The following is a 576,716-nucleotide window of genomic DNA, read 5'->3' as shown; positions in this document are numbered from 1 at the left end:
ATCATGCTGCGCCTTGGTCCTCTCACTCATATCAATACGATCGTGACACAAGCGGTCTGAATACTTTTCAAATGCACTATTTAAAAGTTTGGGGTCACTTGGAAATGTCCTTGTTTTTGAAAGAAAAGCTAATTTATTGTCCATTAAAATAACATCAAATTGATCAGAAATACAAAGTAGACAAATTTGTAAATGACTATTGTAGTTAGAAACAGCAGATTTCTTATGGAATATCTACATACACGTACAGAGGCCCATTACCAGCAACCATCACTCCTGTGTTCCAATGGCACGTTGTGTTAGCTAATCCAAGTTTAAAAGGCTAATTGATCATTATAAAAATCCCTTTGCAATTATGTTAGCACAGCTGAAAACTGTTGTTCTGATTAAAGAAGCAATAAAACTGGCCTTCTTTAGACTAGTTGAGTATCTGGAGCATCAGCACTTGTGGGTTCGATTACAGGCTCAAAATGGCCAGAAAAAAATAACTTTCTTCTGAAACTCGTCAGTCTATTCTTGTTTCGTGTTCCGTCTTCAATATAATAAAAAGAAGATGTATTCATATCATGCTGCGCCTTGGTCCTCTCACTCATATCAAGACGATCGTGACAGAATGACCCACCAAACCCGGATCAAGCAGCATGACAAGCGGCAACAGGATCAAGGCATCAAGGATTCATGGACATGGGAGGAGATATTAGATGGAAAGGGACCTTGGGCACAACCGGGAGAATATCGCCTCCCTCGTGAAGAGCTGGAGGCAGTGAAAGCCAAGAGGAGGCGATATGAGGAGGCAGCACGGAGGCAAGGCTGGAAGCCCGCGAGTACTACCCAAAAATTTCTTGGGCGGGGGCTAAGAGGTGGTGGGCCGAGGGCAGGTAGGAGACCTGCGCCCACTTCCCAGGCTAACCGTGGAGAGCGGGAGTACGGGCGGACACCGTGTTACGCAATAGAGCGCACGGTGTCTCCTGTACGTGTTCATAGCCCGGTGCGGGTTATTCCACCTCCCCGCACTGGTAGGGCTAGATTGGGCATTGAGCCGGATGTCATGAAGCCGGCCCTACATATCTGGCCACCAGTACGTCTCCTCGGGCCGGCTTACATGGCACCAGCCTTACGCATGGTGTCCCCGGTTCGCCTACATAGCCCGGTGCGGGTTATTCCACCTCCCCGCACTGGTCGGGCGACGGGGAGCATTCAACCAGGTAAGGTTGGGCAGGCTCGGTGTTCAAGGGAACCAGTACGCCTGCACGGTCCGGTATTTCCGGCGCCACCTCCCCGCCCCAGTCCAGTACCACCAGTGCCTCCTCCACGCACTAGTCCTATGGTGCGTGTCTCCAGCCCTTTACCACCAGTGCCTAAACTACGCACCAAGCCTCCTGTGTGTCCCCAGAGTCCTGTGCGTCCTGTTGCTGCTCCCCGCACTAGCCCTGAGATGCATGTCCCCAGTCCGGTACCACCAGTTCCGGCACCACGCACTAGGCCTAATGTGCGCTCCCAGGGTCCAGTATGCCCTGTTCCTTCTCCCCGCACTAGCCTGAAGGTGCGTGTCCTTAGCCCGGTGACTCCAGTTCCGGCACCACGCACCAGGCCTACAGTGCGCCTCATCCGGCCAGAGCCATCCGTCTCCCCAGCGCCATCTGAGCCATCCGTCTCCCCAGCGCCATCTGAGCCATCCGTCTCCCCAGCGCCGTCTGAGCCATCCGTCTGTCCCGAGCCATTAGAGCCGCCCGTCTGTCCCGAGCCGTCAGAGCCGTTAGTCAGTCAGGAGCCGCTAGAGCCATTCGTCAGTCAGGATCTGCCAGAGCCGCCAACCAGACAGGATCTGCCAGAGCCGCCAACCAGACAGGATCTGCCAGAGCCGCCAACCAGACAGGATCTGCCAGAGCCGCCAACCAGACAGGATCTGCCAGAGCCGTCAGCCAGCCATGATCTGCCAGATCCGTCAACCAGCCATGATCTGCCAGATCCGTCAGCCAGCCATGAGCAGCCAGATCCGTCAGCCAGCCATGAGCAGCCAGATCCGTCAGCCAGCCATGAGCAGCCAGATCCGTCAGCCAGCCATGAGCAGCCAGATCCGTCAGCCAGCCATGAGCAGCCAGATCCGTCAGCCAGCCATGAGCAGCCATATCCGTCAGCCAGCCATGAGCAGCCAGATCCGTCAGCCAGTCATGAGCCGTCCAGCCAGGATCCGCCAGAGCCGTCCAGCCAGGATCCGCCAGAGCCGTCCAGCCAGGATCCGCCAGAGCCGTCCAGCCAGGATCCGCCAGCCAGCCAGGATCCGCCAGAGCCAGCCAGCCAGGATCCGCCATTCAGTACGGTGCTGCCCTTCAGCCTGGTGCTGCCCCTTATCCTGGTGCTGCCCCTTATCCTGGTGCTGCCCCTTATCCTGGTGCTGCCCCTTAGTACGGTGCTGCCCCTTAGTACGGTGCTGCCCCTTAGTCCGGTGCTGCCCCTTATTCCAGTGGGGTTAAGTAAGCGGGTAGTGACTATGGTGGGGTGGGGACCACGACCAGTGCCAGAGCCGCCACCGTGGACAGACGCCCACCCAGACCCTCCCCTAGACTTGATGCTGGTGCGCCCGGAGTTCGCACCTTAAGGGGGGGGTTATGTCACACCCTGGCCTTAGTTATCTTTGTGTTCATTATTATTTTAGTCAGGTCAGGGTGTGACATCATGAAGTATGTGTTTTGTGTTGTCTAGGGGGTTGTATGGTTTAGAGGGTTAAGGAGTATAGATGTTTTAGTGTTGTGTGTAGTTGTCTAGGAAAGTCTATGGTTGCCTGAATGGGTTCCCAATTAGAGACAGCTGGTTACTGTTGTCTCTGATTGGGAGCCATATTTAAGACAGCCATAGGCTTTAGCTGTTGTGGGTCATTGTATATGTCTAGTCTATGTCGAACGTAAGTAGTTTGTGTGTGCACTTGCGTTTGTAGTTTCACGGTCGTTTGTTGTTTTGTTAGTTTGAATAAGTGTTTCGTGTTCCGTCTTCAATATAATAAAAAGAAGATGTATTCATATCATGCTGCGCCTTGGTCCTCTCACTCATATCAAGACGATCGTGACAGAATGACCCACCAAACCCGGATCAAGCAGCATGACAAGCGGCAACAGGATCAAGGCATCAAGGATTCATGGACATGGGAGGAGATATTAGATGGAAAGGGACCTTGGGCACAACCGGGAGAATATCGCCTCCCTCGTGAAGAGCTGGAGGCAGTGAAAGCCAAGAGGAGGCGATATGAGGAGGCAGCACGGAGGCAAGGCTGGAAGCCCGCGAGTACTACCCAAAAATTTCTTGGGGGGGGGCTAAGAGGTGGTGGGCCGAGGGCAGGTAGGAGACCTGCGCCCACTTCCCAGGCTAACCGTGGAGAGCGGGAGTACGGGCGGACACCGTGTTACGCAATAGAGCGCACGGTGTCTCCTGTACGTGTTCATAGCCCGGTGCGGGTTATTCCACCTCCCCGCACTGGTAGGGCTAGATTGGGCATTGAGCCGGATGTCATGAAGCCGGCCCTACATATCTGGCCACCAGTACGTCTCCTCGGGCCGGCTTACATGGCACCAGCCTTACGCATGGTGTCCCCGGTTCGCCTACATAGCCCGGTGCGGGTTATTCCACCTCCCCGCACTGGTCGGGCGACGGGGAGCATTCAACCAGGTAAGGTTGGGCAGGCTCGGTGTTCAAGGGAACCAGTACGCCTGCACGGTCCGGTATTTCCGGCGCCACCTCCCCACCCCAGTCCAGTACCACCAGTGCCTCCTCCACGCACTAGTCCTATGGTGCGTGTCTCCAGCCCTTTACCACCAGTGCCTAAACTACGCACCAAGCCTCCTGTGTGTCCCCAGAGTCCTGTGCGTCCTGTTGCTGCTCCCCGCACTAGCCCTGAGATGCGTGTCCCCAGTCCGGTACCACCAGTTCCGGCACCACGCACTAGGCCTAATGTGCGCTCCCAGGGTCCAGTATGCCCTGTTCCTTCTCCCCGCACTAGCCTGAAGGTGCGTGTCCTTAGCCCGGTGACTCCAGTTCCGGCACCACGCACCAGGCCTACAGTGCGCCTCATCCGGCCAGAGCCATCCGTCTGCCCAGTGCCATCTGAGCCATCCGTCTCCCCAGCGCCATCTGAGCCATCCGTCTCCCCAGCGCCATCTGAGCCATCCGTCTCCCCAGCGCCGTCTGAGCCATCCGTCTGTCCCGAGCCATTAGAGCCGCCCGTCTGTCCCGAGCCGTCAGAGCCGTTAGTCAGTCAGGAGCCGCTAGAGCCATTCGTCAGTCAGGATCTGCCAGAGCCGCCAACCAGACAGGATCTGCCAGAGCCGCCAACCAGACAGGATCTGCCAGAGCCGCCAACCAGACAGGATCTGCCAGAGCCGTCAGCCAGCCATGAGCAGCCAGATCCGTCAGCCAGCCATGAGCAGCCAGATCCGTCAGCCAGCCATGAGCAGCCAGATCCGTCAGCCAGCCATGAGCAGCCAGATCCGTCAGCCAGTCATGAGCCGTCCAGCCAGGATCCGCCAGAGCCGTCCAGCCAGGATCCGCCAGAGCCGTCCAGCCAGGATCCGCCAGAGCCGTCCAGCCAGGATCCGCCAGCCAGCCAGGATCCGCCAGAGCCAGCCAGCCAGGATCCGCCATTCAGTACGGTGCTGCCCTTCAGCCTGGTGCTGCCCCTTATCCTGGTGCTGCCCCTTATCCTGGTGCTGCCCCTTAGTACGGTGCTGCCCCTTAGTACGGTGCTGCCCCTTAGTCCGGTGCTGCCCCTTATTCCAGTGGGGTTAAGTAAGCGGGTAGTGACTATGGTGGGGTGGGGACCACGACCAGTGCCAGAGCCGCCACCGTGGACAGACGCCCACCCAGACCCTCCCCTAGACTTGATGCTGGTGCGGCCGGAGTTCGCACCTTAAGGGGGGGGTTATGTCACACCCTGGCCTTAGTTATCTTTGTGTTCATTATTATTTTAGTCAGGTCAGGGTGTGACATCATGAAGTATGTGTTTTGTGTTGTCTAGGGGGTTGTATGGTTTAGAGGGTTAAGGAGTATAGATGGTTTAGTGTTGTGTGTAGTTGTCTAGGAAAGTCTATGGTTGCCTGAATGGGTTCCCAATTAGAGACAGCTGGTTACTGTTGTCTCTGATTGGGAGCCATATTTAAGACAGCCATAGGCTTTAGCTGTTGTGGGTCATTGTATATGTCTAGTCTATGTCGAACGTAAGTAGTTTGTGTGTGCACTTGCGTTTGTAGTTTCACGGTCGTTTGTTGTTTTGTTAGTTTGAATAAGTGTTTCGTGTTCCGTCTTCAATATAATAAAAAGAAGATGTATTCATATCATGCTGCGCCTTGGTCCTCTCACTCATATCAATACGATCGTGACACAAGCGGTCTGAATACTTTTCAAATGCACTATTTAAAAGTTTGGGGTCACTTGGAAATGTCCTTGTTTTTGAAAGAAAAGCTAATTTATTGTCCATTAAAATAACATCAAATTGATCAGAAATACAAAGTAGACAAATTTGTAAATGACTATTGTAGTTAGAAACAGCAGATTTCTTATGGAATATCTACATACACGTACAGAGGCCCATTACCAGCAACCATCACTCCTGTGTTCCAATGGCACGTTGTGTTAGCTAATCCAAGTTTAAAAGGCTAATTGATCATTATAAAAATCCCTTTGCAATTATGTTAGCACAGCTGAAAACTGTTGTTCTGATTAAAGAAGCAATAAAACTGGCCTTCTTTAGACTAGTTGAGTATCTGGAGCATCAGCACTTGTGGGTTCGATTACAGGCTCAAAATGGCCAGAAAAAAATAACTTTCTTCTGAAACTCGTCAGTCTATTCTTGTTTCGTGTTCCGTCTTCAATATAATAAAAAGAAGATGTATTCATATCATGCTGCGCCTTGGTCCTCTCACTCATATCAAGACGATCGTGACAGAATGACCCACCAAACCCGGATCAAGCAGCATGACAAGCGGCAACAGGATCAAGGCATCAAGGATTCATGGACATGGGAGGAGATATTAGATGGAAAGGGACCTTGGGCACAACCGGGAGAATATCGCCTCCCTCGTGAAGAGCTGGAGGCAGTGAAAGCCAAGAGGAGGCGATATGAGGAGGCAGCACGGAGGCAAGGCTGGAAGCCCGCGAGTACTACCCAAAAATTTCTTGGGCGGGGGCTAAGAGGTGGTGGGCCGAGGGCAGGTAGGAGACCTGCGCCCACTTCCCAGGCTAACCGTGGAGAGCGGGAGTACGGGCGGACACCGTGTTACGCAATAGAGCGCACGGTGTCTCCTGTACGTGTTCATAGCCCGGTGCGGGTTATTCCACCTCCCCGCACTGGTAGGGCTAGATTGGGCATTGAGCCGGATGTCATGAAGCCGGCCCTACATATCTGGCCACCAGTACGTCTCCTCGGGCCGGCTTACATGGCACCAGCCTTACGCATGGTGTCCCCGGTTCGCCTACATAGCCCGGTGCGGGTTATTCCACCTCCCCGCACTGGTCGGGCGACGGGGAGCATTCAACCAGGTAAGGTTGGGCAGGCTCGGTGTTCAAGGGAACCAGTACGCCTGCACGGTCCGGTATTTCCGGCGCCACCTCCCCGCCCCAGTCCAGTACCACCAGTGCCTCCTCCACGCACTAGTCCTATGGTGCGTGTCTCCAGCCCTTTACCACCAGTGCCTAAACTACGCACCAAGCCTCCTGTGTGTCCCCAGAGTCCTGTGCGTCCTGTTGCTGCTCCCCGCACTAGCCCTGAGATGCATGTCCCCAGTCCGGTACCACCAGTTCCGGCACCACGCACTAGGCCTAATGTGCGCTCCCAGGGTCCAGTATGCCCTGTTCCTTCTCCCCGCACTAGCCTGAAGGTGCGTGTCCTTAGCCCGGTGACTCCAGTTCCGGCACCACGCACCAGGCCTACAGTGCGCCTCATCCGGCCAGAGCCATCCGTCTCCCCAGCGCCATCTGAGCCATCCGTCTCCCCAGCGCCATCTGAGCCATCCGTCTCCCCAGCGCCGTCTGAGCCATCCGTCTGTCCCGAGCCATTAGAGCCGCCCGTCTGTCCCGAGCCGTCAGAGCCGTTAGTCAGTCAGGAGCCGCTAGAGCCATTCGTCAGTCAGGATCTGCCAGAGCCGCCAACCAGACAGGATCTGCCAGAGCCGCCAACCAGACAGGATCTGCCAGAGCCGCCAACCAGACAGGATCTGCCAGAGCCGTCAGCCAGCCATGAGCAGCCAGATCCGTCAGCCAGCCATGATCTGCCAGATCCGTCAGCCAGCCATGAGCAGCCAGATCCGTCAGCCAGCCATGAGCAGCCAGATCCGTCAGCCAGCCATGAGCAGCCAGATCCGTCAGCCAGCCATGAGCAGCCAGATCCGTCAGCCAGCCATGAGCAGCCAGATCCGTCAGCCAGCCATGAGCAGCCATATCCGTCAGCCAGCCATGAGCAGCCAGATCCGTCAGCCAGTCATGAGCCGTCCAGCCAGGATCCGCCAGAGCCGTCCAGCCAGGATCCGCCAGAGCCGTCCAGCCAGGATCCGCCAGAGCCGTCCAGCCAGGATCCGCCAGCCAGCCAGGATCCGCCAGAGCCAGCCAGCCAGGATCCGCCATTCAGTACGGTGCTGCCCTTCAGCCTGGTGCTGCCCCTTATCCTGGTGCTGCCCCTTATCCTGGTGCTTCCCCTTATCCTGGTGCTGCCCCTTAGTACGGTGCTGCCCCTTAGTACGGTGCTGCCCCTTAGTCCGGTGCTGCCCCTTATTCCAGTGGGGTTAAGTAAGCGGGTAGTGACTATGGTGGGGTGGGGACCACGACCAGTGCCAGAGCCGCCACCGTGGACAGACGCCCACCCAGACCCTCCCCTAGACTTGATGCTGGTGCGCCCGGAGTTCGCACCTTAAGGGGGGGGTTATGTCACACCCTGGCCTTAGTTATCTTTGTGTTCATTATTATTTTAGTCAGGTCAGGGTGTGACATCATGAAGTATGTGTTTTGTGTTGTCTAGGGGGTTGTATGGTTTAGAGGGTTAAGGAGTATAGATGTTTTAGTGTTGTGTGTAGTTGTCTAGGAAAGTCTATGGTTGCCTGAATGGGTTCCCAATTAGAGACAGCTGGTTACTGTTGTCTCTGATTGGGAGCCATATTTAAGACAGCCATAGGCTTTAGCTGTTGTGGGTCATTGTATATGTCTAGTCTATGTCGAACGTAAGTAGTTTGTGTGTGCACTTGCGTTTGTAGTTTCACGGTCGTTTGTTGTTTTGTTAGTTTGAATAAGTGTTTCGTGTTCCGTCTTCAATATAATAAAAAGAAGATGTATTCATATCATGCTGCGCCTTGGTCCTCTCACTCATATCAAGACGATCGTGACAGAATGACCCACCAAACCCGGATCAAGCAGCATGACAAGCGGCAACAGGATCAAGGCATCAAGGATTCATGGACATGGGAGGAGATATTAGATGGAAAGGGACCTTGGGCACAACCGGGAGAATATCGCCTCCCTCGTGAAGAGCTGGAGGCAGTGAAAGCCAAGAGGAGGCGATATGAGGAGGCAGCACGGAGGCAAGGCTGGAAGCCCGCGAGTACTACCCAAAAATTTCTTGGGGGGGGGCTAAGAGGTGGTGGGCCGAGGGCAGGTAGGAGACCTGCGCCCACTTCCCAGGCTAACCGTGGAGAGCGGGAGTACGGGCGGACACCGTGTTACGCAATAGAGCGCACGGTGTCTCCTGTACGTGTTCATAGCCCGGTGCGGGTTATTCCACCTCCCCGCACTGGTAGGGCTAGATTGGGCATTGAGCCGGATGTCATGAAGCCGGCCCTACATATCTGGCCACCAGTACGTCTCCTCGGGCCGGCTTACATGGCACCAGCCTTACGCATGGTGTCCCCGGTTCGCCTACATAGCCCGGTGCGGGTTATTCCACCTCCCCGCACTGGTCGGGCGACGGGGAGCATTCAACCAGGTAAGGTTGGGCAGGCTCGGTGTTCAAGGGAACCAGTACGCCTGCACGGTCCGGTATTTCCGGCGCCACCTCCCCACCCCAGTCCAGTACCACCAGTGCCTCCTCCACGCACTAGTCCTATGGTGCGTGTCTCCAGCCCTTTACCACCAGTGCCTAAACTACGCACCAAGCCTCCTGTGTGTCCCCAGAGTCCTGTGCGTCCTGTTGCTGCTCCCCGCACTAGCCCTGAGATGCGTGTCCCCAGTCCGGTACCACCAGTTCCGGCACCACGCACTAGGCCTAATGTGCGCTCCCAGGGTCCAGTATGCCCTGTTCCTTCTCCCCGCACTAGCCTGAAGGTGCGTGTCCTTAGCCCGGTGACTCCAGTTCCGGCACCACGCACCAGGCCTACAGTGCGCCTCATCCGGCCAGAGCCATCCGTCTGCCCAGTGCCATCTGAGCCATCCGTCTCCCCAGCGCCATCTGAGCCATCCGTCTCCCCAGCGCCATCTGAGCCATCCGTCTCCCCAGCGCCGTCTGAGCCATCCGTCTGTCCCGAGCCATTAGAGCCGCCCGTCTGTCCCGAGCCGTCAGAGCCGTTAGTCAGTCAGGAGCCGCTAGAGCCATTCGTCAGTCAGGATCTGCCAGAGCCGCCAACCAGACAGGATCTGCCAGAGCCGCCAACCAGACAGGATCTGCCAGAGCCGCCAACCAGACAGGATCTGCCAGAGCCGTCAGCCAGCCATGAGCAGCCAGATCCGTCAGCCAGCCATGAGCAGCCAGATCCGTCAGCCAGCCATGAGCAGCCAGATCCGTCAGCCAGCCATGAGCAGCCAGATCCGTCAGCCAGTCATGAGCCGTCCAGCCAGGATCCGCCAGAGCCGTCCAGCCAGGATCCGCCAGAGCCGTCCAGCCAGGATCCGCCAGAGCCGTCCAGCCAGGATCCGCCAGCCAGCCAGGATCCGCCAGAGCCAGCCAGCCAGGATCCGCCATTCAGTACGGTGCTGCCCTTCAGCCTGGTGCTGCCCCTTATCCTGGTGCTGCCCCTTATCCTGGTGCTGCCCCTTAGTACGGTGCTGCCCCTTAGTACGGTGCTGCCCCTTAGTCCGGTGCTGCCCCTTATTCCAGTGGGGTTAAGTAAGCGGGTAGTGACTATGGTGGGGTGGGGACCACGACCAGTGCCAGAGCCGCCACCGTGGACAGACGCCCACCCAGACCCTCCCCTAGACTTGATGCTGGTGCGGCCGGAGTTCGCACCTTAAGGGGGGGGTTATGTCACACCCTGGCCTTAGTTATCTTTGTGTTCATTATTATTTTAGTCAGGTCAGGGTGTGACATCATGAAGTATGTGTTTTGTGTTGTCTAGGGGGTTGTATGGTTTAGAGGGTTAAGGAGTATAGATGGTTTAGTGTTGTGTGTAGTTGTCTAGGAAAGTCTATGGTTGCCTGAATGGGTTCCCAATTAGAGACAGCTGGTTACTGTTGTCTCTGATTGGGAGCCATATTTAAGACAGCCATAGGCTTTAGCTGTTGTGGGTCATTGTATATGTCTAGTCTATGTCGAACGTAAGTAGTTTGTGTGTGCACTTGCGTTTGTAGTTTCACGGTCGTTTGTTGTTTTGTTAGTTTGAATAAGTGTTTCGTGTTCCGTCTTCAATATAATAAAAAGAAGATGTATTCATATCATGCTGCGCCTTGGTCCTCTCACTCATATCAATACGATCGTGACACAAGCGGTCTGAATACTTTTCAAATGCACTATTTAAAAGTTTGGGGTCACTTGGAAATGTCCTTGTTTTTGAAAGAAAAGCTAATTTATTGTCCATTAAAATAACATCAAATTGATCAGAAATACAAAGTAGACAAATTTGTAAATGACTATTGTAGTTAGAAACAGCAGATTTCTTATGGAATATCTACATACACGTACAGAGGCCCATTACCAGCAACCATCACTCCTGTGTTCCAATGGCACGTTGTGTTAGCTAATCCAAGTTTAAAAGGCTAATTGATCATTATAAAAATCCCTTTGCAATTATGTTAGCACAGCTGAAAACTGTTGTTCTGATTAAAGAAGCAATAAAACTGGCCTTCTTTAGACTAGTTGAGTATCTGGAGCATCAGCACTTGTGGGTTCGATTACAGGCTCAAAATGGCCAGAAAAAAATAACTTTCTTCTGAAACTCGTCAGTCTATTCTTGTTTCGTGTTCCGTCTTCAATATAATAAAAAGAAGATGTATTCATATCATGCTGCGCCTTGGTCCTCTCACTCATATCAAGACGATCGTGACAGAATGACCCACCAAACCCGGATCAAGCAGCATGACAAGCGGCAACAGGATCAAGGCATCAAGGATTCATGGACATGGGAGGAGATATTAGATGGAAAGGGACCTTGGGCACAACCGGGAGAATATCGCCTCCCTCGTGAAGAGCTGGAGGCAGTGAAAGCCAAGAGGAGGCGATATGAGGAGGCAGCACGGAGGCAAGGCTGGAAGCCCGCGAGTACTACCCAAAAATTTCTTGGGCGGGGGCTAAGAGGTGGTGGGCCGAGGGCAGGTAGGAGACCTGCGCCCACTTCCCAGGCTAACCGTGGAGAGCGGGAGTACGGGCGGACACCGTGTTACGCAATAGAGCGCACGGTGTCTCCTGTACGTGTTCATAGCCCGGTGCGGGTTATTCCACCTCCCCGCACTGGTAGGGCTAGATTGGGCATTGAGCCGGATGTCATGAAGCCGGCCCTACATATCTGGCCACCAGTACGTCTCCTCGGGCCGGCTTACATGGCACCAGCCTTACGCATGGTGTCCCCGGTTCGCCTACATAGCCCGGTGCGGGTTATTCCACCTCCCCGCACTGGTCGGGCGACGGGGAGCATTCAACCAGGTAAGGTTGGGCAGGCTCGGTGTTCAAGGGAACCAGTACGCCTGCACGGTCCGGTATTTCCGGCGCCACCTCCCCGCCCCAGTCCAGTACCACCAGTGCCTCCTCCACGCACTAGTCCTATGGTGCGTGTCTCCAGCCCTTTACCACCAGTGCCTAAACTACGCACCAAGCCTCCTGTGTGTCCCCAGAGTCCTGTGCGTCCTGTTGCTGCTCCCCGCACTAGCCCTGAGATGCATGTCCCCAGTCCGGTACCACCAGTTCCGGCACCACGCACTAGGCCTAATGTGCGCTCCCAGGGTCCAGTATGCCCTGTTCCTTCTCCCCGCACTAGCCTGAAGGTGCGTGTCCTTAGCCCGGTGACTCCAGTTCCGGCACCACGCACCAGGCCTACAGTGCGCCTCATCCGGCCAGAGCCATCCGTCTCCCCAGCGCCATCTGAGCCATCCGTCTCCCCAGCGCCATCTGAGCCATCCGTCTCCCCAGCGCCGTCTGAGCCATCCGTCTGTCCCGAGCCATTAGAGCCGCCCGTCTGTCCCGAGCCGTCAGAGCCGTTAGTCAGTCAGGAGCCGCTAGAGCCATTCGTCAGTCAGGATCTGCCAGAGCCGCCAACCAGACAGGATCTGCCAGAGCCGCCAACCAGACAGGATCTGCCAGAGCCGCCAACCAGACAGGATCTGCCAGAGCCGTCAGCCAGCCATGAGCAGCCAGATCCGTCAGCCAGCCATGAGCAGCCAGATCCGTCAGCCAGCCATGAGCAGCCAGATCCGTCAGCCAGCCATGAGCAGCCAGATCCGTCAGCCAGCCATGAGCAGCCAGATCCGTCAGCCAGCCATGAGCAGCCAGATCCGTCAGCCAGCCATGAGCAGCCAGATCCGTCAGCCAGTCATGAGCCGTCCAGCCAGGATCCGCCAGAGCCGTCCAGCCAGGATCCGCCAGAGCCGTCCAGCCAGGATCCGCCAGAGCCGTCCAGCCAGGATCCGCCAGCCAGCCAGGATCCGCCAGAGCCAGCCAGCCAGGATCCGCCATTCAGTACGGTGCTGCCCTTCAGCCTGGTGCTGCCCCTTATCCTGGTGCTGCCCCTTATCCTGGTGCTGCCCCTTAGTACGGTGCTGCCCCTTAGTACGGTGCTGCCCCTTAGTCCGGTGCTGCCCCTTATTCCAGTGGGGTTAAGTAAGCGGGTAGTGACTATGGTGGGGTGGGGACCACGACCAGTGCCAGAGCCGCCACCGTGGACAGACGCCCACCCAGACCCTCCCCTAGACTTGATGCTGGTGCGGCCGGAGTTCGCACCTTAAGGGGGGGGTTATGTCACACCCTGGCCTTAGTTATCTTTGTGTTCATTATTATTTTAGTCAGGTCAGGGTGTGACATCATGAAGTATGTGTTTTGTGTTGTCTAGGGGGTTGTATGGTTTAGAGGGTTAAGGAGTATAGATGGTTTAGTGTTGTGTGTAGTTGTCTAGGAAAGTCTATGGTTGCCTGAATGGGTTCCCAATTAGAGACAGCTGGTTACTGTTGTCTCTGATTGGGAGCCATATTTAAGACAGCCATAGGCTTTAGCTGTTGTGGGTCATTGTATATGTCTAGTCTATGTCGAACGTAAGTAGTTTGTGTGTGCACTTGCGTTTGTAGTTTCACGGTCGTTTGTTGTTTTGTTAGTTTGAATAAGTGTTTCGTGTTCCGTCTTCAATATAATAAAAAGAAGATGTATTCATATCATGCTGCGCCTTGGTCCTCTCACTCATATCAATACGATCGTGACACAAGCGGTCTGAATACTTTTCAAATGCACTATTTAAAAGTTTGGGGTCACTTGGAAATGTCCTTGTTTTTGAAAGAAAAGCTAATTTATTGTCCATTAAAATAACATCAAATTGATCAGAAATACAAAGTAGACAAATTTGTAAATGACTATTGTAGTTAGAAACAGCAGATTTCTTATGGAATATCTACATACACGTACAGAGGCCCATTATCAGCAACCATCACTCCTGTGTTCCAATGGCACGTTGTGTTAGCTAATCCAAGTTTAAAAGGCTAATTGATCATTATAAAAATCCCTTTGCAATTATGTTAGCACAGCTGAAAACTGTTGTTCTGATTAAAGAAGCAATAAAACTGGCCTTCTTTAGACTAGTTGAGTATCTGGAGCATCAGCACTTGTGGGTTCGATTACAGGCTCAAAATGGCCAGAAAAAAATAACTTTCTTCTGAAACTCGTCAGTCTATTCTTGTTCTGAGAAATGAAGGCTATTCCATGCGAGAAATTGCCAAGAAACTGAAGATCTTGTACAACGCTGTGTACTACTCCCTTCACAGAACAGCGCAAACTGGCTCTAACCAGAATAGAAAGAGGAGTGGGAGGCCCCAGTGCACAACTGAGCAAGAGGACAAGAACATTAGAGTGTCTAGTTTGAGAAACAGATGCCTCACAAGTCCTCAACTGGCAGCTTCATTAAATAGTACCCGCAAAACACCAGTCTCAACGTCAACAGTGAAGAGGCGACTCCGGGATGCTGGCCTTCTAGGCAGAGTTGCAAAGAAAAAGCAATATCTCAGACTGGCAAATAAAAAGAAAAGACTAAGATGGGCAAAAGAACACAGACACTGGACAGAGGAACTCTCATGGAACTATAACGAGGCTATATACAGGGGGTACCGGTACCGAGTCAATGTTTGGGGGTACAGGTAAGTCGAGTTATTTTGTACTTGTAGGTAGGGGGAAAGTGACTATGCATAGATAATAAACAGCGAGTAGCAGCAGTGTAAAAACAAAGGGGTGGGGGGGCGTGTAAATAGTCCGGGTGGCCATTTAATTAATTGTTCAGCAGTCTTATGGCTTGGGGGTAGAAACTGTTAAGGAGCCTTTTAGTCCTAGACTTGGCGCTCCTGTTCCGCTTGCCGTTCGGTAGCAGAGAGAACAGTCTATGACTTGAGTGACTGGAGTCTTTGACAATTAGTCTGACAAACACGCTCTAGCTCTGCCACCTTTCACAGCAGATGATGAAGTGAGACATCGGCAGATGAGCCATTTTTACTAATCTGCTGGAGAACCAGTTCGGATTTAAGTATAACTTCTGTATGACTGAAGCTTTTAGGTGAGAGGTTCAATGCTAACCCCCTAGAGTCGACTGACGCACCGGTGCGTCAATCTAAGTAACATCATAAAAAATTATATTCAAAATCCATCAGTTTAAGCTAGTGATATGTTTTTTGCATTGGATGCATCTCAATCTTCCTTTCCTGTGGCGGTCCTCATGAGAGCCAGTGTCATTATAGCGCTTGATGGTTTTGGCGACAGCATTTGAAGAAACTTTCAAAGTTCTTGAAATGTTCTGTACTGACTGACCTTCATGTCTTAAAGTAATGATGGACTGTCGTTTCTCTTTCCTTATTTCAGCTGTTCTTGCCATAATATGGACTTGGTCTTTTACCAAATAGGGCTATCTTCTGTATACCACCCGTCACAACACAACTGATTGGCTCAAACACATTAAGAAGGAAAGAAATTCCACAAATGAACTTTTAACAAGGCACAACTGTTAATTTTAAATGCATTCCAGGTGACTACCTCATGAAGCTGGTTGAGAGAATGCCAAGAGTGTAGAAAGCTATCATCAAGGGAAAAGGCGGCTACTTTGAAGAAAAGTGCGCTCAAATATAAAATATATGTTTAACACTTTTTTGGTTACTACATTTTGGTTAATAACAAGTGTTATTTAATCATTTTGATGTCTTCCCTATTATTCTACATTGTAGAAAATAGTAAAAAATTAAGAAAAACCCTTGAATGAGTAGGTGTGTTCAAACTTTTGACTGGTACTGTATATACACATATATATATATACAGTTGAAGTTGGAAGTTTACACACTTAGGTTGGAGTCATTAAAACTTGTTTTTCAACCACTCCACAAATGTCTTGTTAACAAACTATCATTTTGAAAGTCGGTTAGGACATCTACTTTGTGCATGACTCAAATAATGTTTCCAACAATTGTTTACAGACAGATTATTTCACTTATTATTCACTGTATCACAACTCCAATGGGTCAGAAGTTTACATACACTAAGTTGACTGTGCCTTTAAACAGCTTAGAAAATTCCAGAAAATGATGTCATGGCTTTAGAAGCTTCTGATAGGCTAATTGACATCATTTGAGTCAATTGGAGGTCTACCTGTGGATGTATTTCAGGGCCTACTTTCAAACTCAATGCCTCTTTGCTTGACATCATGGGAAAATCAACCAGAAACTCAGAAAGACGGTCACAGCCCACTGTGGGAACCCGTGTGAAAGGCTATCAATTTCTACAACAGACTTCTTCTCCGCTTCATTTTTCATTTTCACTGCAAAGAGGCAGTGAGTTTGAAGGTAGGCCTTGAAATATATCCACAGGTACACCTCCAATTGACTAAAATGATGTCAATTAGCCTATCAGAAGCTTTTAAAGCCAAGCTGTTCCAAGCTGTTTAAAGGCACAGTCAACTTAGTGTATGTAAAACTTCTGACCCACTGGAATTGTAATACAGTGAATTATAAGTGAAATAATCTGTCTGTAAACAATTGTTGGAAAAATGACTTGTGTCATGCACAAAGTAGATGTCCTAACCGACTTGCCAAAACTATAGTTTGTTAACAAGAAATTTGTGGAGTGGTTGAAAAACAAGTTTCAATGACTCCAACCTAAGTGTATGTAAACTTCTGACTTCAACTGTATTTTTTTGTTAAATGCTCAACACAGAATAGCCGCATGTGCGCAAATCGTTTGGAGAAAAGATCCTTTCTATTTGATTCAGCTTTGTTCAATTGTAAATAATGCCCCTGAATTCTAGTGTAGCTCACAGCCATCTGGCATAGCATCAACAGGAACTAACATAAAGACAACTCAGAGTATCCTATTCTGTTCCTCTGAAATAGACTACATTTTCTTAATGCCATGCTTCTTTAGACCCTTCTAAAATAAATAATGGAATTATTGTGAAGGTGTAGGCTATATTACATGGATTTATTAGACTTTTTAAAAGGTAGATGTTCCAAAGGTCTGCATAGGCTATATGTGGAAGCCAGGAGATGCTAAATGTGTTAATGTTAATTAACGGTAAATTACCGTGAGACCGACAGTTATTTGCTTGACAATCACCGGCTGACCAAATTTCGTGACCGCCATAGCCCTACATGTGTTGAATACTTATTGAATCAAGATATATTAGTGTTGTATTTTCCATGAATCAAATCAAAATGTCAGACATTTTCTTCCACTTTGACATTAGAGTATTTTGTGTAGATGGTTGACATAAAATGACAAATCCATTTTAATTCCACTTTATAGCACAACCAAATGTGGAAAAAGTCAAGGCGAGTGAATACTTTCTGAAGGCACTGTATCAAATATATTTATAAAGCCCTTTTAACATCAGCAAATGTCACCAAGTGCTATACAGAAACCCAGCTTAAAACCCAAAACAGCAAGCAATGCAGTACGTGGCTAGGGAAAACTCCCTAGAAAGGCAGGAACCTAGGAAGAAACCTAGAGAGGAACCAGGCTCTGATGGGTGGCCAGTCCTCTTCTGGCTGTGCTGGGGGTGAGATTATAAGAGTACATGGCCATTAAGGCCAGATTGTTCTTCAAGATGTTCAAACATTCATAGATTACAAGCAGGGTCAAACAATAATCACAGTGGTTGCAACAGGTCAGTATCTCAGGATTAAATGTCAGTTGGCTTTTCATTTCAAAGCATTCAGAGGTCGAGACAGCCGGTGTGGTAGAGAGAGAGTCGAAAACAGCAGGTCTGGGACAAGGTAGCACATCCGGTGAACAGGTCAGGGTTCCATAGCCGCAGGCAGACCAGTTGACACTGGAGCAGCAGCATGACCAGGTGGATTGGGAACAGCCAGGAGTCATCAGGCCAGGTAATCCTGATGCATGTTCCTAGGGCTCAGCTTCTCCTGGAAGGGAGTGAGAGAGGGAGGGAAAGATAATTAGAGGGAGCATACTTAAATTCACACATTACACCAGATATAACAGACTGAGTCTCGGCACATAGACTATTGCAGCATAGATACAGGAGGCTGAGACAGTGGGGGTCGGGGGACACTGTGGCCCCGTCCGACGATGCCCCCGGACAGGGCCAACCAGCCAGGATACAACCCCACCCACCTTGCCAAGGCATAGCCCCCACACCACTAGAGGGATTACAACAGACCACCAATTTACTACGCTAAAACAAGGCTGAGTAAAGCCCACAAAGATCTCCTCCACTGCACAAGCCCGAAGGGGTGCAAAACCGGACAGGAAGATCACCTCAGTGACTCAACCCACTCAGGTGATGCACCCCTCCTAGGGACGGCATGGAAGAGTACTAGTAAGCCAGTGACTCAGCCCCCATAACATGGTCAGAGGCAGATAATCCCAGTGGAGAGAGGGGGCGGTTCGTCTCTCCAGTGCCTTGCCGTTCACCTTAGCTCCCCTGGGCCAGACTACACTCAATCATAGGACCTACTGAAGCGATGAGTCTTCAGTAAAGACTTAAAGTTTGAGACCAAGTCTGTATCTCTCACATGGATAGGCAGACCATTCCATAACAATTGAGCTCTATAGGAGAAAGCCCAACCTTCAGCTGTTTGCTTAGAAATTCTGGGAACAATAGGAGGCCTGCGTCTTGTGACCGTAGTGTACACGTAGGTACGTACCTTGAAAAAAAAAACTTGAAATCTTAACAGGAAGCCAGTGTAGAAAGGCCTGGATTGCTGGATTTCTGATGCTATGTATTGGCCAATGAGAGCCTTTGAAGCCACTGGTCGGCCATATTGGCATGTCTCAGAAAAGCAGTCCTCCATAGGAATGAATGGATTTCTACAGTACTTCATTTAATTGTTTCAAAGTACTTTTTGTTGTAGTGGGGACAGTAACATTAATACTTTTTAAACAGACTTTAAGGAAAAGGTTTTAATATCTTATTTAATTTGTATTTTTATGTTTAGCTCTCATAATATAATTCAAAAGTGTGCATGAAGGTGTCTGTAATAGAATAAATGTGGCAAAAACAATTGTAGACGTGTCACGTTCTGACCTTTATTTCCTTTGTTTTTGTCTTTAGTATGGTCAGGGTGTGAGTTGGGGTGGGCAGTCTATGTTTGTTTATCTATGTTTTTCTATTTCTGTGTTTGGCCTGATATGCTTCTCAATCAGAGGCAGGTGTTAGTCATTGTCTCTGATTGGGAACCATATTTAGGTAGCCTGTTTTGTGTTGGGTTTTGTGGGTGGTTATTTTCAGTCTTTGTGTATCTGCACCAGACAGAACTGTTTCGTTTCGTGTTATTCTCGTTTATCGTTATTTTGTTTGTTTGTTTAACGTATTCTATTAAAATGGATACTTTTCACGCTGCGCCTTGGTCCTCCTCTCTTCCTCCATACGACGAACGTTACAAGACGTTAGTAAATGCAATTCTATAGCTTCCAAAATATTTTTTACAATGGTGGGGAAGTGTCGAGATGGAGGCATGGAGGCTTCAGAACAGCACCCCTGTCAGTCATCTAGTGTATATATACAGTGCATTCGGAAAGTATTCAGACCCCTCAACTTTTTCCACTTTTTAACATTACAACCTTATTTTAAAACTGATTAGATTGTTTTTTCCTCTCATCAATCTAGACACAATACCCCATAATGACAAAGCAAAAACTGATGTTTTAAAATCATTTTTGCAAATATATCACATTTACATAAGTAGTCAGACACTCTGGAGCAGGTTTTCATCATGGATCTCTCTGTACTTTGTTCTGTTCATCTTTGCCTCGGTCCTGACTAGTCTCCCAGTCCATGCCGCTGAAAAACACCCCCACAGCATGATGCTGACACCAGCATGCTTCACCATAGGGATGGTGCCAGTTCCCTCCAGACGTGATGCTTGGCATTCAGGCCAAAGAGTTCATTCTTGGTTTCATCAGACCAGAGCATCTTGCTTCTCAAGGTCTGAGAGTCTTTAGGTGCCTTTTGGAAAACTCCAATCAGGCTGTCATGCCTTTTACTGAGAAGTGGCTTCCATCTGGCCACTCCACCATAAAGGCCTGACTGTGCTGCAGAGATGGTTGTCCTTCTGGAAGCTTCTCCCACCTCCACAGAGGAACTCTAGAGCTCTGACGGAGTGACCATCGGGTTCTTGTTCACCACCTGACTAAGGCCCTTCTCCCCCGATTGCTCAGTTTTGCCGGGCGGCCAGCTCTAGATCTGTGCCTCGACACAATCCTGAAACGGAGCTCTACGGACAATTCCTTCAACCTCATGGCTTGGTTTTTGCTCTGACATGGGACCTTATATAGACAGGTGTGTACCTATCCAAACCAATCAATTGAATTTACCACAGGTGGACTCCAATCAAGTTGTAGAAATATCTCAAGGATGATCAATGGAAACAGGATGCACCTGAACTCAATTTCGAGTCTCATAGCAAAGGGTCTGAAAACTTATGTAAATAAGGTATTTCTGTATTTTTTACAAAATAATCGAAAAACTTGTTTTTGCTTTGTTATTGTGTGTAGATTGCTGAGGAAAAACAAATATTCAATACATTTTAGAATAAGGCTGTAACGCAATAAAATGTGGAAAAAGTCAAGGGGTCTGAATACTTTCCAAAGGCACTGGAAATCATTGGTTTTACCTGGTTTTTACAATCCTTTGGTCTAGTAGAGTCCAGGAGCCACACCTGGTTTAATGCTGTCCCCCTCCCTCCTCATAATCAGTGGTCAAGCAATCCATGCTGTAGAATTTGTATTTGCGCACACCCTGCACATTATGGTATCACACTGGAATATGCTTGACAGGGAGAGAAGCTCTGATCTCTGAACCTCTTCTAAACAGTTTTATTGTCACCAGTGAATTGTGTGATGACGTGATATGCTTATTCCAGTAACGTCCTTTAAAAAGTGAGGCAAAAGAACATGACTTTATTCACACCCGCAATATTTTTCCCTGCAATATTAGACTGAAAAACAATCATCCAGCGATCATACACTGTTTACCAGGGGGCAGGTGCTACTGACGTAAAGGCTAATCTGAAGATGGTGCTGGCTAAGGCAAAAATTGGCGAGTATAGGGATATTGTTATCCACGTCAGCACCAACAATGTTAGGATGAAACTGTCAGAGGTCACCAAGCGCAACATAGCTTTAGCTTGTAAATTAGCTAGGAAGATGTGTCGGCATCAAGTAATTGTCTCTGGCCCCCTTCCCAGTTAGGGGGAGTGATGAGCTCTACAGCAGAGTCTCACAACTTAATCGCTGGTTGTAAAATGTTTTCTGCCCCTCCCAAAAGATAGAATTTGTAGATAATTGGCCCTCTTTCTGGGACTCAACCACTAACAGGACCAAGCCTGGCCTATGAGGGGTGATGGACTCCATCCTAGCTGAAGGGGTGCTCTCATCTTATCTATCAACATAGACAGGGTTCTAACTCATCTAGCTCCACAATGAGATAGGGTGCAGGCCAGGCAGCAGGAAAAATCTGGGAAATGTAAACATGGCGGTGTTCGCTTTAGCAATCTCACTGGAATAAAGACCTCCATCCCTGTCATTTTTTTAAAGAGACTGTGATAATACATCACAACTCAAAATAGAACTCCTTAATGTTATATCCCTCACTTCCAAGGCAGTCATAGTCAATGAACTAATCACTGATCAAAACTTTGATGTGATTGGTCTGACTGAAACATGGCTTAAGCCTGATTAATTTACTGAGTTAAATGAGGCCCCTCCTCCAGGTTACACTAGTGACTATATTCGCCGCACCTCCTGCAAAGGCGGAGGTGTTGCTAACATTTTTTACAGGAAATGTCTAAAATGTATATATATTTTGAGCTTCTAGGTCAGGAAATCTATGCAGCCTACCCAAGCAATTTTTATAGCTACTGTTTACAGGCCTGAGCCGTGTACAGCATTCCTCACTAAGTTTCTTGAATTCCTATCAGGCCTTGAAGTCATGGCTGATAATATTCACATTTTTGTGACTTAAATATTTACATGGAGAAGTCCACAGACCCACTCCAAAAGGCTTTTGGAGGCATCATCGACTCAGTGGGTTTTGTCAAACATGTCTCCGGACCTGCCCATTGTCACAGTCATACCCTAGATCTAGTTCTGTCCCGTAGAATAAATATTGTGGATCAAAATGTTTTTCCTCATAATCCTGGACTATCGGACCACCATTTTATTATGTTTACAATCGCAACAAATAATCTGCTCAGACCCCAACCAAGGCTTAGCAAAAGCCGCACTATAAATTATTGGACAACCCACATTTATTTTTGATATTGTCGCAAAGCTAACTAAAAAGCAGCCTTCCCCAAGAGAGGATGGCCTTCACTTCAGCAGTGATGAATTCATTAACTTTTTCAACGAAAAGATCATGATCTTCATAAAGCAAATTACGGACTCCTCTTTGAATCTGCGTATTTCTCCAAAACTCAGTTGTCCTGACTCTGCAAAGAACTGCCAGGACCTAAGATCAATGGATACACAAGTTTTTTAATCCTGTATCTCTCGAAACATTCACGAAAATAGTAGTTGCCTCTAAACCTTCCAGCTGCCTACTAGACCCTATTCAGACCAAACTACTGAAAGAGCTACTTCCTGTGCTTGGCCCTCCCATGTTGAACAATCAACGGCTCCCTATCCTCCATATTTGTACCAAACTCACTAAAAGTGGCAACTAATAAAGCCTCTCCTGAAAAAAGACTAACCTTGACCCAGAATTCTTTGGGGCAAAAGCTGTTGCGCAGCAACTCTTCCTGAAGACAAAATAATGTATACGAAATGCTCCACTCTGGTTTTAGACCCCATCGTAGTCCTAAGACTGCACTTGTGAATGTGGTAAAGTACCTTTTAATGACATCAGACCAAGGCTCTGCATTTGTCCTTGTGCTCCTAGACCTTAGTGCTGCCTTTGACACTATCGATCACGAAATTCTTTTGGAGAGATTGGAAACCCGAATTGGTCTACATGGACAGGTTCTTGCCTGGTTTAGATCTTATCTGTCGGAAAGATATCAGTTTGTCTCTGTGGATGGTTTGTCCTCTGACAAATCAATTGTACGTTTTGGTGTTCCTCAAGGTTCCGTTTTAGGACTACTATTGTTTTCAGTATATATTCTACCTCTTGGTGATGTCTTTCGGAAACACAATGTATACTTTCACTGCTTTGCGGACGCCACACAGCTGTACATTTCGATTAAACATGGTAAAGTCCCCAAATTGCCTACCCTGGAAGCCTGTGTTTCAGACATAAGGAAGTGGATGGTGGCAAACGTTTTACTTTTAAACTCAGACAAAACAGATATGCTAGTTCTAGGTCCCAAAAACAAAGATATATGCTGTTTGATCTGACAATTAATCTTGATGGTTGTAAAGTCATCTCAAATGAAACTGTGAAGGACCTCGGCATTACTCTGGACCCTGATCTCTCATTTGACGAACATATCAAGACTGTTTCAAGGACTGCTTTTTTCCCATCTTCATAATATTGCAAAAATATGATTATTTTTTTTGTCCAAAAATGATGCAGAAAAGCTAATCCATGCTTTTGTTACTTCTAGATTACAATACTGCAATGCTCTACTCTCCAGTTACCCGGATAAAGCACTAAATATACTTCAGTTAGTGCTAAATACGGCTGCTAGAATCTTGACTAAAACCAAGATATTTGATCATATTACTCCAGTGCTAGCCTCTCTACACTGGCTTCCTGTTAAGGATAGGGCTGATTTCAAGGTGTTACTGCTAACTTACAAAGCAATACATGGACTTGCTCCTACCTATCTCTCCGATTTGGTCCTGCCGTACATACCTACATGTACGCTACCGTCATAGGACGCAGGCCTCTTAATTGTTCCTAGAATTTCTAAGCAAACAACTGGAGCCAGGGCTTTCTCCCGTGGAGCAAATTTTTTATGGAATGGTCTGCCTATCCATGTCAGAGATGCATACTCTGTCTCGACCTTTAAGTCTTTACTGAAGACTCATCTCTTCAGTAAGTCCTATGATTGAGTGTAGTCTGGCCCAGGGGTGCGAAGGGGAACAGCAAGGCACTGGAGAGATGAACCGCCCTTGCTGTCTCTGCCTGGCCGGCTCCCCTCTCTCTACTAGGATTCTCTGCCTCTGACCCTAGTGCTCTTCCATGCCATCCCTAGGAGGGGTGTGTCACTTGAGTGGGTTGAGTCACTGGGGTGATCTTCCTGTCTGATTTTTCACCCCCTTGGGCTTGTGCGGTGGAGGAGATATTCGTGGGCTATACTCAGCTTTTTCTCAGGGTAGTAAGTTGGTAGTCTGTTGATATCCCTCTAGTGGTGTGGGGGCTGTGCTTTGGCAAAGTGGGTGGGGTTATATCCTGCCTGGTTGACCATGTCCGTAGGTATCGTCGGACGGGGCCACAGTGTCCCCGACCCCCCCGTCTCAGCCTCCAGTATCTAGGCTGCAATAGTCTATGTGCCGGGGGACTAGGGTCAGTCTGTTCTATGTGGTGAAATTCTCCTGTCTTATCTGGTGTCCTGTGTGAACTTAAATATGCTCCTCCTAATTCTCCCATCTCTCTCTCTCTAGCTGAGGAGGACCTGAGACTTAGGACCATGCCTCGGGATTACCTGGCCTGATGACTCCTGGCTGGACCCAGTCCATCTGGTCATGCTACTGATCCAGATCTGCTGTTTTGCCTGTGGCTATGGAACCCTGACCTGTTCACCAGACGTGCTATCTTGTCCCGGACCTGCTGTTTCGACCTTCTTTCTCTCTCTCGCTCTCTCTACCACACCTGCTGTCTCGACCTCTGAATGATTGGCTATTAAAAGCCAACTGACATTTACTCCCGAGGTGCTAACCTGTTGCACCCTTTATAACCACTGATATTATTATTTGAACCTGCTGGTCATGTATGAACATCTTGTAAAATGATCTGGCATTAATGGCCATGTACTCTGATAATCTCCACCCGGCACAGTCAGAAGAGGACTGTCTACCCCTCTGAGCTTGGTTCCTTTCTAGGTTTCTTCTTAGCTTCCTGCCTTTCTAGGGTGTTTTTCCTTGTCACTGTGCTTCTGTATCAGCATTACTTGCTCTTTGGGGTTTTAGGCTGGGTATCTGTACAAGCACTTTGTGACAACTGCTGATGTAAAAAGGGCTTTGTAAAATACATTTAATTGATTGAGAAGAAGGTGTATGACATAAATACATTGAGTTTACTGACTAAATATATGAAAAAGTTATTTAATTGAGTCTCCAATATGGGATAAATTACATTATTACGTATGCGATGTGTATTTTCAAAATATTACATATTTGAAACAGTATGTTAAACTTTCATTTAGTCTCCAATATGGGATATATATTATGGAATATGAGACGAAACGGTAACACTTTACTTGACACCCAGTGTCATAACCATGTCATATGTCATAACAGCTGACATAACTTGTCATAACATGGTCATATCACTGTCATGACCCATATATTTACACCTGTTGTGATATATATTGTGTTATTTTATGGCTGGTTATGACACTTACAGTTGAAGTCGGTTTACATACACTTAGGTTGGAGTCATTAAAACTCGTTTTTCAACCACTCTACAAATTTCTTGTTAAACAAACTATAGTTTTGGCAAGTCGATTAGGACATCTACTGTGTGCATGACACAAGTAATTTCCCCAACAATTATTTACAGACAGATTATTTCACTTAATCACAATTCCAGTGGGTCAGAAGTTTACATACACTAAGTTGACAGTGCCTTTAAACAGCTTGGAAAATTCCAGAAAATGATGTCATTGCTTTAGAAGCTTCTGATAGGCTAATTGACATCATTTCAGTCAATTGGAGGTCTACCTGTGGATGTATTTAAAGGCCAACCTTCAAACTCAGTGCCTCTTTGCTTGAAAAGTATCCACAGTAAAACAAGTTAAATGAGTCCTATATCAATGTAACCTGAAAGGCCGCTCAGCAAGGAAGAAGCCACTGCTCCAAAACCGCCATAAAAAGCCAGACTACGGTTTGCAACTGCACATGGGGACAAAGATCGTACTTTTTGGAGAAATGTCCTCTGGTCTGATGAAACAAAAATAGAACTGTTTGGCCATAATGACCATCGTTATGTTTGGAGGAAAAAGGGGGATGCTTGCAAGCCGAAGAACACCATCCCAACCGTGAAGAACGAGGGTGGCAGCATCATGTTGTGGGGGTGCTTTGCTGCAGGAGGGACTGGTGCACTTCACAAAATACATGGCATCATGAGGCAGGAAAATGATGTGGATATATTGAAGCAACATCTCAAGACATCAGTCAGGAAGTTAAAGCTTGGTCGCAAATGGGTCTTCCAAATGAACAATGACCCCAAGCATACTTCCAAAGTTGTGGCAAAATGGCTTAAGGACAAGAAAGTCAAGGTATTGGAGTGGCCATCACAAAGCCCTGACCTCAATCGCATAGAACATTTGTGGGCAGAACTGAAAAAAGCGTGTGAGAGCAAGGAGGCCTACTAACCTGACTCAGTTACACCAGCTCTGTCAGGAGGAATGGGCCAGAATTCACCCAATGTATTGTGGGAAGGTTGTGGAAGGCTACCTGAAACGTTTGACCCAAGTTAAACAATTTAAAGGCAATGCTACCAAATACTAATTGAGTGTATGTAAACTTCTGACCCACTGGGAATGTGATGAAAAAAATAAAAGCTGAAATAAATCATTCTCTCTACTATTATTCTGACATTTCACATTCTTAAAATAAAGTGGTGATCCTAACTGACCTAAGACAGGGAATTTTTACTAAGATTAAATGTTAGGAATTGTGAAAAACTGAGTTTAAATGTATTTGGCTAAGGTGTATGTAAACTTCCAAATTCAACTGTATATAAGAGTGTCAAACCCCAAATTTATTCAACAAAAAAAATTCCCTGCCAAGAAGTTTCCTTCCGTTTTAAACTTTGTTTTTAAAATCCTTTGTTGTTGTTGTAATGAATTCTTTACAGTCATGTTTTTTCATCATATTTTAAATAACTTGTAGAAAATACACTTTATGACACTGTCCTGAAGGCATTTTGACCATCCTTTGTCATTTTACTTGGACCAAAAAATATACACTTTATGACACTGTCAAGAAGCATTATGACCATCATAATCATATAAGCCAGATCGGCCTATCACGTACATTCCCTTATATCAGTCATCAGTCAAAAATAGGGTGTCTGGTCCTACTCCTGAAATCTGCTCCTGCATTCATCCCAGCCATCAGCAGCAGAGCATTGGGGTATGTGCATGTCTGACATCAATGTCTGCGCAATTACAATGATAATTTAATATGGTCATAAAAATAAAAAAAACATAACAATGTAGGCTATGGTGTAATGGAATGTTTTGCCTTGTGTGGTAGGTTTTGTGGGCTTTGACACTTATGTAGGTGTCATAACCAGCCATAAAATAACGCAATATATGTCACAATAGGTATAAATATGCAGTATGTGTCATGACAGTGTTATGTCAGATGTATTGACATATTATGACATGGTTATGACTGTGTCTTAACATGTTATGTATCATGTTATGTTATGACACTGGGTGTCATGTGTTACGGATTAAACTAACCCAGTAATGAATTAGCTCTTCAATTAAAATCATAACCATTGAAATATTTGACATGATCATATTTGACAATAGGTTATAATTATTATAAAATCCAATCATGGCTTTCATCAGTGCCTTTATAAGTTTAGATATTTCTTTGCTGCAAGTCTGTATTTCTGGCCTATTTCTTGACATCCAAATGCAATCATAGTTGCTGTATGTGGAGTCTCAATCACTGAAAAGGGTTTAACCGAACTACCGCCTGGGAGGCATGTGTTTCCGCGTGAGATGCGTGTTGATACCGAATTGAAACGAGAAAAAGTGTCAACAAAGTCCATACAATGAATGACGTTACTGGATATAAATATATCACATCATCATCACACAATTCACTGCCGACACAATCTGTTTAGAAGAGGTTCAGAGATCAGAGCTTCTCTCCCGGTCAAGCATATTCCGCGTGATACCATAATGTGCAGTGCATGCGCGGACGCAAACTCTACAGCGCGAATGGCTTGACTGTGGATTTTCGTTTGCGGGATAGGTTGTAGTCTGACAGCAGTATCAGACTACAGAGTGCGCACCTAGGGGCCTGGTTTATATGTATATATATTATGCACAGATTTGACTGTACATATGCCTACATTAAAATCCACGCCAACGTTGCTTGAATTTGGCCTGAAAATATGCAATTCATGTAAATGTTTCATAAGAATGTCTGATTAAGGCTATAGAAAAAATAAAGTATGCAAGAACAAGAGGATTTTGTAACAGATAATTGTGTAACAAAGAATAATGGTAAGGATCATTTGCCAACCCTCATCCTCAAATAAGGTAGGCTATGAAATATTGTTTTTGTTATTATTATTATTTGTGTATGCCTACTTGATTTACATTTTACTGCATTGTTAGGAGCCAGTAACATAAGCATTTCGCTGCACCCGCTATAACATCTGCTAAACAGTGTACGCGACCAATAAACTTTTATTTGATTTAGGTATAAACCAATTCCAAGTGGTATTGTTTATCGTCTATACAAGCACACAGTACAGGTAGGCTAACTGACAAAATAATGGAAACACTTGAGTAAATGAGGGTTCTGGCGGCTCGGTTATGGTGGTGGGGTGCATTTTCCTGGCATGGTTTAGGTTTACTCAACCGCTTAGAGGGCAAGGTAAACGCTAGTAAATACACAGCCATTCTAGTGATCACCTTCAGCCTACTGTATGGTGCATCTTTCTATCCTGATGGGAGTGGATGACAATACCCCCATCCACAGGGCACGAGTGGTCACTGAATGGTTTGATTGATGAGCATGAAAACTATGTAAACCATATGCCGTGGCCATCTAAGTCACCACATCTCAACCCAATTGACCACTTATGGGAGATTCTGTCCCGAGACAATGTTTTCCACCACCATCAACAAAACACCAAATTATGGCATTTCTCGTGAAAGAATGGTGTCGCATCCTTTCGATAGAGTTCCAGACACTTGTAGAATTTATGCCAAGGCGCATTGAAGCTGTTCTGGTGGCACAACCACCTATTAAGACACTTTATGTTGGTGTTTCCATTATTTTGGCAGTTAGCTGTATGGTGTATTTATTTCCATGAAATAAGAATATAATTATAGCCTACTGAAATTCATGTTTTCATTAATAGGTAATTATAAGTAAATAGGCTATGCATTTTTACCATGTTATTATCACTATTCCGAGCTATAATGTAAAGTCGTATCGGACATTTTACGGAATGCACCTTTCAGTGGACCTTAGACGGCTTTCCGCTCCCTCTTTGGCTGTGGGTGACTTCATCGTTTGGGCCATGGATTGGTGGAACGGAGACCATATCATGCACACGTGACCCCTCTTTCTGGGAATGTTCCTGGAAAGACGAGCGCTCCGTCAACAAGGAAAACTAGGAAAGGAAACATTGTAAACCGAAAAAACTCAGTGCCCAGACCCTAGACTGGTAAAGAGTACACACTGATAGACTGCCAGGTCGTGCATTTAGAGGGCAGCTCGTGACATATTGTGGATTGTTTGTTGAATATATTCCTGAAAATATCATACATCATGCAGGATACCAAACAAGTGCTCCAGATCTTTCGTTGCGCTGTGTGACTCAAGGCTTCAGTTTGAATTGCTGAGGACATTAACTGTTTAACCAGTGCAGGTAAAATGAATGATTAGTTGCAGCAGCCAATATATATATATGTTCTGCGTTATTGAATGTATGGTCTCCAATACAGGAGAAGCCTAATTGTAATGCGGTTTCTATGCCAAAAAGTGGTTTATGCGCCAAGAAGACGTGTCGAGAGATTCGGCATCATATTTTGTTCGCAGCATTTAGGCTATTAATCATTTTTTAATCCAATCACATCACACTTTACTCAACATATTCTTAAGTAGTAGGCTACTGAATCTCATTGCATGTTCTATATTGGCTATCGGCGATGAAGTCTATGTTTGGCTATAGGATGTATCCAGACTACCGTTGCGCAAACTAGACCACTTTCATGTAGAATGGTGAAACATTTAAATAAACTGTGAAAAACGTGAAATATTCCTAATTAGTGTAATTTGGTTCTAGGAGTTAGGCTGCAGAAGATCTTCTGAAAAGGCTATTTCAAGGGTTAGACCTCTGGGGATTCCAAGAACGCACTTAGGCTCGTAAAGGTGAGTTATAGCCCCATTTCAAAAGCCGATTTTATAAAAATAATTATAGGCCTAGATGTGAGCCTACAACTTTAGTCTAAGACATACTGTATTTTCCATTAAGATTTGACAAACGACCATAATAGTTAATGTAGTGAGTGGAATTATTTGGACACATGTAGGACGCATAGGCTATTCAACACAGCAAATTATTCAAATCATGGAGTGATGCTAACACAGGTTAATTTATAGGGCTAGGCGTCAGAGTGTCTGGCTTTTGGAAATGGAAATTCTTTAAATCATTTTTATAGAACTGATTAGGCTCCTATCAATTTGTATGTGTGAGCTTTAGTTGATTTTTTAAGACTTTGGATGGGATACATACTAGGTGTCTAAAACAGATTGAGAACCATCGGATGCCCAAATCCTCCGGTGTACCATCGCCTTCAGGCCCAATGATTATTCCGACCAGTGCCCCCGACAAATCCCTCAATGCAGTCCGGCTAAAGGACAGCGAGCTGGAGCCACGTCGAATTGAGTCAAGAGAGGATGCAGCACGGTTGCAAAGAGCCATGTCTCACCTTCAGGAGTCAGGTTAGCATATTTTCGTTATTGTAGGCCTACATTTCGATTTATGGACTATTTCAGTCAGCTGTCTGACTAATGAGACATTTTCTGTCTCGTTAGAATGCTCAGACAACAACCATATTGCATTAGACCTACAGCCGATTGAAATGTCATGTTACATTTTTTTTTTCACTATTCAAACTTTATATCTGTCTATATCTGACATGAATGTAGCCTAACATTTAAATTCAGATGACATTATGTAAAGAATGTTTGACAGACTAAACGTATTGCACACTTATGCATCTAATATTTCCAGCTGCATGTCCCTCTCCCTCTTGCTCATGCTCCCCTCTGTGTGTTTTGCAGGCTGGTACTGGGGCCCCCTGACAGCTGCTCAGGCTAAGCAGGTTCTGATTGATGCTCCAGAGGGGACTTTCCTTTTGCGGGACAGCTCCTACCAGGGCTACCTCCTCACCCTGTCTGTGAAGACCAGCCTTGGCCCCACACACCTCCGTATAGAGCACGCCACTAGCATGTTTGGCTTCGACTCTGTAATTGTGGCACGGCCACGACTGCGGAGGTTTGAGGGTGCTGTAGATCTGGTGCAGCACTATGCCCTGACTTACAAGCATCTGGCCACTCAAAATGACACAAGGGGGGGTAACCCTTCGGCCCCTACAGAGAAAACTCTGCAGCTCAAACTCACCCGGCCCCTCCATAAAGTCTCCCCTAGTCTCCAGCACCTTTGCCGCATCACTATCAACCAGCATTCTCGCTGTCACCAGGACTTACCCTTGCCTAGGCGGCTACAGGACTTTTTGCTGGAATACCCTTTTGTGTTGTAGGAAATGTTAATCTGATTTTTTGATACTCCTGAATTGTACTGTTAAATCTGACAATTTCGATCAATGTCCTAATATAGTGCTGAAAATGGGCTTCCCCCCACACCTCATCAGCTGTATACAAGCTGGTTCCCAGATTACAATTTAGCAGACTTCTTTACAGATATCAGTGGCAAAATGTACCTACTTGGGGTATATTATTATTTCCTGAAATATCACCACCTTAGGTTAGTTAAACTCAATCAACAATTGAGATTACTGAAATGGAATGCTGAAAAAATAACATACAAAAGAAAATAGATAAGAGCTTTGTTATTGTTATATAAACCGTATTGAAGAAATATTATTGCATTAGAAATGGACCACATTCATTAAAAACACAATACACTATTTCACCTCATACCATGGCTTTTATTGTGGGGGATTTTTGATTAATATGAATCATGAAGATTACCGAACCATAGTCTTGCTGCAAAGGTGGCTGATCTGAGTGTCCTATCCATTCCTATTTTTCTGAATCCTGGAGTGTAACTTGGTCATTATCAAGGTTGTGTAGTTTCAGCTGATCTCACTAACTTTTTGTTTTTTTAAAGACTGTCATTGTGGTAATCAATTTCAGGTCCAACTTAGGTTTCCTTATAGATCTTTGAGATGCTGAAATAACCATCTCTTGAACTGAGGAATAACACAATAAAAAACAGCAAAATCCTGCTTGTGAAGCTTCCTCATATCCTTCAACACTGCCTTATGTATAAATGAGAGTGTGCTTTCTATCATGGTTTATTTGCGACCATTTTGCAGAGCTATTTGGATTTGACATTGATATGTTTTCATGTGTGACAGTAGCCAAATTAACTCCATTAATATTGTTGTTCTTTTTTATGATGATCACTGATCTATGTCTCAAAGTCGGGGGAATTGGCCAATTGAGACAATATAAGAATGCAATGCGAGAGAGTGTGGCATGTTTTCTCTTTTTTTGTGGTTATACTTTGGTTAAGTTGTTTAACAGGGAGCATTAAAATCTTGTATTGCTTAAAAAAAAATCACTCTCTCTGTTTGTTTATAATTTTGGACTTGAGGGAATATGATTAAATATAGAATTGTTGTTTTTAGTCATTAGACTGAATACGTTCCAGAACATTTTAGTTACTATAAGCCTCCTATGGGAGGCTACAATAAACCCAAATGAACATAGAAGATATGCAAAATTAATGGACCATTATTTGTGTTTCCATGAAATGTTCTGCTTTTTAAATGTGAAAATCAAATATAAGCCTCATCTATTTATTTTGCCACAGAGGAATTACATGTTTTTAGATAAACCATTTTGTAATACAAATGTGATCTTTTATAACTGCCTATTTTATAGCTGTCCCTGTATCTGCCTCTTGAGAATGATTCAGAATAGCAAAGGTGCATTATGACAGTATTTTGATTAATCCCTTGACCTGGTTTGCTCAGCTTCAGCTCACCGCTCCTTCTAGGAAAGTAAAGACAGGGAAAAATGCAGTGCTCTTTGAGGAAACCATAGAAACTACAGACAATAGTGTGTGTGTGTGTGTGATGGGAGGGGGGGAGGGTTCTGCACTTGTAAGCCCTCTTTTACCTTTCCCAGAATGATTAAGCCTGTTTCTGTTTGACCCCATGTTCACCCATAGGTTCTCTGGTGAAGGTTCTCCAGTGTTTCTTTTAATTTCAACATGGACATTCATTGATTATTGTACAAAAACAATCTCCCCACTCCCAGCTTACGTCATTACAGAGAGATACTGCAAGTGTGCACAGCAAAGGTTGGGGCTTATGCTGTAGTAATATGATATCTCACTAATGCAGAGGTGTGTGTGTGTGTCTGAGTGTGTCGTTTTTTGTTGAGCCCATTGAATGACTCACCATTCCTGGAATAAGGATTCCTGAAGGCTGCTGCAACCACAACTCACCCCCAGATGATTATCACTCAAAGCCCCAACTACAGAGAGAGTGGTAGAGAGATGGACAGACAGAGAAAGACAGGGTGCGGGATAAGACAATTTTGAACAATCACTTTTCATAATAATTTGCCATATTCATTCATGGCTTCTGTTTCTGTCTCAATAGACATCTTTATTACAGTTATTTTTATTACATATTCTTATCTACCGCTTACTTCCCAGTAAGGGACTTCCTTAGAGGACCCTGACCTTGAACTTAACGTACTGTTCTGTAAATTATTGAAATAGTGGGTATGATTAATGAAAATACATTTATGACCTTTTTACTGTAGATTGAATAAACACAAATATAAATGTTTCTTCAGAGTTCATCCTCTTACTCTGGTGTAGAAGTGCTCTTTAGAACTGCCCAAATAATCACATTATTCTAGGTTCAAATCGCAGCAAAAACTGCAGAGCAACAAGTCCATGTATAGTAAATGTCCATGTATTGAATTAATTTAGGTTTACCTAGACCCACAAGTAAAAAGATGATTTCATCTCCCCAGCACCAACATGAGTTGAGGTCTTACATTAGGACAAACTTACTCAGTGCCAAATATGATTGCTCTTTACTTTCTCCATCCCCTCAAAATCAAATAAAATTTTATTTGTCACATGCTTCATAAACAGGTGTGGACTAACAGGCCCTTCCCAACAATGTAGAGAGAAAAATATAGAAATAACAGAAAAATAATAACACAAGGAATAAATACACAATGAGTAACGATAACTTGGCTATATTCACGGGGTACCAGTACTGAGTTGATGTGCAGGGGTACGAGGTAGATACTGCATGTACAGTGGGGCAAAAAAGTATTTAGTCAGCCACCAATTGTGCAAGTTCTCCCACTTAAAAAGATGAGAGAGGCCTGTAATTTTCACCATAGGTACACTTCAACTATGACAGACAAAATGAGAAAAAAAAATCCAGAAAATCACATTGTAGGATTTTTAATGAATTTATTTGCAAATTATGGTGGAAAATAAGTATTTGGTCACCTACAAACAAGCAAGATTTCTGGCTCTCACAGACCTGTAACTTCTTCTTTAAGAGGCTCCTCTGTCCTCCACTCGTTACCTGTATTAATGGCACCTGTTTGAACTTGTTATCAGTATAAAAGACACCTGTCCACAACCTCAAACAGTCACACTCCAAACTCCACTATGGCCAAGACCAAAGAGCTGTCAAAGGACACCAGAAACAAAATTGTAGACCTGCACCAGGCTGGGAAGACTGAATCTGCAATAGGTAAGCAGCTTGGTTTGAAGAAATCAACTGTGGGAGCAATTATTAGGAAATGGAAGACATACAAGACCACTGATAATCTCCCTCGATCTGGGGCTCCACGCAAGATCTCACCCCGTGGGGTCAAAATGATCACAAGAACGGTGAGCAAAAATCCCAGAACCACACGGGGGGACCTAGTGAATGACCTGCAGAGAGCTGGGACCAAAGTAACAAAGCCTACCATCAGTAACACACTACGCCGCCAGGGACTCAAATCCTGCAGTGCCAGACGTGTCCCCCTGCTTAAGCCAGTACATGTCCAGGCCCGTCTGAAGTTTTCTAGAGAGCATTTGGATGATCCAGAAGAAGATTGGGAGAATGTCAGATGAAACCAAAATATAACTTTTTGGTAAAAACTCAACTCGTCGTGTTTGGAGGACAAAGAATGCTGAGTTGCATCCAAAGAACACCATACCTACTGTGAAGCATGGGGGTGGAAACATCATGCTTTGGGGCTGTTTTTCTTCAAAGGGACCAGGACGACTGATCCGTGTAAAGGAAAGAATGAATGGGGCCATGTATCGTGAGATTTTGAGTGAAAACCTCCTTCCATCAGCAAGGGCATTGAAGATGAAACGTGGCTGGGTCTTTCAGCATGACAAGGATCCCAAACACACCGCCCCGGCAACGAAGGAGTGGCTTCGTAAGAAGCATTTCAAGGTCCTGGAGTGGCCTAGCCAGTCTCCAGATCTCAACCCCATAGAAAATCTTTGGAGGGAGTTGAAAGTCCGTGTTGCCCAGCAACAGCCCAAAAACATCACTGCTCTAGAGGAGATCTGCATGGAGGAATGGGCCAAAATACCAGCAACAGTGTGTGAAAACCTTGTGAAGACTTACAGAAAACGTTTGACCTCTGTCATTGCCAACAAAGGGTATATAACAAAGTATTGAGATAAACTTTTGTTATTGACCAAATACTTATTTTCCACCATAATTTGCAAATAAATTCATTAAAAATCCTACAATGTGATTTTCTGGATTTTTTTTTCTCATTTTGTCTGTCATAGTTGAAGTGTACCTATGATGAAAATTACAGGCCTCTCTCATCTTTTTAAGTGGGAGAACTTGCACAATTGGTGGCTGACTAAATACTTTTTTGCCCCACTGTATATATAGGTAGGGATAAAGTGACTAGGCAACAGGATAAATAATAAACAGTAGCAGCAGTGCATGTGATGAGTCAAAAGAGTTACTGTAAAAAGGGTCAATGCAGATAGTCCGGATAGCTATTTGGTTAATCATTTAACTATTTGGCAGTCTTATAGCTTGGGGATAGAAGCTGTACAGGGTCCTGTTGGTTCCAGACTTGGTGCATCAGTACTGATTCCCATGTGGTAGCAGAAAAAACAGTCTATGACTTGGGTGGCTGGAGTCTGACAAGTTTTAGGGCCTTCCTCTGACACCACCTGGTATAGAGGTCCTGGATGGCAGGGAGCCCGTCCCCAGTGATTTACTGGGCTGTACGCACTACCCTCTGTAACACCTTGCAGTCGGATGCCAAGCAGTTCCCATACCAAGTGGTGACGCAGCCAGTCAAGATGCTCTCTGGTGCAGCTGTAGAACTTTTTGAGGATCTGAGGGCCCATGCCAAATCTTTTCAGCCTCTTGAGGGGGAAGAGGCGTTGTCGTGCCTTCTTCACGACCGTGTTGGTGTGTTTGGACCATGCTCTCGACCCGCTCCACCACAGCCCCCTCGATGTGGATAGGGGCGTGCACGGCCCTCCGTTTCCTGTAGTCAGTGAAAATGTCAGTGAAGACACCTGCCAGCTGGTCAGCGTATGTTCTGAGTATCCGTCCTGTTAATCCATCTGGCACCGCGGCCTTGTAAATGTTAACCTGTTTACTCAAATCGGCTACGGAGAGCGAGATCACATAGTAGTCCGGAACATCTGGTTCTCTCATGCATGGTTCAGCGTTGCTTCCCTCGAAGGGAGCATAGAAGGCATTTAGCTTGTTTGGTAGGCTTGTGCCACTGAGCAGCTCACGCGGCTGGGTTTCCCTTTGTAATCCATAGTAGTTTGCAAGCCCTGCCACATCTGACGAGCGTCAGAGCCGGCGTAGTATGATTCGATCTTAGTCCTGTATCAACGTTTGGACTGTTTGATAGCTTGTCGGAGGTCGTAGCGGGATTTCTTATAAGTGTCCAGATTAGTGTCCTGCTCCTTGAAAGCGGCAGCCCTAGCCTTTAGCTCAGTGCGGATGATGCTTGTAATCCATGGCTTTTGGTTGGGATATGTAAGTACGGTCACTGTGGGGACGATGTCGTCGATGTACTTTTTAATGAAGCTTGTGACTGACGTGGTGAACTCCACAATAATATTGTGTGAATCTCAGAACATATTCCAGTCTGTCCTAGCGAAACAGTCCTGTAGCTTTCTCCATCCCTGACTAATGACACATGTTTTTCCTAACGTTCACCATAAGTCACCATGATCTACCTACTCTATGGCTCACACTATACATGTTTGTTTCCCCCCAATTTTGACTAAGGATTGTCCATTATTCGCCCTATGTATTCTCTCATTGTGTCTGCCTGTAGTTATTTGTATTAATTACCAAACAGGCATTACATGATCCAATTGTCATGCATCTCCATCCCTCTTTCCCATTTACATTTACATTTAAGTCATTTAGCAGACGCTCTTATCCAGAGCGACTTACAAATTGGTGCATTCACCTTATGATATCCAGTGGAACAACCACTTTACAATAGTGCATCTAACTCTTTTAAGGGGGGGGGGGTTAGAAGGATTACTTTATCCTATCCTAGGTATTCCTTAAAGAGGTGGGGTTTCAGGTGTCTCCGGAAGGTGGTGATTGACTCCGCTGACCTGGCGTCGTGAGGGAGTTTGTTCCACCATTGGGGTGCCAGAGCAGCGAACAGTTTTGACTGGGCTGAGCGGGAACTGTACTTCCTCAGAGGTAGGGAGGCGAGCAGGCCAGAGGTGGATGAACGCAGTGCCCTTGTTTGGGTGTAGGGCCTGATCAGAGCCTGAAGGTACGGAGGTGCCGTTCCCCTCACAGCTCCCCATTTGCAATATAATTTCAAATGTTCTCTGAACTGGCTGCCTATGAGACAGAAAGAGAGACATCTGTTTACACAAGCTTGTTCTCTGTTTTCTAGGGCCTAGTGTGGGGAGGGGACTGGTGGTGCAGAGCCGGAGGGATTGAGGGTGAGAGAAGGATGCGCAAAGGCAGCTGCACTCAGAAAAAAATGGAATTGCAATTCCAGCAGTATTCTTTCCTGGAAGTAGGGAAATACTGTGAGATTCCACTCTCTCACTGCTCCCACCACCTCTTCCAGCCCCCGTCCCCCATACATGCCTAGCCCCTCATACATGTATGCGTAAGCTACTCCAACACACAGGCATTTCCACCGCAATATGCCCAGTGAAAATAAATCAATATTGTTGCATTTGATTGGGCTCTGGAGTTTTTCTTGATCCAGAAAAAAAGTCTCGGCCCTAGACGATAGAGGATTAATTCCACCCTTACAACTAAATCTCAACCCACCATACAACTATCCACCAAAAAAGAAAAATGAAAACTAAACACAATACATAACTAGTAAACCAAAGAGTTTAAGTGGCTATGACAGTACTTGAATGCTGTACAGTATGAGTTTTGCGACACCTACAGACACATCAGGTGCATAGCTATCATTCACCCTCCGTTTGTTCCAGAGACGTTTCATTGGCTGCTTCCATCCGTTACTCATTGCTTGCATTCGTGGGTTGGCTTGTCAATCAAAGTGCTATTTTGTTTTCTTCCTGGTTAGCTTCACAGTGACAGAGGAGCAAAAACATTCGGTGAGTGTTCATTACACCTACTTTTCTAATCATGGTAAATTGGACACATAATTTAGAGCTAGCAATGTGGTTATCCGCAGTGATACTCTTCTAAGACACTTGCAATTATTAAGCCTAAGGTAAAAATAACTTGAGCTGCGCCAGCCAATAAGCTGTGCTGTCAGATTGGTATGCGACAGCTAGCTAGCTAGAGCTGCAAGCTAAACGCACGATGTATGACATTGCTTGCATAACAACTTTAACGAACCAATAAATATAGATAATAGGCTAGCTAACATCGGATTAGTAGTTGTGGCTAGTAGTTAGAAAGCCATCATACAACCCGGTGTCGTGACTCGTGCGGTGGTGGTGGCCAGCAGCAGCTTTTTTGCTTGTTCACGTGCGTCGCCCTGGGCGCTGCGCAGATTCATTCAATTCTTCTTATCTGAATCTTAAAATTATTTGTATGAGTGTTATTTCACGAAATCAGAGCTCAACCTGAGCAGCATTTTACCCAAGTCCACCCATATGGACATTGTGTGGATCACATGACTATAGAATTGTAGGGCATATCCAAATAGAGTACCACAGAATGAGTCATAATAACCATTCAACCTAGCGGTCAAAGAAGGAAATGGTTCCAATCGTTTATCCACAATGAATTCTTCCCATAGGAAGATTTTAGAAACAGTTAAAATAAGGGCTGTGTTTCGTGTAGGCTCACCCTGGCATGGTGTTTTGATAACCGTGTACATCTCTCTAGGGCAAGGTGACTTATCAATATATTCACCTGTATTTACCCCCCCAAAAATGAAATGATAATTAGCTGATAATGTGGCAATCATAAAGACCTACAAATGCCATGATGATTTGGACGAGACTGCTGAATTAAGGTAAAGGTAAGAATCTCTGGATTAACTATCTAATGTTAGCTAAATTTAGTAATTAATGAATTGGCTAAATTCCTTTTAAATGGGCAATTCTGTAAACTGTCTTGTGCCAGTTTTAAATTGACACAATACCTGTTAGCAAAGGTGTCAGCTAGAGATGACGTGCAGGAGCATGCAGTGATTTGTAGTCTTGCATGTCTACTTTGACTCTAATTAGCTTTTTCAAATCTAAGAGTAAATAGAGTTGAGCTGAGCTTGCCCCCTAAGACCCTCACAAACATCTACAAATGCACCATTGAGGGCATCCTGTCGGGCTGTATAACCGCCTGGTGCGGAAACGGCACCGTTCGCAACCACAGGGCTCTCCAGAGCCCAACGCATTGCCGGGGGCACATTGCCTGTCCTCCAGTACATTTACAGCACCCGGTGTCACAGGAAGGCCAAGAAGATCATCAAGGACCACAGCCATCCGAGCTACGGCCTGTTCACTCCGGTACCATCTAGAAGACGAGACTGAGAAACAGCTTTTATCTCCAGGCCATCAGACTGTTAAACAGTCACCACTAGCCTTAGTCACTATTCTAGCCGGCTACCACCCGATACTTTACCCTGCACCTTAGAGACTACTGCCCTGTGTACATAGTTATTGAACACTGGTTACTTTAATAAAGTTTGCATACTGTTTTACCAACTTTAGGTGTATATACTATATTTTATATAACTACTGCTGTACACACCTTTTCTATCCATATACTGTCCATACTGTCTTTTCACACCATTATATTTATGTACATTATATATATTTATTTTCTGTTCTCTGACCTTGCTCATGATGATATTTCTCAATTTTCTGGATTATGTGTGCATTTATTGATTTGTATTGCTAATTATTACTGCACTGTTGGGGCTAGAAACACAAGTATTTTGCTGCACCTGCTATAACATCTGTGTACCTGACCAATAAACTTTGATTTGAGCTCCTCCAAGTGACAATCATTTGAGAGCTGCGCGCTCTTGCTACCCGTCAGATTATTCCGCTCAAACTAGGTTGTGTATGGGCGTGTGTGATTAATCTACATAACAAACTAAGAGCTTCAGGAATTCATCTGTTTTTTCATCATTTTTATACAGTAGCCTAGATTGAAAAATAGCATTATTACAATATTTTTTCACAGGCTGAAGCGGGCCACTGATGTGGATGATTGACTGGCCCGGAGGGTTTCCAAAACCTCCCCTGGCCAGCGGGCAGCCCTGTATGTTGAGCCCTGATCTATATAAAATTTGGATTAGGATTTCTCTGCCCTTTTGTCCTCTTTTGTATATGCCTAACCAGCATGTGACCTTTTGGTCTTTTGCCTCCCTCAGGCATATTTCACACTGATTTGTGAAGGAAGAGAGACCATGTGGATGTCACATGAACAACAAGGATGAGACAAAAACAACTGGGAGTTAACTTGTTGAGGAGAGGACTGCTGCCGCCCTACTTCTCCCTCCAACTGGGGATTTGCTGCCTGTCCCACCCTCCACCCAAACATATGCAATGAACAGCACTACTCAGCCCCCTGCCATCATAGACGGGGATGTGGCAGTCAGTTCCGTGTTGGTACCATTCTTCCTCATCACCTTCATCGGGATAGCTGCAGCTGTGGTGAGTGGCTAACAGGGACATCACATGTTGGCCTACATTGATACAGTGAAGAAGTACTACTTTGATGAGCTACAGCTTTTAAAAAAACATTTTTTACCAGCTAAACTACTTCTTTTAAAAAAAATTGCAGGTGATGTATGTGCGCAGGAAGAGAAGGTAACTTGCTTTTATTAATACATTTTATTCTCTTCTTTATTGCTCTCAGCGGGTGTATGGTTGCTTATTAAATTGGCCAACTCCTTTTGAACAATACCCAGAATTCCTGCAATAATGTCCAAAAAGTGTCTTCTTACATTGGTCTCCAATTCACGATATACTCCTTTCCTATTGTGTGTTTTAGAATTGACAGGCTCCGGCACCAGTTGCTTCCAGTCTATACCTACGACCCCTCAGAAGAATTACATGAAGTTGAACAGGAAATGCTGTGGAAAGAGGAAGATACTAAGGTATGATTTAACCCTAATCTTTGTCTATGAATCAATTGATAAGCTGCAGTAACATCTGGGATCCCTCCTATGTGGCACTTTTTTATCCCATACGAAAAATAAAACGTGAAACTTTTACAAACACTAGATGGCAACATTGGCCACGCATAAATATAGGCCTTTTTACGTAATGTAGTCACAGATAGAGGAAGGAGACGGAAGTCTCAAAGGATGTATACATCTGAAGCATACATTTATAACTTCTACTCACCACCAAGTATGGTGATGAGAGGAAGTCCAGTGGCGGGAAGTGTGAGAAGATGGAGCTAGATTAAATTTGGCTGACATTGTGCAAATGTCGATGAAACATTCGATATCAATACAGTTTTCTGTTCCCAAAATTACAATATTTTATGAACAGCGTGCACTAAGTTTTGTAGACTTGACCCTTTGCCAAAGTTTCAAGAACTTGCATTGTTTAGGAGGAGTCCGAAGGCAAATTGAGTTATTGCACATTCACACTTCACAGAGAAGGCGTTCCCTAACGGAAATATGGAAATGCATGCTAAAAAGGGCCAATAAGATCTTGCTAGCCCGTGCTTGGCTCTGCCCACCTCCTTGCTTGTTCTGCCCACTATGCTTAATTTGCTCTCATTGGAAACAACACATATATATTTTTAAAACTCTGCTGGCCAGTATCTTTGATGTAGTAGTATCAAATGGAGCAACTTGTGGCTCATCTTTGTTTGTAAATTTTTTTTTAATAATAAAGAGCTGTAGAATAATCTTTGCTGCCTTTTTAGGAAGATTTTATGAATGATGATATTAACAAATGTAGACATTTATTTGAGAACATGGTCAAATGTAAAGGTAGGTTTATTTTGTGGAGAGGCGGTACAACTAAGTACCCTCACTTATATGTGAATTAGAGTACGGAGCAGTCTGACTGCTCGTTGGATGCCTTTCTATCTGATTCTTCCAGACAATTTTGTCACCTGACGTGCTATCACTTTACATTTGCGTGCGGTATAAACTGCGTGTCGTCCATGTGGGGGGAAAACTCTGAGCTGGATCTGTTGGAGCTTGAGCTGTTGTTTCCGACATGGGTGTAAGTCAATTCAGCTTTAGGCACACTTTGTGGGTCACTTAAGATATTTGCACAAGGTGTTGACTTCAAATGCATACCATATACAACAGCAATGAGGAAGATGAGTTGATCTAAAATCTAGTATGTGTCTTCAGGTGGTGAAGGGTTGGGCACGGTCCTACCAGCAGCAACGTCCCCTGTTGATGAAAGATGCCCATGCATGAGTGTGTTGGAGCAGGACATCGATCTGTGCCATCCTACAGATCAGTGGAGTTAACCCTTGAGATGCCAGATTTGTCAATCATTAAACACAAAGGGGTTTTAGGAAAAGCATGATAAATGGGAACAGCCTGTCATGCCTTTGCATCATCATCTTTGTCATTACCATTATCATCCATCAGTCATCATCTCTGTTGGAGCATTTACTTTGTACAGCGTCAGCCTCTAAGCTAAGGGGAGGTTGGTTATTATGTGAACCTCTGATGCCATGCCCGTTTTCCCGAAAGCCATACCCTAAACCACGACACGTTGGCTAACTACTAGTGGACATTATTTATTTGAGATTATTTATTCATTTTTTTTTTTTAACTGTGTTTGTGTGTATGATGATGTGGGTGTTACTGAAACATTTGCCTTAATGTCCATTGTTACTGTTTTAAGTAGTACTATACCAGTGAGATTAGCAAAGCCTTGACCTTGGGTGGGATGCTTCCCGTTGTACTACTAGTTTTAGTGGTGTAAAATTAGGTTACTATGTCCCTCACTATTCAATGTCATAAGTTACACAGATGTGCAGTCAATCAATTTGAGTCCTGCAATTTTCCTTGTTTGTTGCACTGTGAATACCATTATCAAAGCAACCAAAATAATACCTCCTCGTCATCATCCAGATATGCGATGATAAAACGGTGGTGAGAAGAGAGAGCAAGATTGTTTCCTTTTCTCTCTCTCTTTTGTTTCACTTGAGTTGTTTCAAACATCACATTCAGAAATAGGATGTGCAGAGAGAGAGAACCCTCTGGCTGTATCTGGGATGTCACATGATGGCCAATGAATGTAGATAGTCAAGCAGCCTCCCCTACCCCACCCACTCCTCTCCATTATTTAGCTGTGACTACTGCCCTAAAAATGTCCTGTCTGGAAGACAGGGCAACAGGATTCTTCTAGCAGAAGAATGTCATAGGCCTGACTGTATGCAGTATTCAGGAAACCTCATGTGTCGTTAAAGAAATGAGTGAACAGTGATTCATCCTTGGATAATGTGCTCTAGTCTAGGTTACCCACCTTTCCTCCTTGCATTTGTGAATGTCATATTCAGGATGAGAGATGAAGGCTCCCATTGAAATCAATCATCTTATCAGCGCATGTATATGTATGTAGGAGTCCACTCAATAATTTAAACAGGGAAATATATATCATGTATTTCCATTAATTTGAATGTGGAATTTAGACTTTTGACTTGAATTGACTTTTTCCTGAATGCTAATGGCTACGTATTACGCTCCACTATTTATAAAGTCGGAGTTAATTCCCATGCACATTAAACATATAATGCATTCGATTTAAAATGCGGTGTTCTGAAAAGAAAATACAGGATAGACTGATGAAAATACATGTAATTTTGACATCACTTATCAAGATTTTGCACACTATTGTTCAAGACTGATTGTTTTTGTTGCTTTCCAATTGAAGCACTAATTGACTGTCCATGAAGTAAACTTGTATGTGTCTTAGTGAGAATATGGACTTTTTATAGATGGTCTGGATGTAAAGTAAAGCAAAAATAAAATGGAAAGGAGTTCCTATCCTGTCTTTGTAATCATTTGATATCAGTAAAAATTGGAGAAACTGAGAGTGGTGATAAGCCAATTAGAAACTGTAATAGGTCTAGAGTATACATTATTCTGGCTTACGTTATTCTCAGAAGACGGTGAAGAGGATGCAGGACAAGACATGACCCCAAAAAAAGTATAAATTCTTGTATTTATTGACCCTTTCTGGATACAAATTGTCATAGTGCGCAATAGAAATATAGACATTGTATATTAAAAAATGATCCCATCTCATTAACTTGAATGAATTACATAACATGGCTGATGTTGGTACATAGTCAAAATAGTTGCAGCTGTGAATGGATATATGTAATTACCGGAGTTCCACATGAGCATCATGCATCCCAAATGGCACTCTATTAACTATATAGTGCTCTACTTTTGACCAGGGCCCTGGTCAAAAGTAGTGTACTATAAAGGGAATAGGGTGCCATTGAGGAATGCATACATGGAAAAGCGCCTGGTGCCAAAGCTGCACCGAGGCCTACAACAGAATAACCTGGAGAGAACACCCAGTCTTTGTCACTAAACACACATGACAATCTGAATCAAGCAAACATTTCAGTGCACCAGAAGTAGGATTTATTAAAAAGATAAAACACACTGTCTAATCTACCACAGTCAAACACAAATTTGCAAAGCTGACAGATCTTCATGACTTTACACATTGTGACCCGTCTCTGTACGCTCGCTTTAAAAACAAAGAGGAGCAGAGGGGGGGGGGGGGGGGGGTGAGAGCACACCTTCACTAGTAGCTAGGCTAGGCAGTCTTTAAAATACCAAATAACAGGCAGATTAAAAAAAGACCACGTAATACAAACATTTCTCACACACTTGCCAGAGTTTACATTGTACATTTGAAACCAGTTGAAGAATGCAATATTTGAAAGTTGAAAGTAAGCTGTCGTCAAGTGAGGTATGAGATTCTGGGCCTTGTCAGGCCCGTTGCAGTTTTCCGGGTTTTTATAACTGAGATTGTAGCAGCTTATAGGTTTAAGGAGAGACCCAGTAACTGGACTGTGATCTTGAGATCCCTGACACTGAGAAACACAAACAAAACAACATTGTTTTTCTGGAGTAGACAGCAGACACTGACTATCCTCACAGAAAAAGCAGAATATTTCAACATCCTGTACAAAGTGATGACGACACAACAGGCCTTGCAAAGCAGAGAGGGAAAATGGAATGATCAGCTATTATACAGACCCATTGGATAAAACAGTGCCACAACAGTAACAATCCAGCTCCTAGTTTGTTACACAGTTCACCTAGAGCTGACCAAGTGGCCATGGGTTGCAACAAATGCTGTAGACTGGGAGGACCACATTAAGAGGAACAGCAGATGCCACAGAGTTCAAAAAGTTTCCTGGAGTGTTGAGAGAATGTAGCTCCCCAATAAATGAATCCCTACCCATCCTTAAGCCATTACGACGTTATTATGATGAGTTTTCGTAGACATCAAAGCAGCACAATTACTCAGGTATTTGAGGGCATGTTATGACCCAGAGGAACACGATAAAACACAATCAGTCTGATCAAATCTTTGATTAGTAACAGTACACTTTAGTTAACACAAGCCTTTTCCAGTGTAGCCCCGAAGAGGCTATAGGGAGACGAGCACAAGCCACATCAGAGGCTAGTTAGGGACAGCTTATTTTGGATGGGAGGGGGTAGGAACAATTCTGCACAATCAAAGAAGTAACAGGGAGAGGTCTAATACAGAGATTTTAAAATGTCTATAATAATATATTTAATGCTCATACTGTATTTTCTCCATATCAGCTTCTCCGCTGGTAAATAGATGTAAGGGATAGATTAAGCACTTCACACTTAAAAACAGCAAGTATAGGCAAAATTCACCTTTTGTCCAATAGAAAACAAGTTTATATGACCCACCAGCTCAAGATACCGGTGTTAGGGAAAAAATGAGTAACACTAAGCCGAGAGAATGTCCTATACACTGTCTTTTGAAAGAAGCGTGTCCAAAAACTCATCAGAACATATTTTTGTCCAGTATAAAAGACTTGCAATACCACGACATACACATTGAGAAACGGTTGTCCGTCACCTGTACTGTGATTCTTTGATAGATATGCTTGTTAAGAAACATCCATTGGTTTTCCAGTGCAGTTGCAAATAGAGGTTGGATGAAGTGTGTTGTTGACCCTCCTTTAGCGAGAAGGCAAGAAAGTGAACCGTAGAAAAGAGGTTGGGGTGGCACCGGTATTGGAGATTCAGCCTAGCTCTGGTTGACAGGAAGTCAGTATGTTGAGTGAGGTAGCATGGGTTGCAAGTTTACTGGTCTTTCTCCGCCTCCTCTTCAGATGATTCCTGGGTTGCCTGTTCCTCCTTTTCCTGAAAAGAAACCAAACACAGACCACAGTCAACCCATGTTTCTACTGGTTCACACCAAAAATATAACACAGTAAGAAAAAGGGATCTCATCAAATATAAGTCACAAGAAGTGCATCAATCTTTCAACTACAATAACTGCCTTGCAATATGAACAACGGTATCTATTGGGAGTCTTTAGGATTTGGGAGGGACTTGTACAGTGGCCTTGCTAGTGAAACATCGGAGTATTGAAGTGGAAGAAGGAGTGTGCATGTTGATCACATCTCACTGATAAACAAAACCAGCGTGAAAGTCCCTAGAGCCCCGAGGGGAGGACATTGCCATCTGTAGTGACTCATCTGAGTGGTGAGTCACACATTGAGGCATCCTTCGCTCCCTCCCTCCCGCTTTACCTCCCCTCTACCTCAAACTCCCACCAACTCCTCCCACTCTGGCGCAGGAGAGTTCATTCATAAAAAGAGAGCCCAGTTAGGTGGGTAACTATGGGTCATTCCCCGCTGTGACTAATGCAACACAGGCTTCTGGGAGTAGGCTACACTCACGCTTATTTTATTTAAGGCCCGAGTATGCTTACAGTGGAGGCAAAGTTCGGTTGGTTTGTGCCGGATTAAACTGTAGTTTTTAAATAATTTTGCAACAATTCCTTTATCCTAGACATTTTTTGAAGAATGGAGTGAAATATGTATCACTATGTCAACAGTGATGTATGAAATTGTAGTTAAGCCCATTAAAAAATTTAATAGATTTAACTTAAACATGTATTTTCAACTATACCTAGTCGGTTTCAAAGACTCACTCAAGACAATGAACTCAACATGCACTTAATAGTAATAAAAAAAACAGAAGATTGGATGTGTAAATATGTATAAAATACTATGTACATAACACAAAGCATATACAATACGGACCAACGGATCTGTGTTTCCAATCAGTAACAGTGGTTCACTCCAGTGCAATATCGAATCAATAAACAGCATGTCTGTAAGGCAAAGACAGTTCCTCAATAGCTTTATAACATAGCATAAACAGAAATGCATAGCATCCTTTAATACGTCTCTCAGTCCAGTGCAGGCTTGCTTGCCAAGACTTCCATGAGCTCTTTCTGCTGGCTCTCAATCAGGCCCGGGAGATATACAGACTTAAAACATTTGTATAGATCTGGCGGATAACTGGCCTCAAATGTAACCATAGCTTCCAGCATACGGCTTGCATGCAAACTATTCCCTAGCCTCCCTCTCGCCTGCTCAATCTTTTCACCCTGTTGTAAATACAATGAATACATTTTGACGATGGAAAGACAGCGCACATAAGGGTCCTCAGAGTCCGAGGTCTCCTCTGGGGTTTGTTCTCCTTTAAAGAAAAAGACATGAGTCTTTTAGTATAGTTAGGTACAGTTATGTACAGCTAAGGGTTACAGTTTCATCAACAACAAATTCAATACCACAAAACACCTAATGAACACATTCTCCTTAACGCAAAGCTCAACTACAAGCAAAGCTAGATTATTAACAATCATTGCTTACCTCATCCCAGCTGTCTTCAGAATCGCGTGAAGACGAGTCCCACGGGTCAGTTTTTAGGCCAAAATTTGCCAATTCCTAATTTCGGAGCTATCAGTGCCATCTGGAATGTGCGTTGTTTCAAAGAGGACACGACAGACTCCAGGTGTAGTTGACTTCACACCTGGTAGCTGGTTGTTGCAAACAGAAAAGGTTAAGTTGAAAGTTTTAATTTGCACACAATGGTTGCCATGTTTTTTTTATGGTGGAAGAGCAGTGGAAGATAAGCAGAAGCCACTGGAAACCTTCCCACAACTTTATTCAACCAATCACAGGGGTTGAAGATAAGCAGAAGCCACTGGGGTTGAAGTTCGCCTGGGACGACGAGTTTGATTGTTCGTTTACGTCCTTTTGTTTCTACGAACAAGCCAAATTTCGCTGTAAGCATGCTAACTTAACTTCTTATGGCTGCAGGTGCAGTATTGAGTAGCTTGGATGATTGCTAATCATCCAAGCTACTCAACATAATTGCTAATATATGCATATTATTATTCGTATTGGATAGAAAACACTCTGAAGTTTATAAAACTGTTTGAATGATGTCTGTGAGTATAACAGAACTCATATTACAGGCAAAAACCTGAGAAAAAATCCAAACAGGAAGTGGGAATTCTGAGGTCGGTAGATTTTCAACACAGCCCCTATTGAACAAACAGTGGGATATGGATGAGTTTGCACTTCCTACGGCTTCCACTGTGTCAACAGTCTGTAGAACCTTGTCTGACGCCTCTACTGTGAAGTGGGGCCTAAGGAGACAGGAAATAGTCAGGTCTACCATGGCCTGGCCATGCTCTGACCATGCGCGTTCACATGAGAGGGAGCTATGTTCCATTGCCCATCTGAAGTCAATGTAATTCTCCGGTTGGAACATTATTCAAGATTTATGTTAAAAACATTCTAAAGATTGATTCAATACATCGCTTGACATGTTTCTACTGACTGTTACGGAACTTTTGGACATTTCGTCTGCTTTTAGTGAACGCGCTTCCTAACGTTGGATTTGTTTACCAAACACGCTAACAAAAATAGCTATTTGGACATAAATGATGGACATTACCGAACAAAACAAACATTTCTTGTGGAAGTGGGAGTCCTGGGAGTGCATTCCGACGAAGATCAGCAAAGGTAAGTGAAGATTTATAATGCTTTTTATGAGTTTTGTTGACTGCACAATTTGGCGGGTAACTGTATGGCTTGCTTTTGTGGCTGAACGCTGTTCTCAGATTATTGAATATTGTGCTTTTGCCGTAAAGCTTTTTGAAATCTGACACAGCGATGCATTAAGAACAAGTGTATCTTTAATTCTATGTAAAACATGTATCTTTCATCAAAGTTTATGATGAGTATTTATGTTATTTGACGTGGCTCTCTGCAATTTCTCAGGATATTTTGGAGGCATTTCTGAACATGGCGCCAATGTAAACTGAGGTTTTTGGATATAAATATGAACTTTATCGAACAAAACATATATGTATTGTGTAACATGAAGTCCTATGAGTGTCATCTGATGAAGATCATCAAAGGTTAGTGATTCATTTTATCTCTTTGTGCTTTTTGTGACTCCTGTCTTTGGCTGGAAGAATGACTGTTTGTCTGTGATTTTGCTGTGACCTAACATAATCGTTTGTGGTGCTTTCGTACACTTTGGTGGGATTAACAACAAGATTATCTTGAAAATGGTATAAAATACATGTATGTTTGAGGAATTTTAATTATGAGATTTCTGTTTGAATTTGGCGCCCTGCACTTTCACTGGCTGCTGTCATATCATCCCGTTAACGGGATTGCAGCCATAAGAAGTTTTAAGACCTTCGGGATTTCTAACATCAGTGAGCATGTGGAGGGGAACCAAACAGTGACAATTTAAGAGTGAGTCAGAGTCAAGGGGGGATTAGTTAAAGATAATATTAACACCTATGATAATAAGAGCTACTCTTACCTCTTTCTTGGGTCTTCCCCTGCGTTTCATCCCTGCAGTTGAGGCTGCTGGTGCCTTCTGTAAAATGAGGGAAGAAAAACAAACAATTAATCTAACTGCACAGAAACCTGCTAATCTACTGTCACTAGAGGGCACTAATACTCATAGTAGGAAGCAGATGGTTTGAGGGCATTAGGTTCATTGGCTATTATCTCGGAATCTGACAGGAACTGCACACAGGGCACTCCAGCTCGCTGGCCACCTGGTCTGGGGCTCAGACAGCTGGTGAAACTGGGCAAGAAGAAACGAGCCCACTTCAGATCCATCCTTGCACACAGGGTTGGGTAGGTTAGTTTCTAAATGTAATCTGTTACAGTTACTAGTTACATATCTATAATTGTAATCAGTAATGTAACTTTTTGATTACCCAAATCCATACTTTCCTTTACTTTTAGAATACTTTCACCTTATTAAGAGGCATAAGAAGACAAAAGGGATCCATGAAACGCATTTGGTGTGTCATCATAGTGGTCCCTGACTTATGGTCAGACTCGCTCACGTGGGAAAAGTGAAAATCTTTTTTCAATGCTGAATTGAATGTCATTGAGAAAACAGAAAGGTTTCTTTATTATGTCTCATCTTTTAACTTAATGCAATCTATTAGCTTCCTAAATGTAACTAGTTATATCTCGCTGTCCGATAACATGTTCTGATGGAATGGCTTGTCCTGCACTTTGTTAAAACCCAGGGTGCATTGAGTGAATGGTGGAAAAATATTTTGGGTCCTTTCTAAACGTGTTAAAAATGTTTAAAAAAAAATTCAATGCTGAATTGAATGTCATTGAGAAAACAGAAAGGTGTATTTTTTTTGCAAACATCCTTTCTGAATTTAAAAGTAATCCAAGAAGTAATGTAGTTTTTCAAAAGTAATATTTTTGCTGGTAATGTAACAGTATTTTTGTCAATCAGATTACATGTAAACAGTTACTCCCCAACCCTGCTTGCACATAAACACACATGCATATATACACACATATATCCTTTTCCTGCACACACACAGCGCCTAGAGGAGCGTGGGGGGTTGGGGCGAGGGATAGAACTTGTCTGTTGCTATGGTGATGCGAGGGAGAAAAGAACTAGGGCTGTGTGTTGGGGGGTAATGTCAGCTTGCGGCCTCTGCACCTGCACCACACTGTGCATGACAAGCTACAGGAAGCTGGAGGACAGGAAGTCAGGGGGAATTAACTGAAAAAAATGAGCGTCTCTTTAAGCAGCCAGTAAACCCAAGATCTTACAAATGGAAGCTCTGGCCCTGCTATTTTTAAGACTTGAGGTGAAAAGGGCCAAAATAATTACAGTTAACCTATAAATCATACTTAACAGGACATCCTTTCAACAGGAGGAGGTTAAACAGTGGTGGAAAAAGTACCCAATTGTCATATTTGAGTAAAAGTAAAGATGCCTTAATAGAAAATGCCTCAAGTAAAAGTAATCCAGTAAAATACTACTTGAATAAAGTCTAAAAGTATTTGGTTTTAAATATCAAAAGTAAATGTAATTGGTAAAATACACTTAAGTATCAAAAGTAAAAGTAATAATAATAATTTCAAATTCCTTATATTAAGCAATCCAGACATCACATTTTTTTTTTACTGATAGCCAGGGGCACTCTCCAACACTTAAGACATAATTTACAAACAAAGCATTTGTGTTTAGTGTGTCCGCCAGATCAGAGGCAGTAGGGATGACCAGGGATGTTCTCTTGATAAGTGTATGAATTGGACACATTTCCAGTCCTGCTAAGCATTCAAAATGTAACGAGTACTTTTGGGGGTCAGAGAAAATGTATGGAGTAAAAAGTACATGATTTTCTTTAGGAATGTAGTGGAATAAATGTAAAAGTTGTCAAAACATGTAGATAGTAAAGTACAGATACCCCAAAAGTATTTTTACATTAATACTTTACACCTATTAGATTAGCTACCACTGTGATCCTTAAAGATAATCAACAGTCATGGGTACATGACAATTTCTTAGTACTTGAGGATGAGGTTGAAAACTCGGGTAGTATCAAGTTAAAACCATAGGGACATCTAAAACTATAGGAGCTGGCGACAGCTGTTCCATCTGACCCTAATGGTAATCTATGGTCAACAGTGGCCTGCACGATCAAATGTCTAATGTGGTTTTTGCAGGATGACTGAAAGGTGGCTGCCAAGCCTAGTTGACAGTCTAGCAGGTTAAATTCATTCGGTTGAGTAAAATAGGGCTAACATATTGCCTTACCTTGCCCTTGGTGACAGTCTTGTTCTTGCTACCCTTTGGCCTTCCCCTGGGCCTCTTTGGAGTAGGGGACCCACTGGGCTCCTGAAAGAAAAATATGGGAAATGGTCAGGTGGACAGCACAGCGTTACATTTGAACAGTCAAAGATGCCAACGCATAAAATGGTGGTTCTATAGTTGTTGCACCCGAAGGTTTGACACTATGGACGTAATGATGAATGAAGTGTCTTTTTATGGAGGGCAAACAACTCAGTCTAATTCCATGTATGATGTGATACGACATGCAGCTTCTTACATGGAATACTTTGTTATTCATGACACTAAGAGTGCACTGTTCAAGGTCAGTGCAACTGACACCTGTTGCTACTTTAAGACTAACAGGTGGTCACAGCCACATTGCCAAGTTCCATTAACTGTAACAAGCTGACAGTGGTTTAGATGACAGTGGTTTAGATCAGACCAAAAATATAGTAGTTGTAAATAAGAGGTAGTATGTAGGGAGTATTGGTATAGTATAACACAAAGATAATATACCACTGTGCAGACCTGTGTTCAGAATAGACTTCTAGGGCAGATTTAACTGTTGCGTCAATTGCAAAACTCATTAGTCCAAAACAATACATTCAATGTAACAAAAATGCTAACATGATCACTCAACAGGGATGGTGGTGGTTCAACAGCAAACACAAATAAACATGATTAATGCATTTGGCTGTATATTATGGAGGTGCAGGTTTTTATTACCTCCTCAGTCTGTTTACAGCAGCAGCTACTAGCAACAACGCAATCCAATACCAACAACACCCTCAGGAGAGTGACAGCAACATGGACCAATCATTGCTTCTACTCCGCTTACATAAACCAATCAGTTAGAAGCAGAGGTGGGGTATGTGGGTTACCACTGGTTTAAGGGGTTCAGGTTACATATCAATGACAGCCTGCCAGACCACCGGTTGATCGTCATTACATATGCACACAGCCAGGCCTGGTGAGGAGGGGGTGGGGGAAGGTAAAAAGAGAGACCTATCCAGTGACTCTTTACACTAAGTCACATCTAGAGAAATGACACAATGAAGTCAGGAGTCCTCCATGGTGAAACTACATAGGAATAAGACACCTCTGACGGGCAACACTACTGCTTTCGGTGGGTTCTGAAACCTGCTGCAGGATCAGGTTTTGGTTGACCAGTTAACTTAACCAGGAAAACTCTGTGCTCTAGTTGTTGTGGGCATAACCAGGCCCGGGAGCCATAACCAAGTAGGACACAGACTGTTTCCTAGTCGCACATGATCTATCATACGGAAGAAAGGTGGTGTTGTTTTATGAAGCTACTTACATCACAACCACTTTTCACCTGTGGCTGTTTCCTTGGTCTTCCACGTCCTCTCTTCTCTGCTCCCTCCTCTTTTGGTGAGATGGTACCCTTGTCACTCATGTTGATTTGTAATCCTGAGATTAAAAAAGGAAAATAACATTTTAATAATAGGGTCGATTTTCACAATTCATGTAAATAACATATACCACAATATCATACTAAGAAATCTCCAGAACAACAATACTGACTCTTATTTTTTGTTATTACATTAGCAGTCCTATTACAGTGTAATTACATAGTAGGTAGAGTGCCATAATAATGTATATTACATTTGACTTATCCCAATGTATTTGCAGCACTGTTTGTCTCATTTGTGCTCCATTAGTGGTATAGGCTACTGATAAATAAACGGGGGATGCCAGTCAACCAGCTTGTGTGAACGATTGTATTGCCCAGGGTCTCCCAAACGAGGTCCTGGGGCCCCCCCACCCCGGGTGCACGTTAGCCATAGGACTACACAGCTGATTAAAAACAATCAAAACTTAATAATGAGCTGGTTATTTGAATCAGCTGTGTAGTGCCAGGGCAAAAACAAAACGTGCACCCAGGGGGGGCCCCAGGACAGAGTTTGGGAAACCCTGGTATAGCCTACATACAGCAGGATTCCGCGCGCAACGGAGACAGTGTATACCAAGCAAGTAGTGAAATGTCCTGGCTTGGTGTAGGCTGCAACAGCTCAGCAATGTTTAAAGCCCAGTCGCTACGGATACCCAGTAGATTCAGTGTGCAGAATAGGCAAATGAAAACAAAAAGAGGATAAACGAGGTAGACCGTCTCTCGAAATTCAGTCGGAATAGACCGTATGCAATATCGTTGTTTGAGTACAAAAATCAGCACACCACGTTATCAAATAACATTTACAACATTTACGCTTATCAGCCTATCGAATTATGTCAAAATAACACGCAGACGTGACCGTATGCAAGGTCAGTTTTGTGTTCACCGCAATGGTTTGGATTACTCCTACCTTGATCCCTTGAAGATTATGGCCCTCGAACGAATTCCCGCACAAACCAGTCGCTAGTTTTACCGGTTGAATCCTTTAACTAAAGCTCTTGTTATATATTCGACAGAGACTACACAACGCCCGCCCCTTAAATTCCAGTCTGTGCAGCACAGCAACTAGAGAAGCAGACTAGACTAGAAGTAAAACATATTGTAGAATGTTTTATTTACCTGATTTAAAATGTAAGCTGCCGATCCAAAGCGTGCTAAAAATAGCTGTCTGTCTCTCTTCAAGATAAAGGAAATGCGCCAGCCTCAAGGAGTTTAGGGCAATTTAAAGAGGCGTCCTCACAGTAGCGATAACATTGAGGGCGGAGATATGATAAGTGGGCCACCCCAACACCCGTCATCCACCCCCAACCCCAGGTGGTCCCTGGAATCGAACCCACTACCCTGGCGTTACAAGCGACATGCTCTACCAACTGAGATACAAAATACTACCCCAGCAATATACAATTATTAAATATTTCCCTAGGTTTATGTAGCTTCAACTCATATTTTTTTTAATGTGATGTTTCTTTCATAGAAAGTAATTCCTAGATGACTACAAACAGTACTGGTCAAACGTTTGGACACACCTACTAATTCCAGGGTTTTACTTTATTTTACTATTTTCTACATTGTAGAATCAGAGTGAAGACATCAAAACTATGAAAAACACATGGAATCATGTAGTAACCAAAAAAGTTTTAAACATAAAAATTTTATATAATTATTAATTAAAAATTAATAATTTTTTTATAATTATTTTATATTGGAGATTCTTCAAAGTAGCCACCCTTTGCCTTGATGACAGCTTTGCACACTCTTGGTATTCTCTCAACCAGCTTCATGAGGTAGTCGCCTGGAATGCATTTCAATTAACAGGTGTGCCTTGTTAAAAGTTAATTTGTGTAATTTCTTTCCTTCTTAATGCGTTTGAGCCAATCAGTTGTGTTGTGACAAGGTAGGGGTGGTATACAGAAGATAGCCCTATTTGGTAAAAGACCAAGTCCATATTATTTTAAGAACAGCTCAAATAAGCAAAGAGAAACGACAGTCCATCATTACTTTAAGACATGAAGGTCAGTCAGTACAGAACATTTCAAGAACTTTGAAAGTTTCTTCAAGTGCAGTTGCAAAAACCATCAAGCCTATGATGAAACTGGCACTCATGACTGCCACAGGAAAGGAAAACCCAGAGTTACTTTGCTGCAGAGGATAAGTTCATTAGAGTTACCAGTTCGGATTGAATGACCTTCAAGTAATGAAGGACTGTCACGACTTAGAAGTCGGTCCCTCTCCTTGTTCGGACGGTGTTCGGCAGTCGATATCACCGATCTTCTAGCCATCACTGATCCATTTTTCATTTTCCATTGGTTTTGTCTTGTCTTCCTTCACATCTGGTTTCAATCCCATCAGTTATATGTTGTGTATTTAACCCTCTGTTTCCCATCATGTCCTTGTCAGAGATTGTTTGTTTTGTATGTTCGTGATTTATGTATTGGTGCGCGACGGGTTCTTGTACCCATTTTTATTTATTATGTACTTTGATTTTGGAGTTTTGTTAAAGGCTATTAAACTACTCAATTTTTACCAAGTTCGATTCTCCTGCGCCTGACTTCCCTGCTACCTACAGACACGACATTACAGAATCTCTGACCCATTTATGGAGTCAGCAGGAAAAGGTACCCCGGCCATGGAGGTGGAGGAGCGCATCCAGGGTCATGAGGTAAAGCTTCACCATCTGGGCGTCGCCATGGATCGCGTTGTCCAGACTATGGACCGCTGGGAGAGACAGGGAGTTCTTCCAGCGCCTCCACCAGCACAACCAGGGTCTCTCTTGAGCGCCCCTTTCTCACCTGAACCCAGTAGGATCCGTCTCTCCATGACACAGGAGTATGACGGGATTGCTGCCTACTGCCAGGGTTTCCAACTAAACATCTATCTGGCCACGGTCCACCCAGCTCCATCGGACCGTGAGAAGGTGTCCGCCCTCGTCTCGTGCCTCACCGGGAAAGCCCTGGAGTGGGCCAACGCCGTGTGGAGAGAGGGAGATGCGGCGTTGGACCGTTTTGAGCAGTTCCCCCGCCGTTTCCGGACAGTCTTCGACCACCCACCCGAGGGCAGAGCGGTGGGTGAGCGCCTCTACCATCTGAGGCAGGAGACGAGGAGCGCACAGGAGTTTGCCCTGGAGTTTACGACCCTGGCTGCCGGCGCGGGATGGAACAACAGGGCCCTGATCGACCACTACCGCTGCAGTTTGCGTGATGACGTCTGTCGGGAGCTGGCCTGCAGAGACACCACCCTCACGTTCAACCAGCTAGTGGACCTGTCCATCCGGCTGGACAACCTGCTGGCTACTCGCGGATGTCCAGATCGGGGTCTAGTGGTTCCATCCTCCCGCACCCGCTCTCCGATACCAATGGAGCTGGGAAGGGCGGTGCGCAGGGAGACCGGAGGGGGTTTCCGCTCATGCACCATCTGTGGCTGCAGAGGTCACACTGCTGGTCGGTGCCGGGTTGGTTCCTTTGGTAAGCGAGGCAGCAGGCAGGGTACTCTGGTGTCACCCCAGGTGAGCTGGCACCATTCTCACTCAGAGCTCTCTGTTGCACATGTTTGTGTCTGTCACTTTTCCTGAGTTTTCCCCTCATTCCCAGCATAAGGCGCTCTTCGATTCAGGTGCGGCTGGGAATTTCATTGATAGAGCGTTAGCTCATAGTTTAGGGATCCCCATTGTTCTCGTGGATGTGCCTTTCCCCGTTCACGCCTTAGATAGTCGACCATTAGGGTCAGGGTTAATTAGGGAGGTCACCGCTCCTTTGGGTATGGTGACGCAGGGGGGTCACACGGAGAAAATGTATATTTTCCTTGACTCTCCTGCGTTTCCCATGGTGCTGGGCCTACCCTGGTTAGCTTGTCATAAACCCACTGTTTCTTGGCCACAGAGGACTCTCACGGGGTGGTTGCGAGAGTGCTCAGGTAGGTGTTTAGGGGTTTCCGTTGGTGCTACTACGGCGGAGAGTCCAGACTAGGTCTCTACCGTGCGCATTCCCCCTGAATATGCCGATTTGGCTCTTGCCTTCTCAATTACCACCTCATCGACGGGGCGATTGTGCGATAGATCTCCTGGTAGACGCTGCACTTCCCAGGAGTCACGTTTATCCCCTCTCACAGGCGGAGACGGAGGCTATGGAAACATATGTCTCCGATCCCTGCGTCAGGGGTACATTCGGTCCTCCACTTCACCCGTCTCCTCAAGTTTCTTTTTTGTGAAGGAGGGAGGTCTGCGTCCGTGTATTGACTACCGGGGTCTTAATCAGATCACGGTGAGGTATAGTTACCTGCTACCGCTCATAGCCACAGCGATAGAGTCAATGTATGGTGCGTGCTTCTTCACAAAACTAGATCTCAGGAGCGCTTACAATCTGGTGCGTATCCGAGAGGGAGACGAGTCGAAGACGGCTTTTAGTACCACCTCTGGGCACTATGAGTACCTCGTCATGCCGTACGGGTTGATGAATGCGCCATCAGTCTTCCAAACTTTTGTAGACAAGATGTTCAGGGACCTGCACGGGCAGGGTGTAGTGGTGTATATTGATGACATTCTGATATACTCCGCTACACACGCCGAGCATGTTTCCCTGGTGCACAAAGTGCTTGGTCGCCTGTTGGAGCATGACCTGTACGTCAAGGCTGAGAAATGCCTGTTTTTCCAACAGTCCGTCTACTTCCTAGGGTATCGCATTTCCACGTCAGGGGTGGAGATGGAGAGTGACCGCATTGCAGCCGTGCGTAATTGTACAACTCCAACCACGGTAAAGGAGGTGCAGCGATTCTTAGGGTTTGCCAACGACTATCGGAGGTTTATCCGGGGTTTTGGTCAGGTAGCGGCTCCCATTACTTCACTGCTGAAGGGGGGTCTGGTGCGCTTGCAGTGGACAGCTGAGGCGGACAGGGCTTTCAGTCACCTGAGGGCTTTGTTTACCTCGGCTCCCGTGCTGGCCCATCCGGATCCCTCTTTGGTGTTCATAGTGGAGGTGGATGCATCCGAGGCTGGGATAGGAGCTGTGCTCTCTCGGGTACGCCACCGAAGCTCCGCCCTTGTGCCTTCTTCTCAAAGAAGCTCAGCCCGGCGGAGCGAAACTATGACGTGGGGGACCGGGAGTTGTTGGCTGTTGTCAAGGCCCTGAAGGCGTGGAGACATTGGCTTGAGGGGGCTAGACACCTTTTTCTCATCTGGACTGACCACCGCAATCTGGAGTACATCCGGGCGGCGAGGAGACTGAACCCTCGCCAGGCAAGGTGGGCCATGTTTTTCACCCGGTTTGTGTTTACCCTTTCTTACAGACCAGGATCCCAGAACATTAAGGCAGACGCATTGTCCCGGCTGTATGACACAGAGGAGCGGCCCATGGATCCCACTCCTATACTCCCAGCCTCTTGTTTGGTGGCGCCGGTAGTGTGGGAGTTGGACGCGGACATTGAGCAGGCGTCACGTACAGAGCCCGCTCCCCCTCAGTGTCCAGCTGGGTGTCTGTACGTTCCGTCTGCTGTCCGCGATCGGCTGATCTATTGGGCCCACACATCACCCTCCTCTGGTCATCCTGGGATCGGTCGGACGGTGCGCTGTCTTAGTGGGAAGTACTGGTGGCCCACTTTAGCTAAGGACGTGGGGGTTTATGTTTCCTCCTGCTCGGTGTGTGCCCAGTGCAAGGCTCCTAGACACCTGCCAAGAGGTAAGTTACAACCCTTACCCGTTCCACAACGGTGGTGGTCGCACCTGTCGGTGGATTTCCTAACCGATCTTCCACCTTCACAGGGTAACACCACGATCCTGGTCGTGTGGATCGTTTTTCTAAGTCCTGTCGTCTCCTCCCTTTGCCCGGTCTCCCTACGGCCCTACAAATTGCGGAGGCCCTGTTTACACACGTCTTCCGGCACTACGGGGTGCCTGAGGATATAGTGTCTGATTGGGGTCCCCAGTTCACGTCAAGGGTCTGGAAGGCGTTCATGGAACGTCTGGGGGTCTCGGTCAGCCTTACCTCAAGTTTTCACCCCGAGAGTAACGGGCAGGTGGAGAGAGTTAACCAGGATGTGGGTAGGTTTCTGAGGTCTTATTGCCAGGACTGGCCGGGGGAGTGGGCGGCGTTCGTGCCCTGGGCAGAGATGGCCCAGAACTCGCTCCGCCACTGCTCCACTAACCTTTCTCCCTTTCAGTGTGTATTGAGGTATCAGCCGGTTCTGGCTCCTTAGCATCAGTCAGACCGAGGCTCCTGCGGTGGACGACTGGTTCCGGCGCGTGGAAGAAACATGGGACGCCGCCCATGTCCACCTTCAGCGTGCCGTACTGCGCCAGAAAATTGGCGCAGACCGTCACTGCAGTGAGGCTCCGGTGTTTGCACCGGGGGACAGGGTCTGGCTCTCGACCCGAAACCTGCCCCTCCGCCTGCCCTGTCGGAAGCTGGGTCCGCGGTTTGTGGGGACATTTAAAGTTCTGAGGAGAGTGAACAAGGTATGTTACAGGTTACAGCTTCCCCCCGATTACTGCATTACGGCCAGCCACCGGTGGTGGCTGGCCCACTCCAGGAGTCTGAGGTGCGGGAGTTTCCTCCACCCCCTCTGGACATCGAGGGGGCCCCGGCGTACTCCGTTCGTTCCATACTGGATTTGAGACATCGGGCGAGGGGCCTTCAGTACCTCGTGGACTGGGAGGGGTATGGTCCGGAGGAGAGATGCTGGGTTCCGGTGGAGGACGTGTTGGATCCTTCCATGCTGCGAGATTTCCACTGTCTCCATCCGGATCGCCCTGCGCCTCGCCCTCTGGGTCGTCCCCGAGGTCGGTGCCGACGCGCTGCTGGGGCCACGCGTCGGGTGGGGGGGGGGGGGTACTGTCACGACTTCCGCCGAAGTCGGTCCCTCTCCTTGTTCCGGCGGTGTTCGCCGGTCGACGTCACCGATCTTCTAGCCATCACTGATCCATTTGTCATTTTCCATTGGTTTTATCTTGTCTTCCTTCACACCTGGTTTCAATCCCATCAATTACATGTTGTGTATTTAACCCTCTGTTTCCCATCATGTCCTTGTCAGAGATTGTTTGTTTTGTATGTTCGTGATTTATGTATTGGTGCGCGACGGGTTCTTGTACCCACTTTTATTTATTATGTACTTTGGTTTTGGAGTTTTTTAAAGGCTATTAAACTACTCCATTTATACCAAGTTCGATTCTCCTGCGCCTGACTTCCCTGCCACCTACACACACGGAATTACAAGGACTGTCGTTGCTCTACATAATTCCATGTGTTATTTCATAGTTTTGATCAAAAATCTAATCAAATGTTATTTGTCACATGCGACAAATAGACCTTACTGTGAAATGCTTACTTACAAGCCCTTAACCAACAGTGCAGTTCAAGAAATAGAGTTAAGAGAATATTTACTAAATAAAAAGTAACATAGTAGAATTACATAACAAGAACGAGGCTACGGGTTAGTCGAGATGTTTTCACTATTATTCTACAATGTAGAAAATAGTCAAAATAAAGAAAAACCCTTGAATGAGTAGGTGTGTCCAAACTTTTGACTGGTACTGTATACTAGAAATTAAGTTGTATTGTTAGTAGTCTATTCTATTTGTCCTCTTGCTCAGTTGTGCACCGGGGCCTCCCACTCCTCTTTCTATTCTGGTTAGAGTCAATTTGCGCTGTTCTGTGAAGCGAGTAGCACACAGCGTTGTACCAGATCTTCAGTTTCTTGGCAATTTCTCGAATGGAATAGCCTTCATTTCTCAGAACAAGAATAGACTGACGAGTTTCAAAATAAATAAATTATTTGTTTCTGGCCATTTTGAGCCTGTAATCGAACCCACAAATGCTGATGCTCCAGATATTCAACTAGTCTAAAGAAGGCCAGTTTTATTGCTTCTTTAATCAGGACAACGGTTTTCAGCTGTGCGAACATAATTGCAAAAGGATTTTCTAATGATCAATTAGCCTTTTAAAATCATAAACTTGGATTAGCTAACACAACGTGCCATTGGAACACAGGAGTAATGGTTGCTGATAATGGGCCTCTGTACGCCTATGTAGAGATTCCATTTAAAAAATCAGCCGTTTCCAGCTACAATAGTCATTTCCAACATGAACAATGTCTACACTGTATTTCTGATCAATTTTATGTTATTTTAATGGACAAAAAAATTAATTTTCTTTAAAAAAAATGACATTTCTAAGTCACCCCAAACTTTTGAACGGTAGTGTATATTTTTTTATTTAACTAGGCAAGTCAGTTAAGAACATATTCTACCCCGGCCAAATTCTAATCCGGACGATGCTGGGCCAACTGTGCGCCGCCCTATGGGACTCCCAAACACGGCCAGTTGTGATACAGCCTGGAATCGAACCAGGGTCTGTAGTGACGCCGCTAGCACTGAGATGCAGTGCTTTAGACCACTGTGCCACTCCAGAGTCCATTTGTGGGGAAAAACACATTCTGATTGGCTGGGCCTGGCTCCCCAGTGGGTGGCTGCACCCCTATCCAGTCATGTGAAATCCATAGATTAGGGCCTAATTCATTTATTTCAATTGACTAATTTCCTTATATGAACTGTAACTCAGTAAAATCTTTGAAATTGTTCCATGTTTCTGTTCAGTATAGATAACAAAACATGAAATTAAAAGAAACAATGGAAATCTCTGTTATCAGATATATCCTGTATACTGCCCTGATTTCTGCATGACTTAACTACCAACGTACTGCATGCATAGTCGTCCTCCTCCATAGGTAGCCCACTAGACTAGACCTATATCTGTTCTTGAATGTAAATCCCCCCCATCTGGAGTGGATGGGGTCACTATGCATGTGAAACAGATAGGTGTCACACCGTTAACTGCTGTCCCATTGGGACACACTGGGACACACTCTTAGCAGCAAATGGCTCCGTATCCCTCACTCTGCCAAAACATAGGATAAGGGACAGACGACAATGGGCCATCTATGTAATGGAGAAGTGTATTATACATCGCCACCTCCCCCTCAGACACACACCTCCCATCCATAATAGGACGGAACAGGAACACTTCCCAATCCCTTCCACCTCTGGCTCAACAAATGCTTTCCATGTGCCTGCTAGACTGCTATATGGTTATCTATAGCTTCCTTCTGTCTGTCTAGGGCTCAGTTTCATACCAATAAGCCCACAAAAACAAATAAAACAACAAATTAATTAATTTAAGCTGCCCTACATAAATAAAATGACACACTCTTGCTGTACCTTTGCATAAATGTTCTATGTTGATAAAGCATGGATTATAAAGAAATAGGGAACTGTGAAGTAAAATGTAATAATGCTGTAATTACAAACAGCAGGGTGATATGTTTATTGAGCAATTGGCACATTATTGAATAATTCCAATAATAGTTGGTACTTCTGTACGTTAACAAAAAAAACTGTTTAATAGCTAGGGTACTTTTGACACATTTTCTGACCCAGTTTCAGTTAGATCTTTTCAAATTTTAATGAAATTGTGATGGTGTCAGAGGTAAATAGTTAGGTAAAGGAATTGTTAGCTAAATAGAGATTTGAGCATGTGGGTACAGAATCTGGTGAGATATACAGTGTATGTAAGCTACTGTACATGGTGGTCAGATAGGATGAGTGGGTTAAAGGGGGGATTGGATGGGGGATGAATGGAGAGAAGTGCTCTTTTTCTGAATGAATCCAATGTTCTGCTCAGCATGTGCTTGCCTGGCAAGCCAGCTCTCCATCTCACTCTATTCACTTCCTTCCTCTCTTTCTTCCCCCAGTCCCCCTAACTCATCCACCCCCAACTTCCCCCCATGTCTCTGCTATGCTCAGGCTGAGTCCCTCTATACTGGGATGAACACAGGGCAACCAGCCCAGAGAGTGTGTGTGCCTAAGGAATGTCCTCCTCCCAAATATGGGATGAGCCCTGCTGCTGAACCATGCAGCATCAGCCTGGAGCAGGATGGGGGGATGATGGACTGTAGCTGATATTACTTTTAAATATATATATTTTTATTAGACATGGCAGAACTGTGTAAGAAATAACAGAACTGTGTTCAAATACATGTGTTCTCACATGGTGAAAAAAGTATTTTCTAATACCCTTTTCAAAAATGTTCCCCCAGTAAAGTATTTGAAGTATCACTGAGTATACCAAACATTAGGAACACCTTCCCAATATTGAGTTGAACCCCTCCTCCTCCTTTTGCCCTCAGAACAGACTCAATTCGTCGGGGCATGGACTCTACAAGGTGTCGATGTTGGCCCATGTTGACTCCAATGCTTCTTTTTGAGGAAGTCTCTTAAGAGCTTTGCACACCTGGATTGTACAATATTTGCACATTATTATTTAAAAAATTAAGCTCTGTCAAGTTGATTGCTGATCATTGCTAGACAGCCATTTTCAAGTCTTACCATATATTTTCAAGCTGATTTAAGTCAAAACTGTAACTAGGCCACTCAGGAACATTCAATGTTGTGTTGGTAAGCAACTCCAGTCTACACTGAGTATATGAAACATTAGGAACACCTTTCAATTGTCTCACGGCTTAAAAATCCTTCTTTAATCTGTCTCCTCCCCTTCATCTACACTGATTGAAGTGCATTTAACAAGTGACATCAATAAGGGATCATACCTTTCACCTGGATTCACCTGCCCAGCCTATGTCATGGAAAGAGCAGGTGTTCTTAATGTTTTGTATACTCAGTGTATAATTACCACCAAAGTATTTCACAGAAAGTGGACAACACCTGTACTCTAAATTGTGAGTACTGTGGCATTACAAAGCTGTCTGTTGAAAGATAACACTCAGGCTTGAATATAAATACTTTAATTTCAATAGATGAATAATCATGCAGAATTCAGTATTCCAAAGTGATAAGAAAACTCCCCCAGTAGCAGCTGTACAAAAAACAAATAGCTTTCTTATCACCAGACACAAAAGGCTGCAAAACAGTCCAGCTAAAATTCAGCAACAACACACAATGAAATACACCAAAAAGCAAATCACGTCCAATCCAGACTCAAAGCACTCCTTGAAGAACCTGGCTCGTGGAGACCACAGGCAGCTCTAGGGGGAATCCTAAAACTCTGGGGGGGTCTTGGCCCACTTTGTCATACTAACCCCCCTTCTCCTGTATTTCTTCCTCCTCCTATATGCTCATCCACTCCCCCACTCCCCCTCCAGCACATTCTACACATTCAGCCCATTCTAGAAATCCATTTTTAGGCCCTGTGCAAACCGCAGAGCTCTGCAGCCAAACCGGCTAACAGATGTGGACAAAAACATCCTATTCCTGCCTGCGCCTGGGTTTCCCCCTGCATGTGCGGCTAGAATTGGACCAGGCTGGATCTAGAAATGACTCATACTACACACACACACTCGTCCTGCAAGATGGAGATACGGAAGGAGAAGGGAGAGTGAGAGATTGTATAGAAAGAGAGAGAGAGAGAGACGGAGGGAGGGAGGGAGAGAGGAAAGAGGGAGGGAGAGAGAGACATACACATACACTTAGCACAGTTCTCCAGACAGGACCTCAGGAGGGGTGAATGAGGGAACAGAGCAGACGGGGATGGGAGAGGATGTCATTTTTCTTAGTGGAGGGGGCGGATGGAGGTGAGGGGGCGGGGTATGGGGGCAGGCTGATTCACTGAACTTCATGATGAGTGGTGTCTGACTCACACAAACACAGGAAGGGGCACGTGCTGCTCATATAATGAATAAAGCTCTGGTATTTATTTATTTTTCCTGAGTGGCGCAGCGGTCTAAGGCACTGCATCTCAGTGCAAGAGGTGTCACTATACAGTCCCTGGTTCGTATCCAGTCTGTATCACATCCGGCCGTGATTGGGAGTCCCATAGGGCGGAGCACAATTGGCCCAGTGTCGTCAGCGTTTGGCCGGGGTAGGCCGTCATTGTAAATAAGAATTTGTTCTTAACTGACTTGCCTGGTTAAATAAAGGTTAAATAAAAATTAAAAACATTTACTTGGGTAGATCTGAAAGGATTGGATAAGTGTAAGTAATCTGTCCAAACTTTTACAGAGCCTATCAGAGGGCATGGTGGAGCTATTACCATATTGCTTTTATATATACAATCCTTTCAGAATCAGATCTACAGAAGTACATGGCTGAGTAAGGGCTGGACACAGTATGGTGTATGGCACCATCTTGTGGACATTAGGAAGAAAGAAAGCTGCATCTCGATATGCAGCTGAAGTCGGAAGTTTACATACACCATAGCCAAAGACATTTAAACTCAGTTTTTCACAATTCCTGACATTTAATCCAGATAAATATTCCCTGTTTTAGGTCAGTTAGGATCACCACTTTATTTTGAGAATATGAAATGCCAGAATAATAGTAGAGAGAATTATTTATTTCAGCTTTTATTTCTTTCATCACATTCCCAATGGGTCAGAAGTTTACATACACTCAATTAGTATTTGGTAGCATTGCCTTTATATTGTTTAACTTGGGTCTTGGGTAACCAAATGTTTTGGGTAGCCTTCAACAAGCTTCCCATAATAAGTTGGGTGAAATTTGGCCCATTCCTCCTGACAGAGCTGGTGTAACTGAGTCAGGTTTGTAGGCCTCCTTGCTCGCACACGCTTTTTCAGTTCTGCCCACAAATTTTCTATAGGATTGAGGTAAGGGATTTGTGATGGCCACTCCCATACCTTGACTTTGTTGTCCTTAAGCCATTCTGCCACAACTTTGGAAGTAGGCTTGGGGTCATTGTCCATTTGGAAGACCCATTTTCGACCAAGCTTTAACTTCCTGACTGATATCTTGAGGTGTTGCTTCAATATATCCACATAATTTTCCTGCCTCATGATACCATGTATTTTGTGAAGGGCACCAGTCCCTCCTGCAGCAAAGCACCCCCACAACATGATGCTGCCACCCCCATGCTTCATGGTTGAAATGGTGTTCTTTGGCTTGCAGGCCTCCCCCTTTTTCCTCCAAACATAATGATGGTCATTATGGCCAAACAGTTCTATTTTTGTTTCATCAGACCAGAGGACATTTCTCCAAAAAGTACGATCTTTGTCCCCATGTGCAGTTGCAAACCGTAGTCTGACTTTTTTATGGCGGTTTTGGAGCAGTGGCTTCTTCCTTGCTGAGCGGCCTTTCAGGTTATGTCGATATAGGACTCATTTTACTGTGTATATAGATACTTTTGTACCTGTTTCCTCCAGCATCTTCACAACGTCCTTTGCTGTTGTTCTGGGATTGATTTGCACTTTTCGCACAAAAGTACGTTCATCTCTAGGAGACAGAACGCGTCTCCTCCCTGAGCGGTATGACGGCTGCGTGGTCCCATGGTGTTCATACTTGCGTACTATTGTTTGTACAGATGAACGTGGTACCTTCAGTCATTTGGAAATTACTCCCAAGGATGTGCCAGACTTGTGGAGGTCTACAATTTGTTTTCTGAGGTCTTGGCTGATTTCTTTTGATTTTCCAAATATGTCAAGCAAAGAGGCACTGAGTTTGAAGGTAGAACTTGAAATACATCCACATGTACACCTTTAATTGAGTCAAATAATGTTAATTAGCCTATCAGAAGCTTCTAAAGCCATGACATAATTTTCTGGAATTTTCCAAGCTGTTTAAAGGCATAGCCAACTTAGTGTATGTAAACTTCTGACCCACTGGAATTGTGATACAGTGAATTATAAGTGAAATAATCTGTCTGTAAACAATTGTTGGAAAAATGACTTGTGTCATGCACACAGTAGATGTCCTAACCGACTTGCCAAAACTATAGTTGGTTAACAAGAAATTTGTGGAGTGGTTGAAAAACAAGTTTTAATATGTCCAATGTAAGTGTATGTAAACTTCCGACTTCAACTGTAGGCCTCCTGTAAATCTATGATCTGAAGGACGATGATTGTCATTCATATCCAACGTCACAGTCCAACATCATAGTGCGTTATTCTTTTTCACAGAACTACTTTTCATAGAACTCCCATACAGCTGTCCCTTAGTGGAGTGTTCTTTCTCTAAATTAAACACAGCTAATCAAACACCTGTACAATGTCCGTATGTTCTTGTGTAGACTTGTCCCTCAACATAATATACCCTCATAGGATAGGAAAGACATAAAAACAAAAATGAGCAGCTCATCTCTGTTGCCAGGGAAACCTACTTCTCCTTAGTGTAGTCAATGCCATTATAGAGATACAAGTGACTGGAGACAGACATACTAGAGTGCTATTTACATTAACTCCAGCAGAGTGTAGTCTTGCCTTGATAAAGAGCAGAGCATTATCAGTTTTAGCCCCAAGACTAAAGTGTGAATTGGGAAGCCCAAATACAAAAACAATAGAGATACAAATAGTATATGCTGTCAAGTTATCACTACTTAATCTGCTTTTAAAATTGTCACCTGCGCTATTCCAATACTTTAATGTACTCCATCTTGTGAAAGCATGAATACAGTGTCACTACAATCAAGGGCCTAAATTAAGTAATCAGTTTATCTAGGCTAAATGACTTTGAGCCAGTCTACACCAAACCAAAGGAGGGATATGGAACTCAAATGACGTCAATGATTGACTGATGAGCGTATGTTCAGCTCTGTTTTGCTGTAATGCATGAGTCACCTTGGCGACTGTGCATCTGGAGTTTTAGAATTCCTCCTATCTCTCTCTGTCTCTCACCTGATTGATCAAAAGCGAGAGGGGGCCCGCCTGCCTATTTTGTGCCTGTCGCCTCCCTCTGTGGCAGCTTTATTGTAGACCCAGGAGAGGGAGGGTGTGGTGGTGCTGTGCTGCATCTGTGCTGCGGTTACTTACTGAGGCAGTCCGTGCTCAGATTTATCATGGCCTTTATATTCTACCAGAACAGACAGCAGCATGTTATCTCTACAGAAGGCTGTGATAAGACACATTTGAGCCAGACTCAACAGCATAGAGATACATGGAATACAAATAGGTTTTACAAAAAAGGTGCTTGACCGAGTTGCAGGTGCAACTTTTAAAATGTGTTCCTCTGCATTGAAATCCCTGCAAACAAAGTAGAAGGGGGGTGAATATCTAAACAGCTAGTTTAATACCGTAGTTCCTCCAAACTCAGATAGGGAAAGGTGGCAGACACTTACTCCTTTTTCTTGGTCTGAAGGGGCACTCTGTCTGGGAGAGAGAAGAAGAACCTCAATCGATACACTTCCTTTTCTGGCATCAATCATGAGGACATTGCCAAATCTAGTATGGACCCTCCCAAGAATTTTTTTGTCAGATACAGTGCCTTCAGAAAGTATTTATACCCCTTGACTTATTCCATATTTTGTTGTGTTACAGCCTGAATTCAAAAAGGATTAAAATCAAATCTACACACAATACCCCATAATACCCCATGCTTTTAGAAAATGTTGCTAATTTCTTGAAAATTAAATACAGAAATACATTTACTTTAATACAAAACATAGGAGGCTCACGGTTCTCACCCCCTTTCGTAGACTTACACAGTAATTATGACAACTTCCGGAGGACATCCTGCAACCTATCAGAGCTCTTTCAGCATGAACTGACATGTCGTCCACCCAATCAAAGGATCAGAGAATGAATCTCGTACTGAAAGCATACGCTACAGCTAGCTAGCACGGCAGTGCATAAAATGTGCTGAGTAGTTGATTCAAAGTGAGAGAAAGACAATAGTTGAGCCCGCCTTTGTTAGTGCTAAACTGCTTACTGACTGTACACTGTAATGTTACTGCATGATTGTAGTGGGTTTACTAACGCATTAGTTCTATTAGCTATGTTGTCTATTAAGTTACTTTAGCTAATATGTTACAATGACGTTGGCTGTGTGTAGTGGTTGTGATATGGTTTGTTTTTTCACTTGGTCACATAAAGCTGATGTGTTGTGCAGTGAAGTCCACAAGCAAAGGGAAAAGGTGAGAGGAGGAGACCGCATAGATGCGAGAAGGAATACAACGGGCTGCTATGAAAGTGAACTGTGTTTACATGTGATCAGGGGTGTATTCATTCTGCCGATTGAAAAACGTTTCTTAAACAGAAGCAAACGGAAAGAAACAGGGATAAACATACCTGAATTTGTCCGTTTGCAACTGTTGGACTAATGATTACACCCTATATCAGCTAGATGTAGGCAAGAGTGTGCAAGACAGTATTGAATGCCACTCTCTGTCACTTCATATTTTTCTCTCGACCCGTGTGCACCTACGTTGTAAACTTTTATTCATAGGCTTGGTTGTAGCAACCTCAAGATGGGTATAGGGAAAATTTGAGTATCAAGTATTAGCCTAAATCTATCACTGTTACATTGAACTGGGTGAATGGAATATGAATGACAGTCATCCAATATGCTGTAACAGAAATTAGGCCATGCTTATGAAAACAAAAAATTGTCCACCCTCATCTCAAACAGCACTGACCGGCACTGAACTTCACCATGCTCAAAGGGATATTCAATGTTTGCTTTTTTTTTTACCCATCTACCAATAGGTGCCTCAATGCGAGGCATTGGAAAACCTCCCTGGTCTTTGTGGTTGAATCTGTGTTTGACATTTTCACTGCTCGACTGAGGGACCTTACAGATAATTACACGTGTGGGGTACAGAGAGGAGGTAGTCATTCAAAAATCATGTTAAACACAATTATTGCACACAGAGTGAGTCATTATGTGACTTATTAAGCACACTTTTACTCCTGAACTTATTTAGGCTTGCCAAATGGGTTGAATACTTATTGACTCAAGACAGTTCAGCTTTTCATTTTGTATTCATTTGTAAAAATATATATTTTTAACATAATTCCACTTTGACATTACACTCTGACACCAGGCAACCGATCTCTCTAGCCTTGACAACATCACAGTGTTCAATATCTCCTGGTCTGCATCCCAAATGTTGCTCTGTTCCCTGTATGGTACACTAGCCATTTGTGATGTATCCCCGGACCCTGGTGTCAGATGGCTGTTTATTGATGAATGTTTAGTGTTTCTGTCTAAAAAACAACTGTGGTGCGCTACTGCCTGCCCTGCAGGGCTCTGGGCGAGACGGATGGCTACATTTGTAATTCAGATGGTGGCCCCACAGCTGCATTAACTATTAAAGTGTGGTTATCTATGGGTAATGGGACCCCAGTAACAGAGGAAAAAAACCCTGCCAGTGATGGAGTAGCCTGAGCTTTGATATATGGGCCCTGCCACTCTACATTATAAGATCCTCTCTGCACCATACTCTGACTGACTGTAAGTAATCATGATATGTGGGGTGCCATTGTGATGAAAGAAAATAGGCACTCACATCATAGCACTCCAGGCGAGAAAGTACATTTATGGGCGACATATAACATGGCAGGTGATATAGGCTCTTGAAACCATCATTCCGGATACAGGCACTCTTATTAAGGAACTAACCATAATAACTATCCAATTTGTGATGACCTAGTATGAGATGTTTTGATCAAATCAAGATCAGCTTTTGCCCTTTATAACCCTACAGACAAAAAAATGGCAGCTTTCTCAATGCTTAGTATTGCTACAGTACGTGTCATGACTTAGCATAGCTGTAGCCATCTGAAATTCAAAGCATTTTAGACAGAGTACTTATTAAACAAAACCTACCAGGCCTGTCCCCAATAAATAATGATCACACCATCATTAGTAAACACCACTGCCTCGAACTCTCTACTATCGTGTGCAGGCCAGGGCCATGTACAGTAATTGCGCCTTCACTGACTCTCCCTTACTTTCCCTTACGCTTCTACTCTTCTTTGGACTCTCTTGAGTATCTGGGGAGTGTAACCTTTAAGTGGGTGCAGGAGTAGCCGAGGTAGCGAGTAGTTGGGAGTACCTGGGGTACGAGTGAACCTTCCATACAGCCAGCTAGCCGGGCAGGCGGTTGGGTACCTGGGGGCAGGGTGGCATTCCACCTGGCTGGCTAGATTAATAAATCATGCCATTAGGCCATTCTTTAGCTGCCGTCCAATTAACCAACAGGGACACTGTGAATGCAGTTACAGCCTGTGATTAATTACACTGCAATAACATCAGACTAGAGCTCACACACTCCCAAAGGGCAGCCACATGGTTTCATGGCTTCATTCTGCAATTTTGTTTCTCAATGAAGTGCTGTGTTGTTGTGTTTTGGGGGAAGGTTTCTCTGCTTTTCCTATCTGAAAGTATTGTTCCAGTGTTTCCATATTTCTATGAAATATTACCTATAATTACTTACAATATGGGTGAAAAGGTTTTCCTTCCAAAATATGGTGATTAAGTATGCTAAAAAGCAGCTTTCCTGTGTTGGAATGGTGTGGGCATACTCCAACAACAGGATGGTGTAGGCGTATACCGGTCATTAAAAATATTCATGCGAGTAGACAGCTGTTTTGATAGTTTTTTAAGTGTTTTCTCTCCAATTTATGCTTTGGCCACAAATACGAGTATAGGACGAGTCAACAACATTATTTGTATATGAGTTAACAGAATGAGATTTAAAAAGTTAGATTTCAATGGACAGTTACTTCAAAATGTTATTGATTTGTACCAGAGGAGAGGAAGTGGTGAGTAGTGAGATGGCACAATATACTGTACACAGCCACACAAGCAGGCAGGCACTCATACTTACTCACACCACTAAGCATACACAATCAAGAGAACTTAAAGCAGTTTACATCAAAAATATATACTCTGACTTATCCAAAACCATACATACAAATTACTTCCACCTCTTGAATAGCAGACTCATCAGGATACAGTTAGGTGCAATTATTTCCTTAAACACAATCTACGACAAAGCCTCTGTCCTCCCCACTCCATACTAATTTAATTTGTGGCCTTAATTGAGCCTAAAAAGGCAGGGAATGAGATGGAAGAGAAAGGTTAATGGGACTGACACAAAGGGCAGTACAGACATCAGAGAAGGACTAGCCTTAACTGTCACATCCAGACCGTGTCACAGTCTGAGCCGTGTCACAGTCTCCAGGAGCCAATTAGAGCTGGGGCTGCATCCAAAATGGCACTCTATTCCTTATATATATATATATAAAGCGCAGTACTTTTGACCAGGGCCCAACCTATATAGGGGAATAGGGTACCATTTGAGATGCAACACTGGTCAGTAATTCAGGCTCTGATCAGGCCCTACACCCAAACAAGGGCACTGCGTTCATCCACCTCTGGCCTGCTCGCCTCCCTACCTCTGAGGAAGTACAGTTCCCGCTCAGCCCAGTCAAAACTGTTCGCTGCTCTGGCACCCCAATGGTGGAACAAACTCCCTCACGACGCCAGGTCAGCGGAGTCAATCACCACCTTCCGGAGACACCTGAAACCCCACCTCTTTAAGGAATACCTAGGATAGGATAAAGTAATCCTTCTAACCCCCCCCCCCTTAAAAGAGTTAGATGCACTATTGTAAAGTGGTTGTTCCACTGGATATCATAAGGTGAATGCACCAATTTGTAAGTCGCTCTGGATAAGAGCGTCTGCTAAATGACTTAAATGTAAATGTAAATGTAATTAAGCCACCTCCAGTAGAGTCAGTAGTGCCAGTCAGGCATTTGTTTTCTCTGAAAGTACAGACCCTCTCTGAGAGCAGAGCTTGTAATGACCTCTATCTTTCTATCAATGTGCTCACTCAGGGTGAAGTCTGACTGCCGCCATATCCAATAGAAAGGTCACGGATGATGTAACAGATGAGAGGGGTGGAGGGAAGAGACAAGTTGGTGGGATTTAATGGCAAGGGGGCAGGGACAGTAGAGTGGGGACCCACTTTCACATGTCTATTCTTTCGTTTGTGGCTTGCTTTATAAGCACTGAATTAATGTGTTTTTGTTTTAAAAGACTGAAAAGGTGGGTTTTGCAAGTGCAAAATCAAAGAAGAGGTGCAGGCGCCCTGATCGGTGATCGTCAAACAATGTTTATGTTAGTGTGTGTGAGTATGTTTTGTTTTCATCCTGATAGTGCACACATTTGGCTTGGTCTGCAAATCTTACATTCCATGTTTCCATTTTTTAATGTTTTGTTCATCTTTTTTTACCCCTTCACTTCATTTAACTTAAATTAAATGTATTGTTGTTGTTTTTTGACTAGCACTGCTTGAATTGAGATTAAAACCACATATGATTCATGCCTGATCCTGCTTCAATAGCAGAGTTGCCTTTGTGTTCTAGATAGATAGGATTGTGCAACACATAACAATGACATTCAGCTGCTGCAGCACTTTTCTTTGGTAAATTGGACTAAGTTCACACAATGTAGTAATACATTGGTACTGTATACATACACCCCTCTCTAAGATGAGGTGCAGAGACTGATAAAGTAGAAGCACTGAGGAAGCCCAATGGATATCACATAAACTACAATCCATTTTCATGCAGTGTAGCTTACAGGTATAAGAGCCCATGCCACTTCGCTGCTTTCAGCCCATGGTATGAGTTTCTAGAGCTACGGGGGAAATATGTGAACTGCAATGCATACCCAATGTGGTAACACTACATGAAGTTCCTCTTATAACTCTGTAATAACAATACAATTGCACATCCTCCCAAAATCCAATTAGTGAATTGTATTCAATAGGTGTAATTGGCTCTCACGTAAACATAAGGACTGTAATGTCACACCCATTTTCTTTACTAGTTCTATTTGTTAACACCCCTCCCCTCTCTTGTGGAGACGGTCTGTGCTTGTGGTGTTCCTGAAAACCAAACCGGCTTTGGCACCAATTTAATTTACAGCAGTTGGGTCTTCAGCCCGGGTACTGTATATTGCATCTGATAAAAGGGTGATTGGAAAAAGGGATTCCTTTATTGGAACTTGCTCTTATCCTTTGCATTAAGAGCTTTCTATTTAAACAAATTAAGTAATTAGCATTGAACTCCTTTATGCCTGATTCCTCAAACTATTATGTTCAGCTATTGTGAATGGCATGCCCGTCATACATCAACAAATATGCCTTACAAATGTGCACTTTACTTGTTTTGCTAGTTGTCAGGAGCATCTTATATGGATCGATAACATCCCAGCTAGCACATAATGTTCTGAAAACCATATTTTTCTTAGAGCTTGGTGAGATCGTGGTTGTCCTATGGTTATTTTGAATAAAACCTTGTTGCAGGATAGTTGCTTGGCTTTGGAACATTCTCAGCACATTTAAGGAATTTAAAAAAATGTTATTTTCTTGCTATTTCATTTTTTTAACAGCAGGATTCCTAATAGTTCCAACATGGTTATCTTTAATAACATTTTTGTTAATGTTCTAGGAAAGTTCTCCAACTGGTTTGACATTGGGAATGTTCTCAAATAGTTCAGAGAAAGTTCAGAAACAACATTCTTCTGTGGGAATTTCAGTATTTCAGCATAACGTTTCCTACAGGTTTCCTCATGGTTCTATTTAAAGTCATGTTCTCAGAACATTAAGAAAACGTTCCATAAAATCACAAGAGAACATTAGTAACATTCTAAGAAGGTTCTAAAAATGTTATTGAAAAACATACACATTCCATTCTCAACGTCAACAAAACTCTCTCTATCCTCTATCTAATAATTAAGGCCCATTATGAAGTACAGGATCCAGTTTCAGAGGGAGGTGCTCAGTCCCAGGGTCCTTAGCTGAGCTGTAGTCAATGAACAGCATTCTCACGTAGGTGTTCCTTTTGTCCAGGTGGGAAAGGGAAGTGTGGAGTGCAATAGAGATTGCATCATCTGTGGATCTGTTGGAGTGGGTCCAAGGTTTCTTGGATAGTCTTGATGTGAGCCATGACCAGACATTCAAAGCATTTCATGGCTACAGATGTGAGTGCTACGGGGCGGTAGTCATGCAGACAAGGTTACCTTGGCGTTCTTGGGCACAGGGACTATGGTGGTTTGCTTGAAACATGTAGGCATTACAGACTGGGTCAGGGACAGTTTGAAAATGTCAGTGAAGACACTTGCCTTCTGAATGTTAACCTGCTTAAAGGTCTTACTCACATCGGCTATGGAGAGTATGATCACACAGTCGTCCGGATCTGATCTCACGCATTCTTCAGTGTTGCTTGCCTCGATGCGAGCATAGAAGGCATTTAGCTTATCTGGTAGGCTTGCGTCACTGGGCAGCTTTGGGTTTCCCTTTGTAATCCGTGATAGTTTGCAAGCTCTGCCACATCCGACGGGCGTCAGAGCTGGTGTAGTAGGATAGGATCTTAGTCCTGTATTGACGTTTGACTGTTTGATGGTTCGTCAGAGGGCATAGTGGGAGTTCTTATAAGCGTCCGGATTAGTGTCCCGCTCTTTGAAATTGCCCTAGCTCTAGCCTTTAGCTCGGTGTGGATGTTGCTTGAAATCCATGGATTTTGGTTGGGATATGTACGTACGGTCACTGTGGGGGCGACGTTGTCGACGCACTTATTAATAAAGCCAGAGACTGCTGTGGTAAACTCCTCAATGCCACCGGATGAATCCCGGAACATATTCCAGTCTGTGCTAGCGAAACAGTCCTGGAGCTTAGCATCCACTTCATCGAACCACTTCCATATTGAGCGCATCACTGGTAATTCTTGTTTGAGTTTTTGCTTGTAAGCAGGAATCACAAGGATAGAGTTATCCATTGCCTAATGGAGAGCGAGGGAGAGCTTTGTATGCGTCTCTGTGTGTGGCGTAAAGGTGATCTAGAGTTTGTTTTCTCTAGTTTCACAGGTGACATGCTGGTAGAAATGAGGTAAAACGGATTTAAGTTTTCCTGCATTAAAATCACTGGCCACTAGGAGCATCGCCTCTCGGTGAGCATTTTCTTGTTTACTTATGACCCTATACATTTAGTTGAGTGCAGTCTTAGTTCCAGCTTCGGACTTGTGGTGGTAAAAAGTATGTTCTATAGCTTATCAGGAGGTATTCTAAAACAGGCTAGCAGAACCTTGAGACGTCCTTATTATTAGTGATTGAGCACCAGCTGTTGTTAACAAAGAAACACACACCACATCCTCTGATCTTACCGGACGCTGACACTGATGCATAAAAAACCCCAGCTAGCTGTATATTATCCATGTCTTTCTTCAGCCATGACTCTGAGAAGCATAGTATATTACAGTTCTTAATGTCCCATTGATAGGATAGTCTCGAACCTAGCTCATTCAGTTTATTCTCCAGCGATTTCATGTTTGGCAACAGAACATAGAGTAGAGGCGGTTCACAACACACACTTACTCTATAAGCAATTGTTTTCTATTTAATCTAAATAAATGTCTTTAAACTCCCTCATAACACCAGATTTGGTGGCCTGTGTGGTTAGTGCTACGGACTCTGGCACACATGTATGTCCTAGTCTACTAGAGTCAAATCCGACCGACTGCGCTTCTCTGGCATCCTGTCCTACCTGTCCTGTCCTACCTTTCATGTCTGCTCTTCCCTCTCCTAATATCAATAAAATTCACGACTGGGAATACAGATATGCATCTGTTGGTCACAGATCCTTAAAAAAAGGTAGGGGCGTGGATCAGAAAACCAGTCAGTATCTGATGTGACCACCATTTGCCTCATTCAGCGCGACAAATCTCCTTCACATAGAGTTGATCAGGCTGTTTATTGTGGACTGTGGAATGTTGTCCCACCCCTCTGCAATGGCTGTGTCGAAGTTGCTGGATACCGGCAGGAACTGGAACACGCCGATCCAGAGCATACCAAACATGCTCAATGGGTGACATGTCTGGTGAGTATCCAGGCCATGGAAGAACTGGGACATTTTCAGCTTCCAGGTATTATTTACAGATCCTTGCGACATGGGGCCATGCATTATCATGTTGAAACATTAGTTGATGGCTGCGGATGAATGGCACGACAATGGGCCTCAGGATCTCGTCACGATATCTATGTTTTTTATTTATTTTTTATTTCACCTTTATTTAACCAGGTAGGCTAGTTGAGAACAAGTTCTCATTTGCAACTGCGACCTGGCCAAGATAAAGCATAGCAGTGTGAACAGGCAACAACACAGAGTTACACATGGAGTAAACAATAAACAAGTCAATAACATGGTAGAAAAAAGAGAATCTATATACAATGTGTGCAAAAGGCTTGAGGAGGTAGGCAATAAATCGAATAATTACAATTTAGCAGATTAACACTGGAGTGATAAATCATCAGATGATCATGTGCAAGTAGAGATACTGGTGTGCAAAAGAGCAGAAAAGTAAATAAATAAAAGCAGTATGGGGGTGAGGTAGGTAAATTGGGTGGGCTATATACCGATGGACTATGTACAGCTGCAGCGATCGGTTAGCTGCTCAGATAGCAGATGTTTAAAGTTGTTGAGGGAGATAAAAGTCTCCAACTTCAGAGATTTTTGCAATTCGTTCCAGTCGCAGGCAGCAGAGAACTGGAAGGAAAGGCGGCCAAATGAGGTTTTGGCTTTAGGGATGATCAGTGAGATACACCTGCTGGAGCGCGTGCTACGGGTGGGTGTAGCCATCGTGACCAGTGAACTGAGATAAGGCGGCACTTTACCTAGCATAGCCTTGTAGATGACCTGGAGCCAGTGGGTCTGACGACGAACATGTAGCGAGGGCCAGCCGACTAGGGCATACAGGTCGCAGTGGTGGGTAGTATATGGTAGCTTTGGTGACAAAACGGATGGCACTGTGATAAACTGCATCCAGTTTGCTGAGTAGAGTATTGGAAGCTATTTTGTAGATGACATCGCCAAAGTCGAGGATCGGTAGGATAGTCAGTTTTACTAGGGTAAGTTTCGCGGCGTGAGTGAAGGAGGCTTTGTTGCGAAATAGAAAGCCGACTCTAGATTTGATTTTGGATTGGAGATGTTTGATATGAGTCTGGAAGGAGAGTTTGCAGTCTAGCCAGACACCTGGGTACTTATAGATGTCCACATATTCTAGGTCGGAACCGTCCAGGGTGGTGATGCTAGTCGGGCGTGCGGGTGCAGGCAGCGAACGGTTGAAAAGCATGCATTTGGTTTTACTAGCGTTTAAGAGCAGTTGGAGGCCACGGAAGGAGTGTTGTATGGCATTGAAGCTCGTTTGGAGGTTAGATAGCACAGTGTCCAAGGAAGGGCCAGAAGTATACAGAATGGTGTCGTCTGCGTAGAGGTGGATCAGGGAATCGCCCGCAGCAAGAGCAACATCATTGATATATACAGAGAAAAGAGTCGGCCCGAGAATTGAACCCTGTGGTACCCCCATAGAGACTGCCAGAGGACCGGACAACATGCCCTCCAATTTGACACACTGAACTCTGTCTGCAAAGTAGTTGGTGAACCAGGCAAGGCAGTCATTAGAAAAACCGAGGCTACTGAGTCTGCCGATAAGAATATGGTGATTGACAGAGTCGAAAGCCTTGGCCAGGTCGATGAAGACGGCTGCACAGTACTGTCTTTTATCGATGGCGGTTATGATATCGTTTAGTACCTTGAGCGTGGCTGAGGTGCACCCGTGACCGGCTCGGAAACCGGATTGCACAGCGGAGAAGGTACGGTGGGATTCGAGATGGTCAGTGATCTGTTTGTTGACTTGGCTTTCGAAGACCTTAGATAGGCAGGGCAGGATGGATATAGGTCTGTAACAGTTTGGGTCCAGAGTGTCTCCCCCTTTGAAGAGGGGGATGACCGCGGCAGCTTTCCAATCCTTGGGGATCTCAGATGATATGAAGGAGAGGTTGAACAGGCTGGTAATAGGGGGTGCGACAATGGCGGTGGACAGTTTCAGAAATAGGGGGTCCAGATTGTCAAGCCCAGCTGATTTATATGGGTCCAGGTTTTGCAGCTCTTTCAGAAAATCTGCTATCTGGATTTGGGTAAAGGAGAAGCTGGGGAGGCTTGGGCGAGTAGCAGCGGGGGGGGGGCGGAGCTGTTGGCCAAGGTTGGAGTCGCCAGGAGGAAGGCATGGCCAGCCGTTGAGAAATGCTTGTTGAAGTTTTCGATTATCACGGATTTATCGGTGGTGACCGTGTTACCTAGCCTCAGTGCAGTGGGCAGCTGGGAGGAGGTGCTCTTGTTCTCCATGGACTTTACAGTATCCCAGAACTTTTTGGAGTTAGAGCTACAGGATGCAAATTTCTGCTTGAAAAAGCTGGCCTTTGCTTTCCTGACTGAAATCTCAGAATTTTTGGTGGCCTTCCTAAGCCAGGATTCAGACACGGCAAGGACATCAGGGTTGGCAGAGTGTGCTAAAGCGGTGAGTAAGACAAACTTAGGGAGGAGGCTTCTGATGTTGACATGCATGAGACCAAGGCTTTTTCGATCACAGAAGTCAACAAATGAGGGTGCCTGGGGACATGTAGGGCCTGGGTTTACCTCCACATCACCCGAGGAACAGAGGAGTAGTAGGATGAGGGTGCGGCTAAAGGCTATCAAAACTGGTCGCCTAGAGTGTTGGGGACAAGGAATAAAAGGAGCAGATTTATGGGCGTGGTAGAATAGATTCTGGGCATAATGTGCAGACAGGGGTATAGTGGGGCACGGGTACAGCGGAGGCAAGCCCAGGCACTGGGTGATGATAAGAGAGGTTGTATCTCTGGACATGCTGGTCTCAATGGGTGAGGTCACCGCATGTGTGGGAGGTGGGACAAAGGAGGTATCAGAGGTACGGGGAGTGGAACTACGGGCTCCATTGCAAACCAAAACAATGATAACTAGCCTGAACAACAGTATACAAGGCATATTGATATTTGAGAGAGACATACAGTAAGGCATAAAGTAATTGCAGGTCTTGATTGGGAGAGCTAGCTAAAACAACAGGTGAGATAACAGCAGCTAGTCAGCTAGCACAGCAACAGCAGGTAAAATGGCGATGACTAGGCAGAGAGGGTCGGATTAACTACACACAGAGCCTGAGTTAAAACACAGAGCCGACAAATAAAACACAAATAAACAGAATGGAGTACCGTGAATTAATGGACAGTCCAGCAGGCATCAGCTATGTAGCCAAGTGATCATAGTGTCCGGGGGGCAGCCGTAGGTGGAGCAGGGAAGCCGCCACTACGCTAGCACGCGGCGTTTAAAGTTAGTAGCCCGGGGGTGGTCTGCTCAGACGGAGGGGGTCTGCTCAGACGGAGGACGGTTGAGGGCACAGCGGATGGGGTATTCGTCGGCAGACCAGACGTGGTGGTGCGGCGGGGCGCCGTGTCGACAGAGAATCCAAGCCAGATGGGCGAAAGAGGTATTGTAGAATTTTGTTTGCTAACTGGTGCTAGCTTCGTGGCAGTGGCGCTAGCTGCAAGCTAGCTGTGAGGATCAGAAGTAGTGGCTCAGGGATTACGGCAGGAATCCGGCGTTGTTGTGGAGAGACTGTCCGATGCTGGTAAATTGGTGAGTAATATCCAGGCTAATAACAGGGCTGGTGTCTGTGCAGAAGGTAAAAGCTGCTAGCAGTGGCTAAAAATGACTAAATAGCTTGTAGCTGGTTAGCTACTGGGGGTTCTTGAATGTGTTCCAAAGTTTAAAAAGTAAAAAAATAATAGCGATTCCGTATCACATTGGGTGAGGTAGGTTACCGGAAGGTATAATCTAATTAAAAATCGAAAAGAGATAGATTAAAAAAAAATATATATATACAAAAAATACGAAAAATACAAAAGTACACGAGAGGACGAAACAAAACACGCCTACACTGCTACGCCATCTTGGATTACTTGTGCATTCATATTGCCAACGATAAAATGCAGTTGTGTTTGTTGTCCGTAGCTTATATTATGTCTGCCATCTTCCCGGTACAGTTGAAACCAGGATTCATCCATGAAGAGCACTCTTCTCCAGTGTGCCAGTGGCCATTTTTAAATATATATATTTTTTACATTTAACTAGGCAAGTCAGTTAAGAACAAATTCTTATTTACAATGACAGCCTACCAGGGAACAGTGGGTTAACTCTCTTGTTCAGGTGCAGAACAACAGATGTTTACCTTGTCTGCTTGGGGATTTGATCCAGCAACCTTTTGGTTACTGGCCCAACGCTCTAACCACTAGGCTACCTACCACCATTGAAGGTGAGCATTTTCCCACAGAAATCGGTTACGACGCCAAACTGCAGTCAGGTCAAGACCCTGGTCAGGATGACGAGCATGCAGATGAGCTTCCCTGAGATGGTTTCTGACAGTTTGTGCAGAACTTCTTTGGTTGTGCAAACCCACCGTTTCATAAGTTCTCTGGGTGGCTGGTCTCAGACAATCCTAAGCTGGCGTGGATACAGGTGGCCAGCGGTTGCAAGGCCGGTTGGATGTACTACCAAATTCTCCAATTGGATGCGGCTTATGGTAGAGAAATTAAAATTGAATTATCTGGAAACAACTTTGTTTGACATTCCTGCAGTCAGCATGCAAATTGCACTCTCCCTCAAAACTTTACACATCTGTGGCATTGTATTTTTTAACAAAACTGCACATTTTAGAGTGGCCTCTTTTTGTCCCCAGCAAATGGTGCACCTGTGTAATGCTCATGCTGTTTAATCAGCTTATTGATATGACACACCTGTCAGGTGGATAGATTATGTTGGCAAAGGAGAAATGCTCTCTAACAGGGATGCAAACAAATTTGTGCACAACATTTTTGAGAAATAAGCTTTCTGTGTGTATGGAAAATGCCTGGGATATTTAATTTCAGCTCATGAAATATGGGACCAGCACTTTACATGTTATTTACATTATATTTTTGTTCAGCATATACAGAATATAAAAAACACAAGTTACTGTAATAGAGATTAAAAGATGTTGATTACTTTTCCGTGCTGATCAGTGTACTAATCTCCTTGTCCCTGTGGGAATGCGCTCCTCCCCTGGTGATGGCAGCCAACATTGAGAAGAATACCATGTGCGCTGCCAGCCTATCCACTACCATGGTTTGGTGGCAGGGATCCTGGTCCAAAATGTCCACAAGTAAGATCTGAAATACATTAGTTTGGATCTGAGCCTTGGGTCATATTCATTAGGCACAAAACGGAAGAAAACTAACTAAAACAGAGACACTACCTGAACTTTTCCAATAAGAAACACTTTTATTTTTTATTTTTTGCAAAAAAAATTGCTACGGTTTGCCCTAATGAACTCGACCCTGATCGTAGCCCATCATTTACAAATACCCATAACAGGGTTTCCTATGAATATATCCTACACTCTTAGGAAAAAGGTGTTATCTAGATCATAAAAGTGTTCTTCGGCTGTCACCATAAGAGAACCCTTTGAAGAACCTTTTTTGGTTCCAGTTAGAACCTTTTTGGGTTCCAAAAAGGGCTATATTTGGAACCAAAAATGGTTCTCCTATGGGGACAGCCAAAGAACCCTTTTGGAACCCCTTTCTCTAAGAGTGTTATTTACATTTACATTTAAGTCATTTAGCAGACGCTCTTATCCAGAGCGACTTACAAATTGGTGCATTCACCTTATGATATCCAGTGGAACAACCACTTTACAATAGTGCATCTAACTCTTTTAAGGGGGGGGGGGGGGGGGGGTTAGAAGGATTACTTTATCCTATCCTAGGTATTCCTTAAAGAGGTGGGGTTTCAGGTGTCTCCGGAAGGTGGTGATTGACTCCGCTGACCTGGCGTCGTGAGGGAGTTTGTTCCACCATTGGGGTGCCAGAGCAGCGAACAGTTTTGACTGGGCTGAGCGGGAACTGTACTTCCTCAGAGGTAGGGAGGCGAGCAGGCCAGAGGTGGATGAACGCAGTGCCCTTGTTTGGGTGTAGGGCCTGATCAGAGCCTGAAGGTACGGAGGTGCCGTTCCCCTCACAGCTCCGTAGGCAAGCACCATGGTCTTGTAGCGGATGCGAGCTTCAACTGGAAGCCAGTGGAGAGAGCGGAGGAGCGGGGTGACGTGAGAGAACTTGGGAAAGTTAAACACCAGACGGGCTGCGGCGTTCTGGATGAGTTGTAGGGGTTTAATGGCACAGGCAGGGAGCCCAGCCAACAGCGAGTTGCAGTAATCCAGACGGGAGATGACAAGTGCCTGGATTAGGACCTGCGCCGCTTCCTGTGTGAGGCAGGGTCGTACTCTGCGAATGTTGTAGAGCATGAACCTACAGGAACGGGTCACCGCCTTGATGTTAGTTGAGAACGACAGGGTGTTGTCCAGGATCACGCCAAGGTTCTTAGCACTCTGGGAGGAGGACACAATGGAGTTGTCAACCGTGATGGCGAGATCATGGAACGGGCAGTCCTTCCCCGGGAGGAAGAGCAGCTCCGTCTTGCCGAGGTTCAGCTTGAGGTGGTGATCCGTCATCCACACTGATATGTCTGCCAGACATGCAGAGATGCGATTCACCACCTGGTTATCAGAGGGGGGAAAGGAGAAGATTAATTGTGTGTCGTCTGCATAGCAATGATAGGAGAGACCATGTGAGGATATGACAGAGCCAAGTGACTTGGTGTATAGCGAGAATAGGAGAGGGCCTAGAACAGAGCCCTGGGGGACACCAGTGGTGAGAGCACGTGGTGCGGAGACAGATTCTCGCCACGCCACCTGGTAGGAGCGACCTGTCAGGTAGGACGCAATCCAAGCGTGGGCCGCGCCGGAGATGCCCAACTCGGAGAGGGTGGAGAGGAGGATCTGATGGTTCACAGTATCAAAGGCAGCCGATAGGTCTAGAAGGATGAGAGCAGAGGAGAGAGAGTTAGCTTTAGCAGTGCGGAGCGCCTCCGTGACACAGAGAAGAGCAGTCTCAGTTGAATGACTAGTCTTGAAACCTGACTGATTTGGATCAAGAAGATCATTCTGAGAGAGATAGCAGGAGAGCTGGCCAAGGACGGCACGTTCAAGAGTTTTGGAGAGAAAAGAAAGAAGGGATACTGGTCTGTAGTTGTTGACATCGGAGGGATCGAGTGTAGGTTTTTTCAGAAGGGGTGCAACTCTCGCTCTCTTGAAGACGGAAGGGACGTAGCCAGCGGTCAAGGATGAGTTGATGAGCGAGGTGAGGTAAGGGAGAAGGTCTCCGGAAATGGTCTGGAGAAGAGAGGAGGGGATAGGGTCAAGCGGGCAGGTTGTTGGGCGGCCGGCCGTCACAAGACGCGAGATTTCATCTGGAGAGAGAGGGGAGAAAGAGGTCAAATCACAGGGTAGGGCAGTGTGAGCAGAACCAGCGGTGTCGTTTGACTTAGCAAACGAGGATCGGATGTCGTCGACCTTCTTTTCAAAATGGTTGACGAAGTCATCCGCAGAGAGGGAGGAGGGGGGAGGAGGGGGAGGAGGATTCAGGAGGGAGGAGAAGGTGGCAAAGAGCTTCCTAGGGTTAGAGGCAGATGCTTGGAATTTAGAGTGGTAGAAAGTGGCTTTAGCAGCAGAGACAGAAGAGGAGAATGTAGAGAGGAGGGAGTGAAAGGATGCCAGGTCCGCAGGGAGGCGAGTTTTCCTCCATTTCCGCTCGGCTGCCCGGAGCCCTGTTCTGTGAGCTCGCAATGAGTCGTCGAGCCACGGAGCAGGAGGGGAGGACCGAGCCGGCCTGGAGGATAGGGGACATAGAGAGTCAAAGGATGCAGAAAGGGAGGAGAGGAGGGTTGAGGAGGCAGAATCAGGAGATAGGTTGGAGAAGGTTTGAGCAGAGGGAAGAGATGATAGGATGGAAGAGGAGAGAGTAGCGGGGGAGAGAGAGCGAAGGTTGGGACGGCGCGATACCATCCGAGTAGGGGCAGTGTGGGAAGTGTTGGATGAGAGCGAGAGGGAAAAGGATACAAGGTAGTGGTCGGAGACTTGGAGGGGAGTAGCAATGAGATTAGTGGAAGAACAGCATCTAGTAAAGATGAGGTCAAGCATATTGCCTGCCTTGTGAGTAGGCGGGGAAGGTGAGAGGGTGAGGTCAAAAGAGGAGAGGAGTGGAAAGAAGGAGGCAGAGAGGAATGAGTCAAAGGTAGACGTGGGGAGGTTAAAGTCACCCAGAACTGTGAGAGGTGAGCCATCCTCAGGAAAGGAACTTATCAGGGCGTCAAGCTCATTGATGAACTCTCCAAGGGAACCGGGAGGGCGATAAATGATAAGGATGTTAAGCTTGAAAGGGCTGGTAACTGTGACAGCATGGAATTCAAAGGAGGCGATAGACAGATGGGTCAGGGGAGAAAGAGAGAATGTCCACTTGGGAGAGATGAGGATCCCAGTGCCACCACCCCGCTGACCAGAAGCTCTCGGGGTGTGCGAGAACACGTGGGCAGACGAGGAGAGAGCAGTAGGAGTAGCAGTGTTATCAGTGGTAATCCATGTTTCCGTCAGTGCCAAGAAGTCGAGGGACTGGAGGGAAGCATAGGCTGAGATGAACTCTGCCTTGTTGGCCGCAGATCGGCAGTTCCAGAGGCTGCCGGAGACCTGGAACTCCACGTGGGTCGTGCGCGCTGGGACCACCAGGTTAGAGTAGCAGCGGCCACGCGGTGTGAAGCGTTTGTATGGTCTGTGCAGAGAGGAGAGAAGAGGGATAGACAGACACATAGTTGACAGGCTACAGAAGAGGCTACGCTAATGCAAAGGAGATTGGAATGACAAGTGGAATACACGTCTCGAATGTTCAGAAAGTTAAGCTTACGTTGCAAAAAATCTTATTGACTAAAATGATATAGTACTGCTGGCTGGTGAAGTAGGCTAGCTAGCAGTGGCTGCGTTGTTGACTTTGTTTGAAAGTGTAGCTGGCTAGGTAACCTCTAACTGGCTAGGTAACCTCGATAATTACTCTAAAGAATTATCTTGGATACAAAGACAGCAAAGACTACTATGTAGCTAGCTAACACTACGCTAATCAAGTCGTTCCGTTGTAATGTAATAGTTTCTACAGTGCTGCTATTCGGTAGAAGTTGGCTAGCTAGCTAGCTAGCTAGCAGTGTTGACTAGGTAGGAGAACGGCAGCGCGGCGGACGAAAATAGCTGGCTAGCTAACCGATAATTACTCTAAACTACACAATTATCTTAGATACAAAGACAGCAAAGACAACTATGTAGCTAGCTAACACTACACTAATCAAGTCGTTCCGTTGTTCCGTTGTAATGTAATAGTTTCTACAGTGCTGCTATTCGGTGGCTAGCTGGCTAGCTAGCAGTGTTGACTACGTTACGTTACGTTAGAAGGACGAAAATAGCTGGCTAGCGAACCTCGATAATTACTCTAAACTACACAATTATCTTTGATACAAAGACGGCTATGTAGCTAGCTAAGATCAAACAAATCAAACCGTTGTACTGTAATGAAATGAAATGAAATGTAATACTACCTGTGGAGCGAAGCGGAATGCGACTACTCGCTCCAACCCGGAAGTGCCCGGAAGGTGATAATAATAATAAAACTGTAATAAATCGTTTCCTCTCTCGTTATATTTAACTCCAGAAAATGACAACACAGCATTATGCCTGGCTGCTAAAGGGTCTCAGGCGCCAGTGGTTTGTGGTCCACTAACAGGTACCTGTTGAATTTTGGCACGGTCAGCCACTACCTGAGCTACAACACTATGCAGGACTTCATCCCCACTATGGCCATGAAGGCCAATCCCACAAGTAATGACCGCCACTGCAGGAAACAGCAGAATGACTATAAGGTAACCAAGGCTTTTTCATTTACATTTACATTTAAGTCATTTAGCAGACGCTCTTATCCAGAGCGACTTACAAATTGGTGCATTCACCTTATGATATCCAGTGGAACAACCACTTTACAATAGTGCATCTAACTCTTTTAAGGGGGGGGGGGTTAGAAGGATTACTTTATCCTATCCTAGGTATTCCTTAAAGAGGTGGGGTTTCAGGTGTCTCCGGAAGGTGGTGATTGACTCCGCTGACCTGGCGTCGTGAGGGAGTTTGTTCCACCATTGGGGTGCCAGAGCAGCGAACAGTTTTGACTGGGCTGAGCGGGAACTGTACTTCCTCAGAGGTAGGGAGGCGAGCAGGCCAGAGGTGGATGAACGCAGTGCCCTTGTTTGGGTGTAGGGCCTGATCAGAGCCTGAAGGTACGGAGGTGCCGTTCCCCTCACAGCTCCGTAGGCAAGCACCATGGTCTTGTAGCGGATGCGAGCTTCAACTGGAAGCCAGTGGAGAGAGCGGAGGAGCGGGGTGACGTGAGAGAACTTGGGAAAGTTGAACACCAGACGGGCTGCGGCGTTCTGGATGAGTTGTAGGGGTTTAATGGCACAGGCAGGGAGCCCAGCCAACAGCGAGTTGCAGTAATCCAGACGGGAGATGACAAGTGCCTGGATTAGGACCTGCGCCGCTTCCTGCGTGAGGCAGGGTCGTACTCTGCGAATGTTGTAGAGCATGAACCTACAGGAACGGGTCACCGCCTTGATGTTAGTTGAGAACGACAGGGTGTTGTCCAGGATCACGCCAAGGTTCTTAGCACTCTGGGAGGAGGACACAATGGAGTTGTCAACCGTGATGGCGAGATCATGGAACGGGCAGTCCTTCCCCGGGAGGAAGAGCAGCTCCGTCTTGCCGAGGTTCAGCTTGAGGTGGTGATCCGTCATCCACACTGATATGTCTGCCAGACATGCAGAGATGCGATTCACCACCTGGTTATCAGAGGGGGGAAAGGAGAAGATTAATTGTGTGTCGTCTGCATAGCAATGATAGGAGAGACCATGTGAGGATATGACAGAGCCAAGTGACTTGGTGTATAGCGAGAATAGGAGAGGGCCTAGAACAGAGCCCTGGGGGACACCAGTGGTGAGAGCACGTGGTGCGGAGACAGATTCTCGCCACGCCACCTGGTAGGAGCGACCTGTCAGGTAGGACGCAATCCAAGCGTGGGCCGCGCCGGAGATGCCCAGCTCGGAGAGGGTGGAGAGGAGGATCTGATGGTTCACAGTATCAAAGGCAGCCGATAGGTCTAGAAGGATGAGAGCAGAGGAGAGAGAGTTAGCTTTAGCAGTGCGGAGCGCCTCCGTGACACAGAGAAGAGCAGTCTCAGTTGAATGACTAGTCTTGAAACCTGACTGATTTGGATCAAGAAGGTCATTCTGAGAGAGATAGCAGGAGAGCTGGCCAAGGACGGCACGTTCAAGAGTTTTGGAGAGAAAAGAAAGAAGGGATACTGGTCTGTAGTTGTTGACATCGGAGGGATCGAGTGTAGGTTTTTTCAGAAGGGGTGCAACTCTCGCTCTCTTGAAGACGGAAGGGACGTAGCCAGCGGTCAAGGATGAGTTGATGAGCGAGGTGAGGTAAGGGAGAAGGTCTCCGGAAATGGTCTGGAGAAGAGAGGAGGGGATAGGGTCAAGCGGGCAGGTTGTTGGGCGGCCGGCCGTCACAAGACGCAAGATTTCATCTGGAGAGAGAGGGGAGAAAGAGGTCAAAGCACAGGGTAGGGCAGTGTGAGCAGAACCAGCGGTGTCGTTTGACTTAGCAAACGAGGATCGGATGTCGTCGACCTTCTTTTCAAAATGGTTGACGAAGTCATCAGCAGAGAGGGAGGAGGGGGGAGGAGGGGGAGGAGGATTCAGGAGGGAGGAGAAGGTGGCAAAGAGCTTCCTAGGGTTAGAGGCAGATGCTTGGAATTTAGAGTGGTAGAAATTGGCTTTAGCAGCAGAGACAGAAGAGGAGAATGTAGAAAGGAGGGAGTGAAAGGATGCCAGGTCCGCAGGGAGGCGAGTTTTCCTCCATTTCCGCTCGGCTGCCCGGAGCCCTGTTCTGTGAGCTCGCAATGAGTCGTCGAGCCACGGAGCAGGAGGGGAGGACCGAGCCGGCCTGGAGGATAGGGGACATAGAGAGTCAAAGGATGCAGAAAGGGAGGAGAGGAGGGTTGAGGAGGCAGAATCAGGAGATAGGTTGGAGAAGGTTTGAGCAGAGGGAAGAGATGATAGGATGGAAGAGGAGAGAGTAGCGGGGGAGAGAGAGCGAAGGTTGGGACGGCGCGATACCATCCGAGTAGGGGCAGTGTGGGAAGTGTTGGATGAGAGCGAGAGGGAAAAGGATACAAGGTAGTGGTCGGAGACTTGGAGGGGAGTTGCAATGAGATTAGTGGAAGAACAGCATCTAGTAAAGATGAGGTCAAGCGTATTGCCTGCCTTGTGAGTAGGGGGGGAAGGTGAGAGGGTGAGGTCAAAAGAGGAGAGGAGTGGAAAGAAGGAGGCAGAGAGGAATGAGTCAAAGGTAGACGTGGGGAGGTTAAAGTCACCCAGAACTGTGAGAGGTGAGCCATCCTCAGGAAAGGAACTTATCAGGGCGTCAAGCTCATTGATGAACTCTCCAAGGGAACCTGGAGGGCGATAAATGATAAGGATGTTAAGCTTGAAAGGGCTGGTAACTGTGACAGCATGGAATTCAAAGGAGGCGATAGACAGATGGGTCAGGGGAGAAAGAGAGAATGTCCACTTGGGAGAGATGAGGATCCCAGTGCCACCACCCCGCTGACCAGAAGCTCTCGGGGTGTGCGAGAACACGTGGGCAGACGAGGAGAGAGCAGTAGGAGTAGCAGTGTTATCAGTGGTAATCCATGTTTCCGTCAGTGCCAAGAAGTCGAGGGACTGGAGGGAAGCATAGGCTGAGATGAACTCTGCCTTGTTGGCCGCAGATCGGCAGTTCCAGAGGCTGCCTGAGACCTGGAACTCCACGTGGGTCGTGCGCACTGGGACCACCAGGTTAGAGTAGCAGCGGCCACGCGGTGTGAAGCGTTTGTATGGTCTGTGCAGAGAGGAGAGAACAGGGATAGACAGACACATAGTTGACAGGCTACAGAAGAGGCTACGCTAATGCAAAGGAGATTGGAATGACAAGTGGACTACACGTCTCGAATGTTCAGAAAGTTAAGCTTACGTTGCAAAAAATCTTATTGACTAAAATGATATAGTACTGCTGGCTGGTGAAATAGGCTAGCTAGCAGTGGCTGCGTTGTTGACTTTGTTTGAAAGTGTAGCTGGCTAGGTAACCTCTAACTGGCTAGGTAACCTCGACAATTACTCTAGACTACACAATTATCTTGGATACAAAGACGGCTATGTAGCCAGCTAAGATCAAACAAATCAAACTGTTGTACTGTAATGAAATGAAATGTAATACTACCTGTAATACTACCTGTGGAGCAAAGCGGAATGCAACTACTCGCTCCAAACCAAACCGGAAGTGCGTATCGTAGAGGGAGAGGCAATAGAAGTGTTGTTTCTTGTATTGTATTTTCCTCTCTCTTTCTGTTTCTGTCACTGACGGTCTTTGTGTTTTTCTTTATATCTCTCTCTCTCTCTTTATCTCTCTCTGTCGCTCTCTCTAACTCACCCATCATGTCCTAGGGTGTGTGAGGGGTTGTTGTCACGAATACCACCGAAGGTGGCTCCCCTTCCTGTTCGGGTGGCGCTCGGCGGTCGTCGTCGCCGGTCTACTAGCTGCCACCGATCCCTTTTTCCTTTTCGTTTATTTCTGTCTAATTGTTTTCACCTGTTCCTTGTTGGGGTTTTGGGAAGGGTGCTATTTATGTTTGTTTTGCCCGCTGGTGTTTGTGCGGGCTTGTTGGTTGTTACGTTTGGTGAATTATCGTGTTTTGTTTTGGGTTTTCGATGTCCAGTGTTTGTAACGAGGTTTGGGGTTTGTTTAGCGCCAGTGTTTTGGGCATTCACCCATGTTTTGGACCTGTTACGGTTTGAAGGACATTAAAGCGTTTTCCCGTTCATTTCGCTCTCTGCATTTGACTCCTCACTCATTTCACTCACCCGTCGTTACAGAAGCCCGCACCTCCAGATTGAGTCAGCAGGAGCAGCGACCACCCCTCTCCCCACGATGTCCATCCTCCATCGCATTGGATCAGCAATGGATCAGATGATGGAGAGGATGGACCGTTGGGAGAGGAGTGGTCTCCCTACTACCCCACCTACCCTCCCACCAGCAACTCTACCATCTCCTCCAGCGGGATCCGGTGCTAGCGCCCTGCGCATCACGCCTCCGAGGGAGTACGATGGAGCAGCGGCAGGGTGCCAGGGATTTCTGCTACAACTCGATCTCTACCTGGCCATCGTTCGGCCTGCTCCCTCGGACGAGGAGAGCGTGAGTGTCCTCGTCTCCTGCCTGACGGGTAGGGCCCTGGAGTGGGTCAACGCCGTATGGAACGGGCCCGACTCAGCGAGGGGTCACTACCTGGAGTTCACCCGTTCAAACACCCGGAAGGCGTTTATGGAGCGTCTGGGGGTCTCGGTCAGCCTGACCTCGGGTTATCACCCGGAGAGTAATGGGCAGGTGGAGAGAGTGAACCAGGAAGTGGCTAGGTTTCTGCGGTCGTATTGCCAGGACCGGCCAGGGGAGTGGGCAAGATACATCCCCTGGGCAGAGATGGCCCAGAACTCACTAAGCCACTCCTCTACCAACATGTCACCATTTGAGTGTGTGTTGGGGTACCAGCCGGTTCTGGCACCATGGCATCAGAGCCAGACCGAGGCTCCTGCGGTGGAGGAGTGGGTGCAGCGCTCTAAGGAGACCTGGAGAGCCGTCCAGGAGTCATTGCGTCAGGTGAGTGGACGGCAGAAGAAGAGTGCTGACCGTCACCGCAGTGAGGCCCCCGTGTTTGCACCGGGGGACAGGGTCTGGCTCTCGACCCGAAACCTGCCCCTCCGCCTGCCCTGCCGGAAGCTGGGTCCGCAGTGTGTAGGGCCATTTAAAGTCCTGAGGAGAATAAACGAGGTGTGTTATCGATTGTTACTCCCTTCGTATTATCGTATTAACCCCTCGTTTCATGTGTCTCTCCTCAGGCCGGTGGTAGCTGGTCCCATGCAGGACGGTGAGGTTCCGGAGGTCCCTCCGCCCCCTCTGGACATCGAGGGGTCCCCGGCGTACACGATACGGTCCATTCTGGACTCCAGACGCCGGGTGAGGGGCCTGCAGTACCTCGTGGACTGGGAGGGGTACGGGCCGGAGGAGAGGTGCTGGGTCCCGGTGGGGGATATATTGGATCCAACTATACTAAGGGAATTCCATCGCCTCCATCCGGATCGCCCTGCACCTCGCCCCCGGGGTCGTCCCCGAGGCCGGTGTCGGCGCGCTGCGGGGGCCGCGCGTCAGGGGGGGGGGGGGTACTGTCACGAATACCACCGAAGGTGGCTCCCCTTCCTGTTCGGGTGGCGCTCGGCGGTCGTCGTCGCCGGTCTACTAGCTGCCACCGATCCCTTTATCCTTTTCGTTTATTTCTGTCTAATTGTTTTCACCTGTTCCTTGTTGGGGTTTTGGGAAGGGTGCTATTAATGTTAGTTTTGCCCGCTGGTGTTTGTGCGGGCTTGTTGGTTGTTACGTTTGGTGAATTATCGTGTTTTGTTTTGGGTTTTCGATGTCCAGTGTTTGTAACGAGGTTTGGGGTTTGTTTAGCGCCAGTGTTTTGGGCATTCACCCATGTTTTGGACCTGTTACGGTTTGAAGGACATTAAAGCGTTTTCCCGTTCATTTCGCTCTCTGCATTTGACTCCTCACTCATTTCACTCACCCGTCGTTACAGTTGTACAGTATTTGACAAAGTACAGTTGTAACTGACAGTGTTGTGTGCTTTGTTGCCCACAGAAAAGGAGGCAGAGCGGCCGAAAAAGGTTTTAGAGGAGGTGGAAGAGGAGGAAATGTTTCACGAGGAGAACAATTGGAGTGAGCTATAGCTTTGACATTGTCTCAATGTAATGTTCCGGGTACGTGATCCTGTCTAGGTACCATTACTGACCTATGTTGTTGCTCTGTCAGGTATTGAAGTGGTGTCGGAGGTGACTGGTGTCCAGGCAGCCTCAGGCCCTGTCCCCGACCTCCCAGAAGGCCTCACTGTGGCCTGAGAAGGTCATTACCAAACAAATATGTTAATACTGTAGTATCTGTTTGGTGAGAACAGACAAGCCAAGTCACCATGTATTAGTGAAGGCTGGTGAGGGAGGACGGCTCATAGTAATGGCTGGAAAGCATACTAAATTTCAGAAATTTCACATACTATAAAACTTTTTCCGGATACCCAAAATGCCTACTATTTAGAACTCTAGTACAGGTATTCGGACACGAACCATGACTAATCTTTCTTTGTAATGTAGTTATCCTGTTCCCAGGAGACAGTGGCAGGTGAGACAGCCGAGGAGAAACATAGTCTAGAGGAGCTGATGGCTCAGATGAGGAAGATGTAGCCAGGGACCAGGAAAGACACTTCTGCTTTCAGACAACTATCATTGGCTACGTCCCAAATGAAACCCTGTTCCCTATATAGTGCACTACTTTAAGGCTCTGGTCAAAGTAGTGCACTATGTAGGGAATAGTGGCCATCTAGGACTTACCCATTATCATTGCCATGCATCGATTATCTCTGCAACATCAGACACCTAACAACTTTTAATAAAGAAGCATCGACACTGCAAAGCCCCAATGCAGCGAGCATACTGAATCTTACTGTATATCCACATTATAAAATAAAGCGAGCTCTTTCTTAGTCACTAACCATACTACAGTATCAATACTCCTTCATGCAAGTACTTCTGCTCAAAGGGAGTACAATGCATGGTTAATGAGCTTAAAGTGCTGCTGATGATAAGGATCTTCATATTCCCCAAGGGTAGGAATTTACTAAGGGTTGGTATTTACTAGTGTAAGCCTATTCAGTATGGAAGCATATAGCCGTCGAAAGCTATACATCTGTATTTCAGCATCAGAGAGCATAAACTGGAAGTTGAAATACCCTAACATTAGCCTCCTACCTGCACCTAAATATGTATGTAATTCTCTTAAATTAACTTAAATTTGATGTAATGGACCGGGTACATAAAGATGTTAGCTGTATAATAAATTATGCTTATATGTCACCTGTTGACCGAGAGGAAAGATTGTTGTAACACTTGGAATTTAATAAATAGTTGAATGGATGCAGTCTCTGACCACGTCTCTGACTCACTTCAATTTTATTTTTATGTATTTTTCTTTAACTAGGCAAGTCAGTTAAGAACAAATTCTTATTTACAATGACTGCCTACAAAAAGGCAAAAAGTCTCTTGCGGGGACGGGGGCTGGGATTTATTTCATAATAAAAAACATATACAGTTGAAGTCTGAAATTTACATACACCTTAGCCAAATACATTTTAACTCAGTTTTTCACAATTCCTGACATTTAATCCTAGTAAAAATTCCCTGTCTTAGGTCAATTAGGATCACCACTTTATTTTTAAGAATGTGAAATGTTAGAATAATAGTAGAGAGAATGATTTATTTCAGCTTTTATTTCTTTCATCACATTCCCAGTGGGTCAGACGTTTACATACACTCAATTAGTATTTGGTAGCATTGCCTTTAAATTGTTTAACTTGGGTCAAACGTTTCGGGTAGCATCCCACAAGCTTCCCAAAATAAGTTGGGTGAATTTTGGCCCATTCCTCCTGACAGAGCTGTTGTAACGGAGTCAGGTTTGTAGGCCTCCTTGCTCGTACACACTTTTTCAGTTCTGCCCACAAATTTTCTACAGGATTGAGGTCAGGGCTTTGTGATGGCCACTCCAATAGCTTGACTTTGTTGTCCTTAAGCCATTTTGCCACAACATTTGAAGTATACTTGGGGTCATTGTCCATTTGGAAGACCCATTTGCGACCAAGCTTTAACTTCCTGACTGATGTCTTGAAATGTTGCTTCAATATATCCACATCATTTTCCTGCCTCATGATGCCATGTATTTTGTGAAGTGCACCAGTCCCTCCTGCAGCAAGGCACCCCCACAACATGATGCTGCCACCCCCGTGCTCCACGGTTGGGATGGTGTTCTTCGGCTTGCAGGCCTCTCCCTTTTTCCTCCAAACATAATGATGGTCATTATGGCCAAACAGTTCTATTTTTGTATCATCAGACCAGAGGATATTTCTCCAAAAAGTAAGATTTTTGTACCCATGTGCAGTTGCAAACCGTAGTCTGGCTTTTTTTATGGTGGTTTTGGAGCAGTGGCTTCTTCCTTGCTGAGCAGCCTTTCAGGTTATGTCGATATAGGACTCGTTTTACTGTGGATATTGTCACGCCCTGACCTTAGAGAGCCTTTTTATTCTCTATTTTGGTTATGTCGGGGTGTGACTAGGGTGGGTAATCTAGGTTGTTTATGTCTATGTTGGCCTGGTATGGTTCCCAATCAGAGGCAGCTGTTTGTCGTTGTCTCTGATTGGGGATCATATTTAGGCAGCCATTTCCCCACTGTGTTTTGTGGGATCTTGTTTATGTGTAGTTGCCTGTGAGCACTTCATTGACATCACGTTTCGTTTGTTCTTTATTGTTTTGTACGTTTCACGTCAATAAATATGTGGAACCCATATCACGCTGCGCTGTGGTCCGAATGTTCTTACGACGATCGTGACAGATATAGATACTTTTGTACTGGTTTCCTCCAGCATCTTCACAAGGTCCTTTGCTGTTGTTCTGGGATTGAGTTGCACTTTTCGCACCAAAGTATGTTCATCTCTAGGAGACAGAACGCGCCGCCTCCCTGAGCAGTATGACGGCTGCGTGGTCCCATGGTGTTTATACTTGCGTACTATTGTTTGTACAGATGAACGTGGTACCTTTAGCCATTTGGAAATTGTTCCCAAAGATGAACCAGACTTGTGGAGGTCTACAATTTTTTCTGAGGTGTTGGCTGATTTCTTTTGATTTTCCCATGATGTCAAGCAAAGAGGCACTGAGTTTGAAGGTAGGCCTCGAAATATATCCACAAGTACACCTCCAATTGACTCAAATGATGTCAATTAGCCTATCAGAAACTTCCAAAGCCATGACATAATTTTCTGGAATTTTCCAAGCTGTTTAAAGGCACAGTCAACTTAGTGTATGTAACCTTCCGACCCACTGGAATTGTGATACAGTTAAGTTAAATAATAAGTGAAATAATCTGTCTGTAAACAATTGTTGGAAAAATTACTTGTGTCATGCACACAGTAGATGTCCTAACTGACTTGCCAAAACATTAGTTTGTTAACAAGAAATGTGTGGAGTGGTTCAAAAATGAGTTATAATGACTCGAACCTAAATGTATGTAAACTTCCGACTTCAACTGTACAGTTGACAGTGAAGTCGGAAGTTTAAATACACTTAGGTTGGAGTCATTAAAACTAGTTTTTCAACTACTCCACAATTGTATTTTTAACAAACTATAGTTACAAACCTTACAGTGAAATGCTTACTTACAGGCTCTAACCAATAGTGCAAAAAAGGTATTAGGTGAACAATAGGTAGGTAAAGAAATAAAACAACAGTTTTAAAAGACAGGCTATATACAGTAGCGAGGCTATAAAAGTAGTGAGGCTACATACAGACACCGGTTAGTCAGGCTGATTGAGGTAGTATGTAGATGTAGATGGTTAAAGTGACTATGCATATATGATGAACAGAGAGTAGCAGTAGCGTAAAAGAGGGGTTGGCGGGTGGTGGGTGGGACACAATGCAGATAGCCGGTTAGCCAATGTGCGGGAGCACTGGTTGGTTGGCCCAATTGAGGTAGTATGTACATGAATGTAGAGTTAAAGTGACTATGCATATATGATAAACAGAGTAGCAGCAGCGTAAAAAGAGGGTTTGGGGGGGACACACAATGCAAATAGTCTGGGTAGCCATTTGATTACTTATTCAGGATTCTTATGGCTTGGGGGTAAAAAACTGTTGAGAAGCCTTTTTGTCCTAGACTTGGCACTGGTACCGCTTGCTATGCGATAGTAGAGAGAACAGTCTATGACTGGGGTGGCTGGGGACTTTGACAATTTTTAGGGCCTTCCTCTGACACCGCCTGGTGTAGAGGTCCTGGATGGCAGCCAGCTTAGTCCCAGTGATGTACTGGGCCGTACTCACTACCCTCTGTAGTGCCTTGCGGTCAGAGGCTGAGCAATTACCGTAACAGGCAGTGATGCAACCAGTCAGGACGCTCTCGATGTTGCAGCTGTAGAACCTTTTGAGGATCTCAGGACCCATGCCAAATCTTTTTAGTTTCCTGAGGGGGAATAGGGCTTTGTCGTGCCCTCTTCACGACTGTCTTGGTGTGTTTGGACCATTCTAGTTTGTTGTTGATGTGGACACTAAGGAACTTGAAGCTCTCAACCTGCTCCACCACAGCCCCGTTGATGAAAATGGGGGCGTGCTCGGTCCTCCTTTTCCTGCAGTTCACAATCATCTCCTTAGTCTTGGTTACGTTGAGGGATAGGTTGTTATTCTGGCACCACCCGGCCAGGTCTCTGAGCTCCTCCCTATAGGCTGTTTCGTCGTTGTCGGTGATCAGGCCTACCTGTGTTGTGTGCAAAGTTAATGATGGTGTTGGAGGTGTGCCTGGCCATGCAGTCATGGGTGAACACGGAGTACAGGAGGAGACTGAGCACGCACCCCTGAGGGGCTCCGTGTTGAGGATCAGCGTGGCAGATGTGTTGCTACCTACCCTCACCACCTGGGGGCGGCCCGTCAGGAAGTCCAGGATCCAGTTGCAGGGGGAGGTGCTAAGTCCCAGGATCCTTAGCTTAGTGATGAGCTTTGAGGGTAATATGGTGTTGAACACTGAGCTGTAGTCAATGAATAGCATTCTCACATAAGTGTTCCAATTATAATCCTTTCTGTTTTGAAAACATGCTTGAGTAAGTAAAACACCCATGAGCCAGAACCAATGGGAAACCAAAAAATTATGTTTCCACAACTTCCAAGGAACCAAATGTGCTAGCTGGGATAGGCTCCAATAACAATGTTGACGTCAGGATTATAAATGATGGTCCTCACAAACGGTACATACCCGAAACCTGGTAGTCAGTTGGAAAGGCCTCCTGCAGTAGCCTTGGCATGCAGGTGATCCAAGGTGCCAAGGCAGAGCTCCCTGGCTTTAGTCTGCGGATAGCCTGGCGTGTCCATGGCCCGGTGCCTAGAACCCTGCTTTGAGTCATTGGGATTAACACTCGTCTATCGCTTCCTGGGGGCCACACTTTCCTTTCAGTACCACCCGAATAAACCATCTCCACCTCCTCCTTGATGAATGGAAATGTCTAGGAGCAACAATGACTCAGCTGCAAAGTGATAGGTCACACAAGCTCGCAGAACAGGGCCGCTGAGTGCTGAATAAAAAAATTAAATAATAATAATCTGTCCTCGGTTTCCCACGTCAGAACTGTTAGTTCAGGAGCTTCATGAAATTTGTTTCCATGGCCGATCAACAGCACACAAGCCTAAGATCACCATGGGCAATGCCAAGTGTCGGCTGGAGTGGTGTAAAGCTCGCCGCCATTGGACTCTGGAGCAGTGGAAATGCGTTCTCTGGAGTGACAAATCCCACTTCACCGTTGGGCAGTCCGACGGACTAAACTAGGCATAAACTAAGGCTGGTCATGGCTCACATCAACACCATCATGCCGGAAACCCTAGACCCACTCCAATTCGCATACCGCCCCAACAGATCCACAGATGACGCAATCTTAATCGCACTCCATACTGCTCTTTCCCACCTGGACAAAAGGAACATGTGAGAATGCTGTTCATTGACTACAGCTCAGCGTTCAACACCATAGTACCCACAAGGTTCATCACTAAGCCAAGGATGCTTTGACTAAACACCTCCCTCTGCAACCTGGATCCTGGACTACCTGACGGGCCAACCCCAAGTGGTAAGGGTAGGTAACAACACATTTGCCATGCTGATCCTCAACACTGGGGGCCCCTCAGGGGTGCGTTCTTAGTCCCCTCCTGTACTTCCTGTTCACCCAAGACTGCGTGGCCAAGCACGACTCCAATTCCATTAAGTTTGCTGACGACACAACAGTGGTAGGCCTGGTCACCAACAACGATGAGACCGCCTTTAGGGAGGAGGTCACAGACCTGGCAGTGTGGTGCCAGGACAACAACCTCTCCCTCAATGTGAGCAAGACAAAGGATCTGATCGTGGAGTATAGGAAAAGGAGGGCCGAACAGGTCCCCATTAACATTAGTGGGTCGAGAGTTTCAAGTTCCTTGGTGTCCACGTCACCAACGAACTGTCATGGTTCAAACACACCAAGCCAGTTGTGAAGAGGACATGACAACACCTTTCCCCCTCAGGAGACTGAAAATATTTGGCATGGGTCCCCAGATCTTCAAAAATTTATACAGCTGCACCATCGAGATTATCCTGACCGGTTGCGTCACCGCCTGGTATGGCAACTTCTCGGCATCTGACCGTAAGGCGCTACAGAGGGTAGTGCGTACGGCCCAGTACATCATTGGGCCAAGCTTCCTGACATCCAGGACCTATGTACTAGGCGGTGTCATAGGAATGCCCAAAGAATTATCAAAGACTCCAGTCACCCAAGTCATAGACTGTTCTCTCTGCTAACGCACGGCAGGCGGCACCGGAGCACCAAGTCTAGGACCTAACGGATCCTTAACAGCTTCTATCCCCAAGCCATAAGACTGCTGAACAATTCATTAAATGACCACGCAGACTATTTATATTGACACTGCTGCTACTCACTGTTAATTGTCTATGCATATCCCTTTACAAATGACCTCGACTAACCTGTACCCCCGCACATGGACTCGGTACCGGTACCACCTGTATATAGCCTCGTTATTGTTATGTAATTTTCTTGTGTTACTTTTTGATATTCTTTTAATTTTTTAATTTTTTTTAACTTTAATTTATTTAGTAAATATTTTCTTAACTCTATTTCTTGAACTGCATTGTTGGTTAAGGGCATGTAAGTAAGCATTTCACGGTGTTGTATTCAATGCATGTGACAAATATATTTTTATTTTATTTGTTCTGGGTGTGGCCGATGCCAGGAGAACGCTACCTGCCCCAATGCACAGTGCCAACATGCGTCCACATACTTTTGGTCATGTAGTGTATGTCCAGCTATAAGTCTTGAAACATACTGTGAAGAGACCTGGAGAATCACATTAGCAGTCATAATAGTTAGGAAAGTTTGATTAAAATGTATTTGAATGAAAAAGCTCTCAGGTTCTCTCTCTGAGTCAAAGTGACAGCCCACGCCTCAACACATGAAACACCCTCTTTTTACAACTATTAGATCAATAATAGTTAGCTTTTCTTGAATCATGAATTATGAATTGCATGTTATGTCTGCTGCTGGGTTTTCTGCACATCCTTAGCACCTTGCCTAAAGAAGTGAAAATCAGTGATGTCTGTGTGGAATGATTCTGTAGCCCTCTGGCTTCACAAAACCTTTCCCCGACCCTGCTGGGTTACTCCTCAATCAGACCGACAGCATCATTGCACTTTGGTACACCAGAAGTACATTCATTTCCAATGGAATGCTGCATTTGCCTTGCAGCATTGCTGCGTTGCAGAGGCATTTGTAGTGCGTTCTGTGTGGTGCATTCGTTGGATTTATCCAACATATGCATCAAATTGTATGCGTAGACTTCACAGAAATAGTGGAAAAAGGTCAATGTTCAAATTTGTTGCACATCAACAAAAAAGAATGAAAAAGGTTTGAGTCCAGAATTGATTATGCAGCATTGATGCAATTATGCTGTCGATCTGATTGAGGCGTAAGGGGGATGAGGTGTGCTTTACCAGTCATTTACTCTTTCCTACAGACAGTGAAAAGCCCTGGATTTGGCTAATTATGAATAATCTTGTTGAGTGTTTGTTTTTCACAATAATCCAGTTTTGCTTTCTTTTCAGCTAACAATCAATAGGTAACTTTTTTGGTCAAGATTACTTGTGTTCATGGAAGAACGCCATAGAAATAGAATTAGCCTGTTAGTACCACTAGAAGTAGAGCTTTAAGTAGTGATTGTCTGCAGAATACTGAGAATCCACCCCTCCATTAGAGTGATGGTTCTATAGGTCTGCATCATTACTCAGGCAGGAGGTTGACTCACATAAAGAAGAAAGAAAGTAACAAAATTGGATACTTAAAGGTAATCTTCCAGAATGAGTAAAACAACAACTCACACGGGCCATTAGAGTTCACCCTAGCCCCTAAAACCAAAAGAAACAATACCTTTAACTGAACAGTACAGTGTTCCGGTAGTAACAGAAATCATTAGACTCTTTTAGAATGGTCCTCATTTGAAACCCTTTCTGTTTCCCAGATTTTTGTTTCTTTTGAATAAGACAGACAATCCTACGCAGATGGGGCTAACACCAGAGATCCACCTAGCACATTTGGGGTGATGAAACAACGGATCCCCATTTATAGTTAATGAAGGGAAGCGAAGTGGGTGGGGACTGTTTGGGCGAAATGAGCATGGGCGAGGGCGCGTGAACAGGGCGGGACCAAAGTTGGGGAAAGCTGAACTTTATGCAAATACTCCGCAACATTGTGCTGCTATTGACCAATGGAAGCTCACTATAGTTTCCAGACTCTACTGGAATGGCAGTTGATACCTTACACAATTTAGCTTACTAGCACCAACAGGAGGGTAATGCAAGCTTGGCTATCCGAATGTATGTGTTAAAAGGATCTTGGCCGTAACGCTTTAGGAGTCATTTTCGCCTACGTCTGTGGTTGTTGTGTTGTGCAGATGTTACGGAGGTAAGAACGTGCCATAAACTCCATCCACAGCTTGCATGAAATATCGCGGATTTGGCTCAACCCTTTGGAACGTTGTCATATGTGTTGCCAAGCAGACAACCACATACAAATAATTGTAAGGTCCCTTAGTTGAGCAGTGAATTTCAAGCACAGATTCAACCACAAAGACTCAGGAGGTTTTCCAATGGTTCGAAAAGGGCACCTATTAGTAGATGGGTAAAAAAAAGCTGACATTGAATATCCCTTTTAGCATGGTGCAGTTATTAATTACACGTTGGATGGTGTATCAATACACCCAGTCACTACAAAGATACAGGCATCCTTCCTAACATCATGAGGCCAATGTTGACTTTAAAACAGTTGCAGAGTTTAATGGCTGTGATAGAAGATAATTGAGAATGGATCAACAACATTGTAGTTACTCCACAATACTAATATAAATGACAGAGTGAAAAGAAGGAAGCTTGTACAGAATACAAATATTCCAAAACATGCATTCTGTTTGCAATAAGGCAATAAAGTAATACTGCAAAAAATGCAGCAAAGAAATGTACTTTTTGTCCTGAATACAAAGCGTTATGTTTTGGGGAAATCCAACACTGAATACCACTCTTCATATTTTTCATGAATACATTTTTTTTTTTTTTTATTCTTCCACTTTGACATTACAGCGTATTTTGTGTAGATCATTGACAAAAAATGACAATTACATCCATTTTAATCACACTTTGTAAAACAACAACATTTGGACAGAATTGTAAGTAGCCAAACTACACCACTCTATTAACGAGGTGAGGTCCTCAGATATATACTAACACCAACAATATAATACAGGTTATTTTATCAAAGATGGAGCATGGAATCAAAAACCGATTCCAAAATGAAAATGTATTTTATTTTCCATTATGCAATTCTATAATTCAGTAAGTGCGTCAGTTATTTCAAAATCTCGTTTCACAACCATTTAGCTTGGTTTACGTTCATTTCACAAGATCACAATACAATCTTTAGCTTTCAGCTTTAACAACTTGCACAATGTATTATAATTTCCTATTATTATGTAAACAAACAGTTTCTCAGTAGGCCTATTTGTAAGGAGTGCGTACTGGCGGCAGAAGTCAGGTGCAGGAGAGCAAAGACTGTGTTACAATGGTGCAGCTAATAATAAAAATCACTGTGAACAAAAACAATATCTATATACAATGGGATAAAAACCCTTCGCACGCCAGACATAACATGCACAAACACTTACAATAAACAATTCCGGACAAGGACATGGGGGAAACAGAGGGTTAAATACACAACATGTAATTATGGAATTGGAACCAGGTGTGTGGGAAGACAAGACAAAACAAATGGAAAATGAAAAGTGGATCGGCGATGGCTAGAAGGCCGCCGACCGCCGCCCGAACAAGGAGAGGGACCGACTTCGGCGGAAGTCGTGACACTACTGGAACCCCTAGGACGGCGTGCCAAGGGAGGAACAGAACTACAATGTACAGTGGCACATAGAATGCATATACTTACAATTAAAAGGCTCAATATAGTCAAACTGCAGTCTGCAGTGGCCGTGTAGCATTTACTGTGATACGTTCTCTGCAGAAGTCAGGGCATTCGTACTTCTTTCGCGTCGTAGAGCTGTTGTGAAGGAAATTGTCAAGGAAGTGAGTTTGTATTTATACAGGCCCTCCCACCCCCACTTACCGTCAACCAATCATGACAATGCGGAGCTATACAGAGCTATATGGAGCACTTCACATTGTTAAAAACTTTGGGAGGCGCACAGCGATGCGGTACAGAGCTCGATTTGTTATCTGCAAGCCTCTAGAGGCTCCGCAATTGAGTCACACAGTCCGCACGGAGCCTCTGGATCGCATTGACAGAGTAAGCATAAATTGGTTTTTAGCCTCATTCACATTACCCATAAGCACTCCGTTACATTTTGGCAGATGTCATGCAATTCGATGGGAAAACGAAACGCCCCCTTGCAGTTGAAGGCTCTGTTGTGAGATGGATGCCGCATACTTTGTGTCGTCTTCAGTCCAGCCAGAGTCTGCTGTAGAACATAAACTTACCAAACCACAGAAGAAGATTAAAATATTGATGCTTTATGGGATAGCTAGCAACTTGTAAACAATAACTCATTCCTTGAATGGAGTGAACATTATTTATAATAAAGGACCTAAACCCTCCCTGAACGCTTGAAAAAAAAAACAAGTGACCATCCCCTATACCCAAAATAATAATTAAAACAGAGTGGATAGCAGAGAGCATGTCTACCGTTTACCCTCACTTCTTGGACAGACCAGAACCTTAGATATGCAGTTTTAGAAACTATTCTTCGTACTGTATTACATGGCAATGTGGGAAGTTTGATAGCGCAAAGGGCTGCGGGCCAGAAGGTTGTGGGTTCACTGAAGAGTAGGGGTGGAAAGATCTCCTTTAGATTCATGCAATGCTTTTACTATATCATCTCATTTGCAGGTCCGAGACAAAATTGCCTTTTATAAAAATGTCATGCAATTCTACATAATTTTACATACTAGCTGTTTTTTATCATATCACACAAATGACCGAAATTACGGGCTAATAATGAACAGAGAGATAGGCCTATGTGTCTTGTTTGGAACAAAACTGCCCATTTGCAAATAATAAAATATGAGATGTCATTAGGAATCTGAATATGGTATTTTCAAAAGTTAGGCCTACCTTTCCACCCCAGACAGAGTAGGCCTACCGACAGAGAAAAAGTGAAGCTTTAACTGCTGGCAACTCTTCTTCTGTGGCTGCTTTAGAGAGAAGGTCACAAGTGTTTGCCTAAAAGCTGTCTGGGTTTAAACATCTTCTATTGTACAGAAAGTGAATTGCTTAATCAATTGATAGTGACAGAATTAGATTACTTCCCAAGCAAAGTCTGCCTCTGAATGTCAAAGAAACGAAACAATGATATCCCCATATGCATCGGAGTCACGTCTTTCCCATTTTCTGGGTATTTTACAGCTTGTTTCTAGTATAAAGCATCGCCGACCAAAGTGCTGTTATAGATCACTTTCAGCGTTGATTTTAGCATGTAAATCTTGGTGGGGCTAACTCCCCAATTTTTTTTAATGCATGCCAGCAAAGCCACTACACAACACTAATCAATACATTAATTGTACTATAACGGTGACAAGCGGTGCCCACAAACTGTTAGGGCCTATTTAAAGCTGTCCCAACAGCAGAGTCCCAACAGCAGAGTCCCAACACCTTACCACTGTTACACCTGGCTATCAGCGGAGCCTTGTCTGGCAGAGAAACAATTCATTCAGCCCCATTTACTGCCTTTTAAAAAAACATAGCTGAAATGGCTGACTTAAACAAATGTGGTTTCTACTGTCAATTGAGATGTACAAACTATGGCATAAGAGGACGACGAGCTGATAAGAGGCAATCCGTCATTTCAATTAAGACAATAATGAGAGCGCTAGGACGGAACTAGTCAATGTAACTATTTGTTCAGCACTTTTGAAATGTACAAGGACAGAATTCAGAACATCAAATCAAATTTTTCACATGCGCCGAATACAACAGGTGTAGGTAGACCTTACCATGAAATGCTTACTTACAAGCCCTTAACCAACAATGAAGTTCAAGAAATAGAATTAAGAAAAGAAAAAGTAACACAATAAAATTACATAACAATAACGAGGCTATATACAGGGGATACCGGTACTGAGTCAATGTGCGGGCATACAGGTTAGTTGAGGTAATTTGTACATGTAGGTACAATGTAGGTACAATGTAAATAGTCCGCGTGGCCATTTGATTATTTTTTCAGCAGTCTTATAGCTTGGGGGTAGAAGCTGCCGTTTGGACCTAGACTTGGTGCTCTGGTACCGTTTGTCGTGTGGTAGCAGAGAGAACAGTCTATGACTTGGGTGACTGGAGTCTTTGACAATTTTTTTGGCCTTCCTCTGACACCGCCTAGTATATACAGTTGAAGTCGGAAGTTTACATACACTTAGGTTGGAGTCAATAAAACTAGTTTTTCAACCACTCCACAAATTTCTTTTAACAAACTATAGTTTTGGCAAGTCGGTTAGGACATCTACTTTGTGCATGAAACAAGTAATTTTTCCAACAATTGTTTACAGACAGATTATTTAACTTATAATTCACTGTATCACAATTCCAGTGGGTTATAAGTTTACATACACTAAGTTGACTGTACCTTTAAACAGCTTGTAAAATTCCAGAAAATTATGTCATTGCTTTAGAAGCTTCTGATAGGCTAATTGATATCGTTTGAGTCAATTGGAGGTGTACCTGTGGATCTATTTCAAGGCCTACCTTCAAACTCAGTGCCCCTTTGCTTGACATCATGGGAAAATCAAAAGAAATCTGCCAAGCCCTCAGAAAAAAATTGTAGACCTCCACCTCCAAATGCCTGAAGGTACCACGTTCATCTGTACAAACAATAGTACGCAAGTATAAACACCATGGAACCACGCAGCCGTCATACCGCTCAGGATGGAGACGCGTTCTGTCTCCTGGAGATGAACGCACTTTGGTGCGAAAAGTGCATATCAATCCCAGAACAACAGCAAAGGACCTTGTGAAGATGCTGGAGGAAACAGGTGCAAAAGTATCTATATCCACAGTTAAACGAGTCCTATATCGACGTAACCTGAAAGGCCGCTCAGCAAGGAAGAAGTCACTGCTCCAAAACCACCATAGAAAAGCCAGACTACGGTTTACAACTGCAGATGGGGACAAAGATCGTACTTTTTGGAGAAATGTCCTCTGGTCTGATGAAACAAAAATAGAACTGTTTGGCCATAATGACCATTGTTATGTTTGGAGGAAAAAGTGCGAGGCTTGCAAGCCGAAGAACACCATCCCAACCGTCAAGCACGGGGATGCTTTGCTGCAGGAGGGACTGGTGCACTTCACAAAATACATGGCATCATGAGGCAGGAAAATGATGTGGATATATTGAAGCAACATCTCAAGACATCAGTCAGGAAGTTAAAGCTTGGTCGCAAATGGGTCTTCCAAATGGACAATGACCCTAACCATACTTGCAAAGTTGTGGCAAAATGGCTTAAGGACAACAAAGTCAAGGTATTGGAGTGGCCATCACAAAGCCCTGACCTCAATCCTATAGAAAATGTGTGGGCAGAACTGAAAAAGCGTGTGCGAGAAAGGAGTCCTACAAACCTGACTCAGTTACACCAGCTCTGTCAGGAGGAATGGGCCAAATTTCACCCAACTTATTGTGGGAAGGTTGTGGAAGGCTACCCGAAATGTTTGACCCAAGTTAAACAATTTAAAGGCAATGCTACCAAGTACTAATTGAGTGTATGTAAACGTCTGACCCACTGGGAATGTGATAATAGAAATAAAAGCTGAAATAAATAATTCTCTCTACTATCATTCTGACATTTCACATTCTTAAAATAAAGTGGTGATCCTAACTGACCTAAGACAGGGAATTTTTACTATGATTAAATGTCAGGAATTGTAAAAACGGAGTTTAAATGTATTTGTTTAAGGTGTATGTAAACTTCCAACTATAACTGTAGGTCCTGGATGGCAGGAAGCTTGGCTCCAATGATGTATTGGGCCGTACGCACTACCCTTTGTAGCGCCTTACGGTCAGATGCCGAGAAGTTGCCATACCAGGCAGTGATGCAACTCTGCTCTCGATGGTGCAGCTGTATACGTTTTTGAGGATCTGGGGACCCATGCCAAATCTTTTCAGTCTCCTGAGGGGGGAAAGGTGTTGTCGTGCCCTCTTCACGACTGTCTTGGTGTGTTTTTACCATGTTAGTTTGTTGGTGATGTGGACACCAAGGAACTTGAAACTCTCTACCCGCACCACTACATCTCCGTCGATGATAATGGTGGCCTGTTCGGTTCTCCTTTTCCTGTAGTCCACGATCATCTCCTTTGTCTTGCTCACATTGAGGGAGAGATTGTTGTCCTGGCACCAAACTGCCAGGTCTCTGACCTTCTCCCTATAGGTTGTCTCATCGTTATCTGTGATCAGGCCTACCACTGTTGTGTCGTCAGCAAACTTAATGATGGTGTTGGAGTCGTGCTTGGCCGTGCAGTCGTGGGTGAACAGGGAGTACAGGAGGGGACTAAGCACGCACCCCTGAGGGGCCCCGGTGTTGAGGATCAGTGTGGCATATGTGTTGTTACCTACCCTTACCACTTGGGGGCGGCATGTCAGGAAGTTCAGGATCCAGTTGCAGAGGGAGGTGTTTAGTGCCACGGTCCTTAGCTTAGCGATGAGCTTTGTGGGCACTATGGTGTTGAACGCTGAGCTGTAGTCAATGAACAGCATTCTCACGTAGGTGTTCCTTTTGTCTAGGTGGGAAAGGGCAGTGTGGAGTGCGATTGAGATTGTATCATCTGTGGATCTGTATGGGCGGTATGTGAATTGGAGTGGGTCTAGGGTTTCCGGGATGTTGGTGTTGATGTGAGCCATGACCAGCCTTTCAAAGCACTTCATGTCTACTGAAGTGAGTGCTATGGGGCGGTAGTAATTTAGGCAGGTTACCTTCGCATTCTTGGGCACAGTGACTATGGTGGTCTGCTTGAAACATGTAGGTATTACAGAGGTCAGGGAGAGGTTGAAAATGTCAGTGAAGAAACGGATACGGATGCTCTAAATGTGCGCCCTGGTAATCTGCCCTGCGGCCTTGTGAATGTTGACCTGTTTAAAGGTCTTGCTCACATTAGCTACGGAGAGCAGTTAGTGCTCTCATGCAAGCTTCAGTGTTGCTTGCCTCGAAGCGAGCGTAAAAGACATTTAGCTCGTCTGGTAGGCTTGCGTCAATGGGCAGCTCTTACAGTATTCTCCCTGTATTCTTAGAACTTTAGGATAAATATAGGGAGCAAATAAAGTAAGCAGACAATGCTAAATCTCTTACAATATTCAATGATTACATTTCTATAAAATAGAGTATAGGCTACATGTGCACTACCAAGTCAGAACAGTCGGCTAAGTCATGAGGGGAAAAGGGACCAAATTATTAGGGTGAGGCACATGGGCTACTAACACCTTACTACACAGCATACACTTAGTATTACTTTCTTAGCTACAGTATGCATATCTCCCTGGCATTTTACATAGTTTATGCAGCAGCATACAAGACACTTTTGGACTCACATTGTTGTGCTGTGCTCACTTGAACAGGAAAGTGGCGAGGTGGTCCTTGTGGGCAAATTTTGTTATCAAAGTCTGGCATTCTCTGGTTTTATGGTGCTTTCAAGACAACTGGGAACTCTGAAAAAAAACAAGGTTGAATCATGACGTTCGTGATCTTCAGGTCGTAGCTCTAGAAAGAGGCCCGATTTCTCGACTTGGAATTCCAAGTTGGATGACCGTTCAAAATGTATTTTCCCAGTCGGAGCTTGTTTTTTTCCCCAAGTTCCCAGTTGTCTTGAAATCACTGAAGTCTGAGATTTCCCAGTTCCGAGTTTCCAGTTGTTTTGAAAGCGGCAGAAGTCATGCTGGATTGACAGCATGGCAAATGTTGAATGTTTATCCTTTTAAACTTGGAAAAGAGAACCTTAAACCATGACTTCGACCACACATCCCCTCCACCGAAAAGCAGGCTAGTGTGATTGCTTTGCAATGCTTGCAGTTAGCCACTGATTCCATCCAAACCACTCATTGCTGAATTTGCAATTTCCAACTTGTTGTGTAATGTTTATGTCCACCGATACATTTTATCTATAATTTCTCTTCAAAATTTCTCTTCATATGACAAGGATTGAAAAGGATTTACCAGTAGATTATCGACTTGATTCATGATGACTGCTAGCTTGCTATCTAAAATGTTGAAAGTATGAAGCTGACATGATCAATCCAATCAAAGCTACTGTAGATATAACGTGATTTGATGTCGTTGTATCTGTGGCCAATCACCTTCTTGGATGGGCTCTTGTAATGTAACTATATGGAAGCACCCAAGGGGCTAAAATTCTGCCCCACCTGCCCTGAATGACGGGTCGCCACTGATCACTTTATATAATCAGATATTTTTTATTTTCTTTCAAATCTTGAGGTAACAAGGGGTAGTCCTGTGCTTTTTGCCATTTTCCTTAATAAAAGATTGGCCTATGTCATACACTCTCATACCCCCTCAATTTGAGTCTATTGTGATCATAATGATGTATGTTTTTGATTATAATTATTAGGTGGAGGTTGCTAGCTACAATGGTATCTTCAACCTAGACTAGGTTTTAGCTAGCTTGACTTGCTATAAAGTTAGAGAAACAAGTTGAGGAAAAAGAAACTAAACAAAATATGTTTTATTATCACCTAAAATAATATATTTATACTGTCTTGAATAAGAAGGTATATTTAGCGATCTCCCAAATTAAATGCAATTTCTGACCAGAAACATGCTCTACTCAATCTTGCGTTACACACACTACACTTGTCCTTTCAGTAGCGGGGCAAGACTCTGTGAAGATGACATAAGGTGTATTGAAATACGTCACGATGTAAACAGGGAATAAGTTATATTACGTTTGATACCGGAGCTCCGGGGGCGTGTGCCAATGCCTTTATCACTTTAACAGAAGCATGTCATCAACGACGTCCGAAGCTTCCTTTGATCAAGTGCTTTTTAAAACCATGCGTTGCAGAACGCTAGATCCCACTGATTTCGCCATGGTTACGGTGCTTTCTTCAATTCAAAGCTGCTTTCAAACACTGCTCTCTACTGGACACTGTACTTACAAATGTAGTTAGGATTTTGTACACGCATTTTCATATGAATGGTAGTTTAGCAGGTAGAGTAGGGAACTGTGGAATATTCAGAGACGTGAGGGTATTGGTTCAAATCCCAGCGGAGTCCCACTGTTTAGAAAATAAGTTTTATGTGAAACCACACTTTCTGCACATTGTTGTTCAAGTAAATTGTTTTGTTTAGTATAAGCTTTTGTCTTAATAAATCCTCTGAAGGATACCCAAATCTAACTGCTTGTAGCTCAGGCCCTGAAGCAAGGATATGCATTTTCTTGGTACCATTTGAAATAACACTTTGAAGTTTGTGGAAATGTGAAAGGAATGTAGGAGAATATAACACATTAGATCTGGTAAAAGATAATACAAAGAAAAAACCAACCGTCTTTTTGTATTTTTTTTGTACCATCATATCTTTGAAATGCAAGAGAAAGGCCATAATGTATTATTCCACCCCAGGTGCAATTTAGATACTGGCCACTAGATGACAGCAGTGTATGTGCAAAGTTGTATTCTGATCCAATGAACTATTGTATTTCTGTTCAAAATTTTGTATCAAGACTGCCCAAATGTGCCTAATTTGTTTATTAATAAATGTTCATGTTCAAAACTGTGCACTCTCCTCAAACAATAGCATGGTATTCTTTCACTGTAATAGCTACTGTAAATTGGACAGTGCAGTTAGATTAACAAGAATTTAAGCTTTCTGCCAATATCAGATATGTCTATGTCTAATATTCTTGTTACTTACAACCTCATGCTAATCGCATTAGCCTACGTTAGCTCAACTGTCCTGCAAGGGACCCACCAATCCTGGAGAAGTTTTAAGCAGATTCACTGTTTAAAAAATAATATATATATTGTTGAAGGCAAAAAGGGGAAGCATGTTGTAAGAAGTGAACCTTGTATTCCAACTGATTGTAGATTACTAAAGCCAATGGCTTACCTTTGTGCCACAGGTTTTTGATGAAAACAGTGGGAAAAAAACTTCTGACAGTCAAATGTTTGGAAAGTCCTCCTGGACTGGAACTCATGCATGAGATAGGAAGAACTGTGTCTGTCTTTTGACAATGTCTAAGCCTATGTCTAGGTTTTAGCTGTCTCCTCAATAAATGGATCTCATCAACGTGACATGGTCAAACCATGCCAATAGCCATACAGCCACTGCACTGGCTATCTATGTCCTTGTCGTTCATTGCTGTTTCCTTACCCTGTTGAAATCTGTCATGACCACTAATGAGATAATCACAAAACATATATTTTCTACTACTTCATAGATTTATAAAATTGTCTATTGTAACGCAACCATTGGAAATGTATACATTTATGTATAACTGCATCAAGGTTTAACACACAAGATGTGTCTAATCTTTGTTAAAGTTGATGCAGAGAAAGAGTCTGTATTGATGGGATGTTAATGCTGAGACCTTTACTATGCAGTGCATGGCATCAGGATAAACAACATCAGCCACTCTCAACTTGCTCCGGAGGAGGTCTTCTCTGTTGCATGCTGATTGATACAAATTTCAGACTACTAATGAACACTATAAGGACCAACACTTACTTGCCTTGCAACCACTATAAAGTGCCTTTGTGTATCCAATTTTAAGAGTATTATCAATGTTGCAGGGGAAAAATTAATAGGAATATATACTGTATGTAACTTAAATACAGTTGTTACTCTTCTACTCAGAGATGGACATATCTTTTTTTGTTTCGATTACCATTGTCTTGGGCGACAATGCGTGTAGTCTAATACTGAGTACTATCATAAGTTCATTAAGTAATAAATTAAGTTTACGTTAAACAAGAATATATTTTTTACAACCAAATCTACATTTTTCATTACCTTTTGTGTGATTTCAGATGTTTTTGAGAAACTTACAAACAGCAAATCACTTCCTTATTATCGTTGTGTAGTATGGGGCCCTGAAAAAACATGAACCAAGGCTCCAAAAACACCCAAATATGTCCTTTTTGGAAACGGCAAAGCTCTCAGTATAGTGATGCAAGTCTTTAGATGTTGTACACATGAAATTGTGTCATAACTTTATCGGCAAAGTTATTTTACATTTTATTGCGACTCGAGCGATACCTCTCTGTAAATTAGTATACAACAGTGGTGACCCGTCATTCAGGGCAGGTGGGGCAGAGCCTGCCTTGTTTTGCATTTTATTTTGGCATTAATACGTGTCACCTATCAGTTTGCAAACAATGTAAAGAAAATACAAATAATCATAATTGAGTTAATAAAGTCGCATACAAACTTGGTATCTTTTTTGCTTTATTGAGTAAGGCAGCTCCAAAATGCAGGTTTCAGCCTAGCTCAGTGCATTCTGTGGTGGTGGGGCAGCCAGGGGTAAATACGAAGCGTAGGGGTTGATAATGTTCTCTAGTTGCGCCGTGATTGGCTCATTGTTCTGTCACTCATGGGGACACTACATCACCGCAGAATCTAAGGGTAGAGCTCAAAAATTCAAGCTCCTTGGGTGCTGCCATAGAGTTACATTATAGGTGTCCATCCAAGAAGGCTCAAGATCATTGGCCACAGATAAAATTATGTCAAATCACGTTATATCTACAGTAGCTTTGATTGGACTTTCAAAATATTAGCTAGCAAGCTAGCAGTCATCATCATGAATCAAGTCGACAATCTAACGGCAAATCCCTTTCCAAAAATAATGAAGAGAAATTATAGATAATAACGTATCAGTGCTCATCGGCCATTGGACATAAACATTACACAACAAGTTGGAAATTGCAAATTCAACAATGAGTGGTTTGGAAGGAATCAGTTGCTAACTGCAAGCATTGCAAAGCAATCACTAGCCTGCTATTCAGTAGAGTGGGTGTGTGGTTCCAAGTCTGGGTTTAAGGGTCTCTTTTCCAAGCTTAAAAGTGTAAACATTCAATGTTGGCCATTCTGTCAATCCAGCATGACCTCTGCTGCGCTCAAAACAACTGGAAACTCGGAACTGGGAAATGTGACTTCAGTCCGTTCAAGACAACTTGGAACTCTGAAAAAAACAAGCTCCGACTGAGAAAATACGTTAATACGGTAATCCTGTCAGGACCCGGTGAGAGAAACAGTCACTAATAGTCGGCAGAACCCAGAAGATGAGGCAGACTCAGCAGTACTAGAGATGGTGGTTTAATAAAAGGACAAGATCTTCAGGCAAAGAATATAAATCCACCACGTCCAAAAATAAAGCCAAGAGGCACAAAATGGATATCCTCCAAAATACAAAGAAACTCCACAAAGTGGTAAAAACAGCAGGGAAAAACAAACCTCAAAAGACTACTCAAAAATACACAAGCACTAAACCAGAGAACCTCTGGAAAATCCAATAAGAGAAATATATGTTCACAACAAGGCTGGGGCTGGGTGCTAACATACAAACACTGAGCAAAGAACTGAGGAACACACAGGGTTTAAATACTAACAAGGTAACGACACACAGGTGCAAACAATAATTAGAGCAAGGAAAAAACAAAAGGTACAAAAAAGGTGCAATGGGGACATCTAGTGACCAAAACCTGAACAGTCCTGGCCAAAACCTGACAGAATCCCCCTCCTAGGAACGGCTCCTGACGTTCCTACCAGCCTTCTCAGGGTGGAGGGCCCTGAACTGACGAATGAGGTCAGGGTCCAGTATGTCCTTGGCAGGAACCCAGGAGCGCTCCTCGGGACCGTAGCCTTCCCAGTCCACCAGATACTGCCAGGACCGCTGCACCCGGCGGGAATCCAGTATCCGGTGGACGGTATAAGCCGACTGGCCTCCGATGACACGGGGCGGAGGGGGAGGTCTGCCTGCCGGGATAAGGGGAGAAAAAACAACAGGTTTTAATAAAGAAATGTGAAATGTTGGATTGATCTTAAGGGATCTGGGTAAGTGCAGGCGAAAAGTAACGGGATTGACTCTCCTGGCAATCTTAAAGGGACCGATGAATCTCTGGGACAGCTTACGAGACTCCACCCGTAGCGGTAAGTTCTTTGTTGAGAGCCATACTCTCTGGCCGGGGTACAGGGTAGGACCGGGACGGCGACGTCTGTTGGCTTGTCGCTGGTACTGCTGTGAGGAACGCAGAAGATTAAGACGGGCCTTCTTCCACGTAAGCCGACAGCGTCTGATGAACCTCGAGGCTGAAGGCACTCTGACTTCTGCCTCCTGGTCCGGGAACAATAAAGGAGCATAGCCAAACTGACACTCGTGCGGGGATATACCAGTGGAGGAGGAGCACAAGGTGTTGTGCGCGTACTCGGCCCAAACAATGAAGGATGACCATGTGGACGGGTTGTTGGAAACCATACATCTGAGGGTGGTTTCCAACTCCTGATTCATCCTCTCGGTTTGGCCGTTGGACTCCGGATGGTACCCTGAAGATAAACTGGCCGTGGCCCCTATGAGTTGGCAGAAGGCCTTCCAAAACCTTGAGGCGAACTGGGGACCTCTGTCGGAAACCATATCTTGCGGAATGCCAAAGACTCGGAACACATGGTTAATCACCAACTCAGCTGTTTCCTTGGCAGAAGGTAATTTGGTCAAGGGAACAAACCTGGCCGCCTTAGAAAACCTGTCGATGATGACTAGGATAGTAGTATTACCATGGGATGGAGGAAGGCCAGTAATAAAGTCCAACGAGATATGGGACCAGGGTCGGTGGGGAATAGATAAAGGGTGAAGGAGTCCTTGAGGGCGGAGGTGAGAAGATTTGCCCTGGCAGCACACGGGACAGGCCTTGACGAAAGTGGCAACGTCTTCTCTTATGGTGGGCCACCAGAACTTACGCTGAATGAACTCCAAGGTGCGACCTACGCCCGGGTGACAGGTGAGGCGAGAGGAGTGCCCCCACAGAAGGACTTGGGATCTTGCTGCCTTGGGAACAAACAACCGATTGGCAGGACCTCCCTTAGGACCCGGTTCGATGGCTTGAGCTTGTCTCACGGTATCCTCAACTTGCCACGAGATTGGAGCCACGATCTTAGCGGCAGGAAGAACAGTCATGTCAGTATCTTCTCGAATGGCAGGAGAGTAGACTCGTGACAAGGCGTCCGGTTTGAGATTCTTCGACCCGGGTCTATAGGTGAGGATAAACTGGAATCGGCTGAAGAAAAGAGACCATCGAGCTTGTCTGGAGTTCAACCGCTTCGCCTGCTGGATATACTCCAGATTTGTGTGGTCCGTAAGCACTTGAAATGGTTGAGAAGCCCCCTCGAGCCAGTGTCTCCATTCCTTCAATGCCATCTTAACCGCTAGGAGTTCACGATCCCCCACATCGTAATTCCTCTCGGCCGGGGTAAGCCGGTGAGAGAAGAAGGCGCAAGGATGAAGCCTCTTGTCTTCCCCCCTCTGAGACAGGACAGCTCCAACACCAACCTCTGATGCGTCTACCTCCACCACAAAAGGTTCATCCGCCGTCGGTAGTGTCAGGATGGGAGCAGAGAGGATGCGCTGCTTGAGTCCTTGGAAGGCCGTCTCAGCTTCTCTTCCCCACAGAAACCTTGTGTTGCCACCCTTGGTTACAGCTGAGAGAGGGGCTGCCACCGAGCTGAAGTTCTTGATGAACTTGCGGTAAAAGTTAGTGAAGCCCAGGAAACGCTGAACTTCCTTAACGGACTTGGGGGTGGGCCAATCCGCTACCGCCCCTACCTTCTTGGGGTCCATCTGGACTCGACCGGGTTCCACTACAAATCCCAGGAATTGTACTCGAGAGGAATGGAATTCACACTTTTCCGGTTTAACGTACAAATGGCTGTCTAGGAGGCGTTTGAGCACTTGTCTGACATGCTTAGTGTGTTCTTGAAGGGAGCTCGAAAAGATGAGGATGTCATCCAAGTAAACAAACACGAAAATGTTAAGCATATCCCTAAGCACATCGTTTATGAGCGCTTGGAACACAGCCGGGGCGTTGGTCAGGCCGAAGGGCATCACCAAGTATTCGTAGTGACCAGTAGGCGTGTTGAAAGCGGTCTTCCACTCGTCACCGGGTTTGATCCGCACAAGATGGTATGCGTTCCGTAGGTCAAGCTTAGTGAAGACCACTGCTTCCTGGAGCAGCTCAAAGGCTGTGGCCATAAGGGGTAGCGGGTAGCGGTTACGGACGGTTATGGCATTAAGTCCCCGGTAGTCGATGCAAGGACGTAATCCACCGTCTTTTTTGGCCACAAAGAAAAACCCTGCTCCCGCCGGCGAGGTGGATGGACGCATGAGGCCTGCTGCCAGAGCGTCCTTGATGTAGGTATCCATAGCAGCTCGTTCGGGAGGAGATAGGGAAAAGATCCGACCCCTGGGGGGGCAGGTGCCCGGAAACAGGTCGATGGGGCAATCGTAAGGTCTATGGGGTGGTAGTTTGGTGGCCCTCTGTTTGCTAAATACCGGTTTGAGGTCATGGTAACACTCGGGAACTCGGGACAGGTCGATGGATTCTAGAGACTCGGGAGGGGAACTCGGGGAACTAGGGAAGATACAAGTGGCTTGGCACGTAGGACCCCACTGCTTGATAGTGCCCACAGACCAGTCGATGTGAGGGTTATGGCTGTGAAGCCAGGGGTATCCAAGGACGAGAGGGAACTCGGAACACGAGGTCAGATGAAAGTTCATCACTTCCTGGTGTTGGGAAACTGAAAGTCGCAAGGGGGTAGTGACACGAGTGACAAGTCCAGATCCCAAAGGGCTTCCATCCAACGTAGTAACCCTTATGGGGTCACTAAGAGGTTCAGAGGGAACGCCATTCTCCTTCGCCCAGACACCATCCATGAAGTTACCTGCGGCTCCAGAGTCTACCAAGGCTTGAAGGGGAAGCTCGTGGTTGTCCCAGGAAAGGGTAACTGGAATAAGCAGTCGGGAGTTGGATGGGAGGAGGTTATGTTTCCCGTTACAGTCCTCCCAGGCCTGCACGGGAGAGTGCGTTTTCCCTGGAGCCCGGGACACGTGGAGAGGAAATGGCCCGGTTTGCCGCAATATAGACAGCATCGCTCCCTTATCCGGCGGTCTCTCTCAGCCTGGGAGATGCGTCCAACCTGCATGGGTTCCGGTGGAGTCAGCGAGGATAAAGGTGGAGACTCGGAGCTAGGACCGATAGGAGCTAGGGTGAGAGATCTACGGTTGAGCTCTCTCTCTCTCAGACGCTGGTCTATGCGTGAAGCCAACTTGATCAGGGACTCGAGGTTGTCCGGTGGTTCCCGAGTGGCCAGTTCATCTTGGATGGTGTCGGAAAGACCCTTCAAAAAACACACTGTGAGCGCCTCGTCGTTCCAGCCACTCGCTGCTGCCACCGTGCGGAACTGGATGGCATAGTCCGTCACGCTGCGCCGACCTTGGCTGAGAGTCAGGAGCTGTTTGGCTGAGTCAGGACCCCTGGTGGGATCTTGAAACACTCGCTTGAATTCTTCAGCAAAGGTAGAGTAGCTGGCACAGCAGGGACTTTGGGCATCCCACACAGCAGTAGCCCAGGCTAGGGCTTTTTCCGACAGCAGGGTGATGATATATGCTATCTTGGACCGGTCGGTGGGAAACGACGAGGGTTGCAGCTCGAAGGAGAGAGAACATTGGGTGAAAAACCCCTTACAAACACTCGGATCACCTGAGAACCGTTGGGGAGGCGGCAGACGAGGTTCAGCCAGGGGGTTAACTGCCACGGGCACTTGAATCTGATGAACTGGAGCAGAAGCGGTTGCAGGGGAAAGTTGATCAGAAATCTGCTTTATGGAAGTCATCATCTCCGACAGAAGTTGAGAATGTCCAGCCAGTAAGGCCTCTTGCTGAACCAGAGCAGCTTCGTGACGTTGGACAGTCCCCTCGTGGTGGGACAGCATGGGAAGAAAGTCCTGGGTACTGGCTGCCTCTGGGTTCATTTTAAGGGCTCAGTGTTTCTGTCAGGACCCGGTGAGAGAAACAGTCACTAATAGTCGGCAGAACCCAGAAGATGAGGCAGACTCAGCAGTACTAGAGATGGTGGTTTAATAAAAGGACAAGATCTTCAGGCAAAGAATATAAATCCACCACGTCCAAAAATAAAGCCAAGAGGCACAAAATGGATATCCTCCAAAATACAAAGAAACTTCACAAAGTGGTAAAAACAGCAGGGAAAAACAAACCTCAAAAGACTACTCAAAATTACACAAGCACTAAACCAGAGAACCTCTGGAAAATCCAATAAGAGAAATATATGTTCACAACAAGGCTGGGGCTGGGTGCTAACATACAAACACTGAGCAAAGAACTGAGGAACACACAGGGTTTAAATACTAACAAGGGAACGACACACAGGTGCAAACAATAATTAGAGCAAGGAAAAAACAAAAGGTACAAAAAAGGTGCAATGGGGACATCTAGTGACCAAAACCTGAACAGTCCTGGCCAAAACCTGACAAATCCAACTCGGAATTGCAAGTTGGGAAATCGGGTATCTTTCTAGATCACTGACGTCATCATGATTCAGCCTTGTTTTTTTTCAGAGTTCCCAGTTGTCTGGAAAGCACCATAAAGCCAGCAGCATACCACCCTGCATACCACTGCTGGCTTGCTTCTGAAGCTAAGCAGGGTTGGTCCTGGTCAGTCCCTGGATGGGAGACCAGGTGCTGCTGGAAGTGGTGTTGGAGGGCCAGTAGGAGGCACTCTTTCCTCTGGTCTAAACAAAGAGCCCAATGCCCCAGGGCAGTGATTGGGGACACTGCTCTGTGTAGGGTGCCGTCTTTCGGATGGGACGTTAAATGGGTGTCCTGACTCTCTGAGGTCATTAAAGATCCCATGGCACTTATCGTAAGAGTAGGGGTGTTAACCCCGGTGTCCTGGCTAAATTCCCAATCTGGCCCTCAACCATCACGGTCACCTAATAATCCCCAGTTTACAATTGGCTCATTCATCCCCCTCCTCTCCCCTGTAACTATTCCCCAGGTCGTTGCTGCAAATGAGAACGTTTTCTCAGTCAACTTACCTGGTAAAATAACGGAAAAATAAAAAAATATATATAAAAAAATCCAGAGAATTAAGATTTTGATGACAAAATTTGCCTACGTTTTGTATGCTGCTGCATAAATGATGTAATATACCAGGGAGATATGTATAATGTAGCTAAGAATGTAATACTAAGTGTATGTTGTTTAGTTAGCTGTTGTTGGTGCACATATAGCCTATAGCCTGTTTTAGAGAAATGTTATCATTATCAGGAATCAAGGTAAGACCCAAGTGCAGACTGTGTGAAGTAACAATGTTTATTGTAACCACAAGGGCAGGCAAACAACAGGTCAAGGCAGGCAGGGGTCGATAATCCAGAGTAGGAGGAAAGGTACAGGACGGCAGGCAGGCAGGCTCAGGGTCAGGGATGGGCAGAGTGGTCAAGCGGGCGGGTACAGGGTCAGGACAGGTAAGGGTCAAAAACCAGGAGGACAAGAAAAAGAGAGGTTGGGAAAAGACAGGAGCTGACAGGACTAACACTGGTAAGCTTGACAAACAAGACGAACAGGCACAGACAGACAGAAAACACAGGTATAAATACCCAGAGGACAAGTGGGGAAGATGGGCGACACCTGGTGGGGGTGGAGACAAGCACAAGAACAGCTGAAACAGATCAGGGCGTGACAATTATTGAATATTGTAAGAGCTTTCATTGTCTGCTTATATGCCCTCTTTATTCCTCCTACGGTTAAGATGGTGTACAGGGAGAATACTGTAAGAATGGCCCATGTTCTGAATTCTGTCTCTGTACATTTAAAAAGTGCTGAACAAATGGTTATATTGACTACGTCTGTCCTACCTCACTCATTAATGTCTTAATCGAAATTACGGATTGCCTCTTATACGGTTGTCGTCACCTTATGCCAGAGTTTGTACATCTCAATTGTCAGTAGAAACCACCTTTGTTTAATCAAGTCAGCCATATGTTTTTTACAAGGCAGTAAATTAGGCTGAATGAACTGTTTCGCTGCTAGACAAGGCTCCGCTGATAGCCAGGTTTAGCAGTGGTAAGTTGTTGGGACTGCTGTTGGGACTCTGGTGTTGGGACAGCTTTATGTAGGCCCGAACAGTTTGTGGGAACCGTTTGTCACCGTTATAGTGCAATTCATGTATTGTTTAGTGTTGTGTTGTGTAGTGGCTTTACTGGCATGCATACAATTATTACATTTTTTACTCTGCCCCACTAAGATTGACATGCTAAAATCGCCACTGGATACAAAGTATATTGAAAGCATGGGGTGCTTCCACACAGGAAATTCCAGACACTAGAATCTATGCCAAGTCACATTGAAGCCGTTCTTGCAGCTCAGAGTGGCCTAAAGCACTAATAAGACACTTTATGTTGGTGTTTCCTTTATTTTGACAGTTCCTGTAGCAGTAGGCTACATGGAGAATGGAACAGCTGGATAGGGGAAGTGGCTCGAGGCGCGCAAAAGGGAATATAAAATTGCGGATAAAGTTTGGAATTACACAATTTCATGTGTACGATATCTAAAGACCTGTATCACTATACTGAGAGCTTCGCATTTCTAAAATTATGTATTTGGGTGTTCTTGGAGCCTTTGTTCCTGTTTCTCTGGGGCCACCATACTACAAGTGATTTGCTTTTTTCGGGTAAGTTTCTCAAAAACATTTGAAATCACAAAAAAGGTGTCTGGACACTTCTACATGCCATTTAAATACAAAATAGAGATTTTGTTGTAAAACAATAATTATTATTTAATTACCTGTTATTCAGTAGAGGAATGGTTTGTCAATGTTCAAAACTACAAATAATTGATGGAATGTGCTCAGTGTCATGGGAATGTTCTGAGATAGACACCCAAATGGGAACCATTTGCTGGTTTCCCATTTGAATGGGTAGGTAGGGTTCAGGCTATTCCCTCATTATTGGAAGGATGCACTAAACTCAACAATGAAGAGATGGAATCAATATCTGCAATCAGGAAGGTAATGACAAACATAACATGTTAATGAACAAAGATAGGCATGCTCTGGATTACCCTGGGGGAGTACAGAGGTTCCAATCATAGATATGGCGTGCGTGTGTGGAGTGTGAGAAGGCATGGGGACATGTTGAATTGTCTGCAATTTTTTTAAATCCTGGTTTATAATGATCATATTTTTATTATCCCTGATTAAGCCATTTTTGTATTCCAATACACAACCAAACTGAGTAACCTAGCAAGGATGTAATTTTACGCATCGAAAGTAACTTCAGACTTTATTAACAGAATAGTAGTTGTTGACAAAACGAGGCACTAGTCGGCGCCGTCAACCTTCAGAATGATTATAATGCAATTCATTGACTGGCCAGTCACAGAAAAAATTCCCACCGCATCCACCCCTATGTTTCCACAACAGCATTTCACTAAGCCAAAGTAGCCACAAATGTTTGTTTCTCCAGCCATTTGCTCTCTGTTCTCTTCTGTAATTTGTCATGGACAATTATTTTCTTCAGGTTTGCCGATTCAAAAGTTCCATTAACGCCAATAGGCCATCATGAACTTCACACCAGACACCACAAAGCGTCAACATGTCCACATTTACCAATATACCTATAGTTTTGCTTTATATTGGATGATTTGGTAGGGTTTGGATCACCCAGAAGCGAGCTGCGTTTCACTGCCCCCATAGAACCTGCTTAACTTCAGTGATGAAGCGCTTGATATAGTTGAATTTGGATAAAAGCGAGTGCGCTTCAATGCAGCACCTATTATGCCCCATAAGAGTTAGAAGATAATGGCCAGTGTAATGTAAGATCATTCGCCTACTATCAACCTGAAAACCAAAACAGACTTCGATATGTTGTTCCCCATCATAGCTTCCAGTGAGGAGAAAAATAGGGACCGGAGAAATTGTGCCTATTATGAAAGAAATGCGTTGAAAAAAATGCATGACAAAATCGGTCTATTTATTTTGTTGTGATCTCGAACTGACTCCCAAGTTTGGCTAAACACCTGAACCAATGTAATCACTTAAAATGCCGTATTTCTATAGGCTATATCTTCTCTCGTGTACTTTAAGGTAAGGTTAGACAAAAGTGTGTAAAAAGAGGAGAGAATAATCGTGGGTATTTTGTTTTTTATCACTATCTTCTGATATACATTTATAATTCGTTTGTCTGTCGCCCCTAATTGATATTTTCAAGCCGCTTATTTGCACCGAAACATTGATTTGTTTAAAAGGCAACTGATTTCGATGTAATATTTCTTGCATCGATTTTGCGCAACCCCTCTACTCAGCATGCTGGAATGTACTATTATCAGTCACTCTCATTGCCAGAGTCAGAATTGCACGATAAAGCTCAGTATTCGGATGGATTGGTAAGACATTAAATACTATTTTCCTGCAGTGTAGGAGGGGGTGGCTTTGTAAGCTACAGTCACATAAAGTAGAAAATAACCAGCGCAGGAACCCTTTCAGCACCACTCGCCAAAGGACAGCGGTTTCAGCACGCAGAGTCATTGGGCAGTTTGAGAAGTGACAGGATTTGTTAGGAGTCTACAGACCAGTGGGATTTGGACTACCGCACCATCAAGACAGGTCCTGGAGGTTCTATTCTCGTAATTCTTCGGCACTGCTATTGTATCCCCCACTACAGGACTAAACATATGCCTTTGTATCCTTACACCTGTTTTTCTTAAACTCGGGTTCTAACCAAAGAGGAGTTCTCTGGAAAGAATCCGTATTTCTGCACATGCTGAAAGACACAGTCGTTGAAAATAGAAATTTAGAGTGGACGGTATCAATTCAACTTGGTCTTCATAAACGAAATTTTCTGAAATAAAATCCAGTGGGTTTCTTTCAAAGGTAAGAGTTTATTTTCTCTCAGCTCATTGAAAAGAATCATGTGGTGGGCTTCATGTGATTATTTAATAGAATGATACTTCTCCAATACATACACATTATGCATCTTTATATCATTGCTGCTATGATTTTTTTTGTCTCCAAGTTTAGCTCAAATGTTTCTTCTTGAAGGTTGTGGAATCGCTGCATTTTGTTGTAGATCTGCATCCTTTGAGTCAGGGATGGGCAACTTCGATGGGGGTGGGGGCCACAAAAAATCTGAACTCATCATGAGGGACCGCAATGGCTCGAGTGGCTTGTGGGTCTGCATAACCACATCCATACCCACACATGCAGTCAGAGCCGGCCCTAGCCTTTTGGGCGCCCTAAGAAAATTGAGCAATTATCTAAATAATTTCATGTAATTCTATTTATTTTGCCATGGGCGGTACAGAACATTTGCCGTTTTTAATATGATATCAGAATGAGTGTGACTACCAAAATCAATGGAGGCCCCCGGTCGGTAATTAATGTGACTGACATGACAAGAGAAAAACTGTTGATGCACAAACAAATTTCTAAATTGCACCTTGTGTATTCTACTATTCTAACTCTCCACTGTAAGGTGAAAACCTCGAATGAGTTCCAAAACAGCTTGGAACCTCAGGCCTACAAAAGGGGGGCCACGGGCTGTCAGTTGCCCATCCCTGCTTTAGATGACTGCAAAAACTGGGGAAAGATTACTCTTTTGTTGTCCTGATATCAGATGGATCATGATATTTGATTTATGAAAACATACTGGCAATCTTGCACACTCAAGTCCAAAGTGAGAGTGCGGTCAAAGCAGGCTATTTAAAAAGTTATTTGATGCACCTTGACATCAAGTGGGCTGAATCCAGAGTGTGTATTTGCTTGTCTGTCAAGATGTTTGAGGGATATTCACTCGTTTCATTTTAGCGTGCGTGTGTGCACTGCTCAGACTGTGTGTGAGTGCGCACGTGCAAATCTGCTGCACTAGCTCTTGAATGCACTCATGTAGTCCAAATACATTTATCCCTTTACATTTTTTGGTTTGTCGCCTAACCAGATACTCAACAGATGAATCACCTCCAAGGACTCTAAAGCCCAGTGGGCTGTAATAGGCTAACATTCTTCGTTACTGTGTACACAATACAATGAGCCCCTTCATCAGCTGTGTCAAAGCAAGCCCCCCTAGCAAGCCCCTCTGTTTTTCCTGCTCTATTTAGCTGCCATTCAGATGAGAATAGATAATGGAATGTAATCAATTGAAAAGCAGCAGGTATGAGTCAGAATGAAAATTAATTAATTAAATTAAGATTCTATTCAAGTGAGATTCTTGCATTGTTAAGATTGGGTTAAGATTTTAATGTTGAATATTGGATTTAATTAAACTCCAAGATGTGTTGGAATACATTGAAAATCACTATCACAAGGAGGCAAAATTCATATAATGGGATATGTCTGTGTGGCTACTAGATTTTCAATAATTCCACATTCTGGTGTTATTCCCTCTTCTTTTCAAGTGCTAATGCAAGGATGCTATATACTATATACAATGTGTGTTTAGGAAGGTGTCTGTCAAGGATTGTCAGATCCAATCAGTTTTCAGCATTTTATTGAGAGAGGGCAGAGAAGATGGGAGAGAGAGAGTTTGTATAGATTTCTTTGTGCACTTTGTTTTTTAACCTTTTCCTTGACAAGAAAAACTCAAAACAAACATACATAGACAAAAACAAACTCCCTAACATTCACAGAAATACATTTACACAAACATTAATGACATCACACTTGTTCAGACCCACATGTTCCCACCGTATCCACACCTAATGTTGTTTCTCATACTTGTAAGACTCTACGGCATATGACCTCAAACTGTGCTTTGCTGTTTTTGTCGGTAGCCATATTCTTCTCAATATTTATATAATAAAGCATTTGATTCTTCCATTCCCTTAACGTTGAGTATAATTTGACTTGCAGTATTTAAGTAATAGCTTCTTCAATATAAGTGATGAGAATAATATTGGCCAACCCATTGAGTATCACACCGCACCCCCATATGTCATGTCTTGAAATATGCAGTAGCGGTGCGTAGCTAAAATTACTGGGGAAGCCAAGCCAGGAAAAAAAGCCATATTACAACCTATGTGTTGTGTTAATTGCATTGTTTGCTCTATAATCTGTAAATTTATATGCCTTGCCATCGTGATATATAGGCCTAAGGCTGAGACAATAAGAAGACACAGCACAGTGGCAGAATAAATTCAACCAATGTCACGGCCGTCTAAAGAACTGGACCAAAGCTCAGCGGTATGTGAGCGTACATTTTCTTTTATTTGAAAAATGACGCAGACAAAACAATAAACACTACAAAAAACAAACCGTGAAGCTAAAGGCTATGTCCCATAAACAAAGTCAACTTCCCACAAAGACAGGTGGGAAAAAGGGATACCTAAGTATGGTTCTCAATCAGAGACAACGATAGACAGCTGTCCCTGATTGAGAACCTTACCCGGCCAAAACATAGAAATACAAATAATAGAACATAGAATACCCACCCCAGCTCACACCCTGACCAAACCAAAATAGAGACATAAAAAGGATCTCTAAGGTCAGGGTGTGACAACCACACCTTTGTTTCATCACAATTCCGGAGAACAAAATCTGTCCTGTGGAGTACACAAAACATATTGCATGTAACAAACAGTTACATGACCTACAGCATGGTCAATCAAGTTAATGTTTCAGACATTTTCGGACTACTGAACAACTATTGATCTAGAACCACGGAGAGTTACCGCAAGTCGCAAAGAAAACAGTCCACTATTCCAACACCATTTCAACTTCAACATTTCAAAATCATCTGATCACCTATCAAAAAACAATTTAGTCCTATCAACGTACGCTAATACGTTAATATGATGTGGCCGTCCATGTTACTGATTTCTGTGTGTGCGTGCAAGTAGAAAAAACATGTTGACTCACCCTACTTGTAGAGAAACGTCAATGCCATCCTCCTCTTTTATGTTACCTAAACGGTTTATCACTCTGTCATACAGTACACTCGTTTAGGTTTTGTTGTCCTTCTCTACTTGACTAAAATGCTTGCTCGCTAGCCTAACTTCCTTTGATGGGTAACGATGTGCCAGGCCAGCCAGTTAACATTAGCCTACTACATCTAGCTACATGTTGAACTTCCATCCTCTCAGGCCAGTGACACAGTGTATGCATTTATGGTTGGATCATAATTGCCGTTATGATCATTGGCCAGTACGGAGAATTAGGTAAAACCACAAGTCCAAATCCCTATCTCCATCCATGGCTAATTTAGGAAAGGGGTGATTTTAGCTAGCTAGCTAGTCACCAGAGGACAACAACACAACAAGATGGAACAATTCAAGTTTTTTCTGATGTGATTGGTGTGAAGCCAAATCCAAACTGTCTTCCCTTGACACTTTTTTTTGGTGCGCCAGGTCCATTCACAGCTGAGCTCACTCAGTTTAGCTCAACACTGATTGGCTATTATTTTATTTTAAAAATGATCAAGGGAGGCCAAATGCTCGCTGGCTTCCCTTGCATTTAATGCTACAGGTGGCAAGAATGTCATACTCTTTCTGACCAGACAGCATCACATAGATGGACAACACATACTGAGACAAAGGGCCGCTGTTTTGTTCATTCGCTCGTATGCTTTCTCCGGAGATACATTCAGCCTTGCAAATTGAAGGACATTTATGAAACACAGAGAGACTAAACAATGTTTATTTATTTATGTTTTGGGGGATGCCTGGCTTCCCTTGGAATCCATGAATACACGCCACTGGAAATATGCCGATAGACGGATTCATAGTAAACTTACATTGTAAAACTTCTGACAGCCAGCTTTCTAGCTCTGCCCGTAACTTTTGGACATTATAGCACTCCCAGAAGGCATGAATTATTGAGTCATTGTTAGTTTTACACTTAAGACATGACTCTGCTGTTGTGCTGTAGAATTTGTGAATTTTATCTCGTGTAATAAATTCTATACATTCGTTTATACTGGATTAAGCATACTGTCATTTAATTCATTATATTTCAACACTCCCTCCATCTTGTGCCAAAATCAGTTCCAATAGTTTATATTTATTTCCAAGAGATTGTCAGTTGGATAGGCTCTCTGCAAGGTTAGGTGTATCTTACCTATCATATGAGTATCTTTTTCTGACTCAAATAGGATTTCCTCAACATTGCTCTGATGTCCAAAAGCTTTCAGGTCGAAATTTCACGAGAGAGTTTGTATTGAGAGAGAGGGAGAGATAATCAAAATGGATGCACTACAACCTCACTCTCCCCACACTACCTTGGCTAAGCATATTTATTGTATTTAATGGGATAAATATTTGATATCTGCTTGGGTTGAGATCAGTTCCATGATTAATTCAGTCAATTTAGGGGATTAATTTCAATTGTATTGGGATTTTTAATGAACAATTTCTGAGTTTCAATCTCAATTCATTTTCTGAGCTGACAGAGTTCAAACAGAATGTAGACCCCCCTCCCCTACATACACCTGTCGCGCCTCTTACTTCAGAGGTTACAGATAGAGTACGCAATGTCAAGGATCTCAACGGGCTGCTCATAATCCATTTTCAGGGTCATTGCGTGTTACTGGATCATGCTTAGACTAATAGAGCCAAAACAGCATATTGAGGAAGCAGACTATCAGACCATCAGATGCCACTTTGTCCTCTCAAGTCTAAATATTTGGAAGTTTCTTTAGTTTTGAGTTTTCGAATGACTCCATGTTCATGGAGTGTCCAGTCCACATTCTGGTTCACATCCTCTGCTGCTCCTCCTGGCTATGACCATCTGTTCATCAGGGGGCCTGATGTCTGCCGAGTTTTGATCACAGTCTGATGATCATATTAGCGCCAAAACAACATGCCCCTAAAACCAGATCAAAATGCTGCCCGTCTCTAAACAAGCTTAAAATATTTTCCTAAAAGCAGATTTTTTTTCTAATGTAGGCCTAGAGCAATTGGTATTTTTCTGCCTTTGGTTTGTGTCCAACTTTTACAGTTTCTGAGTCCACATGACACTGTAGTGCCATTCATCCAATATGAACAAAAATGGAAGTGAAGTGGCTCTTCTAATACATTTACGTAAGAGGTTTGGATAATGAATTTGCATAACATTTTTAGGTTAGAAGTGAATCATGGTGCAAGAAACCTGTGCAGTATGCCAGTACTATTAAGTGCTGGTCTTGTAGTTCCTGTTGTGCTCACCCACTGTTATAATGGACCTATCAGACTGGCTTTGGCAGATTCTCCAATGGGTCATTCATTTCCAATAGGAGCTCACAATGGGGGCGTGGAGATCTATGGTACGACCATCTGCAGTTGCATGCATGTGAAAAGTTAAGATGGTTTTACACCATCTTAATTTGAGTCACATCCAGGCTGTATCACAACCGGCCGTGATTGGGAGTCCCATAGGGCGGCGCACAATTGGCCTAGCATCGTCCGGGTTTGGCCGGTGTAGGCCGTCATTGTAAATAAGAATTTATTTACAATGTGTGATGGCCTCTACTACTGTCGGTGTTTGTTTGTGTGCGCACCTCCATGAGTGCATGTCTCTACACTAACAAACAGTGTCCAACATCTGTCTTGGCTTCTACTTACTAAAATGAAATACGGTGTACTATTAGTACTACCGTAAAAACGTATGCTCTAAGCAACACATATCAACATAATACTCATCCATACTGAGGAGGCGTCATCTAATGCGCAACGAATGGCGGGGTATTCTGATTATCAGCTGTTGTCAAACACTTGAGTGTGAAAAGACGACTCTGAAAAGATGACTCTACTTGATGAAAAGACAAAATTACTTTGACATCCTGGAATTTAAAGCAAACAAATTTTTGATATTTCACATACTATAAAACTTTCTATTTATGCATACCCAAAAAGCCTACTATTTAGAGAGCCAGTGTGGGTATTCAGAATGGCCAGTGTCTACTCTAGTCTGATCACACAAGTGTATGAGAGCTGAAATGTGCCCACAGTTTGATCCACTTCATTAGAGGCCGGCTGACACTGATCGGAGATGACATCTGTTCACACTGTGGCTAATTTCTGAGATTTACTACATAAACAACGGACTGAACAATCTATTCATTCCGGTATGGCGGTACAGCTTCCCCTCTCTCAACTCCTGAGGGGGAACCTCATCTCACAAGGCGAAGCATTCGTCATTGTTTTAGGGGGGGGATGTCATAACTCACGGTTGTTATTCCTCTGAGCACAGTGGCTTGACTGCTCAGCCCCACTGAGTAAGTGTTCATGTGTGTGTGCCTCTTCAGTGCTCCCATGCATGCAAACATCCATACAAACAGGATTAGGGCATAGATATATAAAGGGAGAGCGGCTCTCTCAAATCAATTTCCTCCATGACACACAAGCAAGCAGACATCTTGAGAGATAATAGGCTGATAGATCTCTCATACCCCAAGACCTGATAATGTATTTTTTTATACAGATGCGCAAAATGCATTGATTTAACCTATTTATTTACCTGATTACCCTATTATAGGGTACATCAGAGTCACCCACTTTTTGCGTGCAAATATCAATTCCAGAGAAGCTGCTATGCTCTCAGAATGTTGTATTTCTTCCCTGTTCATCCTATCTGCAGTGGCTAGTCAGAGTTACATATGTAGGATCTTAATTTGAGCCAGTTTGCTATAGCAACAGGAAATGTGAATTATTATGTGGATTATAATTAATGGATTTTTTTTTGTGGGTTTTGATAAATGTGTTATTAGAGCAAACCAAGTCTGACATTTTAAAGTGGAAATTACAAACTTTAGAATACTTTTTAAACCTTGGATACATTACACGTTTGCATTTCCTGCTGTGCAGGAATATTCTCAGAAAGAAAAGATTGATCAAATTAAGATCCTACATCTGTAGGCTTGATAAAACATATCTCACACTGCCAGGGTCTGTCTGTACCCTACAGAGAGGCATCAAACCCAGCCACAGCCCCACAAGATTAGGCCTTGTTCTTCTCACCAGAGTCCTGGAGGACTCCCTCCCTCATATACAGATGCTGCCACAGGCAGGCTGGGAACAGCCCCTAAATCCTGGCGTTAACAATCAACCAGCTCTTGCTGCTCCCACTGGCCTGATATCCTTTCATATGTCACAGCAGCGGCAGCCTTCAACAACACATGGGAATAGGGAAGAAATTAACTGTTATTTTTGCCTTCATGTCAGCGTTGATGCTCTATTGCCTCAAGGTTTTACATGGAATATATTGCTGGCTTTAATTGTGTGGTTTAATGCTCGAGTGCTTCAAAGCCTTTGGTCCTAGACCATTTTAATATCACTTAGCTGTTGCAGTGGTCATACAAGTTCACGTTAGCCACTAAGGTCTTAGTCTGGACTGTCCATCCGCTGCACTTTAAACATTTATAGATCCACTGTTCACATCAACTTTTCTCAATAGCCTGGTGGTGGCTTATAAAGAGATGAATGCAAAATGCAGCAGAGACATATACTGTAGGTTTCACTGTCAGCACACACTGGTCATGATTTATTGCATCTCTATGCTCTCCTTGTTTTCCCCAAACTCTACAATTGAACGTGAACAAGGCAAGAGGAAGCTAGGGACAAGGGAGAGGAGAAATAGCATCAGTTCCGGTAGGGATGTGTCAGCTAACTTACAGGCTGGCTGTCTTTTCTCTTTTCCTCCTGATCAAGAGTGCACATCCTCGTTAATTATCTGGCATGATAGGTACTGTAAGTACAAGAAAATAACTTAAAGTGTGTGTGGCATTAATGAAACCATACTGTAACCACTTGATTGACGTCGATGCTAAGCTCCACTTGTTTTAGAGGCTTACTAGCTTCATCAATCTCACACATTTAGGCCTAATGAAAAAGTATCTTGGTCGAGCTGACTGATCATCGACAATACAGCCCCTTTGTATTATCATTATTTCATACTTTACTACTACTGTGCAAACACCATAGTAAATTAGCATGCATTTGCCATTCAGAATAAAATGGGCTACATTGTAATGCACGCTGTGTCTCATAATTAGACTGAAGGGCTACTGTGTGTAGGCTATATCTCATAATGGGGCCTGGATAATATGTAAGAGCTCATTAATCATCATTGACCATGGCCTTTCTCCTCTTCATTCTCCAGCTAGCGCCACACGTCTTTATTTACACCACTGTTTTATTTACACCACTGTTTTATTTACACCATATGTCTGTCTGACACACCCATCCCTCTTCATTTGGGCTGTTGTCTCACATCCCTCCCTGATCTCTCTATGGACTGAAATTGTGAGTAGTACCCAAAACACACAGTTTAAAAACAGTCTTGTGTGATCTGACTTCCTGAAGCTTGCTTCAACTCTTCACACTTTGGTGACTGACCCAATCTCTGGCAGGCTTACAATTTATACAGTATGTATCTGTTGTGTGGTGTAATAATAAACCATTTTAAATGGTCAAATGAAATCCAACTGGATCCCCTTCTATGTTTTGTTCATCTGGAAAGTCCAAAGGTGCAGGCGAACACCTCCTCATATACGACCGGTTGTTCATCATGTTTGTTTAACATTCTTCCATAGAGGCGTGCTGCTCTAGTCTACTAGCACCTGGTCTGAGGTCCTCATCATATCTGCTGTACCTGCTCTTTCTTTACACCCGTGCTGTAATAGGAGCTCTGTAGACTCCCCAATCAATACTAATGTTATAGCATGAGAGCAGGCTCCAACAGCATCATAACCTGAAACATGACAGCACCATTCACTGCAGCTCTCTCCAAATGCTTCAGGCGATATATCCCTGAACATCTGATTTATGTAGAGGAAATATTCGTACATGGCTGTGATTGCCTTTAATTCATTAGGTCTGAAAGAGAGCAACCCGGCTCAACGTATTTTACTGGTTTGTGACCTGGCTCTACGTATTTTACTGGTTTGCGACTCACTGACACTGCCCCCGGTTAGTGAGGAATAAAGCAGGCCAAGAGTTAACACACATAGGGAACTTTATTTACACACTGAGGAAGATGAACATGGGGATGTATATGGGGATGGTTCTGTGATGGACAGAAACAGAGAGATAGTAAATAGGCTACGCAGGAGATAAATACACTGGCCTGAATAGATATATGTAGAGTAGGATAGAATGGGATATGGGATACAGCAACAAGGACCATAGCTAATAAATGACCTAATAACCCAACCTGGTCTTGTCACGCCCTGACCTTAGAGAGCTTTTTATTCTCTAATTTGGTTAGGTCGGGGTGTGACTAGGGTGGGTACTCTAGTTTTTGTATTTCTATGTTGGCCTGGTATGGTTCCCAATCAGAGGCAGCTGTCTATCGTTGTCTCTGATTGGGGATCATATTTAGCCAGCCTTTTCCCACAGGATTTTTGTGGGATCTTGTTTGTGTATAGTTGCCTTGAGCACTGCATAGCTTCACGTTCGTTTCGTTACTCTGTATTGTTTTTGTGAGTTTCCTTTAATAAACATGTGGAACTCTACGCACGCTGCGCCTTGGTCCATTTATTCCAACGATCGTGACAGAAGATCCCACCACCCCAGGACCAAGCAGCGTGCCCAGGAGGAGCAGGTATCCTGGGCTTGGGAGGAGATCCAGGAGTTAAGGACATCCTGGACTTGGGAGGAAGTAATGGCAGGAGACGAAAGCCTGCCATGGAAGCAGGCGGAAGCAGCGAAGGAAGGACAGCGACGACACCGGGGTTCGCGGCCACGGCGTAGGCCCAAGAAGCAGCCTCAACATTTCTTTTGGGTGGGGGCACACGGGGTGGGCGGCGGAGCCGAGGTGTGAACCAGAGCCAGTCCACACGGGGTGGTCGGCGGAGTCGAGGGGTGAACCAGAGCCAGTCTGGCAGAGGAAGGTGAACTTGGAGTCTCCCCAGCCCAGTACGTCCTGTGCCGGCTCCACGCACCCGGTCACCAGTGCGTCTCCCCAGCCCGGTACGTCCTGTGCCAGCTCCACGCACCAGGCCTCCAGCGACGGTCTGCAGTCCAGAGCCTCCAGCAACAGTCTGCAGTCCAGAGCCTCCAGCGACGGACTGCAGTCCAGAGCCTCCAGCGACGGTCTGCAGTCCAGAGCCTCCTGCAACGGTCTGCAGTCTGGAGCCTCCAGCGACGGTTCCCAGTCCGGAGCCCCCAGTGATGATCCATAGTCCGGAACCTCCTGCGACGGTCTGCAGTCCGGAGCCTCCAGCGACGGTTCCCAGTCCGGAGCCTCCAGTGATGATCCATGGCCCGGAGCCTTCAGTGAGGATCCATGGCCTGGAGCCTCCAGTGATGATCCATGGTCCAGAGCCTCCTGCGAGGGTTCCCAGTACAGAGCCTTCAGCGAGGGTTCCCAGTCTGGAGTCCCCGGCGACAATCCACGGTCCGGAGTCCCCGGCGATGATCCACAGTCCGGCGCCTCCGGCGGTGATCCATGGTCCGGTTCCTCCGGCGACGATCCACGGTCCGGATTCCCCGGCGACGATCCACGGTCCAGTTCCTCCGGCGACGATCCACGGTCCGGAGTCCCCGGCGACGATCCACGGTCCGGTCCCTCCGGCGACGATCCACGATCCGGAGCTTCCGGCGACGATCCACGGTCCGGTTCCTCCGGCGACAATCCACGGTACGGTTCCTCCTGTGATGATCCACGGTCCGGAGCTTCCGGCGACGATCCCCGCACCAGAGCCTTCACCGAAGCTGACGGATCCGCGAGCGGAGCGGGGTCTACGTCCCACACCGGAGTCGCCACCGAGGCTAGATGCCAACCCGGACCCTCCCCTATAGAGTCAGGTTTTGCACCTTTGGGGGGGGGGGGGGGGGGGAATGGGGTACTGTCACGCCCTGTCCTTAGAGAGCATTTTATTCTCTAATTTGGCTAGGTCGGGGTGTGACTAGGGTGGGTACTCTAGTTTTTGTATTTCTATGTTGGCCTGGTATGGTTCCCAATCAGACGCAGCTGTCTATCGTTGTCTCTGATTGGGGATCATATTTAGGCAGCCTTTTCCCACTGGGTTTTTGTGGGATCTTGCTTATGTGTAGTTGCCTTGAGCACTGCATAGCTTCACGTTCATTTCGTTACTCTTTATTGTTTTTGTGAGTTTCCTTTAATAAACATGTGGAACTCTAAGCACGCTGCGTCTTGGTCCATTTATTCCAACGATTGTGACAGGTCTCAGATCATTTCGTATTATTCTTTACGTATATCGGTGACACTCCATTTAGTATGATATGTTACGTTTCGTATGGTATGTATTCATTTGTGGATGTCCATTCCCCATTTCATATGATATGTTACGAATTACAGTTCTTATTATAAGTTATGAATTTGCAAAACATATGATATGTTCCGAATTCTAGCAAGGTGGCTATGTGGCTAACGTTAGCTAACTGGCTAACGCAAAAATGCCAAACTTGTGCTTGATGAGATTTGACCTCGCAACTTTTGGGATGCTAGACGTCGGCATTATACACCCACCCACCCAACCAACCACCCTACTTTTACCTGAAGTAGCCATCTGTCTTATGAAACCATACCAAACGTAACATATTATACCAATTTGAGTGTCCCGGATTTACCGCTTAAGTAAGAATAATGGCAAGGACTGTATATTATACAAATAGTAGGATCTGATCAATCACAGCATGCATGATCAGTGCATGGGCAAAGTGTAGGGTGCATGGGGACAGTCTGATTGGCTGAAGCCACATCTCTCATATGAGGGGGAGAGCTAGACTACGTGGTGCCAGCCAGACATAAACAACAACACACGCTGGAAATTAGTCCCACACAGTGCCCTCGGCATGGGGATTCTATAACACCATGTACATCCCCATGTTCATCTTCGTCAGTGTGTAGATAAAGTTCCCTGTGTGTGTTCATTCTTCGACTGTCTTATTCCCCTCTAACCGGGGGTTGTGTCAGTAGAAATCCAGTAGAATAGGTAGAGCCTGGTTGCTCTCTTTCAAGGTAATTTAACCACTCTTACCATCCATGTATTTGACTTGTGTTTGCATCCTTAAGATTTGTTGATAGTCCCTCACTAATAATTAGGCTGTGTTTTAGTCATTAACATAACAATACAGCGGTATCACCGCAAGATAGATGTTTTAAGTATTTAAATGGCAGGGCACCAGCACTTGTGCTGTCTGTGTTTGAGAAAAGACAGCAGACTAGTCTACTGGGACATATATGATTATGAGAATCACATGAATAAAAAGCCTTGGATGCGCCCTTTCAGCCGTGCTGTGTAGGCACTCTAGCATCTAGCCTCTCTTCTCATCTCAGTGTGTTAGTGAGCTACGCTGCGGCACAGCCAGGCAGGTTCAGGCTCGGTGTTTCAAATGAAAAATCCATCTCTGTCATTAGACTGCCATTTTCACGTTCTATTAAACTTCATACATTCATCGCACTGGTATGCATTATGTGCCATTGATTCCTGCTATCCTGCAGCGTCGTTTCAGTAATGGGGGGTAGGGGATGTGGATCGAGTGAGGGCTCATCCGATAGTCATTTCACCATGGTACCTTTTATAGATTTTCTTCCAGATTATTTCCTGTGTAATTTTCCATCTTGAGGGGTGCCCTGCCATCTGTATTTTGACAGAAGAGACAGTATTAAGAACAGTATCAAAATACAATAAATTATTGTATTATTATATTTCTTTGATTGTAGTCAGCTATGATTTCAAAACACATACTGTATGAACACTGATTGTTATTGTTTGGACCGTGATTTCTACAATTTGAGGGCCCAGTTTGAAAACGTACAGTACATTACCACATCCAGGTAGATCATCTGATGCCTCACTTTGAGAACAAAGGGAAGAAGTGGAGGAAGCTGCAGCACAAACACAGGACTAAATTAAGCTCCAGCTAATTTAATCAGAGAGAAGCTGTGAAACTGCACAGCGTCACAAGGTTGTGATCCTCACTGTCTTCACATGGCTGAGAAGGGGAATGTGGATTCTTATACAGCAACAGCACAAAGGTTTTCCTCAGGATGGCTAAGTGGAATCCTAACCCTCATGCAAAGTAAAAATATCAAAGAGTTGATTTGACTCCTTGTTCCAATGCCTCTTGTGAAGAAGTTATCTCGCTCCTAATCATGCATGAGCATACCCACTAGTCCTTAGAGTTGTAGATTTCACACAAATGTAGAGTTTAGAGGAAACTTTGTGTACTATCTGTCATGCATTGATGGAATTATGTGCCCTGAACTAAAAACCACAGTTAATAAACACATAAATAAACCGTGTTTAATCCGGTTACGCAAGAGTAAACAACATTTAAGAACCAGTCACTTTTCTTTGTCAAATCAAATAAACCCTCAAAACATTTAGTTGTGATGTTAAAATAGTTGCTTTTCAAAAACATTGACCCCAAATGTGCATAGTATGAATGGAAAGACTAATGGAAAGACTAATGGGTGGGCATTAGACAGAACCCAGATGTCCACTGGTAACTATCACATTCAGCGTAGAAAACAAATAACTCCACAGAGTGTCTTCAGCACAGTCAATATTTGTAGAGACAAGCTCTACTCCTCTATTTCACGGCAAAACATCACAGGCTTGAATAATTTAGGGACATAAAGCATGCATGGGATCAATAAAGATTAAACATTAAAAAAAAATACATACCATGGCTGTGTTGTGCAAATATTTACCATTTTCCGTTAGAAATACTGAATTATATATGAGATATTCTTATCAAAACCAGGGGTATAGTGCTGCCAGAGAGTGGAGGAGTGGCACTTCCACACTTGTAACAATTTGATTTGAGAATACTGGTAAAACTATTTCTGGAAAATATATTGTGATATGTATTATATTTAATTACCACTACAATTCAATGAAAAACTATAAAATGACAAACCAAATAAATTAACTAAAAAAAAGAAACATCTCTCACTGTCATCTGCGTTTATTTTCAGAAAACTTAACATGTGTAAATATTTGTATGAATATAACAAGATTCAACAACTGAGAGACAAACTGAACAAGTTCCACAGACATGTGAATAACAGAAATGGAATAATGTGTCCCTGAACAAAGGGGGGGTCAAAAGTAATTGTATCTGGTGTGGCCACCAGCTGCATTAAGTACTGCAGTGCATCTTCTTCTCCTGGACTGCACCAGATTTTCCAGTTATTGCTATGAGATGTTACCCCACTCTTCCACCAAGGCACCTGCAAGTTCCTGGACATTTCTGAGGGGAATGGCCCTAGCCCTCACCCTCCGATCCAACAGGTCCCAGATGTGCTCAATGGGATTGAGATCCGGGCTCTTCGCTGGCCATGGCAAAACACTGACATTGCTGTCTTGCAGGAAATCACGCACAGAACGAGCAGTATGGCTGGTGGCATTATCATGCTGGAGGGTCATCTCAGGATGAGCCTGCAGGAAGGGTACCACATGAGGGAGGAGGATGTCTTCCCTGTAATGCACAGCATTGAGATTGCCTGCAATGACAACAAGCTCAGTCCGATGATTTACATTTACATTTAAGTCATTTAGCAGACGCTCTTATCCAGAGCGACTTACAAATTGGTGCATTCACCTTATGATATCCAGTGGAACAACCACTTTACAATAGTGCATCTAACTCTTTTAAGGGGGGGGGGGGGGTTAGAAGGATTACTTTATCCTATCCTAGGTATTCCTTAAAGAGGTGGGGTTTCAGGTGTCTCCGGAAGGTGGTGATTGACTCCGCTGACCTGGCGTCGTGAGGGAGTTTGTTCCACCATTGGGGTGCCAGAGCAGCGAACAGTTTTGACTGGGCTGAGCGGGAACTGTACTTCCTCAGAGGTAGGGAGGCGAGCAGGCCAGAGGTGGATGAACGCAGTGCCCTTGTTTGGGTGTAGGGCCTGATCAGAGCCTGAAGGTACGGAGGTGCCGTTCCCCTCACAGCTCCGTAGGCAAGCACCATGGTCTTGTAGCGGATGCGAGCTTCAACTGGAAGCCAGTGGAGAGAGCGGAGGAGCGGGGTGACGTGAGAGAACTGATGCTGCTGTGACACACCGCCCCAGACCATGACGGAACCATGACGGAACCTTCACCTCCAAATCGATCCCCCTCAAGAGTACAGGCCTCGGTGTAACGCTCATTCCTTCGACAATAATCGCGAATCCGACCAAAAACCGCGACTTGTCAGTGAAGAACACTTTTTGCCAGTCCTGGAGGGTTTGTGCCCATAGGTGAAGTTGTTGCCGGTGATGTCTGGTGAGGACCTGCCTTACAAGAGACCTACAAGTCCTCAGGCCAGCCTCTCTCAGCCTATTGCGGACAGTCTGAGCACTGATGGAGGGATTGTGCATTCCTGGTGTAACTCGGGCAGTTGTTGTTGCCATCCTGTACCTGTCCCGTAGGTGTGAAGTTCGGATGTACCGATCCTGTACAGGTGTTGTTACATGTGGTCTGCCACTACAAGGACAATCAGCTGTCCGTCCTGTCTCCCTGTAGTGCTGTCTTAGGCGTCTCACAGTACGGACAATGCAATTTATTGCCCTGGCCACATCTGCAGTCGTCATGCCTCCTTGCAGCATGCCTAAGGCACGTTCACGCAGATGTGCAGGGACCCTGGGCATCTTTCTTTTGGTGTTTTTCAGAGTCAGTAGAAAGGCCTCTTTAGTGTCCTAAGTTTTCATAACTGTGACCTTAATTGCCTACCGTCTGTAAGCTGTTAGTGTCTTAACGACCGTTCCACAGGTGCATGTTCATTAATTGTTTATGGTTCATTGAACAAACATGGGAAACAGTGTTTAAACCCTTTACAATGAAGGTCTGAGAAGTTATTTGTATTTTTACGAATTATCTTAGAAAGACAGGGTCCTGAAAAAGGGACGTTTCTTTTTTTGCTGAGTTTATGTATAGCAGCCTAGAGGTAGGTAAATGGTGGTTTGTTCCCTGTCTTCTCTCTGGTGGTGGTGGGAATGATGAAGAACTATTAGGCTACCTGTGTGCACTGCGGAGGCCGTCGGAGTCTTGACCACTTTGGCCAATCAGAACATTGAAAAAATAAATAATTCAGCGTGTGTCAGCCTTGAGGTTGCTCATAAAACACGGACCCCTCTTATGCAGTGAAACACAGAAAGATATTTGACCACTTTGTCATGGCGACGCTATTTTGCGGAGGACACCCAAACCAGAGTTGCCACAGCAAAGCCCAAGGAGCATGACACACTCTGGAAGTTGCTATAGCCCTGCTTGGGATATTTAGCCTACATTGCCTATTGTTTGAGACACAGGGCCCATTCTAGCTTGGTATGTCAGGGTGGGCAATTGGAAATGTGAATTGGGCCAAATTGGAGGTCAAGTATTAGAGATGTATGAATACACCACACCAAAAACTTTATTTTATGGCTATGCAATTTTATATGGTAATGATTTATGTTCACTACTTGGTCAATTGATTTGATAGTATTTTTAATCTATGCAAATCAATTCTATGAATTTATAGTTCACCTCTGTTTTCTTTTATTCTGTAATTGGGTATATTGTAACCATGTGTTCAAGCTAATCAAATCAAAGTGTATTTATGATACAGACTGTAAGCTAAACAATACAATGAAATGCCTATTCGCAATAAAGCTCTCCTCGCAAACAGTGCAATGACATTAAGCTACAGTTGAAGTCAGAATTTTACATACACCTTAGCCAAATACATTTAAACTCAGTTTTTCACAATTCCTGACATTTAATCCTAGTAAAAATTCCCTGTCTTAGGTAAATTAGGATCACCACTTTATTTTAAGAATGTGAAATGTCAGAATAATAGTAGAGAGAATTATTTATTTCAGCTTTTATGTCTTTCATCACATTCCCAGTGGGTCAGAAGTTTACATACACTCAATTAGTATTTTGTAGCATTGCCATTAAATTGTTTAACTTGGGTCAAACGTTTCAGGCAGCCTTCCACAAGCTTCCCACAATAAGTTTGGTGAATTTTGTCTCATTCCTCCTGACAGAGCTGATGTAACTGAGTCAGGTTTGTAGGCCTCCTTGCTCACACACACTTTTTCAGTTCTGCCCACAGATTTTCTATGGGATAGAGGTCAGAGCTTTGTGATGGCCACTCCAATACCTTGACTTTGTTGTCCTTAAGCCATTTTGCCACAACTTTGGAAGTATGGTTGGGGTCATTGTCCATTTTCGACCAAGCTTTAACTGATGTCCTGAGATGTTGCTTCAATATGTCCACATCATTTTCCTTCCTCATCATGCCATGTATTTTGTGAAGTGCACCAATCCCTCCTGCAGCAAAGCACCCCCACAACATGATGCTGCCACCCCCATGCTTCACGGTTGGGATGGTGTTCTTCGGCTTGCAAGCCTTCCCCCTTTTTTCCTCCAAACATAACGATGGTCTTATGGCCAAACAGTTCTATTTTTGTTTCATCAGACCAGAGGACATTTCACCAAAAAGTACGATCTTTGTCCCCATATGCAGTTGGAAACCGTAGTCTGGCATTTTTATGGCGGTTTTGGAGCAGTGGCTTCTTCCTTGCTGAGTGGCCTTTCAGGTTATGTCGATATAGTACTCATTTTACTGTGGATATAGATACTTTTGTACCTGTTTCTTCCAGCATCTTCACAAGGTCCTTTGCTGTTGTTCTGGGATTGATTTGCACTTTTTGCACCAAAGTACGTTCATCTCTAGGAGACAGAACGTGTCTCCTTCCTGAGCGGTTTGATGGCTGCGTGGTTCCATGGTGTTTATACTTGCGCACTATTGTTTGTACAGATGAACGTGGTACCTTCAGGTGTTTGGAAATTGCTCCCAACGATGAACCAGACTTGTGGAGGTCTACAATTTTTTTCTAAGGTCTTGGCTGATTTATTTGGATATTCCCATGATGTCAAGCAAAGAGGCACTGAGTTTGAAGGTAGGCCTTGAAATACATCCGCAGGTATACCTCCAATTGACTCAAATTATGTCAATTAGCCTATCAGAAGTTTCTAAAGCCATGACATAATTTTCTGGAATTTTCCAATTTTCCTTTTTAAAGGCACAGTCAACTTAGTGTATGTAAACTTCTGACCCACTGGAATTGTGAAATAATCAGTTTTTTCATTAAAATGTCCTTTCTGTCCTTTCGCTTAAAAGGACATTTCATCAAGATCTGTTGCCTACGCCTATAATAATCATACTCATCACTTATTATTATTATTATTATTATTATTACTACAAATAAAATAGTATTCCTTCTCACAATGGTGCTTGTTTAGTAAAGTTAGCTCAGAGAATCAATGTCGAGCAAGATCACACAATGATTAATTTGCATGTTACATAACAGAACTGAATATAATACCATAGCATAGTAGGGCTGTAATGTTACTGTTACACCAAAACACCTCCTCATTTCTAATAAGATTTTAGGATGTTTAGCTGAAGCTGAATAGTCTCCCCCCCAAAAATATAATGTGCTAAACCACTAGGCAGGATACATGCTTTGATTGTTACAAAATACAAGAAAGGCTAATAGTTTGTTAACACCATCTGCTCTAATTCTTTCAAATGAAGTAGCCTATGCCTAACTTAGTGTTTGACGGTATTTAAAACATAAATGTTTCTTTAGACAATAACTTATGTGTGGACATAGGCAGATGTTGCACATGTAGGATGCATTTTTAAAATATATATTCTATAATGATAAGCTATTAAATTGGCTACATCTGTCGGTACAAACTTTGATTGAGGAATTTATAATGCAATTTCCTTTATTTTGTGCTCCCTCACCTAAAAAAACATGATTACATCACTGATCATAACAAACTGTTCAGCGCAGTCACTAAAAGAAGAAAGGCCCCAGTGTCTTAGGGTTTATTGCGGGATGAATATAGGATTATTAGAGGATCGTGTCAATGTAGCCGAGGTCAGCTACGAGGAGAGCATAATGGTGTCAACCAACGGCCTTTTACAGTACATTCAGAAAGCATTCTTTTCCACATTTTGTTACAGCCTTATTCTAAAATTGATTAAATTGTTTCCCCCTCCTCATCAATCTACAAACAATACCACATAAAGACAAAGCTAAAACAGTTTTTTTGGCATTTTTGCAAATGTCTTACAAATAAAAACTGGAATATCTCATTTACATAAGTATTCAGACACTTTCTTCAATACTTTGTTGAAGCACCTTCAGCAGAGATTACAGCCTCAAGTCTTCTTGGGTATGACACAACAAAATTGGCACACCTGTATTTGGGGAGTTTCTCCCCTTCTTCTCTGCACATCCTCTCAAACTCTGTCAAGTTGGATGGGGAGCGTCGCTGCACAGCTATTTTCAGGTCTCTCCAAAGATGTTAGATCGGGTTCATGTCCGGGCTCTGGCTGGGCCACTCAAGGACATTCAGAGACTTGTCCCGAAGCAACCCCTGCGTTGTCTTGGCTGTGGGCTTAGGGTTGTTGTCCTGTTGGAAAGTGAACCTCCGCCCCAGTCTGAGGTCCTGAGTACAGGTTTTCCTCAAGGATCTCTCTGTACTTTGCTCCATTCATCTTTACCTCAATCCTGATTAGTCTCCCAGTTCCTGCCGCTGAAAAACATCCCCACAGCATGATGCTGCCACCACCATGCTTCACCGTGGGATGGTGCCAGGTTTCCTCCAGACGTGACGCATGGCATTCAGGCCAAAGAGTTCAATCTTGGTTTCATGAGATCAGAGAATCTTGTTTCTCATGATCTGAGCGTCCTTTACCTGCCTTTTGGCAAACTCCAAGTGGGATGTCATGTGCCTTTTACAGAGGAGTCGCTTCCGTCTCACCACTCTACCATAAAAGCCTGATTGGTGGTGTGGAGTGCTGCAGAGATCGTTGTCTTTCTGGAAAATTCTCCCATCTCCACATAGAAACTCTGGAGCTCTGTCACAGTGACCATCAGGTCCTTGGTCACCTCCCAGACCAAGGCCCTTTTCTCCTGATTGCTCAGCCAGCTCTAGGAAGAGTCTTGGTGGTTCCAAACTTCTTCCATTTAAGAATGATGGAGGCAACAGGGTTCTTGGGGACCTTCAATACTGCAGACACTTTTTGGTATGCTTCACCAGATCTGTCCCTCGACGCAATCCTGTCTCGGAGCTCTACGTACAATTACTTAGACCTCATTGCTTGGTTTTTGCTCTGACTTGCACTGTGGAACCTTATTTAGACAGGTGTGTGCCTTTCCAAATCATGTCCAGTAAATTGAATTTACCACAGGTTGACTCCAATCAAGTTGTAGAAACATCTCAATGATGATCAATGGAAACAGGATGCACCTGAGCTCAATTTCGAATCTCATAGTGAAGGGTCTGAATACCTACAGTATGTAAATAAGTTATTTCTGTTTTTAGATTGAATAATTTTGCAAAAATGTATAAAAAACTGTTTTCATCTTGTCATTATGGGGTATTGTGTGTAGATTAATGAGGATGTTTTATTTATTTAATCCATTTTAGAATAAGGCCATAACATAACAAAATGTAGAAAAAGTCAAGGGGTCTGAATACTTTCCGAATGCGCTATACATCAATAGATTATGCTACTCAGTCTCATTATACAACTTACATACATTATACTTCCTTACAGTCAAAGTGCCTCAGCAGTATTGACTTTTTAGCTAGTCAGCCATCAGCACTCACTATCAATGTCTGTAAAGCCATCATGTTACGCTAGAACACTGACGAAGCTCTCACCATTGAATCAATCTCTAGAGATCCTGGTGCTTGGCTTTTAGCTGCACCTTGATACAGCTTTAAACCAAACAAAGGCTCAGGAATAAAAGGCTTGTGAGGAACCATGCACTGTAAAATCTCTAATTCTGTTAGTGCTGCTCCGGCTCTCTCTCTCTTCACCCCCCTTTGTTACATGGTACATGTCTAATCGCCATAAAGCAAGTTGATAGAATGGTAATATAAATGAGATAGCATGGCCATCTGAGGATCCGTCTTCATTAGGATCTGAGGAGAAAGTTTCTATTAGCTTTCTATCAAGATGGGATGATGGCGTGTATGAAATTACACGTCACAATACAAAACACTGGCGGCCCAAGAGCTCTGAGCTGGGCCCAATGGAGGATGAAAATCCTTAATCAACGGGAGGGGAGTACCAGTGACAGGGCACTATGATCTCTCCCCATGTCACAATCCAGGAGATTATTGCTAGCTTCCTGACACTTCCTCTACAACACTGAGTGGAGGGGAGCGCCTCTTTTCGCTCCTTTCTTTTCCCCCTTTCATTTCAGACATCTTCTCCACATTAAGGTCGTTTTCTTATTTTCTTATCTGCCGGCGTGATGCACATTTCTTTCTTCATTCAAGGCGAGGACACAGGTGGAGCAGGCCTCAGGAGGGCCGCATGCTTAACTGGCCTGTTAGAAAAAAATTAGGATTATAATTAGTCTGTGAGTTTTCTGAGGATCTGACGATGTTTTAAAACAAATGGGCTCATTTTGCTCCAGTTAAGAGTCATAAGCTAAGACATTAGAAAGAGATGATTCACGAGGAGAAAAAAACATTCATGCATGTTTTTTCCCCCTATGAAATATCCATCTGTTGCTCTTGTTGTTTTCCCCATGCAGCTTGTTTTATTTATTCTATTTGCCACCAGGACATTATTTCACAATTATCATACAGCTGTCTGTCTGTTGGTCCTTTTCTACCCATGATCAAAAGCCCATTAGTTTGAATAAGTCAGCTGCCATTATCAGACGGTACAATATAAACACAGGTTTTTGTTCGTATTACTCATCTGGCAGCTAAAAAACGGGGCCTGCAGAGTGAAAAGGATCTTTATCTCTGACCTGATTCTAAGAGTGACCTAAATAATGATCGCCCTATTTCTAAACTTTAATGCCTAGCTAAAATATTACAATCCTTGATTAATTCTCAGCTAAGATCTTTCTTATCTTTGAAATGTATTCTAAATGTACATCAGTCAGGTTATAGACCCGGTCATAGCACTATCTCTGCTGCATCCCCAGTTTTAAATGATGTGCTTAACTGCATGGATAAAAGTCAACCTTGTGCTGCCCTCTTCATTGACCTGTCAAAGGCTTTTGATACTGTTGACCACTTGTTGCTAATTCAGAGGCTTTCCACAATTGGCCTAGATCAGGCTGCATGTAACTGGTTACAAAATGACTTGACAGATAGAACTCAATGTGTATGTACTGATGGTGTTAAAATCAGGTTTCCTGGATATTACGAAAGGTGTCCCACAGGGGTTGATTCTGAGTCATGTACTTTTTACTGTTTACATTAACAATATCGACTTGTCTGTAAAAAAATGTAACCTGCACTTGTATGCCAATGATACTGTTACGTATGCTATTGCCCCCACGGTTGACCAGGCTCTATCTGAACAATAGTGCCTTCATTGTATTACAGAGAAACGTTATTGACTTGAAATTAGTATTGAATGCAGGTAAAACTAGGTATATGTTGTTCTCTTGAGGGTCATAAAAATAACTGATGATTTAAGCATATGTACTTTGGATGGTGCTTACAAATATCTGGGCATCTGGATACATGAAAAGCTGTCTTTTAGAAAGCACATTGATGAGTTAGTAAAGAAGCTGAAAAATAAATGGGCTACTTCTATAGAAATAGGTCCTGCCTCTCGCTAAATAGCAAAAAGCAGATTATTCAGTCGACGTTCCTATCGGTCCTAGACTATGGCAGCACCATCTATGTGAACGCTGCTGCCACTTCATTATAGCCTTTAGATGCAGTTTATCGTAGAGCACTGTGCTTTATTATGGGCGACACTTTTAGTACTCATCACTGCATTCTCTACCAGAAAGTTGGTTGGTCGTCTTTGATGTCACGTAGGTTAATAGATTGCTATGTTTTCATTTATTAAGCCCTTTTACAAGAAGTCCCACTGTACCTTACATCTTTCCAAAACTACCACACCCACTCTCAGTTAACTCTGGAAAATCCTTTGGTGTCTTCAACATGTTCTTAAATGTGATGTTGTGGTGCCTCTAGGGCAATTCAGAATGCTAACTGAGGACCTTATTACTGATGAATGTGTTTGTTTTTTATGACCATGTTCTTCTTTCTACTTGCATTTAGCATTCATATTGATGTGTGTATTTTCTGTAATTTATGTAATCCAGGGCTCATCTGTATAAGAGTCCTTGGTCTCAGTATGACTCCCTGATAAAATAAAGGTTTTTATAAAAGAGAGCTTTAGAATTCTAGAAATTCTGAAATTCAACATCTGAAATGTTATTATTCAAACCACCTAGGTACTGTATATCTGAGAAATATGGCCTGGTCTTCATTATTGCCAACAAATATTTAGATGAGGATTGCATCAGAGAATGCTGGTGTCAGTTCTACTCCTCCCTCCACCAGCCTCCACTGGATTGCATGTAGACCTATTGCTCTTTGGGTGGGTGGGAGGGATCAAGAGCAGTCCCATCATTTAGGGGGCCATCACCTCAGAATGCTAGTCCAGCACTGTTAGTACAAACACAGTTTGCCCAGCTGTTGTTGATCCATCCAGTGCCAGAGTGCAAGGTTCACCATTGGAGCTCAGTGGGTCCTCTACCATCCCCTCCTTGACGGGGCACAGGCTGATAATTAACATGATTAATGGCGCTGGTTCACGGTGGCAGCACTAGCAGTTGAGGTAATTAACAAATGAGTGGGCAAATACTTCCATCTTGCTTTCAAATGAGAGGGATGCTAATTGTCCAACACAATGTTTAATGTTGGTGTGGACTGATTACCAGATTCCCATGCAGACGGGTGGGCACCACAGGCATGCCAGTGTGTACCCTCTGTTCACTGTTTGAGAAGATACTGTATGTTCCTGCCAAAAGCCTGAGTGAGGGAATAGGACAAACATAGGCCCTGTTTCACAGACCCAGAGTGAGGGCCCTAAGCCTGGACTGAAGACTGTTTTAATCAAGAACTTGGTTGGGTTATCTCAAGCATAGCATATAGGCTAAAAGAATGTTGTATGATATGAAACTTTTAAAGACAGAGGGAAGCGTGAGCTGTGTATTGGCATCTTATGTCTCTCCCAAGTATGTAGTGTCTGGCTTACCAAAAGCTACATTAGCTAGCCTTCATTGAGGGGTATCTCCCTGTAGGCTGTTGCATGACCCATTGCATATTCTAGTTGCTGCCAGGGGGTTACGTAATGAGGGCTGCCTTCTGAGGTTGTGCTGAAGGTAAAGACCCTGTACTCTCTTCTGATTAAGTGACAAGAAAGAGGGCCCAGGGTTATGAAGAGTGAGAAATGAATTCTACATACTAAGAGTTTCATTCCAAGACGATATACAGTTGAAGTCGGAAGTTTACAGACGCCTTAGCCAAATACATTTAAACTCAGTTTTTCACAATTCCTGACATTTAATCCAGATAAAAATTCCCTGTCTTAGGTCAGTTAGGATCACCACCTTATTTTAAGAATGTGAAATGTCAGAATAATAGTAGAGAGAATTATTTATTTCAGCTTTAATTTCTTTCATCACATTCCCAGTGGGTCAGAAGTTTACATACACTCAATTTGTACTTGGTAGTATTGCCTTTAAATTGTTTAACTTGGGTCAAACGTTTCGGGTAGCCTTCCACAAGCTTCCCACAATAAGTTTGGTGAATTTTGGCCCATTCCTCCTGACAGAGATGGTGTAACTGAGTCAGGTTTTTAGGCCTCCTTGCTCGCACACGCTTTTTCAGTTCTGCCCACAAATTTTCTATAGGATAGAGGTCAGGGCTTTGTGATGACCACTCCAATACCTAGACTTTGTTGTCCTTAAGCCATTTTGACACAACTTTGGAAGTATGGTTGGGGTCATTGTCCATTTGGAAGACCCATTTGCGACCAAGCTTTAACTTCCTGACTGATGTCTTGAGATGTTGCTTCGATATATCCTCATAATTTCCTGCCTCATGATGCCATGTATTTTATGAAGTGTCATGATGCCATGTATTTTGTGAAGTGCACCAATCCCTCCTGCAGCAAAGCACCCCCACAACATGATGCTGCCACCACCGTGCTTCACGGATGGGATGGTGTTCTTTGGCATGCAAGCCTCCCCCTTTTTCCTTCAAACATAACGATGGTCATTATGGCCAAACAGTTCTATTTTTGTTTCATCAGACCAGAGGACATTTCACCAAAAAGTACAATCTTTGTCCCCATATGCAGTTGCAAACCGTAGTCTGGCATTTTTTATGGCGGTTTTGGAGCAGTGGCTTCTTCCTTGCTGAGCGGCCTTTCAGGTTATGTCGATTTAGGACTCGTTTAACTGTGGATATAGATACTTTTGTACCTGTTTCCTCCAGCATCTTCACAAGGTCCTTTGCTGTTGTTCTGGGATTGATTTGCACATTTCACACTAAAGTACGTTAATCTCTAGGACACAGAACGCGTCTCCTTCCTGAGTGGTATGACGGCTGCGTGGTCCCATGGTGTTTATTCTTGCGTACTATTGTTCGTACAGATGAACGTGGTACCTTCAGGCATTTGGGAATTGCTCCTAAGGATGAACCAGACTTGCAGAGGTCTACAATTTTTTTTCTGATTTCTTTTGATTTCCACATGATGTCAAGCAAAGAGGCACTGAGTTTGAAGGTAGGCATTGAAATACATCCACAGGTACACCTCCAATTGACTCAAATGATGTCAATTAGCCTATCAGAAGCTTCTAAAGCATCACATAATTTTCTGGAATTTTACAAGCTGTTTAAAGGCACAGTCAACTTAGTGTATGTAAACCTCTGACCCACTAGAATTGTCATACAGTGAATTATAAGTTAAATAATCTGTCTGTAAACAATTGGTGGAAGAATTACTTGTGTCATGCACAAAGTAGATGTCCTAACTGACTTGCCAAAACTATAGTTTGTTAACAAGACATTTGTGGAGTGGTTGAAAAACAAGTTTTAATGACTCCAACCTAAGTGTATGTAAACTTCCAACTTGTATCACTTTATATCCCTTTTCAGAAATGTTGGTAAATTAGCTTTTATTGTATAAAGAACCTATGAAAGAGATTGGTGTTTTTTCACTATCATGGCATGGGATTGTTCAATAGCGGATATTAATAACAACATTTTTTTTTAAATCTAACACTTGATGGTTTCATTTCAGAGACAAAAATAATCATGTTTTGTTGCAAAAAGCTATATATCCGCCACACTCTGAGAAATAAGTATTACTGCTAGGACGTTTTACACAGTCAATTGTGTTGAATAACAATTTTTTTTATAAAGAACTGTAGAAATGATATATTTGTGACATCCATATAAAAAGAAATACATTAATCATCACAGTAATATGAGATCTGCATGTAAAATATTTACATTTGACATTTTAGACATCTATCAGATTTGAGTTCTATGTAGAACCCTTTACACAGAGGGTTCTACATGGAACCCAAAATAGTTATACCTGGAACCAAAAAGGGTTCTCAATGGGGACAGCCAACTAACCCTTTTGGAACCCTTTTTTTTCTCCAGGTAGAGGGGATGGCCAGGAACAGTGACAGGGCTGTGGGAGTCAAAGCAGCTTGTCTGTTGCCTCAGCCTGGCTGAACCTTAATGCTCGGAGTGATCCAAAATGGCACCCTGCCTCAACAATAGTCAGACATCCAGCAAACAGGGCAGGATTACTCCTTTTAAAACGTTAATTGGTAGGCAGTACAGTTCTGCTCAGTGGTCTTTGCCTGTGGTGGCACCCTCGGCTGTGCTGAATTACATTGTTTCGAGGTATAATGGAGATGAGTTTACCTCACAGTGGTCAGATTAGCTAAGCGTTTGTACCAGCTGAAAAGGGATGAAGCACAAATAAAAGCTAACACATGAAACTCTTTCTCCAAACCTTATGTTACCTTTTGGCTCTGTCCTCAATGTCTAATTGCTTTTTAAGAAAAAGCAGGTGAAAATCTGGCCTATAGTGTTGTCAATAACAATGTTCTCCCAATGCGGTCAGACCTTGAACATGTAGGTGATCTATAACCATATTAACCCTCTGAAGCTTCAGTTATTGGTCATTCCCAGCATTGATATTCTGGACAGTGTTGGAGATGTGCTGGTGGAGGACTCAGTCATCCCACTCTGGCCCTCTCCTCTCCTCCTCTGGTCACGTCTCTACGTCTGACTGAGGTCTTGGTGGGTAAGCAGTAGTTCCCCATATCAGGAGCTCGATCAGAGCCTAGCTATGAGCGCCAGGATATATCCTCTGCTTTGAAGCTTGGAGGGCTGTGCAGAGTTCACCCAACTGCCAGTTTAATGAATTGCCATAGAGACACAGCTATTTGCTGGGCTTAAAGTTGAGAGAGCAAAAGGGACTGTTCTTTCTCTATTTCTCGTTCTCTTGCAATGCCTCCATCTCTTTCCTTCTCTCTGTCCATGTAGTTTCAGGAATTCATTTGATCGCTCACTGTGTGTTATTGAGAGACTAAAAGAAAGTCACAAAATGTGTGATTTACCAACTTGAATATGATCTCATGAGATAATGGCTCACAGCCCCAGGGTCTGGAATAGAATAACATATAGAGAAGTGCCATTGCATGAAGACATAAAGAAGACATAAAGGCAACAATCAAGGGAATAGCCTAGCAACAGCCAACGTTTTAGCCAAGTGGATCGATGGATCGCCTTCATGTGCAAATCCAATGAAGGCTGTGTGTGCGTGCATGCGTGTGTGTGTGTATGTCTGGTATATCTGACAAATAAAAAGTCCGTCTGCGCTCGACCACTCCTATTATGTTTTAACAGCTGAATGGTGAGGTCACAGGACAGACAAGCCGCTAAATTGAATCCAATGCAAAAATGCCATGGTAACAAGCAATTAACATACTGTGTTCCCTAATTAACCACCCTCTACAGAAAGCCCAAATAACAAAAGCCTGACGCACTTCAATGAGTTGTCAGCATGGTGTCTCAGGTAATGAATCACCTACCCTCTCCCTCTGTCCTCTCTGAACAGATGAACATACTCTATTTTACTCACTCACTCACTCACTCGCTCACTCACTCACTCACTCGCTCGCTCGCTCGCTCGCTCACTCACTCACTCACTCACTCACTCACTCACTCACTCACTCACTCACTCACTCACTCACTCACTCACTCTCACTCTACCCATCATCTCTCCCTCTCTTCCGATCATCTCTCTCACTCTACCCATCATCTCTCCCTCTCTTCCGATCATCTCTCTCAATTAAATTAAATTAAATTTCAATTAAATTACAATTCTATTTAAGGGCTTTATTGGCATGGGAAACATATGTTAACATTGCCAAAGCAAGTGAACTAGATAATAAACAAAAGTGAAATAAACAATACAAATAACCAGTAAACATTACACTCACAAAAGTTCCAAAAGAATAAAGACATTACAAATGAAATATTATGTGCAATCGGTAAAGTACAAAAGGGAAAATAAATAAACATAAATACGGGTTGTATTTACAATGGTGTTTGTTCTTCACTGTTTGCCCTTTTCTTGTGGCAATAGGTCACAAATATTGCTGCTGTGATGGCACACTGTGGTATTTCACCCAATGGGAGATATGGGAGTTTATCAAAATTGTTTTTGTTTTCGAATTTGTGTATCTGTGTAATCTAAGGGAAATATGTGTCTCTAATATGGCCATACATTTGGCAGGAGGTTAGGAAGTGCAGCTCAGTTTCCACCTCATTTTGTGGGCAGTGTGCACATAGCCTGTCTTCTCTTGAGAGCCAGGTCTGCCTACGGTGGCCATTCTCAATAGCAAGGCTATGCTCACTGAATCAAATCAAATCAAAGTGTATTTGTCACGTGCGCCGAATACAACAGTGAAATGCTTACTTACAGGGTCTAACCAATAGTGCAAAAAAACGTGTTAGGTGAACAATAGGTAAGTAAAGAAATAAAACAACAATAAAAAGACTGGCTATATACAGTAGCGAGGCTATAAAAGTAGCGACGCTACATACAGACACCGGTTAGTCAGGCTGATTGAGGTAGTATGTACATGTAGATATGGTTAAAGTGACGGGGTTGGTGGGTGGCGGGACACAATGCAGATAGCCCGGTTAGCCAATGTGCGGGAGCTCTGGTTGGTCGGCCCAATTGAGGTAGTATGTACATGAATGTATAGTTAAAGTGACTATGCATATATGATAAACAGAGAGTAGCAGCAGCGTAAAAATAGGGTTTGGGGGGTTGGGGGGCACACAATGCAAATAGTCCGGGTAGCCATTTAATTACCTGTTCAGGAGTCTTATGGCTTGGGGGTAAAAACTGTTGAGAAGCCTTTTTGTCCTAGACTTGGCACTCCGGTATCGCTTGCCATGCGGTAGTAGAGAGAACAGTCTATGACTGGGGTGGCTTGGGTCTTTGACAATTTTTAGGGCCTTCCTCTGACACCGCCTGGTGTAGAGGTACTGGATGGCAGGCAGCTTAGCCCCAGTGATGTACTGGGCAATACACACTACCCTCTGTAGTGCCTTGCGGTCAGAGGCCGAGCAATTGCCGTAACAGGCAGTGATGCAACCAGTCAGGATGCTCTCTATGTTGCAGCTGGAGAACCTTATGAGGATCTCAGGACCCATGCCAAATCTTTTTAGTTTCCTGAGGGGGAATAGGCTTTGTCGTGCCCTCTTCACGACTGTCTTGGTGTGTTTGGACCATTCTAGTTTGTTGTTGATGTGGACACCGAGGAACTTGAAGCTCTCAACCTGCTCCACTACAGCCCCGTCGTTTAGAATGGGGGCGTGCTCGGTCCTCCTTTTCCTGTAGTCCACAATCATCTCCTTAGTCTTGGTTACGTTGAGGGATAGATTGTTATTCTGGCACCACACGGCCAGGTCTCTGACCTCCTCCCTATAGGCTGTCTCGTCGTTGTCTGATCAGGCCTACCACTGTTGTGTCGTCTGCAAACTTAATGATGGTGTTGGAGTCGTGCCTGGCCATGCAGTCGTGGGTGAACAGGGAGTACAGGAAGGGACTGAGCACGCACCGCTGTGGAGCTCCAGTGTTGAGGATCAACGTGGCAAATGAGTTGCTACCTACCCTCACCACCTGGGGGCGGCCCGTCAGGAAGTCCAGGATCCAGTTGCAGAGGGAGGTGTTTAGTCCCAGGATCCTTAGCTTAGTGATGAGCTTTGAGGGTACTATGGTGTTGAACGCTGAGCTGTAGTCAATGAATAGCATTCTCACATAAGTGTTCCTTTTATCCAGGTGGGAAAGGGCAGTGTGGAGTGCAATAGAGATTGCATCATCTGTGGATCTGTTTGAGCGGTATGCAAATTGGAGTGGGTCTAGGGTTTCTGGGATAATGGTGTTGATGTGAGCCATTACCAACCTTTCAAAGCACTTCCTGGCTACGGACGTGAGTGCTACAGGTCTGTAGTCATTTAGGCAGGTTTTTTTGTGGTCTTGGGCACAGGGACTATGGTGGTCTGCTTGAAACATGTTGGTATTACAGACTCAATCAGGGACATGTTGAAAATGTCAGTGAAGACACCTGCCAGTTGGTCAGCACATGCCCGGACCACACTTCCTGGTAATCCATCTGGCCCCGCAGCCTTGTGTATGTTGACCTGTTTATAGGTCTTACTCACGTCGGCTATGGAGAGCGTGATCCCACAGTCGTCCTGAACAGCTGATGCTCTCATGCATGCCTCAGTGTTGCTTGCCTCGAAGCGAGCATAGAAGTGATTTAGCTCGTCTGGTAGGCTCGTGTCACTGGGCAGCTCGCAGCTGTGCTTCCCTTTGTAGTCTGTAATAGTTTGCAAGCCCTGCCACATAAGACGAGCGTCGGAGCCGGTGTAGTATGATTCAATCTTAGCCCTGTATTGACGCTTTGCCTGTTTGATGGTTCGTCGCAGGGCATAGCAGGATTTCTTGTAAGCTTCCGGGTTAGAGTCCAGCACCTTGAAAGCGGCAGCTCTACCCTTTAGCTCAGTGTGAATGTTGCCTGCAATCCATGGCTTCGGGTTGGGGTATGTACGTACAGTTACTCTGGGGACGACGTCCTTGATGCACTTATTGATAAAGCCAGTGACTGATGTGGTGTACTCCTCAATGCCATCAGAAGAATCCCGGAACATGTTCCAGTCTGTGATAGCAAAACAGACCTGTAGTATAGCATCTGCTTCATCTGACCACTTTTTTATAGACAGAGTCACTGGTGCATCCTGCTTTAATTTATGCTTGTACATAGCCTAAGCTTTCCTTAAGTTTGGGTCAGTCACAGTGGTCAGGTATTCTGCCACTGGGTACTCTCTGTTTAGGGCCAAATAGCATTCTAGTTTGCTCTGTTTTTTTGTTAATTCTTTCCAATGTGTCAAGTAATTATCTTTTTGTTTTCTCATGATTTGGTTGGGTTTAATTGTGTTGCTGTCCTGGGGCTCTGTGGGGTCTGTTTGTGTTTGTGAACAGAGACCCAGGACCAGCTTGCTTAAGGGACTCTTCCTCAGGTTCATCTCTCTGTAGGTGATGGCTTTGTTGTGGAAGGTTTGGGAATCACTTCCTTTTATGTGGTTGTTGAATTTAACGTCTCTTTTCTGAATTTTGATAATTAGCAGATATCAGTCTAATTCTGCTTTGCATGCAGTATTTAGTGTTTTACATTGTACACAAAGGATGTCACAAAATGTGAATTCTTGGTTGGTGAGTGGACCCCAGACCTCACAACCGTAAAGGGCAATGGGTTCTATAACTGATTCAAGTATTTTTTAGCCAGATCCTAATTGGTACGTCAAATTTGATGTTCCTTTTGATGGCATAGAAGGCCCTTCTTTCCTTGTCTCTCAGATCGTTCACAGCTTTGTGGAAGTTACTTGTGGCACTGATGTTTAGGCTGAGGTATGTATCATTTTGTGTGTGTTCTAGGACAACGGTGTCTAGATGGAATTTGTATTTGTGGTCCTGGCAACTGGACCTTTTTTGGAGCACCATTATTTTTTGTCTTACTGAGATTTAGGTCCCAGGTCTGACAGAATCTGTGCAGAAGATCTTGTTAGATATTACTGCATGGTCGGAGCTAGAAGCACAAGTATTTCGCTACACTCACATTAACTTCTTATGGCTGCAGGGGCAGTATTGAGTAGCTTGGATGAAAGGTGCACAGAGGTGCCCTGCTCCTCAGTCATAGTTGCTAATATATGCATATTATTATTAGTAATGGATAGAAAACACTCTGAAGTTTCTAAAACTGTTTGAGTTATGTCTGTGAGTATAACAGAACTCATATGGCAGGCAGAAACCTGAGAAGTTCCACTTCCTGTTTGGATTGTTTCTGAGGCTGCTAGATTTTCAACCAAGCTCCCAAGGAAATTACAGCGAGATGTGGATGAGTTTTCACTTCCTACGGCTTCCACTAGATGTCAACAGTCAATAGAACTTTGTCTGATGACTCTAATGTGAAGGGGGGCCGAAGGAGACAGGAATGAGTAATCACTGCCATGAGGTGACCACGCATTGAACACGCGCGTTCATGTGAGAGGCAGCTCCGTTCCATCTCTCAACTGAAGTCAATGTAATTTTCCGGTTGGAACGTTATTCAAGATGTATGTTAACAACATTCTTAAGATTGATTCAATACATCGTTTGACATGTTTCTACTGACTGTTCCGGAACTTTTGGACATTTCGTCACGTTATAGTGGACACGCTTTGTGACTTTGGAATTGTTTACCAAACGCGCTAACCAAAGTAGCTAATTGGACATAAATAACGGACATTATCGAACAAATCAAGCATTTATTGTGGACCTGGGATTCCTAGGACTGCATTCTGATGAAGTTCATCAAAGGTAAGGAAACATTTATCATGTATTTTCTGGTTTCTGTTGACTCCAACATGGCGGCTAATTTGGCTATTGTTCTGAGCGCCGTCTCAGATTATTGCATGGTTTGATTTTTCCGTATTTTTATTTATTTTTATAACTGACACAGCAGTTGCATTAAGGAGAGGTATATCTATAATTCCATGTGTATAACTTGTATTATCATCTACATTTATGATGAGTATTTCTGTTGAAACGATGTGGCTATGCAAAATCACTTGATGTTTTTGGAACTAGTGAATGTAACGCGCCAATGTAAACTCAGATTGTTTTATATAAATATGAACTTTATCAAACAAAACATGCATGTATTATGTAACATGAAGTCCTATGAGTGTCATCTGATGAAGATCATCAAAGGTTAGTGATTCGTTTTATCTCTATTTCTGCTTTTTGTGACTGCTATATTTCGCTGGAAAAATGGCTGTGCTTATTGTGGTTTGGTGGTGACCTAACATAATCGTCTGTAGTGCTTTCGCTGAAAAGCATATTTGAAATCGGACACTTTGGTGGGATTAACAACAAGATTACCTTTTAAAATGGTATAAGATACTTGTATGTTTGAGGAATTTTAATTATGAGATTTCTGTTGTTTGAATTTGGCGCCCTGCACTTTCACTGGCTGTTGTCATATCGATCCCGTTAGCGGGATGCAGCCATAAGAAGTTAACATCTGCAAACCATGTGTATGTGACAAATAAAATTTGATTTGATTTCTGAGGTGCTGCTGTAGGCCCTCCTTGGTTGTGGACAGAAGCACCTAATCATCAGCAAACAGTACACATTTGACTGCTGCAGACTTCTAGTGCCCTCGCCAATTCGTTGATATATGTTGAAAAGGGTGGGACTTAAGCTGCATCGCTGTCTCACCGCACGGCCTTGTGGAAAGAAATGTGTGTTTTTTGCCAATTTTTACTGCACACTTGTTGTTTCTGTACATGGATTTTATAATGTTGTATGTTTTTTCCCCCAACACCACTTTCCATCAATTTGTATAGCAGACCCTCATGCCAAATTGAGTCGAAAGCTTTTTTGAAATTGCATGAGAAGACTTTGCCTTTGTTTTGGTTTGTTTGTCAATTAGGGTGTGCAGGGTGAATACGTGGTCTGTCGTACAGTAATTTGGTAAAAAGCCGATTTGACATTTGCTCAAGAATTTTTTTCACTGAGGAAGTATACGAGTCTGCTGTTAATGATAATGCAGAGGATTTTCCCAAGGTTGCTGTTGACGCATATCCCACGGTAGATATTGGTGTCAAATGTGTCTCCACTCTTGTGGATTGGGGTGATCAGCCCTTGGTTCCAAATATTGTGAAGATGCCAGAGCCAAGGATGATGTTAAAGATTTTAAGTATAGCCAATTGGAATTTTCAGTCTGTATATTTATCATTTCATTGAGGATACCATCAACACCGCAGGCCTCTTGCCCTCTGACTCACTCTACCCATTATCACTACCTCTCTCCCGATCATCTCTCGCTCTCTATTTTTCTATCCCCTTCTTTCTATTCTCTATCTCACTCACTCTCTTTCTCTCTCTACCTCTATCCCATCATCTCTCTACCTCCTACTCTATCTCTCTCTACCTCCTACTCTCTCTCTCTCTCTCTTTCAAACATTACTGAAGTCTTGAACTCTATGGAATTCAATGCTTCCAGAACTATTTGATCTAACAAGCATACTTTGTCACATGGTGTGACATGAGAAGGAATAAGTCAATGTTTGAATTATTTTCTGAACATTTCATTCTGAACTTTCGAAACTTTGCAGACTCTAAAACCTTTAAGTTGATGATGGGTTGCAACCCTAGCGTGTATTGTTCTGTATCAACTAGCCTACTGAAAAGACAATCAGCTTGGGAAAACTTCCTTCGAAAGTATTTTTGTGAAGAAATACAGTGTGCTTGACCCGTGGTGTGAAGTACTTATGTAAAAATACTTTAAAGTACTACTGAAGTTGTACTTTTGTGTATCTGTACTTTACTTTACTATTTATATTTTTGACAACTTTTACTGTTACTCCACTACTTCCCTAAAGAAAACAATGTACTTTCTACTCCATACATTTTCCCTGACACCCAAAAGTACTTGTTACATTTTGAATGCTTAGCAGGACAGGAAAATGGTCCAATTCAGGCACTTAAAGAGAAAATCCCTGGTAATCCGTACTGCATCTGATCTGGCGGACTCACTAAACACATAATTTGTTTGTAAATTAGGTCTGAGTGTAGGTGTGCCTCGGACTATCCGTCAACTAAAAAAACAAGAATGTCATGCAGTCTGGTTTGTTAATTATAAGGAATTTGAAATGATTTATACTTTTACTTTTGATACTTAAGTATATATTAGCAATTACATTACTTTTGATACTTAAGTATATTAAAAATCAAATACTTTTAGACTTTTATTCAAGTAGTATTGTACTGGGTGACTTTCACTTTTAATTTCTATTAAGGTATGTTTACTTTTAATCAAGTATGACAATTGGGTACTTTTTCCACCACTGGGCTTGACCGAACAAACAGTTATCTACTGGATAGACTTGCTTCAGATTCAGTTATTTTCCATAGATGTCAATTGTCATGACTGACAGCGAGGTGAGGAAGTGAAGTCTCCAGTGGCACAGTGAGATAGGGAGTTAAGATTCTGCTGGCAGTCCTTTGGGTGAAATGTCACAGTGAGCACATCCAGTAACGAAATTAGGGGTCCCTGATCTGTACTACAGAAATGCATAATTATTGATATGAATATCATTCTCTTCATGGTGATGTATCCTGAATAGGTACACAAAGGTAGAAATATGCAATATCCTTCTTTTACATATCTGCGTATTACTCTACACACTGGCTATTATTGTAATGAGCTCCGCCCCCAAACAAGACCACATTTGGTTTGTCCGGACCAGACCAAATCTTGGTTCAGATTTGAGAGCGAGAGAGAGAGGAGGTTTTCCAGACTGTTTTCAAAGTCTTGCTTGGACCACCAGATGACAGAAAGAGAAAAAAAACCAGCTGAACATAACAGTATGTCAGTGGAAGGGAGGACAGTAGCAGGTGACCCAACTATGGTTTGTGACTGCTATGATTTCCCATTGTAGCCAATTCAATTGCAGTAATTCCATGACAGATTTTTCGGTAATTGGATTACCGATTTGGTAACAGAATTACGAGTTTGAATCACTTAATAATTCATAGACAAACTTTATATCAGTAAAAACACTATAACTAATTGGTAGGTCTACCTTTACTTGTTACTTCTGTGAACTTTCATTATTCTCTCTCCTCAATGAGGGAGAGAAATGTGAAAATATCTTAAAGATATGTGGGGTTTTGGTAATGGAATTTCAAGGCACAAGGCAATGTTTCTTCAACTTACAGAAGGCAGAAATATTTAGCCAAACCTAAATATAAGTGTTGATATTAGTTGGCAGGGGTCTTTACTTCAACATTATTGTATTTTGATGTATTTCTTCTACTTTTTCTGGTAGATGTTTTCGAAGACCCCTTTTCCATCTGTTTGACCAGAAATCAAAGCCTTTGCTTTTCCTAAATTTGTATATTTGCCATAATGTAAAAAAAAATACTTTAGAGTGGTAGTTGGTAGTAATACTGCAGTCTCGTTCTGGGCTGACTGGTTGATTAGGCAGACGGCATGTGTGTGTGTTAACTCAGGATGGTGGGCCATCTGGTCCAGTCACTGAGATTGATGAAGGGGATAACACTGTCCAGTGGAAACAGTGAGAGAAATTAGGAGAAAATAGCAGTGGCCCGTATGTTGAGGATATGAGACACTATTTACAACCGAATACCACCAAGGAAATGTAACAGTGAGATCAATGATGTATGTATGGGGTTCATGAACTTGCCATTTTGCCAGTCTTTAGATAGAAATAGACCCAACTTTGTTTTCTGATGGTCATGGTTTTAAATTAGGTTTACTTTGTGCCCTAATTCTTCTTCTAAAGGAGTAGTTCCAACAGCCAATATGAAGAATAGAATGTAGTGTCAGTTCAATTACTTGGTGAAGTCATGGACTTTTGGATTAAGAGTACAAAGGAGGCATTGATTAGCTCAGAGTTTGACAATAACAAACAGCAGAGCACAATTTGGATTAAGAACACTCTAGCTTGAAGCAGTTACTGCCTCGCAGTCAAGGTTTTAACTCGACTGTTTGCAATTATACTTAAACAAACATCCATTCCTGTCCGCAAGATCTCTGTGGCACACAAGTGATTAAATGTATGGCCATCACATTCATTATTCCGATAGTCTGATAGATATCCTGTGAAATGGATATTTCTACTCATGATTTACAAGAATTAGAGATGAACTCTATGTGGGAACCAGAAAGTGCTCCTCTCATCCATTTAGATGTTGTTAAAGGAAGGCGATTAAAGCCTCTGGTTGTTATATAATAACTTCAATATAATGGTGTATTGTCATCCATCATTTTGTGAATGTGTCAGCATCAGTGTAATCTGAAGGTGACACTTTCAATTAGAACGTAATACTATTTGGTGCTGTGTGTTATGGGTGTAGTTTACAGAACTTTTCATTTAAGTAATGTATGACTGGTAAGATGATAATCTCATTTAAGTTCTTGTTAGAATGGCTGTATGCGTTGGCCAGACAAGTCTAATGTACGCTACTATGCTTCGCAAATCTGTTTTAAAGTGACTATTATGTTGATTATGGTGAGAAATTAGTTAGATTACTATCAAGTAATTAATGCCCTGTTGAGGAGTATCTTACTAACTACAACATAGACCTTTAATGGAAACACGGTGTAGTTTTACCTCATGCAATAATTACTGTACATCTGTTCAGAGATCCAGTCTTGCAGGAAAACGTTCCTTAATTGCCACCTTTGTCCCAGTTCTACAGTAGTCTGAAGGGATAATAACAGCTGGCCACACTAATTGTTACTTTATGAACTCATTTGTAGAATTATGCTGCTGAACCTTCTCCCAAGAAGCTGGTTTATTGTTCTGCACACAATGGCGCTGGGGTGGTGCATCTTTAGATTTTGAACCATTACGTAAACTCAATGAATATACAGTACCAGTCAAAAGTTTGGACACACCTACTCATTCAAGGGTTTTTCTTTATTTTAACTATTTCCTACATTGTAGAGTAATAGTGAAAACATCAAAACTATGAAATAACACATATGGAATCATGTAGTAGCCAAAAAAGTGTTAAACAAATCAAAAATATATTTGAGATTTGAGATTCTTCAAAGTTGCCACCCTTTGCCTTAATGACAGCTTTGCACACTCTTGGCATTCTCTCAACCAGATTCATGAGGTAGTCACCTGGAATGCATTTCAATTAACAGGTGTTCCTTGTTAAAAGTTAATTTGTGGAATTTCTGTCCTTCTTAATGCGTTTGAGACAATCAGTTGTGTTGTGACAAGGTAGCGTTGATAGCCCTATTTGGTAAAAGACCAAGTCAATTTTATGGCAAGAACAGCTCAAATAAGCAGAGAAATGACAGTCCATTATTACTTTATGACATGAAGGTCAGTCAATACGGAACATTTCAGGAACTTTGAAAGTTTCTTCAAGTGCAGTCGCAAAACCCATCAAGCGCTATGAAACTGGCTCTCATGAGGACCACCACAGGATAGGAAGACCCAGTATAAGCGCACAGGGCGAGACCCAGATGCAGACACGGAAGGCAGATGGTTTGAGTCTCTGATATCTATTATAATCCAAGGGGCAGGCAAGAGAATTGTCGTGGACAGGCAAAAGATCATGAACAAGGTCAGAGTCCAGGAGGTACAGAGTGGCAGGCAAGCTTGAGGTTAGGGCAGGCAGTATGGTCAGGAAGGCGGGTTCAGAGTCAAGGCAGGCAAGGGTCAAAACCCAGAGGACTAGCAAAAGAGAAAGAAAAAGCAGGTGCACGGAAAAACACGCTGGTGATTTGACAAGACAAGACGAACTGGCAACAGACAAACAGGGAACACCGGAATAAATACCCAGGGACTAATGGAGAAAACGGGTGACACCTAGAGATGGGTGGAGACAATCTCAAAGACAGGTGAAACAGATCAGGGTGTGAGACCCAGAGTTACCTCTGCTGCAGAGGATGAGTTTATTAGAGTTACCAGCCTCAGAAATTGCAGCCCAAATAAATGCTTCACAGAGCTCAAGTAACAGACACATCTCAGCATCAACAGTTCAGAGGAGACTGCGTGAATCAAATCAAACTTTATTTGTCACATGCGCTGAATACAACAAGTGTAGACCTTACTGTGAAATACTTACTTACAAGCCCTTAACCAACAGTGCAGTTCAAGAAGAGTTAAGACTATATTACAAAATAAACTAAATTAAAAAAGAATAAAAATATAATAAAAAGTAACACAATAACATAACAATAACGAGGCTATATACAGGGGGTACCGGTACCGAGTCAGTGTGTGGGGGTAAAGGTTAGTTGAGGTAATTTGTACATGTAGGTAGGGGTGAAGTGACTATGCATAGATAATAAACAGCGAGTATCAGCGATGTACAAAACAAATGGGGGGGGGGGGGGAATGTAATAGTCCAGTGGCCATTTGATTAATTGTTCAGCAGTCTTATGGCTCGGGGGTAGAAGCTGTTAAGGAGCCTTTTGGTCCTAGACTTGGCGCTCCGGTACCGCTTGCCGTGCGGTAGTGGAGAAAACTGTTTATGACTCGGGTGACTGGAGTCTCTGACAATTTTATGGGCTTTCCTCTGACACCGCCTATTATATAGGTCCTGGATGGCAGGAAGCTTGGCAGGATGCTCTCGATGGTGCAGCTGTAGAACCCTTTGAGGATCTGGGGACCCATGCCAAATCTTTTCAGTCTCCTGAGGGGGAAAAGGTTTTGTCGTGCCCTCTTTACGACTGTCTTGATGTGTTTGGACCATGATAGTTCATTGGTGATGTGGACACCAAGGAACTTGAAACTCTCGACCTGCTCCACTACAGCCCTATTGATGTCAATGGGAGCCTGTTCGGCCCGCCTTGTCCTGTAGTCCACGATTATCTCCTTTGTCTTGCTCACATTGAGGGAGAGATTGTTGTCCTGGCATCACATTGACAGTTCTCTGACCTCCTCTCTATAGGCTGTCTCATCGTTGTCGGTGATCAGGTCTACCACTGTTGTGTCGTCAGAAAACTTAATGATGGTGTTCGAGTCGTGTTTGGCCACGCAGTCATGGGTGAACAGGGAGTACAGGAGGGGACTAAGTACACACCCCTGAGGGGCCCCGGTGTTGAGGATCAGCATGGCAGATGTGTTGTTGCCTACCCATGATCCAGTTGCAGAGGGAGATGTTTAGTCCCAGGGTCCTTAACTTAGGGATGAGCTTCGTGGGTACTATGGTGTTGAACACTGAGCTGTAGTCAATGAACAGCATTCTCACATAGGTGTTCCTTTTGTCCAGGTGAGAAAGGGCAGTGTGGAGTGCGATTGAGATTGCGTCATCTGTGGATTTGTTGGGGTGGTCTAGGGTATCCGGGAGGTTGCTGTTGATGTGAGCCATGACCAACCTTTCAAAGCACTTCATGGCTACCGACGTGAGTGCTACGGAGCGGTAATCATTTAGGCAGGTTACCTTCGCTTCCTTGGGCACAGGGACTATGGTGGTCTGCTTGAAACATGTAGGTATTACAGACTCAGTCAGTGAGACGTTGAAAATGTCAGTGATGACACTTGCCAGTTGGTCCGCGCATGCTTTGAGTAGACATCCTGGTAATCTATCAGGCCCCGCGGCTCTGTGAATGTTGACCTGTTTCAAGGTCTTGCTCACATTGGCTACCGAGAGCGTTATCACACAGTCATCCAGAACAGCTGGTGCTCTCATGCATGCTTCAGTGTTGTTTGCCTCAAAGCATGCATAAAAGGCATTTCGCTCATTTGGTAGGCTCGCGGCACTGGGCAGCTCGCGTCTGGGTTTCCCTTTGTAGTCCGTAATAGTTTTCAAGCTCTGCCACATCCGACAAGTGTCAGAGCCGGTGTAGTAGGATTCAATCTTAATCCTGTATCGACGCTTTGCTTGTTTGATGGTTTGTCTGAGGGCATAGCGGGATTTCTTATAAGCGTCCTGATTAGTTTCCCGCTCCTTGAAAGCGGCAGCTCTAGCCTTCAGCTCGATGCAGATGTTGCTTGTAATCCATGGCTTCTGGTTGGGATATGTACGTACGGTCACTGTGAGGGCGTTGGCGTCGATGCACTTATTGATGAAGCCTATGACTGAGGTGGTATACTCCTCAATGCCATTGGATGAATCCCGGAACATATTCCAGTCTGTGCTTGCAAAAGAGTCCTGTAGCGTAGCATCCGCGTCATCTTACCACTTCCGTACTGAGTGAGTCACTGATACTTCCTGCTTTAGTTTTTGCTCATAAGCAGGAATCAGGAGGATAGAATTATGGTCAGATCTGCCAAATGGAGTGCGGGGGAGAGCTTTGTATGCATCTCTGTGTGTGGAGTAAAGGTGGTCTACAGTTTTTTTCTCCTCTGGTTGCACATGTGACATGCTGGTAAAAACGTATATAAGTTTGCCTGTATTAAAGTCCCCGGCCACTTGGAGCGCCGCTTCTGAATGAGCATTTTCTTGTTTGCTTATGGCCTTATAGAGTTGGTTGTGTGCGATGTTAATGCCAGCATCGGTCTGTGGTGGTATGAATAATATAGATGAGAACTCTCTTGGTAGATAGTGTGGTCTACAGCTTATCATAAGGTACTCTACCTCAGGCGGGCAATACCTCGAGACTTCTTTAATATTAGACATTGCGCACCAGCTTTTATTGACAAAAAGACACACACCCCCACCCCTCGTCTTACCAGATGTAGCTTCTCTGTTCTGCCGGTACATGGAAAATCCCGCCAGCTATTTTTATCCGTGTCCGACTCGGTGAAACATAAGATATTACAGTTCTTAAAGTCCCGTTGGTAGGATAATCGTAATCGTAGGTCATCAATTTTATTTTCCAATGATTGCATGTTAGCAAGTAGGACGGATGGCAGTGGGAGTTTACTCGCTCACCTACAGATTCTCAGAAGGCAGCACGATCTGCGTCCTCTTTTCCTCCATCTTTTCTTCACGCAAATTACAGGAATTTGGGCCTGTTCCCGGGAGAGCAGTATATCAGTCTCGTCCGACTCATTAAAGAAAAAAGCTTCTTCCAGTTCATGGTGAGTAATCGCTGTTCTGATGTCCAGAAGTTATTTTCGGTCATAAGAGACGGTAGCAGGAACATTATGAACAAAATAAGTAAAAAAATAAGTTACAAACAACGCAAAAAAACTAACAAAATAGCCCATTTGGTTAGGAGCATGTAAAACGTCAGCCATCCTCTTCGGCGCCATCTTAGGCCTTCCTGATCGAATTGCTGCGAATAAAACACTACTAAATGACACCAATAATAAGAAGAGACTTGCTTGGGCCAAGAAACACGAGCAATGGACATTAGACCGGTGGAAATCTCTCCTTTGGTCTGATGAGTTCAAATCTGAGATTTTTGGTTCCAACCGTTGTGTCTTTGTGAGATGCAGAGTAGGTGAACGAATGATCTCCGCATGTGTGATTCCCACCGTGAAGCATGGAGGAGGAGGTGTGATGGTGTGGGGGTGATTTGTTGGTGCCACTGTTTGTGATTTATTTAGAATTCAAGGCACACTTAACCAGCATTGCTACCACAGCATTCTACAGTAATACGCCATCCCATCTGGTTTGTGCTTATGTAACCGGTGTGAAATGGCTAGCTAGTTAGTGGGCCTCACGCTAATAGCGTTTCAATCGGTGACGTCACTCATTCTGAGACTTGAAGAAGCTGTTTCCCTTGCACTGCAAGGGCTGCGGCTTTTTTGGAGCGATAGGTAACGATGCTTCGAGGGTGTCAGTTGTTGATGTGTGCAGAGGGTCCCTGGTTTGAGCCCAGGTAGGGGCGAGGAGAGGGACGGAAGCAATACTGTTACACTTAGTGGGACTATAATTAGTTTTCAACAGGATAATGACCCAACACACCTCCAGGCTGTGTAAGTGCTATTTGACCAAGAAGGAGAGTGATGGAATTCTGCATCAGATGACCTGGCCTCCACAATCACCCGACCTCAACCCAATTGAGATGGTTTAGGATGAGTTGGCCCCAGCGTGAAGGCAAAGCATCCAACAAGTGCTCAGCATATGTGGGAACTCTTTCAAGACTGTTGGAAAGCATTCCAGGTGAAGCTGGTTGAGAGAATGCCAAGCGCGTGCAAAGCTGTCATCAAGGCAAAGGGTGGCTACTTTGAAGAATCTCAAATATAAAATAGATTGTTTTTGGTTACTACACTTTTTGGTTACTACATGATTCTATATGTGTTATTTCAAAGTTTTGATGTCTTCACTTTTATTCTACAATAGTAAAAAATAGTAAAAATAAAGAAAAACCCTTGAATGAGTAGGTGTGTCCAAACTTTTGACTGGTACTGTACATCGTATATTAGTATACTAGTATTCAACAGATATATTCACATCATCCAGTTTGTATATTTTTTGAAAGAGTTGAGGAACAAATCTACCTTTGTTCCTCATATCTTACAGACATTATAATCATAGCAATTAGTCTATAAACCCCTTAAAGTCGTCCAAAATGTGGGTGTTGGCTATGCCAGAGCTCCTCTGACAGGGATACTACCACGATCACATGTCTGAAAGAAGGAAAACCCTTCTGTACATGTCCATTTAAACATTCATATTCCTTTAACTTTAATCAAAAGAGGCAGACAAGAGGAGAGCCTCTTGTTCTGTTCTGTTCTGTTCTGTGGTGGAATCGATGTGCTGGTCAATGAGTGTGATAACCATCTCAGTCGTTTCACTCCCACGCCTTCACTGTCAGAGCTAGAGGAGGTAATGAAAGAGCACACATGATTGGGTTCTGCCGTGATCCTGTTGTGTTAACCTGAAATGAGCTGAGATAATCTAGTCCTTTTTTATCTGCCCTGTTTGTCGTGGGTATATGGTGAATGAGCTAGGCTGGTTTGTGTAGACCTCATATAATTACAGTGAGCTGAGATAGACATTTGGTCTCAATGGAACCGATAACCTAACCATTGCTGTGATTATTTCCTTTGAAGTAGTGCATTATGGGATAGAGTTCTGGTCTCAGGACCCAATCACATGGACTTCTCTGATGAACTAACCAGGGAAATTAATCGGGTCGATCGACATCCAACTCTGACGGCAGCCTTTTCTAGCTGCGTTTTGCTAATTTCCACAAAATTATAATACAACAACCACTGACTGAAATGCAGAGAGGTTAGAAAGCGGGAGCCTCTGTGAACACGTTATGCCTGATCCATTGAGAGAGTTCTGGCTCATTAACTGAGCTCTTTGTGTCTGCATTAATAATGCAGAGCCCAACATGAGCGAATGAGAGAGAGAGAGAAAGTGGTTATGTACTGCCATCGTGTTAATGCACCATTAATCACACAGGTTAAGACAACAGCCCAGGGCGCAGTTGACCCCCTCTCTCTAGTGGCAGGGTGGGTAAAACAGTAGGGCTTTTTGGTAACTCAGTCCCTGAACCTGGGTAATGTGGTGTTGAGAGCTGTTGTATTCCAGTAGGGTAACCTACCTGAACCTCTCCCCACCCTCATGCTCTGTGAGCTATGGAGTGTGAGCCTCATGAAGAATTTAAATCTCTCTGCTGACAATCCCACCTCTTTACCTGTCGTGGCACATCTGCAAATCACATTTCACATGCGGGTGGAAATCACTTTTCATGGCTCTTGTCAAACCCCAAAAGGGATTTGATTCGGCTAAAGCCAGTGAAATTATTGCTTTACAGTGTACAGGTACAGGTAGATATGTTGCCTAAGACAGTGGTTCCCAACCTGAGGGGTTGGCAGGGGGGGTGCGGGGGTCCCCAACCTAAAGGAACTCAGTCTGCCTTTCAACTTACTCTTGAAGGTTGTAATAGTAGAATGCGCAAGGTGCAATTTTGAAGTTGGGTAGTGCATCATCAGTTCCTCTTGTCATGTCAGTCATTGCAGACCTAAAAGAGCTATTAATAACTTGTCAGAAATGTCCAGATCAACTAGCCCATGTCAGCTAACATTTTTTAGCTAGGTTTTTTAGCCCATAGATTTTGTAGTAATGTTTGAATCACTCAAATATGACATGAATACACATTAGACATGACAAAATGAATAGAATTACATGGAAATGAGCTTTAAAACGGCAACATTTTATCTCCGCCAATAAGAGGGGTGTGAACAGTTTGTGTCAGTGCATGAACAGTGCTTGTGCCCATAGAAATGGAGTAGACGTTGCACACACGCGTGAAGGGGGGGGGGGGGGATGTTCACCCAAGGCTGGAAGGGGGGCCTGAGTGAAAAAGTTTGGGAACCCCTGGTCTAAGATGATGAAAGTCGTTAAAAAGAAAGTCCAACTGTGCTTTCAAGGTAGGGTAAAAGAAACGTCCAATAGTGACCTGAATCATTTGAGTTTGTAGACTGAGCTATTTCTTTGTATCCTCATGGGTATTGCCACACTTTATCGGACTACATTTCGCTCAGCTGAGGATAGAAAGACTTCTACTTTGAAGGCTTCATCTAGCACCAAGCTCTCGGTACTCTCATACCCTTTTTCTCCATCCCTCCTGCCTCCCTGAACTGAAATCAATGCCCTGGCCCTTTCATCCTCCCAGCGGAGGGAGCGCCTCGACAGGAACAGAGTCTATCAGGCCTCACCATCCTGACATTTCCCTCCAGCTCCTTCACCTACTAGGCCTAAGGGACCGGGGCTGACTCATTCCCCCTTGGGGTGGATAATCCGGGGGTGAAATCCCCCCAGGCCCCAGCTCCCCCTACCTTCTGTGATTAATGATATGTCTTGTGGCTGTGACCATTGTTCTCTCCCTATGATGCCTTGGGTCGAGCCCTGGGAGTTATGTGTGAGAACAGGGGAGCTCTTGTTCTTTGTAATTATTTACTGGCAAAGCAGCCACTGGCAAACATAGACAGACTGACAGGTCTTATATTAGCAGATATACAGAGCTTTATATTACAAAGACAAAGCCTGTATGTATTACTCTTGGCCCTACTTCTGCACAGCCTTGCTTTCTGGTCTGCAGTATTGTGGGCTGTCCTGCTGAGCACACGTACTCCAGTTCCACATTGATGGGTTAATGCAGGGATGTTACTGGTGCTCTCAGTGCAGTGTCTCACCACTGTACATGTTTGTGACTGCTTGTGCAAATCCCCCTTCCTTCTGTGAGAACAGCTGTTCTGTAAATGTGGGTACAGAGAAGACGGCCCCCTTCAGCTGAAACCATCTTAGTGCATTCAGTTACTCTCAGATGATAACTGGGCATTCATTTGGGTTCAAGTGGAGATGATGCATTTGAGAGAGCAATCTCCTTTCTTCCACCCACAACTAATGCAGTCATTGAAAATGTGCATTTTTCTAGGGACTATTTCTGATATGCTGTTCTTTCATGGACGTCTCTATAAAACATGTCTAGGTATAAATGTCAACTGAACTCTCTTGTTCTGTAGACTCTTATGCCTTTATTTACCTCCGTTTCTCAGTTAGAGACTGAACCAGACGGTGAAACAGTGGCTCTAACAAATGAGCACAAAATCCCACAGAAAAGCTGTATGGGGAAGCATAGTAGCTGCGCAACAGAGAACAGCAAAAGTTTAAATCTCTTTAATCTTCTCATACTGCCTGCCATGGATCTTCTCGGAAGCCATGTGGCGCAAGACATTCGGCTGTTTGATTGTTGATTTGGTGCCAAATGTAAATTGATCCTACATCCTAATCAGACAGGTTTTTTACATGGACTATTTTTATTTATTTATTTATTTCACCTTTAGTTAACCAGGTAGGCAAGTTGAGAACACGTTCTTATTTATAATTGCGACCTGGCCAAGATAAAGCAAAGCAGTTTGACACATACAACAACACAGAGTTACACATGGAGTAAAACAAACATACAGTCAATAATACAGTAGAAAAATAGGTCTATATACAATGTGAGCAAGTGAGGTGAGATAAGGGAGGTGAAGGCAAAAAAAAGGCCATGGTGGCGAAGTAAATACAATATAGCAAGTAAAACACTGGAATGGTTGATTTGCAGTGGAAGAATGTGCAAAGTAGAGATAGAAATAACGGGGTGCAAAGGAGCTAAATAAATAAATAAATACAGTAGGGAAAGAGGTAGTTGTTTGGGCTAAATTATAGATGGGCTATGTACAGGTGCAGTAATCTATGAGCTGCTCTGACAGCTGGTGCTTAAAGCTAGTGATGGAGATAAGTGTTTCCAGTTTCAGAGATTTTTGTAGTTCGTTCCAGTCATTGGCAGCAGAGAACTGCAAGGAGAGGCGGCCAAAGGAAGAATTGGTTTTGGGGGTGACCAGAGAGATACTGGAAACAATAGAACACTATGAAATATCTGGGAAACCAGGCGTGGTTTTCATAGCTGACTTTGAAAAGGTACGACTGCAGTTTATATATAACTGCCTGGAATATTTCAATTTTGGAGAATCTCTTATAAAATGGTTTAATGTTATGTATAGTAACCCTATGTGTAAAATAGTCAATAACGGCTACATCTCAGAAAGTTTTAAACTGTCAAGAGGAGTAAAACAAGGTTGTACACTATTGGCATATCTATTTATTATTGCCATCGAAATGTTAGCTGTTAAAATTAGATCCAACAATAATATTAAGGGATTAGAAATCCATGGCTTAAAAACAAAGGTGTCATTGTACGTTGATGATTCATGTCTTCTTTTAAATCAACAATTAGAATCGCTCCACAGCCTCATGGTGTCACGCCCTGACCTTAGAGATCCTTTTTATTCTCTATTTTGGTTAGGTCAGGGTGTGACTAGGGTGGGCAATCTATGTGTTCTATTTCTTTGTTGGCCGGGTATGGTTCCCAATCAGAGGCAGCTGTCTATCGTTGTCTCTGATTGGGGATCATACTTAGGCAGCCTGTTTTCAACCTTAGTTTGTGGGATCTTGATTTTGTTAGTTGCTGTATAGCCTGCAGAACTTTACGTTCGTTTTGTATTTTGTTGGTTTTTGGTGTTCATTTTAAATAAAAGTAAGATGTTCGCCAACCACGCTGCACCTTGGTCTAATTCATCTAACGAGCGTAACACATAGAGGATCTAGATACTTTTTCTAATCTTTCTGGATTAAAACCAAATTAGGATAAGTGTACTATTGTAACGGTCCTGACCTGTTTTATGTTGTTTTTGTATGTGTTTAGGTCAGGGCATGTGTTTTGGGTGGGCAGTCTATGTTATCTGTTTCTATGTTGGTTGTGGTTGCCTGGTATGGCTCTTAATTAGAGGCAGGTGTTTTGCGTTCTCCTCTAATTAAGAGTCATATTTAGGTAGGGTGTTCTCACTGTTTGTTTGTGGGTGATTGTCTTCCGTATCTGTGTTATGTCTTGCACCATACGGGACTGTTCGGTTGTTCGTGTCGTTTCGATGTAGTCTGTTCCTGTCCGTAAGTGTTACGTTTAATTATGTAAGTTTATGTTCAGGTTTCGTCTACTTCGTTTTCTTGTTTTGTATTTTTGAAAGTGTTTTGTTTTTCCGTGTTGCCATCATCGTCGTTTTCAAATAAAGATATGGCCTATTTCCCTACTGCTGCATTTTGGTCTGATGATCCTTCTCTCCTCTCCTCGTCCGAGGATGAGGAGAGCGACAGCCGTTACAGAATCACCCACCACGCTAAGACCAAGCGGCAAGGGAATGCTCAACAGAGCAACAAGGACTCCTGGACTTGGGAGGAGATCCTGGACGGCAAAGGACCCTGGACTCAGCCAGGGGAATATCGCCGTCCCAAGGCGGAGCTGGAGGCAGCGAAGGCAGAGAGGCGCTGGTATGAGGAGGCAGCGCGGCGACGCGGTTGGGAGCCCGAGAGTCAGACCCAAAAATTTCTTGGGGGGGGGGGCACACGAGGAGTGTGGCAAAGCCGGGTAGGATACCTGAGCCAACTCCCCGTGCTTACCGTGGAGGAAGAAGGCGTCGTACTGGTAAGACACCGTGTTATGCGGTAAAGCGCAAGGTGTCCCCAGTACGCGTGCTTAGCCCAGTGCGGGCTATTCCACCTTGCCGCACTGGGAGGGCTAGGTTGGGCATCGAGCCGAGTGCCATGAAGCCGGCCCAACGTATCTGGTCTCCAGTACGTCTCCTCGGGCCGGCGTACATGGCACCAGCCTTACAGGTGGTGTCCCCGGTTCGCCTGCATAGCCCAGTGCGGGCTATTCCACCTCGCCGCACTGGCAGGGCTACGGGCACCATTCAGCCTGGTAAGGTTGGGCAGGCTCGGTGCTCAAGAGCACGTGTCCTCCTTCACGGTCCGGTATACCCGGTGCCACCTCCATGTACCAGTCCTCCGGTGGCAGCCCCCCGTACCAGGCTGTCTCTCCGGGTTCTCTCTCCAGCTGTTTCCTCCTCTCCAGCGCAGCCAGTGCCTAGACCACGCACCAGGCTGTCTCTCCTTCTCCTCCCTACAGAGCCGTCCTGCCATGACCAGCCAGAGCTGTCCTGCCATGACCAGCCAGAGACGTCCTGCCATGACCAGCTAGAGCCGTCCTGCTATGACCTGCCAGAGCCGTCCTGCTATGACCTGCCAGAGCCGTCCTGCTATGACCTGCCAGAGCCGTCCTGCTATGACCTGCCAGAGCCGTCCAGCCAGGACCTGCCGGAGCCGTCCAGCCAGGACCTGCCGGAGCCGTCCAGCCAGGACCTGCCGGAGCCGTCCAGCCAGGACCTGCCGGAGCCGTCCAGCCAGGACCTGCCGGAGCCGTCCAGCCAGGGCCTGCCGGAGCCGTCCAGCCAGGGCCTGCCGGAGCCGTCCAGCCAGGGCCTGCCGGAGCCGTCCAGCCAGGACCTGCCGGAGCCGTCCAGCCAGGACCTGCCGGAGCCGTCCAGCCAGGACCTGCCAGAGCCGTCCAGCCAGGACCTGCCAGAGCCGTCCAGCCAGGACCTGCCAGAGCCGTCCAGCCAGGACCTGCCAGAGTCCCTCAGCCAGGACCTGCCAGAGTCCCTCAGCCAGGACCTGCCAGAGTCCCTCAGCCAGGATCTGCCAGAGTCCCTCAGCCAGGATCTGCCAGAGTATCTCAGCCGGGACCTGCCCCTTGTCCCGGTGCTGCTCCTTATCCCGGTGCTGCCCCTTATCCCGGTGCTGCCCCTTGTCCCGGTGCTGCCCCTTGTCCCGGTGCTACCCCTTGTCCCGGTGCTGCCCCTTGTCCCGGTGCTGCCCCTTGTCCCGGTGCTGCCCCTTCTCCCGGTGCTGGCCGTTCATTTAGGGGAAGTTAGTTTTAGGGTGGTCATTGGAAGGGGAAGACAGAAGCGGGGAGTGACTATGGTGGTGTGGGGGCAGCGTCCAGAGCCTGAGCCACCACCGTGGTCAACTGCCCACCCAGACCCTCCCCTGGACTTTGTGCTGGTGCGCCCGGCGTTCGCACCTTGAGGGGGGGGTTCTGTAACGGTCCTGACCTGTTTTATGTTGTTTTTGTATGTGTTTAGGTCAGGGCATGTGTTTTGGGTGGGCAGTCTATGTTATCTGTTTCTATGTTGGTTGTGGTTGCCTGGTATGGCTCTTAATTAGAGGCAGGTGTTTTGCGTTCTCCTCTAATTAAGAGTCATATTTAGGTAGGGTGTTCTCACTGTTTGTTTGTGGGTGATTGTCTTCCGTATCTGTGTTATGTCTTGCACCATACGGGACTGTTCGGTTGTTCGTGTCGTTTCGATGTAGTCTGTTCCTGTCCGTAAGTGTTACGTTTAATTATGTAAGTTTATGTTCAGGTTTCGTCTACTTCGTTTTCTTGTTTTGTATTTTTGAAAGTGTTTTGTTTTTCCGTGTTGCCATCATCGTCGTTTTCAAATAAAGATATGGCCTATTTCCCTACTGCTGCATTTTGGTCTGATGATCCTTCTCTCCTCTCCTCGTCCGAGGATGAGGAGAGCGACAGCCGTTACAACTATATTACATATTGGATCACAAAAAAATGCAACATTGACATTACCGTGTAGTTTACCAGTAAAATGGTAAACTACACAAAGGAAAAAATGGATTCTGCTAGTCTGTGGTGAGTAATCCCAGTCCTGATGTCTAGAAGTACTTTTCGGTCATACGAGACAGTAGCGGCAACATTATGTACAGAATAAGTAAAACAACGTAACAAATAAACGAACAAAAAAACACGATCGTTTGGGGGCACGTAAAATGTCTGCCTTCTTCTCCGGCACCAGTTCTGGAACTGTCCGAAGTGGTTCTCTAGTAAATTAGAATGTCTCACCCCATGTTCGAGAATAGCTTATTACCCTTTATTCAGATTACAACCGCTCACTTTTGGTTATTTGAAAACAAAATCATCTCCAAAATATCATTATATTTGTTAACAAGCCATAGAAAGTTGGTTGCCATTTCAGTTTAATCCACCTGAAAAGACAGAACAAATAATACAACAAATATTGTGGTTAAACTCAAATATATTATTTTTCGATAAAAAAAAAAAAAAAAAAGGTATAATCTTTGTAAATGAGATCATAGATAGGACTGGTGGAGTTATGTCACACATGCAGTGAACACAGACATATGGAAATGTCTGCTCTACCCAAAATTACAACCAATTATTTGCAGCATTACCATAAAAAGGCAAGTGGAAGTGGGGAAAAGTAAGGAACTTGTCTGTAGGCCCTGCATTAAAGACCAAAATTGGTTAAAGAAAATTATGATAAATATAAATATATACTAGTTTCATTTAAGGACCAAAAAATTGACAGCTGTGCCATATACATATATTGCTAAATCGTTGGGAAGAGATTTTCAATGTACCGATTCCATTGCACATGGTTTATGAATTGACACCGGATTCAAAACGTAGCATTTTTCAATTTAAATGATTATACAAAATTCTTGCAACCAATAGAATGTTGTATTTATGGGGATACAATCTTCCCAGCTCTGCAGATTCTGCTGCGAGGAGGCAGAGTCATTAGATTATGTATTTAGGTACTGTCCATATGTAGCACGTTTTTGGTCACAGGTCAAGGAATGGCTGAAGAATTGCAACATTTACCTGGAGCTAACGCTGCAGATAGCAATACTGGGTGATTTGAAAAGTCATAGTCAATCAATCAATAATAAAATCATTATTTTAGCAGAAATGTTTATCTTTAATTTACAATCTGTAGAAAGTATAAGAATAGAAAGGTTCATTACTTTTGTGAATCATCACAGCACAGTTAGAAATCCAATATGGATGGTGTTAAGAGATAGATGGGAGGGGTTGAATGGAGCTGAAGGGTGGGACTAATAATAACAACAAGATAACAAATGTAAAACATACGGGGTCTGTAAAATGTATATAGGTGCAGAACCTTTGTGAAATAGCACAGTTACAAATATATGGCAAATAGAAATCAAACTGGATGGACATCAGAAATAGAGGAAATAGATTGTGTCATTAAAATGTTTATAGTATGTATAAACTAGAAGTAGAAGCCTAAATGTAATTGTTTACTAGTTTACTCCAATTGGGGGAACAGTGGTAGGGTTTGCAGGGAATAATAAAGGAAGGTATATTCTGAAAAAAGTGTGTGCGTGTACCTGTCTGTATGTACAGTGGGGAGAACAAGTATTTGATACACTGCCGATTTTGCAGGTTTTCCTACTTACAAAGCATGTAGAGGTCTGTAATATTTATCATAGGTACACTTCAACTGTGAGACACGGAATCTAAAACAAAAATCCAGAAAATCACATTGTATGATTTTTAAGTAATTAATTTGCATTTTATTGCATGACATAAGTATTTGATACATCAGAAAAGCAGAACTTAATATTTGGTACAGAAACCTTTGTTTGCAATTACAGAGATCATACGTTTCCTGGAGTTCTTGACCAGGTTTGCACACACTGCAGCAGGGATTTTGTCCCACTCCTCCATACAGACCTTCTCCAGATCCTTCAGGTTTCGGGGCTGTCGCTGGGCAATACGGACTTTCAGCTCCCTCCAAAGATTTTCTATTGGGTTCAGGTCTGGAGACTGGCTAGGCCACTCCAGGACCTTGAGATGCTTCTTACGGAGCCACTCCTTAGTTTCCCTGGCTGTGTGTTTCGGGTCGTTGTCATGCTGGAAGACCCAGCCACGACCCATCTTCAATGCTCTTACTGAGGGAAGGAGGTCGTTGGCCAAGATCTCGCGATACATGGCCCCATCCATCCTCCCCTCAATACGGTGCAGTCGTCCTGTCCCCTTTGCAGAAAAGCATCCCCAAAGAATGATGTTTCCACCTCCACGCTTCACGGTTGGGATGGTGTTCTTGGGGTTGTACTCATCCTTCTTCTTCCTCCAAACACGTCGAGTGGAGTTTAGACCAAAAAGCTCAATTTTTGTCTCATCAGACCACATGACCTTCTCCCATTCTTCCTCTGGATCATCCAGATGGTCATTGGCAAACTTCAGACGGGCCTGGACATGCCCTGGCTTGAGCAGGGGGACCTTGCGTGCGCTGCAGTATTTTAATCCATGACGGCATAGTGTGTTACTAATGGTTTTCTTTGAGACTGTGGTCCCAGCTCTCTTCAGGTCATTGACCAGGTCCTGCCGTGTAGTTCTGGGCTGATCCCTCACCTTCCTCATGATCATTGATGCCCCACGAGGTGAGATCTTGCATGGAGCCCCAGACCGAGGATGATTGACCGTCATCTTGAACTTCTTTCATTTTCTAATAATTGCGCCAACAGTTGTTGCCTTCTCACCAAGCTGCTTGCCTATTGTCCTGTAGCCCATCCCAGCCTTGTGCAGGTCTACAATTTTATCCCTGATGTCCTTACACAGCTCTCTGGTCTTGGCCATTGTGGAGAGGTTGGAGTCTGTTTGATTGAGTGTGTGGACAGGTGTCTTTTATACAGGTAACGAGTTCAAACAGGTGCAGTTAATACAGGTAATGAGTGGAGAACAGGAGGGCTTCTTAAAGAAAAACTAACAGGTCTGTGAGAGCCGGAATTCTTACTGGTTGGAAGGTGATCAAATACTTATGTCTTGCAATAAAATGCAAATTAATTACTTAAAAATCATACAATGTGATTTTCTGGATTTTTGTTTTAGATTCCGTCTCTCACAGTTGAAGTGTACCTATGATAAAAATTACAGACCTCTACATGCTTTGTAAGTAGGAAAACCTGCAAAATCGGCAGTGTATCAAATACTTGTTCTCCCCACTGTATATATACAGTATGTGTGAATGTTATGTGGGAATGTGTATGTATGTATATATATATAGAGATATATATATTTACCAAAATAATATATGGGGGATTGGAAATGATGGAAGCAACAATCTATCCTCAATATTAAAGCTGATCCACCCCCTAAAAAAATAAAAAATAATAATTGATCCTACACTAACTGCTGAGTGGCAGTCTGAATAGCACGTTACATATTGGTAGTATAGGCCATTGTTATGTCCCTTTTCATCTGGCTTAACCAAAGATTGTCTGCCCTTCAAGACTGAGCAAGCCGACCTACTGTACATACAGACTGCACGAGGCTACCTAGACCTGCTGTCTTTCCCAGCATGATCAGTTCCTCTACCTCACCTACAGTAGTATCTAGCAGCCCCACTGTTCTTCAAGCTACCAAGTTCCCCTAATGGATTTAAAGGTATTCAGAGCCTCTTCTGGCTCTAACGTAGCTCCTTCCTCTGGCAGCTCTAACAGCCTTTTCCCTGTTTGACATGTCCTACTGTATCTGAGCAGTGTTCAGTGTGTTACTCTACATCCTGGTGGATCCGCAGAAACACGTACATGGATATTCTCCTTGTATTCTCCTATGTTAAAGACGTGGAATTACCTGGATAGATATCAAGGTTAGGATCCTGTTTGTGGGACACTTGTTCAATCAGTCTCCTATGTTAAAGACTTGGATTTGCCTGGATAGATACCAAGGTTAGGATCCTGTTTGTAGGACACGTGTTCAGTCAGTCTCCTATGTTAAAGACTGGATAGATACCAAGGTTAGGATCCTGTTTGTAGGACACGTGTTCAGTCAGTCTCCTACGTTAAAGACTGGATAGATATCAAGGTTAGGATCCTGTTTGTAGGACACTTGTTCAGTCAGTCTCCCTTGTTAAAGACTGGATAGCTATCAAGGTTAAAGCTAAACAGAGGGATTTTTTTCAGGAGGATCCTGTTAGTAGGACACTTGTTTAGTCAGACACCTAACTACCTCTGATCAGGTGCTTCATGTTAATGACATTATTTCTCATTTCTCCTCCTCCTTTTCATCTGGCCAGGAGGGTGAATACTTTATCTTCATGGTGAGCTGTCAGGACGTGACGAATGCAAGAGGAAGAAGCCTGCGTACATTATTATGGAAATTCTGCAAATTATTCTAAAGACAAAGCACTAAGCAGGTTGGCGCAACAAGCACACAGTTATGTAAGGGTTTCTATACAGATTTAGCTAGGCGGTAGACTTTCAGCGGAGGGCATTGAGAGTGACATCGTGTCAAAAGAGCTGTCAAATGACTTCATACAGTATGGAATCAAGGAATGGTGACCTCGAGTTCCTATGAGATCATTCGCTTGGTATCCATGCAGTGTAGATTAGGATGATCACGCATCAGTGTTTTGTTCCCTGAAAGGCAATTTATACAGTAAAGGTATATCAATTGTCATTGATCGACCCTTATCTTCCTATTCACTTAGCTACCTTTCAATGCTACTTTAAGATATTGAATGATTGTTATTACCCACTCAAATACACTCAGGAACTTTCTCTGCAATTCCTGCTTTCTCAGATGCAGCAGGTGCACAACCAATGTACCACCCAAGTGACTAATTAATTCAACTTAATTTCTACTCAAGCACAGCACAGATGGCTGTATTCCGGGGCTGCTAACCCATCTACCTCTTAGCCAGTACGCTAGATTGCAGTGTCTCATTCATGCTTTGCCCCGTCTTGTTTGATCTTAGATTTAACAAGGCAGATGAAAGGTGCAATTATCGTCTCCCAAGCTCCACTTAAAGGTGTGCCTTACACGAAATTGGTGTGGTCCATCGCAAGCTCTGCTTCAAAGAGGAGGTTTTCTCATTTTCCGCAGTGGAGTAGTCACCAAAAGAGACAGAGGGGAGAGATAAAAAGAGAGAGGGACTGAGATAAAGTGGGAGGAAGTAAATAATTAATGCTCATATTTTGTAAAAACCCAGGATGCAACAAGCCTGTAAATAAGAAAAGCTCATAGTAGCCTTCTAGGGAGGGAGGGATGGAGGGAAGGAGCGAGAGACTGCACTATAACCTGTCTCTCACTCTCACCAGAGTTAAAGGATAGAATATTTCAGGGACAAGTGCTCGCACAGGAGGTGTAAAGTTTCTGGACCTGAACCAACTGTAAAAGTTAGGTTTATTCTCTCTTTGCTCTAAGATGATGGAGATATTTGTCAGAGTGTCAGAAAAGCGTAAAGAAAAAATTCAACATTGTGAGGTCACACATAGGCACTTCTGTCATTGGGAAAACAGAGCTTCCTTTGTAACTTTGGTTACAGGCATTTCAGTAACGATGATCACGATTATGATGATTATACCAATGATATAAATTCCGATTATTATTATTCCCTATAAGAGCACTCCTGAATGAGAGGCACTGCTTCATCCATTAGTCTTAGCAGACAATGCAAACAGATTGATGGACAGTTGGACAGGCTGTCATCACTTCTTATTACCCTAACACTGTAAAACTCTCCCAGCCAACAATTAGTCCCTGTGATTCAGAGCTCTGGGTGAATAACAACTTCTGACAGAATCCTCTATAAACCCGTCCGCAGGCCTCAAACACAGGTCAGATGGTGCTTTTCACAGCCCAGCTCCTCTTCGTGCCAGGCTGGGCTGGAGCAGAGAAGGACAGGGTCTTAAGGCTAGCCTAGAGACCAGTGTCAGAGAATGATGAACCAGACAAGGACTATGAGGGGACTACGCTGAGAGAGTGATATGACATTGCGCCACATTGATGTTATCTTTTTGAGGTATAGGATTGTTTCATGGGCTTTGTGGTGGTCACTGAGTCGCGGGATGCATCATTGGGAAACATTGAAATACATTAGGCTGTATTTACACTATACAGTAAAGATTTACAGTAAAGATATATCGTAAAGATATACAGTACTGCAATTGCAGTCTACCCATAACAAGCTTACCTTCCTCTCAACATATTAATTGCTGTGTGATACTGAGATAATTAATCCAATGAAAACACGGAACTCACAGCACAAACCATGCGTATCAACAAAGGCTTGGATGCACATCAGCACCCCAAACAAAGACATGATGATTGGTATTACCAGAGGAATACACACGTAGAAGAGATGTAGCTTCTTCCAATTAGTGCGTATCCGCTTATCTCTATTCCAGTCAGTTGCATGGCATTCACTTACAGCTATGGCACATGAACAATGTTTTCACAGATCCTGAAGCAGTGTTGTGTGTGGTGTGGCAACCCTATGGCACATTATGCATTGGCTGGTTGATGCATGTACGCTCCCCTGAACTCCTGAGCTGGTATCAGGAGTCTCTGTTAACATCACAGTGAGTCCCTTTTAGACATGCCTGGTTTTTGGTGCTGTCATGTTCCTTTTTTGCTGCAATCATTACTAAAGCATTCAAAATGTTGAATTAGTCCCAGAGCTAGATCCCTGGCTAGCTGACACTATCTGCCAACCCTGGAGCCTCTCCTCTGTTTTCCCATTAATCTCTTCTTACAGGGATCTACTCCCAGCTTCAAAGTGAACTTGGAGAACCTTTGGTCTTGATGACATGGACTTAATCCCCAGACTAAAGGTTTTATAGAAGTGATCTTTCCGTGTGAAATGGGAATATGGGATTCATGCTGTGAGACGGGGTGAAGCTGAACCACCCTGTTGTGGTGATGTCAGAAGGAACCAGGGGGAGCTAAGTACAGTGATTAATACTAGATCCTCAAAAGCTCTCCGCCCATGTCATCTGAATTGGGAGGAAAATGTGCTCTTATACAAATACAATCTAAAACTGTGGCCATTTACAGTGCATTAGGAAAGTACTCAGATCCGTTGACTTGTTCCACATTTTGTTACGTTACAGCATTATTCTAAAATTGATTCAATTGTTTTCTTCCCTCTCATCAATCTATACACAATACCCCATAATAACTAAGCAAAAACAGGTTTTTAGAAAAAAATTCAAATCTATTGAAAAAAACTAAAAAAAACATTTATATAAGAATTCAGACCGTTTACTCAGTACTTTGTTGAAGCACCTTTGGCAGTGATTATAGCCTCGAGTCTTCTTAGGTATGATGCTACAAGCTTGGCACACCTGTATTTGGGGAGTTTCTCCCATTCTTCTCTGCAGATCCTCTCAATCTCTGTCAGGTTGGATGGGGAACATCGCTGCTAAACTATTTTCAGGTCTCTCCAGAGATGTTTGATCGGGTTCAAGTCAGGACTCTGGCTGGGCCACTCAAGGACATTCACAGACTTGTCCCAAGCGACTCCTGCGTTATCTTGGCTGTGTACTTAGGGTCGTTGTCCTGTTGGAAGGTGAACCTTCGCCCCAGTCTGAGGTCCTGAGAGCTCTAGAGCAGGTTTTCATCAAGGATCTCTCTGTACTTTGCTCCGTTCATCTTTCCTTTGATCCTGACTAGTCTCCCAGTCCCTGCTGCTGAAAAACATCCCAACAGCATGATGCTGCCACCACTGTGCTTCACCGTAGGGATGGTGCTAGGTTTCTTCCAGACGTGACGATTGGCACTCAGGCCAAAGAGTTCAATCTTGGTTTCATCAGACCAGAGAATCTTGTTTCTCATGATCTGAGAATCCTTTAGGTGCCTTTTGGCAAACTCTCACGCAATTGCAAAGCCTATAGAAATGTAGTGCAACATTGGCTCACGGGCTCTCATGAAGTATTCGATTAGATTTTCGATTACATTTGCATTGACGTCAGAGTGATCATAGGGACAATAAAGTGCTGAGTACCTGGCAGTTAGCAAGTTTGGTAAGCTACTAATGACCATCAGCAGCATCAGAGCTTGGAGCAGCGTAATTACCGTGACTAAACGGTCACATGTATTTTTGACTGCCATCATGACTCATGACCGCCGGTGTGGCGGTAATACGGTCACCGTAACAGCCCTAGCTGTCTTGTGCTTTTTACTGAGGAGTGGCTTCCGTCTTGCCACTCTACCATAAAGGCGTGATTGGAGTGCTGCAGAAATGGTTATCCTTCTGGAAGGTTCTCCCATCTCCACAGAGGAACTCTGGAGCTCTGTCAGAGTGGCCATCAGGTTCTTGGTCACCTCCCTGACCTAGGCCCTTCTCCTCTGATTGCTCAGTTTGGCTGTGTGGCCAGCTCTAGGAAGAGTCTTGGTGGATTCAAACTTCTTCCATTTAAGAATGATGGAGGACACTTCCCGAGATCTGTGCCTCGACACAATCCTGTGTTGGTTTTTGCTCTGACATGCAGTGTCAACTGTGGGACCTTATATAGACAGGTGTGTGCCTTTCCAAATCATGTCCAATCAATTGAATTGACCACCGATGGACTGCAATCAATTTGTAGAAACATCTCAAGGATGATCAATGGAAACAGGATGCACCTGAGCTCAATTTCGAGTCTCATAGCAAATGGTCTGAATACCTATGTAAATAAGGTATTTCTGTTTATTATTTTGAATACATTTGCAAAAAAAATTAAACCTGTTTTTGCTTTGTCATTATGGGGTATTGTGTGTAGATTGATGAGGAAAATGTAACCCTTCAAGAAGATCCCTCATCCCTGGCCTGCAGGCAAAGGAAAGGAAAGCATCAGAGGCAAATGGAAGAGCTGTCATGCTAAAGATCCCTACCTTCTCCATCCATGTGTGCCTAAACATTAAAACGCTCTTTGACGGGTGGCAAAACGCAGAGGGGATGCAATATTAATGCCTTCTGTTTTCAGGACCATAAATAAACCCAGGCTATATTTGGAACAACGTTACCGTGACATTCCCAAGCATTTGGAATCCTCCTCACGAATACAGTTTATCATATCTCCCTTTCTCTACATCCCCCACTCCTTCACTCCTGTCTTCTTACCGGCTGGGAGGTTTCACTAGAACAGTGACATAGCCATTGTGTGATTCCCAAGCATTTGGAATCCTCCTCACAAATACAGTTTGTGGTCTCTCTCCCCCTTCTCTCCATCCCCCAATCTTCCACTCCTGTGTCCCTAGAACAGAGGCATAGCCATTGCCTACTCAGGGCTCTGGCACACTGCCAACACCTGCCCTGGCTGTACCGCTGCCTGCTACTTTGTGATGTGCCAACCATTACTGAGCCACTGCATGAGAAAAGATTGCTGTCTGTTCAGTAGGGTGGATGTGATGCTTAGTAGATGGCACAGTATTTTTCCATTTGTTTTCATGGTAGAAGACATGACAAACCTTTGATTGTTATGATCAAGATGGGTGTTTGAGGTGGGAGCTGGGAGTTGCATCATATCTTCCCTGGAAGTTCGTGTTTCCTTTAGGTGTACAATAGAAGGTGGTCACATGCGTTGGTGTGTATCCCATTCTATCTTGGCAGGGAGCTTATTAGTTTTCGATGCAAAGTCAACACGTCCATTCATGATGCTTTTAGTTGCAATACACCTTTAGCTGTAGGCATTCTCAGACTATCCACATCACAATTCCTCTTAGACACCAGAGGTGAGTCATGAGAGCAAGTGGCAAACAATAAATGACCATGGATAAATAAATACATTTACCATGGAGACTAAAGCTATATTCACCGCCTAGCACTTGCAATTCAGATCTCACACATGCACGCACACACCACTTCCATCTCATTTTGATATTATGAACCAACCTTTTACTCCCTTCCCCCACGAGCCTTGTGATGTCTTGAGCTTTGACAGTCATGGAATTTTGGATGACGGTTATTGGTTACTGTAATAACCGTTCAAATAGCAATTCAAATTTTTTATAAATAATAATAATCGGTTGCCTAGGCATTTCATATGAGCAACAAAGTTTCAATCCTGTGTAGAGTCCAAGTTACAGCAGAAACGGACTCAACCGCACGACTGCTCGGCCATCCCGTCTTCAGTCAGCTGTTCGTTCCACACCCTAAAAATATTATTTTTTAAACGGTTATGATGACGGTCTTCATCCATAACAGTCGGTTACACAGTTATACAGTAATTGTGCCAGCCCTAGTGACGCATGTGTATTGATCTGCAGGAGAGTGTGTGTATGTGTATTGGTGCTTGTGTGTCTGTGTGTGTGTTTGTGTGTGTGTGTGTGTGTGTGTGTGTGTGTGTGTGTGTGTGTGTGTGTGTGTGTGTGTGTGTGTGTGTGTGTGTGTGTGTGTGTGTGTGTGTGTGTGTGTGTGTGTGTGTGTGTGTGTGTGTGTGTGTGTGTGTGTGTGTGTGTGTGTGTGTGTGTGTGTGTGTATGTCAGCAGCATCGTCTGTCCTGAGTATCAAATAGAATAATACTCCTCCTTATTCGCTTGGCACCGGCTGAAAAGCACACGCTAGCAACATTTATCTGTCAGAAGGAGAGAAAAGGAATCCTTGTCGTTTTATGTTGAACATCTAACTCACATGATGTGATCACTGATACTCTGTCTGGAGTCTGGACTGTCTGCAACAATTCCAAGTGTATGTCTGTCGCCTACACCTCTGCCAATATTTACACCATGTCAGCCATTTTGCAAACCTCGCCCTTCTGATTTATACGACCATTAGAAAATCCTCAGTATAATATCGAGTTGCATTTGAAATGATGTATTGCATTATCATCAAAGCAAATGTATTGCTTGGTTTAGTGTTATTTGAGTGGGTCTGTAGAGCAACCCCTACAGTATAATATGAGGCTAGAGACTTGCAGCTGGATGAGGATGCGGCAGTGGTTCACTGTATCTCATTCACATGGCATATTTAGGGCGCATTCTATTCAATTGCTTATGGTAAACCACAGACTAGCCAAGCTCAAAGAGCTTGTTGTAAACTGTGGCACATGTAAAATTAGCCCATGCAAAGTGGGACACACATGGAACCTCTGCTATTAGCTTTGCTCGTTGCTTCACTGGCTTCCCCCTATCTCCCTCCCTCACCCCCCCTCTCACTTTTCCACAGTCTCTCAGAGAGACATTGTGTACTTTTACAGTAAACATTTTAAGAAATTCAGAACAAAGACAGACTTTTCCTCCTCAACGACTAGCTCAAATCCCACCAGTGTGACTTGTACATACGTTACAAAGGAACTTAAAAGGCCAGGCTGTAAATAATTGACACATTTCATGCATAGCGGTGGAGGAGACCCTGAGAGGAACTACGTAGATAGTGTCTTTTAACACTGGCAGGGTAAGGGTTAGGTTGCATCATACAGTAGTCTTATAAACAGAATAAACAGGCATTTAATCACTGCCTGATGCTGAACAAAACCGATCACGTCTCAGAGTAATACATGTAGCCTACTGCACAGAGACAATGTTGGGTTTCCAGCAAGTTTGTATAGTATCACGCTACACCAGGGCTTTCTCAACTGGCACATTTGGTTCAATGTGCATAAGCACAAGTTTTAGGTTTCCCATTGGTTCTGGAACCATAGCCATACGTTTCTTGACTGGTAAAACATAACTTCTTTTTGTTCTGAGAACGGAAGTGAACATTTAGCATGTTCTGGGAACATTGCTTTTTAGGTAGCAGAGAGGTTCTGAGAACATTTTACTATGGTTCCCTGAAAGTTTTCCTGGGAAGTTTAATTAACGTTCTAAGAATGGAAATTATGTTATTTGAAGGTAATAATTAAATAACGTTCTGAGAACATGTTTCAATAAGACTTTTAATAGCACTGCTAACCTTAAGATAATTCCAAGCACATGTAGGACACATGGAAATTAATTTGCTTAGCCATTAATCATGCAAACACATTTATATTTTATTGTGGCATTGCATCAGTAAGATTCAAACCTATGATCTTCTGTTCTCTATCCATGGAATTAGTCCACTGCACCACCAGGACAGAACTAGCATGCCATGTTTTTATTTTGCTCATACAAAGCTGTTGATTTTATTCTATTCAACCAGACCCCATTTCAAAGTAAACAAGCACTCATTAAGATCAGGTGTGGCCAATGAGGAAACATGTTGGAAACATTATGCTGAAGTACTGAAATTCCCACCTAAGAAACATATGGTTCTCAGAACGTAATCTGCTAGCTCGGTATCTTGCAACATTCCCAGAATGTTGTGGGAAGGTTGTATGCAAAATAACCATAGGACAACCACACTCTCACCAAGCTATAAGAAGCATATGGTTCTCAGAACGTTATGTGCTAGCCGGGTATGGACTGTACACAGACGGTCCTTTGAAGGTTGTGTTTCTTTGCTCACATTTAGTTTCTCAATATTTGTCCAATTTCATTTCAACATATGTTATCACCTGACTTAGGACACTAACACCAACAACATTAGCAACATTAGCACCAAGGACAGCGGCAACTAGAAAGAAAGACAATTTTGTCAACAATTTGGTTAACTGTTATAAACAACAACAAAAATAATGACCAAACTGTTAATTAGTGAATAAGCATTTTTCCAATATCCTTTGTCCTTGTGTGAGTAAGCTGATGGCGAATAGAGGGAGTGTTTGAATATGGGGAGTGTCTGAAGTCTGTTATAGAGCTGGGATGAATGCAGGTAGCATAACATGGAGTTAGAATATACAGTATGTAATGAACCTGTTGCTCTCTTTCGCTCTCTCTCTTTCGCTCTCTCTCTCTGTCTCTCTCTCTCTCGCTCTGTCTCGCTCGCTCTCTCTCGCTCTGTCTCGCTCTCTCTCGCTCGCTCTCTCTCGCTCTCTCTCTCGCTCTCTTTCTCTTTCTCTTCCCCTCTATACTCTGTCTTCTCTCTCGCTTTCTCTCTCTCACTGCCCCTCTTCCCTTGTTTTTCTCTCTACCTCGGTTCTGGCTCATTGTGCACAGAACATTTCACAATAAATGAACGTGATACTTGCCAAGATTATAATACATGCATTGTAGTTCTGTGTGTAATTTATTTTCTTGACGGTCATATTCCTGAAAGAAGTTCATGTGTTGTCTCCCAGATTGTCCCTCTGGCACCTTACTGATCCATTCATAATAGATGAACTGTTAGGTAACAAGAATCTGGCTACAACTGCTGCAATCTGACTTTATTCAGAGTCCCGGGGAAGTATAGTAAGACATAGCTGCACACACACGCAAGCACACACACACACACACACACACACACACACACACACACACACACACACACACACACACACACACACACACACACACACACACACACACACACACACACACACACACACACACACACACACACACACACACACACACACACACACACACTCAAAGAAAATATAAACAGTGAAGAAATTAACTGTTGATCCTAAAAAAGATTTTAAAATATATTTATTTTCATCTTCATTTTGGTACGCAATTTCTCTCAGACATGTTGAAAAAGGGTAACAATTATAAATGAAGATTGCTTTCCTCAATATGTACAGTTGAAGACGGAAGTTTACATACACCTTAGCCAAATACATTTAAACTCAGTTTTTCACAATTCCTGACATTTAATCCTAGTAAAAATCCCCTGTCTTAGATCAATTAGGATCACCACTTTATTTTAAGAATGTGAAATGTCAGAATAATAGTAGAGAGAATTATTTATTTCAGCTTTAATTTCTTTCATCACATTCCCAGTGGGTCAGAAGTTTACATACACTCAATTAGTATTTGGTAGCATTGACTTTAAATTGTTTAACTTGGGTCAAATGTTTCGGGTAGACTTCTACAAGCTTCCCACAATAAGTTGGGTGAATTTTGGCCCATTCCTCTTGACAGAGCTGGTGTAACTGAGTCAGGTTTGTAGACACTTTTTCAGTTCTGCCCACAAATTCTCTATAGGATTGAGGTCAGGGCTTTGTGATGGCCACTCCAATACCTTGACTTTGTTGTCCGTAAGCCATTTTGACACAACTTTGGAAGATGGTTGGGGTCATTGTCCATTTGGAAGACCATTTGCAACCAAGCTTTAACTTCCTGACTGATGTTTTGAGATGTTGCTTCAATATATCCACATAATTTACCTGCCTCATGATGCCATCTATTTTGGGAAGTGCACCAGTCCCTCCTGCAGAAAAGCACACCCACAACATGATGCTGCCACCCCCGTGCTTCACGGTTGGGATGGTGTTCTTCGGCTTCCCCCTTTTTCCTCCAAACATAGTGATGGTCATTATGACCAAACAGTTCTATTTTTGTTTCATCAGACCAGAGGACATTTCTCCAAAAAGTACGATCTTTGTCCCCATGTGCAGTTGCAAACCGAAGTCTGTCTTTTTTATGGTGGTTTTGGAGCAGTGGCTTCTTCCTTGCTGAGCAGCCTTTCAGGTTATGTCGATATAGGACTACTTTTACTGTGGATATAGATACTTTTGTACCGGTTTCCTCCAGCATCTTCACAAGGTCCTTTGCTGTTGTTCTGGGATTGATTTGCACTTTTCGCACCAAAGTACGACATCAAATGATGTCAATTACCCTACCAGAAGCTTCTAAAGCCATGACATAATTTTCTGGAATTTTCCAAGCTGTAAAGGCACAGTCAACTTAGCGTATGTAAACTTATGACCCACTGGAATTGTGATACAGTGTGTTATAAGTGAAATAATCTGTCTGTAAACAATTGTTGGGAAAATGACTTGTCATGCACAAAGTAGGTGTCCTAATTGACTTGCCAAAACTATAGTTTGTTAACAAGAAATTTGTGGAGTGGTTGGAAAATGAGTTTTAATGACTCCAACCTAAGTGTATGTAAACTTCCGACTTCAACTGTAAATATACTAATGCTGCTGTTTAAAAAAAACATTCCTTATGCAAATAAATATACAGTGTTTCCTTGCACCTGTCTTAAACAAGTGACCACATGCTGATTTGAAGCTCTTTTGACAGAGTCTGTAAGTATTTAGGATCTGCCACTGCTGTAATAATATTTGAAGATAAATACACAACGCAGAGGACTAAAGGTCAAGAGGGAATTAGTGATCAATTGAAATAGTTGTTTGTCTGTAATGGGGATGTCACGCCCTGACCGTAGAGAGCTGTTTATTCTCTATGTTGGTTGGGGCGTGATAGTGACTAGGGTGAGTCATCTAGGTGATTAATGGTTTATGTTGGCCTGGTATGAATCCCAATCAGAGACAGCTGTTTATCGTTGTCTCTGATTGGGGATCATATTTAGGTAGCCATTTCCCCATTGTATTTGTGGGATCTTGTCTACAGATAGTTGCCTGTGTGCACACCAGTAGCTTCACGGTTCGTTCTGTATTTTGTTGTTTTTTGTTCGGTGTTCATTTAAATAAAAGAAAATGATCGCTTACCACGCTGCACCTTGGTCCAATCCTTACGACGATCATGATAGGGGAACTGAATATTAATGGGTCAGGGACACGGGAGGAATTTCAGTCCGGGACTCATAGCTACATGTGGCAAGTTCTTTTTGGTCCGAATTGTCTATACATTGAGCCTGAAATGGGATAATTGTTATTTGGCCATTGGCCCAATTTTACTGCAAGGAATTATAATTGGTCAACCACAGGCTGTCTCTTTGTTCAGAGGAGAAACAATTGAGGACAGGGAAGAATGACCATCTACCATCTACTTTCTACTTTCCAGCATGACAACTATGATTTGTTCTCTTTGAATAAATATATTTTTCTCCCCCTGATTTGCTTTGGGGTCTGTGTTCTTGAAGAATAACATCAACTGCTAACACTGCTAACGTAAACTCACGTAAACTCGTACATCGCCTTGGTCCGTACAATTGCCCTTATTTTAGCGCCCCAAAAACGTAATACGTCCAGATCAACTGTAATGTCAATACCATTGTAAAGCACAATTTCTCCCCTTTCCAACATTATCAATTACATGACCTAAACGCTGCCCGTTTCTGCATAATTCAAGCAGGCAATGAGCCCCGTCGGGTATTTTTAAAAATGGCGGGTGGGGAAGCGAAACTAATGCGTGATGGTGAGAAGGAGAAATGTTGTGTGGGAAAATAGCTTTTTTTCACTCGATCTGTCCAACTTATCACCTTATCGCCTCTAAAATGTAAATAAAACACTATAAAGAGTTTATATAATGTGTCATTACATACCTATTTGAAGGTTTGTGTCGAATTTGAATCGGGCTTTTAGGGCGGCGCTAAAGTGATCTTAGAAGTTAACAGCGGCTTTGAGAATGATGATCGCATGCAATGATGACGCAAAAAAATGACTAGGTATCCCACCCTTACCCCCGTCACTGTCCATTTCTTGTTTTTAAACGATGAGAGAAGTGCTACACCTGGTGGAGAGAGATTGTAAGACAGAAATAGTTGCTTTATGCGTGCTGTACGTTACGACATGACACGTCACGATGTAACGGAGGGTCCGTTTTTTCAACTTTTCTCCAATGCTATAGAGCCATTACCATGTCGATCAACGCTTGAATAGAAACCTAGTTCACACCCCCGATTTTGAAGTCAACACAGTTGCTACAGTCCCATTAGTTTTCTTTGTAGCCTCGTTTGAATGTTGCGGTTGCACACATTTGTACGGAATGGGGTGAGTTTACGTTACCAATCTCAGACAGTTAGGAAATACTTTCTCTCTTTCCCACTCAAGTGACAGTCAGTCACGGTGGTGGTTGATCCCAGTGGTGGTTGATCTCACTGGCTCAGTTTTATTACCTTTAAAGTAGCTGACAGACTTCACTGGATGTGGATTCCTCCAGTGTCTGTCTGATGGATATGGAACCTATAAGACCTCTTTGAGCTTGGATAGAGATAGACACAGGTTGTTGTATGTATACCTGTGGATGTATGTGCGTGTATATTTGTTTATATGCCAACAAGTGATTGGTATGAGCCCTTCCTGATATAAGAAGGCAGACACTTGTGTCTTCAAGGCAATGAAACATTTGGCTCTCGTATATTGACACAGGAGAATCATGCACCAGTCATATGTACTATGAGTGAGACAGAAAAGCGTCTCCTGAAACACAATAATTAATTTCTGCTCCCCACTGTGATCCTATTGCCCATTTGGGGCCTAAGTGTGAGTGCTGATGAAGCATAACGGCCAGACAGCAGTCTCCTGTCGGATTAGGATATCACTGTCAGACGCATGGCTGCCCAGCCGCACTCTGAGGGCCATATTAGCACAGTGCACGGTATTACCAGGCTTCAGCTCTGTGTTCTGAAATTGAACTGAGTTGAGCCCCCCACTCTGGCTACCTATTCCATCCAGACAGACATATTGGTCCAGGGGCCATTTGTTTGCAGCTGATGCATTCAATATATACCAGCCAGGTATTATGATGGCCCATAATGGAACATACAGTTGATGCCAAGTAGTTCATAACATGGAGGGTGTAGGTGGATGATGGGTGTAGGTGGATGTTATCGCGGGTGTAGCGAATTGCTTATGTTCCTAGCTCCAACAGTGCAGTGTAATACCTTACAATACAATACACGCATATCCCAAAAATTTAAAGAAAGGAATTAAGAAATATAGAAACATTAGAACAAGCAATGTCCAGAATATAAATATATACTGTACTGTATGTATATGATGGTGTGTATAGATGTCACGTTCCTGACCTTATTTCCCTTGTTTTGTAATTATTTAGTATGGTCAGGGCGTGAGTTGGGGTGGGCAGTCTATGTTATTTGTTTCTATGTTTAGGTTTGTTCGTTTGGCCTAATATGGTTCTCAATCAGAGACAGGTGTTTGTCATTGTCTCTGATTGGGAGCCATATTAAGGTAGGCTGTTTTCACTGGTTGTTTGTGGGTGATTGTTGCTGTGTCTGTGTTTGTTCGCCACACGGTACTGTTTCGTTTGTTCCTGTTCGTGCGTTCATGTTTTATATGTTCTCAAGTTCAGGTCATTTCAGTTCACGTCGTTTATTGTTTTGTAGTTTGTTCAAGTGTTTTTTTGTCTTCGTTTAATAAACGATAGTATGTATTCAAACCACTCTGCGCTTTGGTCTGATCCTTGCTCCTCCTCAGACGAGGAGGAAGACGAATGTTACAATAGACATCATGGACAGTATATGAACAGAAAAGGTGTGTACAGAAGTAGTTATAGGATGAGCCTTGACTAGAATACAGTATATACATAATATGAAGTAGATAAAACAGTATTTAAACATTATTAAAGTAACCAGTGTTCAATGTACATAGGGCAGCAGTCTCTAAGGTGCAGGGTTGAGTACCGGGTGGAAGCCAACTAGTAACAGTGACTAAAGTTCAGGGCAGGGTACTGGGCGGAGGCCGCCTAGTGCTGACTATTTAATAACAGTCTGATAAGCTGTTTTTCAGTCTCTCTGTCCCAGCTTTGATGCACCTATACTGTCTCTGCCTTCTAGATGGTAGTGGGGTGAACAGGCCATGGCTCGGGTGGCTGAGGTCCTTGATGATCTTCTTGGCCTTCCTGTGACACCGGGTGCTGTAGAGGTCCTGGAGGGCAGGCAGTGTACCCCCGGTGATGCGTTGCCATACCAGGTGGTGATCCTTTGGAGAGCCCGGTGCAGTTGCTGTACCAGGCGGTGACACAGCCGGACAGGATGCTTTCAATGGTGCTGTAGTTTTGTAAGGGGCCAAGACTAATTTCTTCAGCCTCCTGAGGTGGAAGAGGCGCTGTTGCGCATTCTTCAGCACACTGTCTGCGTGGATGGATACTTTCAGGTTGTCAGTGATGTGCACGCCGAGCAATTTGAAGCTTCAATGACCACCAACCGGTCTTCCTGTGCATCCTAGATTATACACATTCCTAAACACACCTACACACACAAGCACACTCTCAGACTATTTTCTTGTTGCTCATACACTGTAAATTAGGGATGTCAAGTGAAGTAAAATGTTTGTCAGTGACACCTGATGAAAGTGGATGTTGAGAAACTGGAGTTGTAATGAGATGTTTTTTGATTCTTGCCGAGTTGCTAAGTAGTCAGCAATTGCCCTCTATACCTCTTACTCCTCTTCAACAGACAGACAGATGATGTTGATCTGCTCTTCCCATCTGGGTCCTGTGTCTAGAACATCTGGTGTAGATGCCACTGTGGTGTAGATGCCACCGTGTGTGCAGTCTCCAACTCTGACAGCAAAAGGCATGGCCCAGGCACATACCTTTGGTGTCCACATTGGCTAAGAGGGCATGGTGAGAGAGAGTGAGAGAGGGCTTGGGGTGGACTGGGGGGACGGAGAGAGGAAGAGAGGAAGAAGGACAGAGGGGGAGAGGGTGAGAACAAACTCAGGCAACATGAGTAATATTCAAACTGATTTATTTCCTGGGAATGGGAGATACGATATGTGGTACTTTTTCCCGCCTTGCGCCAAAGTGCCAGGGCTTGTTATTCTGATCTGGTTTCTTGTCATTTCATGTCATTTCACTGGAGAATTGTCCAGCGCTGAAGCAATTTATTTGTCTGCTCTGTTTGGTCACAATGCTGTAATTACCTTCCTTGTTGCTGTATTAGCTTTGTAATCGTAACAACCTGGGGGGAAGGAGATTTGGAAATGAGACTCATGCAGATAACTGGCCAGCAGCTTTTCAAATTATCCAGCCTGTTCTCATATACTTGACGTAACATAGTAAATGTAAATCCAGGACACTCAAATTAGTATGATATGTTACATTTGGTATGGTTACACAAGACAGAAGGTTACTTATTAACCTTTCACGGCTACTAACCCCGGATCCGGGAGCACCCCCCACCCCCCACACACTGATTAGCATAGATAGCATAGCTTCAGAAGTAGATAGTAGCATCTAAATATCATTAAATCACAAGTCCAAGACACCAGATGAAAGATACAGATCTTGTGAATAAAGCCACCATTTCAGATTTTTAAAATGTTTTACAGGGAAGACAAAATATGTAAATCTATTAGCTAAACACGTTAGCAAAATACACCACTATTCTAACTCCATCAGTTTCTTACTCCTTCAGGTGCTATCACCAATTCGGCTCAACTAAGATATTGATATCCACTAACCAAGAAAAAACCTCTTCAGATGACAGTCTGATAACATATTCATGGTATAGGATAGTTTTTGTTAGAAAAAAGTGCATATTTCAGGTAGAAATCACAGTTTACAATTGCACCGACCATCGCAAATCGACTAGAATTACTAGATAGAGCAACGTGTATGACCAATTTACTCATCATAAAACATTTCATAAGAATAGACAAAGCATAGCAATGGAAAGACCCAGATCTTGTGATTCCAGACAATATTTCAGATTTTCTAAGCGTTTTACAGCGAAAACACAATAAATCGATAAGTTAGCATACTACATGTGAAAACGTTACCAGAGCATCGATTCCAGCCAAAGAGCGCTATAACGTAATCACCGCCAAAAGATATTAATTTTTTCACTAACCTTCTCAGAATTCTTCCGATGACACTCCTGTAACATCATTTTACAACATACATATACAGTTTGTTCGAAAAGGTGCATATTTAGCCATACAAAACCGTGGTTACACAATAAAAATACTAGGAAATCAAGCCTCAATATGTCTGACGTCATCTATCAGAGTGATCTAGTTTAATTAAAAGCTAATCATATACTTGACTAAAAAATACAGGGTTGACAGGAATCGAAAGACAAATTAGTTCTTAATGCAACCGCTGATTTACATTTTTAAAATTATCCTTACTTTTCAATACAGGGTTGGCCAAGTGAAGCTATACCAAACAAAATGGCGATATATGCGTTTAAAATATTTCGACAGAAACACGGTTTATCATATTAAATATTGCTTACTTTGAGCTGATCTTCCATCATATTCTTGGGCAATGTATCCTTTCTATGTTATAAACGTCTTTTGGTCGATAGATGTCCTCTGTCCTTCGAAATGTCCACTAACAACGACCGAGACCGCGAAACGTTCCCAAAGCTAGAAAGTGCACGACAAATAAATTCCTCAGAATCGCACTAAACGGATATAAATTGCTATAAAACGGTTAAAATTAACTACATTATGATGTTTTTAACAACTATAACGACTGAAAACATGACCGGAGAAATATAGCTGGTTAGAAAACGATTTGGAACGAGGCAGGTCCGATGGCCTTCACGCTTGAGGCGCACGTTGAGAAAGGGGGGTCTCTGTACATTTTGGGCTTTTATAATGGCTGGGAATATCCCATCGAGTTCATTGAAAACGTGATGACGTACAGACACCCAGAGGAAGACGTAGGCAGTGTCGGTTTCTTCATAGCATTCACTGTCGCCTTAAAAACAGACCCCAGATCAGAGGTAAAAATTTCTGAAATCTGAACCCTGTCATGAAAAGTGCTGTAGAAATTGTTCTGTACCACTCAGAGACAAAATTTCAACTCCTATAGAAACTATAGACTGTTTTCTATCCAATAATAACAATAATATGCATATTGTACGATCAAGAATTTAGCACGAGGCAGTTTAATTTGGAGACCCAAATATGCTAATGCGGAACAGCACCCCCTATAGTTGCAAGAAGTTTTAAGACAAAAACCAAAGTAGGGTGGTTGGTCGGGGTGGTGGGTAGAAGTTTAACGTGACCGTCTAGCAACCCAAAGGTTGCATGTTCGAATCTCATCATGGACAACTTTAGCATTTTAGCTAATTAGCAACTTTGCAACACTTACAACTTTTTAGCTACTTTGAAACTACTTAGCATGTTAGCTAACTCTTCCCTAACCGTAACCCTTTAACCTAACTCCTAACCTTAACACCTAACTACCCCTAACCACTAACTTTAGCTACCAAATTAACATTAGTGTTAGCCACCTAGCTAACGTTAGCCACAACAAATTGGAATTCGTAACGTATCATATGTTTTGTAAATTCGTAACATATTGTACGAATTGCAATTCGTAACATATCATACGAAATGGATGATGGACATCCACAAATGAATACATGCAATACAAAACGTAGCATTTCATATTAATTGGAGTGCCCAGGATTTACATTTACTATGTTACTTCTACCGCTGAGTCCAGGTTGAATTATTATGCTTTGATTATGATCTCATAGAGAATTATCAAAGAGCTGATTACCCTGGATAGAGAGATTATTTTCAGGCCACCCACATAATGTTGTAATTCTGCTTGCAGCTGAGGTAACACATAGCGTACAGGCCACTCAGGAAGATCATTACCTTCTGGGTACAGATTTGTGAAAACAGTCACAGGTCTTACAGCCATGAGAGTATGATGCAAAAGGAGGCAAAGTTAAAGGGGTAAAATCAGGTGTAGCTTTATTTATTGGGTGATACAAAATTGAGGTTACTGAAAAAGGTTCAAAAAGACAAAACAAACAAATCCCTGAAAGGCTCGAGTAATAAAAAGGACTAGGCCTAAGCCGGCATTGCTGCCAATATAACTCTCTTGGCACTGACGGGGTCTACCTGGCCCAATATTGGACTAAAGGAGCCTAACATTACTCCTTATAGTCCAAGGACCTTACATGTTCTGTTCAGAGGCTAATTGGCTCTGGCAGCCAAAACAGCCATACACTCCATCTAAACGGGAATCGATTCTCAATTGCGGTATGGTTCTAGAAACAAAAAGTCCTATACTTTCATATCAAATCAAAATAATTTCACAAATGCAAAATATGCACATACTGTAGACTGTTTTAACCGTTTTCTTTGCAACCAAAAGTATTTTTCCGTGACAAGTTTGTAGCGCCCGTCTTCCGTTTACATGCAGGTGTTCTGAGACACAAATAGCTAATTAGCACAGGTAGTCGACTTTGTCTTTCATCTGTTTTCCATAAATAAATGCTGTGTGGAATTATGGCCGTGTGGGAAAGGTGTATAGTAATTGAACCGATTATTTTTTGAAAATGATTCAATGCTGATATGAAAGATATGTTCTTTATGTTTCCAAAACCGTACCGCAAGCGATGCTTGTTCACGTTTACAGCAAGCATCGGGCCTCTAAACAAAAGTCCCCCTGGGAAGAAGATACACTACATGACCAAAAGTATGTGGACACCTGCTCATCAAACATCTCATTCCAAAATCATGGGCATTAAAATGGAGCTGGTCCCCCCTTTGCTGCTATAACAGCCTCCACTCTTCTGGGAAGGCTTTCCACTCGATGTTGGAACATTGCTGCAGGGTCTTGCTTCCATTCAGCCACAAAAGCATTAGTGAGGTCGGGCACTTATGTTGTGCGATTAAGCCTGGCTCGCAGTCAGTGTTCCAATTCATCCCAAAGGTGTTCAATGGGGTTGAGGTCAGGGCTATGTGCAGGCCAGTCAAGTTCTTTCACACCGATCTCAACAAACAATTTCTGTATGGACCTCACTTTGTGCATAGGGGCATTATCATGCTGAAACAGGAAAGGGCCTTCCCCAAACTATTGCCACAAAGTTGGAAGCACAGAATCGTCTAGAATGTCATTGTATGCTGCAGTGTTAAGCTTTCTCTTCATTGGAACTAAGGGACCTAGCCCGAACAATGAAAACAAGCCCCAGACCATTATTCCTCCTCCACCAAACTTTACAGTTGGCACTATGCATTGGGGCAGGTAGCGTTCTCCTGGCATCCACCAAACCCAGATTTGCCTGTCGGACTGCCAGATGGTGTAGCGTAATTCATCACTCCAGAGAACGCATTTCCACTGCTCCAGAGTCCAATGGCGGCGAGCTTTACACCACTCCAGCCAACGCTTGGCATTGCACATGGTGATCTTAGGCTTGTGTGTGGCTGCTCGGCCATGGAAACCTATTCCATGAAGCTCCCGACGAACAGTTCTTGTGCTGACGTTGCTTTCAGAGGCAGTTTGGAACCTAGTAGCGGGTGTTGCGTCCGAGGACAGATGGTGTTTCCGGGCTAAGGGCTTCAGCACTCGGCGGTCCCGTTCTGTGAGCTTTTGTGGCCTACCACTTTGTGGCTAAGCCGTTGTTGTTCCTAGACGTTTCCACTTCACAATAACAACACTTACAGTTGACCGGGGCCGATCTATCGGGGCATAAATTTGACAAACTGACTTGTTGGAAAGGTGGCATCCTATGACGGTGTCACGTTGAAAGTCACTGAGCTCTTCAGTAATGCCATTCTACTGCCAACGTTTGTCTGTGGAGATTGCATGGCTGTGTCCTCAATTTTATACACCTGTCAGCAACTGGTGTGGCTGAAATATCCAAATCCACTAATTTGAAGGAGTGTTCACATACTTATATATAGTGTACCTTCATCAATACGCGCTAAAGTTAGTTAGCGTCTATGAATGGAGTAGGTATGGAGTAGCCTAAACATCTTCCTGAGATAGATTAGCTAGCAACATGCTAACTATTCACAGTCGGACAAAAGGCTTTACTATTTTTTAACAGGTCCTCTTCAAGCTAGGCCATCTCCATCACAGTATTGTAAACCATTTTCCTTATTTATTGAAGACATTGGTTTCTTCCCAGCCTCGTTTGAGGAGGGAGGGAGTCAATGAGTGTATCCCTTGTGCTCTGCCAAGCCAGCCCTAATCCTCCATGGACCCTGAGCTGCATCTGCTTCACTTTCTTCCCCCTCTCATCCATCTCTCCAGAACTAGATGTTGTGCTTCAGCTGAGCCTGGGAAGCCTGGGAAGCCTTCATCCATTATGGATGTTGTGTTATAGGAGACTGATCTATAAGATCTCCCTTTGGATTCCAGCAGGACAGGAGAAGCCAGCACAAAGCAGCTAGGCCTCTCTCTGTATCTTTTTACTGTACAGTTACTGGAGCGGGGCATTTTTATCATTTGATTTGCTGTCTATAATTCACGAGGCATGACAGCATACTAAGGCAGCCCGATACAGTATATTGTAAATCCTGTTGTAGGCTGATAGGGTTCTGCAGAAAAGCATCTATTCCCTTCTTTGACCTCTGTCTTCCTACTTCCTACTCTAATCAGGGACATCAAAGCCACAACAACGGGACCCTACAACACATTGTTGGGGTTAAGGAGCAGCATGTATCTCCTTTTATGTTGACCTGTTTCCTGCCAGGTGCCCTTCCTAGCCTCCATCACAGGACAAGCCAGGCATGGCTGACAGCTGTATGAGGTTGTTGCAGATGTAGTTGCTGTTGGACTGATTGTCTATGCATGGGACAGCCAATTAAAGAAAGGAAGAGAGAGAGGGTGGAGAGAAAGAGAGGTAGAAGAGAAAGAGATACACAGACAGAGGGGGAGAGAAGAAAAACAGACTCAGCTGCAGGTCTTTCCCACTGGTATACATCCACCACTTTATTAGTCGGCCACAGTGGAAGAGGAGAGCCTACTGTGGGGGGACCAGACAGACAGACAGACAGACGGACGGACGGACGGACGGACGGACGGACGGACGATGGGTTTGGAGAGGAGAATTGAGCGAGGGGAATGTGGGGTCCAATCAAATGTCTTCATCAGTTAAGTGATATTCCTACTTTGATTATGAACGTCCTGCGCTCTCTATTTGAGGCAGGATATTTTATAAGCCTTCGGTAAAACACCCTGGAGAGATTCTGCTCTCCACATGAAGAAAGCGGGACGTGGCTACGAAGCAGCCTATGGACTGTTGGAGATTTTCCAGTCATCTGATGATTTTCAGTAACCTATACTGTTCTCTTTGAAGTAGAAAGAATAATCAATATAAGCTTAAATATTAGACATATGTAAGCAGAATGAAGGCTAAACCTATGTGAGTGTCCAAGCTAGATCAACATTGAATTGACCATTGGACATGTAAAGAACAGAACTTAAGCAGAATTTGTGTAGATGAGGCAAGGTAAACTAACAAGACATGACTGGTCTGGGCCATATCTGATCTTGTGAAGGCTACTGGACATGCACATAAGTTAAGCATACATTGATAATGTAGGTCTGAACTAGAGGTCGACCGATTATGATTTTTCAACACCGATACCGATTATTGGAGGGCCAAAAAAGCCGATACCGATTAATCGGCTGATTTTTAAAAAAATTATAAAACAAATTAAAAAAAATTGTAATAATGACAATTACAACAATACTGAATGAACACTTATTTTAACTTAATATAATACATCAATAAAATCAATTTAGCCTCAAATAAATAATGAAACATGTTCAATTTGGTTTAAATATTGCAAAAACAAAGTGTTGGAGAAGAAAGTAAAAGTGCAATATGTGACATGTAAGAAAGCTAACGTTTAAGTTCCTTGCTCAGACCATGAGAACATGAAAGCTGGTGGTTCCTTTTAACATGAGTCTTCAATATTCCCAGCTAAGAAGTTTTAGGTTGTAGTTATTATAGGAAATAAAGGACTATTTCTCTCTATACGATTTGTATTTCATATACCTTTGACTATTGGATGTTCTTATAGGCACTTTAGTATTGCCAGTGTAACAGTATAGCTTCCGTCCCTCTCCTCGCTCCTACCTGAGCTCGAACCAGGAACACATCGACAACAGCCACCCTCGAAGCAGCGTTACCCATTGATTCACAAAAGCCGCAGTCCTTGCAGAGCAAGGGGAACAACTACTCCAAGTCTCAGAGCGAGTGATGTTTGAAACGCTATTAGCGCGCATCCCGCTAACTAGCTAGCCATTTCACATCGGTTACACCAACCTACTCTCGGGAGTTGATAGGCTTGAAGTCATAAACAGCGCAATGCTTGAAGCACAGCGACGAGCTGCTGGCAAAACGCACAAAATTGCTGTTTGAATGAATGCTTACGAGCCTGCTGGTGCCTACCATCGCTCAGTCAGACTGCTCTATCAAATCATAGACTTAATTATAACATAATAACACACAGAAATATGAGCCTTAGGTCATTAATATGGTAGAATCCGGAACCTATCATCTCGAAAACAAAACATTTATTCTTTCAGTGAAATACGGAACCGTTCCGTATTTTATCTGACGGGTGGCATCCATAAGTGTAAATATTCCTGTTACATTGCACAACCTTCAATGTCATGTCATAATTACGTAAAATTCAGGCAAATTAGTTCGCAACGAGCCAGGCGGCCCAAACTGTTGCATATACCCTGACTCTGCGTGCAATGAACGCAAGAGAATTGACACACTTTCACCTGGTTAATATTGCCTGCTAATCTGGATTTCTTTTAGCTAAATATGCAGGTTTAAAAATATATACTTGTGTATTGATTTTAAGAAAGGCATTGATGTTTATGGTTAGGTACACGTTGGAGCAACGACAGTCCTTTTTCGCGAATGCGCAACTTAGATAACTACACATGGTTGATGACATTACTAGTTTAACTAGTGATTTATGATTGATTGATTGTTTTTTATAAGATAAGTTTAATCAATCAATCAATCAATTTTATTTTATATAGACCTTCGTACATCAGCTAATATCTCGAAGTGCTGTACAGACACCCAGCCTAAAACCCCAAACAGCTAGTAATGCAGGTGTAGAAGCACGGTGGCTAGGAAAAACTCCCTAGAAAGGCCAAAACCTAGGAAGAAACCTAGAGAGGAACCAGGCTATGAGGGGTGGCCAGTCCTCTTCTGGCTGTGCCGGGTGGAGATTATAACAGAACTATGCCAAGATGTTCAAAAATGTTCATAAGTGACAAGCATGGTCAAATAATAATCATGAATAATTTTCAGTTGGCTTTTCATAGCCGATCATCAAGAGTTGAAAAACAACAGGTCTGGGACAGGTGGCGGTTCCATAACCGCAGGCAGAACAGCTGAAACTGGAATAGCAGCAAGGCCAGGCGGACTGGGGACAGCAAGGAGTCACCACGGGCGGCAGTCCCGACGCATGGTCCTAGGGCCCAGGTCCTCCGAGAGAAAGAAAGAGAGAAGGAGAAAATTAGAGAGAGCCAAGATTTTCAAAATGTTCATAAATGACAAGCATGGTCAAATAATAATCAGGAATAAATCTCAGTTGGCTTTTCATAGCCGATCATTAAGAGTTGAAAACAGCAGGTCTGGGACAGGTAGGGGTTCCATAACCGCAGGCAGAACAGTTGAAACTGGAATAGCAGCAAGGCCAGGCGGACTGGGGACAGCAAGGAGTCACCACGGCCGGTAGTCCCGACGTATGGTCCTAGGGCTCAGGTCCTCCGAGAGAAAGAAAGAGAGAAGGAGAAAATTAGAGAGAGCCAAGATTTTCAAAATGTTCATAAATGACAAGCATGGTCAAATAATAATCAGGAATAAATCTCAGTTGGCTTTTCATAGCCGATCATTAAGAGTTGAAAACAGCAGGTCTGGGACAGGTAGGGGTTCCGTAACCGCAGGCAGAACAGTTGAAACTGGAATAGCAGCAAGGCCAGGCGGACTGGGGACAGCAAGGTGTCATCATGCCCGGTAGTCCTGACGTATGGTCCTAGGGCTCAGGTTCTCAGAGAGAAAGAGAGAACGAGAGAATTAGAGAGAGCATAATTAAATTCACACAGGACACTGGATAAGACAGGAGAAGTACTCCAGGTAACCAACTGACCCTAGCCCCCCGACACATAAACTACTGCAGCATAAATACTGGAGGCTGAGACAGGAGCGGTCAGGAGACACTGTGGCCCCATCCGAAGAAACCCCCGGACAGGGCCAAACAGGAAGGATATAACCCCACCCACTTTGCCAAAGCACAGCCCCCGCACCACTAGAGGGAAATCCTCAACCACCAACTTACAATCCTGAGACAAGGCCGAGTATAGCCCACAAAGGTCTCCACCACAGCACAAACCAAGGGGGGGCGCCAACCCAGACAGGAAGATCACGTCAGTAACTCAACCCACTCAAGTGACGCACCCCTCCTAGGGACGGCATGAAAGAGCACCAGCAAGCCAGTGACTCAGCCCCTGTAACAGGGTTAGAGGCAGAGAATCCCAGTGGAGAGAGGGGAACCGGCCTGGCAGAGACAGCAAGGGCGGTTCGTTGCTCCAGAGCCTTTCCGTTCACCTTCACACTCCTGGGCCAGACTACACTCAATCATATGACCTACTGAAGAGATAAGTCTTCAGTAAAGACTTAAAGGTTGAGACCGAGTCTGCGTCTCTCACATGGGTAGGCAGACTGTTCCATAAAAATGGAGATCTATAGGAGAAAGCCCTGCCTCCCGCTGTTTGCTTAGAAATTCTAGGGACAATTAGGAGGCCTGCGTCTTGTGACCGTAGCGTACGTATTGGTATGTACGGCAGGACCAACTCGGAAAGATAGGTAGGAGCAAGCCCATGTAACGCTTTATAGGTTAACAGTAAAACCTTGAAATCAGCCCTTGCCTTAACAGGAAGCCAGTGTAGGGAAGCTAGCACTGGAGTAATATGATCAAATTTCTTGGTTCTAGTCAGGATTCTAGCAGCCGTATTTAGCACTAACTGAAGTTTATTTAGTGCTTTATCCGGGTAGCCGGAAAATAGAGCATTGCAGTAGTCTAACCTAGAAGTAACAAATGCATGGATTAATTTTTCTGCATCATTTTTGGACAGAAAATTTCTGATTTTTGCAATGTTACGTAGATGGAAAAAAGCTGTCCTTGAAACAGTCTTGATATGTTCGTCAAAAGAGAGATCAGGGTCAAGAGTAACGCCGAGGTCCTTCACAGTTTTATTTGAGACGACTTTACAACCATCAAGATGAATTGTCAGATTTAACAGAAGATCTCTTTGTTTCTTGGGACCTAGAACAAGCATCTCTGTTTTGTCCGAGTTTAAAAGTAGAACGTTTTCAGCCATCCACTTCCTTTTGTCTGAAACACAGGCTTCTAGCGAGGGCAATTTTGGGGCTTCACCATGTTTCATTGAAATGTACAGCTGTGTGTCATCCGCATAGCAGTGAAAGTTAACATTATGTTTTCGAATAACATCCCCAAGAGGTAAAATATATAGTGAAAACAATAGTGGTCCTAAAACGGAACCTTGAGGAACACCGAAATGTACAGTTGATTTGTCAGAGGACAGACCATTCACAGAGACAAACTGATATCTTTCCGACAGGTAAGATCTAAACCAGGCCAGAACTTGTCCGTGTAGACCAATTTGGGTTTCCAGTCTCTCCAAAAGAATGTGGTGATCGATGGTGTCAAAGGCAGCACTAAGGTCTAGTAGCACGAGGACAGATGCAGAGCCTCGGTCTGACGCCATTAAAAGGTCATTTACCACCTTCACAAGTGCAGTCTCAGTGCTATGATGGGGTCTAAAACCAGACTGAAGCATTTCGTATACATTGTTTGTCTTCAGAAAGGCAGTGAGTTGCTGCGCAACAGCTTTTTCAAATTTTTTTGAGAGGAATGGAAGATTCGATATAGGCCGATAGTTTTTTATATTTTCCGGGTCAAGGTTTGGCTTTTTCAAGAGAGGCTTTATCACTGCCACTTTTAGTGAGTTTGGTACACATCCGGTGGATAGAGAGCTGTTTATTATGTTCAACATAGGAGGGCCAAGCACAGGAAGCAGCTCCTTCAGCAGTTTAGTAGGAATAGGATCCAGTATGCAGCTTGAAGGTTTAGAGGCCATGATTATTTTCATCATTGTGTCAAGAGATATAGTACTAAAACACTTAAGTGTCTCTCCCGATCCCAGGCCCTCGCAGAGCTGTGCAGATCCAGGACAGCTAAGCCCTGGAGGAATACGCAGATTCAAAGAGGAGTCCGTAATTTGCTTTCTAATGGTCATGATCTTTTCCTCAAAGAAGTTCATGAATTTATTACTGCTGAAGTGAAAGCCATCCTCTCTTGGGGAATGCTGCTTTTTAGTTAGTTTCGCAACAGTATCAAAAAGACATTTTGGATTGTTCTTATTTTCCTCGATTAAGTTGGAAAAGTAGGATGATCGAGCAGCAGTGAGGGCTCTTCGGTACTGCACGGTACTGTCTTTCCAAGCTAGTCGGAAGACTTCCAGTTTGGTGTGGCGCCATTTCCGTTCCAATTTCCTGGAAGCTTGCTTCAAAGCTCGGGTATTTTCTGTATACCAGGGAGCTAGTTTCTTATGACAAATGTTTTTCGTTTTTAGGGGTGCAACTGCATCTAGGGTATTGCGCAAGGTTAAATTGAGTTTAATGCTAGCTAGCAACTTACCTTGGCTTCTTACTGCATTCGTGTAACAGGCAGGCTCCTCGTGGAGTGCAATGAGAGGCAGGTCGTTAGAGCGTTGGACTAGTTAACCGTAAAGTTGCAAGATTGAATCCTCGAGCTGACAAGGTAAAAATCTGTCTTTCTGCCCCTGAACAAGGCAGTTACCCCACCGTTCCTAGGCCATCATTGAAAATAAGAATGTGTTCTTAACTGACTTGCCTAGTTAAATAAAGGTGTAAAAATACCGATTTCCGATTGTTATGAAAACTTGAAATCGGCCCTAATTAATCGGCCATTCCGATTAATCGGTCGACCTCTAGTCTGAACTTGTAAAGACCTTTGGACAGGAACCTTAGGTAAGGGGTATGCATGTCATGCCACCAATAGCATCTATACCCCAATATCTGAGCCAATAAGAGAATCGAAACTATGTAACAAAGCAAATGGGGTGATGACGTTATGTAAATGTATAAAAGCCAAGCACTAAGAATGAGGAGGCAGTTCTTCCATGGAGGTGCTCGGCGTTGTTGCTCTCTGCAATAAAAGTCTAACTGAATTCACAAGCTCCGTTATCTGAGTAGTATTTGTTTCAATATTTTCCACAACAGGACCCGTGCCGCTTAGGCTCTGAGTCAGTTATACTCCAGGCCTTATGAGAATAATTCATAACAGTGCTCTAATAGCAAGTGAAGCAAGGGTGTGAAATGGAAAAAAACATTTATACGACTGCAGTATTAGACTTGGTGATTTTTCTGTTTGAATATCTGGATTCACTATTTGATAGAAACCGTGACCCTCCAATGTTGTTGTTTGTGCTCAGATATGTTTAACAAATGCAAAAGCATTGAAGAAGCATGACTCTGCTTATTATCTGCTTCATCACAGTAGAGAGTTAGTGAAAAATGTCTTTCATGTTTCATTGAATTGAAAAGCAGTGAGTGGGAGCTAACGACAATTGAGATAGAATTGTTATAAGAACCATGTGGGAAACTAATATGCAGCAAACCCCCTCACTGAGAATTCTATTGTTGATCAGACCAATGAAATCACATTTCATCTCTCATTCTTTTCCCCCTCTTTTTCTCAGAATCTCATCCCTTTCTCCTTTTATCTTTCAGAAGTCTGCTGTCTTTCTGAGCTCGAGGAGGGAGGCCATGTTTGAGTACCTGCAGGTCTGCTCGGGCTGACTGAGGACTTTCTGCCTGCTCCGGGGGGGTGAGCCAGAGAGAAGCTAAACGCCCCTGACTGGCTCTGGAGGAGTGGAGAAAAGAAGGCTTATCTCCCACCTTTGTTCTCTCTAATGCCCCTTGAGATGGCTCTCCACGGACTCACTCCCACCTCAGTCAAAACTGTTTAGTAACTCCACACCTTCTCCATACCCCAACTGCAGGGAGAGAGAATACCCCAAAAGAAAGTGGAGAAAGAGAAAGAGAGAGAGAAAGCTAATTAGTATTACTGAGAGACATGAGAAGAGACATCTGAAGAGAGTTATGTGCTCTGAGGGATATTGCTGCTAACCTTTAGGACATTTGTTTGTGGTATTTTTTTAAAAAGGGACTCAATTTAGTTGGTTGCGGGTTTAACTTAGCCTTCCGTCATGACTCTTCTGGGAAGCTGTATGAAGAGGGGGCAGACTGACTGCCACAGAGGTGGTCCGGCTGGGCCCTGTCAGGTCCTGCTCCTGACCTGCTGTATCCTGGTAGTCCTGGGGGCCAAGCCAAAGACACCTGGCCACACACACCTCAACTCCATCCGTATTGACGGGGATATCTCACTGGGTGGGCTCTTTCCTGTACACGCCAGAGGAAACAATGGGAAAGCCTGTGGGGAGCTGAAGAAGGAAAAGGGGATCCACAGACTGGAGGCTATGCTGTTCGCCTTGGACCGCATCAACAACGACCACGAGCTGCTGCCCAACATCACTCTGGGGGCCAGGATCCTGGACACCTGTTCACGGGACACCCACGCCCTGGAGCAGTCGCTCACCTTTGTCCAGGCGCTCATCGAGAAGGACGGTACGGACATCAAATGCCTGAGTGGCGGGCCGCCTATCATCACCAAGCCTGAGAGGGTGGTGGGCGTCATTGGGGCCTCCGCCAGCTCCGTGTCAATCATGGTGGCCAACATCCTGCGCCTCTTCAGGGTAAGTACCTTACACTTATTGGTTAATGGCTGTGAATGATGGTGGTGGCTATGAAAGTAGTCTCTCTCAACAGTCGTTTGTAGGCTGGCAGGCAGCACGCTCTGCAAGTGAGAATGCAAGCGAGGCTGCAATGAAAGCAATGTGACAGAAATCTGTAGCTGACGCTATTGCCTGATTCATGTATGATTATTTGCAATAGGTGTCATCAAAAGGCTAGGTTGCTTTTACTGGTAAAAGTGTTTTAAATGTTTTTCATGAAAGGATAAAGATCTATTGTCATTTTCCAACATTATGGAAATGTTGATGTGATAAAAACACTCCCCACATTTCCTATAGGCTTTTACTCCATGTCTTCTCTCTAAGGTGATATTACATAGGTTAGCTAGAGGCGTATTCAATATCTCACATTTCAGGAATGCTCTGTGTCTGTGAAAATGCACCATGTCGCTCTTGTATGGGCATCAACTCATTCATGTGAGGAATTAGGTTCACACAGGGATGAAAGTAAGGCGGTATGGTCCGGTACAGAGTCCCTGCAAAATAAATAGTGGGGGTACGCCGTACCGGTAAAACATGAGCCAAAATATCTGGGGGCTATTACACCATTATTAATCATTACTGAATGTCAGAGGCATGATAAATTAGCGAAAGGACTTGAAAACGAGTGATATAGCCTATGCTCTAAAATGCGATGTGGTCAGATGAGAACACAGAAATTTTGCCAAGGCAGAGATGATTGGCCGAAACCAAGACGCGTGTGGACAGCAGTAGACACATACATTCTGGCCTAATGACAATCGCCAAATGTCCTTACACTTTCTGGTGTTTTGTGTAACAGATGTCTCTTTCCATTCATCACTGTTTGGAGGCTGGAAATATGTTGTGAGTGGATGAACGTGCGCGGGTAGCCTAGTAAAGGAGCCTTCTGAAGTGATTGTTTGACAAACAGATGAAAACATCATGACTGGTTGGGTTTATGCCACAATAAAAGGTAATACATTTAAAAAGTTAAATGACAGATCTTTACGACTAGGCCCACAGAGATCCTATTGAATTAATTAATAGGGATTTTATATGTAATTCTATGATTAGTCAAGCGTGTAAACCCATAGGAGGTCCTGTACCGGGAAAAAGTGAATCTATTTTCACCCCAGGGTTTAATCCCCTCATTAAACCAATTAAAAATCATATTCCAAAAATATTTTTTCTTATCAAACCAACATAGTCTTCTGCCTGTATGTTGGCCATCTGCGTTTGCCTCAGTTGGATGTGGTCTTTGTGGTTTGTAAGTTCTATAAAAGTTTCATTAGAACCAGACATATTTTTCACTGTTCTGACAGTTGAGGCTCATCATTAGTCCTCAGCCTCTCCCCATAATGACATTAATTTGGGAAGAGTCCTTAGTGGTGTTTTGCCTCTAATTAAATAGGGCAAGTCATGCATGTAACCGTTTGAGCTCGTTCAACACTTATTAAAGATCTAAAACGAGCCTCAACAGTATTATGTTTGCTCTCAGGATCCAAACATAACGTGCCAGTGTGAAAACAAAAGTAAACACAAACACAAGAAGACAGGCCCTTTCATAATGCCAACACAAAGCTGTCATAGGAATGATGAAGATGCCAGGCAGAACAATGGGCAAACAGTTGGGCTGTGTTATAATGTAACTACAATATTATGACGCTCATAGAACATTTGGAACATCGGAAGGAAGACTGGATGCTTGAGGCTTGTTTGAATAACATAATTCCCATAATACAATATCAGCACAGCGATCTGTGTTCTCTGTACTGTGTTCACAGTGCCAGACAGTGACAGTAACAGATAATGCTTGGGGGCATGCAGAGCATAAGCTGGTTGGATTTAAACTGTGTGTAATCAGTGTTCTTAGCTTCTCAGGTCACCTCAGTGGCGAGCATGTACTTTAATCGCCCCCTGCACAAAAAGCCGCCTGTTCTGTATTTGTACTGCAATTATACTGAATAAAAGCCAGAAAGCAGCTATGCACCTCGTTGTGATTTCCAATGCTATGTGCTCTGATAAGTACCCTTTTGAGCTCTGTGAAAATATCATTTGAATATCAAATTGAGAAGCTGGGAAATGTCCCCAGAACTTGAAAGTCAACAAGGATCATCGGGAGACACTCTACTGCAGTAGCTGACAGTAGCAGTCTGTGTTTGGGGTAAGGATATAATAACCAGTGCTGTGCTCACACCATGCTGGCCTACCTCAGCCTGCCTCCGCCTGGATCACATCACCATCATTAGCTCGATATAATGGCTCCTCTTCATTAGTGAATGAGGGTGGTATTGCAGCAGATACATACTCCTCTTGTTTCTAATTATTTCAAGAACTTGACTTGATACTGTATCTTTCATCTGCACAACATATGTTTTTGTCTTTCTCATCCTCGCTGTTGAGGAATGAGTGTGTTTTTTTCAGATGATTGGATGATGGCGGTAAGAGATTTGATCAAAGTGGGAGGCAGTCTTCAGAAAGATGTGTGGAGAAGATTGCACTGATTTCAGATTGCACTGGTTTCAGAATGCTCTCGTTTCTAATTCAGTTACAGTGATGAAGGGCTCATGGCCAAGTGGTACACCAACTAAGTGCAGGTCACTAGAGCCCCGTTTCCACTGACAATTAAAATTAGTGCCAAATTAGGGTCAAATTATAGCTGGCTCGAATGGAATTCTCAAATTCTAGCTGGGTCGAAGGAAACCGGGGCCAGCGCAGCCCAGTTTCACAACTGGTGTTAGCTCGATTAGAATTTGGGCTGCTGACGCAGTTACTATGCAATCACCAAACTGATCACTGCTGGATGCTGACACAATATTTAGCTAGCTCATCAGGGCTTGTTGCTGTTAGCTAGAACATGGACAAGCAGTACTGCAGTAGTCAGACATGACACAAATGTCCACCATAGCTAGATCCTGCATTCATTTTTGCACTACACAATAAACTTTTATTAAACAGTCAACCCTCGGTTAGCTGTTTCAGAGTTGAACGTGAGCTAGCTGGAATTTTAGCCGTCCAGGTCATATTGAAAGCTAGCTACTTAGCTACATCATATCAAACCTGTCGTCTGGTTTGCTTGGTTAGCTAGCTAGGTAATAGCCAATGCCATGTCAAGCAAGAATCAAGGTAGTAATTAAGCTAGCTAGCCTGTTATGCTAGCGACAATGCTAACCGTTTAGCTAGCTAGCTAACGTCAGCAGGCTAAATACAGTTCTTCAACATCTTGCTAGCTAGCTAGCAACATTAACAAAGTCAACTGCAGTCACATATTGGCTACCTAGCAACATGACAATTTCTCATTTCTGGATGCAGTAGGAATGCAATTTGAGCTAGCCCACCAAGGCCAGCCCAACCCGGGATGACTTCAAAGTGCCAATGGAAACGGGGCTCTAGGTGAGCTCTAGATAATGACAGTCAGTAGGCTACACAGTCCCTTTTCAATGTCATAACAGGGTCGGGGAGATTTTACTGACCATTTTTACCTCAACATGGACAATTTCAGGTGTTTTACACTTAACTGTAGCACCTTTTTCTTTATTTTAAAAGCAGAAAGTAGGCCAGCTTCTCAGCCCTGGCAGACTAGCTGAGGATAGGACTGTTCCCAGCCGCACATAAGCTATACCCAGTAAACTCTTGGTGAGTCAACTGTTTCCTGTGCCTAGGTCAGGGGATCTGCCTCATCCATATTTTGTTTGATTTGAACAAGCAGTTCGGGTCCCATCCCAACCCTTCTTCTTACTGTTCCTTGCCATGCCTAAGGGTAGTGGCCATAACACACTGCATGCTTGCTATTGTTATCAGAATGCTTCTTTCTTTTTATCCCACTTCCCTCTCCCAGTCTTCGAGCAGCTGAGGCTGGGTAAAGTGTTTACTCAGCACTCTGGAGCAGTAGGCAGGATCCCATCCCTATTGTGCTGTATGAATATTTTATTCCCAGTTTACGTAATGTCGGCCTGGGGATCCGGTTGGGGTTTGAAAGCTCCCTCCCTCCATGGTTGGCCCTGCCTGCTCATGCTCTGTGATGTTCTCATCAGTTGAGCATTTTACTGCAACATAAGCAGGAGCAAAGTGTCCTAGCGCCCAGGCTAACTTGCTGAGGCCTGGTTATGACACTGTAGCGACTGCAATTGATTACCCACTAATGACAAGGCTGGTTTTAATAAGGCATCCAGCTTTGTGATCATGTCTTGGAGATGTCGTCTCTTGCCCTGTGCATGTCAGTTCTTAACTCGGTCTTGTGTAAGCTACTGTATCAGCACTGTAGCTGTCACATGGGCATGAAGGTGGGATCAAGTGCCACTGTTGAGTTGCTGAGACATAACCATATGTTCTCAAAGAAGAATAGGGGCGCTTCGGCCACCTCCACCGAGGTGTACAGTCTGCTAAGGCACAAACCTCTGCCTTCTAAGCAGCAGGGAAGATGTCTTCAGAGAGTAGAGGGGAGGGAGGTGAGAGTAGCTTAGAGGAGAAGACGGGGGAGCCTGTAGTTAGCTGTAAAAGGAGGGTTAACTAGCTGTCTGTTGTGCTGTCTGTGAAGCAGAGAGACTTTGCAGCCCCTGTCTCTTCCCTCATTAGAGACAGAGATTGTAGACCCTCAGACACGGTACCTTCCTCCTCTCAGCATCTCAACATGTTGAGACAGGATTACACAAACCTGAATTAATGCAGGAACCATCATGGGCTGTAAAAACCTTACACAAAAATATATACATTTGGAAAATGTGATGAAAGGATGCCTCTGCTCTGTTTGCAGGATGCTGGGCAGACATGTAAAGGAATCTGAAGAATGCCTGTGCTGTAGAGAATGTGGGGAACCATAATTATTTTCAATGAGATACCTTTGAGAATTAATTTGGCAAAAAAGTAGCTGAGTATTTGGCAAAACTAGACTGAATGAAGATGGCAACTGTGTGAGCTGAAGCACAACTACACAAAAGCTAGTAGCTCTCAGTAGCTACCTCAGTAGCCAGTAGCTCTCTTTATCACTCTTGAGACAGGCCTGCCAAGGTGTGTCCTGTCACCTTCATGGATCCTCAGCATCATTGCTCTGTGGTAATTAAGAATAATTGTTTTTTTCTAAGTGGACTCCTATTCTGCACTAAGTGTAAATTGGTGTAGCCACACGAAATCAGGTCATTCAAGCCAGCCATTCCAGCCCTTTACCCACCCATCCATGCCCAATAAATCCAAGGAGTGAATTCTCTACTCGCATGTGACTTTTAAAATCCCATGCAGGCAAAGCCAACAAGGGAAGAAAAGCAAACGAGCGTCTCAAAATACTTGCAAGAAATTGTTTTCTGCAGGTTAACAGGCCAGTGGTTGTGCAGTGTTACTCAACCAGACTTTTACAGTCGGGAAGACCTGATCCTTGCAGCTGTCTTTCTAACTGTTCATTGTGGTCGTTCCCTTCCATATAGAGCTCCGGCCATAGCGGAGCCACTGCTTTATTACAGGACTAGTTCAGACTCAAGTCGTTTAGCTGACCCTGGATCCAGCGGTCAAGTCCCAGTACATTCAAGAGGGAAGTGTGCCCAGAAACATGTCCCTTGCCTCTTAGTTTTGCTCTTTTTTCTTAGTTTTGCCAATTCTGTGTGCAAATCCTATGACAGGAAACTGGAACACCAGCTGCTAATCACCATCCATAGTGGTGGAGGGGCACGGTGCGGTGGTCTCCACATGTGCACTGCTCGCTGTGTGGAGACGCTTGGTTTCACTCAAATTAATTTGTGGCATTTAATTACTGTAAGTTTGCAGGTCTGCAGAGTGAATGTTGCATGGTGGGGAGGGGAGGATGTCGAGTTTGTTTTTAAAATGAATGGTAAAAAAAAGTCACTTCCTGAAATGTTGCATGGTGAGGATGTCGAGTTTGTTTTTAAAATGGATGGTAAAAAAAAATTCACTTCCTGAGAGAACTCTGTGGAGACTAACACCATCTGCACTGATTTTAACAGCAGAGGAGATATACATGTATAGTGCTTTGGTAGGAACACAAGACAAGCTACTAGAGGTCGACCGATTATGTTTTTTCAACGCCGATACCGATTATTGGAGGACAAAAAAAGCCGATACCGATTAATCGGCTGATTAAAAGAAAAAAAAAAAATATATATATATATATGTATTTATATATACTGTGGGGAGAACAAGTATTTGATACACTGCCGATTTTGCAGGTTTTCCTACTTACAAAGCATGTAGAGGTCTGTAATTTTTATCATACTTCAACTGTGAGAGACAGAATCTAAAACAAAAATCCAGAAAATCACATTGTATGATTTTTAAGTAATTAATGTGCATTTTATTGCATGACATAAGTATTTGATACATCAGAAAAGCAGAACTTAAGATTTGGTACAGAAACTTTTGTTTGCAATTACAGAGATCATACGTTTCCTGTAGTTCTTGACCAGGTTTGCACACACTGCAGCAGTGATTTTGGCCCACTCCTCCATACAGACCTTCTCCAGATCCTTCAGGTTTCGGGGCTGTCGCTGGGCAATACGGACTTTCAGCTCCCTCCAAAGATTTTCTATTGGGTTCAAGTCTGGAGACTGGCTAGGCCACTCCAGGACCTTGAGATGCTTCTTACGGAGCCACTCCTTAGTTGCCCTGGCTGTGTGTTTCGGGTCCTTTGTCATGCTGGAAGACCCAGCCACAACCCATCTTCAATGCTCTTACTGAGGGAAGGAGGTTGTTGGCCAAGATCTCGCGATGCATGGCCCCATCCATCCTCCCCTCAATACGGTGCAGCCGTCCTGTCCCCTTTGCAGAAAAGCATCCCCAAAGAATGATGTTTCCACCTCCATGCTTCACGGTTGGGATGGTGTTCTTGGGGTTGTACTCATCCTTCTTCTTCCTCCAAACACGGCGAGTGGAGTTTGTTTATTTTTGTCTCATCAGACTACATGACCTTCTCCCATTCCTCCTCTGGATCATCTAGATGGTCATTGGCAAACTTTAGACGGGCCTGGACATGCGCTGGCTTGAGCAGGGGGAACTTGCGTGCGCTGCAGGATTTTAATCCATGACGACGTAGTGTGTTACTAATGGTTTTCTTTGAGACTGTGGTCCCAGCTCTCTTCAGGTCATTGACCAGGTCCTGCCGTGTAGTTCTGGGCTGATCCCTCACCTTCCTCATGATCATTGATGCCCCACGAGGTGAGATCTTGCCCCAGACCGAGGGTGATTGACCGTCATCTTGAACTTCTTCCATTTTCTAATAATTGCTCCAACAGTTGCTGCCTTCTCACCAAGCTGCTTGCCTATTGTCCTGTAGCCCATCCCAGCCTTGTGCAGGTCTACAATTTTATCCCTGATGTCCTTACACAGCTCTCTGGTCTTGGCCATTGTGGAGAGGTTGGAGTCTGTTTGATTGAGTGTGTGGACAGGTGTCTTTTATACAGGTAACGAGTTCAAACAGGTGCAGTTAATACAGGTAATGAGTGGAGAACAGGAGGGCTTCTTAAAGAAAAACTAACAGGTCTGTGAGAGCTGAAATTCTTACTGGTTGGTAGGTGATCAAATACTTATGTCATGCAATAAAATGCAAATTAATTACTTAAAAATCATACAATGTGATTTTCTGGATTTTTGTTTTAGATTCCGTCTCTCACAGTTGAAGTGTACCTATGATAAAAATTACAGACCTCTACATCCTTTGTAAGTAGGAAAACCTGCAAAATCGGCAGTGTATCAAATACTTGTTCTCCCCACTATATATATATCATACACACACACACAAATTTTTGTAATAATGACAATTGCAACAATACTGAATGAACAATGAGCACGTTTATTTTAACTTAATATAATACATAAATAAAATCAATTTAGTCTCAAATAACATGAGAACATATGTTAAAACGAACCACCAGCTTTCATGGGTCTTCAATATTCCCAGTTAAGAAGTTCTGGGTTGTAGTGCATATAGCAGAGCTTGTCTGCATGGTCCTCTGTCAGTCTGCTCCTCCGCGAAACACAGACCTTATTTGAAGTAGATCAAGACATTCTCTATGGAAGACATGAACGGTAAAATAACGAAGGAACCCCTTTCAAGTTCAGCCGCAAGTTATTACAGGAATTATAACGCGTCGACTATTTCTCTCTAAACCATATACCTTTGACTAATCCGGAAACTATCACCTCGAAAACAAAATGTTTATTCCGTTCCTTATTTTATCTAATGGGTGGCATCCATGAGTCTAAATATTCCTGTTACATTGCACAACCTTCAATGTTATGTCATAATTACGTAAAATTCGGGCAAATTATTTCGCAAAGAGCCAGGCGGACCAAACTGTTGCATATACCCTGACTCTGTGTGCAATGAACGCAAGGGAAATGACACAATTTCACCTGGTTAATATTGCCTGCTAACCTGGATTTCTTTTAGCTAAATATGCAGGTTTAAAAATATATATTTGTGTATTGATTTTAAGAAAGGCATTGATGTTTATGGTTAAGTACACATTGGAGCAATGACAGTCATTGATTGATTGTTTTTTATAAGATAAGGTTATGCTAGCTAGCAATTTACCTTAGCTTACTGCATTCGCTTAACAGGCAGGTTCCTCTTGGAGTGCAATGTAATCAGGTGTTAGAGCATTGGACTAGTTAACTGTAAGGTTGCAAGATTGGATCCCCCGAGCTGACAAGGTTAAAGATCCCTGAACGAGGCAGGTGCAAATCGGCGCCCAAAAATACCGATTTCCGATTGTTATGAAAACTTGAAATCGGCCCCCGATTAATCGGCCATTCCGATTAATTGGTCGACCTCTACAAGCTACACCTGTGATAACAGCTCCAATGTTCTGACCCTCTGCATAGTAATTTGACATTGTGTATTCTCAAGGCATGATAGCATAAATACCTTTTTCTCTAACGCAGTAGTCATACAACATAAATAATGTTCAACACTGTGTGTTTATCAAGTATCCTCTTACCCTTCCCCCTGTGAAAAGAGGGGATTGTTTTGGAGAAAATCCAGTGTTACAATCATGCTGCTAATTTAATGTTGGCATTTTCTCCAATTACTGTACATCACTTCTTCAGCACTCCTTAAATTTGTGACACTGTAAATTGTCAGTAAGTCTTTTGATTTTGGTCTACATTTACAAACTGTCCATATGCTTACTTGCAATTGTAAGTCCTCAAAACCATTGATGTCATCTTATGTCCTGTGAACTTGTCTCATAGATGCCACTACAGCACTCCCCCTGTCTCGAAATCTAATACTAAGCCCATGCGTTCCAGATATTCATCTTTAAACAACCACATCTCCAAAACAGAACCCAAGCAGCAAATCCATGGTATCGCACAGTTTCCTCAAACATAACTCAGGATTAGTCGCTTGCAGCTGTCTCCCCCTGGAAAATCTACCCATCAACCAAACAACATTCTGTGACCTACTGTCTGAAGATGTATGCAATGCATGTAGATTTGTAGTTGTAAAAATGGATGAGTGGTCACAAGAGAGACAGACTACACAGTTGTTAGTAGGTGAAATATATTAGAATTAATGTGATCGATGGAGGCATGACAGTTATTGATTCTGGGAGTAGTGAAATTTGATGGAGAAGTGACAAGTGGGACGTCGCAGTGATGGTATATATCAGCAAATATGTTGTGACAAATGGACATACTCTCTGTTTTTATCCCTACACACTATTGAACATTGCCTGAATGATGACAGTAAAAACATAACCACTAAGAAATGTAAATGCACTGCAATGTTAGCGTAATGATAGTCAAGTCTGCTCAATTCCCTCCTGTGCCATGCCATATCCTCTACCTGGCCTGAAGCAGTGACAGAGCTACAGTAAGAAGGTTGGACATCATCCAGTCAATGTGCACGTCAGACAACATGGTAGCTAGCTTCTATGAGTCATCTACCCTCCATCACACAGAGGAATTCACTCTCTCTTCTCTGAGGCAGTCACGATGCTCCATTACAAATGACCATTTGAACGTTAGACAACTAGGACAAAACATATTCATTCAGAAGTGTGAAGATGTATTTATTGCATTAGTGACCTTCAGCAGCACTTAATTTGCTTTATTGTTGAATATAGTTTCAGAAATGTTGAAACAAAATGATGAGATACATGTATAGTAACAGTATGAAATGTCCATGGTTTTGATGTAATGCCCTCTTTCTGATATTACATCGTACTAGAGAACAATGTCAGGACAGAACAAATAAAAGGGCATAAACAATAAGACACCCACCCGTTAAAACATTTGTACACACCAACATTAGCAGATAGACAGAGATGGATCAATTCTCATTTAGTGGTTAATTATCTCTTTCCAGACCTCCCTCAGTCAGTAAAATAGACTAAGTCTGTAATAAATCTCTACACAGAACACAGGGTTTATGTTGTACACCTCTGCCAGTTTTATTATTTGTTCCGTAAAATCATTAAACAGTCAAGCAAGCTGTGAAGACCCCCTCCCGTACAAACACAACACACCTCTTAGATTGCACTCCTGTTCAGGTAGTTAACCTGAGGCAGGGAACTGTTGTGACAGCATACTCTGTTTCCTGGAATTGTACCCTCGTCTTTTTCCCGCTGTTGAAAGGCAATGTTTGAAGTTACACAATGGAAGGAAAGTTCGTCCATATTGGTATTGATTTCACACAAGTTTGAGGTGCTGACATTTAAATGAAGATAAATGTACTAACAGCCTATGTACCAAAAACAAACACTATCTCACCTGGGCTGTTGCAGACAATAGTTGGGAAGTCTGGAAAAAAATCTGATTGTATTATCAATGTCCCTGCCTAGGATGCCATCATACTCACTGTGTTGGTCGAGGATCCATTCTTGCAAGAGCACCAGTTCAGTATGGTAGCTTATGGTAAACACTGCAACACAAAGCATAAACAGCTAGGAAATAACTGCGTATATAAATTTGTTTTGGTTGTATGTAGTTGTAGTTATTGAAGCAGACCACAGCACTTGCCCAGCTAGAGGGTTTGTGGTCAAGCGTTTCCTACCTGACTGGGCCTGAAAAGATGCTAAACATTTCTTGGAGGCTGCTAGGTCATGTGTGAAATCTTGTTCCTAAGAAAACCTGTTTTGTGTCTTTTCAGTGTTGACCCTGCGGCGGTGTGGCATGTCCTGTGGTGGTTTATCTTAGTCAGGACTACTGTATTCCCTGTACTTCTAATTGACTCACATACAGCAATAGTTAAATCTGATCTGACAGTTCTGTCTGCACTCTATGGCTGGGTCTGAAATGGCAACCTATTCCACATATAGTGCAACAGTTTTGACCAGAGCCCTATTCAGACGCGTCCTATGAGATGGGTAATTGTGAATAAAGGGTCTCCAGGTACATCCAGAGATAGTGTTGAAAGCATACTGTATGTGCATTAGTAGAAATGGTTATGTACAGATTGACTCTCTGCCACGTGAGAACTGTCTGTACATCAATGCCACAACTACCTCAATCATAATGGAGTTAATTTCAGGGCAGCTCTGTCCCCTCAGAGATAGCCTGCTACAATAAACAGATCGTTTTACGTTTGAGGCGATCGATCACACCTTTACTTTCCCCTCCAGATCTACTACACTGAACCCCTCTTTTCTCTGCTTACTGATCCTCTGCTCCAGGCCTTTAGAGGTAGGTGAAGTGAGTGCAGTGTGGCCAGCTGGATGGCTGGATGACCCTAGGAGTCCTAGGGTCATCCTCAAGGACACTGCAGCTCCTCAGCCCTGATTTTAGTGATTTAATATGCCAGGCTTACATGTTGACCTGAAGGTCTCTTTCCCTCCAGCTCTCTTCTCATCTCTCCTCTCTATAGACCAAGGCATGCTCTACAGGCTCAGAGCCATGAAAGCACAGCCCAGTGTCATTGGCATCTGTCCTAAACACAGCTACTGATGAGATATAATTGCAATGCCAAGCAAGGGTCAGTTTAATCATTTCAGGTTTGTGTAAATCAGGTAGGTAGTTTACAGGTGTTCTTTAGATGGCAACCTCTTGTCTTCTGTTTGACCCCAGATTTACTCCTACAATATGTATTTTAATTGGCAGAGTCTAGAGCACATCAGATCAAGCCAAATGTTCTCATTGACCTCTGCTAGAGCTTGGCTGTAAGTTCAGTGCTTGACATTGCAGAAAGAAAAGATCAGACACCCCAAAGAAGCAATGTACTTTTAATCTAATAATTTCCAAAGTCAAACAGTCTTATTAAAAAGCTTGCGCAAAGTATGACATTCACACTCAACAACCCTTAAATTAAGTTTTATTAATGAGAGATCAATTGCTACTACGCCACTGCTTTTAAACTTGCTCATATTTTGTGTTTCTAGAAATAAACAAGAAATTAGTGCCACTTGACTTATTTGGATGAGATGAGTTCTAAGAACAACTTGAGGATGGGAGAAATCCCTCTGATCAGATAAATTATTATCTGAATGTCAAGGGGATTTTGTGATAATTGTGTGAGTTTCTGTGGAAATAACCAAGGGAGTCAATTTGCAGAGAAATATGAAAATACACAATATATCTCTGAAAGACGTAGCTTACAATATGGTAAGTTATTGCTACTTAAATGAAAGCAGTTTCCAATAATGGATTGTACTTGTAGGTAAAGGTCAATAGTATTTGCAGTATGTCATAGAATGTTATTAAACAAAACCAAGCGACAATGAACAGAGTGAATCGGTGCGTCTAATAGCATTATAGAAGTAGAGGATGCCATTTGAGGAGGACACTGAAAATGAACAATCAGATGCTCGCAAGCGATGTTATAACATCTGGTGAAACAATTCGGATTTGAATTGAGGTAGCAATGTGTGTTTATTTAATGTGACTCTCACAGAGAAATTGCTGTCTTCATTATGCAGTGTATGTGGACCATTTAGAAACTGCTGTATGTTACTGCATTCATGTCAGATAATCAGAGATCAGAGTCACAGGGCAAACATCAGAGGCGTTGTTATGATCCATTTTAAATGGCACTTGAAAACCAGATTGAAGAGTTCTTAAGCATTCAGTGATGTTTGCAAAGTGGGACGCTGTACTGTTGCCCTTCTGGCTCTTTTCAAGTGTTAAACTGGCCATTAGGTTACTGTTGAAAAATGGTTGGAGGCAAATAGAGAAATCTTTCACCCATAACACTTGCTCATGTGGCATTTCATGCAACCGTAGGCTAACTCATTTAAACATATTATGGAGCTTAGGAGAACTGCTGGCGAATGCATGAAGGATGTATACTGTACAAAAATATAAATGCAACATGCAAAAATGTCTAAGATTTTGCTGAGTTACAGTTCATATAAGGAAATATGTCAATTTAAATAAATTCATTAGGCCTTAATCTATGGATTTCACCCATTGGGGAGCCAGGCCTAGCCAATCAGAATGAGTTTTTCCACACAATAGGGCTTTATTACAGAAATACGCCTCAATTCTGCTATTTTGTGTTTTTTTGCATTGATCTTAACTTTTTCTTGTAGATAACGTTTCCACCATCGTTTCCTGTGACTGAAAATAAGTTCTGGATATGAGAACAGCAATCACTGACCTCGATTTGAATGGAGATTTCTACTTCAACGGGATATAAGTGGGGAGGCAGGTAGCCTAGTGGTTAGTTGGGCCAGTAACCGAAATTTTGCTGGATCGAATCCCCGAGCTGACAAGGTAGAAATCTGTCGTTCTGTCCCTGAGAAAGGCATAAATAACCCACTGTTCCCTGTGCACTGAAGACATGGATGTTGATTAAGGCAGCCCCCGCACCTCTCTGATTCAGAGGGGTTGGGTTAAATGTGGAAGACACATTTCAGTTGTACACCTGGATAGGTATCTATTCTCACGCCGGACCAGGCCCTAATCCTGGAAATTTGGAAAAGCTGAAGGCAGTGTAAGAGAGGCTGATGTGTGGGCACCATGGCGAAATTAAGTCGGCGAGTACAGTACATGAACCGTCTCTACCCTCCGTTCTATTAGCGAATGTACAATCACTGGAGAACAAAATGGACGAGCTGCATTCGAGGTGTGTCTCATTCATAACCGCAGCTGGTGCTCAATCCCTAATATTAAGGAAGTCTTAAGTTTCTGCTCACCTGAGTTAGAATACTTCATGATAAGCTGTAGACCATACTATTTACCAAGAGAGTTTTCATCTATATTTTTGTAGCTGTCTATTTACCACCAGAAACAGATTGTTTGCACTAAGACCGCACTCAACAAGCTGTATAGGGCCATAAGCAAACAAGAAAATACTCATCCAGAGGCAGCTCTCCTAGTGGTCAGTGATTTTAATGCAGGGACACTGAAATCCATCTTAACTAATTTCTACCAACTAGTGGCGAAAACTCTAGATCACCTTTACTGTCCCACGCCCTCCATTTGGCAAATCAGACCATAACTCTATCCTCCTGATTCCTGCTTAAAAGGAATTACTCAAACAGTAACTACCAACGATGCTCTGAATATGGAAGTGCTCCTATGAAGCGGATACTAAGCTACAGGACTGTTTCGCTAGCAAAGACTAGAATATGTTCCGGAAATATGTTTGAGTAAACTTCCAAGATGGCGTAGTAGTCGGATGTATATTTTGTCTTGTCCCTTGTAAACATCGTTTTTCCTTCTTTTTTTTTCATATACATTTTAATATCACTTTCCATCCACGGACTGAATATACTCTCCTATACTTAAGAACCAGAACTCCCATCAAAAGCTAGCCGGCTAACTGGCTACTAGCTAACCGCAGCCCGCTAGCTATCTAGAGCACTTCGGACTGTTAGCTTAAGAGGCCCATCGGACAAATTCTTTGGCCACTATACCTAGTTTGCCAATTGGCCTGGTTAACCACACGGAGCCCTGCTGATCCGTCTTCCGAACCGGAACCCCAACAGAAGCTAGCAAGCTAACTAGCTACTAGCTAGTAGTCAGCTAGTCACTGCTAGCGGTCATCAGCTACCTCTAGCACGGACAACTTTCACCAGTCTGCACAGCGCGACTCAAACCAGAGCAAATCGGACTTATTTTTCTCCATATCTCCGGATCCCTTCCGCAAGCTCTGAACCTTTTTCTTTTTTCTTCACCTGGATAATTTCTGCTAGCTAGCTGCTATCCGAGTGGCCACTCCTGACAAACGTCCCTGTCTCGAAGCAAGAACCAATTAGCCTGGATCTAGCCTTGCCAGGCCCATCTGCTATGCCCATCTCCCGGCTAGCCAATAGAGGTCCATCAGCCACTCCCTGGGCTACAATACCTATTTTGCCAACCGGCCCCGACCCATCACGACTGGACCACCGACGTGATCTATCTGATGGGTTTTCTCAACTGGCTCTGCCGTCGCGTCGTCCGCCTGAATGCCAATCCGTTAGCCTGTTAGCCGCGGCCTGCTAGCTGTCCAGAGCACATCAGACTGTTAGCTTAAGAGGACCATCGGACAATTTCTTTGGCCACCATACCTATTTTGCCAATTGGCCTGGTTTACCACACAGAGCCCTGCTGATCCGTCTGCCGACGTAATAACCCGAGGGGGCCACAACAGACTTTCGTCCGTCGCAACGTCCCTCCAAAGCCCTTTCTGCTAGCTTGCTAGCCCCGGCCCGCTAACTGCCTGAAGCTCTCGCTAACGTCAATATGCCTTGTCCATTGCTGTTTTGGTTAGTAATTATTGCCTTATTTCACTGTAGAGCCTCTAGCCCTGCTCAATACGCCTTATCTAACACTTTGATTACACCTAGCACACATGCGATGACATCACCTGGTTTAAATGATATTTCTAGAGACAATATCTCTTTCATCGTCACTCTATGCACAGGTTTACCCTCACTGTATTCACATCCTGCCATACCTTTGTCTGTACATTATGTCTACTCTACCATGCCCAGAAATCTGCTCCTTTTACTCTCTGTTCTGAATGTACTAGGCGACCAGTTCTTTTAGCCTTTAGCCGTACCCTTATCCTACTCATCCTCTGGTGATGTGGAGGTTAATCCAGGCCCTGCAGTGCCTAGCTCCACTCCCATTCCCCAGGCGTTATCATTTGTTGACTTCTGTGACCGTAAAAGCCTTGGTTTCATGCATGTTAACATTAGAAGCCTCCTCCCCAAGTTTGTTTTATTCACTGCTCTAGCACACTCTGCCAACCCGGATGTCCTAGCCGTGTCTGAATCCTGGCTCAGGAAGACGATCAAAAACCCTGAAATTTCCATCCCTAACTATAACATTTTCCGACAAGATAGAACTGCCAAAGGGGGCGGTGTTGCAATCTACTGCAGAGATAGCCTGCAGAGTTCTGTCTTATTGTCTGTACCCAAACAATTCGAGCTTCTACTTTTAAAAATCCACCTTTCCAGAAACAAGTCTCTCACCGTTGCCGCCTGCTATAGACCACCCTCTGCCCCCAGCTGTGCCCTGGACACAATATGTGAACTGATTGCCCCCCATCTATCTTCAGAGCGCATGCTGCTAGGTGACCTAAACTGGGACATGCTTAAAACCTCTACGGACCCCCCCTCCCGGATCCGGGATCATCCTCATCAGAAAAGCTGACTAGCATAGCCTAGCCTAGCGCCACAGGGATATCATATAATATAATTTCATGAAATCACAAGTCCAATACAGCAAATGAAAGATAAACATCTTGTGAATCCAGCCAATATTTCTGATTTTTTAAAGTGTTTTACAGCGAAAACACAACATATATTTATGTTAGCTCACCACAATAGCCCAAAACACAACGCCATTTTTTCACCGCAAAGATAGCTTTCGCAAAACCCACAAATAGAGATAAAAATAATCACTAACCTTTGAACAACTTCATCAGATGACAGTCTTATAACATCATGTTATACAATACATTTATGTTTTGTTTCGAAAATGTGCATATTTATAGCTACAAATCCTGGTTTTACATTGTGAACATGGCGCAAAAATGCTCCAAATTGTCAGGAGAAATTTTGGAGAGTCACGTAATCTAACAGAAAAACTCATCATAAACTTTGCTGAAAAATACATGTTGGACAAATAATTAAAGATACACTGGTTCTTAATGCAACCGCTGTGTTAGATTAAAAAAAATTACTTTAGTAAAAAGCACAGCATACAATAATCTGAGACAGCGCTCAGCCATTCTCCGCCATGTTGGAGTCCACATATTCAACAAAAATACGAAATAACATCATAAATATTCTCTTACCTTTGATGAACTTTCATCAGAATGCAGTGCCAGGAGTCCTAGTTCCACAATAAATCGTTGTTTTGTTTTAGAATGTCCATTTCTTCTGTCTAATTAGCAACTTTGGCTAGCATAATGGTGCTCACGTGTCCATGAACGTTTGGCGCATGGAACGAAAAATTCCAAAAGTCATAATAAAAGTCGAATAAACTGGTCAAACTCAGTTGAAAATCCATCTTTATGATGTTTTTCTCATATGTATCCAATAACGTCCCAGACGGAGCATTTCTTCGTGTCTACCTAACGCATTGCAGAAAATGATATGGTGCTCCCAGGTGCACAGCAAAATACTGCCAATATGGCTGACCTGTCACTCCAAAAGCTCTCATTCGGTCCCACATCAGGCTAGACACCTCATTCAACGTTCTACTGCCTGTTGACATCTAGTGGAAGGCGTATGAAGTTCATACATATCCATAAATACAAGGCAATTGAATAGGCGAGGCCTGTCATGGAGACCCATTTCAGAATTTTCACTTCCTGTTTGGAACTTTGCCTGCCAAATGAGTTCTGTTTTACTCACAGATATAATTCAAACAGTTTTAGAAACTTCAGAGTGTTTTCTATCCAATAGTAATAATAATATGCATATCATATGATCTAGAACAGAGTACGAGGCCGTTTAATTTGGGCACTATTTTTTCCCAAAGTGGAAATGGCGCCCCCTATTTCCAAGAGGTTTTAACACCCCGGCCATCCTACAATCTAAGCTTGATGCCCTCAATCTCACACAAATGATCAATGAACCCACCAGGTACAACCCCAAATCCGTAAACACGGGCACCCTCATAGATATCATCCTAACCAACTTGCTCTCCAAATACACCTTCGCTGTTTTCAACCAAGATCCCCACTGTCAAACGCTCCCTAAAACACTTCAGCGAGCAGGCCTTTCTAATTGACCTGGCCCGGGTATCCTGGAAGGATATTGACCTCATCCCGTCAGTAGAGGATGCCTTCTCTCCAGACCTGACTGCCCTTGACCAGCACAAAAACATCCTGTGGCGTTCTGCATTAGCATCGAATAGCCCCATGATATGCAACTTTCAGGGAAGGTAGGAACCAATATACACAGGCAGTTAGGAAAGCTAAGGCCAGCTTTTTCAAGCAGAAATTTCATCCTGTAGCACAATTTCAAAAAAGTTCTGGGACACTGTAAAGTCAATGGAGAATAAGAGAACATCCTCCCAGCTGCCCAACCTGGACCCTATTCCCAAAATTTTCTGCAGAAATTGTTGCAACCCCTATCACTAGCCTGTTCAACCTTTCTTTCGTATCGTCTGAGATTCCCAAAGATTGGAATGCTGCCACGGTCATCCCCCTCCTCAAAGGGGGAGACCCTCTAGACCCAAACTGCTACAGACCTATATCTATCCTACCCTGCCTTTCTAAGGTCTTCGCAAGCCTAATTTACAAACATATTTACATTTACATTTAAGTCATTTAGCAGACGCTCTTATCCAGAGCGACTTACAAATTGGTGCATTCACCTTATGATATCCAGTGGAACAACCACTTTACAATAGTGCATCTAACTCTTCTAACTCTCTATATTCCCGACCATTTAGAATCCCACTGTACCTTCTCTGCTATGTAATCTGGTTTCAGAGCTGGTCACATGGGTGCACCTCAGCCACGCTCAAGGTCATAAATGATATCATAACCGCCATCGATAAGAGACATTACTGTGCAGCCGCATTCATTGACCTGGACAAGGCTTTCGACTCTGTCAATCACCACATTCTTATTGACAGACTCAACAGCTTTGGTTTCTCAAATGATTGCCTCGCCTGGTTCACCAACTACTTCTCTGATAGAGTTCAGTGTGTCAAATCGGAGGGCCTGTTGTCCGGACCTCTGGCAGTCTCTTTGGGTTGTGCCACAGGGTTAAATTCTCGGGCCGACTCTCTTCTCTGTATACATCAATGATGTCGCTCTTGCTGCTGGTGATTCTCTGATCCACCTCTACGCAGACGACACCACTCTGTATACTTCTTTCCCTTCTTTGGACACTGTGTTAACTAACCTCCAGATGAGTTTCAATGCCATACAACTCTCCTTCCGTGGCCTCCAACTGCTCTTAAATGCATGTAACTAAATTCATGCTCTTCAACCGATCACTGCCCGCACCTGCCCGCGCGTCCAGCATCACTACTCTGGACGGTTCTGACTTAGAATACGTGGACAACTACAAATACCTAGGTGTCTGGTTAGACTGTAAACTCTCCTTCCAGACTCACATTAAACATCTCCAATCCAAAATGAAATCTAGAGGTGGCTTCCTTTTTCGCAACAAAGCATCCTTCACTCATGCTGCCAAACATACCCTCGTAAAACTGACCATCCTACCAATCCTCGACTTCGGCGATGTCATTTATAAAATAGCCTCCAACACTCTACTCAGCAAATTGGATGCAGTCTATCACAGTGCCATCCGTTTTGTCACCAAAGCCCCATATACTACCCACCACTGTGACCTGTATGCTCTTGTTGGCTGGCCCTCGCTTCATATTCGTCGCCAAACCCACTGGCTCCAGGTCATCTACAAGTCTCTGCTAGGTAAAGCCCCACCTTATCTCAGCTCATTGGTCACCATAGCAGCACCCACTCGTAGCATGCGCTCCAGCAGGTATATCTCACTGGTCACCCCCAAAGCCAATTCCTCCTTTGGCCACCTTTCCTTCCAGTTCTCTGCTGCCAATGACTGGAACGAACTGCAATAATCACTGAAGCTGGATACTCATATCTCCCTCACTAGCTTTAAGCACCAGCTGTCAGAGTAGCTCACAGATCACTGCACCTGTACATAGCCCATCTGTAAACAGCCCATCCAACTACCTCATCCCCATACTGTATTTATTTATCTTGCTCCATTGCACCCCAGTATCTCTACTTGCACATTCGTCTTCTGCACATCTACCATTCCAGTGTTTAATTGCTATATTGTAATTTACTTTGCCACCATGGCCTATTTATTGCCTTACCTCCCTTATCTTACCTCCTTTGCACTCACTGTATATATACTTTTTGTTTTCTGTTTTCTACTGTGTTATTGACTGTATGTTTTGTTTCTTTCATGTGTAACTCTGTGTTGTTGTATGTGTCGAACTGCTCTGCTTTATCTTGGCCAGATCGCAATTGTAAATGAGAACTTGTTCTCAACTAGCCTACCTGGTTAAATAAAGGTGAAATATAAAAAATGTATCCGATGGCATTGAGCAATTTACCACATCAGTCATCGGCTTCATTAATAAGTGCATCTACGATGTTGTCCCCACAATGACCATATGTACATATCGAAACCAGAAGCAATGGATTACAGGCAACATCTGCACTGGGCTAAATACCAGAGCTGCAGCTAATCCGGATGCTTATAAGAAATCCCACTTTGACCTTCGACGATCCAACAGTCAAAACATAAATTCAGGACTAAGATTGAATCTTACTACACTGGCTTTGACACTCGACGGATGTAGCTGAGCTAGCAAACTATCTCTGATTACAAAGGGAGACCTAGCTGCGAGCTGCCCAGTGACGCGAGCGTACAGACGAGCTAAATGCCTTTTATGCTCGCTTCGAGGCAGGCAACACTGAACCATGCATGAGAGCACCAGCTGTTCCAGACGACGGTGTAATCACGGTCTCAGTAGCCGACGTGAGTAAGACCTTTAAACAGGTTAACATTCATAAGGCCGCAGGGCCAGACGGATTACCAGGATGTGTACTCAGAGCATGCACTGACCAACTGGCAAGTGTCTTCACTGACATTTTCAAGCTATCCCTGACCCAGTCTGTAATACCTGCACTATTGTTGAAAAGTTTGGGGTCACTTAGAAATGTCCTTGTTTTTGAAAGAAAAGCATATTTTTTGTCCATTAAAATAACATCAAATTGATCAGAAATACAGTGTAGACATTGTTAATGTTGTAAATGACTATTGTAGCTGGAAACAGCAGAGTTATTCTGGAATATACAGAGGCCCATTATCAGCAACCATCACTCCTGTGTTCCAATGGAACGTTGTGTTAGCTAATCCAAGTTTATAATTTTAAAAGGCTAATTGATCATTAGAAAACCCTTTTGTAATTATGTTAGCACAGCTTAAAACTTTTGTGCTGATTAAAGAAGCAAGAAAACTGGCCTTCAGACCAGTTGAGTATCTGGAGCATCAGCATTTTTGGGTTCGATTTCTTCTGAAACTCATCAGTCTATTCTTGTTCTGAGAAATGAAGGCTATTCCATGCGAGAAATTGCCAAGAAACTGAAGATCTCGTACAACTCTGTGGTCCTACTCCCTTCACAGAACAGCGCAAACTGGCCCTAACCAAAATAGAAAGAGGAGTGGGAGGCCCCGATGCACAACTGAGCATGAGGACAAGTACATTAGAGTGTCTAGTTTGAGAAACAGACGCCTCACAAGTCCTCAACTGGCAGCTTCATTAAATAGTACCTGCAAAACACCAGTTTCAACGTCAACAGTGAAGAGGCGACTCCAGGATGGTGGCCTTCTAGACAGAGTTCCTCTGTCCAGTGTCTGTGTTCTTTTACCCATCTTAATATTTTATTTTTATTGGCCAGTCTGCGATATGGCTTTTTCTTTGCAACTCTGCCTAGAAGGCCAACATCCCGGAGTCGCCTCTTCACTGTCAATATACATACAATACCCCATAATGACAAAGTGAAAACAAGTTTTTGAAAATTTTTGCAAATGTATTCCAAATAAAAAACGGAAATATCTTATTTACATAAGAATTCAGATATTTTGCTATGAGACTCTGAATTTGAGTTCACCTGTGGTAAATTCAATTGATTGGACATGATTTAGAAAGGCACACACCTGTCTATATAAGGTCCCACAACTGACAGTGCATGTCAGAGCAAACACCAAGCCATGAGGTCGAAGGAATAGTCCGTAGAGCTCCGAGACAGGATTGTGTTGAGACAAGGATCTGGGGAAGGGTAACAAAAAGTGTATGCAGCATTGAAGATCCCCAAGAAAACAGTGGCCTTCATCATTCTTAAATTGAAGAAGTTTGGTACCACCCAGACTCTTCCTAGAGCTGGCCGCCCGGGCCGATAGTCACTCTGACAGACCTCCAGAGTTCCTCTGTGTAGATGGGAGAACCTTCCAGAAGGACAACCATCTCTGCAGCGCTCCACTATTCAGGTCTTTATGGTAGAGTGGCCAGACGGAAGCCACTCCTCAGTAAAAGGTACATGCCTAGCGTCACATCTGGAGGAAACCTGGCACCATCCCTACGGTGAAGCGCGGTGGTGGCAGCATCATGCTGTGGGGATGTTTATTAGCGGCAGGGACTGGGAGACTAGTCAGGATCGAGGGAAAGATGAACGGAGCAAAGTACAGCGAGATCCTTGATGAAAACCTGCTCCAGAGCGCACAGAACCTCAGACTGGGGCAAAAGTTCACCTTCCAACAGGACAACAACCCTATGCACACAGCCCTGAAAATGCAGGAGTGGCTTCGGGACAATTCTCTGAATGTCCTTGAGTGGCCCAGTCAGAGCCCGGACTTGGAGAGACCTGAAAATAGCTGTGCAGCGATGCTCCCCATCCAACCTGACAGAGCTTGAGGTGATCTGCAGAGAAGAATGGGAGAAATTCCCCAAATACTGGTGTGCCAAGCTTGTAGCGTCATACCCAAAAAGACTCGAGACTGTAATCGCTGCCCAAGGGGCTTTAATAAAATACTGAGGAAAGGGTCTGAATACTTATGTAAATGTGATATATTTCAGACCTAAGTACAGGCAAAATCCTAGAGGAAACCCTGGTTCAGTCTGCTTTCCAACAGAGGACAAATTCATCTTTCAGCTGGACAATAACCTAAAACACAAGGCCAAATGTACTTTGGAGTTGCTTACCAAGACAACAAGCTCTTACCTTGAAATCACAGCTGTAATCGCTGCCAAAGGTGATTCTAACATGTATTGACTCAGGGTTATGAATAATTATGTAAATTAGATATTCCGTTATTTCATTTTTAATACATTTGCAAAAATTTCTCAAAACATGTTTTCACTTTGTCATTATGTGGTTTTGTGTGTTGGTAGGTGAAAAACAATTATAAAGGTTATCAATTTTGAATTTGGGCTGTCATACAACAAAATGTGGAATAAGTCAAAGGGTATAAATACTTTCTGAAGGCATTGTACAATAATTGGATTGAACTCAGTAAAACAATAAGTGGGTTGGGCGGTATCCAGATTTTCATACCTTCCCTGTACCATACTGGGGTATATGGTATTACCAGAAGTGCACGCCAGGGGTGCTATTGCTTTCCAAAAGTAAAAAATAAATAAAGCATACCACACTCATTGCATATAAAACTGTAAAACCGTTGATCTTGAAGACCATAAGAAATTGCTTTAAAAAATATATATAATAATTGCAGCTGTAGCAAATGTCTTGTGAGGGAGCAGAAATGTAATTACCAATAACCATTACGCTCATCAACAACAACCCGAAGGCTAATATGCTACCACCCTGGCCGGTAACCTGTGTTTATCAACAGGATTGGCCATTCTTTACCTCCAACGGGCGTGCCCTCTTGGGGCAAACTGCATCCCTTAACAAGACAGATCTTAACAGCCACTCACTCGTCTCCTGTTTGAGGCCATCAGTCTGGTCTTGGGCCCCTCTAAAAGCAATTATAGTGTGTGCCGTGGCAGTGTAAGGGGCAGAGGCATTAACTCACTGAATACATTACCTGTCTGTGTACTCTTCTCTCAGTTAGTCAATTACTGAGTCTAAATAGAAGCATCAGATCTTGACACTGATGCCTTCAATGGGGCTTGCTGATGTTGCTGCTGGGGCAAAAACAAACGTGTGAAACAGAATGCTCCATATCATTGTCAGAGTCCTCTGACACCTCCATCGATTTTCATCTCAAAGCCTAAGAAAATTAATATCAGACCAAGATCGAGTCCAGCTTCATAAGTCTATGGGAAAAGTAAAAGGGGAATATGAAAACTCAGCAGGTCTACGGCAAGGTCATCTTAGACTGGCTCAGAAAGAGCTTAATGAAGCTATCAACTGGGCTTTAATTGGTAAACATTGAGTTATTGTGAATTGATTTTAGTCTGAAGGAGACTGACTTTCTGTTTAAAGTCATAAAGTCAACCGTGATGCTTACATACCCAATGTAAAAATGAATTTTAATTGAATCTGTACTACTTGAACTGTAAATATAGGCTACACTAAGCTCAGAAACAGTGTAATAACCCATATGTTCTAAACCACAAAAATGTTTTAAATGAAATTTTAAATACGACCATATAGTGTCTTCATGTTTTCCAGACCGTCACCATTAATAACAAATATGATTGATGCAAAAACAGTGTCCTGCCAAACCTAATTTGACTGAGCAATGGCAATGACTACCTCTCACTTCTCTGACCATAATAGCGTTGGTTAGTAATGCTATGTGACATGTGTCAGTGCTCTTAGGGAAATGTGTTTGATATGGTCCTGTAGGAGGCCTAGTAATGGCCATAGTATGTGTTTTACTTGTATGTCCATCACCATCTGCGGCTTTGATAGATGGAACACAACATGGTTCTGGAACATGCAGGGTTCTAAGAACCAGACATATTTTTTGTCTGAATTCCGTGAGGAGGTGGAATCAATCAAATGTTGCAGTGAGATTGAGAATATTTGGTTAGACTCTGAAGATCTTGTATCTTAATCTTGACCTCCATATAATGTTGATGTTCAAGCAGAACCTCTAGAAAACATGCCATGTTGTCTACAGCTTCTAGTTTGAATATATTGTGGCCTCTTTGAGCCTTACAGATCTTTGCAAAAAAAGAAAGTCATAGAGGAGATGGCGAAATACTATTACAAGTGGGATTTTCTCATAGCTTCGTAATGGAAGTAGGCCTATAGCTGATGCATTGTTGTCTTTAGACCACTTTACATTAAAAAACTGTCAGAATACTTTCATGTTTGAGTTCTTACAGATGCACAGACAGAAGGAGATGACCATCAGCTTCTCTAATAAACAGATACACCAGTAACTTTCATTCTGCAGATACAGATTGCACCATTCAATTTCACTTTCTTTCAAATGGATTTCAAACTTCAAAAATCTGCTCAGGTGAAAAGTGCTGGTTTTCTGAGGCATTGAGAAGTGAGCTGCCTGTGTACATCAGCGTCAAGAGGCGAAGGGAAAGGGAAAGGCTAGACACAAAACACAGAGTCAATCTCCCTGCATGGCTTTGAGACATTAGAGATGTTAGCTGTGCACGGGAGAGAGATTGCGGGTGCACACTTCCCCCCTCTGTTGCCCCTTAACTGGCATACACAGCGATGTGCTGCTGATCCTTTCACCACCTTGCTTCTCTTTTCTGCAACTTTAGCTGAAAAACATAGGGGGAATTAAACATTTAAGTAAACTATTGGGGATTTCAGCATGCCTTTTTCTTTCTTTCGATGAGCTCCAGTGAGAGACAAATCTGCAGTGTAGGTTGGAGTTGGACCAGGTAGGGGTGTAGCCCTTTTCACGTGACAGCACTGATGATATGCACTCATCTTTCCCCTTTTACTTGCTTTTTCATTCTAGGTCTGGCTCTGCAGCCTGTGCTTTATACAGAATGCATTGTCCTCGTCGGGTCACCTCATCCTGTTCATAAAGTTTGATCTGTATGATCATTCATGATAGGGAGTACATACTGAAACTAATGTAGTTGAGATTATAACTAGCTGATGGAGTCAGGTATTTATGAGGTTAAGGTCATGAAGGTGGACCAGGGGAGTGCAGTGTTTCTGGGGACTGAGGGGGTCTAAAATGCCTCTCTGTGACATCACAGGGTAGGATTAAAAGCAAGGGTTAGAACCAATTCACAGAACAGAACTGAAAACCCAAATAACACAATGATTTGAGGAACAGAACCCGAACAGAAAACCAAAGTTATGTATACTGTTCTGGAACATAACTGTTATTTTAAAGCATGGGAACTTGTTAGCTTGTTAGCTATAGCAAGCTAGCTAGATAACGTTTGCTCTGGTCCAACGTTAAACCAACTCGGATGTAGCAAAGACATTCAACGTTCCTTCAAAGACGCCACTCCTTCATGGGTATCATTCTGTAGGCTTAATTCGGGTAATGCATGTCATAACAAGATGCCCAGCGCTTCAAGGCAAGCTTCCTCTATCCTCTCACTCTCAAAATTTCAGTTGCATCTGGCGCCCTACACTGTGACTGGCAGCACAGTGTGTGTGTTTGTCTTTCATTATGATTAAACCATGCTGTTACGGCAAAATACAATTTGCTATATAGAATAAATCGCTTATCCGCTCCACAGCAAGCTGCTCTATCCGCACTGATTGGTGAACTAATTTAATGTTGAACTAAATGTAAAAAAAGTATATTTCAGAGGTTTAAAAAGGAACAGAAAGTAACTATATAAACCTGTACTTTGTTTTGGTGCGAACCGGTACAGAACTTTATTTTGCTGGTCGAAACAGTGGAACGGAACGAAAAAATAAAATAATGGTTCTGTTCAGAACAAAACGATTGGAAAATGTTGGTTCCAACCCCTGACCTCTTGGGGCTTGGTGTCGCACTAGCGGGATTCTTCCGACAACATCCGGTGAAATTGGAGAGCGCCAAATTAAAATGACAATCGTAATATTAAACATTCATGAACATACAAGTGTCTTATATCATTTAAAAGCTTAACATCTTGTTAATCCAACTGCGTTGTCCGATTTCAAAAAGGCTTTACCATCGAAAGCATACCATGCGATTATCTGAGGTCAGCGCCCCACATCAAAATATTTTTTCAACCAGCACAGGCTTCACAAAATCACAAATAGCGATTAAATAAATCACTTACCTTTGAAAATCTTCCTCTGTTTGCAATCCTAAGGGTCCCAGCTACACAATGAATGTTCGTTTTGTTCGATCAAGTCCTTTATATCCAAAAAAGTCTGTTTAGTTCTTTCCATTGATTTCAGTAATCCACTCCTTCAACATGCATACAAAGGAATACAAAAAGCTACCGGTAAACTTCGTCCAAACAAGTCAAACAATGTTTCTACTCAATCCTCACGTACCCTAATATGTAAATAAATGACAATATTTCAGACGGAAAGAACGGTGTTCAATAGGAAAGGAAAATAACGAAGAGCGCGCCCTCATTCACTCGCGCCAAAAGCCTACTTTTCCTGTTGAGCTCCCTTTGGAAAAACTACTATTACTTGTTCGTTTTTCAAGAAACAAGCCTGAAACCCTGTATAAAGACTGTTGACATCTAGTGGAAGCCATAGGTACTGCAGTCTGGGAGGAATGTTTATATATAGACCCATAGACTTGCATTGGAAAGGACTGTGGCCTCCAAAATGTTTTATTCTGGATGGATTTTCCTCTGGTTTTTGCCTGCTATATCAATTCTGTTATACTCACAGACATTATTTTAACAGTTTTAGAAACTTCAAAGTGTTTTCTATCTAATTCTACCAATTATATGCATATCCTAGCTTCTGGGCCGGAGTTAAAGGCAGTTTACTTTGGGCACGTCAGTAAGGCAGAAATTCAGGATACTGCCACCTAGCCCTTTAAAAGCCTCTGACAGATGCTTTTCATCTGTGTGCTTCTAACTTTTGTTATCTCATTGGCATTAGGATGTCTAACTTTTATTCAAATTTAAATCTAGGATGACGTGTCTCCTGGTAGTTGAAAGCTATCCCCATGATATCATGAGATTGAAATCCATCTTGGATTCCCTTTAAATACTTCAGGGTGACTGATTACCATTATTTAATTATCTATTAAAAAGCAATTAAGAGAACTTTTACTGAAACAAAAACATTTTTTTTCTTTTTTCGTATTCATAACATGCCTCTTATCTTATTTCCAATTGCAATTAAAGGGCAATTTCACCAATGCCCTTTCATTTTCTCCGGCACAATACCAGTGTCTACAAATGGCGAATTTCTGTTTTATGGAGAGAAAAAAATTCTGGTTAAAAAGTTCTACCTAATGACATCATCAAAAGTTAAAACATTAAAAAAAAAGTGATGTCACTGATTCACAATGACATGGGGAGAAAATGACTGATTTAATTTATTTTAATAAATCTTCTTAGTTAAAGCACAGAGGGTGGATGAATGGCACAGGCTGCAGATTGCTTTGAATTATTTCATGTTGCTGTGCATTCCTCATGTTCACCGGCCATATTGTACATATACTGTAAAAAAAATATAAACACAACACCTAAAGAGTTGGTCCCATTTTTCATGAGCTGAAATAAAAGATCCCAGAAATGTTCCAAAAAGCTTATTTCTCTCAAATTTTGTGCACAAATTTGTTTACATCCCTGTTAGTGAGCATTTCTCCTTAGCCAAGATAATCCATCCACCTGACAGGTGTGGCATATCAAGAAGCTGATTAAAAAGCATGATCATTACACAGGTGCACCTTGTGCTGGGGACAGTAAAAGGCCACTCTAAAATGTGCAGTTTTGTCACACAACACAATGCCGCAGATGTCTCCAAACACAATTGGCATGCAGACTGCAGGAATGTCTAACATAGCTGTTGCCAGAGAACTGAATGTTAATTTCTCTACCATAAACTGCTTCCAACGTCGTTTTTGAGAATTTGGCAGTGCATCCAACCGGCCTCACAACCGTAGACCATGTGTAACCATGCCAGCCCAGGACCACATCCGGCTTGCTGAGTATTTCTCTCTGTAATAAAGTCCGTTTGTGGGGAAAAACTCATTATGATTGGCTGGGCCTGGCTCTCCGGTGGGTGGATCTGGCTCCCAAGGGGGTGGGCCTATGCCCTCCCATGGCTGCGCCCCTGCCTAATCCTGTGAAATATATTGCTTAGGGCCTATTGAATTTATTTTAATTGACTGATTTCCTTCTATGAACTGTAACTCAGTACAATTTTTGAAATAGTTGCATGTTGCATTTATATTTTTGTTCAGTATAGCTGGCTTCAGATGAAAAGGTTCCTGGCTGGAATATCCAATTAGCGATCAATGTTACAGGTCACATCAGTAAATTCAACTGTGGGAAAACGTAAAACCTGCATTATGAATTGTCTGGCTTTTCATTTAATATTCAAAGGCAAGTAGGGAGAGACAAAGCCCCAGGTTCAGTAGACTGAAAATATTCCATATATCACTATAATAATGAGGACATACTTGAGCCTACTTGAGTTACTCAACGTGCTTCCTGTGTAACCCATTTTACGGTCCAGTTGCATTTTAAATATATGTGGTATATAAGATGTTCATTAGTGAAAGGGTAATGTAAACGGAGTGTACAAATCATTAAGAACACCTGCTCTTTCCATGACATAGACTGACCGGGTGAATCCAGGTGAAAGCTATGATCCCTTATTGATGTCACTTGTTAAATCCACTTCAATTAGTGTAGATTAAGGGGCGGAGACAGATTTTTAAAGAAGGATTTTTAAGCCTTGAGACAATTGAGGAATTGATTGTGTATGTGTGTCATTCAGAGGGTGAATAGGCAAGACAAAATATTTAAGTGCCTTTGAATAGGTATAGTAGTAGGTTCCAAATGCACCGGGTTGTGTCAAGAACTGCAAAGTTGCTGGATTTTTCACGCTCAACAGTTTCCCGTGTATATCAAGAATGATCCACCACCCAAAAGACCTCCAGCCAACTTGACACAACTGTGGGTGTAGTCAACATGGAGTCAACATGGGCCAGCATCCCTGTGGAATGCTTTCGACACGTTGTAGAGACCATGCCCCAACGACTTGAGGCTGTTCTGAGGGCAAAAGGGGGAGGGGGATGCAACTCTATTGTTCTTATTGTTTTGTTGACTGATACATGCAAATCGAGGAATGCGAGCACATTCAGGCTTGATGTTGAAGCTACAAACCATTAATGAATGAACAGCGTTGGTTCAGCCTGTGATGTCATATTGAGGGGACTGGTTGGCACAATCAGAGCAGTGCGATTGAGGTCAAGAGAGCACAATACCAGGACATTTTGTAATTTCCTGTTTTACTTCTGGGGGGAATGCTGTTAACAATTGTGGTTACCTTTGTGCAAAGGAAGGAAGTAAAGACTCCTCCCTCGCAAACGGAAACTCTCGGCCAAACCCCTTCCTTCCGCTAACTTCATCTGTGTTTATCATCGTCAAAAAGCTATTCTGTTTTCATGGATTTTTACGATATAGCCAATTTTTGACTAGCTGTGAAATCTAGTGGAAACCGTTTATCATCCCGCCTTCGCCCAATCCTGATTTGTACAAATAATCAATGAGGAAAACAACAAACCAAAATCAAATCAAATTGTATTGGTCACATACACATGGTTAGCAGATGTTAATGCGAGTGTATAGAAATGCTTGTGCTTTTAGTTCTGACCGTGCAGTAATATCTAACAAGTAATCTAACAATTTCACAACAACTTATACACCCAAGTGTAAAGGAATGAATAAGAATATGTACATATAAATATATGGATGAGCGATGGCCGAATGGCATAGGCAAGATGCAGTAGATGGTATAGAGTACAGTATATACATATGAGATAAGTAATGTAGGGTATGTAAACATTCTATAAAGTGGCATTGTTTAAAGTGACTGGTGATACATTTATTATATCCAATTTTTTATTATTAAAGTGGCTAGAGATTTGAGTCAGTATGTTGGCAGCATCCTCTCAATGTTAGTGATGGCTGTTTAATAGTCTGATGGCCTTGAGATAGAAGCTGTTTTTCAGTCTCTCGGTCTCAGCTTTGCACCTGTACTGACCTCGCCTTCTGGATGATAGCGGGGTGAACAGGCAGTGGCTCGGGTGGTTGTTGTCCTTGATGATCTTTTTGTCCTTCCTGTGACATCGGGTGGTATAGGTGTCCTGGAGGGCATGTAGTTTGTCCCCGGTGATGAGTTGTGCAGACCTCACTACCCTCTGGAGAGCCTTACGGTTGTGGGCGGAGCAGTTGCCGTACCAGGCGACAATATAGCCCGACAGGATGCTCTCAATTGTGCATCTGTAAAAGTTTGAGTGTTTTTGGTGACAAGACACATTTCTTCACCACGCTGTCTGTGTGGGTCGACCATTTCAAAACTTTCCACCTTCTCCACTACTGTCCCGTTGATGTGGATAGGGGGGTGCTCCCTCTGCTGTTTCCTGAAGTCCACGATAATCTCCTATGTTTTGTTGACGTTGAGTGTGAGGTTATTTTCCAGACACCACACTCCGAGGGCCCTCACCTCCTCCCTGTAGGCCGTCTCGTCGTTGTTGGTATCAAGCCTTGTTGTCTGAGGCTATCCGGAACATATCCCAGTCCACGTGATCGAAGCAATCTTGAAGCGTGGAATCCAATTGGTCAGACCAGCGTTGTATTGACCTGAGCACGGGCGCTTCCTGTTTTAGTTTCTGTCTATAGGCTGGAAGCAACAAAATGGAATCGTGGTCAGATTTGCTGAGAGGAGGGCGAGGGAGGGTTTTGTATGTGTCGCGGAAGTTAGAGTAGCAACTATCCAGAATTTTGCCAGCCCGGGTCGCGCATTCGATATGCTGATAAAGTTTAGGGAGCATTGTTTTCAGATTAGCCTTGTTAAAATCCCCAGCTACAATAAATGCAGCCTCAGGATATGTGGCTTCCAGTTTACATAGAGTCCAATGAAGTTCTTTCAGGGCCGTCGAGGTGTCTGCTTGGGGGGATATGCACGGCTGTGATTAAAATCGAAGACAATTTTCTCGGTAGATAATGCGGTCGGCATTCGATTGTAAGGAATTCTTCGTCAGGTGAACAAAAGGACTTAAGTTCCTGTATGTTGTTATGATCACACCACACCTCGTTAATCATAAGGCATACACCCCTGCCCTTCTTCTTACCAGAGAGATGTTTGTTTCTGTCGGCACGATGCGTGAAGAAACCGGGTGTCTGTACCGACTCTGATAACGTATCCCGAGTGAACCATGTTTCCGTGAACCAAAAAAAGTTACAATCTCTGATGTCTCTCTGGAAGGCAACTCTTGCTCGAATTTCGTCTACCTTGTTGTCAAGAGACTGGACATTGTCGAGTAGTATACTCTGGAGCGGTGAGCGATGTGTCCGTCTACGCAGCCTGACCAGAAGACCGTCTGCCCCTTCTGCGGCGCCGTTGTTTTGGGTCGCCTACTGGGATCCGATCCATTGCCCTGGGTAGTGGTCCAAACATCGGTAAAGTCGTATTCCTGGTCGTAATGTTGGTTGCAATTGCTCTTATATCCGATAATTCTTCCCGGCTGTATGTAATAAGACTTAAGATTTCCTGGGGTAACAGTGTAAGAAATAATACATTAAAAAAAAGAAAATACTGCGTAGTTTCCTAAGAGCGCAAAGCGAGGCGACCATCTCTGTCGGCGCCATATCTAGCTCAGGAACTACTGCTGCTCACAAACACATACTTCTATGTGAGCCTTGACCGACTCTCGCCATTTCATGCCCACGAGAATCTGTCCACGAGAGATTGTCCTCTTCACAACTGTCACTTGCAAACTCATTCTGTCTGCATCTGTAATTACCCCTGGGCCAAAGACTGGTTGGCCATACTGAAATGAGAAGCCGTTACTTATTCATTGATATGCTATCTTAAGCAGAGCTTCTCTTTCCTCTATCAGTAGCATGTGATGCAAGGCAACCACAAACCCCCACTCACTCCCTCCAATGACAGAAATCACTCAACTCATGTATGCATGCGTGTGTTCCAAATGGCTGGGAGGAATATGATGTGTCCTCAAACTCTGTTATTTAAAACAAATCCATAAAATAAATCCTTACTGTGTATTAATGTAATGCCAACACATCAATCTGAACTTGATATTGTACCGAAAAAATTAAAGGCATTCAAAATGCCTCCTAACTTGAAGACATTGAAAATAATAATATTTGTGTCATATGACATCGCCTGAATTCATGTTTCAGAGATTCATCCAGCATGCTCACTTGAGGTCTGTTGCACTGCAGATGAGGCGTAACATATTCATAGATGATAGATTTTCCTCATCATTTGGTTAATAGATGATGCAAAGTTACACTTGGTGTATGGTGTCGATTTTAGGACCTTCTCAGCCTCATACGTTGACTACATTTTCACCTTTCATACCATTCACCAAAAAAGTTCTCTGTCTAGCACCTTTTTAAAATTAATTCCATAGATGAGACTGGTGTTAAATAACCAGAGCTGAAGCAAACTGAATTTGATTCGTTTTTATTCCTCGCATGTTAGCTCAATACCTTTTATCCCTCATTTCCAGACCCTCAGTGGTATTTTCATTATCAACTTCCACTTTTCATGAGCTATCTGTAATGGCTCTTGACCAATTATAAAGCGTTGGTATAATTAGTTGCTTGGGCGAGTGAGTAGGCTCCAAATTGTTTGTGCTGGAGGGGAACTCTGGGGGAGTTATGTCACTGGAGGGATAGAGTGAGAGGGAGAAATGGGGAGAAAGAGAGCGATAGAGAGATCAATGGAAAGAAAGAGAACGAGAGAGGGAAGAAGAGTTATTCAGTTCACTGGAGTAGCAGCAACACTGATGGAGAGAGGAGGAACACTCAAGTAGATCCACCTTGCAATCTCCAAGCATTGTTGAAATATTAAAATAAATATTCTTAGGGTCATGTACTCTGTCGTCTTTCTTTAAGCTCTGATGCCACTGAACAATAAGATGAATAGGTTGTATCCTATGTACATCTACCCACTTTCTCTGCCTAAACCTCCTCCAGAAAATGCCAGGGAATACATAAATGTGGACTGAATCTTAAGGCTTTGTTTCTGTTTGTGTTTATCAGTCTCCCACAGATCCCCTATAGTGTAGGCGTCTGGGGTAATGGATTAGAGCGCTGGTGTCCGTGATAGCATGCTTGAGAAAGAGCTGCATATTTCAGGGTCTGTCTTTCTCTTTCTTTGTGCCTGTGTGATGCCTGTGTTTTTCCAAGGAAGGAAGATTGTCACACTGCCACTGATATGCCCATCGGCACGATGGTCCAGTGCAGGCACAGTGTGCAGTGGTGTACACTAATGATGTGAAAAGGCTGGGTGTTAAAAGTGCAGTAGAAGGCAGACCAGCCTATAAGGATTTGTGTGGGTGTGTGGTTTGGGGAATAGGAAGGTTAGCATTTGCTCTGCTGACACCGTGTAACATTTACAAATAAAATCCAACCTGAAGGTGATACCTGTTGCATTCCAGAAGGGTGTCCTGATTCCATATTCTGGTAGGATTCAGTAAGAAAAGTACAGTGTTGTAATTAGGGTTGAAAAGGGAGGGTATATTACTGGAAACTTTCAGTAAACTACCAGAATTTTGTTAACTTTCAAGTTTTTTTATTAGATTATCAGATGACATCTACTGGCCTTTCTGGGTACTTCAGATTATCACAGGTGTATGTAATTATCTCTGGTGCTCTGTGTGGCCTAATCACATGTAGCATACAGTTGAAGTCGGAAGTTTACATACACTTAGGTTGGAGTCATTAAAACTCGTTTTTCAACCGCTCCATAAATCTCTTGTTAACAAACCATAGTTTTGGGAAGTCGGTTAGGACATCTACTTTGTGCATGACACAAGTAATTTTTCCAACAATTGTTTACAGACAGATTATTTCACTTATAATTCACTGTGTCACAATTTCAGTGGGTCAGAAGTTTACATACACTAAATTGACTCTGCCTTTAAACAGCTTGGAAAATTCCAGAAAATGATGTCATGGCTTTAGAAGCTTCTGATAGGCTAATTGACATCATTTGAGTCAATTGGATGTGTACCTGTGGATGAATTTCAAGGCCTACCTTCAAACTCAGTGCCTCTTTGCTTGACATCATGGGAAAATCAAAAGAAATCAGCTAAATATTGTAGACCTCCACAAGTCTGGTTCATCCTTGGGAGCAATTTCCAAATGCATGAAGAAACCTTGTTCATCTGTACAAACAACAGTATGTAAGTGTAAACACCATGGGACCACGCAGCCATCATACCGCTCAGGAAGGAGACCCGTTCTGTCTCGTTTAAGATGAACGTACTTTGGTGCGAAAAGTGCAAATCAATCCCAGAACAACAGCAAAGGACCTTGTGAAGATACTGGAGGAAACCGGTACAAAATGATCTATATCCACAGTAAAACGAGTCCTATATCAACGTAACATGAAAGGCCGCTCTGCAAGGAAGAAGCCACTGCTCCAAAGCTGCTATATAAAAAAGCCCGACTACGGTTTGCAACTGCACGTAATGACCATCGTTATGTTTGGAGGAAAAAGGGGGAGGCTTGCAAGCCAAAGAACATCGTCCCAATCGTGAAGCACGGGGGTGGCAGCATCATGTTGTGGGGGTGCTTTGCTACAGGAGGGACTGGTGCATTTCACAAAATACATGGCATCATAAGGCAGGAAAAGTATGTGGATATATTGAAGCAACATCTCTAGATATCAGTCTTGGTTGCAAATGCGTCTTCCAAATGGACAATGACCCCAAGCATACTTCCAAAGTTGTGGCAAAACGGCTTATGGACAACAAAGTCAAGGTATTGGAGTGGCCATCACAAATTCACCCAACTTATTGTGGGAAGCTTGTGGAAGGCTACCTGAAACATTTGACCCAAGTTAAGCAATTTAAAGGCAATGCTACAAAATACTAATTGAGCATATGTAAATTTCTGACCCACTGGGAATGTGATGAAAGAAATAAAAGCTGAAATAAATCATTCTCTTTACTATTATTCTGACATTTCACATTCTTAAAAAAAAGTGGTGATCCTAACTGAACTAAGACAGGGAATTTTTACTAGGATTAAATGTCAGGAATTGTGAACAACTGAGCTTAAATGTATTTGGCTAAGGTGTATGTAAACTTCCCACTCCAACTATATATGATATATGATATATATTTTTTGAAGGTATTCAAGTATTTACTGAACAAAAATATACATGCAGCATGCAGCAATTTCAACGATTTTACTGAGTTACATTTCATATAAGGAAATCAGTCAATTGAAATAAATTCATTTGGCCCTAATGTATGGGCGCAGCCATGGGTGGGCCTGGGTGGGCATAGGCCCTCCCACTTGGGAGCCAGGCCCACCCACTGGGGAGCAAGGCCCAGCCAATCAGAATAAGTGGTTACACATGGTTGCACATGGTCTGCGGTTGTGAGGCTGGTTGGACGTACTGCCAAATTCTCTAAAATGACGGAGGCAGTTTATGGTAGAGAAATGAATATGAAATTATCTGGCAACAGCTCTGGTGGACATTCCTGCAGTCAGCATGCCAATTGCACGCTCTCTCAAAACTTGAGACATCTGTGACATTGTGTTGTGCAACAAAACTGCACATTTTAGATTGGCCTTTTATTGTCCCCAGCACAAGGTGCACCTATGTTATGATAATGATGTTCAATCAGCTTCTTGATATGCCACACCTGTCAGGTGGATGGATTCTCTTGGCATAGGAGAAATGCTCACTAACAGGTATTATTTCTATCTTTATTTTGCACATTCTTCCACTGCAAATCTACCATTCCAGTGTCTTACTTGCTATATTGTATTTACTTCGCCACCATGGCCTTTTTTTTGCCTTTACCTCCCTTATCTCACCTCATTTGCTCACATTGTATATACTTATTTTTTTCTACTGTATTATTGATTGTATGTTTGTTTTACTCCATGTGTAACTCTGTGTTGTTGTATGTGTTGAACTGCTTTGCTTTATCTTGGCCAGGTCGCAATTGTAAATGAGAACTTGTTCTCAACTTGCCTACCTGGTTAAATAAAGGTGAAAAAAAAGATTAAAATAATAATAATCTAATTTGTGCAAATCATTTGAGATAAATATGCTTTTTGTGCATATGGAACATTTCTGGGATTGTTTATTTCAGCTCATAAAACATGGGACCAACACTTTACATGTTGCGTTTGTATTTTTGTTCAGTGTAAATTACCAAAATTACCATAGATTGCCATAGATTACTTAATTACTAAAATTACTGAAGATTCCTCTAACTTTATTAATTACCTAGTTGGAATTCCAACACTGATCCTCATCTGGCAGGGCTCCCAATCCCTATCCTCCTGTACATTTCATGTGATGCAGAGCACCACAGCGAGATAAAAACAGGATGCTTCCCCTCATCAATATTGACCTACCTGGATGTAGAGATGGGAGAAGGAGGAGGAGGAGGAAACTGGATTTTCATGCACTGGAAGGAGGATATACCGTGTTCCTCTCCTAGCTGCTTCTCCTCAGCACGTGCTGAAGGAAGGGAGTAGTAAGGGTGGCTGTGTTCTTTCCTTAAGTGATGGGAGTCATTATATGATCATATGTCAGGTTAAACGGATGTGAGAGCAATCAAGAGCCTAGAGCTATAGGGGCACGTGACCTTTCCTGTAGTGGTGCGTGAGTAAAATCACTGAGGAAGCCAAGCCAGGAAAAAATCTATATTACAACCTATGTGTTGTGATAATTGTGTTGTTTGCTCTATGACCTGTTAGTTCATATGCCTTGCCACGATGATAGATAGGCAAAGGCCGAGACAGTAAGAAGACAAAGTGGCAGAATAAATTCAACCACACCTTTTGTTTCATCACGAAACCGGAGAGCAACATCTGTCCACAAAGCATATTGCATGTAACAAAGTTATGACCTACGGCATGGTGTCACGACTTCTACCGAAGATAACTCCTCTCCCTGTTCGGGCGGCGCTCGGCCTCGCCAGTTTACTAGCCGCCACCGATCCCTTTTTCCTTTTCCGGTTGTTTTGTCTGTGTTCATTTTCACACCTGGTTTCAATTGCGTTTATTTCTGTGTGTATATAGGGCACCTGTTACCTGCCTTATTTCGTGCGGGATTAAGCTTGTGTGTATTTGCGCTCGATTATCTTTGATGTTTCTTGTTTTCGTTATTACGTACGTGTAGTTAAGTTTCGGAACTGAGTTTGTTAGTTTCTGTATTGTTTTCACATTTTAGGCACTTGTATGTAGTGTCGGAACTGTGGTTGTTCCTCCGTGTGTTGGCACGAGTTTCTGTTCCTTCGAGAGCGTAGTTTTGGATTTTCGTCTGTGCCAATTTTGTATTGGTGGACTATATATATACACTGCTCAAAAAAATAAAGGGAACACTTAAACAACACAATGTAACTCCAAGTCAATCACACTTCTGTGAAATCAAACTGTCCACTTAGGAAGCAACACTGATTGACAATAAATTGCACATGCTGTTGTGCAAATGGAATAGACAAAAGGTGGAAATTATAGGCAATTAGCAAGACACCCCCAATAAAGGAGTGGTTCTGCAGGTGGTGACCACAGACCACTTCTCAGTTCCTATGCTTCCTGGCTGATGTTTTGGTCACTTTTGAATGCTGGCGGTGCTTTCACTCTAGTGGTAGCATGAGACGGAGTCTACAACCCACACAAGAGGCTCAGGTAGTGCAGCTCATCCAGGATGGGACATCAATGCGAGCTGTGGCAAGAAGGTTTGCTGTGTCTGTCAGCGTAGTGTCCAGAGCATGGAGGCGCTACCAGGAGACAGGCCAGTACATCAGGAGACGTGGAGGAGGCCGTAGGAGGGCAACAACCCAGCAGCAGGACCGCTACCTCCGCCTTTGTGCAAGGAGGAGCACTGCCAGAGCCCTGCAAAATGACCTCCAGCAGGCCACAAATGTGCATGTGTCACATGGAGAATTAAGTAAAACACAAGCCCAAATCCCTATCTCCATCCATGGCTGATTTAGGAAAGGGACAACAATCGGAGGGAAAGGGGGTTGTACAATTGAATGCCTTCAACTGAAATGTGTCTTCCGCATTTAACCCAACCCCTCTGAATCAGAAAGGTGCGGGGGGCTGCCTTAATCGACTTCCACATCTTTGGCTCCCAGGGAACAGTGGGTTAACTGCCTTGCTCAGGGGCAGAACGACAGATTCTGCACCTGATCAGCTCGGGGATTCAATCCAGCAACCTTTCAGTTACTGGCCCAATGCTCTAAGCACTAGGCTACACAACCAGATGCAACAATTCAAGTTTTTTTTGTCAATGATATTTGGTGTGAAGCCAAATCCACACTGACTTCCCTTGACACTTTTTTTTTGTGCGCCAGGACCATTAACAGTTGAGCTCAACGCTGATTGGCTATTATTTTATTTATTTTTTATCAAGGGAGGCCAAATGCTCGCTGGCTTCCCTTGCATTCATCCTACAGGCGGTAACAAAACAATTTTTGACCAGACAGCATCAGATAGATGGGCTACACATACAGCGACAGAGGGGCGCTGTTTCGCTCGCTTGGATACTTTCTCCGGTGAGATACGTTCAGCCTCTTGACAGTCAGAAGGATATAGACAGCTCAAGAGTTATGCTTCGATATGCAGAAAAATTTACATATTATTCTTACTTAGAATTAAGCATAATTAGTATGGCTCTAGATTACAGGAAAAAGCTGTTTCAGGTGTTTGACAAATCCAAAATTCTCCAACCCCCCAGCCATCATGTCTTACTTTGTGCCCCCTCAGATTTTGGGGTAGCATGAAGCCCATGTCTATATCCGCTTGGTAACAAATGCCTACAGCAATATGCTACAGTATGTTTGAGTGTGCACTATTAACTGTTGAGAGCTGCCAGCTCTGACTCTCATTCTCTTTCATTCATTCCTATACGGCCATGACTTCTGTGTTGATGAGTAAGCAGAGACGCCAGGTTCCTTTCAGTGCTGCTAGTATAAACACTGTTATCTTAACGCCCTCATGCTCATTACTGAGACACAGAGGAAATTTTTCTAATTTATTCTGTGTCTAAAGCTTTAGATAACCCAATCAGCTTCTGTCTGTCAGTCACTGCCGCTTCAGAGGCAGGGTTGGAGTGCTTTGTTGTGGGTCTGGCTGGGGTGTATGGGAAGTTGAGAACCATGAGTGCTATTACAGTGGCAGGAATAAGTAACTGTTGGGAACTAATGAGCTATTTACCCTCCCTCACTTATGCTACAAAGACGAAAAGGACAATGACAGTGCAACATTTGTCGACTGAAGATGACAAAACACCTTTTTCACCACAATGTGTTCTACATTATTGAATGACATTATTGGAAGCGTAATATAAATGTTCAATTACAGAATTCCATTCTATTAACATGATCTCTCAATAAGACATTTTAAATTATGCTTCAAGCAAATAGTCTGATTTTTATTTCGGTGTTGAGTTTGTGAATACACAGTACCAGTCAAAAGTTTGGACACCTACTGATTCAAGGATTTTTCTTTATTTGTACTATTTTCTACATTGTAGAATAATAGTGAAGACATCGGAACTATGAAATAACATATATGGATTCATGTAATAACCTTTTTTTTTTTAAACAAACCAAAATATATTTTAAATTCTTCAAAGTTGCCACCCTTTGCCTTGACAGCTTTGCACACTCTTGGCATTCTCTCAACCAGCTTCACCCGGAATGCTTTCCAACAGCCTTGAAGGAGTTCCCACATATGCTGAGCACTTGTTGGCTGCTTTTCCTTCACTCTGCTGTCCAACTCATCCCAAACCATCTCAGTTGGGTTGAGGTTGGTTGATTGTGGAGGCCAGGTCATCTGATGCAGCACTCCATCACTCTCCTTCTAGATGAAATAGCCCTTACACAGCCTGGAGGCTGGGTCATTGTCCTGTTGAAAAACAAATTATAGTCCCACTAAGCGCAAACCATATGGGATGGCGTATCGCTGCAGAATGCTGTGGTAGCCATGCTGGTTAAGTGTGCATTGAATTCTAAATAAATCACTGATGCGTCTTCCTCAACCACTACTACATGGTAGCGTGGGATCTGGGTGTTTTAGCAAGGGAGCAAAGGTTAAATGTCCCTTGAGGAGACAAAAGGCCTCGTCGGCTGCTGGAGACCACACCAACCTACGAGACCCACCCTTGAGGAGGGAGGTGATGGGGGCGGCGACGGTGCTGAAGTTCCTGATGAAGCGGTGGTAGAAGTTGGCAAACCCCGAAAACCGTTGTAACCCCTTGATGGTGGTTGGGACTGGCCAAGACCTTTTCTTGTCCTCCATCTTCACTCCCTGCATGCTGATTTGGTAACCCAAGAATGAAACAGCCCTCTAATGGAATTGGCACTTCACCTTGACGAACAGGTGATTGGCCAAGAGGAGTTCCAGGACTGCTCGAACGTGGGTGATGTGATCTTCCAGGTTGGTCTAGAAGATCAGGATGTCATCGATGTATACAATCACCTGACGTCCGAACATGTCCCTGAACACCTCGTTGACGAATGCCTGGAACACTGACGGAGCATTGGCTAAGCCAAAGGCCTTAACCAAGTACTCATAGTGGCCAGACATCATGCTGAATGCCGTCTTCCCTTCCGGATGTGGATGAGATTGTAGGCACTCTGCATGTTCAGTTTGGTGAAGAACTGGGTCTCGCGGAGCTGCTCGATATCACCAACGTGAGAGGGTACCGATACTTTGTGTTGATGTCATTGAGTCCTCGGTAATTGATACATGGGTGTAATCCTCCCTCCTTTTTGGCCACAAAGAAGAAATCAGCCGATGCAGGAGACGTGGATGTGCGGATGAATCCCTGTTGGAGCGCCTACTTGAATGTAATCCTCCATGGCATGGGTCTCAGCCACAGACAGAGGGTTGATGCGTCTGTGCGGAGGTGTAGCACCAGAAAACAGGTCGATGGCACAGTCAAAGGGGTGATGAGGAAGGAGACAGGTAGTGCGGGTCTTGGAGAATACCTCCCTTAGATCCTGGTATTCCTCTGGGATGTTGGGCTGAAGGGCAACCACAGGACTCTCAACCGACATGGAACCACAGGGGACAGGGAAGCAGGTCCTCCGGTATTCAGATGACCAGTCTGTGATTCTCATCCTCGACCATGAGATGGTAAGGTCATGTCGTTGGAGCCAAGGGAGGCCAAGGATGATTTTGTGAACTGGTGCACTGGTGAAGAAGAAGGGGATGTTCCCCTGATGATTGGACTCCACGGTGAGGGTGAGTGGTTGAGTGATGTGTGTGGTGGTTCCAGCTCCTAATGGCTGACAGTTGAGACCTTGAACCGGAAAAGGAGAGGAGAGCGGGTAGATGGTAATGTTGAGGGAGGAGGCAAGGGTCTGATCCATAAAGTTTGCAGCGGCGCCGGAATCCACTAATGCTGTAGACACAGTACATGAGAGACAGTCAGCCAGAGTGAAGGACACCATAAAGAATCTAGCAGGAAAAGTTTAATCTGGAATACTCACTCCTGGTCCAGGAGATGGAACATCACGTGAATCCCGGATTCTGAAGTACCGGACACCGCTGGAGCTTTTGCCCTCCTTGCCCACAGTACAGACATAGCCCCAGCTGTATCCGTCTGCGTCGTTCTGCCGCCGAAAGGCGTGTGACCCCTACCACCATGGGTTCAGGTTCTGATCCCGAGTGCTATCCGAAGGAGGTAGAGAAGCGATGAGAATGCCGACATTCCCGGGGAAGGTTATCCAGACGGATGGCCATAGCAATGAGTGCGTCCAGGGTGAGGTTGTCGTCACGACAGGCCAGTTCCATCTGGACCTCCTCATGCAGATCTCTTCTAAATAGTGTGCGAAGCACCGGCTGATTCCATCCACTGGAAGCTGCTACTGTCCGGAAGGTGAGAGCATACTCAGGAGCCGTCTGATTCCCCTGCTGTAGCTCACCTCCCTATCTGACCGCTGCGGGATGATCAAAAATGCATTTAAACAGAGCCATGAACACGACACAAGAAGCTATCTCCTCTCCTCTCTCCCAGATGGCCGTAGCCCATTCCAATGCCCACCCGGTCAGCAGAGAAATAACCATGGCAACCTTAGACCTCTTGGTGAAGGGGACTCCCAACTGGTGTGAAAAATAGAGGGAGCACTGAAGGAGGAAGCCACAGCATTTGGATGGTGTACCGTCGTATTTCTCAGTGAGGAATAGACCAGTATTGCTGACCTGAGCGGGTTGCTGAATGGGCCGTTGTACTGGCTCGCTGGATAGACTGGCTCTAGAGTATCCTCCACTGCAACAACTCTTGTGGTTATTCGAGATGCTGCAGGCTGCAGAGAACCTCTTCCATGGCCGTCCCCAGTTGAGCCAGCTGGTCATGGTGTTGACGTAGAAGGTACCCTTGTTCGTCGACCGTCTGAGAGATATCCGATTTTCACGCTGTTTCCATAGTTTGAGTTGGTATTCTGTTATAATGGAGCTGTGAGTCGGGCAGCAGGTGAAACTTTCAATAGAACAACAAAACCAGGAACGAGACAATTCAATGTGGCTACACGCCGGTTTACAAGAATAACACCAACTGCTGAGTGGACATAAGAGAGTGACATATAAAGGGGAGGAATTATGAAGGTAATGAAGTCCAGGTGTGAGTCATAATGATTAACCTTTATAGAGTCACAAACCCGGATCCGGGATCCCCCCCATCAAAAAAGCTGACTAGCATAGCCTAGCCTAAAGCCACAGGGATATCATATAATCAAATGTTCATGAAATCACAAGTCCAAGACACCAAATGAAAGATACAGATCTTGTGAATCCAGCCATCATTTCCGATTTTTTAAATGTTTTACAGGGAAGACAAAATATGTATTTCTATTAGCTAACCACCATAGCAAAAGACACTACTTTTTTTTGTCCACCATTTTTTTCCTGCATCAGTAGCTATCACTAATTCGACTAAATAAAGATATATATAGCCACTAACCAAGAAACAACTTCATAAGATGACAGTCTGATAACATATTTATGGTATAGGATATGTTTTTTTAGAAAAATGTGCATTTTTCAGGTATAAATCACAGTTGTACATTGCAGCTGCAATCTGAAATAGCGTTGGAAGCAGCCGGAATAATTACAGAGACCGACGTCAATTACCAAAATACTCATCCTAAAACATTTCTGAAAAATACACAGCCTACAGCAATCGAAAGACACAGATCTTGTGAATCCAGACAATATTTCAGATTCTCTAAGTGTTTTACAGGGAAGACACAATATGTAAATCTATTAGCTAACCACGATAGCAAAAGACAACTTTTTTTCTCCACCATTTTTTTCCTGCATCAGTAGCTATCACTAATTCGACTAAATAAAGATATATATAGCCACTAACCAAGAAACAACTTCATAAGATGACAGTCTGATAACATATTTATGGTATAGGATATGTTTTTTTAGAAAAATGTGCATTTTTCAGGTATAAATCACAGTTGTACATTGCAGCTGCAATCTGAAATAGCGTTGGAAGCAGCCGGAATAATTACAGAGACCGACGTCAATTACCAAAATACTCATCCTAAAACATTTCTGAAAAATACACAGCCTACAGCAATCGAAAGACACAGATCTTGTGAATCCAGACAATATTTCAGATTTTCTAAGTGTTTTACAGCGAAAACACAATATATCGTTATATTAGCATACCACACGAGCTAACATCACCCCAGCATTAAATCAAGGCAAAGGGGGCGATAACGTTATCGCCACCAAAATATATTAATTTTTTCACTAACCTTCTCAGAATTCTTCAGATGACAGTCCTGTAACATCATATTACACAATGCATATAGAGTTTGTTCGAAAATGTGGTTATACAATGAGAAAAGTAGCTAAACTGGGCAGAAAATGTCGGGCGCCATCTTGGAGAGTGACTTAGTCTAATCATTAAATAATCATAAACTTGACTAAAAAATACAGCGTGGACAGCATTTGAAAGACAAATTAGTTCTTAATGCAATCGCTGAATTACATTTTTAAAATTAACCTTACTGCGCAATACAAGTTGCGCCAAAGCGAAGCTACCCCCAAAAAAATGGCAGCTTATGCGTTTAACATTTTTCAACAGAACAACGATTTATCAGCATAAATAGTTCGTACTATTAGCTGAGCTTCCATCAGAATCTTGGGCAATGTGTCCTTTCTCCGGTCTAATCGTCTTTTGGTCGAAAGATGTCCTCTTGTCCTGTCGAAATGGCCACTAACGTTCGGCATGTACAGGGAAAGTGTCCAACTCTTGAAAGTGCGTCACAAAGAAATGCCAGAAAATCGCAATAAACTGATATAAACTGAAATAATTCGGTTCAAAATAACAAGATTATGATGTCTTTAAAGCTGATATCGAATAAAAACATGACCGGAATTATCTAAGGAGCTAAAACCAGAGCTTCCACAACGATATGCAAAGCTCCTCTTCGCGCCCGAGCGCAGATCCAAAAGAATGGCCACCGTGATTCCAATCAATTTATAAACTTTGGAAATTACACTCCATTTCAAGTCTCCCTATTCGCTGACACCCAGGGGAAGGCGTATGCAGTGCATCTCAACCAATAGAGGACAGGCAAATTAATACACAGATCTCAGAACAGCCAGTACAATTCTGAATTCTGACATACACATAGGAAAATCGCTCTAAGTCGAGTTCTGTTTCACCCACAGACATAATTCAAACGGTTTTAGAAACTAGAGAGTGTTTTCTATCCAATAGTAATAATAATATGCATATTGTACGAGCAAGAATTGAGTACGAGGCAGTTTAATTTGGAGACGAATCTGGACTATGTCGAAATGGCACCCCCCTAGTGGCAAGAAGTTTTAACAGGTGTGCGTAATGATGAATCCCAGGACCGGTGGTTAGTATTCCGGCGACATCGTACACCGGAGGGGAGGAGCAGAAGATGATATGACAACAGCGATTACTCACATCGTACTTGACGAAGATTTTTTCTTTAACGAGTCGGATGCGAAGAATTTACTTCAGACACCCACCAAGGCCCAAATCCCTGTCAATCGCATGAAGAGGAGACAGAGATATCGGGTACATAGGCGAGTGGGTAATCCGCCTCTACCATCAGTCCTATTAGTCAACGTGCAATCATTGGATAATAAAATGGATTAGGTCCGATCAAGATTATCCTACCAACGGGACATAAAATGTTTAATATTTCACAGAGTCGTGGCTGACATGGATAACATACAGCTGACTGGGTTTTCGGTCCATCAGCAAGACAGAACAGCTGCCTCCGGTAAGACAAGGGGTGGCGGTTTGTGTCTATTTGTAAATAACAGCTGGTGCACAAAATCTAATATTAAGGAAGACTCTAAGTTTTGCTCGCCTGAGGTAGAGTATCTCATGATAAGCTGTAGACCACACTATTTATCAAGAAAGTTTTCATCTATATTTTTCGTAACTGTCTATTTACCACCACAAACCTATGATGGCACTAAAACCGCACTCAACAGATGTATAAGGCCATAAGCATACAAAAGAAAATACTCATCCAGAGGCGACGCTCCTAGTGGCCGGGGACTTTAATGCAAGGAAACTTAAATCCATTTTACCTAATTTCGACCAGCATATTACATGTGCAACCAGAGTAAAAACACCCGACCCATAGCACTCACGTCTGTAGCCATGAAGTGCTTTGAAAGCTGGTCATGGCTCACATCAACGCCATTATCCCTGAAACCCTAGACCCACTACAATTTACATACCGCCCTAACAGATCTACAGATAATGCAATCTCTATTGCACTCCACACTGCCCTTTCCCACCTGGAGAAAAGGAACACCTATGTGAGAATGCTATTTGTTGACTACAGCTCAGTGTTCAACACTATAGTTCCCTCAAAGCTCATCACTAAGCTAAGGACCGTGGGACTAAACACCTCCCTCTTCAACTTGATCCTGGACTTCCTGGCGTGCCGCCCCCAGGTGGTGAGGGTAGGTAACAACACAATTTCCATACTGATCCTCAACACGGGGGCCCCTCAGGGGTGCGTGCTTAGTCCCTTCCTGTACTCCCTGTTCACCCATGACTGCATGGCCAATCACGACTCCAACAGCATCATTAAGTTTGCCGTTGACACAACAGTGGTAGGCCTGATCACCAACAATGATGAGAACAGCCTATAGCGAGGAGGTCAGAAACCTGGCATTGTGGTGCCAGAATGCCACCTCTCCTTCAATGTGATCAAGACAAGGAGACGATTGTGGACTACAGGAAAAGGAGGACCAACAAACTATCATGGTCCAAACACACCAAGACAGTCATGAAGAGGGCATGACAAGGCTTATTCCCCCTCAGGAGACTGAAAAGATTTGGCATGTGTCTTCAGATCCTCAAAAAGTTCTACAGCTACACCATCGAAGGAATCCTGACTGGTTGCATCACCACCAGGTATGGCAACTGCTCGGCCTCCGACCGCAAGGCTCTACAGAGGGTAGTGCGTACGGCACAGTACATCACTGGGGCCAAGCTTCCTGCCTACCAGGACCTCTATACCAGACGGTGTTTGAGAAAGGCCATAAACATTGAAACATTGCCCAAGACTCCAGCCACCCTAGCCATAGACTGTTCTCTCTGCTACTGCACGGCAACCAGTACCGGAGTGCCAAGTTTAGGTCCAAAAGGCTTCTTAACTGCTTCTACCACCAATCCATTAGACTCCTGAACAGCTAATCAAATGGCTACCCAGACTATTTGTATTGTCCCCTCCCACCCACCCCCACCCAATTTTTACGTTGCTACTACTGTCTGTTTATTAATCAATCAATCCCATTTATTTATAAAGCGCTTATAACATCAGCCGATGTCACAAAGTGCTATACAGAAACCCAGCCTAAAACCCCAAACAGCAAGCAATGCAGATTTAGATGCACGGTGGCTAGGAAAAACCCTATAAAGGCGGGAACCTAGGAAGAAACCTAGAGAGGAACCAGGCTCTGAGGGGTAGACAGTTCTCTTCTGGCTGTGCCGGGTGGAGATAACAGTACATGGCCAAGATTTTAAAATGTTCACAGATGACCAGCAGGGTCAAATAATAAAAGTCACAGTGGTTGTAGAGGGTGCAACAGGTCAGCACCTCAGGAGTAAATTTTCAGTTGGTTTTTCATAGCCGATCATTCAGAGTTAGAGACAGCAGGTGCGGTAGAGCAAGAGAGTCAAAAACAGCAGGTCCGGGACAAGGTAGCACGTCCGGTGAACAGGTCAGGGTTCCATAGCCGCAGGCAGAACAGTTGAAACTGGAGCAGCAGCACTACCAGGTGGACTGGGGACAGCAAGGACTCATCAGGCCAGGTAGTCCTGAGGCATGGTCCTAGGGCTCAGGTCCTCCGAGAGAAGAGAAAGAGAAAGAGTAAAAGAGAGAGAATTAGAGGGAGCATTCTTAAATTCACACAGGACACCGGATAAGACAGGAGAAATACTCCAGATATAACAGACTGACCCTAGCCCCCGACACAAACTATTGCAGCATACATACTGGAGGCTGAGATAGGAGGGGTCTATGCATAGTCACTTTACCTTTGCCTCTACCTACTGTACATGTACATATTACCTCAATTGCATCAACTAACCTGTGCCCCCGCACATTGACTCTGTACCTGTACCCCCTGTACGTAGCCTCGCTACTGTTATTTTTTTGTAGCTCTTTGATAATTTTTTTGTTTTTCAGTTTATTTGAGTAAATACTTTCTTAACACTTATTTTTCTTAAAACTGCATTATTGGTTAAGGGCTTTAAAGTAAGCATTTCACTGTAAGGTCCACACCTGTTGTATTCGGCGCATGTGACAAATAAAATTGGATTTGATTTAATTTGATGAAGGCCTGATTCAGTTGATGTTGAGATGTGTCTGTTACTTGATGTCACGATCGTCGTATGGTGGAAGAGAGGAGGACCAAGGCGCAGCGTGAAATTAATACATATTTAATTAACAAAGACGAAGAACACTTGACAAACTATACAAAACAACAAACGAACGTGAAGCTATATAACAAATAGTGCTGACACTAAACACTACACATAGACAATCACCCACGAACTACCTAATGAATATGGCTGCCTAAATATGGTTCCCAATCAGAGACAACGATAGACAGCTGTCTCTAATTGAGAACCAATCTAGGCAACCATAGACATACATACACCTAGACTAGACACCAACTAAGCCACAGCACCCATAAACATACAAAAAACCCTAGACAATACAAAACACATACATCCCCCATGTCACACCCTGACCTAACTAAAATAATAAAGAAAACAAAGATAACTAAGGCCAGGGCGTGACAGTACCCCCCCCCCCCCAAAGGTGCGGACTCCGGCCGCAAAACCTGACACAGAAGGGAAGGGTCCGGGTGGGCCTTCTCACGGCGGCGGCTCGGGTGCGAGACGTGGACCCCACTCCACCATAGTCAATACCTGCTTTGGTGGTGCCTCTGGAGCGGGGACCCTTACAGCGAGTCCCAGACTGAAGACCATCCTAGAGGGCGCCACTGGATGGAGGGGCAGCTCCGGACTGAGGGGCAGCTCCGGACTGAGGGGCAGCTCCGGACTGAGGGGCAGCGCCGGACTGAGGGGCAGCGCCGGACTGAGGGGCAGCGCCGGACTGAGGGGCAGCGCCGGACTGAGGGGCAGCTCCGGACTGAGGGGCGGCTCCTGACTGGCGGGCGGCTCTGGCGGCTCCTGACTGGCGGGCGGCTCTGGCGGCTCCTGACTGGCGGGCGGCTCTGGCGGCTCCTGACTGGCGGGCGGCTCTGGCGGCTCCTGACTGGCGGGTGGCTCTAGCGGCTCAGGACAGACGGGCGGCTTTGCCGGCTCAGGACAGACGGGCGGCTTTGACGGCTCAGGACAGACCGGCGGCTTTGACGGCTCAGGACAGACGGGCAGCTCTGACGGCTCCGGACAGACGGGCGGCTCAGACGGCGCTGGGCAGAGGGGCAGCGCAGGGGGCGCTGGGCAGACGGACAGCTCAGACGGCGCTGGGCAGACGGGCAGCGCAGGCGGCGCTGGGCAGACGGGCAGCGCAGGCGGCGCTGGGCAGACGGGCAGCGCAGGCGGTGCTGGGCAGACAGCAGATTCTGGCCTGCTGAGGCGCACAGTAGGCCTGGTGCGTGGTGCCGGAACTGGTGGTACCGGGCTAAGGACACGCACCTCAAGGCTAGTGCGGGGAGCAGCAACAGGACGTACAGGGCTCTGGAGACGCACAGGAGGCTTGGTGCGTGGTGCCGGAACTGGTGGTACCAGGCTGGAGACACGCACCACAGGGCGAGTGCGTGGAGGAGGAACAGTGCTCTGGAGACGCACTGGAAGCCTGGTGCGTGGTGTTGGCACTGGTGGTAATGGGCTGGGGCGCCAGGAGGTGGCACTGGATAGACCGGACCGTGAAGGCGTACTGGAGCTCTTGAGCACCGAGCCTGCCCAACCTTACCTGGTTGAATGCTCCCCGTAGCCAGGCCAGTGCGGGGAGGTGGAATAACCCGCACTGGGCTGTGCTGGCGAACCGGGGACACCATGCATAAGGCTGGTGCCATGTACACCGGCCCGAGGAGACGCACTGGAGACCAGATGCGTTGAGCCGGCTTCATGGCACCTGGCTCGATGCCCACTCTAGCCCGGCCGATACGAGGAGCTGGGATGTACCGCACCGGGCTATGCACACGTACAGGAGACACCGTGCGCTCTTCCGCATAACACGATGTCTGCCCGTACTCTCGCTCTCCATGGTAAGCACGGGGAGTTGGCGCAGGTTTCCTACCTGACTTCGCCACACTCCCCTTTATCCTCCCCCCAAGAAATTGTTGGGGCTGCCTCTCTGGCTTCCAGCCACGCTTCCGTGCTGCCTCCTCATACCACCGCCTCTCGGCTTTAGCTGCCTCCAGCTCTTCACGAGGGCGGCGATATTCTCCAGCTTGTGCCCAGGGTCCTCCGCCGTCCAGAATTTCCTCCCAAGTCCATGAGTCCTGCGGTCGCTGCTGCTGCCTTTTATCACGCTGCTTGGTCCTTTGTTGGTGGGTGATTCTGTCACGATCGTCGTATGGTGGAAGAGAGGAGGACCAAGGCGCAGCCTGAAATGAATACATATTTAATTAACGAAGACGAAGAACACTTGACAAACTATACAAAACAACAAAACGAACGTGAAGCTATATAACAAATAGTGCTGACACTAAACACTACACATAGACAATCAGCCACGAACTACCTAATGAATATGGCTGCCTAAATATGGTTCCCAATCAGAGACAACGATAGACAGCTGTCTCTAATTGAGAACCAATCTAGGCAACCATAAACATACATACACCTAGACTAGACACTTTAACCTACTAAGCCACAGCACCCATAAACATACAAAAAACCCTAGACAATACAAAACACATACATCCCCCATGTCACACCCTGACCTAACTAAAATAATAAAGAAAACAAAGATAACTAAGGCCAGGGTGTGACACTTGAACTCTGTGAAGCGTTTATTTTGGCTGCTATTTCTGAGACTGGTAACTCTAATGAACTCATCCTCTGCAGCAGAGGTAACTCTGGGTCTTCCTTTCCTGTGGCGGTCCTCATGAGAGCCAGTTTCATCATAGAGCTTGATGGTTTTTGCGACTGCACTTGAATAAACTTTCAAAGTTCTTCACATTTTCTGGATTGACTGACATTCATGTCTTAAAGTAATGATGGACTGTCGTTTCTCTTTGCTTATTTCAGCTGTTCTTTCCATAAAATGGACTTGGTCTTTTACCAAATAGGGCTATCTTCTGTATACCACCCCTACCTTGTCACAACACAACTGATTGGCTTAAATGCATTAAGAAGGAAAGAAATTCCATATGAACTTTTAACAAGGCACAACTGTTAATTGAAATGCATTCCAGGTGACTACCTCATGAAGCTGGTTGAGAGAATGCCAAGAGTGTGCAAAGCCATCATCAAGGCAAAGGGTTGCTACTTTGAAGAATCTCAAATCTAAAATATATAGTAATAACCACAGACACTTTTGTGGTTACTACATGATTCCGTATGTGTTATTTCATAGTTTTGATATCTTCACTATTATTCTACAATGTAGAAAATAGTAAAAATAAAGAAAAACCCTTGAATGAGTAGGTCTGTCCAAACTTTTGACTGGTACTGTACATCAGCTATGATTCATCAGGCTTAGAAACAGCACCAGAAGAGTAGCCTTTACAGGGCACTATACGGTAAAGTGATGTGGGGTGTGTACTACATCATACAACAGAACATCTTATGAGGTCATACATGCTTATGACAATCCTTATGCATTGTATCCACATCATAATGCATTATAGCATTATAAAGTGTTACAGAGTATTGAATAGGGAAATAATCAGTCCTCTCTTTATTTGATGTACAACTCTAGGTCCTATACGCTTAATATGACTGTAGTTCCTATATTCTTAACCACAGTGATAACGTGCAATCCCTTGGTGGTTGTGGCTCCATTAGTGTGGGGGACGAATGGCCGACAGAGGATCACAGAGAGGATGTTAAAGTAGCTTTATGTCAGTGAAATGAAGTTGTCTATAAGACTCAAGAACAGGTTGTGACAAATCTGAATAGACATGAGTGGACCATGATTGATGGCTCAGAAGGACATTGACGAGACAAGCATTTATGATCCAGTGCCATACTTTAAGTACAGCGAGGAATAGGAGACAGATGAAAGTACTAGCTATAGGATGGATGACTTTCTTTCTTTCCATCCTGATTCCTCACAAGACTGTAGTATCTAAACAGATGGAAGACTAGAGGAGAGTGAAGATGAATTGCCCAGAGCATAATGTGAGGGTTGTGGTGTGGTTCACGAGTTCGGCTTCTCGCCATCTGATGAACATGTCGGAAGGGGTAGTATTTGGCAGAGTTTGGTTTGAGGATTTTGGCATGGATGGTTATCAGGGAAGCCAGCCCCCAGTCGTGGATCGGGGTTGGAAGCTGGCCTCCCGGCAGAGTCAGCCCCCAGTCGTGAACTGTGGTTGTGCTGAGCCTGCTGGCAGGGCCAACCGTCCAGCCATAAACTGATATTGTGCTGGCCTCCCTGCTGGCGGGGCCAGCCCCCAGTCGGAACCAGCTGGCCCGCCATTTTGCAGGACACCTGGAGGGTGACTCGATGGTGAAGAGGACAGGGTGGTGACGGGTCAATGGATCAGCACGGACATGTATTACAGACTGTTTGTTAGGCAGATGTACAAAGGCGTGAAGATATATGTTTAAATGGTTAAGGCAGGATTGTGGCTAATGAAGATTGGAGGCAGGTGAGCAGATTGGCATAGCCACGGCTCTATGTCCAAATATGGATTTTCTTACTAATAGGCTGCGCTCCAATATGGGTGTCTGGAACCATATATGGAGTTCCTGCTCCTTGGTCGGGTTCCAATATGAATGTCAGTACACATATATGGAGTTCCTGCTCTAACATGCTGACCAGACCGGACACGTCGCGTGCGCGAGCGTTGCAAAATAAATTTAGAAATCCATGTTATTCAATTATTGCACCCACACTGCTCGCGTGCGCCAACGAGCGTCTGCGATGCCAAGGGCTAAAATGCCTCTCCCATCCCCTCATTGGTTTATAGAAGCAGGTACCCACGTGCCATCTCCTCATTGGTTATACCCACGTGGGTGATTGAAAGATGAACTGTTTTGCCGGTCGTCGTGGTAATACTATGAAAGTTAAGATGCGATCACCATATAAATTCAAAGATGAAAAAGCCTGGGAGGCGAGATGACTAGAAACGATTCGGTTGGCCGTTTTATGTGTGGATTATTTGTCGGAGTAGAGGACCTTGTGCATTTCAGGTAAAATAACAACTCAATGTTTATATCCCAGGACAAATTAGCTAGCAACAGCAAGCTAGCTAAATGGGACAAATTAGCTAGCAAGTGTAAGCTAACTAGCTAAATTGCCATACATGTTTAATGCTTTCGACCTGTCCCCAAATTAATGTCATTGGTTCAGAGTTTGTTTTGATATTTTAACCTGCGTGTCGTGATCGCGTTTGGTATAGGGGGACAAAATACATTTATGCACGATAGCGCACGATGGCGCATGCGCGCAGCCGGTTTGGGTTCCGTTTAAGGCTGCGTACCAACACAAAAGACAATACCCATATATGGAAGTTCCTGCTGTGGATAAAATGTGTCATCTGAAACTTTATGCTCTACTCCTGAAACTGCGTTTTAAACTACTACACATATCAGAGCATCAGAAGTGACTGGTGAGACCAAGATGTTGACATAGATTCAGTTAGGAATAAGAGACTTGCACTAGCTCAAACACAATGTAGCTTACTCTACTGTCAACATCCCCCGTGGTATTCTCTGTTTAGATGAATTTTAGGTCACCTGCTGCTGGCTTGGGCAGGCTCTGATATAGTGAACCCATTATTTCATACAGTATGTGGATAGTTCTGCTGGACAGGGGAATTAGAGTATAAATTGTCCCACCGGCATATAGTACATCTCAGCACCATCCAAACACCTCAGAAAACCAAAGATGAGACATTCAATTCTAGGGTAAGAGCCAGCAGTCACAGGAGTGGAGGTGTTATAAACCAAAATGCTGTGCAAATCAGTGTTGAATCGCTCTGTCACGTAACTTCTTAATCTGTGAAACAGAAAATCCAGACTGACCAACAGGGGATGCCTTGATTTCTGAGACATCTGAGATGTTCACTGATTTCTTCATTGATCTTTCCAGTTGAGTCAGCCTTGACAACAGTTCCTCTAGCCTGGGGGAGTTAAACCAGTAGCCAGTAGCTACAGAAAATGAATGATCAATATGTGATGACTAATCAGTGGTGTTGACTTTCAAAACATTCCCAGTGAACATGATTGAACATCACCCATACACTGTACGCCCACAGAACAGCCCCAGGTTCTATACTGTGTCATGATGGACGAAGACTTATGAATCTTGAATGCAATCCCTGTTAGCAGATAAGTTATGAAAATATATATGCAAAGATTGCACAAGGTTCTATTAATCAGAACACAATGAATACGTGTTCCTACACCGATAATCAGCACATTTCCACAAGCTAATATTTCCTTTAGCATGGCTGATGAGAGCAGGGCCTTGTTTAACAATGTAAGCAGCACTGAGTTATGATTCCGAATAAATGCGTAGTCATGCATTCCTGGGAGGGAAGGATTAATATTCTCTCTCCTTCAGCAGAAATGCCAGCAGAGCCTAAGGTTTGTCTTTCTTGCCTCCCCTGTGCGCCATTTACCAGCAGAGTGGACGGTAAATCTCCTCAACTAAATCAATTAATAAGATATTATTGGGCAGTTTACCCACAGCATGCAGGGAGTATGCCATTCAGACTAGGATGATGGAGGGAGAATCTCAAATGTCTAGATAGAAACCCACCTCTGCCAGCTGAATGTGAGCAAGAATGATTTCAAGCCTTAACATGAGTCCAACACGGTGTGAAATTCTCCTCTACAAGTCTTGGACATGTGTTGAATCTCTGTTTCTCTATTCCCCAAATAAAACCTCTATACGTTTTCCTTGACCAGGCTGAAACCCATTTCATTATTGACCATGAGAGGATGCTTGTGTGTCTCAAATAGACCTCAACAAGCTTAGAGAGTGGTGAAGCAAAATGAGGGACATGTGTCTATGAGAGATGAGGAATGGAGGAATGGGACTGCATCTCCTGTTAGACCCTTACCCTTTGGTTGTATGGGAAAGAAAATGTAGAGTTGACACCCAAGCAGAATGAGTTCTGTAAAGACATTTGTTATCTATTGATAGTTGCCTTCAGTCATTTTGTTGTTTTTCAAAACCTTGAATACGCTATTAAGGACTACTTAATATATAATTCAAACTTATCTTCAGGAGATACAGTGCCATGTTGGGATGGTGTATCACTTCCCCAATTGCAATATTGCCCCCTAACAGCTCAAGATTCTTCATATTTTCTTATAATAGCCACATTGATCAGATAGCAAAAGGAAATAAATGCACACCTTTCAGTTTATCTACATCATGGGATTTTACTATCTAAGAATTTGCTGTAGACGAGCATTTATAATATCCGAAAAAAAGAGAAGATACATTTTAAGTTAGTCACTGGGGTATTACAAAAGTTCAGATAATGGTGACTGCTACTCAGGTGAGGCTTTGACTTAGCATGCTACAGGAATTTAAATCACTTCAGGAGCTGAGTCCTAAACCTCAACCATCATCCCACCTCCCAGATGGGCTGGCAGAGAGCCTGCAATCTTGATTTGATCCCACTGCTCTGAACATTTAGCAGGTTTTCAAAAACTGACATTAGCCTGTCTGAGAGGTCCCAGCAGCTTGGTTACGCTAGTTAGCTGTGAATCTGTCGCTGGGGAGAAGTATGTCCTGGAGCCCAGTTTGACACTGTGTCGCTTAGATCTGCCATTCAGCCCCCCTCTCCCCCTGGGTGGTGTGTGAGTTATCACTCCCACGCGAAACAGCTGTAAGGGCTGTGTCTGTGCTGCAGAGGAGAGATGACTGTTCCAGTGCCCCGTAGCTCACTGCTGTTGCGCGTTAAGGGGCCAGGGAAGAACCATTTGAAGGTGGTAGGGAAACCCTAGGGCAAATCTAGCCCTCCTGGCCTGCTATACTGACCATTATACCATTATACAGTAGCACCCATGTCTCTTCTAGGCTACATCCCTTTCCCACACTCTCATTTTCATTTACATATTTGTCACCCCTCTCTTTTTCTCTCTTTTCCACTCTTGGTTTTCTCTTTCTCTGCCTTAGTTAATAATTTATCAAGTTTTGTTAAGTCTCAGAACCACTCCCAAAGGGCTTTGTGCTTACTTTGGGCAGACCAGAAGATGAACTGATGAAATTAGTACCAATATTTAATGAAATCACGTCTACAGAAATTATAGGTCTGGTCACCCATGTTTGTTTTTTTTACAGTAAATGGGATATCTATGAGGGTTTACATTTCTAACAGCATCATTTATTTCTTTGCTACCAACATGTCAGGCCCTAACGCCCCTGGTCAGACAGAGAAATTGACACTTACATCTGTTTTTTATGTTGGCTACCCTGCCAATTTCTCATCCTCCAATGGCTGTGGGTGAAACAATAAAGTGAAACTGGTGCCGCTAAATGTGCTGAGTACGTGAGAGGACTTGGAAAAAGAGAGCGAGAGAGACAAAATAATATGTGTCTGTGTTTGTTTGGTAAGAAAGGAAAATAGAAAGACTATAAAGTGTAGAAATCCATCTGCAGTTTTTCTGGCATCCCTCTGTCTAATGAGTAGAGGTGCCCTACTTTTACCAAACAAGTGTGCAGCTGTAACACTACTGCACAAGAACAGCAGACAAGACAAATATAGATAACATCATTAAATCAAACAATGTTAGAAAAAAATAGGATGGGGGCAGAGGAGTATCTTAAGACTGAACTGCATACCCAATGATAGCAACGTCCGGAAGACATTCTAGGCACACAGTCATGAGGCATGCTGGGTAATGACAAACAGTTATTTATATGTACTCTGGTGGCTATGATGGGCTCAGAGGAATCACAACATGCAGTTGACATATGGACATGTTAATTACCAGTTAAGCTGGACAGGGCTTAAAGCTCAAGGTGGAGCTCATGTGAATTAGCCAACTTCTTTCCTTTTCCCTCTGTCCAATTCCATTTCTGCAGGTTACACTATATATATTTCCAGTGGAACCAAGCACAGTTATCAGGTGGACCATGGAGTTTGGTGTCCAATGCATAAACATGCAGAGTGATTCAGCAACCCAAAGCATACTGGGAGCATGCTTGAAATTATCCGATTTCGGAAATCCCTATGGGACCAATAAATGGGAGATTCTTTCCTTGAGCACTTGGAAGGAGAAGTAGGTGACATCACAGTTCTGCTTTCTGTCAAACAGCTTGATCTGATTGCATTACACTCATCTCGACAAGATACTGAAGTGTTTCTCTGTACAGACATAGGGCCGGGACGATACCAGTGTAACAATACTTGTTAGTATCCTGGCAAGGAAACAAAGCACAAAGCGGATTTAACTTCTTTAGGAAAACAACCCTAATGTTGAAAACAAACATAATTATGTTGTCATCCAGAGTCACATTTATTTATTTTCCAACCATAGCACACAATATTTTACATTGAGCAGGTTAATAAAGGACCAAATAGATTTCATTTTTGCCATTGAAAGAATATCGCAATACCGGTATTGTCCCGGCCCTAACAGATATACCATACAGTTTATCATTCACCCGTCAATCTCAGTCTGTTGCCTTAAATGTGACTGACATGATGGCAGCTCACTTTGTCAACCATCACATTATTCTCTCATGGACAAAGTGTTTGATGAAACTTCAATAAAATGTTCTTGTTGCAGAGAAAAATGAATAGGCACAGTGATGTATATCTACTAACCAATCAATACATAATTTTCACATGAACTTATCTGACTATCTTTTCCATCCATCAACTCAGACATAAATGTCTGTGGGTAATACTAGCCATTATTTCAGATGACTTGTTGTTGTGTTGTGCTCTGCTCCTGTAGTCAGACCAGCTTGTCCAGCATACAGGAGCTTTGTCAAAGTGTTTTCTCTCTGAGCCATTGAGTTAGTGCCTCTTAACCCCCAACCTCCATGGCTGTATCTTTGCACTACTTCTCCAATGCCACCTTAGCTGTTATTAATAGCACCTACAGTAAATCCAGTCCACTCCAGCAGGTTGGGCCTGCCTGGCTGTGTGTGATATAAAGCAGCTCCATGCAGTGACGTGATCGTGGCAGACTAATGGCTTTCACTTAGGGTCTGACGGCTTGGTATTTGCCAGCCCCTGTTGTGTTGATGGATCTCTTAATTTTGAGTCATTTGTTTACCCAGATGCCATGCCTCCCCACTCTGTCTAATGTGTGCCCATTCTACACATCACTCCCGCTGAGAAATAACAGAGCACAGACAAGGGCAGAGTCACTGGAATGAGATTAATATGACAAATTCGGATGTTGAAACAGATGAGTGTCAATAAATGGTCTCCCTCAGGCAGGTTCAGATACTGGTTGTTTACCTGGAAATCACTCTTTTGTTTGACACCATTTTTATAGCTAGCTTTGTTACTGGCAAGCTTTATTATATGCATTTGACTGCTTGTATCAATAAATGATATACTAGGCTAATAAAATATTCAAGTTTTGTTAAGAAACAAATGAATCTCAGATATGAAATTATTGAATATCAAAGCCATATAACAAGTGGAAAATCGTTGGAACCATCATCATAATAGTGATTATAAGAAACTTGGTGTTGGTGCCAGAAAAAGTCTATACTGTTGATAGCATGTGATCCCTCATCATCATTGATGCCAAGTGCTGCTGACATTCCCTATGACCTAGGGCTGATGTTGTACCCTGACATTTTTTAATTTTTAATTTTATTTCACCTTTATTTAACCAGGTAGGCTAGTTGAGAACAAGTTCTCATTTGCAACTGCGACCTGGCCAAGATAAAGCATAGCAGTGTGAACAGACAACACAGAGTTACACATGGAGTAAACAATAAACAAGTCAATAACATGGTAGAAAAAAATGAGAATCTATATACAATGTGTGCAAAAGGCATGAGGTAGGCAATAAATCGAATAATTACAATTTAGCAGATTAACACTGGAGTGATAAATCATCAGATGATCATGTGCAAGAAGAGATACTGGTGTGCAAAAGAGCAGAAAAGTAAATAAATAAAAGCAGTATGGGGGGTGAGGTAGGTAAATTGGGTGGGTAGTTTACAGATGGACTATGTACAGCTGCAGCGATCGGTTAGCTGCTCGGATAGCAGATTTTTAAAGTTGTTGAGGGAGATAAAAGTCTCCAACTTCAGAGATTTTTGCAATTCGTTCCAGTCGCAGGCAGCAGAGAACTGGAAGGAAAGGCGTCCAAATGAGGTTTTGGCTTTAGGGATGATCAGTGAGATACACCTGCTGGAGCGCGTGCTGCGGGTGGGTGTAGCCATCGTGACCAGTGAACTGAGATAAGGCGGCACTTTACCTAGCATAGCATTGTAGATGACCTGGAGCCAGTGGGTCTGACGACGAACATGTAGCGAGGGCCAGCCGACTAGGGCATACAGGTCGCAGTGGTGGGTCGTATAAGGTGCTTTAGTAACAAAACGAATGGCACTGTGATAAACTGCATCCAGTTTGCTGAGTAGAGTATTGGAGGCTATTTTGTAGATGACATCGCCGAAGTCGAGGATCGGTAGGATAGTCAGTTTTACTAGGGTAAGTTTGGCGGCGTGAGTGAAGGAGGCTTTGTTGCGGAATAGAAAGCCGATTCTTGATTTGATTTTGGATTGGAGATGTTTGATATGAGTCTGGAAGGAGAGTTTGCAGTCTAGCCAGACAACTAGGTACTTATAGATGTCCACATATTCTAGGTCGGAACCGTCCAGGGTGGTGATGCTAGTCGGGCGTGCGGGTGCAGGCAGCGAACGGTTGAAAAGCATGCATTTGGTTTTACTAGCGTTTAAGAGCAGTTGGAGGCCACGGAAGGAGTGTTGTATGGCATTGAAGCTCGTTTGGAGGTTAGATAGCACAGTGTCCAAGGAAGGGACGGAAGTATATAGAATGGTGTCGTCTGCGTAGAGGCGGATCAGGGAATCGCCCGCAGCAAGAGCAACATCATTGATGTATACAGAGAAAAGAGTCGGCCCGAGAATTGAACCCTGTGGTACCCCCATAGAGACTGCCAGAGGACCGGACAACATGCCCTCCGATTTGACACACTGAACTCTGTCTGCAAAGTAGTTGGTGAACCAGGCAAGGCAGTCATTAGAAAAACCGAGGCTACTGAGTCTGCCGATAAGAATATGGTGATTGACAGAGTCGAAAGCCTTGGCCAGGTCGATGAAGACGGCTGCACAGTAATGTCTTTTATCGATGGCGGTTATGATATCGTTTAGTACCTTGAGCGTGGCTGAGGTGCACCCGTGACAGGCTCGGAAACCGGATTGCACAGCGGAGAAGGTACGGTGGGATTCGAGATGGTCAGTGATCTGTTTGTTGACTTGGCTTTCGAAGACCTTAGATAGGCAGGGCAGGATGGATATAGGTCTGTAACAGTTTGGGTCCAGGGTGTCTCCCCCTTTGAAGAGGGGGATGACCGCGGCAGCTTTCCAATCCTTGGGGATCTCAGATGATACGAAGGAGAGGTTGAACAGGCTGGTAATAGGGGGTGCGACAATGGCGGCGGACAGTTTCAGAAATAGGGGGTCCAGATTGTCAAGCCCAGCTGATTTGTATGGGTCCAGGTTTTCCAGCTCTTTCAGAACATCTGCTATCTGGATATGGGTAAAGGAGAAGCTGGGGAGGCTTGGGCGAGTAGCAGCGGGGGGGGCGGGGCTGTTGGCCAAGGTTGGAGTCGCCAGGAGGAAGGCATGGCCAGCCATTGAGAAATGTTTATTGAAGTTTTCGATTATCACGGACTTATCAGTGGTGACCGTGTTACCTAGCCTCAGTGCAGTGGGCAGCTGGGAGGAGGTGCTCTTGTTTTCCATGGACTTTACAGTATCCCAGAACTTTTTGGAGTTAGAGCTACAGGATGCAAATTTCTGCTTGAAAAAGCTGGCCTTTGCTTTCCTGACTGACTGCGTGTATTGGTTCCTGACTTCCCTGAACAGTTGCATATCGCGGGGGCTCTTCGATGCTATTGCAGTTCGCCACAGGATGTTTTTGTGCCGGTCGAGGGCAGTCAGGCCTGGAGTGAACCAAGGGCTATATCTGTTCTTGGTTCTGCATTTTTTGAACGGAGCATGCTTGTCTAATATGGTGAGGAAGTAACTTTTAAAGAATGACCAGGCATCCTCAACTGACGGGATGAGGTCAATATCCTTCCAGGGTACCCGGGCCAGGTCGATTAGAAAGGCCTGCTCGCAGAAGTGTTTTAGGGAGCGTTTGACAGTGATGAGGGGTGGTCGTTTGACCGCGGACCCGTGGCGGATACAGGCAATGAGGCAGTGATCGCTGAGATCTTGATTGAAGACAGCAGAGGTGTATTTGGAGGGCAGGTTGGTCAGGATAATGTCTATTAGGGTGCCCATGTTTACGGATTTAGGGTTGTACCTGGTGGGTTCCTTGATGATTTGTGTGAGATTGAGGGCATCAAGCTTGGATTGTAGGACTGCCGGGGTGTTAAGCATATCCCAGTTTAGGTCACCTAACAGAACAAACTCTGAAGCTAGATGGGGAGCGATCAATTCACAGATGGTGTCCAGGGCACAGCTGGGAGCTGAGGGGGGTCGGTAGCAGGCGGCAACAGTGAGAGACTTATTTCTGGAGAGATTAATTTTTAAAATTAGAAGTTCGAACTGTTTGGGCATAGACCTGGAAAGTATGACAGAACTTTGCAGGCTATCTCTGCAGTAGATTGCAACTCCTCCCCCTTTGGCAGTTCTATCTTGACGGAAAGTGTTATAGTTGGGTATGGAAATCCCAGAATTTTTGGTGGCCTTCCTAAGCCAGGATTCGGACACGGCAAGGACATCAGGGTTGGCAGAGTGTGCTAAAGCGGTGAGTAAGGCAAACTTAGGGAGGAGGCTTCTGATGTTGACATGCATGAGGCCAAGGCTTTTTCGATCACAGAAGTCAACAAATGAGGGTGACTGGGGACATGCAGGGCCTGGGTTTACCTCCACATCACCCGAGGAACAGAGGAGTAGTAGGATGAGGGTGCGGCTAAAGGCTATCAAAACTGGTCGCCTAGAGCGTTGGGGACAAAGAATAAAAGGAGCAGATTTATGGGCGTGGTAGAATAGATTCTGGGCATAATGTGCAGACAGGGGTATGGTGGGGCACGGGTACAGCGGAGGCAAGCCCAGGCACTGGGTGATGATAAGAGAGGTTGTATCTCTGGACATGCTGGTCTCAATGGGTGAGGTCACCGCATGTGTGGGGGGTGGGACAAAGGAGGTATCAGAGGTACGGAGAGTGGAACTACGGGGTCCATTGCAAACCAAAACAATGATAATGATAGCTAGCCTGAACAACAGTATGCAAGGCATATTGATATTTGAGAGAGACATACAATAAGGCATAAAGTGATTGCAGGTCTTGATTGGGAGAGCTAGCTAAAACAACAGGTAAAATAACAGCAGCTAGTCCACTAACACAGCAACAACAGGTAAAAATGGCGACGACTAGGCAGAGAGGGTCGGATTAACTACACACAGATCCTGAGTTAAAGCACAGAGCCGACAGATAAAACACAAATAAACAGAATGGAGTACCGTGAATTAATGGACAGTCAAGCAGGCATCAGCTATGTAGCCAAGTGATCATAGTGTCCAGGGGGCAGCCGTAGATGGAGCAGGGAGGCCTCCACTAAGCTAGCACGCGGCGTTTAAAGTTAGTAGCCCGGGGGGTGGTCTGCTCAGACGGAGGGGGTCTGCTCAGACGGAGGCCGGTTGAGGGCACAGCGGGTGGGGTATTCGTCTGCAGACCAGACGTGGTCGTGTCGACAGAGAATCCAAGCCGGATGGCGATGGCGAAAGAGAGGTTGTGAATTGTAGAATTGTGTTTGCTAACTGGTGCTAGCTTCGTGGCAGTGGCGCTAGCTGCGCTAGCTGCAAGCTAGCTGTGAGGATCAGAAGTAGTGGCTCAGGGATTACGGCAGGAATCCGGCGTTGTTGTCGAGAGATGCTGGTAAATTGGTGACGCCATCTTGGATCATCGTTATCAACCCAACATTATCAACCCAACACGCATGGAGGTCTCTACCCAGTCAGACGAAGAGCTAATCTAATTCCCTGACGGTCCCATGGATCCGGGGGGACTTAATATGACAAGATGGGAGCTTCTGGGAGCTTCTGGGAGCTTGGAACACCTCTAGCAGGGATCCAAGGACCTACCTTCAGCCTTCCACTGAGACAAGATGATCAAAGGATCCAAAGTGTCACTGAGGGCAGAGGCCCTGACTGGCTGTCTGGCAGGGTAGAACTGAACTCATCATTAACAGAAGACCAGACCAGTGTGTCATCAACATGGCTGAGATTATGCCCACAGGAGAGATAACCTTTACCTGTCTTATAGGTACAGTCCATGATAGGAATACAGTTTAGCAAACAATATCTGCTGAATTTGAATTACAAAACTTCAGCCATTTTCACTTCCAAACCAAGGATAGACACAAGCCCAGGAGAGATGAGAACATGTTGAGTTGACACTAAATACTAAGTGTGTATATATGAGCCCAGACAGATCTGCTGCAGGAGAAGAGTGTCTTACTGTAACAACAACCTGATGGAGTGATTGTGATAATATGCAGTTTGTGTATTGACTGGTTATTTATGCTTCTATATAGCTAATTCCTCAGGCTCCATGATGATGCCTACTGTCACCTAATTTCCTCATAACATGCACCACATGTCAACTGTCCCAGTAGTCTCAGGTGTCTCATGTTTTTAACTTTATGTTTGTAACAAAAAAATGTATAATGCCGTTTTTTTATTTTTTTTATTTTTATTTTTATTTCACCTTTATTTAGTTCCCTGATTCTGTTTTGATCAAGATGTTTCATGCATGTGGGAGATCAAAGTCAGGATTAAAGGCAAATATTTAAAATTATAATTTTAAAGATTAATATAAGCATTTCCTATGATCAAATGCACTACAATGGAGTTTACAGTGCATTCGGTAAGTATTCAGACACCTAGACTTTTTCCACATTTTGTTACGTTACAGCTTTATTCTAAAATTAACCCCCAAAAATATTTCCTCATTAAGAGAATACAGGGGGTGCTATTTTCCCATTAGCATAATTTGCTCTACAGATTAAACTGCCTCTTATTCAATTATTGCTCTTACTATATGCATATAAATAATACCATTGGAAAGAAAACAATCTCTAGTTTCTAAAACCGTTTCAATTTTGTCTCTGAGTGATACACAAGTCATTTGACAGCACTTTCCCTGACCAAGAAGTAGAATGCAAGAAGTCTATGCTCGCTTCAACGCTCTGCCTATATATGGTCATGACCCCTATGACCAGAAACACACTTCATTCGCCTTCCTCTGGGTGTCAAGAGGACGTCAGAGGAGAAATTCTTTGTTTATCTGGTACTGACGTGAAATAAGACCTATTTCTTTGGCGTGACCGACAACTTCCGGTTTTCTGATTCACACGAGTTGGAGCTGCGATTGTGTACTGTTTTGCTGGCGTTATGGATGAAAACTATCTCCGTGTCGAATTTTGTTTGATACATGTGACCATATCATCGTAATGTATGTTTTTTCAATATAGTTTAATCAGATTATTTGAATTTTTTCGGGAGTTTTGTGGTGTTCCGTTGTCTGATTTTATTTACGTTTGAGAGATCCGTGCCACTCGACCAGTACCTGTGCTAAATGGAGTGGGAAAGGAACAATTCTGAACGGAACCAACGACTCATCTTGACAAAGGACACTTTGATCAACATTCTGATGAAAGATCAGCCATAGTAAGACCCAATTTACGATGTTATATCATATCTGTTGTGCATGTGAACTGGCCGTGGGCGCCTAGCCGAATCTGCCTGGTATAGCTATGCTAATTTAGCGCTACATTTTGTTTTCGTTATAAAACATTTAATAAATCTGAAATATTGTTTGGATTCACCAGATGTTGGGCTTTCAATATCTGTACGCTGTGTATTTTTCTGAAATGTTTTATGATGAGTAATTCGTTATATGACGTTGGTCTCTGTAATTGTTCTGGCTGGGTCAGCACTATTTCAGATTGCAGCTGCAATGTAGAACTGTGATTTATACCTGAAAAATGCACATTTTTCCAAAAAAAAACTATGCTATACCATAAATATGTTATCAGACTGTCATCTTAGGAAGTTGTTTCTTGGTTAGTGGCTATATATATTTTTATTTTGTCGAATTAGTGATAGCTACTGACGCAGGAAAAAACTGTTGGGAGTAAAAAAATCGTGTCCTTTGCTAACGTGGTTAGCTAATAGATTTACATATTGTGTCTTCCCTGTAAAACATTTTAAAAATCTGAAATGGTGGCTTTATTCACAAGACCTGTATCTTTCATCTGGTGTCTTGGACTTGTGATTTAATGATATTTAGATGCTACAAGTTACTTGTGACGCTATGCTAGCTATGCTACTCAGTGGGGGGGGGGGCGGGGAGGGGGGGGGTGCTACCGGATCAGGGTTGGTGACTCGTGAGAAGTTAATCTGCACAAAATACCTCATAATGAAAAAGCGAAAACAGTTTTCTTGATTTTTTTGCAAATGTATTAAATATAAAAAACAGAAATACTTTATTTATTCAGACCCTTTGCTATGAGACTCAAAATTGAGCTCAGGTGCATCCTGTTTCCATTGATCATCCTTGAGTTGTTTCAACAACTTGATTAGAGTCCACATGTGTTTTAGAATAATGCTGTAATATAACAAAATGTGGAAAAAGTCAAGGGGTCTGAATACTTTCTGAATGCACTGTAACTCTATTGTTGGTGATTATATGAATTACACCTCACACTGGCTGTGGTAGACAGAGCAGAAGCCGACAACCTGAGACTAATGTGCTTTTTATGTGATGTCCTTCATGTCAGGACAACCAGGATCATCTAGCTTTATGGGTTCAGAGAGACAGATGAGTAGGAGAGAAAGAAAAAGGGCCTATAATTGGGCCCTGGGTATGTGTCATTCCAGCGAAAGAGGCCCCACTCCACTTTACATTGTGAACTTGCTCCCTTGTGAGATATCATTTATTTCTCTCCTGATTTGGGGTGCGACATAACCTTCTTTTTCTAGGCCTCATAAAATCCTGAACAGCAGCCATGAGAAGACAGATGGGAGGGGAAATGGAGAAACCAAGCTTCCTCTCAGATGACCGTGTTGAGATTGACAGATTGATAGTACACACATGCCATAAAGACAATGTATGTTTTCTGCTCCCTTTCCCTCATAATCCATGAGTGAAACCAAACAAACACTGAAAACAGAGTGACAGAGGAGAACATTTACATTTTTCTTCCCTCCTTTTCACTCTTTGCCATGTTTCTACAGATGTAGGACCTTAATTTGAGCCAGTTTGCTTCAGCAGAAAGATAATTCTGCAGCAACAGGAAATATTACTTATTTTGTGGATTATAATTAACCTGCCCTCAAATCACTGCACACTGTCTGCTAAATATCTATAGGCTATGTTTCAACTTGTCAATTTCAAATTATTTTCCAAAAAGTTGTATTTTCTCACAGCAGTTTGAATTGAGGTGTGTTCCGCCTGATCATTAATTCACATAGAAGTAGGCCATTTCACTGTTGCGGACAATTTACGTTTGAGGCATTACTGACAAAACATCTCTCTTCTATGAGAGCCCAAGCACAAACTTTTTCCTCCCTGGCACATTTTCAGGCTGGCGCCCGCATTGCCTTCGCTACTAATAATAACTTTGGACATGTGTGAGTTCCTATCAAAGTAAGTGCCTTATTACGTTATCATTATAGTTTCTGTATATCGTATGTATGTATGTATGTATGTATGTATGTATGTATGTATGTATGTATGTATGTATGTATGTATGTATGTATGTGTGTATTTATTTAAGATCGTACTTTTTGGAGAAATGTTCTCTGGCTTGCAAGCCAAAGAACACCATCCCAACCGTGAAGCACGGGGGTGGCAACATCATGTTGTGGGGGTGCTTTGCTGCAGGAGGGACTGGTGCACTTCACAAAATAGATGGTATCATGAGGCAGGAAAATGATGGGGATATATTGAAGCAACATCTCAAGATATCAGTCAGGAAGTTAAAGCTTGGTTGCAAATGCGTCTTCCAAATGGACAATGACCCCAAGCATACTTCCGAAGTTGTGGCAAAACAGCTTAAGGACAGCAAAGTCAAGGTATTGGAGTGGCCATCACAAATGGGCCAAAATTCACCCAACTTATTATGGGAAGCTTGTGGAAGTCTACCCGAAGCGTTTGACCCAAGTTAAACAATTTAAAGACAAGCTACCAAATACTAATTGAGTGTATGTAAACTTCTGACCCACTGGGAATCTGATGAAAGAAATAAAAGCTGAAATAAATCATTCTCTCTACTGTTATTCTGACATTTCACATTCTTAAAATAAAGTGGTGATCCTAACTGACCTAAGACAGGGAATCTTTACTAGGATTAAATGTCAGGAATTGTGAAAAAACTGAGTTTAAATGTATTTGGCTAAGGTGTATGTAAACTTCCGACTTCAACTGTATACTGTATTCTATTCTACTGTATTTTAGTCAATGCCACTCCAACATTGCTCGATCTAATATTTATATGTTTCTTAAAACCTGTTATGGCTGCAGCCCGACGCCGGTACACCTATGACAACATCCAGCTCAAGTGCACGGCGCGAAATTCAAAATCTATTTTTTTTTAATATTTAACTTTCACACATTAACAAGTCCAATACAGCATTTGAAAGATAAACATCTTGTCAATCCAGCCAACACGTCCGATTTTTTAAATGTTTTACAGCGAAAACACCACATATATTTATGTTAGCTCACCACCAAATAAAAAAGGAGGACAGACATTTTTCACAGCACAAGTAGGATGCAAGTAGCATGCACAAGCCAACCTAACTAACCTAGAACCAACCTAAATAACCTAGAAAAAACTACCTCAGATGACAGTCCTATAACATGTTACACAATAAATCTATGTTTTGTTCAAAAAATGTGCATATTTTAGCTATAAATCAGTTTTACATTACTGCTACTGTCACGTTCCTGACCTGTTTTCTCTTGTTTTGTATGTGTTTATTGGTCAGGGCGTGAGTTTTGGGTGGGCAGTCTATGTTTTCTGTTTCTATGTTGGTTTTGGGTTGCCTGGTATGGCTCTCAATCAGAGGCAGGTGTTTGACGTTTCCTCTGATTGAGAGTCATATTAAGGTAGGTTGTTCTCACTGTTTGTTTGTGGGTGGTTGTCTCCTGTGTCTGTATGTATGTTCGTGCCACACGGGACTGTAGCGTTTGTTTGTAGTCGTGTACCTGTTCGTGCGTTCTTCATGTTGTATGTAAGTTCCATGTTCAGGTCTGTCTACGTCGTGTTTGTTATTTTGTAATTTTCAAGTGTTTTCGTGTTCGTTTCGTAATTCAATAAATATCAGTTATGTCATCATACCTCGCTGCACATTGGTCTTCAGATCCCTCTCTCCTCTCCTCGTCCGAGGAGGAGGAGGAATTAGAGAACCGTTACAGCTACCATCATAGCTACAGTCAGAAATCGCACGGGAGTAGCCAGAGAAAATACAGACACCAACGTCAACTACTAATTACACATCATAAAACATTTCAGAGAAATATATGGTGGATAGCTAATGAAAGAGAAAGATCTTGTGAATATAGCCAATATTTCCGATTTTTGAAGTGTTTTACAGCGAAAACACAATATATCGTCATATTAGCTTACTACAATAGCTAACATCACAACAGCATTGACTCAAGGCAAACGGTAGCATAGCACAGTTCGACAGATATATGAAAAAGCATCCCAAATTGGGTCCTTATCTTTGTTGATCTTCCATCAGAATGTTCTCCAAGGGGTCCTTTGTTCAGAAATGTCTTTATTTCGATCCAGAACGAACAATTTCCCTCTTGAATTAGCAAGCACACTGGCAGTGCGACGCTAACCTCTCCATCTTGAAAAAAATCTTGCGTCGCATCACGTCTAAAGTCCAGAATACATTTCAATAATATAATTAAACTATATTGAAATAACATACTTTAGGATGATATTGTGACATGTATCAAATAAAATCGAAGCCAGAGATCATATTCACCTTTACAGAGTGTTTTCCAGGAGCCGAGTCCAGGTCCTACTTCGCGCCCAGAAAGAAAAATAAACTGCGCAACACTCACTCCAAGAGGTTGTGTTCAAATACAGGACGAGATAATCAAGTGATTTCTTCTCTCACTTCCGCATGACACCCAGAGGAAGGCGTATGACGTGTTTCTACAGTCCTAAGTGACATGCCCTTTTATAGACAAGGGCTTGAAGAGCGACATCGATTTTGGAAATCTCACTTCCGGATAGGAAATGGTCTGTAAAAATAGTTCTGTTCCACTTAGAGAAATAATTAAAACGGTTTTAGAAACTAGAGACTGTTTTCTATCCAATAGTAATAATAATATGCATATTGTAAGAGCAAAAATTGATTAAGAGGCCGTTTGAAAATTTGCACATATTTTCCAGTTTTTCAAACTGCAGCCATAACAAGTTAATTCCATTCTATTTATTTTAGATTTGTTGGTATTGTTGTGAATTGTTAGATACTACTGCACGCTACACCCGCAATAACATCTGATAAATATGTGTATGTGACCAATAAAATTTGATTTCATGCAAACAGACCCAACTTATTTTGTAACCTTTTATCTTTGGTTGACGTGAAAAAACAAACATGCCGGCGCGCACAAACTACCCATCGTCGGATTACTTTCCATTCTTTTAAAGTGTTTTACTCAGTTATTTTGATCACTGTTTAGGTCACCCGTGATGTGAATTGTAAATAGTAATTGCTATTACCTAGTTCATATTATGGTTTCTGTCAGCTGAGATTTAGCTAAATATTACTGCTTGTGTTAGGTCACTCTTTCCTCAGTTAGCGCTACGACCAACGTAGCCTACATTTTCTGGTTTGGATGAGAATTGTGTTATGCTGTCGCTACTTCTGTGACTGTCTGAACAATGCATCCAGAAATAAACTGCTCACATTGAGAACATTACGTTGTAAAGACTGTGTTTGTGCAAAATGTTTCAGTAAAAAAACAGTTTGGCATGCTAAATAAGTGGTCTAATCGCACCGCTTTGAGCGTACATTGCATGGACCACTGTAGAATTATCACACCCGTGTGTCAAAGGGGTTAATATAAAAAAAAATGTAGAAGTTGATACATTTTTAATTTTGGCAAATCAGGTCTTACATTTTAAAGTGGACATTACACACTTTAGAAGTCTTTTTAAACGTTGAATACCGTGCTTTGCAAGAACATTATCAGCAACAAAAGAGTGATCAAATTAAGATCCTCCATCTGTAGCTCCTCAAAGCATCAGGTGACAGCCAAATGAGTATTGTGTGGCATTTGCTGCAATTTGTCAGGTGTAGCTTGCCATTTCAGCTTTGATACATTGTCAAAAGCACCACAGGATTTAATTTATTACTAGTATCAAATGCACCGTAGGCCTGCCTTTCTTACTGTAACCTATCAGCAGCACACATTTCACAAAACTATATGCATATGTGCGTATTGTTTTGTATTGCTAGGTATTATTACTGCACTGTTGGAGCTAGCATTTCGCTGCACCTAAAATAACATCTGCAAATATGTGTATGTGACCAATAAACTTCGATTTGATTTGATACATTCCAGGAGAGGCTGCTGAGGGGAAAACAGCTCATAAAAGTGGCTGGAATGGAGTTAATGGAATGCTATCAAAAACATGGTTTTCATATGTTTGATACCATTCCATTACTGTGAGCCGTCCTCATATCAGCAACCTCCACTGATACATACCGTATAAGCCAGGGGTAAGCAACTAGATTCAGCCAGGGGATGATTTTTGTCGGAGCGGATGGTCGGGGGGCGGAGCATAATTATAATAATTTTGAACACTGCAAATTGACCACAACTAAGCACAAAAAGAGATTGTATTTGAAAATAACAATAATTTCAGATCATGATTACATTGATACACGATCACGTCTCTTTTTGTATTCATGGAAATACTTGGGAACAGATTTCCTGAATAAAACTACTGGTGATTTTGTTTTTGTTTTTCTAAAAACTTTGGGGGGCCCCCAAAGAAATCACTTGAGACCTTGTTTTGGCCCGTGGACCGCTAGTTGCTGACCCCTGGTATAATGTGAAATGGTAGAATTTTTCTCCAATATTTTAGCAGATGTTATGTGGAATTTCAATACGATTAGACTCGTGTTTCTCAGTGCAGTGGGTGTAAAGGGTAAGCTAAAGAAAACCTGATGGGCGCTGTGAAATTGGAGAAGTGGTAAACTGCACCATACAGGCCCCTGATGGATGGCCTGGGGGGGAATGTTTGGAGGGGAAAATCTCATTTTCTCCATGCTAGCTGGAGGGAGCACTACATTTGATCAAACATAAATGTAATCAAACAACTCGTAGGTCTTTGTAGCCGCTAAGAGGTCTCCGTCACCAAGGCATTATCATCTGGTAGTGCATTTACAGAGGGCAGGCCTCCCTCTCTCCTCCTCTCTCTCCTCTATTTCCTCTCCCACTATAAACCCAAACACCAGGGTGACCAAGGTCACTATTAGTAGGTATTGGAGCGGTAGATAGGGGGGTCAAGTATATTGCTTGTATTTTCCCTGCTTTGATAAATCGCTTGAATCATTCTGACTGAAAATTGCATTAAACAGGGAGTGCAGAAGGGCGGATAAAGTTTACATTGCTGAGGTATTAGACATGGTTATGGTTACCCAACTCAACTGTCCTTTCAACCTTTGAGGAAATGTGGTGGAAGTGAGGATGGCACCCAGTTGTTGTATTGATTCAATACAGTACTTGTCTATATTGTCTATATCTGTGTAGAAAACCTATGAATCAGCAGAATAGAGTTTATAGATCACTTCCAAAGGTCACATGACTGAGAAAGACCATGTGCACTTTTGAAAGTTCAATCAATTAACTGCAGGCAATTATTGGCATAATCAACACACACAGTAATGAAGCATTTCAATATTCAAGCAGGAAGATTATCATATAAATTGTTATTTTGCTATTCCTTTTTCGGAACTGATGCCAATGACTTAATTGTATTACCTTAATAAACTACATCACAACAAAGTGCCGTGGCAGAGACCAATCAATCTGAGTCAGTGGCACCATGGTGTTGTTTAGATTGCTGAAACGGCAAGCTTTTATAATTGAGCTGGTCTATTAGGCTACTTCTCAACCTTGCTCTATGGTGGTGGTGTGACAAGGGTTTGGACTGGTTTAGATACAGAGAAGTCCCTGAGGCAGTCATACAGCAGTGTTGGCCTCAGACTCATAATCAATTCTCTGGCAAAATAAGTGGAGGTCAGATGATGACAGATGGTTCACGGGTCAGGGAAAGGCCAAGGGTCATTTCACTTCCAGGTCTTCATTACCTGCAGCAACCAGTATTGCACCTCACTCTGTACTTCCTCTAGAATCACTCTCTTCCTGTAAATAACCTCCACTCATATCCTTTCTTTGAACTATTCAATTACCAAAAGCTGCAGCCACCATCAGCCTCAGTGCTGCCTCAGTGCTACCACTCGTCTTCCAGCTCTGTCTCTGCCTAGTAGTGTTCCATCACTATCTGCTGTCTCTGCTTTTGAATTTTTTCCTCATATCTAACTCATTGTTAAAAAATGTTTTGCTCTAAATCGGATGTTAGGTAGGCTACTATATTTATTGAATATTCTATGAATCCTATGAATTAAACTAAATTGTATTTAATTAACTTCTAAATAAATTATAGTTAATTACCATTAGAATTCTGTGAAAACGCTAGAAGGACAAACCAAATAGATATGTATAGCAGCCTAGAGGTACAATAGGTAAATGGTGGGTAGTTCCCCGTCTTCTCTCTGGTGGTGGTGAGAATGATGAAGAACTGTACAGTAGGCTGTGTGTGTGCAGCATGGAGGTCAGTCGGAGGCTTGACCACTTTGGCCAATCAGAACGTTAAAAAAATATATAAACTCACCGTGTGTCTGCCTTCATGTTCATAAAACTCCACGGATCCGCTCTGGTGCAGTGGAACCCAGAACGATATGTTACCACATGGTTACGGCGACACTGTTTTACCGAGGACGCCCAAATCAGAGGGGCTGCCGCAAAGCCCAAGGAACCCGACCCTCTCTGGAAGTTGTTGAAGCCCTGTTTGAGTTATTTAGCCTACATTGGCTGTTGGTTGAGACAGGGTGGGCAATTGTAAATTGGACCAAGTTAGAGGTTATAATGCATTTGGTTATAGTTTTTGAGATGCAAGAATACACCACACCAAAAACGAGATTTTATGGCTGTTTTAAAAATAATTTATTGCAATTCTACGTAGTAATGATTTATGTTCACTACTTGGTCAGTTGATTTGATAGTATTTTTAATCTATGCAAATACATAGTATGAATTGATAGTTCACCTCTCTGTTTTATTTTATTCTGTAATAGGGTATATTGTAACCATGTGTTCAATCTAACCAAATCAAAGTCTATTTATGATACAGCGTGTAAGCTACTCAATACAATGAAATGCCTATTCGCAATAAAGCTCTTCTCGCAAAACAGTGCAATGATATTAAGCTACAGTATATGTATTTGTATTTACATTATGCTATAGCCTACACATAGCTATACCACGTAGTCTATTAGACTATATTGCAAATTATTGTTGTTCGTTCCTGAAATGACCGAATGGCAAAGCTATCCTTCAACTACCTTTCAGCACCACAGGTTGGTTCAACTTCTTTAACATCATTACGCGATCCTGGCGCTGTCCTTTCTGCACCACAAATGGCGTTCAATACCATAAAATGACATCTCCTCAAGATCTATGCATAAGAGCAGTATTCAGACCTCTACTTTTTCCACATTTTATTACATTACAGCCTTATTCTAAAATAGATTCAATAGTTTTTTCCCTCATCAATCTACACACAATACCTCATAATGACTAAGCAAAAACAAGTTTTTTTTTTTTTTTGCAAATGTATTAGAAATAAAAAACTGAAACAACACATTTACATAAGTATTCAGACCCTTTACTCAGTACTTTGTTGAAGCACCTTTGGCAGCGATTACAGCCTTGAGTCTTCTTGGGTAGGACACTACAAGCTTGGCACACCTGTATTTGGGGAGTTTCTCCCATTCTTCTCTGCAGATGCTTTCAATCTCTGTCAGGTTGGATGGGGAACTTTGCTGCACAGCTATTTTCAGGTTTCTCCAGAGATGTTCGATTGGATTCAAGTCCGGGCTCTGGCTGGGTTACGCAAGGACATTCAGAGAATTGTCCCAAAGCCACTCCTGCGCTTTCTTGGCTGTGTGCTTAGGGTTGTTGTCCTGTTGGAAGGTGAACCTTTGCCCCAGTCTGAGGTCCTGAGTGCTCTGGAGCAGGTTTATTCAAGGATCTCTCTCTACTTTGGTCAATTTATCTTTCACTCGATCCTGACTCGTCTTCCAGTCCATCCCACTGAAAAACATCCCCACATCCCCACATCCTCTGGAGCTATGTCAGAGTGATGTTACGAACCCTTTTGGCCCTGCAGTCTAGGGTGGATGGAAACGAGACCCGTAACATATCTCATGCATTTCATAATAGTGAAAAGGAACAGTGAGAACTAATAACAACAGACAACTTAAATCTACCGTCAAACACTTATGGTTTATTTGTTAAACACACGGTAAGGCAGGGGGGGGGGGGGGGGGCTGAGCTGGACCCAAGGAAAGAAATAATAAATATCCAAAAACCCCTAAGCTAGTCTTACTTGCTTCAATAACCGCTAGCTAACTAACCAATAAAATACAGTGGGTGGTCCACCCAGTTCTAACTAGGGTTCTTAGACAATGTTTTCCTACGGGTAGTGTATGCCCATGGGCAACTTGTCTTGGTATCCCCTTTTCCCACCAACAAACAAGCAGTCATACACCATAACAATACATACTCACATAATAATGAACAAATGTGACATGTAGGTGCAAAAACAAAAGAGAGATCACTGCAGAGACAACTGATTGGGATTATTTTAAACCAAGGGAAAGGGGATGTGATTGGGTAAGGGAAAAGGAGCAGGTGTGTCTTCTGATTGGCGACAGATTGGCGACTTATGAGTGACACCTGTGACTAGGGCAGAAGGAAAGAAAACAAATACACACACAGGATACTTGTAACAGTGACCATAAGGTTCTTGGTCAGCTCCGTGGCCAAGGCTCTTCTCCCCCGATTGCTCAGCTTGGCCGGGCAGCCAGCTCTAGGAAGAGTCTTGGTGGTTCCAAACTTCTTCCATTTAAGAATGATGGAGGCCACTGTGTTTTTGGGGACCTTCAATGCTGCAGAAATGTTTTGATACCCTTCCCCAGATCTGTGTCTCGACACAATCCTGTCTCGGAGGTCTACGGACAATTCCTTCGACCTCATGGCTTGGTTTTTGCTCTGACGTGCACTGTTAACTGTGGTACGTTATATAGACAGATGTGTGCCTTTCCAAAACATGTCCAATCAATTGAAATTACCACAGGTGGACTCCAATCAAGTTGAAGAAACATGTCAAGGATGATCAATGGAAACAGGATGCACCTGAGCTTAATTACGAGTCTCATAGCAAAGGGTCTAAATACTTATGTAAATAAGGTATTTCAGTTTTTACTTTTAATACATTTCCTGTTTTCACTTTGTCATTATGGGGTATCACGTGTAGATTGATGAGGGAAAAAAATAATTCAATACATTTTAGAATAAGGCTGTAATGTGGAAAAGCTAAGGGGTCTGAATACTTTCCGAATGCACTGTATATGTATTTGTATTTACATTATGCTATAGCCTACAAATAGCTATACCACGTAGTCAGAGGCCTATTAGTCTATATTACAAATTATTGTTGTTTGTTTCTGAACTAGTCGAATGGCAGAGCTATCCTTCAACTTTCCTTCAGCTATCCTTTAGCACCACAAGTTGGTTCAACTTCTTTAACATCATTACGCAATCCTGGTGCATTCCTTTCAGGACCACGAAAGGACCATCACTTCTCACAGTGGTACTTGTTTAGTAAAGTTAGATCAAGCTGAATCAATGTTTTGCACGATCACATTGTGGCGAAATCCTGCACGGATCTTTCACCGCTACAACATAATGATTCATTAGCATGTTACATAACATACTGAATAAAATCCCATAGCATAGTAGGGCTGTAATGTTACTGTTACACCAAAACACCTAATTTGTAATAAGATTTTAGGATGTTTAGCTGAAGCTGAATAGTCTCCCCCCCAAAATATAATGCGCTAAACTCAACAGAGTGCACCACTATGCAGGATACATGCTTTGATTGTTACAAAATACAAGAAAGGCTAATAGTTTGTTAATATGGCTGCAATCCCGTTAACGGGATCGATATGACAACAGGCAGTGAAAGTGCAGGGCGCCAAATTCAAACAACAGAAATCACATAATTAAAATTCCTCAAACATACATGTATCTTATACAATTTTAAAGGTAATCTTGTTGTTAATCCCACCAAAGTGTCTGATTTCAAATAGGCTTTTCAGCGAAAGCACCACAAACGATTATGTTAGGTCACCACCAACTCACAGAAAAATTCTGCCATTTTTCCAGCCAAAGAGAGGAGTCACAAAAAGCACAAATAGAGATAGAATTAATCACTAACCTTTGATGATCTTTATCAGATGACACTCATAGGACTTCATGTTACACAATACATATATGTCTTGTTCGATTAAGTTCATATTTATATCCAAAAACCTCAGTTTACATTGGCGCCATGTTCAGAAATGCCTCCAAAATATCCTGAGAAATTGCAGAGAGCCATGTCAAATAACATAAATACTCATCATAAACTTTGATGAAAGATACATGTTTTACATAGAATTAAAGATACACTTGTTCTTAATGCAACCGCTGTGTCAGATTTCTAAAAGCTTTACGGCAAAACACAATATTCAATAATCTGAAAACAGCGTTCAGCCACAAAAGTAAGCCATACAGTTACCCGCAAAATTGTGCAGTCAACAAAACTCATAAAAGGCATTATAAATCTTCACTTACCTTTGCTGATCTTCGTCGGAATGCACTCCCAGGACTCCCACTTCCACAAGAAATGTTCGTTTTGTTCGGTAATGTCCATCATTTATGTCCAAATAGCGTGTTTTTGTAGCGTGTTTGGTAAACAAATCCAACGTCAGGAAGCGCGTTCACTAAAAGCTGACGAAATGTCCAACAGTTCAGGAACAGTCAGTAGAAACATGTCAAACGATGTATTGAATCAATCTTTAGAATGTTTTTAACATAAATCTTGAATAACGTTCCAACCGGAGAATTACATTGACTTCAGATGAGCGATGGAACAGAGCTCCCTCTCATGAGAACGCGCATGGTCAAAGCATGGTCAGGTCATGGCAGACCTGACTAATTGCCCTCTCATTCGGCCCCCCTTCACAGTAGAGGCATCAGACAAGGTTCTACAGACTGTTGACATCTAGTGGAAGCCGTAGGAAGTGCAAACTCATCCATATCTCGCTGTGATTTCAATAGGATCTTGGTTGAAAATCGACCAGCCTCAGAATTTCCACTTCCTGTTTGGATTTTTTCTCAGGTTTTTGCCTGCCATATAAGTTCTGTTATACTCACAGACATAATTCAAACAGTTTTAGAAACCTCAGAGTGTTTTCTATCCAATACTAATAATAATATGCATATATTAGCAACTATGACTGAGGAGCAGGCCGTTTACTCTGGGCACCTCTGTGCACCTTTCATCCAAGCTACTCAATACTGCCTCTGCAGCCATAAGAAGTTAACACCATCTGCTGTAATTCACTCATGAAACAGTAATTCAAACAGATCTAAATGCATATTCCCATGAAACTGATTGAGACCAATCAAATGATTGGCATGGAGATGCAGTTTGGACGTTTCACCAGTAAAACATGAAGAATTATCATTCACGATTGACCATGATGATGACCTATTTTGAAATTAGATAGCCTATGCCTAACTTGGTGTTTGAGGGTATTAAAAATATAACATTTGTGTGGGCATAGGTAGACGTTGAAATTATTTTATGCATATTTTAAAATAATAGGCAATGCAATTGCTTACATCTGTCGGTACAAACTTTGACTGAGAAAATTATGACATCATAAAAAAATGTACTCATTCCCTCACCTAAAAAAATATCACTACGCCACTGACTGTGACTCCCCTTGAAATGTGTATGCATGGTGAATGTGTGAGGACAGAGCTGAGAGACGTGTGTGAGAGATGTGTGTGGCACAGCCTGCATGTACGTTGAGCTGCCTTGTGTTACTGTGTGTTCCAGTAATTTCCTTGTTAGTCTATCTACTGTACCTTCAACACTAGTCTTTAGCTTGGAGACATGTTTCATATGACATGATGCCCTTCCACATGATGCTATGTCCTCTGCTTTTTAAAATGCCCGACTTTTACCTTCCACACATGCTTTCAAAGAAGAATTACCACTGTGCCCAAGCTGCAGCCTCTGAACTTTGATCCATTTACTGTAGTGTCCAAGCTTGGCAGTTACAATATGGGCAAGACTACACTATGAACTACCCTACAGCTGTCTTTTACTGAACTTTCATTAGATCCTCACCTGAAGCTTCTTACTGTATCATACCTCCATAGTGGTTTAAAGATGTCAGTATGTTCTGTCAGAACTTCCCTTTTGTCCTGATCTGCCGCTCAACACTGCTGCTCATGTACAGTATGAGGATTTGGCTAACACCAGACAAAGACTCACGAAGATGGAAAAGGGGGGTGAAATCGTCAGCAACAGCAGCTTGTTGCTGTTAGACAAAGACAATGTTATGTAACCCCACTCCTCCTCCTGTACAGGTAATTTGTTTTCCATTCACAACCCAAGCCCTCAGCCACATCCTGATGTCACACTGATTTCGTTGTGGTAATGAAAAATCGGAGTCTGACTGCAATCCTTCAAAGGGATTTGGAGGACATGGCATTTATAACAGCAAGAGGAGAAGTAAAAAAACAAACGTCTTAGTTTCTTTCCAAAACAAATCGGCAGGGTCTGCGAGAACCCAGCCTGCACCTGTACCACCCTATGTTTACCGACTTCCTCTAGCATACACATTATCATCCAAATACCATGCCACATTATTATTAGGAGAGGGAAATTTGTTAAAGTTGAAATTTCCCTGTGCGGCTGGTTGATAGATAATGTTTACCAATTGTCAATTACCATATCTGAGGGAGTATTAGCTAGCTTGAGCGTGGTTGCACTGTAATGAATGTAAAGAGGGAAATGTGTAGAGGTTCACATAAAGGTCGGTTCTGAAATACTCTAGAAAATCAGTGTGTAATAAAGTACCAGCAGGATTATTGGCACTGATTTCAGAGGTTTCCTGAGGTTGACAACCCTATAATTCTATACACACTGAAACCTGAAGTAATCAACTGGTGATGTACTGTAGGTAACTCTTTATTACCACTGCAGCTTCTGCAGAGTTTTGTGAAACATTACCCCAGTAAATTCTCTCAGCTGCAGTAGCCACTCTATGACAATATATCAAATTAACAACTCCACAAAAACAGTGTAAAGCAGTTCTGACTGTGTGCTCTTATTGGAGCTTTCCAATGTCTCTAGTTTTGCGCCACCAGCTATTAGTGGAGAGGATTGCAAACATATTACTCAAGGCGCTACTGTATAGAAGATCCCTCTACAGTAAAACACTTATAATGGGTTACTAAAACCTATGCATCAAGTTATAATTACCACTAATTTCGCCCTTGTGGTGTTGATATGAAAACATGCATTGCAATTAACAACAATTAGTTGTATTAACTCTATTGTTGTGTTTTCCCATTACTCTACTGTATATTCAAGCAGTGCACAACCTCCCTGACTTCAGCTGACTTCCCTTTTCCCAGAGAGTGCTGTGAATAATAGATTGTTATTGACACAGTCTAGTTCCACTGGGGACCTGTCTGTTTAGCATTTTCTTCAGCCATACCAATAGCCACTTCTAACAGACCCTGCCCTTCCCTTCTGGTCCCTCCTTTGTTTGTCTAGACATTCATCTTCTCTCTGTCCATTGCTTTAGAACAATGCAAGACCTAAAGAACCTCAATTGCATTTCCTTGTTCGAGAACTGAGAGTTCTTAAAGAAACAGTGCAAGAGGAGAATCCTTCCTATTGACGGCACATTTCAATTAGCATCATATCGATACAGCAGGGCTGTGACTTTGAGGCCATTGATTTTGGTTTTAAGAAAAGGTCAGGTTTAATCACTTACAAGTGCTCCATGCTAGCTTTGATCAGTTGAAACGCAAGGATAACGTACTGTACTGTATGAGGCTATGGGTGTTTTTCATGATCAATATGGAAACAAACTGGTGAGTTTTATAGCAATGGGGAATTTCATTCACAACTCTCCTGCCAATTGTGAATTCCAGGTAGCAGTGGCAGAGCGTCAAATAATTAGATAGAGCAAGAGGACATGTTTTGTCGATTAAATGTACCTTTGGTCCAATCATGATATATTTACTGTCATTAACCCTTCAGTTATTGAGATGCACTGTATCTGCGGTAACCCAGTTCCATCCACTGCATACAAACCCCCACACCTCCCACCAAACTCTCCCAGCCCCCATTCTGTTACATTGTCTACTTCAAAATATATATAACTCAAAGGAGACTCCGATGGATTGCATGCTCATGATGCAATTACAGTTACAAACAAAATCACAGAATAATGAAGAATATAATCATCCACAGTAAACAGCCAGAAGTGGAATAAACGTCAACTAATATGTACTATCAATCACTGACTCCTGCACTAACTCGCCCCATTATGCCATTTACTGAGAACGAGGGCAGGCTGATCCCAGTAACACGCTGAGATGTTTGTCGTGAGTGAGATGCAGAGCACCGCTTGACTCTGGCTTGATTTAGACTTCAAGCCAGTTTCAGGCGTGTATTTAAATTTGTTAGTAGGCTATAGCAGCGTCACTTGACAGTCTCATGGTGCGACTGTAAAATCCATCAAGTTCCATTGTTAACTGCCTTGGATATGGAGCGCATTGATAATTGATAATAACTCAAAGACATAACTCAAAGACACAACTCAAAGAATCAATATAGACTTGGTGAAATTGTAATGTTAGCTGAAGTCTATAGCCTACACTAATTCGATCCACAGTTAATAGTATTAGGAAAAGATGAGCTGGTGCCATTGAGATATCTGGGGAGGCTCTTAGGTGGCTGAGAGACAGAGGATTGAATACAGACGGATAACCTTTCTTCAGGGGCCACTTTAGTCATGTTGAGCTCACAGGGCACAAAGGCACTTACTTTACCATTAACTTATAATACATAGCCTTGCCTCTATTTCCTTTTGTGTAAATCCTCCATCCTGTATTTCCACCCTTTAGGATCGTGTTCTGTTGTATTGATTTGTCTGTCTATACTCACCTGAAGTTACTGTAACTATTGAGACATATCTTATTGAAATTAGAATCATACCTGCATATGTGCTTGACATCATGTGTTGGATCAGATTGTAGCGACTTGCACATGTATTGGATATACTGTAAAGACTGTGTTTACGAATTACTCTACACCATAGACCCACTTAGGACCAGAGAGAGAGAGTTTTTTAAATGTCTGTGGGGTCAGTCTGAAACCAATGAGAAGCGTGCGCTGCTATCACACACCCTTCATCATCCCATAGCTCTATTTATAAGCCTCCCCATACACCAGGCCAACTCTCTCGGGAGGTAATTAATTTGCCTCTAGGTCAGCAATAAAACCATATCAAAACTAGCACTCTGCTCATCTTATAGTCTCCATTTCTCTGGCCATACTGAATCTAACAGGAACCCTAACAACTCTCATTTCTCAGGGCTACTACTTGTCCTGACAACCTGACAATGTTTTCCTGTTCAAATCATGCCAGATCCCACCCCTGTATCAGTCCAAACTGACCTGTCTGCGTAATGAGGACCACAGCCCAAATCATTCAGATGCTTCCATACACTGTGTTGTTCATCAATTCGGAAAATTGGGCTCTAAAAACATTGCATAGTACAGATGTTTCGCCATGCACTGAGCTAAAGTAATCCAGTCAGTCTGCGACTTCTCTGACCTCCTGTGGTAGTCAGTGTGTGGCTGTTTACTCACTTCCCTTGTCTCAGCATTTATCTGAGAGCTGCCACACTGACCCATGACCTCTCTAAGCTTATATCTTCCTTCTCATTCAGAGTATCACAGCACTGTACTGGGCTTGCTGTGAAGTGGCTGCCTAATGAACTGCCTCCCAGGGAGAGAGGGGGATGCTCCAGCAGTGGTTCGCTCTCCTCCTTGTTTCTCCATCCCTTTCTTATTTACAGCCATATTTCAGCCTGGTTCCTGCTGAGCTAGGGTGTTTTCCTGAGATGAAATGCTCCGGAGGTGTGAATAGTTAATCTGGAAACAGACACATCATGCTCTGGGATTTGCATGATATGTCTATGAGTGATAAGACCACAAAAAGCTGCTTTTCTGTAGTAAAACATACGTATTAGCTGTTATATTGGAATTTGGTTAGAATATACTTTTTTGAGCAGTGTTTCCTTGATTTCCTGAATACAGTAGAGTGCAAGGTCTGTGTATAGGTTGCAAATAGAATGCATTTCACATGAAAATCTATCAAAAATGTTATGGAAACCTAGCTACTTACTGTTGTATACACAGTAGAATAATTGAGGTGATGTAAAAGTGCTTAAATACTATGTAAAGGAATCCTCTGAGGATAGTATAATCATTTATTTGGAAATGAAAATGGCAGATGCACAATAAACCAATCAATAAATACAATTTGATAAAAAACACATTGCGATAGACTACAAAAAACACCACAACATTACAAAATAACTACAGTATTTTGCTATTTCTGTCCCTTTCTCTATCCCCTGGTCAATGGTTCTTTGTTGGGAGCTACATGGGGTACATGAGATAGCAGCCATTATTGATCTATTCATCATTGATCAACGCTCTGTGTGAATGGGAACCTCCAGTGGAGGTTCATACTGTATGAATGTAGCTTGCTCAGCGTTATCATTGTTAGCATCTTAAACCTTTCTTGGGGCTCATATGGGAAAAAAATTACGCTATTTTGTTATTATACAAGTATGAGTGTGCCTATTTACATAATATGTCTGAAAATGCATTACTTTCTCTAGACCTTGATCTAAGTCTGATTTCATTCAAAATATACTGTGTGCTCCATGTCCCTAAATATGTATAGTCAAATAACTGTCTGTCAATTCTTTATGCCCATTTGTTTTGCACCTTATAAAGTTGAGTGCAATTACAATGACTAATGGAATTCATCAGGAAATGGCATATAATATGCAGCATATTATGGCAAAAAGGGAACATTGTCTCTTTTGTTTGGAAATGTATGACCTTTTTGTGTCTCCTTACTATTTTACCAAAGAGGTTCTGAGCAGAGTGCAGGAAAGAAGACAGGAATAGGTTCTTACATCAGGCCAGTCCAATAAATCAAATCAAATCAAATGTATTTATAAAACCCTTTTTACATCAGCAGATGTGACAAAGTGGCACGTGCTTACACAGAAACCCCGCCTAAACCCCCAAACAGCAAGCAATGCAGATGTAGAAGCACGGTGGCTAGGAAAAACTCCATAGAAAGAGGCTGGAACCTAGGAAGAAACCTAACGAGGAACCAGGCTCTGAGGGGTGGCCAGTCCTCTTCTAGCTGTACCGGGTGGAGATTATAAGACTACATGGCCATTAAGACCCGATCGTTCTTCAAGATGTCCAAACGTTCATAGATGACCAGCAGGGTCACATAATAATCACAGTGGTTGTAGAGGGTGCAACAGTTCAGCACCTCAGGAGTGAATGTCAGTTGGCTTTTCATAGACGAGCATTCAGAGGTCGATACACCTAAATGTGTTCATAATGGAGATTTGATAAAACACTGAAATATAGCACTCTGAATGACCTGAATTTTGGGTCTTCTCTTTTTCCATGTGCTGTATTTGACTTCTACTAACTAGCATATTATATTATGTGACTGCGTACTGTTACAGCTAATAATTCAGTGATATGAAGAACATAACTGTAATATACTGTCATATTTGTTAACGTTATGGTTTTGATATAAAACATATGTACTGGAAGGCTTTGATTAGGAATTGTGTTTTATTTTGATCAATGTGTACATTAGATGCTTGGCAACCATCTACAGTATGGACTGCAATATGTTAGCAGCACTTCTAGGCTTCACACTGTCAGGAAACTGCACAGTGCTCAAGTATGATAAACACATTCTCAACAAAGTGAGCAAATTAGTGAAGTCTTTATAGGTGCAGCCAGATGCTTGTCCACTAAATTGGAACTCTGGCTGTGTCTGTATTTGCTGCTTTGAGTGGAATGAACAGTGAATATGTTCTTATTTGTGAATGGGTTTATTAAAATCCTCTGCAATAGCAAAATGTTTTCTCAGCCAGGTTGTGAGTAGATCGTAATAATAATTTCTCAAACAGTGAGAACTTTGTGGTTGCCTCAGAGAGGGGTACCTGCAAATTGCCTTCCTTTATGTCTTAATAAGCAATAACTCCAGATTTATTAGGGGGAGGACATGCTTATTTTCTTCCTCAATTTGCATTCTGATGGCTTCTATTCCCTTCCCTTCTCAATGTTTGAATGGCTGGGAGTTTTATGTCTGTTTCAAATGGGCCTTGATCAGACTAGGACCAGCGTTGATACTACATCCCCGTATCACAGTGAGTGAGACAAACAGTCTACCTATTCTATGACTTTGTGGAAAGGTTGTCACAAGAAGAGTTGGCTTCAAGTTGACTGCCTTGTTATTAGTCATCACCATGATTCTGGCCCTAAAAGTTAGGAAACCAACCACCCAAACAACAGAGTACGTTTTACCTTCCACACTGTCTCTAACATTTCAATTCTCACTGCTTCGGCCATACAGTGCTGATCATCATATTGCATCTTTCATCAATACCCCATCTCCATTCATTATGCTGAGAGATCCAGCCTAACACAGCATGGCCAGCCATTCTGTCAACACAAATCCAGTCTTCACTGGACTGAACACAGCTTTAATGGACTCGACTGATAATGGCGATGCATCATTCCCAACCTGCCATCGCATGCCATCATGGTTTGGTTGTTAGTTTGTTAATAACAAGCATCACATACTGTATTTTCTGGGAATATATTATTTATTTATTAAGAGCTTGGTGATGATTCAGACATGTTGAATAACATAGTAATCCAGAGCTTTGTCAGACCAGCCGTTAATTCACATGTATTGTACACAATAGGATAAATGATCTGACTGTTATTATAGAGTCCAGTCACATAGCTACGTATCCCTTTAACACTGTAGCAGGTGGTCAGAGCTGTTTGTGTTAAACCTCCATTAGAATAGTGCTGCAAATCAGCCAGGATTCTCAGCCACATTACTGCACCTATACAGCCACATTGCTACCACTCATCTAAGTATCTATTAATCTTTCCTGTTTCCTATCTCCTTCCCCAACTCTAACCAAAGATGCATTATTAAACATGTTTACAATTTCATCTGCTTTATCAAAGCACAAGGGTCCTCCATTGAGGAGACACATTATCGTCCTTCTTTGACTGATTCTCCGACATGAATCACACAACTAACAAGGTGTTAAGGGGGAAAAGAATGTTGACTCACTTGGCATTTGGTAGTAGCCATAATCATAATTTCATTAAATATGTTATTAATTTACTATTTGAATGAATGTACTGTTTTTATCGGTAGTGTGCGATCTAGCCTTTTCGCAGGTTATATGTGTATTTTCAAAATGACAGGCTAGAGGATTCTCTGTCCTACATGGTCAGGGTCATAATTAGCCTGCTAGGTATGTCAGAGCAGTATTGACTGCATGTCATAAGGGCAACGTTATAGTATGTCAATTAGTATGGAATCCTGTGTACTCAGGGGTTACAGAGACCCATCCAGTGGTTATCTTCGCATGACGACCACACAACAACAGCCATTTAGTCTCTGTTAGGCTCCCTCAGAAGCTGCAATCACAAGCTGCTCATACCTACAATTTGTCTGCATACTTTAGCTTTGTTCATAATGGCTGCCCTGTATTGCTGTGCAGCAGTTTTACTGACGTTTGCATGCAGAGGGGGAGTAGCCCTCAAGCTCACTTGCAAAGGTGTTTATGTCTAGTCATGTGCAGTGGGACTTTATTGAAGATGTAAATTCCTAAAAGTACTTAGGAGCACCTCTGTCCTTATTTTTTGTCCCTCATTTTTAAGAGGACTTTTATGTAGTACCTCACATGGGAATCTTCGCATACAATCTGGGGACGGATTAAACACAGTCAAACAACACATAAATAATATATAATAGCCTGCCTCCCTATTGTTAAATGGCTTCAAGCGTTTCTGCAGAGTCTGTGTTCTTTCCGAGCAGTTATTGTAGGTTGCTATAATTAAGGAGATACAGTACTCAAACACTTCATATAGCACATCTTGGACATGCATTACCGTTGCCATATAGATTCACATGGCATTACTAAACTGTACAATGTTTTGATTACATTTTCCAAGTACTCATGACGTAAACCTCGATAGGGACACGCCTGATGGCAAGAAAATATTTTGTTTTGCTTCGTGAATACTTACACAATCTTCCAATCGTTTTAGAGTTTACACTAGAGTTTAATATTGCCCTGTGAATTCATGTACTGTGTAAGTTTAAATGAAAAGCGTCATACTGCATAAGACTGCTTGAAGTGACGTGTTAAAGTTCCAAGGCAGAGGGGGAGGTATTTTCAAACAGCTCTTACACTAAAAGGGCAATATCATAAATTGTCACAATTTCATAGTGTGGAAATGTATATACAGTTGAAGTCGGAAGTTTACATACACTTAGGTGGGAGTCATCAAAACTCATTTTTCAACCACTAATTTTTCAACCACAATTTTCTAACAATTGTTTACATACAGATTATTTCACTTATAATTCACTGTAACACTATTCCAGTGGGTCAGAAGTTTAATACCCTAAGTTGAATGTGTTTTCTTAAACAGAGTGGAAATTTCCAGAAAATGATGTCATGGCTTTAGAAGCTTCTGATAGGCTAATTGACATCATTTGAGTCAATTGGATGTGTACCTGTGGATGAATTTCAAGGACTACCTTCAAACTCAGTGCCTCTTTGCTTGACATCATGGGAAAATCAAAAGAAATCAGCCAAGACCTTAGAAAAAAATTGTAGACCTCCACAAGTCTGGTTCATCCTTGGGAGCAATTTCCTAATGACTGAAGGTTCCACGTTCATCTGTACAAACAATAGTACACAAGTATAAACACCATGGTACCACGCAGTCGTCATACCGCTCAGGAAGGAGACGCGTTCTGTCTCCTAGAGATGAACGTACTTTGGTGTGTGAAGTGCAAATCAATCCCAGAACAACAGCAAAGGACCTTGTGAAGATGCTGGAGGAAACGGGTAACAAAGTATCTATATCCACAGTAAAACGAGTCCTATGTTGACATAACCTGAAAGGCCGCTCAGCAAGGAAGAAGCCACTGCTCCAAAACCGCCATAAAAAAGCCAGACTACGGTTTGCAACTGCACATGAGGACAAAGATTGTACTTTTTGGAGAAATGTCCTCTGGTCTGATGAAACAAAAATATAACTGTTTGGTCATAATGACCATCGTTATGTTTGGAGGAAAAAGGGGGAGTCTTCCAAGCCGAAGAACACCATCCCAACCGTGAAGCACGGGGGTGGCAGCATCATGTTGTGGGGGTGTTTTGCTGCAGGAGGGACTGGTGCACTTCACAAAATACATGGCATCATGAGGAGGAAAATTATGTGGATATATTGAAGCAACATCTTAAGACATCAGTCAGGAAGTTAAAGCTTGGTCGCAAATGGGTCTTCCAAACGGACAATGACCCCAAGCATACTTCCAAAGTTGTGGAAAATGGCTTAAGGACAACAAAGTCAAGGTATTGGAGTGGCCTTCGCAAAGCCCTGACCTCATTTTTTACTAGGTTTGAATGTCAAGAATTGTGAAAAACTGAGTTTAAATGTATTTGGCTGTGTATGTAAACTTCCGACTTCAACTGTATACATTTTTGACTGCACTGGGCCATTAACAATACTTTTGAAACAGTACTAACTTCAAAATCCAAAAGTACTTTCAACCTTTCTGTTGTGTAGAGCATGCATAGCCCACATGAATCTTGCATGAGGCTGAAAGCACCACAGTGCAGACATAGTGCCAACATACTACCTTGTCCTCTCTGCTACAGTACTATTTCATCTACATTCTATACATCTGTGTCTCATTTGGTAGACGTACTATACACATCCTTCTTGGTATGAAGTACTATACACATCCTTCTGTTGGTGATGGAAGGCAGGATCTCTGCTGTTCTGGGGAGAGCTGAGCAGCTATCTGGGTATTCTCCATTCTTTTGCAGAGCAGATACAATTTTATCACATCCTAAATCGAAACAATTCCCTGAGTGTATGCATACATCTCCCTACAGGGACTGCTGATCCAAAGACCAAAGCAATTTATATGTGGATAGTTTTTAGTTATCCTACTGGGTATAAATATGTCCCTCTTTTTTTATTTCGCCCGAGGGTCCAGTGAATCTAGAAGAAGAAGATGTTTTTTCATTCATACAAGTCCCCCTGGTGCCTTGCTACATATCATGCTGAACATCAACAGTAGAATCCTGTTGTAGAGGTTATGACCAGGGCAACACTGTCACAGTAATGATAGCATCAGTCTCATTTGCTTTATAAAAGCATTGCAAGTATCTGAGGAAACCTATTGAAGATTGATCACCTTGCTCAAACAAGTAGGTGTATGCACTTTCAAACCATTGATTCATAGTGCCCATATAGTGTTATATTCATCTTGTAATACTATTTAGTACATATAGTATTAAAGATGCATCCATTGCATATATGTATGGGTTATATGGTAGTATCAGATGTGGGCTGAGACTTGACTTGAGGTAAGGAATGACATCATATCAAATGATTTGTTTTTTTCATACATTGCACTAATAAAAACACTGGTTTCCATTTGTAATCATGACATTCTCTCAAGGTGGTGAGAACAATTGGCTTTCACTGCTAGACTTAATTGAAGATATGCAATGCAAATACATGCTAATTTCACCCTTAGTGTTGGATCAAGCTGTATCTGTGCGTGAAGATCTAGTGGGTAACACTTTCCAATAAGGTTCCATTTGTAAAGGGTTTATAAAGGGTTTGTAATTACGTTACTAATGGTTATTAAATCATTTGTAAATGGGTTATAACAAATTAATAATTACGTTACTAATGGTTATTAAATCATTTGTAAATGGGTTATAACAAATTGGTCAGTCAGTGCTTGCCAAATAATGAGACACTATTTACTAGCTACTAACCATTTATAAATGCACTTACAAATGTGTATAATATTGAACCCTTATGTATCATCAAGCAACTCAGGAAAATAAATGGCTGGTTTTCAGACCAACGGTCAACTCCCATGATGTGTCTTGTCCCACGTTTGAAACCCTGATGATGCATTGGTACACTTATTTATTCCAGGAATGAAGGACTCATCTGAAGATCTCAAGCCATATTATTGGGTGTGGTTTGCTGGTTTCTGAGAAATTTCCCCGATTTCCCCAACTTGCTTGAAATATTTTGTGTTTACACTGACATAATGTGACAATGCATCATGAAGAATCAGGATGGATGTGGCTATGAGAAGTGTGCAAAGGCCAGACAGAAGAGATTGAGCACAAATATATGTTTACAAGATAAAAATGTTGACAGTGGAAAAGAAGGTAAATTCTCTATGCAATTTGTTTTACTTTTGGATACAGAAGTTTTGCTGAATGATTTAGCACGCTGCTCAGCTAGTAAAGTAGTTAGCTAGCTAATGTTTGCTAGCAGCTCTGTCCTAACTAGCTAACTAGGAAACGTTAGCTAGCTAGCTTGCATTATGTAAAACCTCAAACTTATTATTATTACTATAATTTTTTAAAAATGTTATCCCCTTTTCTCCCCCAATTTTTTCGTGGTATCCAATCGCTAGTAATTACTATCTTGTCTCATCGCTACAACTCCCGTACGGACTCGGGAGAGACGAAGGTCGAAAGCCATGCGTCCTCCGAAGCACAACCCAACCAAGCCGCACTGCTTCTTAACACAGTGCGCCTCCAACCCGGAAGCCAGCCGCACCAATGTGTCGGAGGAAACACCGTGCACCCGCCCCCCTCGGTTAGCGCGCACTGCGCCCGGCCCGCCACAGGAGTCGCTGGAGCGCGATGAGACAAAGATATCCCTACCGGCCAAACCCTCCCTAACCCGGACGACGCTAGGCCAATTGTGCGTCGCCCCACGGACCTCCCGGTCGCGGCCGGCTGCGACAGAGCCTGGGCGCGAACCCAGAGACTCTGGTGGCGCAGCTAGCACTGCGATGCAGTGCCCTAGACCACTGCGCCACCCGGGAGGCCCCATAAACTTATTTTTGAATATAGAAATTCTGCTAGACGATTTAGCAAGAGATAATCTTTGGCATGATATAGTGGGCTAGCAAAGTAGATCACGTTTGCTGGCTAGTTAGCTTCGCTAGCTAGCAAACGTTAGCTGCCAGCTAGCTAGCTAACGTCGACATCAAAGATTTGCATAACTAACCCAATATAGACCAGAGCCTGTCCTTTCCAATGTGAGCAAATTAATCATAGTGAGCAGAACAAGCAAGGAGGTGGGCAGAGCCAAGCACGAGATAGTGAGATACTATTGGCGTGTTCTAGCATTTATTAGCATATTTCCATTAAGGAACGCCTACTCTTCAACACTAGCTAGCTATTATTATTATTATTATTAACTAGCAGTGGATAACATAACTAGCTAAGCCTAAATGGTATAACTCATGATAACGATGATAGTACAGTTGTGTAGCGAGAATGTCTATGCTAAATTGTCATAAATTCCTATTCACTCCCACAGATTCCCATAAGGTCTTAGACTCCAGGATGGGAAATTCTTAACAAGAAATAAACAGTTGAAGACACAGAAGAGGACCATGAGACCCTATGTTGTATTTTAAATAGTTCATTTTTGTCAATTTCTATTCTGACATGTAATGTTAAAAAGGGGAGAAAAAGCCCCCCCCCCCCCCCCCCTGTTTATCTGAATTAGCTAGACTACTGTCATGCCCTGAACTTAGAGAGCCTTTTTATGTCTCTATTTGGTTTGGTCAGGGTGTGATTTGGGGTGGGCATTCTATGTTTTGTTTTCTATGATTTTGTGTTTCAATGTTTTGGCCGGGTATGGTTCTCAATCAGGGACAGCTGTCTATCGTTGTCTCTGATTGGGAACCATACTTAGGTAGCCCTTTTTCCCTCCTTTCGTGGTGGGTAGTTGTCTTTGTTTGTGGCACTATAGCCCTTAAGCATCACGGTCGTTTTTGTATTGTTTATTGTTTTTGTTGGCGTCATTCCAAAATAAAAGTAATGTACGCTGACCACGCTGCACCTTGGTCCGCTTCTTCCAGCATCGGCCGTGACAACTACTCACTATACCAATGATAGGCTACAGATTTGAGTCACTGCACAATTGTTTTCCCAATGTGTCCTTATATTAAATGACATGTTCTTTTTACTATGTATTGCATGATTGAGGAGATTACATGCTTTTATAAATGTTTGCTGCTCATTAATAAATAGCCAGGAGGTTTCCACTTTCAGCAGTTATAAATGTTGGTAACTCATTTAAGTTAATGGTCAATAAGGTATAATTTTTAAAGTTTTAAATGTTATTAACGCAGTTATAAATGTCCATAGTTCTGCCACTAAAATAAGGTATACTCTTAGCAGTTATAAATGTTGATGACTCAGTCGTAAATGTTTACAGGTCTGTCACTTTAAAATAAGGTATACTTCTGTCATTTATACAGCGCATTCAGAAAGTATTCAGACCTCTTGAATTTTTCTACATTTTGTTACGCTACAGACTTTTTCTAAAATGGATTAACAGTTTTTTTCTCTCATCAATCTACTCACAATACCCCATAATTACAAAGCAAAAACTGTTTTTGTTAATTTTTTGCAAATTCATTTAAAAAAAAAATATATATATATATATTACATTTACATAAGTATTAAGACCCTTTACTCAGTACTTTGTTGAAGAACCTCAAGTCTTCTTGCGTATGACGCTACAAGCTTGGCACACCTGTACCTGGGGAGTTTCTCCTATTCTTCTCTGCAGATCCTCTCAAGCGCTGTCAGGTTGGATGGGGAGCTTTGCTGCACAGCTATTTCCAGGTCTCTCCAGAGATGTTTGAAAGTGTTCAAGCCCGGGGTCTGGCTGGGTCACTCAAGGACATTCAGAGACTTGTCCCAAAGCCACTCCTGCGTTGTCTTGGCTGTGTGCTTAGAGTTGTTTGAAGGTGAACCTTCGCCCCAGTCTGAGGTCCTGAGCTGTCTAGAGCAGGTTTTCATCAAGGATCTCTCTGTACTTTGGTCCGTATATCTTTCCCTCGATCCTGACTAGTCTCCCAGTCCCTGCCGCTGAAAAATATCCCCACAGCATGATGCTGCCACCATCGAGCTTCACCGTAGGGATGGTGCCAGGTTTCTTGGCATTCAGGCCAAAAAGTTCCATCTTGGTTTCATCAGACTAGAGAATCTTGTTTATCATGGTCTGAGAGTCCTTTAGGTGCCTTTTGGCAAACTCCAAGTGGGCTGTCATGCGCCTTTTACTGAGGAGTGGCTTCCGTCTGGCCACTCTACCATAAAGGCCTGATTGGTGGAGGGCTGCAGAGATGGTTGTCCTTCTTGAAGGTTCTCCCATCGCCACAGAGGAACTCTGGAGCTCTGTCAGAGTGACCATTGGGTTCTTGGTCACCTCCCTCACCTCCCTGACCCCTAATTGTTCAGTTTTGCCAGGTGGCCAGCTCTAGGAAGAGTCTTGGTGGTTCCAAACTTCTTCCATTTAAGAATGATGGAGGCCACTGTGTTCTTGCAGACCTTCAATGCAGAAGACATTTTGGGGTACCCTTCCCCAGATCAGCGCCTCGACACAATCCTGTCTTGGAGCTCTACAGGCATTCCTTCGACCTCATGGCTTGGATTTTGCTCTGACATGCACTGTCAACTGTGAGACCATATATAGACAGGTGTATGCCTTTCCAAATCATGTCCAATTAATTGAATTGACTACAGGTGGAGTCCAATCAATTTGTAGAAACATCTCAAGGATGATCAATGGAAACAGGATGCGCCTAAGCTCTAAGTGTTTCCCAATACTATTCTTGCGTTGAGCAAGAACGAAAGAAGGACTGTTCTCACTCTGAAACATTAAGTTCATTCACATCTCAAAGGAAAAATAGGAATGCTGCTTATTCTATTCTCCCAGTGGCGATTTCTTTGAACCATTGCAGTAGAAAATGGCCGTTGCCTGGGGAATAGAAAGAGAATGGGGCGATGGCAAGGGATGCTGAATACAATAGAGCTTTCTGTTCTCTTAAGTACATGGCCTCCCAGGCAGTTCATTACAGGTCAGATTTAATCATATGTTTGAAATGACACACAGGAAAGTGTCATTTCAATGGTTAACTATATCAGATACCTAAAACAGATTATGGTAAGGAAATGGTAAGGAAATTCAGCCTTACAGCGCGATTGAAATTTAAATCCAAGTTCTTGCGTTAGCTGAGACTGCACATCACAGTAAATGCTGCATATGTTGGCTCAATTGGAAATTACCTTTACATTTCTGTCGCGCAATCTGTAACGCTTCAGTGATCTTCAGTGGTAGATTTCAGAGAATAGGGCCTGCATTTATCTAGAGTCACCATTGTTCAAGGAATGTTCTCAAACAAAGTAAATCAATCAGAAAGTCCAATTCGACATAACCGGAGGCTGAAATTGTCGTCTCTTAGCACTAATTGCAATTTTCCATTGGTTCCCATCACTTTCTGTGGTAAACAAGTGTAATATTGTCTCTGCAGTCATTCATTAATCACAAATGACATTTTTGTTCAAATCTCAGAGCAGCCTCAACCTTTATTTGTGATCATTTGGATGTTTAATGCAAGTTATAGTTCAACCTGTAATAAGATAATTAATCACAGTTGACAGTACACAAATGAATGATTGCCATTCCTTAACAAATGGAATAACACCCCCATGTAGCCAGCAGCTTTCACAAAAGGGAAGAAACAATAGGTGCCAGGCGACCTGATACATTCAATTCATCCCCGGCATTTGCATTTTTTGTTATGGCAAAGTATGAAAAATGATATCCCTATTTGTTACAAAGAGTGGGAAATGAAATGGAAACAGCCCACTCAGCCAGAATGGGAAATAAATTCTTATCCTGTATTGCCTGTCTGTTCTTTCCGCTACAAGACACAGTGATACATGCAAACTCCAACAATTTAGTGTCACTGTCTCACATTGTGTGTGTGTGTGCATGTGTGCACGTGTGTGTGTGTTTAAATGGATGGGAAAGGCAGATGTCCACATCCCTTTTTGTTGTAGTTATGGTGGATGTTTCTCATCCCATGCAGGTGCCTGTCACCCTTTTTCCAATTAGTCAAAAACACTTCAGCTACTATGTATACATATTCATCATGTATGCATCAGTCTGTACATACTGTTTGTGTTAATTCCTCCATGTGTCCTTCCAGTTGTCACAGCCTAGTATGACACCAACTGGCATTGGCAGCATTCTGGCTGGGCTACACCTCTAAATAGTGAACAATCACATAGCTAAGACTTAGAGTTCAGTTATCTAACCAAAAAAACAGTAGGACTACTGCATACTAGTAGGACTATTGGACACAGCAGTATCCTCTTAGAAAAGGTGCTATCTAGAACCTAAAAGGGTTCTTCAGTTGTCTCCATAGGGGAACCCTTTGAAGATGTTTTTTGGTTCCTGGAACCAAAAAGGGTTCTCCTTTGGGGACAGCTGAAGAACCCACCCTTTTTGGTTCCAGGTAGAACTCTTTGAGTTCCATGTAGAACCCTCTGTGTAAAGGGTTCTGCATGGAACCCAACAGAGTTCTACATGGAACCCAAAATAGTTATACCTGGAAACAAAAAGGGTTCTCCTATGGGGACAGCCAAAGAACACTTTTGGAATCCTTTTTTCTAAGAGTGTATACTACCTGAGCAGGTCTAAGATGAAGATGCTCAGTATCTGTAACAATAAATCATGCCCGTAGTCTCTTTATACACACACATAGCTACAGTATGCATATTCATGGCCCAAGACTCACTTTCATGAAATATAGTAGAAGTCAGCGGATGCTTGATTAATAAGATCCTTCACCAACATATGCTACAATCGTCTGTCATCTCCCATATCCTGTGAACACGCTTGTCACACACCTGAAGCTGAGCAGCATATGTGTCAGCCACTGAACAAGGATAAGGAAGCGCTGATTTGTTCAGACATGACACATTATTTTGGGAATCAGTCTCGTAAGTCGTCGCTATTGCTCGTAGTAATTATTCCACTTGGCTCAGCTTACCCAGTTGTCTTATGATGAGGGCTATGATGCTACAGAACAGATATAGACTGTCTTCTGTAACACCCTGATCTGTTTCACCTGTCTTTGTGATTGTCTCCACCCCCCTCCAGGTGCCACGCATCTTCCCCATCATCCCCTGTGTATTTATACCTGTGTTCTCTGTCTGTCTGTTGCCAGTTTGTCTTGTTTGTTCAAGCCTACCAGCAGTTTTTGTATCAGTTCCTGCTTTTCCCCGTCTCTCTTTTCTCATCCTCCTGTTTTTGACCCCTGCCTGTCTTGACCCTGAGCCCGCCCGCCTGATCACTCTGCCTGACCCTGAGCCTGCCTGCCATCCTGTACCTTTGACCCTGTTGCTCTAATTGTTACTTTGACACGGTCTGCATCTGGGTCTTACCTGATTCCTGATAGTCTTCCATACTTGTGTTTTTTCCTCATTCTGGAGTAAGCTGGAAGATAAGCTTATTCAGGAATGACTTGTTTAGTGGTGATTACTGTAACGTGAGTGCTCTCGTCTACTTAGTGAATAGTATGTGGATCAGTGGAGGCTCCTCAGAGGAGGAAGGGGCGGACCTTCCTCCACAGTGAATTTTCTTTAAAAAAATGTTTTAAACATTTAAGAAGTTATCATTTTTAGATAAAACTATATTAAATATAATCACGTCACCAAATAATTGATTAAAACACACTATTTTGCAAAGAAGGTCTACAGTAGTCTCAACAGCACTCTGTAGGGTAGTACCATGGTGTAGCCGGAGGACAGCTAGCTTCCGTCCTCCTGAGTACATTGACTACAATACAAAACCTAGGAGGCTCATGGTTCTCACCCCCTTCCATAGATTTACACAGTAATTATGACAACATCCGGAGGACGTCCTCCAGCCTATCAGAGCTCTTGTAGCATGAACTGACATGTTGTCCACCCAATCAAAGGACCAGATAATGAATCTAGTACTGAAAGAATAAGCTACAGCTAGCTAGCACTGCAAAAAATGTGGTGAGCAGTTGACTCAGAGAAAGAAAATAGTTGAACAGTTTTGAACAAATTAATTTATTCCTAAATGAAAGAGAAGCAAGAGGGAAATAGAAAGAGAATTTGTCCCTTTTTTTCAGTTTCACTTAGCTAGCAAATGCAGCTAGCTAGTTTAGCCTATTGAAACACCCTGCTCAAACAGAGGGATGCTATTTTAGCTAGCTGGCTATGACTATCCAACACAACACTGGAACTCTTCCAAGTCAAGGTAAGCTTTTGGTTTTACAAATGTATTGCCACCGGGGCCTGCCGGTGTAACTGCTTACTGAATGTACACTGTAACGTTACTGCATGATTTAGCGGGTTTACTAACGCGTTAGTTATATTGGCTATGCTGACTATGACGTTACTTTAGCTAATATGGTGACAACAATGTAGTGGTTTGGCTTGGAAAGTTTTTTTTTTTGCCTGTCACATACAGCTTATGTGTTGTGCATTGACGTCCCCAAGCGAAGGGAAGAGGTGAAAAGAGCAGAGCGCATAACGTAGACACTAGAAGGAAAACAACGCTGCTGCGATGAAACTGTAAACGGTGTTCAGGGGTGTATGTATTCTATCGATTCTGTTGAAAAATATTTCTTAAACAGAAGCAAACGGAACAAAACGGGGATAAACATACATACAACTGTTGGACTAATGATTACACCCAATATCGGCTAGATGCAGGCAAGAGTGTGCAAGGCAGTATTGAATGTCACTGTCTGTCCATGTGTCACCGTCTGTCACATCAAATTTGTCTCTCGTCCTGTGTGCACATACGTTGTAAATTTTCATTCATAGGCAAGGTTGTAGCAACCTCATGATGGGTATTGGGGAAATTCGAGTATCATGTAGTAGCCTAAACCTATCGCTGTTACATTTAACTGGGTGAATAAAATATGCTGTAATAGAAAAAAGGTGCTATCTAGAGCCTAAATATTGTTATTTGGCTGTCCCCATAGGAGAACCCATTGAATAACCCTTTTTGGTTCCAGGTAGAACCCTTTTGCTTCCAGGGACAACTCTTTTGGGTTCCATGTAGAAACCTTTCCATAGAGGGTTCTACATGGAACCCAAAATGGTTCTACCTGGAACAAAAAAGGTTCTTTAACGGGTTCTCCTATTCGGGACAGCCGAAGAACCCTTTTGAAAACCTTTTTTCTTAGAGTGTAGTGTGGTGTGATGACTAACATCAAACAGTACCTGAGAGGACAGCGCCTCAAAAATCGCTTTATATAATACTCTAATATATAACCATTGTGTCGTTGTATATATTACTGTATATCACCTTGAATACCATGTGGCTGGGTATACAGTGCATTCAGAAAGTATTGAGACCCCTTGACTTTTTAACATTTTGTTACGTTACAGCCTTATTCTAAAATAGATTAAATACATGTTTTTCCTCATCAATCTACACACAATACCCTATAATGATGCAGTTTGTATAGGTTTTTATTTTTTAGTGCAAATTTATTACAAATAAAAACAGAAATACCTTATTTACATAAGTATTCAGACTATTACACTTGAAATTGAGCTCAGGTGCATCGTGTTTCCATTGATCGTTTGTTGTTTATTTGTTTGTTTCTACAACTTGACAACTTGATTGGAGTCCACCTTTGGTAAATTAAATTCACTGGACATGATTTGGAAAGGCACACACCTGTCTATATAAGGTCCCACAGTTGACAGTTCATGTCAGAGCAAAAACCAAGCCATGAGGTTGAAGGGAGCGTCACGTCTGGAGGAAACCTGGCACCATCCCTATGGTGAAGTATGGTGGCGGCAGCATCATGCTGAGGGGATATTTTTCAGTGTCAGGGACTAAGAGACTAGTCAGGATCGAGGCAAAGATGAACGGAGCAAAGTACAGCAAGATCCTTGATGAAAACCTGCTCCAGAGTGCTCAGGACCTCCAGACTGGGGCAAAGGTTCACCTTCCAACTGGACAACGACCCTAAGCACACAGCCAAGACAACACAGGAGTAGCTTCGGGACAAGTCTCTGAATGTCCATGAGTGGCCCAGCCAGAGCCCGGACTTGAACCCAATCCAACATCTCTGGAGAGACCTGAAAATAGCTGTGCAGCGACGCTCCCCTCCAACCTGACAGCGCTTGAGAGGATCTGCAGAGAAGAATGTGAGAAACTCCCCATATACAGGTGTGCCAAGCGTCTAGCGTCATACCCAAGAAGACTCATGGCTGTAATTGCTGCCAAAGGTGCAACAAAGTACTGAGTAAAAGGTCTGAATACTTATGTAAATGTGATATTTCAGTTGTTTATTTGTAAAACATTTTCAATAAAATATTAAAACCTGTTTTTTGATTTGCTATTATGGGGTATTGTTTGTAGATTGATGAGGGGGGAAAACAATTTAATCCATTTTAGAATAAGTCTGTAACATAACAAAATGTGGGAAAAAGTCAAGGGGTCTGAATACAGCTAGCAACAGGAGGCTAGCAAAACATTTCGAACTTCATTGTCAGAGATATTAATTTCTTAGACTTTTAATAAAAAATGGTATAGCTCATAACTCACCCAGTTTAGACAGCAATGGGCTTTAGAGAAAGTACACAATAAACGTCAGCGATAGGTATAAAACAAATAGATGCCATATACCTGGGCGTTTGACATTTTCACAACTCCATAAGTGGAAAGGGAAGTGTTCACAAGGTGTCTCTTTTAATAGTATGCAGTGTAAAACCTTTTCTCAAGTCCTCCGCTTTCCTAGGCAGAACACCTATTAATTATAGACTGAAAGCCAAGAGCTGCAATTGATGCAGTTACAGGGACTTGTCCCCTTTGGGCCCCCAGGCCTTATTGTTCTCCCCAAGCCTCACCATATTCATTATAAGTAAACACAATGGAAATATCCGGGTGTGGTTTTTCACATGACTTAGTGGATTTGTCACACCCTGGCCTTAGTTATCTTTGTTTTCATTATTATTTTAGTTAGGTCAGGGTGTGACATGGGGAAGTATGTGTTTTGGGTTGTCTAGGGGTTTGTAGGTTTAATGGGGAAATGTCTTGTCTAGGTGTTTGTATGTCGATGGCTGCCTGGATTGGTTCTCAATTAGAGACAGCTGTGGTTTATTGTCTCTAATTGGGAGCCATATTTAAGGCAGCCATGGGCATCATGTGTTTGTGGGTAATTCTGTCACGATCGTCTTCTTGTGAGAGATTGGACCAAGGCGCAGCGTGTGCAAAATACATCTCTTTATTGTGGAAGAGAGAAAAACACGAAAACGAACACTATACACAAACTAACAAAAAAACAACAAACGACCGTGAAGCTAAATAACGTAAGTGCACAGACAAGCAACAAACGTTCAACATAGACAATTACCCACAAACACCTAAAGCCTATGGCTACCTTAAATATGGCTCCCAATCAGAGACAACAATAACCAGCTGTCTCTGATTGAGAACCAAATCAGGCAACCATAGACTTTCCTAAACACCTACACTCAACCATAGACATACCTAGACACATACACTCAACACAAACCCATACACTACAACCAACACCCCCTATACCATATAATCACCCAAAACACACACATACCCCATGTCACACCCTGACCTAACTAAAATAATAATGAAAACAAATAATACTAAGGCCAGGGTGTGACAGGATTGGTTCCAGTAGTTCACAGGATTATACAGTACTAATAGCAGTTACGGTCTCAGTGGTGGAAATTGGTTTGTGGCATTCAGTCAGGGTAGGGTCAAGCCAAAGAGTCTACTGGTTGAAGTAAAAACCTTCTGTGATTTAGCAGTATAACCAGGATGGACAACGCTAGTAGTTCAGGCTGGAGAAATGTGTATAAACATTCCTCTAATAACCTGAGACAGCGCAAATAGCATTTTATGACCAAGATATTGCTGCTTGAAGGATTGCAAAAATTTGTTGACACTTCATTGCCACTGTAGAACAACCCTCTTCTCCTTCCTTTCAAAAGCATCCCTCACTGTGTGTCATTCAAACACCAGGGGATGGGAGACCTTGAATCCCACCTAGTAGCAAGCTACCTCTACTTGGTGGCTTCTTATTTTAATGGTGGCGTCTGCTCTGTGTCTGAAGGTATCTGAAGGTTCTATCATGTGTAGCAGGGATCATCAACTAGATTCCTGCTACACATTGATATTTTCTTGAGCGGATGCTCAGGCGACTGGAACATAATTACAAATATTTTGTAGACTGCAAATTGACCACAAGAAGCCCAAACTGATATCATATTTGACTAAAGTATAATCATTTCAAATCTTGCTTACTTTTGTATACGATCACATATATCTATTTTATTATGGGTGGGAATACTTTGGAACAGATGTCCAAAGTTTAAATCACTTGGAGCTGATTTGCCGGTGTTTTTACAGTGTTGAAAAGAAATAAAATCAGTGCGGGCGCCAGTTGGGGAACCCTGATGTATAGCCTGAGCTCGGGGACTGAGGAGGCTGCAGCGTGTGGTGTTCAGCACAGCAGGGACCCTCTGAGAGCTGGCTGAGAGCAGACTGACTTGCCGTGACAGGGTTTGCCAATAACTGAACCTGACAGACAGGTGTGAAGCCCCCTACCGCCAAATAAGAATCTAGCCCATTACCTTGGCGACTGCAGCCCCCTACTGGGCCCCCGACAGCCTGAGGGATGAGATGGAACTGTTGTCGTGTTGTTGTGCTATAGGGTGTGTGGGGGCGTCTGACAGAATCCCTATGTGCCTCTATACCACGACAAAGAGAGCCACAGACATAGCCTTTCCTGGGTATCAGGCTCAGATGGTCGTTTTACCACATCTCATAGTAAGGATATATAGCGACAGCAGTAAAGCACAATTCCTTGGATAGACAGCCACACTGGCAGACTGGTAGCTAACTTCACCAGTCTCAGACATCCATGTCCAATAGACATTAATCACTTCAAGTCATAAACCTGTTCTATTTGTTTCACTGCCTGTCAGACAAACAGACTTGACTGTTCGAAATATTCACCAAGCAAATTAGTTTCAGTGCCAGCCCGAATGCTTTTGATTTTTCTTTGCCAGCCACACAGTGCAGATGTACGGTATAATGTTTCTGTAGGTTTCAAATGAGCATTATTACTTCAGCATTGATGCTGTGCCAAATGAAGTCATTGCATAAAAAAAAAATCACAGTTATTTAAAGCAAGCAAATTGAACATTAACACTGCATAAAACCATCTGCTTGAGACTCCATCACTGTAATTTCTCCCACAATGGATGGGGAGGGATGAGGAAGGGTTGAGGGGAGCGGTGGGGTAAGGGGGTTCATTTCTAAATTCTGGTCATGTTCATAACAAATCTGTGGGAAAGGTCAGTTTTCAGTTTTCAGTGTCGATACAGATTTTACTGATGCTATTAGATTGTACTATGTTAGGTATATAGGTATATAGGTTGAAGATAACAAAGGTTAAGACAAGAGGATTCTAATATCCCATAACACTTTGCAGCAATGAGGAAGAATTCTAAACAATGGCACAAGCAATGCTAGTTAGTACCAATCATTTTGTTTATTTTAAAAAGCTTCCTCATGGAATTATTAGCTTGTCCTAACCTGGGTATCTTCAACCTAGGGTCAGGGAACACCTGGCTCTTGAGGGCAAAAAGCTTTGCTGGTTTAGTACTAGAGAAAGTGGATGGGGATGCTGTATCCCCCAAATGAAAACGAAAATATGTTTTAGGTATCTGTCCTTGATCTTGATAGAAATTCCAAGCCACATTGGTACACCAGGCAGTGCCTTTGCTTTTAGATGGACAAGGCATTCTCTGGGCTATATGTATATGTTGTACAATATTCTATCCAAACAAAGGTTTCTCTAGTTTGTCTATACTCATTTTCTCTCATGGGTCAGAGAGGAGCTTGGCTGGGGGAGTTGAATTCCTTGAGTCAAAGCGTGGAAGTATACAGTATGTGTTCTATTACTGAGAACATCACGCTTCAGTACTTTCACTGTACTCCAGAGAGGGAGAGAGAGAGAGAAAGAGAAATCTAACAAACAAAAAACATGATAAGCTCAGCCTGTCCTGCTTCTTGACAGGATGCTGAAATTCAGTAATTGTTACAGGAGTAAAAATCCCTCAGGTGAAAAATTAAGCATTACACAGAGTCCCTAAATATCTACAGCCACTTTATCTGGCAGATATATTTCTAAGGGTTGTCATGGCAGATCCACCATACATTGCTTGAAAAAATCAACAAAAACATACATGTATTTTCATAGTTAGCTAATAAAAGCATTTAGCTTATTGTCATTGTCATTGTCCACCTCCAACTCTTATTAGGGAGTCCATTTGCTATTACCAGATTTAAGAAGCATCCCAAAACTTTAATTCTATGTTTCATAGTCTCGGTAATACTTGATTTGGATAATCCCATACTCCTTTAGTCAAAGTTTTCAGCCATTTTCTCCACGATTGAAGAGCTAAGAACTGTTATTTTATGGAGGAACAATGGAAGCGAGTCTTGCAGGTAGAGTACAGTGAAGGGGGATGTCAGCAGGGATCCTGTTTGATTTGTTATCTGTGTTTTAGACAAGCTCCCCTGGGATGAAAACCTGAGTGAGCCTCGTGGGTGGGACACCAAACACACCATGTGTGACAGGAACAGTCCATTGTTGTTTTTGATATACTACTGTATGTTATATATTTCTTTCCTTTCTTTCAAAGGAACATAAAAGCACAGGTAAAAAAAACACATGAGGATAAGAACAAGAATCCCAAACCAAGTGAAATACAAGTGCAGTACAATGCAATCACATCCTTTGTAACTTTAGAGAAGCTCTGTTGGATGTAGGTGAAAGTCTTTGATGAGTTAAATGAAAGGGAAATAGTGAATATTCAAGTGCTCTAAAATAAGACATTGTTAGCAGCTTCCAAATACCGTTTAGCAGCCCCTTTAATGATGTTCAGGTAGGAGGCAGAGCAGAACATAGACCCTCCCCATGACTTCAAAGCCAGAACAAAAATATGAGGCCAGCACACATATTTTTCCTTACAAAAGGAGACAGGAAACCGTTTCACTTAACCTCAAAGTAGACAAAAGTGGAGCAAAGTTTGGTGTGAGGACAGATTCCATGAATCTGTGTCCAGCAGGATAGATTCACCACCCTGTCCTTCTGTGCCCCCTCAGTCGCAGCCAGCTGTTTAAGTCTGATGACCTCTGTCGGTTCCTGTGGAGCCCTCTGGACATGTGCCAGAGACCACAGACACGACTGAAGTCTCAGTGTCCCCATGAGCTTTCCAATTATGAGACACACAGAGTGGCTAGAGAGACACACAGTAAGTAGCCTGTTCAGGCAGCGAGGAAGACTTGGCCTGTTGTCAGGATAGACCAAGGAGTTGAGGTGACAGGACTATGGACCATTCCCAACTGACTCATCTCGTGTTGTATAATCAGTCATTACACATCAAGCACAATGCACTGTGCATTGTAAGACATCCACCTACATGGATGAGCTAATGGTGACACATCTTTGCTCTAACATTCTAAGGAGTAAGATTATGTCCCTTATTTTAAAAAATAAATATGTAAAGAGACATTACCATACTTAAATAGTGCCTTACTTTGCATGTGCCACTCGAAATGCAAGGTGCTGCATGTTGTTCATTTGCATAATTTAACAGATACATCCGTGCGGGTGGAGGAGGAGGGGGGTGAGAGGAGGACTGACGTGGGTGTAAGGGGCTGCAGGCACTGGGCACAGCTGGTTTGTACTCCAATAGTGGCTGCGGGGGTGAACATACTAGTGTCAGGATCAATGGGAGCTGCAACTGAACACATCAAAGCCAACCACAGTGGGAGGCAGTGAGAGGAGAGGAGAGGGGAGGAGGATAGCTCTGCAGCAGTCAGACTGCTTTCAGACCGCAGTGGAATGACGCATGCTGGTGGAATACTGTACTCTAGTTGCAGGTACAGTATGAGTAAGGTTTCGTCCAGGTTAACTCTACTCCTGTGCTGCAGAGTTTTAGCCTCCGAGGAGCCTCTGATCTACAGACTTGCAAAATGCATTAGTTCATTCCGGAACATATTACGCATAGCTGAACTCACCAGCATGCGTCATAGCTCACACATATCTCTCTCCCAAGGTAACCACCCCTCACCCTGTTTCAAATAAATTATTCAGGATAGGCTATATGCAGGAAAATGAACTCTGAACAATGGCTATTACAGCTCAGTGTGAACAGACTCATAGTGGTACTGTAGCTTCAGTATACCAAGATGGGACTTCTGTTTAAATTTTAGAATATGACCATATTTATACATCTATCAGTAGATTTTACTGCGTAAACTTGCATTCCTAATAACCACAAAATGAATATACAAACCATTCTGCCTTAAAACATCCTTAGGAGTCTATTGTCACACACATGCATCAATCCTTAGATTAACATAAAAAAATCCCCATCAAAATCCGTCAATTTAAGGTAGAAATATCTGCATCTGCCTATGTCGGCCTTCCGCATCTGTGGTGGAAGGTGGCCAAGCTACAGCGGTGTTTGTCAGACCATGAGACATTCCCGAAAATAGGTCTTCTCACTAAAACTTCTGTCGCGTCTGAACGGTTTGGCCTACAATCTAATATGGCCACTATGGATAGATGAGACTCACACGATGGTGTCCTCTGTTTTGCTCTATGACCTCCACAAGCCCCTACTTCTGTCTGAACCAGGGCATAAAATGAACACCTGCCACCGGCCAGATGCAGGTAGATTTTGGTATTGTCGGGTAAGAATGCCTACTTCACCAGCCACAGTGGCGGGTGGTCAATTTGCAGGTCTCTACAGTGCGAGCATTACATTCACATTTGTGAATAAAAATACAGTCAAAAGTCAAGTATGAGCATATGAGTTGCGATTTCTAGCAGAAAAATGCTGAAGTAGCTATTTTGTTTTATAGCTGCTAATCACACAAATAAATCTGAATCCTACATCCCACCTCGTACAGCAACAGCTTTGCTCACTGTGAGTGAAGCACTGATAGATACATTTTTGGAGGCGCTGGCACAGCCATAAAAATGGGTCTAATTACCTACGTCAGCAAAGTGATACTTTCCTCGTGTTTCTTGGCTATTTACAATGTTTTGTTCACAAGCTCAGTTGATTTTCAATGTTAGTTTAAATCTGCTGCTCCAACTGATAGCGAAGAGACTCTGTAGACACTGTCTACTACTTGTCACATCCCAAATCTCACACACACACACAGATACCACCTGACATGACTCCAGTGGCCCCATTACTAGGGTAACCTCCCGCCCTTAAAAGGGGTAGCTGCATTTTATTTCTCATCTGATATTTTGGTTAAAAGACTCAGGTAACAAATATTTGTATTAAATTGAGCAATACACCACATTACTTCTTACTAATACATTTCTTGTTTTAGAAACATTACAAAGCATGGTCATCCGTTTTTTGCTGTAATTATGGTGAGAAATGATTTTGGCTGGTAAAAAATCTGAGTGGCTGGTAGATCTTCTACCTGCTACAGTGGCTGATGGAACAAAAAGTACATTTTAGGCTCTGGTCCGAACTGTGTTGGCTACAAATTCTATGGCAAGATGAGATTCTCACACACATGATGGTGTTCTCCATTTAAGTGTCACGGGAATCATCTGAAGGTAACCCGGTACGTTTTCAAAAATGTTTGGAGGTAGTTTTATGCCAATAAAAAGGGGTACATACACTACATGGCCAAAAGTATGTGGATACCTCTTCAAATTAGTGGATTAGTCTATTGCACACAGCCATGCAATCTCCATAGACAAACATTGGCAGTATAATGGCCTCACTGAAGAGCTCAAATCAAATTTATTTATATAGCCCTTCTTACATCAGCTGATATCTCAAAGTGCTGTACAGAAACCCAGCCTAAAACCCCAAACAGCAAGCAATGCAGGTGTAGAAGCACGGTGGCTAGGAAAAACTCCCTAGAAAGGCCAAAACCTAGGAAGAAACCTAGAGAGGAACCAGGCTATAAGGGGTGGCCAGTCCTCTTCTGGCTGTGCCGGGTGGAGATTATAACAGAACATGGCCAAGATGTTCAAATGTTCATAAATGACCAGCATGGTCAAATTATAATAATCACAGTAGTTGTCGAGGGTGCAACAAGTCAGAACCTCAGGAGTAAATGTCAGTTGGCTTTTCATAGCCGATCATTGAGAGTATCTCTACCGCTCCTGCTGTCTCTAGAGAGTTGAAAACAGCAGGTCTGGGACAGGTCTGGGACTTTGCCAAAGCACAGCCCCCACACCACTAGAGGGAGAACTTCAACCACCAACTTACCATCCTGAGACAAGGCTGAGTATAGCCCACAAAGATCTCCGCCACGGCACAACCAAAGTAGGAGCGCCAACCCAAACAGGAAAATCACGTCAGCGACTCAACCCACTCAAGTGACGCACCTCTCCTAGGGAGACTATTCCATAAAAATGGAGCTCTATAGGAGAAAGCCCTGCCTCCAGCTGTTTGCTTAGAAATTCTAGGGACAATTAGGAGGCCTGCGTCTTGTGACCGTAGCGTACGTGTAGGTATGTACGGCAGGACCAAAACGGAAAGATAGGTAGGAGCAAGCCCATGTAATGCTTTGTAAGTTAGCAGTAAAACCTTGAAATCAGCCCTTGCCTTAACAGGAAGCCAGTGTAGGGAGGCTAGCACTGGAGTAATATTATAATTTTTTTTGGTTCTAGTCAGGATTCTAGCAGCCGTATTTAGCACTAACTGAAGTTTATTTTAGTGCTTTATCCGGGTAGCCGGAAAGTAGAGCATTGCAGTAGTCTAACCTAGACGTAACAAAAGCATGGATTAATTTTTCTGAATCATTTTTGGACAAAGTTTCTGATTTTTGCAATGTTACGTAGATAGAAAAAAGCTGTCTTGATATGTTTGTCAAAAGAGAGATCAGGGTCCAGAGTGACGCCGAGGTCCTTCACAGTTTTATTTGAGACGACTGTACAACCATCAAGATTAATTGTCAGATTCAACAGAAGATCTCTTTGTTTCTTGGGACCTAGAACAAGCATCTCTGTTTTGTCCGAGTTTAAATGAAGAAAGTTTGCAGCCATCCACTTCCTTTTGTCTGAAACACAGGCTTCTAGCGAGGGCAATTTAGGGGCTTCACCATGTTTCATTGAAATGTACAGCTGTGTGTCATCCGCATAGCAGTGAAAGTTAACATGATGTTTTCGAATGACATCCCCAAGAGGTAAATATATATAGTGAAAACAATAGTGGTCCTAAAACGGAACCTTGAGGAACACCGAAATTTACAGTTGATTTGTCAGAGGACAAACCATTCACAGAGACGACCTGATATCTTTCCGACAGATAAGATCTAAACCAGGCCAGGACTTGTCCTTGTAGACCAATTTGGGTTTCCAATCTCTCCAAAAGAATGTGGTGATCGATGGTATCAAAAGCAGCACTAAGGTCTAGGAGCACGAGGACAGATGCAGAGCCTCGGTCTGACGCCATTAAAAGGTCATTTACCACCTTCACAAGTGCACAAGTGCACAAGTGCAGTCTCAGTGCTATGATGGGGTCTAAAACCAGACTGAAGCAAAATCAGTGATTTTCAATGTGGCAGTGCCATAAGATGTCACCTTTCCAACTTGACTGGCCTGCACAGAGCCCTGACCTCAACCCCATCGAACACCTTTATGATGAATTGGAACACCGACTGCGAGCCAAGCCTAATCGCCCAACATCAGTGCCTAATGCTCTAATGGCTGAATGGAAGCAAGTCCACGCAGTAATGTTCCAACATCTAGTGGAAAGCCTTCCCAGAAGAGTGGAGGCTGTTATAGCAGCAAAGGGGGAACCAACTTCATATTAATGCCCATGATTTTGGAATGAGATGTTACATGAGCAGGTGTCCACATACTTTTGGTCATGTAGTGTATGTGTCCAAAAAACACATATTTCCTGAGCTTTCTTATATCTCCTAGATAAAGGAAAAACACTTCAAAACTGTATTCCTTATTTTTTTTACTGTATCTTTTGCCATTTATGAATGTGTTATTCAATGCATTTATATGGGCTATATAGTAAAGGCCAAATTCAATATGTGTTCAAATAATTGTTTTATTTTGGCGGGATTCTCACAGGGGTCCGACAATTCTAAATCAAATAGCTAAATTATCCATGGTATGATCTTCTTAAAACAATTCCATAGTCACCCCCTCAAAGGCTTTTAGAGGTTAAAACATTCTGAAAACTTACTTAAGTCAACATCTGTCTCTCCAGATCTGTCGGTCTCTTCCTGGGGATTCTTCAAGGTGACAGCATATGCCAATAACCCTGGAGGCTGTAGCTGTAGCCTAGTGACAGAAAACATTTGGAGAGAGATCAGGCCAATTTCACTAAACTGTCAGTCATATCTAAGATGTCTGTATCAGGGTCATACAGCAGTCATGATCTTCCTTCAAATAACCAGGATCACATCCAAACATATTTTGATTTGTTTAACACTTTTTTGGTTCCCAAATAATATTGCGATATGTAATTGTATAGATTTTTTTTCCACACATCACTATTGAGTACCAGTCTGTAATTTGTTCTTAACTGACTTGCCTAGATAAATAAAGGTTATATTAAAAATGCTTAAAAAAAATATAGCTATTTATCTTATGGAGTCAGATAAACATTATAATAGGCTAATTGCTTTGTCTTATGAGTAGTATGTGATGTATATACTATATAATATACTGTATATACACATATCAAATAGTACTGCCAACTAGAGCTTTTCACTGTCTAGCAGTGTAATTTATAACCTACAGGGACTTGGGGCCAATCAAAAGTGCATCAGCATAAGAAGAGGTGTCTTTGTATTTTATGTTGTAACATGAAACTCATTATTGAGTGTCATAAAATCTGCTCAGTTAAATCCCAAAGTGTGCACGGAAGAAGCTACGGAAAGATCACTGACCATCATAAATCTGAAATTACTTGAGCAAGCAGGAATAGAGATTACTTATCAAGTGGGAAAAGTGTTCAGCACTCGAGGCAGTCTTTAAGACTTCCGCACTGACACTACAACAGTACATTCAGCAGAGTGAATCAAGATCTATTATTACAGTAGATTTTTGGCACAGGCACAAATAATATGGAAACCATTTGACTTATCATTATTTAATGCATACATTGAAAAAGAGGAATTATATGACTGGTTGACGAGATCAATAGTGGACCCAGGGTCTTGTCAGTGGGGTGAGAAGCATCAAGAGGTACGCAGGATTCGATTGCAAAATGGTGGTATTTATTTACAGGTGCAGAAAGTGAAGATGGATCCAAAATATGTACAAGATGTTGAGGAACACTGACATATACTTTCAAAACAACAAACAATAATCTAAATGGTAAATATACAGAAGCTTCGACTGGCTTCTAAGGCAGAGCACCTTCAAACTAGACGGAACAACTATACCTTAGACAGATCATCAATAATTCCTCAGTTGAGAGCCCAGAGGAAACATGTCACTCCTTCCTAAACTCTCCCGAAATGAGAAACCTGAAAAGGTTAGAAGACCACCTAAACAGGTATTTCATCAATGCAACATTTATAATTCCCATCACAATTAATACTTATCAAATGTCATCATATCAATGGCCAATACATGTCCCAATATCAGGACATATTACAACATAGAGATAACATAGAATAAATGTATTAGGAAAACTGACCATGTGTGCACTTGCTGGCTAACCATGTGGCTTCACCAGCTCTCACTCTCCAAATCGGTCCACAAACAATCCACTGTGGTGAGTAGGCTACAGTTTGGTGAGACAATGTAACTTTAAACTCTAACAAACAATGTTACCATTTCTACTGGCGTGTGATCTTTTGTATAACTGTGGGACATAGTGATAGGATGTGCTTGCATGAAAACCAAACAACTACTGTATGTTTTGGACACCGTGCCCTTAGCTCCCGTTTGACAAGCACTTCTGTCCCGGCAACGGCATGGGAAGTCTACCTAGTAGCCAATATCAGGGTGAAGCAATAGTACACCCATCATTAGTACTTTTAATTAAAAATAAAACACTTGTCCGTTTTATAACTGAAAAGGTACAATTATCTCTGTAAAACGAAAAGTGACGTACGACTCGGAGTCATCCTCTGGCTTCTAAACTCCAAACTGTCTGACCTATAGCAGAGCGATTTCAACGCACCCACTCCTCTCCACACGACCACTACTTTCCTTTTAACGCACCCACTCCTTTCCTTTCGACACACCCTCTCCTTTCCACACGCCCATTAATTTGCTTTTGACACACCCACTACTTTCCTTGACACACCCACTACTTTCCTTGACACACCCACTACTTTTGACACACCCACTCCTTTCCACACGCTCACTACTTTCCTCCACAAGCCCACTAATTTCCTTGACACGTGCACTCCTTTCCACACTCCCACTAATTTGGTTGACACACCCACTGCTTTCCACAAGCCCACAAATTTCCTTGCGACACACCCACTGCTTTCCACAAGCCCACAAATTTCCTTGACACACCCGCTCTTTTTCACACACCCACTAATTTGCTTTTGACACACCCACTCCTTTCCACACACCCACTATTTCCTTTTTGACACACCCTCTCTTTTCCACATGCCCACTACTTTCCTTTCTACACCCTGGGACATTTCGATTAAAAAAAAGTAATAATAATCAGACAGACAAATCATGAGATTGGGTAGGCAGGGCTTAAAATGCAGGCTGGAATTGTGGTCCTGTTAAGCTAGAGCAACAAGTGAATACGGCACCTCTGATGCACCTTCCATTTCTGACTCTTTCTCTGTCCCAACTGACGGCAGAACTTCTACAGACGTATAAGCTGGAGCGTTGGTACATTGTGGAAGGCAACTCGTCTAGAGAGACTACGTGCTCCACAGTGCACATCATTTCAAGGAGGCATAAAGGGAATATGTTTGTAAAATATGTTATCAAGGATGCACATTTTACTTTGAATTGTATTCTTGTAGTCAAATATACATCACCAAAACTATACAGTTTATGTTATTACCATATTCTTGTTCTCTCCACCAAAATAACTAAAAACAATGTTGCCCTTGTGAATGCTGGGAAAACACAAGACTGCCTTGTCAAGTTACTTTAAAATGTGTTATCACAGGCCCTGGAACAAAGGCCCTTGTCTGTTAACACTTTTCACCCCCAAATGAATCACTTCTAGTCTGTGAGAATCTAATTTAAATGAGCTTATTATAGCTTTGGTGCTACTTGATTGGCTTGAGGGCAGCTTGAAGTGGAATAACACTTTGTCTACAACATCTCAACTTTGAGGTTTATTCTCAGAGTTGTCTTGACACTCTTGAGAAGTGCTGTGCTCATTTTTTGCAGAGGACTACAGTATATGACATCATAGCGGGACAAAGTCTGTGCACATAGATGTGGGAGTGAGCAGACAGACATTTTTCTTCATTTTTGAAATAGTAGCATTCAACTCTCCTTAGGTGTCAATATTTCCATTAAACTCTCCTTAGGTGTCAATATTTCCATTAAACTCTCCTTAGGTGTCAATATTTCAGTGTACAGAAGTGTAATACCACATATGATTACTACAGTAACCATTATTCTGAGGTTTACCCTATGGAGTAAAATCCAGGTTCTCACCTCAGTCCTGATGTCTCATTTACTCATCAGTCACCTGAATGAACAGAAAATCATACCTCGTCATTGAAAATGCTATTTGAAACTATTCCCATATAAAATGTATAAACCCAAAACATAACATTTCATTAAATAGACTAACAGAGCATGCATGTGGAACACAAAATGTATCTCTATGTTGCATAATTTGGCCATGGTGTAGGCTTGAACATAGCATTTTATTTGAGGACTGTCTCTCACCATGACATCTGCATATCCACATAAAGGGTCAAGTGCCATTCAATCTCCATTAGTGTTTGCATTGCACAGAGATAGAATCCTTTAACAGCAAACAACCGATTCCGCTTTCAAGCCAGTAACTCTTAGGTAAATGAAAGTGCAACACTATGCTTAACACACAAAAGCATAGCATCTGTCTTAACTGGTTTGCTTTTAATTTACCATTTGATAGTATTGATCAGCATCCAAGAGATGAGAGGGGTGGTTAATGAAACAATCCTGATAGTTCATAAATGTTTGATATACTTTGCTCAATTATGTTACCATCAGCCCACCAAAGACCTTTCCCCTTAGGAACAAAATTAACTTTATATGAAATGACCCCTTACAAACTACTTTTACTAGTTTAATAACACTTATCTCTCAAATAGGGTGTCAGCTTTTAACACAGCCAATCAAGCCTCTACATTCTATAAGTCAGGAGTCCTCTGGACTAATATGAAAGCACTGAGAGCTGACTGCATACTCACAAAGCCTTTTACAGTGATTACCTCTGTAAATTAAAAATGACCTACAACTTGTCTTTAATAAGAGACAATTGAGATGTACTAACTTCCATCATTCCTTCCAGCATATATCGATACTATAAAGTGGAACTACAGTATGTGCTCACACCATGTCCTCTTGTTCTCTCTCCTCAGATCCCACAGGTGAGTTATGCCTCCACGGCTCCAGAGCTGAGTGATAACACGCGCTATGACTTCTTCTCCCGCGTCGTGCCTCCGGACACCTACCAGGCACAGGCAATGGTGGACATAGTCAAAGCCATGCGCTGGAATTATGTCTCCACAGTAGCATCAGAGGGCAACTATGGAGAGAGTGGTGTGGACGCCTTCATACAGAAGTCCCGCGAAGACGGTGAGTCATCTCTATCTCACCTGAACATTCTTTTCACTGTTCCACATGCATGCTTGGTCTTATTTAATTAAATATTATTTTTGATTGGCTCCTGCAATCAGGAACCTATTATGACATTCCATGGCGTCACAAATTGGTTGGGTATGGAAACTTCCCGATCTTTTGGCTCACAAACCCTCAGGATCCATAGATTTATGGGCATTGGAAAAGCTACATTTAGTTAAATTCATTATCATGTTGCATTTGAGTTAAATTTACCCTATTGCAATGAGGCCAATCACTTAACATAGGTGCCATGCTTTTGTGTGTTAAGCCTACAGTAGTGTTGCACTTTCATTTACTGGCTTGAAAGCGGAATCGGTTGTTTGCTGTTAAAGGATTCTATCTCTGTGCAATGCAAACACTAACAGAGCCTGAATGGCACTTGACCCTTTATGTGGATATGCAGATGTCAGTCCTCAAATAAAATGCTATGTTCAAGCAGCTGAACCAAACAAAGCAGGGGAACTCATTGGAAATTACCCTGTAGCTTTTGAGTGCTTTTATCTCTGCAGTATTATTTCACACATCCTGTATCTGCTTAAGAGTTTTTCAGGTATGGCATTATACCATTTTAGCTGTATCTCCTTATGAAGCGTTAGAGGCAGAGTGGTCGGGTCGTTTACAGGGGAGTTCATCTTGTTGTGACCATTCAGAATTCAAATGAAAGGCAAAGACAGTCATAAAAGAGCTGTTCCATTTGAGCATTCCATCCACAGATCAAACAACACCTTTTAGATATAATAGTAATGGCCATTTGGCCCAAAGAATGGAATCCAGTCATGAATTACGAGGAAAATTAGATAATATTGTTGGCTGTACTATGACGATCATCATCCATCATACACATCATACTGTACATATAAAATAATTCAATTTTCCCATTTGCATTAACCCAGCTGACCTCAAACAAATACAGAATGGTTTATCTGACAGTTGACAGAATAACATATAGCATCAAATAGCCTAACATGAATAAATTAAACATGCGGTAGTAAAGCTTGAGAAATTTTGAACCTGCTAGAGATCAAAAGGTCTTCTCTCTGTTTTTATGGAATTGAAAGTTGTATGAATCTTTTTCAAAGTGAGGTTATGAAGGTTGAGAAGTGTTCTCACATTGCAGCAGTACAGCCATGCCTGGGACGTTGGAAGGAATGATTAATTGTTTCTTTTTGTTTGCTGGCAAAGAGTTCTAGGCCGTTCATCTCTGTCTCCCTGGCCTCAAATCTGCCCCTTATTGATGGGCGTTTGGCAGCATAATCTGAAAATAAGTGGATACTGATTTGTAATGTAAAGCGCATGAATAATTAAAATATTCGGAAGTGAAACAGGTCAGTGCTTCTGAATGAATTATCCATGTTGATGAATTCATATCTTAATAGAAAACAGAAATGTATTTATTTACATTTGCCATAGAGGATCATTGTTTCTTTACGCACCCCCCTCTCCCCCGACCCCCCCCCCCGTGTGCACAAATTACCTGTGTGTATGTGTATTCATGTGTGTATTTTTGACATTATTATGACTCCGATTCATGTGTTGATGATGCTCGCCCTGCTGACCCTACACCCTCTGTCAGTTTACGAGTGTCATTGTCCTGAAATGGGCACCGTGGCCACATTTAGTTTCAGCTTTCTGGCTAAACTAAAAACAATTTGTCCAATGCGATTGGAAAAGTGTTGAGGAAGGGAAAATGAATCAGTATTGAAAGATAGCTAGAAAGTGAACAAACAAGAGAGAACTGAGAAGTAGAAGTGAGCATGACTGCCCGGAGCACCAGTGGGCGTAGAACAGCTTTGGGAATACAGTCAGCTCTGAGCAGGGAGCAGGCCGCACACGCTCAGCCTGACCTCTGACCCCCGCTGGGGTTGAATGTAATCACTACCGACATGCCTACCGCTCTCTGTGCCACTGTGGCTCGCTCGTCTGCCGGCTCCAAGCTGCTGCCCATCATACTGTATGTCCTAGAGAGAGACCAGTGGCGGAGGAAGCGGAGGAGTGCCCCTGCAGAGCCCTCCAGCTTCCCTTGCTCAGCTCTGTGGAGGAGAAGTTCATATGAGGAGAGTTCAGCCGGCTCAGCAATTTATAGGTTGGAGCCTCTAGGTTGCACCATGGGGAGCCTCCAGAAAGGGAGTTCCATGTGTAGGCTACCAGATTAGCCAGGGTGGAGCTAATTTATTGTACAGTAGGTTGAGCTCAGTTCAACTAAAGCAGCAAACTCCAAACCCACTTCTTTTCGCAGATAGACAGACAATATGGTAGGGTTATGTACTGCATCTTTCCAAGCACCTCTGCCAGGAGGTAAAAACACACCATCCAGCTGCCAAGCCAACTTGCTGAACCCCCCTTATTGCTTGGCTTCTTATTCGCCGTGGCAACAGAAAGCAATCTATGAATACCCACCAAACCATGACATGTCCAATTAGCATTCCTCTCACCTAGTGCTGTACTGCTGACTTTTTCCCTTGTGAGCGCTCAACTCAAAAAGCTCCCCGCACTCCAAGTCTCCATGCGCTAGACCCTTACACCCTGCAGTTTAATGATACTGAGAGCATGGCCATTTTCACTGATCCTTATAACAACCCAAACTATGTAGGATGTTATATTGAACAGTGGTGTAAAGTACTTTAGTAAAAATAATTTTAAGTACTACTTAAGTCGTTTTTTTGGGAACCTGTACTACTTTTACTTCACTACATTCCTTAAGAAAATATTGTACTTTTTACTCTATACATTTTCCTTGACACCCAAAAGTACTCATTACATTTTGAATGCTTAGCAGGACAGGAAAATAGTCAAATTCACGCACTTATCAACCAAACATCCCTGGTCATCCCTACTGCCTCTGATCTGGCGGACTCACTAAACACACGTGGTTCGTTTGTAAATGATGTCTGCATGTTGGAGTGTGCCCTTGGCTTTCCATAAATTAAGAAAACATGGTGCTATTTGGTTTGCTTAATATAAGGAATTTGAAATGATTTATACTTTTACTTTTGATACTTAATAAGTATATTTTAAACCAAATAATTTTTTACTTTTACTCAAGTAGAATGTTACTGCGTCAAACCTTTACTTCAGGCATTTTCTATTCAGGTATCTTTACTCAAATTGACATACCGCACCAACAGATCCACAGATGATGCAATCTATATTGCACTCTACACTGCCCTTTCCCAGCTGGACAAAAGGAAAACCTATGTGAGAATGCTATTCATTGACTACAGCTCAGCGTTCAACACCATAGTACTCTTAAAGCTCATCACTAAGCTAAGGACCCTGGGACTAAACATCTCCCTCAGCAACTGGATCCTAGACTTCCTGACAGGCCGCCCCCAGGTGGTAAGGGTAGGTAACAATACATCCGGCACGCTGATCCTCAACACAGGGCCCCTCAGGGGTGCATACTCAGTCCCCTCCTGTACTCACTGTTCACTCATGACTGCACGGCCAGGCACAACTCCAACACCATCATTTAAGTTTGCTGATGACACAACAGTGGTAGGCCTGATCACCGACAACGATGAGACAGCCTATAGGGAGGAGGTCAGAGACCTGACCGTGTGGTGCAAGGACAACAACCTCTCCCTCAACGTGATCAAGACTAAGGAGATGATTGTGGACTACAGTTAAAGGAGGACCGAGCACGCCCCCATTCTCATCGACGGGGCTGTAGTGGAGCAGGTTGAGAGCTTCAAGTTCCTTGGCGTCCACATCACCAACAAACTAACATGGTCCAAGCACACCAAGACAGTCGTGAAGAGGGCACGACAAAGCCTATTCCCCCTCTTGAAACTAAAAAGATGTGTCATGGGTCCTCAGATCCTCAAAAGGTTTTACAGCTGCACCATCGAGAGCATCCTGACGGGTTGCATCACTGCCTGGTATGGCAACTGCTCGGTCTCCGACCGCATGGCACTACAGAGGGTAGTGCGTACGGCCCAGTACATCACCGGGGCCAAGCTTCCAGCCATCCAGGACCTCTATACCAGGCGGTGTCAGAGGAAGACCCTACAAATTGTCAAAGACTCCAGCCACCCTAGTCATAGACTGTTCTCTCTGCTACCGCGCGGCAGGCGGTACCAGAGTGCCATATCTAGGTCCAAGAGGCTTCTAATCAGCTTCTACCCCCAAGCCATAAGACTCCTGAACAGCTAATCAGCAGCTAACCCTGTATATAGCCCCAATATTGTTATTTACTGCTGCTCTTTATTATCTGTTTTTCTTATCTCTTACTTTTTTTTAGGTATTTTCTTAAAACTGCATTGTTGGTAAGAGCTTGTAAGTAACCTGTTGTATTCCGCGCATTTGACAAATACAATTTTATTTTATTTGAAGTATGACAGTTGGGTAATTTTTCCAACACTGATATTGAAGCCAGCATACTCTGGATTTGTCATTGTACTCAGATTACACAAGGGCTGCCGGAAAACGTGTGGCGAGGCGGCATTTGCCACAGCACTTTTATTTTTATTTTTTCATTTCACCTTTATTTAACCAGATAGGTTGAAGTGTACCTATGATAAAAATTACAGACCTCTACATGCTTTGTAAGTAGGAAAACCTGCAAAATCAGCAGTGTCTCAAATACTTGTTCTCCCCACTGTAAGTGCTGTTTTTTTGACTGATTTGGCTCATGATCTGTCAACTCAAGCACAATTTATCTGTCCGTCACATCGGAGTGCTGCTACATGCTCTTTCCGTGTCTTGACCAATCAGATTCACAGAAATCACATGTCGCACTGGCCAGGGCACAATGCACAAAGTGTTGGTGCGCGTTGTGCGTTCTTCACTTTCCACCAGTATTTATTTAGCAAGCGTGATAGCACATCACTGTAGGCAACTAACAACAGCAGCTGCATAGTCTCAACTTGGATGTTGGCCCACCACCTCAACCTCGACAAGACAGAGCTACTCTTCCTCCCGGGGAAGGCCTGCCCGCTCAAAGACCTCTCTCCATTACGGTTGACAATTCCATGTTGTCCCCCTCTTAGAGAGCAAAGAACCTTGCCGTGACCCTGGACAACACCTTGTCGTTCTCTGCAAACATCAAAGCAGTGACTCGCTCCTGCAGGTTCATGCTCTGCAACATCAGTAGAGTACTATCCTACCTCACAAAGGAAGCGGCGCAGGTCCTAATGCAGGCACTTGTCATCTCCCGACTGGACTACCGCAACTCACTGTTGGCTGGGATTCTCGCTTGTGCCATCAAACCCCTGCGATTTATCCAGAACGCTGCAGCCTGCCTGGTGTTCAACTTTTCCAAGTTCTCCCATGTCACCATGCTCCTCTGCACACTCCACTGGTTTCCAGTCAAAGCTTGCATCCATTACAAGAACATGGTACTTGCCTACAGAGCAGCAAGAGGGACTGCCCCTCACTACCTTCAGGCTATGCTCAAACCCTACACCCAAACCCGAGCACTCCGTTCTGCCACCTACTAGCCAGTAGCCTTAATTCTTGCATAGAATCCAGCCTAGCTGAAGCGATGCAATTTTCCTGATTTCTGACCACTTTTTTTCACTGGCCTCCATTGATTTAGTCACCCTAATTCTGCCCATCCTACAAGGCTAAAAACGCTGATAACTTTTGAACGAATTATGATAGAGACATGAGGGTTGGACCATTGGTTTTCTTAGAGGATTATCCACACAGTATTTTACCCATTGTTCAAAAGATGTGTTTTGATTGGACACTCTTATACTATGCCCCCTGTCCCTCTGGCCAGGATAAACTAAGTGGTAACGTTGTGTATTTATAGTCCATTTGTTTGTGAAAAAATGTGAATGGTTTATATTCAAACTTGGGCTGACTCGGCTAACTACACTTTTTCAATCCAAAATGATTAACTGGAATTGATCAATAAACACTATAGCTGACATAGACTGTGAGTTAATGTTTTAATACCTACAGTTGTAAAGGGCAAGACTACTACAAAGGGCAAGACTACTACTCTGGCCCCATCATAGCCCATATTAAACCTTTTTACAACACAGATTAATCACGTCATACCGTATAAGGTCCGACGATTTACCTGGTTAGATACCAGATCAGGAAAAACTACGGGCCCCAGAATTTTTTCTCTCGCCACACCACTTTGGGACCTGTGGTGCCACCTATGGATTACATTGATATATTATGTCACATGGTATGTTGGTTAAATGAAGCATTGACAATGCAATAAAACAGAGGCAGCAACAAACCACACAATTTAATCAGTGTGTTGTGTGATGAAGGGCAGCAGGTATTCTGGCAGTTAAGAGCGTTGGGCCAGTAACCAAAAGGTTGCCTGTTCGAATCCACAAGCTGACTTGGTGAAAAATCTGTCCATGTGCCCTTGAGCAAGGCACTTAACCCTATTTGCTCCTGTAAGTCAATCTCGATTAGAGCGTCTGCTAAGTTACTAAAATGTAAATGAAGGAGAGACTAGAAATTCCAACCGTAATTGAAAAGTGATTAGAATATCCACCAAGCTCAATTATTTACTGTCATTATTATCTGATTCAAAGCTGATTATGGTGCATGGGATGCACAGGCTGATGTGAGGTATATTGACTACCTTCTGGGCTGCAATTAAGTACTGTATTTGAACAAAAAAGGCTAAGAAGAAAGGTAATGAAATACTGGGCACCAGCCGTCTACAGAAGGTATTTGTGTTACGTACTCACGGTCTCCTAAGCCTAGGACTCACATAAACATACTCCATGGATTCACATAGATGCAGTTTGATAGTGACCCAGAAAGCTTCAGCAAGCATGAACGTGTGTAGTAAGTGAAAATCAAAGCCACAGGTGGTTTGGCTGGTTGACAGAAAGCCACCAGAGAGGTTTCCTTTCATCTTAGAGTGGCCAGCCCGGAGCAGAGATGGAGGGATGGAGGGATGTGGTCTCTCATTATTAATCAGCCAAACAGAGACTGAGTCAATACTGCCGGGCTTTACTTTGTCCTGTCACGGCCTAACCCACCTGACAGGGTAGACAGAGAGGAGGCGCTACCCCACATCACAATGTGGACAATGCATAATAAGTGCACTGTGCAATTCAAACTGCTTAGGATCTGTTATATTTAACCTTTGCCGAGTCCCCAACAACCAGATGTTCCGGTTTTCTGGGGAAATGGAAAGAGAGCCTGTGACGCAACTTCCACTTTTGGATGTTAATAAGGTGACACTCCATCTTAACTCCATCTTAACTCCTCCTCCACTTTTACTGGATTGGTTGAACAATGCAGAAGAGAACCTCTCATGACATTTTTTCTTCTTGTCAAGACCAGTATGTAGGGGATCTTGTTTCAAGCGTTTCTTTTACACCTGCTACGTTAAGTTACATTTAACCTAATGATTACAATCCCGTTTAACCCTCTGAAAATGAATCTTTTTTTTTAATGTACTGCATGTTACCATTATTCACTTTTCAGATGAGATTCTTAACTTTTTATATATTTCTACCAGGGGTTGGGAACCAAAATTATTTTCCAATTGTTTCGTTCTGAACAGAAGCATTCTTTTTTTTGTTCCGTCACACTGTTCCGACCAGCAAATAAAGTTCTCAACCGGTTCCAAAAAAAACAAAGTAACAGTTTATATAATTCCTTTCTATTCCTTTTTAAACCTCTGAAGTCACATTGTTTTGTACCTTAAGCTCGACATTAAATTACTTCACATATCAGTGCGCATAGATCAGCTTGCTATGGAGAGAGAAAGTGATTTAATCTGTACAGGAAAGTCATTAAGAGCAAATTGTATTTTGCCGTAAGAGCATGGTTTAATTATAATGAAAGATAAAAAAAACACTGCTGCCAGTCACAGTGTAGGGCGCTAGATGCAACATACATTTTGTGGGTGAGGAGAGGGTGAGAGAGGATGGAGGAAGCTTGCCTTGAAACGACTGGGCATCTTGTTATGACATGCATTAACTGAATTAGGCCCACAGAATTCTACCTATGTAAGAGCGACTTCTTTTGAGGAACTTTTTATGTCTTTTGAACTTGCGATTTGGTTTAACATTGGACCAGAGCAAACGTTAGCTAGCTAGCTAAAAAATGTGTTTAACCATCTTCAGTGGGAAAATGCTCACCTTCGATGGCCACTGGCACACTGGAGAAGTGTGCTCTTCATGGATGAATCCCAGTTTCAACTGTACTGAGCAGATGGCAGACAGCGTGTATGGCGTCGTGTGGGCGAGTGATTTGCTGATGTCAACTTTGTGAACAGAAGTGCCCCATGGTGGCAGTGGGGTTATGGTATTGGCAGGCATAAGCTATGGACAACAAACCCAATTGCATTTTATCGATGGCAATTTGAATGTACAGCGAGACCGTGACGAGATCCTGAGGCCCATTTTCGTGCCATTCATCCGCTGCCATCACCTCATGTTTCAGAATGATAATGCATGGCCCCAGTTCTTCCATGGCCTGCATACTCAACAGACATGTCACGACCCATTGAGCTTGTTTGGGATGCTCTGGATCGATGTGTGTTCCAGTTCCCGCCAATATCCAGCAACTTCACACAGCCATTGAAGAGGAGTGGGACATCATTCTACAGGCCACAATCAACAGCCTGATCAACTCTATGCAAAGGAGATGTGTCTCGCTGCATGAGGCAAATGGTGGTCACACCAGATACTGACTGGTTTTATGATCCACGCACCTACTTTTTTTAAAAGGCATCTGTGTCCAACATATGCATATCTGTATTCCCAGTCATGTGAAATCCACAGATAAAAAAAAATATATATATATATTTTTTAATTTCACCTTTATTTAACCAGGTAGGTCAGTTGAGAATAAGTTCTCATTTATAACTGCGACCTGGCCAAGATAAAGCAAAGCAGTGTGACACAAACAACACAGAGTTACACATGGGATTAACAAACGTACAGTCAATAACACAATAGAAAACTCTATACACAGTGTGTGCAAATGTAGTAAGATTAGGGAGGTAAGGCAATAAATAGGCCATAGTGGCGAAATAATTACAATTTAGCAATTAAACACTGGAGTGATAGTGCAGAAGATGAATGTGCAAGTAGAGATACTTGGGTGCAAAGGAGCAAAAAAACAAAAACAATATGGGATGAGGTAGTTGGGTGGGCTATTTACAGATGGGCTGTGTACAGGTGCAATGATTGTTAAGCAGCTCTGACAGCTGATGCTTAAAGTTAGTGAGGGAGACATGAGTCTCCAGCTTCAGTGATTTTTGCAATTCGCTCCAGTATTGGCAGCAGAGAACTGGAAGGAAAGGTGGCCAAAGGAGGAGTTGCCTTTGGGGATGACCAGTGAAATATACCTGCTGGAGCACGTGCAACGTGTGGGTGCTGCTATGGTGACCAGTGGGCTTTACCTAGAAAAGACTTATAGATGACCTGGAGCCAGTGGGTTTGGCGACGAATATGAAGCGAGGGCCAACGAGAGCATACAGGTCGCAGTGGTGTTTAGTATATGGGGCTTTGGTGACAAAACGGATGGCACTGTGATGGACTACATCCAATTTGCTGAGTAGAGTGTTGGAGGCTATTTTGTAAATGACATCGCCGAAGTCAAGGATTGGTAGGTTAGTCAGTTTTACGAGGGTATGTTTGGCAGCATGAGTGAAGGATGCTTTGTTGCGGAATAGGGAGCCAATTCTAGATATAATTTTGGACTGGAGATGCTTAATGTGAGTCTGGAAGGAGAGTTTACAGTGTAACCAGACACCTAGGTATTTGTAGTTGTCCACATATCCTAAGTTAGAACCGTCCAGTGTAGTGTTGCTAGACGGGCGGGCGGGTGCGGGCAGAGATCGGTTGAAGAGCATGCATTTAGTTTTACTTGCATTTAAGAGCAGTTGGAGGGCATGGAAGGAGTGTTGAATGGCATTGAAGCTCGTCTGGAGGTTAGTTAACACAGTGTCCAAAGAAGGGCCAGAAGTATACAGAATGGTGTCATCTGCGTAGAGGTGGATCAGAGAATCACCAGCAGCAAGAGCGACATCATTGGGCCTAATGAATTTGTTTCAATTGACTGATTTCCTTATATGAACTGTAACTCAGGAACATGTTTGAAAATGTTGCATGTTCCATTTGTATTTTTGTTCAGTGTAATTAATAAATCCAATGTGAAATGTAATAATTATAGTATTCTTAACTAGCATTGAAAAAGTTAATCAATTTTTTTAAACAGCTCTCCCTAATTTCTGAATCATGCTTGAAACCTCGTCAGTAGGCTACAGTAACCTATGCTTCAGATGGGATGGGCAGGTAGCCTACACACACCCATTGGAAAAGATTTCCAGCAGGCAGGCAGATGCTGGAATAAGTTTCTGAGTGACAAAGTTGTTGCGATTTTTGGGGTACTGGGAAAAATTGCCCGGTGCGTAAAATAATGTTTTTAACCAGTTCCCATGCTTTTAAAATAATGGATCACTTTCGTTTCCGGTTCGGGTTGTGCTCCTCAAATAATTTTGTTATTTTCGGTTCTGTTCCCGGAACTGGTTCCAACCCTTGATTTCTACACAATCATTTTAATTGTAGCCACTCACTCTGTTTTTTTTTATTTTTATTTTTTAAATACATCTGTTTATTAACCATCTCAGATTTCTCCAATGTCCACACTGATTAATCCAATCCAATGTCTCTTGTGGCAATATGTTTACTGTATGTAATTGAATTTGGAGTGCTAATTAGTTGAACGAGGGGTGGCGGAAATCAGCTTCTTGGTGATCTGAGGCCTTTGAAAACCGTGTCGTCTGGTGATTGGTGATTAGACAGCTCCTTTACTCAGCGTTAGTTAGGGATAAGCTGATTGCTGCTGTTGACCCTGAGACTAAATCTGCTTCTCTTTTTTATGTCTGTGCTGCAATGTATGATGCAGCAAGTTAACATTTTTCTTTTCAACTGAAAGAGGCACTGCATATCACTAAAATTTAACATACAGTGGTTGTGGGTGGAATTTACATTTAAATAGTTCAGTGTACAGTAATAGTTCCATTAGAGTGACTTGTTTTTACCAACATTATAGATAAGTTCTGTTTTACTGTGACTGGACAAGCCAATGTCATGGTCTAGAGAGCTGTCATGGTCTAGAGAGCCACATTATGGACTATATACAGCTCAACTGAAAACCAGAGAGCAAGTTGTTTTCCCATTGCTGTTCCCAATCACAGTGTTTCCCATTACACACTGCAGGATATCGGTCAGGGTTCATAGTACGTATGGATTTCCACAGCACCACAGCAAACCAATATCTTGCCACCTGAAACACAGCTTCATCTCAAAGTGGTCATGCTGTATAGAATGGATCTATACAGTTGTGGCTGTTTCATCAACAAAAGGACAGTTAGTCATTTTTTTAAGCACGTATAACCACACACAAACTCACACATAGATACAGCAAACATCCACAAATGAAATGTGAAAACAGGAAGGATGCGGCTCAAAGGTTAACTCACAGGAAAGCATCAATGTGAAGTAGCGATAACGGAGAGTTTATATAATTCATGATATTGTGTCCACATATGTTAACATCTGTTGGATCTGGAGCTACGAGATATCTGCTAGTCTTTCTCCATAGCCTCAGGACATCATCTCATCTCCGATGGCAAAAAAACACCTAGTCTGCTCAATACTCCTGAGTAGGCTACATTTATGTGGTGAAACGTATTAGTTATGGAAATGATTGACTCATTCTCTCTATGGACATATGTAATTATTTTTATTCAGCACTATGTTTCACATGTTTTCTACATACATAATGGAATAATGTGTGTGGACATTAGTTTGTAAACAAAGTCACTGTTTAAACATCGCTATGGCAGGTGAGAATGAATCCCAGCCACTGCCCTCAGGCTCTGTAAGATAATTAATAGCATATTGTTTGCATGGCCTTATGTGAGACAAAGGCCTCTTATACGTCGAGACACCTTAAATAATAGCCATCATTCTTACTTGGTCTCTGCAGTCTTCTTGCAGATTGCCATTTCAGGAACCTTTGCTTGGCATGCTATGTCACTTCATTGTATAAATTAGTCTGTGCTGCATTTGGGGGCTGCAGGGTGGATTTGCAAGCACATAGCACCATGTCTCAACCGCTCTCTCTCTCCCTCTCCCCCTGTCTCTTTCTTTAATGGGATTTTTAAGGATACAAATGTAGAGTCTGAGATGTTGATAGCACTCTGTCTCTGAAAGAAATGTGAATAATATCATTATTTTACACTGATCATGTTGCCTTAACACCAAATTATATCCATCTCACCAGACACAGAAACAGTATATGCATAAGAATAAGGACTAAATTGGTACGAGGCTGGCTGGTAGTTCATTCTAAGTCAGTACCATCCTGGACTTATAATTACTTCACTATGACAGCTGAGAGAATTATCTGAGTCTGGGGACTCCCCAGCTTTAAACAGTCAGACCAGGGGTTCCAGGTTATACCTTATACAGGTTATATAATCCAGGCACTTGTCATCTCCCGTCTGGATTACTGCAACTCGCTGTTGGCTGGGCTCCCTGCCTGTGCCATTAAACCCCTACAACTCATCCAGAACGCCGCAGCCCGTCTGGTGTTCAACTTTCCCAAGTTCTCTCACGTCACCCCGCTCCTCCGCTCTCTCCACTGGCTTCCAGTTGAAGCTCGCATCCGCTACAAGACCATGGTGCTTGCCTACGGAGCTGTGAGGGGAACGGCACCTCCGTACCTTCAGGCTCTGATCAGGCCCTACACCCAAACAAGGGCACTGCGTTCATCCACCTCTGGCCTGCTCGCCTCCCTACCTCTGAGGAAGTACAGTTCCCGCTCAGCCCAGTCAAAACTGTTCGCTGCTCTGGCACCCCAATGGTGGAACAAACTCCCTCACGACGCCAGGTCAGCGGAGTCAATCACCACCTTCCGGAGACACCTGAAACCCCACCTCTTTAAGGAATACCTAGGATAGGATAAAGTAATCCTTCTAACCCCCCCCCCCCCTTAAAAGAGTTAGATGCACTATTGTAAAGGGGTTGTTCCACTGGATATCATAAGGTGAATGCACCAATTTGTAAGTCGCTCTGGATAAGAGCGTCTGCTAAATGACTTAAATGTAAATGTAATGTAAATGTTATACATTATGGGAGTAATGATCCCCAATGATGTGCTCAATTATGTTATAATCATGCAATTTCCATTTTATGACCAAGAGTTCGGCTCTGTGTTTCATGTTAAAACAGTTGTTAAAAATGCATAATGTACAGATGTATGTTTTATTTTGAGGAACAGATTTCATGTTTCAAGGGGTTATCTAATGGCAATTCCACAGTAACGGAATTTTGCAGAGACTTTAAAATGTATGCCAAACAGAAATCAAAGAATTTACACAGTTAAAAAAAAAAAATGTAAACTGTGCAGATGGAACATTTGGTAACAGAATTACAGTATAATCCATCAAAATTGTATTCTGTTACCAAATGTTGTATCTGTACAGTTCTTCCAGTAAATGTATTTTTTAGTGGAAATTGTTAAAAGTACTCATTGTGCATAGAGCCCTATGGTTTCTTAAACTGTGAAATCAGTGGTTTTTGTTTGGTATACATTTTAAAGTGAAAAATCAGTCTCAGCTTATTTCTGTTATCATGGAATTGCCCATAACAGTTTCCCCACCCCTTACCACCACTTCCGTTGTCATTACAGATTATTTTGTATGGTAGCATTACATATTGGTAGTTTATTTCATCATCAGCACATTGGGATGAAAGAATTCCAGGATTTATTCACGACTCCTCTGCTAGATGTAAATGTAGGTGTGCATGAGTGAGTGCATCTGTGTGTGTGATGGCTTTTGGCCACGATTCAGCTCTAATCATATCTCTTTCCTTGCAACCCTTTAGCATTACACCTGCCTCGCCAAAGCACAGAAGCAGATGTAATTGGTTTGAATCTTCCCCATACAAAAACAAGGAAGTGAGCTAAATATGGCAAGATACAATATATAAGCTTCAAGGCATGAATCTTTACCTTAAAAATACATACTTATTAAGGACAGAAACCACATGCTAAAATGACATTTTTGCATGTACTTTTGATTAACGTCAGGATCTGACCCTTTTTTATACATTTTCGCCTAAAATGACATACCCAAATCTAACTGCCTGTAGCTAGGGACCTGAAGCAAGGATATGAATATTCTTGATACCGAAAATAATTAAAGAAAAAGTTAAACTATCAAAGACACTTACTGATACACAAAGTAGGTCTCACAAGCAAGAGCCTGTAACTAAAACAAGATCTCAATTTGCCAATATAGAAAGGCTTTTGAGCAGAAAGTCTGACAGTATTATGTCGTTTTGGTTATATACAGAGATGAGAGCGAGAGATGGGGAGAGGGAGATGAGAGTGAAGGATTTAAATGTTAATGCAGAGACCACCACCTCTTCCTCTCCAGAGACGGCAGGGGTTCAAACTGTAGAACTCAGTTCCTACATTTGAATATAAAAATGGATTTTATCAAACAAAACTATCACATTTCAAGGAAAAAACAGATGCAGACAATGTCGAAGTAACAAATGATTATTACTAGAACAGGGTGCAGGCAAAACGATAGGTCGAGGGCAGGCAGAGGTCAGTAATCCAGATCAGAGTCTAAAGGTACAGAACGGCAGGCAGGCTCGGGGTCAGGGCAGGCAGAGGTCAATAATCCAGGGTGGTGTGACAAGGTACAGAAACGGCAGGCAGGCTCAGGGTCAGGGCAGGCAGAATGGTCAAAACCAGGAAAACTAGATAACAGGAACTAGAAACAGACAGGAGCAAGGGGGAAAATGCTGGTAGGCTTGACGAACAAAACGTACAGGCAACAGACAAACAGAGAACAAAGGTATAAATACACTTGGAATAATGAGGAAGATGGGCGACACCTGGAGGGGGTGGAGACAAGCACAAAGAGAGGTGAAACAGATCAGTGTGTGACAGTACCTGGGCTCATACCTGGTTGACCGGGGTGCCGGCGTTGGAAATCAGCGATGAGGCCTGGGTCCAGGATGTCCCTGGCGGGGACCCAGCACCTCTCCTCTGGGCCATAACCCTGCCAGTCAACCAGGTACTGGAATCCCCTGCCCCGAGGTCGAACCTTCAGGAGACGCCTCACCGTGTACGTCGGTTGGCTGTCAATGAGACGGGGGAGAGGGGTGGGCCTGGAAACAGGAGACAAAGGGCTGTGAGACATGGGTTTGATCCTAGACACATGAAAAGTGGCATGTATACGGAGGGTACGGGGCAACAGAAGACAAACAGCAGAGGGGCTAAGTATCTTGGAGATGGGGAAGGGGCTGATAAACCGGGGGGAAAGTTTGCGGGACTCCACAAAGAGGGGCAGATCTCGGGTGGACAGCCTTACCCTCTGCCCAAGGGTACCGGGGAACCGGGGTCCGGTGGCTTTTTGCTTGTCGTTGATACCTGGAGGTGGTCTTGAGAAGAGCCGACCGGGTTCTCTTCCAAGTACGACGACAGCGGTGGACAAACATCTGGGCCGAGGGTACGCAAACCTCTTGCTCTGTGAAGAGTGGGGGCTGATAACCCAGGGAACACTCAAAGGGTGAGAGACCCATGGCAGAGCAAGGAAGGGTGTTACGGGCATATTCGACCCACACTAGTTGTTGGCTCCAGGTGGTGGGGTTGGCGGAGACTAGAGGTCGACCGATTAATCGGAATGGCCGATTAATTAGGGCCAATTTCAAGTTTTCATAACAATCGGAAATCGGTAATTTTGGACACCGATTTTGCAAATTTTTTTTTTTTTGTATATATATTTTTTTTACACCTTTTTTTAACTAGGCAAGTCAGTTAAGAACACATTTTTATTTTCAATGACGGCCTAGGAACGGTGGGTTAACTGCCTTGTTCAGGGGAAGAACGACAGATTTTTACCTTGTCAGCTCAGGGATTCAATCTTGCAACCTTACGGTTAACTAGTCCAACGCTCTAACCACCTGCCTCACGAGGAGCCCGCCTGTTACGCGAATGCAGTAAGAAGCCAAGTTAAGTTGCTAGCTAGCATTAAACTTATCTTATATATAAAAAACAATCAATCAATCATAATCACTAGTTATAACTACACATGGTTGATGATATTACTAGTGTATCTAGCGTGTCCTGCGTTGCATATAATCGACGCAGTGTGCATTCGCGAAAAAGGACTGTCGTTGCTCCAACGTGTACCTAACCATAAACATCAATGCCTTTCTTAAAATCAATACACAGAAGTTATATATTTTTAAACCTGCATATTTAGCAAAAAGAAATCCAGGTTAGCAGGCAATATTAACCAGGTGAAATTTTGTCACTTCTCTTGCGTTCATTGCACGCAGAGTCAGAGTATATGCAACAGTTTGGGCCGCCTGGCTCATTGCGAACTAATTTGCCAGAATTTTACGTAATTATGACATAACATTGAAAGTTGTGCAATGTAACAGGAATATTTAGACTTATGGATGCCACCCGTTAGATAAAATACGGAACGGTTCTGTATTTCACTGAAAGAATAAACGTTTTGTTTTCGAGATGATAGTTTCCGAATTCGACCATATTAAAGACCTAAGGCTCGTATTTCTGTGTGTTATTATGTTATAATTAAGTCTATGATTGATAGAGCAGTCTGACTGAGCGATGGTAAGCACCAGCAGGCTCGTAAGCATTCATTCAAACAGCACTTTAGTGCGCTTTGCCAGCAGCTCTTCGCAATGCTTCAAGCATTGCGCTGTTTATGACGTCAAGCCTATCAAATCCCGAGACTAGGCTGGTGTAACCGATGTGAAATGGCTAGCTAGTTAGCGGGGTGCGCGCTAATAGCGTTTCAAATGTCACTCGCTCTGAGACTTGGAGTAGTTGTTCCCCTTGCTCTGCATGGGTAACGCTGCTTCGGACCCAGGGTAGCGTCCATAAAGCTCTCATCGGCCCCAGAGTCGATGAGTACCCGGAGAGATTTTGACTGGTTCCCCCACAGCAAGAAGGCATGAAAGGGGGTGCGAGTAAGGAGAGAGGAAAAGTTATCTGTATGGCCCACCAGAGTACTCGCTCCTACTGGTGAGCCTGGTCTTTTAGTGAACAGGTGGCCACAAAATGACCAGCAGTCCCGCAATACAGGCAACTCTTCGTGTGAAGCCTGTATAGCCGTTCGGCTGGGGACAGCCTCTGCCTTGCTGCATCAGCTCGAGAAGAGATGAATTGGCAGACTTCGGAGACTCTCGGAGGAACTCTGGTAGCCTCGGGTTCTCTCGGCAGCGGAGCCGTCTGGGACTTCTGGGAGGCGAGGTGGGCGAGGGAAATCGAACCTCCTCTCCTTCCTTCACTCCCGTAGTCGCCCATCGATCCGAATGGTCAAGGCGTTAAGCTAGTCAAGATCCGTCGGTAGTTCCCGGGCTGCAAACTCGATTTGTACGTGCTTAAGCACTCGGCGGTCCCGTTCTGTGAGCTTGTGTGGACTACCACTTTGCGGCTGAGCCGTTGTTGCTCCTAGACATTTCCACTTCCCAATAACAGCACTTACAGTTGACCGGGGCAGGCAGAAATTTGACGAACTGACTTGCTGTATAGGTGGCATCCTATAACAATGCCACGTTGAAAGTCACTGAGCTCTTCAGTAAGGCCATTCTACTGTCAATGTTTGTGTATGGAGATTGCATGGCAGTGTGCTCGATTTTATACACCTGTCAACAATGGGTGTGGTTGAAATAGACAAATCCACTCATCTGAAGTGGTGCCCATATATTTTCGTATATATAGTGTATGTAGTAACTTACTTTGAAGAGATAGTGATTGGGTCTTAATAGGTGTTTGGCGTCTGGTAGTCTAAATTCAGTATCCTTGTCTTTAACTGCCATTTCCTGACTCTTCCCACACGCCAATACATTTTTCTCAACCTCAGAAGTATCTGCAATCACCAAAATGTGTGTGATTATCCTCAGACGCATTATCCAGACTTAGACATAGGGAATTGTTGATATGTTTTCAACTGTTTATTCTAGATGACATACTGATAATAAGATGAACAAAGTGTGTAAGGCTATGTGTAAGTCTGGTCCTGGGGTGTCTTTTAACCAAATTAAACCAGAAGTATTTAGTCTGACTTCATTCAGTGTCCAGAAAAATGGATTTGAGTGGTATGGAAATATGTGCATATTTAATGAGATATCACCTAGTTTGCATATTTTAATACAATATTTCAGAATTGTTTTAATACAAGAAAGTTTTACATTTGTGTCCACATTCAATTAGTAAAAGTTGATTGTGATATTTAAAAAATGATTATGGTGTGGTGCCTGGCTTTAAACACCTTGCTGTAACTTAAACCTTAGAGGGCCACTATATCTTTGTCACTTGAAATATAGTCCTTTGCTCCTTTGGCTCTTTATCTCTAACCATCTTCTGATGGGTGGACATGTTTATTATAGTTCACGAGTCAAGGAGATCTATTGTAATGACCCACCTCCCCCTGTTCAGATAGTACCTTCTCATTACCATGTTGAGTGATGATCCCTGGATGCACCTACAAACTCAATAGAGACTCCATACATGGCCATTCACTTGGCTGCTTCTCACTGCCCATTATATACTGTACATCTGGTCAAGTATTCCTGATGGATAAAGTTGTGCTGGAGTCCAATTGCAACGCATGTTAGCTAGAGTTTTCAATGTGATATGCTTGCGCTGCAGTAAGGAAATTATAGCTTAGAGACCTCAGAAAGCAAGGCTGTCCTCAATGTGTTGATCTGTTCTCTGCTCTGTATGGGGATTCATTTTGTCCACAGTGACAGTTATTGTTGAAAAGCTGCTCTATTCTCACATCTTACTAGAGACTCCTTGGCTCTGTGCAGCAACAGGAATAGCCGATTAAGCTCAATTCCACGGTTTACGATGGAGTTGAGCGGCGACTAGTGTGGGCAAACTGGAGCGCCAACGTCACACCCAAAGAATAGCCGGCAGTTAAACACACCATTTCTCTATGTAGTTGCGGGCTATTCTTTGGGTGCTGATATAATTTTATGTGACGTCGGAGCTCCAGTCTATCCACACTAGTTGCCGCTCAACTCCACCATGAATCGTGGACTTGAGTTTAGTCGGCTACAACGGTAACTGACCGCTTTGCCACTTTGCTTAATAATTCCATTATTCTGAAAATAGCTGTGTTGAGGATGTTCAACGTCTTTGGTGAGCAGTGCCAAGGCAATATCATATTTCTATGACCTCACATGTTAGAGTCTAGTCCATCTAGAGGGGGCTTGGCGCATTGATTTTGGCTGAGCCTGACCCTTGCTGATTCCATGTGTAGGCACGCAGGTGACAAACATCCTCAACAGCTGTGCAGGGACAGTGTGCCAAATGCCTCCCACACACAATAAAAGACTTATGCTATAATATGCACACAAATGCATTAGCCATTTTTTTAAAGGCCTGCTCAAAGAAAAATTGTTGTTTCCTTCTGTGGAGATTAAGACCAAACAAATGTAATAGTGGGTGTGTTTTAGATTTGTGAATTTAAATATAATGCATTTGAATGCCAGATAAATAGTGTGGTCGCTATAAGATAACACTTATGTATAATACTGACCGTATTATGGTCAGTGCAACCAGTGCCTACTCAACACAGTGATGATTGGTTTCATTGTTCCATAATCACACAACCAAAACAAGAACAAACCCCCATGGCTTTAAATTCCTCTCACACTGTGTGTGACTGCACTGCATCAGCTATACCGCTATTCCCTTCCCTGTGTCAGGGTACACTTATAGACGGTTGGAGGCAGCGATACAACCTATAATGTATGAAACTAATGACAAAATGACTCTTTTCTACCACAAGTGGAATCCTCCACATGAATATTTCAGAACTCATTTAGAGTACCTGTGGCATCTAGTGGTGAACAGCCCAATGTAATTGTCCAATAGAGCAGCATTTTATAGCTGCATATTAATGTGGGAGGCAGGTAATTTGGAGTTCTAGGGCCAACTGAAAAGTTTCTTTTGATTGACAGGTGGCGCAACGAGGAGGGCAGTGGAGGCAGACAGGGCAGTGGGATAGCAGGTAGATTTATTATGTAAATATTGGCTCTGAGGGCAGTGGCCCTTTAGCATGACAGGAATATCAAGAGGAAAAGTTATGATTAGAAAACCTTTTTCTATTCCACAGAGATGTTACTAAGCAAAATATCCAAAGGACCACAGGAGGTTGGTGGCACCATAATTTGGGAGGACGGGCTCATGGTAATTGCTGGAGCGGAATAGGTGGAATGGTTTCAAATACATCAAACATATGGTTTCCATGTGTTTGATGCCATTCCATTTACTCTGTTCCAGGCATTATTATGAGCCTTTCTCCCCTCAGCAGCCTCCGCTGCAAAGGACTTTTCGATATTTTAGCTGTCTGTCACACATACCCAATTTCACATTCTCTCCGAAATTCTCAGAAATGTTTGCTTAATTTTGTAGTGCAAAGTGCTTTTTAGTGCAGGTGGTTTTAAAAGGAAAGATAATTTCCACCTGCTTGGAATAATAATTCTCAAACACTATTCCAAATTGCGACTTTGAGGATATGTCTATCATTGTCACGACTTCCTCCGAAGTCGGTCCCTCTCCTTGTTTGGGCGACGTTCGGCAGTCGACGTCACCGGTCTTCTATCCATCGCCGATCCACCTTTCATTTTCCATTTGTTTTGCCTTGTCTTCATAACACACCTGGTATTTAACCCTCTGATCCCCCCATGACCTTGTCCGGTATTGTTTATTTGTAAGTGCTTGTGCACGTTATGTCTGGTGTGCGTCGGGTTATGTACCCATTTATTGATTGTTCTGTTTTCCGGTGGGTTTTTATTATTAAACTGCGCCGTTGGAAATACAGTTTTTGCTCTCCTGCGTCTGACTTCTCTGCCGCCAGTACGCACCCCTTACAGAATACCGGACCAAACTTATGGAGTCAGCAGGAGCAGGTACCCCGGGTATAGGGGTGGAGGAGCGCGTCCGGGAGCACGCAGCAATGCTCCACCATCTTGGCACCGCCATGGACCGCGTTGTCCAGACAATGGACCGCTGGGAGAACTCCCAGCGCCTCCACCAGCACAGCCGGGGTCTCCACTATGCGCCCCTCCTTCTCCTGGTCCCAGTGGGATTCGTCTCTCCCTTCCCCAGGAATACAATGGGACGGCTGCGAACTGCCAGGGGTTCCTCTTGCAGCTGGACTTGTACCTGGCAACCGTCCACCCGGCTCCTTCGGGCCGTGAGAGGGTGTCCGCCCTTGTCTCGTGCCTCACCGGGAAAGCCCTGGAGTGGGCCAACGCCGTGTGGAGAGAGGGAGATGCGGCGTTGGACCAGTTTGAGGAGTTCACCCGCCGCAGTCTTCGACCACCCGCCCGAGGGTAGAGCGGCGGGTGAACGCCTATTCCATCTGAGGCAGGGGACGAGGAGCGCCCAGGAGTTCGCCCTGGAGTTTCGGACCCTGGCTGCCAGCGCGGGATGGAACGACAGGGCCCTGATCGACCATTATCGCTGCAGACTGCGTGAGGACGTCTGTCGGGAGTTGGCCTGCAGAGACACCACCCTCACGTTCGACCAGCTGGTGGACCTGTCCATCCGGCTTGATAACCTGCTGGCTGCCCGCGGACGTTCAGATCGGGGTCTGTTGGTTCCATCCCCCCGCAACCCCTCTCCGATACCCATGGAGCTGGGAGGGGCTGTGCGCAGGGAGACAGGAGGGGGTTCCAGCTCGTGCACCATCTGTGGCCGCAGAGGTCACACTGCCAGTCGGTGCCGGGTTGGTTCCTCTGGGTATCGAGGCAGCAGGCAGGGCGCTCTGGCGTCACCCCAGGTGAGCTGGCACCATTCTCACCCAGAGCTCTCTGTCGCACATATGTTTGTGTATGTCACTTTCTCTGAGTTTTCCCCGCATTCCCAGCATAAGGCGCTCGTCGATTCAGGCGCAGCTGGGAATTTTATAGATAGTTTGTTTGCCCATAGTTTAGGGATCCCCATTGTTCCCGTGGCTGTGCCTTTTCCCGTTCATGCCTTAGATAGTCGACCATTAGGGTCAGGGTTGATCAGGGAGGCCACCGCTCCTCTGGGCATGGTGACACAGGGGGGTCAGACGGAGAGAATTAGTCTCTTCCTTATTGACTCTCCTGCGTTTCTCGTGGTGCTAGGCCTACCCTGGTTAGTTTGTCATAACGCCACTGTCTCTTGGCCACAGAGTGCTCTCACGGGGTGGTTGCGAGAGTGCTCGGGGAGGTGTTTAGGGGTTTCTGTTGGTGCTACTACGGTGGAGAGTCCAGACCAGGTCTCCAACGTGCGCATTTCCCCTGAATATGCCGATTTGGCTCTTGCCTTCTCCAAAAAGAAGGCGACTCAATTACCACCCCATCAACGGGGCGATTGCGCGATAAATCTCCTGGTAGACGCTGCACTTCCCAGGAGTCACGTGTATCCCCTCTCACAGGCGGAGACGGAGGCTATGGAAACATATGTCTCCGAATCCCTGCGTCAGGGGTACATTCGGTCCTCCATTTCACCCGCCTCATCGAGTTTCTTTTTTGTGAAGGAGGAGGGAGGTCTGCGCCCGTGTATTGACTATCAGGGTCTGAACCAGATCACTGTGAGGTATAGTTACCCGCTACCGCTCATAGCCACAGCGATAGAGTCAATGCACGGGGCGCTCTTCTTCACCAAACTAGATCTCAGGAGCGCTTACAACCTGGTGCATATCCGGGAGGGGGACGAGTGGAAGACGGCGTTCAGTACGACCTCAGGGCATTATGAGTACCTTGTCATGCCGTACGGGTTGATGAATGCTCCATCAGTCTTCCAAGCCTTTGTAGACGAGACTTTCAGGGACCTGCACGGACAGGGTGTAGTGGTGTATATTGATGACGTTCTGATATACTCCGCTACACGCGCCGTGTGTCCCTGGTGCACAGGGTGCTTGGTCGCCTGTTGGAGCATGACCTGTACATCAAGGCTGAGAAGTGCCTGTTCTTCCAGCAGTCCGTCTCCTTCCTAGGGTACCGCATTTCCACCTCAGGGGTGGAGATGGAGAGTGACCGCATTTCAGCCATGCGTAATTGGCCGACTCCCACCACGGTAAAGGAGGTGTAGCGGTTCTTAGGGTTTACCAACTACTACCGGAGGTTTATCCGAGGTTTTGGTCAGGTAGCGGCTCCCATTACCTCACTGCTGAAGGGGGGACCGGTACGTTTGCAGTGGTCGGCTGAGGCGGACAGGGCCTTTGGTCACCTGATGGCTCTGTTTACCTCGGCTCCCGTGCTGGCCCATCCGGATCCCTCTTTGGCGTTCATAGTAGAGGTGGACACGTCCGAGGCTGGGATAGGAGCTGTGCTCTCTCAGCACTTGGGTACGCCACCGAAGCTCCGTCCCTGTGCCTTCTTTTTGAAGAAGCTCAGCCCGGCGGAGCGAAACTATGATGTGGGGGACCGGGAGCTGTTGGCTGTCGTCAATGCTCTGAAGGCGTGGAGACATTGGCTTGAGGGGGTTAAACACCCTTTCCTCATTTGGACTGACCACCACAATCTGGAGTACATCCGGGCAGCGAGGAGATTGAACCCTCGCCAGGCAAGGTGGGCCAAGTTTTTCACCCGTTTTGTGTTTTCCCTTTCCTACAGACCAGGCTCCCAGATGCTCCCAGAATGTAAAGGCGGACGCATTGTCCCGGCTGTATGACACAGAGGAGCGGCCCATGGATCCCACTCCCATACTCCCCGCCTCCTGCCTGGTGGCGCCGGTAGTGTGGGAGCTGGACGCGGACATTGAGCAGGCGTTACGTGCAGAGCCCGCTCCCGTCCATTGTCCCGCTGGGCGTCTGTACATCCCGTCTGCTGTTCGTGACCGGTTGATCTATTGGGCTCACACGTCACCCTCCTCTGGTCATCCTGGGATCGGTCGGACAGTGCGCTGTTTGAGCGGGAGGTACTGGTGGCCTACCATGGCTAAGGACGTGAGGGATTATGTTTCCTCCTGCTCGGTGTGCGCCCAGCTCGGCTCCTAGGCACATGCCCAGAGGTAAGCTACACCCCTTACCCGTTCCACAACGGCCTTGGTCGCACCTGTCGGTGGATTTTATAACCGATCTCCCCCCTCACAGCGTAACACCGCGATCCTCGTTGTTGTGGATCGGTTCTCGGAGTCCTGTTGTCTCCCCCCTCTGCCTGGTCTCCCTACGGCCCTACAGACTGCAGAGGCCTTGTTTACGCACGTCTTCCGGCACTACGGGGTGCCTGAGGATATAGTGTCTGATTGGGGTTCAATTCACGTCTAGGGTCTGGAAGGCGTTCATGGAATGTCTGGGGGTCTCGATCAGCCTTACTTTAGGGTTTCACCCCGAGAGTAATGGGCAGGTGGAGAGAGTAAACCAGGATGTGGTCAGGTTTCTGCGGTCCTATTGCCAGGACCGGCCGGGGGAGTGGGCGGCGTTCGTGCCCTGGGCCGATATGGCACAGAACTCGCTTCGCCACTCCTCCACTAATCTCTCTCCCTTCCAGTGCGTACTGGGGTACCAGCCGGTTCTGGCACCGTGGCATCAGAGTCAGACCGAGGCTCCTGCGGTGGACGACTGGTTCAGGCGCGTGGAGGAGACAAAGGTTAAGCTGTCTGTGTTCACCTTCAGCGGGCCATGCTGCGCCAAAAAGAGAACGCGGACCTCCACCGCAGTGAGGCCCCGCCGGGTCTGGCTCTCGACCCGAAACCTGCCCCTCCGCCTGCCCTGCTGGAAGCTGGGTCCGCGGTTTGTGGGGCCATTTAAAGTCCTGAGGAGAGTGAACGAGGTTTGTTATAGGTTACAGCTTCCCCCCGATTACCGTAATAACCCCTCGTTCCATGTGTCTCTCCTCAGGCCGGTGGTGGCTGGCCTGCTCCAGGTGTTTGAGGTGCGGGAGGTTCCTCCGCCCCCTCAGGACATCGAGCGGGCCCCGGCGTACTACGTTAGCTCGATACTTGATTTGAGGCGTCGGGCGAGGGGCCTTCAGTATTTCGTGGAGTGGGAGGGGTACGGTCCGGAGGAAAGGTGCTGGGTTCCGGTCGAGGACGTGTTGGACCCTTTAATGCTGGAGGAGTTCCACCATCTTCGTCCGGATCGCCTTGCGCCTCGCCCTGCGGGTCGTCCCCGAGGCCAGTGTCGACGTGCTGCTGGAGCCGCCGATAGTACCCCAAGGGAGGGGCACTATCACGTTCGGCTGTCGACGTCACCGGTCTTCTAGTCATCGCCGATCCACCTTTCATTTTCCATTTGTTTTGTCTTGTCTTCACACACACCTGGTTTCAATTCCATGTTGTGTATTTAACCCTCTGTTCCCCCCATGTCCTTGTCCGGTATTGTTTATTTGTAATTGCTTGTGCACGTTATGTCTGGTGTGCGTCGGGTTATGTACCCATTTATTGATTGTTCTGTTTTCCGGTGGGTTTTTATTATTAAACTGCACCGTTGGAAACACAGTTTTTGCTCTCCTGCGTCTGACTTCTTTGCCGTCAGTATGCACCCCTTACAATCATAACATGGTTATTAGTCATTATTAGCATGAAATTAACTAATTAGCCAGCAAATCTTTGTACATTACCATTTGGTAAAAGTATAATTGCACGTGTATGCATTTCTGCTCTTTTTCACCCTTGTACTGTCCTTAATGAATGCCTGTAAATGTATAGTTCATTTAGATTAAAAGTTACAGAAGATTTAATTCAACACAAAAAGAAAGAAGGATCCCAAAATCGTATTCTTTAAGGAAGGGATGGGCAACAGCACAAACAGATTTGGGAACAGGCTAGTTTAACAGGGCTTCAGAATGTTAAAAGAGACATCAGTAGAATTGACTCTGCCAGGGCTAACCCTTTCTCTTTCTGGCATCTTTTCCCATGCAGCACCAAGCCTCTCACTGCTTTGCATTATTCATACACAGGCCCTCAGGTGCCTTGCGGCTCCAGGTAAAGCAGAGAGGATTCTGGGAAATGTGCTAGTCAACTCTAATAGCCGAGATCATTTTAATGCCTAAATTCGGATTGCCAGGATTGCTTCACTCTAGTGTTGGTGCTAGCAATCTAATGTACCAAGCAAGCTAGGTAGTGCTAGGTATCTATAGCCAATCCAGTAGAGGCTGGAAACTATAGTGAGCTTTGATTGGTCAATCACGAAACAATGTCACAGAGTATTTTAATAAAGTTGTTTCCGTTGTATCATCACCCTGAACGTACTACATTTACATTTCAGCCATCTTATCCTGAGTGACTTACAGTTAGTGCATTTATCTTAAGAAACGCTACATGACCGAAACTATGTGAACACCTGCCCGTCGAACATCTTATTCCAAAATCATGGGTATTAATATGGAGTTGGTGCCCCATTTGCTGCTATAACATCCTCTACTCTTCTGGGAAGGCTTTCCACGAGGTGTTGGAACATTGCTGTTGGGACTTGCTTCCATTCAGCCACAAGTGCATTAGTGGGGTTGAGCACTGATGTTGGGTGATTAGGCCTGGCTTGCAGTCAGCATTACAATTCATCCTAAAGTTGTTCAATGGGGTTTAGGTCAGGGCTCTGTGCAGGCCAGTCAAGTTCTTCCACACCGATCTTGACAAACCATTTCTGTATGGACCTGTGCATGGGGCATTGTCATGCTGAAACAGGAAAGGGCCTTCCCCAAAATGTTTCCACAAAGTTCGAAGCACATAATTGTCTAGAATGTCACTGTATGCTGTAGCGTTAAGATTTCCCTTCACTGGAACTAAGGGGCCTAGCCTGAACCATGAAAAACAGCCCCAGACCAGTATTCCTCCTCCACCAAACTTTACAGTTGGCACTATGCATTGGGGCAGGTAGCGTTCTCCTGGCATCTGCCAAACCCAGATTTGTCTGTCGGACTGCCAGATGATGAAGTGTGATTCATCACTCCAGAGAACACGTTTCCACTGCTCCAGAGTCCAATAGTGGCGAGCTTTACATCACTCCAGCTGATGCTTGGCATTGCGCATGGTGACCTTAGGCTTGTGTGCGGCTGTTCGGCCATGGAAACCCATTTCCTGAAGCTCCTGACGAACAGTTCTTGTGCGGACGTTGCTTCCAGAGGCAGTTTGGAACTCGGTAGTGAGTGTTGCAACTGAGGGCAGACGAGTTTTACCCGTTATGGGCTTCAGCACTCAGCAGTCCCATTCTGTGAGCTTGTGTGGTCTACCACTTCTTGTCTGAGCTGTTGTTGCTCCTAGACGTTTCCACTTCACAATAACAGCACTTATAGTTGACTGGGACATCTCTAGCAGGGCAGAAATTTTACATAGTTTTCTATACAGTGTATCTACAACCACATATCACAGTTATTGTAAGTGCAGTTTTCCCCAATAAAGTAGCTATCAGCAAGGTCAGAGCTAGTTAGGGGGGAAAAAGTCAAGTGCATTTTATTTTTGTATTTTATTTTAAGTCTTGATATGTACAGTATATTTATATGAAAGCACTATTTTATTCAATAGAGGCTTATGATATTGACAGGAGCATATACTGTACATTAAAGAATACATTTCTTGCGGGTGGAGAAGTTTATTTTTGTAAACCAGGTCATCAGTTTTGACCTGTACTCAATCATTGTAGCTGGCAGAGTGTTTTAAGTTGAGGTTTAGTCTATTAGTCATAGTAGTAAACGGAAAAACTTTATGGCTTTAAAATTATTTTCAAATATGTATCCTTGTTTGAATTGTTCCTCTCTTTCACACTTCCACATAATTTAGTAATTAGTGAACTATTTTCATTCTTACTTAGTATCCTATTTGATATTACATTTTTATCATAAACACAGGTATAATGTTCTTCACTGTCATTGTGACCTGAGGGATTTTCACATTTATGGATTGCAAGAGATTGTCAAATTGCTATTTATCTCTCTTCAAGTCAGAACTCAGTTCATGATGCAATATTGTGGAATGGCTTTTCATTACAAAAAGTTTATATTGCATTTTGGGGCAGCATATTTCTTAAAGATGTTGATTAAAAACATAGTAGAGCATTCAACTCATGCCTGCAACTCATGCCAGATATATAAACTGATTCTATTTTCAAATGCTCCTTGTGTTGAAGATAAGTGGGGCTGAAGGGTCTTGACTGCATTGCAGATTTCTCTCATCTCATACCTGACACTGACTGGCTTAAGGGTCCGGCAGGAATTGTATATCTTAGACAGTGTATGTGTCTGTTTTTTTTAAGCTAATTCTGGGTTAAATTCAGGTAGTAGTCGCAGTCACCAGTGGACAAGGCCCAGACTCCCTCTGTTTAGGATTCATCATAATGAAAACACTGCTAGTTGTAGTACTGAGGAAGTAATTAGGAGGGAAGAAGAACATGACAGCTACAGATGTAGGATCTTAATTTGAGCCAGTTTGCTACAGCAGGAAAATAATCCTGCAGCAACAGGAAATGTGAATTATTATGTGTATTTAACATACATTTTTGTAGGGGTTGCTACATTTTTCCTAAGGGAAAATCAAGTCTGAAATTATTTTTTAAACCTCAAATAGACTACTGTAATGTTTAAAACATCCCTCATTGCATGAAAGTTCTCCTGCAACAGGGTGATGAAATTAAGATCTGACATCTGTAGCACAAAGCATTAAAGTGATTTCCTATCAAATCACCTGTTCAAGATAAATCGTAAAATGCTTTTCATTTGGCCAAAATTCAGAGAGGCTTCTAAACAGCTTCTACCCCCAAGCCATAAGACTCCTGAACAGCTAATCAAATGGCTACCCAGACTATTTGCATCGCCTAGACTATTTGTTGGTTAAGGGCTTGTAAGTAAGCATTTCACTGTAAGGTCTACCTACACCTGTTGTATTTGCCGCATGTGAAAAATACAATTTGATTTGATATTTACCCAAATATAGTTGGGAGAACGGTGTTCCATTGTATTTGCAAAAGGAGCATTCCCAACATAATCAAAGATGAGGTTGGTTAAGGCCACTGAGCCTCTGCTGAATGTTTCACCCATCAACCTGTCAAGTGCTAGTCCTGTCAAGTGCTACATTGAGCACATTTTGAAAGTAGCTGGGATCTAATGACCAGACAGTCATGCCAAGTGGCTTCAAGGCCTGCTGGTTACCCTATTACATTCCTGGGCAGAAGTGTTAATGTCTGGATTGGCCTACGAACAGAAGCAGCAAATGTTGTTACACTCGAAAGCATAGGGGTTTAGCCGTTTTTTCATTTTAAAATAAAGCTGTGCTCTGAGGGCTTTCCTAAGGGGGTGAACTGAGACTCCCAGGGCTGTCAGGTGAGTCATTTCATCACCCTACAGGACTGTGCTATTCTCCTACTTATAAATAATTTAGCCCAAGTAAGAAAATGTAATTTAGTCATTTTTTATTCAAATGTATGCTTGCCCTAGACCCTGCTGTCATGTACCTTTTAATGTATTAAAGTCCAGGGAACAGAGCACAGTCCGTAAATTCCCCTGTGTTAAGTCGTTCTTTCCAAAGGCCTCAGACATAAATGCAAGGAGGGTCAAAATGAGCATAATGATACATGGATTTGTGCTTTCCAGATGCCACTGTGAGTTTAGAATCGATTATTTGATGTTCAGTATCAGAGGAAACAAAAACCTCTTTGAATGGTATGATTTATTTCCATGTATGGTTAGAAAATACTGTATTTACTCATTTGTGTAATCATCACAATGCAGTCATTTTTTTCACATACAGTAAGTTATTCAGATGTTACTGAAATTTTACATTTCACATGTGATATGGTATGTGGGATTGTCAGTTGACTGCTTACCAGCCCAGATTCGGACTTAGAGAGGGTGGGACTGCACTTTCTTGGTGACAAACTGGGGAGACTGATATTTACATTTACATTTAAGTCATTTAGCAGACGCTCTTATCCAGAGCGACTTACAAATATGAGCAGAATAACATGTTCTGTCACTCACTGCAGAGTAACTGCTACCCATGTGCCAGGGATAAATAGAGAGTCTGGGTCCATTTCCCCATGGGAATTAAAGACTGCTTACAGATTAAATCAGGGCTACTGATGGATGGCTTACTGGCCCTGTTGCAGTTTGTTTTCAAAAGCTTTGGAAACTGTCAACACACCCTCACCACTACATACAGTTGATCCATCACCTAGAAGGCCAGTTTATAACTAACAGTATACAGCTCAACCTAGTTGTGTTCTCATGCATGCTGTTCATGGTAGATTACTTATATCATCAATATTGTTACTTACATGCTTCACTAGATAATTGTTGACTATGGCAGCTAATGGTTTTGCTTAAACACTTTGTATATTAGCTACTGCGGTTTGTGGAATTGTTGTCCAATCATCATTTAATATATCTGGCCAATAACATACGATAAATAGTACAAGGCTTTATCATAGCACAAGCCACAAAATAATTAGGTTTGTAGAATTCTTACATAATGTAACTAAACGGATTCATTATTCAACGTGAACACGTTTTTCATCTTCATGTTTCCAACACATTGTACAGTAATTTGAATGATGATATTGATTGCAGCCTAATGCAAAGGGATAAGACATCCTCTGCACAATATGCAATACATCTAGGTTTACTTCATAAATTCTGTAAGCAAAAAACAACAAATGACATGTGTTTCCACACAGTTGCAATGATATCCCCTTTTATCCAAGCGTAAGTCCTCTTATTGCCAGCAGGATCTTGCCGACTATCAACATAGAGAGAGAGCCTCACTAGAGAGTACATTAGGAGCCATTACATAAGACTACACAGCAAGATGGAGAAACCATTCCCTGGGATTTTGTTTCATCTTGTCGTCCTTTGATAACAAATCGGTTGAGGACAGCACTTTCCTCATCAACATGGCACAGTCAGGTACTTTTCTAGACATTAGGCATTTGAAGCTTAAGGCATGATGGAGTACGTGTTCTTGGCTGCCTATTGTAGTGAGGCAGGGGATAAGGTCAATCATGAATGAAACGTCTGATTCGTCATCTAATTAAGGATTCCTGTATTTCCAACTGCAATTTTAATGAGTGGATATTTCAGTTCTATTCTTAATCATTTATTTAACTGAACACTGAAAATTGCTTTAGTAGCATATTCCATTGTCCCTTCTCTCTCACATGTCTTCCAGCTCTCTGTAGATCTGTATTTCTTTAGCTCTACAGGTAATGATTCCATTTGTCTTTTGATTTGTCATTTTATAAATGTTTCCATAATAAGCAGATTTTTGGGGCAATTGGCTTGATTAATGATAGGAAATAACATGCATAACACATTGGTCACGACTCATGCAAACAATAAAAAAAATCACTGCTGAGCATCCATTTCAATTCCACCTCTGAAAAGGCTTATGTTTGATTGAGCGATGCCCACTGCACAAAATTACCTTTTTAGTTGAATTGGCCTCATCTCCCTCATCACAATCACACTTTGTCTCGTTTCACAACAGTTTCCTTTGAAGGATGACATCCATGTATCACAGGCAGTGACTAGACAAAGCCACACACTAACACAGGAGATGTACATACTTATATAAACTCATGCTCTTGCAACTAACTACTCTCTCACAAAAAAGTGTCACTGGCCACATGATGCAAATGCATCGTGCATCATCATGATGATGTGTCGAGTGGCAATTCGGTTTTTGAAAGTCCAATATCTTGAAAGCTTGACTGCTGACATGCAAAACATTTTGGGACTGTATCCTTAGTGGACTAATTAAATAAATAGCAAAAGTAAGCTTTTGAGTGGATTATCCCTTTCAGGGGAAAGTAATCCAAAAGTAACAAAGTAATCAGATTACATTACTGAGTTTGGGTAATACAAAAGTTACATTACTGATTACAATTTTGGACAGGTAACTAGTAACATATTACATTTAGAAAGTAATTTACCCAACCCTGAGTATTACAGTATTAGTTTCTGTAACAATGGCTACTTTAATATATACAAAAGTCATTCTAGCCCACCACAGTTCATTTTCACACATCAATATTATTAAACCACACTCAGTCTGCTGCAGCTCATGTCAAACACCAACACTGATGATACTTTCAGTCACACTGTCCATAGCTGTCTGTGAGCGGAGATCCTGTTGATCAAGTATCACACTATGCCACAAATTATTATTCTTATCCGTCTCTATTTAGTTACAGAACAAAGCATGTTTTAAACTTTACTTCCCTTAGCGTTACATTTTTTTACCTTTATTTTATCAGGAAGTCATACTGAGACCAATGTCTCCTACAGATGAGCCCTGGAATTCAGAAGTGACAGAAAATACACACATCAAAATATAAATGCAAAATGCTAGCAGAATGAAAAACAAACACGTTAACCAGTAATTGTAACGTAGACGCAGGGATTCAGGATTCAGTTAGTTTAAAAATAATGAACATGGCGCAATACAAACCAAGCAACGCGTCTAACACAGAGAAACATTACTACCCAATGACTGATAACAAAAGAGTGCTATATAAAGGGTAAGTAATCAAGGGAATAATGAAGTCCAGGTGTGACTGATTATGAGACGCAGGTGTGCGTACTGATGGTTGCCAGGTCTGCATAAAGATGGGTTGCCAGGACCGGAGGTTAGTAGACCGGTGACGTCGAGCGTCGGAGCGGGGAAGCAGGAGTGGACGTGATAGTAATAAGGTCCTCAATCAGATTTCTGAATTGCCCAAGAGGCACCAAAACATTCAATTGAAGAACATTTGGAAGATTGTTCCACAAAAAAGTGGAAAACTAAAAGCTGATTTACCTAACTCAGTAGAGACCAAAATTATTTATAGAGTCAACCATCCCTGAGACTGGGTGTAGTAACTCATACATCTAAAGTTTAGTAATGATGTTAGTTAGCTACAGTGGGAGTTTTTGTCAACCTACGTGACATTAAAAAGGGCCAACCAACTTTCTGGGAGAGAATGCAGTGATGAGTGCTACCACTGTTGCCTGTAATAAAGCGCAGTGCGCTATAATGAACAGCATCTAACGGCTTTGATGAAGTGGCAGCAGCGTTCACATAGATGATGCTGCCAGAGTCTAGGACCGATAGGAACTTTGACTAAATAATCTGCTTTTTACTATGTAGCGAAAGGCCTGCCCTACTTTTTATAGACAAAGCCCATTTTTATTCTCAGCTTAACTAACTCATCAATATGCTTTTTATTTATCCAGATGCCCAGATATTTGTAAGCAGGGACACGATCAATATGGACAAAATCTAAAGTACATACTATATGTTTAAATCATCACCATTGTTTTGATGCACTCTAGAGACAACATATACTAGTTTTACCTGCATTCAATACTAATTTCAGGTCAATAAAGTTTTTCTGTAATACAAAGAAGGCAGACTGTAGATAGAGCCTGGTTAACCGTAGGGGCAATAGCATACACAACAGTATCATCGGCATACAAGTGCAGGCAATTCATTTTTTACAGACAAGACAATATTTTTTATGCAAACAGTAAAAAGTACAGGACCCAGAATTTGACCCTGCGTTACACCTTTCGTTATGTCCAGAAAACCTACCTTTCGTTATGTCCAGAAAACCTTATTTAACACCGTCAGAGATCAAATCCTACTATACCGGCTCTGACGCTCATCAGATGTGGCAGGGCTTGCAAACTATCATGGATTACAAAGAGAAACCCAGCCGTGAGCTGCCCAGTGATGCAAGCCTACCAGACAACCGAAATGCCTTCTATGCTCGCTTAGAGGCAAACAACATTGAACCATGCGTTAGAGCACCAGCTGTTCTGTACGACTGTGTGATCACGCTCTCCATTGCCAATGTAAGACCTTTAAACAGGTTAGCATTAACAAGGCCGCAGGGCCAGATGGACTACCAGGAAGTGTACTCGGAGCATGCGCTGACCAGCTGGCAAGTGTCTACTGACATTTTCAACCTCTCTCTTACCCAGTCTGTAATACCTACTTGTTTCAAGCAGACCACCATAGTCCCTGTGCCCAAGAACACCAAGGTAACCTGCCTAAATGACTATCGCCCCGTAGCTTTCCCATCTGTAGCCATGAAAAGATTTGAAAGGCTGGTCATGGCTCATGTCAACACCATCATCCCAGACACCCTAGACTCACTCCACACTGCCATTTCCCACTTGGACAAAAATAATACCTACGTACGTGACGATGTTCTTCATATACTACAGGTTAGTGTTCAACACCATAGTGCCCTCCATGCTCATCACTAAGCTAAGGACCCTGGGACTGAACACCTCCCTTTGCAACTGGATCCTGGACTTCCTGACCGGACACCACTTTGACCCTCAACACGGGGGCCCCTCAGTGGTGCGTGCTTAGTACCTTCCTGTACTCCCTGTTCACCCACAACTGCTTGGCCATGCCTGACTCCAACACCATCATTAAGTTTTCTGAAGACACAAGGGTGGTCGGTCTGATCACTGATGACGATGAAACAGCCTATAGGGAGGAAGTTCCTCGGTGTCCACATCACTAAGGATCTATCTTGGTCCAAACACACCAACACAGTCATAAAGAGGGCATGACAACGCCTCTTTCCCCTCAGGAGGCTGAATAGATTTGGCATGGTGCTTCAGATCCTCAAAGAGTTCTATAGTTGCACCATTGAGACCATCTGGACTGGCTGCTTCACCGCTTGGTATGACAACTGCTTGGTTAGTGCATACTAGAGGTCGACCGATTAATCGGAATGGCCGATTTAGTTAGGGCAGATTTTAAGTTTTCATAACAATCGGTAATCGGCATTTTTGGATGCCGATTATGGACGATTATATTGCAATCCACAAGGAGACTGCATGGCAGGCTGACCACCTGTTACGCGAGTGCAGGCAGCAAGGAGCCATGGTAAGTTGCTAGCTAGCATTTAACTTATCTCATAAAAACAATCTTAACATAATCACTTGTTAACTACACATGGTTGATGATATTACCAGTTTAACTAGCTTGTCCTGTGTTGCATATAATCAATGCGGTGCCTGAAATTGTGTCAAATCTTTTGCGATCAGTGTAAGCAGAGTCAGGGTATATGCAGCAGTTTGGGCCGCCTGGCTCGTTGAGAACCATTTCTTCCTAATTAATTTGCCAGAATTGTACATAATTATAACATAACATTGAAGGTTGTGCAATGTAATAGCTATATTTAGACTTAGGGTTGCCACCCGTTCGATAAAATACAGAACGGTTCCGTATTTCACTGAAAGAATACACGTTTTGTTTGCGAAATGATAGTTTCCGGATTTGACCAGATTAATGACCTAAGGCTCGTATTTCCATGTGTTTATTATATTATAATTAAGTCTATGATTTGATATTTGATAGAGCAGTCTGACTGAGCGGTGGTAGGCAGCAGCAGGCTCGTAAGCATTCATTCAAAAAGCACTTTCCTGCGTTTGCCAGCAGCTCTTTGCAATGCTTGAAGCACAGCGCTGTTTATGACTTCAAGCCTATCAACTCCCGAGATTAGGCTGGCAGTACTATACTAGGCTGGCAGACCTTTGACTATAACATCCAATAGTCAAAGGTCTATGAAATACAAATAGTATAGAGAGAGAGAGTACTATTATAACTACAACCTAAAACTTCTTAACTGGGAATTTTGAAGACTCATGTTAAAAGGAACCACCAGCTTTCATATGTTCTCATGTTCTGAGCAAGGAACTTAAACGTTAGCTTTTTTACATGGCACATATTGCACTTTTACTTTCTTCTCCAACACTGTGTTTTTGCATTATTTAAACCAAATTGAACATGTTTCATTATTTATTTGAGACTAAATTGATTTTATTTACGTATTATATTATACATACATATTATATATTAAGTTAAAATACAAGTGTTCATTGTTCATTCAGTATTGTTGTAATTGTCATTATTACAAATATATACATAAAATCGTCCGAATTAATCGGTATCGGCTTTTTTGGTCCTCCAATAATCGGTATCGGCGTTGAAAAATAATAATCGGTCGACCTCTAGTGCGTACGGCCCAGTACATCAGTGGGGCCAAGCTCCCTGCCATCCAGAACTTCTATACCAGGCAGTGTTAGAAGAGAGGTCTTCAAACTGTCAAAGACTCCAGCCACCCAAGTCATAGACTGTTCTCTCTGCTACCGCATGGCAAGTGGTATCTACCCCCAAGTCATAAGACTGCTAAATAGTTAGTCTGTGTAGCTATTTGGTTAACTGTTTAACTATCTGCATTTACCCTTTTTGCACAAACTTTTTTGACTCATCACATATGCTGCTGCTACTGTTTACTATCTGTCACTTTAATCCTAGTTATATGTACATATCTACCATGATTACCTCATACCTCTGCACATCGACACGGTACTGGTACCCCTTGTATATAGCCAAGTTATCATTACTCATTGTGTATTTATCATGACTTTTATTACGTGTTTTACTTTTCTCTTATTATTATTTCTCTATTTTCTTTCTCTCTGCATTCTTGGTAAGTAAGCATTTCACTATTAGTTCACACCTGTTGTCTACAAAGTATTTTTGATAAGTAGATTCATATTGGATTCTATCTGTCAACTAGTTTTTAAAGCAGTTACATGCAGCCTGGTCTAGGCCAATTGAGGAAAGCCTCTGAATTAGCAATGAGTGATCAACAGTATCTAAGGCCTTTGACAGGTCAATGAAGAAGGCAGCACAATGTTGCCTTTTAGCCATACAGTTAAGCACATCATTTAAAACTGGGGATGCAGCAGAGATAGTGCTATGACCGGGTCTAAAACCTGACTGATGTACATTTAGAATATATATCAAAGATAAGAAAGATCTTAGATGAGAATTAATCAAGGATTCTAATATTTTAGCTGCAAGTTGACAGGTTAACCGTTGAGTCAGCTAGAGGTTGGCAGAGGGAAAACCAGTCGATTGACTGACCAGGGTCAATTAAACCACTGTTTCTCTCAAATAAAAAGCCTGCCGAGAAAAGATTATTAAAAGCGTCACTTATCCCATTCTTCTCAGTTATGATACCAGAGTCAGACAACTTGCCCAGGCAGGGAAGAAGAGGTACAGTTGAAGTCGGAAGTTTACATACACTTAGGTTGGAGTCATTTAAAACTCATTTTTCAACCACTCCACAAATTTCTTGTTAACTAACTATAGTTTTGTGCATGACACAAGGAATTTTTCTAACAATTGTTTACAGACAGATTATTTCACTTATAATTCACTGTATCACAATTTCAGTGGATCAGAAGTTTACATACACTAAATTGACTGTGCCTTTAAACAGCTTGGAAAATTCCAGAAAATGATGTCATGGCTTAGAAGTTTCTGATAGGCTAATTGACATAATTTGAGTCAATTGGAGGTGTACCTGTGGATGTATTTCAAGGCCTACCTTCAAACTCAGTGCCTCTTTGCTTAACATCATGGGAAAATCTAAAGAAATCAGCCAAGACCTCAGAAAAAAAATTGTAGACCTCCACAAGTCTGGTTCATCCTTGGGAGCAATTTCCAAATGCCTGAAGGTACCACGTTCATCTGTACAAACAATAGTACGCAAGTATTAACACCATGGGACCACGCAGCCGTCATACCGCTCAGGAAAGAGACGCGTTCTGTGTCCTAGAGATGAACGTACTTTGGTGTGAAAAGTGCAAATCAATCCCAGAACAACAGCAAATGACCTTGTGAAGATTCTGGAAGAAACGGGTACCAAAGTATCTATATCCACAGTAAAACAAGTCCTATATCAACATAACCTGAAAGGCCACTCAGCAAGGAAGAAGCCATTGCTCCAAAACCGCCATGAAAAAGCCAGACTATCGTTTGTAACTGCACATGGGGACAAAGATAGTACTTTTTGGAGAAATGTCCTCTGGTCTGATGAAACAAAAATAGAACTGTTTGGCATAATATGTTTTGGAGGAGGCTTGCAAGCCGAAGTACACCATCCCAACCGTGAAGCAAGGGGGTGGTAGCATCATGTTGTGGGGGTGCTTTGCTACAGGAGGGACTGGTGCACTTTACAAAATAAATGGCATCATGAGGTAGGAAAATTATGTGGATATATTGAAGCAACATCTCAAGACATCAGTCAGGAAGCTTGGTCGCAAATGGGTCTTCCAAATGGACAATGACTCCAAGCATAGTCCAAAGTTGTGGCAAAATGGCTTAAGAACAACAAAGTCAAGGTATTGCAGTGGCCATCACAAAGCCCTGACCTCAATCTTATAGAAAATTTGTGGGCAGAACTGTAAAAGCGTCTGCAAGCAAGGAGGCCTACAAACCTGACTCAGTTACACCAGCTCTGTCAGGAGGAATGGGCCAACATTCACCCAACTTATTGTGGGAAGCTTGTGGAAGGCTCTCCGAAACGTTTGACCCAAGTTAGACAATTTAAAGGCAATGCTACCAAATACTAATTGAGTGTATGTAAACTTCTGACCCACTGGGAATGTGATGAAAGAAATAAAAGCTGAAATAAATCATTCTCTCTACTGTTATTCTGACATTTCACATTCTTAAAATAAAGTGGTGATCCTAACTGACCTAAGACAGGGAATTTTTACTAGGACTAATTGTCAGTAATTGTGAAAAACTTAGTTTAAATGTATTTGGCTAAGGTGTATGTAAACTTCCGACTTCAACTGTATTTGTAAACTTCAGTGCAGTTACTGTTTTCCAAAATTTAGAAGGATCACCAGCAGAGTCAGCGATAGAGCTTAAAAAGTAGTTTGATTTTGCTTTCTTAATCGAGATAGTACATCTGTTCCTCAGTTGTCTGCAAGATTGCCATTGTCACTGTAACGATTTTCCTCCTCCTCTTCGTCTGAAGGGATTGGACCAAAGCGCAGCATTGTGATATGACATAATATTTATTTAAACAAACCGAAAACACGAAGAACACTAGAGAATACAAAAACAATAAACGACGTAGACAGACCTAGACTTGAGAACTTACGAAACACGAAGAACGCACGAACAGGTACAAACTACATCAAACGAACAAAAACACGAAACAGTCCCGTGTGGTGCATACAAACACAAACACAGGAGACAACCACCCACCTCAAACAATGTGAAAACACCTACCTTAATATGGCTCTCAATCAGAGGAAACGTAAACCACCTGCCTCTAATTGAGAACCATATCAGGTCACCCATTAACCAACATAGAAACACATAACATAGACTGCCCACCCAAACTCACGCCCTGACCGACTAACACATACAAAATAAACAGAAAACAGGTCAGGAACGTGACAGTCACGACTTCCACCGAAGTCGTTTCCTCTCCTTGTTCGGGCGGTGTGCGGCGGTCGGCGTCACCGGTCTTCTAGCCATCGTTGATCCACTTTTCATTTTTCCATTTGATTTGTCTTGTTTTCTTACACACCTGTTTTCCATTTCCATCATTAATTGTTGTGTATTTAACCCTCTGTTCCCCCCATGTCCTTGTGTGGAATTGTTTGTTTGTAAGTGCTTGTACTCTATGTTACTGGTGCGCGTCGGGTTTTGTACCCATGTAGGTTCTTTTTGTATTGCCGTGGGTTTTGTAATTAAACTACCTATCTCTGCTCTCCTGCGTCTGACTTCACTGCCACCAGTTCCGCAACCCTTACAGCCAGTCCACTATAACATCAGTTTTCCTTGCTTTTTCCCAGGCCTGAATTCTCATCTGAATAAACTCAGATAGAACTAACCTTTGGTTTTCTTCAGAGCTATCTTTGACTGTGAATTGTTTAAAAGAAGGCGTGTTTATCTGCCAAAGGAATAAATATGGAGGATACATTTTCTAGAGCCAACTCAAACTTGCTGTTTGGTTTCTCTAGTACATACTATGGGACAATGATCACTGAGATCATTATGCAAATACTCCACTAAACACATATTCAACTAACATCAAGGCGGTGACCCGTTCCTGTAGGTTCATGCTCTACAACATTCGCAGAGTACGACCCTGCCTCACGCAGGAAGCGGCGCAGGTCCTAATCCAGGCACTTGTCATCTCCCGTCTGGATTACTGCAACTCGCTGTTGGCTGGGCTCCCTGCCTGTGCCATTAAACCCCTACAACTCATCCAGAACGCCGCAGCCCGTCTGGTGTTCAACTTTCCCAAGTTCTCTCACGTCACCCCGCTCCTCCGCTCTCTCCACTGGCTTCCAGTTGAAGCTCGCATCCGCTACAAGACCATGGTGCTTGCCTACGGAGCTGTGAGGGGAACGGCACCTCCGTACCTTCAGGCTCTGATCAGGCCCTACACCCAAACAAGGGCACTGCGTTCATCCACCTCTGGCCTGCTCGCCTCCCTACCTCTGAGGAAGTACAGTTCCCGCTCAGCCCAGTCAAAACTGTTCGCTGCTCTGGCACCCCAATGGTGGAACAAACTCCCTCACGACGCCAGGTCAGCGGAGTCAATCACCACCTTCCGGAGACACCTGAAACCCCACCTCTTTAAGGAATACCTAGGATAGGATAAAGTAATCCTTCTAACCCCCCCCCTTAAAAGAGTTAGATGCACTATTGTAAAGTGGTTGTTCCACTGGATATCATAAGGTGAATGCACCAATTTGTAAGTCGCTCTGGATAAGAGCGTCTGCTAAATGACTTAAATGTAAATGTAATGTAAATATTTATAGGGTTTATTAGTAAGAAGTAAATCAATCAATGAGGAGTTAACAAGGTTTTTCACAATTAGCTGTGTGGGTTTTGAGATCAATTGCCTCAGATTAAAATCAATGTATATACTCTTAAATTGATCTGAGGCTGGGGATAGCCAATTCAGATTCAAATCCCCTAAAATTACCAACTCCGATGACAGAAAAGGTGTTAAACACTCAGATATAGCACCAATGGGGGAGATACAGTTTGTGCTATTTTCATCATTAACTCTTGAGGATCGTACCCTTTTTTTAAATGACATACCCAAATCGACCTGCCTGTAGCTCAGGACCTGAAGCAAGGATATGCATATTCTTGATATCATTTGAAAGGAAACATTTTGAAGTTTGTGGAAATGTGAAATTAAAGTAGGAGAATATAACACATTAAATCTGGTAAAAGATAATACAAACATCATCTTTGAAATGCAAGAGAAAGGCCATACTTTCAGATAGGATAGGAGTCTAGTTGTAATTTAGATTTTGACCTCCAGATGGTAGTAGTGTGTGTGTTCAAAGTTTCAGACTGAACCAGTGAAGAATTACATTAGTGCACAATATTTTGTATCAAGTCTGCCAGGACTTTGCCAAAATGTGCCGAATTGGTCAATTGGTACATTTTCAAGTACATAACTATAAGGAACATACAAAAATGCTATGGTATAAAAAAAATCATGTTTACACACTCCCAGGAATGTCAGAAATGATGGATCATTAGCTTATACACTAACTGTCACACATCTAGATGGCCGAGCAGGGTGGGTGGGGAGCCAGAGAATGTAGACCCCAGTTCCTAAATTTGAACATAAAAATGTATTTTATCAAACAAAACTATGCTACATTTTTATCTCTGGGACCCTCAGGATGACAAATCAGAGCAAGATTACTGAATGTAAGTACATTATTTACCTTCAGGAGGTGAATATATCAAACCAGTTGCCATGATAAACATGTTGTTATTGTGCATTCTCCTCAAGCAATAGCATGGTATTTTTTCACTGTAATAGCTACTGTTAATTGAACACTGCAGTTAGATTAACAATCATTTAAGCTTAATGCCCATATAAGACATGTCCCGGAAAGTTGGCTGTTGTATACAACGTCATTCTAGTCACATTAGCACACGTTATCAACAACCATCCCAGTTTAGGAACACCCATCCCGTAGTTAAGGAGAAGTGGATCTAAAATTCCATGTATAACACTTGTATCTTTGATCAACGTTTATTTTGAGTATTTCTGGAAATTGATGTGGCTCTCTGCAAAATCACCGGATGTTTTTGGAACTACTGAACATAACGCGCCAATGTATACTGAGATTTTTTTATATAAATATGAACTTTACCGAACAAAACATACATGTATTGTGTAACATGAAGTCCTATGAGTGTCATCTGATGAAGATCATCAAAGGTTAGTGATTAATATTATCTATATTTCTGCTTTTTGTGACTCCTGTCTTTGAATGGAATAATGGCTGTGTTTTTCTGTGACTTGGCGGTGACCTAACATAATCATTTGTGGTGCTTTCGCTGTAAAGCCCTTTTGAAATCGGACACTGTGGCGGGATTAACAACAAGATTACCTTTAAAATGGTATAAAATACTTGTATGTTTGAGGAATTTTAATTATGAGATTTCTGTTGTTTGAATTTGGCGCCCTGCACTTTCACTGGCTGTTGTCATATCGATCCCGTTAGCGGGATCTCAGCCATAAGAAGTTTAACCAGTATTAATTTAATTTCAGTCAGACAGAGATAATATCATGATAGAAATGCACACATGGTGTCAGGGTGTTGTTGTGCCTAAAGTTTGTATTTGGTGGATGGGACAAGCGAAGAGGCTTCTCAGCACAGCAGTCTGGCGACATGGCTCAAGAGACCACCAGCAGGAACACGTCTCCTGACCAAAGGATGTTTAGTCATTCTCAATGACCCCTCCTGGTCATGTAGATGCTTTATACTGCATGCAGAGGCCAAGTTCTCTGTCGTCCAGGATATTTCTGTGTTTTTCTGAACCTCTCCTTATTCTTTCTGTTTTTTCTTGTAGTGTTAATATTATTTTATATCTGATCCAATTCCACAGTCTGGTAGTGCACCATCATTACCATCTGAGTGGGCCAACAACATTCCCCAGTCTCATAGCCAGCTAGTACCAAGCATGGGGGGGCTTGAGAATAGACTACTTAGTTAAAAATTAGGATGATCTTTTGCACTCAGCTCCTTCATTCCATTTCACTTTCAATGGAACCTTCTAGGAGCTTTGGGCAACACTTTCATTTGAAAGAGCTTGGTTCAAGAGTTCACTTGATGAAAATACCAAACTCTTCAGGCAAGAATACAAACCAGAGGGACAACACGTCACCCCTGTTAATATGGCATGGAAGGCAAGAAATGGCTACCTAAATCTTGTCTTTTGCAGTAAATGGTGCATTCAATGTCAAAACATTAGATCGTCGATTACCTCTTCCGTCTAAAGAGAGAAGCATAGTTTTAAATTCAGATATGAATATAGGTGTTAATATGCCTGTCCTTTGTGTATGCAATTTAGTGCACTTATTTTGATGTAATTACTTAAATTAAGGCTGTATATTTGGGAAGTCTATCACACACAGGAGACACAATTGGGGAAATAATTGATGTTATATGTCGTGCAACTTATTGACTTAAAAACAGTCCTTCATAGGATGCGATCCGCAGTCCAACACTGAACCTACTTTGGCATACCTTTGCCCACGTGGTCATGAAGGAAGATAAGAACATGTCTGTATTTTCAAATGACCTGAAGTCCAAACAAAGTCATATCTGCCTCTGTTGGATACATGTACAGGTATATGTCAGTGGCGGTCAGTGCTGTTTAAGATGAGGGTGGACAATTTTTTTTCATGTGCATGGCCTTATTTCTATTACAGATTATTGGATGTGTCTCATTCATATTCCATTCACCCAGTTCAATGTATTTTTTAAAATATATTTAACCTTTTTTTAACAAGGCAAGTCAGTTAAGAACAAATTCTTATTTACAGTGTCGGCCTTAACCGGCCAAACCCGGGCGACGCTGTGCCAATTGTGCGCCGAACTATGTAACAGCAACAGGTTTAGGCTACTACATGATTTTTGCTATACCCGTCATGAGGTTGCTACAACCTAGCCTATGAATGAAAGTTTACAACGTAGGTGCACACAGGTCGAGTGATGACACATGGGCAGACAGTGACATTCAATACCATCTTGCACACTCTTGCCTGCATCTAGCTGATATAGGGTGTAATCATTAGTCCAACAGTTTCTATTGGACAAATGTAGGTATGTTTATCTCCGTTTTGTTCCGTTTGCTTCAGTTAAGAAACGTTTTTAAACAGAATCGGCAAAATGAATACACCGCTGATCACGCGTAAACACTGTTCACTTTCATAGCAGCCACATTGTATTCTTTCTCGCATCTATCTACACGCTCTCCTCCTCTCATCTCTTCCCTTTGCTTGTGGACTTCAATGCACAACAGATCAGATGTATGTGACCAGGCAGAAAAAAAATGTACAAGCCAAACCGCTGCACACAGCCTACATCGTTGTCACCATAGATAACCTTTTCTCAATAGGGGGTGCTGTTTACACTTTGAAGATTTTTCGTTCCCAGATTAAACTGCCTCGTACTCAATTCTTGCTCGTACAATATGCATATTATTATTACTACTGGATAGAAAACACTCTCTAGTTTCTAAAACCGTTTGAATTATTTCTCTGAGTGAAACAGAACTCATTCTGCAGCTCACTTCCTGTCAAGAAGTGAGATTTCTGAAATTGAGGTCTCTGTTCCAGGGTCGGTTTATAAATTCCCTTATAAGCTATGGGGCTACATGCACTGCATACGCCTTCCCCTAGATGTCAGTAAGTGGTGAGACTTTGAATGGAGCGGCTGGCACCATCTGGGGGAGTATAAAACCTCTTGGAACGGAAGTACCGACCTTTTCGACGAGGCGCCTGACGCAGGAGGGAAACCAGCATGGCGTCTTCAAAAGCTTTCGGTTTAGCAGTTCTATATCTCCGGCTCTGATTTAATTTGTTTTTTGTCTTAAAAACTTCATAAGGTAGTTAATTTAAACCGACTTATAGCAGTTTATTGCGATTTTCTGGAGTTTCTTTGTCAGGCGTTATCACGAGTTGGGCACCTCTCCGGTACATCGGCGTTAGCAGCTAATTTCTACAGGAGTAGAGGACATCTTTCAACCAAAAGACGATTGTTCTGGACAAAGGACCACTTGCCCAAGATTCTGATGGAAGATCATCCAAAAGTAAGAGCTATTTATGATGTTAATTCGTATATCTGTGGAAAGATGTAAAATTATTAGTCCGCCATTGATTTAGGCATGGTCTCGCTGTAACGCACGCTGAATGTCGAGTAACGTTAATTTTAAAAATCTAACACAACGGTTGCATTAAGAACTAATGTGTCTTTCATTTGCTGTCCAACCTGTATTTTTTAGTCAAGTTTACGATTAGTTATCGATTAGATTAGGTGCCTCTCCAAGATGGCGCCGGCCAGATTGCCTGAAATGTTGCTACTAATCACATTGTATAACCACGATTTGTGCTGCTAAATATGCACATTTTCGAACAAAACCTATATGCATTGTGTAATATGATGTTACAGGACTGTCATCTGATGAAGTATATCAAGGTTAGTCAAAAATTATATATCTTTTGCTGGATTGTTACGATCGCTAACCTTTGCTACTGGTAAACGGCTTGTGTTTCCGGCTATTGTGGTAAGCTAATATAATGCTAAATTGTGTTTTCGCTGTAAAACACTTAAAAAATCTGAAATATTGGCTGGATTCACAAGATGTTGGTCTTTCATTTGCTGTACGCTGTGTATTTTTCAGAAATGTTTTATGATGAGTATTTCGGTATTTGACGTTGGTCTCTGTAATTATTCTGGCTGCTTCGGCACTATTTCAGATTGCAGCTGCAATGTAGAACTGTGATTTATACCTGAAATATGCACATTTTTCTAAAAAAACATATGCTATACAATAAATATGTTATCAGACTGTCATCTGATGAAGTTGTTTCTTGGTTAGTGGCTATATATATCTTTATTTGGTCGAAATTGTGATAGCTACCTATGCAGGAAATAAATGGTGGGGGAAAAAAGTGGTGTCTTTTGCTATCGTGGTTAGCTAATAGATTTACATATTGTGTCTTCCCTGTAAAACATTTAAAAATCAGAAATGATGGCTGGATTCACAAGATGTGTATCTTTCATCTGGTGTCTTGGACTTGTGATTTAATGATATTTAGATGCTAGTATTTACTTGTGACGCTATGCTAGGCTATGCTAGTCAGCTTTCTTACTGTGGGGGGTGCTCCCGGATCCGGGATTGGGACCAATTAGAAGATAAAGTAATGTTATAGTCAACATAGCTAATAGAATTAACGCGCTAGTAAACCCGCTACAATCATGCAATAATGTTAGTGTACAGTCAGCCCTGGTGGCAATAAATTAGTATTACCAAAAGCTTACCTTGACTTGGAAGAGTTCCAGTGTTTTGTTGGAACGTCATAGCCAGCTAGCTAATGTTGTTTCAGTAGGCTAAACTAGCTAACTGCATTTGCTAGCTATTTGCTCTCTATTTCTCTCTTGCTTCTCCTTCATTTTGGAAGAAAATAGTTTGTTCAAAACTGTTCAACTATTTTCTTTCTCTCTCTTTGAGTCAACTACTCACCACATGTTATACACTGCAGTGCTACCTAGCTGTAATGTATGCTTTCAGTACTAGATATATTCTCTGATCCGTTGATTGGGTGGACATGTCAGTTCATGCTGCAAGAGCTCTGATAGGCTGGAGAATGTCCTCCGGAAGTTGTTATAATTACTGTGTAAGTCTATGGAAGGGGTGAGACCCATGAGCCTCCTAGGTTTGTATTGAATTCAATGTACCCAGAGGAGTACGGAAGCTAGCTGTCCTCCGGCTACACCATGGTACTACCCTACAGAGTACTATTGAGGGTACCGTAGACCTTCTTTGCAAATAGTGTGTTTTAATCAGTTATTTGGTGACACGTGTATATATACACATGTATATTTAGTATAGTTTTATCTAAAAGTGATACAATTTTAAATGTCTTACAATTAAACATTTTCTGAAATTCACTGTGGAGGATGGTCCTCCCCTTCCTCCTCTGAGGAGCATCCACTGGTATATGTGTTGTATGCACTTGTTTACTGTGTCTATGTACTCAGCTAGCAATGAGGGTGCTAAGGCACAACCTATTTTCACTTCATAGCTTTTCATGTCTGCCTCCGCTAGTTCCAAATCCCGTTTCTCTCTGTTTCCAAATGTAAATATCCCAGGCATAACAGAGTGCTCTAATACTCCCCTCTGTTTTCTCTTGTACCTAGAAGGTGTGTGCTGCCTCACTGCTCTCTCTGTATTCCCCCTGTTCTCCTAGCTACTCCCTCCTCTCCTGTTAGTACACCTCTCTGCTCCCTCTTCTTATAGACTCTAGTGTACCTTCCCCCTTTCAAGTGTACAGTCTGTGTTTATTAAACATCTGCCTTGGTAGACACTGCACACCGCACACTACACACAGCACACACAACACACAGTGACTGTAAGAGCAAACTTCTCAAAGTTGTCAGCCATGTCATGCATCAACATAAATATTATTGTGTAACTGGAGCAGTATTAACTAGGAAGTACATGATCAGCAGCACCAGAGTAAGAGAGGAAAAGCAGGATATTAGTGTGAATCCCCATGGGCCCTAAAAGTGTTTGACAAGCAGGCCTGTGGGCACAACAGAAACGGCGGCATTCTCCCACAGTGACGGTGAACCCACGCCTCTACCACGATTCATTCCAGAGCTGCTGCCTCATATTAGCATACACACTGAGTAAACTAAGTAAACCCTATACTGTCTGACAAGTCCTCTAGTGTTCCTTATAATACAAGCACACCTTCCCTTACTATCTGGGGAGGGCATACTGTACACATAGGTGCCCTTTTGGATTTTGTACATTTCTCAGTTCTAAAGAGGATGATAGGGGAGTTCTGAGAAATGGCTTTGGCATATGGATAAATAAAAACAAATGGCAAGTTGGTGAGGTGAAATTGTGGTCATTTATTTCTTCCCATTCAATAGCTGAACCATCCATATGATTCAAATTAAAACGATCTTTGATACTAGTTCTCAGGGCAAGATTCAAAGCATTTATTCTAAGCAACAGATAATTACTTATATGAATCTCCTCAGAGATTAAGAAAATTGTTTCCATGCTAGGGTGGTTGCAACATTCACTGTGTTTTTATTAATTGCTTGACTATCTATCTGTCTTTCTGTCTACATGTTCATACCATATGACAGTGGATCTAAATGATTGGTCTGCAATGTGGGGAATTTCGTCATAGAAGAGGGGAAAGAAGGAGAATTTTCCTAATTAAAACCTGTCCTGCAGCTAAAATTAATCTAGAAATGCATTTTGTGGAGAAACAGGTTCCTGGAAGGTAGTCATTACCGTTGGATTATTACCTTGCATAACTATAATAGCATATGCATAATGAGGGAACGATCATAATTAGATCGATAAAAAGGCATAACAGTCTGTGCTGGATTTGTTTTCGCAGTTCAAAATAAACTCCCCCACCAAACATCTCTTAAATGAGGAAATAATAAGAATACCTGCAGAACAATGAATACATATTATATTCCTACAATTGTACAGAGATTGGTAATGCATTGTAATATGATTGCAATATAATAGCTGATGAAGCAGGCATGCTAGCAGTGATTTTGTGCCACAGACCCATTAGAGGACCCACATTTAAATAAAAATGGTGTGCAGCTGTGGTTGGAAGCACAAGGGCATAATTATATGAAAACCACACCACACAAAAACAATACTTAAGTACAATTTATTTTTATTTTTATTAAAACAGATAACAAAACCTATTAATTATAAATGTATGAATTAATTGATCAGTAATCACAGAAAACAAAATATTTGTTTTGTTTAAACGTGCGTGTGCATGTGAGTGTGTGAGAGTTATGCTATATGGAGGAGATTACTGAGTAGTTTGGTTCATCAGGCAATGTGAAGATAAGAATTCCAGAGCATGGTACCTCTGTATCTGATAGAGAATTGACTATGTGAGGTGCGGCAGATAAGAGGGAAAAGGTTATCGCAGTGTCTTGTGTTATACATAATGTACTGGCCCAGACAATATTACAGAAAATTAGATTTGGGTCAATTATGCTATAGTATAGAGTTAGGACTCAAGCCTGATGAACCAAACCACTAATCTTTTTGATGATACCAACTGATTTCATAACTTTGCTGCAGACAAAATGAATATGATCTTTCTGGGAAAGCTTTTCATCAGTTAGAACTCTGAGGAATATAGTGGATGTGAATATAGTGGATGTGACTTGTTCCATTTCATTCCCACCAATTGAGATTCTGGCTCTTTTAATTTTTTGCAATATTTCTTATTCTTAATAGTGAATACAATAAAGTTGGATTTTTGTACATTTAAAGATAATTTGTTGATCTGGAACCATTCAGAAAATTTGGCCATGCCTGAGTTGGCTTTATTAATTAGTGAATCAAAATGATTTAGTGATAAAATCAAATTGGTATCATCAGCAAAGAAGTATGGTAAAAGACACAGCAGCAAGGTCATTGATATAGATTAGGAATACCAAAGGTCCAATTATCAAACCCTGTGACACACCACAGGATATCTTGGCCTGGTAGATGCACCCACATTTGCATAAACAAATTGTTCTCTGTCATAAACATAACTTTCAAGGCAATTATATGTATAATCATGAAAACTGTAATAATGCAATTTATAAATAAAGTAATATTTCATGATTGAAGGTTAAATAAAATAAAAATAAACTGTGTCAAACACTTTGGATGAATCTAAAAATATGCCAAGAGCGTATTCATTGTTGTTCAGGGCTGAAAAGATTTTATCCACAAGTTGCAAAAGAGCCTGTGGAGTAATTTTTACAAAAAACATATTGGTGCGCATACAGAATATAGTGTTGATTTAAATGTTTCAACGTTCTCTTATACACCAATTTTTTCAAGGATTTTAGAAAAACATGGTAGTACAGATATTGGGCGATAATTTGTAAAAGATCTTTGATGCTGATATTTATAGAGGGGGATACTTTTGACATTTTCTCATCTTTAGGCACAATACCAGTTTCCATAGCTTTGGTGAAGATATACACTACCAGTCAAAAGTTTGGACACACGTAATAATTCCTGGGTTTTTCTTTATTTTTACTATTTTCTAAATTGCAGAATAATAGTAAAGACATCAAAACTATGAAATAACACATATGGAATCATGCAATAACCAAAAAAGTGTTATTTTATATTTGATATTCTTCAAACTAGACACCCTTTCCCTTTGACAGCTTTGCACACTCTTGGCATTCTCTCAACCAACTTCATGAGGTAGTCACCTGGAATGCATTTCAATTAACAGGTCTCTTTCCTTCTTAATGCGTTTGAGCCAATCAGTTGTGTTGTGACAAGGTAAGGGTAGTATACAGAAGATAGCCCTATTTGGTGAAAGACCAAGTCCATATTATGGCAAGAACAGCTCAAATAAGCAAAGATAAACGACAGTCCATCATTACTTTAAAACATGAATGTAAGTCAATCTCGAAAATTTCAAGAACTCTGAAAGTTTCTTCAGGTGCAGTCGGAAAAACCATCAAGCACTATGATGAAACTGTCTCTTTATGAGGACCGCCATAGGAAAGGAAGAGACAGAATTACCTCTGCTGCAGAGGATAAGGTCATTGGAGTTAACAGCCTCAGAAATTGCAGCCCAAATAAATGCTTCTCGGAGTTCAGGTAACAGACACATCTCAACATAAACATCTCAACATAAACTGTTCAGAGGAGACTGCGTGAATCAGGCCTTCATGGTCGAATTGGTGCAAAGAAACCAGTACTAAAGGACAACTATAAGAAGAAGAGACTTGCTTGGTTGAAGAAAACACGAGCAATGTACATTAGACCGGTGGAAATCTGTCCTTTGGTCTGATGAGTCCAAATTTGAGATTTTTGGTTCCAACCGCTGTGTCTTTCTGAGACGCAGAGTAGGTGAACAGATGATCTCCGCATGTGTGGTTCCCACTGTGAAGCATAGAAGAGGAGGTGTGGGGGTGCTTTGCTGGTGACACTGTCTGTGATTTATTTAGAATTCCAGGCACACTTAACCAGCATGGCTACCACAGCATTCTGCAACTATATGCTATCCCATCTGGTTTTCGCTTAGTGGGACTATCATTTGTTTTTCTGCAGCCCGTACACACCTCCATGCTTTGTAAGAGCTATTTGACCAAGAAAGAGAGTGATGGAGTGCTGCATCAGATGACCTGGCCTACACAATCACCCAACCTCAACCCAATTGAGATGGTTTGGGATGGGTTGGACCGCAGAGTGAAGGAAAAGCAGCCAACAAGTGCTCAGCATATGTGGGAACTCCTTCAAGACTGTTGGGAAAGCATTTCAGGTGAAGCTGGTTGAGAGAATACCAAGAGTGTGCAAAGCTGTCATCAAGGCAAAGGCTGGCTACTTTGAGGAATCTCAAATATATTTGTTTAACACCTTTTTGGTTACTACATGATTCCACATGTGTTATTTCATAGTTTTGATATCTTCACTATTATTCTACAATTTAGAAAATAGTTAAACTAAAGAAAAACCCTGGAATGAGTAGGTTTGTCCAAACTTTTGAATGGGACTGTACGTTAGAGGCTCAGTAATCAAGGAAGACACTGATTTCACCAAAGAGGCACCAGTCTCATCATGACCTACTGCTGATATATTTAAGTTTCCAATTACCTCTATCACCTCCATTACAGTACACCAGGGGGATCAAACTGAAGCAGAGAAGGGAGATGTCCCTTAATGTAATCCAAGGAATTTCTATCATGTTTCAGGTAAGACCCAAATGCAGACTGTGTTGAAGTAACAATGTTTATTACAGCAACAGGGGCAGGCAAACGTCAGGTTAAGGCAGGCAGGGGTCGATAATCCAGAGTAGAGGCAAAGGTACAGGACGGCAGGCAGGCTCAGGAAAAGCAAGGTACAAAAATCAGGAAGGCGAGGAAAAAGCGAGACTGGGGAAAAAGCAGGAGCAATGTGTTCTTACACTTTTTGGAATTTGCAGAATTCAGGGGAGAGGAATTTTGGATAAACTTTTTATACAACTTGTTTTTATTAACTGAGGAAACCGGTTGTAAACCAAGGTTTCCAGAACCCTTCTGCTGCTCCCTTACGCCATTTAACTAAGGGAAAGCAGTGGTGAAATACAGAATTGAAAGATATGAGAAAAGTCTGGTAAGCAGACTCCACATTGGCCTGATTATAAAAATGTTCCCATTAAATATCATTAATCAACATCCTAAAGGGCTCACAATTACTTGAAAAAAAATATATATACATTTAATGCTACTAATCATTTCCATCTGTTCATTTCCAGCTGCCAAGGAGAATAAATATCAGTATAAAGTATTGCTGTATTAGCCACATTATTCAAAGAATTTGTAAAAAAAAATATTGATGATCTGGTCACTCTTGTAGGCTTATAGATAAGGGGATACAGATAGCTGTAGTATAAAGTATTCAAAAAGTCAGATGTCAGTGAGTGGTTCTCACTTTTAAGTACGTTTATGTTGTAATCACCTTATAGAAAACACATTTTTGCTAGTTTCAAATTTGGATTTGAAGCTATGTCAGTCTTGGGTGGCCGATAGATGCATCCAATTACCAGTTTTTTACCACCAAAAAATTTACAGGAGGGAATTTCGATGAAAAGAGATTCAACATCAATGTTATCAGATGTAAGTGCGAGATCCTCTATTACAAAGAATTGAAAACATTTCTGACCAATAATGGACACTCCTCCTCCCACTCTGGATGTTCTACAGTGGTGAACAGTATTAGAAGGAGATGTGTCATAAAGCATGGTTGTCTCTTCAGTCAACCATGTTTCCGAAAGGGCAACAATGGAACATTGAGAGAAGACAGAAAATGAACAGGGTGGTGATGATTTTTATGAAGAATGCGAACGTTCCAATGAAAACGTAGAAAATAAGCTTGTCTTGGAATTAGATACACTGATATACAGGTTGTTAAATTGCTTAACATTATAGTAATCACAAGTGATAGACTCATCTCTGGTAAATGTCAGGTAATTTGAATCTGGATTAAAACAATCATTATATTTATAGTTCTCTTTATTAATATCTAATGGGTTAAAGACCATGTTATCAGGGTTGATATCGTGCCCAACTGAGATACAAAGTCACAATCATCCAGAGAGTGGAACAGAAAAATAGAACTGCAAGCCTCACATGTCCAATACAGCAATACATTTGGGTTAATTTGAATCTGGTTTTAAAAGTTTTATCATAGGGGTGCACTTCTTATGGAATGCACATTGACACAGTCCACATAACACCACTGAAGACTTCAGAGGGTTATGACATTTAGAGCGATGTGTGTTTTTGGTCATGAGGTTAGGTGAAACACATGAACAAAGTAGAATAAATATGTGTATGAATGTGTGTGTGTGTGTGTGTGTGTGTCAAATCAGTTGACTATAGCAGAGTCACCTGCAACAGTTCCTTTTTTTTGAGGCATACCTTTTTTGGAGAAGTCTTCATTGATGAAGATTTTGGTTCCCTACAGGCGTTTGGCTCTTCTGAGAATATCCTCCGTGTCTTTGAACCAGAGCAGTTTCACCATTCTAGATCTGGGCGGTCCATCGGGGAATAAAGTGCCATTCCTATGCGCCCTCTCCATCTCGATGAGTTTAGGTGTCACGTGTGCTCCCTCTCCGGCCTCTAGGTCATCAGGCTGCTCATTATCCCACACACCTGTCACCATCGTCACGCGCACCAGCGCCTCATGACTCTCACCTGGACTCCATCACCTCCTTGATTACCTTCCCTATATATGTCACTCCCTTTGGTTCCTTCCCCAGGCACTGATATTTCTGTTCCAGCTTCATGTCTGTGCGTTGTTTGTGTTTCTTGTTTTGTATTAAGTTCCGTTCCTTTATTAAATGTATTCACTCCCTGGACTTGCATCCCGACTCTCAGCGCACATCGTTACATTAGGGTCCTGTTTGAGTTGATCTTCCAGGAGTTTCTTGGCCTTGACATGCAAAGTCTGTCTTTACGTCCTCAATTCCATCGATTAAAATGTTATTGCACCTCAATTGGTTTTCGAGGTAGTCTCCTTTGGAAGAACTTGTCAAGGGTTGTTTGGAAAATGCAAAATCCTCAGACATGGTGTTGAATGGTGCTTCTCCACCTCCGACTGCGTAAATTCCAAACTTTGTTTAAATTCCATTACATCCTTAAACAGATCAACCATTTTTTTGGTGAAATACAGAAAGTTGCAGAAAGGACTTAAATGTATTTTCCTGCAGATCTATTAGATCTTTATAGTGGACCTCGACTGCTTTCACTTTCTATCTCTCTATCTCCCTCCCCTTGCTCCCTTCTCCAGAGGCTAGGCCACAGAAAAGTAGCAGTGAAGAGGGAGCGGGGAGAAGGGATATCTCTCTATCTCCCTCCCCTGGCTCCCTTCTCCAGAGGCTAGGCCACAGAAAAGTAGCAGTGAAGAGGGAGCGGGGAGAAGGGATAACTCTCTATCTCCTCCACAGAGCATATGGTTAGGGACCCTGGGACTGAGACACCAGTGAGGCAAAGACGCTCTTAAGATGGATAGAGTCTCCAGTAATGACAAGGAGAGGTGCTATAGCATTCCTCTAGATCTTGCTGAAGTAAAATTTCCCATGAGTCTACTGGCTATGTACTGTATATAGAATGAGACAGCTAGATGGATAGACAAACCTACCAGGATAATTAGTTTAGACTGGGTTTAATTAGTTGGAAAAAGTTTACAGGGTGGAACAGAGTAGGATTGGAGACGGACAACAAGAAAGTGGGATGGGAGACTGCATAGAGTGGGGCCCTGAATGGTGATTGTAGGTAGTCTATAAAACACTCCCTAATTTCCTGTCTCAAGTAAGAATATGCTGTAGATGTAAACCCACAAATGGCTTTCAATCTAATGTGGAGGGTGTAGGAAAGAATTGTGGAATCATGGATCTGTCAATATGACGATGGCTGGCCATGCAAGAAACAGACATGAACCACAATATGAGTAGGAATAAGTCTCTATTTTTCCAGAGAAGAAAAATAAATGATCCAGCCCAGTGACTACATAGGCAGAGTACCGCCAGCGCCAGCTGCTTCATCTAGGCCTATTTGTTGTCACATGCATGACCAGCAAGATTAGAACATTCACCAGGTAAACAAATAGTGATAAAAATCCAGTGGTTTAGCAATACCGCAAAATCAAAGAAAAATAAACGACTTGTACTATACAGCATGTGGGAGTACAAGAACATCCAATGCACGACATTGACTGAGGACTGGTGCATGCCATCAACTGGAAGTGGCCCTTTGCACCTATGAGCTAGCCTGTCATCACTGCCATTGTTGTCCCTCTAATGTTCTTCGCTACTTGTTTTTTTCCTACTTTCACTTTCCCAACCTATTAGTCAGAGCTGGGGCGCAGCTTTGTTTTCTGATCCATTGTGAGGCCCTGGCAGCCATTCACTGAACCAGAGGGTATTATTCCTGCATTGATGATACAGCGGGCCGGCTTTGTATGAGTCAAGAGAGGCGAGTTCATTAGCATGCACATAGACGCTGTGGCATTTTGGCAGGACGACAAAACAATTCTCCTGAAATGTTTCTCTGGGAATTAGAAAGCCTTGGCTTGTTTGGTATCCAATGGACGTATGCTGGAGCTCGCTCACTTTCTTTCTGCTGCTGGATACCAATGCCTCAAGGCAAGGCAAGGTTTGTTGCTCTCTTTGGGGACTTGTAAGTGTATTGGGTGTGTGTAACAGTATTGCTTCCGTCAATCTCCTTACCCTAACCTGGGCTGGATCCAGGGACCCTCTGAACACATCAACAACAGTCACCCACAAAGCTTAGTTACCTATTGCTCCACAAAAGCCAAGGCTCTTGCAGAGCAAGGGAAATAACTACTTCAAGTTCTCAGAGCGAGTAACGTCACTGATGGAAACGCTACTAGCACGCACAGCTAACCATTTCACACCGGTTACATGTATCAGAGTCTAACACGCCAGATTAGGAATGATCAGTATGGAATTAGGTTACATGGGTTTGACTGATTGTATTTAGATGACATAGCACTGGTTTCCATAACATGTGTGCTGTATGGGTGGGCTGTTTTGGAGTTTTGATCTGATCACTATTCATTTATTTGCAACAACAGTCAGTTTTTAAATGTTTCTGAAGGCCCACTTAATAGTTCTATGAGTCAGTGAAATTCCTTAAGGCTTGATACATTTGGATTTATACAGTACACAACATAAATAATGCTTACTGTGTCAGAAAGTATGAAGTTGAAGCTGCATATTAATTAAATGATGCTTTCCCAGGAAGCAAGGCATGTGTCTTTTATAATTAAACAAAAGCCTAACAGTGCTAAAGTTAAACAATAATACATGGACAGAATGTGTTCTTAATTGACCTGCCTGGTAAAATAAGGTAAAGAAATAATACTAAATTGCAACTATTCACAAAACGCATCCAGTGCTCACCATTTCATTTTGGGTATAGGTTCGCTACACAATTTACCCAGTCTCATTGGCAGCCCTATAAACTGAATGGATGGGTTTTCGTGTCTTAGATCTGCCCCTTGTGGTGCATGAAAATATGTTTTAATACCTTGCATTCCTCCTGCTGTGAAATGTTACACCTGCACAATTTTAATCTTGCATCCAAACATCCATAAAATGTCCTGAAGACATTAATAGGATTAGTGTGGTTGGTTCAGGAGAGAGCGAAAAAAATGTATCCTTGGCTTTGGCCTACTTTCAGTTGAAACAGAGAAATAAGAAAGAGGGTGATTCTAAGAATGATATGCCAGACTAGCTTGGGGAGAACCTGAATTTAGATAGAGGTTTACTGTATCTAAATGCAGATGCCCTTTGCTGGTTTTACCAATGTAGTTCTTTCTGATGCTGATTCCTGACAGGTGTTCTGTACCAATACTCCAAACTACATCAGAGATGGCACACCCTTAGAAAGATAAATGTCTATTTAAGTAAAAGTCCCCAGGTACAGATTTTAAACTGTTTGGAGGGAGCCCCAAGACAGATCAGCTGTTCAGCTTTTGTTCATGTCTATTTTCCCCAGTCTATTGTTAAGAACACTATTTGGGTGATTATTCCCTATTGGAATTTGGTCTCTAAGGTCAGAGGTTACCGTAAAGCAATTCTTAGTAATTGGTATCTGGTTCCCTTAGCCATACAATCGTCCATGGGTGTCAAATGTATAGTCTATTCAACCCCCGGGTTTCAGCCTTCATTTAATGTTTTGGAATTATGCATGGAAGGAAGAAACAACAAACATAAGGAAGAGCATTTAGGTCCTCCCTTCCCTCTGAAGGGTGGCAGTTTATTAATAACCCTGCAGAAGTCTCATTTTGGTCTCCCTGTGCACATTTTTGTTTAATAAAACTCTTAAATATAGAAGTTTCTCTTGCATCCAGCATTTCTCCACACCTTGACCAGTTTTCAATCCCTAACAATATAATAGTTGCGGCAGGAAGCCTGGCGGGTAGGGGGGTAGGAGCGTTGGGCCAGTAACCGAAAGGTTGTTGGATCCCATCCCTGAGCTGACAAGGTAAAAACCTGTTGTTCTGCCCCTGAGCAAGGCAGTTAACCCACTGTTCTCCGGGCGCCGAAGACGCGAATGTCAGTTAAGGCAGCACTCCGCACCTCTCTGATTCAGAGGGGTTGGGTTAAATGCGGAAGACACATTTCAGCTCAATGCATTCAGTTGTACAACTAACTAGGTATCCCCATTTCCCTTGAAAAAACAAACAAAAAACAATTGTTCTAACATGTTTTTCCTCTGTCTTGGTTGCAGGAGGTGTGTGCATCTCTCAGTCAGTGAAGATACCACGAGAACCTAAGCTTGGAGAGTTTGACAAGGTAATCCGTAGACTGTCAGAGAACCCCAACGCCCGGGTTGTCATTCTCTTTGCCAACGAAGATGACATTAGGTAAGTTCAGTTGACTGTTACAGGAATGAAAAAAATATGAAACTAACTAAATGATGGCAACAAAGTAACTCAATCCATCTGAGTTTCTGTTTAATGACACAACATTCATAATGTTTGCCTATTGGGTATACACTGGTGTAAATGGCTGTAAATGTGTATATTGTCCTCCTCAGATAACATCCCACAAATTCAGTTAGCTTTTTACTGTAAGCTATAACAGCTTTGTTTTCATTAGGTGTCCACATTGTAATGAATGTGTGCCAGTTTACATTAAATACATACAATCTAACTATATGTAGCATTCTGATTATAATATGTTCTTCTCATCTGTTGTATATATTTCTAGATTACAGCAATTTCCAATCTGCTACATATTGTTTAATTCCCTCTGTTCCCCTGCAGTGTTGTAAACCTTTAGTTACCTTTAGGATGACTGAGGAGCATCTTGATCAGTTGGCATGGGGTGGCAGTTGGTGATGTGTGTGGGTGCAAGTGTTGCAGCTAACCATTATGTTTTACAGCTTATTCCAAAATGACCTAGTACTAACACAAGCATAGAATATACAGTACATATATAGCCTAATGTATGGGCTTGTCCTCCAAAATGATATGATGCAACATTTGCCATCTGTCTGTCATTTGATACACACATAGCATCATAATAATTTCACAATACAACACTGCAGTGGCTTATATTTTGTAAATATGAACACAGGACTTTTGTTGAGAGGTGCATAAGAAGAGAGAGCAAGAGCCAAAACCCTACACAATGTATTGCCAATTTGATTTCAATTTGACCTATCCTGTGAACTTTTTATATTCAAGAATATAGCAATGACTTTAAAATGTAATTTGTACTCACATATATAATAAATAATGTTAACTTATTCCAAGAGCTTGGTGAGTAGAATGCATATTGTATAATATCCATCTGCCCTCAGAGGCAATACACCAAATGCAGGGACTTTGAGGTTCTATGAGGTAATAGGCTTAAAATAAAAATTGGGTTGCTGAGTCAAGTAACACATACAGTATAAACCAATGTGAGAAGTATCCAAAGGCAATATATTACAGTAACCAAAGTTACCATTAAATAACTTTGCCCTTTCTTTACCCTGTCCTATTGCTTTTGCTCAACAGTACAAATGTGTGGAAAAGAATTGTTATACATAGCATTAACCTATAATTACCATATAGAGGAAGAGCAGTTGACATTAGTCAGGTATATATTCTTCTTAAAGGATACAGGCAGTGATTTGAGGAAGCCGTAGATGGTGGATGACCAGGGCAGAAGTCCCAGTGCTCATTGACTTAATCCAAGCTTGATAATGGGTAATAGTGTGGATATACAGTAATTACACAAAGCCAGGGGGATTTCAGCCCAGTATGCCTGCTCTACCCTTGAAACCAGTCAATGTAAGTGTGCAGCCGCTTAATAAAATACTACAATTAAGAGTTTTCAGCGTTCAGGCTATAGAAAGATGCTTGAGCAAGAGTGGCCTCATTCACAGGAGAAGGATGTTAATGCCATCATTCATTTTGTCCTAAACATAGACCTTCAGTACATGTAATTGAGTGATTTCATGATGAGAACACCTGGTGTTTATGTGATGAACTAGATTGTCCTGTAAACGACCTTAGGGGGGGGGGGGGGGGGGTTGCAATTGACAGTTGACAAAACAGGCTCCCTCCCTTCTCCTTACTTCCAGGAATATGTTCTATCTTATTTTCAAGGATTGTAGAAGTTGCCATGGACCCATGCAAAGAACCATTCTCAAGTGAGGCAAAAAAGGAGCATATGACAACATTTGCATAGTATACTGTAGGTTTTGTTATGGACATTATTGTCTCCTGTAAAGCCATATGGGAATGTTGGGGCTCAGAATAAACCATGTTTATTCAGTGAGAGGTAGGATAAAGGTCATTATAATTCAAACATGCATTTTTCTCAGTCTCTTCATTCTTTGGATTGAGTGGTGAGGAATAAGGGTAGCAGAGTGACTCAGGGGAACACTATATTGTTATTGTACCTGGCTGTTGTAGCGACTGTGTTTCCAGTACTACGTCTAATATATCCTGATTGCCTAGCCACTTTTACCCCTACCTACATGTACATATTACCTCAACTACCTCGTACCCCTGCACATTGACTCTGTACTGGTACTCCTTCTATATAGTCTCATGTTTTTTTTTTTTTTTGCGAATTTGTCTTATTAACTCTGCATTGTTGGGAAAGGGCTCGTAAGTAAGCATTTCACAGTAAAGTCTGCACCTGTTGTATTCTGCGCAGGTTAGAAATGCAATTTGATATGAGTACTGTGGTACTAGTGGCAGCAGAATGAATAATTAATACAGAGCCTGGTGGAACAGCAGGGAACGCCGGCTGGCTCATCATGGTTGCTTCTTAATTAGCTCTATTACCAGGGAGGGACCAACCTTGGAGTAATGTGGCAGCACTGGCAGGCTGGGATGGGTGTTCGCTAGCCTGCACCATGCACACTCCACAGGGTGGCCTCTGTCACAGGCAGGGATGGGTGTTCGCTAGCCTGCACCATGCACACTCCACAGGGTGGCCTCCGTCACAGGCAGGGATGGGTGTTCGCTAGCCTGCACCATGCACACTCCACAGGGTGGCCTCTGTCACAGGCAGGGATGGGTGTTCGCTAGCCTGCACCATGCACACTCCACAGGGTGGCCTCTGTCACAGGCAGGGATGGGTGTTCGCTAGCCTGCACCATGCACACTCCACAGGGTGGCCTCCGTCACAGGCAGGGAGGGTGGCAGTGTTCCAACGGTGTTCTTCTTTAGTGTGTTGTGCTGGTTCTGGGGACCCACGGGTGTGCAGTTAGGCTTTTGTTCATGTCCAGTACCAACACACTGTTTTCAACTAATCATCAAGGCGAATTATGTATATAAGTGTCAAGAATTGTATTGTATTCTCTCTTTTCCCTTCTTACAGGCAGATTCTTCAAGCAGCTAAGAAGGCTAACCAGACAGGACATTTTATATGGGTGGGGTCAGACAGCTGGGGGTCTAAGATCTCCCCCATCCTGAACCAGGAGGAGATGGCAGAAGGGGCTGTCACGATCCTACCTAAACGGCAGTCCATCCGAGGTATTGATGTTATACACACTATATAATGTCCTTTATTCCTCATTGTTCTAAATGCCACACAACGGTAGGTAGTACTGGTCAAGTGAGGATTACATTTCTATCTATTTTCTGTTGTCTATGACAATATAGTCTAATATAGCATGATATTTCCATATTAAACACTGACACACTGTAAACAACAACAGGATAAGAACACCAGTGAGATGAAAGTACAATGTAGTGTTGAAAAAAGAGTTGGTAAAGTCATGTCACCGTCAGAAAATCCAATGCACATCACTGCAGTATTTCAAATCCAACTGTGCCTCTCATTGATCTCTCTAGGGTTTGATCGCTACTTCATCAGCAGAACTTTGGATAACAACAGAAGGAATATTTGGTTTGCAGAGTTCTGGGAAAACAACTTCCAGTGCAAACTCAGTCGACACGCTCTGAAGAAAGGATCCGGCATCAAAAAGTGCACAAGTAAGAGTAGGGTGTCCTTGTTTACCATAGCCTACTCCTACACACATTCTATTTATGACCTCACAGCTACAATCGCTTGTTTTAGAATTCTGAACATGTTTTGGTTGATGTGCCATTCCATCTATTTTAAATACTATGGTTATTTTGGTGAGAAACATGGAGCCCAAAATGTACGCCCAGGTTGCAGGTGTATACTGTACATACTTCCTGTGGCAAGTTCCAAACTTTGCCAGGAACTTTGATTATTCAAATATGATCAATTAAGCAGAATAGAATAATCATCACTATATTGCACTTAAGTAACTAGAGGAATGCAGAATGTGTTTTGAAAGTGCAATGTCAACAAAATAGATTGGTTTTATTACAGATCTTAACACTCGTTTGTATTTGAATGTAAACGTATAACCCTTCTCCAACAGCCTTACGCATTTGCAGAGATGTAGGTTACCGTAGTATGAGCTAGTGTACATTTTAGGTAAATGCAATGTAAATGGTAGGATCCTCTTGTTCCGTTAAACATGATTAAATGTTCCCATTACTCTACGTCGCCAAGTTCAATCTGCACTGCAGTACAATAGCAATCACCAAAACAGGGCTTATTACACAAGTTGAAAACACAATCAATAGCAAATCCAATCAGCATATTAGAGACAAGCTCACAGGTCATTAAAATCAGTAGGCACTCCAAGCCTGACTGTCTTTCATTTCCCTGTACAGACAACACAATCTGCAGGGTCCTAGTCAGTCTAGACAGTACTGATTCTGGGATTGGTTGGATTTTGAAGCTTTGATGGGTTTTTTATTTATTTAATTTTATTTCACCTTTATTTAACCAGGTAGGCTAGTTGAGAACAAGTTCTCATTTACAACTGCGACCTGGCCAAGATAAAGCATAGCAGTGTGAACAGACAACAACACAGAGTTACACATGGAGTAAACAATAAACAAGTCAATAACACAGTAGGGGGAAAAAATGAGTCTATATACATTGTGTGCAAAAGGCATGAGGAGGTAGGCAATAATTAGGCCATAGGAGCTAATAATTACAATTTAGCAGATTAACACTGGAGTGATTAATCATCAGATGATCATGTGCAAGTAGAGATACTGGTTTGCAAAAGAGCAGAAAAGTAAATAAATAAAAACAGTAAGGGGATGAGGTAGGTAAATTGGGTGGGCTGTTTACAGATGGACTATGTACAGCTGCAGCGATCGGTTAGCTGCTCAGATAGCAGATGTTTAAAGTTGGTGAGGGAAATAAAAGTCTCCAACTTCAGCGATTTTTGCAATTCGTTCCAGTCACAGGCAGCAGAGAACTGGAAGGAAAGGCGGCCAAATGAGGTGTTGGCTTTTGGGATGATCAGTGAGATATACCTGCTGGAGCGCGTGCTACGGGTGGGTGTTGTTATCGTGACCAGTGAACTGAGATAAGGCGGAGCTTTACCTAGCATGGACTTATAGATGACCTGGAGCCAGTGGGTCTGGCGAAGAATATGTAGCGAGGAACAGCCGACTAGAGCATACAGGTCGCAGTGGTGGGTGGTATAAGGTGTTTTAGTAACAAAATGGATGGCACTATGATAAACTGCATCTAGTTTGCTGAGTAGAGTATTGGAAGCTATTTTGTAGATGACATCGCCGAAGTTGAGGATCGGTAGGATAGTCAGTTTTACTAGGGTAAGTTTGGCGGCGTGAGTGAAGGAGGCTTTGTTGCGAAATAGAAAGCCGATTCTTGATTTTATATTGGATTGGAGATGTTTAATATGAGTCTGGAAGGAGAGTTTACAGTCTAGCCAGACACCTAGGTATTTATAGATGTCCACATATTCTAGGTCGGAACCGTCCAGGGTGGTGATGCTAGTCGGGCGGGTGGGTGCAGGCAGCGAATGGTTGAAAAGCATGCATTTGGTTTTACTAGCGTTTAAGAGCAGTTGGAGGCCACGGAAGGAGTGTTGTATGGCATTGAAGCTCGTTTGGAGGTTAGATAGCACAGTGTCCAAGGAAGGGCCAGAAGTATACAGAATGGTGTCGTCTGCGTAGAGGTGGATCAGGGAATCGCCCGCAGCAAGAGCAACATCATTGATATATACAGAGAAAAGAGTCGGCCCGAGAATTGAACCCTGTGGTACCCCCATAGAGACTGCCAGAGGACCGGACAACATGCCCTCCGATTTGACACACTGAACTCTGTAAGTCTGTAACAGTTTGGGTCCAAGGTGTCTCCCCCTTTGAAGAGGGGGATGACCGCGGCAGCTTTCCAATCCTTGGGGATCTCAGATGATATGAAAGAGCAGTTGAACAGGCTGGTAATAGGGGTTGCGACAATGGCGGCGGATAGTTTCAGAAATAGAGGGTCTAGATTGTCAAGCCCAGCTGATTTGTATGGGTCCAGGTTTTGCAGCTCTTTCAGAACATCTGCTATCTGGATTTGGGTAAAGGAGAAGCTGGGGACACTTGGGCGAGTAGCTGCGGGGGGGGGGGGGGGGCGGAGCTGTTGGCCGAGGTTGGAGTAGCCAGGTGGAAGGCATGGCCAGCCGTTGAGAAATACTTGTTGAAGTTTTCAATTATCATGGATTTATCAGTGGTGACCGTGTTACCTAGCCTCAGTGCAGTGGGCGGCTGGGAGGAGGTGCTCTTGTTCTCCATGGACTTCACAGTGTCCCAGAACTTTTTGGAGTTAGAGCTACAGGATGCAAATTTCTGCTTGAAAAAGCTAGACTTTGCTTTCCTGACTGACTGCGTGTATTGGTTCCTGACTTCCCTGAACAGTTGCATATCGCGGGGACTATTCTATGCTATTGCAGTCCGCCACAGGATGTTTTTGTGCTGGTCGAGGGCAGTCAGGTCTGGAGTGAACCAAGGGCTTTATCTGTTCTTAGTTCTGCATTTTTTGAACGGGGCATGCTTATCTAAGATGGTGAGGAAGTTACTTTTAAAGAATGACCAGGCATCCTCAACTGACGGGATGAGGTCAATATCCTTCCAGGATACCCGGGCCAGGTCAATTAGAAAGGCCTGCTCGCAGAAGTGTTTTAGGGAGCGTTTGACAGTGCTGAGGGGTGGTCGTTTGACCGCGGACCCTTAGCGGACACAGGCAATGAGGCAGTGATCGCTGAGATCCTGATTGAAGACAGCAGAGGTGTATTTGGAGGGCAAGTTGGTCAGGATAATGTCTATGAGGGTGCCCATGTTTACGGATTTAGGGTTGTACCTGGTGGGTTCCTTGATGATTTGTGTGAGATTGAGGGCATCTAGCTTAGATTGTAGGACTGCCGGGGTGTTAAGCATATCATGTATAGAATTGCAGGAAATTGGCTATAAAACTGCCAGCTTTTCTTTCAGCTCCATGACAGGATGTGTGGAATTGTAGGATTCCTTCCTAATGTCTAGGTTGATTCCTTCCTAATGTCTCTTGCTTTCATCAGCTTGCTACGATAGTTTTGGGAACTCATGGGTTTCCTCGCAACAGTTGCATGACGTCATGATGTCACAACTCTATACATCAGGGGCCGAGAACTATTTGCAGTGAGGACTGTGTATTAGAACAGAAGATTTGTCGTGGCCCACTTTTTACAGGTTCAGTTCTTGGTGATCAAAGGGGATCCAAAGAGAGTGGTTGAGAAACATATGTACTTTATTTAATGCATAATTATATTTATATAATTTAATGCATGTACTGTAGAGCTTGTGTTACACTTGACAACCTGATGAAAGACATTAACTTAATGCACTAAATTAGCTGTAAACATGATCCTGCCACCCACTCAAGAAAACCCCCTTACGATATTTTCCCATGGAAAGGGTGGCAGGGCAGCCTAGGGCAGGGGTTCCCAAACTGTTTTGCTTTGTGACCCACCAACTGAGGTGTCTTTTGAGTCTCAAACCACCGTAAGGGTTGAGCGGTGAAAGAAAATACACAGACCAAAGACAAGTAAAAAAATATATCTTTGTAGCAGAGCAAAAATGTAGCCGTTTCAAAGCTAATCTCCTGCAATTCCACACATCCTGCCATGGAGCTGAAAGAAAATCTTGCAGTTTTATAGCCAATTTCCTGCAATTCTATACATTTTGCCATAGAGCTGAGATTTCTTTTGTTTGTTTGTTTTTAAGCAAATTTTCTACAATTCTATGCATTTTGACATGGCTAAATGCTGTGTTCTTATGCTTAAACATTATATCAAAATCAATGCGGGCCTGATTGTCTAGCTTTGATTGTAAATTCTCAACGATTATAGGCTATTATTGAACAATATATACAGTAGGTCCACTATCTTTTCTACATACTTTCTATTTGGTTTTAGTCATTTAAGTTTACACTGAAAGCGTTTTTCTATGTATTTTCTTTTTTGCAATGTCATCACGCAACCCACTTGGACCCCTGCCGCGAGCCACAAGTGGGTCTCGACCCACAGTTTGGGAACCACTGGCCTAGAGGTCAAGAGTGTTGGGCCAGTAACTGAAAGGTTTCTGGTTTGAGTCCTCAAAGCCGACTAGGTGTAAGGGGTGCGTAACTGGTGGCAGGGAAGTCAAACGCAGGAGAGCAGAACTTGGTGAATAGCCGGAGCATTTTAATATATAAAACTAACGGCATACAAAACAACAAACACATGGGTACAAAACCCATGTGCGCCAGTAACACATAGCGCAAGTACTTACAATAAACAATTCCCGACAAGGACATGGGGGAAACAGAGGGTAAATATACAACATGTAATTAGGGAATTGAAACCAGGTGTGTGTGAAAACAAGACAAAACAAATGGAACATGAAAAATGGATCGGCGATGGCTAGAAGGTCGGCGACATCGACCGCTGAACACCGCCTGAACAAGGAGAGGGACTGACTTCGGCGGAAGTCGTGACACTAGGTGAAAAATCTGTCAATGTGCCCTTGAACAAGGCACTTAACCCTACTGCTCCTGTAAGTCCCTGTGGATGCATCTTGCCTATGCCACTCTGCCGCTCTGTCATTGCTCACCCATATATTTATGTATATATTCTTATTCCATTCCTTTACTTAGATGTGTGTGTATTAGGTAGTTGTTGTGGAATTGTTAGATTACATGTTAGATATTGCTGTACTGTCGAAACTAGAAGCACAAGCATTTTGCTACACTCGCAATAACATCTGATAACCATGTGTATGTGACCAATAACATTTGATTTGATAAGAGTGTCTGCTAAATGACAAAAATGTAAATGTCAACCTTAACCATGTCATTGGCTGATAATAGAGCAGCCTCAAGTGCAGTATATTAGTCATTGGTAAACTTGAGGGCCTCCAGCACAAGCCAATGTCCTCCTGTCATGATATCAGCCAAGCAAAACATAATTTTGATAACACCCTTTGGTGCCAAAGCAGTGTGTTGCCACAACGTTTCTGAAAATCCTCGGGTCCACTTATGTGAAAACTGACATTACTGTATATAGCATACTCCTAGAACCACAACATACCGCATTCAGCATTACCATGTGAGGATCTAATTTACAATTCAAATGAGTGGTGATTTGTTTTCTAAATTGTATAAAGGAATATAACAAATATTAGCTCTTTGTTTATTTTAGCTCATTCAGCAAAATGTTGAGGAGCTTGACAATGATGCAATATTTTATTATTCATAATCCAACGCAAGAATAAGATTTACAATCTTGGCTCCAAAATGTCACACGGGGCCTGAAGAAATCCAGGAGAATGCAAAAATAATGCCAGTGCATCAGTATTAGCAAAACATTAGTCAATTAAGCCAAGACTTAACTGTAAGGTCTCTGCACATACCAATGCCTTATAGATGCTCTCAAACAGACTAGCCTCCTAAGTTTCAAGAGAGAGGATAGTATTCTCTTTGTGTATACTGGTTTCTTTCATCAGTTGTCATGGTGGCGGCTCTTGAGCTAAATTGCAGCAGTTATTTTTTTCTGCAGTGAGTGTCCCCAGGAGCACTGTAATTTCGTACAGGAAAGAGTTACTGTATATCCACTCTACTCAGATCCTCCACAACCACTATCATCTATTCTCTCTCTCTTTCTCTATCGCTATCTCTATCTCACACTCTCATTTCCTTTTTCTATCTATTTCCCTCTCTCCATACCATTCTGTATTTTATTTCAGGGGTGGTTTTGCAGTATGATTGTGCTGGCCCTCTGTAAAATTATAGATTTTCTCTAATAGACAACATGATTTGAATTAACATCCTAAATGAGAGTTTACCAAATCTTCAAATTTGAGGGAGAGAGGAGTATTCTCCTGTGATCTGTCTCTGCTACAGAGATACACTACAGGACCCAAAGTATGTGGACACCTGCTCGAAGGACATCTCATTCCAAAATCATTGGCATTAATAAGGAGTTGGTCCCCCCATTGCTGCTTTAACAGCCTCCACTCTTCTGGGAAGGCTTTGCACTAGATGTTGGAACATTGCTGCAGGAACATGCTTCTTTTTAGCCACAAGAACATTAGTGAGGTCGGGCTGATGTTGGGCGATTAAGCCTGGCTCGCAGTCGCCTTTCCAATTCATCCTAAAGGTGTTCGATGGGGTTGAGGTTAGGGCTCTGTGCAGGCCAGTCAAGTCCTTCCACACCGATCTCGACAAACAATTTCTGCATGGGCCTCGCTTTGTGCACGTGGGCATTGTCATGCTGAAACATGAAAGGGTCTTCCCCAAACTGTTGCCACAAAGTTGGAAGCACAGAATCATATAGAATGTGATTGTATGCTGTAGCGTTAAGATCTCCCTTCACTGGAATTATGCCCAAACATTGAAAAACAGCCCCAAACCATAATTCCTCCTCCTCCAAACTTTACAGTTGGCACTATGCATTGGGGTAGTTAGGTTTCTCCTGGCATCCGCCAAACCCAGATTAGTTCGTTGGACTGCCAGATGGTGAAGCTTGATTCTGCACTCCAGAGAACGTGTTTCCACTGCTCCAGAGTCCAATGGCGGCGATCTTTACACCACTCCAGCCAATGCTTGGCATTGCGCATGGTGATCTTAGGCTTTTGTGCGGCTGCTCGTCCATGGAAACCCATTTCATTAAGCTCGCGATGAACAGTTATCGTGCAGACGTTGCTTCCAGAGGCAGTTTGAAACTCCGTAGTGAGTGTTGCAACTGAGGACAGGCGATTTTTACGGGCTATGGGCTTCAGCACTCAGCGGTCGCGTTCTGTGAGCTTGTGTGGCCTACCACTTCGGGGCTGAGCCGTTATTGCTCCCAAATGTTTCCAGTACACAATAATAGCACTTACAGTTGACCGGGGCAGCTCTAGCAGGGAAGACATTTTACGAACTAACTTGTTGGAAGGGAGGCATCTTATGATGGTGCCACGTTGAAAGTCACTGAGCTCTTCAGTAAGGCCATTCTACTGCAAATGTTTGTATATGGAGATTGCATGGTTGTGTGCTTGATTTATACACCTGTCAGCAATGGGTGTGGCTGAAATAGCCAAATCCACTAATTTGAAGAGGTGTCCACATACTTTTGTATATATAGTGTATTTACGAATCACCCCCTGCTATGATGTTACTGTAAATATTTAACTGAGGAAGCTGGGACTGTAAAGCACTACATTTAATTTCATAAGAAACCCCAGGTGGTTATGGGGACTGATACCCAAGTGTACCCCCTCAGAAGTTTAAGGTTTTGTGTTTGTGGACTGTATGTGGAATGAACAGCAAAACAAAATAATGGTTATTTTAAGTCACATACATCAACCACTTACGTGTCAGCTGTCGGTACTTATGCTATAATGCTGGATTTTAGTACCTTTTTAGTACCTTTTCTCATCTATTAGGATGGTGGCCCCAGACTGAAAGACCTCGGCCCCAGAGTCTGGATATATAATTCAGATCCAACTACTGGTCTCAGTCCAAATCTCCTTGCTTGTACTTAACTTACATTGTAGGTGACAACCACCTTAACCTGTAGGTCCCTCTATTGCTCAATGTGTCCATGGCCAGATGGCGACGAAACCCATTCAATAGTGGATGGCAGCCAGGTCATAAGCCAAGCCACTAAGTACTTTAATTCCACACATTGATATCGGCCAGCGAGAGCTAGTGCCTCTCCATCAACCTATACTAGCTGGACTGGAGTCATTCAACTAGCTTAGAGGAAATTGCTCGTTGATGATTAAGCTGATTTGAAAAATCACAGGCAATTAATTGCCAAGACTCCTACAGTCAGAAATAAGGAGGTCCACAGCAACTTGAGAACGCTCTTAGTGCCAATTAGGGTGGAATAGTGGGAACTGGGCTACCGAGATTTACCTAGATTTACCGCCCAAACTCACTCCCTTTTCCCAGGATAAATAACTGCGAGAAACTGGTCAATTATAACAAATGATTTCTATGAACAACAGACGTGAAATGGAACTGTTAAATTATATGGGATGTCTAAAGCTGGCTACTATATGGCCTTCTCTCTGCTATCTGCATGATCAATGCTCAGGGTTGAGATATAGCGCTCAGTTCACAATACATGTCATAGTGGTAACTTCTTTTTCTTGTGACTGGTAGGGCTACATTTTCTGCAGCAGAGCCTATACTCAGGGTTGGGTAGGTTACTTTCTAAATGTAATCCGTTACAGTTACTAGTTACCTGTCCAAAATTGTAATCAGTAACGCAACTTTTGGATTACCAAAACTCAGTAACGTTATCAGATTACATTCAGTTACTTTTAGATTACTAAGAGGCATTAAAAGAAGACAAAAATGTATGTTACCAATTGAACGACATCTATTGCAGGATAAAACAATGTTAAAGTTTACATAGCTGGCCATATATGGATGTTAAACTTTACTGTAAATAAAAAAACATTTAACTAGGCAAGTCAGTTAATAATTATCCTCTTTCAGCTAGGGGGCAGAATTTTTATGTTTGGAAAAATAACGTTCCCAAGGTAAACGGACTATTTCTCAGGTCCAGATGCTATAATATGCATATAATTGACAGATTAGGATAGAAAACACTCTAAAGTTTCCAAAACTGTCAGAATATTGTCTGTGAGTATAACAGAACTGATTTTGCAGGCGAAAACCTGAGGAAATCCAACCCGGAGGTGCCTTTTATTTGGGAAAATCCCTGTTCCGTTGCCTGCCCCTCCTCCATTTAAAGGGGTATCAACCAGATTCTTTTTCCAATGGCTTCCTCAGGCTGTGACCAGGCTTTAGACATAGTTTCAAGCTTTTATTTTGAAAAATGAGCGAGATTTTTCAAAACGCGTCAGGTGTCCTTTGATTAGTTCCTGCGCGCGAGAGATGTAGCTTGACATTTTCTTTCTCTGTAGTATTGAATAGGTTACCGTCCGGTTTAAATATTATCGATTATGTATGTTAAAAACAACCTGAGGATTGATTATAAAAAACGTTTGACATGTTTCTACGAACATTACGGATACTTTTTGGAATTTTCGTCTGCCTTTCAGGACCGGAACGAGCAAACCAAATGGCGGTTTTTGGTTATAAAACTAATCTTTATCAAACAAAAATAACATTTATTGTGTAACTGGGAGTCTCGTGAGTGCAAACATCCGAAGATTATCAAAGGTAAGCGATTAATTTTATTGCTTTTCTGACTTTCGTGACCAAGCTAATTTGCGGCTAGCTGTTCTTACTGTTTTGTCTAGTGATTGATAAACTCACAAACGCTTGGATTGCTTTCGCTGTAAAGCATATTTTCAAAATCTGACACGATAGGTGGATTAACAACAAGCTAAGCTGTGTTTTGTTATATTTCACTTGTGATTTCGTGATTATAAATATTTTTTGTATTATTTTTGAATTTGGCGCTCTGCAATTCAGCGGTTGTTTACGAAAATGATCCCGCTAAAGGGATCCGTGCGGCAAGAAGTTAAGAACAAATTCTTATTTACAATGATGGCCTACACCGGTCAAACCCAGACGATGCTGGGCGCCGCCCTATGGGACTCCCAATTATGGCCGGTTGTGATACAGCCTTGATTCGAACCAGGGTGTCTGTACTGACGCCTCAAGCACTGAGATGCAGTGCCTTAGACTGCTGGGCCACTCGGGAGGCTTCTTCTAACACATCGCTTTCGGGATGCCGATCCCTAATTCCAAGTCCTATTCTTGAAGATCAAGGGGTATACCATTTATTGGAATGACTGGAATTCGGATAGACTTTGGTTTTTAATGTATAGATATAATTTAATCGTATTATATAGGTTTAGGCTACTACATGCTACACATGAGGTTGCTACAACCTAGCCTATGAATGAAAGATTACAACGTAGATGCACAGAGGTCGAGAGAAAATGTTGGACAAATTCAGATATTTATGCGCTCTCATCCTCTCACCTTTTCCCTTTGTTTGTGGACTTCAATGCACAACACATCAGCTGTACTGTATGTGACCAAGCAAAAAAAACATTCCAAACCATATCGTAACTGTTACACACAGCCTACATTGTTGTCATCATTTTAGCTAAAGCAACGTCATAGTTAACATAGCTAATAGAACTAATGTGTTATTTAACCCGCGTTATTAAACTTTACAGTGTATAGTCAGTTAGCAATTTATCAGTTACACAGGTGAGCCCCGGTGGTAATAAATTAGTAAAACCAAAAGCTTACCTTGAGTTCCGGTGTTGTGTTGGATAGTCATAGCCAGTTAGCTAACATAGCATCCCTCTTTTTGAGAAGGGTGTTTCAGTAGGGTAAACTAGCTAGCTACATTTGCTAGCGGCAGGTAGCCTAGTGGTTAGCCTCTCTGGGATCATTCGGTACGCTAGTGTCCCACCTCGCCAACAGCCAGTGAAATTGCAGAGCGCCAAATTCAAAACAACAGAAATCTGTTGTTTATTAAATTAAAATTCCTCAAACCTACAAGTATCTTATACCATTTTAAAGGTAATCTTGTTGTTAATCCCACCCACAGTGTCCGATTTCAAAAAGGCTTTACAGTGAATGCACCACAAACAATTATGTTAGGTCACCGCCAAATCACAGAAAAACACAGCTATTTTTCCAGCCAAAGAGTGAAGTCACAAAAAGCAGAAATATAGATAAAATTAATCACTAACCTTTGATGATCTTATTCAGATGACACTCATAGAACTTAATGTTACACAATACATGTATGTTTTGTTCGGTAAAGTTCATATTTATATCCAAAAACCTCAGTTTACATTGGCGCCATGTTCAGAAATGCCTCCAAAACATCCGGAGAAATTGCAGAGAGCCACATCAAATAACAGAAATACTCATTATAAACTTTGATGAAAGATACATGTTTTACGTAGAATTAAAGATACACTTGTTCTTAATGCAACCGCGGTGTCAGATTTCAAAAAAGCTTTACGGCAAAAGCACAATATTCAATAATCTGAGCACAGCGTTCAGCCACAAAAGCAAGCCATACAGTTACCCGCCAAATTGTGGAGTCAACAAAAGTCAGAAATAGCATTATAAATCTTCATAAATCTTCACTTTGCTGATCTTCGTCGGAATGCACTCTGCATATCTCTGTTTTGTTCGCGCGTTTAGTTCACTATTCCAAAGGCACAATGCGCTAGCGCAAAATCCAGACGAAAAGTCAAAAGAGTTCCATTAGAGTTTGTAGAAACATGTCAAACGATGTTTACAATCAATCCTTAGGGTCTTTTTATAATAAATCTTCAATAATATTCCAACCGGACAATAGCGTATTCATTACAGAGGAAAAAGAAGGAACGGCGCGCCCGCGTGACCGCGCAGTAAACAACTCATTGGCCACAGCTTAGTCCACTTGTTGAAACAGCTCTTATTCGACCCCCTTCCACAATAGAAGCCCCAAACAACTTTCCAAAGACTGTTGACATCTGCTGGATGGCCCCATAGACACAGCATATTGGATAGGCAGTCACTTAAATGAAACTACAACAAACCTCAGATTTCCCACTTCCTGGTTGGATTTGTCTCAGGTTTTCACCTGCCATATGAGTTCTGTTATACTCACAGACATTATTTTAACAGTTTTTGAAACTTTAGAGTTTTCTATCCAAATCTACTACTTATATGCATATCATAGCTTCTGGGCCTGGGTAACAAGCAGTTTACTCTGGGCACCTTATTCATCCAAGCTACTGAATACTGCCCCCCTTTCCCAAAGAAGTTTTAAGTCAACTACTCACCACATTTTATGCATTACAGTGCTAGTTAGCTGTAGCTTATGCTTTCAGTACTAGATTCGTTCTCTGATCCTTTGATTGGGTGGACAACATGTCAGTTCATGCTGCAAGAGCTCTGATCGGTTGGAGGATGTCCTCCGGAAGTTGTCATAATTACTGTGTAAGTCTATGGAAGGGGGTGAGAACCATGGTTTTGTATTGAAGTCAATGTACCCAGAGGATGACAAAAACTAGCTGTCCTCTGGCTACACCACGGTGCTACCCTACAGAGTGCTGTTCAGGCTACTGTAGACCTTCATTAAAAAACAGTGTGTTTAAAACAACTATTTGGTGAGGTGAATATATTTAGCAAAGGTTTATTTGAGGAGCCTCCACTGTTCAAGATTCGTTTCAAAAAAATTGCAGGTACTTTAAATCAGTGAAAATGCAAGGACTCTCTGCAGTCTTTAGTTCCATCAATTCCATTCAAATTGCATCCAAAATAGATCATCCTGATAATCCTGTTCAAGATTAATATACACTACCGTTCAAAAGTTTGGGGTAGCACCCGTAAAACACCAGTCTCAACGTGAACAGTGAAGAGGCAACTCCGGTATGCTGACCTTCTAGGCAGAGTTCCTCTGTCCAGTGTCTGTGTTCTTTTGCCCATCTTAATCTTTTCTTTTTATTGGCCAGTCTGAGATATGGCTTTTTCTTTGCAACTCTGCCTAGAAGGCCAGCATGCCGGAGTCGCCTCTTCACTGTTGACATTGAGACTAGTGTTTTGCATGTGCTTTTTAATGAAGCTTGAGGACTTGTGAAGTGTCTGTGTCTCAAACTAGACACTCTAATGTACTTGTCCTCTTGCTCAGTTGTGCACCAGGGCCTCCCACTCTTCTTTCTATTCTGGTTAGAGCCAGTTTGTGCTGTTCTGTGAAGGGAGTAGTACACAGCGTTGTATGAGATCTTCAGTTTCTTGGCAATTTCTCACATGGAATAGCCTTCATTTCTCAGAACAAGAATAGACTGACGAGTTTCAGAAGAAAGGTCTTTGTTTCTGGCCATTGTGAGCCTGAAATCGAACCCACAAATGCTGATGCTCCAGATACTCAACTAGTCTGAAGGCCAGTTTTCTTGCTTCTTTAATCAGGACAACAGTTTTCAGCTGTGCTAACATAACTGCAAAATGGTTTTCTAATGATCAATTAGCCTTTTAAAATGATAAACTTGGATTAGCTAACACAACGTGCCATTGGAACACAGGAGTGATTGTTGCTGATAATGGGCCTCTGTACGCCTATGTAGATATTCCATAAAAAAATCTGCCGTTTCCAGCTACAATAGTCATTTACAACATGAACAATGTCTATACTGTATTTCTGATCGATTTGATGTTATTTTAATGGACAGAAAAATGTGCTTTTCTTTGAAAACAAGGACATTTCTAAGTGACCCCAAAATTTTGAACGGTAGTGTATATACAGTACCAGTTAGCATTTTGGACACGCCAACTAATTCAAGGGTTTCCTTTATTTATACTATTTTCTACATTGTAGAATAATAGTGAAGACATCAACACTATGAAATAACACATATGGAATCAAATCAAATGTTATTGGTCACATACACATGGATAGCAGATGTTAATGCAGATGTTAATTACCGCCAGTGCAGTAATATCTAACCAGTAATCTAACAATTACACAACAACTACCTAATATACACCAATCTAAAGGGATGGAATAAGAATATGTACGTATACAGTTAAAGTCGGAAGTTTACATACACCTTAGCCAATTACATTTAAACTCAGTTTTTCACATTTCGTGCCATTTAAATCCGAGTAAAAATTAGGTCAGTTAGGATCACCACTTTATTTTAAGAATGTGAAATGTCAGAATAATAGTAGAAAGTGATTTCTTTCAGATTTGATTTCTTTCATCACATTCCCAGTGGGTCAGACGTTTACATACACTCAATTAGTATTTGGTAGCATTGCCTTTAAATTGTTTAACTTGGGTCAAATGTTTTGGGAAGCCTTCCACAAGCTTCCCATAATAAGTTGGGTGAATTTTGGCCCATTCCTCCTGACAGAGCTGGTGTAACTGAGTCAGGTTTGTAGGCCTCCTTGCTCGCCCACGCTTTTTCAGTTCTGCACACAAATTTTCTATGGGATTGAGGTCAGGGCTTTGTGATGGCCACTCCAATACCTTGACTTTGTTGTTCTTAAGCCATTTTGCCACAACTTTGGAAGTATGCTTGGGGTCATTGTCCATTTGGAAGACCCATTTGTGGCCAAGCTTTAACTTCCTGACTGATGTCTTGAGATGTTGCTTCAATATATCCATATAATTTTCCTACCTCATGATGCCATCTATTTTGTGAAGTGCACCAGTCCCTCCTGCAGCAAAGCACCCCCACAACATGATGCTGCCACCCCCGTGCTTCACGGTTGGGATGGTGTTCTTCGGCTTGCAAGTCTCCCACTTTTTCCTCCAGATATAGTGATGGTCATTATGGCCAAACAGTTCTATTTCTGTTCCTTGCTGAGCGGCCTTTCAGGCTATGTCGATACAGGACTCATTTTACTGTGGATATAGATACTTTTGTACCTGTTTCCTCCAGCATCTTCACAAGGTCTTTTGCTGTTGTTCTGGGATTGATTTGCACTTTTCGCACCAAAGTACATTAATCTCTAGGAGACAGAACGGGTCTCCTTCCTGAGCGGTATGACGGCTGCGTGGTCCCATTGTGCTTATACTTGCGTACTATTGTTTGTACAGATGAACGTGGTACCTTCAGGTGTTTGGAAATTGCTCCCAAGGATGAACCAGACTGGTGGAGGTCTACAATTGTTTTTCTGAATTCTTGGCTGATTTCTTTTGATTTTTCCCATGATGTCAAGCAAAGAGGCACTGAGTTTGAAGGTTGGCCTTGAAATGCATCCACAGGTAGACCCCTAATTGACTCAAATGTTGTCAATTAGCCTATCAGAAGCTTCTCAAGTCGTGACCTAATTTTCTGGAATTTTCCAAGCTGTTTAAAGGCATAGTCAACTTAGTGTATGTTAACTTCTGACCCACTGGAATTGTGATACAGTGAAATAATCTGTCTGTAAACAATTGTTGGAAAAATTACTTGTCATGCCCAAAGGACAATGGACAATAATTAATAATGCTCAACTGTCAATGGTAGTACTAATATATTGGATTGATCTGTGAAACCATTGACCCCTGGCATTTATTGTGCAGAATATTGTGTCATTGGCACACATGTTCAATGCAGCCATTTTCTATTGAGATCTAGTCAGAGCTGTGACGTGTTTAGTACAACTTTGCTGTCCCATTTTGATTCTTCAAAACCTTGAATGGCTGTATTTTACAGAATTATCATTACTCCAATTTGAGCACAGAATTCTGTCACAGTTTGTTCATTCAGCTAGTGTGTCACCTTTATCAGCCTGTGGCATTTCTTTGATAAAAACAACCTTTTCGGTAATTAATGTGCCTGTAACACCCAGGGCTCCGCAACTAGGGAATTTACAGCTCCATCAGGCGCAATGCTTGTTGCTGACTTCAGTCCAAGGTGAGGCCTCCTGTCTGGGTGCACTGAGGAATCAAGCAAACTAGACTGACTGAATGACTGACTCACTCTGTTGCTCACCTTTCCAATCGACATGAGTCATCAAGGCCAGCGGAAGAAGGAGGATGAGGAACGTTATCTGCACGACTGGCTGAGGCCATGCTCTCGCTGAAACTTAAAGGCCGCCTGAAGTCAAGGTTGCCTTCCATAATCGAGCAATGTTTGGTGTCCCTTTGTGTCCCTTGACTTACAACATTTGTCAATTGTGTCTATGAACCTGAGTTATACTGTTAGCATTGAGACTGTTTGCCCTAGTAGGAAGCCCACTGTGAGCAATTCACCCTGCACTATCTGCTCAATTAGAAATATCACTGTCATGTCTACCTCTGATAAGCCTCCCAGTAAATCAATGGAAACAATCAAGCAACCTAGAAAAGCACAAAAAATAGCCAACATTAACATACAGTACCAGTCAAGTTTGTAAAATAATAGTGAAGACATCAAACTATGAAATAACACGTACTGTATGGAATCATGTAGTAACCAAAAAAGTGTTACACAAATCAAAATGTATTTAAGATTCTTCAAACTAGCCACCCTTTGCCTTGATGACAGCTTTGCACACTCTTGGCATTCTCTCAACCAGCTTCATGAGTCACTTGTAGTCGATTGGAATGCATTGCAATTAACAGGTGTGCCTTGTTAAATGCTGTGCATTTGAGCCAATCAGTTGCGTTGTGACAAGGTAGGGGTGGTATACAGAAGATAGCCATATTTGGTAAAAGACCAAGTCAATATTATGGCAAAAACAGCTCAAAAAAGCAAAGAGAAATGACAGCCCATCATTACTTTAAGACATGACGGTCAGTCAATCTGGAACTTCAAGTGCAGTGGCAAAAACCATCAAGCGCTATGATGAAACTGGCTCTCATGAGGACCGCCACAGGAAAGGAAGACCCAGATTTACCTCTACTGCAGAGGATAAGTTAATTAGTTGCACTTCAGATTGCAACCCCAAAAAATTATTCACAGAGTTCAAGTAACAGACACATCTCAACATTAACTGTTCAGAGGAGACTGTGTAAATCAGGCCTTCCTGGTCGAAGGAAGGACACCAATAATAATAAGAGATTTGCTTTGGCCAAGAAACACAAGCAATGGACATTAGACCGGTGAAAATCTGTCCTTTGGTCTGATTAGTCCAAATTTTAGATTTTTGGTTCCAACTGCTGTGTCTTTGTGAGATGCAGAGTAGGTGAACGGATGATCTCTGCATGTGGAGTTCCCACCGTGAAGCATGGAGGAGGAGGTGTGATGGTGTGGGGATGCTTTGCTGGTGACACTGTTTGTGATTTATTTGGAATTCAAGGCACACTTAACCAGCATGGCTACCACAGCATTCTGCAGCGTTACTCCATCCCATCTGGTTTGCGCATAGTGGGACTATCATTTGTTTTTCAACAGGACAATGACACAAAACACACATCAAAGCTGTGTACAGTAAGGGCTATTTGACCAAGGAGAGTGATGAGTGCTGCATCAAATGACCCAGCCTCCACAATCACCCAACCTCAACCCAATTGAGATGGTTTGGGATGAGTTGGACCGCAGAGTGAAGGAAAAGCTGCCAACAAGTGCTCAGTGTGCTAGAAAAACATTCCAGGTGAAGCTGGTTGAGAGAATGCCAAGAGTGTGCAAAGCAGTGTGAGCAATATATGGTTATAACTTCTACAGAAGAGACAGAAATGTCAATGGTGGCGGTGTAGCTGTTTATATTCAGTCTTATTCCTGTAAAACTTACAGCATGTCCAATGCTATTCACCTGCCTCATCTAAAGCATATTCTTGTGGGAAGTTGCTGTAGACCACCAAGTGCTAACAGTGAGTATCTGGAAAAAATATGTGTGAAATGCTTGATAACGTATGTGATATTAACAGAGAGGAATATTTTCTGGGTGACTTAAATATTGACTGGCTCTCATCAAACTGTCCACTCAAGAAAAAGCTTCAAACTGTAACCAGTGCCTGCAACCTGGTTCAGGTTATCGGTAATCCTACCAGGATATTTACAAATAGCACAGGATTGAAATCATCCACATGTATTGATCACATCTTTACAAATGATGCAGAAATCTGCTCTAGTGATCATAATATAGTAGCCATATCTAGGAAAACTAAAGCTCGAAAGGCTGGGCCTATATAATGTATAAGAGATCATACACAAGGTTTTGTAGTGATTCCTATGTTGAAGATGTAAAGAATACTTTCTGGTCTGTTGTGTGTAATGAGGACCACCCAGACGCTACACTTGACGCATTTATGAAATTGCTTATTCAAGTTACTAATAAGCATGCATCGATTTAAGAAAATGACTGTAAAACTGTTAAATCCCTGTGGATTGATGAAGAATGAAAAAATTGTATGCTTGAAAGAGACGAGGCAAAAATTATTACAAATCAGTCTGACTGCACAGCTGATCGTCAAACGTGCTGTAAATTGAGAAATCATGTGACAAAAAGAAAAGTAGAAGAAACTGCACTATGAAACAAAGATAAATTATAGAAAGAATGATAGTAAGAAAACTTTGAATCACCTTGAATGACTTTTTGGGCAAAAAGGCTATCTCGGTTCCATCCTTCATTGATTCAGATGGCTCATTCATCACAAAACCCATTGATATTGCCAACTACTTTAATAATTTTTTTAATTGGCAAGATTAGCAAACTTATGCATGACAAACTCTGATCCTACACATCCATTCATAACTAACCAAATTATGAAAGACAAGCATTGTAATTTAGAATTTTGTAAAGTGAGTGTGGAAGAGGTGAAAATATAATTTCTGTCTACCAGCAATGACAAGCCAGCTGGGTCTGACAACTTGGATGGAAAATTAGTGAGGATGATAGTGGACTATATGGCCACTTCGCCATCTCTTTGGTCCAAGCTTACAGGAAAGTGTGCCCTCGGGCCTGGAGTGAAGCAAAAGTCATTCCACTACCCAAAATAGCAAAGCACCCTTTACTGGCTCAAACAGCTGACCAATCAGGCTTGCTTCCAACCCTTAGTAAACTTTTGGAAAAAATTATATTTGACCAGATAAAATGCTATTTCACAGTAAACAAATGAACAACTGAATTTCAGCATGCTGAAAGGGAAGGGCACTCATCACTTCACACTTACACAAATGACTGAAGATTGGCTGAAATAAATGTATAATAAGAATCTGGTGGGAGCTGTTTTGTTAGACTTCAGTACAGCTTTTGACTTTTGACATGATTGATTATAATCTGCTGCTGGAAAAAAACGATGTGTTATGGCTTTACATCCAATGCTACAGTGCCCTCCGTAATTATTGGGACAGTGAAGCATTTCTTCTTCTTTTGGCTGTGTACTTCAAACGTTTTGGATTTGAAATCAAACGATGACTAGGAGGTTAAAGTGCAGGCTTTCAGCTGTCAACTTTTTGTTCATTTTAGGTGAGCAAAAGTATTGGGACAAATTCACTTAGTAGTAAAAAGTTAAGTATTTCTCCATATTCATTGCACGCAATGACTACATCAAGCTTGTGAGTCTACCAATTTGATGGATGCATTTACTTTGTTCTACATGAATTTGGATGCTGCAATGATTGTGGATAATACTGAATGAATCGGGAATAATGATGAGTGAGAAAGTTACACTCGCACAAATATCATACCCCCCCACCCTGAAAGAAATGCTATACTCCCCTGTTATTGTAATGGTGAGAGGTTAGAATGTCTTGGGGATATGATTTTTGAGCGTTTTTAACTTTCTCACTCATCATTATTCACCATATGATTGAATAGAAACCCTTCCTCAGGATAAAAAAACAGGCATTGAGATAGTTTTCTGTGTCCATGTCCATGATTGTAGCCTTAAGACCTTTTCTCACCAACTATGTTGCGATCTTTGCGTCCTTATTCCCCAAAAAATACAGATTCCGACTTTGACGCACTAAACCATTCACACCAAGTCCGATGCGTTTTTTCCATGCACTTTTCCCCAAAATGTGCATAATGTCACCAACGTTTGCCACATTCTCAGTGGCAAAATGTTGTTCAAAGTGACACAGTAATTAGAGAAATCATATACTACTGGGAAAATAATATGCTACTGAAAATATTAGGATAGGCTATTAATCTTATAGGATGAATCCTGAAAGGAGCTAGGCTACGTTTCATTCAATTGCACCCCATTTAATCTACGGACCACCCATCACGGATCCGGGTTCATTCTCATCAGAAACGCTGACTAGCATAGCCTAGCCTAGCACCACAGGGATAACCTATAATATAATTTCATGAAATCACAAGTCCAATACAGCAAATGAAAGATAAACATCTTGTGAATCCAGCCAACATGTCCGATTTTTAAAATGTTTTACAGCGAAAACACAACATATATTTATGTTAGCTCACCACAATAGCCCAAAACACAACGCCATTTTTTCACCGTAAAGATAGCTTTCACAAAACCCACAAATAGAGAAAATGAATCACTAACCTTTGAACAACTTCATCAGATGACAGTCTTATGACATCATGTTATACAATACATTTATGTTTTGTTCGAAAATGTGCATATTTATAGCTACAAATCCTGGTTTTACATTGCCGCCATGGTCACAAATGGCACCAAAATGTCCGGAGAAATTTTAGACAGCCACGTAATCTAACAGAAAAACTCATCATAAACTTTGCTGAAAAATACATGGTGCACATATAATTAAAGATACACTGGTTCTTAATGCAACCGCTGTGTTAGATTTAAAAAAAAATTACTTCAGTAAAAAGCACAGCATGCAATAATCTGAGACAGCGCTCAGCCATTCTCCGCCATGTTGGAGTCCAAAGAGTCCACAAAAATACGAAATAACATCATAAATATTCCCTTACCTTTGATGAACTTTCATCAGAATGCAGTGCCAGGAATCCTAGTTCCACAATAAATCGTTGTTTTGTTTTAGAATGTCCATTTCTTCTGTTGAATTAGAAACTTTGGCTAGCATGGTGTAGCTCACGTGTCCATGAAGATTTTACGCGTGAACGAAAAAATCAAAAAGTGATAATAAAAGTCGAATAAACTGGTCAAACTCAGTTGAGAATCCATCTTTAGTATGTTTTTCACAAATATATCCAATAACGTCCCAGACGGAGCATTTCTTCGTGTCTACCTAACGCATTGCAGACAAAGATATGACAAGCCCTAAGTGCGTAGTCAAATACTGCCAATATGGCTGACCTCTCACTCCAACGACTCTCATCCGGTCCCAGAGAAGGCTAGACACTTCATTCCACGTTCTACTGCCCGTTGACATCTAGTGGAAGGTGTATGAAGTGCATACAGATCCATAAATACAAGACAATTGAATAGGCGAAGCCTTTCACAGAGACCCATTTCAGAATTTTCAGGAAGTTTGCCTGCCAAATGAGTTCTGTTTTACTCACAGATATAATTCAAACAGTTTTAGAAACGTCAGAGTGTTTTCTATCCAATAGTAGTAATAATATGCATATCATATGATCTAGGACAGAGTACGAGGCCGTTTAAATTGGGCACAATTTTATCCAGAAGTGAAAAGGGCACCCCCTATTTCCAAGAGGTTAATAAGAAAGGAAACACAACTGGCACCTGTCGTCATTCCTCGCACATACAGTATACTGACCATGACGCTTACTGCCTACAGCTTTCTTTCTATCTCTTTAAAGAGATGAAATCCAGACAGGCCTATTTTAGGACACTTTCTGAATGGACATAGAGAAATAGTGAACATGACAACTCAGTGGCCTTGTGGTTAGTGTCCGCCCTGAGATTGGAAGGTTGTGAGTTCAATCCCTGGCCGAGTCATACCAAAGACTGTGAAAATGGGACCTGATGCGTCTCCGCTTGGCACTCAGCATTAAGGAGATAGATTGGGGATAAGGCCCTGCGATAGACTAGCGTTCTTTCCAGGGGGTGTATTTGTACATCAGGCTGCATCACACTACAGAAACCTATGAGTCGACCTGGCTCGCTCGTGCAAGGCTACTTACTACTTACATGCATGCACACCCACCCACCTAAAACGACCCATCAAACAAAGACGCATCTCACTCAGACACATAAGCAAATCCCATTTTAACTTTCCCCAAAACATATTATAAACCTTGCCTCAGCTTCAAATCATTTCTGTAGGATATCAAAATCTAGTCTCCATTATAGGATCATGCTTAATCAATCATATAAATCAATCACATAATCATATAAATTGACAAGGAAAGTTTTAAGGAGGAGATAGAGGCAGCTGTGATAGGCATGAAGATTAAATTGACAACCATTAGAAAATAGAAACACATGCATGCAACCTGCCTAATGATCAGCCGTTTATCAATTTTAGTGAAGCAATGGGTGGTTATGTTGACAACATTTTTACTCTGAGTGAGTGCTTAATCTACAGTGTCCTCAGAAAGTATTTAGACCCTTTGACTTTTTCCACAAGTTGTTATAGTACAGCCTTATTCTAAAATGTATTAAATAAAAAACAATCTGTGCAACCACTTATTGATAAGGGTAAAAATCTGGCGGATATTTATTTGTCTGTCTTTTAGGGTTGCCTATAAATCAAATAAAAATATTATTTGTCACATACACATGGTTAGCAGATGTTAATGCGAGTGTAGCGAAATGCTTGTGCTTCTAGTTCCGACCATGCAGTAATATCTAACAAGTAATGTAACCTAACAATTTCACAACAACTGCACTTTACAAGTGTAAAGGAATGAATAAGAATATGTACATAAAAATATATGAATGAGTGATGGCCGAACGGCATAGGCAAGATTCAGTAGATGGTATAGAGTACAGTATATACATATGAGATGAGTAATGTAGGTTATGTAAACATTATATAAAGTGGCATTGTTTAAAGTGGCTGGTGATACATTTACTACGTCAATTTTTTCATTATTAAAGTTGCTAGAGTTCAGTCAGTATGTTGGCAGCAGCCACTCAATGTTAGTGATGGCTGTTTAACAGTCTGATGGTCTTGAGATAGAAGCTGTTTTTCAGTTTCTCGATCCCTGTTTTGATGCACCTGTACTGACCTCGCCTTCTGGATGATAGCGGGGTGAACAGGCAGTGGCTCGGGTGGTTGTTGTCCTTGATGATCTTGCCTTCCTGTGACATCGGGTGGTGTAGGTGCCCTGGAGGGCAGGTAGTTTGCACCCGGTGATACGTTGTGCAGACCTCACTACCCTCTGGAGAGTCTTAAGGTTATGGGCAGAGCCCATCGAGCCCATCGACCTGGCCAAGGCTTTCGACTCTGTCAATCACCATATTCTTATCGGCAGACTCAGTAGCCTCGGTTTTTCTGATGACTGCCTTGCCTGGTTCACCAACTACTTTGCAGACAGAGTTCAGTGTGTCAAATCGGAGGGCATGTTGTCCGGTCCTCTGGCAGTCTCTATGGGGGTACCACAGGGCTCAATTCTCGGGCCTACTCTTTTCTCTGTATATATCAATGATGGTGCTCTTGCTGCGGGCGATTCACTGATCCACCTCTACGCAGACGACACCATTCTGTATACTTCTGGCCCTTCCTTGGACACTGTGCTATCTAACCTCCAAACGAGCTTCAATGCCATACAACACTCCTTCCGTGGCCTCCAACTGCTCTTAAACACTAGTAAAACCAAATGCATGCTTTTCAACCGTTCGCTGCCTGCACCCGCCCGCGCGACTAGCATCACCACCCTGGACGGTTCCGACCTAGAATATGTGGACATCTATAAATACCTAGGTGTCTGGCTAGACTGTAAACTCTCCTTCCAGACTCATATTAAACATCTTCAATCCAAAATAAAATCAAGAATCGGCTTTCTATTTCGCAACAAAGCCTCCTTCACTCACGCCGCCAAACTTACCCTAGTAAAACTGACTATCCTACCGATCCTCGACTTCGGCGATGTCATCTACAAAATAGCTTCCAATACTTTACTCAGCAAACTAGATGCAGTTTATCATAGTGCCATCCGTTTTGTTACTAAAACACCTTATACCACCCACCACTGCGACCTGTATGCTCTAGTCGGCTGGCCCTCGCTACATATTTGTCACCAGACCCACTGGCTCCAGGTCATCTATAAGTCCATGCTAGGTAAAACTCCGCCTTATCTCAGTTCACTGGTCACGATAACAACACCCACCCGTAGCACGCGCTCCAGCAGGTATATCTCACTGATCATCCCAAAAGCCAACACCTCATTTGGCCGCCTTTCCTTCCAGTTCTCTGCTGCCTATGACTGGAACGAATTGCAAAAATCGCTGAAGTTGGAGACTTTTATTTCCCTCACCAACTTTAAACATCTGCTATCTGAGCAGCTAACCGATCGCTGCAGCTGTACATAGTCCATCTGTAAACAGCCCACCCAATTTACCTACCTCATCCCCTTACTGTTTTTATTTATTTACTTTTCTGCTCTTTTGCACACCAGTATCTCTACTTGCACATGATCATCTGATGATTTATCACTCCAGTGTTAATCTGTTAAATTGTAATTATTCGCTCCTATGGCCTATTTATTGCCTACCTCCTCATGCCTTTTGCACACAATGTATATAGACTCATTTTTTCCCCCTACTGTGTTATTGACTTGTTTAATGTTTACTCCATGTGTAACTCTGTGTTGTTGTCTGTTCACACTGCTATGCTTTATCTTGGCCAGGTCGCAGTTGTAAATGAGAACTTGTTCTCAACTAGCCTACCTGGTTAAATAAAGGTGAAATAAAAAATGTAAATAAAGTTGCCTTACCAGGCGGTGATACAGCCCAACAGGATGCTCTCGATTGTTTGTGAGTGTTTTTGGTGACAAGCCACATTTCTTCAGCCTCCTGGGGTTGAAGAGGCACTGCTGCGCCTTCTTCACCACGCTGTCTGTGTGGGTGGACCATTTCAGTTTGTCCGTGATGTGTACGCCGAGGAATTTAAAACTTTCCACCCTCTCCACTACTGTCCCATCGATGTGGATAGGGGGGTGCTCCCTCTGCTGTTTCCTGAAGTCCACGATCATCTCCTTTGTTTTGTTGACATTGAGTGTGAGGTTATTTTCCTGACACCACACTCCGAGGGCCCTCACCTCCTCCCTGTAAGCCGCCTCGTCGTTGTTGGTAATCAAGCCTACCACTGTAGTGTCGTCTGCAAACTTGATGATTGAGTTGAAGGTGTGCATGGCCACACAGTCGTGGGTGAACAGGGAGTACAGGAGAGGGCTGAGAACGCACCCTTGTGGGGAGGATCAGCGGGGTGGAGATGTTGTTACCTACCCTCACCACCTGGGGGCGGCCCGTCAGGAAGTCCAGGACCCAGTTGCACAGGGCGGGGTCGAGACCCAGGGTCTCGATCTTAATGACGAGTTTGGAGGGTACTATGGTGTTAAATGCTGAGCTGTAGTCGATGAACAGCATTCTTACATAGGTATTCCTCTTGTCCAGATGGGTTAGGGCAGTGTGCAGTGTGATTGCGATTGCGTCGTCTGTGGACCTATTGGGGCGGTAAGCAAATTGGAATGGGTCTAGGGTGTCAGGTAGGGTGAAGGTGATATGGTCCTTGACTAGTCTCTCAAAGCACTTCATGATGACGGAAGTGAGTGCTACGGGGCGGTAGTTGTTTAGCTCAGTTACCTTAGCTTTCTTGGGAACAGGAACAATGGTGGCCCTCTTGAAGCATGTGGGAACAGCATACTGGGATAAGGATTGATTGAATATGTCCGTAAACACACCAGCCAGCTGGTCTGCGCATGCTCTGAGGACGCGGCTGGGGATGCCGTCTGGGCCTGCAGCCTTGCGAGGGTTAACATGTTTAAATGTTTTACTCAGGTTGGCTGCAGTGAAGGAGAGCCCGCAGGTTTTGGTAGCGGGCCGTGTCAGTGGCACTGTATTGTCCTCAAAGCGAGCAAAGAAGTTGTTTAGTCTGTCTGGGAGCAAGACATCGTGGTCCGCGACGGGGCTAGTTTTTCTTTTGTAGTCCGTGATTGACTGTAGACCCTGCCACATACCTCTCATGTCTGAGCTGTTGAATTGCGACTCTACTTTGTCTCCATACTGACGCTTAGCTTGTTTGATTGCCTTGCGGAGGGAATAGCTACACTGTTTGTATTCGGTCATGTTTCGGTCACCTTGCACTGATTAAAAGCAGTGGTTCGTGCTTTCTGTTTTGCGCGAATGCTGCCATCAATCCACGGTTTCTGGTTGGGGAATGTTTTATTAGACGCTGTGGGTACAACATCACCGATGCACTTGCTATAGTTTAATTTGTTAGGTTGACACCCAAATTCACTTTAGCAGGCCTATACTATATAGCCTAATATATAGGCTATACAAGTCGTTGCATTAATTTACAGTACTAACTTCTAACTTGTTGCATCCTGGTCTCAGAGAATTCTTATTATTCTGTATGTAAATCTGAGACACTCCGTTTAGTATGATATGTTATGTTTTGTATGGTATGTATTAATTTGTGGATGTCCATCACCCATTTCGTATGATATGTCACAACTTACAATTCATATTATATGTTACAAATGTACTAAGCGTACAATATGTTACGAATTGCGCTGGAGGGGTGGATGCCATTTTATGGGCTCTTAACCAACCATGCTATTTTGTTTGTTTTTTCAAATTGTTTGTAACTTATTTTGCATGTAATGTTGCTGCTATTGTCTCTTATGACTGAAAAGAGCTTCTGGACATCAGAACAGCAATTACTCACCTTGAATTGGACAAAGAATTTTTCTTTAATGAGTCAGACGATAGGGATTTACTCCAGACACCCGAACAGGCCCTCATCCCCGTCATTCGTAGGAGAAAGAGACGTAGGTTTTGCGGAAGGAGATTGGGGTGCCTTGTGAGGATCCGGCGACGAGTGGCTAATCTGCCTTTGCTATTGGTACTATTGGCCAACTTACAATCGCTGGATAATAAAGTGGACAAACTATAAGCACGTACAGTGGGGCAAAAAAGTATTTAGTCAGCCACCAATTGTGCAAGTTCTCCCACTTAAAAAGATGAGAGAGGCCTGTAATTTTCATCATAGGTACACTTCAACTATGACGGACAAAATGAGAAAGAAAAATCCAGAAAATCACATTGTAGGATTTTTAATGAATTTATTTGCAAATTATGGTGGAAAATAAGTATTTGGTCACCTACAAACAAGCAAGATTTCTGGCTCTCACAGACCTGTAACTTCTTCTTTAAGAGGCTCCTCTGTCCTCCACTCGTTACCTGTATTAATGGCACCTGTTTGAACTTGTTATCAGTATAAAAGACACCTGTCCACAACCTCAAACAGTCACACTCCAAACTCCACTATGGCCAAGACCAAAGAGCTGTCAAAGGACACCAGAAACAAAATTGTAGACCTGCACCAGGCTGGGAAGACTGAATCTGCAATAGGTAAGCAGCTTGGTTTGAAGAAATCAACTGTGGGAGCAATTATTAGGAAATGGAAGACATACAAGACCACTGATAATCTCCCTCGATCTGGGGCTCCACGCAAGATCTCACCCCGTGGGGTCAAAATGATCACAAGAACGGTGAGCAAAAATCCCAGAACCACACGGGGGGACCTCAGGGGTGCGTGCTCAGGCCCCTCCTGTACTCCCTGTTCACTCATGACTGCACGGCCAGGCATGACTCCAACGCCATCATTAAGTTGTCCTGGCAATGTGGTGCCAGGACAACAGCCTCTCCCTCAACGTGATCAAGGCTAAGGAGTTGATTGTGGACTACAGGAAAAGGACCGAGCACGCCCCCATTCTCATCGACGGGAATGTAGTGGAGCAGGTTGAGAGCTTCAAGTTACTTGGTGTCCACATCACCAACAAACTAACTTGGTCCAAGCACACCAAGACAGTCATGAAGAGGGCACAACAAAACCAATTACCCCACAGGAGACTGAAAATATTTGCCATGGGTCCTCAGATCTTCAAAGGTTCTACAGCTGCACCATCGAGAGCATCCTGACTGGTTCCATCACTGCCTGGTATGGAAACTGCTCGGCCTCCGACCACAAGGCACTACAGAGGGTAGTGCATATGGCCCAGTACATCCAAGCTTCCTGCCATCCATGACCTCCATACCAGGCTGTGTCAGAGGACGGCCCAAAAACTTGTCAAAGACTCCAGCCACCCTATTCATAGACTGTTATCTCTGCTACCGCACGGAAAGAGGTACCTGAGTGCCAAGTCTAGGTCCAAGAGGCTTCTAAACAGCTTCTACCGCCAAGCCTTAAGACTCCTGAACATCTAATTAGGGGAAGGGTTAGCTAACAGGCTAAATAGTTGCAAAGTAGCTAAAAAGTAGCAAGTAGTTGAACATTTGCTATTTAGCTATAATGCTAAAATTGTCCATTATGATATTTGAAATTGCAACCTTTGGGTTGCTAGATGTTTGCATTATGCGCTCACCCATCCACCCCGACCAACCACTCTACTTTTGTTTTTGCCTTAAATAACCATCGGTCTTATGTAACCATAGCAAACGTAACATATCATACTAATTTGTGATTCATGGTTTTACATTTACTATGTTATGTCTAGTCTGAGACCAGGTTGAAAACGTACACATCTCTCTGTCTTCACTGTTCCCTTTTTGCGCAATTCACGCATCCCGCTGATTTCTCCACTGGCTTATCTCGTCCTCCTTTCTCTAGCTTTTGAACGAGTATATTATTATTACGAGCAATTTTTTATAAAATAATAGGTCTAGGCCTATTAGAGGAGAGAAGCATCAATCGATCATCTTGATTGCTGAATGGCTATAAAATAGGCTACAGTGTTGGCAATGAACTGGTGGGGAAGTTTGAATGGCGAGAGCGACGTGTAGCTCTGGTGCATTGGCTAAATTGATATTGCTGCAATGATGCCTTGCAAATGTAAAAAAAACAGGCAGAGAGAAATAAATTAATTAATTCACAAGACGTGCAAGTATTTATGTCTAGTTATTTATTTTTGTCCGAATTATTCAGACGAAAAAAACTGACTTGTTAAGAAAGGGCCTCACGATTGAATGTGGAGTCAGCAGTTCAGTCATTCTACTTGTAACCACTATGGCATAATAACTGAACAAGCCCACGACATTGCTCGCAACAGTTTCCTAACATGACTGAAAATGTATTTTTTAGCGAGGATGACATGAACTGTAGTCTGTCTGTTTTGAGCTTAAGGGAGATGAGGCCAATTCTTCTTAATGATATATTGGAAAGAAGCACCCTGCTATATGACAGCCTTCCACATCAAAGTCAGTGCCATGGTGGCACCAGCTCACTTGATGTTCAGCCTTTCATGTTCAATCAAGTGCAAGGTTCCAAACCTACTAGGGGGAAAGAGCAGAGTGACTCCCGACTGCCATATATACCACGCTTGATTTAGCTCTACTTTTGAAAATGTAATATTCCCCATGAAATTATGTGGTGGGTGAATGGTTGGGTTTCTGACGGTTGGATTTATTGCCTGCTGCGTCTTTACACCATTTCAGTGTTTAAACACACAACAATATAGTTCTCCTTCTGGGACAAAAAAACAGTAATTTAGAGTCTAAAGAAGCAATTACAAACAAACTCTCTCTTGGGGTAAAAAGTATACCACTAATGATTACTGAGAAACATACAGCATAAATCCACATCAGAAGGCAATGGCCATAAGCTGTTGGGTATACAGGGAGAACACATCAGTACAGTAGGTTTCTGCCTTAGCTTCAGTGGAATCAGCATTTATCAAAGTCAGTCGACAGTCTAATTAGAATTGTATAGTTGTGTTTTGAAACTTGGCATAGGGATACATCCTACTCTTTTTTTACTACAGACACTTCCAACTAGCACTGCTCATTTAAAATGGCCTTTGACTTCCAATTAGCTCAATACATTTTCAGAAGAAACACCAGAGGAATCCTCAAAAACATTCATTGCATACAGTATCTTACTGTCAAGAGCCCATAACAGGAGTAATACCTCCAGTGAAACAGTCTGAGACAAAAAATGTGCTTCATAGCTGGATAAGCTTTTCATTTGCTACCACTGTATTGTAAACAATAGGTTCAGGACCCTCCTCTCTCTCTCTCTCTCTCGCTGCTGAATTATTTCAAAATGCAAAACATTATAAATCCAGTGTATTTCTTTAGACAAGAAAAGGTTATGGCACTGCATACGTAGTAAACTATATATAAACTCAGCAAAAAAAGAAACGTCCTCTCACTGTCAACTGCGTTTATTTTCATCAAACTTAACATGTGTAAATATTTCTATGACCATAACGAGATTCAACAACTGAGACATAAACTGATCAAGTTCCACAGACATGTGACTAACAGAAATGGAATAATGTCTCTGAACAAAGGGGGGGGGGGTCAAAATCAAAAGTAACAGTCAGTAACTGGTGTGGCCACCAGCTGCATTAAGTACTGCAGTGCATCTCCTCCTCATGGACCTCACCAGATTTGCTAATTCTTGCTGTGAGATGTTACCCCACTCTTCCACCAAGGCACCTGCAAGTTCCCAGACATTTCTGGGGGGAATGGCACTAGCCCTCACCCTCCGATCCAACAGGTCCCAGATCTGTTCAATGGAATTGAGATCCGGGCTCTTCGCTGGCCATGGCAGAACACTGACACTCCTGTCTTGCAGGAAATCCTGCACAGAACGAGCAGTATGTCTGGTGGCATTGTCATGCTGGAGGGTCATGTCAGGATGAGCCTGCAGGAAGGGTACCACATGAGGGAGGAGGATGTGTTCCCTGTTTGTGCCCATAGGCGATGTTGTTGCCGGTGATGTCTGGTGAGGACCTGCCTTACAACAGGCCTACAAGCCCTCAGTCCAACCTCTCTCAACTTATTGCGGACAGTCTGAGCTCTGATGGAGGGATTGTGCGTTCCTGTTGTAACTCGGGCAGTTGTTGTTGCCATCCTGTACCTGTCCCGCAGGTGTGATGTTCGGATGTACCAATCCTGTGCAGGTGTTGTTTCACGTGGTCTGCCACTGCGAGCACGATCAGCTGTCCGTCCTGTCTCCCTGTAGCGCTGTCTTAGGCGTCTCACAGTACGGACATTGCAATTTATTGCCCTGGCCACATCTGCAGTCCTCATGCCTCCTTGCAACATGCCTAAGGCACGTTCACGCAGAGCAGGCACCCTGGGCATCTTTCTTTTGGTGTTTTTCAGAGTCAGTGAGCTTAATTGCCTACCGTCTGTAAGCTGTTAGTGTCTTAACGACCGTTCCACAGGTGCATGTTCATTAATTGTTTATGGTTCATTGAACAAGCTTGGGAAACAGTGTTTAAACCCTTTACAATGAAGATCTGTGAAGTTTTTGGATTTTTACGAATTATCTTTGAAGGACAGGGTCCTGACAAAGGGACGTTTCTTTTTTTGCTGTGTTTATATATATATTTGCTGTGTTTATATATTTTGCTGTGTTTATATATATTGTATATACACTGCCGTTCAAAAGTTTGGGGTCACTTAGAAATGTCCTTGTTTTTGAAAGAAAAGCTCATTTTCTGTCCATTAAAATGACATAAAATTGATCAGAAATACAGTGTAGACATTGTTAATGTTGTAAATGACAATTGTAGCTGGAAACGGCAGAATTTTTATGGAATATCTACATAGGCGTACAGAGGCCCATTATCAGCAACCATCACTCCTATGTTACAATGGCACATTTTGTTAGCTAATCCAAGTTTATAATTTTAATAGGCTAATTGATCATTACAAAACCCTTTGCAATTATGTTAGCACAGCTGAAACTGTGGTACTGATTAAAAAAGCAATAAAACTGGCCTTCTTTAGACTAGTTGAGTATCTGGAGCGTCAGCATTTGTGGGTTTGAGTACAGGCTCAAAATGGCCAGAAACAAAGACCTTTCTTGTTGCTTTTCTTTCAAAAACAAGGACATTTCTAAGTGACCCCAAACTTTTGAACGGTAGTTTTTGAACGGTAGTATATATATATATATATATATACACTGTGTACAAAACATTAGGAACCCCTATATATTTATAGCCTGTCTCAGAGCAAATTAATCATGTATCAAAATACATCAGCCTTCATTCAGTGGAATTATGTGTGTACAAATATAGAATCTTAATTTCATCAACCAGTTGCAGGAGAACTTTCCTGAATGCAATTTAAAACTTTATAAAGATTTTAAAATGCTTCTGAAGTTTGTAATTTCCACTTTTAAATTTCAGACCTGATTTCAAACCGAAAAAGTCCATTAATTATAATCCATATATTAATTCACATTTCCTGTTGCTGCAGGAATATTTTCTTGCTGTAGCTAACTGGCTCAAATTAAGATCCTACATCTGTATGCTCACACATCACCTGGCCTCTTCTGACTCCTCTTTTTCTTTCAAACTCTCAAGGCCCACCTTGATGCTGTCCCTGGATTAACAATACAAAGACACAAAAGTTTCACAGCAGGCACTCTCCAGTCTGCCAGGCAGCACGTCAAACCTAGTATTCAGCCTTCTTCTTTTCTTCCTTTAACATCCAATAAATGTCAGCCCACTACGAGGAGAGCAGATTGTCTCAACCTGTTCAAACCTTCCCAATCTAGCACACATTGTTAATTTCTTTGAAGTGCTGTATTTTATATGCAGGCAAGAGAGTGTCAATGGTGTATTAATCCAGGTGAAATTATTGTAAAGCTGTGCATAATGGTTTTGTTTGATACAAGAAAATGCATAATACGCTGGGTTAGATGTGACTTCATGATCAGTGAAAAATATATTGTTTAATTTTGAGCAGCAGCTAGCAGGCACCCACAACCACTGTGGACAAGCTGGTATAGGACCATTGTCGGCAGTGGATATGATGCTAGCAGCCCAAAACTTCTATGATGCTCAACTCATCTGCAATGCATTTCGAGTGCATTTCGGTGAAGGAAAAACAAAAGAAGACTTAATATGCGAAACCTTTGGGGAATGTAATTTATTGCCGCAAATGAGCAGCAAAACCCTGTTCAGTGATCAGAGCCTCCTCATCCTGGGATTTAAAATTATTCGTCCCATTAATGTGAAAATATTTACCACAACTGAGGTAGGTATGTGTGGGTTTGTGTGTGTGCGTGTGTGTTCTCTTATGATTGGTATACCAGTGGCAAACAAGTACAGGACCATAACTGGACATTTTTTATTCAAGCATTCAAAGTCTTGTCAGAGATGTTAAATTGCTTCTCCAAGCCTGGGCAAATACAGATTCAGACTGCATATAGCAGCAGCAAGAGAAAAAAAAATAATAATATCTGTTCACAGCCAGCATTTGTTAACATTAAGTACTTATGTTGAGATAAGAAATGTCCATGTAGACCTTTCAAAAGAGGCATAGAGAAAACAAAACGCTGAGCAACTTTATCAATTACTCCATCCTGTTTTTCTTCATCCTATTATACATTCTATGTCTTGTTTACATTTGGGGAACCAGTGGATTAGGCAATAAGAGACAAAGTGAGATGAGAGAGTTAGACCTGGAGCTGGAACTGGAGCATGGGTCTGAAGGGAGAGGAAAAGGGGGAGAAGTGGGCAGAGAGGTCATCCCCTAGATGCCACTTGGCTGTTGATTTTTATTACAGCCGTCTACAGCCGTCAACACTGGGCCGTAGAGTCCTTACTTACCGAATGCAAGAGTAATATGTGACAAGGTCCCTCCCATTCATCAGGGATGACGTCTGGCTCCTGGCACAGAGACCACTTTCCAAATGGACATGAGAGAACTATACTGATTATGTCAAATGTTGCCTCCCCCTGTATCACTTGCAAGGAGGGATTTGGTAAGTCTGAATATGACAGTATGAATGTACAATACATGTACTTTCACATACTTACAGAGGCATGGCCATGGGTAAAGTTTAGTAGAAATTCTGTGAAAAATAGTACTGTATATTTACTCCCCCCCAATCTTCCACTTTATCTCAAGCATGATTCTGAGAGGTTATCCAGTCTACTCATTTAATTCCACGAGCAATAAACATCAAGCAATGAGAATCTCAGTTAGCAATCTGACAAAATCCTTAAATTGACTAGGAGTGTTTGTACTGTCTCAGAGGACGTAGATCCTGTTGATTTTACCTGAATCGCATGATGAGAAATTGATCATGCAGGATAAAAGAGTGGCAGATGGGATCTGTTACAGTACCTTAAGGATCAGCTGTCAGTGCCTTTACACGTTGCCCATATCCTACTCCCCTCGCTAGTTCCTCCAAACTCTGGTTCTCCACTAATGATTTTACGGGGCAAGGATGCTACTTTTAATGATCTTCACTGACATTTATTAAAATGTGTGCTGTGACAGTGTTCATATTAGCTGTATGACTCAACTCATTGCATCCCTCTGATAATGGTTTCAATCCTGTTAAACTTTGTTCAGCATGTCTTATAGATGACATAATTCAATCCCCAGGGAGGTAAAAACACTTTTTAATATTGAAATAATAATTACAGATACAAGAGCCAGATGGGGCTCCTGTTTAGTGGTGTTGTTAGAGTCTGAATGTGACTTCTAATCCACTGATGTCCTTGCCTTTGTAGACATGTTCTGTTTTAGCAGTAGGCCAAAAAGAGTAACTATCTATTCATTTTTTATTGATTTATTTTTTATTTAAGTTTTATTTAACTAGGCAAGTCAGTTAATTAAGAACAAATTCTTATTTACAATGATGGCCTACCCCAGCCAAACCATAAACCGGACGACGCTGGGCCAATCATTAATGTAAGGCTAGTGATGGCTACATCAACAACAGCAAGGAGATTATTTTGTTGTTGACTATTTTACCGGAGCTGAGTGAACAGTTATAAGCTTATGTTCTTCCTTAGTTTCTGTCATTAGGCTTCACAAAATTCCTATTTTTTTTATTATTCTCTCAACCAGCTTCATGAGGTAGTCTGGAATGCATTTCAATTAACAGGTGTGCCTTGTTAATTTTTGTACATTTTTTCCTTCTTAATGCATTTGAGCCAATCAGTTGTGTTGTGACAAGGTAGGGGTGGTATACAGAGGATAGCCCTATTTGGTAAAAGACCAAGTTCATATTATGGCAATAACAGCTCAAATAAGCAAAGAGAAACAACAGTCCATCATTACTTTAAGACATGAAGGTCAGTCAATGCGGAACATTTCAAGAACTTTTAACGTTTCTTCAAGTGCAGTCGCAAAAACCATCAAGCGCTATGATGAGACTGGCTTTCATGAGGACCGCCACAGGAAAGGAAGACCCTGTAACGGGCTTCCTCCTCCTCTTCATACGAAGAGGAGGAGTAGTGATTCGACCAAACTGCAGCGGGTTGTGAATACATAATGATTTAATAAACAAAACTGAAGAACACGACGAACACTTGAATAATTACAAAACAAATAAACGAATGTAGACAGACCTGGACCTGAACTTACATACAACGTGAAGAACGCATGAACCAGGAAACAGACTACATAAAACGAACAAACAAACAAAAACCGGAACAGTCCCGTGTGGCGTAACATACAGACACTGACACAGGAGACAATCACCCACAAACAAACAGTGAGAACAACCTACCTTAATATGACTCTCAATCAGAGGAAACGTCAAACACCTGCCTCTAATTGAGAGCCATACCAGGCAACCCAAAACCAACATAGAAACAGAAAACATAGACTGCCCACCCAAAACTCACGCCCTGACCATCAAACACATACAAAACAACAGAAAACAGGTCAGGAACGTGACAGACCCAGAGTTACCCCTGCTGCAGAGGATATGTTCATTAGAGTTACCAGCCTCAGAAATTGCAGCCCAAATAAATGCTTCACATAGTTCAAGTAACAGACACATCTCAACATCAACTGTTCAGAGGAGACTGTGTGAATCTGTCATTGTTCCTCCTGGCACCAGAGTGCGGCACAGACCGCCCTAGAGACTTTTATTGGACTCAGGTGTGTCTTTCTTATTTCATGATTTTGTCCCTGTTAAAAGAGGTGTGTTTTCTGTGGTCCTTGAATTGTTTACCATGTGTGGTCATTTCCTGAGTGAGTTTTTGAGACTTAGTGGTTGTTGGGTTTTCAAGCGTCCTGTGATCCTGCAGCTACTGTATCGCAGTAAAGTATTATGTTTATCCTTAACCACTGATTCCTCATCTGGTCTCTTTTCTACACCAGGACCAACCTTACCACGTCACAGAATCAGGCCTTCATTGTCAAATTGATGCAAAGAAAACACTCCTAAAGGATACCAATAATAAGAAGATACTTGCTTGGGCCAAGAAACACGCGCAATCGACATAAGACTTGTGGAAATCTGTCCTTATTTTTGATTTTTGGTTCCAACCGCCGTGTCTTTGTGAGATGCAGAGTAGGTTAACGGATGATCTCCGCATGTGTGGTCCCGACCGTGAAGCATGGAGGAGGTGTGTGGGGGTGCTTTCCTGGTGACACTGTTCGTGATTTATTTGGAATTTAAGACACACTTAACCAGCATGGCTACCACAGCATTCTGCAGTGATAAATCATCCCATATGGTTTAAGCTTAGTGGGACTATCATTTGTTTTTCAACAGGACAATGACCCAACACACCCTCAGGCTGTGTAAGGGTTATTTGACCAGGAAGGAGAGTGATGGAGTGCTGCATCGGATGACCCGGCCTCCACAATCACCCAACCGCAACCCAATTGAGATGGTTTGGGATGAGTTGGACCACAGAGTGAAGGAAAAGCAGCCAACAAGTGCTCCGCATATGTGTCAATTCCTTCAAGACTGTTGGAAAAGCATTCCAGGTGAAAGCTAGTTGAGAGAAAGCCAAGGGGCAAAGGCCGGCTGTTTTGAAGAATCTCAAATATATAAAAAAATATGTAACCACTTTTGTGGTTACTACATTACTACGTACATGATTCCATATGTGTTATTTCATAGTTTTGATGTCTTCACTTTTATTCTGCAATGTAGAAAATAATATAAATAAAGAAATCCTTGAATGAGTAGTTGTCAACTTTTGACTGGAACTGTACATGTTTTCATATACATTTAGCATATATGGTACTTTTAAATAAAGCAATCACATAGATACATTACCAAACATAAGCTCTTTCATCCCGCCACTCTCAGCCCATCCCACCTATCACCATAGACCACCCTCGTTTGGATTCCATGTGCCATATATTTTTTCAATTGTGCTGTGATGTTTTACATACAGTTGAAGTCGGAAGTTTACATACACTTATGTTGGAGTCATTAAAACTTGTTTTTCAACCACTCAACAAATGTCTTGTGAACAAACTATAGTTTTGGCAAGTCGGTTAGGACATCTACTTTGTGCATGACACAAGTAATTTTTCCAACAATTGTTTACAGACAGATTATTTCACTTATAAGTCACTGTATCACAATTCCAGTGGGTCAGAAGTTTACATACACTAAGTTGACTGTGCCTTTAAACAGCTTGGACAATTCCAGAAAATGATGTCATGGTTTTAGAAGCTTCTGATAGGCTAATTGACATCATTTGAGTCAATTGGAGGTGTACCTGTGGATGTATTTCAAGGCCTACCTTCAAACGCAGTGCCTCTTCGCTTGACATCATGGGAAAATCAAAAGAAATCAGCCAAGACCTCAGAAAAAAATTGTAGACCTCCACAAGTCTGGATCATCCTTGGGAGCAATTTCCAAACGCCTGAAGATACCACGTTCATCTGTACAAACAATAGTACGAAAGTATAAACACCATGGGACCACACAGCCGTCATACCGCTCAGGAAGGAGACACGTTCTGTCTCCTAGAGATGAACGTACTTTGGTGTGAAAAGTGCAAATCAATCCCAGAACAACAGCAAAGGACCTTGTGCAAATGCTGGAGGAAACGGGTACAAAATTATCTATATCCACAGTAAAACGAGTCCTATATCGACATAACCTGAAAGGCCTCTCAGCAAGGAAGAAGCCACTGCTCCAAAACCGCCATAAAAAAGCCAGACTACGGTTTGCAACTGCACATGGGTACAAAAATCGTACTTTTTGGAGAAATGTCCTCTGGTCTGATGAAACAAAATTAGAACTGTTTGGCCATAATGACCATCGTTATGTTTGGAGGAAAAAGGGGGAGGCCTGCAAGCCGAAGAACATCATCCCAACTGTGAAGCACGGGGGTGGCAGCATCATGTTGTGGGGGTGCTTTGCTGCAGGAGGGACTGGTGCACTTCACAAAATAGATGGCTTCATGAGGAAGGACAATTTTGTGGATATATTGAAGCAACATCTCAAGACATCAGTCAGGAAGTTAAAGCTTGGTCGCAAATGGGTCTTCCAAATGGACAATGACCACAAGCATACTTCCAAAGTTGTGGCAAAATGGCTTAAGAACAACAAAGTCAAGGTATTGGAGTGGCCATCACAGAACTGAAAAAGTGTGTGCGAGCAAGGAGGCCTACAAACCTGACTCAGTTACACCAGCTCTGTCAGGAGGAATGGGCCAAAATTCACCCAAATTATTGTGGGAAGCTTGTGGAATGCTACCCAAAACGTTTGACCCAAGTTAGACAATTTAAAGGCAATGCTACCAAATACTAATTGAGTGTATGTAAACGTCTGACCCACTGGGAATGTGAAGAAAGAAATCAAATCTAAAATATATCATTCTCTCTACTATTATTCTGACATTTCACATTCTTAAAATTTAGTGGTGATCCTAACTGACCTAAGACAGGGAATTTTTACTGGAATTAAATGTCAGGAGTTGTGAAAAACTGAATTTAAATGTATTTGGCTAAGGTGTATGTAAACTTCTGACTTCAACTGTACATTTTGAACGTTTCTAATCATATAGTATCCACAGATTGTGAGCTAAAGATAAAACCCTTTCTTTCGAGTATTATTTGTTGACTGACTGTGCCTTTCCAAATATCCCAACACTGCTATTTTAAGTGAATGTTGTGATTTTAAAAAAAAACATTCCTGAACCTGTTACCAGAAACAAGCTACGTAGGGGCAATACCAGAATATATGATCTAGTGAATCTGTCACGATCGTCTTCTGGTGAAAGAGTGGACCAAGGCGCAGCGTGATGCGAATACATCTTCCTTTTTATCGAGAGAAGATGAACACAAAACGAAACACTTTTACAAACTAACAAAAAACGACCGTGACGCTACAAAACGAAAGTGCAGACACAAGCTACTAACGTTTAGACATAGACAATTACCCACAACCTGTCTAATGCCTATGGCTGCCTAAAATATGGCTCCCAATCAGAGACAACGATAGACAGCTGTCTCTGATTGAGAACCACTCAGGCAACCATAGACATACCTAGACACCTACACTGAACACAACCCCATAAACTCTACCAAAACCCCCTAGACACTACAAACACCCTCGACTAGACAAAAACACACAAACATCCCCCATGTCACACCCTGACCTAACTAAAATAATAAAGAAAACAAAGATAACTAAGGCCAGGGCGTGACAGATTCTGTCTCTTCGCAGCAAAATATACAGAGCTGAGATTGTTGTATGCCCCATATATACAGTGGCAAGAAAAAGTATGTGAACCCTTTGGAAATACCTGGATTTCTGCATGAATTGGTCATAAAATTTTATCTGATCTTCATCTAGGTCACAACAATAGACAAACACAGTCTGTTTAAACTAACACACAAACATTATATGTTTTCATGTCTTTATTGAACACACTGTGTAAACATTCACAGTGCAGGGTGGAAAAAGTATGTGAACCCTTGGATTAAATAACTGGTTGACCCTCCTTTGGCAGCAATAACCTGACCAAATGTTTTCTGTAGTTGCGGATCAGACCTGCACAACGGTCAGGAGAAATTTTCGACCATTCCTCTTTACAACACTATTTCAGTTCAGCAATATTCTTTGGATGTCTGGTGTGAACTGCTCTCTTGAGGTCATGCCACAGCATCTCCATCGGGTTGAGGTCAGTGACTGGGCCACTCCAGAAGACACTGACTGGGCCACTCCAGAAGGCGTATTTTCTTCTGTTGAAGCCATTCTGTTGTTGATTTACTTCTGTGTTTTGGGTTGTTGTCCTGTTGCATCACTCAACTTCTGTTGAGCTTCAATTCGTGGACAGATAGCCTAACATTGTCCTGCAAAATGTTTTGAGAAACTTGGGAATTCATTTTTCCGTCGACGATAGCAAGCTGTCCAGGCCCTGAGGCAGCAAAGCAGCCCCAAACCATGATGCTCCCTCCACCATACTTTACAGTTGGGATGAGGTTTTGATGTTGGTATGCTGTGCCTTTTTTCCTCCACACATAGTGTTGTGTGTTCCTTCCGAACAACTCAACTGTAGTTTCATCTGTCCACAGAATATTTTGTCAGTAGCGCTGTGGAACATCCAGGTGCACTTCAGACTTGCAGCAATGTTTTTTTGGGACAGCAGCGGCTTCTTCCGTGGTGTCCTCCCATGAACACCATCCTTGTTTAGTGTTTTACGTGTCGTAGACTCGTCAACAGAGATGTTAGCGTGTTCCAGAGATTTTTGTAATCTTTAGATGACACTCTAGGATTCTTCTTAAGCTCATTGAGCATTCTGTGCTGTGCTCTTGCAGTCATCTTTGCAGGATGGCCACTCCTAGGGAAAGTAGCAACAGTGCTGAAATTTCTCAATTTATAGACAGTTTGCCTTACCGTGGACTGATGAACATCAAGGCTTTTAGAGATATTTATGTAACCCTTTCCATCTTTATGCAAGTGAACAATTCTTCATCTTATCTCTTTTGTTCGAGCCATGGTTCACATCAGGCAATGCTTCTTGTGAATAGCAATCTCAAATTTTGTGAGTGTTATTTATAGGGCAAGGCAGCTCTAACCAACATCTCCAATATTGTGTCATTGATTGGACTCCAGGTTAGCTGACTCCAATTAGCTTTTGGAGAAGTCATTAGCCTAGGGGTTCACATACTTTTCCCAACCTACACTGGGAATGTTTAAATGATGTGTTCAATATAGACAAGAAAAATACAATCATTTCTGTGTTATTAGTTTAAGCATACTATGTTTGTCTATTGTTGTGACTTAGATAAAGATCAGATCAAATTTGATTACCAATTTATGCAGAAATCCACGTAATTCCAAAGGGTTCACATACTTTTTCTTGCCACTGTATAGCATTCTGTTGGTGGCAAAAATGTTGTATAATAATTTAAATTGAAAAACTTGAAGTTTGAATCAAGTGTTTTTTTGTACCAGTTCTTAAAACCATGTTCCATGGAATCGGTACATCGAAAATCTCTTCCCATTTATTTTGCAACCTGTATGGCGCAGCTGTCAACATTTTTGTCCTCAAATGAAACTGGTATATTTGCCTGTTTATGCCAATTCCTTTCAGACAATTGTATCTTTAATATATGGCAGCCAAACAAGTTCCCTGACTCCCCTTTCCACTCTCTTCCACTTTTGTGGTATTGCTGCAATCTGTTGGTTATAATTTTGGATTGAGCAGACATTCCCATATATTTTCGATAGCTTCACATGTGACAACTCCACTGTTTATATTCATAATATCATTAATAAATATAATACTTTTTTTTTGCATAAATAACGTTTTTTTATTAATCCGTATATTTGAGTTTAACCATAACATTTGTACTAATATTTGTTCTATCTTTTCTGGAGGATAAAACTGAAATTGTAAACAGCTTTGCATAGCTTGTTTAAGAAAGGGCGATACTTTAAACAAAATTTAATTTTCAATTAGTCGGAATGAGAAATTGTAATCTGTATAAAGGCAAAAAGGCCATTTTTGACCAACGGATGAGCCTTTCTTAATAATCTACTGGAGAACCATTTTGGATTTAAGTATAACTTATGTATGAGTGAAGCTTTTATTGAGATGTTTAAAGCTTTAATATTTAATCATTTTAGCCCCCCCCAAACTCATTTTAATTCATTAATTTTGTCTGGCTTAGCATTCCAAATAAAATTACATATTGTTTTGCTCAAATGGTTTAAAAAACGAGTCGTCTGGAGTAGGCAGTGCCATTAGTAAGTAAGTAAACTGTGATAGGACCCAGAAGTTAATCATTGTGATTTACCTCTCGATGGTTGCAGAATCTTATCTATTTTTGCAAACTAAATGCAAAGTTCATTTATATTTTTTGAGATGTGAACACCATGTATGTCTACTTCACCATCCACCCATTTTATTGGTAAACTACAGGGTAGTGGAAACACTGTGTCTTTTAGCAATCCAATATATAACATGACACACTAGTCATAATTAGGTTTTAGTCCAGTGAGGCAAGAAAAGTGATCAAGATCTTCAATGAGACTGTGCAGGGAACCAGATTGTGGACTTAAGAAAAAACTTGAGACATCGGCATACAATGACACATTGTCTTTATTCCCTGGATTTCTAACCCCTTGATGTTCTTGTTGGATCTAATTTTAATAGCTAGCATTTCAATGGCCATAATAAATAGAAATGAAGACAACGGACAGCCTTGTTTTACTCCTCATAAAAGCTCAGTACTTTCTGAGAAGTAACCATTATTTACTATTTTACATCTGGGGTTCCTGTACATAACTTTAACCCATTGTATAAGAGATTCACCAAAATGAATGTAACCCAGACATTTATATTTATATTCCAGTCGTACTTTATCAAACGTCTTTTCAAAATCTGCTATGAAGACCAGGCCTGTGTTTCACCAGGATTTTTGCATCGCAACATTGAAGTGTAAGAGGCCTCCAGTTTTTTAAATGGATTGGATCTTTATACTTACCACCTGGGTCCTGTTTTAGAAGTAATGAAATCAGACCTTCTTGTTGAGTACCTGAAAGTATCATTTTTTAGGAGTAATTAAAACATGCTAATAATGGATCTTTGAGTATATCAAAAAAGGTCTGATATACCTCTATTGGTATACCATCAAGTCCGGTTTTTTTCCAGACTGAAAATATTCTTTCTGTAATTCTGTTAATTTTACATTTATTATTATTATTAGGAAAAAATTGTCTTACTGTAATTCTGTTAATTTTACATTTATTATTATTATTAGGAAAAAAATCTTACAGTAATACAGTGGAAATGGAGGACACTGAAAAGAAAACAAATGCTTAAATATTTTGCTTCCTCTTTCAAAATATAATTTGGTGAATCATGGATGACTCCATCATTTGTAACACGTTTCAGTAAGTTCTTTTTGGAAGCATTTCTATGTTGGAAGTTTCAAGAAAAATGTTGTGCATTTTTCACCATTTTCCATCCAATATCGTTTTAATCAGACTCCTCTCAATGGCTAAAACCTCTGGTCTAGCAAACTGATAATATAGAGTCTAGACTATAGTCCTGCCTCTGTACGGAATCACAACTCACTTATATAGAGCAGTCAGACCCAATGCCCCCAACTTGGCTGGTGGTTATGATTTTTCCTTCTCACTTGTGCTGTAATAATAGCTAAGACCAGCTGATTATAGGCCAGTGGAGTGTCCCACTGTCACTCTCTCCATGCCAACGCGCTGACAAGGCAGCAGCTAATTGCAGGACCAGGATGTTAATTGAAACCTTACTTGGTGATTAACACATTTCCAAAGCATTGAAACAACCTCGGCTATGATTAATATACACCTGTCATAACTAATTGCATTAATACTAAAGAATGATTAAGCCTGTCTTGCTCTGTCTTCCAGTCGTCCTCCACTCCTCCAACACATACTCTTGCCTTGACTAACAAACCTCTGATGAATAGTAGAACATAGCAGATGAACAAGACCTGTCGGTCGGTCATGTTTTCATTCTATATCAAAGGAGCCTATCCAAAAATAAATATATTTGTTAGAAATGTATATTTTTAGTCTCAAGGGAACTATAATTTGAGTTGTACAGCAGACAATGGGATATATTCACTGTAATACAGAAGTGTGTTTATTGTCTTTGGACTAGATGTTATTACATGAGGGTTATGCTACTGTATAATGATTGAATTTAACAGTGGCTTTTATTTTGGTGTCCCTTTAGACCACGAGCGGATCGGGAAGGACTCGTCCTATGAGCAGGAGGGGAAGGTCCAGTTTGTGGTTGATGCAGTTTACGCCATGGCTCACGCTTTACACAACATGCATAAGGAGCTCTGTCCAGGGAAAGTGGGCCTCTGCTCCAAAATGGAAACCATCAATGGAACCATGTTGCTCAAGTTCATTCGCAACGTCAACTTTACAGGTTTGTCTTTGTAATGCAAACAGCAAACACCCGTGAACATATGCAAGGATGCAGATACACAAACAAAAACGATACAAATTAACACATTAGCAAAGGCATCAGCATTTCCTACATCTCTTGTCTGTAAGACAAAGCCTTACACCATACATTTGTAAAGCCGCTTTATCAATTGAAACAGACTTTGAAACGCCAGCTTTGTTCTTCCCACCACATTTACTTGAATGATGTGTCTTACGAGTGTAATTATTTTGAAAACAAACCATAATGAAAGAAACAATGTGGTTCTACGGCCAACTGAAATACCCCAGTCTTCCAGAGAGCAGCATGAAAAATGCCTCCCCTAAATAATCAGTTAAGAAAACATGAAAGCAAAAGCAGACTGCAGTGCTTGCGTACAAACCGATTATTACAAGCTTACTGTTACTCAGTTCAGAGAACTCATCTGCATTTTAATGGAACCTCTGTTGCCGGAGAAGCATTTGAAGCAGAGGTACACTACACTGGAGTATACTGCAGTAAAAGTGGGGAAAACATACAAGTGTGCTGCTTTAATGGAACATGTTTAAAGAAAAATACCTTACAGTTGTGGTGTAAGGTAAAAAAGAGAAAGTGGACATTTGATTACAGTCAGCCACACTATGTAAAGCTTGGTTAGTATTAGTTTGTAGATCCATTAAAGATCAATTGTAAAAGTTGCAATGCTAATTATTGCTGCATTTTCTGACAGAAAATGGCGCCCACACTGTCATACTCATTTTATAAACCTCAAAGGGACAACCGCAACTCCAGTCTTCATCCGTGTTGAAATTTCAAGGAAGGACAAACTCAGATTGCCTAATAACCAACCGTGTGACTGTGACTCATTGGCCTGCTAGGCTACTTTAGAGTATGGTCTCTGTCTGATGTCACTTTCATCTGTTCTAATAAGGTGCTGCTAATTATAAGTGAGCACAATGTCAGAGTGACACAGTTCAGGCAATCAGGCGTAATGCAACACGTGCATTCTGACACCCACAGACGACTCAGACCCTCTCTTAGAGCTAATTATATGGTAATGAATGCCCTGTTTGGATGGAGGTGTGGTGTGATCCTAGAGGGAGGCACAATCCAGTTGAAGAATGGAAGGGAGAGCTGTAGGGGCAGAATAGAAAAGCTGAACCGCATAATGGGAGGGCTGGCTTATCATAGGGCTCTGATGCACTGCTTATAATGTTCTGCACAAAAAGAGACAACGATAGAGTGTATATTGAGTAGGCATACCAACTAGGGATGTGCATTATTCCCTTACAAGATGATTCTATTCGTACAGTGCATTCGGAAAGTATTCACACCCCTTGACTTTTTCCACATTTTGTTACGTTACAGCCTTATTTAAACAAAAAATGTAAATCACTTTTTTTCCTCATCAATTCACACACAAAGCAAAAACAGGTTTTTAGAAAAGTTAGCACACTAAATAAATATACAACAACTGAAATGTCACATTTACATCAGTATTCAGACCATTTACTCAGTACTTTGTTGAAGCACCTTTGGCAGCGATTACAGCCTGGAGTATTCTTGGGTATGATGCTACACGCTTGGCACATCTGTATTTGGGGAGTTTCCCATTCTTCTCTGCAGATGCTCACAAGTTCTGTCAGGTTGGATGGGGAGCGTCGTTGCGCAGCTATTTTCAGGTCTCTTCAGAGATGTTCGATCGGGTTCAAGTCCGGGCTCTGGCTGGGCCACTCAAGGACATTCAGAGACTTGTCCCGAAGCCACTCCTGCGTTGTCTTGGTTGTGTGCTTAGGGTCGTTCTCCTGTTGGAAGGTGAACCTTTCTCCCTAGTCTGAGGTCCTGAGTGGTCTGGAGCAGGTTTTCATCAAGGATGTCTCTGTACTTTGCTCGGTTAATCTTTCCCTCGATCCTGACTAGTCTCCCAGTCCCTGCCGCTGAAAAAGATCCCTACAGCATGATGCTGCCACCACCATGCTTCACCGTAGGGATGGTGCCATGTTTCCTCCAGATGTGACGCTTGGAATTCAGGCCAAAGAGTACAGTCTTGGTTTCATCAGACCAGAGAATCTTGTTTCTCATGGTCTGAGAGTCCTTTAGGTGCCTTTTGGCAAACTCCAAGCAGGCTGTTATGTGCCTTTTACTGAGCAGTGGCTTCCGTCTGACCACTCTACCATAAAGGCCTGATTGGTGGAGTGCTGCAGAGATGGTTGTCCTTCTGGAAGGTTCTCCCATCTCCACAGCGGAACTCTGGAGCTCTGTCAGAGTGACCATCGGGTTCTTGGTCACCTCCCTGACCAAGGCCCTTCTCACCCGATTGCTCAGTTTGGCCGCATGGCCAGCTCTAGGAAGATGGTGGTTCCAAGCTTCTTGGTGGTTCCAAGCTTCTTCCATTTAAGAATGATGGAGACCACTGTGTTCTTGGCGACATTTAATGCTTCACAACTTTTTTGGTTCCCTTCCCCAGATCTGTGCCTCGACACAATCCTGTCTCGGAGCTCTACAGACAATTCCTTTGTCCTCATGGCTTGGTTTTTGCTCTGACATGCACTGTCACCTGTTGGACCTTATATAGACAGGTGTGTTTCCAAATCATGTCCAATCAATTTTATTTACCACAGGTGGATTCCAATCAATTTGTAGAAACATCTCAAGGATGATCAATGGAAACAGGATGCACCTGAACTCAATTTCGAATCTCATAGCAAAGTGTCTGAATACTTATGTAACTAAGGTATTTCTGTTTTTTATTTTTAATACATTTGCAAAAATGTCTTATGGGGTATTGTGTAAATTTATGAAGAATATTTATTAATGTAATCCATTTTAGAATAAGGCTGTAACGTACCAAAGTCAAGGAGTCTGAATATTTTCCGAATGCACTGTATCTACTGTACCAGTCAAATGTTTGTACACACCTACTCATTCAAGGGTTTTTCTTTATTTTCACAATGTTCTACATTGTAGAATAATAATGAAGACATCACATTTATTAAGTAACACATATGGAATCATGTAGTAACCAAAAAAGTGTTAAACAAATCAAAACATATTTTATATTTGAGAGTCTTCAAAATATCCACCCTTTGCGTTGATGACAGATTTGCACAGTCTTAGCGGAACGATATAGCCGTCTGTAGTGCAGGCACATTTCTTTATCAGGGGTACTTCGCGGAAACGACCCCTAACTTCCTCCATACTGAACACAGAGACATACAAATGGTATCCACAAGTTCATCTGACTCTAGGGAAGTAGATAAAGGGCTTCTTTGCCAAAATCCCAAGGTATCCCTTTAAGAATTCAAAGTTAATGCCTGAACTTAATCCTAACCTTAAAAATGTGGAGCTAATGCCTAAACTTCACCTTAAACACTTTGAAATTTGATCTTTGGTGCAAATTTGAAAATGGACAATTGAGAAACATGGATGACAGTCTAATTCTGACGTGCGACTGAGAGCAGAAACAGGCTGCCTACCTCGTGTTGCTGGGCACAGTGAGTAGGCTACTGATATTCGCTGGGGTTGTTCAGCCTGCCAAATGACTTGTAGATCAATGACTGTCAACAAATCAAATCAAAATCAAATCAAGTTTATTTCATATAGCCCTTCGTACATCAGCTAATATCTCTAAGTGCTGTACAGAAACTCAGCCTAAAACCCCAAACAGCAAGCAATTAACACAGTTACATGCTTAGTTCAACACTGAAGGAGAGCACGCATCAGCTGTCACAAAATATGAATCACTCAGTCTCATTTAAATCAATCAGTCTCACTGACTTAACTTTATCTACCTAATTTACCATTGAAGGGAATTGTTTATCTGCAAAATATAAGACAAAAGGGCAGCCTTCGTCAAGCCAGGTTCGTCAATAGACTCTAAATGAAGCTCCCTTTACCCCTCTTTTGACATCCAGCCTACCCCTACCACCTTCTGCCTGCTGCCCTGCAGAACTATTGCTGTTAAATGTGTATTCATTAATGGAAAGTATTTCCGCTTTGAGGATAAGCAGGAATGTTTAAGATGTTTATTTAAATGGTATATGTAAATGTGGGTATAATGAAGATGTCTGTTACATGATTTAATATGTCATATTTGGGTAAAGAGCTCCATGGTTAATGGTATGGTCCATAGGGAGTGGCCGTAGGTATAAAGGTACAGTACCTGTTAGTTCAACCTGTGAACTGGGGAGTTATGTTCAGCTCTGGTATGTGAGCTGTGTGGGGAGGCTGTCCATTGCCTGGTATACCCCAACTTGCTATTTTTGGTTTGGCAAGGTAGGCCTGATTGAGGCTTAGGTTTTTGATTTAGATTCAAACCTGTATTTTGAGAGTCTGTTCATTTTGTTGATACCTTTTTGTAGATTATGTAAATATTCATTGGATTTCGTCATTCACCGGGAACCACCACGACAATGACCTTTACTTGCATTACTGGAAGACTTCTCAGTAATAATACTCAAAAGTATTGCGGTTAGACCTAAGATTAACTAAAAATCAATGACAAAAACACATTACCGGAAGGATGTATTGCCTTTAATAGTCTTACTGTACATTAGAATTTACAATTGAAAAGATTTTAAGGATAACAAGTGTTAACATGATCCCAGTCTATTCTGTCTGGGACCTGGAAGCACCCATGCTGACTAGAGGAAAGGAGGCCATTCCTGATATTGTTGAGGAGGTTGATTCTTGTTGATGTTAGTCCTACCACCATATTATCTATTTTTTCTGAAACAATGCTTCTGCTGCACTGGCTAAATTGTATCATATTCGGGGGATAGCACAGCTTACATCGTGAATTCCCGTCGTTCAAAGAAAGCGAGATTAGAGATAAAAAGCTCCAAATACCCATATCCATTACATTGAAACCCAGCGGCATTGCTTTAATTAAAAGCATAGAACTGTTAACATTTTTGTGATTGTAGGATGGCTGAGATTGTTAGTTCAGCTAGAAAAATACAATGTACTTCTGCATTCTTCAACAAACAATGGATACTTTCCTCAGTGAGTAGCCATAAGCAAACCTTCAAGTCAAGAGGGACCTGGCACATATGAACTTGCCGATTTGTTAAGCCAGTTAATTGTTGCAACTGCCTGCATATGAAATTTGAATTACAGAGTGGGGAAGCATAAACGTCAAATGCCATCCTCCCTGCCAGGCAACTAACAAAATTACATGCCATGACAAACTGCGAGGGTAGGGTAAAATACAGCTTGGAATTCAATGCGGCCTCCTTTGTGAGTTCGGTGTCACAAAGAAATAACAGGGAGAGGCTGACAGGACAATCAGCCACAGCATTGGCTGACTAATAACCAAGAGAGGCTGGGCCTCCATTTAAAGTGGTTGTAAATTATTGCGTGTCATTGTCACCACTGAATCCTTGTGTTTTCAAAGCCTACTTAGCATTTACAGGGAATGTAGAAGATTGTGATAGTTGTGTATCTTCACTGTTAGTTTGGTTGAGGAGGCTGCAGCACTAACAGTGGCTGAGGGAGGGGTGTTTTATACTATATTTAATTATTTGTTTGTTTGTTTGTTTGTTGTTTTACATGTGCTCCATGTACTTTAAGTGTGTTTTATTCTGTTTTTCTCTGTGATTGAACCCCAGATATGATTATGGATTTGTGGTTTGAATGCAGGTCACTTGAGACCTTAGGGTAAACCACTGTGCATACAGTACAGCCCTTACCTTACGGGTTTTCAGCAGCTGTTCTGAAATTCATTTTTTTATGTTCAGAGTCAGACTCATGGAAGAATAACCCCTTGAAAAACCTTGAATATGTATATCACATACAGTACCAGTATGTAGAGTATTTAAAAACAAATCCACAGACACTCAACCATCATCATGAGATGTATTTATGGATACTATTTTTACATCTAACCTTATTATTCAGTACAATGTATGTCATATTTACATAATGTAGGCAACTCAAATTATTCTAATATTACATAGTTGTACTTAACAGACTTTTTATACTTCTAATAACTTTCAAAGAGTCAGTCAATAGTAAGGTTAACATCATTGGTTCTTAAGAAGGAACAATGTTTAAAACAAAATGTGTTTCAGCTGACTGGACAGTATTTGACAAGGCTGTAGACCCTATAGACCCCTCAAACTCAACTCTGGACCTCGAAGCCAGTGCCACTGCATTTCTTCATTGTTCCCCTCTGATCAGGGACAGATTTAGACCTGGGACACCAGGTGTGTGCAATTAATTATCAGGTAGAACAAAAAACCAGCATGCTCCGAACCTCATAGGGTAAGAGCTGAGTACCCCTGCTATAGACTATTGCCTCAGAATTCAACCATATGATGCCAGTTTTCACACATTCAATAAGTGACGACTTTGACAAAACTACAGTAGAGCAATAACCTCTGAGATAAAATGTAAAATGACATAGAAAGTTGACTCCCTAAAAGTCTTGGAAGTCTTGCCCATGGAAGCCTCTTGAAGAGGTAAAGTGTGCCAATGCCAGTCTATCTAAAGGTTGCCAATTTTATCTGGCACTAGATAAACCTTTGTAATTCATAATTTTTCAATTACTCACACAGTACTTCATCAAAACGAAATTACATTTACATTTAAGTCATTTAGCAGACGCTCTTATCCAGAGCGACTTACAAATTGGTGCATTCACCTTATGATATCCAGTGGAACAACCACTTTACAATAGTGCATCTAACTCTTTTAAGGGGGGGGGGAGTGACTTGTATATGAAAGTGACTTGTATATGAATACAATTAGAGTAGTTCTCTTTTCATGAAAAATGTGTACAGTGGAGGCAGCAAGGCATTCTCATAACTCAACACATATAACAACTTAAGTTTGCAAACTGAGAATATTGGCCTTTTGATCTACTCTTCATGGGTGACACCTTTTCACTTGTGGACATTGCCCCTTAGAAACTATTCTCTTTAGCTATAGAGAGACGGATACCTTTTGACTTGAGTAGATAGTGAGTGGAGCAGAGAAAATGTACGGGTCACATTCTTAGCGATGAGAAACATGATTATAAACTGGATGTGTTCAATGTGCGTTTATCTCTTTGAAAGTGGGATGACCAACTCTTCTATGAGAGCTCATTCCCTGTAGATTAGATAATATGCTTAGGTACAGAGAAAACGTTTGACTGATGTTCCCCATAAGGGATATTTCTATGATGTTCTGAAGCACAAAAAAACATCCACTATCCATCCTAGGCCCATATTACATTTAAACAGGAAGTCAGCACTAAAATGAACCATCTTGTATTTCGAATCTCCTTTTAAAATCTAAGCTTTCTTATCCACTAACCTTCACAGCCGAGATCTGAGACCTGTCTTGCAAGCACACCTATGTGTATTGCTTTGATGTGTTGGAGTGTGTGATGTCAAGTGCCACCAAAGTGAGCTGCAACCATATTTTAAAGGGATGTGATGTGGGGAGGAGAGAGAGAATGAAAGAGAAAGAAAGAGAGATCCTCTCTATGGCCTACTCTCTTTAACCGCATCTATCCACAGCCACATTCTCTATGGCCTTCTCTCTTTATCCGCATCTATCCACAGCCACATTCTCTATGGCCTTCTCTCTTTATCCGCATCTATCCACAGCCACATTCTCTATGGCCTTCTCTCTTTATCCGCATCTATCCACAGCCACATTCTCTATGGGGCAGCTGGCTGCGGTGCTCTACTCGGCTCCCAACAGAAAATCACAGGATCCCCACACCCCTCATTTGACACAGTGAGGGGTTTGTGAGCTTGCTCAGGTCCAGGACCAGGCAGGAACACAGAGAGGAAGAGGTGGAGGGGGGGGCGGTAACGCTATTCACATATAGCGTATGATGAAAAAAAAGACCAAGAAAAGATTTTCGCACGACAGCTTTTATGAATAAACAAATACTTTATTACATAATTTCAGATAATGAAATGACCCTCTACCATCCAGTGTTTCTGATGCAATGTTTAATAACAATACTGTACATGTGGATGTTCATACCAAGGTTGTTATAGTTTCATATTGTGTACAAAGAATGTGGATTTTTTAACAAAAATGTCCCTTTTCATTTTTCTGCAGGAATTGCTGGCACTCCAGTGATCTTCAATGTGAACGGAGATGCCCCTGGTCGCTATGAGATCTATCAGTACCAGATGAAACACAACACCACAGAATACAAGATCATCGGCCACTGGGCAGACCAGCTCCATTTAGAAGTATGGCTATTTCTCTCATTATGACTTCCACTTGTTTATTGCATGGCACCCGTCAAGGTTTTCAATAATGGGAATCCAAGTAAATAACATATGCAGTTCGAAATAGAGTCTGTGAAGGTTTATACAGTACATCATATTTTAGGTGAAAAAGATGCACTGGCTAAAAACATGTCATATTAAACCATGATATGAATGCATTATTCATTACTGTATCCATAGCAGTCCATGCACCTTGCCTTGAGTTGGGTTGCTTTACCATCAAAGTCATTCAGGTCCTGGGATTTATCTATATCACAATAGGGCAGTAGATATCAGGGGCCGGCTGTGGGGTTACTGTTGCACACCCAATCCAGTTTTACCATTTTCATAGATTCCCCCCTAGCTGTTGTGAAATGCAGGCCCAGGGATAGCGATAGTAATATTCACAAAATGCTAACAACCATGTTGCCATTCAGAGACTGTTTACTTAGCTGATTCAGATTCTAAACCAGGCCATTTCAGGTAACCTGCAGGCATCCAAAACATATGATAATATACAAAATAATGGCAAAAAGACAAGGTCATTATGTAAGCCTTACCATATTACCACATTTGTGTGGTAGGCCACACAAGCTCACAGAATGGGACCGCCGAGTGCTGAATCGCGTAAAAATCGTCTGTCCTCGGGTTGCAACACTCACTACCGAGTTCCAAACTCCTTCTGGAAGCAACGTCAGCACAAGAACGGTTTGTCGGGAGCTTCATGAAATGGGATTCTATGGTCGAGCAGCCGCACACAAGCTTAATATCACCATGCACAATGCTACGCATCGGCTGGAGTGGTGGAAAGCTCGCCACCATTGGACTCTGGAGCAGTGGAAACGTGTTTTCTGGAGTGATGAATCACACTTCACCATCTGGCAGTCCGACGGATTAATCTTGGCGGATGCCAGGAGAGAACGCTACCTGCCCCAATGCATAGTGCCAACTGTAAAGTTTGGTGGTGGAGGGATAATGGTTTGGGACTCTTTTTCATGGTTTGGGCTAGGTCCCTTAGTGCCAGTGAAGTGAAATCTTAACTCTGCAGTATACAATGACATTCTAGACGATTCTTTGCAGAAATGGTTTGTTGAGATCGTTGTGGAAGAACTTGACTGGCCTGCACAGAGCCCTGACCTCAACCCCATCAATTACCTTTGGGATGAATTGGAACATTGACTGTGAGCCAGGCCTAATCACCCAACATCAATGCCCAACCTCACTAATGCTCTTGTGGCTGAATGTTAGCAAGTCCCCGGCAGCAATGTTCAAACATCTAGCGAAAAGCCTTCCCAGAAAAGTGGAGGCTGTTATAGCAGCAAAGGGGGGACCAACTCCATATTGGTGTAGTCGTCTTGTTAGATGGTGTTTTTTTAAATGGTCCTTAAAAACAGATGTCTTTCATCCCACCCCCTTGTGTTTGGATTTATTCTAATCCACTAAAAGTTAATTGAATTGTGCCCTCATGCATATGTAATATTCCTTTTTAATATGCAACAACATAAACAAGATAGTTGTGGCCACACAATGTGATCAGTGTTAACTTTAACAGGCAGCTCAACCGAGTGGGTCATCTACATTTTGGCCAATTGTATTCCTGAATGCCGGTCATTGACCTAATGCACAGCCAACACTTCCTGTCCTTTCAAAATAGGAGTTTACCCTTCTACATTAATTATATTCAATTTACTATCTATTAGTTATATATTAATAGCTATTAATTCATATATTAATACCAAGAAAGTGATATTTCTCCATTTCTATTTTAGATTTAAGATGATAAAAGAGTAACGAAAAGTATAGTTTTATTGACCTATTAATGAACTGCTGTTAATGTAAATGGTTAGCTTACTGATATATCCTAGATCCCTAGTTAACCATTGGTAATCTGAACATAGTAGACTACATCATTTCTGAAGAGGTGTCATTTCAGAATGAGGGGTGCTGTAGCTCTGCTGGTGTTGTTATTCTGTATTCTGTATTCTGTCGAGTGCATGAGCTCAGGAAAGGAGGAGAGTGGAGGGGTCGGAGAATGACATCATTCAACAGAGTGACAATGAAGAGGTAGTGAGCAGGGTGAAGGATTCAGATTAAGAGCCAAAGGCCTGAGGAACCAGAGACGACCCACAACTGACTGGCAAAGCCACCACACACACACCTGCAGTAGACTCCTCTCCCCCGCTCCCTTCCCCTCCCTGCCTGCCTGCCTGCCATGTACTCAATCATACTTAAACATTAATTATATATACCCATTGATTCTTAAAGAATATACCTTATAAATGCCTTATGAGGTTAGTATACTGAAAAAAAATATAAACACAACATGCAACAATTTGAAGATTTTACTGAGTTACAGTTCATATAAGGAAATCAGTCAATTGAAATAAATTCATTAGGCCCTAATCTATGGATTTCATATGACTGGGCAGGGGCGCAGCCATGGGTGGGCCTAGGAGGGCATAGGCACACCCGTGGTTACATGTGGTTTTTAGTCCGTTTGGACATACTGCCAAATTCTATAAATCAACGTTGGAGCGACTTATGGTAGAGAAATTAACATTACATTCTCTGGCAGCAGCTCTGGTCGACATTCCTGCAGTCAGCATGCCAATTGCGCGCTCCCTCAAAACTTGAGACATCTGTGGTATTGTGTTGTGTGACAAAACTGCACATTTTAGAGTGGCTTTTTATTGTCCCCAGCACAATGTGCACCTGTGTAATGATCATGCTGTTTAATCAGCTTATCAATATGCCATACCTGTCAGGTGGATGGATTATGTTGGCAAAGGAGAAATGCTCACTAACAGGGATGTAAACAAATCTGTGCAAAAAACATTTGCGAAATAAGCTTTTTGTGTGTATGGAACATTTCTGACATCTTTTATTTCAGCTCATGAAACATGGGACCAACACTTTACATGTTGTGTTAAAAATGTTGTTCCATTATAGATAGCAGATTAATAGAATTAAGTTAGAAGGGTGAACTATTCTGTCGTTCTGCCCCTGTGCAAGGCAGTTTAACCCACTGTTCCCTGGGAGCCGATGGCATGTCGATTAAGGCAGACCCACCTCTCTGATTCAGAGGGGTTGGGTTAAATGCGGATAACACATTTCAGTTGAATTCTATCAGTTGTTCATCTGACTAAGTATCCCCTTTTCCCTTATTTTGAAGGGACAGGAAGTGTTGGCTGGGCATTTGGCCAAGGACAGACATTCCACATTTAACCCCACCCAATTGTGAAAATAAGTTGTTTTTTTGGTTTATATGGAAAAACAAGCCATTTTTCCATTTTTGTATGAGATCATTTTGGCACATTTTTTTTAATGAAAATTAACATATGATTTTTGTTTGCCATATTTTATCCTCTCAACTAATGTAATTTAGTATGCCATTATCGGATTCCCATATTTTTTAAAACACGGATTCAAAGACAGTTGAAAACCAGGAAGTGAACGTGAGCAAAACCAAACCTCATTTACCCCCCAAAATGTTTTACCAATTGTGCATCAAATGGGAAATGACAACGTTTTAAAATGTTGTTGACCTCTAAAACTTAATATTTTCTAAATTATATAATTACTAATATGTTGTTGTTTTACAATTTTAGTAAATCTTGAAAAATATGCTCTACCAGGCGGTTGAGTTACCCATTAAAGGAATGCTTTTCAGTCAAAGCTAGTGATAATGGACAATGGAGAAATATTGTTATGGGAATTTTTTATCTGTGCAAATACAAAAATCCTTTCAAATCCATATCAGTATTCCCTCTCTGGCTCTTATCTTCAATATGTTTCACAATATTATTCAGGACATGTAAATCTACTGGCATTCTAAGCATATAAACTGTAAATGCATTCATTTACATGCATTTGACAAACAAATATATCATATTTTATTAATATTTGATATCAGTCCTCATTTAACTAGGCCTATCTTCCATTTTAAGTAAATGAAGCGATGTAAATTCATGTATAATTTTTTAGATGCTTTAAAAAGTCTATGCAAATTCCAATGCAAAATGTGTTTACTCTAATTGGGCAGCTCAACTGGCTGGTTTAAGTCATGCAAACAATTATTTATTTTTTTAATAAATATTTTTTGGGGTGCCAGTTAAAGGGTTAATGACTGCTTTATTTGCATAATATAATTGTTTGATAAGTGCAAATGTTAATCTAAGTTTAATCAAATTTCATTAGGCCTATTCATGGAAAATATGCTTTCATAAAGTACACTATAACAGTCACAGACAGAGAGATAACTCCTCCACTTCTTCCCCTTCTCTCCACCAGACTAAGGAGATGCGGTGGCCTGGTGGGACATGGCAGGTACCCCAGTCTATCTGCAGTCAGCCCTGTCATCCTGGGGAGAGGAAGAAAACAGTGAAGGGTGTCCCCTGCTGTTGGCACTGTGAGCGCTGTGATGGCTACCAGTACCAGGCCGACACCTACAGCTGTAAGATGTGCCGCTTTGACCTGCGGCCCAACGAGAACCACACCGCCTGCGAGGCCATCCCAATCGTCAAGCTGGAGTGGAGTTCCCCCTGGGCCGTCATCCCCGTCCTCATCGCTGTGCTGGGCATCATGGCCACCATGTTTGTGGTGGCCACCTTCATCCGCTACAACGACACCCCCATTGTGAAGGCATCAGGGCGCGAACTCAGCTATGTGCTGTTGACGGGCATCTTCCTGTGCTACGCCACCACTTTCCTCATGATCTCAGCGCCTGACGTTGGAATCTGTTCCCTCCGACGGATCTTCCTAGGTCTGGGAATGAGTATTAGCTATGCAGCGCTGCTCACCAAGACCAACCGTATCTATCGCATCTTTGAGCAGGGCAAGATGTCAGTGAGCGCCCCCAGGTTCATCTCCCCAGCCTCCCAGCTGGTCATCACCTTCAGCCTGATCTCAGTGCAGCTCCTGGGGGTGTGCATCTGGTTCGGTGTAGACCCATCTCAGGCTATCATCGACTATGAGGACCAGCGCACGTCCAATCCGGACATGTCCCGTGGCGTGCTCAAATGTGACATCTCAGACCTTTCACTGATCTGCCTGCTTGGCTTCAGCATGCTGCTCATGGTCACCTGTACAGTGTATGCCATCAAGACCCGGGGGGTGCCAGAGACCTTCAACGAGGCCAAGCCCATCGGCTTCACCATGTACACCACCTGTATCGTCTGGCTAGCCTTCATACCCATCTTCTTTGGGACTTCACACTCAACAGAAAAGGTGAATGTTTACTTTAACAATTTTACTCTTGGTAATGATGCTTTTAAATGCATTACCTATTAATTCATAATCATCCAATTTTAAATGTTTTGTTGTTGAACTTTACTTATATTATGATAGCAACATTTTTGTTTCATTATGTATCTTCAAAATTGTTTAAAACAATAATTTATGAAATCATTTAGTTATCCTTGACAGCCATTACTCATACTATCCTGTTTTGAGGAATTTTCCAATGTTGGCCGATTGAACTAGCTTGTAAAACTAGTTTGTAAGTAGCGAGCACCATGATGACAAGCAAATTAAATTCACTCGTGTATGCCGAGGATTTGTCAAATCTGTCCAAGAGCAGATGCCATTGAAGCTAATCACAGAAAGGGGGGGAAAAGCATGTGATCCTCCTAGAACAGAGCAAAACTGGTCTACAACCCCCGTGTCTCGAAAAATAATACACATTCATAGGTTTTGATATTATGCATAATGTGTACAATTTAATTTCGCTCTCCATTGGGTTCTAAAAATAAAGAGTCGCACACTATATATAACCACCCAGTCATTTATTGGGTAAATCACCAACGTTTCGGGATCCCTGTGCCTTCTTCAGGGTCTGACCCTGAATGTATTATTTTTTTTATAGCTTATAGTTTATTCGCCGTTAGTCAGTACCTCTACAGTCGTGGCCAAAAGTTTTGAGAATGACACAAATATTAATTTTCACAAAGTTTGCTGCTTCAGTGTCTTTAGATATTTTTGTCAGATGTTACTATGGAATACTGAAGTATAATTACAAGCATTTCATAACTGTCAAAGGCTTTTATTGACAATTACATGAAGTTGATGCAAAGAGTCAGTATTTGCAGTGTTGACCCTTCTTTTTTCAAGACCTCTGAAATCTGCCCTGGCATGCTGTCAATTAACTTCTGGGCCACATCCTGACTGATGGCAGCCCATTCTTGCATAATCAATGCTTGGAGTTTGTCAGAATTTGTGGGTTTTTGTTTGTCCAACCGCCTCTTGAGGATTGACCACACATTCTCAATGGGATTAAGGTCTGGGGAGTTTCCTGGCCAAGGACTCAAAATATCGATGTTTTGTTCCCCGAGCCACTTAGTTATCACTTTTGCTCTATGGTAAGGTGCTCCATCATGCTGGAAAAGGCATTGTTCGTCACCAAACTTTTCCTGGATGGTTGGGAGAAGGATGTGTTGGTACCATTCTTTATTCATGGATGTGTTCTTAGGCAAAATTGTGAGTGAGCCCACTCCCTTGGCTGAGAAGCAACCCCACACATGAATGGTCTCAGGATGCTTTACTGTTGGCATGACACAGGACTGATGGTAGTGCTCACCTTGTCTTCTCCGTACAAGCTTTTTTCCGTATGCCCCAAACAATCGGAAAGGGAATTCATCAGCGAAAATGACTTTTCCCCAGTCCTCAGCAGTCCAATCCCTGTAACTTTTGTAGGATATCAGTCTGTCCCTGATGTTTTTCCTGGAGAGAAGTGGCTTCTTTGCTGCCCTTCTTGACACCAGGCCATCCTCCAAAAGTCTTTGCCTCACTGTGCGTGCAGATGCACTCACACCTGCCTGCTGCCATTCCTGAGCAAGCTCTGTACTGGTGGTGCCCCGATCCTGCAGCTGAATCAAATTTAGGAGATGGTCCTGGCGCTTGCTGGACTTTCTTGGGCGCCCTGAAGCCTTCTTCACAACAATTTTACCGCTCTCCTTGAAGTTCTTGATGATCCAATAAATGGTTGATTTAGGTGCAATCTTACTGGCAGCAATATCCTTGCCTGTGAAGCCCTTTTTGTGCAAAGCAATGAGGATGGCACGTGTTTCCTTGCAGGTAACCATGGTTGATAGAGGAAGAACAATGATTCCAAGCACCACCCTCCTTTTGAAGCTTCCAGTCTGTTATTCGAACTCAGTCAGCATGACAGAGTGATCTCCAGCCTTGTCCTAGTCAACACTCACACCTGTGTTAACGAGAGAATCACTGACATGATGTCAGCTGGTCCTTTTGTGGCAGGGCTGAAATGCAGTGGAAATGTTTTTTGGGGATTCAGTTCATTTGCATGGCAAAGAGGGACTTTGCAGTTAATTGCAATTCATCTGATCACTCTTTATAACATTCTGGAGTATATGCAAATTGCCATCTTACAAACTGAGGCAGCAGACTTTGTGAAAATTAATATTTGTGTCATTCTCAAAACTTTTGGCCACGACTGTACATTCAATAATTTTCTCTTGGTGTGCGCTAGCTCATATTTTTGATTCGGTCTCAGTTGGGTATCATAAATGTACCGTCTGTATTGAGGACTATCACTGTAGGAAACAAAGCAGCCATTGAATGTCCCTACAGTAATAGTCCAATTACTGAGGTAAGCTGTTTAGGAAGGTCATTTGGCAATACAAAGCAAACCGTGGCCATCTTTACGATGGTGAGAGCTGCATGGTAACTGCTATAATTTTGTAATTATAATGTACACAAATTACACAAATGTAATGTCAGTCTCCACCTCAGGCAAATCTGTTAGGGAGGTGGCTGGGAGCTATGTTTCCAATTTACACCCTTCTCACTTCTTTCATCAGTCTCGGAATAGCTCAGCAACCCTATCCCAAAGGGAGATGGAATTATGTTCCAAATAAAAAGTTGTTAACAAAAAGTATTTTGCAGTTTTGTAAGAGGATAGCCGTGATATATGTTTACCACAGAGAGTACATTTATCTGATGGCAATATTCCAATCTTCTACATATTATCTTCTTTATTTTTTACAGATACAGTGTTTTTTTATTGATGATGTTGTTTTCTACTACCATACTGAATCAGCCGTACTGTCTAACAATGCAACCAGATGACCTATATCATCTGACCTATATGATCATTTAATTCCATTGAGAATATTATACCATTTATATGGGCACACTCTTAGGCATTGTATTGATGTTCTCAAGATGTCTCTCCTTGATCCTTGCATGTAGCCATGTTTTCTGTGCACAGCTGTGAGTCACAGCTGTCTTTACACTGAGTCGATTCCAACCCCTCTACTGCAGCCCGGGACCGAGGGCAAGACATCTGTAGTACAGTCACCCATTGCGAGGCCTCCTACATTAGTCACATATCATAAACAAACAAATAAACACACCAATAAAAACACAAACAGGAGTTGATGAATCATGCAAAGAGCACTTGAAAACAGAACAGTTTACATGTGTCCACTCCATGTTATCACATCTGATGGTGGGGGTTTGATATTGCTGGAATATCTACTAGGATACTGAAGTGCACTCGTACGTGTCTAAGTAGAGTTGTTTTTGTTGTAGTCTTGCATAAACAATGTATAACTAGTACTAGAATGTACTCTCACAAAGCCAAAGGTCAATGCTGTCGTGGGGAACCATATCTTGAGTAGGCTACCCTCGACTTACCCTCTGAAACTGGATAATTTCTGTTTTACCTTATAACAATGTTTCTCTTTTTCTTCTCCATCTCCCTCCTCTCCTCCACAGATGTACATCCAGACCACGACTCTGACCATCTCCGTGAGCCTGAGTGCCTCTGTGTCTCTGGGGATGCTCTACATGCCCAAGGTCTACGTGGTCCTCTTCCACCCGGAGCAGAACGTTCCCAAGCGCAAGCGAAGCCTCAAGGCTGTGGTCACCGCGGCCACCATGTCCAACAAGTTCCCCACTAAGGGCGGCCTCCGGCCCAATGGAGAGGCCAAGTCTGAGCTGTGTGAAAGCCTGGAGACACAAGGTTAGCACCAAGGGCCTTGGGTTAGGGATGGAGCAAGAGGGGAATAGAGATCAGGGAGGAGAGAGCAAATAAGGACACATGTTTAGTTATTACAGCACTCTGTCCTTGAGTTTATGCCTTAAAGTCATTGAGTAATTTCGAGGGGAAATTATTGAGCTATAAAATTGAAAAACAATCCTCGCTTTTATGTCAACTTAATTGATTTCATTGTTATTTTACACCTCAACAGCTTTGGGAAATTAGCTGGTGTTATTTTCAGGATGCAGGGAATTGGAAGGGCATTTTTTCCCCTGCCAACCCGTGTGGCATTAAGCATTGGCTGATGCTCTAAAACGTAGTACTGTCTGCAAGCAGGACATAAAGAGCAGAACAGGGTGATGTGGATCGATAGGAAAGGCTTCATATTCAGGCATCATACTGTAGAGCTGGCCAGGTGTATTAACTCTCCAGCCTCCAGCCATTTCATTGGTGCAATAGCAGTCAGGATTATTGGTCCAGCACTTCAGCTCCATCCGACAGTAACACAGCTGCCGTGGGCGGAATGAGCAAATGCCATAATTGTAAAAACATGTATTGCAAATCATGGGGAAATAATTAGATTTATGGATAGTCACACTCATTCATCCATACAGAATGATGTTTCCCTGTATCTAATGCATCATCAGTAAATATTCCAATCACCTTTGGAGAACCAAAGCCAATGTTGTGAACATGTTTGGAATTCTTGATTATAGTGCTATTTGAAATATCCAGTTGCACTTTCTCTGAATGTGTAGGAAGCAGGAGATGTGGCCATGTGTCATTTTTCAGAGTGTTTATGTAAACTTTCAATATGGGGATTGTCACAGAGAATGCTACAAGGAGACAAAAAGAGGTAGAAAATGGCATGCCATTGGGAAATGTAAAAAATGATTTTAGCCCCCATGAGCGATGCTTCAACAACTTCACAGTTTGACACCTATACTATGACCCCTCTGGCCCAAGCCAGGGGACTAACAGCTGCTCTTTGTGCTTGTGTGTCAGACTGTGATGAGGGAGGGGATCCCTGTGAGAGACTTTAGACACACAGGTAACGGATGGAGAGCCTCTATCAACTTGCCTCTATCACTGACCACGTTTTACCCCATTTACTTTGTGCTAATGTTCAGTTGGATCCTATGTCTGCCTAAGCTATGTTTGCACTAAAACTCACCCACAGCTATAGCACCTTAGATTGTGTCAGACAGTTCTCACGCTCACATACACACCCTTGACACACAGACATTGATGTCGGTAGACAATGTTGGCGTGTTGTACTGCAAATGGCCTGAGAGCGTGGTAACAGCCTGATGGCAGCCGATGCGGGGAGATGACACCACTCTGGCCTGAATGCGGGGGACAAGTGATAGCCGCGTGTCCCCTGTAATTTGTTTCCCATGTTGACAAACGGAGGAATTTTCTGTAATTGCTGTAAAACAACAATAAGAGGGGGTAGAAGGGCAAAGACAGATGGATCTGCCAGCTCCAATTCTTTCTGGACCATCTATTTTTTATCTTGGCCTCGGAGCGCATAAATATTTAAATAAGGTTCATTTATCAGTGCTGCTCTGGGAGAGGTTCTGGGTGGAATGGAGAGTATGTCCCCCCCCCCCCACTATACATCCCTTCCCTCCAGTCCCGTTGCCCTCCAACCACCCAAGCTGTCAGCAGTCGGCGCTCAGATTTATCCGCTCTGACTCACCCAATCAGCGAATGCTGTTGTGGACAAGATTGGCAGATTTGTGTGGCGATTACACTGCAGAATGAGCAAGCTGATGACGGTGATATTTAGAGAGGACACACCATAGCTACACACATACACAAATGTGTGTGTGTGTGTATGGCAGGTAGAGACATATGGTGATGTTGGGTCACAGCATGTTAGGACACTGCCAGCACTGGTCTTTCAGTCCACTGATGGCTGTTATGCCCTAAGGCCGTCTCCCCTGGATTGTCTGTTCATGGCTGTGACACCAAAGCCAATCCGAAAGCTGCTAAACCATATTCAAATGTATATTTTCTCAGGAATGACAACTAATATCGGTCACTTCAGGTTAAAAGACGTGAACATTTTGTAAACTTTATACAGTATCTTTCACATCTGGTAATTGAGTTATACGATTTTCACCATGTACTACAAAGACACATATTGTATTCTATTGCTAAATGTTATCACAATTCTAAAAGACGTGCTCTATGCTTTTCTTCAATGGTGTTATGTCTATCGACATGGTGCCGCTGCATGCTTTGCTTGGTGCACAGAGATCTGCATGTAGTTACGGAGCCTTGCATTTGAATGAGAACTATTGCATCACATACTACTGTATACTGTTTGTTAAACTAACTAACAGCTGCAAAGGATACTTTACCATGAAATAGTCTTCACTTATAGGTGAAGTTGCAATTACTGGTTACAATTTGTATTTTATAGTCAATTCCAGGACTATATATATCCATGTGGAGACATGTTACAACAGCATCCTGATAAGGAATCTAATATTAGTTGTGTTACTAGCCGCAGCCACATCTGTACCCTGCTCTGCCTGACTTTGCATCAGATCAAGGAAATCTGCATTTATGTGCAATTTACAGTTGGCAACACATTTCTCAGGAAGTGATATCATTATTTTAATACTAACCACAAAACATTAACATTTTACTCACTGCTTGCTATTCATATCAATTACCCTCTTTCACTGTTGGTTCCACCTGTACTCCCTGGTGACACTTGGGTCTGAAAAAGTCATGCATAAATAGAACCTGTGCAAGCAATCACCTTAATGGACTGGAAGATGAGCCCTTGACAGATGGTTAAATTAGCCTTTAATGAATTGCCAACATCTTCATCCACATCTTTTCCTTTCTCTCTTTTCTCTCTCTTCCTCTCTCGTGACCCTATTCACAGCATTGGCCTCCAAGCAGACATACATCAGCTACAGTAACCATGCCATCTAAGAAACAGACAGTGGAGACCCGGCTCAGAAGCTACGACCTGCGTGTGGAATGAACGAACACCAGAACTGGAGCACCAAGATGCAAAAGCAGTGGGAAATGGGGAGAAATGAGAATAATCATTCAACATATTGAACGGATGTCACTATTGTCAAGAGGACCAGTCAATGCAAGGCTATTGAATGCCAAACAAAAGCAGTGGGAAGGTTCCTAGGGGGGTGGGGAGGTGCGGGTTTCAGGCAGATATGACAGTGATGTCTCCCCATCCCCTTTGTGACATGTCACAGAGACATCAGACACTCACATTTCCAAATTAAGTCAGTGTTTTCCTTCTGGAGTTTATAGAACAGCTTTTCTCTTCTGGTGTTTTGTCTGAAGCTGATGAACACCCTGTTCTGTAGTGAATTGAGTTTTCTCTCTGTGTGCAGCGGTGTTGTATCTCTCTCTACCAGTGGTAATGTGCAATTATTTGCTTCCCCTTCTTCTCTGTCCTTTCCAATGAGGGTGAAAGGCTGAACACTATCTAATTTGTCAATAAGACAAATCTGTCAAAAGAAGTATGTATAAGCACATGAAAAAGCATGGTATTGCTGGGGGTTTGTCTTCGTTCAAGCCCCCAAAAAACAAAATATTAACCCTCAGGCTCTGTAACATTTACATTATGTTGTCATCATTTTAATGAAGGTCATAGTTGTGAAACAGAGAAAACAAATATGCAACTTTCCAACATCGGAATATTCATTGTTACAGCATGGGTCCAATAAATGTTTCCTTACCATCGTGGACAGTACATAAATATATCAGTGGGTTTTCCCAGATGATGGCTATACCATATCTGACACCATCTTTATGGTCCTTGTGTACAGTCCTAGAGCATGCCTGTGGGAGCATAATATGTACTATGCTGTGTTGTCAAAATCTATGGAATGCAACATGTGAGAGGATTGCGGTTCAACAGTCCCAGTGGCGTCATTGTCATCATTGTGGACTATTACACACGTGATACCTTTTGCAGATGAACACATATAAAAATACGAGAAACAGCCATAAGAATTAGCTAACAAGTAAAAGCATTGTATGTACTCCACATCCTATTTTTCTGTGAAATACAGCCTCAACACTACAGCCCATAGACAGCTGAAGTGCAATGCTTCACTGCATCCAAGCTGGCATCCTTACATGTGAGAAGATCCTTTCATGGTCTTGTTCCATTAGAATTTCTGAAGTTCCATCTCAACATGTGACGAATTTGGAATCAGTACCAGAAATGTCTAACATAACATATAGGCATTTGATGGCACGTTAGATAATGGTACAAAACACACTCTTTGGAGCATCAGCAGTGTTCTCCATCCAGTGTTCACCATCCTTAGTTATGTTATTGACTCTTTTGCAAGGCACCTGTGATTTCAGTAAAAGCGCTTGTTCCTTTCATGTTACTCAGAGGAAGTCGCTCCAAATCCACAAGTGAATTAGCTTTAAGAGTAAGCCTATCCCTGCCAGCTCAATAGAGGAAACCACTGCATAAAAATAACAACAAACAGAGCTCTCATCTCCTTCTGTAGTGTGTCCTGGATCCAATGTTGTTAGTCATACTGTGTTGTTAGTCTAATTTCATCATTCCATTTCTGGAAATGTACTCAGCATTAATGTTATAGTATCAAAGCCAGTCACTTAATATAGTACGAAATAGATTGGCAAGATGCTGTGTCACAGCCATTCATATCATGATGTGAATAGCCATTGGAGAAATGATCCAATAAGCTCCAGAATGAAAACTACTGTAAAAAAGAGTTTATAAATAAGATTGGAGAGAGGACAACCCTGTCTGTTAATTTATGATTCTCAGCTCTCTGCTTCAACAAAGATCCCAGATGTTGCAGCAAAATAAAATGTTTGTATTTTTCATTGTTTAAAGATAAAGTGTTGTCTGATTGTTTGTGTTTGTGAATATGATGATTTACTGCTTTTTGCCTCCAATTCATCTTTTTCCAACACTTTGTCCGTGTTGCAAAATAGTGAGTGAGTGCTGAATGGCAAGTTAATGTACGTTATTAAAAATGGATTGATCATGTCTGCTTTATGTACTGACCTATTAAAAAATAACAAAAAAATAACAAAACAGAAAAAATACAGTGCCTGGATATTTATGAATTATCTATAGAAAACATGAAAATGTGTAGAGCATGTAAATTTTTATACAGGATATTTCTAATAAAATACTGTTTTGCAAAAAAACTAAACTGTTTCTTTTTTATTGTTAAGGTCAGAATATGACATGTTATTGATTACCTTATCTCTGGGGAAATCATAGTACTCTTGGAGTCCAAGAGATAGAGATATAGAGCCCAAGAGATGTGGGGAGATCTTTTTACTTGAGCCAGTTGGAACAAATCATCATTAGTATTCTCTATCTGCAGGACATACTGTACAGTACTGTAGTGAAGATAATACACAGGCAGGGGGGAGGCACAAGCTTGCACTAGCACCACCCCTGCAGCGTTCAGGAATGCTAACCTCCTACTGTAGCCCAACACAGACAGCCATTAAAACCCCAGCCTTCATGCCTTGTTTTTTTTTCTTCAGTTTAAAGTGATGTCACTTCTATTATAGACAATGTGGTCAAATCTGATATACTGTAGATTACTGAAAAATGATTCAAATTCCAAAAGTGTTCTTTGAGTGCAGATGTCAGTGTGCAGCGGTGAGGACGGAGTCAGGCGCAGGACACAGAACTGAGTAAAATAAAGTACTTTACTCGAAAAGAAACAACCATAAATTCCACGCAGGGAAAACACACCATAACACAGCAGTCTAACACTCAACAAGGAACAAACACGCACAAAACATATTGCGAACCAGAGGGTTAAATAGGGAAAATAATATTAACATAATGGGAACCAGGTGTGTACAATCAAGACAAAACAACATAGAAAAAGAAACGTAGATCGGTGTCAAATAGAAAGCCGGTGACGACGACTGCCGAACGCCGCCCGAAGAAGGAGAGGCACCAACTTCGGCGGAAGTCGTGACAGGAGAGAACGATCTCTACTTTCCCACAACCCCCACTACCCCACACAAAAATGAATTATTACAGAAAAACAAGTCTAAGTGGAAAATTCTGAAATTAAGGATTTTACGAGCAGGGATGGTGATTAATCACGTTAGTAAAAATGGCAGGAGAATAAAGAGATCCATTGCACCAGCTCTGTTATTTCATACCATTGTTTTCATTGCCTAATTATTCTTGATATTTACTTGTGAGACCAAGATAAATTAGCACATAGTGTAAGATAGTTCAGCTACCCAGTCTTGTTCAGCTGAACTGTATCCTGTTCCAATCATAAATAGTAGTTTACATATGCAGATCACAATATTTAAGGCGATTTAAAAAATAAAAATGTTTTACATAAAAGCTAAGGAAAATAATAGCCTGGAGACATTGACACTGACAGTGCTCACTCTTCAGTGTCAAAGAACAGCTAAGGCAAGTGTTATTCTATAACTGAGAGTGATGACATACAGTACCACATGCTGTGTCTGTCAGTAAGAAACACATGTTGTAGTTTTCATCTGTTGTGTTGTTTTATCATGTGTCTAAACATGAGACTCAGACCTAAACCTATCTAACATCGACATAAAACTAATCTGAAGCTATATTGTATACATTTTCATATGACATATAGAAAGAAAGAAAAAGTAATGAATCTCTTTTACATGGTGAATCCTTGTTGGTATTAAAGGAACAGATAGGGAATTCTAACTACTGCATGTCTAAGATGCCACCTGGGGGAAAAACCCTTGTTGGTGAATTTCCACATTCAAATCAGACAGCATATCCCATCCAGGCATTTGCATGGCCTAGGGCCAAATCTGAGCCTTTGCAACATACTGATACTGGCAACGCTCATAATATTGCACATCGTCATTTCCACTGTTGAATCATAAAAGCCATGTGGTCTGCCAAGGGAAATGTTGTCAGGGGGATTGCTAGAAAGATGAATGGATGTTACCATCTGCCAGAGATAGAAAACGAAAAAGTGGAAGGGATTGAGGTGGATTTACTGAAAGACTGTAGAGCTCCTCAAGGCCAAGCCAGTGCTGGGGCTTTGCTACATGGTGAATGCTAAGCATTCTTAGTCGTGCTCTTTTGACCACAGTACAACAACTACTGTATAGTACAACATGAATACAAATCCGACACCATCACGCATCATGAGTGACAACACAATGTTTCACATATACAGAGAACTGAAAGATAAAGGATAAGAACAAAGGGTGTTGAATTAAACCCTTAATCTTACACCAGATCAGCTACAGATCAATACTGTAGATTCCCCAGCCTAACAAGAAGTGGGAAGACGTTCCATCCATAAAAGCTGTCAGGGTTATGTGATGGCGCCGATGAAAGGCAGCTCTGGCAAAAACACCTGTCCATAGCAAATATGTTTCAGCCTCTAAATGTGTCTTCAGAGTGATCAATGAATCGACTGTATCATTGGTCTTCTGGTGGGTCTCTATATCTGAGGGGGAAAAAACAGAAATATATGAAACATCAGAAGAACTGGAATTACTATGAAAATAGCTCAGTTGTTAATCACTAAATTCAGAATTCTCCAATAGAAAATGCCTGCATTCTCCAACATATCTGGTGGTGCTGCATTACTGCATATTCCAATAAGGTATACGAATAACACTTGAGTGGCTAACACATGGGGCTCCAGGGAAGACGGTGAGAAGCACAATGGAAATAAAATTTACTTTTGCGTTGATTAAACATTTCCCAAAAAGAGAATGTCTCCAATGCAGAGCGTTGGCAGAAAATAGTTGTATTTTGTAGTTTATTTGAAAATACCAACTTTTCAAATACTTGAGGTAGATAAATATAGCTTATATAGAGTTTCATTTAAAAGGTCATTATTTTCTTTGATATTTAAATACAGGTCTCAGAAAACCAAATCATATTTGGAGGTATTTGAATATACTGTATGCACGTTTTTGAAAACAAAAAAATATGTCACTTCTTCGGGGTAGGGGGCAGTATTCGGAAGTTTAGATGACTGAAGCTAGGACCTAGATTGCATGGCTTCCACTAGATGTCAACAGTCTTTAGAAATTGTTTCATGCTTGTTTTTTGAAAAATGAAGAAGTATTCATATTCTTTCGAAGTATCCCTCAGAAGGACTCTAGTCTTTTGGGGCGCGTACTAATGAGTGCGCGCTGCACGTTCTTTTTCTCCGGTATTGAACACAGTATATTCCGTCTTAAATTTTATTGATTATTTACATATTAGGGTACCGGAGGTTGGATTAGAAACATTGTTTGAATTGTTTGGATGAAGTTTACAGGTAACTTTTTAGATTCTTTTGTAGGCATGTTGGGCAAGTTGGAACAGGTGGATTTCTGAATCAAACGCGACAAATAAACTGACATTTTTGGGATATAAAGAAGGACTTTATCGAACAAGACAACCATTCATTGTGTAACTGGGACCCTTTGGATTGCAAAAAGATGAAGATCTTCAAAGGTAAGTGATTTATTCTATCGCTATTTTTGAGTTTTGTGACACCTGTGCAGGTTATGAATTTATGTTAATGCAGGAAGTGGGTGAGGCGCTGTCCTCAGACGATCAAATGCTATGCTTTCGCCATAAAACCTTTTGTAAATCGGACAAAGCGGTTCGATTACCATGATTCTAAGCTAAAGAATGGTGTTTAACACGGAAGCTAGACACTTATCTCAGTCTCCCAGATCTGGAATACTACATTTGCTCCCTGCACAGCAGGCTAACCTGATGCTGCTGACCAAGATGACCAAAGGCAACACCGGTGACGAAGAAGAGGAAGGAAAAGGGGGCCTTCAAGTTAAGCTGAAAAGACGGGCTACAGGCACTGGCGGACTTACCATTAGACAGAAGAGACAATTGTTTTAGGCCTCATACCATCAAAGGCTGGGCATATATAAAGTACCAGTCAAAAGTTTGGACACACCTACTCAAGGGTTTTTCTTTATTTTAACTATTTTCTACATTGTAGAATAATAGTGAAGACATCAAAACTATGAAATAACATATATGGAATCATGTAGTAACCAAAAAAGTGTTAAACAAATGAAAATATATTTTAGATTTAAGATTCTTCAGAGTAGCCACCCTTTGCCTTGATGACTCTTGGCATTCTCTCAACCAGCTTCATCTGGAATGCATTTCCAACAGTCTTGAAGGAGTTCCCACATATGTTGAGCACTTGTTGGCTGCTTTCCTTCACTCCAACTCATCCCAAACCCTCTCAATTGGGTTGAGTTAGCTGGAGAAGTGTGCTCGTCACAGATGAATCCCGTTTTCAACTGTACCAGGCAGATGGCAGACAGCATGTATGGTGTCGTTTGGGCTAGCGGTTTGCTGAAGTCAATGTTGTTTTTTTATATTTGATTTTATTTCACCTTTATTTAACCAGTTAGGCTAGATGAGAACAAGTTCTCATTTACAACTGCGACCTGGCCAAGATAGAGCAAAGCAGTGGGACACAAACAACACAGAGTTACACATGGGATAAACAAACGTTCAGTCAGTAACACAATAGAAAAGTCTATATACAGTGCGTGCAAATGAAGTAAGACTAGGGCGATAAGGCAATAAATAGGCCATAGGGGCGAAATAATGACAATTTAGCAATTAGACACTGGAGTGATAGATGTGCAGAAGATGAATGTGCAAGTAGAGATACTGGGGTGCAAAGGAGCAAAAAAATAAAAAGATAACAGTATGGGGATGAGGTAGTTGGATGGGCTATTTACAGATGGGCTATGTACAGGTGCAGAGATCTGTGAGCTGCTCTGACAGCTGGTGCTTAAAGTTAGTGAGGGAGATATGAGTCTCCAGCTTCAGTGATTTTTGCAATTAGTTCCAGTCATTGGCAGCAGAGAACTGTAAGGAAAGGCAGCTAAAAGAGGAATTGGCAACAAATGTGACCAGTAGAATATACCTGCTGGAGAGCGTGCTACGGGTGGGTGCTGCTATGGTGACCAGTGAGCTGAGATAAGGCGGGGCTTTACCTAGCAAAAACGTATAGATGACCTGGAGGCAGTGGATTTGGCAACAAATATGAAGCCAGCCAACGAGAGCATACAGGTCACAGTGGTGGGTAGTATATGGGGCTTTGGTGACAATACGGATGGCACTGTGACTGACTGCATCCAGTTTGCTGAGTAGAGTGTTGGAGGCTGTTTTGTAAATGACTTCGCCGAAGTTTGGCAGCATGAGTAAAGGATGCTTTATTGCGAAATAGGAAGCCGATTCTAGATTAAATTTTGAATTGGAAACGCTTAATGTGAGTCTGGAAGGAGAGTTTACAGTCTAACCAGACACCTAGGTATTTTTAGTTGTCCACATATTCTAAGTCCAGAGTAGTGATGCTGGACGGGCGGGCAGGTGTGAGCAGTGATCGGTTGAAGAGCATGCATTTAGTTTTACTTGCATTTAAGAGCAGTTGGAGGCCAGGGAAGGAGAGTTGTATGACATTGAAGCTCGTCTGGAGGTTAGTTAACACAGTGTCCAAAGAAGGGCCAGAAGTATACAGAATGGTGTCGTCTGCGTAGAGGTTGATCAGAGAATCACCAGTAGCAAGAGCAACATCATTGATGTACACAGAGAAAAGAGTCTACCCAAGAATTGAACCCTGTGGCATCCCCATAGAGACTGCCGGAGGTCCGGATAACAGGCACTCCGCACTGAACTCTGTCTGAGAAGTAGTTGGTGAACAAGGCGAGGCAGTCATTTGAGAAACCAAGGCTGTTGAATCTGCCGATAAGAATGTTGTGATTGACAGAGTTGAAAGCCTTGGCCAGGTCGATGAATACAGATGCACAGTATTGTCTCTTATCGATGGCGGTTATGATATCGTTTAGTACCTTGAGCGTGGCTGAGGTGCACCCATGATTAGCTCAGGAAACCAGATTGCATAGCGGAGAAGGTACGGTGGGATTCTAAATGGTTGGTGATCTGTTTGGTAACTTGGCTTTCGAAGACCTTAGAAAGGCAAGATAGGATAGATATAGGTCTGTAGCAGTTTGGGCCTAGAATGTCTCCCCCTTTGGGGATCTCAGATGATACAAAAGAGAGGTTGAACAGGCTAGTAATAGGGGTTGCAACAATTAATAATTTTAGAAAGAGAGGGTCCAGATTGTCTAGTCCGGCTGATTTGTAGATTTGTAGTATTTTGCAGCTCTTTCAGAACATCATCTATCTGGGTTTGGGTGAAGGAGAAATGGGGGAGGCTTGGGCAAGTTGCTGTGGGGGGTGCAGGGCTGTTGACCGGGGTAGGGGTAGCCAGGTGGAAAGCATGGCCAGCCGTAGAAAAATGCTTATTGAAATTCTCAATTATCGTGGATTTATTGGTGGTGACAGTGTTTCCTAGCCTCAGTGCAGTGGGCAGCTGGGAGGAGGTGCTCTTATTCTCCATGGGCTTTACAGTGTCCCAGAACTTTTGGGAGTTTGTGCTACAGGATGCAAATTTCTGTTTGAGAAAGCTAGCCTTTGCTTTCCTAACTGACTGTGTATATTGGTTCCTAACTTCCCTGAAAAGTTGCATATCGCTGGGGCTATTCGATGCTAATGCAGTATGCCACATGATGTTTTTGTGCTGGTCAAGGGCAGTCAGGTCTGGAGTGAATCAAGGGCTGTATTTGTTCCTGGTTAAAAAAAAAAATGAATGGGGCATGCTTATTTAAGATGGTGAGGAAAGCACTTTTAAAGTATAAACAGGCATCCTCTACTGACAGAATGAGGTCAATATCCTTCCAGGATACAAGGGCCAGGTCGATTAGAAAGGCCTGCCCGCTTAAGTGTTTTAGGGAGCGTTTGACAGTGATGAGGTGTGGTCATTTGACCACAGACTCATTACGGACGCAGGCAATGAGGCAGTGATCGCTGAGATCTTGGTTGAAGACAGCAGAGGAGTATTTGGAGGGCAAGTTGGTTAGGATGATATCTATGAGGGTGCCCGTGTTTACAGATTTGGGGTTGTACCTGGTGGGTTCATTGATAATTTGTGTGAGATTGAGGGCATCAAGCTTAGATTGTAGGATGGTCGGGGTGTTAAGCATGTCCCAGTTTAGGTCACCTAACAGCACGAGCTCTGAAGATAGATGGGGGGCAATCAATTCACATATGGTGTTCAGGGCACAGCTGGGGGCAGAAGGTGGTCTATAGCAAGCGGCAATGGTGAGAGACTTGTTTCTGGAAAGGTGGAAGTTCAAATTGTTTGGGCACAGACCTGGATAGTAAGACAGAACTCTGCAGGCTATCTCTGCAGTAGATTGCAACTCCGCCCACTTTGGCAGTTCTATCTTGTCGGAAAATGTTATAGTTAGGGATGGAAGTTTCTGGGTTTTTGGTGGCCTTCCTATAAGCCGGGATTCAGACACTTCTAAGACATCCGGGCTGGGAGAGTGTGCTAAAGCAATGAATAAACAAACTTAGGGAGGAGGCTTCTAATGTTGACATGCATGAAACCAAGGCTTTTACGGTTACAGAAGTCAACAAATGAGAGTGCCTGGGGAATGGGAGTGCAGCTAGGCACGGAAGGGCCTGGATTAACCTCTACATCACCAGAAGAACAGAGGAGGAGTAGGATAAGGGTATGGCTAAAGGCTATAAGAACTGGTCGTCTAGTACGTTCGGAACAGAGAGTAAAAGGAGCAGGTTTCTGGGCGCGGTAGAATAGATTCAAGGCATAATGTACAGACAAGGGTATGGTAGGATGTGAATACAGTGGAGGTAAACCTAGGCATTGAGTGACGATAAGAGATGTATTGTCTCTAGAGACACCATTTAAACCAGGTGAGGTCACTGCATGTGTGGGAGGTGGAACAAAAGGGTTAGCTAAGGCATATTGAGCAGGGCTGGAGGCTCTACAGTGAAATAAGACAATAATCACTAACCAGAACAGCAATAGACAAGGCATATTGACATTAGGGAGCGGCATGCGTAGCCAAGTGATCATAGAGGTCCAGTGAGTAGCTAGACGGGCTGGAGACATGGCGATTCAGACAGCTAGTGGGCCGGGGATAGCAGGCTAGCAGAAGGGCCTTAGAGGGACGTCGCGACGGAAGAATTGTGTTGTAGCCCCCTCGTGTGGTTACGTTGGCAGAGCAGTTGTGATGGATCAGCAGGGCTCCGTGTAGTAAAAGGGTCCAGGCCAATTGGCAAAATAGGTATAGTAGCCCAAGAAATTGGCTGATGGACCTCTTCAGCTAACAGTCCGATATGGTCTAGACAGCTAGCGGGCGCGGCTAGCAGGCTAGCAGATGAGCATTCAGGGATTGTCGCGACGGAGGAGCCTGTTGAAAAACCCCCTCGGGCGGATTACGCCAGTAGTCCAGTGGTGATGAATTAGCGGGGCTCCGTATCGGCAGTAAAAGGGGTCCAGGCCAATTGGCAAACTAGGTATTTTAGCTCAAGGAGTGGCTGATGGACCTCTTCAGCTAGCCGAGAGATGGGCTTGGCATAGGCTAGCTCCAGTCTAATTGGTGCTTGCTTCGGCGTTAGCCAGGAGCCAGGAATAGCCACTCGGATAGCAGCTAGCTAGCTGCGATGATCCAGGTGAAAAGGTTCAGAGCTTGCAGTAGGAATCTGGAGATATGGAGAAGAAGTCCAATATGCTCTGGGTTGAATCGCGTTGTGCAAACTGGCAGGAGTTGTCCGGGCTAAAGGTTAGCTGATGACGCTTAGCAGTGGCTAGCTGACTACTAGCTAGCTAGTTAGTTGGCTAGCTTCTGTTGGGGGTCCGGTTCTAAAGTAAAGAAAATAGCAGATCCATACCACCTTTCCAACAAGTCAGATCATCTCATTTCTGCCCTACTAGAGCTGCCACGGTCATCTGTAAGTGCAGTTATTGTGAAGTGGAAATGTCTAGGAGCAAATAACAGTTCAGCCGCGAAGTGTCTAGTGCGAAAAAATCGCCTGTCCTCAGTTGCAACACTCACTAACGAATTCCAAACTGTCTCTGGAATCAACGTCAGCACAAGAACTGTTCGTCGGTAGCTTCATGAAATGTGTTTCCATTGCCGAGCAGCCGCACAAGAGCCTAAGATCACCAGGGGCAATGCCAAGCGTCAGCTGGAGTGGTGCCAAGCGTCGGCATTTGGACTCTGGAGCAGTGGAAACGCGTTCTCTGGAATGATGAATCAAGCTTCACCATCTGGCAATCCCGAAAGACGAATGTGGATTTGGCGGATGCCAGGAGAACACTACCTGACCGAATGCAACTGTAAAGTTTGGTGGAGGAGGAATAATGGGCTGGGGCTGTTTTCCATGGTTCAGGCTAGGACCCCTAGTTCCAGTGAAGGGAAATCTTAACGCTACAGCATACAATGACATTCTAGACGATTCTGTGCTTCCAATTTTGTGGCAATAGTTTGTGGAAGGCCCTTTCCTGTTTCAGCATGACAATGTCCCCATGCGCAAAGCGAGGTCCATACAGAAATGATTTGTTGAGATCGGTGTGGAAGAACTTGACTGGTCTGCACAGAGCCCTGACCTCAACCCCACCAATTACCTTTGGGATGAATTGGAACGCTGACTGCAAGCCAGGCCTAATCACCCAACAGCAGTGCCCAACCTCACTAATGCTCTTGTGGCTGAATGGAAGCAAGTCCCTTCAGCAATGTTCCAACATCTAGTGGAAAGCCTTACCAGAAGAGTGGAGGCTGAGTGGAGGAGCAACAAAGGAGGCACCAACTCCATATTAATGCCCATGATTTTGGAATGAGATGCTCAACGAACAGGTGCCAACTTACTTTTTGTAATATGGTGTATATTCAACATGCAGTTCCAGATACAGCCCTGCCATAAGTTGAATCTAATAGTTTCTGAAAAGTAGTCACTTCCTGAGAAAGTAATTACTTTCTGAAATCTGTATTCAAATAGTTTTGAAAAAGTACTCACTTTCTGAGATCTGTATTTATATAGTTTTAAAAAGTAAATGTTTTTTAAAACTATTCAAAGTAACTATTTCCACAAAGTTTAACATTGTTCTGAGTTAAAAATGGTTATTTCCACATAAGCATAGTTAAAACTATAGTCATCCGAGGTCTGCTTCAATGCACCCACAGTAGACTACTACTCATCACAGATATTTCAGATATTTTGTTTACATCAGCTTCCTGCAGGCTTTTAGTTTACTTCTGTGGGATTTCTATCTGGTTGACAAAACCTCACATATTCTGCCTTTTGTAGAGTGATATGGTGAAAAACATTCGATATTGTCACGCCCTGGCCTTAGTTATCTTTGTTTTCTTTATTATTTTGGTTAGGTCAGGGTGTGACATGGGGGATTTATGTGTTTTGTCTAGTCTAGGGGTTTTGTATGTTTATGGGGTGTTTTCTGGTCTAGGTGTTTGTATGTCTATGGTTGCCTAGTTTGGTTCTCAATTAGAGGCAGCTGTTTATCATTGTCTCTGATTGGGAACCATATTTAGGCAGCCATAATCTTTAGGGATTTCGTGGGTTATTGTCTATGTATTGGTTGCTTGTGTCTGCACTTTATATATATAGCTTCACGTTCGTTTTGTCGTTTTGATTAGTTTGTTTAAGTGTTCTTCGTTTCGTGTTAAATAAATAGAAGAATGTATTCGTATCACGCTGCGCCTTGGTCCTTCTCTCTTCCTCCATACGACGAACGTGACAGAATAACCCACCACAACCGGACCAAGCACTGTGAAAGGAAGGAACAGCGCTTTGTGGAGCAATGGACTTGGGAGGAAATATTAGACGGCAAGGGACCATGGGAACAGCCGGGTGAATATCGCCGCCCCAAGGCAGAGCTGGAGGCAGCGAAAGCCGAGAGGCGGCATTATGAGGAGTTAGCTCGGCAGCGCGGCTGGAAGCCTGAGAGGCAGCCCCAAAAATGTCTTGGGGGGTGCACACGGGGAGTGGGGCGAGTTCAGGTAGGAGACCTGCGCTAACTTCCCGTGCTTACCGTGAGGAGCCGAAGATGGAACCAGAGCCAGTCGGGGTGGAATTGGAGGTGAGCAAGTGGAGTGAAACAGAGACTGTGAAGGAATTAATGGGGAAATTGGAGGAGAGTGAAATGAGGGAGTTGCTGTGTTGGTGCATGAGACACGACATCCGCCCGACGGAGCGTGTCCGGGATTTGATGTTACCTGAGTCAGCTCTCCATACTCGTCCTGAGGTGCGTGCTAACCGTCTGGTAATGACAATGCCAGTCTCACGCACTAGGCCTCCTGTGCGCCTCCCTAGTCCTGCACCTCCTGTGGCAGCCCCACGTACTAGCTCTCCTGTGGCAGCCCCACGCACCAGCTCTCCTGTGGCAGTCCTTCGCACCAGTCCTCCGGTGCCGGCGCCACGAACCAGGCCTCCAGTTCCAGCACCCCGCACTCGCCTTGAGGTACGTGTCCCCAGCCCAGTACCACCAGTGCCAACACCACGCACCAGGCTTCCTGTGCGTCTCCAGAGCCCTGTACGCCCTGTTCCTCCTCCCCGCACTAGCCCTGAGGTGCGTGTTCCCAGCCCGGTACCACCAGTTCCGGCACCACGGACCAGGCTTACTGTGCGTCTCCAGGGTCCAGTACTCCCTGTTACTGCTCCTCGCACTCGCCCTGAGGTGCGTGCCCCCAGCCCGGTACCACCAGTGCCGGCACCACCCACCAGGCTTATAGTGCGCCTCGGCAATCCAGTATGCCCTGTTCCTTCTCCCTGCACTCGCCTTGAGGTGCGTGTCTCCAGCCCGGTACCACCAGTTCCGGCACCACGCACCAGGCCTACAGTGCGCCTCAGCAAGCCTGAGCTGCCCGTCTGGCCAGCGCCGCGTGAGCTGCCGTCTGTCCAGCGCCGCCTGAGCTGCCCGTCTGTCCAGCGCCGCCTGAGCTGCCCGTCTGTCCAGCGCCGCCTGAGCTGCCCGTCTGTCCAGCGCCGCCTGAGCTGCCCGTCTGTCCAGCGCCGCCTGAGCTGCCCGTCTGTCCAGCGCCGCCTGAGCTGCCCGTCTGTCCAGCGCCGCCTGAGCCGCCCGTCTGTCCAGCGCCGCCTGAGCCGCCCGTCTGTCCAGCGCCGCCTGAGCCGCCCGTCTGTCCAGCGCCGCCTGAGCCGCCCGTCTGTCCAGCGCCGTCAGAGCCGCCCGTCTGTCCTGAGCCGCTAGAGCCGCCCGTCAGTCAGGAGCCGCCAGAGCCGCCCGCCAGTCCGGAGCTGCCCCTCAGTCCTGAGCTACCCCTCAGTCCGGAGCTGCCCCTCAGTCCGGAGCTGCCCCTCAGTCCGGAGCTGCCCTTCAGTCCGGAGCTGCCCGTCAGTACGGAGCTGCCCCTCAGTCCTGAGTTACCCCTCAGTCCTGAGTTACCCCTCAGTCCTGAGTTACCCCTCAGTCCTGAGCTGCCCCTCAGTCCGGAGCTGCCCCTCAGTCCGGAGCTGCCCCTCAGTCCGGAGATGCCCCTCAGTCCGGAGATGACCCTCCGTCCGGAGATGCCCTCCAGTCCGGAGCTGCCCTTCAGTCTGGAGCTGCCCCTCCGCCCACTGGCGCTCTCTAAGAGGGTCCCCGCTCCAGAGGCGCCACCAAAGCGGGTAATGACTATGGTGGAGTGGGGTCCACGTCCCGCACCCGAGCCGTCGCCGTAAGAAGGCTCACCCGGACCCTCCCCTTCTGTGTCAGGTTTTGCGGCCGGAGTCCGCACCTTGGGGGGGGGGGGGGGGTACTGTCACGCCCTGGCCTTAGTTATCTTTGTTTTCTTTATTATTTTGGTTAGGTCAGGGTGTGACATGGGGGATTAATGTGTTTTTTCTAGTCTAGGGGTTTTGTATGTTTATGGGGTGTTTTCTGGGTCTAGGTGTTTGTATGTCTATGGTTGCCTAGATTGGTTCTCAATTAGAGGCAGCTGTTTATCGTTGTCTCTGATTGGGAACCATATTTAGGCAGCCATAATCTTTAGGGATTTCATGGGTTATTGTCTATGTATTGGTTGCTTGTGTCTGCACTTTATATATATATAGCTTCACGTTCGTTTTGTTGTTTTGATTAGTTTGTTTAAGTGTTCTTCGTTTCGTGTTAAATAAATAGAAGAATGTATTCGTATCACGCTGCGCCTTGGTCCTTCTCTCTTCCTCCACACGATGAACGTGACAGATATCTATAATTTCTCAGCTTGAATGGAGACAATAGAGCACCTGATAAATTGTATAGCTTGGCTGAATGCACGTGCAATTCTACATTGCACGTGCAATGGGCAGCTTGCCCTGGAGTTCTTATTCATGTTATGGCCAACACACCCATTTCAATAACCCTGTGTGTGTAACCAAAGTGACAGGGAGGTTGTGTGTGCTGAACTGATAGGATCAGGTATTTCTCTTATCTCTACAGCTTTGTGTGTTTCCTGTCCATTTAATCCTTATCTCTGTCCAGGTATGTCTCCCTCTGTGCTGTGCAACTTCTGTCGCCCTTGCTACCAAGCAACTATCATGGGCAGTAGATGTGCGTATAATCTGGTAAACAAGGGAGAATGGCAAAGCTCTACACAGTGAGCAATAATAACAAAATTAGTCCTATGTATGTTTCATACAGTCTGAACACACTGGCTGAAAATTGTGGCTGGCTATTCTCCCACTTTGTATGATATTCATGTAGATAGCTATGGTACCATATACACTGAGTTTACAAAACATTAGGAACACCTGCTCTTTCCATGACATAGTTAATTTGCCTATGGCCTATTTATTGCCTTACCTCCTTACTCCGTTTGCACACACTGTATATATATGTTTCTATTGTTATTGAGTGTACTTTTGTTTATCTGGGTTGTTGTTTTTTGTCGCACTGCTTTGCTTTATCTTGGCCAGGTCACAGTTGTAAATGAGAACTTGTTCTCAGCTGGTGTACCTGGTTAAATAAAGGTTGAAATAAAAAATAAATAAATAAAATAGACTGGTGAATCCAGGTGAAAGCTATGAGCCCTTATTGATGTCACTTCAATCAGTGTAGATAAAGGGGAGGAGAACGGTTAAAGAATGATTTTTAAGCCTTGATACAATTGAGACATGGGTTGTGTATGTGTGCCATTCAGTGGGTGTATGGGCAAAACAAAAGATTTAAGTGCCTTTGAACGGGGTATGGTAGTCGGTGCCAGGCACACCGGATTAAGTGTGTCAAGAACTGTAACACATCTGGGTTTTTCACGCTCGACGGTTTCCCGTGTGTATCAAGAATGGTCCACCACCCAAAGTACACCCAGTCAATATGGGCCAGCATCCCTGCGGAACGCTTTCGACACCTTGTAGAGTCCATACCCTGATGAATTGAGGCTGTTCTGTGGGCAAAAGGGGGTGCAACTCAATATTATGATAGAGTTCTTATTGTTGTGTACACTCAGTGTATTTTGCCAATAGGATTATAAACTCAATGAATCAAACCATTTCCTTCCTTTTCTACCTTTCTCTTTACATAAAACGCAGTCAGCTGGACAAGTGACTTTACATGCACTTCATAGTTGACAATTCAAGAGAGACTGACCCATTTGGTCTGCATGATATGACGAGTCATACAAATTCATTCACAAACAGACGTTTCACAGTATGGTGCTGTCTGAGAAATGTGAAACATGCATATGTTATCAATAGTTTACAGTATAAACTATGCCTCTGCCATAGAAAGTGCTCACAATAACATAATATTTATTAATAACATTGAAAGGATACCTATGTCATCCATGTCAGTTCAAAGGAATAAAAGCGGGGGAAGTAACCTTGAGAGGCTAATGATGTTCCTGTAACATGATTGGTCCTAAGAGGTGTTAGTTGACTTCTCTATAGTCACTGATGACCTGTGATCTCCAAGTGGACATGTCTTTACAGGATTCAGTTCACCTAGTGTCACATACTGGAGAACAGCCTGCATGTACAAAGGAGAAGAATAATAAAGTGATAGAGACATTCTGCTACTAGCTTTACTGTGTCTGGAAAATGTCAAGGTATGTAAGACACTGGGTATATTGCATGATATGTAGACCATAAAAACATGAAAGGACAGTCAGATTCATTTTATGAATGTAATCTATTCTTTGTCCCTGTGTACTGTAGGCTATGCTAAACACAGTGCAGGTACACCTTTTTTTGTAAGTACAAAGTACTAAGATATGTGAAACTCAACACCACTGTTTTAAAGCATTGTACAATGCGAAACAGTTTTAGACACATTAAATGACCTCTGGCAACATAAGTAGGAAACACAAAACTAGAGAAAGTTATAAATACAGAAACAGACAAATCCACTGAGTGCCAAACAATTAATTATAACTACACCCTAGCTGCCGGGACAGTCACCCTTCCTGTGTGGCTCTGGCCCATTACAAAGCACCTATTGGAGCAATCACAGAGTTAAATAATTTCAGGATAATCCTCTTTCTTATTACACACAGAACAAAAAAGTGTTCATTAACATAATATCTCCTGATAAGTGTGTTTCTCTTTTTTAGTTTTCCCTTATAGAAAGGCAACAGAAAGAAATTCTGGTGATGAGGACTGAGACTTTATGAAACTCAAAGTGGGATTACATGTCTGGTGCTGTCAGTCACAGAGTTATTTAGTCTTTGTTCTCTGCCAGCACAACTTGAATAGTTTTAAGTCGAGTAAAGTCATCCCACCCTGAAAAGACTCAAAAGTCAAATGAACATTCCATTTAGTTTGATATTGGATTGAGTTGTCAACATTTTTTTATTAAAATAGCTAATTTAACCAACTAGCCATGTTGATGAAACATGATTACATTTATAAAGGAATTTGAAATAACTAGGAAGCCAACGATGACACATCCCATTTTTGCCCGGAAAGTTGACGCCAATGATATTCAATTTCTTAACAAATTTTATTGCAAATTTAAATATACATAATTCAAGTGGCACTGCAGTCTCCTTTACACCTCATTTAACACCTGATTTACTTAACAAAAGGCACATCTTAATAGTTGATCCAGATAAGTGGTCCTTTCCTCTTTTGTTCTCTATTGCTCCTCTACTGTTCCTCAATCATGGGGAGAGGTGATGACATCACAGATTCACGTCAGACCAACTCTTTCGATGCCCTACTCCTTGAAGTTTGCAGTTGTGTCTAAAAACCTTTTTTTTTGCTTAACATATTATTTTACCCTTTAGTGTGTGTACTTTATTGTATTTATACTTGGGATATCGCTTTTCAACAGTAAAAGTTACATCCCCGTTTCGTTACGTTTGCTTCTGTTTAAGAAATGTATTTCAACAGAAGCGGCTGAATGAATACACCCCTGATCTAACACACAGAACTAGCAGCAACATATAAACCACATAATCATTTTGTTCATTGTATATATAATTCCTTCTTGTATCTACACTCTCTCTTCGTCTCACCTTTTCCCTTCGCTTGTGGACTTCAGTGAACAACACAACAGCTGCCTGTGACCAGGCGAAAAAACCTTTCCAAGTCAAACTTTCATACCATCACAGCTAACCACTACACACAGCCTATATCGTTTTCACCATATTAACGTCTTAGTCAACATTGCTACTAGAACTAGTGCGTTAGTAAACCCGCTACCATCATGCAGTACAGTGTACAGCAAGCAGTTTAGCAGTTACATGGCAATAAATTATTAAAAACAAATGCTTACATTGACTTGGAAGGGTTCCAGTGTTGGATAGCCATAGCCAGCTTGCTAACATAGCATCCCTCTCTGTTTGAACCGAGTGTTTGAGTAGGCTACTCTAGCTAGCTGCATTTGCTAGCTAAGTAAGTGAAAGTGAAAGTAAAAAATATATATATATACTACGAAATATAGCTATCTCTTGCTTCAACGATTGTCTTTCTCTCTCTTTAAGTCAACTACTCACCCCAGCTGTGTTCGAATACCCACACTAACATATTGTATATTACATGCTTAATGAATTTATACTACATACTATATACTATTAGTTAATTTTAGTATACTGTAATCAAACGGTATCCTTTCAGATGAGCGTACTAGAGCTTTGCCTGTCTACCGGAAGTTGATGCTGTTGCTATGCAACCTCTTGCTAGCTTGTTAGCATAACAAATTACTAGATAGACTTTTTATGACTTCAGGTGTGTTCTTAAATTCAATCTGGAGTGCCAGTAAATTCAAAGCATTTCGCTCTCTGAGCGTTCAGAGCGCACACTGGACACCCGTTAGTTGTCCTCCGGCTACACCATGGTGCTACCCTACAGAGTGCTGCTGAGGCTACTGTAGACCTTCATTGCAAAACAGTGTGAAGTGAATATATTTAGTATAGTTTTATCTAAAAATGATAACTTTAATGTTCCTCCTCTGTCCACTGGTGTATAATGAGACATATAATATTGGATACCTTTCGCACAGTCTTGATTATGTCTTACATGCCCTGTAGTTATGAATGCAGTCCATCAACTATTCAGAGACAAGAACATTTCCACTGAACCGGAATTCAATGATTGAAATTCAAGAGGGCACATCCCTACTACAAGCAATTTAAATCACCCAGGCAGAAATTCATTATGTAACAGACTTTTCTGGACCTCAAATAAACTTAACAATCCACAAAGCAGCATAATGAGAGCTGATACAGTAGCTACAGTGGGGAGAACAAGTATTTGATACACTGCCGATTTTGCAGGTTTTCCTACTTACAAAGCATGTAGAGGTCTGTCATTTTTATCATAGGTACACTTCAACTGTGAGAGACGGAATCTAAAACAAAAATCCAGAAAATCACATTGTATGATTTTTAAGTAATTAATTTGCATTTTATTGCATGACATAAGTATTTGATCACCTACCAACCAGTAAGAATTCCGGCTCTCACAGACCTGTTAGTTTTTCTTTAAGAAGCCCTCCTGTTCTCCACTCATTACCTGTATTAACTGCACCTGTTTGAACTCGTTACCTGTATAAAAGACACCTGTCCACACACTCAATCAAACAGACTCCAACCTCTCCACAATGGCCAAGACCAGAGAGCTGTGTAAGGACATCAGGGATAAATTGTAGACCTGTACAAGGCTGGGATGGGCTACAGGACAATAGCCAAGCAGCTTGGTGAGAAGGCAACAACTGTTGGCACAATTATTAGAAAATGGAAGAAGTTCAAGATGACGGTCAATCACCCTCGGTCTGGGGCTCCATGCAAGATCTCACCTCGTGGGGCATCAATGATCATGAGGAAGGTGAGGGATCAGCCCAGAACTACACGGCAGGACCTGGTCAATGACCTGAAGAGAGCTGGGACCACAGTCTCAAAGAAAACCATTAGTAACACACTACGCCGTCATGGATTAAAATCCTGCAGCGCACGCAAGGTCCCCCTGCTCAAGCCAGCGCATGTCCAGGCCCGTCTGAAGTTTGCCAATGACCATCTGGATGATCCAGAGGAGGAATGGGAGAAGGTCATGTGGTCTGATGAGACAAAAATAGAGCTTTTTGCTCTAAACTCCACTCGCCGTGTTTGGAGGAATAGAAGGATGAGTACAACCCCAAGAACACCATCCTAACCGTGAAGCATGGAGGTGGAAACATCATTCTTTGGGGATGCTTTTCTGCAAAGGGGACAGGACGACTGCACCGTATTGAGGGGAGGATGGATGGGGCCATGTATCGCGAGATCTTGACCAACAACCTCCTTCCCTCAGTAAGAGCATTGAAGATGGGTCGTGGCTGGGTCTTCCAGCATGACAACGACCCGAAACACACAGCCAGGGCAACTAAGGAGTGGCTCCGTAAGAAGCATCTCAAGGTCCTGGAGTGGCCTAGCCAGTCTCCAGACCTGAACCCAATAGAAAATCTTTGGAGGGAGCCGAAAGTCCGTATTGCCCAGCGACAGCCCCGAAACCTGAAGGATCTGGAGAAGGTCTGTATGGAGGAGTGGGCCAAAATCCCTGCTGCAGTGTGTGCAAACCTGGTCAAGAACTACAGGAAACGTATGATCTCTGTAATTGCAAACTAAGGTTTCTGTACCAAATATTCAGTTCTGCTTTTCTGATGTATCAAATACTTATGTCATGCAATAAAATGCAAATTAATTACTTAAAAATCATACAATGTGATTTTCTGGATTTTTGTTTTAGATTCCTTCTCTCACAGTTGAAGTGTACCTATGATAAAAATTACAGACCTCTACATGCTTTGTAAGTAGGAAAACCTGCAAAATTGTCAGTGTATCAAATACTTGTTCTCCCCACTGTATATGAGAGATATATATTCCCTGGCCTAAGCTCCAGGACCCCTCTTTAGAAAGAAGAGTAGCATACAGAACAGTATGAGCTGTTCAGAAAGGAAATCAAGAGCCCCTACGCTGTCTTTCAGGGTTGAAATTACATCAAACATTTCAATGATCATCTGACGTGACAAAAAAGGGACTTTTACTAACTAACTCTCAGTGTGGATAGCTTCAAACTTTGTTATGGTTGCGTTTGCATACAGAACTCCCCATTGACATTATCCTTGGACACATTTTGTACAAGAAAAACCCAATCAGAAAATAATGAAATGTTTAGGTACATAATATAGGAATGTAAAGGAGTTTGAGTAAAACATTAGTGTGTGCATGCATGTGTACGTGTGTGTTTCGGAGTCGGGAGTGAGGTGGTAGCTATTAGCTCAGTGATGCCCTTACTGCAGTGATGTTGGCTGTCCAGACTCCATGTTATCATTCTTCATGCACAGGCAGGGGCTTCTCTACTCGGCAGGTAGCCTAGTGTTGACTAGTAACCGAAAGGTTGCAAGATTGAATCCTCGAGCTGACAAGGTAAAAATCTGTCGTTCTGCCCCTGAACAAGGCAGTTAACCCACTGTTCCTAGGCCGTCATTAAAAATAAGAATTTGTTCTTAACTGACTTGCCTAGTTAAATAAAGGTAAAATAAAAATAAATAAATAAACTCCCTGTCCCTCTGTCTGCCCCAGCCACCTCAGGGTAGTATTTATGTGTTCACTTGGCTGTGCTACTGGAGGAGACGGCCCATATGTCTCTATGAACACTCTGAATAATTTAGCCCAACAGCCATTCCTATAAAAACCCTATCTATATTAATGAGGCTGCTCTGAGCTCTAGGATCACTGCAAGAAGGTGCTGGTCGCTCCATCATCTTGGAGGTGTCTGCATAAGTGTAGCCACAGCAGGGAAAACCTCATGGTTTCAGCTCCTGGTCAATACCATAGGTCAGAGGTTGAGAGGTGGCCAATGAAAATGAAAAAATCCACTATTCTTATGGTTTTTGCTCTAATTACAAAACCATGCAATTCTAGTAATGGATATATGGGGACTTGATTAGGTGTCTCTGGTGTGTTTTGATAACCGAGAGGGTATTGGCTGGTGTTGGTCGGACAGAGAGGTAATAAAAGGAGGTTGAACAAAAATTTTGCTGATAGAAATAAAAATGAAAAGACTACCCAGTACTGAAATAATTCTGCTGACAAACAGGCCAGAGAAAAAGTGGGTTCAGCAGATTGTATGGCCGGTAGATTCTGGTGTATATACATTTTGTGGACTTGACCATGAATACCATGAATACCATAACACCAAAAACCAATAGGACCTCCTTCACAGACACATCCATCCTCTATAGTTGGCTGAACAAATACAGTATATTCAGCATGTGAGAATAATGGCAAACCACAGGAGGCTGGTGAGGGGGGGACAGCTCAAAATAATAAACCATGTGTTTGATATCATTCCATTCATTCCATCTCAGTCATTACTATGAGCCCGTCCTCCCCAATTAAGGTGCCACCAGCCAACTGTGTCAAACGTCTACTCCTGCTGTGGGGTCGTCCCAGACACAGACATGGATCATCACTACCCTACTTATCTCCTGTCAGTTGTTCAAAGACCACCTACAGTGAGTCTACTGCTACCCCCTCAGACAGACACTGGCAGTCAAGCCTAACTCCTGGCAGGCTGTGTTCATGTAGCTGCCTTCCTCATCATCAGCATAAGCACAGAGGGGATATTGTGTAACTGACCGAGGGTAAAGTCAGTAACCTCTCAATCACCTCAGAAGCAGAGGAGACCTTTGCTCTTTAGGAGCTTGAAGAAGCCATGGTACCCATTCAGAGAAAAATGTACTTCCATGGCCGGAATTCCCACTATGGAGGTCTTGAATCATACCTCTCTCTCTACTGTAGGTCCCTATCTTGAGAGCTGCTGTGTGTTTGTCTGTTTCAGTTCTATCTCAGGTATTGAGATGGGCTTCATTTCAATCGTACATTCACTGTGGATGTCCCAAAAATTTATGAGTAATACAAATGTTTTTTTTGTGGAAGTCAGTTCAGGTGGCAGCAGAGGAGAGGAGAGGTGGATGAATACTCAAAACCAAAATGAGCCTGTTCGCAGTGGAATTGCTCAGCATTTCAATCTATGTCTATCTCTAAGGTTAGAGCCGCTATAATGCATGTAGTCATTCTGTATGAGCACCACAAGCACATTCTAACTGGAAAAAAGGTTTTAGTACTATCCACCCACTGGGCTAGCACTTGGTTGATAGACTGATAGACTGGCTATCAGTAATTGCAATTTGTTTGTTGATCACTTCTCCAATTATCTCAAACAAGTCACCTTGGCGACCATGAAATTCCTTGCATCTTTTGTTTACGTCTCTACTGTACCAGTTGCTGTCCTTATACTCCATGGCCATCAGCATTCTACCCTCTTCTGGAGTTAAAACTCTTTTGTCTTAACAGCATAGCATTAAATGCAATTTATTTTCTGCCGTGAAGAGCTGCTTCAGGATCGATGGATTCCCCCCATTGATGGCTTTATGGTGTGGCAGTCTTAAACAGTGCCCTGGTATGAAGCAATTTGTGGGAGGCTGGGGGGGGGGGGGGGGTATGCTATTGAATTGAACTACTGCTTCTAAATGAAGCTTAAATGAGGCGCCTTCCATAAGTCCCCCCCCCCCCAAACTGTTCTGCTCTCTCTCACCTTCTTCCATTCTCCTTTTCTTTCTCTCTTACTTTCACCTTCTCTCTCTTGCTTTCATTCTCTCTTACTTTCACCTTCTCTCTCTTGCTTTCATTCTCTCTTACTTTCACCTTCTCTCTCTTGCTTTCATTCTCTCTTACTTTCACCTTCTCTCTCTTGCTTTCATTCTCTCTTACTTTCACCCTCTCTCTCTCTCTCTCTCTCTCTCTCTCTCTCTCTCTCTCTCTCTCTCTCTCTCTCTCTCTCTCTCTCTCTCTCTCTAATAAACAGCCAACAAACCTTTTCTGTTCCTCTGCTCAACATCTGCTGCCATGGCTTTGTCTTTATGGGCAATAATTTACTTACCACCGGGACCCAGGTAGGGCCTGAAATTTCATTTCAAACAAATGAAAAGATCAGTGTGGAACAAAATATCTGTATGGCGGAAAAGGAAAACAATCCATTTGATTTGGCTTAGTTTGGTTATGCAGTGTTTGTATTTGGAAACAGCTATACAATGCCAATATGTGACAGCTTTTTTAATAACTTTTATTTATTCAGGGTAGTCCAATTGAGACCAGGGTCTCAATACCAGTTGTGCCCTGAGTAATTTATCTTTCGTCTCTCTGTGTTCTCATTATTTTCCTTCAATTCGTAAGAGGCTGAATGTATCTCACTGGAGAAAGCATCCGAGCGAGTGAAACAGCGCCCCTCTGTCTCTTTACGAGCAGGCCATCTATCTGATGCGGTCTGGTCATAAAGAGTATGACATTGTTGCCGCCCATAGTATTGAATGGAAGGGAAGCCAGCGAGCATCTGGCCTCCTTTGAGAAAAAGAAAGTATAAAATAATAGCCAATCAGCTACACTGGGTGGGCTCCTATCACAGAGAAATGTCATCAATAGAAACAACTTGAATTGTTGCATCTCGTTGTGTTGTTATCCTCCGGTGGCTAGCTAGCTAAAGTTGTCCCTTTCCTAAATTAGCCATGGATGGAGATAGGGATTTGGACCTGTGGTTTTACTTAATTTTCTGTACTGGCCAATGATTATAATGGCGATTCTGATCAAGTTCAAATCAAGTTTATTTTATATAGCCCTTCGTACATCAGCTAATATCTCGAAGTGCTGTACAGAAACCCAGCCTAAAACCCCAAACAGCAAGCAATGCAGGTGTAGAAGCACGGTGGCTAGGAAAAACTCCCTAGAAAGGCCAAAACCTAGGAAGAAACCTAGAGAGGAACCAGGCTATGAGGGGTGGCCAGTCCTCTTCTGGCTGTGCCGGGTGGAGATTATAACAGAACTATGCCAAGATGTTCAAAATGTTCATAAGTGACAAGCATGGTCAAATAATAATCATGAATAATTTTCAGTTGGCTTTTCATAGCCGATCATTAAGAGTTGAAAATAGCAGGTCTGGGACAGGTGGCGGTTCCATAACCGCAGGCAGAACAGTTGAAACTGGAATAGCAGCAAGGCCAGGTGGACTGGGGACAGCAAGGAGTCATCATGCCCGGTAGTCCTGACGTATGGTCCTAGGGCTCAGGTCCTCTGAGAGAGAGAAAGAAAGAGAGAAGGAGAGAATTAGAGAGAGCAAAGATTTTCAAAATGTTCATAAATGACAAGCATGGTCAAATAATAATCAGGAATAAATATCAGTTGGCTTTTCATAGCCGATCATTAAGAGTTGAAAACAGCAGGTCTGGGACAGGTAGGGGTTCCATAACCGCAGGCAGAACAGCTGAAACTGGAATAGCAGCAAGGCCAGGCGGACTGGGGACAGCAAGGAGTCATCATGCCCGGTTTGCCGTGACGTATGGTCCTAGGGCTCAGGTCCTCCGAGAGAGAGAAAGAAAGAGAGAAGGAGAGAATTAGAGAGAGCCAAGATTTTCAAAATGTTCATAAATGACAAGCCATTAATCCATACATTGTTGTGCCCCTGGCCTGAGAGGATGGAAGTTCAATATGTAGCTAGATGTAGATGTTAACTAGCTAAGGCTGGTCATGAAAGGAAGTTAGGCTAGCAAGCAAACATTTTAGCCAGGTAGCCTAGGACAACAAAAAATAAAAGTGTGTACTATATTACAGTCATAGACCGTTTCTTCAACAAGAAAGAGGAGGAGGGCATTGTCGTTTCTCTACAAGTAGGTTGAGTCAACATGTTTTTTCTACTTGTACAAACGCTCACACACACACACACACACACACACACACACACACACACACACACACACACACACACACACACACACACACACACACACACACACACACACACACACACACACACACACACACACACACACACACACACACACACACACACACACACACACAAATCAGAACCATGGACAGCGACATCATATTTAGCTTACGTTGATTGGACTAAACTGTTTTTGGTATCTTTTAGTTGTCACTGTATTAGACTAAGCAGAGGTGATTTGATGATGTTGAAATGTTGAAATTGAAATGGTGCTGGAGTAGTAGAGGGAGCTCCTGTTTCCTTTGCGACTTGAAGTAACTCTCCGTGGTTATAAATCAATAGTTGTTTAGTAGTCCGAAAATGTCTGAAACATGAACTTTCTTGACCATGCTGTAGGTCATGTAACTGTTTGTTACAAGCAATATGCGTTGTAGACTTCACTGGACAGAGGTTGCTCTCTGCTTTTGTGATGAAACAAAGGTGTGGTTGAATTTATTCTGTGTCTTCTTATTGTCTCGGCCTTAGGCATATATCACAGTTGTAAGGCATACAGTATGAACTAACAGGTTATAGAGCAAACAACGCGATAATCACAGCACATACAGTATGTTGTAATATGGCTTTTTTTTCTGGCTTGGCATCTCCATTGATTTTACCCACACACCGCTACTGCTGAGCACAAATATTTTGTCACAACAGGAAGAACAATTTACATTATAATAAACACAAGAAGAATAATAAAAATAACCACAAGTCACAACCTCAACACCACAATTTCAACAAATAAACCACTACAATCAATGGAAACAACTGCACTCCTCAATGAATTAATTCAACACCAGAGTCCTAAACTGCCCTAGCAGCACCAGGGAATCAAGATGCAAGGAATTTTGTAGGTTATTCCAACAATGGGGGGCACTAAAACTAAAGGAGGATTTACCTAAATTGGATTTACCTAAATTGGTCGAGACCAGAATTAACCAATCCTGCAGCGGGTTTGGTAGCTCATTCTTCTATACGTTAGCAACGAAGTTAGGTAAGTTGGAAGCGTAGTAAGACTTTGTAACAAAAAGGGAGTAATGAATTGATCTACGGGACTTTAACGAGGAGCAGCCAACCTTTTGATACAAGTTGCAGTGGTGAGTATTAAAACTGTCAGCAGTGATAAACCAAATGGCGCTATGGTAGACGGCATCCAAAGGTTTAAGAGTAGTGGCTGCAGCAATCTGGTAAATGGTGTCACCATAATCAAGAACTGGCACGAAAGCTGACTGTACAATCTGATTCTGCTATTTAGGGAGAGGCCAGATCTATTTAAAAAAAATAAGCCCACTTTAAATATGAGCTTTTTAACTAGCTCATCCGTATGTTTTTGAAACATGAATTCTTTGTCAATCCAAATGCCCAGATATTTGTAATGCGGGAACCCGATCGATGGGAGAACCATCTAATTAATAAATATGTAGTCTATCTGAAACATTCTGGAGAGAACTAGAGAACAACATGAATTTAGTCTTGCCCGCATTATTAAGTACACATTTTAAACCAAGCATAGCGTTCTGTACGGTAGCAAGGTCAGATTGCTGCTCTAACATAGCCTGGTTAACAATTGGGGCAATGGTGTACATAACAGTGTCATCTGCATACAGATGAATATTACAAGTTAACAGATTTATTATTTATAGAAATAATAAAGAGACCAGGTCTCAGTACTGTCCCCTGCGGTACACCTTTTGTAATGTTCAAGAAACTAGACTTAACACCGTCAGTCCTGTCTGTCACGGCCGTTGGAAAAAGAGGACCAAGGTGCAGCGTGGTGAGCGTACATACTTTTAATAGTAGATGTCGCCAACAAAACAATAAACAATACAAAAACAACCCGTGAAGCTTAAGGCTATGTGCCATCAAACAAAGTTAACTTCCCACAAAGACAGGTGGAAAAAAGGGCTACCTAAGTATGGTTCTCAATCAGAGACAACGATAGACAGCTGCCTCTGATTGAGAACCACACCTGGCCAAACACAAAGAAATAGAAAACATAGAAATAAAGAAACTAGAATGCCCACCCTAGTCACACCAGGGCGTGACACTGTCTGAAAGATCATTTTCAAACCACTTGCAAGAATAATTGATAACATTTGATAACCTTGCAATTGATAACCTTTCAGACAATTAAAAAAAGTGATGCATCAGAAGCTTCTGTTCCTTTTTCAGACAGTGGAATTATGCTCTGACGTAGAATGTTCGGTATTTGTATTTATCTGCTGCCAAGGCAACAGCTACTCTTCCTGTGGTCCAGCAAAATTAAGGCAGTTATACAATTTTAAAAACATTACAATACATTCATTACAGAATTCACAACACACTATAAGTGTGTGCCCTCAGGCCCTTAATCCACTACCACATATCTACAACACAAAATACATGTGTAAGTGTGTTTATAGTGGGTTGTACTGCATGATTGTAGCGGGTTAACCAACGTGCTAGTTCTAGTAGTTATGTTTACTAAGATGTTAATATGGTGAAAATAATGTAGGCTGTGTGTAGCGGTTAGCTGTTATGGTATGAAAGTTTAGCTTGGAAAGTTTTTTTCGCCTGGTCACAGGCAGCTGTTGTATTGTTCACTGAAGTCCACAAGCGAAGGGAAAAGGTGAGACGAAGAGAGAGTGTAAATGCGAGAAGGAATTATATATACAATGAACAAAATGATCATGTGGTTTATTTGTGGCTGCTAGTTGCTGTGTTTGCGTGAGATCAGGGGTAACAAAACGGGGATAAACATACCTGAATTTGTCCAATAGAAACTCTCATTTGCAACTGTTGGACTAATGATTACAATCTAGATCAGCTAGATGCAGGCAAGAGTGTCACTGTCTGTCACCGTGATACACTAATTTCTCTAGACCTGTTCACCTATGTTGTAAACTTTCATTCGCAGGCTAGGTTGTAGCAACCTCATGATGGGTATAGGGAAAATTTGAGAATCATGTAGTAGCTTAAACCTATCGATGTTACATTGATCTGTATGAATGGAATATGATTGACCATCATCCAATATGCTGTAATAGAAATAAGGCCATGCTGATAAAAAATATATATATATAATCTCACCGACCGCCACGATACCTGCACTGTAACTGCAAGCTGTTGGCCAGAGCGCACATGCCAATACCAGAGTGGGCACATTAGCTAGTTAGAAGCTTATGCTTTTTATGTATATGGAGACACCTCCTCCTCTGTCAACTCTATCAGGTCTAAAAACATTCTAACCAGTCGGATAAACAGAGGAGTGATGCATTTATTACATCCAATTTGTAATTATTAAAGTAGCTAGAGATTTGAGTCAGTGTCCGCGTCCACCTCCCATACCACCGGAGCCACCAGCCTAGAAGCTGGAAGGATGGGAGTTGGATCGATGGACCGGTCCTCAGTGTCATAGAGACGGGACAGCGCGTCGGCCTTAGTGTTAAGAGACCCTGGTCGATAAGAGATGGTAAATCTAAATCGGGTAAAGAACATGGCCCACCTAGCCTGACGCGGATTCAGTCTCCTCGCCGCCCAGATATACTCCAGATTGCGGTGGTCAGTCCAGATGAGGAAAGGGTGTTTAGCCCCCTCAAGCCAGTGTCTCCACACCTTCAGGGCTTTTACCATAGCTAGCAACTCCCAGTCCCCCACATCATAGTTCCGCTCCGCCGGATCCAGCTTCTTAGAAAAGAAAACGCAGGGGCGGAGCTTCGGTGGCGTGCCCGAGCGCTGTGACAGCACGGCTCCAACCCCAGCCTCGGACGCATCCACCTCCACTATGAATGCTAACGAAGGGTCCGGATGCGCCAACACGGGCGCGTCAGTAAACAGAGCCTTCAGCTGGCTGAAAGCTCTATCTGCCTCGGCCGACCAACGTAAACGCCCCCCCTTCAGCAGTGAGGTAATAGGCGCCGCCACTTGGCCAAAACCCCGGATAAACCTCCGGTAGTAATTGGCAAACCCTAAAAACCGCTGCACCTCCTTTACCGTGGTCGGAGTCGGCCAATTACGCACAGCGTTAACGCGGTCACACTCCATCACCACCCCCGAGGTGGAAATGCGATAACCCAGGAAGGAAACGGCTCGTTTGGAGAACACACATTTCTCAGCCTTGACGTATAGGTCATGCTCCAGCAGTCGCCCAAGTACCTTGCGCACCAGGGAGACATGCGCGGCGCGTGTGGCAGAATAGATCAAGATGTCATCAATGTATACCACCACACCCTGCCCGTGCAGGTCCCTGAGAATCTCATCGACAAAGGATTGAAAAACGTCTGGAGCATTCTTTAACCCATACGGCATGACGAGGTACGCATAATGGCCTGATGTGGTACTAAACGCTGTTTTCCACTCGTCTCCCTCCCGAATACGCACCAGATTATACGCGCTCCTGAGATCCAATTTTGTGAAAAAACGCGCTCCGTGGAATGATTCCACCGCCGTAGCGATGAGAGGTAGCGGATAACTAAATCCCACTGTGATCGAATTTAGACCTCGATAATCAATGCACGGTCGCAGTCCTCCCTCCTTTTTCTTCACAAAAAAGAAACTCGAGGAGACAGGTGACATGGAGGGCCGAATGAACCCCTGTCTCAGAGTCTCCGTGATATATGTCTCCATAGCCAACGTCTCCTCCTGAGACAGTGGGTACACGTGACTCCTGGGAAGTGCAGCGTTCTCCTGGAGGTTTATCACGCAATCCCCCCGTCGATGGGGTGGTAATTTGGTCGCCTTTTTTTTTTACAAAAAGCGATCGCCAAATCGGCATATTCTGGGGGGATGCGCACAGTGGAAACCTGGTCTGGACTCTCCACCGATGTGGCACCGATGGAAACTCCTATACACCTACCTGAACACTCCTCTGACCACCCCTGAAGAGCCCCCTGTCTCCAGGAAATGAGGGGATTGTGACTAGCCAACCAGGGAATCCCCAACACCACTGGAAACGCAGGTGAATCAATAAGGTAGAAACTGATCCGCTCCCTATGATTCCCCTGCGTTACCATGTCCAGCGGTATCGTGGCCTCCCTGACCAGCCCTGACCCTAACGGTCGGCTATCTAAGGAGTGCACGGGGAAAGGTGGGTCTATCTGCACTAACGGAATACCCAACTTACGGGCGAGTCCGCGATCCATAAAACTCCCAGCTGCGCCTGAATCGACTAGCGCCTTATGCTGGAGAGAGGGAAAAAACGCAGGGAAGAAAATAAACAAAAACATGTGACCAACAGGGAGCTCTGGGTGAGTTTGGTGCCTACTCACCTGGGGTGGCCGAGAAGTGTTCCGCCTGCCATCTCGACTCCCTGACTGACTCCTCCAGCACCGGTCCGAAGTGTGTCCTCTCCGGCCGCAGTAGGTGCAGGAGGAGCCTCCTCCGCCGGTCCCCCTAGATGCAGCTCCTCCCAACTCCATCGGAGTTGGAGCGGGAGGGCTGGGAGGTGGAACTGACAGGACCCCCTCTGAACGCCCGCGGGCAGCTAGCAGGTTGTCCAGTCGTATCGACATGTCAATGAGCTCGTCGAGGGAGAGTGTAGTGTCCCGACAAGCTAGCTCCCGACGGACGTCCTCCCGAAGGCTACATCGGTAGTGGTCCATCAGGGCCCTGTCATTCCACCCCGCTCCAGCAGCCAAGGTCCGGAACTCCAAGGCGAAGTCTTGCGCACTGTCTCCTGTCTGAGGTGGAACAGTCGCTCACCCACCGCTCGGCCCTCCTGAGGGTGGTCAAATACGGCCCGAAAGCGGGGGGGTGAACTCTGGGTAATGGTCCCGAGCCGAGTCTGGCCGTTCCATACAGCGTTGGCCCATTCCAGGGCTCTACCCGTCAGACAGGAGATGAGGAGGCTAACACTCTCCTCTCCCGAGGGAGTCGGATGAACGGTAGCCAGGTAGAGCTCCAGCTGGAGCAAAAACCCCTGGCACCCAGCCGCCGCTCCATCGTATTTCCTCGGGGGCGCGAGACGCAACGCGCCGGAACCAGACGACGACGTGGAAGGAGTGGGTTGCGTCATCTGTAGAGCAGCTGGGGTAAATGTCGGGAGACCACTCCTCTCCCATCGCTCCATCCTCTCCATCATCAGGTCCATCGCCGAACCAATCCTATGGAGGACGGCGGTGTGATGGAGGACACGCTCCTCCATCGATGGAAGAGGGGTGGTCGCTGCTCCTGCTTTCTCCATGTTATGGTGCGGGCTTCTGTCACAATTCCAGTAGTGGTGATAAAGGAGTCAGGCGCAGAGAGCAGGGTAGTGAATAGCAAGTGGATTTAATATTTCCAAAAATATATATCACGAGACTGCTATGCCACACATCCAAAGGCGCGTCAAGTACAGTCCAAAACAAACAGGACAAAATCCACAGGGAACAGACACCACAAACAGAAAAACAAGCCCGCACAAAAGTCGGCGGGCCAACTGGGTTTAAATAGCCCACAATAAACCTAAACACAAAACAGGTGCAACAAATCAGACAAAACTAAATGAAACAGAAAAGGGGATCGGTGGCAGCTAGTAGGCCGGAGACGACGACCGCCGAGTGCCGCCCGAACGGGAAGAGGCACCATCTTCGGCGGGATTCGTAACACTTCACCAAACTGTCTGTGTGGGTGGACCATTTCAGTTTGACCGTGATGTGTACGCCGAGGAATTTAAAACTTTCCATCTTCTCCACTACTGTCCCGTTGATGTGGATAGGGGGGTGCTCCCTCTGCTGTTTCCTGAAGTCCACGATCATCTCCTTTGTTTAATTGACGTTGAGTGTGAGTTTTTTTTCCTGACACCACACTCTGAGGGCCCTCACCTCCTCCCTGTAGGCCGTCTCGTCATTGTTGGTAATCAAGCAAACTTGATGATTGAGTTGGAGGCATGCATGGCCACGCAGTCATGGGTGAATACGGAGTACAGGAGAGGACTGAGAACGTACCCTTGTGGGGCCCCAGTGTTGAGGATCAGCGGGGTGGAGATGTTGTTTCCTACCCTCACTACCTGGGGGTGGCCCGTCAGAAAGTCCAGGACCCAGTTGCACAGGGTGGGGTCGAGACCCAGGGTCTCGAGCTTAATGACGAGTTTGGAGGGTACTATGGTGTTAAATGCTGAGCTGTAATCGATGAACAGCATTCTTACATAGGTATTTATCTTCTCCAGATGGGTTAGGGCAGTGTGCAGTGTGATTGCGATTGCGATTGCGTCGTCTGTGGACCTATTGGGGCGGTAAGCAAATTGGAGTGGGTCTAGGGTGTCAGGTAGGGTGGAGGTGTCTCAAAACACTTCATGATGATGGAAGTGAGTGCTACGGGGCGATAGTCATTTAGCTCAGTTACCTTAGCTTTCTTGGGAACAGGAACAATGGTGGCCCTCTTGAAGCATGTGGGAACAGCAGACTGGGATAGGGATAATTTATGGTTGGGATTACCTGAGCGGGTCTTGGGGTGTTGATAAGTCAATGTCTTAGCGCAAACTTAAAATGCAAGGACAGGGTCCTGACACCAAGATGATTTGGATGGATCACATCCTGTCTGTAGAACATCTTCTGTTTCCAAAGGTGTCAAAGTTATCCACAAAATTAACTCCAACAGAAATACAGTAGTGGCAGCGACCTACTGAATCTTTTGCTGCTACAACTCAGTGATGGCACTGGGCCTGAAATAATTGGACGTTTATCAGAGTTCCAATCAGTTCTATAAAGTCCAGTTTCAGATGTTCCGAGCTAGCCATCCTAATGACATTAGATCCCATATGGATTACAACAGCGACAGCCCCCGTATTCTGGCATAAAATGGTAGGAAGCAGCCTAGTAATGCCCTTTACACAAAAAACCATGAACCAAGATGTTTCTCACCATAGAGCTGCCGATTTATAACGACTGGTGAGATAACAGAGGAGGTCCGGCAAAACCCATTGTGCCAGATGGAGGAGCCGGTGCGTCAGACACGCTCTTGAGGTCTGGTGATCCGAGTCCAAGGCAGAATCCTATTCAGAATCCCCCTGGGATGGCGTCAGGATAGGGGACAATAGCGCTGGAACCTCCGAAGCCGGGAGGGCGAAGCTGTTCCACAAATGGATTTAGGTCGGACTTCCCACCTCTTAAGAAGCACCACTCGCCACAGGCGACGTGCTTCCATGTTTGGGCAGCAGAAATGGTGACAGTATCATCCACTAAATCCATCAGAAGCTACGGTCCTGCTTCATTTTCCAGGGAAGTCAGAGACTTCTTCTGTGAGGGGTCCCTGGAAAGCATTGGCCGTTCAGTCATGATTGTTGACATGGTGGTGATACTCTCAACACATCGGAATTGCTTCCAGCCTGTGGAGTAGAGAACGAGAAGGTAGGCGGGGTGCTTTCCCCAGTAGATTGTGCAAGTTCTTAATCTGTTTGCTTCTTCTCTATATACTCTATAAACAATTGTTGCATTGGAAGTACGGTTGGTCCACATTGTCCCGGAAGAGAGCATAGTAAATACAGCTCCTGCAGCACAAAATTCAAAACTTTTCCTCTGAATGAGGAAACATCCATAAGAATAGACATAGCAACATGCAGAGTAAAAAAAGACGAGACAATAACTGATGTTTTTTTCCGGACCTATACAGGCCATCAGTAAATACACCCATAAGAAAACAAATAAAATTAAACTAAAAAAAGCCTATTAAACTTGTGCACTCGCTCTCCTTCCAGTCAAAGAGTGGGCGTGTATATCTTGTGCCTTGGAAAGCTTTACCTACCTGTATACCCTCTGCCCTGTGTGAGCCTGGCTGACATATTCATTAGAATAATATGTGTTCAACCAGGAAATTATTCCCCAGTTGCTATTTGGAATCTGACTGCAGCCAAAGCAGAACCGCTGAGATCAGCCATCTAGATCACTCTACACTGAGTACACAGTTATTGGTCTTCCCCTCCTCTGACATGTTTTACACTGATGTGAATCTCCTGTGTTACAGCGCATCTATTGTTGTCAGCTTTAGGGATCTGTCTTCATTTGCTTCTGTTGGATCTCAAAACTTCCGCTGTATCCTAAATGTGTGGTGCACAACATATACTATTATGGCTACTGCTCAGGTGTGAGTAAACGCATTTAGATGCATTCTTGAGATACAGTATTTATGATTCAGTCTGACTGATTTGGTGAACCTATGCTTTGGTACATGTCAAATCATATGTCTGCAAATGGTGTGGAAGACCACCTGTCGCTGTGTTTAGTCTTTGCTTTCCACTTGACCTACGTTATTGTGCAAATGACAGCATGAACTCTGAGTGGCAGCCAGGGGAGGGCAGACAGCAAAGATGGAAAATGTCTGCAGGGTAAAAGGACAGAGCAGGGTTTAGACATGTACAATATGTACCAGGCCTCTGATCCATGTTATGCATAATGGGTGTTACTGATTAGAGGGAACATGGAAAGTACATGTACTCACATGCTGGACCCTTTTACAATACCATATCGGAGAGCAGCTGGGTATCTATCGTGCCTACTTTATCGGGGTATAAGTTTATGTTTGTGTGCCAGTGAGTGAGTTACTTTCTGTGGCTGACCTTAAAAAAGAAGCCAAGAGGGTTCCCTTGAGCTTCTGAAGCACCATGTCTGTATAGATGGAATTTGAGCACAGGGAGAAAAAGCTCCATTCCAGTATTTTCATTACTGACCGGACTCCTTGGTGGCACAGTTTTTTAACCCCTGTATGAACTTGGTGATGGCATATGGGGATGGGGTGTTAGTGAGAGAGCTAAGTGGGAGTGCAATGAATGAATGAATGAGACCTTTAGTATTCCACATTTAATCTGTAACAAGTGCAGCCCTTTCATGCAGACAATGACCAAAAGCGCCCTCTTTGGCTTCATTAGTGGATTCTGCTATTTCAGACACAACCGTTGCCCACAGGTGTATATGCAATCTCCATAGACAAACATTGGCAGGAGAATGACCTTGATGAAGAGCTTAGTGACTTTCAACATGGCACCGTCATAGGATGCTACCTTTCTAACAAGTCAGTTCATCAAATTTCTGCCTTACTAGAATTGCCCCAGTCAACTGTAAGTGCTGTAAATGTGAAGTGAAAACGTCTAGGAGCAAGAACGGTTCAGCCGCGAAATGGTAGGCCACACTAGCTCACAGAACGTGAGCGCTGAGTGATGAAACGCGAAGCACGTAAAAATCAGCTGTCCTCGGTTGCAACACTCACTACAGGTTCCAAAATGCCTCTGGAAGCAATGTCAGCACAATAACTGTTCGTCGGGAGCTTCATGAAATGGGTTTCCATAGCCGAGCAGCAAGCCTAAGATCACCATGCGCAATGCCAAGCATCAGCTGGAGTGGTGTAAAGCTCACCACCATTGGACACTGGAGCAGTGGAAATACATTCTCTGGAGTGATGAATCATGCTTCACCGTCCGATGGATGAATCTGGGTTTGGCGGATACCAGGAGAACGCTACCTGCCTGAATGCATAGTGCCATCTGTAAAGTTTGGTGGAGGAGGAATAATGGTATGGGGATGTTTTTCATGGTTCGGGCTAGGCCCCTTAGTCTCAGTGAAGGGAAATCTTAATGCTACAGAATACAATGACATTCTAGACATTCTGTTCTTCCAACTTTGTGGCAACAGTTTGGGGAAGGCCCTTTCCTGTTTCAGGATGACAATGTCCCCGTGCACAAAGCGAGGTCCATACAGAAATGGTTTGTCGAGATTGGTGTGGAAGAACTTGACTATCCTGCACAGAGCCCTGACCTCAACCCCATCAAACGCCTTAGGGATGAATTGGAACGCCAAATCCGAGCCAGGCTTAATCTCCCAACATCAGTGCCCAACCTCACTAATGCTCTTGTGACTGAATGGAAGAAATTCCCTGCTGCAGTGGAAAGTCTTCCCAGAATAGTGGAGGCTGTTAGAGTAGAAAATGGGGGACCAACTCCATATTACTGCCATGATTTTGAAATAAGATGTTCAACTAGCAGGTGTCCACATACTCTTGGTCATGTAGTGTACAGTTGAAGTAGGAAGTTTACATACACTTAGGTTGGAGTCATTAAAACTCCTTTTTCAACTACTCCACAAATTTCTTTTAACAAACTATAGTTTTGGCAAGTCGGTTAGGACATCTACTTTGTGCATGACACAAGTCATTTTTCTAACAATTGTTTACAGACAGATTATTTCACTTATAATTCACTGTGTCACAATTCCAGTGGGTCAGAAGTTTACATACACTAAGTCGACTGTGCCTTTAAACAGCTTGGACAATTCCAGAAAATGATGTCATGGCTTTCGAAGCTTCTGCTATGCTAATTGACATCATTTGAGTCAATTGGAGGTGTGTGGATGTATTTCAAGTTCTACCTTCAAACTCAGTGCCTCTGCTTGACATCATGGGAAAATCAAAAGAAATCAGCCAAGACCTCAGAAAAAAATTGTAGACCTCCACAAGTCTGGATCATCCTTGGGAGCAATTTCCAAACGCCTGAAGGTTCCACGTTCATCTGTACAAACAGTTGTACGCAAGTATAAACACCATGGGACCACGCAGCCATCATACCGCTCAGGAAGGAGACACGTTCTGTCTCCTAGAGATGAACGTACTTTGGTGTGAAAAGTGCAAATCAATCCCAGAACAACAGCAAAGGACCTTGTGAAGATGCTGGAGGAAACAGGTACAAAAGTATCTATATCCACAGTAAAACGAGTCCTATATCGACATAACCTGAAAGGCCGCTCAGCAAGGAAGAAGCCACTGCTCCAAAAACCGCCATAAAAATGCCAGACTACGGTTTGCAACTGCACATGGGCACAAAGATCGTACTTTTTGGAGAAATGTCCTCTGGTCTGATGAAACAAAATTAGAACTGTTTGGCCATAATGACCATCGTTATGTTTGGAGGAAAAGTGTGAGGCTTGCAAGCCGAAGAACACCATCCCAACCGTGAAGCACGGGGGTGGCAGCATCATGTTGTGGGGATGCTTTGCTGCAGGAGGGACTGGTCCATTTCACAAAATAGATGGCATCATGAGGCAGGAAAATTATGAGGATATATTGAAGCAACATTTCAAGACATCAGTCAGGAAGTTAAAGCTTGGTCGCAAATTGGTCTTCCAAATGGACAATGACCCCAAGCATACTTCCAAAGTTGTGGCAAACTGGCTTAAGGACAACAAAGTCAAGGTATTTGAGTGGCCATCACAAAGCCTTACCTCAATCCTATAGAAAATCTGTGGGCAGAACTGAAAAAATGTGTGCGAGCATGGAGGCCTACAAACCTGACTCAGTTAAACCAGCTCTGTCAGGAGGAATGGGCCAAAATGTACCCAACTTATTGTGGGAAGCGTTTGGAAGGCTACCCGAAACGTTTGACCCAAGTTAAAGTTCCAACTGGGAATGTGATGAAAGAAATAAAAGCTGAAATAAATAATTCTCTCTACTATTATTCTGACATTTCACATTCTTAAAATAAAGTGGTGATCCTAACTGACCTAAGACAGGGAATTTTTACTAGGATTAAATGTCAGGAATTGTGGAAAACTGAGTTTGAATGTATTTGGCTAAGGTGTATGTAAACGTCCGACTTCAACTGTATGTCAAACAACTTTGTTTAATTTCAGTCTTCTACTGTAATGTTTATTTATAAAGTATAATATTGGGATTCAAACTCAAAATTGAATACATTTCAACTCTATATCTGACATGGTACAGGTGTCTTCTTTTTCTAAGCACATAACCATCTGTGTGAGGTGTATACTTTTGTTTCAAAGTAGATTTGCTTAAGACTACCAAGAATGTGACCCTGATTTAGCCCACTGCAGTCAAAGGTTAATCTTGCAATGGTCCAATGGTTGCCAGATTCTGGGGCTTCTTGAGTTTTTCTTCATCATTGCAAAACAGGGTGAATTGAATTAAAGGTAATGGAATACCACATAAAAGGTGCCCGTTACAAACCCTTTAATTTGGTTGTCTACAATGCACCACACCAACTGCGATAGACACAATAGGCCAGCGGTTCCACTTCCACATACAGTGCCTTCGGAAAGTATTCCGACCCCTTGACTTTTTCTTAATTTTGTTAAGTTACAACCTTATTCTAAAATGGATAAAAATTGTAAAAAGTACTCAGCAATCTTCACACAACACCCCATAATGACAAAGCCAAAACAGGTTTTTTGACATTTTTGCAAATGTATAAAAAAATAAAACACAAAAATACCTTAGTTATATAAGTATTCAGACTCGTTGTTATGAGCCTCATTAAGTTCAGGTGCATCCTGTTTCCATTGATCATCCTTGAGTTGTTTCTACAACTTGATAGGAGTCCATCTGTGGTAAATTCAATTGATAGGACATGATTTGGAAAGACACACACCTGTCTATTTAAGGTCCTACAGTTGACAGTGCATGTCAGAGCAAAAACCAAGCCATGAGGTTGAAGGAATTGTCCCTAGAGCTCCGAGATAGGATTGTGTCGAGGCACAGATCTGGGGAAAGGTGCCAAAAAATGTCTGCAGCATTGAAGGTCCCCAAGAACACAGTGGTTTCAATCATTCTTAAATGGAAGAAGTTTGGAACCACCAAGACTCTTCCCAGAGCTGGCCGTGCGGCCAAACTGAGCAATCAGGGGAGAAGGGCCTTGGTCAGGGAGGTGACCAAGAACCCAAGGGTCATTCTGACAGAGCTCTAGAGTTCCTCTGTGGAGATGAGAGAACCTTCCAGAAGGACAACCATCTCTGCAGCACTCCACCAATCAGGTCTTTATGGTAGATTGGCCAGACGGAAGCCACTCCTCAGTAAAAGGCACATGACAGTCCGCTTGGAGTTTGCCAAAAGGCACCTAAAGACGCTCAGAACATGAGAAACAAGATTCCCTGGTCTGATGAAACTAAGGTCGTGCTGTGGGGACTGGGAGACTAGTCAGGATCGAGGGAAAGATGAGCGGTGCAAAGTACAGAGAGTTCCTTGATGAAAACCTGGTCCAGAGCGGTCAGGACCTCAGACTGGGGCGAAGGTTCACCTTCCAACAGGACAACGACCCTAAGCACACAGCCAAAACAATGCAGGAGTGGCTTCGGGACAAGTCTCTGAATGTCCTTGAGTGGCCAAGTCAGAGCCCGTACTTGAACCCAATCCAACATCTCTGGAGAAACCTGAAAATAGCTGTGCAGCAACACTCCCAATCCAACCTGACAGAGCTTGAGAGGATCTGCAGAGAAGAATGGGAGAAACTCCCCAAATACAGGTGTGCTAAGCTTGTACCGTCATACCCAAGAAGACTTGAGGCTGTAATTGCTGCCAAAGGTGCTTCAACAAAGTACTAAGTAAAGGGTCTGAATACTTATGTAAATTATATTTCTGTGTTTTATATTTTATAAATTAGCAAAAATGTCTTAAAACCTGTTTTTGTTTAGTTGTAGGGTATTGTGTGTAGATTGATGAGGGGGAAAAAACATTTGAATAATTTTTAGAATGAGGCTGTAACCTAACAAAATGTGAAAAAGTCAAGGGGTCTGAAAACTTTCCAAATGCACTGTATAACCATAATCTCAACTAATAAAGATATCCTGTATAGCACTTAAAATGCATTTAGGCCTAGATTCAATCAGATCAAGCGTTAACCTGCAATAGCCGACACCCACATAGCTGGTGTTTTGGCTGTGTCGGAGGTGTAACTGTGTTAGAGCTATCAAATTGGTTAGCGATTGCTAATGTGATCATTGACACGACGTTCAGAATGGGAAAGTTTTGGCTATATTAGAAATAATGACGCTCAAATTGAAAATGATGAAATTAAATGATGAGGATTTCTAACAGCCTAATCGATGTGTAGATTACATCTCACATTCCAGTGTTCAAATTTGTAAACAAGGCTGAATGGGACTTTTGTTAATGTGACTCCGTGCAGCCAATGGCAATGTTCCGGGAGCCGCTTGTTGATTTGACAGCTCTAACACAGTTCCACGTCCGACAGCGCCAAAACAACCCTTAATATGTGGTATTCTAATTTGTTCGAGCACTTAACTGATCACTTAGTAATGTGTGTGGTAATGACATAAACATTTCCTTCCCATTAATAAAGAAGTGGAAATGAGTTTTTTTGTAGCTTTATGAAGAAATATAGAGGGAACACAAATGTAACTGAATGCAATCTGAATGAGCTGGAGATAAGTGTCGTTATGGCACCTTTGCCATCCAACACTCAGCATGGAGCGGAGAGTGACATGCAGGGCTCGTAAAACACTGGGACTGATTACCACTCAGGTGACCTGCATGGTCTGTTATAATGAAAGAACCAGAAAAATCTGCTGTTATGCAACTTGTCAGTGGGAGAAAGGTGCTATAATATCATGGTGGTATCTGCTTTGGTCACTGCGGTGTGTTTGAGGTTTCTGTGATTATGGGTGGTCAGGGTTGATATTTACTGTATCTAAAGGGAAGCCCAGTCACTTGATGTGCTCTGAAGGGGATACCCCCAATATCTCCCTAGGGACAGGCCTGTGGAAATCCCAACAGGAAGAAATGGCTGGATTATGGCCTTGTTTAATATGGACCACTAAAAATGCTGCCACCCTGTCTTACTGCACCACTGTGAGCTGCCAAGTACGATGATATGCACAGCCCATTAGACTGTCCTGTATTACATGGAGGAGTTCTTAATGTGCAATATCTAAGCCTGTCTTGTCTGCCAGATGTGTACTCATCGACAATTACCTCTCAGGTTTGCTCTGATCCCTTCACAGACAGGTGAGTAATTCAGATGAAGAGGAGGAAGGAAATCTATTTCCTTTCCTCAATGGCGAGCTACAGGCACTGTTTTAAATGTGCACTGTCCATCAAAGGAATTCAGCATTTTCTGATTGCTTCTTTTCTGTCAAATTGCTCTACTATTCGAGTTTCCTTTTTTGAAAAGCAATTTTTGTTGTAGATTTGTTAGTACAGTACATACAGTATTTGTGGAGTGTCCGACAGACATTTAATCCAAGCCATTCAGCTCTCAGATATTTCAACTACCAGGTGGCAATTTAATGATGAATGTTAATTGTGCATGTTTACATGTCTTCATGTACAGCCTATATTGTTTTTTCCCAGCTTTGTTTCTTTTAATCTTGTCACATTCCCCCATGGAACCTGTAATGGCAGGCTGCCTTTCACCATGATAGATTGGATTAATTACTACTTAAAACTCCCTAAACATTAGCACACATCTCAGCAACCTCCGGGAAGGAATTTGTCATTCAATTATTCTATCACAAGCATTACCAAAAAGATCACCAAAATGTGACATTTATCACTAGGAGGTGGCTCCATAGCATCAGTGCTTTCAGAATTATACATTCTTTTGTTTGAATTTCTGGGATTTGACTGACAGGAAGGCCTCTAAAATAATTATCTCCCTGTTTACCAAAGGCATCTGTAAATATTAAGCCTGTCTTCAGGCAATCTTTAGCAGCAGGAGTTAAAGGAAAGATGGAGAAATTATAATCTTCTGATGCTTCCTTAACTGCAGGAGACAAGCTGTCACTAAGCAGTTGATGTTACTGTAATATCTCTCAGAAAGACACAGCAGTAATAACAGCCAAGTCCCCAAAAAAGAGCAATTACCAACCCAGAATCCTTTATACTTGGTCATGTTGGTTTAGAGGAACTTCAATATGTTTAGACATAGGGCTTGATTCTATCCGTATTGCCAAAGTTCAGCTCTATAGCGCGCTTGAAAATGAAAGGTCATTTCCGATTGAGCCGACATATGAAGTGTTTACCGTGAATGCAGTCTCCACGAACGCGGGAATATTGCCTTTAAATGTAATCGAGCTATAGCACTTAACTTCAGCAATACGCATTGAATCAAGCCCATAGTAAAATAATATATTGAGTATATTGAGACACAGGGTCCCATTCAATCAAAATCCATAACCCAGTTTCTGGGATACCCTAGAAAGCAAACTCCAGGGAGGAATTTGGAGCTAGATTCAATCCAGTGCGGAAGATCTGTGTTATAGAGTAAAGTAAATTGAAAGATCATTTCTGATTGAACTGACATATGCAGCGTTTACCGTGAATGCAGTCTCCGCGAACATGGGAATATTGCCTTTAAATTTCAATTGTGCTATAGTGCAGATCTTCCGCGGTCCGGATTGAATCTAGGCCTTCCACAATTTTATTATAAGCATTACCAGAAACATCAATAAATTTAACAATTATTGCAGAGGGAGTAGGCCAGCTGTTGAGTCATTAACACAATACTTCTATGCACAACAAAACAGAATTATTACCGAAAAGAAAAATAAAGTATCTTAAAATCTGATGTCCACATTATTAGATGCCCCACAGCCTCTATTCCAAACATCTCTAGACTAACGCCACTGACTCAGGGGATGATGAGAGTAAATGAATCACAGCTAGCCGACAGGGACAGGATACGATTAAAGTGCCTCTAGCAGGAGCTAAATGAAATGGAACGGATTGTAAAAGCAGTCTCAAAGCTGACAGCCTTGAAGAGCCGGGCGATTTATGAGGCAGGGTTACAGAGATTTATGGCTTATTTGGACTGGCACTGTGTCCCGAGATCACAGGGGTCTTCTAGAACTGAGTTTTAAGAGAGAGAAAGAATAGACGCTGATACTCATCGAACAGGACAGATGCTCAATGGGCAGGTACAGTAAAACACAACAGAGCTACAGATCACCACACACTGTAATTACAATTTGGCAAAACATTAAGAGCAGTCATCAATTTGGTATCAGGTATCAATTATTAGGTATTTTTATATATTACTCACATAATATTTATGTGAATGGTGTCTCTTGGCAAACCAGCATTGTGAGCTCATCATAGCTCTAAAAGTTGTAGTAATCAACTTCCATGGTTGGAGGAATTGGTCAGATAGTTTGTTTGTTTAATTCCTTAAAATTAGGGTTTGGTAAGGATATGACCCTATGATAAACCACCTGCTCATTCAGGCAGTGAGGATATTGATTTTATTGAAAACTCTGGAGCATTGTATCAATTATCCTGTTCTATGAACCAACGGTACAGTGTATATTTTGTACTTGTAGTATCCAGCTTTCGATAGCTGACTATGTGCTGCAAGGCGTTTTTTTATATACTGAAAGCAGTGAGATGCAATCAACTATACATATTTTCAAACAAATGTTGTATTTGTTCCAGTATACCCAATAAGTATGAAAGCATGTTGGATAACAAATGTAAACAAAAGGAAGTCCCTCAAAAATGGCACTTACAGTGTTTTCGGAAAGTATTCAGACCCCTTCACTTTTTCCACATTTTGTTAGGTTACAGCCTTTTTTATATTATTTATTAAATACAATTTAAAAAATCTATCTACACACAATACCCCATAATAACAAAGAGAAATGCTTGCAAATGTATTAAAATACCTTATGTATTGAAATACCTTATAATAATTTCTAAAAACCAGTTTCTGCTTTGTCATTATGGGGTATTGTGTGTAGATTTATGAGGGAATGTTTTTTTTAATCCATTTTAGAATAAGGCATTAACATTCAAAATGTGGACAAAGTGAAGGGTTCTGAATACTTTCCAAATGCACTGTACATCTGAATTGGCCTTTGAAGTACAGCATTATCTTTGATTCTGTTGAAAGTGAAACAATATTCTGGAAATCATTTTATTGTGCACTTGGTTGTGGATTGTGGGAGGCACTTAACAATTCTGGGAGGCTAGCTGTGATCACCCTGAACCAGAGAGGGAGACTAGGTATCTAACGGTGCAGCACGGCTCTTCCGTCGGGGGCATTGCGTGGTGGATATTCTGTCCCACAGCCTCCAGGCGAGATGAAGAGGTAGAGGTTCTCCACCACACGCTCCCTTTACAACATCAAACACAGTGAATCACAACACACAAGAGGATCTCCACCTGGGGCTAAAGACAATGCAGCAAGAGATGCAGCCACTTGCTTAACCCACAGGGCTAAAGACCCAGTCAAGGATAAAGACTGAAGCAAGCTGTTTAGTGGATACTTTTTTTGGTCCAGTTGTTAAGGCATGGCACTTGCGACGCCAGGATTGTGGGAACGATTCCTGGGGCCACCCATACAAATAATGTATGCACCATGACTGTAAATTGCTTTGCATAAAAGCGTCTGCTAAATCACATATATTATACCTATTAGTTTTGAAGTAGTTATTATCTTCAGGTATTACATTACATAGAGCAAATAAGACACATTTTCAAACAGGTTTTGATGGTGGGAAAATTAGGGAATGTTTTCTAACATAGATTATACTGTTTTTCCTCATCAGTGACAACAGGAGAATCATGTGAATTCAATTTTTATTTCAATATAATATTTAAGGTTCGGTCCTCTCTACATCCCTTAATAAGATGCAGTGAATTTGTCTTTTGGTATTAGACCAAGGCTTCTTCTCCACTGAGTAACGGTCTCCCTCATGGAGCAAGCATCCAAGAACCTGTCAATAAACTTGCGGAGGTATATCATAGCCCTTATTAAGCGGGCCTGTTGTGACCCAGCTGCTGCACGGCGCAATAAGACAGGATGAAAAACTGGCCTTTTCATTCTTCTGGCCAAGCCCAACAATGCAGCCTCCCTGGCCTCCTCCTCAATGACATTACAACGGCTCAGATAAAAATGTTGTATCAAGGAGCAGATCAAGAACCATCTGCTCCTTGATGGTACAGATTTACCTGCTGAGGCGTTGGGAGTGGAGCAGCCTGCTTGGCTATACACATAATCATGTTGATAATGTCCAACACATATCCTTAGACGTATACAATAACACATCACATTTATACATGACATTCATTTTTAATGGAGGTCCAGTATGAATGATTATTGCCATACAAATTATCTAATTATCGAAGTCCATGTAATACATGTTGAGGAATGTAAACATACATCTGGCAACACATGGGGCTTATCCTATACATGTTTAGTGACACTGTAATAACAACATTAATATGTACTTAGTAATTTATTCATTGTTTTGTAATTGCATAAGTGTGCTCCTCTTCCCCTCCCCCATCCCCTTCCACTTCCTCTTAATCTTCATCTTCCCATTCCTCTTCCCCTTCTCTTAACCTTCATCTTCCCATTCCTCTTCCCCATCCCCCTTCCTCATCCCCTTCCTCTTATGTTTCCCCTCCTCTTCTCCTTCCGCTTCCCCTTCCCCTTTGTCTTCTCCATCCCCATCTCCTTCCTCTACCCCGTCGTCTTCCCATCCCCATCTCCTTCCTCTCCCCCTCTGTCTTCTCCATCCCCATCTCCTTCCTCTCCCCCTTCATCTTCTCCATCTCCATCTCCTTCCTCTCCCCCTCTGTCTTCTCCATCCCCATCTCCTTCCTCTCCCCCTTCGTCTTCTCCATCTCCATCTCCTTTCCCTTTCTCCTCCCCTACCTTTGGCATCAAAATCTGGAGCCTCATCTTATCATCACATCCCTTTACTTGCAGTAAGCTCCACACCAGGAGGCTTGTGGGGAGAGCTATAGGAGGAAGAGCTCGTTGTAACGGCTGGAATGGAATAAACAGAATGGAGTCAAACACGTGGTTTCCATATGTTTGATACCTTTCCATTTCTTCCATTCCAGCCGTTACAATGAGCCCGTCCTCCTATAGCTCATCCCACCAGTGTCCTCTGACACCAACCCCCCTTTCCCTGTTGTGTGTGAAGTATCTGATTTGTCCTGATGCAAAATGAACTGCCGGTGTTCCTACTCCACACAGTGGACCTTGCTGGTAATAACGTCAGACTACACAGTACTCCATAAGAGATAACCTTCATTGGGCCAGAGGAGATAAGATGATATCACACTGTTTTACAAGGTTCAAACAGAGTGTGAAGCATAAGGTTGCTGGACACTCCTCCCATAACAAATCAGGGTACCCACAAAAGCATTAGAAGTTTTAATAACGCTGGTATATGTTTTTGGCTGCCAGTGAAAAACTATATTGAATTGCTAAATATTTGTGTTGCCATGAAAATTGAAATTGGAAATATGTATCAAACACAAACACATATAAACCATCTGTATGAATGTGTGCACTAACAAAGTATGTAATGTACATATGTACAATTAAAAAAATTGTATTATTCGTTGTCTTGAAAAATCTTTATCCATGATGACATTATTCCTTTAGCCACAGAGGTCATTCTACAACACAACTAGGTCATTCTACTCCACAACTTAAAACCTAATTAAGTGAATATATCAGAGTGCTAATAACTCTGTATTCCAGCCTGGACCGGAGTGGACCCTTACCGACACGCTGCATTAACATGCATTAAAATGTCTAGGCTCGCCGTCATTTACCTGTCTCTGATGAATATTAGCAGTAATATTAAGTATTTTTTACAACTCATTTGCTTTTAGGGTTTCTGATTAGCTCCATTTATTTAATGAAGTCTATATATGTTGTTTGACAAACTTTTTTCACATTCTTTTTTAATGCAAACCCATCACATTTCCACATTAATAAACCTGGTCACAATCTGCTGAAGGTGCAAGACCCATTAATTCAGTGCTTGGCATATCACTCTGCAAATGCCACCTAAATGGTGATGGTCCCTGGAATTCTGCCACATTGTGTTGCATCATCCACTGACTTCCTCCACCATGCTCACCATAAAATACATCCTAGGATTTATAGGTAGCTTGGTCTTCCCACGCAAAATGCTGTGCAATATTGATGTGTGATGTCACCGCAAAGAAAAACAGCATGCGTTTGGTCAGAGAACATTTTTATTGTTTCGTTAATTTGTTTCACTCAAACATTTTCTACCAATGAAAGTCTTAAATTAAACGGTAGACATGATTTTTTTTTACTGTGTACAGTTAATTGGCTGTGTTTATAATATGTTTAGAATCAGGTGGTTAACCCGCTCTTAAACTCTGTCTTTCCACAATCACCCACTTTAAAGAACTGCTTTAAATACATTGCTAGTATTCCTCCAAAATCTTCAGCTAGCTATTTTCTACACGGTGTGGCCATTAACTCTCCTAACTCCCTGGCCTTGACTGGCAAGCTGCCACAGTAATTTCCCTATGTCTTTGATGTTCACCTTTCATTATTTCCACAATTGTTAGGACAGTAATCCCTCAATGATGAGTCATTTTGCTTATTTTTTATATTTCAAGTTTGATAATCACAGAATGATTCATTAAACAAACAATTTCACGTAAATAATTTGTTTCCTCCATCTGCTCACAAATGATCCCATCAGAGCAATAGAGCAAGGTCTAAGTTGTAGAAACAATTTGCTCAATGATGAACATAAAAATTGCAAGGCCTCAACATTCTTTTGATATTTTTTTATTTTAATAGGGATCCCCATTTAGCTGTTGCCAAGGCAGCAGCTTCTCTTCTTGGGGTCCAAACACATTAAGGCATATCACACAAAAAACAACAAATAAAACAGTACATAAAATAACATTATTACACCACTACTTATCCACAAAATGTACAATATCACCATACAACAATACCACAGTGTACGTGTGTGTAGAGTGTGTGTGCTAGCATGTGTGTGTGTGTGTGTGTGTGTGTGTGTGTGTCTACTCACAGTCCACGGTGTTCCATCTGTTTTTTAAATCTGATTTTACAGCTTGCATGAGTTACTTGATGTGGAATAGAGTTTCATGTACAGTGGTTCTTCCTTTAAAAGTTGTGGCGTACTGCAGCACAGCTTGCGGGGTGCTGTAGAATTCTATGGCACATTATTTTGGTGTCAGCCATTGTTGCCAGAATGACGCAATTTACCAGAATCTGCCGCCATCTACCACAAACGGTCGCGGTATAAGGTCAAAACTTTTAAAGGAAGAACTTGCTTTGGGCTTTGGACATGCTGACAGTGAAGAGACCCCTGGTGGCATGTCTTGTGGGGTACGCATTGGTGTGCTAGCTGTGTGCTAGTTGTTTGAACAGACATCTCAGTGCTTTCAACATGTCAATACCTCTCACAAAGACCAGTAGTGATGCAATCAAATTTTCCTCTACTTTGAGCTAGGAGAGATTGACATGTGTACATGCAATCAAATTTTCCTCTACTTTGAGCTAGGAGAGATTGACATGTGTACATTTAAGGGCCAGCCGTGCTACTTTGTCCTTGGCCAACTGTAATTTGCCTATGTCCCTCTGTGGCACTTGACCATATGCCTGGGCAGTAGTCCAGGTGCGACAAAACTAGGGCCTGTAGGAATTGTTTTGTTGATAGCAATGTCAAGAAAGCAGAGCAGCGCATTATTACAAACTGACCTTAGCATATTGCATCAATATATTTTGACCATGACAGTTTACAATCCAGGGTTACACGAAGCAGATTAGTCTCCTCATCTTGCTAAATTTCCACATTATTCCTTATAATATTTAGTTGAGGTTTAGGGTTTAGTGAATGGTTTGTCCCAATGCTTTTAATTTTTTTAATGTTTAGTACTAGCTTATTACCTGCACCCATTCTAAAACTGACAGCAGCTCTTTGTTAAGTGTTGCAGTGATTTCACTTGCTGAGGTAGCTGACGTGTATAATGTCAAGTCATCAGCATACAAAGACACACAGGCTTATAGCAGATATAGCAGTGGATGTAAAGCCATAGCACATACGTTTTTCCAGCAGCAGACTATGATTGATAATGTCAAAAGCTGCGCTGAAGACTAACAAAACAGCTCCCACAAGCTGTCAATTTCCTTCAGCCAATCATCAGCCATTTGTGTAAGTGTTAAATGTTGAAAACCAGTTGTTAATTTAGCATTGTATCTGATCAAACATGATTTTCCCCCAAAGTTTACTAAGGGTTAGTAGCAGGTTGATTAGTCGGCTGTTTGAGCCAGTAAAGGGTGCTTTGCTATTTTTGGGTAGCGGAATTACTTTTGCTTCCCTCCAGGCCTGAGAACACACACCTTCCTGTAGGTATAGATTGAAAAGATGGCAATATAGTCCACTATCATCCTCAGTAATTTTCCATGCAAGTTGTCAGACCCAGGTGGCTTTTTTTACCTCTTCTACACTCACTTTAATGACAATGCTTGTCTTTCATCATTTGGTCAGTTATGAATGGCTGTGTAGGTTCAGAGTTTGTTGTTGGCATGTCATGCATAAGTTTGCTAATCTTGCCAATTAAAAAATCATTAAAGTAGTTGGCAATATCAGTGAGTTTTGTGATGAATGAGCCATCGGATTGAATGAAGGATGGAGCTGAGTTTACCTTTTTGCCCAACATTTCATTTAAGTGCTCCAAAGCTTTTTACTATCATTCTTTATATAATTTATCTTTGTTTCATAGTACAGTTTCTTCTACTTTTTGTTTAGTCATAAGATTTCTCAATTTGCAATATGTTTCACGATCAGTTGTGCAGCCAGACTTATTTTACCATTCCTTCTGTTTCAAATTCGTAATCAATCCACAGGGATTTAACCGTTTTTACAGTCATTTTCTTAATGGGTGCATGCTTATTAGTAATTGGAACTCCTCATTACACACAACAGACCAATAAGTACTCTTTACATCTTCAACATAGGAATCACTGCAAAACCTTGTGTATGATCTCTTATACATTATATTAGGTTTTCCTAGATATGGCTACTATATTATGATGACTACATCCGATAAATGTGGACACTGCTTTAGAGCAGATTTCTGCAGCGTTAGTAAAGACGTGATCAATACATGTTGTTAGCAGTTGATGTTATTCTTCAATAACACAGACCACAAAGCAAATCAGGGGGAGAAAAATAGGTCATAGTTGTTATGCTGGGAAGTAGATGGTTATTCTTTACTGTCTTCAGTGATTCTTCCCACAGAACAAAGAGACAGGATGCCGTTTTATACCCCCAACCCTAGCCTTTGGTTGACAAATTAGAATTCCTGGCAATAAAATTGGGTCAATGGCCAGATAACAAGTATCCCATTTCAGGCTCAATGTATAGACAATTTGAACCAATGAGAACTTGTCACATGTAGCTATGAGTCCCGGACTGAAACACAAAGGACATATTTTACTTGCTGTTGCAATAAGAAATAGATTTCAAACAAAGTTATAGAAAATAAGTGCTAACAGGTTGTGATGATGATGTTACGATTCCTACCACATCTTGTATTAGGAGGAAACTCACAAAAAAAAGTATCTGCAAGACAATAATATTCAAGCCTATTGACAAGGTAATCATTCACAGAGTACTTTAGAAAGGACCAGCTCTTCCACACCGGTATCAGTCCCACATAGATAACTATTAGAAATGATGTTCTGATAGTCTGCCGGCAGTGAGGAATTCTTCCTCCGTTCCACTGGTTGATAAGGACTTCTCTAATGAACACTTCACTGGTGATCTTGTATCGTTTCAGGTATAGTCCTTGGGTCAAGGGATATTGCGGCAACTTCAGATGGTAGAATCTCATAACCTGTAACGAAGGAAACAAAAAGTGAAAGTAACATGTCCTGATTTCAAATGAAATTGACATTTCACATAGATTTCCATAAGCAAGCATGTGCGGATTTTCAGGAAAAAGTTGGACATTTCACCTAGATATCCCTAATATGATGACTGCTGTGTACAACATAGAAGCTTATCAGGTTCTGATCATCTTACTATGTTTCTTCACCCGAGATTCTCCTGGCTCCGCTTTGTCATCAAAATGGACAACCTTGCAATGAGTGACATGTATCCATCGTGATTTTTCCTGATCTTTCAGTTCTGACCTTGATATGAGCAAGACTTGATAAGGACCTTCCCATTTTGGCCCTGTGTCTGTCACATATTTTTTTTACCATCACCCACTGTCCTGGTACTACGTCATTTCCCCCCTTGGGAGTTATTCCCCCCGCCTCTTTTACTTGTCTGTCTATGATTTCTTGAATCAGAATTTTAGCTGTGTGTTGTGCTGTTCCTTTCTTAGTAGGGTAGGCTTTAACCCATCGTGAGAAATGATCAACAACAACCAGCACATCTTCCAGTCCTTTACATTTGGGCAGCGTGATGTAGTCAAGCTGTAGATGTCTGAAGGGTCCTGGTGGGGCAGGCGCTCGTTGTGTCTGTACTTTAACTCATCCCTTGGTGTTGTTTTCCATGCAAATGTTGCAATTCTCCACAACAGTCTCAGCCTCTTTTCGCACACCAGGATTCCACAATTTGCCCACAAAACTATTAACTATCTTGTCCACACCAATATGTCCCAAAGAGTGGATAGGTGTCACCAAGTAGGGTAAGAGTGCATTTGGCGCTACAGGTCTCAGGTTGTATTTCCACAGACATTTTTGATTGAGTTTGCACCCACCCAGCCAGCCATCCATTCCCACACTTCATCTTTTGGTGCACTGCTTTGCATGTACCTAACGTGTTGTGTGATCACAAAGTTTGCGCTGTTCTGTGAAGGGAGTAGTGCACAGCGTTGTACGAGATATTCAGTTTCTTGGCAATTTCCCACATGGAATAGCCTTCATTTGTCAGAAAAAGAATAGACTGACGAGTTTCAGAAGAAAGTTTCGTTTTTGTTTCTGGCCATTTTGTGCCTGTAATCGAACCCACAAATGCTGATGCTCCAGACACTCAACTAGTCTAAAGAAGGGCAGTTGTATTGCTTCTTTAATCAGAACAACAGTTTTCAGCTGTGCTAACATAATTGCAAAATGGTTTTCTAATGATCTATTAGCCTGTTAAAATTATAAACTTGGATTAACTAACACAAAGTGTCATAGGAACAAAGGAGCGATGGTTACTGATAATGGGCCTCTGTACGCCTGTGTAGATATTCCATTAACAATCAGCCGTTTCCAGCTACAATAGTAATTTACAACATTAACAATGTCTACACTGTATTTCTGATCAATTTACTGGACAAAAAAATTGCATTTCTTTCAAAAACAAGGACATTTCTAAGTGACCCCAAACCTTTGAACGGTAGTGTATATATATATATATATATATATATATATATATATATATATATATATATATATATATATATATCAACTCAGCAAAAAAAGAAACGTCCCTTTTTCAAGGACCCTGTCTTTCAAAGATAATTCGTAAAAATCCAAATAACTTCACAGATCTTCATTGTAAAGGGTTTAAACACTGTTTATACCATGCTTGTTCTATGACCATAAACAATTAATGAACATGCACCTGTGGAACGGTTGTTAAGACACTAACAGCTTACAGACGGTAGGCAATTAAGGTCACAGTTATGAAAACTTAGGACACTAAAGAGGCCTTTCTACTGACTCTGAAAAACACCAAAAGAAAGATGCTCAGGGTCCCTACTCATCTGTGTGAACGTGCCTTAGGCATGCTGCAAGGAGGCATGAGGACTGCAGATGTAGCCAGGGCAGTATATTGCAATGTCCGTACTGTGAGATGCCTAAGACAGCGCTACAGGGAGACAGGACGGACAGCTGATCGTCCTCGCAGTGGCAGACCACGTGTAACAACACATGCACAGGATCGGTACATCCGAACATCACACCTGCGGGACGGGTACAGGATGGCAACAACAACTGCCCGAGTTACACCAGTAACGCCAGTAACAAGCCCTCCATCAGTGCTCAGACTGTCCGCAATAGGCCGAGAGAGGCTGGACTGAGGGTTTGTAGGCCTGTTGTAAGGCAGGTCCTCACCAGACATCGCCAGTAACAACGTCGCCTATAGGCACAAACCCACCGCTGCTGGACCAGACAGGACTGGCAAAAAGTGCTCTTCACTGACGAGTCGCGGCTTTGTCTCACCAGGGGTGATGGTCGGATTCGCGTTTATTGTCAAAGGAATGAGCGTTACAACGAGGCCTGTACTCTGGAGCGGGATCGATTTGGAGGTAGAGGGTCCGTCATGGTCTGGGGCGGTGTGTCACAGCATCATCGGACTGAGCTTGTTGACATTGCAGGCAATCTCAACGCTGTGCTGGAAGACATCCTTCTCCCTCATGTGGTACCCTTCCTGTAGGCTCATCCTGACATGACCCTCCAGCATGACAATGCCACCAGCCATACTGCTCGTTCTGTGCAGAATTTCCTGCAAGACAGGAATGTCAGTGTTCTGCCATGGCCAGCGAAGAGCCCGGATCTCAATCCCATTGAGCACGTCTGGGACCTGTTGGATCAGAGGGTGAGGGCTAGGGCCATTCCCGCCAGAAATGTCCGGGAACTTGCAGGTGCCTTGGTGGAAGCGTGGGGTAACATCTCACAGCAAGAACTGGCAAATCTGGTGCAGTCCATGAGAAGGAGATGCACTGCAGTACTTAATGCAGCAGGTGGCCACACCAGATACTGACTGTTACTTTTGATTTTGACCCCCCCCCCTTTGTTCAGAGACACATTATTCCATTTCTGTTAGTCACATGTCTGTGGAACTTGTTCAGTTTATGTCTCAGTTGTTGAATCTTGTTATGTTCATACAAATATTTACACATGTTAAAATAAATGCAGTTGACAGTGAGAGGACGTTTATTTTTTGCTGAGTTATATATATATATATAAATAATGGTACCATGCCTCAGGACTACCCGGCATGATGACTCCTTGCTGTCCCCAGTCCACCTGGTCGTGCTGCTGCTCCAGTTTCAACTGTTCTGCCTGCGGCTATGGAACCCTGACCTGTTCACCGGACGTGCTACCTTGTCCCGGACCTGCTGTTTTCGACTCTCTCTCTCTACCGCACCTGCTGTCTCTAGCTCTGAATGCTCAGCTAAAAAAAGCCAACTGACATTAACTTCTGAGGTGCTGACCTGTTGCACCATCTACAACCACTGTGATTATTATTATTATTTGACCCTGCTGGTCATCTATGAATGTTTGAACATCTTGGCCATGTACTGTTATAATCTCAACCCTGCACAGCCAGAAGAATACTGGCCACCCGTCAGAGCCTGTTTCCTCTCTAGGTTTCTTTCTTGGTTCCTGCCTTTCCCGGGAGTTTTTCCGAGCCACCGTGCTTCTACATCTGCATTTCTTGCTGTTTGGGGTTTTAGGCTGGGTTTCTGATTAGCACTTTGTGACATCGGCTGATGTAAAAAGGGCTTTATAAATACATTTGATTGATTGATGATGGTTCAAAAATCGAAAATAATATTTGGATTGCACAGAATGGTGAAAGTGAAATGAAATGGAGGACTATGAACAGTCTCGATGTATGAGACTTTTCATGTTACAGTAATTATGATAATAATATGATTCAATAAAAACAATGGTTTGTACAAGGATACATTTAAATGTTCTGCTATGTTGAGTTCACTGTTATTGCTTTGTAGAGTTTTAAATGTTCTCTAACTGTGTGCCTGGTGCACCTTGTTGACTTTTATGAAAACAATTTCCTGAAGCTGTAACAGGTTTTTGTAGAAAACCTTCAGTTGGTTTTTGTGAATTATTTACATTTGAATTAGCAGTATCTCACTTTGCGACCTTGTACTAGATCAGGAGTGGGTGTTGTGCCCTGCACAAAGAGCTAGTTGTTAAGCATGTTAAGATTCACATTGAAGCAGTAATTACACCATGGTGTCCTTTTCCTCCCACTCCTCCTCACTGCTGTGCTCAGGGCAGACCCTAAGTCACTTGTTGGATTATGAACATTTTCTCTACCAATTGTCACTTAACTTTTTATGACAGAAGAAGAAAACTATCTGTACTTGTTAACTTTAGCATTTCACAGTAATGGGTTATAGTGCCTCGCAAAATGTGTATCTTGGGACAAAATGTGAAGCAAAAATGAGAAGCAAAAATGTCCCTCTCAGTGCATCTGTAGGAGCAGGTCATTTGGGTTATTTCAGTTGTTACCAGTGCTGCTGGATTATTCTTCTGTGTTCCATCCCTCCAGGGATAGCAGTAAACTCAGTTGGGTGTCTGTCAGCTCCTGGAGGTGGAAAAGTGGAAACTTTTCTAATGAGTGCCTCATTTATAACCATCCCACTACATTTCTATTTATAACCATCACACTACATTTCTGCGTGCGGCATTTCTGAAAAGTCTATGAGGTACAGAAATATTGAGATTTATAAACTTGGTGCATGCCATACATATGGATGTTTCCCATTATAAATCAGACCTGACGTAAAACGCCAGGTGCGCGCGTGAACAAGCATTAAAACTGGAAAAGCCTTCCATTCACCTTTAATGGTGACAATATGCCCTTTATTTGCTGTATAATTTGAAACTATTGGAATTAGGCCACGGCAGTTTCTTTAAGAAAGAGCTATGTAAATTTTGATTTGAAAGTTTTCATTTGTTGCAGTGACTTTTTCAAACTAAAATCATGGGGCCTATATAGCTAATGCCTTCCCACGCACTATGCAAGATGAATTGTATATTTAAAATAATTTCAAAGTAGTCTGTCAGGTATGCGTAAATGGCTGTAAGAGAGTCAGGTGCAGGAGAGCAGATATTGGGTAGCCAACGGAGCCTTTTATTTAGGCGAACCAAAAGCACACAGCAAAATAAACACGAAATAACAATTCGGGTTAACATAACCCAGCGCAACAGACTAACGTGCGCATAACATGAATCAGAATAAACAATACCACACAAAGACATGGGGGAAACAGAGGGTTAAATACCCAACACATAACGAGGGAAATGAGAACCAGGTGTGTGGGAAAACAAGACAAGACAAATGGAAAATGGTGCTTGTCCCAGTCACGCTGGTGTTTGGCAGAGACGATGGCCAGCTGCTGTCCAAGCGTTTTGTTGAAGCGCTCCACAAGGCCATCACTTTGAGGATGGAGAGGAGTAGTGCGGGTCTTGTGCATACCCAGCCTCTCACACATGGTGACAAACACACGGGACTCAAAGTTTCTGCCTTGGTCGCTGTGGATGGACTCCGCAGCTCCAAACCTGCTGAACATCCCCGCTGTCAGGGCGTCGACGATGGTCTCTGCCTCCTGGTCAGGCAGAGCATAGGCCTCGGGCCATTTTGTGAAATAGTCCATGGCCGTGAGCACCCAGCGGTTTCCGCTGTCTGTGATGGGGAACGGCCCAACTACATCCACTCCCACCCTCTCCATGGGAGCCCCCACTGGGAACTGTTGGAGCTCAGCATGAGAGCGGCCTGGGGGGCCCTTTCTCGCTGTGCAGTTGTCACAGTGGCGGCAAAAGTCTTCCACATCCCTCTTGTGCTGCCCCCAGTAAAAGCCCTGACGGAGGCGGCGCAGTGTTTTTGTGACCCCAAAGTGTCCCCCCCCCACCCCCCCCCATGAGTACTCTGGATCACAGCCTCCCGCAATGCTTTTGGGACCACCACCTGCCACCTCTCCTCTCCCGTAGCTGACTCCTTCCATGCCCGCTGTAGCACGCCATCAGCCAGCCGCAGTTGCTCAAACTTTGACCACAACCCTTTGGTCGCGATTGAGAGCGCTGTCACCTCTTCCCATGGAGGCCTCACCTGCACCTCTACCCACTGTAGCACTGGCTGGAGGTCTGTGTCCCGTCCCTGCTGCTGCCCCCATTCAGCCACGTCAACAGTCTGCAGCTCGACACACTGTGGCACAGACCCCCTCCTCTGCACACAGCTCTCTCTCCCGTCTGTCTCTCCGCTCAGTGTTGAGTTTACGAATTGACGGTTTATTAACCCAACTTTACACAGGCTACTGTTTGGCCGTAGCCCACGCCAAATAAACGAAAGATACCCCACAAGCCAACCGTGACCTTCTCTTGTGAAGCTCAGACGTAAGAGAGAGAACAATGGCTAAACCTGGTCTTCATTTCCAATGCTCCATCCCCCTGCCCAACCCCCCTCCACGCCACACCGCCAAACACCACGATGTCCGGCATCAGAACATTCCAGGCATCCCCGTGATTGGCAGATAGCAGGTTGATTGGCATGTCGGACCCCGCGAACACTGGTAAGCACAACACAACCCACTAATAGCCTACCACATAACACACCGCTGTCTCTGCGGGTCGCTACAATATTTTGTTAATCAATATTGAGTTTCTATGTCCTGCCTTCGTATAGGCGTTTAGATTAAATAGGCTATGATGTCACCCTCTTATCGCACAGCAATACTGTAGCCTACCCATGCTATCAAATATTTGACATAAGCTACCAGTCTATTTACAGTGTTGGCCTTTTTTTTTATGCTGTATCTTGCAACGGACTGTGTCGGTCTCTAGAGGAGAAAACAATGGCAAATAGTTATGGACCTGTCAGCAGAACATGCATCGACTTTTCACCAAATCTATGATGATGATATACAATTACAGCACTTACAGTAGCATACATACAGGCCTACTTCAATGTAAAATATAAACTGTTCACCTGTTAAATTCGACTGTATAATATAAATCGCGCTGTCTATGTGATTGCAAACTTGAAATATAGCCTATCTATTTACTAGACGAGAGATGGATGCATGGTAATATGGTAATGCATGGTAATATGTTGTATGGCTACTTCAGGAATATGAACCCATACTTACTTGCCAGCTTGCAATACAATATTTCAACCACTAGCAGATGTGCCTACGCATGGTCTAACGTTTGTGGGGAGGTGATCACATTCTCACATCAAGTTACATATGTATATATGTCAACTTTGGGGTGAAACTGGCACACACACATTTTGGGGTATACTGTATTTTGTACAGTATGTACTCACAGTTTATAAATGAGGCCCCGGGTGTGTAGTGGTGGTGTTGGTCTTTGAGTTATAATTTGTCACATACTACTTTAAATTTGTCATCATACCTCCTCTTGAGTTTTGAGGCAGTAATAAGTGCCCATCACAGATTGTCTGAGTTAACAAATGAGTCATGCATTAGAAAGTGATGGACAGTAAAGCACATTTATATCGTTTGCTGAATCTACTGCAGTGGCGGTCGATGTTGTTTAAGATGAGGGAGGATGATTTTTTACATTTTTTATGAGCATGGCCTTATTTCTATTACAGCATATTGGATGACTGTCATTCATATTCCATTCACCCAGTTCAATATAACATTGATAGGTTTATGCTACTACGATACTTGAATTTTCCCTGTAACCATCACGTTGCTACAACATAGCCTATGATTGAAAGTTTACAACATAGAGAATTTTGAGTGATCAAGGTGACAGACAGTGACACATTCAATACTCCCTTGCACACTCTTGCCTGCATCTAGCTGATCTAGGTAGTAATCATTAGTCCAACAGTTGCAAATGTGAATTTCTATTGGACAAATTCAGGTATTTTTATCCCCGTTGTGTTCCGTTTGTTTCTGTTTCAGAAACGTTTTTGAACAGAATCGGCAGAATGAATACACCCGTGATCACACTCACAGTTCACTTTTATAGCAGCCACATTAAAACAGCAACTATTTACGCGCTCTCCTCCTCTCACCTTTTTCTTTCGCTTGTGGACTTCAGTGTACAACACATCAGTTGTCTGTGACCAGACGAAAAAAACTTTCCAAGCCAAACCTTCATATCATGACCGCTATAACCGCTACACACAGCCTACATCATTGTCACGTCATAATCAACATAGCTACTAGAACTAACGCATTCGTAAATCTGCTAGCTACAATCATGCAGTACAGTGTACATTCAGAAAGCAGTTTAGCAGTTACACCGGTGGGCCCCGGTGGCAATAAATTAATAAAACCAAAAGCTTACCTTGACTTGGAAGAGTGCCAGTGTTGGATAGCGTAAGCCAGCTTGCTAACATAGCATCCCTCTCTGTTTGCGCCGGGTGTTTGAGTAGGCTGAACTAGCTAGCTGCATTCTCTAGCTAAGTGAAAGTGAAAGTAAGAAAAAATACAACCAAATATAGCTAACTCTCTTTCTTGCTTCTCCTTAATTTTGGAAGAAATTAATTTGTTCAAAACAGCTCAACTATTGTCTTTCTCTCTCTTTGAGTCAACTACTCACCACATTTTATGCACTGCAATGCTAGCTAGTTGTAGCTTATGCTTTCAGTACTAGATTCATTCTTTGATATTTTGATTGGGTGGACAAAATGTCAGTTCATGCTGTAAGAGCTCTGATAGGTTGGAGGACATCCTCGGGAAGTTGTCATAATTGCTGTGTAAGTCTATGGAAGAGGGTGAGAACCATGAGCCTTCTCGGTTTTGTATTGAAGTCAATGTACCCAGAAGAGGACAGAAGTTAGTTGTCCTCCGGCTACACCACGGTGCTACCCTACAGAGTGCTACTGAGGCTACTGTAGACCTTCATTAAAAAACAGTTTTTTAATCAATTATTTGGTTACATTAATATATTTAGAATAGTTTTATCTAAAAAGGATAACTTTTTTAATGTTTCACTATTTGTATTTTTATTAAATTCATGGTCTTCCCCTTCCTCCTCTGAGGAGCCTCCACTGATGGATTGTCACCTCCAAGGTCAAACATTGTAAAGGCAGTGGAACATTTGTTGAGGAGCAAATAATATTCAGGACAAGTATTAGATTGGAAGGCATTTGTCAAATATTTTCCTCTACTATTTTCCATTTGTATGGTAGCCTGTCATTTTCGAATGGCCACCTTATCCCCAGGTTTGCCCCTATAATGTTAACAAGACTGCAGTCCCAATCAGAGTGATGCATTACTTCCATTTTCCTCCACATACTGTAAGGTAGTGGTTGCCAACTACAGTTAGCCAAGTTAAACATGTTCTGGGTCTTTCCATCAATTTTGTGTCTTTTTACATTCGGTCATAAAGAGCACATGTTCAACTTCATAATTATTTTTTTCCCCATTTCAAGAGGTTAAATAAAATATGACTTCTGTATAGTAAGTGTCACGCCCTGACCTTAGAGAGCCTTTTTATGTCTCTATTTGGTTTGGTCAGGGTGTGATTTAGGGTGGGCATTCTATGTTTTTGTTTTCTATGATTTTGTATTTCTATGTTTTGGCCGGGTATGGTTCTCAATCAGGGACAGCTGTCTATCGTTGTCTCTGATTGGGAACCATACTTAGGTAGCCCTTTCCCCTCCTTTCAGTGTGGGAAGTTTTCTTTGTTTGTGGCACTATAGCCTTAAGCTTCACGGGTGTTTAAAAAATATATATATATATTGTTTTTTGTCTTTTGTCGGTGTCATCCTAAATAAAGGGAATATGTACGCTCACCACGCTGCTCTTTGGTCTACTTCATTCGATAGCCGTGACAGTAAATGCTAAATAAATGCCAAATAATATAACAGGATTGACCATAACAGGGTTGACAATTTCATCTTAAAATCAAATCAAATCAAGTATATTTTATATAGCCCTTCGTACATCAGCTAATATCTCGAAGTGCTGTACAGAAACCCAGCCTAAAACCCCAAACAGCAAGCAATGCAGGTGTAGAAGCACGGTGGCTAGGAAAAACTCCCTAGAAAGGCCAAAACCTAGGAAGAAACCTAGAGAGGAACCAGGCTATGAGGGGTGGCCAGTCCTCTTCTGGCTGTGCCGGGTGGAGATTATAACAGAACTATGCCAAGATGTTCAAAATATTCATAAGTGACAAGCATGGTCAAATAATAATCATGAATAATTTTCAGTTGGCAAATCATCCATAAATCCCCTTGTGACAGGTGGAATGGAAGCTTGCTGTGTGCAAAAGGGCCTGGCAAATTGAATGCAAGTTTAGTAGTAGAACCAGCTCACCTGCTTTTACACTATAATTAGACTTTTAGCTAGATGTTCAATGTTACCTTTGAAAAAAATATATATAAAGCAATAATTGTGTAATATTAAAAATGAGAGTTCAATTCACTTAAGAAGGTTGACCTTAAAATGAGGGACAAACCTCAATTACTTACTAATCACATTAAATAAATAATCTTCAGAAATGACTGTCAAAGCAACAAAATAAATAGGGCTTTACAATAACGGTGAAACTTAGAGTGACAGTGTTGACGGAGGAAAGTTTTACTAGTCATATGTATGGGATACGCATGGTATACAGCATCAGCAGAAAGTATTCATACACAGTAAATTAATCAGAGTAAATTTTACTCAAATGGAATACAATTATACTCTACAAAAGATAACATTTGGTCCCAGTCTAAATAGAGTAAAAATTACTCTTGTTGCAGAGTTCAATAGAGTTATATCTACTCTATTCAGTGTTTATATTTATACTCTACAAACTGTAATTTACTCTATTTAGAGTAACATGGAAACAACTCTACTGACAATTCACCTAATATAGAATTTAATATTATCTGTGTACCCCTTGACTTATTACACATTTTGTTGTGTTAGAGCCTGAATTCTACATTGATTAAATACACGTTTTCCTCACCCATCTACACACCCTAATGACAAAGTGAAAACATGTTTTAGAATTTTTGCACATTTATTGAAAATGAAATACAGGAATATCTAATTTACATAAGTATTCACACCCTTGTTAGAATCACCTTTGGCAGCGATTACAGCTATGAGTCTTTCTGGGTAAGTCTCTGAGAGCTTTGCACAACTGGAGTGTACACTATTTGAACATTATTTTTAAAATTCTTTAAGCTCTCTCAAGTTGGTTGTTGATTATTGCTAAACAGCCATTTTCAAGTCTTGCCATTGTCAGAACTGTAACACGGCCACTCTGGAACATTCCATTTTGTCTGGGTAAACAACTTCAGTGTGTATTTGGCCTTGTGTTTTATGTTATTGTCCTGCTGAAAGGTGAATTTTTCTCCCAGTGTCTGTTGGAAGACTGAACAAGGATTTCCTCTAGGATTTTGCCTGTCCTTAGCACTATTCTGTTTATTTTTATCAACAAAATAAACTTCCTAGTCCATTCTCAGTTTTCTCCTATTACAGCCATTACACTCCGTAACTGTTTTAAAGTCACCATTGGCTCATGGTGAAATCCTTATGTGTTCCTTGCTCTCCGGCAACTGAGTTAGGAAGGATGCCTGTATCTTTGTAGTGACTGGGTGTTTTGTTTCACCATCCAAAGTGTAATAACTTCACCATGCTCAAAGGGATATTCAATGTCTGTTTATTTTTTTTACCCATCTACCAATAGGTGCCCTTCTTTGCGAGGCATTAGAATACCTCCCTGGTCTTTGTGATTGAATCTGTGTTTAAAATTCACTGCTCAACTGAAGGACCTTACAGATAATTGTATGTGTGGGTTACAGAGATGGGGTAGTCATTAAAAAATCTTGTTAAATACTATTATTGCACACAAAGTGAGTTCATTATGTGACTTGATAATAAGCAAATGTTTACTACTGAACTTATTTAGGCTTGACATAACAAAGGGGTTGAATACTTATTCACTCAAGACATTCCAGCTTTACATTTTTAATTAATTTGTAAACATTTCTAAAAACATAATTCCACTTTGACATTTTGAGGTATTGTGTGTAGGCAAGTGACACATCTCAATTTAATACATTTTAAATAAAGGCTGTAACACAACAAAATGTGGAAAAAGTTAAACGGTGTCAATAGTTTCTGAAGGCACTGTACATCGTCCAATGAAATGCTTATTTGCAGGTTTATTCTCGACAATGCAACAACAATAAGGAATAACAAAAGATAAGAATACGAAGATAAAGTAAATGGCAGTAGAATACAGGAAGGCACAATTTATAGGACAATATTTCCTGTATTGCGCAACGGGGGAATGGGGGGCAAGTGTATAAATTGATCAGTGTAATAAGAGTTTGGTCGCAGAAGTTGTGATGTCTGTGTAGCATGAATGTGTGTATTTCTATGTGGGTGTGTGCATGAGTAAATGCATGTGTGGTAATGTTCGAAAGATCAGAGCAGGTGCAGGTGGTCAGTCCAGTTCAAGTGTTCACCAGTCTGGTGGTTTGTAGATAGAAACTCTCTCTGAGCCTGTTGGTATCAGAGCTCATACTCCGATACCGCCTGCCCAACATTACGGGAGAGAACAGCTCGTGGCTTGGGTGTGTGGGGTCCTTGGTGATGCTGCATGCCTTCCTCAGGCACCGTTTCGAGTAGATGTCCTGGATGGGTGGGAGCACGTTCCCAGTGATGGCCTTGCTGTCGTGGACGGAGCTATTCCCGTACCAGGCCGGGATGCAACCTGTCAGGGCGCTCTTGATGGTGGTAGTATTTAGCAGTGGTAGTATTTAGAGGACCCGGGGCGTCATGCCAAATTTCTTCAGCCGCCTTAGGAAGTAGAGATGCTGTTGCACCCTCTTGACAAGAGTGGTGGTGTTGTTGGTCCATGACAAGTCCTCGTGATGTGGATGCAGAGGAACTTATAACTTGTGACTCTCTCTACTGTAGTCCCATTGATATGCATGTTCCCTCCTCTGCTTCCTGAAGTCAACAATCAACTCCTTTGTTTTGCTGATGTTGAGGGAGAGGTTGTTGTCATGACACCATAATGCCAGTTCACTTACCTCCTCCCTACTGTAGGCTGACTTGTTTTTGTTGGTTAGCAGGCCTACAACCATGGTATTTTCAGCAAACTTGATGAGGGAGTTGGTATCGTGCAAAGCCACACGGCCGTGGGTGAACAGGGAGTACAGCAGAAGGCTGAGGACATACCCAAGGAGGGCCCCTGTGTTAAAAGTCAGTGTGGAGGGGGTGTTGCTGCTAATCCTCACAGTTTGTGGTCTGCCTGTCAGGAAGTCCAGGATCCATTTGGAGAAGGTGGTGACCAGACCCAGGGCTCTGAGCTTGGTGTCGAGCTTGGAATGAACAATAGCGTTGAATGCTGAACTGTAGTCAATGAACAGCATTCTCACGTAGGTGTTGGCATGCTGGCCTTGATGTGGGCCATGACCAGCCTCTCTAAGCACTTGATGATGACAGAGGTGAGCGTGACGGGCGATAGTCATTTGGGCATGTCACTTTGTTTTTCTTGGGCGTTGGGATGATGGTAGTCCTCTTAAAGCAGGTAGGGACTACAGCCTTGGACAGGGACAGGTTGAAGATGTCCGCGAAGATGCCCGCCAGCTGGTCAGAACATACTTTGAGGACGCGGCCAGGGATGCCATCTGGGCCGGCAGCTTTGTGAGTATTCTCACTCTTTTGAGAGTTTTCCTCACAACAGCCCCGGAGAGCGATAGCAACTGGTCATCTGGAGCAGCGAGAGTCTTCCTGGATGGCTTGGTAATGTCTGCCTCAAAGCGAGCATAGAATGTGTTAAGCTCGTCTGGGAGTGAGGCTTCAATGGGCACCGCACAGCTGGACATGTCAAAATACTAAACTTCACCATGTTTACTGCTGTCTACACCTGATACCATGACAAGACTCAATTTAAACTGTTAGCCTCCAAAGTGGCATCTGAGGTCAACAGATTTACAAACAGCCTGCGATTTTTTCCCCGCATTGGGTTGGTGGGCTGCTGCTAAATTCATGCCCTGCAACATCAATAAAAACAACGATGCAGAAAAGGTTTCACTTTATATCCAGTATCCATGATCTGTACGATCCCTACCAAACTGAGACACTCTCAAGGACAATAATGTCCCCTAAAAGCACTTCCAATGCGTTTAACGTTCTGATCTTCTGCTCATTTGAAAGGGTGCTGAGTAGGTCCACTAATTGCTGAGGAGGAGAGCTCTGGGGAAACATTTGGATAGTAGATAGAAAATTAGAGCAGGCCCTGAGACAATAGCCATAACTGAATGGCCATACATTGGCAGCTGCCATCATTAATAACCTAAGCAGATAATTACCAATCCTCACTCAATCAATGATTCATCTGGCGATTAATATGTTTATTCTCAGTGACTCTGGCTCTGTGTTCTCGGCTTGTAAAGTTGACACCTGTCACGGCTTAAGTGAGCTCGCTTTTGCTTTATAAAATAGCTAACAGCAGGGTTGGCTGGTGTGTAATCTTCACCATCGTGATCACTATCATTCTGTAATTGAATTTCTATAAATAACATAATGAATGACTCAACATCCATTTTAACCTCTAAGATTACTTGCAGAAATATCATGGTATGAAAGTAAATATAGAAGAACGAATGGTGTGTGGCACAGAGAGGCTAGAGACGCTGTCAGAAAAGCTACATATATGCCACGTTGGGAATTGCGGGGGCAATTTCCATCAATAGATTTATAAATTGAACTGACTCTCTCCATACATTTCCTTTCAGTCTATGAGGCATAGTATAATTGTTGCTCTGATTTATTTCCATTGAAAATATTTTGTTGCCATTGAAAATAGGCCTGCATTATAAACCCACCAACAGCAGAAGTAACAGGAGAAGTAAATGTATTGTAGAAGAGGGTGCCCACTCAAAGTGACTGCATGGGAGGCCACAAACCCACATTCTTCTGCTGTTGGAGTGCTCTCAGTGACAGTGAGCACCAGTGGCATATCATTTCTGTCCATTTAGTTTGAAGAGCCAGGCCCGCCTCGCCCCACCACCATCTGTGCATTTGTCAGCCAGAGTGCAATCAGAATTAATTTAACCTCCTCTCCCAGTGATCCTCGGTGGCAGTCTGGAGAAATGTCATCCATTAAGTGTGGAGAGGAAAACTCGTGTACCCGTGACCCTGTTATAAATCACAATCATAGTGTCACAGACAACTGCTGCCACACAAACACCCTCTGATTTACTGTAGTATCTGCTACTCACACTAATGGGAAACCAACTCTATAACCAAGTGAAATACTAGTTTGTTTTTCCATTTAATTGACCGGGCTTAATGCAATCACCATTGTATACATTGTGTCTTCCTTACTGTGCATTGTATACCTTTTCATACATTTTAGTTTTTTTTATATACCTTCCATGCAATGCTCATTTCCATGATGTATCAATTAGAATCTTCCGTTGGTAGATTGTTTGCTGGGCTGAGTTGCTAATGTGTTACAATAACCCTAATTCACTGAAAATCAGACGTCTCAAACAGTGTATGATAGGGTTGTAATGGCAACATAATTACCCAGAAAGCTATGTTTTAGGCCTACCTCGGCTCCCTCTGTGACAAAAATTAATCCAAGCTTTTGTCACTTCTAGGTTAGACTACTGCAATGCTCTACTTTCCGACTACCTGGATAAAGCACGAAATAAACTTCAGTTAGTGCTAAACACGGGTGCTAGAATCTTGACTAGATCCAAAAAATTTGATCATATTACTCCAGTGCTAGCCTCTCTACACTGGCTTCCTGTTAAGGCAAGGGCTGATTTCAAGATTTTACTGCTAACCTGCGAAGCATTACATGGGCTTGCTTCTACCTATCTTTCCGATTTGGTCCTGCCGTACATACCTACACGTACGCTACGGTCACAAGATGCAGGCCTCCTTACTGTCCCTAGAATTTCTAAGAAAAAAGCTAGAGGTAGGGCTTTCTCCTATAGAGCTCCATTTTTATGGAATGGTCTGCCTGTCCATGTGAGAGACGCAGACTAGGTCTCAACCTTTAAGTCTTTATTGAAGACTCATCTCTTCAGTAGGTCCAATGATTGAGTGTAGTCTGGCCCAGGAGTGTGAAGGTGAACGGAAAGGCACTGGAGCAACGAACCAACCTTGCTGTCTCTGCCTGGCCGGTTCCCCTCTCTCCACTGGGATTCTCTGCCTCTGATCCTATTACAGGGGCTGAGGCACTGGCTTACTGGTGCTCTTCCATGCCGTCCCTAGGTGCGGTGCGTCACTTGAGTGGGTTGAATCACTGACGTGATCTTCCTGTCCGGGTTGGCGCCCCCCCTTGGGTTGTGCCATGGGGGAGATCTTCGTGGGCTATACTCGGCCTTGTCTCAGGATGGTAAGTTGGTAGTTGAAGATATCCCTCTAGTGGTGTGGGGGCTGTGCTTTGGCAAAGTGGGTGGGGTTATATCCTGCCTGTTCAGTCCTGTCCGGGGGTATCGTCGGACAGGGCCACAGTGTCTCCCGATCCCTCCTGTCTCAGCCTCCAGTATTTATGCTGCAATAGTTTGTGTCGGGGACTAGGGTCTGTCTGTTATATCTGGAGTATGTATCCTGTCTTTTCCGGTGTCCTGTGTGAATTTAAGTATGCTCTCTCTAATTCTCTCTTATTTTTCTTACTTTCTTTTTTTATTTCTCTCTCTGAGGAGGAGGACCTGAGCCCTAGGACCATGCCTCAGGACTACCTGGCCTGATGACTCCTTGCTGTCCCCAGTCCACCTGGTCGTGCTGCTGCTCTAGTTTCAACTGTCCTGCCTGCGGCTATGGAACCCTGACCTGTTCACCGGACGTGTTACCTTGTCCCGGACCTGCTGTTTTCGACTCTCTCTCTACCGCACCTGCTGTCTCTAGCTCTGAATGCTCAGCTATGAAAAGCCAACTGACATTAACTTCTGAGGTGCTGACCTGTTGCACCCTCTACAACCCCTGTGATTATTATTTGACCATGCTGGTCATCTATGAACGTTTTAACATCTTGGTCATGTACTGTTATAATCTCAACCCGGTACAGCCAGAAGAGGACTGGCCACCCCTCATAGCTTGGTTCCTCGCTAGGTTTCTTCCCAGGTTCTGACCTTTCTAGAGAGTTTTTCCTAGCCACTGTGCTTCTACATCTGCATTGCTTGCTGTTTGGGGTTTTAGGCTGGGTTTCTGTTCAGCACTTTGTGACATCAGCTGAAGTAAGAAGGGCTTTATAAATACATTTGATTGAAATTTGATTGATTATTGTAGAATGCAGATATCCTAATTATTAGAACGCATAGAGTTGATTATTTCACAGCACATTGCCTTCTATAAAGAGTAGCTTAATATTATTCCAAATAGATGCAGTAAAGAGGCCAATGAAACTCGACAATAACAATGGAAATGCCATGGAAACACGTGGAGGAAAGATGCCGCGGGGAAAGATCCCAAATCTCCTCATTGCCCACCAGCAAAATGATCCTACATTTAGGCTATTGTTTATATGTGTATTTCACACTATGTTGAGATAAAAATCGGAGTGTAATGCTTGTACGGATGCACCCCTAGCCTCACGTACTTTGAGGAGGCACAAAGTACGTGAGGCTAGCTGGGAGGGTCTCCTGAAGTTGGAGAATTTAGTAATTTTCAAACCACTAAAAAAGCTTTTTCCTGCAATCAAGAGCCATAATCATTATGCTTAATTCTGTCATAAATATGTATTTTTTCTGCATATCTAAGCATACCTCTTTTAAAGAAACTAAATATATGCTTCTCTGCATCTCTGCTAAAATCTGGATAAAAGATTGAAAGGAATGTGAGTCTTATTCAGTACATTTAGTTAATGCTAGCTTTACTTAAGTCTACCAACCTTGCCAGCAAGCATGCCAGCTAAGATAGATAGACTAGCTAGCTACGCTAACTTGATAGCCTGAAATTGATTCTTGGTAGTTAGTTATAAGGATGGGAAATTGGGAACACCTACAGTTGAAGTCGGAAGTTTACATACACTTAGGTTGGAGTCATTAAAACTCGTTTTTCAACCACTCCACAAAATCTATTTTTAAGAAACTATAGTTTTGGCATGTCGGTTAGGACATCTACTTTGTGCATGACACAAGTAATTCTTCCAACAATTGTTGACAGACAGATTATTTCACTTATAATTTACTGTATCACAATTCCAGTGGGTCAGAAGTTTACATACACTAAGTTGACTGTGCCTTTAAACAGCTTGGAAAATTCCAAAAAATGAGGGAAGCTTCTAAAGTCAGGGCTTTAGAAGCTTCTGATAGGCTAATTGACATAATTTGAGTCAATTGGAGGTGTACCTGTGGATGTATTTCAAGGCCTATGTTCAAACTCAGTGCCTCTTTGCTTGACATCATGGGAAAACCAAAAGAAATCAGCCAAGATCTCAGAAACAAATTGTAGACCTCCACAAGTCTGGTTCATCCTTGGGAGCAATTTCCAAACACCTGAAGGTTCCACGTTCATCTGTACAAACAGTTGTAAGCAAGTATAAACACCATGGGACCACGCAGCCATCATACCGCTCAGGAAGGAGACACGTTCTGTCTTCTAGAGATGAACGTACTTTGGTGTGAAAAGTGCAAATCAATCCCAGAACAACAGCAAAGGACCTTGTGTAGATGCTGGAGGAAACAGGTACAAAAGTATCTATATCCACAGTAAAACGAGTCCTATATCGACATAACCTGAAAGGCTGCTCAGCAAGGAAGAAGCCACTGCTCCAAAACCGCCATAACTACCGCCATAAAAAGCCAGACTACGGTTTGCAACTGCACATGGGGACAAAGATCGTACTTTTTGGAAAAATGTCCTCTGGTCTGATGAAACAAAAATAGAACTGTTTGGCCATAATGACCATCATTACGTTTGGAGGGAAAAGGGTGATGCTTGCAAGCCGAAGAACACCATCCCAACCGTGAAGCACGGGGGGATGGGGGGGGGGGGCTTTGCTGTAGGGGGGACTGGTGCACTTCACAAAATAGATTGCATCATAAGGAAGGGAAATTATGTAGATATATCGAAGCAACATCTCAAGACATCAGTCAGGAAGTTAAGGCTTGGTCGCAAATGGGTCTTCCAAATGGACAATGACCCCAAGCATACTTCAAAAGTTGTGTCAAACTGGCATAAGGACAGCAAAGTCAAGGTATTGGAGTGGCCATCACAAAGCCCTGACCTCAATCCTATAGAAAATGTGTGGCCAGAACTGAAAAAGCATGTGCGAGCAAGGAGGCCAACAAACCTGACTCAGTTACGTCAGCTCAAAAATTCACCCAACTTATTGTGGGAAGCTTGTGGAAGGCTACCCGAAACGTTTGACCCAAGTTTAAATTGTTTAAGGCAATGCTACCAAATACTAATTGAGTGTATGTAAACTTCTGACCCACTGGGAATGTGATGAAAGAAATAAAAGCTGAAATAAATCATTGTCTCTACTATTATTCTGACATTTCACATTCTTAAAATAAAGTGGTGATCCTAACTGACCTAAAACAGGGACTTTTTACTAGGATTAAATGTCAGTAGTTGTGAAAAACTGAGTTGAAATGTATTTGGCTAAGGTGTATGTAAATTTCCGACTTCAACTGTATCAAGGCTAGCTACAGCCACCTTCATAAAATTGCTAGGTGGCTAGTAGCATTACAGATACATTTTATGTAATACAATTCTTCTTATTATTATTTTTTTTAAAGATTTAACAGGAAAATCTATAGGCATGACACCTATGGGATGTCAACCCCAATACATATTCATGTCATCGTCACCAATCAAATGCATTACAGTTAATTTAACGACTTTGACTACCACCACTGATTTCTGTATGCTAACTATGCTACCAGCTTATATGAACGTGAGTTCGCATTTAGCAATCACTTCTAAACTTGAGAAGGGACAACTTCTAAATGTTATGCAGCAAAAACAGCTACATATATCCAAATCGGACTTTAGTAACCACATTGTGGGCCTGTCATAATACATCAATCATGACAAATTTGACGATTATCCACTTTGTTAGATCAGATTTGCTGAATGTGCGCCAATCCGACGTCCTTATTCTATCCCCTGACCTCTTTACCGCATCTATTACCTTGTCACAAACACATTGTCTAATCATTGTCTTACATACAGTACAACTCAATGACACCAACCATTATCTCCAGTGTCTTGCTTTAATGGCTACCATCGAGACAATCTGGATGAGACATTCCACAATACCTCACTGTGAGGTGCAAGGATTCCATCTTGACCGGCTGTTGAAAACAAGGCTTCCACTTTACTAACATGGTAACTAATGTGTGTTTCTAACCATTTTAAAGTCTGGCTTGAATCAATCATCCTCCATCTTTGCCCCTCTGCCTTATCTGGGACGGTTAACAAGGTCACATTTGCAACAGTCGATAGAATTCCCATTTTACGTTTCTCTCCATGCACGATTAGGACCTGTGGGGAGAGGACGGAGTGGTTAAAAAACAATTAACTATTTGATACCACAGCCATAGGTTTAGATTGTCTTCTACCTGATGCTGTTGCTGAATGATACCTGTCCTCCTCGCATACCATCTAGATTCATGTGCATTCTCAACCATGAACATAGTGGAGCAAAGAAAAGAGAATATATAGAAAGAAGAGAGTAGGTTGAATTGCAACCACCAGCCATCAAAACAAGCAGTTAGAGCTCTCTTGAGGAGATGTTATTGTGAAAGCTTGAATGGGACTCAGGTAAGTGGGAGCAGCTGCATACTTAGTGATTTGAAGGCCCCAGGCACATGCACAAACAACAGACATTTCACAGTATGATGCTGTCTGAGAAATGTGGAATATGCACAGCTATGTTATCAATAGTTTACAATATAAACTATGCCTCTTCCATATCTTCCAAGTGCTATTTAACAACATTGGAAGGATTTACAGTACCAGTCAAAGTTCGGACACACCTACTCATTCAAGGGTTTGTCTTTATTTTTACTATTTTCTACATTGTAGAATAATATTGAAGACATCAACACTATGAAATAACACGTATAGAATCATGTAGTAACCAACCAAGTGTTAAACAAATCAAAATATATGTTATATTTGAGATTCTTCAAAGTAGCCAGCCTTTGCCTTGACGACAGCTTTGCACACTATTGGCATTCTCTCAACCAGCTTCATGAGGTAGTCACATGGAATACATTTCAATTAACAGGTGTGCCTTTTTAAAAGTTCATTTGTGGAATTGATTTCCTTCTTAATGCGTTTGAGCCAATCATTTGTGTTGTGATAAGGTAGGGGTGGTATACAGAAGAAATCCCTATTTGGTAAAAGACCAAGTCCACATTATGGCAAGAACAGCTCAAACAAGAAAATAAAAATGACAATCCATAATTACTTTAAGACATGAAGGTCAGTCAATGTGGAACAATTCAAGAGCTTTGAAAGTAATGTACTTTGAAAGCAATGGACAGCCTCCAGGTTGTGTAAAGGCTATTTGACCAAGAAAGAGAGTGATGGAGTGCTGCATCAGATGACCTGGCCTACACAATCACCCAACCTCAACTCAATTGAGATGATTTGGGATGAGTTGGACCTCAGAGTGAAGGAAAAGCAGCCAACAAGTGTTCAGCATATGTGGGAACTCCTTCAAGACTGTTGGAAAAGCGTTCCTCATGAAGCTGGCAAAGCTGTCATCAATGCTAAGGGTGGCTACTTGGAAGAATCTAAAATGTAAAATATATTTTGATTTGTTTAACACTTTTTTGGTTACTACATGATTTCATATGTGTTATTCCATCATTTCGATGTCTTCACTATTATTCTACAATGTAGAAAATAGTAAAAATAAAGAAAAACCCTGGAATGAGTAGGTGTGTCAACTTTTGACTGGTACTGTAAATTAGTTTAAATCCATGTCGGTTCATATTTTTTGTTTTGTTTTTTGTACAAATAAAAAAGATTTATGTCCAGCTCATGAGGCCCCTTGATGATGTGAGGCCTGAGTCAACTGACTCTTCTGCCTAATGGTAAGTCTGCCAGTGAGTGGGAGAATGCAATGGAGGCAAAAGTGGGGGATTCCATGAATTGCCTACTATTTGCTCAAGTATTATACATAAATAGGATGCCTTACCTTTTTTTTTCAGATTTTATATAATAGAATAGAATTAAACGTTATTGTCCATCCAGGATGGACATTTTTCTTTGGCATCACCTTCATTGAAAGAATCACAGACACATACATTCTCACATCATACATATTTAAACCAGTCAGTCCATCATGTTGCATACACTAACAACATAGAGGACATTAATACATTCACTCACAACTGATCACTGTCTCAACTGCACTAGATAGATAAGTACATATACCGCTACAATTTACTTTGCATTTAGTAGTCCAACAGCACAAGGAACGAATGAATGTTTTAACACGTTATTCTTGGCCATGAGCATTCTGAAGCGCCGGCCAGAGGGAAGCCTCTCGAACTGAGGGTGTAGAGGGTGGGAGGGGTCGCCAATGACAGTCAGTGCCTGCTTTTTGGTTGCCTTGTGGAACAGAATGCTCAAATGTGCCTGTGGTCGACCAATTACTTTGCTGGCTGTGTTTACTATTCTGGTCAGTCTGCTTTTGCTCCTCACGCTCAGATAACCATACCAGACTGTCATATTGAACGTGAGGATGCTCTTCACCCAGCTGTTATACACCATCTCCAGAACATGCTGGCTGACCCCAAACCCCTTTAATTTCCTATTTAAAACTTTTTAGGGATAGGGGGCAGCATTTTCACTTTGGATGAATAGCGTGCCCAAATTGAACTGCCTCCTACTCTGTCCCAGATGCAAATATATGCATATTATTATTACTATTGGATAGAAAACACTCTGAAGTTTCTAAAACTGTTTGAATTATATATGTGAGTATAACAGAACTCATATGGCAGGCAAACTTCCAAACAGGAAGTGGAAATTCTGAGGCTGGTTGTTTTTCATGTCATCGCCTATTCAAATCCCAGGAAGATATGGATTTGTTTGCACTTCCTACGCCTTCCACTAGATGTCAACAGTCGATAGAACGTTGAATGAAGTTTATACTGTGTTGTGGGGCTGGATGAGAGGGGAATGAGTCAGTGGTCTGGCAGATTGCCAGTTCCTGGTCATGCGCATTCCACATGATGTCGCCTTGTGTTCCATTACTTCTACAGACACGAAGGAATGCTCCGGTTGGAACATTATTGTATATATATGATAACAACATCCTGAAGATTGATTCTCTACTTAGTTTGACAAGTTTATTCGACCTGTGATATTAATTTTTGAAGTTTTCGTCCGACGTTATGCGTGACTTGCACGAGTGTAACGGCAGTCTAAGTCGTCCTCCTCCTCAGACGAGGAGAGGCGAGAAGGATCGGAGGACCAATGTGCAGCGTGGTAAGTTTCCATAATTTAATGACATGAAAACTAGACAAGAATACAAAACAACAAAAGTACTAACCGTCACAGTCCCGTGTGGCACAAACACTGACACAGGAGACAACCACCCACAAAATCCCAACACAAAACAAGCCACCTATATATGATTCTCAATCAGGGACAACGATTGACAGCTGCCTCTGATTGAGAACCATATTAGGCTGAACACAGAAACAGACAAACTAGACACACAACATAGAATGCCCACCCAGCTCACGTCCTGACCAACACTAAAACAAGCACAACACATAAGAACTCTGGTCAGGACGTGACAACGAGCGTTTGGATATGTGTACTAAACGCGCTAGCAAAAGTAGCTACATGGACATAAATAATTGACATTATCGAAGAAAACAAAAATTTATTGTCGACCTAGGATTCCTGGGAGTGCATTCTGATGAAGATTATCAAAGGTAAGGGAATATTTATAATGTAATTTCGTGTTTCTGTTGACTCCAACATGGCGGAGAAATGTTGTTTTTATCTGAGCGCCGTCTCAGATTATTGCATGGTGTGCTTTTTCCGTAAAGTTTTTTTGAAATCTGACACAGCGGTTGCATTAAGAACAAGTGTATCTTTAATTCTATGTAAAACATGTATCTTTCATCAAAGTGTATGATGAGTATTTCTGTTATTAGATGTGGCTCTCTGCAATTTTTCCGGGATATTTTGGAACATGGAGCCAATGTAAACTAAGATATTTGGATATAAATATGCACATTATCGAACAAAATATACATGTATTGTGTAACATGATGTCCTATGAGTGTCATCTGATGAAGATCATCAAAGGTTAGTGATTAATTGTATCTCTATTTCTGTTTTTGTGACTCCTATCTTTGGCTGGGAAAATGGCTGTGTGTTTTTTGAACTTGGTGGTGATGTAACATAATCATATGTTGTGTTTTCGATGTAAAGCATTTTTTTTCTTTTATCGGACACGATAGGTAGATTAACAAGATGTTTATCTTTCATTTGCTGTATTGGACTTGTTAATGTGTGAAAGCTATATATTTCAAAAAAATATTTTTGAATTTCCCGCGCTGCCTTTTCAGCGGAATGTTGTCGGGGGGTTCCGCTAGCGGAACGTGTGTCCTAGAAAGGTTAAGAACAGGCGTTGGCTTGCTTTAAAAAAATACAGTCTGCATTCTCTGTAAAACTTGTTATCAATTTGTGTCCCTAGGTATTTAAAACATCTCATCCACCTCCACTGTTTGGTCATTCAGAGAGAGTGGTTGGGACATTGGTAAGCTGTTACCATTGATGATCAGCTCATTTGTCTTTTCCACATTGATGTGGAGGGCACTTGACCGACACCATTCTTGAAGGTTGTTGGTCTGTTTAAAATAGCTGTCCACATCTGACGTAGCATCTTTAAAAAAGAGTCCTACCAGAGCCATGTCATCCACGTAATTAAAAAGGCTCACATTGTTTCCTCAGATCTTCATTTCGTTAGTGTAGATCGAGAACAACAGCGGTTCAGGGTCAGTTCATCAGAGAGGGCCCCATTCATGAGGACCCTCTGTGGGCGGTCATTTAAACAGTCCTTGATCCAACCTGCGAGGCCTCCGTTGACGTTCAGGTCCAGTAGTCATTTCAGCAGTATGTGTATTTGCATTTTATTGAAAGCTGAACTAAAATCTATAAATAACATGTGTGTATATGATTTTGCATGTTGAAGGTGACTAGCCACCATGTTCACCAAGGTCAGGGTAGCATCCTCAGTCCCCCTCTGTGCCTTATAGGCAAACTGTAGTGGGTCCAGTTGATCTGCTATGGAAAGGGTAAGGTGCTTACTAACAACCCTTTCCGTGCAATTGGCCCGATAGGGGCGTGAGGGCCACAGGTCGAAACTCATTCTCTGTTATCTGGAGAGGAGAGGATTTGTTTTACATTCGTACATTCGTCTTTAAAATCAATGGTGTCAAATCTTCCATAAAACAGTTTAGGTCGTTTACAAAGGATGAACAGTCTGCCATATTATTTTTTTCTCTTTTCCTTTCTCTTCCCATCATTGCATTAAGCACTTCCCATGTTTGTCTTGGATTGCCTGTACAGAACCTCTGCTCCACTTTATCCTTGAAGTTCTTTTTTGCTTTCCATATTTTTGACTGGAATTAATTTTATTTCTCCTTTACAGCATCAGTATCTCCTTTCAGGAATGCACATTTCCTTTCATTGAGGCACATTTTCAAGTCCTTAGACACCCAGGGCTTGTTGTTGGGAAATATTCGGACAGTTTTTGTGTTAATGACAGTATCCTCAAATAACTGGATGTATGATGGAATACTGTCTGTCAACTCGTGGGGATCCCTGCACCAGTCAAAGAACACCTCCCAGTCTATGACGTCAAAGCAATCCTTGAGCTTCTCCCTCCTCTCCTCTCCTATAATCTAAATTCAACTATAACAGACAATAGAAGCAAAAGAACAACCATTTTGAATTGCATTTTATGTGGTCAATCTGCAGTTAGTTACATGTTGGTAACCTGACTAGGTTATGGAAATAATATTATGTCTAAGAATTGATTTGAATATTGACATACAGAAGCCGAGGGACTGCACATGATCTAACACACACACCTGTTCTAGATACCAGGAACCCATGCAATAATAATGAAGGAATCCTATTCTCCACAATGGATGGGATTGGGAGCCGGGGATATAGGTAGTAGTTGAAATGTAATCACTTTTATCTCTGCTTGCCCAAACGTCGCTCTATGGGTCTCCCATGGAGTAATTCTCCCATTCTGTGGTGGTACCAATGGCATTTCAGTTGTTTAATAAAATTAAAGTTTTATTTACAGTGGGGAGAACAAGTATTTGATACACTGACGATTTTGCAGGTTTTCCTACTTACAAAGCATGTAGAGGTCTGTAATTTTTATCATAGGTACACTTCAACTGTGAGAGAAGGAATCTAAAACAAAAATCCAGAAAATCACATTGTATGATTTTTAAGTAATTAATTGGCATTTTATTGCATGACATAAGTATTTGATACATCAGAAAAGCAGAACTTAATATTTGGTACAGAAACCTTAGTTTGCAATTACAGAGATCATACGTTTCCTGTAGTTCTTGACCAGGTTTGCACACACTGCAGCAGGGATTTTGGCCCACTCCTCCATACAGACCTTCTCCAGATCCTTCAGGTTTCGGGGCTGTCGCTGGGCAATACGGACTTTCGGCTCCCTCCAAAGATTTTCTATTGGGTTCAGGTCTGGAGACTGGCTAGGCCACTCCAGGACCTTGAGATGCTTCTTACGGAGCCACTCCTTAGTTGCCCTGGCTGTGTGTTTCGGGTCGTTGTCATGCTGGAAGACCCAGCCACGACCCATCTTCAATGCTCTTACTGAGGGAAGGAGGTTGTTGGTCAAGATCTCGCGATACATGGCCCCATCCATCCTCTCCTCAATACGGTGCAGTCGTCCTGTCCCCTTTGCAGAAAAGCATCCCCAAAGAATGATGTTTCCACCTCCATGCTTCACGGTTGGGATGGTGTTCTTGGGGTTGTACTCATCCTTCTTCTTCCTCCAAACACGGCGAGTGGAGTTTAGACCAAAAAGCTCTATTTTTGTCTCATCAGACCACATGACCTTCTCCCATTCCTCCTCTGGATCATCCAGATGGTCATTGGCAAACTTCAGACGGGCCTGGACATGCGCTGGCTTGAGCAGGGGGACCTTGCGTGCGCTGCAGGATTTTAATCCATGACGGCGTAGTGTGTTACTAATGGTTTTCTTTGAGACTGTGGTCCCAGCTCTCTTCAGGTCATTGACCAGGTCCTGCCGTGTAGTTCTGGGCTGATCCCTCACATTCCTCATGATCATTGATGCCCCACGAGGTGAGATCTTGCATGGAGCCCCAGACCGAGGGTGATTGACCGTCATCTTGAACTTCTTCCATTTTCTAATAATTGTGCCAACAGTTGTTGCCTTCTCACCAAGCTGCTTGCCTATTGTCCTGTAGCCCATCCCAGCCTTGTACAGGTCTACAATTTATCCCTGATGTCCTTACACAGCTCTCTGGTCTTGGCCATTGTGGAGAGGTTGGAGTCTGTTTGATTGAGTGTGTGGACAGGTGTCTTTTATACAGGTAACGAGTTCAAACAGGTGCAGTTAATACAGGTAATGAGTGGAGAACAGGAGGGCTTCTTAAAGAAAAACTAACAGGTCTGTGAGAGCCGGAATTCTTACTGGTTGGTAGGTGATCAAATACTTATGTCATGCAATAAAATTCAAATTAATTACTTAAAAATCATACAATGTGATTTTCTGGATTTTTGTTTTAGATTCCGTCTCTCACAGTTGAAGTGTACCTATGATAAAAATGACAGACCTCTACATGCTTTGTAAGTAGGAAAACCTGCAAAATCGGCAGTGTATCAAATACTTGTTCTCCCCACTGTATTTATTTATTTTTACAAGTGGAGCTCTTCCATCATTACCGAGGAGCAAGGCCCCATTATTATCCCAGAGTTATTCGTTGCCATCCTTCCCCATGCAGCATTGCATGCTGGGGACAGCAGCTGTATAAGCAGAGCTATGGTCTCTAAAAGGGCAGATCTACAGCGGCACGGGTCGCAAATGACAAACGAGGAGCTCGGGCCGGCGCTTATTTATGGCTACTTAAAGCTGTCAGTGGGAGATGATTGAGGGTGACCGCTTGATTGGAAAGTGTTGGATCGTCCCAGTCGCTGTAAGCAGTGAGCAGCCTGACAAAGGCACAGGTGAGCAGGGGAAAGAAGGTGAAACAGTGCAGGAGACTGTCTGATTCTGGGTGATAATATGTTTACCTGTCAGGCCATGAGCCAGGAGGTGCCACAGATTGTAGATTGGATCTAAGCCTGTTCTGAACTACACATTTGAAAGCATTAATCACATAAAGGATGTTAATGTTAATGTTATTCTATTTATATTCTTCTTCCATTTTTAGAATAAAATTTGGTAACTCTAATTCCTGTGTTACTACTAAGTAATTGTTCTGATAACAACACTGTAATAACATGCTTTGCCAGTCACAGTATTTAATACACTGCTCTTAGGTCACATCATTGAGTTTCAAAATAAACATCTGTCACATGAGTACTGTATATTATCTTTAAACCAGACCTACTGGGGCATGTCCTTCACGCAGCTAGCTACCATTCTGTGAGAGAAGAGGAGGAAAATGAGGATACCAGATAGACCTCAGAGATATCCTCATGTCCGTTAGCCTGCTTTGGTTAAGAATTATTAGTTTCAGTCAATCCTGCATTAGGCCTGTAAATGAGAGGAATCGATAGGAGAATTGAGCAGGCTTGTGGAATCTATTGAATTCATTAGTGAGTTAAATTACATGCCTGATCAAAAAACAGGGGATTTAGAGACTATGGAGGATGAAAAAAGAAAAATAGCGTAATGTGGGGGTGGGATAAAGTATGTCTCTCCTTGGTAATAGGTGAGGGAATTGATTGGTAAAATCCATTTGCAATCACCTTCATTACGATTATATAACCTTCACCAGTCCATTTCACGTGTGGAGAGCACATGGTTTGGTGCATGTAAGAAAGGATATGTTGTAGGGCTTTCATCTCCTGTACTAATGTATTATTGTATTTTAGATTTTTTTAAATCCCAATTACAGTGCCATCCATGCAAACACCAGACACCAAAGACAATGATTTTATTTGATCCTTGTAAATCTACCATTCAGTTATTTTCTGTACTCTATTTGAAGTGTGAAGGACCATTGAATATTTACACCACATTTTACTATTTTATTGCGAGAAAGATGTCTCTTTCAGTTCTGTCCAGTTCTGCTGAACTTGTCTGCAAAATGAAACTCATAAATCTAATACATTTAACTTTAGTGCAGCCGTAACATTTTACTGGCTTTTTCTGACATCTCTATTAAGTTTATCTTCTGCAGCATTCGCAGTAGCAAGCAGCAAAGTTCAAAGACTGATAGGCACCCAATTACAATGTTCTTCAGTCTCTTCTAATTGCTACTTGCTGCTGGCCTGACTTGGGTAGACTGGTCCCATATCTGATTGAGTCATCTTGCCAACTCGTATGGTGTGACAATGACTATAGGAATTGGCAGTAGAGCTGGCACGATAATTGTATAGTTGTGTAACTGACGATTATGGATGACCGTCATGAAAATAAAATAACCATCATAACGTTTTAATATTACAGAAGAGTATTAGGGCCAAGTGAAGAGAAACAATACACATCAACGGGTGGTAGTACTAGGATAAAAAAAAATGGCGCACGATAGTACTTTTAAAAAATTGCAATATTTTGAGAATAAAGTCAAAATTACATTTTGTGGTGAATAAAGTGTAAATCTTTTAAGTATATACTATCCACGCAAAAACAATTATTCAAGTACCACCACCCATCGCTGTTAATTTATTTCTTATCTTCGCTTGGCCCTAATACTCTTCCATATAATATATACAGTGCATTCGGAAAGTATTCGGAAAGTATAATGACAAAGCGAAAACAGGATTTTAGAAATTATTACAAATGTATTAAAAATAAAAACAGAAATACCTATTTACATAAGTATTCAGACCATTTGCTATAAGACTCGAAATTAAGCTCAGGTGCATCCTGTTTCAATTGATCATCCTGAGATGTTTCTACAACTTGATTGGAGTCCAACTGTGGCAAATTCAATTGATAGTACATGATTTAGAAACACACCTGTCTATATAAGGTCCCACAGTTGACAGCGCACGTCAGAGCAAAAATCAAGCCATGAGGTCGAAGGAACTGTCCGTAGAGCTCAGAGACAGGATTTTGTCGAGGCACAGATCTGTCGAAGGGTACCAAAAAATGTCTGCAGCATTGAAGGTTCCCAAGAACACAGTGGCCTCCATCATTCTTAAATGGAAGAAGTTTGGAAACCACCAAGACTCTTCCTAGAGCTGGCCACCCGGCCAAACTGAGCAATCAGGGGAGAAGGGCCTCGGTACTCTGACAGTGCTCCAGAGTTCCTCTGTGGAGATGTGAGAACCTTCCAGAAGGACAACCATCTCTGCAGCACTTCACCAATCAGGCCTTTATGGTAGTGTCCAGACGGAAGCCACTCCTCAGTAAAAGGCACATAACAGCCCACTTGTAGTTTGCCATAAACGCACTTAAAGGACTCTCAGACCATGAGAAACAAGATTCTCTGGTCTGATGAAACTAAGTTTGAACTCTTTGGCCTGAATGCCAAGCATCATGTCTGGAGGAAACCTGGCACCATCCCAATGGTGAAGCATGGTGGTGGCAGCATCATGCTGTGGGGATGTTTTTCAGGGGCAGGGACTGGGAGACTAGTTAGGATCGAGGGAAAGATGAACGGAGCAAAGTACAGAGAGATCCTTGATAGAAACCTGCTTCAGAGCGCTTAGAACCTCAGACTGGTGCGCAGGTTTACCTTCCAACAGGACAACCACCCTAAGCACATGGCCAAGACAATGCAGGAGTGGCTTCGGGACAAGTCTCTGAATGTCCTTGAGTGGCCCAGCCTGATCGGACTTCAACCCAATCAAACATCTCTGGAGAGACCTGAAAATAGCTGTGCAGCGACGCTCTCCATCCAACCTGACAGCGCTTGAGAGGATCTGCAGAGAAAATGAGAATAACTCTGCAAATACAAACTTGTAGCATCATACCCAAGAAGACTCGAGGCTGTAATTGCTGCCAAAGGTGCTTCAACAAAGTACTGAGTAAAGGGTCTGAAGACTTATGTAAATGCAATATTTTAGTTGTTTATTTTTAATCCATTTGCAAACCTGTTTTTGCTTTATCCTTATGGGGTATTGTGTGTAGATTGAGGGGGGGAAACTATATAATCCATTTTAAAATAAGGCTGTAACGTAAGAAAATGTGGAAAAAGTCAAGGGGTGTAAATATGTATATATTTTTTATTAACATTTTCAAGTCGACAAACCGTGGTAAAAATGGACTCTACAACGTGATAAAAGTTTGATGCCCCTTGTAGCAAACGGTAGCAATTGAGTATGACATTTTGTGCGTATTCAAATTATTATAACGGTAACCCTGGTCATTTGACAGACAAATAACCATCATCCAAAATTCCATGATCGTCGCAGCCCGAGTTGGCAGGTACCAGGCTAAGTCTTGGATGACTATAATCTGTGACCAGCATCATGATGTCACTGGTGAGATTGACAGGCGGTCAACTGTAGTGCTGCTAACAGATAGGGACAGAGACACTTAAAATGGCTGCCCAACCAGCTGTTGTCACAATCAAAACCACTGCTGCCACCCCATTCTCGTATCACTGGCCTAAAAAGCATATACTCTGTATCTGGCAGGATAACTATTTTATCATTGATGCAGTTGGGTCATATTTTAAACCAAATCTACGTCTGAGATGATACGCTACATTAATTGGTAGGATAGTAAATGAGTGAAGTACTGTATGTAAATGGTGGGCCTCATCCCTGAGTATTATCTCTATAAATTTGGTTGTGTCCGACAGAGGGACTGGCTTCAGCATATCTCTCTAAAGCCCTCCATACGGCGCCATGCAAATCAGCTTCAGTGAATATATGTAAACCTTCCAACTTTCATAATTTATTTAATGTCAACTATAGTACACACCAACTTTCACATTGTAACTCCCCGTTCAACACTAAGGCATTCACATCCTCCTAATTGAATGTTCAAACACTTCTATTTGCTTCAGAGTTGCATCTATTAGGTGTTTTTTGTTATACAAAATGACACAGCTCCCTGTGCTTATTTTAGGTTCCTCCCCTTAAAGACAGACTGACAAGGAAAATGGCACAAAGTACAGATTGTCCTCGAGACTCAAGCCATATACAGACTGCCCTTGAACAACCCAGCTAGGTCTGTCAGTATACTTCTGAGTTGATTATCAGTAGTAAGCTACTGCTCTGGCTGCTATCTGCAGGATCATGTTCATGAACACAGTGGCTCTTGCCAACAGAGTTGATTCCCTTATCAGCCATCAGCCGTCAACCCATACAATACAACCTAAACTCTTAGAAAAAAGGTGCTATCTAGAACCTTAAAGGGTTCTTCAGCTGTCCCCATAGGATAACCCTTTGAAGAACCCTTTTTGGGTCCAGGTAGAACCCTGTTGTGTTCTATATAGAACTCTTTCCACAGAGGGTTCTACATGGAACCCAAAAGGGTTCTACCTGAAACCAAAAAGGTTTCTACCTGGAACCAAAAAGAGTTCTCCTATGGGGCAGCCGAAGAACATTTTTGGAACTCTTTTTTGAGAGTATACTCTTGACAGAGAATAGCATTGAGAATATCACAGGCCAAACCATTGTGGAGTACGAATGCCAACACTACCAGCATATTGATTACCATGACAACCATGGGAATCAATGCAGAATTAACATGATTTATTGATAGTGCCACACCAGTAATTAAAATGTGATATGAAACGAACACCTTATGTTGGACTCATTATGGAAGTGGGTCTTGCCTCATCGTTATCATGCTGGTCACTGCATGGATGTAACAGTATCTCCCAAAATGAATGAATGGAAACACAAGTGTGAACCCCAATAATCGTCAGAGGGCTGTTTAAAAAACATGAATCAAGCTTGAGGGTGTTAAGTGGACACAGCTGCAGAGGGGTAAGCAGAAGAAAAGGTTAATAAAGACATCAACTTTGTTCTCTTGTCTGACAAACAGGACAACCCACTCACATTCAGAAAGGTGATTACCATTAGGCCTGATTTGCTTGCTGAGGCATTTGATTGCTGAGGATCAATTTTGCGTAGGAGTAATGCAGTGTAGAGGCCTCAGACATCACATTGCAGACAACAGACAGACAGACAACAGAGGATCAGCAGGCATGACAATAAACCCTTAGGGGGGAAGTTTATAGGAGGCCACACAGCTGGGTCAGGGCGAAAGGGCCAAGAGATATTCATGTTGAGATTTGTAGATTTGTTGATCGTAATATGTAACTAGAGAAAGAGTGGCTCAGAGTCTGAGGCATGATGTTACACAGAGGGGAACTCTTACCAGTGAGCCACACAGTTGTCCTGTCTGATGCGGTGGTTCTCCTGAGTGATATTGGGGATCTCAGCCAATGGCAGCCATTTTCCTTAGAGACTCATGCTGTACACGTCCACCATGTCCTTGGCTGAAACTGTCACACCTTGATCTGTTTCTCCTGTCTTGTGCTTGTCTCCACCCCCCTCCAGGTGTCGCCCATTTCCCCCATTATCCCCTGTGCATTTATACCTGTCTTTTCTGTTTGTCTGTTGCCAGTTCGTCTTGTCTCGTCAAGCCTACCAGCGGTTTTTCCCCGTACTCATGTTTCTCGTTAGGTCCTGTTTTCTAGTTCTCCCGGTTTTTGACCATTCTGCCTGCCCTGAGCCTGCCTGAAGTTCTGTACCTCTTAACAGTGCCTTGGATTACTGACCCCTGCCTGCACTGAACCTGAGCCAGCCTGCCGTTCTGTACCTTACGGACTCTGCCCTGGCTTACTGACCTCTGCCTTGTTTTTGACCTGTTTGCCTGCCCCCTGTTTTGTAAGTAAACTTTTGTTATTTCGAACTGTCTGCATCTGGGTCTGATAGAAACAAGAACAAACAAAGTTTAGGAATCTACCAGAGTGTGTTAATGGCCTGCCTCACAGACAAATACCTTACAAAACAATCAACTCCCCTTCAGATGAAAACTAGTCATTTGCACGTTTCATAGAAATAACTTCTGGGGAATGTCATCCAAATTCTCCTCAAGGTAACAGCTGTTCTGAAGAAAAGAGATCAGAGTGGTATATGTGGGTCAAGGGATTGTCTTGCAGGCCATGGACAGAAGAGAGCATCAGAGATGGTAAGGCAGTGTATGATAGTGTAGCATCAGATGGTAAGGCAGTGTATGATAGTGTAGCATCAGATGGTAAGGCAGTGTATGATAGCGTAGGATATGATTCAGCAGCACTGAAAACATGTGGGAAAATAGGTCAGATGGTTTTAAGCTTTTGCTTCTTGTTGCAGTTGCTTGGTGTCAATCAATGGATGACAGGCACATCTTTCCAAAGAAGCTTTTTCATTTACTTTCAACGAGATAGCCTTGCCATCTCTCAAATCCAAGATGGCAGCATGTCAAGTCGTTTGTTTGTGACTAGTACATTTTAACCTACTAATAATCTATTTATTTATGGTTGCGTAACTTCGTTGTTGTGTAGTGCAAACTATTTCATTTTTGCTGGTGTAAAGATCACGGGTCCTCCTCAACTTGGCACTTCATTACTTGAAGTTTACCAAAGTAACCCTATCTCTGGCTGGCCTGAGTTCCTCCTTCGTCCGCGGAGTGTCTTGTCCAAGCTGCTCCTTTTTGCTCTTTGCCTGGCTGTCAGTGGCAGCTCAACCCGTTCTCTCGATCTCCCTCAACACCCAATCTACTCACACGCGCAAACACTCACATTGATTCACATACACGCTGTCCCTCTCTCCACTTACCTTCGTTGGCCTCTTGTTTTTTTTTGTCAGAGAAAATGACAATTTACGTGGTATTGCTTTGTGCACTGACTTTACTGAACTCTGGAGAAAACGAACATTGTCGCAGGGTGAGTACATCTGACAATGTACTCTCGCGTCCATTAGACATTTTGTATGCAGGAACTCGCTCTTTTTCACTCGGTCCACTCGTCCAAGTGCCGATGCATTTGTGTCATGATGTGAACAGTACGAACTTGTGTCACTACCAAAGTCTAATGGTTTTAAATGACTGTTTTGTATTGTCTGGAAACGCACTTGTAGAATTCGCTTGCAGTAGGTCTCTTAAAAAAGAGAAGCCGTGCAAGGTTATTAAACAGAGGTGCCTAGTTATTATTCTGTTGATATCAGGTAACGTGCAACCTAACCCTGGCCCTGATATGCAATGTCTCCAAACCCCCTCTGATTTTAAATCAAGATCTGGTTTTGGTATTTTTCATTTAAATGTACGCAGCCTGTTGTCAAAAATTGATGGGGTTAGGATTTGGGCTAAATCAACTGATGCTGATGTAATTGTGTTTTCTGAAACCTGGCTCAGCAAGTCTGTTTTTGATAAGGATATTTGTATAAGTGGTTACAATGTTTATCGCACTGATCGGGTTAAGAAAGGTGGGGGTGTGGCTATATATGTACAATCTAAATTCCATGTAAGTGTGGCAAAGTCTGAAACTATTTGTAAACAGTTGGAATTTCTTGCTTTGAATATTGAGGTTTCAAAGGGCCTCTCTATAACTGTGATTGGCTGTTATAGACCCCCCTCTGCTCTCGGTGATGCATTTTCTTCTTTGACGCACCTTATGTCTAAACTTCTTTACAGTGAAATGATCTTGATTGGTGATCTCAACTGGTGTTGGTTAAAGCCGGTGTCTGATGATTTAAAAATGTTTTGTAATTCTATGAATCTTACCCAGTTGATTAATTCACCCACTCGCCCAAATCTTAAATGCCCAGAGAAATCTACCCTGATTGATTTGATATTGACAAATGTTCCACATAAATATTCTGCGGTTGGTGTTTTTTGTAATGATTTAAGTGACCATTGTGCTGTTGTTGCTGTTAGAAATACTAAGGTTCCAAAGACAAATCCACGTTTTATTCGTAAGAGAAATTTGAAGTGTTTTAATGAGCAGGCTTTCTTTCATGATTTGTTTTATTTTGACTGGAGCAAGATTGAGCTTATCCCTGATGTGGAAACTGCCTGGATATTCTTTCATGATGGTTTTTTCCAAATAGTAAACAAACATGCACCATTCCGCAGGTTCAGGGTTAAAGGGCGGGATAATCCATGGTTTTCTTCTGAGCTGTCTTGTATTATTCACGACCGTAATCTAGCCTGGGCTAAAGCAAGGAAATCTTGTTCTGATGCTGATTGGCTTATTTTTAGGCAGTTAAGAAACAAGTGTTCTTTTCTTCTCAGGAAGGCCAAGTCTGAATATTTTATGTCTGCTACCACTGATAACCTGAATGACCCTAGAAAGTTTTGGAATGCTATTAAGTCTGTCTGGTAACAGTAATGTTAATGAATTACCGTCATGTGTTTTGAAGGACTCTGTTGCTATATATGACAAAACTGAAATGCTGAATTGTTTCAATGAGCACTTTGTATCATCTGGTAGGCTGTTTGATTCAGTGTCCTCTGTCTCTGTACAACCCTGTGTGGATGAACCAGTGTCCTCTGTCTCTGTACAACCCTGTGTGGATGAACCAGTGAGAGCTGGTCAAACTTTTAGCTTTCTGCCATTCTCAGTGCAGGTGGTACATAAAGCCCTGAAATCCTTAGATCAAAGAAAGCCTGCAGGTCCTGATCTTTTGGATCCCTGCTTTTTAAATCTGGCAGCTGATTTCATAGCTGAACCACTTACATATCTGTTCAATCTAACCCTGGAATGTAATGAAATTCCAAAGATCTGGAAATCAGCTTTTGTCCTACCACTTTTAAAAGGGGGAGATCCAACTCTTTTAAATAATTATAGGCCAATCTCAAAGCTGTCACCCCTGGTGAAAATACTTGAAACCCTTGTAAGTGAACAGCTAAAAGTTTTTATTTACTAACTCTATTTTATCAATGTACCAATCGGGCTTCAGGAAGAAGCATAGCACAATTACAGCAGCCATGAAGGTTTTAAATGATATCACTGAAGCCCTTGACAAAAAACAGCACTGTGTCTCACTTTTTATTGATCTCTCTAAGGCTTTTGATACAGTTGATCATGCTATACTAAGGCAGAGATTGTTGAGTGTAGGTCTTTCGGAGCATGCAGTTGCATGGTTTGCTAACTATCTGTCTGATAGAACTCAGTGCACTCAATTTGATGGGCTCATGTCTGTCAAATTGTCTGTCCTGAATGGTGTGCCCCAAGGCTCTGTACTTGGTCCTCTCTTATTCACTATTTATATAAATGATTTAGACAAATGTCCAAAATGCACAACTTCATTTTTATGCTGATGATACTGTTATTTACTGTTGTGCCTCATCTCTTACAAAAGCTTTCCAGAACTTGCAAACTGCGTTTTATACTGTTCAACATACCTTGTGTCAATTGAAGCTTATCCTCAATACTGACAACTAAACTAATGGTGTTTTCTAATGCAAGAAATAGACCTCTGAACCTATCACCTATTACTACCTGTCAGGGCAAGGAGATTGAGGTTGTAACCTCATATAAATATCTTGGAATTCTAATTGATGACGGCCTCTCTTTTTAAATTGCATATTCAACAACTTACAAAAAAATTGAAGCTGAAATTGGGATTTTATTTTAGGAATAAGGCCTGTTTTTCTTTTGAAGCCAGAAGGAGGCTAGTATCAGCTACATTTATGCCTTTACTAGACTATGGGGATATTTTATATATGAATGCGTCCGCTCAGTGTTTGAGATCAATTGACACTCTTTACCATGGCACTTTGAGATTTATTTTAAACTGCAAAACCCTTACGCACCACTGTACTTTATATACCAGGGTTGGCTGGCCTTCTCTAGTCACTCGTAGGCTGTCACTGGTATACTTTTATTTACAAAGCCATTTTGGGTTTACTACCTTTTTTATTTGGGCATTTTTATTGTTCAGAAATGTGGTGGGTACTCTCTTCGTTCGCTAGACTTTATCCTGCTAACTGTTCCAAATATCCGAACTGAATTTGGTAAAAGGTCTTTTATGTACTCTGCGCCATCGTCTTGGAACGCCTTACAAAATAATTTTAAACTGGAAGAACTTGTCCCGATTGGTGTTTTTAAATCACTGATGAAGGATTTTGAGGCTGATTCCCTGACCTGTCAATGTTTTTAATTTGCTGTTTTTGATATTGTTATACTCTTGTGAATTCAATGGTTTTTACTAGATTACTTGTAGTTTTTTATGTCTGTCTGTAATTTTTGTAATGACTTGGTGCTGCCTATCTTGGCCAGGACGCTCTTGAAAAAGAGATTTTAAATCTCAATGAGCCCTTCCTGGTTAAATAAAGGTTAAATAAAAATAAAATAAAAAATCTCATCGTAAGTACCCCACTCACAGCCCGCAAATGAAAGAACCACTGAATGGAAATATTGGAAGGAACAGTGCAATACACTGAAATTCAATGGAATTATTTTCTTCAGCTTTACAAACACCAAGACTACCTTGGTGTTTTGTGTTTACATGCTCTCAATTGAATTTATTTTTTGAAAATAAATCTTGCCATTTTGCAGCTATTCAACGATACCACAAAACTGAGATCAAATCAAATGTTATTTGTCACATGCGCCGAATACAACAGGTGTAGACCTTACCGTGAAATGCTTACTTACAAAACCTTAACCAACAATACAGTTCAAGAAATACAGTTAAGAAAAAATGTACTAAATTAACTAAAGTAAAAATTAAATCAATAGCACCACAATAAAATAACAAGGCTATATACAGGGGGTACCGAGTCAATGTACAGGTTAGTTGAGAATTTGTGTAGGTAGGGGTAAATTGACTATGCATAGATAATAAACAGCGAGTAGCAGCAGTGTAAAAACAATGGGGGAAGTGGGGTGGGGGGTGTCAATGTAAATAGTCCGGGTGGCCATTTGATTTATTGTTCAGCATTCTTATGGCTTGGAGGTAGAAGCTGTGAATGAGCCTTTTGGACCTAGACTTGGCGCTCTGGTACAACTTCTCGTGCGGTAGCAGAGAACAGTCTATGACTTGGGTGACTGGAGTCTGACTTTTTTTTGGCCTTCCACTGACATCGCCTAGTATATACTGTAGGTCCTGGGTGGCAGGATGCATGGCCCCAGTGACGTATTGGGCCGTATGCACTCTACCCTCTGTAGCGCCTTATGGTCGGATGCCGAGCAGTTGCCATACCAGGGAGTGATGCAACCTGTCAGGATGCTCTCGATGGTGCAGATGTAGAACTTTTTGAGGATCTGGGGACCCATGGCAAATCTTTTCAGTCTCCTGAGGGGGAAAAGGTGTTGTCGTGCCCTCTTCATGGCTGTCTTGTTGTGTTTGGACCATGATAGTTTGTTGGTGATGTGGACACCAAGGAACTCGCAACTCTCGACCAGCTCCACTACAGCCCCGTCGATGTGAATGGGGGTGTGTTCGGCCCTTTTCCTGTAGTTCACGATCAGCTCTTTTGTCTTGCTCACGTTGAGGGAGAGGTTGTTGTCCTGGACCTCCTCCCTATAGGCTGTCTCATTGTTGTCGGTGATCAGGCCTACCACTGTGTCGTCAGCAAACTTAATGATGGTGTTGGAGTCGTGCTTGGCCATGCAGTCGTGGGTGAACAGGGATTACAGGAGGGGACTAAGCACGCACCCCTGAGGGGCCCTCATGTTGAGGATCAGCATGGAAGATGTGTTGTTGCCTACCCTTACCACCTGGGGGAGGCCCGTCAGGAAATCCAATCAGGTGTTGCAGAGGGAGGTGTTTAGTCCAAGGGTCCTTAGCTTAGTGATAACCTTTGTGGGCACTATGGTGTTGAATGCTGCGCTGTAGTCAATAAACGGTGTTCTCACATAGGTGTTCCTTTTGTTCAGGAGGGAATGGGCAGTGTGGAGTACGATTGAGATTGTGTTCTCTTGGAGTGGTATGCAAATTGGAGTGGGTCTAGGGTTTCTGGGATGATGGCGTTTATGTGAGCCATGACCAGCCTTTCAAAGCACTTCATGGCTACCGACGTGAGAGCTGCGGGGCGGTAGCAATTTAGGAAGATTACCTTCACTTTCTTGGGCACAGTGACTTTGGTCTGATTGAAACGAGTAGGTATTACAGACTCGGTCAGGGAGAGGCTGAAAATTTCAGTGTAGACACTTGCCAGTTGGTCCAAGTACACGTGCTAGTAATCCGTCTGGCCCCACGGCCTTGTGAATGTTGACCAGTTTAAAGGTCTTGCTCACATCAGCTACGGAGAGCGTGATCACACTGTCATCCGGAACAGCTGGTGCTCTCATGCATGCTTCAGTTTTCCTTGCCTCGAAGCGAGCATAAAAAGCATTTACCTCGTCTGGTAGGCTCGCGTCACTGGGCAGCAGATGTGTGAAATTATTTCGTGTCCTGTATGTTCAAGTGTATTGTCAAGTGTAAAGCACATTGTAGGGCCATCTGAGGGACCAAAAGGACTTAGATTTTTCCATTTCGAGATATTGATTACCAGTCTTTAAATAATTTCTGCAGTGTGTTACAACTCATAGATTACCTGATCATTAAGTCATGAAAACCTTCAATAACAGGTGCTGTTTGTTGGCGACAAGCAAAAAGTATTCACATTAGTTAAACAACATCCAACAAGGACATTACATGAAGAATATGTAGCATATCATTCTAAAGGAATCATGCAAATTCCTTATTAAAGTGAGCATTTTTGTTTTTCAACACCATTCTGGTCAAATGAGTGTATTGCTGGAAAGGAAATGAGTGACGATTTTGGTTTCCCAACCAAAGTCATTGGGTCTTATTTCAAATAGCTGCAGAATCAGTGTCATACCACCACCTTGTGGAAGCCATGAGAAAAGAAGCCCACTTTCCTGGTTTTGATCATGGGGAATAGCTTGATGTAGCCTACCACTACCATGGCAACTGCGTCAAGTTACCATGGGGTTAACATACTGTCACCAGGATACAAAAGAGAAGCTGTTGACAAGGAGTTTAATCACCTCAGTGAGGGGCCCAGACTATAATGATATGACGTTTGAGGAAGATGTGAAGACCCTCCCACTCTGTCTGCCGTATTCTCTCTTTGTTGTTTCCTTATTAGGATGCCGGTGGGCGGAGTTGGGAGGGTCGTCAGCTACATGGGAAACACCTGGGCCCGGTGTCTCCCAGGATAAATACACCACTTCTCCATTCATGGAGGAGACTCTCTCCATGCAGACACCATTATAGATTTTGTTGTGTTTCTTGGTGGTTTTCTGGTTATTTGCTTTAGCATCTTTCAACACCCTGCATTATCACATTCCTGCATGCAAAACACTCACTTACACTACTGATTACACACACCGTTGTATATTATACCTAGTTACTTTATTTAATAAATATATATTCTGTTACTCCTTATCTCCATGTTGTCTCCCTTTTGTTACGGGCTTTGAGCCGGTTCGTGACAAAGACCTCTACTACAGCAGTGTTCCTGTGTGCGATTTGACGTATTGTAGAGACTGATACTAGAACGGGATCTAAGGCCGTAGGTCAGACATCAATATCACAAGATTTGTGATTTACCGTTTACATTGCAAGAGTTTTCAATTTCACTTTTTCACCAAAGCCATGAATCAGAAGACCTAGTAAATGTCAGTTTCTATGAGACATGGTGGTAGGAAGCTAGCACGTGCATTTTTCTGTAAATAATCTGCTTATTCCCTACATTTATGAGAAACACTTCATGTACTTAGTCAGAGAAATAAAAAGATTAATACAACCATATCCAGGAAGTATGACACAGTATGATTGATTCAAAGACATTCAGGAATGTTTATGCTCCATATTTTCCTCTATTTATACGCACTCTCTGTGTTGTGTAGTGCAGTGTTTCCCAACTCCAGTCCATGTGTACCCCAACAGTACAAGTGTTTGTGGTATCCCCAGACAAGCACACTTGATTCAACTTGTCAACTAATCATCAAGCCTTGAATGAGGTGAGTTTGTGCAGGGCTACTGGAGGACTGAATTTGAGAAACACTGGTGTAGTGTAGGGGAGAGCTGGGATGAAAGTAACATGGGCGAAAGTAACACACCCATTTTCTCAGATAACGCAGAAGCTAGAGTGACATAGTGAAGTCAGCACCTTGCTAATGTGGAGGACAACGTCCCTGCAAAAAAAAACTGACCATTCCCACAATGTTTCGTCGAGTTATCAACAAAAAGTGTTTGAGCGGTGTACGTAAACAAATAAACTGACCCGGGAGTTGTGTTTAGCTGTTTAAGGTGTCAAACATATGCCAGTTTACACGTCTGCCATGAGAGGTGACTGTGTAGTTCCCTTAAGGAAAAGCACCTTTAGTCAATCTGCTTTCTCTGTGAGAGCTTCTCATGTCTGGAATACACTGCCATCAGACACACAACTGCACCACCTATCACACCTTCACAAAAGAACATGAAGACATGGCTAAAGGTCAATCAGATTTGTGAACATAATCCCTAGCTGTGTATTGCCGCTTTCCATGTCTGTCTGTAGCTTGTGAGGTGTGGAAACACTTTGTTGCTTTTATGGATTTTGTCTTGTTGCTTTTTGTGCTAGGTTGCTCAGTCTGTATGCTATGTCGCTCTGCGTGTGCTCACTGCTCAATGACTGTCGGTATTGTAATTGTTTTTAATAACCTGCCCAGGGACTGGGGTTGAAAATTAGCCGGCTGGCTAAAACCGGCACTTTTACTGAAACGTTGATTAATGTGCACTGTCCCTGTAAAAATAAACTCAACTCAACCCATCTAGTGACTAAATGACAGCATAAGTTTCAAGTATCATGCTAGCTAGTCTTGGGTGTTGGTCTGGGAGAAGTTACAGGATAGACAGGTATGACGAATGTAACACAACGTAAACTGGTGACCTGGAATAAAATACATTTAAGCATAGGCCATTGTTTCCTCTAGTTCATATTGCTTTTATAATGTTAGCAAAATATTAACAAGTGACTGACTGAATGTTTGTAAATTATATATGACATTTGAATTATGCCTTAATCAATTGACTTGAAGGATCAGCTTCTCACATAAGCTTTTATCGACAGATTAGTGGTTAAAACCTTATGTCAAGCCATGGAAATGTGATTAGCATGATGACTTTGCTATTTTGTGAAGAGAATTAAGACGTTTATTCTATCAAGACACAAGGAGCGTGCATGACAAGTACTGCTGCAGCACACCTGATTGGTAGGGCTAAGCATGAATAGTAATTGAAAATGGTAAAAAAAAACATCTACTACAGTACATTCCCATTAAAGTGAGATGAGGAAATTATGGTTAGTATAGCTATTATGTGATCCATTTTAGTCCGACTAATATTGTAAGACAAAATATTGTGGTTGCGCAACATTGCGATGTAGACACATGGTTCATTTTTATAAATTACGATCCTATAGCATTAATTATTGAAATCAACACAAACATGAAATTATGTCTGATAGTACATTTGTTGAAATTAATGAGCATTACAAACCAGAAACATGGAGATAAGACTATTGTGCACTTCTCGGCAGATGTTACTTCCGTCTCGAGACTCAATAATGGCACTGGAGGGGATGGCTGCTGTTTAATGGGTTCCTTACCAACTGTGCTATTTTGTGTGTTTTTCACATTGTAACAAATTTTGCTGCTATTTTATTTTATGACCGAAAAGAGATTCTGAAAATCAGAACAGCGATTACTCACCTCGAATGAAGATTTTTACTTTAATGAGTCCAACGCAAAGGATATACTGCTTCGCCCAAATCCCCGTCATTTGCGTGAAGAAAATATGGGAAAAAAGGGGGCAGAGATCGGAGTACCTTGTGAGAATTAGTTGGCGAGTGGGTAACCTGCCGCTACCATCCGTTCTATTGGCCAACGTGCAATCACTGGAGAAAAAACTGGATGATCGTTCGAGACTATCCTACGAACGGGACATTAAAAACTGTAATAGCTTATGTTTCACTGAGCCGTGGCTGAACAACGACACAGATACTATACAGTTGGCTGGGTTTTCCGTGCATCGGCAGGACAGAACAGCTATGTCTGGTAAGACGAGGGGTGGAGGGGGGTATATTTGTTAATAACAGCTGGTCAGCGATGTCTAATATTAAGGTCTCGAGGTATCGCTCGCCTGAGGTAGAGTACTTCATGATAAGATGTAGACCATACTTTTAACCTTTTGTCAATAGGGGGAGCTGTTAGCATTATTTTTTTTTTTACATTTCCAAATTAAACTGCCTCGTACTCAATTCTTGATCGTACAATATGCATATTATTGTTATTATTGGATAGAAAACAGTCTATAGTTTCTATAGGAGTTGAAATTTTGTCTCTGAGTGGTACAGAACAATTTCTACAGCACTTTTCATGACAGGGTTCAGATTTCAGAAATTTTTACCTCTGATCTGGGGTCTGTTTATAAGGCCACAGTGAATGCTATGAAGAAACCGACACTACCTACGTCTTCCTCTGGGTGTCTGTACGTCATCACGTTTTCAATGAAGTCTATGGGACGTTCACAGCCATTATAAATGACAAAAATGTACAGAGACCCCTCTTTCTCAACGTGCGCCTCAAGCGTGAAGGCCATCGGACCTGCCTCGTTCCAAATCGTTTTCTAACCAGCAGTATTTCTCCGGTCATGTTTTCAGTCGTTATAGTTGTTAAAAACATCATAATGTAGTGAATTTTAACCGTTTTATATCAATTTATATCCGTTTAGTGCGATTTTGAGGAATTTCTTTGTCGTGCACTCTGAAAGTTTGGACACGCTTTAGGGTGTCGGTCGTTGGTGATGGACATTTCGAAGGACAGAGGACATCTATCGACCAAAAGACGTTTATAACATAGAAAGGATACATTGCCCAAGAATATGATGGAAGATCAGCTCAAAGTAAGCAATATTTAATATGATAAACCGTGTTTCTGTCGAAATATTTTAAACGCATACATCGCCATTTTGTTTGGTATAGCTTCACTTGGCCAACCCTGTATTGAAAAGTAAGGATAATTTTAAAAATGTAAATCAGCGGTTGCATTAAGAACTAATTTGTCTTTCGATTCCTGTCAACCCTGTATTTTTTAGTCAAGTATATGATTAGCTTTTAATTAAACTAGATCACTCTGATAGATGACGTCAGACATATTGAGGCTTGATTTCCTAGTATTTTCATTGTGTAACCACGGTTTTGTATGGCTAAATATGCACCTTTTCGAACAAACTGTATATGTATGTTGTAAAATGATGTTACAGGAGTGTCATCGGAAGAATTCTGAGAAGGTTAGTGAAAAAATTAATATCTTTTGGCGGTGATTACGTTATAGCGCTCTTTGCCTGGAATCGATGCTCTGGTAACGTTTTCACATGTGGTATGCTAACTTATCGATTTATTGTGTTTTCGCTGTAAAACGCTTAGAAAATCTGAAATATTGTCTGGAATCACAAGATCTGGGTCTTTCCATTGCTATGCTTTGTCTATTCTTATGAAATGTTTTATGATGAGTAAATTGGTCATACACGTTGCTCTATCTAGTAATTCTGGTGGATTTGTGATGGTCGGTGCAATTGTAAACTGATTTCTACCTGAAATATGCACTTTTTTCTAACAAAAACTATCCTATACCATGAATATGTTATCAGACTGTCATCTGATGGTTTTTTTTATAGGTTATTGGCTATCAATATCTTAGTTGAGCCGAATTGGTGATAGCACCTGAAGGAGTAAGAAACTGATGGAGTTAGAATAGTGGTGTATTTTGCTAACGTGTTTAGCTAATAGATTTACATATTTTGTCTTCCCTGTTAAACATTTTAAAAATCTGAAATGGTGGCTTTATTCACAAGATCTGTATCTTTCATCTGGTGTCTTGGACTTGTGATTTAATGATATTTAGATGCTACTATCTACTTCTGAAGCTATGCTATCTATGCTAATCAGTGTGTGGGGGGTGGGGGGTGCTCCCGGATCCGGGTTTCTGAGGCTGTAAAAGTTAACCAAAGGTTTTCATCTATTTTTTGTAGCCATCTATTTACCACCACAAACCGATGCTGGCACTAAGACAGCACTCAACGAGCTGTATAAGGCCATAAGCAAACAAGAAAATGCTCATCCAGAAGCGGCTCTCCAAGTGGCCGGGGACTTTAATGCAGGAAACTGTAAATCCGTTTTTACCTAATTTCTACCAGCATGTCACATGCAACCAGAGGAAAAAAGACTCTAGACCACCTTTACTCCACACACAAAGACACATACAGCTCTCCCTCGCCCGCCATTTGGTAAATCTGACCATAATTCTATCCTCCTGATTCCTGCTTACATGCAAAAACTGAAGCAGGATGTACCAGTTACTCACTCTATACGGAAGTGGTCAGATGACGCGATGCTACGCTACAGGACTGTTTTGCTGGCAAAGACTGGAATATGTTCCGGGATTCATCCAATGGCATTGAGGAAAAACCCACCTCAGTCACTAGCTTCATCAATAAGTGCATTGACGACGTCGTCCCCAGTATCTGTACATACATATTGTCACGTTCTGACCTTAGTTTTTTTGTTATTTCTTTGTTTTAGTATGGTCAGAGCGTGAGTTGGGTGGGTTATCTATGTTCATTTTTCTATGTTGGTTTTTGCGTTTGGCCTGGTATGATTCTCAATCAGAGGCAGGTGTCGTTAGTTGTCTCTGAGAATCATACTTAGGTAGCCTTTTTCCACCTGTTTCGTGGGTGTTTATTTTCTGTGTCTGTTATCCACACGGAACTGTTTCGGTTGGTTATTTCACGTGTCGTTTATTGTTTTGTTTCAGTGTTCGATTGTCATAGCGGGACGGTAGCGTCCCACCTGGCCAATAGCCAGGGAAAATGTAGAGTGCCAAATTCAAAAAAATTATATAAAATCAAACTTTCATTAAATCACACATATAAGATACCAAATTAAAGCTACACTCGTTGTGAATCTAGCCAACATGTCAGATTTCAAAAAGGCCTTTCGGCGAAAGCATAAGATGCTGTTATCTGATGATAGCACAATGTCAACAAAGAGTGTAGCATATTTCAACCTTGCCAGCGCTACTCAAAACGCAGATATAAAATATAAAACATGCATTACCTTTGACGAGTTTCTTTTGTTGGCACTCCAATATGTCCCATAAACATCAAAAATGGTCCTTTTGTTCGATTAATTCCATCTATATATATCCAAATTGTCAATTTATTTGGCGCGGTTGATCCAGAAAAAAACAGCTTCCAATTTGCGCAAAGTCACTACAAAATATCTCAAATTACCTCTAAACTTTGCCAAAACATTTCAAAGTACTTTTGTAATACAACTTAAGGTATTTGTAAACGTTAATAATCGATCAAATTGAAGACGGGTCTATCTGTTTTCAATACAGGAGATAAACAAACTAACGCTACTTTCTTTAGTCTTGCGCAACTCTCAAACAGTACACATGACGTTACTCTACTTCCTGATGGCCTTCTTCTTCATTGCACAAATGAATAACCTCAACCTATTTCCTAAGACTGGTGACATCCAGTGGAAGCAGTAGGAACTGAGAACAAAGTGATTAGAAATCTGGCTTCCCAATGAACTCATTGAACAGAAAAAATGTTTAAAAATGTTAAAAAAATTAATGGTTAGTCCTCGGGGTTTTGCCTGCTACATAAGTTCTGTTATACTTACAGATATGTTTCAAACAGTTTTAGAAACTTCAGAGTGTTTTCTATCCAAATCTACTCATAATATGCATATCTTATATTCTGGGGATGAGTAGAAGGAAGTTGAAATTGGGCACGCTATTTTTCCCAAAGTGAACTCTGCCCCCTATCCTAGAGAAGTTAATAAAGAGCATGAACACTTATCACGCTGCGCATTGATCCTCTGATCCTTACTACTCCTCCTCGTCGGAGGAGGAAGACAGCCGTTACACCTCCCCTCTAATAAAGATCTGTGTTGTATCTATATGGAGTTCTCCTCCCCTCTAATAAAGATATGTGTAAGGGAAGACAGCCGTTACACATATCCCAACCAGAAGCCATGGATTAAAGGCAACATCTGCACTGAGCTAAAGACTAGAGCTGCCGCTTTCAAAGAGCAGGACACTAATCCGGACGCTTGTAAGAAATCCATCAATGCCCTCAGACAAAACATCAAACAGGCAAAGCATCAATACAGGACTAAAATTGAATCCTACTACACCGGCTCTGATGCTCGTCAGATGTGGCAGAGCTTGCAAACTATTACAGACTACAAAGGGAAACCCAGCTGCGAGCTGCCCAGTGACACGAGCCTACCAGACAAGCTAAATACCTTTTTAAGCTCGCTTCGAGGCAAGCAACACTGAAACATGCAAGAGAGCACCAGATGTTCCGGACGATTGTGTGATCACGCTCTCTGTAGCCGACGTGAGCAAGACCTTGAAACGGGTCAAGATTCTAGGCCAGACGGATTGCCAGGATGTGAACTCTGAGCATGCGAGGACCAACTGGAAAGTGTGTTCACTGACATTTTTTTACCTCTACGGGATCGGTGTCCCTATACCGGGACGGTTGTTGCTAACGTGGGCTACTGTGACTAGAATGACGTAAGTAACATCCAACTTTCCAGGACATAGACATGTCTTGTATGCAGACAGTTTAAATTATGTGCAGAAAGCTTAAATGATTGTTAATCTAACTGTACTGTCCAATTTACAGTAGCTATTACAGTGAAAAAATACCATGCTATTGTTTGAGTGCACAACTTTTCACAGCACTTGGTTTGATACATTATTCTCTGATGGTAAATGTACTTTCATTCAGTAATCTGGCTCTGATTTGTCATCCTGAGGGTCCCAGAGATAAACTGTGGCATAGTTTTGTTTGTTAAAATCCATCCAATCCTAACCCTAACCCTATTCAAATGTAGGAACTGGGTTCTAAAGTTTGAACCCCTGCTGTTTGAGATGTGCTTGAATGCTTGGGCAAGCACGACTCCAACACCAAGTTTGCTGACGACACAACAGTGGTAAGCATGATCACCGACAATGATAAGACAGCCTATAGGGAGGAGGTCAGAGACCTGGCAGTGTGGTGCCAGGACAACAACCTCTCCCTCAATGTGAGAAAGACAAAGGTGCTGATCGTGGACTACAGGAAAAGGAGGGCCGAACACGCCGCCATTAACATCGACAGGGCTGTAGTGGAGCGGGTCAAGAGTTGCGAGTTCCTTAGCGTCCACATCACCAACAAACTATCATGGTCCAAACACACCAAGAGCGTCATGAAGAGGGCACGACAACCCCTTTCCCCCCACAGGAGACTGAATAGATTTGGCATGGGTCCCCAGATCCTCAAAGTTCTACAGCTGCACCATCTAGAGCATCCTGACCGGTTGCACCCTACCTACATGTACAAATGACCTTGAATAGCCTTTACCACTGCACATTGACTCGGTGCTGGTACCCCCTCTTTATAGCCTCGTTATTGTAATTTTTTTGTGTTACTTTTTGTTTTTGTTTTTTCTTTCGTTTATTCTGTAAATATTTTCTTAACTCAATTTTTTAAACTGCATTGTTGGTTAAGGGCTTGTAAGTAAGCATTTCACAGTAAGGTCTACTACACCTGTTGTATTCGACATGTGTGACAAATGAAATCTGTTTTGTTTTACTCCCGCCACGCCGGCAGGTACAAAAGTAACGTTGCGGTAGTTCTGTTTTTGGTCTATTTAATTTAAACTAATTCACCCTAGAAATGTAATTACAGTTGCTAATGATAGAGGCAGGGGTGCAACTTTCACTGGGGACGGGGGGACATGCCCCCCCCCCCCACATTCTGAAATTACATTTTTGTCCCCCCCAGTTTTCATTGCACTGTCATGCAACACGAGTGCTTTAGGACTATGCGGATGCCTCAGAGCGGACGGGTAGGCTGTTTTTCGTTTACAGCCGGCTGGATTTAGGACCGCACAGACACCACAGAGCGTTCAGATAGGCTGTGTGTAGGCAAAGCTTCTGAAAGTCTGGCGTATTGGACCAGCACGGGAGAGATGAACAGAAGCAGCTGCTGTCTGTGTTGCGCTTTTTCTCTGAGTTGTAAAAGCAAGCAGGAACTGTTTACTCTTTGGTTGACTGATCTAGCTGGCAAGGTAACTTTTCGACAGAAATTAAAAATAAATACTCCCAGTGCTGAGCTACTAGTGTACCTGATGTTATGTTAACTATTGTTTAATCCCCTCTCTACTGAAGTGAATTAACTAGTAGCAGCTAGTTAGCTAGCTAGGAGCTACGACAGCCAGTTCAGCTCTAACTAGCCTCTGGCTCTGTCAGGTAGCAGTATTTAACAGCTGTTGTGTGTATGGAAATGTTTTGTAGCATTTGTTTTCTTCCATTTCAACAGATGTAAATTTGATGATGTTCCATAGTACCATTAGCTAGCAGAGCTGGCCTAAAGTTGGCTAATGTTAGCTAGCTAGCTAGCTCACAAACTTCAGCTATTATTTTTGCCCCAATCACAATAGACCTGTGTAGTAACTTGACAAGGAATGCCCACACACATTTCAATATTACTTTCCTTTACTTTCAACTTAAGAAATAAAAGGTGTACAGAAACAGCAAAACGATACAGCCCACTCAACATGTGGTAGAGTCGCATTGTACAGATCTGACTCAGGGTGATGACCTCATCAAAGGAGAAAGGTCACGCTCAATGCCAATGCCAACAATAACCATGCACACATGAATATCATACTATACCGTAGGTAAGTGCAATCCATAATCAATTTAATCATTTATATAGTGTCCACACTATAACAACCCAAATGAAACCAGCGACCAAACGATTGAAGACTGATATTCTGACTTTTTTTTTAAGCACAAGGTGAGTTTTTATTAGTCAGTATAGCAATGTAATGTTATGGATCTGTCAGTTTCTCAAGCTAATTCCCTAATATTCACACTGACACAGAGACAGTTCTACAGGCTTCACTGTCATGCTGCACAGTCGGTACACAACACTATGCTCATCATAGCTGGATCAGATGGTGACAGGTGTCCCTACAGGGTCAGACAGCCAGAGAAAACCAGTCTACAGAGCTCAGGTGAATTTTGCAGTATATTATAATAATCAGTGAATGGATACAAAATTCCATCTTGAGTTGATGGGTAGACTACAGTCTGGGATCTGTGAATAATGGTAATTTAAATTATTGTCTCATTTGATTCTATTCTTGGATAATATGATGTATAAATGTACACCAATGTAATTATTTCTCATGCCTCATCTGAGCAGGATCAGATGGTAACAGGGGTCTCATCAGAGTCAGGCAGCCAGGGAAGACCAGTCTGTGGCGGAGCTGTGGTGAATTTTTGCAGATACCTCACTTTTAATTTTAAATGTAACCTTTATTTAACTAGGCAAGTCAGTTAAGAACAAATTCTTATTTACAATGACAGCCTACACCTGCCAAACCCGGACGACGCTGGGCCAATTGTGCGCCTCCCTATGGGACTCCCAATCACGGCCGGATGTGATACAGCCTGGATGATGTATAATTTACTTTCTCTGTGCAGCAAATACTGGACAAGCAAGAAGCTTCAAAGATCAAAACTATTTTAAGGCAGTCTGACAAACCTCTAGTTGATTTCCAAGCTGTATCATGGGTTGATAGAGGCTTTCACTGATGACACAAAATAAATACAAATGTGAGGAAGACTGTCAAGAGAATTTTCAATTCCAATGATAATCACTAACAATCAATAGCTTTGACCAATCCCCGAGGTTTGACCATGGGTTTAATTATAATTAGGCAAAGACTCAGCTCATGCAAAAGGCTAGTACAGTTTATTCACGAGGACGTTCTGAAGTCCACAATACAAACACAGTCTTTATAACACACACAAACAAGTTCAAATCTTAAGCTACGCCTTGCTCAGACAGTCTGTGTTTTTCCACTACACAGATACATTGTTTCTTTTAATCTACAACATGTTTCATACTTTTCTGCAAGCCTAACAGTTTCTCCCCTCCACGGGTGGAGACAGAATGTCCTGTAAGGAACACAGTAGTCCAGCTTGTCTGTCGATAGCTCCTCTTATCATTTGTTTCACACTTGCACCCTGCTTACATACTAAAAAGGAACAAAAGGTCCTTCTAATTCTGACTAAAACTATACACATCATCAGATTATAAATTTCCTACAATTATATGGATTCAGGGTGGAATATTTTAATAATTACTTTAAACAATAATAAAATTCCATTATCAAAGACCTGGGAGACGCTATTGATGTTGAGGAATGCATACAGATATGTTAGAATGTTCATGTAATCTCAGACATAAATTACCGTAGTTTAAGACCATACATAGAATTTACTATGCCAGTGAAACTGAATATTATGCACACACATGTAATTATTCAGATGGAGGTGTAAAACACAAAAGGGGACATATTTGCATATGTTATGGTCTTGTGAAGGCTGGCTGAATTCTGTCAAAGATTATGTTAATATGTCTCAGCATGTCTACAGATTCTCCGTTCTCCCTGTTTTTATTTGCCTTGAAATGTACTGGAGACTGTTATCAGAAGAAACTGTCTAACCTAGCATTTATAGCGGCTAAGAAATGCATTGCCTATTTAACTAGGCAAGTCAGTTAAGAACAAATTACTATTTACAATGACGGCCTACACCGGCCAAACTCGGATGACGCTGGACCAACTGTGCGCCGTCATTAATAGTAAGTTTGGTTATCCTCCCACAATGATTGGCAGAAATGTAAAATTATGTATGATTAGATTAGATTTATAAGATTAAGGGTATACTGTGCAACTTTCATAAGGTATATGTGCCTTATATGATATACAGTCAGACAAAAAGAGTCTGTATTGAAAACATGCCCACGCCAGGGGAGATACCTATTTAGACAATCCCTAGCTGCTCAGTCCTGGCCCTGGGGTCTGCTGTACTGTTGGTTGACACTCTGGCCTTGGCCTAACACACCTGAACCAATAATGAATGTTTCACTAAGATCCTAAAGCTGAGTGGGGTGTGTTGGATTAGGGCGATGCAGGGGGGTGAACCGCTAGGGACAGGACGGGGTGACCGTGCAAGTAAAAAGGTGAATGTGTGATTTGTTTTTTTAACTTTTATTTTCCAAACAAAAAAAGATGGGAAGGAAGTTGTGTTGGGGAGAGAATTGAGTTATTGACTGGACTGGTGGGGGATGTGCATGCGGGCTGGCTGGGCAGTCTGGCTGACATTTTATATAGAGAATGTCTTAAATAAAGACAATCAAATGTAATTTTACTTTATTTTTAAGAGTTGTTAATTTGTTAGGCTATTGGTTAAAGGTGCAACAAAGTATTGATTTATGTTATGTCCTTCCCACTTCTAAAACCAAAGATGCGCCCCTGTACTGTTTGTCATAAAATATGGCGTTTCTATTGATCTCTGAGTAAGAGTTACTTTTGTCCCGGTTTCCCCCTACAGTACAGTATGAGACATAATGAAGGCCTGAGGTTCAAGACATTGTCTATCAATTACCCACAAGGGAGTAGATTTGGCCTTATTTGGTAGCATACAGTGCATTCAAAAAGTATTCAGACCCCTTCACTTTTTCCACATTTTGTTACCTTATTCTAAAATGGATTACATATCCCCCCCCTCCCCCAATCAACACACAATACCCCATAATGACAAAGCAAAAACTGTTTTTGAAAATAAAAACTGAAATATCACATTTACATAAGTATTCAGACCCTTTACTAAGTACTTTGTTGAAGCACCTTTGGCAGCGAATACAGCCTCGACTCTTCTTGGGTATGACGTTACCCGCTAGGCACACTTGTATTGTGGAGTTTCTGAAAAACATCCCCACAACATGATGCTGCCACCACCATGCTTCATAGTAGGGATGGTGCCAGGTTTCCTCCAGACGTGACGCTTGGCATTCAGGCCAAAGAGTTCCATCTTGGTTTCATCAGACCATGGTTTCTAATGGTCTGAGAGTCCTTCAGGTGCGTTTATGGCAAACTCCAAGTGGGCTGTTGTGCTTTTTACTGAGTAGTGGCTCCTGTTTGGATACTGTACCTTAAAGGCCTGATTGGTGGAGTGCTACAGAAATGGTTGTCCTTCTGGAAGGTTCTCCCATCTCCACAGACAAACTCTGGAGCTCTCTCAGAGTGACCATCAGGTTCTTGGTCACCTCCCTGACCAAGGCCCTTCTCCCCCGATTGCTCAGTTTGGCTGAGGGTCCAGCTCTAGGAAGAGGCTTGGTGGTTCCAAACGTCTTCCGTTTAAGAATGATGGAGGCCACTGTGTTCTTGCGGAACTTCACTGCTGCAGAAATGTTTTGGTACTCTTCCCCAGATGTATGCCTTGACACAATCCTGTCTGTAGCGCTCCGAGACAATTCCTTCGACCACATGGCTTGGTTTTTGATCTGACATGCACAGTCAACTGTGGGACCTTATATAGACAGGTGTGTGTGCCTTTCCAAATCATGTCCAATCAATTGAATTTCCCACAGGTGGACTCCAGTCATATTGTAGAAACAGCTCAATGATGATCAATGGAAACAGGATGCACCTGAGCTCAATTTCGAGTCTCATAGTAAAGGATCTGAATACTTATGTAAATAAGGTATTCCTGTTTCTTATTTTCAAACATTGCTTTGTCATTATGGGGTATTGTGTGTAGATTGATGAGGAACAAAAGTAATTGAATCCAGTTTATAAAAATGCTGTAACAAAATATGGAAAAAGTGAAGGGGTCTGAATACTTTCCAAATGCACTGTACTGTACATCCCAAATAATTTTTCTTCCACGGGGGAAATACTTTTGTCCATGTAGTTTTAATTTGACTCATGAAACCCCACACTATGTAGGCCTAGTCCAATGGCGGTCCATGCAGACCATCAGATACTCTGATGTATAATAATACACTTTTGACTACTTTTATACACTAAGTGAATTTGTCCAAATACTTATGAAAAAAAGATTCCTTCAAATGGGGAAACTAGATACGTGATTTCATTTCTAAATGGTAAAACAGTATGAAATACCCTGAAATTAAAGGTGACATTATGAACTGTCACTTCATATGAAACATTTGATCTCAAATCCAAAACACAGGAGTATAGAGAATTTATTTTGAAAAAAATTCTTCACTGTCTAAATAAATACGTAGGGGAGTGTTTTTTTGACTAATCATCTCATCCTTATAGCAATAGCAGCCTCCAATTTTGTAGAGCCATTTCTAGGATGAATCAGGATGAATTTAGGATGACTGTAGCTAGCGTTCACTTCATTGATTTACCATTTAGAATTGCAGTATTGGCAGTCATGAAATGTTTTTTGCATACCGGTATGTTTAAACTGAAAAACAAAAAGTATGTGGACAACCCAAAAGTATGTAGAAAACCCTTACAATTAGTGGATTTGGCTATTTCAGCCACACCCGTTGCTGACAGGTGTATAAAATTGAGCACACAGCCATGCAATCTCGATAGACAAACATTGGCAGTAAAATGAAGGTCAGTGACTTTCTACGTGGCACTGTCATAGGATGCCACCTTTCCAACAAGTCAGTTCATCAAATTTCTGCCCTGCTTGAGCTGTAAGGGCTGTTATTGTAAAGTGGAAATGCCTCTGGAAAAAACGTCAGCACATGAACTGTTCGTCGGGAGCTTCATGAAATGTGTTTCCATAGCCGGGCAACCACACACAAGCATAAGATCACCATGCGCAATGCCAAGCATCAGCTGGAGTAGTGTAAAGCTCGCTGCCATTGGACTCTGGAGCAGTGAAACACATTCTCTGGAGTGATGACTCGCGCTTCACCATCTGGCAGTCCGACGGACAAATCTGGGTTTGGCGGATGCCAGGAGAATGCTACCTGCCCGAATGCATAGTGGCAACTGTACATTTTGGTAGAGGAGGAATAATGGTCTGGGGCTGTTTTTCATGGTTCGGGCTAGGCCCCTTAGTTCCAGTGAAAAGAAAGTCAACGCTACAGCATACAATGACATTCTAAACGATTCTGTGCTTCCAACTTTGTGGCAACAGTTTGGGGAAGGCCCTTTCCTGTTTCAGCATGACAATGCCCCCGTGTACAAAGTGAGGTCCATACAGAAATGGTTTGTTGAGAACGGTGTGGAAGAACTTGACTGGCCTGCACAGAGCCCTGACCTCCACCCCATCAAACATCTTTGGGATGAATTGGAATGTCAACTGCGAGCCAGGCCTAATTGCCCAACATTAGTGCCTGACCTCACTAATGCTCTTGTGGTTGAATGAAGGCAAGTCCCTGCAGCAATGTTCCAACATCTAGTGGAAAGCCTTCCCAGAAGAGTGAAGGCTGTTATAGCAGCATATGGGGGACCAACTCCATATTAATGCCCATGATTTTGGAATGAGATGTTCGACGAGCAGGTCTCCACATACTTTTGGTCGTGTACTGGAGCAAACCTAAGATCCCTCAGGACCCTGGATAAGACCGTAGAATTACAGCAGATAGGACAGACTGACCCTAGCCCCCTGGCACATAGACTATTACAGCATAGATACTGGGGACTGAGACGTGGGGGGGGGGGTATATTGAAAAAGCATGACATGATGCACCCCTCCTAGGGACGGCATTGGCGAGCGTGAGCAACCTAGTGACTCAATCCCCATAATAGGATCAGAGGCAGAGAATCCCAGTGGAAAGAGGGGAACCAGCCAGGCAGAGACAGCAAGGCTGGTTCGTTACTCCAGTGCTTTTCCATTCATCTTAGCACCCCTTGGCCAAACTACACTCAATCATAGGGTGTACTGAAGAGATGAGTCTTCAGGAAAGACTTAAAGGTTGAGACCGAGTCTGCTTTTCTCACATTGATCAGCAGACCATTACATAAAAATTTAACTCTATAGGAGAAAGCCTCCAGCTGTTTTCTTCGAAATTCTAAGAACAAGAAGGTGGCTTGCGTCTTGTGACCGTAGCGTACGCATTGGTAAGTATGGCACAAACAAACCTAAGAGATAGGTAGTAGCAATTCCATCTAATACTTTGTAGGGTAACAGTAAAACCTTAATCAGCCCTAGTGTCACACCCTCCTGGTATGATGGCGCCGACCGAGATGGTCATCTCGCTTCGCGTTCTTAGGAAACTATGCAGTATATTTTTTATGTATTATTTCTTACATTGTTACCCCAGAATCTGAAGTCTTATTACATACAGCCGGGAGGAACTATTGGATATAAGAGCAACGTCAACTTACAAACATTACGACCAGGAATACGACATTCCCGACGCGGATCCTGTGCTTGGACCACCACTCAGGACAATGGATCGGATCCCAGTAGGGGACCCAAAACAACGGCAAAGGGGCAGATGGAGCGGTCTTCTGGTCAGGCTCCATAGACAGGCACATCGCTCACCGCTCCCGAGTATACTACTCGCCAATGTCCAGTCTCTTGACAACAAGGTAGATGAAATTCGAGCAAGGGTTGCCTTCCAGAGAGACATCAGAGATTGTAACATTCTCTGTTTCATGGAAACATAGCTCACTCGGGATATGTCATCAGAGTCGGTACAGCCACCCGGTTTCTTCACGCATCGCGCCGACAGAAACAAACATCTCTCTAGTAAGAAGAAGGGCGGGGGTGTATGCCTCATGATTAACGAGTCGTGGTTTGATCATAACAACATACAGGAACTCAAGTCCTTTTGTTCACCTGAACTAGAATTCCTTACAATCAAATGCCGACCGCATTATCTACCAAGAGAGTTCTCTTTGATTATAATCACAGCCGTGTATATCCCCCCTCAAGCAGACACCTCGATGGCCCTGAAAGAACTTCATTGGGCTCTATGTAAACTGGAAACCATATATCCTGAGGGTGCATTTATTGTAGCTGGGGATTTTAACAAAGCTAATCTGAAAACAAGACTCCCTAAATTTGATCAGCATATCGAATGTGCTACCCGGGCTGGCAGCATTCTGGATCATTGCTACTCTAACTTCCGCGATGCATACAAAGCCCTCCCTCACTCTCCTTTCGGCAAATCTGACCACGACTCCATTTTGTTGCTCCCAGCCTATAGATAGACACTAAAACCGGAAAAGCACATGCTCAGGTCTGTTCAACGCTGGTCCGACCAATAGGATTCCCCGCTTCAAGATTGCTTCAATCACGTGGACTGGGATATGTTCCAGGTCGCCTCAGACAACAACATTGATGTATACGCTGATTCGGTGAGCGAGTTTATTAGCAAGTGCATCGGTGATGTTGTACCTATGGTGACTATTAAAACCTTCCCCAACCAGAAACCGTGGATTGATGGCAGCATTCGCACAAAATTGAAAGCGCGAACCACTGCTTTTAATCATGGCAAGGCGACCGGAAACATGACCGAATACACAGTGTAGCTATTCCCTCTGCAAGGCAATCAAACAAGCTAAGCATCAGTATAGAGACAAAGTAGAGTGGCAAATTAAACGGCTCAGACATGAGACGTATGTGGCAGGGTCTACCGTCAATGACAGATTACAAAAGGAAAACCAGCCTGTGGCGGACACCAACGTCTTGCTCCCAGACAAATTAAACAACTTCTTTGCTCGCTTTGAGGACAATACAGTGCCACTGACACGGCCCGCTACCAAAACCTGCGGGCTCTCCTTTACCGCAGCCAACGTGAGTAAAACATTTAAACGTGTTAACCCTCGCAAGGCTGCCGGTCCAGACGGCATCCCTAGCCGTGTCCTCAGAGCATGCGCAGACCAGCTGGCTGGTGTGTTTACGGACATATTCAATCAATCCCTATCCCAGTCTGCTGTTCCCACATGCTTCAAGAGGGCCACCATTGTTCATGTTCCCAAGAAAGCTAAGGTAACTGAGCTAAATGACTATCGCCCCGTAGCACTCACTTCCGTAATCATGAAGTGTTTGGAGAGACTAGTCAAGGATCATATCACCTCCACCCTACCTGACACCCTAGGCCCACTCCAGTTTGCTTACCGCCCCAATAGGTCCACAGACGACGCAATCACAATCACACTGCACACTGCCCTAACCCATCTGGACAAGAGGAATACCTATGTAAGAATGCTGTTCATCGATTACAGCTCAGCATTTAATTAACACCATAGTACCCTCCAAACTCGTCATTAAGCTCGAGATCCTGGGTCTCGACCTCGCCCTGTGCAACTGGGTCCTGGACTTTCTGACGGGCCGCCCCCTTGCGGTGAGGATAGGAATCATTATCTCCCCCCCGCTGATCCTCAACACTGGGGCCCCACAAGGGTGCGTTCTCAGTCCTCTCCTGTACTCACAGTTCACCCATGACAGCGTGGCCATGCATGCTTCCAACTCAATCATCAAGTTTGCAGACAACATTACTGTGGTAGGCTTGATTACCAACAACGACGAGATGGCCTACAGGGAGGAGGTGAGGGCCCTCGGAGTGTGAGGTTATTTTCCTGACACCACACTCAACGTCAACAAAACGAAGGAGATGATCGTGGACTTCAGCAAACAGCAGAGGGCTCACCCCCTATCCACATCGACGGGACAGTAGTGGAGAAGGTGCAAAGTTTTAAGTTCCTCGGCGTACATATCACGGACAAACTGAAATGGTCCACCCACACAGACAGCGTGGTGAAGAAGGTGCAACCTCAGGAGGCTGAAGAAATTTTGCTTGTCACCGAAAACAGTCACAAACTTCTACAGATGCACAATCGAGAACATCCTGTCGGGCTGTATCACCGCCTGGTTCGGCAACTGCTCCGCCCACAACCGTAAGGCTCTCCAGAGGGTAGTGAGGTCTGCATAACGCATCACCGGGGGCAAACTACCTGCCCTTCAGGACACCTACACCACCGATGTCACAGGAAGGCCATAGAGATCATCAAGGACAACAACCACCCAAGCCACTGCCTGTTCACCCCGCTATCATCCAGAAGGCGAGGTCAGTACAGGTGCATCAAAGCAGGGACCGAGAGACTGAAAAACAGCTTCTATCTCAAGGCCATCAGACTGTTAAACAGCCACCACTAACATTTAGTGGCTGCTGCCAACCTACAGACTCAACTCCAGCCACTTTAATAATGGGAATTGATGGAAATTTATGTAAAAATGTATCACTAGCCACTTTAACTTCTACTTCATCACAATCCCGGATCCGGGAGCATCCTCATCAGTAAAAAGCTGACTAGCATAGCCTAGCATAGCGCCAAAAGTAAATACTAGCATATAAATATCATGAAATCACAAGTCCAATACAGCAAATGAAAGATACACATCTTGTGAATCCAGCCATGATTTCCGATTTTTAAAATGTTTTACAGCGAAAACACTATGTATTTCTATTAGCTAACCACAATAGCAAAAGACTCAACCGCATATTTTCACCATTTTTTTACCGCATAGGTAGCTATCACAAAACCGACCAAATAGAGATATAATTAGTCACTAACCAAGAAACAACTTCATCAGATGACAGTCTTATAACATGTTATACAATAAATCTATGTTTTGTTCTAAAATGTGCATATTTGAGGTATAAAATCATAGTTTTACATTGCAGCTACAATCACAAATAGCACCGAAGCAGCAAGAATAATTAGAGAGCAACGTGAAATACCTACTCATCATAAAACATTTATGAAAAATACATGGTGTACAGCAAATGAAAGATAAACATCTTGTGAATCCAGCCAATATTTCCGATTTTTTTTAAAGTGTTTTACAGCGAAAACACAATATAGCATTATATTAGCTTACCACAATAGCCAAACACACAACCGCATTCATTCACCGCAAAGGTAGCGATCGCAAAAAAACAGCAAAAGATATAAAATGAATCACTAACCTTGACAAACTTCATCAGATGACAGTCCTATAACATCAGGTTATACAATACACTTATGTTTTGTTCGAAAATGTGCATATTTTGAGCTGAAAACCGTGCTTATACATTGTGAAAATGTAGCAACTTTTTCCCAGAATCTCCGGATATATTTTGGACACTCACCTAATCTGACCAAATAACTCATCATAAACTTTACTAAAAAATACATGTTGGACAGCAAATGAAAGATACACTAGTTCTTAATGCAATCGCCGTCAGATTTTTTAAAATAACTTTACCATAACAAACAGCTTACGTTATAGCGAGACAGCGCCCGCAATAAGGGCGGAAAATAGAACTAAACATTTTCCACAGAAATACGAAATAACATCATAAATGGTTCCTACTTTCGGTATACACGCTTTTCAGAAGGCAATCTGGGGTTCCTTCTCACGCCTTCGAAGACAATGACATTTCCAGACACGTCATTCCAAAAGCTCTTGTTCGACCTCAGATCAAGCTAGACACCCCATTCCACCTCCCACTGCCTGTTGACATCTAGTGGAAGGCGTATGAAGTGCATGTATATCCATAGATTTCAGGCAAATTAATAGGAAGGCCCTGGAACAGAGCCTCGATTTCAGATTTTTCACTTCCTGTCAGGAAGTTTGCTGCAAAATGAGTTCTGTTTTACTCACAGATATAATTCAAACGGTTTTAGAAACTTGAGTGTTTTCTATCCAATAGTAATAATAATATGCATATTGTACGAGCTAGAATAGAGTACGAGGCAGTTTAATTTGGGCACGATTTTTTACAAAGTGTAAACAGCGCCCCCCTATCGAGAAAATTAAACAATGCCACTTAATATAATGTTTACATACCCGTTCCCGCTGAATACCAGGACCTGCGGGAGGTTTTCAGCAAGGCCCGTGCCACCTCGCTTCCTCTGCATCAGCCCTATGACTGCACCATCAACCTTCTCCCGGAAGCTACACCTCCTAGGGGGCGGGGTGACTTTATTCCCTGTAGGGTCCGGATACCAAAGCGATGGAAGGGTATATTGAGGACTCTCTCACTGCTGGGTTTATGCGTCCCTCTTCCTCCCCCGCCGTGCAGGGTTCTTCTTTTTGGAGAAGAAGGACAAGACCCTGTGTTCGTGTATCGACTACCGGGGTCTCAATGACATTACAGTTAAAAAACGTTACCGGGGGACCACTCATCTCCTCAGCTTTCGAGCCTCTTCAGGGGGCAACCATCTTCTCCAAGTTGGATCTTCGGAATGCCTACCATCTGGTTTGGATACGGGAAGGGGATGAGTGGACTGACCAGTGCACCCGCAGTGTTCCAGGCCATGGTCAATGATGTGCTCCGAGACATGTTGAACCGATTTGTCTACCTCGACGACATCCTCATCTATTCCCGGTCAGCTCAAAAGCACGTCTTCCATGTCCTCCAGCGTCTCCTGGAGAACGTCTTCCTTTTTCTCAAGTTTTTCCGGTTCTGACTATTCTGTCTGTCCTGAGCCTGCCTGCCGTCCTGTACCTGCCTGACTCTGACCTAATTACAAACCTCTGCCAATCCATAACCTGCCCTTTGCCTGCCCCGTGTTTACAAAATATCATCTGAGAACTGTACCATCCGCATCCTGTGTCTGCATCTGGGTCATATCCTGAGTCATGATACTACTGGGTGATTTGAAAATTCATAGTCATTCGATCAATTATATAATAATATTCTTAGCAAAAATAAATCTTTAATTTACAATCTTTGGAAACAACGAGAATAGAAAGGTTTAGAACTTTTGTGAAACAGCACAGTTGAAAAATATGGCAAATATAAATCAAAACTGGATGGTGTTCAGAGATAGGAGGGGGTGAGGAGAGCTGAAGGGTGGGACTAAAAATAACAACTAGATAACTAATGTAAAATATATAGTGTCCATAAACTGTATACAGTATGTACTGTATAAGCTGGAAGTAAACGCCTAAGTGTTGTCCAGTAGTTTACTCCAATTAGGGAAAGGGTAGTAAGGTTAGTGGAAAATAATAAAGGAAAAAATGTTTTTTCAAATATATTCGGGATTGTAAATGATGCTGACGATTACATTGATAGCAGCCAAAATCAATCTGCAATATTTAAAGCTGATCTACCCCCTCCAGAGTAAAGCCGAGGTCCTTCACAGTTTTGTGTTTTTGTATTCTTATGATTGGGACGTACTGGCTTATTATGTACAAGATTATGGACTGCTGTCTTTCCATCAGCCCTATGCAGTGCGGTAGTGGTGCCTAGAGAAGTGGGTAAACTGTAATTTTGCCAAAAAAGTGGCGGCAGGTAGCATAGTGGTTAGAGCGTTGGGCCAGTAACCGAAAGGTTACTGGATTGAATCCCCGAGCTGACAAGGTAAAAATCTGTCGTTCTGCCCCTGAGCAAGGCAGTTAACCCACTGTTCCCTGGGCGCTGAAGATGTCGATTAAGGCAGCCCCCCACACCTCTCTGATTCAGAGGGGTTAGGTTAAATGCGGAAGACACATTTCAGTTGAATACATTGTTGGACAACTGACTAGGTATCCCCCTTTCCCTTATACACTGTTCTCTCTGTTACCGCACGCGGTACCGGAGTGCCATGTCTAGGTCCAAAAGGCTTCTTAACAGCTTCTACCCCCAAGCCATAAAACTCCTGAACAACTAATCAAATCGCTACCCAGACTATTTGCATTGTCGTCATCCCCTCTGCCCCCCTTACCCTGCTGCTACTCTCTATCTATGCATAGTCACTTTATCTATATGTACAGTTGAAGTCTGAAGTCATACACTTAGGTTGGAGTCATTAAAACTCGTTTTTCAACCACTCCACAAATGTATTTTTAACAAACTATAGTTTTGGCGAGTCGGTTAGGACATCTACTTTGCATGACACAAGTCATTTTTCCAACAATTGTTTACAGACAGATTATTTCACTTGTAATTGACTGTATCACAATTCCAGTGGGTCAGAAGTTTAGACACTAAATTGACTGTGCCTTTAAACAGCTTGGGAAATTCCAGAAAATGATGTCATGGCTTTAGAAGCTATTTGGCTAATTTACATAATTTGAGTCAATTGGATGTGTACCTGTGGATGTATTTCAAGGCCTACCTTCAAACTCAGTGCCTCTGCTTAACATCATGGGGAAATCAAAAGAAATCAGCCAGACCTCAGAAAGAAAAATTGTAGACCTCCACAAGTCTGGTTCATCCTTGGGAGCAATTTCCAAAAGCCTGAAGGTACCACGTTCATCTGTACAAACAATAGTACACAAGTATACACACCATGGGACCATGCAGCCGTCAAACCGCTCAGGAAGGAGGCACATTCTGTCTCCTAAAGATGAACATACTTTGGTGCGAAAAGTGCAACTCAATCCCAGAACAACAGCAAAGGACCTTGTGAAGATGCTGGAGGAAACAGGTACAAAAGTATATATATCCACAGTAAAACTAGTCCTACATCGACATAACCTGAAAGGCCGCTCAGCAAGGAAGAAGCCACTGCTCCAAAACCGCCATTAAAAAAGCCAGACTACAGTTTGCAACTGCACAGGGGCACAAAGATCGTACTTTTTAGAGAAATGTCCTCTGGTCTGATGAAACAAAAATAGAACTGTTTGGCCATAATGACCATTGTTATGTTTGGAGGAAAAAGGGGGGATGCTTGCAAGCCGAAGAACACCATCCCAACCGTGAAGCACTGGGGTGGCAGCATCATGTTGTGGGGGTGCTTTGCTGCAGGAGGGACTGGTGCACTTCACAAAGTAGATGGCATCATGAGGAAGGGAAATTATGTGGATATATTGAAGCAACATCTCAAGACATCAGTCAGGAAGTTAAAGCTTGGTCACAAATGGGTCTTCCAAATGGACAATGACCCCAAGCATACTTCCAAAGTTGTGGCAAACTGGCTTAAGGACAACAATGTCAAGGTATTGGAGTGGCCATTACAAAGTCTTACCTCAATACCATAAATGTGTGGGCAGAACTGAAAAAGCGTATGCAAACAAGGAGGCCTACAAAACTGACTCAGTTACACCAGCTCTGTCAGGAGGAATGGGCCAAAATTCACCCAACTTATTGTGGGAAGCTTGTGGAAGGCTACCTGAAACGTTTGACCCAAGTTAAACAATTTAAAGCCAATGCTACCAAATACTAATTGAGTGTATGTAAACTTTGACCCATTGGGAATGTGATGAAAGAAATAAAAGCTGAAATAAATTATTCTCTCTACTATTATTCTGACATTTCACATTCTTAAAATAAAGTGGTGATCCTAACTGACCTAAGAGAGGGAATTTTTACTAGGATTAAATGTCAGGAATTGTGAAACTGAGTTTAAATGTATTTGGCTATGGTGTATGTAAACTTCTGACTTGTACATATTACCTCAATTATCTCGACTAACCTGTGCCCCTGCACATTGACTCTGTACCGGTACCCCCTGTATATAGCCTCACTACTGTTATTTTATTGCTACCTGACATATTAGGAAACCCTTGTTCCTAGTGGGTACCAGTACTATGGTGAGTCAGACTAGGAGTTCCCTAATTCCCATCACCCGCACACCCTTTTTTGTGCTTGTGCTGTGGGGAGACCAATCTAAGTTTCTCAGAGTGCTCATTGAGTCTGGGGTTGATGAGAGTTTTATGGATGCCACTATTGCTTCGGAGCTTGGTATACCCTCTCAGCCTCAGCCTCTGTCCCCATGGATGCTAGGGCACTGGACGGCCACTCTATAGGGGCATAACCCATAGTACTGTGCCCATTCAATTAGGGGTTCTGATAACCACAGTGAGACCACAGTTCCTCCTCATTGCATCTCCCCATGTTCTGGTTGTTTTGGGATTTTCCTGGCTCCAAAAGCTGTTTGTCCCTAACACAGTCCGGTCCCGGGTCCTGAAATGGGCTCATTCCTCCAGGCTGACCTGTCATCCAGGGACCCTTTGTACACTAGCCTGCCTTCGACTATGTTTCTGGTGGCCCACAATGGTCCCTGTCATCTCTGCCTTTGTCACCAGCGTGTTTTTTCTTCCCGTACTCCTTTCGCTATTCTTTTTTTGATAGTCTTCCCGGTTTTGACCCCTGCTTGACTCTGGACTACTTTTCCGCCTGCCTGATCATCCTGCATGCCCTGACCTTGATTCTGCCTGCCCTTCAGTACCTTTTTGACCCTTTTGCCTGTCCACGACTATTCTCCTGCCTTACCCTATTGGATTAATAAATATTGTAAGACTCCAACCATCTGCCTCCTGTGTCTGCATCTGGGTCTCGCCTTGTGTGATGATACCTTTGGATCATGACCAGACTGTCAAAGCAGCAGTGATTACAGAAGTCGCTCTGTGTAAGGGATTAAGATCTGAGATATCGGAAACACAATTTACCATGGAAAGGCCAGAGTAAAAACAGGCATTACACTCTGTCATCGGAAATGTTTTTGCTGTTGTTCCTACAGTCTGATAGACATGACTGTCAGACAGATGAGATGGTTTTGACTAGGCTGTTTGACACTAACATCATGGGTTCGGTTTTCATGCGTAGTCTCCTGACTTCTTTATGCTGTCAGTATCCTTACAAGAAGTTAATGTATACAGAGTGTACAAAACATTAGGAACATCTGCTCTTTCCATGACATGGACTGACCAGGTGAAAGCTATGATCTCTTATTGATATTACTTGTCTCCTCCCCTTGATTTAACAAGTTAAAGAATCATTTGAGACATGGATTGTGTATCTGTGCCATTGAGGGTGAATGGGCAAAACAAAATAATTAATGCCTTTGAACGGGTTATGGTAGTAGGTGCCATGCGCACCTGTTTGAGTGCGAAGCAAAGCTGCTGGGTTTTTCAAGCTCAACAGTTTCCCGTGTGTATCAAGAATGGTCCACCACCCAAAGGACACCCAGCCAACTTGACACCTGTGGGAAGCATTTGAGTCAACAGGGGCCAGCATCTCTGTGGAATGCATTCAACACCATGTTGAGTCCATGCTCTGATCTGAGGCTGTTCTGAGGTCAAAGGGGTATTCAACTCTATTAGGAAGGTGTTCCTAATGTTTTGTACACTGTTTATTAGAGGAAAGCTGAAACTGAGATCATTGTATTGAGGGTTTTCCTTTTACAAGACTCCTAAGAGTCCCCCAATAACAACAGTCTTGGAGCATTACCAGGAAGAGAACAGTATATGCCACAATAAAAATAAGGTACCCTTGATTATGCAATACATGTTACATAATACGTTAAGCATGATGAAAGGAACAAATTACTCCTTCTTAACCTCAACCTCTGAAGTCATCACAGCTGATGAGCATTAGAGCTATGACAGGTCAGCCATGTAAGTTCAATACAAACCTGCATTGTTTGTCCAGCCATATGGGAAGCATATGGTGTCTGTCTTTTCACCTTCATGAAATAATGAACAGTTTCTTTGAAATGCCCTTTTAGCAGTAGTATTAGTTCAATAGAGGAATATAAGCATTGCAAACTAATTCTGTTAATTGAATGTACTTATACTGCATTTAAAACGATCCCATTTCCTGTACAGAATTAAGGAAGCTAGTGAATAAGAAATCTACTCTCTGATTGCTATGGACAATGTATGTGTGACAAGATTAAAATACCAGCCTAATGGCTACACAGTTTTAAATGGAGACCACCACACCAATCAAGTTTCAGGAAAGATGGCTGGACTGTCACCTGTCATTATGTGGTGTAGTCAACGATGAGTTTTTCTATCTGTTGGTACCACTGACTCCCTCTCACTCCACAACCTATTTCAGCATATAGCCCCCCATTCCCAGACCACACTCCCCTCTTTGAGGAACAGTCTGCCTAAATACAGGGAGAGCCTCCTCTTGATCAGAGTATCAGAGTCACTGTGTCTGGTTGCTAGCTGGCTGGCAAAGAAATCAAACCCATTTCCCCAAAGATTTACTACCAAGCAAAACATCGAAGGCAGCGAGGAAATACCCAAGGAAATACCCAAGCCATCAAATACAGTCTGAGTGGAACTAATAGGACGTGAGCTGTAGAAAGGCCACCGGAAGGTAAGCTACATTTAACTTATCATTGTAAGTTCATACAGAGTAGGGTCAACCCTGAAATTTCATTTCCAGGGACCATAATTCAGATCACAATGTCAGGCATACCTGAAATGAACCTGCAGAGTTTTAAGGTATACTGGGGTTTTGAAAAAACAAACCCTGAGGGATGTACTAAGATTGAGACCAGTCGGGTTTCACCATACTTTGTCTATTTGTAGTTTTGAATTATGCCATTGTGACAATATCAGTTTAACTGTTCTACACTGGACCATACTGTATTTCCCCCAATCAATCGGACCGAGCGCAGTATCTCTGTGAAGACTTGATTCCTGTCATCAGTTTGTTATAACGCAATATTTCCTGCTGCACACAATTAATGTAATTTAAAATGTAATGTTATTAGAGCGATGTGGGTTAAAGTTTGGGTAGGCAATTTTTTTTTTTTATGTATCAGCCTTTCACTGTGGTGTGTTCAGCCGAATGTGTCTTCTACATTTAACCCATCCCCTCTAAATCAGAGAGGAGCGGGGGGCTGCCTTAATCGAAATCCACGTCATCGGCGCCCGAGGAGCAGTTGTTGTTGGGGGTAACTGCCTTGCTTAAAGACAGAACAGCATACTTTTTCACCTTGCCTGCTGAAGGATCCGAACCAGCAACCTTTTGTTCTTATCTGTTAGGCAACCTGCCATCCCGTAAGGTCAGGCATAGTGAATGCATATGAAGTCATTGCAGTAGGCAGGCCTGGGTTCAAACACTATTTGACGACTTAACATTTTTTAAATAGTGTTTGCTTTAGCCTGCCTGGAGTGCCTGGTGGGTGGTGTTTGCACTTTTTAGAATTTTCTATTGGTTACATTGCAATAGACAAGCTCAATCAAGCACATAGTACATACAGTATTTTAAAATTATTTCAAATAGTAATTGAATCCAGGTCTGCCAGTAGGTTACCAGCATGGTCACAGCTAACTATAGCATGAGATGTGTGCACAGTCAGTGTTTGATCTGATTTTATTATGACAATCATGAGACAGAGCAACATGACAGGAAGGGAATGCTTGGCATGCTGACATTCATTCCAGTCATACACTGTTTATTTAGTATGGTGCTATGACTGCCAAGATGTGATAAACTCTCAAATCTCTTTTGGACTCTTTCCCTGTAGCATTAACAATTTAATTGAAACTGTAGCTCGTATGAATTTCACATTTTCAGAGTTTGCCATTTTGTTCAGCAGGTTTGATTTGCAACTTTCATTGGGGATGGGGGGACATGTCCCCCCCCCCCTCCCCACACATTCTGAAATTGCATTTTTGTCCCCCCCGTCTCAGTTTTATCATTGGAATGTGATACAAAACGAAGCAAAAAGGCTGTTATGTCCCCCCCACTTCTAAAGCCAAAGTTTCACCCCTGCAACAGCATATACTTCTTGTTTTTTAATGTTTTGTCCCTTTTTTCGTGGATAACATTTTTATCCTGTACACCAGGGGTGGGAAACTCCAGTCCTCAAGGGCTTGATTGGTGTCACACCTTTTCTCCATCCCTAGCAAACACAGCATATTAATCAAATTGCATTCTAAACTGAAGATCATGATTAGGTGATCATTGGAGTCAGGTGTGTTAGCTGGGCCTGGGGCAAAACTGTGACACCAATCAGGCCCTCGAGGACTGGAATTGCCCACCCCTGCTGTACAACAATCATGCCCTCGAGGACTGCTCTACACTAATCTCTCGGATCAGTTTGTGAAGAAATGTGAGGAAAACTCAGCACTCTGATTGATTTGTAATACTGAACTGTGCCCATATTTCATCAGGTTTCATTTAGATTGCTAGACTAAGCCTCTCACTATGTATCAGTTGGCAGGTACACATGTAAGTGAAGTTCAAATATTTTAGACTCAGAGCATGGAACAGTCAGAGCAGCATTTCTGGTTGATTCCACATCAGCGGACCGAGCAGAAAATATTTTTGGTCTCTCAGATTGTTCTGGCAATTCTCACATATGAACTTCATTGGGAGGAAGGATTCTCAACATGTTTTTTACATTCGTATCACAAACAAACAAAAAATTATCATGTTGACATCAGCAATTTTAGGCTCTTTTTAGACTTACTGTATACAGTAGATGCCTCCTGTAAGACACTATGATCTGTGAACAGTACATGATACAGACAACATCTTGGTGTCATTATACTCCTTATAGTGTGCTCTAACTTATGGAGTATATCTAGATTCTGAAATAAACAGGGTGGGCTCTCTGGTACTTTTAATGATTTGAACCAATCACAGCCCTCCTGTAGGATTGCACATTCAGCAAGTCACTAGCAGGAGTTCCCTTTGAATCCATTTTCCCATTCACGGTGTTGGTGGTGCTCATAAAATTGATCATACCTTAAGAATTTGTCACATCTGCTCCTGCTACAACCTCTGGTGTTCATCCGATGTCTTCTTGACCTGCAGTTCTCCCCCTGTACTCTCTCTCTCTCTGTGGTTGGAGACAGGTGTGCTGGAGTCAGAGCAGATCCCTACCAACTGCAAATCGTTCCATAAATCAAGACCTCTACATATACTCATTCCTGCCACTTCCACTCTGCCAGATCGTAATCTCTGCTCATCACCGCTCTGTCTGTCTCCTGTTCCACATCTCACCACCAACTACCTTGCTCTGGACTTCACTCACCACCACCACCACCTTGGATTCCCCTCAGGACCTGTTTACCCTGTTCAACTCAGCCAACTCCAACTTCACTCTACACTTGTTTTTTTTCTGCAACTCATCTGAGCTACCCCGGTTCTGCACTCCATATTTCTCTGTCTACAATAAACATTTTCATTCATCCCTGCTTCCTCTTCTGAGTCCACTCTTGGGTTCCCCCGTTTCGCTCCGCGTAACAGAATTAGCAGAGAGACCACTCTGGAAATGTTCCAAACAATGTGTCATAAAATGAGAAAAAAAAAAGGGTAGTTTTGACATACTAATATTAATATCAGAATCAAGACATACTCTATTTTAGAGCACACTATAAGGAGGATAATGACACCAAGATGTTGTCTCTACCATGTACCATTCACAGATCATAGTGTCTTGCATGTATAGGGCTAAAAAGGTCCTAAAATGTCCACTTTCATCATTTTAACAGGATTGCCAGGACAATCTGAGATACCAATAATATTTCCCACTCCTGCTGAAGTGGAATCACCTTTCTGTTAAACAAGAGGTCACGGCTAATTGTTTGAATGTGCATTGTTGACTAAGTCTTAATGATATATGATTTATTGAAGTGTCATACGCCTACCGGTGACCAGCCCACATGGGCTTACAAGACACTACAGAACAAAATAACATTTTACAAATTATACACATACAATAATCATGGCAAGTAAAGCTACCATCTAGCCACACTACACAAAAAGTACATTTATCCTTCTCCAGTCATTGTGAACAAACTGAGCAAACTCACCCTGTCTCAAACAGAATTCAAGCATCTGTTCATCCCGTAACCCTGAAGTATTCTAGTTATTACCAAAACATTTACAAAAAATAAAGTCTCAGATCGTATACAGATGATTTCGTTTTCAATTTCCCCAAGATCACACAGTAGGCAAAGGATCTCCTCTGTTAAATCTACCCCTCTATAGCCAGATGGAGGGTGCTGGATTTGAGTTGTGCCTAAACAGAACTTTGTTTATTTGTTAGATTCAGGCGGATATATGGTTTAGGGATGTAGTTCTCTTTGATGAGTGTACATTCTAAATTTAGGTTTAAACCAAACATCAACTTCCCATTTCTCCTTGTGGATCAGAAAACGCTTGTCCTTGATTTGGTTAATACGACATGGTAATTTTTTCCTGAATATATATATATATATATATATACATATATACATATATATATACTGGTACTATATATATATATATATATATATATATATATATATATATATATATATATATATATATATATATATATATATATATATATATATAGTACCAGTCAAGAGTTTGGACACACTATCACGCTGGTGTAAAGGATTTGGAGACAGGCGCAGGAATACACAATAGGGGTTTTTAATACACCCAAAACAAACATGTATACAAAACACTGGGCTGTACCCAAACAAAAGAGCGAGGGTAAACCTCATTGAACGCCACAGGACGATACCCGTAATACACAATATATAAAGCACGCAGCATAACAGCTGCACCAACGCATAGGTACTCACACCACCAACGGACATGGGAACAGAGGGCACATATATAATATACTAATCAGGGGAAATGGGAACCAGGTGTATGTAATCAGACAAGACAGTCCGGGGTTGATGATAATGAATCCCGTTCAGTGAAGCCTAGAAAGCCGGTGACGTAGACACAGAATGAGCAGTAGTACCGGGGGGATCCGTGACACACGTACTCATTCCAGGGTTTTTCTTAATTTTTACTATTTTTCTACATTGTAGAACAATATTGAAGACATCAAAACTATGAAATAACACATATGGAATCATGTAGTAACCAAAAAAATACAATTCTTCAAAGTAACCAGCGTTTGCCTTGATGACAGCTTTGCACACTCTTGGGAAGAAAAACCCTTGAATGAGTAGGTGAGTCCAACCTTTTGACTAGTGCTGTATATACTGCAAATCAGGTTCACAAAAAAAAAGATAACAATTCGCTTGCCCACGGATAGTTATGAGTAAGATCCCAGTCTCACACTTTTTTAGTGATTTTATATTTAGCAGTCTGTTCCATACGTACCATGTCCTCTTGTTTCCTAACCACACATGGAACCACACCAGTACATCAGGAGATGTGGAGGAGGCCGTAGGAGGGCAACAACCCAGCAGCAGGACCGCTACCTCCGCCTTTGTGCAAGGAGGAGCACTGCCAGAGCCCTGCAAAATGACCTCCAGCAGGCCACAAATGTGCATGTGTCTGCTCAAGCGGTCAGAAACAGACTCCATGAGGGTCTCCTCCATTGCCCTCCTACGGCCTCCTCCACATCTCCTGATGTACTGGCCTGTCTCCTGGTAGCGCCTCCATGCTCTGGACACTACGCTGACAGACACAGCAAACCTTCTTGCCACAGCTCGCATTGATGTGCCATCCTGGATGAGCTGCACTACCTGAGCCACTTGTGTGGGTTGTAGACTCCGTCTCATGCTACCACTAGAGTGAAAGCACCGCCAGCATTCAAAAGTGACCAAAACATCAGCCAGGAAGCATAGGAACTGAGAAGTGGTCTGTGGTCACCACCTGCAGAACCACTCCTTTATTGGGGGTGTCTTGCTAATTGCCTATAATTTCCACCTTTTGTCTATTCCATTTGCACAACAGCATGTGAAATGTATTGTCAATCAGTGTTGCTTCCTAAGTGGACAGTTTGATTTCACAGAAGTGTGATTGACTTGGAGTTACATTGTGTTTAAGTGTTCCCTTTATTTTTTTGAGCAGTGTGTGTGTATATATATATATATATATATATATATATATATATATATATGCTTTGGCTTTCCTAAAGTCCTTCTGTTCATCAAAAATCTGACCAGACAGTTCTAGATGGTGGGAGAGCCTGTTTTTTAGAATGCAATAATATAATTTGCATACAATGCTAATGAGATTCATCCCTCTATAGTTCAATGGGATTTTCGGTTCATTTTTGGGGATTGGCTTGATTATGGATTTGTACCATACAGATGGAATTATGCTTCAAAACAAGCCTGGAAGAGTTCAAATAGTATTTGGAACAAATAAGATATTTCTACAGTTCTTCACTCCCACGCCATGACCCTTATGTGATGACCTTTGTCTTCCACCTTTTGGCGAGACAATTCTTAGGCTCCGTTTACACAGGCAGTCTAATTCTGATATTATGCCAATAATTGGTATTTTGACCTATCAGATCATTTGCCCATAATTGGACAAAAGATGAGAATTGAGCTGCCTGTGTAAATACAACCTAAGTGAATTTAATTCATGGGGATTTAAAGCCATCTAGATATTCCTTAAACAAGTAGATATGTGTTTGTATATTTATATCAAAGACCGTTGTTGACCTTGCTATTTCTATCTGCTTACCTATTCAAGTATAACCCCTCCATTCATTTGCACAATGTCGGTGACAGTATGGTCATAGGGCACATACCTAATAAAACTATCACATGCACAAGGTTAGTCTTGGCTGTTAAATGAAGTGCAATAATCTTTTGAATCCCATGTAATGAAAAAAAATTCTGACGGTTCTTAAATGAGCACACCACCAAAGTAAATATGAAAGGCAATGCACTGTATGCTGTTTCTTTACCAGACTATGAGAAACACAGCAATCATACACAATCATATGCATCCCATAAATGATGAAATGTCAGCAAACAACAAGGATGTTTTCATCTCTTAGATTAAATATAGTCCACAGTACAGTACACTGTGCACCCTGAGCATGTGTCATTGTCACTGTTACGAGCAGTGGTCACAATTAGTCACACAGGAAAAGGGCATGAGCCTGACGTTCTCACACAACCTTCATCCTTCACAATCGACATTTGGTGTCTACCTTTAGAAACAGATAGCTTCACAATAGATAAAAGAAAAGACAGAATGATAATTCAAAATATCAAAAAGTCCTAACTAATCAATCAACTGATGTTTACATGATGTTTTCACTTGCAGAGATCCCCCTGACTGACTGAGCTTTTGGATCTCACACATCTGCCAAGATGTTGAAGAATTCCTAGGTCACAGACCAGATGGTCACTGGCCAAGGAGGTACTGTATACATGTGTATTCCTTTCTGTCCTTCCTAATTCAGGCACAGAACAGACTGTGAGAAGATCTCAATTGCATACTCCTTGCGTCCTCTCTCCTTGCGTCCTCTCTCCTTGTCATTTTCTCAAAACCTGTTGGATGAGAAAGCTAGAGGTCCCACCACTCTGTCCTTCTCCTCCAATAGGTTTTGATGAGGCAGGGAGAGAAGACGCAAGGCGTATGCAATTGAGATTCTCCCTAAGACAAAGAAGACATCAAACATCAAGCTTTATCTTCACAAGGCCCCCAATGATTGCCAGAGAGAATGAAGATGGGAAGCCCTTGTGGTTCACTGTGGTATTGCAGGAGCCTACAGTATATTGGCAGCATACTGTACGTTGCCAGAAAGCCTGCTTTGAACATTGCTAAGTATACTGGCCAAGTAAAACAATATTTGCTAATAGCTGGGTTACAAAAAATGCTTTAATCATGCCAATTATTTCCCCATCGTACACAGGAAAAGATGTTTTACTTTTTTCATATTGCGAAAAGGCTGTCCTTATGTAGATAAGAACCCAATGTAAGAAAAAATTGTACTTTGGTTATTTCTTAATGCAGTGTGGCTAGTGGGCCCTTGTGTGATAGATTAGTAGTATCTTATGAAATTACATTAAAGGAACTGATTACACAAATATTTTAGCTTTGCGGTAATGAGTAAGAAGTTACTACTGAGGACCACAGAATGGCATTATCAGAGCTCCTGCCAACTTGTGATCCTCAGGCTCTATGGATGTACCAAGGTGCCTGATCAGTCTATTATGAGATGAACAACCCCAAGACAAACCAAAACACAAGGAATCGACTACATGTTTTGTCATCAAAATAAGATCATCTTGTTTCAAGTGATCAGTAGTTTCAGAAGAGACCTAAAACAATGAACATTCGAATGAATGTTCAGTCTCATTGAATATTGAACTAGGCAGATGAGCCGGAGTCTCAAGAGGGCTGTCTCTTTTATACACAATGGCAGCTCTCTGAAATATAGCCATTCAATCAGAGGTGACCATCACAAGAACATTGGAATTGCCCTGAGGATGGGGAGGACAACTAAATGGACAGCTCTAGGGTCTAGTACCATGTCACAGAGAAGAGAAAGAACATCTCCACAACAATAAATTGTCTGAGATTGAACCACATCTGCAAGATATTAATGAACTTGTATTTCTCTACTAACTTGGTCCTCTTCATTATGTTAGTCCATAAAGGGTATGTCTTTAACAATGTACAAAACAGCATTCTCAATGTGAATAAATGCCTTTGTTCCTGTATTTGTCTTTCACCCCATCTATTGAATTGTTCACACTTTAAACCAACTGTTATTATCCTTTATGGTGTTGTATTATAAGGTTTATAATACTTTACGTCTCTGTATATTCAGAATTTGCGACTTTAGGTCAAATGTTACCATATTATTGTATGTCTCCATGTTGAAATCTATCCTGTCTTTACCATATGTATCCTAATGTCTCTGTACCAAGTACTAGGTCTCAGCCATGTCCTTGCCAGAAAGGTGCTTCTCCTCTCCCTTTCCCCAAGTCCTTACCAGGAGGAATGTCTCTTGTCCCATCTGCTTCCATGTCATCACTTTGTCTTTGCATGCCCAGGCCCTTCACAGGCTGAACATAAAGAAGATAAAAAAAATATTTGAAAAAGGTAGGACAGTGATCAAACAAGTTTCGCTTTTTCACTCACCAGTATATTGTTTTTTCAAATTTCACACAATGAGGTAAATTGATTTTGATTGTGTGTCCTGAGGTTAGAAATATTCTGGACAACCAATCAAATCAGTTTAGGTCATGCTGCCTTTAAGGCAGATCTGAATATGAAAAACACAAACAATCAAAATGTTCAAGCTATTTTGGATGAAAAAAACAGCGGTATAGTATCTCTATTGTATCTCTATTGTACATATATATTTTTTAAATGCATTCCAGAAGAATGTGCATGCATACTTCACATTCTTCTGGATTGCATTTTTTATATATATATACAATCGCTCTTATCAAGACACAACACTTCCTAAAACTACAGGCCATTCTCCTGTGTGATAATGTAAAATGCAATTCAGATTCAAGGACAAGAATAATAAAAAATGTGTTACAGGCTGCACAGTGCACTTTGGATTATTATTGTCCTGTGATGTGCACAGTAAGACTTTGAAACCATTTCCAGTACCTCACTTGGGGAAAAGCATGCCATGACTGACATCTGCTGGTAGGAATATATTTGTCATACAAAATACAGAACCGCTTCATTTCAGGGCCAGATATGCAGCAGGTGCATAGTATGCCGTCCCGTGTGGCTCAATTGGTAGAGCATTGAACTTGCCAGGGTTGTGAGTTTGATTCCCACGGGGGACCAGTATGAAAAAGCAGGAAAATATACACACTCACTACTGTAAGTTGCTCTGGATAAGGGTTTCTGCTAAAATCATGTGTAACTAGCTACTGTAGCCCAGGCCTACTGCTTGCTAAGATAACAGGATGCCTCTACTAATGACTTGTAACTTAATAAATATACCATTATTTAATACATGTTCCCCACGATGAAATTGGGGAGGGACTGTGGATCTCCCTCCATCTGTTTGAACTTTAATTACATGCGATAGCTGATACATCACTGGCCCGGTTTTGACGAAACTTGGGTGAATGATTCATCTACACTGATCGAAGTGGATTTATCAAGGGATCATAGCTTTCACCTGGACTCACCTGGTAATGGAATGAGTAGGTGTTCCTAATGTTTTGTGCACTCAGTGTATATTGATACATTGGCTGGATCTATGTTTCACATTTGTTGGGGCTTTATCTGACTTCTTTTCTTTTTGCGTCTCATCTTTTCTCCTGCTGGCATCAAGAAGAGGTCCAAGGTTCCTGGGGTTATAATCACGCAGTTTATAGAGGGGCTCCTGAGTGGCCCAGTGGTCTAAGGCACAGCATTTCAGTGCTAGAGGTGTCACTATAGACCCTGGTTCAATTCCAGGCTGTATCACAACTGGCCGTGATTGGGATTCCCATACAGCGGTGCACAATTGGCCCAGTGTCATCCGGGGTAGCCCGTCATTTGTAAATAAGAATTTGTTCTTAACTGAATTGCCTAGTTAAATAAATAAAAAGAGGAGTTACCAGAGGGCAAGAGCACCCCAGACTTCCCATCACTCTAACCATTCAAGAGGGTGAGTCCCTTAGATGTTTTAGGAGATCTGGCCCTGACTCACCTCTAAAGTGTCTTCACCAGTAGCTTCTTCATATTTGTTTTGAAATTTCTCTGTGTCTGACATATCCCC

At 42.8% G+C, this 576,716-nt stretch overlaps 4 protein-coding genes and 3 long non-coding RNA genes across 13 annotated transcripts; 4 read left to right on the top strand and 3 right to left on the bottom strand.

Moving 5' to 3' along the window:
* Nucleotides 1-16,028: 16,028 nt before the first annotated feature.
* On the top strand, nt 16,029-25,420 carry LOC139542536 (uncharacterized). The gene is made up of 2 exons (XR_011668513.1): nt 16,029-16,188; nt 24,407-25,420. It is a non-coding gene; the product is annotated as an uncharacterized lncRNA (long non-coding RNA).
* Nucleotides 17,124-29,289, bottom strand: LOC139542537 (uncharacterized). The gene is made up of 2 exons (XR_011668514.1): nt 29,175-29,289; nt 17,124-17,763 (listed from the first exon to the last, which is right to left on the bottom strand). It is a non-coding gene; the product is annotated as an uncharacterized lncRNA (long non-coding RNA).
* A 37-nt stretch (nt 29,290-29,326) lies between these two features.
* LOC139542534 (suppressor of cytokine signaling 2-like) lies at nt 29,327-33,775 on the top strand. 3 transcript variants are annotated; one of them, XM_071348097.1, is made up of 4 exons: nt 29,327-29,591; nt 30,009-30,094; nt 30,475-30,667; nt 31,010-33,775. In XM_071348097.1, exons 3-4 carry the CDS (start codon nt 30,490-30,492, stop codon nt 31,486-31,488), a joined length of 657 nt encoding a protein of 218 aa, XP_071204198.1. In that variant the 5' UTR covers nt 29,327-29,591; nt 30,009-30,094; nt 30,475-30,489; the 3' UTR covers nt 31,489-33,775. The 3 variants fall into 3 exon arrangements, with proteins under 3 accessions (XP_071204198.1, XP_071204197.1, XP_071204196.1); XM_071348095.1 differs by having other exon boundaries at nt 29,328-29,591; nt 30,462-30,667; XM_071348096.1 differs by having other exon boundaries at nt 30,009-30,667.
* A 4,666-nt stretch (nt 33,776-38,441) lies between these two features.
* On the top strand, nt 38,442-44,389 carry LOC139542533 (small integral membrane protein 29-like). Of its 2 annotated transcripts, XM_071348094.1 has the most exons (6): nt 38,493-38,555; nt 40,600-40,677; nt 40,790-41,072; nt 41,203-41,228; nt 41,413-41,518; nt 42,740-44,389. In XM_071348094.1, exons 3-6 carry the CDS (start codon nt 40,965-40,967, stop codon nt 42,806-42,808), a joined length of 309 nt encoding a protein of 102 aa, XP_071204195.1. In that variant the 5' UTR covers nt 38,493-38,555; nt 40,600-40,677; nt 40,790-40,964; the 3' UTR covers nt 42,809-44,389. The 2 variants fall into 2 exon arrangements, with proteins under 2 accessions (XP_071204194.1, XP_071204195.1); XM_071348093.1 differs by lacking the exon at nt 40,600-40,677 and having other exon boundaries at nt 38,442-38,555.
* A 159-nt stretch (nt 44,390-44,548) lies between these two features.
* Nucleotides 44,549-55,212, bottom strand: LOC139542532 (high mobility group protein HMG-I/HMG-Y-like). Of its 4 annotated transcripts, none has more exons than XM_071348091.1 (5): nt 55,083-55,212; nt 53,868-53,980; nt 52,535-52,615; nt 50,270-50,326; nt 44,549-46,771 (listed from the first exon to the last, which is right to left on the bottom strand). In XM_071348091.1, exons 2-5 carry the CDS (start codon nt 53,964-53,966, stop codon nt 46,712-46,714), a joined length of 297 nt encoding a protein of 98 aa, XP_071204192.1. In that variant the 5' UTR covers nt 53,967-53,980; nt 55,083-55,212; the 3' UTR covers nt 44,549-46,711. The 4 variants fall into 4 exon arrangements, with proteins under 4 accessions (XP_071204192.1, XP_071204193.1, XP_071204191.1 ...); XM_071348092.1 differs by having other exon boundaries at nt 54,874-55,148; XM_071348090.1 differs by lacking the exons at nt 44,549-46,771; nt 55,083-55,212 and adding exons at nt 48,222-48,461; nt 54,874-55,011.
* Nucleotides 55,213-123,202: 67,990 nt separating this feature from the next.
* Nucleotides 123,203-447,903, top strand: LOC139542531 (metabotropic glutamate receptor 4-like). Its single transcript, XM_071348088.1, has 11 exons — nt 123,203-123,738; nt 206,762-207,786; nt 321,698-321,914; nt 379,553-379,688; nt 382,648-382,802; nt 383,124-383,264; nt 426,958-427,158; nt 435,217-435,353; nt 439,662-440,597; nt 444,108-444,354; nt 447,278-447,903. The coding sequence occupies exons 2-11, from the start codon at nt 207,241-207,243 to the stop codon at nt 447,325-447,327; spliced, it is 2,766 nt and encodes a 921-aa protein (XP_071204189.1). The 5' UTR covers nt 123,203-123,738; nt 206,762-207,240; the 3' UTR covers nt 447,328-447,903.
* Nucleotides 447,904-518,828: 70,925 nt separating this feature from the next.
* LOC139543256 (uncharacterized) lies at nt 518,829-532,275 on the bottom strand. The gene is made up of 2 exons (XR_011668640.1): nt 532,140-532,275; nt 518,829-519,118 (listed from the first exon to the last, which is right to left on the bottom strand). It is a non-coding gene; the product is annotated as an uncharacterized lncRNA (long non-coding RNA).
* Nucleotides 532,276-576,716: the final 44,441 nt, after the last annotated feature.

The sequence above is a fragment of the Salvelinus alpinus genome, chromosome 17 (genome assembly GCF_045679555.1).
Source record: "Salvelinus alpinus chromosome 17, SLU_Salpinus.1, whole genome shotgun sequence".
NCBI lineage: Eukaryota > Metazoa > Chordata > Actinopteri > Salmoniformes > Salmonidae > Salvelinus > Salvelinus alpinus.
The sequence above is the reverse complement of the archived record's forward strand: the minus strand, read 5'-3'. Positions and strand labels throughout refer to the sequence as shown.

What these genes read in the sequence shown, in the direction of transcription:
- LOC139542534 (XM_071348097.1), top strand. Translation starts at nt 30,490, where the DNA reads ATGCCCAAATCCTCCGGTGTACCATCGCCTTCAGGCCCAATGATTATT. An exon ending in GTCTCACCTTCAGGAGTCAG is followed by an intron (nt 30,668 to 31,009) that starts GTTAGCATATTT and finishes TGTGTTTTGCAG; the next exon opens with GCTGGTACTGGGGCCCCCTG.
- LOC139542533 (XM_071348093.1), top strand. Translation starts at nt 40,965, where the DNA reads ATGAACAGCACTACTCAGCCCCCTGCCATCATAGACGGGGATGTGGCA. An exon ending in TATGTGCGCAGGAAGAGAAG is followed by an intron (nt 41,229 to 41,412) that starts GTAACTTGCTTT and finishes TGTGTGTTTTAG; the next exon opens with AATTGACAGGCTCCGGCACC. An exon ending in GGAAAGAGGAAGATACTAAG is followed by an intron (nt 41,519 to 42,739) that starts GTATGATTTAAC and finishes ATGTGTCTTCAG; the next exon opens with GTGGTGAAGGGTTGGGCACG.
- LOC139542531 (XM_071348088.1), top strand. Translation starts at nt 207,241, where the DNA reads ATGACTCTTCTGGGAAGCTGTATGAAGAGGGGGCAGACTGACTGCCAC. An exon ending in ACAGAAGTCCCGCGAAGACG is followed by an intron (nt 321,915 to 379,552) that starts GTGAGTCATCTC and finishes TCTTGGTTGCAG; the next exon opens with GAGGTGTGTGCATCTCTCAG. An exon ending in TAAACGGCAGTCCATCCGAG is followed by an intron (nt 382,803 to 383,123) that starts GTATTGATGTTA and finishes TGATCTCTCTAG; the next exon opens with GGTTTGATCGCTACTTCATC.
- LOC139542532 (XM_071348089.1), bottom strand. Translation starts at nt 53,966, where the DNA reads ATGAGTGACAAGGGTACCATCTCACCAAAAGAGGAGGGAGCAGAGAAG. An exon ending in AGACTGTCACCAAGGGCAAG is followed by an intron (nt 50,327 to 52,534) that starts GTAAGGCAATAT and finishes CTCATTTTACAG; the next exon opens with AAGGCACCAGCAGCCTCAAC. An exon ending in GGGGAAGACCCAAGAAAGAG is followed by an intron (nt 48,462 to 50,269) that starts GTAAGAGTAGCT and finishes TGCAACAACCAG; the next exon opens with CTACCAGGTGTGAAGTCAAC.